Source organism: Rutidosis leptorrhynchoides, chromosome 4 (genome assembly GCF_046630445.1).
Source record: "Rutidosis leptorrhynchoides isolate AG116_Rl617_1_P2 chromosome 4, CSIRO_AGI_Rlap_v1, whole genome shotgun sequence".
In the NCBI taxonomy this organism is placed as follows: domain Eukaryota; kingdom Viridiplantae; phylum Streptophyta; class Magnoliopsida; order Asterales; family Asteraceae; genus Rutidosis; species Rutidosis leptorrhynchoides.
Window position 1 is genome coordinate 134,774,229 of NC_092336.1, and position 576,716 is coordinate 135,350,944.

General features: G+C 34.1%; 4 protein-coding genes across 4 annotated transcripts; 2 read left to right on the top strand and 2 right to left on the bottom strand.

Moving 5' to 3' along the window:
• Positions 1-113,707: 113,707 nt before the first annotated feature.
• Positions 113,708-115,672, top strand: LOC139840182 (nascent polypeptide-associated complex subunit beta-like). The gene is made up of 5 exons (XM_071830409.1): positions 113,708-113,775; positions 114,795-114,943; positions 115,032-115,088; positions 115,337-115,375; positions 115,476-115,672. Exons 1-5 carry the CDS (start codon positions 113,708-113,710, stop codon positions 115,646-115,648), a joined length of 486 nt encoding a protein of 161 aa, XP_071686510.1. The 3' UTR covers positions 115,649-115,672.
• An 821-nt stretch (positions 115,673-116,493) lies between these two features.
• Positions 116,494-117,531, bottom strand: LOC139841021 (F-box/kelch-repeat protein At3g06240-like). The gene has a single exon (XM_071831257.1). The coding sequence runs from the start codon at positions 117,529-117,531 to the stop codon at positions 116,494-116,496; it is 1,038 nt and encodes a 345-aa protein (XP_071687358.1).
• Positions 117,532-118,540: 1,009 nt separating this feature from the next.
• Positions 118,541-347,164, top strand: LOC139841022 (nascent polypeptide-associated complex subunit beta-like). Its single transcript, XM_071831258.1, has 5 exons — positions 118,541-118,555; positions 118,637-118,781; positions 118,871-118,927; positions 346,878-346,916; positions 347,022-347,164. Exons 1-5 carry the CDS (start codon positions 118,541-118,543, stop codon positions 347,162-347,164), a joined length of 399 nt encoding a protein of 132 aa, XP_071687359.1.
• Positions 347,165-351,629: 4,465 nt separating this feature from the next.
• LOC139841023 (uncharacterized) lies at positions 351,630-353,196 on the bottom strand. The gene is made up of 3 exons (XM_071831259.1): positions 352,819-353,196; positions 352,356-352,625; positions 351,630-351,644 (listed from the first exon to the last, which is right to left on the bottom strand). The coding sequence occupies exons 1-3, from the start codon at positions 353,194-353,196 to the stop codon at positions 351,630-351,632; spliced, it is 663 nt and encodes a 220-aa protein (XP_071687360.1).
• Between the last annotated feature and the right edge of the window lie 223,520 nt (positions 353,197-576,716).

A 576,716-nucleotide genomic window follows, 5' to 3' on the forward strand; every position in this document is an offset into this window, starting at 1 on the left:
TAGTTATATTTTTGTTACGAAATACTATAAAATACGATACAATTTTACACAAGTTATTTATTTATTTATAGAGTGGATATACCTAAACCTTGCTACGACACTTATAGGCAGTGTACCTAATCGTACAATAGTGTAGTTTTTAGTAAGTCTGGTTCGTTCCACAGGGAGCTAGCCAAGTTTAACGCTATATTTTTAAAACTATATTTGTATAAATATATATATATATAAATAAGTAATATTATTATTATAAAAGGGGGTTTTTACCGTTTAAAGACCGGTTGTCGATTTTAAAACTTAAGTCGCAATTAAAACCTAATGTAAAATAATAAAAATAAATATAACTTAATTTAAAACGTAAAGTAAATGACGATAATAAAATTGCGATAATTAAAAGTGTGATAAATAAAATGACAGTAAATAAAAGTTGCGATAATTAAAAAGTACGATAATTAAAAGTACGATAAATAAAATGACAGTAAATAAAAGTGCGATGAGATATAAAATAAAGGAATTATGCTTATTTAAACTTCCGTAATCATGATGTTCGACGTGTTGATTTTAATTTATTACCATGGGTTAATTGTCCTTTGTCCTGGATTATTCAATATGTCCATCTGGTTTTTGTCCATAATAGTCCACCAGTCATAAATATAAAGTGCGAGTGTCCTCGTCAAATTATCCTTATACCCGAAGTCAAATATTTCAACTAATTGGGGACTTAAACTGTAATAAGGTTGTAATACTTTATTATCAATTACACCAAGTGTCCTTGTATGTAATCCACCCTTGTTTTAATGAGTCCATTAACTATTAATCCATTCCCGTGTCCGGTTAAATGAACGATTATTAGTACTTATAAATATCCCGCCCATCGTGTCCGATCGAGTGTATGTGGTTATTTATAATTATGTCAAACTGTAAATCTCTATATTAAATTAACGAACTATCATTCAGTTAAACAAATATAAAGTCCATTAATAGCCCATAGTCCAATTTTCACCAGTGTCGATCTTTTGTCCAAACCCCAATTATGGTCCAAAGTCCAATTACCCCGTCTTTAATATTTAGCCCAACATCACGATTACTTCGGCTTAAATAAGCATAATAATAACTTAGCTACGAGACATTAATTTAAAAAGGTTGAACATAACTTACAATGATTAATAATAGCGTAGCGTTATACGGACAGAATTTCGACTTACACACTTACAACATTCGCCACTATAACCTTATTATTATTAATTTAAAATTAAAATTATATATATATATATATATATATATATATATATATATATATATATATATATATATATATATATATATATATATATATATATATATATATATATTTGAGAGTAAGAGAGATTGATAAATTATATCTTAAAAACTGGCCAAAACACGCGAAATTTATAGACCTGGCCAAACTTTTGGGGCCATACGATCGCATGGGCTTCCTTCGCATTTGCCATGTGATCGCATTGAGTCTAGGGATAGCTCACATAACTTTTTTTTCTTGTTTGCCGACGATTTTAATATATAATATAATATATATATAATTTTAAGAATTAATTATATATTATATTATATTCATGTGCATAGTTGACTTGTAATTTTTAGTTCGTTGCGTCGCGTGTTGAGAGTTGACTCTGGTCCTGGTTTCGGATTTTCGAACGTCCTTGCGTACAATTTAATATCTTGTACTTTGCGTTTTGCGGCTCGTACTCTTGTAACTTTTAGACGTTTCTCATAAATAATTGGAACCTCTTAGATTGTACTTTGTACTTTTGAGCTTTTTTGTCGTTTGCGTCTTCAATTCGTTGAATCTGTCTTTTGTCTTCACCTTTTATTATTTAAACGAATATTACTTGTAAATAGAACAATCGCAACCAAAAGCTTGTCTTTCTTGAAGGATAATGCTATGAAATATATGTTCGTATTTAGCATTATCAAATATTCCCACACTTGAGCGTTGCTTGTCCTCAAGCAATGTAGTCTTGAAATAAAAATACTAGAATCACTTCTTTATTCTTCACACTTTGTACATCAGTGATTTTAATACGGCGGTATAAACAATGATAGTAACGTTGTGGTTTACAGTCCCACATGACTATGAAAATTTAGATCCTTAAGGAAATTGGATCTTTATGAAAACATTTGATCTTTTGAAAATACTTGCTAGTTTTTACCCTAGACAAGTTTTCCGGAATAACCCTTTACCGGTGTTTGCAAAATTATTTTTGTGGGTTTCAGATTTGAAAATTTTAGCTCAAAACTTGCAGTTTTGTGTCACCCACTTGCTAACCTTGTATTAGGAAAGCAACACGTCCAGTTTACTTGCTCCGTATATTACCTTTCGGTAAACTACCGTCCGGTTGTAAAGGAAAGCGTTGAACAAGCAACTGTTAAGGCAATGTCACGTGACATGCTTTTGATTATGGTCTATACCGTGTCGGATGCAATTACTATCCTTTGTAGGAGCAATAGTAAAGATCACCCTATAGTTTTTCAGTCTGGCACAATGTCCTATCTTTGACCATGCTATGCAACCACCGTTCTTACGGTTGACACTCGATTTGGTTCAGGTAACCTAATGAATTCCAGGTGAATTCCTAGGATTTTACGTTCAATGGTAATGAACGCATTGAAAATAGGGTTTTCAGAAAACAAATCGGTTTGTAATTTGATCAAAATATTTTCTCGTTCAAGCTCGAGTTTAGATATCATCGAATTTCATGAGTTTGTAATTCTCAATCTTTAAAAGTCAATCTCAAGGATTGAGTAATATCAGACTTAAAAGCTGATTTTTGATCTTTAAGGAGATTATCCTTTCCGGGGATCTGATTCATTAGTCTTATAAGCTAATTTGCACGGTGCCCCCATTGTACGAGACAGATTCTCTCATGGTTAGGATAAGTCTGACCACTTGGTGACCCTGTTTGATGCTGAGGTCAGTGGATTTCCAGCTGATTTTCGAGAAAACTTTTCAAGGTTTTTCGTAGACTCTACAACTGGTCTGGACGACAACTTCCTGACCTAAATCAAGAAGCGCGTTTCTTTTCCTCTCGGAGGACTTTACTTCCTTTTTAAATCAAGTGGCACATTTCTTTTAAATATATTTTAAGAAATTGGATAAAACTGATAAAATTGTCCAAAACAAAAGTATCTTCAATTATTTGTACAAAAATATGTGATATATGTTCTAAATAACTTGGTAAATTTTTCCCACACTTGGCTTTTATTTTCCTTTCTCTGCCTTTTTATTTTTCTCTATTCCATTTTAAATGAATTCAAGCGTTTTGAGTTGTTTCTCAATTTATGTCCTTTCTGAGGTAACAATAATTTCGGTGTTAACACCTAGTTTTATCGTTCATAAATATGTATAAACATGATTTTGAGTTCATTTAGTTGAAAATTTTTGAAAATTTTTACTAGAATTGGGTAATCAGTATATAAGACTATGGCTGTTCTTTATTATCAGAGAGCACTAGATTCTAATACAACTACTGCGTTACTAGTATTTTTAATGGTAACCAAGTGTTTAAATTTAAAATTTTAAAAATCTGAAAGAATTTAACCCCTTCCCACACTTAAGATCTTGCAATGCCCTCATTTGCAAGAAATCAGTAACAATTTAAATTATTAAGGGTGATTAGCGTAGAAAAATGATTAAATTTTACCAAAGTTTCCAAACATATTGGCATTTGTTTATTGAATGATAAATGGTGCACATCATTTGTTCATTCCGTCTTGTTGTTACATCACATTTGTTTTTCATTTTGTCATTAAATTAGTAGCTTTTGCTGAACTCAATGCCAGTCTTTGAAAGTTCGCTGTTTTACCCTGTTGTGTACAATTGACAATATACATACATACAAATAATAACATGCATGGTAATTTGAAATGGGATTTAACATCCCACTTTCAAATCAAATATGAAATATTAGTACAACATAATAAAAATGTTAAAACTTACATAAAAGTATCACAATATTATATGTTTTAAACATAAGTAAATAAAAATAATAAAAGATAAAAATCATAGAAATCACCAACGGGAACTGTATCAATCTGGAAAAGAGTTCCAGTTCATGTCATCGGTCGGGTTCCACGGTTGGTTATAGGTGTACTGATAGGCCTGGTTAGGGTCGTAGAGAGTAAATGGTGGTCGCATATCGGGCTGGTGTGGCTGATAGTAAGCAGGTCGGGTCGGTACGTAGTTATTTGATACCTGAGGTGATAGCTGGCTCATGATTTGATGCTGATGATAGCGCCATCTATCATGCTGTCGTTGCCTGGAATGCTCGTAAACATTCTCGGCGTGCCACTGCTCGTACTGACTATGTCTAGCCTCCTTTGTCATTTCTACCTCATCTATACGCTGGTAAATGTCAGTAACAGCCTCCCTAATTACATCCCTAATGTCATCCGCTTCCTCCATTTCCTCATCTGAAACTCTCTACCTGTGGATGACGACCCTCATATGGTACTGCCTGATTTCGTTTGCTCTTTAATACCTTTGCACCCTGATAGACCCGCAATTCTAAAGTCTCAACCTGTTCTCTACATACCATCAGTGGACCCCCTTGATCCCATTCTACACCCAAATACTCTCCAATGAGAGTAACAAAAATACCTCCTCCTATTATTCCCCCGTCCTGTATTCCTTCCACCATTTTAGACAGATAAAAACCAACACAGTAGGGAATATTAACAAAGCTTCTAGTGTTTCGAATACACTTAAGGTAAAATAAATCCTGTAGAGTCATTTTCTCCTTGTTGTTACCTCTTTGTGTAATCGAATTAGCTAAAAATCTATGTATAATACGAAGCTCTGCTTTGTTAATATCTAAATAGGAGTGTCTTCCTCCCCGCGTAAAAACATTATAATTTGACATACGCCTCCAGACGGCGTCCGCGTCAAAATTCCTATCTACCCTTTCACCATGATAAATCAAATTTGTACAATCAGGTAGTAGTAATTCACCAGGAGTGTAAATCTATAACGCCCTGGCCATGTCCAGCATGGACATCCTATATATCCTACGACCAAGTAAAAATCTAAGAAAATTCCTATCGTCTAACCTAACTACATCCGCATCAAGTGATATAGTACTCATAAGCTCAACACACCATTCCTTATATACAAGCTTACGAATGGTGAATAAACGTTCCCAATCGGGAAAAAAAGAGTTACCATACCTTTGGATTAGATGCTGCCTAACTGAGTTAGCTAGTTGGACCCTTTCCAAAGGCTCCCAATCGATTACCCTCGGTACTTCTACATTTTCGTTACCAGTTTAAATTTGTTACTTTGGTACGTCGGGTAATCTCTCCAACTTCGATCAAATCTCAAATTGGGATGCAAAACCTCTTCATGAATCGTTGGGTGTTCTATTATTGGATGAATCGGAAATTATACGTAGGCATTAACATATTCTTGTTGTGGATCATAATATGGTATGTGTTGATCAGGTTGTTGTTGTGGTTCCTGTGGTTGTTCTTGTTCAGGTTCTGGTTCATATTGTGGCTCATATTGCATTTCTGGCTGTGGTTCGTTTTCAGGTTGTCTGGATGATGATGATGCACCGCTAGATTCGGTATATTTCTGCAAAACACATTAAACACAAAATTTCTGCATCCAAATATGCATTAGTGTTAGCAAAATAACAAATTAAAACAATTACAATAACATGTTTAATCCATTTTAAACTCATGTTTATTTTCATATTTTTATCAATTCTACACTTTTTCAAACAAGCATATATGAAATTTTTTACAAAGTTCATAAGCATTCAACTCAAATAACATGTTAAAATAATCATTACTAGACATTAAACAAGTTTCAAATGGCATTTATATCAAATTAATCAAGTTCATGAATTTTAGACTTGAAAAGTCCACTTTAATTCTCAAAAATCATGTTTAGGATCAAAGTTTGGATCATTTAGCTACTTAAACATGTTACACTACTTAATTTAGCAATAATTCATGACAAAATTCGGCCATAACCTGTTTATATCAAAAAGCCCCAAATTGCTCAAGAACACAAACCCTAGATTTCTAAATTTTTTGAAGTTTTTGGCTTCAAATCATGTTAAATAGCATCAATCTAGGTTATACATGCATAATATATTAACAATTTAACTCTAATTACACTAGAAATTAACAAAATCAAATTAGGACAAATATTTGTAATTATCACAAAAAATAGGAAATTTATGAGTTCAGGGGTGAAATCTTTACCTTTCTGCTTCCCCATCTGAGAAAATACATGATTGTAGCGGATTATTGTGAGAAATTTGGTTGATTTTGGTGAAAAATGGCAAATTTTTGGGTAATTTTTGGGAGAGTTTCGTATGAATGTGTGAGTGTATTTGTGAAGTCAGAACAGCGAGCTGCTCTTTTTGATCCTAGCCAGTTTTTAGCCTCCATGCGATCGCATGGTTCCCCATGTGCAAGCCCATGCGATCGCATGGGGTCCAGGCTTTTTTTTTTTAATTTTTTTTAAATCCTTTTACTTAATAAAACAAAAATTAATAAATTTAAAATTTTGTTTTCCTTCTTTTTTAGGACGAGGTCGTTTCGGATCGTTGTCCTAGTCCGTCCCTCGTCAAAATTTTAAAATTTGTCATTTAAAAACGTTTGTTTTAAAAGCAAAGATTTTTGGGTTTTTTTTAATGTTTTTGGCGTACTTTAATTCAATAAGATTAAAAATAATGATAATAAAATTTCTCGTCCCTCCCTTGGGTAAAGCAATTTCGGTTCAACAACCTAGTCTTTAACTCACGACGAATTTTTAAATATCAAATTTTTAACTTAATGAAATAAAGTAATTTTATTTGTTTTTAAATTCACACTAAACTTAGATTTAAAATGCATAAAATTAAAAATTCATATTAATATTATTAATATTTTTATACATTAATTTTACAAACTTTATATTGAAAATATTAATTTTTAAAATATTTAAAAACTTAAATATATTGATTTAAAAAGATTTACAATAATAATTTAATATTTATATATTAATTTTAAAAACAAGGAAAAAAATAAAATTAAAAATCTTTTTGGTCTTTTGTCCCACTTTACTCAATCAAATATTATCAAAAATATACGCCCCTCTTTTGGGTAAAGTAATTTCGGTTCCATAACCTAGTTTTACTGCTGACGAATTTTTGAAATATTTTGGGTTGATTGATTAAAGATATTTATACCTTAAGAATAAACGGTAAATTTCGCAGTGATGTAATAAATTTTTGTATGATATCAATAATTTCGGTTTGGCATACCTAATTTTATTGAATACCAATTTAATACTTTATAGCGAACGATTCAGCATTTATTATCAAAAGGTTAAAAGTAATAAATAAAAACAAATAAAAACTGTACATACTTACCTGTGAGATAAAATTCTCAGAGACCTGCTTTAGCTGACTCATAGGAGAGTTGTGTGATTTGATTTTCCATAGCTACATAAGCATAACCTCGATTCTTCAATAACTTTTCTTCTAAACACATGAACGGTCCTTCTCTGCATAGAGTAACAAATTCGGTATTTGAATATGTTTGATTGTTCGAACATTTACCTTCATGTGATCATTTTCCGCATTTATGACATCTTTCAAGGTGTCGTGCTCTTCTTTTTGTTGCGGATTTTGATTTTCCTTTACCAAAATATGTTTTATGATGATCTTTCCTGAGTTCTTTCCTCACTTCGTCCATTTTGCCTCTTATGAATGATACCAGTTCACTCGGAAAGATGTTATTATTACGTTTAGTAATCATAGCGTGTAGTAGTAGACCATGGTTCAGATCAAAGGAATTCTTCATCTTGTAAAACCTAAAAGAAATAAAAATTCAGAATGGAGGGAGAAGACTAGTTCTTTAGGGTCTGCTAGGGAAAGACCATGCGGATTCCATTCTCGGAAAATACAAGAAAACAGAATATCTAACTCTAACAGAAATATATATTACCCTAAAAAGATTCGAACCTTCCCATACTTAGTTAGCTGCGGTGTCGAAATTGTGATTAACTTCATCTTCAACTTCCATTGGATTATCTATGTAATGTTTAACTCTGTGACCATTAACCTTAAATTCAATCCCATTTGAATTTATTAATTCTACTGTTCCGTATGGGAAAACTCTTTTGACTATGAATGGTCCAGACCATCTTGATTTCAATTTTCCAGAATTGAAAAGAAGAACTCGGTCTCCTTCTTTAAATTCTTCTGAACTTCTGATTCTTTTATCATGCCATTTCTTTGTTCTTTCCTTATAAATTAACGAATTTTCATATGCTTCATGTCTTAATTCTTCTAATTCGTTTAGTTGACTTAACTGTAGATGTCCGGCTTCATGTAAATCAAGATTACATGTCTTCAAAGCCCAAAATGCTTTGTGCTCAATTTCTACTGGAAGATGACATGCTTTTCCGTAAACGAGTTTAAAAGGTATGGTTCCAATTAGAGTTTTGTAGGCTGTTCTAAAATCCCAGAGTGCATCCTCCAATTTCATGGACCATTCCTTCGGATTTGATCCTACGGTTTTCTCTAGAATACGTTTTAATGCTCGGTTGGTATTTTCAACTTGTCCACTTGTTTGTGGATGATAAGAGGTTGAGATTTTATGAGTTACTCCATATCTTTTAAGAACTTTTTCAAGTTGATTATTACAAAAATGAGTACCCCGATCACTTATTAAAGCTTTCGGTGTTTCGAACCTTACAAAAAGACGTTTTAAAAAATTGACTACAACTCGCGGATCGTTAGTTGGGAGAGCTTGTGCTTCCGCCCATTTAGATACATATTCAATGGCAACGAGAATGTAGAGATTATTATGAGATTTTGGAAATGGACCCATAAAGTCAATACCCCAAACGTCAAATACTTCACATACTTGAATGACATTTTGTGACATTTCATCACGTTGACTTATTTTTTCGGCCCTTTGACAAGCATCACAGGATTTACAAAGAAGGTGTGTGTATTTGAAAATTGTAGGCCAATAGAATCCAGCGTCATAGACTTTTCTAGCTGTAAGTTGAGGCCCATAATGCCCTCATGTTGGTCCTGTGTGACAATGGTTTAAGATTTGACTGGTTTCATCCCCGAATACACATCGGCGTATTATTCCATCGGGACAACTTTTAAACAAATGTGGATCTTCCCAGAAATAGTGTTTTATATCACTAAAGAATTTCTTTCGTTTTTGGTACGACAACCCTTTTTCAAGGAATCCACATACTAAATAGTTTGTATAGTCTGCAAACCATGGAATTTTATTATAATTGATTTTCAAAAGATATTCATCAGGAAAGTTATCTTGTATGGCCGATTCATTTAGAACTTCTAATTCGGGATTTTCAAGACGAGAAAGATGATCAGCGGCAAGATTTTCTGCTCCTTTTTTGTCTCGAATTTCAATATCGAACTCTTGTAAGAGTAAGATCCAACGGATTAATCGTGGTTTGGCATCTTGTTTTGAAAATAGGTATCTAAGAGTAGAATGGTCGGTATAGACCACCATTTTTGCTAGAACTAGATATGAACGAAATTTGTTAAAAGCAAAGACAATAGCAAGGAGTTCTTTTTCAGTAGTTGTGAAATTCGTTTGTGCTCCTTGTAACGTCTTACTTGCGTAATAAATAGGTTGAAATCGTTTTTCAATCCTTTGTCCTAAAACGGCTCCCCTTACAAAATCACTTGCATCGCACATGAGTTCAAATGGTAGATTCCAATTTGGAGTTATCATGATCGGCACATTAGTGAGTTTTTCTTTAAGAATATTAAAAGATTTAATGCATTCATCTGAAAAGATGAATGGAGCATCCTTTTCTAGGAGTTTATTCATAGGAGTGGCAATTTTAGAAAAATCTTTTATAAAACGTCGGTAAAAATTGGCATGCCCTAGAAAACTCCTAACTCCTCTAACATTGGTGGGATGTGGAAGTTTAGCAATTACATCTACTTTAGCTCTATCCACTTCAATTCCTTCCTTTGAAATTTTATGACCAAGAACGATGCCTTCTTTAACCATGAAATGACATTTCTCCCAATTAAGAACTAGATTTGATTGTTCGCATCTAATAAGCATTCGTTCAAGATTAACTAGACATGATTCAAATGTATCACCGAAGACTGAAAAGTCATCCATGAATACTTCCATGCATTCTTCTATCATGTCCGTGAAAAATCGCCATCATGCATCTTTGAAAGGTTGCAGGGGCGTTGCAAAGTCCAAATGGCATGCGTTTATAAGCAAAAGTACCATAAGAGCACGTGAATGTGGTTTTCTCTTGGTCCTCGGGTGCTATTGGAATTTGAAAGTATCCAGAGAAACTGTCAAGAAAACAATAGTAACTATTTCCGGCTAATCTTTCCAACATTTAATCAATGAAAGGTAAGGGACAGTGATCTTTTCTGGTGGCGTCATTTAATTTTCTATAATCAATACAAACACGCCATCCTGTTACAGTCGTAGTAGGAATAAGCTCATTTTTTTCATTTGTGATGACAGTCATGCCACATTTCTTAGGTACGCATTGAACTGGGCTTACCCATGGACTATAAGAGATTGGATAAATTAAACCTGCGTCTAGTAGTTTAATAATTTCTTTCTTAACAACATCTTGCATATTAGGATTTAGTCTTCATTGGCGTTGCACATAGGTTTTATGGCCTTCTTCCATAAGGATTTTATGTGTGCAATACGAAGGACTTATGCCTTTAATGTCATGAATTTTCCATGCAATAGCTGGTTTATGAGCTTTTAGCACAGAAATGAGTTGAGATTTTTCATTTTTAGTAAGAGAAGACGATAATATTACAGGTAATTCAGATTCACCATGTATATAAGCATATTCCAAATGGTTTGGAAGTGGCTTTAACTCTAATTTCGGTGGTTCTTCTATCGATGATTTATATCGATATCTGTCTTCCTCTTTTAGCATTTGAAGTTCTTCTGTTGTTGGTTCATATTTATTAGCCATGAGTGCGGCTAACATTTCAGCTTCATCAATTGGTTCAGTTCCTTCTCCTAAAGAACATTCTCCTGTTCCTTGTAATTCTGGAAATTCTTCTAACAATTCTGCATCTTGTAATTCTGGAAATTCTTCTAACAATTCTGCATGTGAATCTATAGTTTGAATATAATAACATGTATCATCTGCAGATTGTGGTTGTTGCATGGCTCTATCAACAGAAAAAGTAACACTCTCGTCCTCTATACTTAGGGTCAATTTCTTACTGAACACGTCTATTATTGCTTTAGCCGTGTTTAAGAATGGTCTTCCTAATATGAGAGGAACTCGAGAATCTTCTTCCATGTCCAGAATAACAAAATCTACTGGAAATACTAAAGTACCAACTTTAACTAGCATGTTCTCCATTATCCCTTTAGGATATTTTACTGATCGATCGGCTAGTTGTATGCTTATTCGTGTTGGTTTCAATTCTTCAAGGTCTAGTTTAGCGTATAGTGAATACGGCATTAAATTTATACTAGCACCTAAGTCAGCCAATGCTTCTATTGAACTAAGACTACCCAGAAAACATGAAATTGTGAAACTTCCTGGATCTGATAATTTTTCTGGTAGCTTATTCAACAGTACTGCAGAACAATTAGCATTCATAGTAACAGCCGAGAGTTCTTCCATTTTCTTTCTATTTGTGATTAGATCTTTCAAATACCTTGGCATTCCTGAAATCACATCAATGAAAGGAAGATTTACATTTATTTATTTAAACATATCCAAGAATTTAGATTGCTCGGCTTCAAGTCTTTCTTTTCTCATTTTACTTGGGTAAGAAAGCGGTGGTTGGTATGGTTTAACATAAGGCTTAGCCTTAACTGTGTTATCTTCATTACCTTTTCAACTACCGATTCTTGTTCCTTATCTTGCTCAGGTTGTTGTTCTTGTGGAGTAGGAGTAGAGTCATCAGAAATTACAGGTATTTCAGGTGGTTTAAGTGTAATACCACTTCTTGTGGTAATGGCTAGAGCTGTTTCATTCCGGGGGTTAGCATTTGTATCACTAGGTAGACTTCCCGATTTTCTTTCACCTATCAACCTTACTAGGTTGCTTACTTCTTGTTCCAGATTTTGGATTGAAGCTTGTTGATTTCTAAATGCTTGGGCATTTTGTTCATTGGTTTATTTCTGAGATGTGAAAAATTGAGTTTGAGATTCAACTAGCTTCGACATCATGTCTTCTAAATTTGGCTTTTTATCATCAGTTTGTGGTGGTTTAATTGGAAAAATAGGTCTTTGCTGATTGTAAGTATTGTTGGATACTTGTTGATTGCTAGGACCTTGTTGATTGTTGTATGAAACATTTTGGTTATAATTCTGATTTTGATTGTAGTTTGGTCTTGGCGGTTGATAATTATTCTGATAATTATTTCCAGGCCTTTAGTTCATGTATGAAACATTCTCTCTTTGTTCCATTGTTTGTTCAATACCGAGACAATCTTTTGTCAAATGTGGTCCTCCACACTGCTCACAACTAATTCGTATTGAGTGAATATCTTTAGTCATCTTTTCCATTCGTCTCTCGACAACATCTATCTTTGCGGAAATGGAATCAACGTCATGGCTAGAATCGGCTCTAGCCGCTTTAGATGATCTAACGATATCTTTTTCTTGATGCCACTCATGTGAGTGGGAAGCAGTGTTATCAATAATTTTGTAAGCTTCAGTTGCGGTTTTCTTCATAATGGAACCACCAGCTGCTATATCGATGTCTTTTCGTGTAGCGATGTCGCATCCTTGGTAGAATATTTGTACTATTTGATAAGTGTCTAAACTATGTTGCGGACATCCCCACAACAAGTTTCCAAATCTTGTCCACGCCTCATATAGAGTTTCATTTGGCTTCTGCGTGAATGTAACAATTTCTCCTTGAAGTCTCACAGCTTTAGATGCCGGAAAGAATTGTTTAAGAAAATTTTCAACTAAGACATCCCATGTATCAATCGCCCTTTCAGGTAGCGATTCTAACCAATCTTTGGCTTCTCCCTTTAAAGTCCAGGGAAATAACATGAGATATATCTGTTCATCCTCCACTTCTCGGGTTTTAAATAGAGTACAAATCCTATTAAAGGTACGAAGATGTTCATTTGGATCTTCCTTCGGCGCACCACTAAATTGGCATTGATTAGTTACCATGTGTAGGATTTGTCCTTTTATTTCATAATCTGGCGCATTAATATCGGGTTGAGTAATTGCGTGACCTTGGTCAGTGCGTTTAGCTCTCATTCGGTCTTCCATACTTAGAGGTTCCAGATTTTCCATGATTGAAGTTGTTGAATCTTGTCATAACCCGTCCTAAACCATAAGGACAAATATAATAACATATGATTTCATCGCGAGGTATTGACCTCTATATGTGACATTTTTCAATGAAAACTGCATTCGTTTTTACAATACAAACCATAACTTTTATTAAAATACAAGGTTTTAACCACATAATAATGATTATCATTTAGCGATAATATTAGCCTTACAAACATTACATGTGATGATAACAATACGATTTCTAACATATTTTACATTACAAATCCTCCGATATGCAGTTTTATTTTTGACACAAATATGCATACTCCAGATCTTGCTTAAATTCAACATGATGCAGCGGAAGCTTTTAGTTATCACCTGAGAATAAACATGCTTAAAACGTCAACATAAAGTTGGTGAGATATAGGTTTAATGCCGGCAGCGTTATAAATATAGACCATAAGATTTCATATATAAACGTTTTAATAAAACTATTCTAAGTTGTTGAGCACTTGATAACCATACTTAACATTTAATCAACGTCGCATATTCCCTTTATTATGAAATCTTACTACACCGTACCAAGTGTAGTCACCGAAATGAAGTACTGTGCAACCGTTGAATACTGGTCGTCCAGTCCAGTTGGGGTTGTCAGGCCCGATAGATCTATCAACAGGATTCGCGTTTACAATACCTCATGTAAATAGTAGTTACCAAGTTACAGGGAAGTATGCCAGTGGTACAACTCAACGTAGAATATATATTTTCAATCACTTGTGTCCATAACGTAAATCATAAAATGCATGTATTCTCATCCCGAAATATTTAGAGTTTAAAAGTGGGACTATATACTCACTTTTGCCTTGAAGGTATTCAACATGACTTGGTCTCCGATAGATATCACGAACCTAACCATATATATAATATATCAACATATTTTCTTTTCAAGTAATCGTTACATATATATATATACTTATAATACTTTTAATATTTTCTTAGTCCGTAGTTAGCAGTCTGTTGTTAATGGTCCACAATTAGTTGCTCAATAAAATAAATAAAGACCCCATCATATTCGTATTGATCAGAATTAATCTCGACCCATGGTACCATGTTGTCAAATGACGTGTTGCGTACATAAAGTACCGTGTTGTCAAATGACGTGTTGCGTACAATCATGAGGTCTTATGATTAATCTTCTCGTGTTGTTTACGGGTGGTCCTGAAATATATAAAATCAAATCATAAGTAAATATATATAAAATATCATATTAATTAGCAAAGATATGATAATTTAGTTTTTCTCCAAATATTTTTGTAGCTAAACGAGCTTCGGATACCAGATCTTGTTTTAGTCGTAGTTTCTTCATTACAACTCCGTTTTTGTTGGTTCAACTTGCCACTTCCTTGGATCGAGTCAAATTTTTAGAATATGAACTGTAAATACCTTGGTTTACATTCAGAATCACAGGTTATAGGTCAAACTTTGGTGAATCTTATGAAAGTGATCATTTTCCCTCATAAAAACAACATCTAATGATCATTTTTATAAAAATACTTATACTTTGAGTTAAACCATGAAATTTTTATGTGTTAACATATTCATAAGAAATATCATTTTCCCAGAACATGAACTTCCAATTCAAAGTTCAAGATGGTTTTTAATTATCCAACCCAACACAGCCCCCGGTTGCACTCCAACGATGTAGATTCAGTTTTAAGGTGTACTTTGTAAAATCAAGTTGAATCTTGTTAAATTAGCATATCCTTATGATATATTACAGGTCTTGAAGTGTTTTAAAAGTTAAGTTAGAAGGATCTATTTAGTTTGTGAACAAGTTTGAAATCATTCAAACTATGTTCTTGTTGTTAAAATTTTATAATACAAAATAAGGTAGCTATATAAATATGAATTGAATAAGATTATGAACAAGGTTACTACCTCAAGTTACTTGGATAAAGTTATTGCAAAAGATAAGAAATAATCTTGGAATCAAAGAGTGGTGGAGTTAGATCAAAAGGTTGGAAGTAAACTTGTATACTTGAAAGGATTATTGAAGTGTTCTTGAAAGGAATTTGTTATGATGATTAAGGCTTGTTTTTGAAGCTAGATCTTCATGGTTACTTGCTGAATGGATATGAGTTTCTTATGGCTTGTAAGTAGGTGAGTTAGAGAGTAATTGGAAATGAGAATGGTAAACTAGAAATGAAATGGGGAAGGGTCCTTAAAAACGTGAATGGGGGGGACATGGACAAGATTTTAGTTTGTTATTTTGTATAAAAATATATGCTAGCTTCCAATTCTAATTACCTCTCCTTGAGGGCAGCAACAAGAGCTAATTAGGTGTTGATTAAGATGTTGATTTGATGTGTATATACCAATAGTAAATACGTATAGAAGCTGGGTATGATACCGGTGCATATACCCTAGATATACGTATAAAAATCTTGAGAAAACGGAACGAGGATTCAAATATAGCTATCTTTTGTAAATATACTTATATTGTTTTATGTATAAAAACCCTTTAAAAGTGATTAAATACATATTTATACGATACTTGTATAAGTATTATAAGTATATATGTCAATGAACGTTACATATAGTTATCGTTTTGAAAATTTAAATTAGTAGTTTCAAAGTATACTTATAACTCATTGTTATTAGTACACAATGAGATGTTAAACCATCCTTATGTCATGTTAAATATATATAAATACATATATATACACAAACGTATAATTATCGTATGTTATATAGTTCGTGATATCATCGGTCAAATTGGACGGTCAAACGTTGTGTAAAACTCTTTTCAAAAACATAAGTCTCAACAATTTAGATTGCATATCATGTTGATAAGGTTTAATTTATGTAAATATTAATCTTATAAGTATAGAACGATCGGAAAAATCCGGGTCATTACAGTACCTACCCGTTAAATAAATTTCGTCCCGAAATTTTAAAGTTGTACCTATTTTGCGTTCTCGGGAAACAAATGTGGGTACTTTTGTTTCATATGATCCTTTCGTTCCCAAGTAAACTCGGGACCCCTTCGAGCATTCCAACGAACGTTAACGATTGGTATGTTGCTCTGCTTGAGTTGTTTAACTTCACGGTCCATGATTTCGACTGGTTCTTCTATGAATTGTAGTTTCTCGTCGACTTGGATTTCTTCAAGAGGAATGGTGAGGTCTTCCTTTGCAAGACATTTATTAAAGTTTGAGACGTGAAATGTATTATGTACTCCGGCGAGTTGTTGCGGTAACTCGAGTCGATAAGCTACCGGTCCAATGCGTTCGATGATCTTGAACGGGCCTACATACCTTGGATTCAGTTTACCCCTTTTGCCGAAACGTATTACACTTTCCAAGGTGACACCTTTAGCATAACCATGTCTCCAATCTAAAACTCTAATGGTTTCCTTCGGACATTGGCGTAGCTCTTTTGGCGACTACGGGCTGTTTTCAATCTCTCCTTGATTTGTACTATCTTCTCAGTAGTTTCATGTATGATCTCGGGACCAGTTAATTGTTGATCTCCTACTTCATTCCAACAGATAGGGGATCTACACTTCCTTCCATATAGTGCTTCGAATGGTGCAACTCTAATGCTCGCATGATAACTATTATTATATGAGAATTCTGCTAATGGTAGATACTTATCCCATCCATTTCCAAAATTGATCACACATGCCCTGAGCATGTCTTCAAGAGTTTGAATTGTTCTTTCACTCTGTCCGTCAGTTTGTGGATGATAAGCGGTGCCCATATCCAAACGAGTTCCCAGTGTCTCCTGTAGTGATTGCCAGAACTTTGATGTAAATCTACTATCACGATCGGATATAATGGAAATAGGTATTCCATGCCTTGAAACAATTTCCTTTATGTATAATCGTAATAGTTTCTCCATTCTATCCGTTTCCTTTATAGGCAAGAAATGTGCAGATTTGGTGAGACGATCAACTATTACCCAAATGGTGTCATAACCCCAGGCAGTCTTAGGTAACTTTGTGATGAAATCCATGGTAATACCATCCCATTTCCATTCTGGGATTTCTGGTTGTTGAAGTAACCCTGACGGCTTCTGGTGTTCTGCTTTAACTTTGGAACAAGTTAAACATTCCCCAACATATGTTGCAACGTCTGTGTTTAAATTAGGCCACCAATAATGCGTCTTAAGATCTTGGTACATCTTTCTAAATCCAGGATGTATTGAGTATCTTGTCTTATGCGCCTCATTCAATATCAACTTCCTTAATCCACCCAACTTCGGTACCCAAATACGGTTTGCAAAATATCGAATTCCGTCTTCCCGTATAACGAGTTGCTTCTCATACTTCTTCATTATTTCATTTCCTATGTTTTCTTTAGTAAGAGCTTCTCGTTAAGCCTCTTTGATTTGTGAGTTGAGATTCATGCGAATTTTTATGTTCATCGCTCGTACTCGAATTGGTTTCCGTTCCTTTCTGCTTAGAGCGTCAGCCACTACATTCGCTTTCCCGAGATGATAGCGAATCTCACAATCATAGTCGTTTATCAGCTCGACCCACCTACGTTGCCTCATGTTCAGCTGTTTCTGATCGAAAATATGTTGAAGGCTTTTATGATCGGTAAAAACAGTGCATTTAACCCCATATAAGTAGTGTCTCCATATCTTCAATGCAAACACTACTGCTCCCAGTTCTAGATCATGCGTCGTATAATTTCGCTCGTGAATCTTCAATTGTCGGGATGCGTACGCAATAACTTTCTTTCGTTGCATAAGGACGCAACCAAAACCTTGTCGCGAAGCGTCACAATATATCTCAAAATCATCGTTCCCTTCAGGTAACGATAAAATAGGTGCTGTAGTCAACTTCTTCTTCAGTAATTGAAATGCACTCTCCTACTCAGAAGTCCATTCGTACTTCTTCCCTTTTTGCGTTAACGCTGTTAATGGTTTAGCTATTCGGGAAAAATCTTGAATAAACCTTCTATAATAACCGGCTAAACCCAAAAATTGACGTATCTGCGTTGGTGTCTTAGGAGTCTCCCATTTTTCAATGGCCTCAATTTTAGCTGGGTCAACCTGAATTCCTTTGCTACTAACAACGTGGCCAAGAAATTGCACTTCTTTCTACCAAAAAGCACACTTAGAAAATTTGGCGTATAACTGTTCTTTTCTTAACAATTCTAATACCAACCTTAAATGCTGTTCATACTCTTGCTTATTTTTGGAATAGATAAGAATATCGTCAATGAAAACGATAACAAACTTATCTAGATACGGACTACAAACTCGATTCATGAGGTCCATGAATACAACTGGCGCATTCGTCAATCCAAACGGCATGACTAAAAATTCGTAATGACCGTAGCGTGTCCGGAAAGTAGTTTTCGGAATATCTTCTTCTTTGACACGTAGTTGATGATAGCCCGATCTTAAGTCAATTTTCGAGTACACACATGATCCTTGCAGTTGATCAAATAAGTCATCAATTCTCGGTAGTGGATACCGATTCTTGATAGTTAACTTATTTAATTCACGATAATCTATACACATCCTAAAAGATCCATCTTTCTTTTTAATAAATAAAATTGGAGCTCCCCACGGTGAAGTACTTGGTCGTATGAATCCTCGGTCCAGTAATTCTGTTAATTGACTCTGAAGTTCTTTTAACTCGAACGGTGCAAGTCTATATGGAGCACGAGCAACCGGTGCAGCTCCTGGTACAAGATCTATTTGAAATTCTCTAGACCTGAAAGGAGGTAGTCCCGGTAATTCTTCCGGAAATACATCGGGAAAGTCACTTACTACATTTACATCGTTAATATTCTTCTCCTTTTCTTCAACTTTCTTTACATGTGCTAAGATGGCATAACATCCCTTTTCTAAGCACTTTCGAGCTTTCAAACAGCTAATGAGATTTAGGTTTGGGTTACCTTTATCTCCGTAAATCATTATCATTGATTTATCCTTTCGAGGAATACGAATTGCCTTTTCAGCACACACCACTTCGACTCCTACTTTGGACATCCAGTCCATGCCGATAATTACATCAAAACTTCCTAATTCTACGGGTATCAAATCAATCTTAAATGTTTCTCCGGCTAAATTTATTTTACAATCACGGCAAATTTTATCTGCTTTAATTAGTTTACCATTAGCTAACTCAATCATGTACTTAGCATCTAGAGGTAATGATGAACAATTCAATTTAGCGTAAAAGTCTCTACACACGTAACTTCTATCAGCACCAGTATCAAATATAATAGATGCTGATAAGTTATTAATGATAAACGTACCCGTAACAAGCTCCGGGTCTTCACTCGCCTCTCTAGCATTAATAATAAATGCTCTTCCACGTGCAGATCTGTTATTCTTCTCTGGATTCGGGCACTGGCTCTTATAATGACCCTGTTTCCCACACCCATAACAGGTAACAGTGGCTAAGGCAGTTCCATTTGCATTGGTGGTAGGAGTCTTGGTGCCATTTGCATTTGTAACGGGAACCCTACAATCTTCAGCAAGATGACCCCTTCGATTACAATTATCGCACACCACATTACAATAACCAGAGTAATGTTTGTGGCATCTGTTACATAAAGGATTTCGTCCCTTGTAACCTGAGCTTGAATCACTACCCACACCTTGCGTGTTTTCTTGTTTTTTGTTGGATTGTTGACGATTACCTTCCCACTTTCTTTTGTTTTTCGATGTCTTGACATCGGTGTTCTTATCCAGAATAATCTGGTCCATCAACTTGTTTGCCATAGTGATGGCTTCGTGAATAGTCTTGAGTTTCGATGCTGTAACATTTGTTTTGACATTTTTAGGCAAACCATCTTTGTACAGTTCTATCTTTCGTTCTTCGGTTGGTACCAATTCGGGACATAGCAAAGCTAATTCCATGAATCGCTGATTGTAGTTGGTGAGTTCAGTACCAACAACTTTCAGGCTTCGTAATTCAGCTTCCAACTTCCTAACCTCGTTCCTTGGACAATACTCATTGATTAGCATTGTTTTGAATTCTTCCCAGGGAGTAACATAAGCTACATCTCCTCCTACGGCCTTCACATAGTTTTTCCACCACGTGAGTGCACTATCTTGTAAGGTGCACGATGCATACTTGGTCATGTCCTTCTCAATACAACCACTGATTTTAAACACAGACTCAATCTTTTCGATCCACCGGGTTAAACCGATCGGTCCTTCTGTTCCACTGAATGATGAGGGCTTGCAACCTTGAAAAGTTTTGTAAGTACATCCCACACTAGGATTTGGGTTAACTGCAGCACCTCTCACAGCCTCGACCCATAACATTCTGTCGTTCACTCGCTGATTGATGAATTCCTCGATTTCTTGTTCCGTCATTCGGTTCAATCGCGCCATAATCTTCAATAAGAATGAAAAAAATAATTATTCGCATGGAATATTATAGATGTAGTATGTATTTATAGTACATCGTAGCTTATTAATAATATGAACCAGTTATTATTATAAAAGCCTTTTCTTCTTATTAGCGTTTTATAATTATATCTAGGGTAGTACCTACCCATTAAAGTTCATACTTAATAGCTTAGTACGAAAATCAATTACTACCACCCAAATAATACTCAACCATAGAAAATTATTGCATTTCACACTTCACTATTTTACATATGCTTATCTTACATCAAACATTAAACAAACCACACTAGTAATATTATACAAAACATTATATGATCCCATGGTTTAAAACAACATCGCATCATTTAACCCAAAACGTTTGTGTTCAAAGAAATCGCTTAAAGGTTATCTTGACTGTCTCCCTGCGTTTTGGCTGAGGGGCTGAAGAAATGGATGCCGGGATAGAACTAATAGGAATAGCGGGAATAGGGTGGAAGTGTCTGGTGGAGTTGGTGCCACAACATCCTCACTAAACTCGGGATTTGGATTTTCCAATTCAGTAGCCTTTCGTTTCTTTCCTCGTTCGAACTTGTCTTTCATAATTTCCTGTATTTCTTCCTCCTCAGGATCACTTTCCGGTTCCTCTTCAATTGATTCATCCGAAAATTGTGAGTCTTCCCCAAAGGTGTCGTTTTCATCATCGGATAGGTTAATGATTGGAACACCATCTGAAGATTCTGGTTCGGAGTCGCTGAATGTGATAATAAGTTCTAAGCCAGACATCTATCACATAACAACTAGCACGTTAGTACCACATAATATTTACATATTAATTTTTAACCAACAAGGATAAGCAATAGTTTTCGAAATCAAACACGGTCAAAGTCTAGACTCACTAATGCATCCTAACAAACTCGATAAGACACACTAATGCAAATTTTCTGGTTCTCTAAGACCAACGCTCTGATACCACATGTCATAAGCCGTCCTAAACCATAAGGACAAATATAATAACATATGATTTCATCGCGAGGTATTGACCTCTATATGCGATATTTTTCAATGAAAATTGCATTCGTTTTTACAATACAAACCATAACTTTTATTAAAATACAAGGTTTTACCACATAATAATGATTATCGTTTAGCGATAATCTTAGCCTTACAAACATTACATGTGATGATAACAATACGATTTCCAACATATTTTACATTACAAATCCTCCGATATGCAGTTTTATTTTTGACACAAATATGCATACTCCAGATCTTGCTTAAATTCAACATGATGCAGCGGAAGCTTTTAGTTATCACCTAAGAATAAACATGCATAAAACGTCAACATAAAGTTGGTGAGATATAGGTTTAATGCCGGCAGCGTTATAAATATAGACCACAAGATTTCATATATAAACGTTTTAATAAAAATATTCTAAGTTGTTGAGCACTTGATAACCATACTTAACATTTAATCAATGTCACATATTCCCTTTATTATGAAATCTTACTACACCGTACCAAGTGTAGTCACCGAAACGAAGTACTGTGCAACCGTTGAATACTGGTCGTCCAGTCTGGTTGGGGTTATCAGGCCCGAAAGATCTATCAACAGGATTCGCATTTACAATACCTCATGTAAATAGTAGTTACCAAGTTACAGGGAAGTATGCCAGTGGTACAACTCAACGTAGAATATATATTTTCAATCACTTGTGTCCATAACGTAAATCATAAAATGCATGTATTCTCATCCCGAAATATTTAGAGTTTAAAAGTGGGACTATATACTCACTTTTGCCTTGAAGGTATTTAACACGACTTGGTCTCCGATAGATATCACGAACCTAACCATATATATAATATATCAACATATTTTCTTTTCAAGTAATCGTTACATATATATACTTATAATACTTTTAATATTTTCTTAGTCCGTAGTTAGCAGTCTGTTATTAATGGTCCACAATTAGTTGCTTAATAAAATAAATAAAGACCCCATCGTATTCGTATTGATCAGAATTAATCTCGACCCATGGTAACATGTTGTCAAATGACGTGTTGCGTACATAAAGTACCGTGTTGTCAAATGACGTGTTGCGTACAATCATGAGGTCTTATGATTAATCTTCTCGTGTTGTTTACGGGTGGTCCTGAAATATATAAAATCAAATCATAAGTAAATATAAATAAAATATCATATTAATTAGCAAGGCTATGATTAGTTTAGTTTTTCTCCAAATATTTTCGTAGCTAAACTAGCTTCGGATACCCGATCGTGTTTTAGTCGTAGTTTCTTCATTACAACTCCGTTTTTGTTGGTTCAACTTGCCACATTCTTGGATCGAGTCAAATTTTAAGAATATGAACTGTAAATACCTTAGTTTACATTCGGAATCACAGGTTATAGGTCAAACTTTGGTGAATCTTATGAAAGTGATCATTTTCCCTCATAAAAACAACATCTAATGATCATTTTTATAAAAATACTTATACTTTGAGTTAAACCATGAAATTTTTATGTGTTAACATATTCATAAGAAATATCATTTTTCCAGAACATGAACTTCTAATTCAAAGTTCAAGATGGTTTTTAATTATTCAACCCAAAACAGCCCCCGGTTGCACTCCAACGATGTAGATTCAGTTTTAAGGTGTTCTTTGTAAAATCAAGTTGAATCTTGTTAAATTAGCATATCCTAATGATATATTATAGGTCTTGAAGTGTTTTAAAAGTTAAGTTAGAAGGATCTATTTAGTTTGTGAACAAGTTTGAAATCATTCAAACTATGTTCTTGTTGTTAAAATTTTATAATACAAAATAAGGTAGCTATATAAATATGAATCGAATAAGATTATGAACAAGGTTATTACCTCAAGTTACTTGGACAAAGTTATTGCAAAAGATAAGAAATAATCTTGGAATCAAAGAGTGGTGGAGTTAGATCAAAAGGTTGGAAGTAAACTTGTATACTTGAAAGGATTATTGAAGTGTTCTTGAAAGGAATTTCTTATGATGATTAAGGCTTGTTTTTGAAGCTAGATCTTCATGGTTACTTGCTGAATGGATATGGGTTTATTATGGCTTGTAAGTAGGTGAGTTAGAGAGTAATTGGAAATGAGAATGGTGAACTAGAAATGAAATGGGGAAGGGTCCTTAAAAACATGAATGGGGGGGGGGGGGGACATGGACAAGATTTTAGTTTGTTATTTTGTATAAAAATCTATGCTAGATTCCAATTCTAATTACCTCTCCTTGAGGGCAGCAACAAGGGCTGATTAGGTGTTGATTAGGATGTTGATTTGATGTGTATATACCAATAGTAAATACATATAGAAGCTGGGTATGATACGGATGCATATACCCTAGATATACGTATAAAAATCTTGAGAAAACGGAACGAGGATTCAAATATAGTTATCTTTTGTAAATATACTTATATTGTTTTATGTATAAAAACCCTTTAAAAGTGATTAAATACATATTTATACGATACTTGTATAAGTATTATAAGTTATAAGTATATATGTCAATGAACGTTACATATAGTTATCGTTTTGAAAATTTAAATTAGTAGTTTCAAAGTATACTTATAACTCATTGTTATTAGTACACAATGAGATGTTAAACCATCCTTAGATCATGTTAAATATATATAAATACATATATATACACAAACGTATAATTATCGTATGTTATATAGTTCGTGATATCATCGGTCAAATTGGACGGTCAAACGTTGTGTAAAACTCTTTTCAAAAACATAAGTCTCAACAATTTAGATTGCATATCATGTTGGTAAGGTTTAATTTATGTAAATATTAATCTTATAAGTATAGAACGATCGGAAAAATCCGGGTCATTACAAATCTGAATCACTAGAGGATTCTGACTTAATGGTTTCTTCCTCGACAATCTCTGGATGAGTGATTTGTGGTTCAGGAGGAATGATTATTGGTTCAGGATCTCTGAATTGTCCCTGAATATCCTCCGGATTCTCAATTGTGAGGTCGGGTTTAAAAAATGGATTATCGAAAATTTGAATTGGAGTACTTGGTCGACTAGATGACGATTCTAAAGAAAAATCAACGGCGACAATATTGGCTAGATGTCTTGATCGAGTTACAGGTGGTGAACGTATGAAAGGTGGTGAACGTTTTGCTCGGTGCATTCACTGAATATCCTATTAGTTATAAAAGATAAAAATTATATAAGTTATCAAATTAATATACTTTTCTGATTTTGTCCTCGTTTCGAATAGCCAATAGATGCAGCAGGTAGCCAGGACCCTTTAAATTGGAAGCCCACAACTCGCCACTAACAAATCCAACTATTACTACGAACCAGAAAATTTTGGATGTCTATCAATTTAACCGCTTAAAATAATTTTTCGTCGAAATTTAAAGAAATTTTAGAGAAGAAATAGAAAATTCTATGTCTTAAAAACTAGAGCGTCGAGAAATAAGAAAGAAAAAGAGTGTGTCGAAAAGCGTCGAAAAATAAAAGGTCGAAAAATAAGCGTCGAAAAACAAATAGTCGAAAAATAAAAATAAGAAAATAAAGCGTCGAAACTTAGAATTCTAAAAACTTAAGTCTAAAAGTTGCGTCTAAAGGTATTAAAGCTTAAAAGCAATTCTATATCCAAAACAGCAATAACTTAAAAAGTACTAAAATCTTAAAACGGCGTCGCAAAATTCTAAAGCACCTAAATCTTAGTCTAAAGAAAAAGCACTTAAGGGATTTTACGGCAAAGTCTAAAAATATAGAAATAAAAATAAACTATGGCTTTTACTATATCTTAAAACTAGTTACGAGCGATAAAAATACAATTTACGAATTAAACGATTAAAAAGAGACGAAATATAAAAATAAAACTTAAAGTTTATAAAAGTACAATTTTTATAAAAAAATTATTTTTATATTATTATTTTATAAAAGTATTAATAAAACTAATTAACACTTAATATTACAAATTAATTAAAAAACTAAAACTAAATATTAAATAATTAAACCCTAATCTTAATTAATAATCATAATAATTACTAATTACAACCCTAATTCGATTTAGCTGATGTACCAGGCCAGTCAAATCAGCTCATGCGATCGCATGAGCTGAGTATTGTAAATCCATGCGGTCACATGACCCTCAGATCCAGTTCAAATGTTGGGCTGCCACAGTGTAGTTGCTCGATTATTTTTTATTTTTTTCTGTTTTTAATTTATTTATATAAAATAAATAAAAACTAAAATATAACTAGAAAAACTTTATAATTTTATATATTTTAAACAAACTCTTTAAAATATATATTTATATTTCATTTTTCTTTTAATATTTTTGTATTTTTTATATTTAAAACGTATTTTTACAAAAAGAAATTAAAACTTAATAAAAATCTTTTTTTAAGAGTCCTCGGCAGCGGCGCCTAAAATACTTGATGTGTGGGGTGTATACAAAATAGTTATATTTTTGTTACAAAATACTATAAAATACGATACAATTTTACACAAGTTATTTATTTATTTATAGAGTGAATATACCTAAACCTTGCTAACAACACTTATAGGCAGTGTACCTAATCGTACAGTAGTGTAGTTTTTAGTAAGTCCGGTTCGTTCCACAGGGAGCTAGCCAAGTTTAACGCTATATTTTTAAAACTATATTTGTATAAATATATATATATAAATAAGTAATATTATTATTATAAAAGGGGGTTTTTACCGTTTAAAGACCGGCTTGTCGATTTTAATACTTAAGTCGCAATTAAAACCTAATGTAAAATAATAAAAATAAATATAACTTAATTTAAAGCGTAAAGTAAATGACGATAATAAAATTGCGATAATTAAAAGTGCGATAAATAAAATGACAGTAAATAAAAGTTGCGATAATTAAAAAGTACGATAATTAAAAGTGCGATAAATAAAATGACAGTAAATAAAAGTGCGACGAGATATAAAATAAAGGAATTATGCTTATTTAAACTTCCGTAATCATGATGTTCGACGTGTTGATTTTAATTTATTACCATGGGTTAATTGTCCTTTGTCCTAGATTATTCGATATGTCCATCTGGTTTTTGTCCATAATAGTCCATCAGTCATAAATATAAAGTGCGAGTGTCCTCGTCAAATTATACTTATACCCGAAGTCAAATATTCTAAATAATTGGGGACTTAAACTGTAATAAGGTTTTAATACTTTATTATCAATTACACCAAGTGTCCTTGTATGTAATCTACCCTTGTTTTAATGAGTCCATTAACTATTAATCCATTCCCGTGTCCGGTTAAATGAACGATTATTAGTACTTATAAATATCCCGCCCATCGTGTCCGATCGAGTGTATGTGGTTATTTATAATTACTTCAAATTGTAAATCTCTATATTAAATTAACAAACTATCATTCAGTTAAAAAAATATAAAGTCCATTAATAGACCATAGTCCAATTTCCACAAGTGTCGGTCTTTTGTCCAAACCCCAATTATGGTCCAAAGCCCAATTACCCCGTCTTTAGTATTTAGCCCAACATCACGATTACTTCGGCTTAAATAAGCATAATAATAACTTAGCTACGAGACATTAATTTAAAAAGGTTGAACATAACTTATAATGATTAATAATAGCGTAGCGTTATACGGACAGAATTTCGACTTACACACTTACAACATTCGCCACTATAACCTTATTATTATTAATTTAAAATTAAAATTAAAATTATAAAAATATATATATATATATATATATATATATATATATATATATATATATATATATATATATATATATATATATATATATATATATATATATTTGAGAGTAAGAGAGATTGATAAATTGTATCTTAAAAACTGGCCAAAACACGCGAAATTTATAGACCTGGCCAAAATTTTGGGGCCATGCGATCGCATGGGCTTCCTTTGCATTTGCCATGCGATCGCATGGAGTCTAGGGACAGCTCACATAACTTTGTTTTCTTGTTTGCCGACGGTTTTAATATATAATATAATATATATATATAATTTTAAGAATTAATTATATATTATATTATATTCATGTGCATAGTTGACTTGTAATTTTTAGTCCGTTGCGTCGCGTGTTGAGAGTTGACTCTGGTCCTGGTTCCGGATTTTCGAACGTCCTTGCGTACAATTTAATATCTTGTACTTTGCGTTTTGCGGCTCGTACTCTTGTAATTTTTATACTTTTCTCATCAATAATTTGAACCTCTTGGATTGTACTTTGTACTTTTGAGCTTTTTGGTCGTTTGCGTCTTCAATTCGTCAAATATGTCTTTTGTCTTCACCTTTTATTATTTAAACGAATATTACTTGTAAATAGAACAATTGCAACCAAAAGCTTGTCTTTTTTGAAGGATAATGCTATAAAATATATGTTCGTTTTTAGCATTATCAGGAGGGAACGCATTTTATTTTATAAAAAATTTGGACACAAAACAATTAAAATCCTAACCATAAACGGTGCGGAAATGCTAACAGTTTCTAACGGTCTTCGTGTAACAGACTGAAACCTGGGCTAGTTGTAAGTGGACTATTTTGCCCTTAGAATTTTATTATGTGTTTTATATCCTTTAATTTTAAATATGTGAATAGTGTTATTTTATTATTTGATTAAGACCAGTTTGTGACAAGGGTCAGAGAACAGGTTTGTTTATTTAATTTGGACTCTGTTAGGACCGCCTAACGAGGTACGTAAGATTTTAGATAACTGATAAATACCCGTGTGAGATGGGGTATGGGATTTTAACCCCAAATAAGTGTATTGTGCTGTCTTTTCTTCCTTATCTCTCCATCTCTCTAGAAATTTCCCAAATTACACCCCGTACATAACTTCATCTCCCTCTTGAACCCTAATTCTCCAAATCTCGATTTGAAGTTTGATTTGTGTTAGAAATCGATTCTTTGTGTTTTACTGATTCAAACAAGGTAAGAATCATGTGTTTTCATGTTTGAATTTGTGTAAAAATGGAGTTTTTGTGCTAGGTTTTACAAAAGTGTGATTTTGGGTCAAAATTGCTTAATTTGTTGTTGTTTTGATGTAATGTTTGTGAGTTTATGTCCCAAAAGGTATTATAAACAAGATGTGATAAGTTTTGAGGTTTAAAATGAGTATATGGTTGAGATTTGGTATTTTTTGCTCAAACCCGTCACTTTTTCAATTTCAGCAGCTCAAGAACACACTCGGTCGAGTGTCTTTTAGAAGTGGGCCGTGTGTGTACACACTCGGTCGAGTGTCTTTTGAATTGGGCCGTGTGTCTACACACTCGGTAGTGTGTCTTTTAAAAAGACATTCGGTCGAGTGTCTCTACTCATTCGGCCGTGTGTCTACACACTCGACCGAGTGTCTATGACACACACTACGGAGTTGGGTAGTGTGTCTTTACAGCATTTTGAGAAATTTGTTTTGGTCATAACTTTCAAATCGTAACTCCGTTTTTGATGAATCAAATATCGTTGGAATCGTATTGAAGAGTAATTTTCAATGATGAACTTTTAAGAAGCTAGATCAAAATGTTTTTGGGACAGGAAAATAGGTTTTGGCGTGTGTCTCCCGTTTTCCACGTACTTGTTTGACATTAGTGAATGGAGTTACGTTGTGGACTTGTGAAATGATGTTATGACCTAGTTTATAGTGTGATTAGATTATACTATTGATTGATATATGTATATTAACTTTGTTTGTGTTGTTCTCAGGTGATAAGAACAAGGAAGAAGCTCAGAAGTAAGATAACTGAGCTGTAGCTGGTAATCGGTGAGTGGGTCTATCTCCGGATAGAGTTTAAGTAGCATATCATGATACTGTGATCGAATCTTTTACCATGCTTAATGTAGGGATTACCATGTTAGAATAATATAATATGCCTGATGTTGTGTGTAAATTATGTGTACACTGTGTGAATGGCACCAGTCGGGCCTAGGGAGACTGGGGACTCGAGACCGTGCCTAGGAGAGGTTAGAGGCCGTATGAGGTCAACCATTCCTAGAGGAGGTTGAGTCCATAGGCTACTGATTGTGGAGTATAGTGTGAACGATGCATCCCCTGCATCTGGATAACTATACTGTGAATTGAGTAGCAGGGATTATCGATAGACTCAGGCCCGATCAGCTGAGAGTCGTGTGCTCGTACAAGCCGCCGATCCTCGTATTGTCTTATTGTATGCTAGTTGGTAGTTAGTATGTGTTGTTGTTAGTATATAGCTTGTGTGTGGCTTAAGCTATATCTGTTAGATAGATTCCATTCACTTAGCGTTATGCTAATCCCCCACATTTCCACCCTTGCAGGTTCAGGTACTGCTAGTTTGGACGGGTGCTAGTATTGAAGACATGTTTGACGTGTGAACTCTGATGTGGACTTTTGTAACATGTATTTTGTAGTAAGTAACACCGTCGTGTAAACTTAAACATAATTATGTGGATTTCTGTTGTTATGTATTAATGTTGTGATTTTAATATAAAAGTCTTCCGCTGTGTTTAAAAAAAATTGGCCGGTGTTATAAGTTGGTATCAGAGCATGGTTTGGCAGCAAGTACGCGCGTATTTTGTTCCCAAACCTTGAGGCAAGTCAAACATGTCTGTGGGAGTGGGGGCTAAGTGAAAATAGGATATGTGTGTGATAGTTGTGCTTGAACTAACTGATATCCACAAAGCTTTTGCGTGAGCTATTTTGTAGCTCATGTATGGCTGATAGAAACGCAACTAGCCCATCCAACCCTAGAACATTCAGAGCACCAAAAGAGGGTGTTGAGTCGGATGATGATCAGAATAGTTACATCCTTCAGTTAGAAAGCAAGCTAAAAGAGGCTGAAGACATAATTAATGAGCTTGAATTGGCAAGGCATTCTGGAAATGATGATACACCACCTGGATTCCCAACCGCGCAATCTCAAATGATACCTAATGTGCACCAGAACCAGTTTCAGAATCAAATATCTAACCAATATTATATGCCACCGCAAAACACTTTTACTTACCAAAATCCCATGATGATGAACTCATACCAAATGCAAATGTTCCAACAACCTTACATGCAACCAACCAAAAAGTGTACTTATAAGAACTTCCGTGATTGCAATCCCTCTGAGTTCTCTGGAAGTACTGATCCGACTGTAACTCTCAATTGGTTGCGAGAAATTGAAAGGGTATTTGAAGCGTGTCAGTGTGAACCTGAGCTGAAAGTAACATATTGTAGTGACCCGAACTTTTCCATGGTTTTATATATTAAATGAAATTGATATTTACATGATTAAATGTTTCTAACATGTTAAGCAATCAAACTTGTTAAGACTTGATTAATTGAAATAGATTTCATATAGACAATTGACCACCCAAGTTGACTGGCGATTCACGAACGTTAAAACTTGTAAAAACTATATGATGACATATATATGGATATATATATATATATATATATATATATATATATATATATATATATATATATAGTTAACATGATATTATGATAAATAAACATATCATTAAGTATATTAACAATGAACTACATATGTAAAAACAAGACTACTAACTTAATGATTTTGAAACGAGACATATATGTAACGATTATCGTTGTAACGACATTTAATGTATATATATCATATTAAGATATATTAATACATCATGATATTATGATAATGTAATAATTTAATATCTCATTTGATTTAATAAACAATGGGTTAACAACATTTAACAAGATCGTTAACCTAAAAGTTTCAAAACAACACTTACATGTAACGACTAACGATGACTTAACGACTCAGTTAAAATGTATATACATGTAGTGTTTTAATATGTATTCATACACTTTTGAAAGACTTCAAGACACTTATCAAAATACTTCTTCTTAACAAAAATGCTTACAATTGCATCCTCGTTCAGTTTCATCAACAATTCTACTCGTATGCACCCGTATTCGTACTCGTACAATACACAGCTTTTAGATGTATGTACTATTGGTATATACACTCCAATGATCAGCTCTTAGCAGCCCATGTGAGTCACCTAACACATGTGGGAACCATCATTTGGCAACTAGCATGAAATATCTCATAAAATTACAAAAATATGAGTTATCATTCATGACTTATTTACATGTAAACAAAATTACACATCCTTTATATCTAATCCATATACCAACGACCAAAAACACCTACAAACAATTTCATTCTTCAATTTTATTCATCTAATTAATCTCTTTCAAGTTCTATCTTCAAGTTCTAAGTGTTCTTCATAAATTCTACAAGTTCTAGTTTCATAAAATCAAGAATACTTCCAAGGTTGCTAGCTTACTTCCAATCTTGTAGAGTGATCATCCAACCTCAAGAAATCTTTATTATTTACAGTAATATATCTTTCTAATACAAGGTAATACTCATATTCAAACTTTGATTCAATTTCTATAACTATAACAATCTTATTTCGAGTGGAAATCTTACTTGAACTTGTTTTCGTGTCATGATTCTGCTTCAAGAACTTTCAAGCCATCCAAGGATCCTTTAAAGCTAGATCCATTTTTCTCATTTCCAGTAGCTTTATCAAGAAAACTTGAGGTAGTAATGATGTTCATAACATCATTCGATTCATACATATAAAGCTATCTTATTCGAAGGTTTAAACTTGTAATCACTAGAACATAGTTTAGTTAATTCTAAACTTGTTCTCAAACAAAAGTTAATCCTTCTAACTTGACTTTTAAAATCAACTAAACACATGTTCTATATCTATATGATATGCTAACTTAATGATTTAAAACCTGGAAACACGAAGAACACTGTAAAACCGGACATACGCCGTCGTAGTAACACCGCGGGCTTTTTTGGGTTAGTTAATTAAAAACTATGATAAACTTTGATTTAAAAGTTGTTCTTCTGGGAAAATGATTTTTTTATGAACATGAAACTATATCCAAAAATTATGGTTAAACTCAAAGTGGAAGTATGTTTTCTAAAATGGTCATCTAGACGTCGTTATTTCGACTGAAATGACTACCATTACAAAAACGACTTGTAACTTATATTTCCGACTATAAACCTATACTTTTTCTATTTAGATTCATAAAATAGAGTTCAATATGAAACCATTGCAATTTGATTCACTCAAAACAGATTTAAAATGAAGAAGTTATGGGTAAAACAAGATTGGATAATTTTTCTTGTTGTAGCAACGTGAAAATTGGTAACAAATCTATATTAATCATATCCTAGCTAAATTATATTGTATTATACATGTATTCTAATATATTATGTAATTTTGGGATACCATAGACACGTATGCAAATGTTTTGACATATCATATCAACCCATGTGTATATATTATTTAGAACAACCATAGACACTCTATATGCAGTAATGTGGGAGTTAGCTATACAGGGTTGAGGTTGATTCCAAAAATATATATACTTTGAGTTGTGATCTATCCTGAGACGTGTATACACTGGGTAGTGGATTGATTCAAGATAATATATATCAATTTTTTTCTGTACATCTAACGTTGGACAACTAGTTGTAGGTTACTAACGAGGACAGCTGACTTAATAAACTTAAAACATCAAAATGTATTAAAAGTGTTGTAAATATATTTTGAATATACTTTGATATATATGTACATATTTGTTATAGGTTCGTGAATCGACCAGTGGCCAAGTCTTACTTCCCGACGAAGTAAAAATCTGTGAAAGTGAGTTATAGTCCCACTTTTCAAATCAAATATTTTTGGGATGAGAATACATGCAGGTTTTATAAATGATTTACAAAATAGACACAAGTACGTGAAACTACATTCTATGGTTGAATTATCGAAATCGAATATGCCCCTTTTTATTAAGTCTGGTAATCTAAGAATTAGGGAACAGACAACCTAATTGACGCGAATCCTAAAGATAGATCTATTGAGCCTAACAAACCCCATCCAAAGTACCGGATGCTTTAATACTTCGAAATTTATATCATATCCGAAGGGTATCCCGGAATGATAGGGATATTCTTATATATGCATCTTGTTAATGTCGGTTACCAGGTGTTCACCATATGAATGATTTTTATCTCTATGTATGGGATGTATATTGAAATATGAAATCTTGTGGTCTATTGTTACGATTGATATATATAGGTTAAACCTATAACTCACCAACATTTTTGTTGACGTTTAAAGCATGTTTATCCTCAGGTGAATATTAAGAGCTTCCGCTGTTGCATACTAAAATAAGGACAAGATTTGGAGTCCATGTTTGTATGATATTATGTAAAAACTGCATTCAAGAAACATATGTCGATGTAATATATTTCTATTGTAAACCATTATGTAATGGTCGTGTGTAAACAGTATATTTTAGATTATCATTATTTGATAATCTACGTAATGCTTTTGAAACCTTTATTGATAAAATAAAGGTTATGGTTGTTTTAAAAATGAATGCAGTCTTTGAAAAACGTCTCATATAGAGGTCAAAACCTCGCAATGAAATCAATTAATATGGAACGTTTATAATCAATATGAACGGGACATTTCACATATGCTAGTCGACTGTTGAAAGGTAGGGCTATGATTTGGTGGGATTCTTTGATATGCAGTATACCGAAAGAGCAAGTGAGTATGATCACATAGGAGCAGTTTCATGGGAAGGTGTGTGAACAGTATTTAATCCGTTTGATATGAACCGAATCAAGACTGAGTTTCTTGAAATGAAGATGACACCTCAAATGACGATCGATGAGGTAGTGGAGAAGTATATGGATAAACTGAGGTTTGTACAACAATGGGTGCTAGACGAAGCGTCTTGTATTCATCATTTTATTAATATCATTCTGCCAGAGTACCGAACTTTTGTTAGAACAGCTACATCGTTGTCTCAAGCTGTTGTGATGGCTAAGATGGTAGAAAGTGATGTTCAGGCTGCCAGAAACAGAATGTTTGGTAATGTGCTACAACAAGGTAGGCAAGTATCTAGTCAATCAGGATCTAAATCCAAGAAGTCTAGTGGGTTTAAATCGAAGGGTAAAAGTGGTCAGAGTAGTTCTGGGTCAGGATCAGGTAAAGGGAATTAGTGTCACACGTGTCGATCTTCTCACAGTGGTCAGTGTTCTGAGGCTACAAGAAGATGCTTAAAGTGTGGTGTTGTTGGGCATGAGTCTTCAGCATGTCCGTATCCGAATAGTGTGTGTTGGAGTTGTCATAAGCCAGGGCATCGTGCAGTTAGTTGTCCGTCGAAGAGTGGTAGTTCTGGAGCAGGGTCAGGGGCGCGTTCGGCATCAGTCGGAGGGTCAACTGCCTCGAGTGGGCAGAAGAGGAAGAACCCTCTGACAGCAGAGGCTAGAGCTTTTCAGATGTCGGTTGAGAATGTTGTGGCAACCGACGAAGTGATCACCGGTATGTTTCTAATCAACTCAATACCTGCTCGCGTATTGTTTGATTGTGGTGCCAATAGGTGTTTTATGTCCCTAGATTTCTGTGCTATGTTAAATTTACCAGCAACTGTGTTACCCAAACCGGTTAGTGTAGAAGTAGCCGATGGTAAGACCACACCCGTCACAACATATGTGTCTAGGGTTTGTATAGAGATCGAAGGGAAGTCTTTCCCGGAGACTTGTTTAGTGTTACCTATTCCTAGCTGATAATGCTAAAAATGAACACATAATTCATAGCATTATTCCTCAAGAAAGACAGGCTTTTAGTTGCAATTGTTCTATTTACAAGTGATATTCGTTTAAATATTAAAAGGTGAAGACAAAAGGCAGATTCGACAATTTAAAGACGCAAACGACCAAAAAGCTCAAAAGTACAAAGTACGATCCAAGAGGTTCAATTTATTGATGAGAAGCGTCTAGAAATGACAAAAGTACAAGTTACAAAACGAAAAGTACAAGATATTAAATTGTACGCAAGGACGTTCGAAAATCCGGAACCGGCACCTAAGTCAACTTTCAATGCACGACGCAACGGAGCGAAAATCACAAGTCAACTATGCATATAAATATAATATAATATATAAATAATTCTTAAAATTATATATATATTATATTTATTTATTAAAAAATCCGTCGGCAAGCTAGAAGCCAAACTTTGATGAGCTGTAATCCACTACTCCGCGATCACGGAGATGTGAAGGAGAAACCCTTCGAGATCACGGAGCCCACCAAAACTGAAATGGGGCCTATAAAAGGCAACACATTCGATCGATATTTTACACTTCTTTTTCTTTTCATCATACGTAAAGATATATATATATATATATATATATATATATATATATATATATATATATATATATATATATATATATATATATATATATTATAATTTTAATTTTAATTTTAATTTTAATTCTAATAATAATGGTATGTTAGCGAATGTTGTAAGGGTGTAAGTCGAAATTCTGTCCGTGTAACACTACGCTATTAATAAATTACTGTAAGTTATGTTTAAATTATTTTCATTAATGTCTCGTAGCTAAGTTATTATTATGCTTATTTAAGCCGAAGTAATCATGATGTTAGACTAAATATTAAAATTGGGTAATTGGGCTTTGTACCATAATTGGGGTTTGGACAAAAGAACGACACTTGTAGAAATTAGACTATAGGCTATTAATGGGCTTTATATTAACTAAATGATACCTCGTTAATTTAATATATAGACTTATAATTTGACGTATTTATATATAACCACATACGCTTGACTGGGTACGGTGGGCGGGATATCTATAAATACCAATAATTATTCATTTTACCGGACACGGAACTAGATTAATAGTTAATAGACTTGTTGAAACAGGGGTGGATTACATTCAAGGGTAATTGGTGTAATTGTTAACAAAGTAGTAGAACCTTGGTTTACACGCAGTCGATAACCTGGTGTATTCATTAAACAAAGTATTAAGACCTTGTTACAATTCGAATCCCCAATTAGTTGGAATATTTGACTTCAGGAATAAGAATAATTTGGCGAAGACTTTCGCATTTTATGATTATGACTGATGGACTATTATGGACAAATCCGTATGGACATATTGAATAATCCAGGACAAAGAACAATTAACTCATGGGAATAAACTAAAAATCAACACGTCAAACATCATGATTATGAAAGTTTAAATAAGCATCATTCTTTTATTTCATATTTAATTGCACTTTTAATTATCGCACTTTTATTTATTGTCAGTGTATTTAATTGCACTTTTAATTATCGTACTCTTTAATTATCGCAATTTTATTTTATCGCACTTTAATTTATCGCAATTTCATTATCGTTATTTACTTTACGCTTTAAATTAAGTTATATTTATTTTTAATATTTTACATTAGGTTTTAACTGCGACTAAAGTTTTAAAAATCGACAAACCGGTCATTAAACGGTAAAAACCCTCTTTTATAATAATAATATCACTTATATATACATATATATATATATATATATATATATATATATATATATATATATATATATATATATATATATATATATATATATATTTGTATTTTTATAAATTTAAAACTAATATAGCGTTAAGCTTGTTTAAGAGTTCCCTGTGGAACGAACCGGACTTACTAAAAACTACACTACTGTACGATTAGGTACACTGCCTATAAGTGTTGTAGCAAGGTTTAGGTATATCCACTCTATAAATAAATAAATCACTTGTGTAAAATTGTATCTTATTTAATAGTATTTCCTAGTAAAAATATAACTATTTCCTAGTACACCTCGCACACATCAAGTATTTTTGGCGCCCCTGCCGGGGACAGCCAAAGCGAAACGCTATAAAAAAATATATTTATTTTTAAAAAAAGTTTGTTCAAAATATATAATATATAAAATTATAAAGTAATTTTATTTCTATTTTAGTTTTTAAAAATTAAGTTTTTATTTAATTTATATAAATATTTTATATAAATATCAAAAACAGAAAAAAAATTAATTAAAACTGAGAATTGGGCCGAAACCCGTCGAAGCCCAACACTGTTTTTATTTAAATATCGAAGTGGGCCGAACTGTTTTTAGCCCAATACTTAATCCGGTAATATTCATCTCCGCGATCTCGGAGTAGAAAAAGCAGAGTGCTTCGAGATCGCGTAGCACACCCGGATACGCCTGGTCAAACCCTAATTCTGCATTAATTACGGAGTATTATTTATTATTATTATTAAAACCCTAATTAGGGTTTAATTTTAAATTAATTAGTTTTAGTTTTTAGTATTAATTTGTATTTTTAGTTTAATTAGTTTTAATAATATATAAAATTAATACTTTTATAAATAAATAATATAAAAATGATATTGTTATAAAAAAATTGTACTTTTTACAACTTTAAGTTTATTTTTATATTTTATATCTTTTTATTTGTTTTAGCGTAATATTTGTATTTTTCGCTCGTATTTAGTTTTAAGTCATAGTTTTTGCCATAGTTATTTTTACTTCTAGATTTTTAGGCTTTGCCGTAAAATCCCTTAAGTGCTTTTTCTTTAGACTAAGATTTAGGTGCTTTAGAATTTTGCGACGCAGTTTTTAAATTTTAGTACGTTTTTAAGTTATTGCCATTTGGGATATAGTTTTTCTTTTAGGCTTTAATATTTTAGACACAACTTTTAATTCTTAGTTTTTTCCTTTTTATGTTTCGACGCACTACTTTCTTATTTTTATTTTTCGATGCCTTTTATTTTTTGACGTTTTTCGACGCGCTCTTTTTCTTTCTTATTTCTCGACACTCTAGTTTTTAGGACTTAGATTTTTTCTATTTCTTCTCTAAAATTTCTTTAAATTACGAAAAATTATTTTAAGTGGTTAAATTGATAGACATCAAAATTTTCTGGTTCGTAGTAATAGTTGGATTTGTACATGGACCGGGTTATTGGAGCCAAACAGTACTCAATTATATTGAGACCAAACGAATCCTGCCCCTCTGCTGCATCTTTTTGGCTATTCGAAACGTGGGAAAAATCAGAAAAGTCTATTAATTTAATAACTTATATAATTTTTCTTATTTTTATAACTAATAGGATATTCAGTGAATGCACCGAGCAAAACGTTCACCACCTTTTGTACGTTCACCACCTGTAACCAGATCAAGACATCTAGCAAATATTGTCACCGTTGATTTTTCTTTAGAATCGTCATCCAGTCGACCAAGTACTCCAATTCAAATTTCCGATAATCCATTTTTTGAACCCGACCTCACAATTGAGAATCCAGAGAATATTCAGGGACAATTCATAGATCCTGAACCATTAATCTTTCCTCCGGAACCACCAATCATTCAAACAGAGATTGTTGAGGAACCTACCATTAAATCAGAATCCTATAGTGATTTAGATTCAACAAATTCAATCATGGAGAATCTGGAACCTCTAAGTATGGAAGACCGAATGCGAGCTAAACGCACTGGCCAAGGTCACGCAATTACTCAACCAGACATTAATGCGCCAGATTATGAAATCAAAGGACAAATTCTACACATGGTAACTAATCAATGCCAATTTAGTGGTGCGCCGAAGGAAGATCCAAATGAACATCTTCGTACCTTTAATAGGATCTGCACACTATTTAAAATAAGAGAATTGGAGGATGAACAGATCTATCTCATGTTATTTCCCTGGACTCTAAAGGGAGAAGCCAAAGATTGGTTAGAATCGTTACCTGAAGGGGCGATTGATACATGGGACGTCTTAGTTGAAAAATTTCTCAAATAATTCTTTCCGGCATCTAAAGCCGTGAGACTTCAAGGAGAAATTGTTACGTTCACACAGAAGCCAAATGAAACTCTATATGAGGCGTGGACCAGATTTGGAAAGTTATTAAGAGGATGTCCGCAACATGGTTTAGACACCTGTCAAATAGTACAAATATTCTACCAAGGATGCGACATCACAATAAGGAAAGACATCGATATAGCAGCTGGTGGTTCTATTATGAAGAAAACTGCAACTGATGCTTATAAAATTATTGATAACACTGCTTCCCACTCACATGAGTGGCACCAAGAAAAAGATATCGTTAGATCATCTAAAGCAGCTAGAGCCGATTCTAGCCATGACTTAGATTCCATTTCTGCAAAGATAGATGCTGTCGAGAGACGAATGGAAAAGATGACTAAAGATATTCACTCAATACGAATTAGTTGTGAGCAGTGTGGAGGACCACATTTGACAAAAGATTGTCTCAGTATTGAACTAACAATGGAACAAAGAGAGAATGTTTCATACATAAACCAAAGGCCTGGAAATAATTATTAGAATAATTATCAACCGCCAAGACCGATCTACAATCAAAATCAGAATTATAATCGAAATGTTCCATGCAACAACCAACAAGGTCCTAGCAATCAATAAGTATCCAATAATACTTACAACCAGCAAAGACCTGTTTTTCAAAACAAACCACCACAAACCGATGATAAAAAGCCAAATTTAGAAGATATGATGTCGAAGCTAGTTGATTCTCAAACACAATTTTTCACATCTCAGAAGCAAATCAATGAACAAAATGCTCAAGCATTTAGAAATCAACAAGCTTCTATTCAAAATCTGGAACAAGAAGTAAGTAACCTAGCAAGGTTAATAGGTGAAAGGAAACCGGGAAGTCTACCTAGTGATACAAATGCTAACTCCCGGAATGAAACAGCTAAAGCCATTACCACAAGAAGTGGTATTACACTCAAACCACCTGAAATATCTGTAATTTCTGATGAAGCTATTCCTACTCCACAAGAACCACAATCTGAGCAAGATAAGGAAAAAGAACCGGTAGTTGAAAAGGTTAATGAAGATAACACAGTTAAGGCTAAACCTTATGTTAAACCATACCAACCACCACTTCCTTACCCAAGTAAAATGAGAAAAGAGAGACTTGAAGCCGAGCAATCCAAATTCTTGGATATGTTTAAACAGATTAATCTAAATCTTTCTTTCATTAATGTGATTTCAGGAATGCCTAGATATGCTAAATTCTTGAAAGATCTAATCACAAATAGAAAGAAAATGGAAGAACTCTCGGCTGTTACTATGAATGCTAATTGTTCAGCAGTGCTGTTGAATAAGATACCAGAAAAATTATCAGATCCAGGAAGTTTCACAATTCCATGTTTTCTGGGTAGTCTTAGTTCAATAGAAGCATTGGCAGATTTAGGTGCTAGTATAAATTTAATGCCGTATTCACTATACGCTAAACTAGACCTTGGAGAATTGAAACCAACACGAATAAGCATACAACTAGCCGATCGATCAGTAAAATATCCTAGAGGGATAATGAAGAACATGCTAGTTAAAGTTGGTACTTTAGTATTTCCAGTAGATTTTGTTATTCTGGACATGGAAGAAGATTCTCGAGTACCTCTCATATTAGGAAGACCATTCTTAAACACGGCCAAAGCAATAATAGACGTGTTTGGTAAGAAACTGACCCTAAGTATAGAGGACGAGAGTGTTACCTTTTCAGTTGATAGAGCCATGCAACAACCGCAATCTGCAGATGATACATGTTATTATATTCAAACTATAGAATCACATGCAGAATTGTTAGAAGAATTTCCAGAATTACAAGGAACAGGAGAATGTTCTTTAGGAGAAGGAACTGAACCAATTGATGAAACTGAAATGATAGCTACACTTATGGCTAATGGATATGAACCAACAACAGAAGAAATTCAAATGCTAAAAGAAGAAGACAGATATCGATATAAATCATCGATAGAAGAACCACCGACATTAGAGTTAAAGCCACTTCCAAACCATTTGGAATATGCTTATTTACATGGTGAATCTGAATTACCTGTAATAATATCATCTTCTCTTATTGAAAATGAAAAATCTCAACTCATTTCTGTGCTAAAAGCTCATAAACCAGCTATTGCATGGAAAATTCATGATATTAAAGGAATAAGCCCTTCGTATTGCACACATAAAATCCTTATGGAAGAAGGTCATAAAACGTATGTGCAACGCCAACGAAGACTAAATCCTAATATGCAAGATGTTGTTAAGAAAGAAATTATTAAACTGCTAGATGCAGGTTTAATTTATCCAATTTCTGATAGTCCATGGGTAAGCCCAGTTCAATGCGTACCTAAGAAGGGTGGCATGACTGTCATTACAAATGAAAAAAATGAGCTTATTCCTACTAGGACTGTAACAGGAAGGCGTGTTTGTATTGATTATAGAAAATTAAATGACGCCACTAGAAAAGATCACTTTCCCTTACCTTTTATTGATCAAATGTTAGAAAGATTAACCGAAAATAGTTACTATTGTTTTCTTGATGGTTTTTCCGGATATTTTCAAATTCCAATAGCACCTGAGGATCAAGAGAAAACCACATTCACGTGCCCTTATGGTACTTTTGCTTACAAACGCATGCCATTTGGACTTTGCAACACCCCTGCAACCTTTCAAAGGTGCATGATGGCGATTTTTCATGACATGATAGAAGAATGCATGGAAGTTTTCATGGATGACTTTTCAGTCTTCGGTGATACTTTTGAAACATGTCTAGTTCATCTTGAACGAATGATTATTAGATGTGAACAATCAAATCTAGTACTTAATTGGGAGAAATGCCATTTCATGGTTAAAGAAGGCATCGTTCTTGGTCATAAAATTTCAAAGGAAGGAATTGAAGTGGATAGAGCTAAAGTAGATGTAATTGCTAAACTTCCACATCCCACCAATGTTAAAGGAGTTAGGAGTTTTCTAGGGCATGCCGGTTTTTACCGACGTTTCATAAAAGATTTTTCTAAAATTGCCACTCCTATGAATAAACTCCTAGAAAAGGATGCTCCATTCATCTTTTCAGATGAATGCATCAAATCTTTTAATATTCTTAAAGAAAAACTCACTAATGCGCCGATCATGATAACTCCAAATTGGAATCTGCCATTCGAACTAATGTGCGATGCAAGTGATTTTGCAATGGGAGCTGTTTTAGGACAAAGGATTGAAAAACAATTTCAACCTATATATTATGCTAGTAAGACGTTACAAGGAGCACAAACGAATTACACAACTACTGAAATAGAACTCCTTGCTATTGTCTTTGCTTTTGACAAATTTCGTTCATATCTTTTCTAGCTAAAACGGTGGTCTATACCGACCATTCTGCTCTTAGATACCTATTTTCAAAACAAGATGCCAAATCACGATTAATCCGTTGGATCTTACTCTTACAAGAGTTCGATATTGAAATCCGAGATAAAAAGGGAGCAGAAAATCTCGCCGCTGATCATCTTTCTCGTCTTGAAAATCCCGAATTAGAAGTTCTAAATGAATCGGCCATACAAGACAACTTTCCTGATGAATATCTATTGAAGATAGATTATAATGAAATTCCATGGTTTGCAGACTATGCAAACTACTTAGTATGTGGATTCCTTAAAAAAGGGTTGTCATACCAAAAACGAAAGAAATTCTTTAGTGATATAAAACACTATTTCTGGGAAGATCCACATTTGTTTAAAAGTTGTCCCGATGGAATAATACGCCGATGTGTATTCGGAGATAAAGCTAGTCAAATCTTAAACCATTGTCACACAGGACCAACAGGAGGGCATTATGGGCCTCAACTTACAGCAAGAAAAGTTTATGATGCTGGATTCTATTGGCCTACAATTTTCAAAGACGCACACCTTCTTTGCAAATCCTGTGATGCTTGTCAAAGGGCCAGAAAGATAAGTCAACGTGATGAAATGCCACAAAATGTCATTCAAGTATGTGAAGTATTTGACATTTGGGGTATTGACTTTATGGGTCCATTTCCAAAATCTCATAATAATCTCTACATTCTCGTTGCCATTGATTATGTATCTAAATGGGCGGAAGCACAAGCTCTCCCAACTAACGATGCACGAGTTGTAGTCAACTTTTTAAAACGTCTTTTTGCAAGGTTTGGAACACCGAAAGCTTTAATAAGTGATCGGGGTACTCATTTTTGTAATAATCAACTTGAGAAAGTTCTCAAAAGATATGGAGTATGAAATGTCCCGTTCTTATTGATTAAAAACGTTCCATATTAATTGATTTCGTTGCGAGGTTTTGACCTCTATATGAGACGTTTTTCAAAGACTGCATTCATTTTAAAACAAACCATAACCTTTATTTCATCAATAAAGGTTTAAAAAGCTTTACGTAGATTATTAAATAATGATAATCTAAAATATCCTGTTTACATGTGACCATTACATAATGGGTTACAATACAAATATGTTACAACGAAATAAGTTTCTTGAATGCAGTTTTTACACAATATCATACAAGCATGGACTCCAAATCTCGTCCTTATTTAAGTATGCGACAGCGGAAGCTCTTAATAATCACCTGAGAATAAACATGCTTAAAACGTCAACAAAAATGTTGGTGAGTTATAGGTTTAACCTATATATTATCAACTCATAATAATAGACCACAAGATTTCATATTTCATTACACATCCCATACATAGAGATAAAAATCATTCATATGGTGAACACCGGGTAACCGACATTAACAAGATGCATATTTAAGAATATCCCCATCATTCTGGGATCCTCCTTCGGACATGATATAAATTTCGAAGTACTAAAGCATCTGGTACTTTGGATGGGGTTTGTTAGGCCCAATAGATCTATCTTTAGGATTCGCGTTAATTAGGGTGTATGTTCCCTAATTCTTAGATTACCAGACTTAATAAAAAGGGGCATATTCGATTTCGATAATTCAACCATAGAATGTAGTTTCACGTACTTGTGTCTATTTTGTAAATTATTTATAAAACCTGCATGTATTCTCATCCCAAAAATATTAGATTTTAAAAGTGGGACTATAACTCACTTTCACAGATTTTTTACTTCGTCGGGAAGTAAGACTTGGCCACTGGTCGATTCACGAACCTATAACAAATATGTACATATATTTCAAAGTATGTTCAAAATATATTTACAACACTTTTAATACATTTTGATATTTTAAGTTTATTAAGTCAGCTGTCCTCGTTAGTAACCTACAACTAGTTGTCCACAGTTAGATGTACAGAAATAAATCGATATATATTATCTTGAATCAATCCACGACCCAGTGTATACATATCTCAGTATTGATCACAACTCAAACTATATATATTTTGGAATCAACCTCAACCCTGTATAGCTAACTCCAACATTCACATATAGAGTGTCTATGGTTGTTCCGAAATATATATAGATGTGTCGACATGATAGGTCGAAATATTGTATACTTGTCTATGGTATCTCAAGATTACATAATATACAATACAAGTTGATTAAGTTATGGTTGGAATAGATTTGTTACCAATTTTCACGTAGTTAAAATGAGTAGTTTTTACCAATTTTGTTTTGCTCGCCATTTCTTCGTTTCTAATCCGTTTGGAGTGATTTAAGCGGCCACGGTTTTGTATTGAACTTGACTTTATGAAACTAAACAGAAAAGGTATAGGTTTATAGTCGGAAATACAAGTTACAAGTCATTTTTGAAAGAGGTAGTCATTTCTGTCGAAAGAACGACATCTTGATGACTGTTTTGAAAAACATACTTTCACTTTGCGTTTAACCATTATTTTTGGATATGGTTTCATGTTCATAAGAAAAATCATTTTCCCAGAAGTATAGCTTTTAAATCAAAGTTTTTCATAGTTTTTAATTATCCAAACCAAAACAGCCCCCGGTTGTAACTACGACGGCGTAAATCCGATTTTATGGTGTTTATCGTGTTTCCGGGTTTTAAATCATTAAGTTAGCATATCATATAGATATAGATCATGTGTATAGTTGATTTTAGAAAGTGTAGTTAGAAGGATTAACTTTATTTGCGAACAAGTTTAGAATTAACTAAACTATGTTCTAGTGATTACTAGTTTACCACTTCGAATATGATAGCTTTTTATGTATGAATCGAATGATGTTATGAACATCATTACTACCTTAAGTTCCTTGGATAAACCTACTGAAAAAGAGAAAAATGGATCTAGCTTCAACGGATCCTTGGATGGCTCGAAGTTCTTGAAGCAGAATCATGACACGAAAACAAGTTCAAGTAAGATCATCACTTGAAATAAGATTGTTATAGTTATAGAAATTGAACCAAAGTTTGAATATGATTATTACCTTGTATTATAATGATAACCTACTGTAAGAAACAAAGATTTCTTGAGGTTGGATGATCACCTTACAAGATTGGAAGTGAGCTAGCAAACTTGAAAGTATTCTTGATTTTATGTAACCAGAACTTGTAGAATTTATGAAGAACACTTAGAACTTGAAGTTAGAACTTGAGAGAGATCAATTAGATGAAGAAAATTGAAGAATGAAAGTGTTTGTAGGTGTTTTTGGTCATTGGTGTATGGATTAGATATAAAGGATATGTAATTTTGTTTTCATGTAAATAAGTCATGAATGATTACTCATATTTTTGTAATTTTATGAGATATTTCATGCTAGTTGCCAAATGATGGTTCCCACATATGTTAGGTGACTCACATGGGCTGCTAAAAGTTGATCATTGGAGTGTATATACCAATAGTACATACATCTAAAAGCTGTGTATTGTACGAGTACGAATACGGGTGCATACGAGTAGAATTGTTGATGAAACTGAACGAGGATGTAATTGTAAGAATTTTTGTTAAGTAGAAGTATTTTGATAATGTCTTGAAGTCTTTCAAAAATGTATGAATACATATTAAAAAACTACATGTATATACATTTTAACTGAGTCGTTAAGTCATTGTTAGTCGTTACATGTAAGTGTTGTTTTGAGACCTTTAGGTTAACGATCTTGTTAAATGTTGTTAATCCAAAGTTTATAATATCAAATGAGATTTTAAATTATTATATTATCATGATATTATGATATATTAATATATCTTAATATGATATATACATTTAAATGTCGTTACAACGATAATCGTTACATATATGTCTCGTTTCGAAATCCTTAAGTTAGTAGTCTTGTTTTTACTTATGTAGTTCATTTTTAATACACTTAATGATATATTTAATTATCATATTATCATTTTATATATAATATAACAATGTATTAATATGCTTCATATATATTTAATAAGACGTGGTTATAACGATAATCGTTATATGTATCGTTTCGAGTTTCATACGTCAATAGTCTCCTTTTTAAGTATATAACTTATTGTTACTATTTTTAATGAGATACTTGATGATCATTATATCATGTTAAACATATATATTTATTCATTTATGTATCATCATGTCATATACAACTTATAACGTTCGTGAATCATTGGTCAAACTGGGTAATCAGACGTTTACAAAATTTCCGTTTCAATTAACCAAGTCTTAACAAATTTGATTGCTTAACATGTTGGAAACATTTAATCATGTAAATATAGTTTTCATTAAACATATAATCATAGAAAGGTTTGAAAAAGTTCGGGTCACTACAGTACCTACCCGTTAAATAAATTTCGTCCCGAAATTTTAAGCGATTGGAGGTGTTGGCTCATCTTCTGGAAATAAGTGCGGGTACTTCTTCTTCATCTGATATTCTCATTCCCAGGTGAACTCGGGTCCTCTACAAGCATTCCATCGAACCTTAACAATCGGTATCTTGTTTTGTTTAAGTCTCTTAACCTCACGATCCATTATTTCAACGGGTTCTTCAATGAATTGAAGTTTTTCATTGATTTGGATTTCGTCCAACGGAATAGTGAGATCTTCTTTAGCAAAACATTTCTTCAAATTCAAGACGTGGAAAATGTTATGTACAGCCGCGAGTTGTTGAGGTAACTCAAGTCGGTAAGCTACTGGTCCGACACGATCAATAATCTTGAATGGTCCAATATACCTTGGATTTAATTTCCCCCGTTTACCAAATCGAACAACACCTTTCCAAGGTGCAACCTTAAGCATGACCATTTCTCCAATTTCAAATTCTATGTCTTTTCTTTTAATGTCGGCGTAGCTCTTTTGTCGACTTTGGGCGGTTTTCAACCGTTGTTGAATTTGGATGATCTTCTCGGTAGTTTCTTGTATTATCTCCGGACCCGTAATCTGTCTATCCCCTACTTCACTCCAACAAATCGGAGACCTGCACTTTCTACCATAAAGTGCTTCAAACGTCGCCATCTCAATGCTTGAATGATAGCTGTTGTTGTAGGAAAATTTTGCTAACGGTAGATGTCGATCCCAACTGTTTCCGAAATCAATAACACATGCTCGTAGCATGTCTTCAAGCGTTTGTATTGTCCTTTCACTCTGCCCATCAGTTTATGGATGATAGGCAGTACTCATGTCTAGACGAGTTCCTTGTTCATCCGAGACAACCGAGACCTTGCTTTGATGCGCCACAATAAATCACAAAATCATCATTCCCTTCAGGCAATGACAATATAGGTGCCGTAGTTAGCTTTTTCTTCAATAACTGAAACGCTTTCTCTTGTTCATCCTTCCATTCAAATTTCTTCCCTTTATGCGTTAATGCAGTCAAGGGTTTTGCTATTCTGGAAAAGTCTTGGATGAATTTTCTGTAGTAACCAGGCAATCCTAAAAATTGACGTATATGCTTCGGAGTTTTTGGGGTTTCCCACTTTTCAACGGTTTCGATCTTTGCCGGGTCCACCTGGATACCTTCTTTGTTCACTATGTGACCGAGGAATTGAACTTCTTCCAACCAAAATGCACACTTTGAAAACTTAGCGTACAGTTTTTCTTTCCTCAATACTTCTAGCACTTTTCTCAAATGTTCTTCGTGCTCTTGATCATTCTTTGAGTAAATAAGTATGTCATCGATGAAAACAATGACAAACTTGTCAAGATATACCCCACACACTCGGTTCATAAGGTCCATGAACACAGCTGGTGCGTTAGTCAATCCAAACGGCATAACCATAAACTCGTAATGACCATAACGCGTCCTAAAAGTAGTTTTTGGAATTTCATCCTCCTTTACTCACATTTGATGATATCCAGAACGTAAATCGATCTTCGAATAAACCGACGAGCCTTGTAGTTGATCAAATAAGTCGTCAATTCTCGGCAGTGGATAACGGTTTTTGATGGTAAGTTTGTTCAACTCTCTGTAGTCAATACACAACCTAAATGTACCATCTTTCTTCTTGACAAACAAAACAGGAGCTCCCCATGGTGATGTGCTTGGTCAAATGAAACCACGTTCTAATAGTTCTTGCAGTTGGCTTTGCAGTTCTTTCATCTCGCTGGGTGCGAGTCTGTAAGGAGCACGAGCTATTGGTGCAGCTCCTGGTACAAGATCTATTTGAAATTCAACAGATCGATGTGGAGGTAGTCCCGGTAATTCTTTCGGAAATACATCGGGAAATTCTTTTGCGATAAAAACATCATTGATGCTCTTTTCTTCAGTTTGTACTTTCTCGACATGTGCTAGAACAGCATAGCAACCTTTTCTTATTAGTTTTTGTACCTTCAAATTACTAATAAGATGTAGCTTCGTGTTGCCCTTTTCTCCGTACACCATTAAGGGTTCTCCTTCTTCTCGTACAATGCGAATTACATTTTTATAACATACGATCTCTGCTTTCACCTTCTTCAGCCAGTCCAAGCCAACTATTACATCAAAACTCCCTAACTCTACTGGTATCAAATCAATCTTAAATATTTCGCTACCCAGTTTAATTTCTCGATTCCGACATATATAATCTGTTGAAATTAATTTACCGTTTGCAAATTCGAGTAAAAATTTACTATCCAACAGCGTCAATGGATAACTTAATTTAGCACAAAAATCTCTACTTATATAGCTTCTATCCGCACCCGAATCAAATAAAACGTAAGCAGATTTATTGTCAATAAGAAACGTACCCGTAACAAGCTCCGGGTCTTCCTGTGCCTCTGCCGCATTAATATTGAAAACTCTTCCGCGGCCTTGTCCATTCGTGTTCTCCTGGTTCGGACAATTTCTAATAATGTGGCCCGATTTTCCACATTTATAACAAACTACATTGGCATAACTTGCTCTGACACTACTTGCTCCACCATTACTCATTCCGACACCATTTGTTCCTTTCGTTCTGTTAACCCCTGGTCCGTAGACCTCACACTTGGCCGCGCTATGACCATTTCTTTTACACTTGTTGCAAAATTTGGTGCAGAACCCCAAGTGATACTTTTCACACCTTTGGCATAGCTGCTTCTGATTATTGTTGTTGTTGCGGTTGTTATTGTTGTTGGGATGATTGTTGTAGTTGCTGTTGTTGTTGTTATTATTGTTGTTGTTGTTGGACCGTTTGTTGTAGTTGCGATTGATGTTGCGATTGTTGGGATAGTTGTTGCGATTATTGTTGTAATTGCTGTTGTTGTTGTATTAGTGATTCTTATCACCGTTTTCCTCCCACTTTCTTTTGACTTGCTTCACATTGGCCTCTTCAGCCGCCTGTTCTTTAATTCTTTCCTCAATCTGGTTCACTAGTTTATGAGCCATTCTACATGCCTGTTGTATGGAGGCGGGCTCGTGTGAACTTATATCTTCTTGGATTCTTTCCGGTAATCCTTTCACAAACGCGTCGATCTTCTCTTCCTCATCTTCGAACGCTCCCGGACACAATAGGCACAATTATGTGAATCGTCTTTCATACGTGGTAATATCAAATCCTTGGGTTCATAACCCTCTAAGTTCTGTCTTGAGCTTATTGACCTCGGTTCTGGGACGGTATTTCTCGTTCATTAAGTGCTTGAATGCTGACCATGGTAGTGCGTAAGCATCATCTTGTCCCACTTGCTCTAGATAGGTATTCCACCATGTTAACGCAGTACCTGTGAAGGTATGTGTAGCGTACTTCACTTTGTCCTCTTCAGTACACTTACTTATGGCAAACACCGATTCGACCTTCTCGGTCCACCGTTTCAATCCGATCGGTCCTTCGGTTCCATCAAATTCCAAAGGTTTGCAGGCAGTGAATTCTTTGTAGGTGCATCGTACACGATCTCCTGTACTGCTAGATCCAAGGTTATTGTTGGTAAGTATCTGATGTGCGAAAAGTGGTATATGAATTGTTGTATTAAATAATATGGAAAAATACCGGTTAGAGATTGCTACACACTAACGGGCAGTGTACCCGATCGTGTAGTAGTATAGTAACTGGTTTAGTTCCGTGTATCGTTCCAAAAACAGTTGTATTAGTCAAACTAGAATTATAAACTATATTATGATTAACTAAGTAAATGAAGCTTAAAGGTACAAGTTTTATGTTTTGGTGGCTATTTAACGATTTAGCCAAATCAGAGAAGGTTAAATGTAAAAACAATATTTTTGGTCTTTTAAGTTTATAAGATGAAAATAAGTGCAAAGAAAGCAAGTAAGATAGTTTTGATATCAATTTAAGGAAAAATGCTCATCTAGACTTTTTACCCTCGGTGTTGAATGTTATTTAGGATTAAGACCGGATTGATTGGTTATGTACGAGAACTAATTGATCGGTTTACCAAGAGTAGTCTTGAGTAAACACTCAAACGGGATTACAAGACGCAAGTGATGTTCTTGTCATCTAAGACCTCCTATTTGTATTCAACTAATTCAACTAGTCTAAAGACTTGAAGAATGATCAAGTCAATGATGTGTCGATCATGATCCACTCCTATGTCAACTTATGATTTAGCCTAGTTCATTCCCTTGGTCCGGTTAAATGCTCAATTCACCCAACCCAAGTAATCAATTTAGGGTGGTTATAAGATCCCTATAAACGTCACTAGATAAGGCAAATTACTAACACCTATTAGTTATGTGGAATTGAGTAATGAAAATATGTATAATATAATCTAGGGAATTGATCGTTCACCTATATAACTACACATATCAATTAGGCTATCCGAAAATGTCTACAAGAGTCGTTCTTACATTCCTATGTAAGCTGACCATTTGAACTCAACTTATCCCTTTTGATAAAAGATGGATAAACACATTTCACTAGGTGTAAATCAATACATTAATTTAATAAGATGATGTTTCTTAATCAAATGAACATATTAATTAGTTGAATCGAAAGGATTAAACTTTAACAAGAATGGTTCTTGTATTCAAACATTAAACTATCGTGCATAATAACAATCAATCAAAAGTAAACATTCAACATCTCGATTATTTATCTAGACAAACATTATAGAGTTTAGCCAACAATCATAATTACAAACAAAATAACAATCAACTGATAAGTAGAATTCATTGTTGGAGAACAAGAAAACAACCTGCTAGAGAATGAATCTTGGATGGAGAAGGTTTTGATCTTTGAAGACTTGATGTTGAGCCTCTTCCAAGAGCTTGGAGTTCACCAAATTTGCTCCCAAAATAGTCTCTGTAACCTCTGGTTTCGTATGTGATAAAACAGTTCCTCAATCAGTAGCTTTTAAAGTGGAGAAAGTAGGTCAGAAAGTTAAAAGTGGCTGAAACCTACTTCTGGACGGCATCCTAAAGGCTGGACGGCGTCCCGTTGTAAAGAGCTAGACAGCGTCCCAATTCCCCGGACGGCGTCCAAGAATAAAGCGCTGGACGGCGTCCCAAAGCCCCGGACGGCGTCCAAGTGTAAAGAAAGCTACTGTCTCATTTTGTTTTCAGTCTTCTTTCATTTGGATGAAGCCTAACACATTTGAAGCTTTGTTTTACCATTTTAGAGCACTAAATAGACCTTAACTCGTATCGGGATCAACCAAGGTCATAAATCATCAAAACTCTTTATAAATCACTCTCCGATACAAATTTGCATATCTTGGCCTATCACTTGTAGAAACGCCTTCAATATCCTTGATTCTAGAGAATTTTTACATGATATTGCGATAGATATATATGATGTTATTGAGCAATATCAAAACACCCCACACTTAAACCTTGCTTGTCCTCAAGCAATTCTTTCTTTACAAAGTAGAACAATATCAAACACAATCACACAATATAGATTACAAACATTACAAATCACTCGAAGCACACGATACACACACGTTGATATGAAACGCAACTCACGCTATATGAAACACACGCTTTAAGTATAACACACCTTTATTGTAATCACACTCACGCTATATACACAATGGAAACACACACACATATTTTTGGGAGATTAGAGCCAAGTATCCAAAAAATTTGATCCTACGGAAATCAGGACCTTATGAAAACGTTTTATGTTTTTGAAAATATTATGCTAGTTTTAATACTAGGCACGTTTTCCAATTTTTTCGGATTTTCTGAATTTTGAAAAAATGAGTGCGGGTTTCCCGCTAGTGGTCAAGCCAATCCCTCCCACGGTACCTAACATCACAAGATGTTGGTAAGAAAATAATGTGCTTAGGAGGATACACATTACGTCCGGATATCATTGACAATTATGAGGTAATCATCTAATCCGTTAAATCAATCATGAAGATTGAGGTTCATCAGTCTTAAAAGCTGATATCTTACCTTTCCGGAGGTTATCCACTGGGAATCTGATCAATTCACTAATATTTTGTGTATCATGGTGCGCTTCCCATTTGGCCAGCAATTCTCCCTCATTGAGAAAAGCTTTGACTACCAGTTTCCCTGTTTGATGTTGAGGCCTGGTAGATTTCCAGTCGATTTTAGCAATGACTTTACAAGATTTTTCCTCACCCTAAAACTGGTCTGGACTACATCTTCTGAATTGAATCAGTAAGTGTGTCAGTCGGAAGACTTTACTTCCTTAAGGATGGAATAGATATATCCTATTGGTCATAAGAAGTGGTCGGACGCAACATTGTCCTTGTTAGGAGAAACAATGAGGATCGTCCTTAGGGTTTTCGATCTGGCGCGAGATCCGGTTTCTGACCACGCTATACAATCACCGCTCTCTCACGGTTTACACTCGTTTTGGTACAAGTGACCTACAAGTTAGCTTTACTAAACTAGTAGGATTTTCATCCAAATAATTGAATGATAGTGCAACTTCAAAGACTATTAATAATTTAAAACATAAATCAACATTTATTTTCTAGATTTTAAGACCACAATGTGTGTAACATGGCTTTTGGATAATTTTGTTTGTTTTTTTTTTTTTTTCTAAGGCTACCTGAAAATTTAAAAAAAAATTCTAATCATACACGCCTTAATAATTTTTTTTGTAAAACTTCCCGATAAATTTCTATTTCCCACCCTACACTTGAGATCATGCAAGGCCCTCATTGCATGAAATCAGAAAAACGATTAAATTTAGAGGGCAAAGTGATAGGGTGATTGTAGAAATTTTCAATTTTTTTTAACCTGTAAATCGTGGAACGTGTAGACGGATGCCGCTGAACTTACTGCCAGCATAAGAGCATCGTCTATTCCGCGATTATCATCATACACACATCATAATATCAAATATTGCTAAACTTAATGCCAGTCTTTGAAGTTCAATCACGCTGCCCAAATTAACAAACCACACATAATAATAAAAATAATGGTGTTTTTTTTTCAACCACACCCATTATCAAACCACACAATTAGTCAATTATTACAAACCAAATATTGTCTAAAAACACACCACACGAATTAAATAGTCTGAAAACAGTGTACAAAATGATTAAAGGCACGCAGGCCTTAACTGGATTACTTACCAAATGGCCAAAAGTAGCTTCCCGAACCATCTCTGTACGGGCGTCCTTGCGGGTATTCCTGATCAAATCGGTTCCTAGCATCCTGCATCGCAGCGTTAGTATCATAAATCGGGTGAGGAGGATGTGGGTGTTGAGGATCCGTGTAATATTGGGGTGTCAGACGTGTCGTCCCATAGTACTGCTCGGGGTTGGAATAAAACAACTCTGAGTTATGGTTATTCCAATCAATACCATAACTCATCCATCCCTGATCGTGCACTTGAGCAATCTGTCGTTGCTCCATTCGCTGCTGACTATCCCACATTCGGTCGTTGTGTGTCCTTTGCTCACTCGGACTCAACCTCATATTATTAACACTACTAACCAAATTATCCCAACTAGATTGGGACGGATGCCAAGGACCCTGATAACCAACGTTCGTTTGCGCCTCCATTTCTGCTTCCTCCTTTACCTGCTGTTCTTGCTGGACGCCACTACCACTCGCGCCACCTGCGCCACCTGCCACAAAAGGTACTAAATGCCCATTTGCATCCTTCATGAGAATTTCAGCGTTGATATTAGAAATTTTCTTTAATGGTTTCATGATGTTAGTACACTCCATCAATCGGCTGAAATCTATGTCGAAGCGACGAGCAATCCTCGTGATATAGTGGCCTCCAAGAAGCGGCTTTTCTCTCCGTGTCTCGGTAGCGATGGCCAGAAAATAGTTTCCTATCAATCCAGGAATATCAGTATAGCAACCCCGTTTTATTTGATCCATGATCCACAGATCCAACGTTTTAACCTTTTCGTTGCCTTCGACTCTCGCATTGAAAGTACATGCAATGACTCGATGAAGAAGTCTATCATCCCTGGATGCAATCTCATTATACCCGTGTCTGCTCGATTTGAATGGTGTAGATGCATTTGGCCCACAAATTCTTCGCCAATAAGCAATCTCATTAAAGGGCTCTCGACCAACGTAATCGGAACCCCGCAAGTAATCACCCAATTGGTTGTTGGTAAGTTCCTCAAAAATCCCCAACACTCTGCACAACTCAAATCTGCTCATCCCTCTATTTTCTCCCCCTAACCGAAACCGAAGAAAATCATTCGACAAATAATCCTGAACATTATTAAACCGTACAGTTGAGTAAAATTCTTTTAACAACACCGGAAAAATTGGTTCGCGGATGTTAAAAACATGCTCCCATGCGTAGGTAACGATCCTATCGTAGGGGATGGCTAGCAAACGGGAAACCTGTTGGTGCATATTTGCCTCATCCAATGGGCCCCAAATAAAGTACCACGTTGCATTTATGGGCCTACTGTTTATCCTCTCAAATGTTTCTGCGTAATAGTTGTCGTTTTGAACCTGTGTCAACCAAACTCGAGGATCATTTAGATCCTCCTCTTCTTCGTCACCAGATGATGAAGATGAATGTTGTTGCGGTGGTGGTGGTGGTGGAACCAAACCTGAGGTCCTCCCTCTTTTTGGTTGTCCTCTTCTGCTAGATTGTCCCTGCAAAACATAATAACACCAAACCAAAAGAACATAGAAACCGTTGTGTTAATGTTAGCTAAAAACATAACCGAGTAGCAAGAGAACCTATTCATTCCATTCAAAGTTCATAAGTATTATGATTCATTTAAACAAAAGCGTATGTTCACCATTTTTAACCAAAGTCAACCAAAGTTAACATAAACCCGCTAATACACTTTCAAAAATGAAAATCACAACTTCACAATTTAGCATCAACTTAGGACTCAAGCATGTTGCGTTCATAGGTCATAACATTTAAACTTGCATTCTAATGATATTCATCACAAATTTTCACAATTTTAGCTCAAAAGGACCATTATAACGCCATACATTATGGCATCCACAAATGAAAATCAAGCATACATGTTTCATAAGTTCATTTCAATTCAAAAATATGCTAAAAATTCAAGAACATTCAAATTATGACCCGGCCAAATTGACATCTATATCACCAACACAATTAAACACTTCATAAGCTTCATTAACATCATACACAAACTCAAAATCATGAATTAACCACCCTAAATTCGGATTCAATTTCCACAAACCCTAGAATCATGAGCATACCCTTAAAAACATGTAATCTTTGCAAAAATCAACACATTATGGGCAATTAAACAACTAAGGCATGTTAATCTAAAAAATAATCATGCAAATCAAACACCTCACACTTATCTTTCACCAATTTAGATATATAAACATACAATTCAAGTAATTGAGAAAGAAAAATGTGAAAATGAAGTAACCATACCCTAGAAAACATGATTGAAGCTTGGAATTGGTAGAAGAAAACGCGAATTTGAGGTAGGAAATTAGGATTTTTGGAAGTGGGTTCGTGTTTGGCAGAGAGAACTTGATAAAAAAATGTGTTTTGTGGTTGAGAAATGGGGTGGATAGGGTATAAAACGCGTATATTTTTTTTCTGAGTCAGACAGTTGGGACGGCGTCCAGATAGTGGGACGGCGTCCAACATTTAAAAGTGGGACGGCGTCTGGGATATGGGACGGCGTCCTGGTTTAAAAAGTGGGACGGCGTCCTGGAAAACAAAACGGCGTCCAAATGCACTACAACTTACTGACCTCATTTTTTTTCGACACTCGCCAGTTTAACAACCATACGTTAATCATTTTGCACCAAACTAAAAATTATCGTACACACAATTAAAAATATTTACATTTGTGAACCACTTTTTAACGAGTCGTTCACCCAACTCGTCCCCATTTTGATTTACGCTTTGTTCTCGAAGTTGAGGCTAACCTCATCTTCGATTTCTAGGGGACCATCAACATAGTGCTTGACCCGGTGGCCATTCACCTTAAACGTTTCACCTTTTGCATTCCTTAACTCCACCGTTCCATATGGAAAAGCCTTGTTAACAACAAATGGTCCCATCCATCGGGACTTGAGTTTTCCAGGGAAAGTTTAAATCGTGAGTTAAATAGCAAAACACGATCACCCTCTTTAAAATCTTTCAGATTCCTAAGACGGTTGTCGTGCCAAACTTTTGTCTTTTCCTTGTATATGATCGAATTTCATAGGCATTTTGTCTCAACTCATCTAACTCATTAAGTTGGTTTAAACGAAGGTTTCCCCTTTTTTCAAGATCGAGATTACATGTCTTAAGAGCCCAATGTGATTTGTGCTCTATCTCCAAAGGGAGATGACATGCCTTCCCATAGACTAGGCGGTAAGGTGTGGTTCCAATAGGAGTTTTGTGGGTGGTTCTAAACGCCCACAAAGCATCGTCAAGCTTCGGTGACCACACCTTAGGATTTGATCCAACCATTTTCTCAAGGATCCTTTTTAGTGCCCGATTTGTATTTTGAACTTGCCCACTTGTTTGTGGGTGATAAGATGTAGAAATTTTATGGGTTACCCCATATCGTTTCAACACCTTTTCTAATTGGTTGTTGCAAAAATGGGTACCACGGTCACTAATTAATGCTTTCAGGGTACCAAATCGGGCAAAGAGCTCTTTAAGAAAAATTACAACAACTCGTGCATCGTTTGTGGGGAGAGCCTTTGCTTCCGTCCATTTTGACACGTAGTCAACTGCAACGAGTATGTATTGGTTGGAATTAGATTTTGGGAATGGTCCCATGAAATCAATGCCCCAAATATCGAAAACCTCACAAACTTGGATTATGTTTTGAGGCATTTCGTCTCTTTGACTAATTTTTGCTTCCCTTTGGCAAGAATCGCATGATTTACAAATTTGGTGGGCATCCTTGAAGATGGTAGGCCAATAAAAACCGGCCTCATAGACTTTTCTCCCCGTGATTTGGGGTCCGAAATGTCCACCAGTGGGACCAAGATGACATTGGAGAAGAATTTGATTGCATTCTTCCCCGGAGACACAACGACGGATTATTCCATCGGGACACCGTTTAAAGAGATACGGGTTTTCCCAAAAAATAGTATTTTATGTCACTGAAAAATTTCTTTCGTTTTTGATGTGACATACCGGTTTCTAGGAATCCACCCGCAAGATAGTTGGCTATGTCTACAAACCAGGGATCATCAATTTTCTCAATTTTCATGAGATTTTCGTCAGGAAAATTATCTTGAATAACGGTCTCATGGAGAACCTCAAGATTCGGGTTCTCAAGTCGAGAAAGGTGATCGGCTGCTAGGTTTTCGGCCCCCCTTTTATCTTTAATATCAATGTCGAATTCTTGCAAAAGCAAGACCCAACGTATTAATCGGGGTTTAGCATCTTGCTTAGCAAGCAAGTACTTTAATGCCGAATGGTCTGTATAGACAACCGTCTTTGCTAGTACCAAATAGGATCGGAATTTATCAAACGAAAAGACAATTGCCAGGAGTTCCTTCTCTGTGGTAGTGTAATTAAGTTGGGCTCCTTGCAATGTCTTACTAGCATAATAAATGGGCTTGAAATGTTTTTCAATTCTTTGCCCCAAGACTGCACCAATAACAAAGTCACTAGCGTCACACATAAGTTCGAATGGAATTGACCAATTCGGCGATATGAGAATGGGTGATTGCGTGAGTTTTGCTTTAAGGAGGTTAAAGGCGTTAAGACACTCGTCTGTAAAGACAAATGGAGCATCTTTCTCAAGAAGTTTGTTCATCGGGGTTGCAATTTTGGAAAAATCTTTAATGAACCGCCGGTAAAAACCGGCGTGCCCCAGAAAACTTGTTACACCTTTCACATTTGACGGTGGTGGTAATTTAGCTATAACTTCCACTTTAGCTCTGTCCACCTTCAGTCCTGCAGAGGAAATTTTATGACCTAAAACAATGCCCTCTCTTACCATAAAATGGCATTTTTCCCAGTTAAGCACAAGATTAGATTCTTAACACCTAATCAACATACGCTCAAGATTATTAAGACATGAGTCAAAAGAATCACCAAAGACTGAAAAGTCATCCATGAATACTTCCATAAAGTCTTCGATCATATCATGAAAAATAGCTACCATACACCTTTGGAAGGTTGCAGGAGCATTGCATAAGCCAAAAGGCATACGTCGATAAGAGAAAGTACCATAAGGGCATGTAAAGGTGGTTTTCTCTTGGTCCTCGGGTGCTATAGAGATTTGGAAATATCCCGAGAAACCGTCAAGAAAACAATAAAAATTCTTTCCTGCCAACCTTTCCAACATTTGATCAATGTAAGGAAGGGGAAAATGGTCTTTTCGGGTAGCATCATTTAATTTTCTGTAATCAATGCATACCCTCCAACCCGTGATAGTCCTGGTGGAAATTAATTGGTCGTCTTCATTGGTGATAACGGTCATGCCACCCTTTTTGGGTACACATTGGACTGGACTCACCCAAGGACTATCCGAAATTGGGTAAATGAGACCTGCATCAAGGAGTTTGAAAATCTCCTTTTTAACGACTTCTTGCATATTAGGGTTCAGTCGCCTTTGTCTTTGTACACATGGCTTATAGTTATCTTCCATTAAGATCTTATGCGTACAATAAGAGGGACTTATACCCTTGATGTCATGAATTTTCCACGCTAGAGCCGGTTTATGGGCTTTTAACATGGAAACAAGTTTAGACTTCTCACTTACAGAGAGTTTGGATGAAATGATAACCGGGAGAGTAGAATCCTCTTGAAGGTAAGCATATTCCAAGTGACTTGGAAGTGGCTTCAGTTCCAAAACGGGAGGTTCTTCAATCGATGTTTTACATCGGTACTCATTTTTTAAATCCAACTTTCTGTATTCTTCATCATTTGGCTCATAACCGTTAGCCATCAAAGCGGTCAACATCTCCACTTCTTCCACCATGTTCTCTTCATCACCTTCCACAAAAATGCATTCTCCCGAACCTTGCAATTCTGGAAATTCCTGCAACAACTCTGAATATGTGTCTACGGTTTGCAAATAATAACATTGATCATCAGTAGACTCGGGGTATTGCAAGGCATGGTCAACGGAAAAGGTGACCTTAATATCCTCAATGCTAAGGGTCAATTTCTGCCCATGAACATCTATCATAGCTCTAGCGGTATTGAGGAAAGGTCGACCCAATATAAGAGGCACACGTGTGTCCTCCTCCATGTTCAAAATTACAAAATCGGCCGAAAATACTAGGGTACCCACTTTTACTAACATATTCTCTAAAATTCCACGAGGGAATTTAACAGAGCGGTCCACTAGTTGAATTGCCATTCGGGTTGGTTTTAGTACCCCGGGGTCTAGCTTAACATATAATGAATAAGGCATCAAATTAATGCTAGCCCCTAAATCCACTAATGCTTTAATGCATTCCAAATCTCCTAGGAGACATGGTATGGTAAAACTTTCAGGATCTGCTAACTTCTTTGGTATTTTGTTCATCAAAATTGCTGAACAATTAGCATTCATGGTGACGGATGAAAGTTCCTCCATTTTCTTCCGATTAGTAAGTAAGTCTTTTAAGAACTTAACATACTTGGGCATACCTGAGATTACATCAATGAAAGGCATATTTATGTTAATTTGTTTAAACATATCTAGGAATTTTGACCTTTCGGCCTCTAGCCTTTCTTGTTGTTGCTTTCTTGGGTATGGGAGCGGTGGTTGATATGGTTTCACTACGGGTTTCTCCCGTTCTTCCTTTTCAACCACTTGTTTCAGCTCCTTAACCGGTTCATCATTTCAGTTCAACGGAGCACTGAAATCAGAGTTTTCGGGCATTCTTGGAGCATCGTATGCTAAACCACTCCGTGTGGTAATAACATTGGCGTGCTCATTTCGGGGGTTCTTATTGGTATCGCCCGGTAAACTTCCTGGTTTTCTCTCACTAAGTAAACTAGCTAAACCACTCATTTGCTTCTCCAAGTTCTGAATTGAGGCTTGTTGGTTTCTAAACTGGTGTTCGTTTTTCTCGTTGGTTTGGTTTATGTTTGTGACAAGCTGAGTTTGTGATGCAATCAACTTTTCTAACATACTCTACAAATTTGACTTTTTTTCTTCCTGTTGGGGTTTTTGATAAAAACTCGGAGTTTGTTGTTGGTATCCACTACTTGACCCTTGTTGGTAATTGGAATTTTGACCTTGAGGATTGTAGGGGTTGTTGAAGTTTCGGTTAAATTGGGCTCTTCCTTGAAATTGATTATTATTTCTTTGGCTTATGAAAGCCACTTCTTCTTTTTGAGCCATAGTTAAACTGGCATCATAATCTTTTCTTAAATGGAGTCCACCACAGTATTCACAACCTACTTTCATACTATGAATTTCCTTGGTGATTTTGTCCATGTTTCGAGCAACACCGTCTATTTTCACACTTAGGGAACTAAAGTCATCATAAGCACCGGCGCTTTGGACTTGAGAATTACGAGTAATTGGTCGTTCTTGATACCACTCATGAGAATAATCAGCTAGCTTCTCGATTATCTCATAAGCCTCTTGCTCGGTTTTGTCCATAAGTGAACCTCCGGACGCTTGATCAATGGAAATTCAGGTTACAACATCACAACCCTTGTAAAAGATTTGGACTTTTTGGAAGGTATCCAAACCATGGTTTGGACAGCCTCTTAGCATTTTGGAAAATCGATTCCATGCTTTGTACAAGGTTTCCATCGGCTTTTGACAGAATTGGGTAATTTCGTGTTGGAGTCTCGCGGACTTAGATGCTGGGAAATATTTCTTAAGAAATTTTTCCAACATACCGTCCCAAGTTTCTATCGTAGCCTCGGCCAATGAATCTAACCAACTTCGTGCTTCCCCGTGGAGTGTCCATGGGAAAAGTCTTAAAAATATGGCCTGGTCAGTTTCTGGTTTAAGTTTGAAAAGAAGACATATCTCTTGAAAGAGACGAATATGTTCGTTTGCATCTTCATTCGGACCACCACCAAATTGACACCTGTTATTAATCATTTGGAGAATAGGTCCTTTTATTTTAAAATTTACCTCACCAGTGGGCGAAGTAATGGCACTACCTTGTCCGATTCGGGTTGCTTTCATCTTTGCTGCCATTGATTGTCTTGGTATCAACGGTCTTTCTCCTTCCATTTCAAATTTTGGAGGAGGAACGGGCTCACCAAATTCAGAATATCTCGGCTTGGTTGTACTTGATTTTGTATCAAAAGTTTCCTGTTTTGATGAAGATTCAAAAAGTTCAAGTACTTCTTTCGGGATCCTACCAAGCTTTCTATCAGGTTCCGTAAGCGGTGTAAGTAATGGAGAATCTGAACTTCGAGTATGTGGCATATGCAACCTAAAATCTGTCAATCACACAACTAACAAAACTATTAAATGCATCGATTCTATAACGCTAAAATTTCAAAGACTATTAAAAATTTAAAATAATTAAGAAATTACTCGATCACAAATTAGTCAATAATTCTATTTTGACACAAAACTGTCCCCGGCAGCGGCGCCAAAAACTTGATGTGCGAAAAGTGGTATATGAATTGTTGTATAAAATAATATGAAAAAATACCGATTAGAGATTGCTACACACTAACGGGCAGTGTACCCGATCGTGTAGTAGTATAGTAACTGGTTTAGTTTCGTGTATCGTTCCAAAGACAGTTGTATTAGTCAAACTAGAATTATAAACTATATTATGATTAACTAAGTAAATGAAGCTTAAAGGTACAAGTTTTATGTTTTGGTGGCTATTTAACAATTTAGCCAAATCAGAGAAGGTTAAATGTAAAAACAATATTTTTGGTCTTTTAAGTTTATAAGATGAAAATAAGTGCAAAGAAAGCAAGTAAGATAGTTTTGATATCAATTTAAGGAAAAATGCTCATCTAGACTTTTTACCCTCGATGTTGAATGTTATTTAGGATTAAGACCGGATTGATTGGTTATGCACGAGAACTAATTGATCGGTTTACCAAGAGTAGTCTTGAGTAAACACTCAAACGGGATTACAAGACGCAAGTGATGTTCTTGTCATCTAAGACCTCCTATTTGTATTCAACTAATTCAACTAGTCTAAAGACTTGAAGAATGATCAAGTCAATGGTGTGTCGATCATGATCCACTCCTATGTCAGCTTATGATTTAGCCTAGTTCATTCCCTTGGTCCGGTTAAATGCTCAATTCACCCAACCCAAGTAATCAATTTAGGGTGGTAATAAGATCCCTATAAACGTCACTAGATAAGGCAAATTACTAACACCTATTAGTTATGTGGAATCGAGTAATGAAAATATGTATAATATAATCTAGGGAATTGATCGTTCACCTATATAACTACACATATCAATTAGGCTATCCGAAAGTGTCTACAAGAGTCGTTCTTACATTCCTATGTAAGCTGACCATTTGAACTCAACTTATCCCTTTTGGTAAAAGATGGATAAATACATTTCACTAGGTGTAAATCAATACATTAATTTAACAAGATGATGTTTCTTAATCAAATGAACATATCAATTAGTTGAATCGAAAGGATTAAAATTTAACAAGAATGGTTATTGTATTCAAACATTAAACTATCGTGCATAATAACAATCAATCAAAAGTAAACATTCAACATCTCGGTTATTTATCTAGACAAACATTATAGAGTTTAGCCAACAATCATAATTACAAACAAAATAACAATCAACTGATAAGTAGAATTCATTGTTGGAGAACAAGAAAACAACCTACTAGAGAATGAATCTTGGATGGAGAAGGTTTTGATCTTTGAAGACTTGATGTTGAGCCTCTTCCAAAAGCTTGGAGTTCACCAAATTTGCTCCCAAAATCGTCTCTGTAACCTCTGGTTTCGTATGTGATAAAACAGTTCCTCAATCAGTAGCTTTTAAAGTGGAGAAAGTAGGTCAGAAAGTCAAAAGTGGCTGAAACCTACTTCTGGACGGCGTCCTAAAGGCTGGACGGCGTCCCGTTGTAAAGAGCTAGACGGCGTCCCAATTCCCCGGATGGCGTCCAAGAATAAAGCGCTGGACGGCGTCCCAAAGCCCCGGACGGCGTCCAAGTGTAAAGAAAGCTACTGTCTCGTTTTGTTTTCAGTCTTCTTTCATTTGGACGAAACCTAACATATTTGAAGCTTTGTTTTACCATTTTAGAGCACTAAATAGACCTTAACTCGTATCGGGATCAACCAAGGTCATTAATCATCAAAACTATTTATAAATCACTCTCCGATACAAATTTGCATATCTTGGCCTATCACTTGTAGAAACGCCTTCATTATCCTTGATTCTAGAGCATTTTTACACGATATCGCGATAGATATATATGATGTTATTGAGCAATATCAGTAGCGCAGCCTGTACTACGGCTATGTTTGAAGCAAGAAAGGCACGGAATTCCTCTTTGCTCATATTCAAGGTGTGTCGAGTAGTTGGTTCCATTTCCTTCAAAATAGTCAAATGAAACAAGTTAATCATACAGAATATTAAGAGTAGTCAATAGTATCTCGTAGCATAATATGAACTCATTTATAAAAGCTTTTTCTTCATATTAGCGTTTTATAAGTTTAAATTCGGGTAGTACCTACCAGTTAAGTTCATACTTAGTAGCTAATATACAATTCAACTACTACAATTCTATATGAAAAACTGATTATAATAATATTTCGTGTTCAAACTTTTACACAATATTTTACAAACTTACAATACCGCTTATTTTACATATAGCATGACATATAGCACATAATAAATTTGATACAAGATGGTTGTGAAGATAATTCTAGCTAGTACACAAGTCGTTCAGCAAAGGCAATAAAGACACATAATTCATACGTCCAGAAACAAGTCATGCATTCTGGTTTTACTAGGACTACTTCCCATCCTTGGTCTTGTGGAACATAACCGTTATGGCTGTTGATAAGATAGTGTGTTGTAACTTCGTCAAAGGGACGAGGGTTACGTAATGTCCAACAGTCCTGTAACAATCTAAAAACCTCATTTCTTACCCCAATTACCGACTCCGTCACTTGTGGGAACGTTTTGTTTAATAGTTGTAGCCCGATGTTCTTGTTCTCACTTTGGTGAGAAGCGCACATTACTAACCCGTAAGCATAACATGCTTCTTTATGTTGCATGTTAGTCGCTTTTTCTAAATCACGAAGTCATATATTCGGATATATTGAGTCAAAATAATTTCTTAACCCGTTGCGTAAAATAGCATTTGGGTTCCCCGCACTATATGCGTCAAAGTAAACACATCGTAACTTATGGATTTCCCAATGTGATATCCCCCATCTTTCGAATGAAAGTCTTTTATAAACCAAGGCATTCTTGGAACGTTCTTCAAATGTCTTACAAACTGATCTCGCCTTAAAAAGTTGTGCCGAGGAATTCTGACCGACTCTAGACAAGATTTCATCAATCATGTCTCCGGGTAGGTCTCTTAAAATATTGGGTTGTCTATCCATTTTGTGTTTTTATACTGTAAAATAGACAAGAGTTAGATTCATAAAAAAAAATACTTATTAATACAAGCAATTTTTACATATATCATAAAGCATAAGCACACTATATCACATATATTACACCACACGAATACAACTATCTTATTCCGACTTGCTCGTTTCTTCTTCTTCGGTTTTGGTTCGTTTTGCCAAGTTTCTAGGGATATATGATGTTCCCCTAATACGAGCTGTCGTTTTCCACATTGGTTTAGAAAAACCTGGTGGTTTAGAGGTTCCCGGGTTATTGTCACAACTTAAGAAATACGGGTGTTGACGATACATATAAAGTTCATCGGGTTTGGAATCAAATTTCTCTATTTTTATGCCCTTTCTCTTATTGTTCTCTTTTGCCTTATTAAATTGTGTTGAGGTAATTTCTATAACATCATCGGAATCCTTGTCGGGATCCGATTCACCGGAGAATTGGTAATCCTCCCAATACTTTGCTTCCTTGGCGGAAACACCATTGACCATAATTAACTTTGGTCGGTTGGTTGAGGATTTTCTTCTACTTAACCGTTTTATTATTTCCCCCACTGGTTCTATTTCTTCTTCCGGTTCTGATTCTTCTTTCGGTTCCGACTCTTCTTCCGGTTCCTCTTCGGGAACTTGTGAATCAGTCCACGAATCATTCCAATTTACATTTGACTCTTCATTATTATTAGGTGAGTCAATGGGACTTGTTCTAGAGGTAGACATCTATCACATAATATCAAACACGTTAAGAGATTAATATATCACATAATATTCATATGTTAAAAATATATAGTTTCCAACAAAATTTGTTAAGCAATCATTTTTCAAGTAAACACGGTCAAAGTCCAGACTCACTAATGCATCCTAACAAACTCAATAAGACACACTAATGCAAAATTCTGGTTCTCTAAGACCAACGCTCGGATACCAACTGAAATGTCCCGTTCTTATTGATTAAAAACGTTCCATATTAATTGATTTCGTTGCGAGGTTTTGACCTCTATATGAGACGTTTTTCAAAGACTGCATTCATTTTAAAACAAACCATAACCTTTATTTCATCAATAAAGGTTTAAAAAGCTTTACGTAGATTATCAAATAATGATAATCTAAAATATCCTGTTTACATGCGACCATTACATAATGGGTTACAATACAAATATGTTACAACGAAATAAGTTTCTTGAATGCAGTTTTTACACAATATCATACAAGCATGGACTCCAAATCTCGTACTTATTTAAGTATGCGACAGCAGAAGCTCTTAATAATCACCTGAGAATAAATATGCTTAAAACGTCAACAAAAATGTTGGTGAGTTATAGGTTTAACCTATATATTATCAACTCATAATAATAGACCACAAGATTTCATATTTCAATACACATCCCATACATAGAGATAAAAATCATTCATATGGTGAACACCTGGTAACCGACATTAACAAGATGCATATTTAAGAATATCCCCATCATTCCGGGATCCTCCTTCGGACATGATATAAATTTCAAAGTACTAAAGCATCTGGTACTTTGGATGGGGTTTGTTAGGCCCAATAGATCTATCTTTAGGATTCGCGTCAATTAGGGTGTCTGTTCCCTAATTCTTAGATTACCAGACTTAATAAAAAGGGGCATATTTGATTTCGATAATTCAACCATAGAATGTAGTTTCACGTACTTGTGTCTATTTTGTAAATCATTTATAAAACCTGCATGTATTCTCATCCCAAAAATATTAGATTTTAAAAGTGGGACTATAACTCACTTTCACAGATTTTTTACTTCGTCGGGAAGTAAGACTTGGCCACTGGTCGATTCACGAACCTATAACAAATATGTACATATATATCAAAGTATGTTCAAAATATATTTACAACACTTTTAATACATTTTGATGTTTTAAGTTTATTAAGTCAGCTGTCCTCGTTAGTAACCTACAACTAGTTGTCCACAGTTAGATGTACAGAAATAAATCGATATATATTATCTTGAATCAATCCACGACCCAGTGTATACATATCTCAGTATTGATCACAACTCAAACTATATATATTTTGGAATCAACCTCAACCCTATATAGCTAACTCCAACATTCACATATAGAGTGTCTATGGTTGTTCCGAAATATATATAGATGTGTCGACATGATAGGTCGAAACATTGTATACGTGTCTATGGTATCTCAAGATTACATAATATACAATATAAGTTGATTAAGTTATGGTTGGAATAGATTTGTTACCAATTTTCACGTAGTTAAAATGAGTAGTTTTTACCAATTTTGTTTTGCTCGCCATTTCTTCGTTTCTAATCCGTTTTGAGTGATTTAAGCGGCCACGGTTTCGTATTGAACTTGAATTTATGAAAATAAACAGAAAAGGTATAGGTTTATAGTCGGAAATACAAGTTACAAGTCATTTTTGAAAGAGGTAGTCATTTCCGTCGAAAGAACGACATCTTGATGACTGTTTTGAAAAACATACTTTCACTTTGAGTTTAACCATGATTTTTGGATATGGTTTCATGTTCATAATAAAAATAATTTTCCCAGAAGTATAGCTTTTAAATCAAAGTTTTTCATAGTTTTTAATTATCCAAACCAAAACAGCCCCCGGTTGTAACTATGGCGGCGTAAATCCAGTTTTACGGTGTTTATCGTGTTTCCGGGTTTTAAATCATTAAGTTATAATATCATATAGATATAGATCATGTGTATAGTTGATTTTATAAAGTGTAGTTAGAAGGATTAACTTTATTTGCGAACAAGTTTAGAATTACCTAAACTATGTTCTAGTGATTACTAGTTTACCACTTCGAATATGATAGCTTTTTATGTATGAATCGAATGATGTTATGAACATCATTACTACCTTAAGTTCCTTGGATAAACCTACTGGAAAAGAGAAAAATGGATCTAGCTTCAACGGATCCTTGGATGGCTTGAAGTTCTTGAAGCAGAATCATGACACGAAAACAAGTTCAAGTAAGATCATCACTTGAAATAAGATTGTTATAGTTATAGAAATTGAACCAAAGTTTGAATATGATTATTACCTTGTATTATAATGATAACCTACTGTAAGAAACAAAGATTTCTTGAGGTTGGATGATCACCTTACAAGATTGGAAGTGAGCTAGCAAACTTGAAAGTATTCTTGATTTTATGTAACTAGAACTTGTAGAATATATGAAGAACACTTAGAACTTGAAGTTAGAACTTGAGAGAGATCAATTAGATGAAGAAAATTGAAGAATGAAAGTTTTTTTAGGTGTTTTTGGTCGTTGGTGTATGGATTAGATATAAAGGATATGTAATTTTGTTTTCATGTAAATAAGTCATGAATGATTACTCAAATTTTTGTAATTTTATGAGATATTTCATGCTAGTTGCCAAATGATGGTTCCCACATGTGTTAGGTGACTCACATGGGCTGCTAAGAGCTGATCATTAGAGTGTATATACCAATAGTACATACATCTAAAAGCTGTGTATTGTACGAGTACGAATACGGGTGCATACGAGTAGAATTGTTGATGAAACTGAATGAGGATGTAATTGTAATCATTTTTGTTAAGTAGAAGTATTTTGATAAGTGTCTTGAAGTCTTTCAAAAGTGTATGAATACATATTAAAACACTACATGTATATACATTTTAACTGAGTCGTTAAGTCATCGTTAGTCGTTACATGTAAGTGTTGTTTTGAGACCTTTAGGTTAAAGATCTTGTTAAATGTTGGTAACCCAAAGTTTATAATATCAAATGAGATTTTAAATTATTATATTATCATGATATTATGATATACTAATATATCTTAATATGATATATACATTTAAATGTCGTTACAACGATAATCGTTACATATATGTCTCGTTTCGAAATCCTTAAGTTAGTAGTCTTGTTTTTACTTATGTAGTTCATTGTTAATACACTTAATGATATATTTAATTATCATATTATCATGTTATATATAATATAACAATGTATTAATATGCTTCATATATATTTAGTAAGACGTGGTTATAACGATAATCGTTATTTGTATCGTTTCGAATTTCATACGTCAATAGTCTCCTTTTTAAGTATATAACTTATTGTTACTATTTTTAATGAGATACTTGATGATCATTATATCATGTTAAACATATATATTTATTCATTTATGTATCATCATGTCATAAACAACTTATAGCGTTCGTGAATCATTGGTCAAACTGGGTAATCAGACGTTTACAAAATTTCCGTTTCAATTAACCAAGTCTTAACAAGTTTGATTGCTTAACATGTTGGAAATATTTAATCATGTAAATATAGTTTTCATTAAACATATAATCATAGAAAGGTTCAAAAAAGTTCGGGTTGTAACACCCCAGCTTAACATGACCACAATATTGTCCGCTTTGCCCGCAGGCGCACGGCTTTTTCTTGGCGACCACACACGAGAAGCACTTTCCCAGGAGGTCACCCATCCTGGTAGTGCTCTCGTACGAGCACGCTTAACTGCAGCGTACTCACACATCTGCTCAGCCTGTGGTCCCAAAACGCGTTGTGTCATTTAAGCGTGAGTATTACCTTATAATCCCATGATCACTCATGTCCGTGGGCGATGTGGGATTTGCCTAGGGTGTTACATTCACCCCCCCCCCTCGGAGACTCATCGTCCTCGATGAGGTTTGCCCCACCACCCCCAATAGCACATGAGTGGCTCTGATACCATTCTGTAACACCCCAGCTTAACATGACCACAATATTGTCCGCTTTGCCCGCAGCCGCACGGCTTTTTCTTGGCGACCACACACGAGAAGCACTTTCCCAGGAGGTCACCCATCCTGGTAGTGCTCTCGTACGAGCACGCTTAACTGCAGCGTACTCACACATCTGCTCAGCCTGTGGTCCCAAAACGCGTTGTGTCATTTAAGCGTGAGTATTACCTTATAATCCCATGATCACTCATGTCCGTGGGCGATGTGGGATTTGCCTAGGGTGTTACACGGGTCACTACAGAGTAACTCATAAAATCTTCACTGCATATCATCCACAAACAAGTGGACAAGTTGAAAATACCAACCGAGCTTTAAAACGTATTCTAGAGAAAACCGTAGGATCAAATCCAAAGGAATGGTCCATTAAATTGGAGGATGCACTCTGGGCTTTTAGAACAGCCTACAAAACTCCAATTGGAACCACACCTTTTAAACTCGTTTACGGAAAAGCATGTCATCTTCCAGTAGAAATTGAACACAAAGCATTTTGGGCTTTGAAGACATGTAATCTTGATTTACATGAAGCTGGACGTCTACGGTTAAATCAATTAAACGAATTAGAAGAATTAAGACATGAAGCATATGAAAATTCCTTAATCTATAAGGAAAGAACGAAGAAATGGCATGATAAAAGAATCAGAAGTTCAAAAGAATTTAAAGAAGGAGACAAAGTTCTTCTTTTCAATTCACGATTCAAGCTATTTCCTGGAAAATTGAAATCAAGATGGTCTGGACCATTCATAGTCAAAAGAGTTTTTCATACGGAACAGTAGAGTTAATAAATTCAAATGGGATTGAATTTAAAGTTAATGGTCACAGAGTTAAACATTACATACATGATCCGATGGAAGTTGACAATGAAGTCAATCATAATTTCACCACCCAAGAAAACCTTCAAAATGAAAACATAAATATGTTATCAACAACATATGAAAAATCAAAATTGGAAAATAGGGAGGATTCAAATTGGAGTAATGAAGAAGAATTCTTATACAAACCTCCCATTCCAAGAAACGAAGAAAAATGTGAACAAGAAGTTCAAATAGAAGTGAAAGAATCAAGAAAAGAACACACGAAAAAGGTTTACAAACCAACTCGACTTACTAAAGCAGGAGACCCGGGTGAATTTATCATTTCTTGCTTGCTTAATGATGGTGCTGTATATAATGGACTCGCAGATTTAGGAGCAAGTGCAAATATTATGCCTCTTTCCTTATACAAAAGATTAGGTATGGGTAAATTAAAACCAACCAAAATAGGTGTTCAATCATTTGACCTAACCATTAAACACCCGGTTGGAATAGCAAATAATTTACTTGTTAACGTGGGAAGTTTGACCTTTGTTGCAAACTTCATAGTGATTAATATAGAGAAAAACCTCGATATTCCTCTAATTTTAGGTCGCCCATTTTTAGCAACCACCGAGGTATTCATTGATGTAAGAGAAGGAAGAATGACACTTAGGGATGGTGATAAATTGATCACCTTTGTGAACCGAAAGTTTAGATCTCCACCAACCAAAACTGTTAAACCAATAAAAACGCATAAGTGTGGGGAAGATGAAGAAACACTTAATGATGATCCAATCACAAAGAACCTCGTTGATGATAAGAAATTAGATGAACCCATTTTTAACAGTTCAACGAAGAAACTTTATAAACAGATTCACGATGCTAAGATTAAGAGAAACTTTAAGTTATGTAACCGATTAATATCCAATTTATCACCAAAAGAAAAGGCGATGTTAGTTGAATTTGTGAAAGTTACGGAGGAAATCAACAAATGGATTGAAGTAAAAGTTAAAGATATTCAAGTTGTTGATGATCCAATTGAAAATAACGTTAATCACAATTTCAACACCACATCTAACTAAGCGTGGGGAGGTTCGAATCTTTTTAGGGTAATATGTATTTCTGTTAGAGTTAGATGTTCTGTTTTCGTGTAGTTCTCGAGAATGGAATCCGAATGGTCTTTCCCTAGCAGACCCTAAAGAACTAGTCTTCTCCCCCCATTCTGAATTTTTTTTATTTTTTTTAGGTTTTACGAGATGAAGACTTCCTGTGAATTAAACCATGGTCTAATGCTACACGCTTTAATTACTAAACATAATAATGACACCCTTCCAAGTGAAATAGTATCATTAATCAGAGGTAAATTGGACGGAGTAAGAAAAGAATCCAGGAACGAAAATAATAAGTTACAGTTTGGTAAAGGAAAATCAAAATCCGCAGCGAAAAGAAGAATACGACACCTTGAAAGATGTCACAAATGCGGAAAATGGTCACACGAAGGAAAATGTTCGACGAATCAGACATATTCCAATACCGAATTCGTTACTTTATGCAGAGATGGACCGTTCATATGTTTCGAAGAAAAAACGTTGAATGCTCGAGGTTATGCCTATGTAGCTATGGAAAATCAATTAGTCCGACTATCTTATGAGTGGGCTAAAACAGGTCACTGAGAATTCCATTTCACAGGTAAGTATGTACAGTTTTTATTTTTATTTTTATTTTTATTATTTTTAACCTTTTAATAATAAACGTTAAATCGTTCGCTATAAAGTATTAAATTGGTATTCAATAAAATTAGGTTTTGCGACCGAAATTATTGATATCATACAAAAATTTATTACATCACTGCGAAATTTATCATTTATTCTTAAGGTATAAATATCTTTAATCAATCAACCCAAAATATTTCAGAAATTCGTCAGGAGTAAAACTAGGTAATATAGCCGAAATTACTTTACCGAAAAGAGGGGCGTATATTTTTGATAATATTTGATTGATTAAAGTGGGATAAAAGACTAAAAAGATTTTTAATTTTATTTTTACCTTGTTTTTAAAATATTAAATTAATATTGTAAATATTTTTAAATCAATATGTTTAAGTTTGTGAATATTTTAAAAACTAATATTTTTAATATGAGTTTGTAAAACTAAAATATATAAATATTAATAATATTAATATGAATTTTTAATTTTATGCATTTTAAATTTAAGTTTGTGTGAAGTTAAAAACAAAAATTTACTTTATTTCATTAAGTTAAAAATATGATTTCTAAAATTCGTCGTGAGTTGAAGACTAGGTCATTTAGCCGAAATTGGTTTACCCGAGGGCGGGACGAGAAATTTTGTTATCATTATTTTTAATCTTATTAATTTAAAATATGCCAAAAAAAAGGTGTTTCGAGATCGCGGAGCCAGGAGGGTGTCCCCCTTCGAGATCGCGGAGATTAAAAATCCCAGAAAGCATAAACTGGTCGATAGACCAGTTTCATACACACACACACCACATATTTGTGCGAAAAATCCACGAAAAAAGCACCCCAAAATCGCCATTTTGCACCGTTTTTCATCAAATTTGTTGCTAAAAATTGATGTGAAGATTCCTACCTAGATCCCTTTCAAGAAGAATGGTAATTTCTACACCCCTAACACTCTTAAATTGGAATTTTTTTTTTTGTGTGTTCTTGAGCTATTTTTTTTAATTTGATTTTTGTTAATTTTTAGTGTAATTAGTGTTAAATTGTTGATATATTATGCATGTATAACCTAGATTGATGCTATTTAACATGATTTGAAGCCAAAAACTTCAAAATTTTTAGGAATCTAGGGTTTGTGTTTTTGAGCAATTTGGGGCTTTTTTGATATAAATAGGTTATGGCAGATTTTTGTCATGAATTATTGCTAAATTAAGTAGTGTAACATGTTTAGGTAGCTAAATGATCAATACTTTGATCCTAAACATGATTTTTGAGAATTAAAGTGGACTTTTTAAGTCTAAAATTCATGAACTTGATTAATTTGATATAAAAGCCATTTGAAACTTGTTTAATTGCTAGTAATGATTATTTTGACATGTTATTTGAGTAGAATGCTTATAAACTTGGTAAACATTTTCATATATGCTTATTTGAAAAAGTGTAGAATTGTTAAAAATATGAAAATGAGCATGAGTTTAATATGGATTAAACATGTCATGTTAGTTATTTTTAATTGTTATTTTGCTAATACCAATGCATTTTTGGATGCACAATTCCTTTTTGTTTAATGTGTTTAGCAGAATGAACGAGGTAAATCTTCATCCGCGCCACAAAATTTGAATACTTATAATGAAAGTGACGAGGATCAAGATCTCAGTGAACAATACAAACAGAATCAACCGCATCCTTTAATTTCATTGTCGCGATCAGTTGAAGCAAATCTACACCCTAACTTACGATTTGACAGATTTTGGATAGACTATCCAAAATATCAGAGGAACTTGAGCATTCTTTATCCCAAAGATGTTGAAGTGTCTAGGGTGATAGATTGGGCACCATTAGAAATAGTGGGATTGGCCGAGGCAATAAGAGAATTACTTACACAAAGGTATGGTAATTCTACTTTCAATGATTGGATTAATCTATTCACTATACGTAGACCTGTGTGGTGCGTTGAGTTAATAAGTACTATTGAACTAAATGATGAAGTAACTAGTTTAACGGATAGAAGTTTTATTAGATTTCTATTAGGAGGTGTGATGCGCCGCATGTCTTTATTAGATATGGCTGAAGCTTTGTGTATTTATACGGCTGAAGAATTATTAACTAATGATTGTAGACAGTTGATAAGTAATGGTAGAAGGGTTGATTATGATTTTGATAAGAATGAGTTGTGGAGTATAATGACTAGCCATAATCGTTTTCGTGGAGGTCATTATTCTTATACTGATATACATAGAGCTGAGCTTAGGGTAATCCATATATTCATTTCCAACTCTATTACACAAAGGGGTAGAAATAAAGATAAAGTGACTGAAGATGATTTATTTTATCTGATGTGTATTAGAGACCCACAGAGCTTTGTAAATATTCCTTATTGTGTGGGCTATTATTTGTCGGATATGATAAAGGGAATGCGAAACAATAGTATTATAGGAGGTGGTATTTTTGTGACTTTAATTGCCGAGTACCTCGGTGTGGATATTACTCGGGGAAGGGAGTTAGTACAAGTACCCATTCCTCGTGATCGGATTGATATGCGGGTATATGCTGGTGCAAAGGTTTTGTTGAAAAGAAATAATGTTGCACTTCCATAACAAGGGAATCATCCACAGGTAGAAAGAGGTCAACAACAAGGTAATGTGGGAGGAGGAAACCAAATGACCGATATACAAAGAATAATGTCCCAAACTGAATACCAACGGGCTATGCAACAAGAGTATCAGGCTTGGCAATATCATCAAGAATATATCAAAGCCTATTTAGCCTCCCAAGGTAGGACCTACATTCCAACTGAGCCAGTCCATTTTCCTCCGTGGACCGAGGACACGAGACCACCTTTTCCTACCTATGACCCATTTCAAGCATATCAAGATAGATACAATGAACCATGGAACCCCTACTGGTTTCAAAATCAACCCTAGTTTACTTAGTCTTATTTATCTTATTTATTTGTAATGTTGCTATATTTAATACTTATGTTGGTATTGTATTAGTTTTTATAATTTTCTAACTTTTATTATTATATTTTAATAATTTTTGAATGTGGGGTAATATACCAAACTTCAAAAATATGTATATATGTTTGCAGTTTATCTTATGTATACAATAGGGTAAAACAATGCATTTTCAAAGACTGACATTAAGTTCAGCAAAAGCTACTAATTTTGACGACAAGATGCAAAATAAATGTGATGAAACAACAAACGGAATGAAAAAATGATATGCACCATTTATCATTCAACAAATAAACGCCAATATGTTTGGAAACTTTGGTAAAATTTAATCATTTTTCTACGCTAATCACCCTCAATAATTTAAATTGTTACTGATTTCTTGCAAATGAGGGCATTGCAAGATCTTAAGTGTGGGAAGGGGTTAAATTATTTCGGATTTTTTAAATTTTTTTTTTTACACTTGGTTACCATTAAAAATACTAGTAACGCAGTAGTTGTATTAGAATCTAGTGCTCTCTGATAATAAAGAACAGCCCTAGTCTTATATACTGACTACCCAATTCTAGTAAAATTTTTCAAAATTTTCAAATAAATGAATTCAAAATCATGTTTATACATATTTATGAACGATAAAACTAGGTGTTAACACCGAAATTATTGTTACCTCGGAAACGACATAAATTGAGAAACAACCCAAAATGTTAGAATTCATTTAAAATGGAATAGAGGACAATAAAAAGGAAAATAAAAGAAAATAAAAGCCAAGTGTGAGAAAATTTACCAACTTATTTAAAACATATATCACATATTTTTGTACAAATAATTGAAGATACTTTTGTTTTGGACAAAATTAACTGTTTTACCCGGTAAATTGTAATATATTTGAAAGAAAGATGGAGCTACACGATGAATCAATTCCATTATTAAAAGGAAGTAAAGTCTTCCGAAAAAGACACGCACTTCTTGATTTAGGTCATGAAGTTGTCGTCCAGACCAGCTGTAGGTTGACGAAAAATCTAGAAAAGTCATCTCTAAATCAGCAGGAAATCCATGGACCTCAGCATCAAACAGGGTCGCCAAATGGTCAGACTTATCCTAACCATGAGAGGATCTGTCTCGTACAATGGGGGGCACCGTGCAAATTAGCTTGATAAGACTAATGAATCAGATCCCCAGAAAGGATAATCTCCTTAAAGATCAAAAATCAGCTTTTAAGACTGATATTACTCAATCCTTGAGATTGACCTTAAAGATTGAGAATTACAAACTCATGGAATTCGATGATATTTAAACTCGAGCTTGAACGAGAAAATATTTTGATCAAATTACAAACCGATTTGTTTTCTAAAAACCCATTTTCATTGCGTTCATTACCATTGAACGTAAAATCCTAGGAATTCACCTGGAATTCATTAGGTCACCTGAACCAAATCGGGTGTCAACCGTAAGAACGGTGGTTGTCTAGCATGGTCAAAGATAGGACCTTGTGCCAGACCGAAAAACCATAAGGGTGAGCTTTACTATTGCTCCTACAAAGGATAGTAATTGCATCCGACACGTTATAGACCATAATTAAAAGCATGTCATGGGACATTGCCTTAACAGTTGCTTGTTCAACGTTTTCCTTTACAACCGGATGGTAGTTTACCGAAAGGTAATATACAGAGCAAGTATACTGGACGTGTTGCTTTTCCAATACAAGGTTAGCAAGTGGGTGACACAAAACCGCAAATTTTGAGCTAAAATTTTCAAATCTGAAACCCACCAAACCCACAAAAACAATTTGCAAACACCGGTGAAGGGTTATTCCGAAAAACTTATCTAGGGTAAAAGCTAGATTGAATTTTCAAAAAGATCAAATGTTTTCATAAAGATCCAATTTACTTAAGGATCTAAATTTTCATAGTCATGTGGGACTGTAAACCACAACGTTACTATCATTGTTCATACCGCCGTATAGAAATCACTGATGTACAAAGTGTGAAGAATAAAGAAGTGATTCTAGTATTTTTATTTCAAGACTATATTGCTTGAGGATAAGCAACGCTCAAGTGTGGGAATATTTGATAATGCTAAAAATGAACACATAATTCATAGCATTATTCCTCAAGAAAGACAAGCTTTTAGTTGCAATTATTCTATTTACAAGTGATATTCATTTAAATATTAAAAGGTGAAGACAAAAGGCAGATTCGACGATTTAAAGACGCAAACGACCAAAAAGCTCAAAAGTAGAAAGTACTATCCAAGAGGTTCAATTTATTGATGAGAAGCGTCTAGAAATGACAAAAGTACAAGTTACAAAACGAAAAGTACAAGATATTAAATTGTACGCAAGGACGTTCGAAAATCCGGAACCGGCACCTAAGTCAACTTTCAATGCACGACGCAACGGAGCGAAAATTACAAGTCAACTATGCATATAAATATAATATAATATATAAATAATTCTTAAAATTATATATATATTATATTTATTTATTAAAAAATCCGTCGGCAAGCTAGGAGCCAAACTTGGATGAGCTGTAATCCACTACTCCGCGATCGCGGAGATGTGAAGGAGAAACCCTTCGAGATCACGGAGCACACCAAAACTGAAATGGGGCCTATAAAAGGCAACGCATTTGATCGATATTTTACACTTCTTTTTCTTTTCATCATACGTAAAGATATATATATATATATATATATTATATTTTTAATTTTAATTTTAATTTTAATTCTAATAATAAGGGTATGTTAGCGAATGTTGTAAGGGTGTAAGTCGAAATTCTGTCCGTGTAACACTACCCTATTAATAAATCACTGTAAGTTATGTTTAAATTATTTTCGTTAATGTCTCGTAGCTAAGTTATTATTATGCTTATTTAAGCCGAAGTAATCATGATGTTAGACTAAATATTAAAATTGGGTAATTGGACTTTGTACCATAATTGGGGTTTGGACAAAAGAACGACACTTGTAGAAATTAGACTATAGGCTATTAATGGGCTTTATATTAACTAAATGATACCTCGTTAATTTAATATATAGACTTATAATTTGACGTATTTATATATAACCACATACGCTTGACTGGGTACGGTGGGCGGGATATCTATAAATACCAATAATTATTCATTTTACCGGACATGGAACTGGATTAATAGTTAATAGACTTGTTGAAACAGGGGTGGATTACATTCAAGGGTAATTGGTGTAATTGTTAACAAAGTAGTAAAACCTTGGTTTACACGCAGTCGATAACCTGGTGAATTCATTAAACAAAGTATTAAGACCTTGTTACAATTCGAATCCCCAATTAGTTGGAATATTTGACTTCGGGAATAAGAATAATTTGGCGAAGACTTCCGCATTTTATGATTATGACTGATGGACTATTATGGACAAATCCGTACGGACATATTGAATAATCCAGGACAAAGAACAATTAACTCATGGGAATAAACTAAAAATCAACACGTCAAACATCATGATTATGGAAGTTTAAATAAGCATCATTCTTTTATTTCATATTTAATTGCACTTTTAATTATCGCACTTTTATTTATTGTCATTGTATTTAATTGCACTTTTAATTATCGTACTCTTTAATTATCGCAATTTTATTTTATCGCACTTTTATTTATCGCAATTTCATTATCGTTATTTACTTTACGCTTTAAATTAAGTTATATTTATTTTTAATATTTTACATTAGGTTTTAACTGCGACTAAAGTTTTAAAAATCGACAACCCGGTCATTAAACGGTAAAAACCCCCTTTTATAATAATAATATCACTTATATATATATTTGTATTTTTATAAATTTAAAACTAATATAGCGTTAAGCTTGTTTAAGAGTTCCCTGTGGAACGAACCGGACTTACTAAAAACTACACTACTGTACGATTAGGTACACTGCCTATAAGTGTTGTAGCAAGGTTTAGGTATATCCACTCTATAAATAAATAAATCACTTGTGTAAAATTGTATCGTATTTAATAGTATTTCCTAGTAAAAATATAACTATTTCCTAGTACACCTCGCACATATCACTAGATTTGATGTAGTTTTAGGAATGGATTGGCTGAGCTCGCTTAGGGCTAATATTAAGTGTGATAGTAAAATGATTACCTTTCATTCGACCGATGGAACCCGTGTTGTGGCCCGAGAGGAGCGGGGCGGGTATAATTTTCCGTTGATAACCATGATGAAAGCTAAAAAGTCGATGGCAAATGGTTGTGAATCATTTCTTGCATATGTGATTGATGCGAAGAAAGAAAAGAAAACAGTGGCCGATATTCCAATAGTATCAGAATTTCCTGAAGTGTTCCCAGATGAGTTACCAGGTCTGCCGCCGGTAAGGGAAGTCGAATATAAGATTGAGTTAGTTCCTGGAACAACACCAGTTGCAAAAGCTCCATACCGATTAGCGCCGTCTGAAATCCGTGAAATGATGTCACAGATTGAAGAGTTATTAGATCGTGGGTTTATCCGACCGAGTTCTTCACCGTGGGGTGCTCCGGTATTGTTTGTTAAAAATAAAGATGGGTCAATGCGTATGTGTATTGATTATCGTTAATTGAACAAAAGAACAGTGAAGAATAAGTATTCGTTACCTGGAATAGACGATTTGTTCGATCAGTTACAGGGTGCTTCATTCTTTTCTAAGATAGACTTACGATTCGGATATCATCAGGTTCGTGTTGCTGAATCAGATATACCGAAAACAACGTTCAGAACAAGGTATGGTCATTATGAATTTCTTGTCATGCCGTTTGGGTTGACGAATGCGCCATCAGTCTTCATGGATCTAATGAATAGAGTGTGTCGTCCATTCTTAGATAAGTTTGTGATCGTGTTTATAGACGATATACTAGTGTATTCGAAGTCAGAGAGTGAACATGCTGAACATCTGAGACAGGTTTTGAACTTGTTGAAACGCGAGAAACTATTTGCAAAATTTTCAAAATGTGAATTTTGGTTACGTGAAGTGCAGTTTTTGGGTCATGTGATTTGTGCCGAAGGTATAAAGGTTGATCCGATAAATATAGAAGCGGTAATGAATTGGAATTCTCCGAAGACTCCGACTGAGATTAAGAGTTTTCTGGGATTGGCTGGTTATTATTGCAGGTTTATCAAAGATTTTTCTAAAATAGCAGGTCCGTTGACTAAGTTGACTCGTAAAGATGTAGCCTTTCGATGGACTGATGAACAGGAAAAGGCTTTTTAGATTTTGAAACAGCTACTGTGTCAGGCACCAGTGTTAGCTTTACCAGAAGGTTCAGACAACTTCATGGTATACTGTGATGCGTCATTTGCTGGGTTGGGTTGTGTATTAATGCAAAGATATAAAGTAATCTCTTACGCCTCTCGACAGTTGAAAGTTCATGAGAAGAATTATCCAGTGCATGATCTTGAAATGGCTGCAGTATTGCTTGCTTTGAAACTGTGGAGACACTATTTGTATGGAACTCATTGTGTTATATGTACAGATCACAAGAGTTTGCAGTATATCTTCTCACAGAAAGAATTGAATATGCGTCAGAGACGATGGCAAGAGTTGATCAAAGATTATGATTGTGAAATTAAATACCATCCGGGTAAGGCAAATGTGGTTGCAGATGCGCTAAGTCGTAAAAAGTCAAGTGAAAATATGAAATTCCTTCGTTTGAATATAACTTCAGATTTGATTAACAACTTAAGAACCGTTCAGGCCTGTGCTTTAGAGGACGAACATATTAAATCTGAACAAATGACCAAACGAAAATTGGACTTAATTAATGACTCACGGGGACTAAAGACCTTAAACAATCGTGTTTGGGTGCCTAAACTTGGTGACTTGAGGGATTTAATCATGACAGAAGCTCACAAATCCAGGTTGACAGTACACCCGGGTAGTAATAAGATGTATCATGATTTGAAAACAGTGTATTGGTGGCCGACAATGAAAACGGATATCGCTCGATATGTCAAAAAGTGTCATATTTGTGCTCAAGTGAAGGCAGGACATCAGAAACCTTATGGTTCGTTACGCCAGTTACAGATTCCAGAGTGGAAATGGAAACATATAACGATGGATTTTGTGACAAAATTACCTCGAACTCAGAAAAGACATGATATGATTTGGGTAATAGTGGATCGTCTAACTAAAAGTGCTCATTTTCTTGCTACTCGTGAAACATCTTCGTTAAGTGAGTTAGCCGAATTGTACGTGAAAGAGATAGTTAGTCGACATGGTGTGCCGTTATCGATTGTTTCAGACAGGGATTCCAGATTTGTGTCGAATTTTTGGAATAGTCTTCAACAGAATCTGGGTACACGTGTGAATTTAAGTACAGCCTATCATCCTCAGACAGACGGTCAGAGTGAAAGAACGATACAGACTTTGGAAGATATGTTAAGGGCTTGTGTGTTAGAATACGGTGGTTCGTGGGATACACATTTGCCGTTGGTCGAATTCGCGTATAATAATTCATATCATTCGAGTATAGGGATGCCGCCCTATGAAATGTTATACGGTCGTCATTGCAGAACTCCGACTTGTTGGTTAGAAGCCGGGGAGAAACAGTTTGCAGGTCCCGAAATTGTTCAAATGACAGCCGAAAAAGTTGCAATTGCGAGAGAAAAGTTGAAAGCCACTAGAGATAGGGAGAAAATGTATGCTGATCTGTGTAGACGTCCGGTAACCTTTAATGTGGGTGAACGAGTGTATCTAAAAGTTTCGTCGTGGAAATGTGTTATCAGATTCTGTAAACGTGGTAAGTTAGCACCGAGATTTATTGGTCCGTTTTCGATCAGTGAAATGTTGAATGATCAGACTATGGTGTTAGATCTTCTGTCAGAGTTAGTCGGTATTCATAATACATTCAACGTGTGTTATCTTCGTAAGTGTAAAGTCGATGATGAAACGCAACTTCTTCCTTTAGAAGATTTAAGGGTCGATTTGAATAAGAAATTGTTGGAAGAGCCAGTCCGTGTAGTTGATCGAAAGGTGACTAAGTTGAGAAAGAAAGAGATACCGATGGTGTTGATTGAGTGGAAACACAGTTTGGGTTCTAATCTTACGTGGGAAATGGAAGAGTTGATGAGAACCCGCTACCCTCGTTTGTTTGACCAAGACCAGATTTCGAGGACGGAATCTCTTTAAGGGGGGTGGATTTGTAACAAACTGAAACCTGGGCTAGTTGTAAGTGGACTATTTTTCCCTTAGGATTTTATTATGTGTTTTATATGCTTTTATTTTAAATATGTGAATAGTGTTATTTTATTATTTGGTTAAGACCAGTTTGTGACAAGTGTCACAGAACAGATTTGTTTATTTAATTTGGACTCCGTTAGGACCGCCTAACGAGGTACGTAAGATTTCAGATAACTGATAAATACCCGTGTGAGATGGGGTATGGGATTTTAACCCCAAATAAGTGTATTGTGCTGCCTTTTCTTCCTTATCTCTCCATCTCTCTAGAAATTTCCCAAATTACACCCCGTACCTAACTTCATCTCCCTCTTGAACCCTAATTCTCCAAATCTTGATTTGAAGTTTGATTTGTGTTAGAAATCGATTCTTTATGTTTTACTGATTCAAACAAGGTAAGAATCATGTGTTTTCAAGTTTGAATTTGTGTAAAAATGGAGTTTTTGTGCTAGGTTTTACAAAAGTGTGATTTTGGGTCAAAATTGCTTAATTTGTTGTTGTTTTGATGTAATGTTTGTGGGTTTATGTCCCAAAAGGTATTATAAACATTAAGTGATAAGTTTTGAGGTTTAAAACAAGTATATGGTCAAGATTTGGTGATTTTTGGCTCAAACCCGTCACTTTTTCAATTTCAGCAGCTCAAAAACACACTCGGTCGAGTGTCTTTTGGAAGTGTGCCGTGTGTGTACACACTCGGTCGAGCATCTTTTGAATTGGGCCGTGTGTCTACACACTCGGTAGTGTATCTTTTGAAAAGACATTCGGTCGAGTGTCTCTACTCATTCGGCTGTGTGTCTACACACTCGACCGAGTGTCTATGACACACACTACCGAGTTGGGTAGTGTGTCTTTACAACATTTTGAGAAATTTATTTTGGTCATAACTTTCAAATCGTAACTCCGTTTTTGATGAATCAAATATCGTTGGAATCGTATTGAAGAGTAGTTTTCAATGATGAACTTTTAAGAAGCTGGATCAAAATATTTTTGGGACGGGAAAATAGGTTTTGGCGTGTGTGTCCCGTTTTCCACGTACTTGTTTGACATTAGTGAATGGAGTTATGTTGTGGACTTGTGAAATGATGTTATGACCTAGTTTATAGTATGATTAGATTATACTATTGATTGAGATATGTATATTGACTTCATTTGTGTTGTTCTCAGGTGATAAGAACAAGGAAGAAGCTCAGAAGTAAGATAACTGAGCTGTAGCTGGTAATCGGTGAGTGGGTCTATCTCCGGATAGAGTTTAAGTAGCATATCATGCTACTGTGATCGAATCTTTTACCATGCTTAATGTAGAGATTGCCATGTTAGAATAATATAATATGCCTGATGTTGTGTGTAAATTATGTTTACACTGTGTGAATGGCACCAGTCGGGCCTAGGGAGACTGGGGACTCGAGACCATGCCTAGGAGAGGTTAGAGTCCGTATGAGGTCAACTGTGCCTAGGGGAGGTTGGGTCCATAGGCTACTAATTGTGGAGTATAGTGTGAACGATGCATCCCCTGCATCTGGATAACTATACTGTGAATTGAGTAGCAGGGATTATCGGTAGACTCAGGCCCGGTCAGCTGAGAGTCGTGTGCTCGTACAAGCCGACGATCCTCGTATTGTCTTATTGTATGCTAGTTGGTAGTTAGTATGTGTTGTTGTTAGTATATTGCTTGTGTGTGGCTTAAGCTATATCTGTTAGATAGATTCCATTCACTTAGCGTTATGCTAATCCCTCACATTTCCACCCTTGCAGGTTCAGGTAATGCTAGTTTGGACGGGTGCTAATATTGAAGACATGTTTGATGTGTGAACTCTGATGTGGACTTTTGTAACATGTATTTTGTAATAAGTAACACCGTCGTGTAAACTTAAACTTAATTATGTGGATTTCTGTTGTTATGTATTAATGTTGTGATTTTAATATAAAAGTCTTCCGCTGTGTTTAAAAAAAAAAAAAAAATTGGCCGGTGTTACACTTCGGGTTTATATAAAAATAAGAATAGAAATTCTTATTATCAACTTAGTCATGAAATAAATATTACAAACTAGAAAAAATCCGACCGCGCGTTGCTGCGGTTGTATTCGACGCGCGGTCCAATTTGGATATACGATGTCCGTTTCGCGTATAGTTAGTCGTGTTGTATATGTATATATATGTATGTAATATAACCCGAAATATTTATTTTTTTTAACGATGTCCGTTTCGCGTATAGTTAGTCGCGTTGTGTTAGTAAAATTATTTCGAGTTGAACGGTGGTCTCGGAAAAATTTAACTCGCACCGAGCGTGAATATAGGGCCCGTTATTTAGTGTTTTTTTAACGATGTCTGTTTTGCATATAGTTAGTCCCGTTGGGTTCGTGAGATTTTTTCGAGTTGAACGGTGGCCTCGGAAAAATTTAACTCGCACCGAGCGAGAAGATAGGACCCGTTATAAATTCGGGTGGAGTAAGGTTTTTTTATTTTAATTAAATTATAAATTTACGTTTTTTACCCCTGAAAAAGTGTAAAGTTGAGGGGTTGTTGTGTAATTTGTGCGAAAGTTGGAGGACCATTTGTAGTGTGAACGCAAACTCAAAACGACAACTCGTTAAAACTGAAACGACCAAATTTGGGAGGAGGTTTAGTATATAAATATAAATATAAATATAAATATAAATATAAATATAAATATAAATATAAATATAAATATAAATATAAATATAAATATAAATATAAATATAAATAAATATAAATATAAATAAATATAAATATAAATATAAATATAAATATAAATATAAATATAAATATAAATATAAATATAAATATAAATATAAATATAAATATAAAAAATATAAATATAAATATAAATATAAATATAAATATAAATATAAATATAATATAATATAATATAATATAATATAATATAATATAATATAATATAATATAATATAATATAATATAATATAAAATATAATATAATAATATAATAATATTTATACTTATAGCAAATAATAACATAAAAATTGTTGTCTTCTAAACGCATAACACAAAAGTCAACTAACAGTATTAACGAAAAATTAAGGTTTATTACACAAATACACTTGTTTAATATTAATTTATATTATTATATATATAATACTTTTCTTCCCCCTTTTCACTCAACTTCCAATCATATTTTAACACATCATTCAACAGGCAACTCAAACACGTCACCCCATTATTTTTTGGTTTACCAACGCGTCTGCCACGTCTGTGTCAAGCACCACACTCCACCCCCCAATACGCCACTTTTATCCATCACCAATAAAAATGGTCCAAATGTGTCAAAAGGTATCGATGGCTAAGGGGAGGGATGTATTTATAATCTCATACATCCCTTTACACATTCATTACATAATACAAACTTTCGCCACTTAGAAGTAAATCCTAACATTCTCCCCATTGTGAAGTTTGTGAAGAGATCATTCTCTTGGATATATCTTTGAAAGCTCTAGAAATTTATCGGGTTGTTTTAGCAAGTACGGTCCACCTGTAAGATAGTGTTCTGGAAAGTTGTTGTAGGGAGCTCCAAGGTTCATTGGTTGATATCAATTTTTTTTTTTTTTTTTTTTTTTGCAAACCGATCGATTGCTTTAAGATGCGTTTTGTGATGTATAATTGTTACAGAAATGGTTAATTATCCTCGGAATATAACATATTTGATGCGTTTTCATGCATTTTAGGTTTGTGGAGATTTGGAGCCAAAAGATGCTGAAAATATTGAAGAGGTTGAAAAAGTCGATCCATGCGAGTTGTTCCATAACTTACTCATACGACCTCCGATTAAGGTGATTCAAATTTCCAGGCGTCTTTCAGAGAGCTTCATCTTTAATTTTCATGTCTCGACGTGAAAACACGCCCATCTGGGTGTAAAACAACGGTGGGAGTAATTTTTGGAAGATTAAAAAACAGTTAAGGGTGTAAAAGCACACCATATTTACACATTAGAAGATCCTTGGCATCAGGGGCGGAGACAAGGGGGGACTAAGAGGTGCTCGGTGAAATGTCCCGTTCTTATTGATTAAAAACGTTCCATATTAATTGATTTCGTTGCGAGGTTTTGACCCCTATATGAGACGTTTTTCAAAGACTGCATTCATTTTAAAACAAACCATAACCTTTATTTCATCAATAAAGGTTTAAAAAGCTTTACGTAGATTATCAAATAATGATAATCTAAAATATCCTGTTTACACACGACCATTACATAATGGTTTACAATACAAATATGTTACAACAAAATAAGTTTCTTGAATGCAGTTTTTACACAATATCATACAAGCATGGACTCCAAATCTCGTCCTTATTTAAGTATGCGACAGCGGAAGCTCTTAATAATCACCTGAGAATAAACATGCTTAAAACGTCAACAAAAATGTTGGTGAGTTATAGGTTTAACCTATATATATCAAATCATAATAATAGACCACAAGATTTCATATTTCAATACACATCCCATACATAGAGATAAAAATCATTCATATGGTGAACACCTGGTAACCGACATTAACAAGATGCATATATAAGAATATCCCCATCATTCCGGGACACCCTTCGGATATGATATAAATTTCGAAGTACTAAAGCATCCGGTACTTGGATGGGGTTTGTTAGGCCCAATAGATCTATCTTTAGGATTCGCGTCATTTAGGGTGTCTGTTCCCTAATTCTTAGATTACCAGACTTAATAAAAAGGGGCATATTCGATTTCGATAATTCAACCATAGAATGTAGTTTCACGTACTTGTGTCTATTTTGTAAATCATTTATAAAACCTGCATGTATTCTCATCCCAAAAATATTAGATTTTAAAAGTGGGACTATAACTCACTTTCACAGATTTTTACTTCGTCGGGAAGTAAGACTTGGCCACTGGTTGATTCACGAACCTATAACAATATATACATATATATCAAAGTATGTTCAAAATATATTTACAACACTTTTAATATATTTTTATGTTTTAAGTTTATTAAGTCAGCTGTCCTCGTTAGTAACCTACAACTAGTTGTCCACAGTTAGATGTACAGAAATAAATCGATAAATATTATCTTGAATCAATCCACGACCCAGTGTATACGTATCTCAGTATTGATCACAACTCAAACTATATATATTTTGGAATCAACCTCAACCCTGTATAGCTAACTCCAACATTCACATATAGAGTGTCTATGGTTGTTCCGAAATATATATAGATGTGTCGACATGATAGGTCGAAACATTGTATACGTGTCTATGGTATCTCAAGATTACATAATATACAATACAAGTTGATTAAGTTATGGTTGGAATAGATTTGTTACTAATTTTCACGTAGCTAAAATGAGAAAAATTATCCAATCTTGTTTTACCCATAACTTCTTCATTTTAAATCCGTTTTGAGTGAATCAAATTGCTATGGTTTCATATTGAACTCTATTTTATGAATCTAAACAGAAAAATTATAGGTTTATAGTCGGAAAAATAAGTTACAAGTCATTTTTGTAAAGGTAGTCATTTCAGTCGAAAGAACGACGTCTAGATGACCATTTTAGAAAACATACTTCCACTTGGAGTTTAACCATAATTTTTGGATATAGTTTCATGTTCATAATAAAAATCATTTTCTCAGAATAACAACTTTTAAATCAAAGTTTATCATAGTTTTTAATTAACTAACCCAAAACAGCCCGCGGTGTTACTACGACGGCGTAAATCCGGTTTTACGGTGTTTTTCGTGTTTCCAGGTTTTAAATCATTAAGTTAGCATATCATATAGATATAGAACATGTGTTTAGTTGATTTTAAAAGTCAAGTTAGAAGGATTAACTTTTGTTTGCGAACAAGTTTAGAATTAACTAAACTATGTTCTAGTGATTACAAGTTTAAACCTTCGAATAAGATAGCTTTATATATATGAATCGAATGATGTTATGAACATCATTACTACCTTAAGTTCCTTGGATAAACCTACTGGAAAAGAAAAAAATGGATCTAGCTTCAACGGATCCTTGGATGGCTCGAAGTTCTTGAAGCAGAATCATGACACGAAAACAAGTTCAAGTAAGATCATCACTTGAAATAAGATTGTTATAGTTATAGAAATTGAACCAAAGTTTGAATATGATTATTACCTTGTATTAGAATGATAACCTACTGTAAGAAACAAAGATTTCTTGAGGTTGGATGATCACCTTACAAGATTGGAAGTGAGCTAGCAAACTTGAAAGTATTCTTGATTTTATGTAACTAGAACTTGTAGAATATATGAAGAACACTTAGAACTTGAAGATAGAACTTGAGAGAGATCAATTAGATGAAGAAAATTGAAGAATGAAAGTGTTTGTAGGTGTTTTTGGTCGTTGGTGTATGGATTAGATATAAAGGATATGTAATTTTGTTTTCATGTAAATAAGTCATGAATGATTACTCATATTTTTGTAATTTTATGAGATATTTCATGCTAGTTGCCAAATGATGGTTCCCACATATGTTAGGTGACTCACATGGGCTGCTAAGAGCTGATCATTGGAGTGTATATACCAATAGTACATACATCTAAAAGCTGTGTATTGTACGAGTACGAATACGGGTGCATACGAGTAGAATTGTTGATGAAACTGAACGAGGATGTAATTGTAAGCATTTTTGTTAAGTAGAAGTATTTTGATAAGTGTATTGAAGTCTTTCAAAAGTGTATAAATACATATTAAAACACTACATGTATATACATTTAACTGAGTCGTTAAGTCATCGTTAGTCGTTACATGTAAATGTTGTTTTGAAACCTTTAGGTTAACGATCTTGTTAAATGTTGTTAACCCAATGTTTATAATATCAAATGAGATTTTAAATTATTATATTATCATGATATTATCATGTATGAATATCTCTTAATATGATATATATACATTAAATGTCTTTACAACGATAATCGTTACATATATGTCTCGTTTAAAAATCATTAAGTTAGTAGTCTTGTTTTTACATATGTAGTACATTGTTAATATACTTAATGATATGTTTACTTATCATAGTATCATGTTAACTATATATATATCCATATATATATGTCATCATATAGTTTTTACAAGTTTTAACGTTCGTGAATCACCGGTCAACTTGGGTGGTCAATTGTCTATATGAAACATATTTCAATTAATCAAGTCTTAACAAGTTTGATTGCTTAACATGTTGGAAACATTTAATCATGTAAATATAAATCTCAATTAATATATATAAATATGGAAAAGTTCGGGTCACTACAGTACCTACCCGTTAAATAAATTTTGTCCCGAAATTTTAAGCTGTTGAAGGTGTTGACGAATCTTCTGGAAATAGATGCGGGTATTTCTTCTTCATCTGATCTTCACCCTCCCAGGTGAACTCGGGTCCTCTACGAGCATTCCATCGAACCTTAACAATTGGTATCTTGTTTTGCTTAAGTCTTTTAACCTCCCGATCCATTATTTCGACGGGTTCTTCGATGAATTGGAGTTTTTCGTTGATTTGGATTTCATCTAACGGAATAGTGAGATCTTATTTAGCAAAACATTTCTTCAAATTCGAGACGTGGAAAGTGTTATGTACAGCCGCGAGTTGTTGAGGTAACTCAAGTCGGTAAGCTACTGGTCCGAGACGATCAATAATCTTGAATGGTCCAATATACCTTGGATTTAATTTCCCTCGTTTACCAAATCGAACAACGCCTTTCCAAGGTGCAACTTTAAGCATGACCATCTCTCCAATTTCAAATTCTATATCTTTTCTTTTAATGTCAGCGTAGCTCTTTTGTCGACTTTGGGCGGTTTTCAACCGTTGTTGAATTTGGATGATCTTCTCGGTAGTTTCTTGTATAATCTCCGGACCCGTAATCTGTCTATCCCCCACTTCACTCCAAAAAATCGGAGACCTGCACTTTCTACCATAAAGTGCTTCAAACGGCACCATCTCAATGCTTGAATGGTAGCTGTTGTTGTAGGAAAATTCTGCTAACGGTAGATGTCGATCCCAACTGTTTCCGAAATCAATAACACATGCTCGTAGCATGTCTTCAAGCGTTTGTATCATCCTTTCGCTCTGCCCATCAGTTTGTGGATGATAGGCAGTACTCATGTCTAGACGAGTTCCTAATGCTTGCTGTAATGTCTGCCAGAATCTTGAAATAAATCTGCCATCCCTATCAGAGATAATAGAGATTGGTATTCCATGTCTGGAGACGACTTCCTTCAAATACAGTCGTGCTAACTTCTCCATCTTGTCATCTTCTCTTATTGGCAGGAAGTGTGCTGATTTGGTGAGACGATCAACTATTACCCAAATAGTATCAAAACCACTTGCAGTCCTTGGCAATTTAGTGATGAAATCCATGGTAATGTTTTCCCATTTCCATTCCGGGATTTCGGGTTGTTGAAGTAGACCTGATGGTTTCTGATGCTCAGCTTTGACCTTAGAACACGTCAAACATTCTCCTACGTATTTAGCAACATCGGCTTTCATACCCGACCACCAAAAATGTTTCTTGAGATCCTTGTACATCTTCCCCGTTCCAGGATGTATTGAGTATCTGGTTTTATGAGCTTCTCTAAGTACCATTTCTCTCATATCTCCAAATTTTGGTACCCAAATCCTTCCAGCCCTATACCGGGTTCCGTCTTCCCGAATATTAAGATGCTTCTCCAATCCTTTGGGTATTTCATCCTTTAAATTTCCCTCTTTTAAAACTCCTTGTTGCGCCTCCTTTATTTGAGTAGTAAGGTTATTATGAATCATTATATTCATAGATTTTACTCGAATGGGTTCTCTGTCCTTCCTGCTCAAGGCATCGGCTACCACATTTGCCTTCCCCGGGTGGTAACGAATCTCAAAGTCGTAATCATTCAATAATTCAATCCACCTACGCTGCCTCATATTCAGTTGTTTCTGATTAAATATGTGTTGAAGACTTTTGTGGTCGGTATATATAATACTTTTGACCCCATATAAGTAGTGCCTCCAAGTCTTTAATGCAAAAACAACCGCGCCTAATTCCAAATCATGCGTCGTATAATTTTGTTCGTGAATCTTCAATTGTCTAGACGCATAAGCAATCACCTTCGTTCGTTGCATTAATACACAACCGAGACCTTGCTTTGATGCATCACAATAAATCACAAAATCGTCATTCCCTTCAGGCAATGACAATATAGGTGCCGTAGTTAGCTTTTTCTTCAATAACTGAAACGCTTTCTCTTGTTCATCATTGCATTCAAATTTCTTCCCTTTATGCGTTAATGCAGTCAAGGGTTTTGCTATTCTGGAAAAGTCTTGGATGAACCTTCTGTAGTAACCAGCTAGTCCTAAAAACTGGCGTATGTGTTTCGGAGTTTTCGGGGTGTCATAACCCGTCCTTAACCATAAGAACGTGTTAGATAACGTATGATTTCATTGCGAGGTATTGACCTCTATATGCGACATTTTTAAAAGAGAAACTGCATATATTATACATTACAAACCATAACCATTATTTTTGTTACAAGCTTTAGACAATAAAAAGATGATTATCGTTTAGCGATAATCTTCGACTTACAAACTTTACATATAATGATAACAACACGATTTCGAGCATATTTTACAACACAAATCCTTGGGTATGCAGTTTTATTTTTGACACAAATATGCGTACGCAAGATCCTGCTCAAATTCAACATAATGCAGCGGAAGCTTTAGTAATCACCTGAGAATAGACATGTTTTAAAAGGTCAACATAAAGTTGGTGAGATATAGGTTTAATGCCGGCAGCAATATATATATATATAGACCACAAGATTTCGTATATAAACAGTTTAATAAAAATATTCTAAGTGGTTGAGCACTTGGTAACCATACTTAACATTTAATCACGTCGCATATTCCCTTTATTATGAAATCTTACTACACCGTACCAAGTGTAGTCATGAAACGAAGTACTGTGCAACCGTTGAATACTGGTCGTCCAGTCCGGCTGGGGTTGTCAAGCCCGATAGATCTATCAACAGGATTCGCGTTTACAATACCGCTGTAAATATTAGTTACCAAGCTACAGGGAAGTATGCCAGTGGTACAACTCAACGTAGAATATATTTTTCAGTTACTTGTGTCCATAACGTAAAACATAAAATACATGTATTCTCATCCCGAAATATTTAGAGTTTAAAAGTGGGACTATATACTCACTTTCGTCTTGAAGATATATATATAATTTGACTTGGTCTCCGGTTGATATCACGAACCTATCCATATATAATATATCAATACCTTTTCTTTTTAAACAAACGTCACATATATATACTTGTTATACTTTTAATACTTTGAATAATTCCTTAGTCCGTAGTTAGCAGTTCGTTGTTAGTAATTCAATTTTAATGGTTCATTTTTAGATGTTTAATATACCCGCAATGAAATAAATAAAACCCCCAACGAAATAAATAAAACCCCATCGTATATGTATTGGTCGAGATTAATCTTGACCCATGGTACCGATGTTGTCAAATGACGTGTTGCGTACATAAAGTACCGGTGTTGTCAAATGACGTGTTGCGTACAATCATGGGATCTTATGATTAATCTTCTCGTGTTGTTTACGGGTGATCCTGAACCATATAAAATTAAATTATGAGTACATATATATAAAATATCATGTTATTTTAAAAAGATGTGATTTATTTAATTTTCTCCAATTATTTTCGTAGCCAAACTAGTCTTAGATATCCGATCTCGTTTTGGTCATAGTTTCTTCGTTACAACTCCGTTTTCGTTGATTCAACTTGCCACTTCCTTGGATCGAGTCCCTCTTTAAGACTATGAACTGTAAATACCTTAGTTTGTATTCGAAATCACAGGTCATAGGTCAAACTTTAGTGAAACTTATGAAGTTAATCATTTTCCATCATGTAAACAACCTTAAATGATTATTTTTCTAAAAATACTTATACTTTGAGTTAAATCATGAAATTTTTATGTGTTATCATATTCATAGTAAAAATCATTTTTCCAGAAAATAAACCTCCAATTCAAAGTTTAAGATGGTTTTTAATTATCCAACCCAAAACAGCCCCCGGTTGCACTCCGACGTCGTAAATTCGGTTTTTAAGGTGTTCTTTGAAAAACCAAGTTATACCTTGTTAAGTTAGCATATAATTAAGATATGTTACAGGTCTTGAAGTATTTTAAAAGTTAAGTTAGAAGGATCTATTTAGTTTGCGAACAAGTTTGAAATCATTCAAACTATGTTCTAGTTTATAAACTCTTATATATATAGCTTTAAATATATGAATTGAAAAAGAGTTGAAGTAGAGTTTTTACCTCAAGTTTAAAATGTAAAGTTGCTGGAAAGAAGTAGTAAAATAAAAGTTGAGAGAGTTCTTGCAAGTGTGTGTGAAAATTGGAAGTAAAATTTGGAAAATGAATGTGTAAAAATGAGTTAGAAATGGTGCTTATTTATAGGCTTGAAAATTTGGTTTTTAGTGAAAATATCTAAGATAAGTTAAAATTTATTATGTCATGAATGACATATTATTCCAATAATTGAAGATTTCTATTGGTATATACCAATAGTAAATACTTCTAGAAGCTGTGTATAGTACCCTAGATATACGTATAGGATTATTGAGGAAACGGAACGAGAATTCAAATATAACTATCTTTTGTAAATATACTTATATTGTTTTATGTATAAAAGCCCTTTAAAAATGATTAAATACATTACTTATACGATATATGTATAAACATTATAAATCATCAGTATTTATGTCAAATAACGTTACGTAGGTTATTGTTTTGAAAACTTAAGTTAGTAGTTTCAAAATATACTTATGACTTTTTGTTATTAATACAAAATGAGATATTAAAACATCCTTAGATCATGTTAAATATGTATGTATAATTATCATATATTGTATAGTTCGTGATATCATCGGTCAAACTAGACGGTCAAACGTTGTGTAAAACTCTTTTCAAAAACATAAGTCTCAACAATTTGGATTGCTTATCATGTTGGTAAGGTTTAATTTATGTAAATATTAATCTCATAAGTATAGAACGATCGGAAAAGTGCGGGTCGTTACAGTACCTACCCGTTAAATAAATTTCGTCCCGAAATTTTAAAATTGTACCTATTTTGCGTCATCGAGAAACAAGTGTGGATACTTTTGTTTCATCTGATCCTCTCGTTCCCAAGTAAACTCAGGACCTCTTCGAGCATTCCAACGAACCTTAACGATTGGTATGTTGCTCTGCTTGAGCTGTTTAACTTCACGATCCATGATTTCGATTGGTTCTTCGATGAATTGTAGTTTCTCATCGACATGGATTTCTTCAAGAGGAATGGTGAGGTCTTCCTTTGCAAGACACTTCTTAAGGTTTGAGACGTGAAAGGTATTGTGTACTCCGGCGAGTTGTTGCGGTAACTCGAGTCGATAAGCTACCGGTCCAATGCGTTCGATGATCTTGAACGGGCCTACATATCTTGGGTTCAGTTTACCTCTTTTACCGAAACGTATTACACCTTTCCAAGGTGACACCTTTAGCATAACCATGTCCCCAATCTGAAACTCTAATGGTTTCCTTCGGACATCGGCGTAGCTCTTTTGGCGACTTCGGGCTGTTTTCAATCTCTCCTTGATTTGTACTATCTTCTCAGTCGTTTCGTGTATGATCTCGGGACCAGTTAATTGTCGATCTCCTACTTCATTCCAACAGATAGGAGATCTACACTTCCTTCCATACAATGCTTCGAATGGTGCAGCTTTAATGCTTGCATGATAACTATTATTATACGAAAATTCTGCTAACGGTAGATACTTATCCCATCCGTTTCCAAAATCGATCACACATGCCCTGAGCATGTCTTCAAGAGTCTGAATCGTTCTTTCACTCTGCCCGTCGGTTTGCGGATGATATGCGGTACTCATATCTAAACGAGTTCCTAGTGCCTCCTGCAGTGATTGCCAGAACTTTGAGGTAAATCTACTATCACGATCGGATATAATGGAAATAGGTATTCCATGCCTTGAAACAATTTCCTTTATATACAATCGTAATAGTTTCTCCATTCTATCCGTTTCCTTTATAGGCAAGAAATGGGCAGATTTGGTAAGACGATCAACAATCACCCAAATGGTGTCGTATCCCCAGGCAGTCTTTGGTAACTTCGTGATGAAATCCATGGTAATACCATCCCATTTCCATTCTGGGATTTCTGGTTGTTGAAGTAACCCTGATGGTTTCTGATGTTCTGCCTTGACCTTGGAACAAGTTAAACACTCCCCAACATATGTTGCAACGTCTGTCTTTAAGTTAGGCCACCAATAATGTGTCTTAAGATCTTGATACATCTTTCCAACTCCAGGATGTATCGAGTATCTTGTCTTATGTGCCTCGTTCAATATCAACTTCCTTAATCCACCCAACTTCGGTACCCAAATACGGTTTGCAAAATATCGAATTCCATCTTCCCGTATAACGAGTTGCTTCTCATACTTCTTCATTATTTCATTTCCTATATTTTCTTTAGTAAGTGCTTCTCGTTGAACTTCTTTGATTTGTGAGTTGAGATTCATGCGAATTTTTATGTTCATCGCTCGTACTCGAATTGGTTCTCGTTCCTTTCTGCTTAGTGCGTCAGCCACCACATTCGCTTTCCCGGGATGATAACGAATTTCACAATCATAGTCGTTTATTAACTCGACCCACCTACGTTGCCTCATGTTCAGCTGTTTCTGATCAAAAATATGTTGAAGACTTTTATGATCAGTAAACACAGTGCATCTAACCCCATATAAGTAGTGTCTCCATATCTTTAACGCAAACACGACTGCTCCCAGTTCTAGATCATGCGTCGTATAATTCCGCTCGTGAATCTTCAATTGTCGAGATGCGTATGCAATAACTTTCTTTCGTTGCATAAGAACACAACCAAAACCTTGTCGCGAAGCGTCACAATATATTTCAAAATCATCGTTCCCTTCAGGTAACGATAAAATAGGCGCCGTAGTTAACTTCTTCTTCAGTAATTGAAATGCGTTCTCCTGCTCCGAGGTCCATTCGTATTTCTTCCCTTTTTGCGTTAATGCTGTCAACGGCTTAGCTATTCGGGAAAAATCTTGAATAAACCTTCTATAATAATCGGCTAAACCCAAAAATTGGCGTATCTGCATTGGTGTTTTAGGAGTCTCCCATTTTTCAATGGCTTCAATTTTTGCTGGATCAACCTGAATTCCTTTGCTACTAACAACGTGGCCAAGAAATTGCACTTCTTTCAACCAGAAAGCACACTTAGAAAATTTAGCGTATAGCTGTTCTTTTCTCAACAACTCTAATATCAACCTTAAATGCTGCTCATGCTCTTGCTCACTCTTGGAATAGATAAGAATGTCATCAATGAAGACGATAACAAACTTATCTAAATACCGACTACAAACTCGATTCATGAGGTCCATGAATACAGCTGGCGCATTCGTCAATCCAAACGGCATGACCAAAAATTCGTAATGACCATAACGTGTCCGAAAAGCAGTTTTCGGAATGTCCTCTTCTTTAACACGTAGTTGATGATAGCCCGATCTTAGGTCAATTTTCGAATAAACACATGATCCCTGGAGTTGATCAAATAAGTCGTCAATTCTCGGTAGTGGATACCGATTTTTGATAGTTAACTTATTTAATTCACGATAATCTATACACATCCTAAAAGATCCATCTTTCTTTTTAACAAATAGAATCGGAGCTCCCCACGGTGAAGTACTTGGTCGTATGAATCCATGATCCAGTAATTCTTTTAACTGACTCTGAAGTTCTTTTAACTCGGACGGTGCAAGTCTATATGGAGCACGAGCCACTGGTGCGGCTCCTGGTACTAAATCTATTTGAAATTCTACAGATCTAAATGGAGGTAATCCCGGCAACTCTTCCGGAAAAACTTCAGGAAAATCTCTTGCCACAGGCACGTCGTTGATGCACTTCTCTTTTTCTTTCTTTTCGACTTTATTAACATGTGCTAAGATAGCATAGCACCCTTTCTTCAAGCACTTTTGAGCTTTCAAATAACTAATGAGTTTTAGCTTTGAGTTACCCTTCTCTCCATAAATCATTACTGGCGTTTTATCCTTACGAGGAATGCGAATTGCCTTCTTGGCGCACACAACTTCAGCTCCTATTTTGGACATCCAGTCCATGCCGACTATTACATCAAAACTTCCTAATTCTACGGGTATCAAGTCAATTTTAAACGTTTCTCCGGCTAAATTTATTTTACAATCACGGCAAATTTTATCGGCTTTAATTAGTTTACCATTAGCTAACTCAATCATGTACTTAGCATCTAGAGGTAATGATGAACAATTCAATTTAGCGTGAAAGTCTCTACACACGTAACTTCTATCAGCACCAGTATCAAATATAATAGATGCGGATAAGTTATTAATGGTAAACGTACCCGTAACAAGCTCCGGGTCTTCACATGCCTCTTTAGCATTAATAACAAATGCTCTTCCACGTGCAGGTCCGATATTCTTCTCTGGATTCGGGCACTGGCTCTTATAGTGGCCTTGTTTTCCACACCCAAAACAAGTAATGGTAGCCAAAGCAGTTCTATTTGCGTTGGTGGCAGGAGTCTTGGCACCATTTGTATTCGTAACGAGAGCCCTACAATCTTCAGCAAGATGACCCTGTCGATTACATTTGTTGCATACCACACTACAGTAACCAAAGTGATGTTTGTGACATCGGTTGCATAAAGGACTTTGTCCTTTGTAACCAAAACCTGAACCACTACCCGCACCTTTCGGGGTTTCTTGTTTCTTAAAAGATTGTTGTTGGTTACCTCGATCATAATTTCCATTCCACTTTCTTTTGTTACCTGATACCTTCACATCAGTATTGGATGCTTTCTTATCCATGATGACCTGATCCATTAGCTCGTTTGCCATGGTTATAGCTTCATGAATTGTCTTAGGTTTCGATGCTGTAACGTTTGCCTTGACCTTTTTGGGCAAACCATCTTTGTACATTTCAATCTTCCGTTCTTCGGTTGGAACCAATTCAGGACATAGCAAAACTAATTCCATGAATCGCTGATTGTAGTTGGTGATTTCAGTACCAATAACCTTCAGACTTCGTAACTCATCTTCCAACTTCCTAACCTCGTTCCTTGGACAATATTCGTTGATTAACATTGTTTTGAATTCTTCCCACGGAGTATCATAAGCTACATCTCCTCCTACAGCCTTCACATAATTTTTCCACCATGTGAGTGCACTATCTTGTAAAGTGCACGATGCATACTTGGTCATGTCCTTTTCAACACAACCACTGATTTTAAACACAGTCTCCATCTTTTCTATCCACCGGGTTAAACCGATTGGTCCTTCTGTTCCACTGAATGATGAGGGCTTGCAAGCTTGAAAAGTTTTGTAAGTGCACCCCACACGAGGATTTGGGTTAACTGCAGCACCTCTTACAGCCTCGACCCATAACATTCTGTCGTTCACTCGCTGATTGATGAGTTCCTGGATTTCTTGTTCCGTCATTCGGTTCAATCGCGCCATATTCTTCTATAAGAATGAAAAGAAAATAATTATTCACATGGAATATTATAGATGTAGTGTATATTTACAGTACATTATAGCTTATTAATAATATGAACGAGGTATTATTATAAAAGCCTTTTCTTCTTATTAGCGTTTTATAATTATATCTAGGGTAGTACCTACCCGTTAATGTCCATACTTAATAGCTTAGTACAGAATCAATTACTACCATCTAAGTAATACTTAACCATGGAAAATTATTGCATTTCACACTTCACTATTTTACATATGCTTATCTTACATCGAACATTAAGCAAACCACACTAATAATATTATACAAAACATTATATGATCCCATGGTTTAATACGGCAGCGCATCGTTTGGTCTATTTTCTAGGACGTTTAGGTTCAAAGAATCGCTTAACGCTTATCCTGGCTGTCTGCCTATATTTTGGCTGTGGGACTGAAGAACTGGATGCCGGGATAGAACGAATAGGAATAGCGGGAATAGGGGTGGTAGTGTCTAGTGGAGTTGGTGCCACATCATCCTTACTAAACTCGGGATTTGAATTTTCTAATTCATTAGCCTTTCGTTTCTTTCCTAGTTCGAACTCGTCTTTTGTAATTTCCTGTATTTCTTCCTCGGGTTCACTTTCCTCCTCGGCTTCACTTTCCTCCTCGGGTTCACTTTCCTCCTCGGGTTCACTTTCCGGGTTCTCTATAGTCGGTTCATCCGGAATTTGTGAGTCTTCCCCAAAGATATTATTTTCGTCATCGGATAGGTTAATGACTGGAACACCATCTGAAGATTCTGGTTCGGAGTCGCTGAACATGATGACAAGTTTTGAGCCCGACATCTATCACACAACAACTAACCCATTAGTACTACATAATATTTACATATAAATTTTAACCAACAATGATAAGCAATGGTTTTTAAATCAGACCCGGTCAAAGTCCAGACTTACTAATGTATCCTAACGACTTATCAGTTAGACACACTAATGCAAACCTGGTTCGCTAAGACCGCCGCTCTGATACCACATGTCATAACCCGTCCTTAACCATAAGAACGTGTTAGATAACGTATGATTTCATTGCGAGGTATTGACCTCTATATGCGACATTTTTAAAAGAGAAACTGCATATATTATACATTACAAACCATAACCATTATTTTTGTTACAAGCTTTAGACAATAAAAAGATGATTATCGTTTAGCGATAATCTTCGACTTACAAACTTTACATATAATGATAACAACACGATTTCGAGCATATTTTACAACACAAATCCTTGGGTATGCAGTTTTATTTTTGACACAAATATGCGTACGCAAGATCCTGCTCAAATTCAACATAATGCAGCGGAAGCTTTAGTAATCACCTGAGAATAGACATGTTTTAAAAGGTCAACATAAAGTTGGTGAGATATAGGTTTAATGCCGGCAGCAATATATATATATATATATATATAGACCACAAGATTTCGTATATAAACAGTTTAATAAAAATATTCTAAGTGGTTGAGCACTTGGTAACCATACTTAACATTTAATCACGTCGCATATTCCCTTTATTATGAAATCTTACTACACCGTACCAAGTGTAGTCATGAAACGAAGTACTGTGCAACCGTTGAATACTGGTCGTCCAGTCCGGCTGGGGTTGTCAAGCCCGATAGATCTATCAACAGGATTCGCGTTTACAATACCGCTGTAAATATTAGTTACCAAGCTACAGGGAAGTATGCCAGTGGTACAACTCAACGTAGAATATATTTTTCAGTTACTTGTGTCCATAACGTAAAACATAAAATACATGTATTCTCATCCCGAAATATTTAGAGTTTAAAAGTGGGACTATATACTCACTTTCGTCTTGAAGATATATATATAATTTGACTTGGTCTCCGGTTGATATCACGAACCTATCCATATATAATATATCAATACCTTTTCTTTTTAAACAAACGTCACATATATATACTTGTTATACTTTTAATACTTTGAATAATTCCTTAGTCCGTAGTTAGCAGTTCGTTGTTAGTAATTCAATTTTAATGGTTCATTTTTAGATGTTTAATATACCCGCAATGAAATAAATAAAACCCCCAACGAAATAAATAAAACCCCATCGTATATGTATTGGTCGAGATTAATCTTGACCCATGGTACCGATGTTGTCAAATGACGTGTTGCGTACATAAAGTACCGGTGTTGTCAAATGACGTGTTGCGTACAATCATGGGATCTTATGATTAATCTTCTCGTGTTGTTTACGGGTGATCCTGAACCATATAAAATTAAATTATGAGTACATATATATAAAATATCATGTTATTTTAAAAAGATGTGATTTATTTAATTTTCTCCAATTATTTTCGTAGCCAAACTAGTCTTAGATATCCGATCTCGTTTTGGTCATAGTTTCTTCGTTACAACTCCGTTTTCGTTGATTCAACTTGCCACTTCCTTGGATCGAGTCCCTCTTTAAGACTATGAACTGTAAATACCTTAGTTTGTATTCGAAATCACAGGTCATAGGTCAAACTTTAGTGAAACTTATGAAGTTAATCATTTTCCATCATGTAAACAACCTTAAATGATTATTTTTCTAAAAATACTTATACTTTGAGTTAAATCATGAAATTTTTATGTGTTATCATATTCATAGTAAAAATCATTTTTCCAGAAAATAAACCTCCAATTCAAAGTTTAAGATGGTTTTTAATTATCCAACCCAAAACAGCCCCCGGTTGCACTCCGACGTCGTAAATTCGGTTTTTAAGGTGTTCTTTGAAAAACCAAGTTATACCTTGTTAAGTTAGCATATAATTAAGATATGTTACAGGTCTTGAAGTATTTTAAAAGTTAAGTTAGAAGGATCTATTTAGTTTGCGAACAAGTTTGAAATCATTCAAACTATGTTCTAGTTTATAAACTCTTATATATATAGCTTTAAATATATGAATTGAAAAAGAGTTGAAGTAGAGTTTTTACCTCAAGTTTAAAATGTAAAGTTGCTGGAAAGAAGTAGTAAAATAAAAGTTGAGAGAGTTCTTGCAAGTGTGTGTGAAAATTGGAAGTAAAATTTGGAAAATGAATGTGTAAAAATGAGTTAGAAATGGTGCTTATTTATAGGCTTGAAAATTTGGTTTTTAGTGAAAATATCTAAGATAAGTTAAAATTTATTATGTCATGAATGACATATTATTCCAATAATTGAAGATTTCTATTGGTATATACCAATAGTAAATACTTCTAGAAGCTGTGTATAGTACCCTAGATATACGTATAGGATTATTGAGGAAACGGAACGAGAATTCAAATATAACTATCTTTTGTAAATATACTTATATTGTTTTATGTATAAAAGCCCTTTAAAAATGATTAAATACATTACTTATACGATATATGTATAAACATTATAAATCATCAGTATTTATGTCAAATAACGTTACGTAGGTTATTGTTTTGAAAACTTAAGTTAGTAGTTTCAAAATATACTTATGACTTTTTGTTATTAATACAAAATGAGATATTAAAACATCCTTAGATCATGTTAAATATGTATGTATAATTATCATATATTGTATAGTTCGTGATATCATCGGTCAAACTAGACGGTCAAACGTTGTGTAAAACTCTTTTCAAAAACATAAGTCTCAACAATTTGGATTGCTTATCATGTTGGTAAGGTTTAATTTATGTAAATATTAATCTCATAAGTATAGAACGATCGGAAAAGTGCGGGTCGTTACACGGGGTTTCCCACTTTTCAACAGTTTCTATCTTTACCGGATCCACCTTAATACCTTCTTTGTTCACTATGTGACCGAGGAATTGAACTTCTTCCAACCAAAATGCATACTTTGAAAACTTAGCGTACAATTCTTCCTTCCTCAATACTTCTAACACCTTTCTCAAATGTTCACCGTGTTCTTGGTCATTCTTTGAGTAAATAAGTATGTCATCAATGAAAATAATGACAAACTTGTCAAGGTATGGTCCACACACTCGGTTCATAAGGTACATGAACACAGCTGGTGCATTAGTTAAACCAAACGGCATGACCATAAACTCGTAATGACCGTAACATGTTCTGAAAGCAGTCTTTGGAATATCATCTTCTTTCACCCGCATTTGATGATACCCGGAACGTAAGTCAATCTTTGAATAAACAGACGAGACTTGTAGTTGATCAAATAAGTCGTCGATTCTCGGTAGTGGGTAGCGGTTCTTGATGGTAAGTTTGTTCAACTCTCGGTAGTCGATACACAACCTGAATGTACCATCTTTCTTCTTGACAAACAAAACAGGAGCTCCCCACGGTGATGTGCTTGGTCGAATGAAACCACGCTCTAAAAGTTCTTGTAATTGGCTTTGCAGTTCTTTCATCTCGCTGGGTGCGAGTCTGTAAGGAGCACGAGCTATTGGTGCAGCTCCTGGTACAAGATCTATTTGAAATTCAACGGATCGATGTGGGGGTAATCCCGGTAATTCTTTCGGAAATACATCGGGAAATTCTTTTGCAATGGGAACATCATTGATGCTCTTTTCTTCAGTTTGTACTTTCTCGACGTTTGCTAAAACAGCATAGCAACCTTTTCTTATTAGTTTTTGTGCCTTCAAATTACTAATAAGATGTAGCTTCGTGTTGCCCTTTTCTCCGTACACCATTAAGGGTTTTCCTTTTTCTCGTATAATGCGAATTGCATTTTTGTAACAAACGATCTCTGCTTTCACTTCTTTCAACCAGTCCATACCGATTATCACATCAAAACTCCCTAACTCTACTGGTATCAAATCAATCTTAAATGTTTCGCTAACCAGTTTAATTTCTCGATTCCGACATATATTATCTGCTGAAATTAATTTACCATTTGCTAATTCGAGTAAAAATTTACTATCCAAAGGCGTCAATGGACAACTTAATTTAGCACAAAAATCTCTACTCATATAGCTTCTATCCGCACCCGAATCAAATAAAACGTAAGCAGATTTATTGTCAATAAGAAACGTACCCGTAACAATCTAAAAACCTCATTTCTTACCCCAATTATCGACTCCGTCACTTATGGAAACGTTTTGTTTAATAGTTGTAGCCCGATGTTCTTGTTCTCACTTTGGTGAGAAGCGAACATTACTAATCCGTAAGCATAACATGCTTCTTTATGTTGCATGTTAGCCGCTTTTTCTAAATCACGAAGTCCAATATTCGGATATATTGAGTCAAAATAATTTCTTAACCCATTGCGTAAAATAGCATTTGGGTTCCCCGCAATATATGCGTCAAAGTAAACACATCATAACTTATGGATTTCCCAATGTGATATCCCCCATCTTTCGAACGAAAGCCTTTTATAAACCAAGGCATTCTTGGAACGTTCTTCGAATGTCTTACAAACTGATCTCGCCTTAAATAGTTGTGCTGAAGAATTCTGACCGACTCTAGACAAGATTTCATCAATCATGTCTCCGGGTAGGTCTCTTAAAATATTGGGTTGTCTATCCATTTTGTGTTTTTATACTGTAAAATAGACAAGAGTTAGATTCATAAAAAAAATACTTATTAATACAAGCAATTTTTACATATATCATAAAGCATAAGCACACTATATTACACCACACGAATACAACTATCTTATTCTGACTCGCTTGTTTCTTCTTCTTCGGTTTTGGTTCGTTTTGCCAAGTTTCTAGGGATATATGATGTTCCCCTAATACGAGCCGTCGTTTTCCACATTGGTTTAGAAAAACCTGGTGGTTTAGAGGTTCCCGGGTCATTGTTATAACTTAAGGACTTCGGGGGTTGACGATACATATAAAGTTCATCGGGGTTGGAATTAGATTTCTCTATTTTTATGCCCTTTCCCTTATTATTTTCTTTTGCCTTTTTAAATTCAGTTGGGGTAATTTCTATAACATCATCGGAATTCTCGTCGGAATCCGATTCATCGGAGAATTGGTAATCCTCCCAATATTTTGCTTCTTTGGCGGAAACACCATTGACCATAATTAACCTTGGTCGATTGGTTGAGGATTTTCTTTTACTTAACCATTTTATTATTTCCCCCACCGGTTCTATTTCTTCATCCGGTTCCGATTCTTCTTCCGGTTCCGATTCTTCTTCCGGTTCCGACTCTTCTTCCGGTTCCTCTTCGGGAACTTGTGAATCAGTCCACGAATCATTCCAATTTACATTTGACTCTTCATTATTATTAGGTGAGTCAATGGGACTTGTTCTAGAGGTAGACATCTATCACATAATATCAAACGCGTTAAGAGATTAATATATTACATAATATTCACATGTTAAAAATATATAGTTTCCAACAAAATTTGTTAAGCAATCATTTTTCAAGTAAACACGGTCGAAGTCCAGACTCACTAATGCATCCTAACAAACTCGATAAGACACACTAATGCAAAATTCTGGTTCTCTAAGACCAACGCTCTGATACCAACTGAAATGTCCCGTTCTTATTGATTAAAAACGTTCCATATTAATTGATTTCGTTGTGAGGTTTTGACCCCTATATGAGACGTTTTTCAAAGACTGCATTCATTTTAAAACAAACCATAACCTTTATTTCATCAATAAAGGTTTAAAAAGCTTTACGTAGATTATCAAATAATGATAATCTAAAATATCCTGTTTACACACGACCATTACATAATGGTTTACAATACAAATATGTTACAACAAAATAAGTTTCTTGAATGCAGTTTTTACACAATATCATACAAGCATGGACTCCAAATCTCGTCCTTATTTAAGTATGCGACAGCGGAAGCTCTTAATAATCACCTGAGAATAAACATGCTTAAAACGTCAACAAAAATGTTGGTGAGTTATAGGTTTAACCTATATATATCAAATCATAATAATAGACCACAAGATTTCATATTTCAATACACATCCCATACATAGAGATAAAAATCATTCATATGGTGAACACCTGGTAACCGACATTAACTAGATGCATATATAAGAATATCCCCATCATTCCGGGACACCCTTCGGATATGATATAAATTTCGAAGTACTAAAGCATCCGGTACTTTGGATGGGGTTTGTTAGGCCCAATAGATCTATCTTTAGGATTCGCGTCATTTAGGGTGTCTGTTCTCTAATTCTTAGATTACCAGACTTAATAAAAAGGGGCATATTTGATTTCGATAATTCAACCATAGAATGTAGTTTTACGTACTTGTGTCTATTTTGTAAATCATTTATAAAACCTGCATGTATTCTCATCCCAAAAATATTAGATTTTAAAAGTGGGACTATAACTCACTTTCACAGATTTTTACTTCGTCGGGAAGTAAGACTTGGCCACTGGTTGATTCACGAACCTATAACAATATATACATATATATCAAAGTATGTTCAAAATATATTTACAACACTTTTAATATATTTTTATGTTTTAAGTTTATTAAGTCAGCTGTCCTCGTTAGTAACCTACAACTAGTTGTCCACAGTTAGATGTACAGAAATAAATTGATAAATATTATCTTGAATCAATCCACGACCCAGTGTATACGTATCTCAGTATTGATCACAACTCAAACTATATATATTTTGGAATCAACCTCAACCCTGTATAGCTAACTCCAACATTCACATATAGAGTGTCTATGGTTGTTCCGAAATATATATAGATGTGTCGACATGATAGGTCGAAACATTGTATACGTGTCTATGGTATCTCAAGATTACATAATATATAATACAAGTTGATTAAGTTATGGTTGGAATAGATTTGTTACTAATTTTCACGTAGCTAAAATGAGAAAAATTATCCAATCTTGTTTTACCCATAACTTCTTCATTTTAAATCCGTTTTGAGTGAATCAAATTGCTATGGTTTCGTATTGAACTCTATTTTATGAATCTAAACAGAAAAAGTATAGGTTTATAGTCGGAAAAATAAGTTACAAGTCATTTTTGTAAAGGTAGTCATTTCAGTCGAAAGAACGACGTCTAGATGACCATTTTAGAAAACATACTTCCACTTGGAGTTTAACCATAATTTTTGGATATAGTTTCATGTTAATAATAAAAATCATTTTCTCAGAATAACAACTTTTAAATCAAAGTTTATCATAGTTTTTAATTAACTAACCCAAAACAGCCCGCGGTGTTACTACGACGGCGTAAATCCGGTTTTACGGTGTTTTTCGTGTTTCCAGGTTTTAAATAATTAAGTTAGAATATCATATAGATATAGAACATGTGTTTAGTTGATTTTAAAAGTCAAGTTAGAAGGATTAACTTTTGTTTGCGAACAAGTTTAGAATTAACTAAACTATGTTCTAGTGATTACAAGTTTAAACCTTCGAATAAGATAGCTTTATATATATGAATCGAATGATGTTATGAACATCATTACTACCTTAAGTTCCTTGGATAAACCTACTGGAAAAGAGAAAAATGGATCTAGCTTCAACGGATCCTTGGATGGCTCGAAGTTCTTGAAGCAGAATCATGACACGAAAACAAGTTCAAGTAAGATCATCACTTGAAATAAGATTGTTATAGTTATAGAAATTGAACCAAAGTTTGAATATGATTATTACCTTGTATTAGAATGATAACCTACTGTAAGAAACAAAGATTTCTTGAGGTTGGATGATCACCTTACAAGATTGGAAGTGAGCTAGCAAACTTGAAAGTATTCTTGATTTTATGTAACTAGAACTTGTAGAATATATGAAGAACACTTAGAACTTGAAGATAGAACTTGAGAGAGATCAATTAGATGAAGAAAATTGAAGAATGAAAGTGTTTGTAGGTGTTTTTGGTCGTTGGTGTATGGATTAGATATAAAGGATATGTAATTTTGTTTTCATGTAAATAAGTCATGAATGATTACTCATATTTTTGTAATTTTATGAGATATTTCATGCTAGTTGCCAAATGATGATTCCCACATGTGTTAGGTGACTCACATGGGCTGCTAAGAGCTGATCATTGGAGTGTATATACCAATAGTACATACATCTAAAAGCTGTGTATTGTACGAGTACGAATACGGGTGCATACGAGTAGAATTGTTGATGAAACTGAACGAGGATGTAATTGTAAGCATTTTTGTTAAGTAGAAGTATTTTGATAAGTGTATTGAAGTCTTTCAAAAGTGTATAAATACATATTAAAACACTACATGTATATACATTTAACTGAGTCGTTAAGTCATCGTTAGTCGTTACATGTAAATGTTGTTTTGAAACCTTTAGGTTAACGATCTTGTTAAATGTTGTTAACCCAATGTTTATAATATCAAATGAGATTTTAAATTATTATATTATCATGATATTATCATGTATGAATATCTCTTAATATGATATATATACATTAAATGTCTTTACAACGATAATCGTTACATATATGTCTCGTTTAAAAATCATTAAGTTAGTAGTCTTGTTTTTACATATGTAGTTCATTGTTAATATACTTAATGATATGTTTACTTATCATAGTATCATGTTAACTATATATATATCCATATATATGTCATCATATAGTTTTTACAAGTTTTAACGTTCGTGAATCACCGGTCAACTTGGGTGGTCAATTGTCTATATGAAACATATTTCAATTAATCAAGTCTTAACAAGTTTGATTGCTTAACATGTTGGAAACATTTAATCATGTAAATATCAATCTCAATTAATATATATAAATATGGAAAAGTTCGGGTCACTACACTCGGCCTCCCCCAAGGCCCAATCAAAACCCAAGTTTCATTTGTATTATTATGTTTAAATAATTGTAAGCCTCCCTCAAAGACGAAGTTTTAATTATAATATTATGTCTAAAATATGTAAATTAAATGACCCAACTTTTCATGTCTCATATAAGCCATTCTCATCTGTAAATCCTGACTTCGCCTCTGCTTGGCATAAAAACACGCTGGGACCAGCGTAAAAACACGTCGGGTGTCCAAAAATGGGACGCCCAACTATTTATAAAGGATGCATGCACATATTTTTATCATTATTCACCACTTTTTAGAGCTAGGAGCCGTAACCTAAACCAAATTCTCTCAAGTTCTTCAAGATTCATCGTCAAGTCACGATTCTGGACCAAAATCATGTTTTCCATCGCCATGATAATGCTCGGATAGGTTTTCTATTATCTCTTTTGATGAAAAATTGATGTTATGTGATTTCATTCAAATATTTCTGTGATTCATGATTTTTAAAGATAAAGTCGTTTGATTTATGAATTATCGAATCCGTCATGTTATCAACATAATATTGGACGTGACCCTACATACTGTGAGACTTATGAGCCTTATTAGGGAAACCACTGCCAATCAGGGATTAAGAATAGGTTGTAGAACTTCTAACCTCAAGAATCACCACAACATTACCGACAAATTCATCAAGATTATCAAGATCCGATGTATGAAGGGTCAGATGAGAAGAAAGATCAAATTATGAAGGCACACGTGAATCGAGGAATCTAAGTATCTAAAAAGTTGCTATTCGCCAAGAGGCCTTGGAAGCTTTCAAGAAAAAAAAAGGATCAATTGTTTGATAAAATGAGGAGAAGGGAAGAGTGTAAACCTCCAAGCACATATCAGATGGACTTTGATGATGAGTATGAAGTAACAGAGAAAATGGGTGACAAAAACTAGGTTCATGATGACATGGTTATTCAAGATCATATTGGTCCACTTAAAGAGTTTAGTCCTATCATGGTTTTTGACAAAGTTGAGAAGGGTATTGTGGAGAATAATACCACACCTTTTTCGTCAGCTTATGAAGATGTAACATCATCACCGAATGAAATAGAAAGATCTCAAGTCTTAGTCTTGGAGGTTTTGGAGTTACTTGATGAATGTGATGTCCTGGTGACACCCTTGAAAGAATCAAATTCTTGACTGGAGGAAATATATTAACCAATGGTGACTTCAGTTCATTGGAAGAGGTGTAAAGTACCGGCGACCAAAGATAAATATCTATTGCATACTACTCTTGTTGTGTCAGATAGTGGAAAGAGGAGAACAAGAACACGAGGGCGAAAAGATAAGCACTTTCTACGAATTGTAAATAACAATGTTATTAAAGTGTTCTCATGTAAGAAGATCATCTAGAGCTTTAGAGTTAGAGCATTAGCATATGCGGGAAATTCATTTGAAAAATGGTCGGAACCACCATCTCGATCACAAATCCGACTGCCTTGACAGGGAACAAGCTGCTCAATTATGGGAACGAGTCGTGTGCACGACTAGAAAATAAAAAATGCACCAACTATGTGTGGAGTTTGTAAGTTTTATAAACTTATATATGCTTTGTATTTATTTTGAACTTTGTGGATGTGCTCAAAATAAACCCTCACGAGACGTCATTCGTCCACTCGAGCTATCGAGTGGTTTAAAAGGCTTGTTGCATATGCTAAATGCAACCGAAATTTCTACGAAAGTGAGTTAGGTTTACTTTATATTCGTTTCTTTTTGCTTCTCTTGGTGTGCTGTTGTATGATAGTTTTATACGTTATGTGAGGGGGAACAAACTCAAGTGGATTGTTAGATGAGATTTCACGATTATGCTATTCTCAGTGGCTGGCAAATCAAACCCCAGTAATATTGCTCTTTTTCTTTTCTATTTTGTTTATTTTCCTCACTTTTGTTCAAAAATTGTTTTAACATGCGTACGAGGATGTAGCAGGGGGAAGAAAATTGCACATTTATTTGGCTTAGCTTGATTGTAATTGAAATTGTTTGTTTGATTGAAATTTTGTTTGCTTATTCTTAATTGAAATAGCTTTAGAGTAAATGCATTTTAATCGCCTAGGTGGTCAATTTTGAAATTTTTCTGGCTATAACTGAGATGTTTACCCATGAGAGCGTCCATAGTGATTAAGAATTAAATTGGAGTTTGGACTTTCGTCAGTGAGGTATGATATGATTAGTTGATTTATTAGTTAATTTTTGACCATATTAACCGTGTCCCGTAAATTCTAAGTATATAAATGCTCGAGGAAGACCGTGAATAATCAAATTGAGATCCTAATGTTGTGCCTTAGGTAATATGGATAACAAAGAAACACTTTAGGATTTTGAGCCATTATTATTTAATGCTAATTTTAAGCCATTCCACCATGTCGTTAACACTTGAATACATAACCAAATATATAGAGTGCTAGAAAGAGTTGGTTACCATTAAAAGCATGAGGCTTTAGAATGGAAACTGAAGTAAAACCAATTTCTCATTCATACCTTTATTTTTGATTATTAATGTCGAATTTAATCTTATTTTATCCTGTTTATATTAGTAATATTAGGTGACAATGCAACTCATATTTGCTCAGACATAATTGATTTAAATTAGAATTTCAGTTATAACTGGTTGTCATATTATAGCGTTTGTGGCCTTTTAATTAGTTTGACTCAGAGTGGAGGTTTCTTAAGTTAATCACCTTTGAGCTTCCACGATTTACTCATTAGTAATAAGTGCATAACAATAGTCATAACACTAGTTAATTTTTGTAGAGTTTTACTCCTTCCTAGGAAAAGGTTGAACGGAAATTCGTTATATCATAAGTCACGACAATGATATTCACCATATCCATCACTTCACACATCATCATATATATCATCGTCATCACCGCATTCTCTGTTTATTTTGAAAGGCAAGTTGTCGGCATCACTGAGAGGGGAATTAACCACCTTCGCTATCATTTGCCACACACGCACAAACTTTCAAGAGGAAACCCGAATCGCATTGCAGGAACCGATCCTTAAACCATCTCAAGGTGCATGCGGACCGGATTTGAATCCTAAATGGAGCTCCATATTCCAGACAGATTAATTAAGAGGGTGAAATGAGTGACGCTCGAACGCACGATCTTATCCCCAGTCCTAAACATAATGAATGTAAATACCACTCGGCTAGAAGCGCGGTGGTAACCACATTCTCTATTACATCACCAAATCTCAAATATATCACATTATGCATTTCTCACACACTTGATTATTCCTCTAACATTACGCAACCTGATGTATTGTTACCTGTTAGTATGTTAATTGTAAAAAATACTGTATTTTGTACAATTACACTACGATACAAGGTAATTATTGGGGCCGTTAATGAGCCGAGCTATTCGAGTGCGACTCGTTAAAAGATTGATTTGAGCCGAGTCTAAACGAGCTCGAGCTTGAACATATTTCGAAGCTCGTTTAATAAACGAGCTCGAGCTTCATATCTCGAGCTCGCAAGTATGAACTATCTTTTCATATATATACAATAAATAAATATTATTATTGTAATAATATAATATATAAGTACATAATAATACTAACTACACATATAATATAAATAATAGTTTAAATAATAATATTAATATTAATATTAATTAATATTATATTAATATTAAATATGATTATAAGTGAATAAAAATTACACAGTAAAATAATTATCCAACTATAAATATGAAATAAAATAAAAGTAAATAATTGGAGAAAATAAAGTGGTGTAATTAATGAGTCGAGTTCAAGCCGAGCTTGTAAAATATCAAAAAAGTCGAGAAAGATGTAATAAATCGAACCGGACTAAACTCAAAGTCTTTAAAATAAAACGAGTCGAACTCGAGATCTGTCCGACTCGTTTAAACCCCTGTGCTCCATACATTTGGTTTTATTATTTATTAGATTAGATTAATTAATTAAATTAATCGCTGTCACGATATATATTATGCGCCAAATACTGACGCTAGGGTTTTATCCGTTAATCCCTTATTTCAGTTCGTGTTCATCGCTTTATCTCTATACAAGCAAAGGTAAAATCCATCGCCTTCTCCAATTTAATAACAAATTTCGTTAATAAAATTGTCTAATTCATACTCTTTTATGTTCAGTTTGCAGTTTTGTTGATATATAGTAGAGTACGTTTGCTACTAAATAATGCAACTTTGTAGTTTAATCTATTAATTATAACTTCCTCATTTGCGATTGTATAGCATTTGATTTTCAATAGTCCTGTTTTTTGAATTAATTTGACTAATTCTTAACACGATTTTTTTTTTATTGAAAATCGTGTTTTTATGTTTTCAAGTAAGTGTATTTTTGTATGACACCTGAAGCAACTTAAGGATGCAGTTTTATATTTTGCTATGCTAATATAAAGCTAAAATATCCTTGCTTTGTGATTGTATGGCGTGAAAATAAACTAATGTTGATTATGTTTGTGAACTTACTTGGGTACGTGTAATTATTAACTTTGTGCCTTTAAAGTATATATACAAATATTTGTGGCAGATGAATGTTGAAAAGTTAATGAAGATGGCCGGTGCTGTTCGCACAGGTGGAAAGGGAACTATTAGACGGTATGTATTGTATGTCTCATTTTTGTGTGTTATATCTATGTTACTTCAAGTCCAAAGTTCTTATGTTGACATTGTTAACTTGCTTAGTGTCTGTAGATACACTTAGAATAGCATAGCAACCAAAAACTACATCAAGTTATTTTGTGTACATTATGCTTAGAGTTCTTATTACTCGATGAACAAAATCTTGGTAGGATACTGTATTTGCACACGATGCGTAAAAGCCTTGTTACTCAATAACAATTTTTTGGTAGGATATACAATAACGATATGAGGTGAGCTAGGAAAAGCTAAATGTGATAAAATGTAATCCAGGCTCAGTTAGCATAAAATTCTGTACAATTAGGAAGCCAGTAAGATAAATAAAAAAAAAAAAAAAAAAAAAAACATTCATGAATTTCCTTTTTTCTTTCATTTTGCACATAATTTGTTTTTGCTTGTAAGATACATCCACGTTTTCATAAGAACTGCTTGCTTTAAAATTCAAAGCAGAATTTTTTATATTATTCTGCAATCTGCACTTATTTACACTTAATCAGATACAAGTTGACAGTATCACAGTTATAAGTCTGGTATTTGATAAGTAGGGTACCTTTGAGACGTTTTGATTTGCTTTTCAGTGTTTCAACATGATGCTAATTGAGGTAAAAGAAATATATATTTATGCTAAAATGCTTTTCTTTACCTATAAATCTACCCTGATTGACATGAGAAATCATTTAGATTGATTTTTATTTATGGTAAAAATTATGATTAATGAACTAAAGTGTTGTAGGCGATAACAGGTGTTGAGGACTTGCACAGTTGAATAACCTTACAGGTCAAAGATAATAGGATCAGGGGATTCTAATTTTTATTCTTTGATATTTGTGTATCACGTGAATAATTAGTGGGTCAGCTGATCATATGTTCAATATGTGATCGACACCGACAATAAATGGATAAAAAGAATTTGTTCATATAACTAATTCCATATACATATCAATTTGATCTGAGTTGGGGTTTGGGTTTACCTACAGAAAGAAGAAGGCTGTGCATAAAACAACCACCACAGACGACAAGAGGCTGCAAAGCACTTTGAAGAGAGTAGGTGTAAATGCAATTCCTGCAATTGAGGAAGTTAACATTTTTAAAGATGAATCTGTCATCCAGTTCTTAAACCCTAAAGGTACCCACCCACTTTTTATTTACATTCTGTTTATATTTATATTTTACAGAGTAGGTATTCAATTACGACAATCTTCATTTGTCTGCAGTTCAAGCTTCTATTGCTGCCAACACTTGGGTTGTTAGTGGTGCACCCCAAACAAAGAGTATGTTACTCACTTATATTAAAATACTTTATGGTTATTATTTGTTCCTTTGCATTTGCCTTTTAAAAATTATTTTGGAGGTGGCAAAATGGATGGGTTGGGTAACATAGGAGGTTTCATGCAATACAATTACACTGGGTGACATTCTAAACATTTGAACCGTTTGTAATGTATTTGTATCACTCTTGCTTAGATGCATTATGTAGTTAACTCTTCAACAAGTCATTTTGGTTGTTTGTTTATTGTAGAATTACAAGATATTCTCCCCAGTATTCTGAACCAATTGGGTATGTCTAAAACTTCCAAATATATTTCATTCCATTTTATGTTTGGTTTAGGACAGTAAGATTGATCAACATTTGTAACCGCATGTGCTGATTTCTTTAGGACCGGATAACTTAGATAATTTGAGAAAGTTAGCAGAGCAGTTCCAGAAACAGGCACCGGGTGCAGGTGAAGGGGCTGCAACTGCACAAGAGGAGGATGATGATGATGAAGTTCCAGAACTCGTTGCAGGTGAGACTTTTGAAGCTGTTGCAGACGAAGGTAAAAAATCTTAAGGGTATTTACTAGGCACGGCGTGTAACTTATTATTATATCTGTATCATTTTAATGCACCTTTTTGTTTAAGCAAATATTCTTGTAATGCGTTTTGATGTTGCTTTGAATAACTTGTAGGAATATGTATGTTGTTTTATCATGTCATGGTGCATTTGTATAAGACATACATGCCTCTTTGTTGTTTCTGATATTTGATATATCAAAATCTTAATGTCCCCATGAACACTAAGAATCTAAGCTAAGTACCAGACAGTGCAAAACAATAGTGTTTGGAAAGTTAGTTCTTTTTTGTTTCAATTTCAACCTGTTTGACATGTTGAAATGAAACATAACTGAATCAACGAATTTATATAAGCAATAGGTCAAATGTATGACGTCTAATATAACACTTCTAACTGCAGATATTTTGAGAAAGGTTATTATAGAACTAGTATACCGTTTAATAACATAAGATAAAACAAAAGTGGCCATGTTCAAAACAATATAAAGACACAAACAACTAATCTTGAATCTAATAGGTGTAAGCTCTACAAAAACCATCAAGCCCAAAATACGATAAAATTGTAAAGACAGATCCATACATAAATGTTTTCTCAATTTGAATACTTGAAGAACATCGACAGTAAATATAGTTGGAATGTAAGGAAAATAAAGCAAACAAAAATTTCAAGATGTTTGCTGCTAACAATATACTACGAAATAATAGTCTGTTAATAACAACCCCCCCAAAAATAGTTGCATATAACTTGTAACAAGAAAGCTGGTCCATACCATCATGCATTAGAAGAAAGAAGCGTTAACAATATTAACAATAATAATAAGAATCCGCAACCGTTCATGAGAGCTAGAATTCACTTTTAGACGACTCCTCGCTCTTGTTATTCTTCTTTTTCATCAAGGGAGAAACTAGTGACTTGACAAATATAGGGGCACCAACATTTAACCAACTCTTCGAAGACATATGTTTGTTTCGTTTATGATCAAAAACTAAATGCCAAGTGTTATCTGGTATGAAATCGAGTACGTATGCACGAGTGACAGAACCATACTTATTACCTTCGTAATCACGTGGGAGCAGTTGCCAACCATTATAGCTTTTCATCACCCATGTTTGGCGGTGTTTAGCATAATAATCATAGCAATTGAATTCGCATATGCATAGATGTTCTTCAAACAACCCTAGTCTGTTTCGATGACCATACATATCAACCATGTCATTAGGTAAGGGGATTTCTTTGAATTTTTTTAGAGTTAAATCAAAAGAAAGAATAACTTTCTTCTTCTTCTTTGTATCATCCATAAACCAATGAAGCGCCCCATTGTACAAAAAACCACGATCATAAGTATTACGAGTAGTATTGTAAGTTAAATACTCGCAGTCTTCAACGAATTTCCATTTATTTGGTTTTAAAGATTTCCATTGATTTGATTTTAAAGATAACACTTGAAAGCGCATATGATGCATGGATTCCTCAAAGCCGACAACAACCTTGTAATCATCGGTAGAAGAATCATAACCAAAACCCCAACATAATCTTCCCCTATACTTGTAAGGAGCCATTGGCAATTGTCTAACCTCCCGAGTGGAAGGATTGGTTACTAATAATTCAGGTACATTATTAGTATTAGTAGAGATGCAAACAAGCCCATTACACGAACCAACCATCATACAATTACGCAATTCAATGTACTTATTGATCATTGGATGTAATCGGATTCTTAAATATCCATGTTCACGATTGCTACTGTAATTACGCTTAAGATGAGCTTTAACAAAATCATTAGATGATATTAGATTATACCATGACTTACAAACACTCTTGCATCGAACAACATCATCAACATGCAATCTTTTAAGTATCTCCTCAACCACAGCATCCATTAGAATGAAAAGAAAAATATGCTTTTAATTAGAAGAAAAAGAAAATTGCGTTTGATTTGGAAGAAAATAGCAGGATTAAAGATACATATATATACCGTAAAAGGAGTTGCCGCTTTCTAGGTTTTCTAGGAAGGTGTTTACGACCCGTTATTGGGCTTTAATGTTTTACAAATTACTCGCTCCGTCGCAATATTCTTCCCAATATTCTATATTCCACTTTTTACTATGTAGCAAATTAATTGTTCAATATTATAAATAGAATATAATAATGTTATAAAGGTTTTTTTTATTTTTTTTTTTTTATTTTTTTTTGTCTCTATTTAAACATGGAAGATGAAAAAATGGGTAAAAAGTAAAGGGTAAGATGTTGGTGATTTTAGTGTCATCCAACGTACATTTTAGTTAGTTGTGATTTACTTGAATGCAGGTGTTAGCTAGCTATACTTACCAACGGGTTCGGAGAGTGTGGGGTACACGCCCGTAAGAGTTGGCTACTAACTGTCGCGCAAAAGGCGGACGTCAAGGGGGCCGCGCCCCCTTGCGGGGTCCAAGGGGCAGCAATAGTTATACATTTTCGGTATAACAGTTTTTCCCGCCTAAAATGAAGGGATAAATCCTTTCATTTGTCTAACTGTTTTACATAACAGTTTTTGGACGTTTTTTTTTATCATTCATTCTGCATTCATCAACAAACAGAAAACACACACATACTCTCTAACAATTTGATCAGTGATTTCGTTGCCAAAAACACTGATTGCGTTCTTGTCTTATCACTGTAAAGATTTCGTGCAACCAAGGCAATCGTAGGGTCGAAATACTTTATAGAGAAAGTGAATACACGATTCAAGAACGAATCCGGCAATCAATTCATACCCAATTTCTAACATAAGACTGGAAAGTTAACAAAGAAGTATATGTGTCAATCAATTTTTTTTTTTAAAATTGTGTATTTTTTGTCTGAAGACAATTGATTTGGGACAGATGAATAATTAGTTGGTCAGCTGATCATATGTTCAATAAATGGGTAAAAAGAATTTGTTCATATAACTAATTCCATAAACATATCAATTTAATCTGAGTTGGGGTTGCGTTTACTTACTGAAAGAAGAAGGTCGTGCATAAAACAACAACCAAGGACGATAAGAAGCTGCGAAGCACTTTAAAGAGAATAGGTGTAAATGCAATTCCAACAATTGAGGAAGTTAACATTTTCAAAGATGAATTTGTCATCCAGTTTTTAAACCGTAAAGGTACCCACCCACTTTTTTATTTACATTCTGTTTATATTTATATTTTACAGAGTAAGTATTCAATTATGACAATCTTCATTTGTCTGCAGTTCAAGCTTCTATTGCTGCCAACACTTGGGTTGTTAGTGATGCTCCCCAAACAAAGAGTATGTTACTCACTTATACGTAGTATTAACTTACGTTGATGCTCATTTTTGGAGGTGGCAAAATGGATGGGTGGGTAACATAGGGGTTTTGTGCATTACAATTACACTGGGTGTCTTCTCACACATTTGAACCGTTTGAATCCTATAAAACAACAATCTAATTAATCTATTGAGTATTAAATTAAATGAGATGTATTAGCCACCTGTAATGTATTTGTATCACTCTTGCTTAGATGCATTATGTAGTTAACTCATTAGCAAGTCAATTTGGTTGTTTGTTTATTGTTGTAAGACCAAGTCCGAAGTATATATATATATATATATATATATATATATATATATATATATATATATATATATATATATATGCTGGCGATCTTCTTTTTCAGCATTGGGCCGCGGCGCGGCCTAAAGGCCCGCGATCGGCTAAGGTCTGGCGGGCCAGCTGTCTTTTTTTAGATATTTTAGAAGGGTATCTTGGTATTTTCACATTGGAACGAGTTTAAGGCCACTAGATCAGATCTTGGGGTGTCATTTACTCCACTTACTGTGGCGACCCGACAAAATCGACATTGACGGTGCCGTCTACTTACGTCCCGTTACGTGATCGTAAGTCTTTAAAATAACGTTTGACCAAAAATATGTCGCATTCATTTCAAATGTGAAGATTGTTTCAAAGTTTACAAGAATAGTTCAACCACAAGTTACATTACAATGTTAAGGTACAATTGAAACCCATGTGACACAATTTAATGTAAAGCCAAAAAACGCTTCATGTATGCAAGTATACTCAACATCCAAGCAAGTATCAAAATAGTGAGCGGAAGTATGTATCCCAAAACGTTCAAGGACCTGAGAAAAACATAGAAATCTGTCAACGAAAACGTTGGTGAAATCATAGGTTTTAGTAAGTAAGTACAAATGAACCACAAGATTTATAACATTGAAATAATAGTAAACCATTCTAAAATTTGTTATCACGAGCACCCAATTATCAAAGCTTAACTTTCCATCCATAGAACCCCATCACAATAGTGTTAGAACATACACTGTTTCTCGAAAATATATTTCATCCGTAGACGGTAGCGAACCGTCCGAATGAGAGTTTGTCAAACCCATATGGCCATACAACATAAGTTCTCGCTTACACCCGGCAAGTGTAACTAATGATAATCGAATTGAGGATTTTGTTCTAACTCGTATGTAGAATGTTTGTTTTCGTACTTGTGTTCACTTTGTAAAATGAAACGTTTATGTTTTCTCATCCCAAATGTAAGTTTAAAAGAGTAAAAGTGGAACTATGATCTCACCTTGAGTGCACGAGAATAAATATACTTCACAAAGTAAACGTGTGCAAGGACAATTGCTAGTCTTGACCTAAACAAGTAGGTTGTATCAATAACGGTAAACACGGTTGGTCAAAGTTGTTCAATTAGTCCTATGGCTCGTTACGACTCGATTATATAGCATGTGAATCAAATTGTCAAGTTTCATGCACGATACAAGTAGTTAAGCATGTTAGAACAATCGTATAAACATTTGGTTAAATTTGACTAAAAGTCAAACTTGGTGAAAGTCAAAGTCAACGGGGTCAGGTCGAGTATCCGACAATTTTTTCATGATGAGAAATCATATATGAGCATGTTAACCAAGTTTCATGTTAATTGGAGTTGCGATTAAGCGAGTAAAGAATCTATGAAAAAATAAAACACAATTAAAAGTGGCCTGGGCAAATGCGCGGTGCGCGCAGGTTTACGCGGCGCGCAACTAGGCGTGGAACCAGGTCAGGAATTATTTAAAGGGGAAAGCATCTGGATCTTCTCATTTGCGCGACGCGCTAAGGTATGCGCAGCGCGCATACCTGGAAAAATGCTGGTTTGCAGAAATTTTGCTAAGTCTCGAACCAAAACTCAATATAACATAACACATGAACCGAAAACCTTCAAAACGCATGCCATATATCGTTGGAAAGGTAATTTAACGAGGAACACAACTAAACATATTTCATCAATCAAAACATCACTTACAATAAACAAAACCAAGTTGAAAGCTCACTAATTGTCCACCATTAATGTTTTCAAGTTCATAAATGCACATTTATGATTCGGGAATTAAATGCATACATATCATACGCCGTTTTGTAGGTAATTACGCATAAAATACTATTATATACCCACAATTAACATTCTAAAGCATTCAAAGCATTTAATTTCCATTTTACTCCTATCAAACCCTAACCCAATATCACAAAATCAATAATCATGTTAATGAAGCATTCTTAATCAACCTACACAATTAATACATACACTTCTAACATCTAACAAAATTTAATCATCCAAAACCCAAGATTAAACACACCCATTTGACAAGTTCATGCTAGTTACTCAAAATAACAAAATCGAACATACAAATCATATATTCATGTTAGACTTGAGCCATAGACACTAATTAACACTTTTATAAGTTAAAAACATCAAGAACAAAGAATCTAGTGATTTTAGAAAGTTACCCAAACTTGATGAAATCGGTATGGAATCGAAGAGGAAGTTGCAAGGATTCCAAATATGTAATTTGTTTTGCAAAACACTTGCTAAATTGAATTTAGATGATGAATCTTTGAATTGGAGATTGAGAGAAAAAGATGAAAGTATTAAGAAAAATGGAAAAAGGAAAATGGATAATGAGTGGAGAAGGTGAAGTGTTGACTAGTTGACCTAGCCAAAAGTTTGGTCTTTTGGCAAGTTTAGTCCCCCAAGTTCGAAGCGGGTGCGTGAATTACCTAAACGAATTATTTTTAAAACGCGTATTAACGGAAGATGTTATAACTATATAACGGAATTTAAATAAATAAACAGAAAGTAAACGGAAAAAGGCGGGATGTTACATTACCTACTCCTTAAAATAAATTTCGTCCCGAAATTTAAGTAGGCGTAGTAGTCGTTGTTTCTTCCTCGAGATCTTGCATTTCTGAATCCGCGAATAAATGAGGGTATTTCTTTTGCATTTGATCTTACCTTTCCCAAGTAAACTCAGGTCCCCTTTTGGCATTCCAACGGACCTTAACGATCGGGATTCTACTTTGTTTTAGCATCTTGACGGAGGTGTCCACAATTTCAACTGGTTCCTCCACAAAATGAAGTTTGTCATCAATAGTAAGCTCTTCGAGAGGGATGACGACATCGGGTCGGCAAGACACTTCTTCAAGTTTGATACATGAAAGGTACGGTGAACGGAGCTCAATTGAGGCCGAAGGTCTAAACGATAAGCAACGGTTCCAACACGCTCCAAGATTTCGAAAGGACCAATATACCGCGGATTTAGCTTCCCACGTTTCTCGAAATGGATTACACCTTTCCAAGGTGAGACTTTTAACATTACGCGGTCACCGACTTGAAATTCGAGGTCATTGCGTCTTTTGTCGGTATAGCTCTTTTGACGACTACGGGCCGTCCTGAGCCTATCTCGGATTTGAACGATCTTCTCAGTTGTTTCATGAATGAGTTCGGGTCCGGTGATTTGTGTGTCGCCTACTTCGGCCCAACAAAGAGGAGAACGACATTTTCGGCCGTATAACGCTTCCAAAGGTGCGGCTTTAATACTCGCATGATAACTATTGTTATAAGAGAATTCAGCTAATGGCAAATGCTTGTCCCAAGCTTTTCCAAAATTGACAACGCAAGCTCGTAGCATATCTTCCAAAGTTTGAATTGTGCATTCACTTTGCCCATCGGTTTATGGATGATATGCGGTGCTCATGTCTAAACGCGTTCCCAACGCTTCTTGTAAGGTACGCCAAAATCTAGAAACAAAACGGCCATCTCGGTCGGAAATAATCGATAAAGGTACACCGTGACGGGCTACGATCTCTTTAATGTAAATTTGTTCAAGTTTTTCCATTTTGTCGGTTTCGTTCAAGGAAGTGGGCGGATTTGGTGAGACGGTCAATAATAACCCAAATGGTATCATAACCGCCCGTCGTTTTTGGTAGCTTGGTGATGAAGTCCATCGTTATTCTTTCCCACTTCCATTGCGGGATTTTGAGTTGTTGAAGTAACCCGGATGGCCTTTGGTGTTCGGCTTTGACTTTGGAACAAGTCAAACACTTGGAAACATAAGTAGCAACGTCCCTTTTAATGTTCGGCCACCAATATTATTCTTTAAGGTCATGGTACATCTTATTGGCACCGGGATGAATCGAGTATCTTAACTTATGGGCTTCGTCTAGGATAAGGCTTCGTAATTCCCCATAACTAGGCATCCAAATTCTTCCGGTGAAATATCGGAGTCCGGTCTCCTTAACTTCGAATCGTGAGGCGAGAATGTTCAAATGTTCTTGAGAAATGTTTTCATCCTTGAGAGCCTCATCTTGGGCTACCCGAATTTGACTATTGAGGTTGGTGTGAATGGTGATGTTTAAAGCTCAGACGCGAAGAGGCACCGCTCTTTCCTTTCGACTTAAGGCATAGGCTACTACATTTGCCTTTCCGGGATGGTAACGAAGCTCACAATCGTAATCGTTCAAAGTTTCAATCCACCTTCGTTGTCTCATGTTTAGTTTCTTTTGGTCGAAGATGTGTTGGAGGCTTTTGTGATCGATGAAGATAGTACTCTTGGTTCCATAAAGATAGTGTCTCCACATTTTAAGTGTAAAGACAACGGCTCCGAGTTCGAGATCATGTGTCGTGTAGTTTCGTTCATGAATTTTTAGTTGTCGAGAGGCATAAGCAATGACTTTCTTTCGTTGCATCAACACGCACCCAAAACCATGTTTCGAGGCATCGCAATACACAACAAAGTCATCATTGCCTTCAGGAAGAGACAAAATAGGAGCGGTGGTTAGCTTTGTCTTCAAGATTTGAAATGCGGATTCTTGTTCGGTTCCCCAAATGAATTTTCTTCCCTTATGAGTTAACACGGTTAGAGGACGAGCAACCAAGGAGAAATCTTTGATGAACCTACGATAGTATCCGGCGAGACCCAAGAATTGACAAATGTGAGTAGGAGTAGTAGGAGTCTCCCATTTACTAATGGCTTCGATTTTTGATGGATTGACTTTAATACCTTGATCACTTACAACATGACCAAGAAATTGAACTTCCTTCAACCAAAATTCACACTTGGAGAATTTGGCATAGAGTCGTTCTTGTCTTAAAAGTTCAAGCACAAGTAGGAGATGTTCCTCGTGTTCTTCTTCGCTTTTAGAATAGACCAAAATATCATTGATGAACACGATAACGAATTTGTCGAGGTATGGTTTGCACACGCTGTTCATAAGGTCTATGAACACCGCCGGTGCGTTAGTTAGACCAAATGGCATTACAAGAAATTCATAACTATCATAACGAGTCCGGAAAGCGGTTTTGGAGACATCTTCCCCCTTAACCCTTAGTTGATGATAACCCGAACGGAGATCGATTTTCGAATATACACAAGACCCTTGTAGTTGATCGAAGAGATCATCGATGCGAGGAAGGGGATATCGGTTCTTAACCGTCAATTTATTTAGTTCACGATAATCAATGCACATTCGCAGGGATCTATCTTTCTTCTTAACGAACAAAATTGGAGCTCCCCATGGTGAATGGCTAGGTTGGATAAAACCACGGTCAAGTTATTCTTGGATTTGACTTTGTAATTCTTGCATCTCGGATGGAGCAAGTCTATACGGCACACGTGCTATGGGTGCGGCTCCCGAAATAAGATCGATTTGGAATTTAACCGGTCGATGAGGTGGAAGACCCGGTAATTCGTTGGGAAATACATCGAAAAAGTCACTAACAATTGGCACTTCAACGATATGCTTCTCATCGGACTCGACTTTCTTAACGTGGGCAAGGATCGCAAAACAACCCTTACGGAGTAGTTTTCTAACTTTAAGGCACGAGACGAGGTTGAGTCCGGTGCAACTCTTATCGCCATAAACAATCAAGGGTTCACCGTTCTCGATAGGAATTCGGATTGCATTAAGATCACAAAGGATGTGAGATTTTGTTTTGACTAACCAATTCATACCGATTATTACATCGAAGCTCCCTAATTCCATGGGTATCAAGTCAATTTTAAACTCATTACCCAAAATGTTTAACGTACAACCCCGGTAATATGTGTCGGCGCTTAATATGTTCCTGTTAGCCACCTCAATGGCATAAGTAGTATCTAGGGGGAGTGGTGGAGTGCAAAGAGTATGAGTCAAAGTCTTGGATACAAAGCATTTATCGACACCCGAATCGAATAAGCAAGAAACGTAAGAGTTGTTGAGAAGAAACGTACCCGTGACTAGTTCATTGTCATCCCGGGCTTCTTGGGCGTTAATGTTGAAAGCTCGGCCGCGTGTGTTGGGGTTGGCTTTTTTCTTTGGGCATTCATTTCTATAATGACCCGTTTGGCCACATTCGTAACAAGTGACCGTCTTTGGTGCATTGGGCCCCTTTCGAGCGAAGGGGGCGGCACTTTTACAATCGTTGGCCCTATGGCCACTTCCTTGACACCGGTGACAAATTAGCTTGCCACATTCACCAAAGTGACACTTGTTGCATTTGTTTCAAAAAGGTAGGTTTTCGGCATAACCCTTCTTGCCGTCGGAGGTGAAAGGCTTCTTGGTGAAGTTGTTGTTGCTTGATTGTGGGGCTTCCCATTTTCTTTTGTTGCCACCCGACTTATCCTCGGCTTTAGGTGCCGGCACTACGATTTCATCCACCGTTTCTATCAATTGGTGGGCCATCTTCAAAGCTTCTTGATGATTAGCTGGTTTGGATGACATAACCCCGTGTTTGATGCTCTTTGGTAGACCATCCATGTAAAGTTCAACTCTTAGGGACTCGGGAGTCACGAGAGCTGGACACATTAAGCCTAGCTAGGAGAATCGTTGATTATAGGCCTTGAGATCGTTTCCGACCGGTTTTATGTTTCTTAGCTCTTGTTCGAGCCTTCGGGTTTCTTCACGAGGAAAATATTCGATGATCATCTTTTCCCTTAAATCGGCCCAAGAGAGGGCGTGAGCTTCATCGGTACCCACCGATTGTACATAGGTGTTCCACTATGTGAGAGCGACACCGGCGAAAGTGTGAGTGGAGTATTTGACCTTGTCTTGGTCCCGACAACCGCTTATGCTAAAGACGGCTTCCGTTTGCTCAAACCATCAGGTGAGCACAACCGGTCCCCCGGTTCCATCGAAAGTGTGAGGTTTACACCCCATGAAGGCTTTGTAGGAGCACCCTTCGCTTGAGTTACCGGCTCCTTGATTGTTGTTGTTATGGTTGTTGTTATTGTTGTTGTTGGAGGAGTGACTGGCCATGGCTGCATCCACGGCGGTGGCTATCATTCGTTGTAGAGCTTGTTCGGGAGTCTCATGGCGTGGTACATGACGAGGAGGCATTGTTCCTTCAAAACACAAGAATATCGTTGATTAGTATTCTTAATAATACTAACCGTGATATGGAATAAGGATAGAGAGAAAATTTTCCTTGACTCACCTTAAATTCTTTATGTCATAATGTCGGAATGTTCATATGAGTCACCGTAATATAATCCCGAAAATTATATTACCCTGATTCATATGTGCATTCGACGTCATTTCATATAGTTAAGGTGGCTTGTCAATCAAAATAAACAACATGAGATTAAGATGAAATAAGAGTTAGATATGAGTAGAAACGTTCGAGTATAAATGCACAAGTAGTCAAGTAATTCCTACTTCAAGTCTATATGTCGGTTGTAGTCTAGATTCACTAATGTACCATATGAATCGTGGTTGACACCAATGAACTCTAAATCCCTACAACCAACGCTCTGATACCATCTGTGGCGACCCGAAAAAATCATCATTGACGGTGCCGTCTACTTAGGTCCCGTTACGTGGTCGTAAGTATTTAAAATAATGTTTGACCAAAAATATGTCGCATTCATTTCAAATGTGAAGATTGTTTCAAAGTTTACAAGAATAGTTTAACCACAAGTTACATTACAATGTTAAGGTACAATTGAAACCCATGGGACACAATTTAATGTAAAGCCAAAAGACGCTTCATGTATGCAAGTATACTCGACATCCAAGCAAGTATCAAAATAGTGAGTGGAAGCATGTATCACAAAACGTTCAAGGACCTGAGAAAAATATAGAAATCTGTCAACGAAAACGTTGGTGAAATCATAGGTTTAAGTAAGTAAGTACAAATGAACCACAAGATTTATAACATTGAAATAATAGTAAACCATTCTAAAATTTGTTATCACGAGCACCTAATTATCAAGGCTTAACTTTGTAAAATGAAACGTTTATGTTTTCTCATCCCAAATGTAAGTTTAAAAGAGTAAAAGTGGAACTATGATCTCACCTTGAGTGCACGAGAATAAATATACTTCACAAAGTAAACGTGTGCAGGGACAATTGCTAGTCTTGACTTAAACAAGTAGGTTGTATCAATAACGGTAAACACGGTTGGTCAAAGTTGTTCAATTAGTCCTATGACTCGTTAAGACTCGATTATATAGCATGTGAATCAAATTGTCAAGTTTCATGCATGATACAAGTCGTTAAGCATGTTAGAACAATCGTATAAACATTTGGTTAAGTTTGACTAAAAGTAAAACTTGGTCAAAGTCAAAGTCAACGGGGTCGGGTTGAGTATTCGACAATTTTTCCATGATGAAAAATCATATATGAGCATGTTAACCAAGTTTCATGTTAATTTGTGTTGCGATTAAGCGAGTAAAGAATTTATGAAAAAATAAAACACAATTAAAAGTGGCCTGGGCAAATGCGCGGTGCGCAACTAGGCGTGGAACCAGGTCAGGAATTATCTAAAGGGGCAAGCATATGGATCTTCTCATTTGCGCGTCGCGCTAAGCTATGCGCTGCGCGCATACCTGGAAAAATGCTGGTTTGCAGAAATTTTGCTAAGTCTCGAACCAAAACTCAATATAACATAACACATGAACCGAAAACCTTCAAAACGCATGTGATAATGCTAAAAACGAACATATATTTCATAGCATTATCCCTCAAGAAAGACAAGCTTTTAGTTGCAATTTCTCTATTTACAAGTGATATTCGTTTAAATAATAAAAGGTGAAGACAAAAGACAGATTCGACGAATTGAAGACGCAAACGACCAAAAAGCTAAAAAATTACAAAGTACAATCAAAGTGGTTCAAATTATTGATGAGAAACGTCTCAAAATTACAAGAATACAAGATGCAAAACGCAAAATACAAGATATTAAATTGTACGCAAGGACGTTCGAAAATCCGAAACCGGGACCAAAGTCAACTTTCAACGCGCGACGCAACGGACTAAAAATTACAAGTCAACTATGCACATGAATATAATATAATATATAAATAATTCTTAAAAATTATATATATATTATATATATTTATAAAATCATCGGCAAGAAAGCAAACAAAAGTATGTGAGCTGGATCCTACCTCCATGCGATCGCATGGCCTGGAGGCTTAATTTCCATGCGATCGCATGGCCCCAATTTGAGGGTCAGGTCCTATAAATTTCGCAGTTTTGGTTGAACAAAAACACATCTTTTTCTTTCTTCATCTCTCAACTATATATATATATATATATATATATATATATATATATATATATATATATATATATATATATATTATAATTTTAATTTTAATTTTAATAATAAGGGTATGTTAGCGAATGTTGTAAGGGTGTAAGTCGAAATTCTGTCCGTGTAACGCTACGCTATTTTTAATCATTGTAAGTTATGTTCAACCTTTTTAAATTAATGTCTCGTAGCTAAGTTATTATTATGCTTATTTAAGCCGAAGTAATCGTGATGTTGGGCTAAAATATTAAAGATTGGGTAATTGGGCTTTGTACCATAATTGAGGTTTAGACAAAAGAACGACACTTGTGGAAATTAGACTATGGGCTATTAATGGGCTTTATATTTTTTTAATTAAATGATAGTTTGTTAATTTAATATAAATATTTACAATTGGATGTACCTATAAATAACCATATACACTCGATCGGACACGATGGGTGGGATATTTATAAGTACTAATAATCGTTCATTTAACCGGACACGGGAATGGATTAATAGTCAATGAACTTATTAAAACAGGAGTGAATTATATACAAGGACACTTGGTGTAATTATAGTTTAAGTCCCCAATTAGTTGCAATATTTGACTTCGGATATAAGGATAATTTGACGAGGACTGATAATGCTAAAAACGAACATATATTTCATAGCATTATCCCTCAAGAAAGACAAGCTTTTAGTTGCATTTGTCCTATTTACAAGGAATATTTGTTTAAATATTAAAAGGTGAAGACAAAAGGCAGATTCGACAAATTGAAGACGCAAACGACCAAAAAGCTAAAAAGTACAAAGTACAAGCAAAGAGGTTCAAATTATTGATGAGGAACGCCTAAAAATGACAAGAGTACAAGCCGCAAAATGCAAAGTACAAGATATTAAATCATACAAAAGGACGTTCGAAAATTCGGAACCGAGACATGAACCAACTTTCAACGTACGACGCAACGGATCGGAAATAATAAATTAACTATGTATATAAATATAATATAATATATAATTAATTATATAAATTATATATTTATATTATATTTATAATAAAAACCGTCGGCAGCCTTGGATCCTTTGTTTGGTGAGCTGAGATTGAGGGGACCGCACTCGCGGAGGTCTGAAGAACAAAAGGGACCGCACTCGCAGAGGTCCCATTTCCTATAAAAAGGGATGCAGTTCAACGATTTTAGAGACGTGTATATATTTATATTTATATTTTCTTTACCCAATTTATGTATCAAGTGTCACTCCAAATCGTAATCACAATTTGTAATTTTAATTTTAAGTTAGTGATAATAATAAGGTTCGATTAGTTAAATGTTTTAAGGTTTTGTAAGTCGAAACTCTGTCCGTGTACCGCTACGCTATTAATACCCACTGTAAGTTATGTTTATGTTATTTTCATTAATGTCTCGTAGCTAAATTATTATTATGCTTATTTAAATCAAAGTAATCATGATGTTGGGCTAAAAATATTAAAATTGGGTAATTGGGCTTTGTACCATAATTGGGGTTTGGACAAAAGAACGACACTTGTGGAAATTAGACTATGGGCTATTAATGGGCTTTATATTTGTTTAACTAAATGATAGTTTGTTAATTTTAATATAAAGATTTACAATTGGACGTCCCTATAAATAACCATATACACTCGATCGGACACGATGGGCGGGATATTTATATGTATGAATAATCGTTCATTTAACCGGACACGGGAATGGATTAATAGTCTATGAAATTATTAAAACAGGGGTGAAATTATGTACAAGGACACTTGGCATAATTGATAACAAAGTATTAAAACCTTGGGTTACACGCAGTCGATAACCTGGTGTAATTATTAAACAAAGTATTAAAATCTTGTTACAGTTTAAGTCCCCAATTAGTTGGAATATTTGACTTCGGGTATAAGGATAATTTGACGAGGACACTCGCACTTTATATTTATGACTGATGGCCTGTTATGGACCAAAACCATACGGACATATTAAATAATCCAGGACAAAGGACAATTAACCCATGGGCATAAAACTAAAATCAACACGTCAAACATCATGATTACGGAAGTTTAAATAAGCATAATTCCTTTATTTTCATATTTAATTGCACTTTTAATTATCGCACTTTTATTTATTGTCATTGTATTTAATTGCACTTTTAATTATCTTACTCTTTAATTATCACAAGTTTATTTTATCGCACTTTTATTTATCGCAATTTCATTATCGTTATTTATTTTACGCTTTAAATTATGTCTTTTATTTATTTAATATTTTATATTAGGTTTTACCTGCGACTAAAGTTTTTAAAATAGATAAACCGGTCATTAAACGGTAAAAACCCCCTTTTATAATAATAATATTACTTATATATATTTGTATTTTTATAAATTAAAACTAATATAGCGTTAAGCTTTGTTTAAAAGATTCCCTGTGGAACGAACCGGACTTACTAAAAACTACACTACTGTACGATTAGGTACACTGCCTATAAGTGTTGTAGCAAGGTTTAGGTATATCCATTCTATAAATAAATAAATATCTTGTGTAAAATTGTATCGTATTTAATAGTATTTCCTAGTAAAAATAAAGCTATTTCATATACACCTCTACGCACATCAAGTATTTTTGGCGCCGCTGCCGGGGAACTTAAACGCCGAAAGTGCAATGCTAATGATATAAAAAAAATAATAATATAATTTTGTAAAAGTTTTTATTAAGTCCTTCGTATAAAAATATAAGTTTTTTTTTAAAATATAAAAATATAAAAATACAAAAAGAGTTTGTTAAAAAATATATAAAGTTTAAAAAAAAAGTATTTTTACTTTTGAGTTTAAAAATAAGTATTTTATTATTTTATAAAAATATTTAGTTATATTTATATTTTATATATATTTGATAAAACAGAAAAACATAAAAAGAAATAAAAAGAAAAAAACTGAACCTGTGCAAAAACGAACCCCTTTTCAGCCTAAATTTGACCCTCCGCGACTCGCGGAGCTTTTGAACTGGACCTAACCGCACTCGCGGAGGTCAATCTGACAGGTCAACCTAGGACTACAATTAATACGAAATTAGGGTTTAATTAATTTAATTATTTAGTTTTTAGGGTTTTATTTAATTAATTAGTTTAGTTATTTAATTAATTTGTATTATTAAGTTATAATTAGTTTAATTAATTTATAAAATTAATAGTTTTATTAAATAAATAATATAAAAATAATATTTTTATAAAAATTGTACTTTTTACAACTTTAAGTATATTTTTATATTTTGTACTTTTTTTTATTCGTTTTAGCGTAATATTTATATTTTTCGCTCGTATTTAGTTTTAAATCATAGTATTTGCCATTGTTATTTTTATTTCTAGATTTTTAGGCTTTGCCGTAAAATCCCTTAAGTGCTTTTTCTTTAGACTAAGATTTAGGTGCTTTAAAATTTTGCGACGCTGTTCTAAGTTTTTAGTACCTTTTTAAGATATTGCCATTTGGGATATAGAATTCCTTGTAAGCTTTAATATTTTTAGACGCAACTTTTAATTCTTAGTTTTTAGTTCCTTTTTAAGTTTCGACGCGCTACTTTCTTATTTTTATTTTTCGACGCCTATTATTTTTCAATCTTTTATTTTTTGACGTTTTTCGACGCGCTCTTTTTTCTTTCTTATTTCTCGACATTCTAGTTTTTAGGACTTAGAATTTTTTCTATTTCTTATCTAAATTTCTTAAATTTCAACAAAAAATTATTTTAAGCGGTTAAATTGATAGACATCAAAATTTTCTGGTTCGTAGTAATAGTTGAATTTGTACGTGGACCGGGTTATTGGAGCCAAACAGTACTCAATTATATTGAGACCAAACGAATCCTGCCCCTCTGCTGCATCTTTTGGCTATTCGAAACGTGGGCAAAATCAGAAAAGTCTATTAATTGGATAACTTATATAATTTTTCTTTCTTTTTAAAAACTAATAAGATATTCAGTGAATGCACCGAGCAATACGTTCACCACCTTTTGTACGTTCACTACCTGTAACTTGATCAAGACATCTAGCAAATATTGTCGCCATTGATTTTTCTTTAGAATCGTCATCCAGTCGACCAAGTACTCCAATTCAAATTTCCGATAATCCATTTTTTGAACCCGACCTCACAATTGAGAATCCGGAGAATATTCAAGGACAATTCATAGATCCTGAACCATTAATTTTTCCTCCGGAACCACCAATCATTCAAACAGAGATTGTTGAGGAACGAACCATTAAATCAGAATCCTCTAGTGATTCAGATTCAACAAATTCAATCATGGAGAATCTGGAACCTCTAAGTATGGAAGACCGAATGAGAGCTAAATGCACTGGCCAAGGTCACGCAATTACTCATCCAGACATTAATGCGCCAGATTATGAAATCAAAGGACAAATTCTACACATGGTGACTAATCAATGCCAATTTAGTGGTGCGCCGAAGGAAGATCCAAATGAACATCTTCGTACCTTTAATAGGATCTGCACTCTATTTAAAATAAGAGAAGTGGAGGATGAACAGATATATCTCATGTTATTTTCCTGGACTTTAAAGGGAGAAGCCAAATATTGGTTAGAATCGTTACCTGAAGGGGCGATTGATACATGGGACGTTTTAGTTGAAAAATTTCTTAAACAATTCTTTCCGGCATCTAAAGCCGTAAGACTTCAAGGAGAAATTGTTACGTTCACACAGAAGCCAAATGAAACTCTATATGAGGCATGGACAAGATTTGGTAAGTTATTAAGAGGATGTCCGCAACATGGTTTAGACACATGTCAAATAGTACAAATATTCTACCAAGGATGCGACATCACTACAAGAAAAGACATCGATATAGCAGCTGGTGGTTCCATTATGAAGAAAACAGAAACTGACGCTTATAAGATTATTGATAACACTGCTTCCCACTCACATGAGTGGCACCAAGAAAAAGATATCGTTAGATCATCTAAAGCAGCTAAAGCCGATTCTAGCCATGACTTAGATTCCATTTCCGCAAAGATAGATGCTGTCGAGAGACGAATGGAAAAGATGACTAAAGATATTCACTCAATACGAATTAGTTGTGAGCAGTGTGGAGGACCACATTTGACAAAAGATTGTCTTAGTATTGAACTAACAATGGAACAAAGAGAGAATGTTTCATACATAAACCAAAGGCCTGAAAATAATTATCAGAATAATTATCAACCGCCAAGACCAATTTACAATCAAAACTAGAATTATAATCGAAATGTTCCATACAACAACCAACAAGGTCCTAGCAATCAACAAGTATCCAATAATACTTACAATCAGCAAAGACCTAATTTTCAAAACAAACCACCACAAACCGATGATAAAAAGCCAAATTTAGAAGACATGATGACGAAGCTAGTTGAATCTCAAACACAGTTTTTCACATCTCAGAAACAAATAAATGAACAAAATGCTCAAGCATTTAGAAATCAACAAGCTTCTATTCAAAATTTGGAACAAGAAGTAAGTAACCTAGCAAGGTTAATAGGTGAAAGAAAACCGGGAAGTCTACCTAGTGATACAGATGCTAACCCCCGGAATGAAACAGCTAAAGCCATTACCACAAGAAGTGGTATTACACTTAAACCACCTGAAATACCTGTAATTTCTGAGGAAGCTATTCCTACTCCACAAGAACCACAACCTGAACAAGATAAGGAAACAGAACCGGTAGTTGAAAAGGTTAATGAAGATAACACAGTTAAGGCTAAACCTTATGTTAAACCATACCAACCACCACTTCCTTACCCGAGTAAAATGAGAAAAGAGAGACTTGAAGTCGAGCAATCCAAATTCTTGGATATGTTTAAACAGATAAATGTAAATCTTCCTTTCATTGATGTGATTTCAGGAATGCCTAGATATGCTAAATTTCTGAAAGATCTAATCTCGAATAGAAAGAAAATGGAAGAACTCTCGGCTGTTACTATGAATGCTAATTGTTCAGCAGTGCTGTTGAATAAGATACCAGAAAAACTATCTGATCCAGGACGTTTCACAATTCCATATTTTCTGGGTAGTCTTAGTTCAATAGAAGCATTGGCAGATTTAGGTGCTAGTATAAATTTAATGCCGTATTCACTATACACTAAACCAGACCTTGGAGAATTGAAACCAACATGAATAAGCATACAACTAGCCGATAGATCAGTAAAATATCCTAGAGGGATAATGGATAACATGCTAGTTAAAGTTGGTATATATATATATATATATATATATATATATATATATATATATATATATATATATATATATATATAAAGTTAGTATTTCCAGTAGATTTTGTTGTTCTGGACATGGAAGAAGATTCTCAAGTTCCTCTCATATTAGGAAGACCATTCTTAAACACGGCTAAAGCAATGATAGACGTGTTTGGTAAGAAACTAACCCTAAGTATAGAGGACGAGAGTGCTACCTTTTCTGTAACATCCCGCGTTTTTCCGTTAAATTTATTTTTAACACCGTCTTTTTCTTTTAAATAATACCTTTCGTTATTTAAATTCGTAGTTTCCGTTGACTAACGTTCATAATAATTCCGTCATTTAATTATAACATCTCTCGTTAACTTGCGTTTTAAAAATATTCGATCGGTTAAATCCCGCACCCGCTTTGAAACTCGAGGGACCGGAGTTGCCAAATGGGCAAACTAGTTGACTAGGTCAACTAGTCAACCCATTTCATCCATTCCATCATCTCCCTCATCCCTTTTCTCTCCATCTCAAGAACACACACACAAACCCATTCCATTCATTCATCATCTAAATTCAATCTTGGAAGCTCACAACAAATCCGATTACATATTTGGAATCCTCTCTTCATCCTCTACAATTTGATACCAACTTCATCTCGTTTGGGTAACATTTCTAAAACTCTAGATTTCTCTAAATTCGTGTTTTGATTTGAAATGGTGTTAGTTAGTGTCTATGGCTCGAGTCTAACATGAATATATGTTTGGTTTGCTCGATTTGTTGTTTTTGGAGTAACTAGCATGAACTTGAAATGGGTGTGCTTAATCCTTGATTTTGGATGAGTTAATGTTGTTAGATTGTTAAAGTGCATGTTTTAATTGTGTTACTAGTATCACTAGCTTCGTTTTGATGCGTAGGTTGATTAAGAAAACTTCAAAAACATGAATATTGATTTTGTGATGTTTGACTAGGGTTTGATAGTTCTTGACATGAACTTTTGATGCTTGAATGCCATGAAATGTTAATTGTTAGTGATTAGTTGTAATGTATGCTTAATTACCTTCGAAACGGCATATCGTATGTGTAAATTGGATTCCCGAATCATAAAATACGTTTTACGAACTTGAAACTTTGAAAATAAACCTTTCTTGATCAATTGACGAGTTTTCGGTTATTGTAAATGATGTTTTTGATTGATGATACATGTTTAGTTGTGTTCCTTGTCAAAAGAGCTTTCCAACGGTATAAGATACGCCTTCTAGTTGTTTACGGTTTGCGTTTTATGGTTGTTTGAAGTTTTGACCAAGACTTGAACATTTGAAACTGACCAGGTACCAGGCCACGCCTAATGTCGCGGCGCGACACCTCTGGCCGCGGCGCGGCATATGCCGTGGTCAGATTCTGACCTACTTTGTCAAATTTCGAAAAATGTTTGCTATGCCACGCACCTCCGATTAACATGTAACTTGGCCAACATGCTCATATATGACTTCTAAGCTTAGAAAAATAGTTCGGGACCCGACCCGAACGTGTTGACTTTTCGTTGACTTTGACCAAGTTTGACTTTTAGTCAAACTTAACCAAACTTTTATACAATCGTTCTAACATGCTTTTGTACGTGATTCTTGCATGGAACTTGACAACGTGATTCACATGCTATACTATTCAAGTCGTATTGAGCCATAGGACTAATTGAACACATTTCACCCGACCTTGTGTCGTAACCGGTTAATTGATACAACTTATTTGTTTAGGTCAAGGCTAAGCAACATTCATGCACACGTTTACTTTGTGAAGTACATTTATACTCGTGCAATCAAAGGTGAGATCATAGTCCCACTTTTACTCTTTTTGAACTTATATTTGGGATGAGAAAACATAAACGATTCTTTTGAACTAAGTGAACACAAGAACGGGAAAACAAACATTCTACATACGAGTTTAGAACAAAATCCTCAATTCGATTATCATTAGTTACACTTGCCGGGTGTAAGCGAGAACTTATGTTATATGGCCATATGGGTTGACAACCCTCATCCTTGACGGTTCGCTACCGTCTACGGATGAAATATATTTTCGAGAATCAGTGTTTGTTCTAGCACTAAGTGATGGGGTATACAATGGAAGGAATGTTAAGCTTTGATAATTGGGTGCTCGTGAAACAAACTTTTGGAATGTATTACTATTATTTCATTGATGCAAATCTTGTGGTTCACTTGTACTTACTTACTTAAACCTATGATTTCACCAACGTTTTCGTTGACAGATTTCTATGTTTTTCTCAGGTCTTGCACGATATGTGAAACATGCTTCCGCTTACTATTTGATACTTGCATCCGATGTCGAGTATACATGCATTTCATGGAGCGTCTTTTGACTTTACTTTAAACCGTGTCGCCTAGATTTCAATCGTATCTATAACGTTGTAACTTAACTTTTGGTTGAACAATTCTTGTAAACTTTGAAACAATCTTTATTTTGAAATGAAGGCGACATATTTTGATCAAACGTTATCTTAAAGACTTATAATCAGGTAATGGGACCCACGTAGCCGACGCCGTCACTTGACGATTTGTCGGGGTCGCTACAGGTGGTATCAGAGCCTTGGTTGTAGGGATTTAGAGTTCATTTGTGTTCACCCCGAGTCATAGGGTACATAGGTGAATCTAGACTACAACCGGCATATAGACTGAAGTAGGAATTATTTGACTAATTGTGCATTTATACTCGAACTCTTCTATCATATCTAACTCGTATTCGATCTTGATCTTACGTTGATAAATTTTGTTGGTGCGCCACCTTGACTTTATGAAGTAATGTTAAATGCACATGAGAATCAGGGTAATATAATTTCCGGGATTATATTACGGTGATTCACATGGACGTTCCGACATTATGACATAGAGAATTTAAGGCGAGTCAAAAAAAAAAATTTTCTCTCTATCCTTATTCCATGCCACGGTTAGTATTGTTGAAAATACTAACCAACGATATTCTTGTCTCATGAAGGAACAATGGCTCACCAAGGTCAACACAATACTCCTCTCGAAACCCTAGAACAAGCTCTTCAACGAATGATAACCACCGCCGTGGGTACGGCCGTGGCCGATCACTTTTCTAACAACAACAATCATGGAGCCGGTAATTCAATCGAAGGTTGCTCCTACAAGAACTTCATGAAGTACAATCCTCCCACTTTCGATGGAACCGGGGGACCGGTTACTCTCACCCGATGGTTTGAACAAATGGAGACCGTTTTTAACACAAGCGGTTGTCGAGACCAAGATAAGGTCAAGTTTTCCACCCTCACTTTCACCGGTATTGCTCTCTCATGGTGGAACACGTATGTACAATTAGTGGGAAGCGATGAAGCCCACACACTCTCTTGGACCGAATTAAGAGAAAGAATGATCACCGAATACTTCCCGCGCGACGAGACTCGAAGGCTCGAACAGGGTCTAAGGAATTTAAAAACGGCCGGAAATGACCTCAAGGCTTATAATCAACGGTTTACCGAACTAGTCTCGATGTGTCCAATTCTCATGACTCCCGAATCCCTAAGAGTCGAACTTTACATGGATGGCCTCCCTAAGAGCATTCAACACAAGGTAATGACATCTCAACCCACTAACCTACAAGAGGCTTTAACAATGGCCCGCCAAGCCTTAGAAACGGTGAATGAAATGGAAGCACCGGCACCAATGGTCGAGAACCACCCGAGTAACAACAAAAGAACATGGGAAGCCTCTCAATCAAGCAACCACAACAATAACAACAACCCCGCCAAGAAGCCTTTTACCTCCAACGACAAGAAAGGCTATACCGGAAAACTGCCTTTTTGTGACGAATGCCACAAGCATCACTTTGAAGGATGTGGCAGGTTTCGCCACCGGCGCCAAGGACCCGTCGCTCGAAAGATGCCCAACGCACACAGAACGGGTGCTTGCTTCGAATGTGGTCAACTGGGTCATTTTAGGAATGTGTGCCCAAATAAGAAAATCAACCCCAACGCACGCCGTTGAACCTTCGACATCGACACCAAGGATGCCCGGAACGACGATGGACTAGTAACGGGTACGTTTCTTCACAACAAACCGTATATTTCATACTTGTTCGATTCGATTACCGCTAGACGTTTTATAACCAAGGATTTGACTCATGCTCTTTATATTCCACCTCTTTCCCCCAGATACTACTTAGACGATTTAAGTGACCGACGGAAAAATATTGTGTGCCTATAAATTTTATTGGGGGAAATACGTTAAGACTTTTGACTTGACACCTATAGAACTAGGGAGCTCGGAACCTATTCGTTTAAAAAAAAAAAAAAAAAAAAAAAAATGTTTCCCCATCATCTTGTATAGATTATTGTGAACTGAGTAATTTTCGGTTGGAAACCGATACCCTCTCCCTCGCATCCATGACCTCATGATTATTTGCACGAATCCCGTATGTTCCAAATCGACCTCCGTTCCGGTTATCATCAATTGGGGGTTAAGTGAGACGATGTCTCCTAAGCCACTTTCCGAACTCGCAACGTTAGTTGTAAATCTCTCTTAGTACCGCTTGATTTATTTAGGGCTCGCCCGTATCCATAAACCTCTTGAACCGCGTATGCAAATTCATATAGACTAATCTGTTATCGTATTTATAGATGACATCTTAACTTATTTAAGTAAAGAAGGAAAACGAACAACATCACCATCTTACGCTCGAACTTTTGAGAAAAGAGCAACTTTATACCAAATTCTCCGAGTGAGAATTTCTGTTGAACGAAGTCCAATTTTCTAGACCATGAAGTTAATGGTCAAGGCATTACAATCAATCTCGAAATCAAGCCACATGTAATCAAGAAACTCTCCCAACTCAGACTTGTATTCGTAAAAATCTTAGATCTCACCGGTTGTTACCGAAGATTCATTTCTGACTTTTCTCGTATTACACGACTTTAATCTCTCCGCGATCGAACCTTGAGCGTGATTCTTCACACCAACATTTCTAGCTAAATTCGTACAACACCAGATGGGACTCAAATATGGAAATATTTCTACTTGGACGCCGAAAGGCATACTCCCTCGACTCGAAATCAAAGGGGACGGAAATTCGTTATTTTGCACGAAGAATTCGAATACTAAATTGTGGATCCGATCAATATTCTTGTCATCACGTACCACACTACATACCTCTGTTATTTCACCGTTACCGTCTGATATTACTGGAAATTAAGATAACACACAATCCAACGATACTTCACTCTTCTTTGACTTAACGCCCTTGTGTTTCTGATAATCGGTCAACTATTATTCAACCCCGAACTATACAACTACGTGTACTACCTCGTTTCTCTTTCAGACTTCAACTTTTGACAACTGGAGGCACGTTATAGCAACCTCGAGATGTAAACTCATCCTATTCTAAGTCCTCATTTCACTACTATCTTTACCGTTCGCATTTCCGTTTAAAGAAACTCCTTGTAACATTTCTCCATGGATAGAGAAACTCCTCATATTACATAAGTATTCGCCACGAGGGTGAATAGTCCTAACGAACATTTTTCGAACCCTAACTAACTTGTTCAAACGTATCTTAAGAGATTCTATTCCAACACGGTGTATCTTTGTCAATTATTCTGTATCGAAATACTCGTTTCACTTCTAGTTTTACAAGAAACCTTGGGAACCTGCTTAGACATGAGTACCGCGTACCACCCACAAACTGACGAACCGAGCAAACGAACGATTTACGTCTTGGAAAGACATCTCACAAACTCGTATTGTCACCTTTAGTAGATCACTCTTACAACAGTAGTTACCACTCGTGTGTTCACGCGCACTTTTCGAAACCTTATATGACCGCTAATGTCATACCCCTGCTCGTTTAACCAAAGCATCAACCACCGAAATCTGAACTCCATCAAGAAACAACAATTGAGATCGTTCAAGTCCGAGAAGGGCTCGAGACAACCCATTGTCGCCAGAAGAGTTATACCAAACTTAGAGGAGAACCTCACCAAACCCAGTGTGTAACCGCGTAATATTGGGAAACCGCACCTTGGAAGGGTGTAATCCATTTTGGGAAATCGAGAAAGACTATATCCGCAATATTGAACCTTCTGAAACCTTGGGGCGTATTGAAACCGCTCCCTACCGTTTAGAACTTCCGACTCAATTAAGTTTCCGTTTACCCTACATTTCGTGTAACAAACTTAGAAACGTGTCCTGCGGAACAGGAACGTGCAATCCTGCTGGATACATCAACTATCGATGACAAACTTCTCTTCATAGGAAAACCAGTTGAAACCGGGGATCGTAAAAACCGAACCTTAATGCAACGTAAAACCCTGACTATCCAAATTCATGAGAACCCTCAAGAACGTACTTTCACTTATTCATAGCATTGACAACGTAAAGTCTCGAGTAAGAGATATCGACTACTACTTCCAACTAAATTTCGGGACGAAATTTCTTTTGAGTTGTGGATAATGTAACATCCCGCGTTTTTCCGTTAAATTTATTTTTAACACCGTCTTTTTCTTTTAAATAATACCTTTCGTTATTTAAATTCGTAGTTTCCGTTGACTAACGTTCATAATAATTCCGTCATTTAATTATAACATCTCTCGTTAACTTGCGTTTTAAAAATATTCGATCGGTTAAATCCCGCACCCGCTTTGAAACTCGAGGGACCGGAGTTGCCAAATGGGCAAACTAGTTGACTAGGTCAACTAGTCAACCCATTTCATCCATTCCATCATCTCCCTCATCCCTTTTCTCTCCATCTCAAGAACACACACACAAACCCATTCCATTCATTCATCATCTAAATTCAATCTTGGAAGCTCACAACAAATCCGATTACATATTTGGAATCCTCTCTTCATCCTCTACAATTTGATACCAACTTCATCTCGTTTGGGTAACATTTCTAAAACTCTAGATTTCTCTAAATTCGTGTTTTGATTTGAAATGGTGTTAGTTAGTGTCTATGGCTCGAGTCTAACATGAATATATGTTTGGTTTGCTCGATTTGTTGTTTTTGGAGTAACTAGCATGAACTTGAAATGGGTGTGCTTAATCCTTGATTTTGGATGAGTTAATGTTGTTAGATTGTTAAAGTGCATGTTTTAATTGTGTTACTAGTATCACTAGCTTCGTTTTGATGCGTAGGTTGATTAAGAAAACTTCAAAAACATGAATATTGATTTTGTGATGTTTGACTAGGGTTTGATAGTTCTTGACATGAACTTTTGATGCTTGAATGCCATGGAATGTTAATTGTTAGTGATTAGTTGTAATGTATGCTTAATTACCTTCGAAACGGCATATCGTATGTGTAAATTGGATTCCCGAATCATAAAATACGTTTTACGAACTTGAAACTTTGAAAATAAACCTTTCTTGATCAATTGACGAGTTTTCGGTTATTGTAAATGATGTTTTTGATTGATGATACAGGTTTAGTTGTGTTCCTTGTCAAAAGAGCTTTCCAACGGTATAAGATACGCCTTCTAGTTGTTTACGGTTTGCGTTTTATGGTTGTTTGAAGTTTTGACCAAGACTTGAACATTTGAAACTGACCAGGTACCAGGCCACGCCTAATGTCGCGGCGCGACACCTCTGGCCGCGGCGCGGCATATGCCGTGGTCAGATTCTGACCTACTTTGTCAAATTTCGAAAAATGTTTGCTATGCCACGCACCTCCGATTAACATGTAACTTGGCCAACATGCTCATATATGACTTCTAAGCTTAGAAAAATAGTTCGGGACCCGACCCGAACGTGTTGACTTTTCGTTGACTTTTACCAAGTTTGACTTTTAGTCAAACTTAACCAAACTTTTATACAATCGTTCTAACATGCTTTTGTACGTGATTCTTGCATGGAACTTGACAACGTGATTCACATGCTATACTATTCAAGTCGTATTGAGCCATAGGACTAATTGAACACATTTCACCCGACCTTGTGTCGTAACCGGTTAATTGATACAACTTATTTGTTTAGGTCAAGGCTAAGCAACATTCATGCACACGTTTACTTTGTGAAGTACATTTATACTCGTGCAATCAAAGGTGAGATCATAGTCCCACTTTTACTCTTTTTGAACTTATATTTGGGATGAGAAAACATAAACGATTCTTTTGAACTAAGTGAACACAAGAACGGGAAAACAAACATTCTACATACGAGTTTAGAACAAAATCCTCAATTCGATTATCATTAGTTACACTTGCCGGGTGTAAGCGAGAACTTATGTTATATGGCCATATGGGTTGACAACCCTCATCCTTGACGGTTCGCTACCGTCTACGGATGAAATATATTTTCGAGAATCAGTGTTTGTTCTAGCACTAAGTGATGGGGTATACAATGGAAGGAATGTTAAGCTTTGATAATTGGGTGCTCGTGAAACAAACTTTTGGAATGTATTACTATTATTTCATTGATGCAAATCTTGTGGTTCACTTGTACTTACTTACTTAAACCTATGATTTCACCAACGTTTTCGTTGACAGATTTCTATGTTTTTCTCAGGTCTTGCACGATATGTGAAACATGCTTCCGCTTACTATTTGATACTTGCATCCGATGTCGAGTATACATGCATTTCATGGAGCGTCTTTTGACTTTACTTTAAACCGTGTCGCCTAGATTTCAATCGTATCTATAACGTTGTAACTTAACTTTTGGTTGAACAATTCTTGTAAACTTTGAAACAATCTTTATTTTGAAATGAAGGCGACATATTTTGGTCAAACGTTATCTTAAAGACTTATAATCAGGTAATGGGACCCACGTAGCCGACGCCGTCACTTGACGATTTGTCGGGGTCGCTACATTTTCAGTTGATAGAGTAATGCAACAACCGCAATCTGCAGATGATACATGCTATTATATTCAAACTATAGATTCACATGCAGAATTGTTAGAAGAATTTCCAGAATTACAAGGAACAGGAGAATGTTCTTTAGGAGAAGGAACTGAACCAATTGATGAAACTGAAATGTTAGCTACACTTATGGCTAATGGATATGAACCAACAACAGAAGAAATTCAGATGCTAAAAGAAGAAGACAGATATCGATATAAATCATCGATAGAAGAACCACCGATATTAGAGTTAAAGCCACTTCCAAACCATTTGGAATATGCTTATTTACATGGTGAATCTGAATTACCTGTAATAATATCATCTTCTCTTACTGAAAATGAAAAATCTCAACTCATTTCTATGTTAAAAGCTCATAAACCAGCCATTGCATGGAAGATTCATGATATTAAAGGAATAAGTCCATCGTATTGCACACATAAAGTCCTTATGGAAGAAGGTCATAAAACGTATGTGCAACGCCAACGAAGACTAAATCCTAATATGCAAGATGTTGTTAAGAAAGAAATTATTAAACTGCTAGATGCAAGTTTAATTTATCCAATTTCTGATAGTCCATGGGTAAGCCCAGTTCAATGCGTGCCTAAGAAGGGTGGCATGACTATCATCACAAATGAGAAAATGAGCTTATTCCTATTAGGACTGTAATAGGATGGCGTGTATGTATTGATTATAGAAAATTAAATGACGCCACCAGAAAAGATCACTTTCCCTTACCTTTTATTGATCAAATGTTGGAAAGATTAGCCGGAAACAGTTACTATTGTTTTCTTGATGGTTTTTCCGGATATTTTCAGATTCCAATAGCACCCGAGGATCAAGAGAAAACTACATTCACGTACCCTTATGGTACTTTTGCTTACAAATGCATGCCATTTGGACTTTGCAACGCCCCTGCAACCTTTCAAAGGTGCATGATGGCGATTTTTAACGACATGATAGAAGAATGCATGGAAGTTTTCATGGATGACTTTTCAGTCTTCGGTGATACATTTGAATCATGTCTAGTTAATCTTGAACGAATGCTTATTAGATGTGAACAATCAAATCTAGTTCTTAATTGGGAAAAATGCCATTTCATGGTTAAAGAAGGCATCGTTCTTGGACATAAAATTTCAAAGGAAGGAATTGAAGTGGATAGAGCTAAATAGATGTAATTGCTAAACTTCCACATCCCACCAATGTTAGAGGAGTTAGGATTTTTCTAGGGCATGCCGATTTTTACCGACGTTTCATAAAAGATTTTTCTAAAATTGCCACTCCTATGAATAATGTGACGACCCGGAGATTTCCGAACAAATTTAAACTTAATCTTTATATGATTCCGACACGATAAGCAAAGTTTGTAAAGTTGAGTATTAAGAATTTTTGAACCATTTCATATATGCATTTGACCTTTGACTATTTTCGACGATTCACGAATAATTGATTGTATATATATATATATATATATATATATATATATATATATATATATATATATATATATATATATATATAAACTTGAAATAATATGACTTGGAATTGTTAACAAGGTATTAAACGTATAATTGCACACTCTGAATTTATTTGTTTCAATACATATATATGATATATTTAACTGAGTAATAATATATTGAATTTTTTTTTTAAAGTATTGTTATATTATACTTAAGGTTATGAATTGATTATGGTTATGGCATTATGTGTCGTTGAAATAGAATTGATATGTAAATTTTTTAGTCTAATAATATTGTGGCATGTACACAGCTAAAATGGTAGTTCTTCATTGTACTAAATCTATTTCTTATATTTATTAAATTACTATATATATATATATATATATATATATATATATATATATATATATATATATATATATATATATATATATATATATATATATATATATATATATATATATATATATATATATATATTATGGGAAAATAGTGTCGGGATATTTAAAAATGAAAGAGGACATAGATGTGTGTTGTAAAGTATGTAGAATTATTTGCCATTTTGTTTTTTTGCTGACTTTCTAACACCAACACACAAACACCCATTCATGACAATACAAATATGCAAATATAAATATAATTAACTGTCTATTTTGAATATGTGTACCAAACAAAAACCCATGTTTTCTTTTTCCTTTTCATTTTCTGTTCAACAGCTTTACATTGACAATCATCTTTTTCCTTCACTATATCAATCATCTTTAACTACTCTTACATGTTCTTGTGTTGCTGTCCTGAACCCATGACTGGCCAACACCAATGACTAAACCTCAAATCCGACCCTTTTGACCTTGATCTCTTGCTACTACTTCCTTTCTGGTACAGCCCAAAACCGAACACCCTTGATGTTGCTGTTGCTATTTTGTTCAACCAAAACTGCTCGAGACTTCTTCAAGACAAACACCATCATAACCCGATTCTGTTACCACTGCTCGAGTCCTCTATTACTAATGCTATGTTAAGGCTTATTACTACTGCTATTCTGTTTTGTCCGCAGCTATTCGACAACCACAGACAACCATCAACAACCACCCATTTAACCACCTCCTGTCATCATCAAAATTTGCATGTATCTGTACACAAAAATCAAACTGCCACCTCTTGAATCTATTCTGTTCCTGCTCGATTTCCAGCCCCAAACCGCCATCACCAGTGGAGTAAATGTTTCTCCTCTTAGTTGCTGTTTCCATACCGTAGCTCTAACACCACCACTATAAATTACCGTTGCTACTGCTCGACTTCTAATCATCAATATCACCACTACAAGCTACTGCTACCTTCTGTTGTACCACCGTGACACTATAAACTTCAAGCCACAGCCCCATCATCGAATTTCCACACCACAGTTTCGATCAATTATTGTTACAACCGTTTTTCTATTTTGGATCGAAACATAAACTGCTATTACAATTTCTGTTTTAGTACTATCGAACACTAAAAGGTAATCATCATTCTTTTACTACTTTATACTATTTTTTTTTATCAATTCGAAAGACAAAACCAGACTATAATTGCATCTGCTCCTTTTGACCATCACTATAAATTATAGCTTGAATAAAGCTGCTTGGACTGCTATTGCTTTGGCATTTTACTTTCGATTCTATCAAACTTTTTGCTGTTGTGACCGCTTTATCAGATTGTTGGTCGTACCAAACCACAAAGCTAACCTAATCCCTAAATTACAACCAATTTAAAAATCCAACAAAATCATAACTATGTATATAAATTCAATTTAAACAAATTCAATCTAAACAAATTCAATCGGACTAGTAAGAACCCTAGTATGTGAATTAATTATAAGAGAATTGAATTACGTACATAGATCATTTATTGTAAATGTCGATTGAAACAGAAAAATTGATTTCTGATGATGACTGATGAGGTGGGATGAAGATGAATCGATGATAGTTACCTACTAACCACGATGATCGGTGCCTGGATAATGATGATGATGAATCAAACGACCTGATTTACACCGATGATATTGCTTGATGATTGAATCGGTTGATGAACCGAAGAAATTCTATAACCATGATATCTTTCTCTGTGTTCCACTGATTGCTACCCTCGATCCCCTTTTAGAGCCGACAACAGAACTGGACTCTGATGTTAAACGGATCGCTTAATATGACGGGCCGATGGGTCACTTAATAAGTTGGGCTGTTTTCTTTTGGGTTGCTAATTTATTCTATTGAACATTTAGAGGTGTTTGCTAAATAGTACGTTTGAAGCCCAATTATTTTACATGGACTGGATCGTCGATCAAATACATGGCCCAACGAGCCCAACAATTTAAGCCTGCTAGTATTTGGTATATATATATATATATATATATATATATATATATATATATTTTTATGATTATTATTATTATTATTATTATTATTATTATTATTATTATTATTTAACTAACAAAATATAAAAATTTTGATTATCATTATTATTATTATTATTAGTATTAATAGGATTACTAAGATTATAAATCTTATTATTATTTGTATGATTATTATTAGTAAAATCATTATTTTTAATTATTATTATTAGTATATGTTGTTATTAAAATTATCATTTTTATTAAAAGTATTTTTTTTATTTACAGTTATCATTTTATCTTTAATATTAAAAGTATCATTTTTAACTCTATTATCATTATTATTATTTTATCATTTCTAATATTAGTTTAGTATTAATATAAGTTTAATTAACAAACAAAAGATATATATATATATATATATATATATATATATATATATATACAAAAAAAATGTATTAAATACATAGTATAACATAACAAAATTAATATTTTATCTATTTTAAATATATAAAATAAACATATGAAACATATGGATTACGAATATAAAAATGATATAACTAATAAATTCTTATATATATAAATGTGTTCAATTACAACTATGAATATTAATAATTATACAAATGATATAGGTTCGTGAATCCGAGGCCAACCATGCATTGTTCAATGTCGTCATATGTATTTTTACTACAAAATACAGTACTGTGAGTTTCATTTGCTCCCTTTTAAATGCTTTCGCAATATATATTTTTGGGACTGAGAATACATGCGCTGTTTTTATAACTGTTTTACGAAATAGACACAAGTAATTGAAACTACATTATATGGTTGAATGATCGAACTCGAATATGCCCCTTTTTATTAAGTCTGGTAATCTAAGAATTAGGGGACAGACACCCTAATTGACGCGAACTCTAAAGATAGATCTATCGGGCCCAACAAGCCCCATCCAAAGTACCGGATGCTTTAGTACTTCGAAATTTATATCATGTCCGAAGGAGGATCCCGGAATGATGGGGATATTCTTATATGTATGTTGTAAATGTCGGTTACCAGGTGTTCAATCCATATGAAATGATATTTTTGTCTCTATGCATGGGACGTATGTTTATGAGATATGGAAATATGAAATCTTGTGGTCTATTAAAATGATGAAATGATTATTTATGATAAACTAATGAACTCACCAACCTTTTAGTTGACACTTTAAAGCATGTTCATTCTCAGGTACGAAAGAAATCTTCCGCTGTGCATTTGCTCATATTAGAGACATTACTTGGAGTCATTCATGGCATATTTTAAAAGACGTTGCATTCGAGTCGTTGAGTTCATAAATATTATTATTAAGTCAATTATAGTTGGATATATTATGAAATGGTATGCCTGCTGTCAACTTTCGATGAAATGAAAGTTTGTCATTTCAAAAATGAATGCAATGTTTGTAAAATGTATCATATAGGGGTCAAGTACCTCGCGATGTAATCAACTACTGTGAATCGTTTTTAATCGATATGGACTTCGTCCGGATGGATTAGGACGGGTCCTTTCAGTTGGTATCAGAGCGGTGGTCTTAGCGAACCATGTCTGCATTAGTGTGTCTAACTGATAAGTCGTTAGGATGCATTATTGAGTCTGGACTTCGACCGTGTCTGCATATCAAAAGTTTTGCTTATCATTTTGTGTCAAAAATTACCTGCTTATCATTCTTAGAGAATCACTTACTTATCATTCTTAGTCTAGACACGTTTTACTGCATTGACTGCATGAATAGTGTATAGACAAAATTCATATCTTAGCGTATCTGCTACTTCATATCTTAGCGTATCTGTTACGGTAGACTTTGCCTGACAACTTCCGTAGATTCCTCCGTAACTTATGGGATTTTAGTATTATATATGCATATGTAAATTATGTATTGCAGGGTACTAATCTACATCCTATAATCTATTTCTTATCGAAAATTCTTCATCTGATCGTACGAGATGAATCCCTAAACCAGTTCGAGTCCCTCAGATTCCGATAGCTATTCCGATAGTTATTCCGACAGCTATTCTGACATAGATGTTCACCTAAGCTCGGAAAAACAGCGTCACCGGCATAAATCAACCAAACAGCCATTATCAATTCATCTGATGGGTTCGTAGTCGACTTAATTAATGGAAACGCGCAGAAGGCAATCCCTTCCACCAACCGAATTCACCTCTTGACAATGAACCTGAAGCGTTTACCGGCGAACCTGTTCGAGACACCATTTTCAGTCTCATTTCCAGGGTAACTCGACAAGATTATATTCTATCCATAATTCTGAAACTTATTCATCCGCTCGTTCCGATCGACAATCATCCTGGAGTAATATGTCAACGAACTTCGCGCTCGAAAAATCAATTCAGAAAATATGGTGCAAAATGTACCAGCTTCGACAACATCACCGGCGCCAACTGTACCATCAATAACAGCACCAGTACCATTAACAATCCATGCTTCAATATCATCATCTGTACTTTGAGTATGATCTTCGTTCTACGTATCGTTCTACCTCATTTATCTTCGTTCGACATGGCGAATATGTAATCTCTAAAGTTTTAGAGATTATTTATTCTAGTTCCAACCGAAAAGCAAATGAGTTTAATATCATATTAACTCATTAAATCCATGAATACATCTGAAGAAAATATATATGTATATATGTTTTCATCAAGATTGTAATTAAAAATTCTCTTGTACAAACTGTTAATGGTGAAAATATTTTAACGGGTAGGTAATACCCGAGGAATATTTAAATTTCATAATAATAAGTTACACTGTACATTCTTCGAATTGGATTCAACAGTCATTTACTATCCTACTTACATTCACAGATACACGTATCCGTTCACCGCAGAATAACCATTTTCATACAATTTCATATTTGGATTTTGTCCTATCAGAATCCAACAAGTGGCATAATGAAGAAAACATTAGACAAAATAAAATTTATTAGAAACAAACAAATTAACTATGAGAAATTTTGTTAAGAATCCACACTAACTGTTCCTAGCTAATTGTTCCTAGCTAACTGGTTATATTTTTAATTATCGCAATTTAGTTATCGCAATTTACATTCTCGCAATTTTATTTATCGTCATTTAGTTTCTATTATTTACTTTACGCACTTTATTTATCGTCATTTAATTTCTGTTATTTATTTTACGCACTTTAAATATCGGGACACGTATACAAGGTTTTGGCATATCATATCGACGCATCTATATATATTATTTGGAATCACCATAGACACTCTATATGCAGTAATGATCGAGTTCTCTATACAGGGTTGAGGTTGATTCTCAAATAATATATATACTTTGAGTTGTGAGTCTGAAACATGTACACGGGTCACGATATTTATTAATTAATTCGAATATTATATATTAAACTATATATAAATTATTAGACTGTTAACTGTAGACTATCGACTGTGGACTAATATCATTGGACAATTAAAATGAATTAAAATATTGATTATAATATATGAAACTAAACAATTCTTCAAGTTTGCCACTTGATTTCATCTTAAACCTCATTTGTATCTTAACGAATACAATCTGCGTTCAAACCTTTCGTAATTTTTGAAAACACCTCAATCGAAAGGATGAACCAACAGTACTTCATCTACGTAACAAGAGATTGATGCATGTAGTTATGCACTTGAAAACTCTCGAAACCTGAGTAAACGTTTAACAAGTATCTGTGCTAATTCCTTTAGCATTTTTACTACCGAAAATAACTTTACAATCTACAATCTCTCTTCAAAGTAGCCAATTTTGTCACAGCTTCAGCAAATCAACTTCGACTTTCATTCGGACTAGCCTTATTATAATCTTGATTATATAAGTTACCTTTCATCATCGTTACCGGAGAATCATTTATATTTCACCACCTTAGCAGTAAATTTACCAGCAATTTCATTGATCTCTGACCTTTCGAAGAATCATTATGTTCATTGAAACCCTATCATATACTCATCCGTATCTTGTAACAAAAATTGCCATACCAATTACCAGAGTTTAGCAATCAGTATTTTGAAATCTTGCAGCATGTCTACATCAACAGTTATATGTACACATATAACAATTATCTCTTAGAATTACGATCTTCAATTCTAAAATTTTGAAAAGCACCCAGCCTACCAATCGATACATTAAACTTTGAAAAAGCTGAATGAAGCAGCAGAAACTGTAGGCAACCGTAAACGACCTTAATCATCGGCAGTTTGATGATAAAGAATAGTATGTTAGAAAAGCTCAGAAAAGTTAGAACTGGAAAACGAATTGAGCTAACCACGAAGGAGACCAAGGATAAATACAAGGACCACACCCTATATTCAAAGAATCTAGGTAACTCTGGATCCGTTGAAATCTTTAGAGATTATCTTGCTCCGAGGTTGTGTTAAAATCTTGCAGAAAATCTTTCTCCATCAACCATCGAACTTAGAAATTCCAAAATATCATCATCAATATCTTCGATATTTCTGAGGATATTTTCGTAAATATTCTCGTCCGAAATTATATACCTCTTCGTGCTTCCTGTGTATCATATATTGGAAACATTCAATAGAAAATTTAGTACCGAAAAGCAGATTATGAGAAACTAGGAAGAAAGCCGTGGACAAATCACAAAGAATAAGTTTGACTTCAAAGAATCCAAATGATTCAATGTCTGCTAAAGTCTTTAGTGAATATCTTGCTGCTTACTCTAAACTCTTGCAGATAATAGTTTCTATCATCCTCCGATCTTAGATATTCCGTGATATTATCGTATCTTTCATTATAAATATCCTCCATATTTCTGGAGATATTTTTATAAATATTCTTATCTGAAATCATTAATCTCTTCGTGCTATCAGTATTACATCATATAGAAACTGTTAGTTTCTATATTCTGTAAACTTTCGAGCTTAAAATATGAATGTCATTGAAGTAATGTTGGGAACTGATGCATGAGTTAGTATAATATAATGACACTTGATCAACGTGATTATATTACAGTAGGTCATGCTGAGTTTTTAATGGAAATTGATAATTCACATATCATAACGTCATCATGTGCCATGTTACACGACTCTTGTATTCTATTTAACCTCAAAAATATCAAGAAAGTATTTTCTTGATGATTCGGTCTTTACCGGATATTCTGGTAATTTGACAAATCAAATGGTGCCACTACCTTTCCTTTCTACCTTGTATATTATGATAATCCGAAACTCCATAACCACGAATTCTGGACCATTACTTGATGTGCGTAATGGATAGAAGAGAAAACAAAGCATAAAGCTTCGAAGTGTGAATGGGGGAATAAATCGCAGCAAATAGGAGAGAGCATTAACTGTGGATGACAATGATTATATGAAACAGAAACATGGACATCGAAATATAAGGGAAGATATAAAACCCAACAACAACGCAGAGGTTACAAACCGTGGATATTAATACGAATAACAATATAAAGACATGGTATAATTAAGAATAGTATTACCCCAAGGTAATAGTAGGAGTAAACAGATTCTTCTGGTGGAAGATTGAAAAGAAGGATGATAGAAATAATAATTAAGAAAACATCAAGGATTAGAATGGAATTAAGCATTTTCACAATCTTTTAGATGTATGGACTAAGAAAGAAAGTATAGGAATGGTGAAAATAATGGAATGGAAAAAGTTTAATTTATAATGGAAATATCAAACAGAGTAATCAAGGCAGATCACCGTATTTAATTATAGAGATCTTAATTCCCTTACTCGCCGAAGAATCAAATCTTTTAGATTTCGAAGATTTTCTTTAAATCCCTTGAATTCCTGAATTCAACCAAGACAACGTCAAAAGTTAAGACGCACCTTATTTCCTGAATTCAATCACGACTACGTCAAAAGTTATGGAAAATCTCCATTTCTTCATCTCGATTTTTTTGTGATAGCTTCATTCATACGCTTCGATTAATTGAAACATTTTATCCATATTACTCAATGATGATAAAATTCTATTTATCAACTTATATTCGTCATGAAAACATTTTTATTGTTAACCATGACCACCTCACTCAAATTTCGGGACGAAATTTCTTTAACGGGTAGGTACTGTGACGACCCGGAGATTTCCGAACAAATTTAAACTTAATCTTTATATGATTCCGACACGATAAGCAAAGTTTGTAAAGTTGAGTCTTAAGAATTTTTGAACCGTTTCATATATGCATTTGACCTTTGACTATTTTCGATGATTCACGAATAATTGGTTGTAGATATATATATATATATATATATATATATATATATATATATATATATATATATATATATATATATATATATATATATATATATATATATATATATAAACTTGAAATAATAATATGACTTGGAATTGTTAACAAGGTATTAAACGTATAATTGCACACTCTGAATTTATTTGTTTCAATACATATATATGATATATTTAACTGAGTAATAATATATTGAATTTTTTTTTTTTAAAGTATTGTTATATTATACTTAAGGTTATGAATTGATTATGGTTATGGCATTATGTGTCGTTGAAATAGAATTGATATGTAAATTTTTTAGTCTAATAATATTGTGGCATGTACACAGCTAAAATGGTAATTCTTCATTGTACTAAATCTATTTCTTATATTTATTAAATTACTATATATATATATATATATATATATATATATATATATATATATATATATATATATATATATATATATATATATATATATATATATATATATATATATATTATGGGAAAATAGTGTCGGGATATTTAAAAATGAAAGAGGACATAGATGTGTGTTGTAAAGTATGTAGAATTATTTGCCATTTTGTTTTTTTGCTGACTTTCTAACACCAACACACAAACACCCATTCATGACAATACAAATATGCAAATATAAATATAATTAACTGTCTATTTTGAATATGTGTACCAAACAAAAACCCATGTTTTCTTTTTCCTTTTCATTTTCTGTTCAACAGCTTTACATTGACAATCATCTTTTTCCTTCACTATATCAATCATCTTTAACTACTCTTACATGTTCTTGTGTTGCTGTCCTGAACCCATGACTGGCCAACACCAATGACTAAACCTCAAATCCGACCCTTTTGACCTTGATCTCTTGCTACTACTTCCTTTCTGGTACAGCCCAAACCCGAACACCCTTGATGTTGCTGTTGCTATTTTGTTCAACCAAAACTGCTCGAGACTTCTTCAAGACAAACACCATCATAACCCGATTCTGTTACCACTGCTCGAGTCCTCTATTACTAATGCTATGTTAAGGCTTATTACTACTGCTGTTCTGTTTTGTCTGCAGCTATTCGACAACCACAGACAACCATCAACAACCACCCATTTAACCACCTCCTGTCATCATCAAAAGTTGCATGTATCTGTACACAAAAATCAAACTGCCACCTCTTGAATCTATTCTGTTCCTGCTCGATTTCCAGCCCCAAACCGCCATCACCAGTGGAGTAAATGTTTCTCCTCTTGGTTGCTGTTTCCATACCGTAGCTCTAACACCACCACTATAAATTACCGTTGCTACTGCTCGACTTCTAATCATCAATATCACCACTACAAGCTACTGCTACCTTCTGTTGTACCACCGTGACACTATAAACTTCAAGCCACAGCCCCATCATCGAATTTCCATACCACAGTTTCGATCAATTATTGTTACAACCATTTTTCTATTTTGGATCGAAAAATAAACTGCTATTACAATTTCTGTTTCAGTACCATCGAACACTAAAAGGTAATCATCATTCTTTTACTACTTTATACTATTTTTTTTATCAATTCGAAAGACAAAACCAGACTATAATTGCATCTGCTCCTTTTGACCATCACTATAAATTATAGCTTGAATAAAACTGCTTGGACTGCTATTGCTTTGGCATTTTACTTTCGATTCTATCAAACTTTTTGCTGTTGTGACCGCTTTATCAGATTGTTGGTCGTACCAAACCACAAAGCTAACCTAATCCCTAAATTACAACCAATTTAAAAATCCAACAAAATCATAACTATGTATATAAATTCAATTTAAACAAATTCAATCTAAACAAATTCAATCGGACTAGTAAGAACCCTAGTATGTGAATTAATTATAAGAGAATTGAATTACGTACATAGATCATTTATTGTAAATGTCGATTGAAACAGAAAAATTGATTTCTGATGATGACTGATGAGGTGGGATGAAGATGAATCGATGATAGTTACCTACTAACCACGATGATCGGTGCCTGGATAATGATGATGATGAATCAAACGACCTGATTTACACCGATGATATTGCTTGATGATTGAATCGGTTGATGAACCGAAGAAATTCTATAACCATGATATCTTTCTCTGTGTTCCACTGATTGCTACCCTCGATCCCCTTTTAGAGCCGACAACAGAACTGGACTCTGATGTTAAACGGATCGCTTAATATGACGGGCCGATGGGTCACTTAATAAGTTGGGCTGTTTTCTTTTGGGTTGCTAATTTATTCTATTGAACATTTAGAGGTGTTTGCTAAATAGTACGTTTGAAGCCCAATTATTTTACATGGACTGGATCGTCGATCAAATACATGGCCCAACGAGCCCAACAATTTAAGCCTGCTAGTATTCGGTATATATATATATATATATATATATATATATATATATATATATATATATATATTTTTATGATTATTATTATTATTACTATTATTATTATTATTATTATTATTATTATTATTATTATTATTATTATTATTATTATTATTTAACTAACAAAATATAAAAATTTTGATTATCATTATTATTATTATTATTAGTATTAATAGGATTATTAAGATTATAAATCTTATTATTATTTGTATGATTATTATTAGTGAAATCATTATTTTTTATTATTATTATTAGTATATGTTGTTATTAAAATTATCATTTTTATTAAAAGTATTTTTTTTATTTACAGTTATCATTTTATCATTAATATTAAAAGTATCATTTTTAACTCTATTATCATTATTATTATTTTATCATTTCTAATATTAGTTTAGTATTAATATAATTTTAACAAACAAAAGATATATATACATATATATACAAAAAAATGTATTAAATACATAGTATAACATAACAAAATTAATATTTTATCTATTTTAAATATATAAAATAAACACATGAAACATATGGATTACGAATATAAAAATGATATAACTAATAAATTATTATATATATAAATGTGTTCAATTACAACTATGAATATTAATAATTATACAAATGATATAGGTTCGTGAATCCGAGGCCAACCATGCATTGTTCAATGTCGTCATATGCATTTTTACTACAAAATACATTACTGTGAGTTTCATTTGCTCCCTTTTTAAATGCTTTCGCAATATATATTTTTGGGACTGAGAATACATGCGCTGTTTTTATAACTGTTTTACGAAATAGACACAAGTAATTGAAACTACATTATATGGTTGAATGATCGAACTAGAATATGCCCCTTTTTATTAAGTCTGGTAATCTAAGAATTAGGGAACAGACACCTTAATTGACGCGAACTCTAAAGATAGATCTATCGGGCCCAACAAGCCCCATCCAAAGTACCGGATGCTTTAGTACTTCGAAATTTATATCATGTCCTAAGGAGGATCCTGGAATGATGGGGATATTCTTATATGCATGTTGTGAATGTCGGTTACCAGGTGTTCAATCCATATGAATGATATTTTTGTCTCTATGCATGGGACGTATGTTTATGAGATATGGAAATATGAAATCTTGTGGTCTATTAAAATGATGAAATGATTATTTATGATAAACTAATGAACTCACCAACCTTTTGGTTGACACTTTAAAGCATGTTCATTCTCAGGTACGAAAGAAATCTTCCGCTGTGCATTTGCTCATATTAGAGACATTACTTGGAGTCATTCATGGCATATTTTAAAAGACGTTGCATTCGAGTCGTTGAGTTCATCAATATTATTATTAAGTCAATTATAGTTGGATATATTATGAAATGGTATGCCTGCTGTCAACTTTCGATGAAATGAAAGTTTGTCATTTCAAAAATGAATGCAATGTTTGTAAAATGTATCATATAGGGGTCAAGTACCTCGTGATGTAATCAACTATTGTGAATCATTTTTAATCGATATGGACTTCGTCCGGATGGATTAGGACGGGTCCTTTCAAATAAACTCCTAGAAAAGGATGCTCCATTCATCTTTTTAGATGAATGCATCAAATCTTTTAATATACTTAAAGAAAAACTCACTAATGCGCCAATCATGATAACTCCAAATTGGAATCTACCATTTGAACTAATGTGCGATGCAAGTGATTTTGCAATGGGAGCCGTTTTAGGACAAAGGATTGAAAAATGATTTCAACCTATATATTATGCTAGTAAGACGTTACAAGGAGCACAAACAAATTACACAACTACTGAAAAAGAACTCCTTGCTATTGTCTTTGCTTTTGACAAATTTCGTTCATATCTCGTTCTAGCTAAAACAGTGGTCTATACTGACCATTCTGCTCTTAGATACCTATTTTCAAAACAAGATGCTAAACCAAGATTAATCCGTTGGATCTTACTCTTACAAGAGTTTGATATTGAAATCCAAGATAAAAGAGGAGCAGAAAATCTCGCCGCTGATCATCTTTCTCGTCTTGAAAATCCCGAATTAGAAGTTCTAAATGAATCGGCCATACAAGACAACTTTCCTGATGAATATCTATTGAAGATAGATTATAATGAAATTCCATGGTTTGCAGACTATGCAAACTATTTAGTATGTGGATTCCTTGAAAAAGGATTGTCGTACCAAAAATGAAAGAAATTCTTTAGTGATATAAAACACTATTTCTGGGAAGATCCACATTTGTTTAAAAGTTGTCCAGATGGAATAATACGCCGATGTGTATTCGGAAATGAAGCTAGTAAAATCTTAAACCATTGTCACACAGGACCAACAGGAGGGCATTATGGGCCTCAACTAACAGCAAGAAAAGTTTACGATGATGGATTCTATTGGCCTACAATTTACAAAGACGCACACCTTCTTTGCAAATCCTGTGATGCTTGTCAAAGGGCCGGAAAAATAAGTCAACGTGATGAAATGCCACAAAATGTCATTCAAGTATGTGAAGTATTTGACATTTGGGGTATTGACTTTATGGGTCCATTTCCAAAATCTCATAATAATCTCTATATTCTCGTAGCCATTGATTATGTATCTAAATGGGCGGAAGCACAAGCTCTCCCAACTAACGATGCACGAGTTGTAGTCAACTTTTTAAAATGTCTTTTTGCAAAGTTTGGAACACAGAAAGCTTTAATAAGTGATCTGGGTACTCATTTCTTTAATAATCAACTTGAGAAAGTTCTCAAAAGATATGGAGTAACTCATAAAATCTCCACTGCTTATCATCCACAGACAAGTGGACAAGTTGCAAATACCAACCGAGCTTTAAAACGTATTCTAGAGAAAACCGTAGGATCAAATCCGAAGGAATGGTCCATTAAATTGGAGGATGCACTCTGGGCTTTTAGAACAGCCTACAAAACTCCAATTGGAACCACACCTTTTAAACTCGTTTACGGAAAAGCATGTCATCTTCCAGTAGAAATTGAACACAAAGCATTTTGGGCTTTGAAGACATGTAATCTTGATTTACATGAAGCTGAACGTCTACGATTAAGTCAACTAAATGAATTAGAAGAATTAAGACAAGAAGCATACGAAAATTCGCTAATCTATAAGGAAAGAAAGAAGAAATGGCATGATAAAAGAATCAGAAGTTCAAAAGAATTTAAGGAAGGAGACAAAGTTCTTCTTTTCAATTCACGATTCAAGCTATTTCCTGGAAAATTGAAATCAAGATGGTCTGGACCATACATAGTCAAAAGAGTTTTCCCATAAGGAACAGTAGAATTAATAAATTCAAATGGGATTGAATTTAAGGTTAATGGTCACAGAGTTAAACATTACATAGATAGTCCGATGGAAGTTGACAACGAAGTTAATCACAATTTCAACACCACAGCTAACTAAGTGTGGGGAGAATCAAGTCTTTAAAGGATAATATGTATTTCTGTTAGAGTTAGATTTTCTGTTTTCGTGTAGTTCTCGAAAATGGAACCCGAATGGTCTTTCTCTAGCAGACCCTAAAGAACTAGTCTTCTCCCCCCATTCTGAATTTTTTTTTTTTAGGTTTTACGAGATGAAGACTTCCTGTGAACTAAACTATGGTCTAATGCTACACGCTTTGATCTCTAAACGTAATAATGACACCCTTCCAAGTGAAATAGTATCATTAATCAGAGGCAAATTGGACGAAGTAAGAAAAGAATCCAGATGCGAAAATAATAAGTTACAATTTGGTAAAGGAAAATCAAAATCCGCAGCGAAAAGAAGAGCACGACACTTTGAAAGATGTCACAAATGCGGAAAATGGTCACACGAAGGTAAATGTTCAAATAATCAAACCTATTCAAACACTGAATTTGTTACTTTATGTAGAGACGGACCGTTCATATGTTTAGAAGAAAAATCGATAAATGCTCGAGGTTACGCCTATGTAGCTATGGAAAACCAATTAGTCCGACTATCTTATGAGTGGGCTAGAGCATATCACTAAGAAATCTCTTTCACAGTGTCATAACCCGTCCTTAACCATAAGAACGAGTTAGATAACGTATGATTTCATTGCGAGGTATTGATCTCTATATGCGACATTTTTAAAAGAACAACTGCATTTATTTTACATTACAAACCATAACTCTTATTTTAATACAAGCTTTAGACAATAAAAAGATGATTATCGTTTAGCGATAATCTTAGACTTACAAACTTTACATGTGATGATAACAATACGATTTCTAGCATATTTTACATTACAATTCCTCGGATATGCAGTTTTATTTTTGACACAAATATGCATACTCAAGATCTTGCTTAAATTCAACATGTTGCAGCGGAAGCTTTTAGTTATCACCTGAGAATAAACATGCTTAAAACGTCAACATAAAGTTGGTGAGATATAGGTTTAATGCCGGCAGCAATATATATATATAGACCACAAGATTTCATATATAAACATTTTAATAAAAATATTCTAAGTGGTTGAGCACTTGGTAACCATACTTAACATTTAATCACGTCGCATATTCCCTTTATTATGAAATCTTACTACACCGTACCAAGTATAGTCACGAAACGAAGTACTGTGCAACCGTTGAATACTGGTCGTCCAGTCCGGTTGGGGTTGTCAGGCCCGATAGATCTATCAACAGGATTCGCGTTTACAATACCGCTGTAAATAATAGTTACCAAGCTACGGGGAAGTATGCCAGTGGTACAACTCAACGTAGAATATATTTTTCAGTTACTTGTGTCCATAACGTAAAACATAAAATACATGTATTCTCATCCCGAAATATTTAGAGTTTAAAAGTGGGACTATATACTCACTTTTGCCTTGAAGATATATATTTTGACTTGGTCTCCGGTTGATATCACGAACCTATCCATATATAATATATCAATATATTTTTATTTTAAACAATCGTCACATATATATACTTATAATACTTTTTATGTCTTCTTAGTCCGCAGTTAGTAATTTAATTTTAATGGTTCATTTTTAGGTGTTTTAATAATTAAATAAAACCCCCATCGAAATAAATAAAACCCCCATCGTATTCGTATTGGTCGGGATTAATCTTGACCCACGGTACCGGTGTTGTCAAATGACGTGTTGCGTACATAAAGTACCGGTGTTGTCAAATGACGTGTTGCGTACGTGCATGAGGTCTTATGATTAATCTTCTCGTGTTGTTTACGGGTGATCCTGAAATATATAAAATTAAATTATGAGTACATATATATAAAATATCATGTTATTTTAAAAAGATGTGATTTATTTAATTTTTCTCCAATTATTTTCGTGGCTAAACTAGTCTTGGATATCCGATTTTGTTTTGGTCATAGTTTCTTCGTTACAACTCCGTTTTCATTGGTTCAACTTGCCACTTCCTTGGATCGAGTCCTTTTTTAAGAATATGAACTGTAAATACCTTAGTTTGTATTCGAAATCACAGGTAATAGGTCAAACTTTAGTGAAACTCATGAAATTGATCATTTTCCATCATGTAAACAACCTTAAATGATTATTTTTCTAAAAATACTTATACTTTGAGTTAAATCATGAAATTTTTATGTGTTATCATATTCATAGTAAATATCATTTTTCCAGAAAATAAACCTCCAATTCAAGGTTCAAGATAGTTTTTAATTATCCAACCCAAAACAGCCCCCGGTTGCACTCCGACGTCGTAAAAACAGTTTTTAAGGTGTTCTTTGAAAAACCAAGTTATACCTTGTTAAATTAGAATATATTTATGATATATTACAGGTCTTGAAGTATTTTAAAAGTTAAGTTAGAAGGATCTATTTAGTTTGCAAACAAGTTTGAAAACATTCAAACTATGTTCTTGTTGTTAAAATTTTATACCATAAAATAAGATAACTATATATATATGAATCGAATAAGGTTATGAACAAAGTTACTACCTCAAGTTACTTGGACAAGATTGCTGTAAAAGAGGAGTAAAAACCTAGAACCAAAAGAGTGGTGGAGTTGGATGAAAGATTGGAAGTAAACTTGTGTTCTTGGAAGGATTCTTGAAGTGTTTTTGTAAGGGTTTTCTTATGGTGATTAAGTGATGTTTTTGAAGCTAGATCTTCATGGTAACTTTGCTGAATTGATTAAGGGTTTAAGGCTTATAAGTGTGTGTGTATTTAGCTAGAGAATTGAAGTAAAAATGAATCAAAATGATGATCCCCCTAGCCTCTTAAAAACGTGAACCAAGGGAACCAAGACAAAATTTTAAGTTGTTATTTTGTGTAATTAGTCATACTATCTTACAAAAGTAATTACCTCTACCTTAGGGCAGTAACAAGGGCTAGTTAGGTGGTGATTTGATGTGTATATACCAATAGTAAATACGTATAGAAGTTAGGTATGATACGAGTACATATACTCTAGATATACGTATAGAAATCTTGTGAAAACGGAACGAGGATTCAAATATAGTTATCTTTTGTGAATATACTTATATTGTTTTATGTATTTAAGTCCTTAAAAAGTAATTAAATACATTACATATATGATATATGTATAAACATTATAGGTTATAAGTATTTATATCAAAAAACGTTACTTAAAGTTATCGTTTTGAAAACTTAAGTTAATAGTTTCAAAATATACTTATAACTTATTGTTATTAATACAAAATGAGATATTAAAACATCCTTAGATCATGTTGAATTTGTATATATACATATATATATACACAAACGTATAATTATCATATGTTATATAGTTCGTGATATCATCGGTCAAACTAGACGGTCAAACGTTGTGTAAATCTCTTTTCAAAAACATAAGTCTCAACAATTTGGGTTGCTTATCATGTTGGTAAGGTTTAATTTATGTAAGTATTAATCTTATAAGTATAAATTGATCGAAAAAGTCCGGGTCATTACAGTACCTACCCGTTAAATAAATTTCGTCCCGAAATTTTAAAATCGTACCTATTTTGCGTCATCGGGAAACAAATGCGGGTATTTTTGTTTCATTTGATCCTCTCGCTCCCAAGTAAACTCGGGACCTCTTCGTGCATTCCAACGAACTTTAACGATCGGTATGTTGCTCTGCTTGAGCCGTTTAACTTCACGGTCCATGATCTCGATTGGTTCTTCTATGAATTGTAGTTTCTCGTCAACTTGAATTTCTTCAAGAGGAATGGTGAGGTCTTCCTTTGCAAGACACTTTTTAAGGTTCGAGACGTGAAATGTATTATGTACTCCGGCGAGTTGTTGCGGTAACTCGAGTCGATAAGCTACCGGTCCAATGCGTTCGATGATCTTGAACGGGCCTACATATCTTGGGTTCAGTTTACCTCTTTTACCGAAACGTATTACACCTTTCCAAGGTGACACCTTTAGCATAACCATGTCACCGATCTGAAACTCTAATGGTTTCCTTCGGACATCTGCGTAGCTCTTTTGGCGACTACGGGCTGTTTTCAATTTCTCCTTGATTTGCACTATCTTCTCAGTAGTTTCATGGATGATCTCGGGTCCAGTTAATTGTCGATCTCCTACTTCGTTCCAACAGATAGGGGATCTACACTTCCTTCCATATAGTGCTTCGAATGGTGCAGCTTTAATGCTCGCATGATAACTATTATTATACGAGAATTCTGCTAATGGTAGATATTTATCCCATCCGTTTCCAAAATCGATCACACATGCCCTGAGCATGTCTTCAAGAGTCTGAATCGTTCTTTCACTCTGCCCGTCGGTTTGCGGATGATATGCGGTGCTCATATCCAAACGAGTTCCTAGTGCCTCCTGTAGTGATTGCCAGAACTTTGAGGTAAATCTACTATCACGATCAGATATAATAGAAATAGGTATTCCATGCCTTGAAACTATTTACTTTATATATAATCGTAATAATTTCTCCATTCTATCCGTTTCCTTTATAGGCAAGAAATGTTCAGATTTGGTAAGACGATCAACAATTAACCAAATGGTGTCGTATCCCCAGGCAGTCTTTGGTAACTTCGTGATGAAATCCATGGTAATACCGTCCCATTTCCATTCTGGGATTTCTGGTTGTTGAAGTAATCCTGAAGGCTTCTGGTGTTCTACTTTGACTTTGGAACAAGTTAAACACTCCCCAACATATGTTGCAACGTCTGTCTTTAAATTTGGCCACCAATAATGTGTCTTAAGATCTTGGTACATCTTTCCCACTCCAGGATGTATCGAGTATCTTGTCTTATGTGCCTCGTTCAATATCAACTTCCTTAATCCACCCAACTTCGGTACCCAAATACGATTTGCAAAATATCGAATTCCATCTTCCCGCATAACGAGTTGCTTCTCATACTTCTTCATTATTTCATTTCCTATATTTTCTTTAGTAAGTGCTTCTCGTTGAACTTCTTTGATTTATGAGTTGAGATTCATGCGAATTTTTATGTTCATCGCTCGTACTCGAATTGGTTCTCGTTCCTTTCTGCTTAGTGCGTCAGCCACCACATTCGCTTTCCCGGGATGATAACGAATTTCACAATCATAGTCGTTTATTAACTCGACCCACCTACGTTGCCTCATGTTCAGCTGTTTCTGATCAAAAATATGTTGAAGGCTTTTATGATCAGTAAACACAGTGCATTTAACCCCATACAAGTAGTGTCTCCATATCTTCAATGCAAACACGACTGCTCCCAGTTCTAGATCATGCGTCGTATAATTCCGCTCGTGAATCTTCAATTGTCGGGATGCGTATGCAATAACTTTCTTCCGTTGCATAAGAACGCAACCAAAACCTTGTCGCGAAGCGTCACAATATATTTCAAAATCATCGTTCCCTTCTGGTAACGATAAAATAGGCGCCGTAGTCAACTTCTTCTTTAGTAATTGAAATGCACTCTCCTGCTCAGAGGTCCATTCATATTTCTTCCCTTTTTGCGTTAACGCTGTCAACGGCTTAGCTATTCGGGAAAAATCTTGAATAAACCTTCTATAATAACCGGCTAAACCCAAAAATTGACGTATCTGCGTTGGTGTCCTAGGAGTCTCCCATTTTTCAATGGCTTCAATTTTTGCTGGATCAACCTGAATTCCTTTGCTACTAACAACGTGGCCAAGAAATTGCACTTCTTTCAACCAGAAAGCACATTTAGAAAATTTAGCATATAGCTGTTCTTTTCTTAACAACTCTAATATCAACCTTAAATGCTGCTCATGCTCTTGCTCACTCTTGGAATAGATAAGAATATCATCAATGAAAACGATAACAAACTTATCTAGATATGGACTACAAACTCGATTCATGAGGTCCATGAATACAGCTGGCTCATTCGTCAATCCAAACGGCATGACCAAAAATTCGTAATGACCGTAGCGTGTCCGAAAAGCAGTTTTCGGTATATCTTCTTCTTTGACGCGTAGTTGATGATAGCCCGATCTTAGGTCGATTTTCGAATAAACACATGATCCTTGCAGTTGATCAAATAAGTCATCAATTCTCGGTAGTGGATACCGATTCTTGATAGTTAACTTATTTAATTCACGATAATCTATACACATCCTAAAAGATCCATCTTTCTTTTTAACAAATAGAATCGGAGCTCCCCACGGTGAAGTACTTGGTCGTATGAATCCACGATCCAGTAATTCTTTTAACTGACTCTGAAGTTCTTTTAACTCGGACGGTGCAAGTCTATATGGAGCACGGGCAACTGGTGCAGCTCCTGGTACTAAATCTATTTGAAATTCTACAGATCTAAATGGAGGTAATCCCGGCAACTCTCCCGGAAAGACTTCAGGAAAATCTCTTGCCACAGGCACGTCGTTGATGCACTTCTCTTTTTCCTTCGTTTCGACTTTATTAACATGTGCTAAGATAGCATAGCACCCTTTCTTCAAGCACTTTTGAGCTTTCAAATAACTAATGAGTTTTAGCTTTTAGTTACCCTTCTCTCCATAAATCATTACTGGCGTTTTATCCTTACGAGGAATGCGAATTGCCTTCTTGGCGCACACAACTTCAGCTCCTATTTTAGACATCCAGTCCATGCCGACTATTACATCAAAACTTCCTAATTCTACGGGTATCAAGTCAATTTTAAACGTTTCTCCGGCTAAATTTATTTTACAATCACGACAAATTTTATCGGCTTTAATTAGTTTACCATTAGCTAACTCAATCATGTACTTAGCATCTAGAGGTAATGATGAACAATTCAATTTAGCGTGAAAGTCTCTACACACGTAACTTCTATCAGCACCAGTATCAAATATAATAGATGCGGATAAGTTATTAATGGTAAACGTACCCGTGACAAGCTCCGGGTCTTCACACGCCTCTCTAGCATTAATAACAAATGCTCTTCCTCGTGCAGATCTATTATTCTTCTCTGGATTCGGACACTGGCTCTTATAATGACCCTGTTTTCCACACCCATAACAAGTAATGGTAGCCAAAGCAGTTCTATTTGCATTGGTGGCAGGAGTCTTGGTACCATTTGTATTTGTAACGAGAGCCCTACAATCTTCAGCAAGATGACCCTTTTGATTACATTTGTTGCATACCACATTACAGTAGCCAGAGTGATGTTTGTGGCATCGGTTGCATAAAGGATTTTGTCCTTTGTAACCAAAGCTTAAACCACTACCCGCACCTTGCGTGATTTCTTGTTTCTTAAAAGATTGTTGTTGGTTACCTCGATCATAATTTCCATTCCACTTTCTTTTGTTACCTGATACCTTCACATCAGTATTGGATACTTTCTTATCCATGATGACCTGATCCATTAGTTCGTTTGCCATGGTTATAGCTTCATGAATTGTCTTAGGTTTCGATGCTGTAACATTTGCCTTGACCTTTTTGGGCAAACCATCTTTGTACATTTCAATCTTCCGTTCTTCGGTTGGAACCAATTCAGGACATAGCAAAACTAATTCCATGAATCGCTGATTGTAGTTGGTGATTTCAGTACCAATAACCTTCAGACTTCGTAATTCATCTTCCAACTTCCTAACCTCGTTCCTTGGACAATATTCGTTGATTAACATTGTTTTGAATTCTTCCCATGGAGTATCATAAGCTACATCTCCTCCTACAGCCTTCACAAAATTTTTCCACCACGTGAGTGCACTATCTTGTAAAGTGCACGATGCATACTTGGTCATGTCCTTTTCAACACAACCACTGATTTTAAACACAGTCTCCATCTTTTCTATCCACCGGGTTAAACCGATCGGTCCTTCTGTTCCACTGAATGATGAGGGCTTGCAAGCTTGAAAAGTTTTGTAGGTGCATCCTACACGAGGATTTGGGTTAACTGCAGCAGCTCTTGCAGCCTCGACCCATAACATTCTGTCGTTCACTCGCTGGTTGATGAATTCCTCGACTTCTTGTTCCGTCATTCGATTCAATCGCGCCATATTCTTCTATAAGAATGAAAAGAAAATAATTATTCATATGGAATATTATAGATGTAGTGTATATTTACAGTACATTATAGCTTATTAATAATATGAACCAGGTATTATTATAAAAGCCTTTTCTTCTTATTAGCGTTTTATAATTATATCTAGGGTAGTACCTACCCGTTAATGTCCATACTTAATAGCTTAGTACAGAACCAATTACTACCATCTAAATAATACTTAACCATGGAAAATTATTGCATTTCATACTTCACTATTTTACATATGCTTATCTTACATCGAACATTAAGCAAACCACACTAATAATATTATACAAAACATTATATGATCCCATGGTTTAATACGGCAGCGCATTATTTGGTCTATTTTCTAGGACGTTTAGGTTCAAAGAATCGCTTAACGCTTATCCTGGCTGTCTGCCTATATATTTTGGCTGTGGGGCTGAAGAACTGGATGCCGGGATAGAACGAATAGGAATAGCGGGAATAGGGGTGGTAGTGTCTAGTGGAGTTGGTGCCACATCATCCTTACTAAACTCGGGATTTGAATTTTCTAATTCATTAGCCTTTCGTTTCTTTCCTAGTTCGAACTTGTCTTTTGTAATTTCCTGTATTTCTTCCTCGGGTTCACTTTCCTCCTCGGGTTCACTTTCCTCCTCGGGTTCACTTTCCGGGTTCTCTATAGTCGGTTCATCCGGAATTTGTGAGTCTTCCCCAAAGATATTATTTTCGTCATCGGATAGGTTAATGACTGGAACACCATCTGAAGATTCTGGTTCGGAGTCGCTGAATGTGATAACAAGTTTTGAGCCCGACATCTATCACAGAACAACTAACCCATTAGTACTACATAATATTTACATATAAATTTTAACCAACAATGATAAGCAATGGTTTTTAAATCAGACCCGGTCAAAGTCCAGACTTACTAATGTATCCTAACGACTTATCAGTTAGACACACTAATGCAAACCTGGTTCGCTAAGACCACCGCTCTGATACCACATGTCATAACCCGTCCTTAACCATAAGAACGAGTTAGATAACGTATGATTTCATTGCGAGGTATTGACCTCTATATGCGACATTTTTAAAAGAACAACTGCATTTATTTTACATTACAAACCATAACTCTTATTTTACTACAAGCTTTAGACAATAAAAAGATGATTATCGTTTAGCGATAATCTTAGACTTACAAACTTTACATGTGATGATAACAATACGATTTCTAGCATATTTTACATTACAATTCCTCGGATATGCAGTTTTATTTTTGACACAAATATGCATACTCAAGATCTTGCTTAAATTCAACATGTTGCAGCGGAAGCTTTTAGTTATCACCTGAGAATAAACATGCTTAAAACGTCAACATAAAGTTGGTGAGATATAGGTTTAATGCCGGCAGCAATATATATATATATATATATAGACCACAAGATTTCATATATAAACATTTTAATAAAAATATTCTAAGTGGTTGAGCACTTGGTAACCATACTTAACATTTAATCACGTCGCATATTCCCTTTATTATGAAATCTTACTACACCGTACCAAGTATAGTCACGAAACGAAGTACTGTGCAACCGTTGAATACTGGTCGTCCAGTCCGGTTGGGGTTGTCAGGCCCGATAGATCTATCAACAGGATTCGCGTTTACAATACCGCTGTAAATAATAGTTACCAAGCTACGGGGAAGTATGCCAGTGGTACAACTCAACGTAGAATATATTTTTCAGTTACTTGTGTCCATAACGTAAAACATAAAATACATGTATTCTCATCCCGAAATATTTAGAGTTTAAAAGTGGGACTATATACTCACTTTTGCCTTGAAGATATATATTTTGACTTGGTCTCCGGTTGATATCACGAACCTATCCATATATAATATATCAATATATTTTTATTTTAAACAATCGTCACATATATATACTTATAATACTTTTTATGTCTTCTTAGTCCGCAGTTAGTAATTTAATTTTAATGGTTCATTTTTAGGTGTTTTAATAATTAAATAAAACCCCCATCGAAATAAATAAAACCCCCATCGTATTCGTATTGGTCGGGATTAATCTTGACCCACGGTACCGGTGTTGTCAAATGACGTGTTGCGTACATAAAGTACCGGTGTTGTCAAATGACGTGTTGCGTACGTGCATGAGGTCTTATGATTAATCTTCTCGTGTTGTTTACGGGTGATCCTGAAATATATAAAATTAAATTATGAGTACATATATATAAAATATCATGTTATTTTAAAAAGATGTGATTTATTTAATTTTTCTCCAATTATTTTCGTGGCTAAACTAGTCTTGGATATCCGATTTTGTTTTGGTCATAGTTTCTTCGTTACAACTCCGTTTTCGTTGGTTCAACTTGCCACTTCCTTGGATCGAGTCCTTCTTTAAGAATATGAACTGTAAATACCTTAGTTTGTATTCGAAATCACAGGTCATAGGTCAAACTTTAGTGAAACTCATGAAGTTGATCATTTTCCATCATGTAAACAACCTTAAATGATTATTTTTCTAAAAATACTTATACTTTGAGTTAAATCATGAAATTTTTATGTGTTATCATATTCATAGTAAATATCATTTTTCCAGAAAATAAACCTCCAATTCAAGGTTCAAGATAGTTTTTAATTATCCAACCCAAAACAGCCCCCGGTTGCACTCCGACGTCGTAAAAACAGTTTTTAAGGTGTTCTTTGAAAAACCAAGTTATACCTTGTTAAATTAGAATATATTTATGATATATTACAGGTCTTGAAGTATTTTAAAAGTTAAGTTAGAAGGATCTATTTAGTTTGCAAACAAGTTTGAAAACATTCAAACTATGTTCTTGTTGTTAAAATTTTATACCATAAAATAAGATAACTATATATATATGAATCGAATAAGGTTATGAACAAAGTTACTACCTCAAGTTACTTGGACAAGATTGCTGTAAAAGAGGAGTAAAAACCTAGAACCAAAAGAGTGGTGGAGTTGGATGAAAGATTGGAAGTAAACTTGTGTTCTTGGAAGGATTCTTGAAGTGTTTTTGTAAGGGTTTTCTTATGGTGATTAAGTGATGTTTTTGAAGCTAGATCTTCATGGTAACTTTGCTGAATTGATTAAGGGTTTAAGGCTTATAAGTGTGTGTGTATTTAGCTAGAGAATTGAAGTAAAAATGAATCAAAATGATGATCCCCCTAGCCTCTTAAAAACGTGAACCAAGGGAACCAAGACAAAATTTTAAGTTGTTATTTTGTGTAATTAGTCATACTATCTTACAAAAGTAATTACCTCTACCTTAGGGCAGTAACAAGGGCTAGTTAGGTGGTGATTTGATGTGTATATACCAATAGTAAATACGTATAGAAGTTAGGTATGATACGAGTACATATACTCTAGATATACGTATAGAAATCTTGTGAAAACGGAACGAGGATTCAAATATAGTTATCTTTTGTGAATATACTTATATTGTTTTATGTATTTAAGTCCTTAAAAAGTGATTAAATACATTACATATACGATATATGTATAAACATTATAGGTTATAAGTATTTATATCAAAAAACGTTACTTAAAGTTATCGTTTTGAAAACTTAAGTTAATAGTTTCAAAATATACTTATAACTTATTGTTATTAATACAAAATGAGATATTAAAACATCCTTAGATCATGTTGAATTTGTATATATACATATATATACACAAACGTATAATTATCATATGTTATATAGTTCGTGATATCATCGGTCAAACTAGACGGTCAAACGTTGTGTAAATCTCTTTTCAAAAACATAAGTCTCAACAATTTGGGTTGTTTATCATGTTGGTAAGGTTTAATTTATGTAAATATTAATCTTATAAGTATAAATTGATCGAAAAAGTCCGGGTCATTACACACAGGTAAGTTTGTACAGTTTTCATTTTTATTTTTATTTTTAACCTTTTGATAATAAACGCTAAATTATTCACTATAAAGTATTAAATTGGTATTCGATAAAATTAGGTCTTGCGACCGAAATTATTGATATCATATAAAAATTTATTACATCACTGCGAAATTTAACGTTTATTCTTAAGGTATAAATATCTTTAATCAATCAGCCCAAAATATTTCAAAAATCCGTCATGAGTTAAATTAGGTTATGAAACCGAAATTACTTTACCGAAAAGAGGGGCGTATATTTTTATAATATTTGATTGATTAAAGTGGGATAAAAGACCAAAAAGATTTTTAATTTTATTTTTACTTTGTTTTTAAAATTAATATTAAAATAATATTGTAAACTTGTTAAAATTAATATATATTTAAAATTGTAAATATTTGAAAAATTAGTATTTTTAAAACAAAAATATAATTTAAGTTTGGTGTGAATTTTTAATTATGCATTTTAAATTTAAGTTTGGCGTGAATTTAAAAACAAAAATTAATTTATTTCGCTAAGTTAATAATATGATTTTTAAAATTCGTCGTGAGTTGAAGACTAGGTCGTTGAACCGAAATTGCTTTACCCGTGGGAGGGACGAGAACTTTTATTATCATTATTTTTAACCTTATTGAATTAAAGTATGCCAAAAACATTAAAAAAAACCAAAAAAATCTTTGCTTTTAAATCAACGCTTTGAAATGACGATATTTTAAAATTTTGTCAAGGGACGGACTAGGACATCGTTCCGAAACAACCTCGTCCTAAATAAAAGGAAAAACAAAATTTTAAATTTAATTTATATTTTAAATAGTATAAGGTTTTTTTTATAAAAAAAAAAAACCACCGCGACTCGCGGAGGTTTAAATGGCCCCACCACCGCACTCGCGGAGGTAAAAAAACCCAGTAAACATCTCTGGTCGAACAGACCAGTCCCCTTCACCACCACACCCATTTTTCACGAAAAACACACACAAAAACCTCTCAAAATCGAAATTTTTCACCATAAATCGTCAAATTTGTTGCTAAAATCACAATGAGGAGACTATTATCAAGGAATTACTCAAGGAAATCGGTAAATTTCTACACCTAAACACCATTTAATCCGAATTTTTAGTGTTCTTGAACAATTTCATGCCTAATTCGATTTTGATGCTTTCTAGTGTAATAATGCTTCAATTGTTTGTGTATTATGCTTGTATAACCTAGATTGATGCTATTTAACATGATTAGAAGCTTTGAACTTCAATTTTTGAATAATCTAGGGTTTGTGTTCTTGAGAAAAATTAGGGCTTTTTGATATAAACAGGTTATGGCCGAATTTTGTTGTTAGTTTATGCTAAATTGAGTAGTGTAACATGTTTAGCAAGTGGGTAACACAAAACCACAAGTGTTGAGCTAAAATTTTCAAATCTGAAACCCACACAACCCACAAAAATATTTTGCAAACACCGGTGAAGGGTTATTCCGGAAAACTTATCTAGGGTAAAAGCTAGATTAAATTTTCAAAAAGATCAAATGTTTTCATAAAGATCCAATTTCCTTAAGGATCTACATTTTAATAGTCATGTGGGACTGTAAACCACCTTTCAAATGTGCACTTTGCTTTGGAAACCGAAAGTAAATCGGCTATTTGATTGCAAGTGTCGTTGACCTAAACCCGAGGCAACTGTGGATGACACACCCACCTTTAACCATCATTACTGTCATTGTTTATACCGCTATATCAAAATCACTGATGTACAAAGTGTGATGAATAAAAAAGTGATTCATGTATGTTTTTATTTCAAGTTCTGTATTGCTTGAGGACAAGCAACGCTCAAGTGTGGGGATATTTGATAGTGCTCCAAATGAACATATATTTAGTAGCAATATCGTTCCAATATGTAAAGTTTTTAAATGTAATTTCCTTATTTTTAGTTGTAATAGTTAAATAAATAAGTGCGAAGACGAAAGACGCAAATCGCTCGAAAATGAAGATTTAAAGACAAAAACAAAGATTTGAAAGACCAAAACGTCCAAAAAGCTCAAATGTACAAGATACAATTAAAAAGGTTCAAATTATTGATGAAGAACGTCTAAAAATGATAAGAGTACAAGTTACAAAACGCAAAGTACACGATATAAAGTAGTACGCAAGGACGTTCGAAAATCCGGAACCGGGACATGAGTCAACTCTCAACGCTCGACGCAACGGTGTAAAAATTACGAGTCAACTATGCACAAGAATAAAATATAATATTTAAATAATTCATAATAAGAATAATATTAAATAATAAAAAGTTGTTAATTGAGCATAGTTCAGGGGTCGTAAGCGAAAATTCAATTTAACATTTTGCCTATATAAGGCAACGTATTACGATCAATTAAAGACACCCTTTTCTATCCTAAATCCCTTTTCTATATCTAATATCAATATCTATAATTCTCTATCATAATGTTAATGTAATAAGATATAACAATAATCTTAATTTTAAGTTTAAATTATGATAATAATAAGATTTATGATAGAGATCGTTTGAGTATGTAAGTCGAAATTCTGTCCGTGTAACGCTACGCTATTTTTAATCATTGTAAGTTATGTTCAACCTTTTTATATTAATGTCTCGTAGCTAAGTTATTATTATGCTTATTTAAAACGAAGTAATCATGATGTTGGGCTAATTACTAAAATTGGGTAATTGGGCTTTGTACCATAATTAAGGTTTGGGCAAAAGACCGACACTTGTGGAAATTGGACTATTGACTATTAATAGATGGGGGGTATTGTCTAATTGAGTGACAACTCATTGGAGTCTGTCGAACCTATCTTCAAATTAATTATCCTAATAATTAATAATGATTATGGTTGTCCTATTTAGTGACGTTCATATGGAATCTATTATAATCATTTAATTAATTATTCGGGTTGGGTAATTGATTATTCAAACTGATCAAGTGGGTAAATTAATATTCATATCTAATCAAAACAGGGGTAGATTACATACAGTGATAACTGGTGTAATTGTTGACAGAAGTGATAACTGCGTCACAGTTTAAATCCTTAATTAGTTGGAATATTTGACTTCGGGTATAAGGGTAATTTGACGAGGACACTCGCACTTTATATTTATGACCGATGGACTATTATGGATAAAAACCAGATAGGTATCAAATAAACCATGACAAAGGACAATTAACCCGAGTAACAATTAATTAAAATCAAAACGTCAAACATCATGATTACGGAAGTTTAAATAAGCATAATCCTTTTATTTCATATTCTATCGCAATTTTATTTATTGTTATTTTATTTATCGTCATTTATTTATTTTACGCACTTTAATTATTGTCATTTATCTTTACGCTTAAAAATATAAAATCGACAAACCGGTCATTAAACGGTAAAAACCCCCCCCCTTTTTAATAATATTACTACTTATATATATATATATATATTTATATAAATATAGTTATAGTTAAAAATATAGTACGTAATCACTAGCTCCCTGTGGAACGAACCGGACTTACTAAAAACTACACTACTCTACGATTAGGTACACTGCCTATAGTGTTGTAGCAAGGTATAGGTATATCCCATCCGTAAATTAATAAAACTTGTGTCATATTTTGTAGTATTTTGTATTAAAAATAATACTATTTCGTACCCTCACGCTACATCATCAAGTTTTTGGCGCCGCTGCCGGGGAGCGCTAAAACGCTATATTTTTAATTATAATAATATTGAAATAAAATATAATAATATAATAATATTGAAATAGAATATAATAATATAATAATATTGAAATAGAATATAATAATATAATAATATTTTAGAATATATTTTGAATCGTAAAAGTTTTAAAAAGTCGTATTTATTAAATACTTCAGGGGTATATTATGTAAATTGTAATTAATAATTTCTATCATGTCGCTTTCATGTGAATAGTAAATTAATTAATTTCTTTTTATTTACTATTCATGAATAGTAAATGAATTAAAAAAAAAGTTTTGAAAAAAAAATAATAATTATAAAAAAAAGTATTAATTTGTAAAAAAAAATCATTTTTAAAAAAAAAAAAAAAAAAAATTGTAAAAAAAAAAAACGTTTTTTTTTAGAAAAAAAAATTCGTTTTAAAAAAAAAAAACTTAAAAAAAAAAACGTAAAAAAAAAAAAAAAATTATTAAAAAAAAATATATATATTTTTTAAGATTTTGTCTATAAAAAAAAATTGTTTTTTTTTAGTTTTATTACCTTTAGATTTTTAGACTATAGTCGCAACTTTTAGTATTAAGTTTAGTTTTGCCATAGTTATTTTTACTTCTAGAATTTTTAGGCTTTGCCGTAAAATCCCTTAAGTGCTTATTCCTTAGATTAAGTTTTAGGTGCTTTAGAATTTTACGACGCCGTATTTCGCACTACTTTCTTATTTTTATTTTTCGACGCCTATTTTTCGACCTTTTTATTTTTCGACCTTTTTCGACGCGCAATCTTTTTCTCTCTTATTTCTCGCCATTCTAGTTTTTAGGACTTAGAATTTTTTCTACTTCTTCTCTAAATTTCTTAAAATTACGAAAATTTATTTTAAGTGGTTAAATTGATAGACATCAAAATTTTCTGGTTCGTAGTAATAGTTGGATTTGTACGTGGACCGGGTTATTGGAGCCAAACAGTACTCAATTATATTGAGACCAAACGAATCCTGCCCCTCTGCTGCATCTTTTGGCTATTCGAAACGTGGGCAAAATCAGAAAAGTCTATTAATTGGATAACTTATTATAATTTTTCTTTCCTTTTTAAAAACTAATAGGATATTCAGTGAATGCACCGAGCAAGACGTTCGCCGCCGGTCATACGTTCACCACCTGTAACTCGATCAAGACATCTAGCAAATATTGTCGCCGTTGATTTTTCTTTAGAATCGTCATCTAGTCGAACAAGAACTCCAACTCAAATTTCCGATAATCCATCTTTTGAACCCGACTTCACAATTAAGAACCCGGAGCATATTCAAGGACAATTCCAAGATCCTGAACCACTAATTATTCCTCCTGAGCCACAAACCATTAAATCAGAATCCTCTAGTGATTCGTATTCAACAAATTCAATTATGGAAGTAACGGAACCTCTAAGTATGGAAGATCGAATGAGAGCCACACGCACGGGCCAAGGTCACGCCATTATTAAGCCAGAAGTTAATGCGCCAGATTATGAAATCAAAGGACAAATTCTACACATGGTAACTAACCAATGCCAATTCAGTGGTGCACCGAATGAAGATCCTAACAAACACCTTCGTACATTTAAAAGAATTTGTACACTATTCAAAATCCGAGAAGTGGAAGATGAGCAGATCTAACTCATGTTGTTTCCCTGGACTTTAAAGGGAGAAGCCAAAGATTGGTTAGAATCGTTACCTGAAGGGGCGATTGACACATGGGATGTTTTAGTTGAAAAATTTCTTAAACGATTCTTTCCGGCATCCAAAGCCGTGAGACTTCAAGGAGAAATTGTTACGTTCACGCAAAAGCCAAAGGAAACATTATATGAGGCGTGGACAAGATTCGGAAGGATGTTGAGAGGATGTCCTCAACACGATTTAGACACTTACCAAATAGTACAAATATTCTACCAAGGTGTCAACGTTGCTACACGAAAAGACATCGACATAACAGCCGGTGGATCCATTATGAAGAAAACCGCAACTGAAGCTTACAAAATTATTGATAACACAGCCTCCCACTCGCATGAGTGGCACCAAGAAAAAGATATCTTTCGATCATCTAAAGCGGCTAGAGCCGATTCTAGCCATGACTTTGATTCCGTTTCCGCAAAAATAGATGCTTTCGAAAGACGAATGGAAAAGATGAATAAAGATATTCACGCAATACGAATCAGTTGTGAGCAATGCGGTGGACCACACTTATTGAAAGATTGTCACATTGAACCAACGATGGAACAACGAGAGAATGTTTCCTATATGAACCAAAGGCCTGGAAATAATTATCAAAATAATTATCAACCGCCAAAGCTAAACTTCAATCGAAATCAAAACATTCTTTACAATCCAAAAGGACCCGAAAATAACTGGTATAACCAACAAGGTCCGAATAACCAACCAACTCAAAACAACACTTTCAATCAACAAAGACCTGGTTTATATAAACCACAACAACAAACCGAAGAGAAAAAGTCAAATATGGAAGACGTGGTATTCAAGCTAGTTGAATCTCAAACACAATTTATTGAAACTCAAACCCAAACGAACGAGAGATTTGATCAGTCATTAAGAACTCAACAAGCTTCCATTTTGAATCTAGAAAAACACGTAGGTACTCTTGCTAGCATGATGAGTGAGAGGGAACAAGGAAAGCTACCGAGTAATACTGAAGTAAATCCTCGGAATGAGAATGTTAATATGGTTTCAACGAATTCTGAAAAAACCAGCACCAGAAGATGGGAAGGTTTTAGATGAGAGTAACAATGAAGAAGTTACACCACCACCACCCGAGTATGTAAAGCCAGTGGTGGCACCATATAAACCACCCATCCCGTTTCCAAGAAAAGGAGTTGAGTATGAGCAAGTGATAGGTAATAAAGATTGTGATACCTCTGGAAAGAAGAAGAAGAAAAAGAATAAGAAAGTACAAGAAACAAAAGCCGTAGAAGTAAACCCGGTGAATACAGTTCCACCAAAACCTCCACCTAGGGTAGGTGATCCGGGTGAATTTATTGTTCCTTGTCTACTTAGCGATTGTGTCATGTATGATGCACTAGCAGATTTAGGTGCAAGTGTGAGTGTTATGCCTCTTTCATTATATAAGAGATTAGGTGTAGGTGAGTTAAGTCCAACGGATATGAGTGTTCGACTCTTTGATCAAACCATTAAGCACCCAGTTGGAATTGCTGACAACCTACCCGTTCAAGTAGGTAATTTAACCTTTCTAGTCGAATTTATTGTCATTGACATAGAAGAGGACCCAAACGTTCCTCTAATTTTAGGTCGACCATTCTTTGCGTCCACCGGGGCGTTATTTGATGTAGGAAATGGAAGAATGACACTTAAAAGTGGTGACAAATCTATCACCTTTATGATTCGAAAGTCTAAATCTCCACCAACCAAAACCATTGAACAAAAAAAAAACGATTGGTAGTAACCATGTTGTTTTACCAACTCCAGCGGTAGTGCTAAACAATAATGAAACGCCTAAGTGTGGGGAAAATGAAGTAACACCTAATGATGACTTGATAATAAAGAACCCCGTTGTTGATACGAAATTAAATGATCCCGTTATTAATAGTTCAATGAAGAAACTTATTAAACGGATTCGCGATGCTAGAACCAAGGGGAACTTTAAGTTATGTATCCGTTTAGTATCCAATCTATCACCTAAAGAAAAGGAGAAACTAGTTGAAATTGTGGATATTACACAGGAATCCGACCAATGGCTTAAAGAAAAAGTCACGGATATGCAAGTTGATTATGGACCAAGAGAAATTGACGATGAAGTTAATCACAATTTCAACACCACAGCTACCTAAGTGTGGGGAGATTCAAATGTTCTAAAAAGAAGACGATGTTATCTAGAATTAGTTATTCTGTTCTCGTGTAGTTCCGAGAATGGAATCCGATTGGTCTTTTCCGCTAGCAGACACTAAAGAACTAGTTTTCTCCCTCCATTCTGAATTTTTATTTTTTTAGGTTTTATTTGAAATTAATATGCATTTTAATTTATGTTTTATTGTGATTTTAAAAAACAAAATTTACTTTATTTCTTTAAGTTAAAAATATGATTTTTAAAATTCGTCGTAAGTTGAACACTAGGTCATTGAACCGAAATTGCTTTACCCGAGGGTGGGACGGCAAATTTTGTTATCATTATTTTTAATTTTATTGATCTAAAGTATGCCAAAAAGATATTAGACTTTATAAATTTTTGAACGTGGGGTAATATACCCAACTTCAAAAATATGTATATATATGTTTGTATTTTATATTATGTACAAAACAGGGTAGAACAACGCACTTTCAAAGACTAACATTAAGTTCAGCAATAGCTACTGATTTTGACGACAAGAAGCAAAATATCAAATGTGATGTAAAATAATATGCTTACAAACTGGGTATTTTTAATCACTTTTCTACACTAATCACCCTCATGAATTTATAATTATAGTCTGATTTCATGCAAATGAGGGCATTGCATGATCTCAAGTGTGGGGAAGGGTTATAAATTCTCTCGGGTTTGCACTTAGTTTATTTGCCAAATTTTGTGAAAATTTGAAAAATTTTCAACTAAATGAATTTAAAATCATGTTTATACATATTTATGAACGGTGAAAACTAGGTGATAATACCGAAATTATCGTTACCTCGAAAAGGACATAAATTGAGAAACACCCTAAAACGCTTGAATTCATTTAAAATGAAATAAAATAAAATAAAAAGGCAAAGAAAGAAACTAAGTGTGGGAAGAATGTACCAAGTTATTCAATTTAAAACATATATCACATATTTTTGTACAAGATTATTGCAGGTACTTTTGCTTTGGACGATACTAATCAGTTTTACCCGGTTTACTGTAATACATTTGAAAGAAAGATGGATCTACACGATGAATCAATTCCATCATTAAAAGGAAGTAAAGTCTTCCGAAAAAGACACGCGCTTCTTGATTTAGGTCATGAAGTTGTCATCCAGACCAGCTGTAGGTTGACGAAAAATCTAGAAAAGTCATCTCTAAAATCAGCAGGAAATCCACGGACCTCAGCATCAAACAGGGTTGTCAAGTGGTTAGATTTATCCTAACCATGAGAAGGATTTATCTCGTACAATGGGGAGGCACCGTGCAAATTAGCTTGATAAGACTAATGAATCAGATCCCCAGAAAAGGATAATCTCCTTAAAGATTAAAAATCAGCTTTTAAGACTGATAATACTCAATCCTAGAGATTGACCTTAAAGATTGAGAATTCAAACTCATGGAATTCGATGATATCTAAACTCGAGCTTGAACGAGAAAATATTTTGATCAAAAATACAAACCGATTTTTTTCTGAAAAACCATTTTCAATGCGTTCATTACCATTGAACGTAAAATCCTGAGAATTCATCAGAATTCATTAGGTCACCTGAACCAAATCGGGTGTCAACCGTAAGAACGGTGGTTGCATAGCATGGTCGGAGACAGGACCTTGTGCCAGACCGAAAAATTATAGGATGATCTTTACTATCGCTCCTACCAAGGATAGTTCTAGCATCCGACACGTTAATAAGACCATAATCATCTGCATGTCACGGGACATTGCCTTAACAGTTTCTTGTTCATCGCTTTCCTTTACAACCGGACGGTAGTTTGCCGAAAGGTAATATACGGGACAAGTAAACTGGACGTGTTGCTTTCCTAATACAAGGTTAGCAAGTGGGTAACACAAAACCACAAGTGTTGAGCTAAAATTTTCAAATCTGAAACCCACACAACCCACAAAAATATTTTGCAAACACCGGTGAAGGGTTATTCCGGAAAACTTATCTAGGGTAAAAGCTAGATTAAATTTTCAAAAAGATCAAATGTTTTCATAAAGATCCAATTTCCTTAAGGATCTACATTTTAATAGTCATGTGGGACTGTAAACCACCTTTCAAATGTGCACTTTGCTTTGGAAACCGAAAGTAAATCGGCTATTTGATTGCAAGTGTCGTTGACCTAAACCCGAGGCAACTGTGGATGACACACCCACCTTTAACCATCATTACTGTCATTGTTTATACCGCTATATCAAAATCACTGATGTACAAAGTGTGATGAATAAAAAAGTGATTCATGTATGTTTTTATTTCAAGTTCTGTATTGCTTGAGGACAAGCAACGCTCAAGTGTGGGGATATTTGATAGTGCTCCAAATGAACATATATTTAGTAGCAATATCGTTCCAATATGTAAAGTTTTTAAATGTAATTTCCTTATTTTTAGTTGTAATAGTTAAATAAATAAGTGCGAAGACGAAAGACGCAAATCGCTCGAAAATGAAGATTTAAAGACAAAAACAAAGATTTGAAAGACCAAAACGTCCAAAAAGCTCAAATGTACAAGATACAATTAAAAAGGTTCAAATTATTGATGAAGAACGTCTAAAAATGACAAGAGTACAAGTTACAAAACGCAAAGTACACGATATAAAGTAGTACGCAAGGACGTTCGAAAATCCGGAACCGGGACATGAGTCAACTCTCAACGCTCGACGCAACGGTGTAAAAATTACGAGTCAACTATGCACAAGAATAAAATATAATATTTAAATAATTCATAATAAGAATAATATTAAATAATAAAAAGTTGTTAATTGAGCATAGTTCAGGGGTCGTAAGCGAAAATTCAATTTAACATTTTGCCTATATAAGGCAACGTATTACGATCAATTAAAGACACCCTTTTCTATCCTAAATCCCTTTTCTATATCTAATATCAATATCTATAATTCTCTATCATAATGTTAATGTAATAAGATATAACAATAATCTTAATTTTAAGTTTAAATTATGATAATAATAAGATTTATGATAGAGATCGTTTGAGTATGTAAGTCGAAATTCTGTCCGTGTAACGCTACGCTATTTTTAATCATTGTAAGTTATGTTCAACCTTTTTATATTAATGTCTCGTAGCTAAGTTATTATTATGCTTATTTAAAACGAAGTAATCATGATGTTGGGCTAATTACTAAAATTGGGTAATTGGGCTTTGTACCATAATTAAGGTTTGGGCAAAAGACCGACACTTGTGGAAATTGGACTATTGACTATTAATAGATGGGGGGTATTGTCTAATTGAGTGACAACTCATTGGAGTCTGTCGAACCTATCTTCAAATTAATTATCCTAATAATTAATAATGATTATGGTTGTCCTATTTAGTGACGTTCATATGGAATCTATTATAATCATTTAATTAATTATTCGGGTTGGGTAATTGATTATTCAAACTGATCAAGTGGGTAAATTAATATTCATATCTAATCAAAACAGGGGTAGATTACATACAGTGATAACTGGTGTAATTGTTGACAGAAGTGATAACTGCATCACAGTTTAAATCCTTAATTAGTTGGAATATTTGACTTCGGGTATAAGGGTAATTTGACGAGGACACTCGCACTTTATATTTATGACCGATGGACTATTATGGATAAAAACCAGATAGGTATCAAATAAACCATGACAAAGGACAATTAACCCGAGTAACAATTAATTAAAATCAAAACGTCAAACATCATGATTACGGAAGTTTAAATAAGCATAATCCTTTTATTTCATATTCTATCGCAATTTTATTTATTGTTATTTTATTTATCGTCATTTATTTATTTTACGCACTTTAATTATTGTCATTTATCTTTACGCTTAAAAATATAAAATCGACAAACCGGTCATTAAACGTTAAAAACCCCCCTTTTTAAATAATATTACTACTTATATATATATATATTTATATAAATATAGTTATAGTTAAAAATATAGTACGTAATCACTAGCTCCCTGTGGAACGAACCGGACTTACTAAAAACTACACTACTCTACGATTAGGTACACTGCCTATAGTGTTGTAGCAAGGTTTAGGTATATCCCATCCGTAAATTAATAAAACTTGTGTCATATTTTGTAGTATTTTGTATTAAAAATAATACTATTTCGTACCCTCACGCTACATCATCACGGTTCTTGATGGTAAGTTTGTTCAACTCTCGGTAGTCGATACACAACCTGAATGTACCATCTTTCTTCTTGAGAAACAAAACAGGAGCTCCCCACGGTGATGTGCTTGGTCGAATGAAACCACGCTCTAAAAGTTCTTGTAATTGGCTTTGCAGTTCTTTTATCTCGCTGGGTGCGAGTCTGTAAGGAGCACGAGCTATTGGTGTAGCTCCTGGTACAAGATCTATTTGAAATTCAACGGATCGCTGTGGGGGTAATCTCGGTAATTCTTTCGGAAATACATCGGGAAATTCTTTTGCAATGGGAACATCATTGATGCTCTTTTCTTCAGTTTGTACTTTCTCGACGTGTGCTAGAACAGCATAGCAACCTTTTCTTATTAGTTTTTGTGCTTTCAAATTACTAATAATATGTAGCTTCGTGTTGCCCTTTTCTCCGTACACCATTAAGGGTTTTCCTTTTTCTCGTATAATGCGAATTGCATTTTTGTAACAAACGATCTCTGCTTTCACTTCTTTCAACCAGTTCATACCGATTATCACATCAAAACTCCCTAACTCTACTGGAATCAAATCAATCTTAAATGTTTCGCTAACCAGTTTAATTTCTCGATTCCGACATATATTATCTAATGAAATTAATTTACCATTTGCTAATTCGAGTAAAAATTTACTATCCAAATGCGTCAATGGACAACTTAATTTAGCACAAAAATCTCTACTCATATAGCTTCTATCCGCACCCGAATCAAATAAAACGTAAGCAGATTTATTGTCAATAAGAAACGTACCCGTAACAAGCTCCGGGTCTTCCTGTGCCTCTGCCGCATTAATATTGAAAATCTTCCGCGGCCTTGTCCATTCGTGTTCTCCTAGTTCGGGCAATTTCTAATAATGTGGCCCGGTTTTCCACATTTATAACAAACTACATTGGCATAACTTGTTCCGACACTACTTGCTCCGCCATTACTCGTTCCGACACCATTTGTTCCTTTCGTTCTATTAACCCCTGGTCCGTAGACCTCACATTTCGCCGCACTATGACCATTTCTTTTACACTTGTTGCAAAATTTGGTGCAGAACCCCGAGTGATACTTTTCACACCTTTGGCATAGCTGCTTCTGATTGTTGTTGTTGTTGCGGTTATTATTGTTGTTGGGATGATTGTTGTAGTTGCTGTTGTTGTTGTTGTTGTTGTTGTTGTTGTTGTTGTTGTTGTTGGGCCGTTTGTTGTAGTTGCGATTGATGTTGCGATTGTTGGGATAATTGTTGCGATTATTGTTGTAATTGCTGTTGTTGTTGTATTGGTGATTCTTATCACCGTTTTCCTCCCACTTTCTTTTGACTTGCTTCACATTGGCCTCTTCAGCAGTCTGTTCTTTAATTCTTTCTTCAATCTGGTTCACTAGTTTGTGAGCCATTCTACATGCCTGTTGTATGGAGGCGGGCTCGTGTGAACTTATATCTTCTTGGATTCTTTCCGGTAATCCTTTCACAAACGCGTCGATCTTCTCTTCCTCATCTTCGAATGCTCCCGGACACAATAGGCACAATTCTGTGAATCGTCTTTCGTACGTGGTAATATCAAATCCTTGGGTTCGTAACCCTCTAAGTTCTGTCTTGAGCTTATTGACCTCGGTTCTGGGACGGTACTTTTCGTTCATCAAGTGCTTGAATGCTGACCACGGTAGTGCGTACGCATCATCTTGTCCCACTTGCTCTAGATAGGTATTCCACCATGTTAACGCAGAACCTGTGAAGGTATGCGAAGCGTACTTCACTTTGTCCTCTTCAGTACACTTACTTATGGCAAACACCGATTCGACCTTCTCGGTCCACCGTTTCAATCCGATCGGTCCTTCGGTTCCATCAAATTCCAAAGGTTTGCAGGCAGTGAATTCTTTGTAGGTGCATCCTACATGATTTCCTGTACTGCCAGATCCAAGGTTATTGTTGGTATGTAGCGCAGCCTGTACTGCGGCTATGTTTGAAGCTAGAAAAGTACGGAATTCCTCTTCATTCATATTCACGGTGTGTCGAGTAGTCGGTGCCATTTCCTTCAAAATAGTCAAATGGAACAAGTTAATCATACAGAATATTAAGAGTAGTTAATAGTATTTCGTAGCATAATATGAACTCATTTATAAAAGCTTTTTCTTCATATTAGCGTTTTATAAGTTTAAATTCGGGTAGTACCTACCCGTTAAGTTCATACTTAGTAGCTAATATACAATTCAACTACTACAATTCTATATGAAAAACTGATTGTAATAATATTTCGCGTTCAAACTTTTATACAATATTTTACAAACTTACAATACCGCTTATTTTACATAAAGCATGAAATATAGCACACAATAACTTTGATACAAGATAGTTGTGAAGATAATTCTAGCTAGTACACAAGTCGTTCAGCAAAGGCAATAAAGACAAGTAATTCATACGTCCAGAAACAAGTCATGCATTCTGGTTTTACTAGGACTACTTCCCATCCTTGGTCTTGTGGAACATAACCGTTATGGCCGTTGATAAGACAGCGTGTTGTAACGTTGTCAAAGGGACGAGGGTTACGTAATGACCAACAGTCTCGTAATAACCTAAAAACCTCATTTCTTACCCCAATTACCGACTCCGTCACTTGTGGGAACATTTTGTTTAATAGTTGTAGCCCGGTGTTCTTGTTCTCACTTTGGTGAGAAGCGAACATTACTAACCCGTAAGCATAACATGCTTCTTTATGTTGCATGTTAGCCACTTTTTCTAAATCACGAAGTCCTATATTCGGATATACTGAGTCAAAATAATTTCTTAACCCGTTGCGTAAAATAGCATTTGGGCTCCCCGCAATATATGCGTCAAAGTAAACACATCGTAACTTATGGATTTCCCAATGTGATATCCCCCATCTTTCGAACGAAAGCCTTTTATAAACCAAGGCATTCTTGGAACGTTCTTCGAATGTCTTACAAACTGATCTCGCCTTAAATAGTTGTGCCGAGGAATTTTGACCGACTCTAGACAAGATTTCATCAATCATGTCTCCGGGTTGGTCTCTTAAAATATTGGGTTGTCTATCCATTTTGTGTTTTTATACTGTAAAATAGACAAGAGTTAGATTCATAAAAAAAATACTTATTAATACAAGCAATTTTTACATATATCATAAAGCATAAGCACACTATATTACATATATTACACCACACGAATACAACTATCTTATTCCGACTCGCTCATTTCTTCTTGTTCGGTTTTGGTTCGTTTTGCCAAGTTTCTAGGGATATATGATGTTCCCCTAATACGAGCCGTCGTTGTCCACATTGGTTTAGAAAAACCTGGTGGTTTAGAGGTTCCCGGGTCATTGTTACAACTTAAGGACTTCGGGGGTTAACGATATATATAAAGTTCATCGGGGTTGGAGTTAGATTTCTCTATTTTTATGCCCTTTCCCTTATTATTTTCTTTTGCCTTTTTAAATTCAGTTGGGGTAATTTCTATAACATCATCGGAATTCTCGTCGGAATCCGATTCATCGGAGAATTGGTAATCCTCCCAATATTTTGCTTCCTTGGCGGAAACACCATTGACCATAATTAACCTTGGTCGGTTGGTTGAGGATTCTCTTTTACTTAACCGTTTTATTATTTCCCCCACCGGTTCTATTTCTTCTTCCGGTTCCGATTCTTCTTCCAGTTTCGATTCTTCTTCCGGTTCCGACTCTTCTTCCGGTTCCTCTTCGGGAACTTCTGAATCAGTCCACGAATCATTCCAATTTACATTTGACTCTTCATTATTATTAGGTGAGTCAATGGGACTTGTTCTAGAGGTAGACATCTATCACATAATATCAAACACGTTAAGAGATTAATATATCACATAATATTCATATGTTAAAAATATATAGTTTCCAACAAAAATGTTAAGCAATCATTTTTAAAGAAAACACGGTCGAAGTCCAGACTTACTAATGCATCCTAACAAACTCGATAAGACACACTAATGCAAATTTTCTGGTTCTCTAAGACCAACGCTCGGATACCAACTGAAATGTCCCGTTCTTATTGATTAAAAACGTTCCATATTAATTGATTTCGTTGCGAGGTTTTGACCTCTATATGAGACGTTTTTCAAAGACTGCATTCATTTTTAAAACAAACCATAACCTTTATTTCATAAATAAAGGTTTAAAAAGCTTTACGTAGATTATCAAATAATGATAATCTAAAATATCCTGTTTACACACGACCATTACATAATGGTTTACAATACAAATATGTTACATCGAAATCAGTTTCTTGAATGCAGTTTTTACACAATATCATACAAACATGGACTCCAAATCTTGTCCTTATTTTAGTATGCAACAGCGGAAGCTCTTAGTATTCACCTGAGAATAAACATGCTTTAAACGTCAACAAAAATGTTGGTGAGTTATAGGTTTAACCTATATATATCAAATCGTAACAATAGACCACAATATTTCATATTTCAATACACATCCCATACATAGAGATAAAAATCATTCATATGGTGAACACCTGGTAACCGACATTAACAAGATGCATATATATAAGAATATCCCCATCATTCCGGGACACCCTTCGGATATGATATAAATTTCGAAGTACTAAAGCATCCGGTACATTGGATGGGGTTTGTTAGGCCCAATAGATCTATCTTTAGGATTCGCGTCAATTAGGGTGTCTGTTCCCTAATTCTTAGATTACCAGACTTAATAAAAAGGGGCATATTCGATTTCGATAATTCAACCATAGAATGTAGTTTCACGTACTTGTGTCTATTTTGTAAATCATTTATAAAACCTGCATGTATTCTCATCCCAAAAATATTAGATTTTAAAAGTGGGACTATAACTCACTTTCACAGATTTTTACTTCGTCGAGAAGTAAGACTTGGCCACTGGTTGATTCACGAACCTATAACAATATATACATATATATCAAAGTATGTTTAAAATATATTTACAACACTTTTAATATATTTTGATGTTTTAAGTTTATTAAGTCAGCTGTCCTCGTTAGTAACCTACAACTAGTTGTCCACAGTTAGATGTACAGAAATAAATCGATAAATATTATCTTGAATCAATCCACGACCCAGTGTATACGTATCTCAGTATTGATCACAACTCAAACTATATATATTTTGGAATCAACCTCAACCCTGTATAGCTAACTCCAACATTCACATATAGAGTGTCTATGGTTGTTCCGAAATATATATAGATGTGTCGACATGATAGGTCGAAACATTGTATACGTGTCTATGGTATCTCAAGATTACATAATATACAATACAAGTTGATTAAGTTATGGTTGGAATAGATTTGTTACCAATTTTCACGTAGCTAAAATGAGAAAAATTATCCAATCTTGTTTTACCCATAACTTCTTCATTTTAAATCCGTTTTGAGTGAATCAAATTGCTATGGTTTCGTATTGAACTCTATTTTATGAATCTAAACAGAAAAGTATAGGTTTATAGTCGGAAAAATAAGTTACAAGTCGTTTTTGTAAAGGTAGTCATTTCAGTCGAAAGAACGACGTCTAGATGACCATTTTAGAAAACATACTTCCACTTTGAGTTTAACCATAATTTTTGGATATAGTTTCATGTTCATAATAAAAATCATTTTCTCAGAATAATAACTTTTAAATCAAAGTTTATCATAGTTTTTAATTAACTAACCCAAAACAGCCCGCGGTGTTACTACGACGGCGTAAATCCGGTTTTATGGTGTTTTTCGTGTTTCCAGGTTTTAAATAATTAAGTTAGCATATCATATAGATATAGAACATGTGTGTAGTTAATTTTAAAAGTCAAGTTAGAAGGATTAACTTTTGTTTGCGAACAAGTTTAGAATTAACTAAACTATGTTCTAGTGATTACGAGTTTAAACCTTCGAATAAGATAGTTTTATATATATAAATCGAATGATGTTATGAACATCATTACTACCTCAAGTTTAGTAGGTAAACCTACTGGAAGTGACAAGAAATGATCTAGCTTCAAAGGATCTTGGATGGCTTGAAAGTTCTTGAAGTAGGATCATGACACAAAAACAAGTTCAAGTAAGATTTTTACTCGAATTAAGATAGTTTATATTTATAGAAATTGAATCAAAGTTTGAATATGAATATTACCTTGAATAAGAAAGATAACCTACTGTATATAACAAAGGTTTCTTGATCTTAGATGATTACTTGAAATGGATTAGAAAGCTTGGAAGTAAATTAGTAAACTTGAAGGGATTTTTGAAGTGTTCTTGAAGTGTTCTTCCTATGATGATTATAGCTTGATTCTTGAAGTGATTTTTGATGAAGATGATGATTAACTACTGGAAAAATACGTTCATAATAGTGTGTGTGTGTCGAGAGAGAATTAGAAAGAGAATTGGAAGTGAAATGGAGTGAATGATGAGTGGTAATTGGTGAGTGGTGAGTGGGGTTAAAAGGAGTTCTAGTTAGTTGACTAGCTCATGGTAGAAGTTAAAATTGATTAGTCATACATGACATAATCAAGAGTGGAATCCCATGCTAGTTCCTATTGGTATATACTCATAGTAAGTACGTTTTGAAGCTGTGTATAATACGGATAAGAATACGACTAGAATTCTTGATGAAAGAAAAGAATGGAAAAGTAACTGTAACCATTTTCGTTAAGTATGAGTGTTTTGATATATGTCTTGAAGTCTTCCAAAAGTATTTTAATACATCTAAATACACTACATGTATATACATTTTAACTGAGTCGTTAAGTCATCGTTAGTCGTTACATGTAAGTGTTGTTTTGAAACCTTTAAGTTAACGATCTCAATTAATGTTGTTAACCCATTGTTTATTATATCTAATGAGATGTTAAATTATTATATTATCATGATATTATGATATATTAATATATCTTAATATGATATATATACATTTAAATGTCGTTACAACGATAATCGTTACATATATGTCTCGTTTCGAAATCCTTAAGTTAGTAGTCTTGTTTATATGTATATAACTCATTGTTAATATACTTATGGAGATACTTACTTATCATAATCTCATGTTAACCATATGTATATCCATATATATATCGTCATGTCATTTTTACAAGTTTTAACGTTCGTGAATCGCCGGTCAACTTGGGTGGTCAATTGTCTATATGAAACATATTTCAATTAATCAAGTCTTAACAAGTTTGATTGCTTAACATGTTGGAAACATTTAATCATGTAAATATCAATCTCAATTAATATATATAAACATGGAAAAGTTCGGGTCACTACAATATACGCCCGAGGAGCTAGCATCTTATGATTGCCAGAGGTTAATAGTTTATGGTAGGAGGGTGGATGAGAATTTTGATACAAATGACGTATGGAGTAGGATGACTAGCCATCGCCGATTCCAGGGGGGATTATACTCTTATCTTGATATTGATAGAGCTGAATTAAGAGTAATCCATAGGTTTTTAGCCAATTCGATTACACAACGAGGTAAGAATAAGGAAAAGGTAAATGAACAGGATTTGTTTTACCACATGTGTATTCGAGACCCACATAGCGCTGTAAGTATACCTTTTTATGTGGGTTATTATTTATTGACTATGGTTAGGGGTATGAGGCGTGGTAGCATAATAGGAGGTGGTATATTTATTACTTTAATTGCTGAATATCTCGGTGTGGATAGAAGTCGGGGGGAATATTAATGGCAAAACCAGAACCCCGCGATAGAATAGATTTGCATGTTTATCATAGTGCTAAGGTCTTAAAGAAACGAAACAACGCGGCAGCACGTTATGATGGCAGGCATCCACAGGTTGAGAGAGATCAACAGCAAGGTCAACCGGGAGGGGGTAATCCAATGACGGAAATGCAAATTTTTATGGCTCGACACGAGTATGAAATGGCTAGACAAAAAGCATTTCAAGATTGGCAGTATCATCAAAGCCAAATCATAAGTCATTGTACACACGTAGGTAGAGACTACATTCCTACCGTTATGCCCGAATTTGCTCCTTGGACTTTAGAGAGCCGACCACCATATCCTACATATGACCCGGTCCAAGCATTTTACAGCATCTATAGATACGCTTGGGACCCATATTGGAATCATCCTCCTCATCCGTAATTTTCTTATTTTATATTTTTGTTTATTTTATTGTAATGTTACTAATTCTTAATTTTCTTATTTTTTATTTCTTATTTTATTATTATAATAGCTTTTATAATTTTCTAACTTTATTAGATTTTAATAATTTTTGAATGTGGTGTGAAAACCCAACTTCAAAAATATGTATATATGTGTTTGTATTTTATCTCATGTACAAAACAGGGTAAAACAGCGCATTTTCAAAGACTGGCATTAAGTTCAGCAAAAGCTAGTACTTTTGACCAAAAAAAAAAAATGAAAAACAAATGTGATGTACCAATAGACGGAATGAACAAATGATGTGCAGCATTTATCATTCAGCAAACAAACGCCAATATGTTTGGAAACTTTGATAAAATTTAATCATTTTTCTACGCTAATCACCCTCAATAATTTAAATTGTTACTGATTTCTTGCAAATGAGGGCATTGCAAGATCTTAAGTGTGGGAAGGGGTTAAATTCTTTCGGATTTAAATTTCTTTTTTTTTTGATTTAAACACTTGGTTACCATTAAAAATACTGTTAAATGAATTCAAAATCATGTTTATACATATTTATGAACGATAAAACTAGGTGTTAACACTGAAATTATTGTTACTTCGGAAAGGACATAAATTGAGAAACAAACCAAAATGTTAGAATTCATTTAAAATGGAATAGAGGACAATAAAAAGGCAAATAAAAGAAAATAAAAGCCAAGTGTGGGAAAATTTATCAAAGTTATTTAAAACATATATCACATATTTTTGTACAAATAACTGAAGATACTTTTGCTTTGGATTAATCTAAAAAGTTTTACCCGATTTATTGTAAGAGAGATGGATCTACACGATGAATCAATTCCATCATTTAAAGGAAGTAAAGTCTTTCGAAAAAGAAACGCGCTTCTTGATTTAGGTCATGAAGTTGTCATCCAGACCAGCTGTAGGTTGACGAAAAATCTAGAAAATTCATCTCTAAAATCAGCAGGAAATCCACGGACCTCAGCATCAAAAAGGGTAGCCAAGTGGTCAGACTTATCCTAACCATGAGAGGATCTGTCTTGTAAAATGGGGAGGACGCCGTGCAAATTAGCTGGATAAGACTAATGAATCAGATCCCCAGAAAGGATAATCTCCTTAAAGATCAAAAATCAGCTTTTAAGACTAATATTACTCAATCCTAGAGATTGACCTTAAAGATTGAGAATTCAAACTCATGGAATTCAATGATATCTAAACTCGAGCTGAACGAGAAAATATTTTGATCAAAATTACAAACCGATTTGTTTTCTTAAAACCCATTTTCAATTCGTTCATTACCATTGAACGTAAAATCCTGAGAATTCACCTGGAATTCATTAGGTCACCTGAACCAAATCGGGTGTCAACCGTAAGAACGGTGGTTTCATAGCATGGTCAAAGACAGGACCTTGTGCCAAACCAAAAAATTATAAGGGTGATCTTTACTATTGCTCCTACAAAGGATAGTAATTGCAACCGATACGTTATAGACCATAATTAAAAGCATGTCAGGGGACATTGCCTTAACCGTTGCTTGTTCAACACTTTCCTTTACAACCGGACGGTAGTTTATCGAAAGGTAATATACGGAACAAGTATACTGGACGTGTTGCTTTCCCAATACAAGGTTAGCAAGTGGGTGACACAAAACTGTAAGTTTTGAGCTAAAAATTTCAAATATGAAACCCACCAAACCCATAAAAAGAATTTGCAAACATCGGTGAAGGGTTATTCCGGAAAACTTATCTAGGGTAAAAGCTTGATTTAATTTTCAAAAGATCAAATGTTTTCATAAAGATCCAATTTCCTTAATGGATCTAAATTTTTATAGTCATGTGGGACTGTAAACCATAACGTTACTACCATTGTTCATACCGCCGTATAGAAATTACTGATGTACAAAGTTTGAAGAATAAAGAAGTGATTCTAGTATATTTCAAGACTATATTGCTTGAGGACAAGCAACGCTCAAGTGTGGGAATATTTGATAATGCTAAAAACGAACATATATTTCATAGCATTATCCCTCAAGAAAGACAAGCTTTTAGTTGCAGTTGTCCTATTTACAAGGAATATTCGTTTAAATATTAAAAGGTGAAGACAAAAGGCAGATTCGATAAATTGAAGATGCAAACGACCAAAAAGCTAAAAAGTACAAAGTACAAGCAAAGAGGTTCAAATTATTGATGAGGAACGCCTAAAAATGACAAGAGTACAAGCCGCAAAACGCAAAGTACAAGATATTAAATCATACGAAAGGACGTTCGAAAATCCGGAACCGAGACATGAACCAACTTTCAACGTACGACGCAACGGATCGGAAATAATAAATTAACTATGTATATAAATATAATATAATATATAATTAATTATATAAATTATATATTTATATTATATTTATAATAAAAACCGTCGGCAGCCTTGGATCCTTTGTTTGGTGAGCTGAAATTGAGGGGACCGCACTCGCGGAGGTCTGAAGAACAAAAGGGACCGCACTCGTGGAGGTCCCATTTCCTATAAAAAGGGATGCAGTTCAACGATTTTAGAGACGTGTATATATTTATATTTATATTTTCTTTACCCAATTTATGTATCAAGTGTCACTCCAAATCGTAATCACAATTTGTAATTTTAATTTTAAGTTAGTGATAATAATAAGGTTCGATTAGTCAAATGTTTTAAGGTTTTGTAAGTCGAAACTCTGTCCGTGTACCGCTACGCTATTAATACCCACTGTAAGTTATGTTTATGTTATTTTCATTAATGTCTCGTAGCTAAATTATTATTATGCTTTTTAAATCGAAGTAATCATGATGTTGGGCTAAAAATATTAAAATTGGGTAATTGGGCTTTGTACCATAATTGGGGTTTGGACAAAAGAACGACACTTGTGGAAATTAGACTATGGGCTATTAATGGGCTTTATATTTGTTTAACTAAATGATAGTTTGTTAATTTTAATATAAAGATTTACAATTGGACGTCCCTATAAATAACCATATACACTCGATCGGACACGATGGGCGGGATATTTATATGTATGAATAATCGTTCATTTAACCGGACACGGGAATGGATTAATAGTCTATGGAATTATGGGGTGAAATTATGTACAAGGATACTTGACATAATTGATAACAAAGTATTAAAACCTTGGGTTACACGCAGTCGATAACCTGGTGTAATTATTAAACAAAGTATTAAAATCTTGTTACAGTTTAAGTCCCCAATTAGTTGGAATATTTGACTTCGGGTATAAGGATAATTTGATGAGGACACTCGCACTTTATATTTATGACTGATGGACTGTTATGGACAAAAACCAGACGGACATATTAAATAATCCAGGACAAAGGACAATTAACCCATGGGCATAAAACTAAAATCAACACGTCAAACATCATGATTACGGAAGTTTAAATAAGCATAATTCCTTTATTTTCATATTTAATTACACTTTTAATTATCGCACTTTTATTTATTGTCATTGTATTTAATTGCACTTTTAATTATCGTACTCTTTAATTATCGTAAGTTTATTTTATCGCACTTTTATTTATCGCAATTTCATTATCATTATTTATTTTACGCTTTAAATTAAGTCTTTTATTTATTTAATATTTTACATTAGGTTTTAACTGCGACTAAAGTTTTTAAAATCGACAAACCGGTCATTAAACGGTAAAAACCCACTTTTATAATAATAATATTACTTATATATATTTGTATTTTTATAAATTAAAACTAATATAGCGTTAAGCTTTGTTTAAAAGATTCCCTGTGGAACGAACCGGACTTACTAAAAACTACACTACTGTACGATTAAGTACACTGCCTATAAGTGTTGTAGCAAGGTTTAGGTATATCCATTCTATAAATAAATAAATATCTTGTGTAAAATTGTATCGTATTTAATAGTATTTCCTAGTAAAAATAAAGCTATTTCATATACACCTCTACGCACATCAAAGACACTCGCACTTTATATTTATGACTGATGGACTGTTATGAACAAAAACCAGATGGACATATTGAATAATCCAGGACAAAGGACAATTAACCCATGGTAATAAACTAAAATCAACACGTCAAACATCATGATTACGGAAGTTTAAATAAGCATAATTCCTTTATTTCATATTTAATTGCACTTTTAATTATCGCACTTTTATTTACTGTCATTTCATATTTAATTGCACTTTTAATTATCGTACTTTTTAATTATCGCAATTTTATTTTATCGCACTTTAATTTATCGCACTTTAATTATTGTCATTGACTTTACGTTTTAAATTAAGTCTTTTATATATTTAAGATTTTACATTAGGTTTTAACTGCGACTTAAGTTTTAAAATCGACAAACCGGTCATTAATCGGTAAAAACCCCCTTTTATAATAATAATACTACTTATATTTATATATATATTTATTTACAAATATAGTTTTAAAAATATAGCTTTAAACTTGGCGAGTTCCCTGTGGACGAACCGGACTTACTAAAAACTACACTACTGTACGATTAGGTACACTGCCTATAAGTGTTGTAGCAAGGTTTAGGTATTTCCACTCTATAAATAAATAAATAACTTGTGTAAAATTGTATCGTATTTAATAGTATTTTGTAGTAAAAATATAACAATTTTGTACCCCTTCGCTTTAACATCAAGTATAATATATATATATATATATATATATATATATATATATATATATATATATATATATATATTAATTTTAATTTTAATTTTAATTTTACTGTTAATAATAAGGGTATGTTAGCGAATGTTGTAAGGGTGTAAGTCGAAATTCTGTACGTGTAACGCTACGCTATTTTTAATCATTATAAGTTATGTTCAACCTTTTGAAATTAATGTCTCGTAGCTAAGTTATTATTATGCTTATTTAAGCCGAAGTAATCGTGATGTTGGGCTAAAATATTAAAGATTGGGTAATTGGGCTTTGTACCATAATTGGGGTTTGGACAAAAGAATGACACTTGTGGAAATTAGACTATGGGCTATTAATGGGCTTTATATTTGTTTAATTAAATGATAGTTTGTTAATTTAATATAAAGATTTACAATTGGACATACCTATAAATAACCATATACACTCGATCGGACACGATGGGCGGGATATTTATAAGTACTAATAATCGTTCATTTAACCGGACACGGGAATGGATTAATAGTCAATGGACTTATTAAAACAAGGGTGAATTATATACAAGGACACTTGGTGTAATTATATTTTAAGTCCCCAATTAGTTGAAATATTTGACTTCGGATATAAGGATAATTTGACGAGGACACTCGCACTTTATATTTATGACTGATGGACTGTTATGGACAAAAACCAGACGGACATATTGAATAATCCAGGACAAAGGACAATTAACCCATGGTAATAAACTAAAATCAACACGTCAAACATCATGATTACGGAAGTTTAAATACGCATAATTCCTTTATTTCATATTTAATTGCACTTTTAATTATCACACTTTTATTTACTGTCATTTCATATTTAATTGCACTTTTAATTATCGTACTTTTTAATTATCGCAATTTTATTTTATGGCACTTTAATTTATCGCACTTTAATTATTGTCATTTACTTTACGTTTTAAATTAATTCTTTTATATATTTAAGATTTTACATTAGGTTTTAACTGCGACTTAAGTTTTAAAATCGACAAACCGGTCATTAAACGGTAAAAACCCCCTTTTATAATAATAATACTACTTATATTTATATATATATTTATTTACAAATATAGTTTTAAAAATATAGCGTTAAACTTGGCGAGTTCCCTGTGGACGAACTGGACTTACTAAAAACTACACTACTGTACGATTAGGTACACTGCCTATAAGTGTTGTAGCAAGGTTTAGGTATTTCCACTCTATAAATAAATAAATAACTTGTGTAAAATTGTATCGTATTTAATAGTATTTTGTAGTAAAAATATAACTATTTTGTACCCCTTCGCTTTAACATCAAGTATAACATATATATATATATAAATACGTATACATATATATATATATATATATATATATATATATATATATATTATAATTTTAATTTTAATTTTAATTTTAATGTTAATAATAAGGGTATGTTAGCGAATGTTGTAAGGGTGTAAGTCGAAATTCTGTCCGTGTAACGCTAAGCTATTTTTAATCATTGTAAGTTATGTTCAACCTTTTGAAATTAATGTCTCATAGCTAAGTTATTATTATGCTTATTTAAGCCGAAGTAATCGTGATGTTGGGCTAAAATATTAAAGATTGGGTAATTGGGCTTTGTACCATAATTGGGGTTTGGACAAAAGAATGACACTTGTGGAAATTAGACTATGGGCTATTAATGGGCTTTATATTTGTTTAATTAAATGATAGTTTGTTAATTTAATATAAAGATTTACAATTGGACGTACCTATAAATAACCATATACACTCGATCGGACACGATGGGCGGGATATTTATAAGTACTAATAATCGTTCATTTAACCGGACACGGGAATGGATTAATAGTCAATGGACTTATTAAAACAAGGGTGAATTATATACAAGGACACTTGGTGTAATTATAGTTTAAGTCCCCAATTAGTTGGAATATTTGACTTCGGATATAAGGATAATTTGACGAGGACACTCGCACTTTATATTTATGACTGATGGACTGTTATGGACAAAAACTAGACGGACATATTGAATAATCCAGGACAAAGGACAATTAACCCATGGTAATAAACTAAAATCAACACGTCAAACATCATGATTACGGAAGTTTAAATAAGCATAATTCCTTTATTTCATATTTAATTGCACTTTTAATTATCACACTTTTATTTACTGTCATTTCATATTTAATTGCACTTTTAATTATCGTACTTTTTAATTATCGCAATTTTATTTTATCGCACTTTAATTTATCGCACTTTAATTATTGTCATTTACTTTACGTTTTAAATTAAGTCTTTTATATATTTAAGATTTTACATTAGGTTTTAACTGCGACTTAAGTTTTAAAATCGACAAACTGGTCATTAAACGGTAAAAACCCCATTTTATAATAATAATACTACTTATATTTATATATATATTTATTTACAAATATAGTTTTAAAAATATAGCGTTAAACTTGGCGAGTTCCTTGTGGATGAACCGGACTTACTAAAAACTACACTACTGTACGATTAGGTATACTGCCTATAAGTGTTGTAGCAAGGTTTAGGTATTTCCACTCTATAAATAAATAAATAACTTGTGTAAAATTGTATCGTATTTAATAGTATTTTTTAGTAAAAATATAACTATTTTGTACCCCTTCGCTTTAACATCAAGTATTTTTGGCGCCGTTGCCGGGGACTGCTTAAACGCCGGAAGCGAAACGCTATATATATATAAAAAAAAATTTAATTTACTTTTGTAAAAATACGTTTTAATTTAAAAAAATACAAAAATATAAAAAGAAAAAGAAAAAAACAAAATTTATATATTTTTAAGAGTTTGTTATATATATATATATATATATATATATATATATATATATATATATATATATATATATATATATATATATATATATATATAATTAAATATATATATAATTATAAAGTTTCTTTTTTTTGTAAAAATATAAGTTTTATTTAATTTATATAAATATTTTTATATAAATATTAAAAACAGAAAAAAAAAATATATATATAAAGTAATCGGGCCGAGGACTGTAACAGCCCAACACCTGGCCCGAAACCCTGCTCCATGCGACCGCATGAATTTATAACATCCAAGTCATGCGATCGCATGACTTGATTTGACAGGCCTGGTAACCTCAGCCGACAGAATTAGGGTTAGTTTAATTATTATTATTATTAATTATTTAAGATTAGGGTTATTTATTTAATTAATTAGTTTAGTTTTTAGTTTTAATTTGTATTTTTAGTTTTAATTAGTTTTAATAAATTATAAAATTAATACTTTTATAAAATAAATAATATAAAAATAATATTTTTATAAAAATTGTACTTTTTACAACTTTAAGTTTATTTTTATATTTCGTATCTTTTTAATCGTTAAAGTATATTTTTGTTATTTTTCGCTCGTAATTAGTTTTAAGTCATAGTTTTTGCCATAGTTATTTTTTCTAGATTTTTAGGCTTTGCCGTAAAATCCCTTAAGTGCTTTTTCTTTAGACTAAGATTTAAGTGCTTTAGAATTTTGCGACGCTGTTTATAAATTTTAGCTCCTTTTTAAGTTCCGATGCGCTACGTTCTTTTTATTATTTTTTCGACCTTTTATTTTTCGACCTTTTATTTTTCGACGTTTTCCGACGCGCTCTTTTTCTTTCTTATTTCTCGACGCTCTAGATTTTTAGGACATAGAATTTTCTATTTCTTCTCTAAAATTTCTTTAAACTTCAACGAAAAATTATTTTAAGCGGTTAAATTGATAGACATCCAAAATTTTCTGGTTCGTAGTAATAGTTGGATTTGTTAGTGGCGAGTTGTGGGCTTCCGATTTAAAGGGTCCTGGCTACCTGCTGCATCTATTGGCTATTCGAAACGTGGGCAAAATCAGAAAAATCTATTATTTTGATAACTTATATAATTATTTATCTTTTATAACTAATAGCATGTTCAGTGAATGCACCGAGCAAAACGTTCACCACCTTTTATACGTTCACCACCTGTAACTCGATCAAGACATCTAGCCAATATTGTCGCCGTTGATTTTTCTTTAGAATCGTCATCCAGTCGACCAAGTACTCCAATTCAAATTTCCGATAATCCATTTTTTGAACCAGACCTCACAATTGAGAATCCGGAGGATATTCTGGGACAATTCAGAGATCCTGAACCATTAATCTTTCCTCCAGAACCACCAATCATTCAAACAGAGATTGTCGAGGAACAACCCATTAAATCAGAATCCTCTAGTGATTCAGATTCAACAAATTCAATCATGGAAAATCTGGAACCTCTAAGTATGGAAGACCGAATGAGAGCTAAACGCACTGGCCAAGGTCACGCAATTACTCAACCAGACATTAATGCGCCAGATTATGAAATCAAAGGACAAATCCTACACATGGTAACTAATCAATGCCAATTTAGTGGTGCACCGAAGGAAGATCTAAATGAACATCTTCGTACCTTTAATAGGATCCGTACTTTATTTAAAATTCGAGAAGTTGAGGATGAACAGATATATCTCATGTTATTTCCCTGGACTTTAAAGGGAGAAGCCAAAGATTGGTTAGAATCGTTACCTGAAGGGGCGATTGATACATGGGATGTTTTAGTTGAAAAATTTCTTAAACAATTCTTTCCGGCATCTAGAGCCATAAGACTTCAAGGAGAAATTGTTACGTTCACACAAAAGCCAAACGAAACTCTGTATGAGGCGTGGATAAGATTTGGAAAATTGTTAAGAGGATGTCCGCAACATGGTTTAGACACTTATCAAATAGTACAAATATTCTACCAAGGATGCGACATCACTACACGAAAAGATATCGATATAGCAGCTGGTGGTTCTATTATGAAGAAAACCGCAACTGAAGCTTACAAAATTATTGATAACACTGTTTCCCACTCACATGAGTGGCATCAAGAAAAAGATATCATTAGATCATCTAAAGCGGCTAGAGCCGATTCTAGCCATGACTTTGATTCCATTTCCGCAAAGATAGATGCTGTCGAGAGACGAATGGAAAAGATGACTAAAGATATCCACTCAATACGAATTAGTTGTGAGCAGTGTGGAGGACCACATTTGACAAAAGATTGTCTCAGTATTGAACAAACAATGGAACAAAGAGAGAATGTTTCATACATGAACCAAAGGCCTGGAAATAATTATCAGAATAATTATTAACCGCCAAGACCAATCTACAATCAAAATCAGAATTATAACCGAAATGTTCCATATAACAACCAACAAGGTCCTAGCAATCAACAAGTATCCAATAATACTTACAATCTGCAAAGACCTATTTTTCAAAACAAACCACCTCAAACCGATGATAAAAAGCCAAATTTAGAAGATATGATGTCGAAGCTAGTTGAATCTCAAACGCAGTTTTTCACATCTCAGAAACAAACGAATGAACAAAATGCTCAAGCATTTAGAAATCAAGAAGCTTCAATTCAAAATCTGGAACAAGAAGTGAGCAACCTAGCAAGGTTGATAGGTGAAAGAAAACTGGGAAGTCTACCTAGCGATACAAATGCTAACCCCCAGAATGAAACAGCTAAAGCCATTACCACAAGAAGTGGTATTACACTTAAACCACCTGAAATACCTATAATTTCTGATGACTCTATTCTTACTCCACAAGAACCACAACTTGAGCAAGATAAGGAAACAGAACCGGTAGTTGAAAAGGTTAATGAAGATAACACAGTTAAGGCTAAACCTTATGTTAAACTATACCAACCACCACTTCCTTACCCGAGTAAAATGAGAAAAGAAAAACTTGAAGCCGAGCAATCCAAATTCTTGGATATGTTTAAACAAATAAATGTCAATCTTCCTTTCATTGATGTGATTTCAGGAATGCCTAGATATGCTAAATTCTTGAAAGATCTAATCACAAATAGAAAGAAAATGGAAGAACTCTCGGCTCTTACTATGAATGCTAATTGTTCTGTAGTGCTGTTAAATAAGATACCCGAAAAACTATCTGATCCAGGAAGTTTCACAATTCCATGTTTTCTGGGTAGTCTTAGTTCAATAGAAGCATTGGCAGACTTAGGTGCTAGTATAAATTTAATGCTATATTCACTATACGCTAAACTAGACCATGGAGAATTGAAACCAACACGAATAAGTATACAACTAGCAGATCGATCAGTAAAATATCCTAGAGGGATAATGGAGAACATGCTAGTTAAAGTTGGTACTTTAGTATTTCCAGTAGATTTTGTTATTTTGGACATGGAAGAAGATTCTCGAGTTCCTCTCATATTAGGAAGACCATTCTTAAACACGGCTAAAGCAATAATAGACGTGTTCGGTAAGAAACTGACCCTAAGTATAGAGGATGAGAGTGTTACCTTTTTAGTTGATAGAGCAATGCAACAACCGCAATCTGCAGATGATACATGTTATTATATTCAAACTATAGATTCACATGCAGAATTGTTAGAAGAATTTCCAGAATTGCAAGGAACAGGAGAATGTTCTTTAGGAGAAGGAACAGAACCAATTGATGAGACTGAAATGTTAGCTACACTAATGGCTAATGGATATGAACCAACAACGAAAGAAATTCAAATGCTAAAAGAAGAAGACAGATATCGATACAAATCATTGATAGAAGAACCACCGACATTAGAGTTAAAGCCACTTCCAAACCATTTGGAATATGCTTATTTACATGGTGAATCTGAATTACCTGTAATAATATCGTCTTCTCTTACAGAAAATGAAAAATCTCAACTCATTACTGTGCTAAAAGCTCATAAACCAGCTATTGTATGGAAAATTCATGATGTTAAAGGAATAAGTCCTTCGTATTGCACACATAAAATCCTTATGGAAGAAGGTCATAAAACGTATGTGCAACGCCAACGAAGACTAAATCCTAATATGCAAGATGTTGTTAAGAAAGAAATTATTAAACTGCTTGATGCAGGTTTAATTTATCCAATCTCTGATAGTCCATGGGTAATCCCAGTTCAATGCGTACCTAAGAAGGGTGGCATGATTGTCATCACAAATGAGAAAAATGAGTTTATTCCTACTAGGACTGTAACAGGATGGAGTGTTTGTATTGATTATAGAAAATTAAATCCACCAGAAAAGATCACTTTCCCTTACCTTTCATTGATCAAATGTTGGAAAGATTAGCAGGAAATAGTTACTATTGTTTTCTTGATGGTTTTTCTGGATATTTTCAAATTCCAATAGCACCCGAAGATCAAGAGAAAACCACGTTCACGTGCCCTTATGGTACTTTTGCTTACAAACGCATGCCATTTGGACTTTGCAACGCCCCTGCAACCTTTCAAAGGTGCATGATGGCGATTTTTCACGACATGATAGAAGAATGCATGGAAGTTTTCATGGATGACTTTTCAGTCTTCGGTGATACTTTTGAAACATGTCTAGTTAATCTTGAACGAATGCTTATTAAATGCGAACAATCAAATCTAGTACTTAATTGGGAGAAATGCCATTTCATGGTTAAAGAAGGCATCGTTCTTGGTCATAAGATTTCAAAAGAAGGAATTGAAGTGGATAGAGCTAAAGTAGATGTAATTGCTAAACTTCCACATCTCACCAATGTTAGAGGAGTTAGGAGTTTTCTAGGGCATGCCAGTTTTTACCAACGTTTCATAAAAGATTTTTCTAAAATTGCCACTCCTATGAATAAACTCCTAGAAAAGGATGCTCCATTCATCTTTTTAGATGAATGCATCAAATCTTTTAATATTCTTAAAGAAAAACTCACTAATGCGCCGATCATGATAACTCCATATTGGAATCTACCATTTGAACTCATGTGCGATGCAAGTGATTTTGCAATGGGAGCCGTTTTAGGACAAAGGATTGAAAAATGATTTCAACCTATATATTATGCTAGTAAGATGTTACAAGGAGCACAAACGAACTACACAACTACTGAAAAAGAACTCCTTGCTAGTGTCTTTGCTTTTGAAAAATTTCGTTCATATCTCGTTCTAGCTAAAACGGTGAAAGGAGCCGTTCATATACATTATAAACGATTCACAATAGTTGATTACATCGCGAGGTATTTGACCTCTATATGATACGTTTTACAAACATTGCATTTGTTTTTAAAAGATAAACTTTTTTTACATCAAAAATTGATGGCATGCATACCATTTCATATTACATCCAACTATAATTGACTTAATATTAATCTTGATGAACTCAACGACTCGAATGCAACGTCTTTCAAAGTATGTCATGAATGACTCCAAGTAATATCCTTAAAATGAGCTAATGCACAGCAGAAGATTTCTTTAATACCTGAGAATAAACATGCTTTAAAGTGTCAACCAAAAGGTTGGTGTGTTCATTAGTTTATCATAATCAATCATTTCCATAATAGTAATAGACCACAATATTTCAGTTTCTATAAATATCCGCACACTCGCAAGTGTATAAAAGTATTCTATAAGTTGTAGGCACCCGGTAACAAGCCTTAACGTTCATATTTTACCCTCTGAAGTACACCAGATCAAGTGTGTTTAATATAACTTCGAAGTACTAAAGCATCCCATAGTCGGGATGGGGTTTGTCAGGCCCAATAGATCTATCTTTAGGATTCGCGCCTACCGTACATAGACAAGTAGTTTAATGTTACCAAGCTAAGGGTATATTTCTGGTTTAAACCCACGTAGAATTTGTTTTAGTACTTGTGCCTATTTCGTAAAACATTTATAAAACAGCGCATGTATTCTCAGCCCAAAAATATATATTGCAAAAGTAATTAAAAAGGGAGCAAATGAAACTCACAATACTGTATTTCGTAGCAATTATATATATGACGGCACTGAACAAGTGCAGGGTTTGTCTCGAATTCACGAACGTATCAATATTGTGATTCAATATTGCAGGAAAGTACGTAGACGCAACGAAAATGATAAACGTTAGGTTGACCCCACGAGCAATACCCTTTATCAATACCCATAACCTCCATAGCTATAACCCATAATTTCCTTAGCTCTATCCCGTTTGAAAACTTATTTTGAAATCGTCTGAATATAACTCCGTCGTAGTATTTTATGTATACTAATAATATCTTGAAATAATACTAAGTCCAACATCTAAGTTATTTACACTCCACGTTCTTATTTTCATATTAAATAAAATGAAAGTTAACATAGTTATCTTATCAAGGTCACGAGGAAAATATTATAAAACATGCCTTGGAAATTAAACAGGAATTTTCACTAACCCTTGTCTAGTTCCCGTTAATTGACACATTTGTTCTTACTTATAAATCACTTTACCATTTTTCGAATGTTGTCAAAAAGAATAGATTTCTTAAATCACAGTGGACCTCATAACATAGGTCCGTAATCATATCATAATATATCTGATAATTCAATCATTTGATATTATCTCTTAATTCTGTCGATAAATATATCAAAACAAATACGTTCATGTAAAGTATCATATATCTAATACTTTTTTAATGTTTTCAGTTAATATTATATATTATATATACATATCTATATACACATAATTGTTCGTGAATCGTTGAACACGGTCAAAGGGTAATTGATTACATGAATGTAGTTCCAAACTTTTTGAGATTCAACATTACAAATTCTGCTTATCGTGTCGGAAACATATAAAGGTTAAGTTTAAATTTGGTCGGAAATTTCCGGGTCGTCACAGTACCTACCCGTTAAAGAAATTTCGTCCCGAAATTTGATCGAGGTCGTCATGGCTAACTATAAAAATGTTTTCATGACGAATATGAGTTGATAAATAGAGTTTTATCATCATTGAGTAATATAGATAAAATAATTTGATTACGCGAAGAGTATAAGTGAAGCTATCGCAAGAGAGTGAAATGAGTAAACGTATATTCGTTTTAACCGATGACGTAATTATGATTGATTTCCGGAATTCATGGGATTTAAAGAAAATCTTTACAATAAGATTTGATTCTTCGGCAATTAAGGAAATCAGGATCTTCTTTGATTAAATGCGATAATCTATCTTAATTTCTCTGTCTGATATTTTACTATAAATCCACCCCCTTCGTTTCTTTATTTCCATAGCTCAAACCTTCTAGTCTTTCTCCCCAATTCATACTTTAAAGCATTCATTAATATGCTTCATCCAGTATTGATTCTTGATATACTCTTAACTTTCGTATCTGTCATTCTTCTTTTTCATCTACCACCGGAGGAAGTTATTTTCTTCTACCATTACCTTGGGGTTATTGTGTTTTTCATTCTCCCGTGTCTTTATATTGCTATACGCATTGATATACACGGTTTGTAATTTCGGGGTTGTTATCGAGATTTATATTCTCCATTATATTTCGGAGCTTCATGCTTTCGTCGACCTTAATTCAAGCGGATAATGGTCCAGAATTCGTAGATATGAATTTTTGGATGAACATAGTTAATGTTCCAAGAAGAAAATCGTAATGGCACGATCTTGATTTGGCAAATTACCAGAATATCCGAAAATATAGAGCTATCAAGATGATATGTTCGGAAATTGGGTAGAATGTAAGAGTCGTGTAAATAGTACATGATGACGGTATGTTCTGTGAATCATCACGTTCCATTAAAAACTCAGCATGACTTACTGTAATATAATCACGTTGATCAAGTGTCATTATATTATACTAACTCATACTTCAGTTCCCAACACTACTTCAAAAACATTCCAATTTTAAATTCACTTTTTTTTTCTTTTCAGAATTTAGAAACTAACACAGTTTCTTTTTATGTTGTAACGCAGATATTGCGAAGAGATAAAAGATTTCGGATAAGAATAGTTGTGAAAATATCTTCAGGAATATCGAAGATATTTATAATAAAAGATACGATAATATCTTAGAATTCTTAACATAGATGGATGATGAAGAAGATTTGTCTGTGAAGGTTTAGAATAAGAAGTAAGGTGTTTGCTAACGATTGTCTGTGAAGGTTTAGAATAAGAAGTAAGGTGTTTGCTAATGATTTCAGTAGACACTGAATCATTTGGATCCTTTGAAGGCAGGTTTAGTCTTTGTGATTTGTCCATAGCCTCCTTCATGGTCTGCTCAATCCGTTTTCCAGTTTCAAACCTTCTCTTTTTCTCAGCTTTACCACCATACTATTCTTTATCATCAAACTTTTGACTGTTAAAGTCGTTTACAGTTTTTGCTGCTTCATCAGCATTTTTTCAATTTCGGAGAACTAGTTCATATTTGGGATGTTTTTCAGAAAATTCACATTCGAAGTATGTAAGTCTAGGAGATAGACGTTATATGTATACATATAACTTTTGACGTAAAATTGTCGCGAAATTCAAAATACTGATTGCTAATTCCCAGTAGTTGGTGTGACAATTATTGTTACAGGATGTAGGTGAGTACATGATGGGGTTTTAATGAATAAGTATAGTGGCTTTTCAAAGAGGCTTAAGTCGAAGGTTAATGAAGTTGTTGATAAGTTTACTGCTAATGTGGCGAGATATGAAAGGTTCCCCGATAACAATGATGAAGGGGTAATTGTTATAATAAGGTTTATTCGTATAAACAAATGAAGGTGATTTGCTGGAGCTGTGACAAAACTGTCTATTTTGGAAAGAGATTGAAAAATTATATTTGGTAATAAATATCAAAGGATCTGACACGGATACGTGTTAAACTATAACTTTGGTTTCGAGAGCTTTTCAGGTGCATGACAGTGGGTAATATGTGGTTGGATCATCATCTCGCATGTCTTTAGTAATTTTGAAGTGTTTGAACACATATTGTAATTGTTAATATACATATGATGTTCTAAGATTTTGAATGATACACATATTTTTGTGAGTTCCATGAATAGAAATGAGGTTCTAGGACAGTTTTAAAGTCAAAATATAGTTTTGAAAGATGTAGGAATCTAAGAGTGATGATTTCGGTTATATCTTGAATCGAATTCTGAGATTTCAAAATCAGAATATGTAATTAGATTTTGAATGAGTATGGTTGTTTTGATTTCTATAAAAAAATGTATATTGTTGTGAAAGTAGGGAGTATAATGGATGATTTGCTGAATCAGATTCGAAGAATGTAACATATTAATTGTGAATTTATATATCTCTCGGGTATTACCTACCCGTTAAAAAAAATTTCACAATTAATATTTTGTACAAAAGAATTTTATGACAGTCTTTATGGAAATATATATTTGTATATTTCTTCAGATGTAAAATAGATTTAATGAGTTAATATTAAATTAAACTCATTTGATTTATGGTTAAGGCTAGGATAGATAATTTCTAAACTTTAGAAATTACATAATCGCCGTAGAATGTTTCCCCAATGAAGTTATGAATCAATACTTCATTGTTGTGGTATTCCTTGGTATCTACATGGCGTATGATGTCGATGCTCGTGGGACAGATTGTGAAGTTGAGGTTTGCGATGCGGTTATTGTTAGTGGTGGTAATGGTACTGCTGATGTTGTTGATGGTGGTACTGGTTATGCTGCTGGTGTTTGTAACCTTTGCACCATATTCTCCAAAGCCACTACCCGAGCGCGAAGCTCGTTGACTTCTTCTATTACACCGGGGTGATTGTCGGTTCGGACGAGTGGATAAATAAGATCTAGAATTTGGTGTAGTATATAATCATGACGAGATACTCTGGAAATGAGAGAGAAAATGGTGTTTCGGACAGGTTCATCGGTAAGTGCTTCAGGTTCATTGCCAAGAGGGCAATGTGGTGGATGAAAGGGATCACCTTCTTCTTGTCTCCAATGGTTAAGTAGATTACGAACCCATCCCCAATTCTTCCAGAATAGATGATGGCTAATTGGTTGATCCATTCCGGTCACGGTGCTTTCGGAGCTCATGTGGAAATCCATATCGGCATAGCTGTCGGAATCCGAGGAACTCGAACTGGTTGAGGGATCCATCTTGTATGATCAGGGAAAGAATTTTTGGTATGAAATAGATTGTAGAATTTAGATTTGGTATTCTTCAATACATAATTTACATATGTATATATAATACCAAAATCCCATAAATTACGGAGGAATCTTTGAAAGATGTCAGTCAAAGTTCACAGTAACAGATATGCTAAGATAAGAATTTGTCTATATACTATTATGCAATAAATGTAGGAAAACGCCTCTAGACTTAAGAATGATAAGCAGATAATTTCCTAAGGATGGTAAGTAGATGATTTCCAACTAAAAATGATAAGCAAAACTTTTGACATGCAGACACGGTCTAAGCCCAGACTCACTAATGCATCTTAACAACTATCAGTTAGACACACTAATGCAAGACCTGGTTCGCTAAGACCACCACTCTGATACCAACTGAAAGGACCCGTTCATATACATTATAAACGATTCACAATAGTTGATTACATCGCGAGGTATTTGACCTCTATATGATACGTTTTACAAACATTGCATTCGTTTTTAAAAGACAAACTTTCTTTACATCAAAAATTGACGGCATGCATACCATTTCATATTACATCCAACTATAATTGACTTAATATTAATCTTGATGAACTCAACGACTCGAATGCAACGTCTTTCAAAGTATGTCATGAATGACTCCAAGTAATATCCTTAAAATGGGCTAATGCACAGCGAAAGATTTCTTTAATACCTGAGAATAAACATGCTTTAAAGTGTCAACCAAAAGGTTGGTGAGTTCATTAGTTTATCATAATCAATCATTTCCATAATAGTAATAGACCACAAGATTTCAGTTTCTATAAATATCCGCACACTCGCAAGTGTATAAAAGTATTCTATAAGTTGTAGGCACCCGGTAACAAGCCTTAACGTTCATATTTTACCCTCTGAAGTACACCAGATCAGGTGTATTTAATATAACTTCGAAGTACTAAAGCATCCCATAGTCGGGATGGGGTTTGTCAGGCCCAATAGATCTATCTTTAGGATTCGCGCCTACCGTACATAGACAAGTAGTTTAATGTTACCAAGCTAAGGGTATATTTCTGGTTTAAACCCACGTAAAATTTGTTTTAGTACTTGCGCCTATTTCGTAAAACATTTACAAAACAACGCATGTATTCTCAGCCCAAAAATATATATTGCAAAAGCAATTAAAAAGGGAGCAAATGAAACTCACAATACTGTATTTCGTAGCAATTATATATATGACGGCACTGAACAAGTGCAGGGTTTGTCTCGAATTCACGAACGTATCAATATTGTGATTCAATATTGCAGGAAAGTACGTAGACGCAACGAAAATGATAAACGTTAGGTTGACCCCACGAGCAATACCCTCGATCAATACCCATAACCTCCATAGCTATAACCCATAATTTCCTTAGCTCTATCCCGTTTGAAAACTTATTTTGAAATCGTCTGAATATAACTCCGTCATAGGTACTGTAAGAACCCGGAATTTTCCGATCGTTCTATACTTATGAGATTAATATTTACATAAATTAAACCTTACCAACATGATAAGCAATCTAAACTGTTGAGACTTATATTTTTGAAAAGAGTTTTACACAACGTTTGACCGTCCAATTTGACCGATGATATCACGAACTATATAACACACGATAATTATACGATTATGTATATGTACATATCTATACATATTTAACATGATTTAAGGATAGTTTAACATTTCATTGTGAACTAACAACAATGAGTTATAAGTATACTTTGAGACCACTAACTTAAGTTTTCAAAACGATAACTATATGTAACGTTCTTTGACATATATACTTACAATTTATAATGTGTTGTGATTTATGTCACCAATATGATTTAAGTGTAATGGGATTAATTTGTAACCAAAATAATCTTGATAAATATCGAACAAGTTTGGGGAAGTGTGGAGTGCACACTTGTTTGAACTTATCTTGATTATGACGGGGGTTCGGGGGCAGCGCCCCCGATAAGCGGGGTCCGAAGGGTGGCAACTCCTGGCATATTTACTATTGGTAAATACACATCAAATCAATATCCTTATCAGCCTTAGATCTGCCCTAGATAAGAGGGAATCTTATTTGTAAGCTAGCATACATTATTACTCAAAAATTCAACACAATAATTTGTCCTTGTTCCCTCAACAACCAGACTATCCTATAAGTATCACCATCACCTTAGTTTTTCATTTCATTCTTACAACCATCTTTCTCTAATCAAAAACATACTCTTAGGAACTCTAAGTGTTCTTCACAATCTCAGCAAATACTCATGAAGAACTAGCTTCATGAACAACCTATAATCATCATAAGAAAGATTGATCAAGATTATTTTCTATCTTTTCCAGTAGCTTTATCCAAGTAACTTGAGGTAGTAACCTTATTCATAATCTTATTCAATTCATATTTATATAGCTATCTTATTTTGTGTTATAAAATTTTTAACAACAAGAACATAGTTTGAATGATTTCAAACCTGTTCGCAAACTAAATAGATCCTTCTAATTTGATTTTTAAAACACTTCAAAACCTGTAATATATCATATTATGAAAAAATCGGATTAATCATATCTTGGCTAATTAACATAATATTTAATATATATTTACTTATGATTTAATTTTATATATTTCAGGACCACCCGTAAACAACACGAGAAGATTAATCATAAGACCTCATGATTGTACGCAACACGTCATCTGACAACACGGTACTTTATGTACGCAACACATCATTTGAAAACATGGTACCATGGGTCGAGTTTAATTCTGATCAATACGAATACGATGGGGTCTTTATTTATTTTATTGAGCAACTAATTGTGGACCATTAACAACCGACTGCTAACTACGGACTAAGAAAATATTAAAAGTATTATAAGTATATATATATGTAACGATTACTTGAAAAGAAAATATGTTGATATATTATATATATGGTTAGGTTCGTGATATCTATCGGAGACCAAGTCGAGTTAAATACCTTCAAGGAAAAGGTGAGTATATAGTCCCACTTTTAAACTCTAAATATTTCGGGATGAGAATACATGCATTTTATGATTTACGTTATGGACACAAGTGATTAAAAATATATATTCTACGTTGAGTTGTACCACTGGCATACTTCCCTGTAACTTGGTAACTACTATTTACATGCGGTATTGTAATCGCGAATCCTGTTGATAGATCTATCGGGCCTGACAACCCCAACCGGACTGGACGACCAGTATTCAACGGTTGCACAGTACTTCGTTTCGGTGACTACACTTGGTACGGTGTAGTAAGATTTCATAATAAAGGGAATATGCGACGTTGATTAAATGTTAAGTATGGTTATCAAGTGCTCAACAACTTAGAATATTTTTATTAAAACGTTTATATATGAAATCTTGTGGTCTATATTCATAACGCTGCCGGCATTAAACCTATATCTCACCAACTTTATGTTGACGTTTTAAGCATGTTTATTCTCAGGTGATAACTAAAAGCTTCCGCTGTAACATGTTGAATTTAAGCAAGATCTTGAGTATGCATATTTGTGTCAAAAATAAAACTGCATATCGGAGGATTTGTAATGTAAAATATGTTGGAAGTCGTATTGTTATTATCACATGTAAAGTTTGTAAGTGTAAGATTATCGCTAAACGATAATCATTATTATCTTGTTTAAACCTTGTATTTGTAATAAAAGTTATGGTTTGTATTGTAAAAACGAATGCAGTTTTTGAAAAACGTCGCATATAGAGGTCAATACCTCGCGATGAAATCATATGTTATTGTATTCGTCCTTATGGTTAAGGTCGGGTTATGACATGTGGTATCAGAGCGTTGGTCTTAGAGAACCAGAGAATTTTCATTAGTGTGTCTTATCGAGTTTGTTAGGATGCATTAGTGAGTCTGGACTTTGACCGTGTTTGATTTCGAAAACTATTGCTTATCTTTGTTGGTTAAAAATTAATATGTAAATATTATGTGATATTAACGTGCTAGTTGTTATGTGATAGATGTCTGGCTTAGAACTTATTATCACATTCAGCGACTCCGAACCAAACTCTTCAGATGGTGTTCCAGTCATTAATCTATCCGATGATGAAAACGACACCTTTGGGGAACACTCACAAGTTCCGGATGAATCAATTGAAGAGGAACCGGAAAGTGATCCTGAGGAGGAAGAAATACAGGAAATTACGAAAGACAAGTTCGAACGAGGAAAGAAACGAAAGGCTACTGAAATGGAAAATCTAAATCCCGAGTCTAGAATTAGCTTGCCTGAAAGCTGTTGGTACTGAACTCACCAACTACAATCAGCGATTCATGGAATTAGCTTTGCTATGTCCTGAATTTGTACCAACCGAAGAACGGAAGATTGAACTGTACAAAGACGGTTTGCCTAAAAAGGTCAAGGCAAATGTTACAGCATCCAAACCCAAGACTATTCATGAAGCTATCACCATGGCGAACGAATTGATGTACCAGATTATTCTGGATAAGAACATCGATGTCAAGACATCGGGAAACAAAAGAAAGTGGGAAGGTAATCATCAACAATCCAACAAGAAACAAGAAACCACGCAAGGTGTGGGTAGCGGTTCAAACTCAGGTTACAAAGGATGAAATCCTTTATGTAACAGATGCCACACACATCACTCTGGTTATTGTAATGTGGTGTGCAACAATTGTAATCGAAAAGGGCATCTTGCTGAAGATTGTAGGGTTCCCGCTACAAATACAAACGGTACCAAGACTCCTGCCACCAATGCAAATAGAACTGCCTTGGCCACTGTTACTTGTTATGGGTGTGGGAAACAGGGTCATTATAAGAGCCAGTGTCCGAATCCAGAGAAAAATAATGGATCTGCACGTGGAAGAGCATTTGTTATTAATGCTAGAGAGGCGTGTGAAGACCCGAAGCTTGTTACGGGTACGTTTACCATTAATAACTTATCCGCATCTATTATATTTGATACTGGTGCTGATAGAAGTTACGTATGTAGAGACTTTTACGCTAAATTGAATTGTTCATCATTACCTCTAGATGCTAAGTACATGATTGAGATAGCTAATGGTAAACTAATTAAAGCCGATAAAATTTTCCGTGATTGTAAAATAAATTTAGCCGGAGAAACAATTAAGATTGATTTGATACCCGTAGAATTAGGAAGTTTTGATGTAATAGTCGGCATGGACTGGATGTCCAAAATAGGAGCTGAAGTTGTGTGTGCCAATAAGGCAATTCGTATTCCTCGTAAGGATAAAACGCCAGTAATGATTTATGGAGAGAAGGGTAACTCAAAGCTAAAACTCATTAGTTGTTTGAAAGCTCAAAAGTTCTTGAAGAAAGGGTGCTATGCTATCTTAGCACATGTTAATAAAGTCGAAATGAAGGAGAAAGTGAAGAGCATCAATGACGTGCCTGTGGCAAGAAATTTTCCTGAAGTCTTTCCGGAAGAGTTGCCGGGATTACCTCCATTTAGATCTGTAGAATTTCAAATAGATCTAGTACCAGGAGCTGCACCAGTGGCTCGTGCTCCATATAGACTTGCACCATCTGAGATGAAAGAGTTACAAAGCTAGTTACAAGAATTACTGGACCGTGGTTTCATTCGACCGAGAACTTCACCGTGGGGAGCTCCGATTTTATTCCTCAAGAAGAAAGATGGATCTTTCCGAATGTGTATAGATTATCGTGAATTAAATAAGTTAACTATCAAGAATCGGTATCCACTACCGAGAATTGATGATTTATTTGATCAATTGCAAGGATCATGTGTTTACTTGAAAATCGACCTAAGGTCGGGCTATCATCAACTATGTGACGACCCGGAAATTTCCGAACAAATTTAAATTTTAATCTTTATATTATTCCGACACGATAAGCAAAGTTTGTTAAGTTAAATCTCAAACATTTTAAATTATGTTCATACATTCATTCAACCTCGACTAAGTTCCAACGATTCACGAACCATTAAACGAATATGATTATATATGTATATGTGTATATATATTATAATTTGAAACATAAACAAAATATTAGATTACATGACTACATTTGTTTCAAAATGTTTATCGATGGACTTAGAAGATAAGATCAAATGATTGAATTATCAGATACATTGAATTATGATTTAGGAGTCTCGGTTGAGAGGTCCACATTGATTTGAGAAATCGTTCACTTTTAACCATATTCGGAAAATGGTAAAGTGATTTACGAGTAAGAACAAATTGTCAATCATTGAGAGTTAGACAAAGGATAGTGGAAGATTGAATTTCATAAAACTTGATTGATCTATTTTCAAATGTACGAAAACGCTTTACGATATAATAGAACTCGAATATTTAAGATGTCTTTGATTGAATAATGTGAGATGGAATGTTGATTGTTAAATATATAGATAACCTACAACGTGTATTAAAAACGTATTTAAGAATATTGAAGATACATATATAGTTTCAAATTAAGTAACACTTGATTCAATTGATATTTAGATATGTTATCTAGGACGTTTGATAAATGTTGGCGCATAAATGGATTACGCCAAAATAAGTTTTAAAAGTATAAACGATACGTGTTATATTATTTTCTAAACGAAATTTAAAACGAACTTTGAAATATAATTAAGTTTTGGAAAAATTAAATATTATATCATTACATAAATATATATATATATTTTTTTTCATTACTTATGATATGTACAAGATTATATTTTAAAATGAAAATATATATATATTTTAATTTAGTCATAAAGTGTCCCGATTTAAAATAATATATATTGATAAACAACGAGTCACTGATTTATAAAAGCAAATGACCACAACGCTCAATTTTATAAAGTTACATTTTTATAAAGTAATTTATTAATGAAGAAGTCTAATTTTTGTAAAAGGTACACGTCGCGTAACGTAAAAGGCTAATTTTCTAAACGTACGAAAGTGCGCTCGAAAAACCGAAAGTGGTACATGAGTCGTGAGACTACGACCGTGTCATTTTTGTAAAAATTATATTTTTATCATGAGCGTAAATATAATATAATATTTAATTAATTCTAAAGATATAATATATTATTTATTAAATATAAGTATATAATAATATGTCTCGTTAGAATTTGGATAACGAACATGGGATGCTTTTGTGCCTCATGCGATTGCATGACTTCTACAGACAACCCTCATGCAATCGCATGAGGGGGGTAGGTGGGAGAAAAATCCTTTAAATCGACCGAAATTTGTGTTTGTGAATCATTTTCATCTATCACTCGTATAATTTACATACACACATATATTATTAATTATTATTATTATTAAAATTAAGATTATTAATATTAGTATTATTAGGATTATTATTATTAAGTAGTACACATAAAATACTACGACGGAGTGCTGCTCGAGTGACCTAAAACGGGTTTTCAAATCTGGTTTTAAGAGCGGGATAGAACTAAGGAAATTATGGGTTATAGCTATGGAGGTGATGGGTATGGTTCATGGGTATGCTCATAAGGTCAATCTAGTATTTATCGTATACGTTGCATCTACATACCTTTCCTGCAATATTGAATCTCAATATTGATACGTGAGTACTCGTAAATAAATTTTTACATACTAATAGTCAGTGGCGGAACTTGAAGTTTATGATTAGGAGGGCCAAGACAATGAACATCTAAAAATTTTAAGTGTGGTACTTTTTAAAATAAGTAATCGTCAAAATTCATATATTAATGAAGATGTAAATCATTACAAGTCTTTATGTATGTTTTTAATCAATGATAAATCAAACAAGTTAAAATAGATATGATTATAAACTACTAGTCCTGATTATTATAAACTAATATATTTTTTCTAATCATCCAACTATTTAGACTAGATTAACAAATTTGTAACCTAGATCTAGTAAATTAAGAGCAGACAAATTAAAAATAATAATAATAAATAACATAGATACATGATGTACCTATACGGCTGCAACGAAAAGCCAATATACATACATATTTTGGGATATGGATCGGTAGTATAAATTAATAACACACGAGTATAGATGTTGACTTCTTAAAAGCGGGGGTCGAATAAAAATAAATGGATCGTTACTTGTTAAGAATACCATCAAATATATACTAATAGGCCAAATTTGTAGAATGGCCATGGCCCTCCTACCTATCAACGTAGTTCCGCCATTGCTAATAGTGCATCCCTGACTAGTGCTCGAGAATATAGGATTATGCATGCTTGTATTTTTGATATTGCCCTTAGATAGGTTATGTTGAATCTTGAATTAGTTACACCTGCGGTTGAGATAAGGTATAAGATATGCATGTCCTTGGAAAGCTAGCGAAAAGTTAAGAACTTTTCCTTTAGATGTCGAATGGTTTCGATGAACGGATTAGAAGATATAGTCAGTTGAATTTTTGATATTATTATTAAAAATGATTATTATTATCGCCGTTCTTGTTTTTATCAAACTATTCCTTTAGATATAATTTATTTTTATAAAAAAATTATATTATTTACTTTAAAAATATTTAAAAATATAAAACGACGATATTTAAAATATATAATAATCCTGTATAAATTTTGGAAATCATTTTTAGTCAAATTGACTTTTGTTGACTTTTGTATATTAGTCTCGAGCATTAGGATTGTGATACACTATGACTTGAACTAAATTATTAGACAAATATTGACCAACATATAAAAATATATAATTAATATAGGTTCGTGAATCCGAGGCCAGCCTTGCACTTGTTCAATGACGTTATATGTATTTTTACTACGAAATACAGCAATGTGAGTTTCATTTACCTTTTTACCCTTTATATTTTTGGGCTGAGAATACATGCGCAATTTTTATAAATGATTTAAAAAATAGACACAAGTACGTGAAAATGCATGGGACGTATATTTATGAGAAATGCAAATCTCGTGGTCTATTAAAATGATGAAAATGAAATGATTACTATAAACTAATGAACTCACCAACATTTTGGTTGACACTTTTAAGCATGTTTATTCTCAGGTTTGAAAGAAATCTTCCGCTGTGCATTAGCTCATTTTAAAGATATTACTTAGAGTCATTCATGACATATTTCAAAAGACGTTGCATTCGAGTCGTTGAAGTTCAATAGAGATTATTATTAAGTAAATGACAAATTAGATCATTTGTAGTTTGAATATTATAAAATGGTATGCATACTTGTCAACTTTCGATGTAAATGAAAGTTTATCTTTTAAAAACGAATGCAATGTTTGTAAAATGTATCATATAGAAGTCAATACCTCGCGATGAAATCAACTATTGTAATTCGTTTATAATCGATGTGGACTTCGTCCGGATGGATTAGGACGGGTTGTTAAAGTTGGTATCAGAGCGGTGGTCTTAGCAAACCAGGTCTGCATTAGTGTGTCTAACTGATAAGTCGTTAGGATACATTAGTGAGTCTGGACTTCAACCGTGTCTGCGTGTCAAAAGTTTGCTTATCAATTCTAGTCGGAAATCATCTACTTATAATCCTTAGGAAATTACCTGTTTATCATCTTAAGTCTAGACGCGTTTTCCTGCATTTATTGCATAATAGTGTATAGACGAATTCTTATCTTAGCATATCTGTTACTGTGAACTTTGACTAACATCTTTTCAATGATTCTCCGTAATTTATGGAATTTTGGTATTATATATACATATACAAATTATGTAATTGAAGGATACCAAACCTAAATCCTACCATCTATTTCATACCAAAAATCCTTTCCCTGATCATACGGGATGGATCCCTCAACCAGTTCTAACTCCTCAGATTCCGATGACTATACCGATATGGATATCTACCTGAGCTCCGAAAGCAGCGTCACCGGAATGGACCAACCAATTTCCCATCATCTGTTCTGGATGAATTGGGGATGGGTTCGTAATATACTAAATCATTGGAGACAAGAAGAAGGTGATCCCTTCCACCCACCACAATCACCTCTTGGCGATGAACCTGAAGCACTTACCGGCGAACCTATTCGAAACACCATCTTCTCTCTCATTTCTAGAGTATCTCGTCACGATTATATACTATCCCATATTACGAATCTTATTCACCCGCTCCCTCCAACCGCCAATCATCCCGGTGTACTAGCAGAAGTTAACGAACTTCGCGCTCGAGTGGTGGCTTTGGAACACATGGTGCAAGGATTACAAACACCATCAGCAGCACCAGCAGCATAATCAGTACCGCCAGTAACATCCACATCGCATGCCTCAATACCATAAGCACCAGCAGCATCACTGGCATCAACGGTAACACCATCATCAACACCAACAGTATCATTATCACCACCAACAATCACATCCGCATCACACGCCTCAATATCACAATCGGTACCTCGGATATCAACATCACATGCACCATAGATACCAAGGAGTACCAACAACAACAAATGATGAAGTATTAATTCATAACCTCATCGGAGAAACATCCTGCGGTGATTATGTAATCTCTAAAGTCTTAGAGATTATCTAGTTCAGCCTTAACCATAGATCAGATAAGTAAACAGAGATGATAGAAACCCTGACAAGAATGGTGCGCGATTTACAAGCTAGACTTGTTTTAACAGCATCAACAGTACTCTTAGCCTCACCAACACAGTCAGTGCTGCCAACACCATTAGAATCGTCAGCACCTCTAACATCACAAACTCCGCCAGTTCAAGAATCACCGTGGACATCATTACGAATCAACAACGAGTATATTGTATCAACGAGTTATGAAGTAAGAACTCAGTTCCTCCAAAGAATTTATATGTATATCTTATATATATATAAAATTTTAAACCATGATAAATCCTTCTGTAATAAGCTATTATATATGGAACTTAACTATCCGGTTAATTCATATTACTAATATGCTATGATTTAAATTCTTCGTTAGCATTAATCATTGTTAACCACAATCTCTGCTTCAACTCAATGAATTTTATTTCATAATAAATCAAGTGTATTGTTCAAATATATGTTTGATTTTTATAATTTCATCATCGATGTACTCGAAACTTTTCAAACCACATCATTCGTACCCTGAGAAGTTCACAAGAGTTCCACGAACACCAACATCAGGCACCAACAAAATAATGAAGTGTTGATTCATAATTTCAATTTCATTAAAGAAATATTCTGCGAAGAATATGTGGTTCCTAATAGTTTTGGAAATTACTTATTCTAGCTCAAACCGAAAAGCAAATGAGACTAATATCATATTAACTCATTAAATCCATTATTTACATATGAAGAAAATATATATGTAAGTATATTTTCATAAAGATTGTAATTAAAAATTCTCTTGTACAAAAGATTAGTTGTGAAATTTTTTTTAACGGGTAGGTAATACCCTAGAGATATATAAATTCACAATTAATATGTTACATTCTTCGAATCTAATTCAGCAAATCATCCATTATACTTCCTACCTTCACAACAATATTTAATCTTTTATAGAAATCAAAACAACTATATTCATTCAAGATCTAATTACATATTTTGATTTTGAAATCACAAAATTCAATTCGAGATATAATCAGTATTATCACTCTTAGATTTCTACATCTTTTAAAGCTATACTTTGACTTCAAAACTGTGCTAGAATGTCATATGTATATCAACGATTACAGTCTGTGTTTAAACCCTTCGGAATTCCCGAAGACACTTTAAATAATGAACCATCGAGATGATGATCCAACCACATGTTAACCACCGTTATGCACCTGGAAAACCCTTGGAACCTAAGTAAAGGTTAACACGTAACCGCGCCAGATCCTTTGGTATTTATTAGCAAAAATAATCTTGCAATTCCTTTTCAAAGTAACCAGTTTTGTCACAGCTCCAGCAAGTCCACTTCGACTTTTCATTCGAAGTAGTCGTATTATAACTCGGATATATACGATTACCCTTTTGTTACCGGGGAACCATTTATGTTCCACCACAATATCAGCAAATGTACCAGCAACTTCATTACCCTCTGACTTTAGCTTCTCCGAAAAGTCATTATATTTATTCATTAAAACCCTATCATATACTCATCTGCGTCTTGTAACAAAAATTTCCATGCCAATTACCGAGAATCAGTAATCAGTATTTCAAAATCTCACAGCGTTTTTACTTCAACAGATATATATATATATATATATATATATATATATATATATATATATATATATATATATATATATATATATATATATATCCATATAACGTCTATCTCCTAAACCTACATATTTCAAATGTGAAGTTTCTGAAAAACACCTCAGCCTACGAATCAGTACTATTAAGTTTTGAAAAAGACTGAAGAAGTGGCAAGGACGGTAGACAGCAATTACGGTCAGAAGTTTGATAATAAAGAATAATAGATTGGAAGAGCTCAAAAAAAAAAAAAAAAAATTGGAACTGGAAAACGGATTGAGCAATGTATGAAAGAGGCTGTGGACAAATCACAAAGACTGAAACTGCCTTCAAAGAATCCAAATGATTCAGTGTCTGTTGAAGTCATTAAGGAATACCTTGCTCATGACTCTAAACCCGTGTGGATGATATTCTTCATCATCCTCTGATCATAGATATTATAAGATATCATCATATCTTCCGTTATAAATATCTTCGATATTCCTGAAGATATTTTCACAACTATTCTTATCTGAAATCATTTATCTCTTCGCAATATCTGCGTTACAACATAAAAGAAACTGTGTTAGTTTCTAAATTCTGAAACCTTCAAGGTTAAAATAGGAATATTTTTGAAGTGGTGTTGGAAGCTGATGCATGAGTTAGTATAATATAATGACACTTGATCAATGTGATTATATTACAGTAATTCATGCCGAGTTTCTAAATGGAATGTGATGATTCACAGATTCTAACGTCATCAGGTACCATGTTACACGACTCTTATATTCTATTTAACTTCTATCATATCAAGAAAAATATTTTTCTTGATGATTCGGTCTTTTCCAGGGTATTCTGGTAATTTAGCAAGTCGAGATCGTGCCATTACCATTCCCTTCTTAGAACATTAACAAATGTTCATTCTGAAATTTATATCCGCAAATTCTGGACCATTACAAGAGATGCTTAATCGTAAGAAGAAGAAACGGAGGGACAAAGTTCCAAAACAGAAATTAGAGTATAAATCGCAGCAAATAGGAGGGAGTGTTAACTGTGGATGTCAGTGATTATAGGAGACAGGAATAGGGACATTGAAATATAAGGGAGAATATGAAGTCCGATAACAACACATAAATTACAAACCGTGTATATCAATGTTTATTGCAACATAAAGACACGGGAGAATTATAATTACTATAACCCCAAAGGCAAAGTAGAAGTAAGCAGATTCCTCTGGTGGAAGTTGGAAAAGGAGAACAATTGTTGCGATAGTAAGGATAAGGATAAGGATTAGAACTGGATTAAGCATTTTCATAATCTTTTGAATTTAGGAATTGAGTATAAGAATGATAAAAATAATGGAAGGTGTAAGTTGAAAGGAAACGAAGGAGGTAGATTTATAGTAACATATCCGACGAAGAAATCGAGATGCATTATCACATTAAAATGAAGCGGATCCTAATTTTCGTAATCGCCAAAAAATAAATCTTGTGTAGATTACAAAGATTTTCTTTAATCCAAAGATCAACCGGGATGACGTCAAAAGATAAGACAAATCTCTATTATCTCATTTCATTCTTTTACGATAGCTTCACTCATACGCTTCAAGAAATCAAATTATTCTACCCATATTTCCAAATCATGATAAAACTCGATATATCAGCTTATACTCGTCATAATAACATTCTCATTGTTAACCATGACGACCTCTATCAAATTTCGGGGACGAAATTTCTTTAACGGGTAGGTACTGTGACGACCCGGAAATTTCCGAACAAATTTAAACTTTAATCTTTATATTATTCCGACACGATAAGCAAAGTTTGTTAAGTTAAATCTCAAACATTTTAAATTATGTTCATACATTCATTCAACCTCGACTAAGTTCCAACGATTCACGAACCATTAAACGAATATGATTATATATGTATATGTGTATATATATTATAATTTGAAACATAAACAAAATATTAGATTACATGACTACATTTGTTTCAAAATGTTTATCGATGGACTTATAAGATAAGATCAAATGATTGAATTATCAGATACATTGAATTATGATTTAGGAGTCTCGGTTGAGAGGTCCACATTGATTTGAGAAATCGTTCACTTTTAACCATATTCGGAAAATGGTAAAGTGATTTACGAGTAAGAACAAATTGTCAATCATTGAGAGTTAGACAAAGGATAGTGGAAGATTGAATTTCATAAAACTTGATTGATCTATTTTCAAATGTACGAAAACGCTTTACGATATAATAGAACTCGAATATTTAAGATGTCTTTGATTGAATAATGTGAGATGGAATGTTGATTGTTAAATATATAGATAACCTACAACGTGTATTAAAAACGTATTTAAGAATATTGAAGATACATATATAGTTTCAAATTAAGTAACACTTGATTCAATTGATATTTAGATATGTTATCTAGGACGTTTGATAAATGTTGGCGCATAAATGGATTACGCCAAATTAAGTTTTAAAAGTATAAACGATACGTGTTATATTATTTTCTAAACGAAATTTAAAACGAACTTTGAAATATAATTAAGTTTTGGAAAAATTAAATATTATATCATTACATAAATATATATATATATATATATATATATATATATATATATATATATATATATATATATATATATATATATATATATATATATATTTCATTACTTATGATATGTACAAGATTATATTTTAAAATGAAAATATATATATATTTTAATTTAGTCATAAAGTGTCCCGATTTAAAATAATATATATTGATAAACAACGAGTCACTGATTTATAAAAGCAAATGACCACAACGCTCAATTTTATAAAGTTACATTTTTACAAAGTAATTTATTGATGAAGAAGTCTAATTTTTGTAAAAGGTACACGTCGCGTAACGTAAAAGGCTAATTTTCTAAACGTACGAAAGTGCGCTCGAAAAACCGAAAGTGGTACATGAGTCGTGAGACTACGACCGTGTCATTTTTGTAAAAATTATATTTTTATCATGAGCGTAAATATAATATAATATTTAATTAATTCTAAAGATATAATATATTATTTATTAAATATAAGTATATAATAATATGTCTCGTTAGAATTTGGATAACGAATATGGGATGCTTTTGTGCCTCATGCGATTGCATGACTTCTACAGACAACCCTCATGCAATCGCATGAGGGGGGTAGGTGGGAGAAAAATCCTTTAAATCGACCGAAATTTGTGTTTGTGAATCATTTTCATCTATCACTCGTATAATTTACATACACACATATATTATTAATTATTATTATTATTAAAATTAAGATTATTAATATTAGTATTATTAGGATTATTATTATTAAGTAGTACACATAAAATACTACGACAGAGTGCTGCTCGAGTGACCTAAAACGGGTTTTCAAAACTGGTTTTAAGAGCGGGATAGAACTAAGGAAATTATGGGTTATAGCTATGGAGGTGATGGGTATGGTTCATGGGTATGCTCATAAGGTCAATCTAGTATTTATCGTCTACGTTGCATCTACGTACCTTTCCTGCAATATTGAATCTCAATATTGATACGAGAGTACTCGTAAATAAATTTTTACATACTAATAGTCAGTGGCGGAACTTGAAGTTTATGATTAGGAGGGCCAAGACAATGAACATCTAAAAATTTTAAGTGTGGTACTTTTTAAAATAAGTAATCGTCAAAATTCATATATTAATGAAGATGTAAACCATTACAAGTCTTTATGTATGTTTTTAATCAATGATAAATCAAACAAGTTAAAATTCATATGATTATAAACTACTAGTCCTGATTATTATAAACTAATATATTTTTTCTAATCATCCAACTATTTAGACTAGATTAACAAATTTGTAACCTAGATCTAGTAAATTAAGAGCAAACAAATTAAAAATAATAATAATAAATAACATAGATACATGATGTACCTATACGGCTGCAACGAAAAGCCAATATACATACATATTTTGGGATATGGATCGGTAGTATAAATTAATAACACACGAGTATAGATGTTGACTTCTTAAAAGCGGGGGTCGAATAAAAATAAATGGATCGTTACTTGTTAAGAATACCATCAAATATATACTAATGGGCCAAATTTGTAGAATGGCCATGGCCCTCCTACCTATCAACGTAGTTCCGCCATTGCTAATAGTGCATCCCTGACTAGTGCTCGAGAATATAGGATTATGCATGCTTGTATTTTTGATATTGCCCTTAGATAGGTTATGTTGAATCTTGAATTAGTTACACCTGCAGTTGAGATAAGGTATAAGATATGCATGTCCTTGGAAAGCTAGCGAAAAGTTAAGAACTTTTCCTTTAGATGTCGAATGGTTTCGATGAACGGATTAGAAGATATAGTCAGTTGAATTTTTGATATTATTATTAAAAATGATTATTATTATCGTCGTTCTTGTTTTTATCAAACCATTCCTTTAGATATAATTTATTTTTATAAAAAAATTATATTATTTACTTTAAAAATATTTAAAAATATAAAACGATGATATTTAAAATATATAATAATCCTGTATAAATTTTGGAAATCATTTTTAGTCAAATTGACTTTTGTTGACTTTTGTATATTAGTCTCGAGCATTAGGATTGTGATACACTATGACTTGAACTAAATTATTAGACAAATATTGACCAACATATAAAAATATATAATTAATATAGGTTCGTGAATCCGAGGCCAGCCTTGCACTTGTTCAATGACGTTATATGTATTTTTACTACGAAATACAGCACTGTGAGTTTCATTTACCTTTTTACCCTTTATATTTTTGGGCTGAGAATACATGCGCAATTTTTATAAATGATTTAAAAAATAGACACAAGTACGTGAAAATGCATGGGACGTATATTTATGAGAAATGCAAATCTCGTGGTCTATTAAAATGATGAAAATGAAATGATTACTATAAACTAATGAACTCACCAACATTTTGGTTGACACTTTTAAGCATGTTTATTCTCAGGTTTGAAAGAAATCTTCCGCTGTGCATTAGCTCATTTTAAAGATATTACTTGGAGTCATTCATGACATATTTCAAAAGACGTTGCATTCGAGTCGTTGAAGTTCAATAGAGATTATTATTAAGTAAATGACAAATTAGATCATTTGTAGTTTGAATATTATAAAATGGTATGCATACTTGTCAACTTTCGATGTAAATGAAAGTTTATCTTTTAAAAACGAATGCAATGTTTGTAAAATGTATCATATAGAAGTCAATACCTCACGATGAAATCAACTATTGTAATTCGTTTATAATCGATGTGGACTTCGTCCGGATGGATTAGGACGGGTTGTTAAAAACTACGCGTCAAAGAAGAAGATATTCCGAAAACTGCTTTTCGGACACCCTACGGTCATTATGAATTTTTGGTCATGCCGTTTGGATTAACGAATGCACCAGCTGTATTCATGGATCTCATGAATCGAGTTTGTAGTCCGTATTTAGATAAGTTTATTATCGTTTTCATTGATGATATTCTTATCTATTCCAAGAGTGAACAAGAGCATGAACCGCATTTAAGATTGGTATTAGAATTCTTAAGAAAAGAACAATTATACCCCAAATTTTCTAAGTGTGCGTTTTGGTTAAAAGAAGTGCAATTTCTTGGTCATGTTGTTAGTAGCAAAGGAATTCAGGTTGACCCAGCTAAAATTGAGGCCATTGAAAAATGGGAGACTCCTAAGACACCAACGCAGATACGCCAATTTTTGGGTTTAGCCGGTTATTATAGAAGGTTTATTCAAGATTTTTCCCTAATAGCTAAACCATTGACAGCGTTAACACAAAAAGGGAAGAAGTACGAATGGACCTTTGAGTAGGAGAGTGCATTTCAATTACTCAAGAAGAAGTTGACCACAGCACCTATTTTATCGTTACCTGAAGGGAACGATGATTTTGAGATATATTGTGACGCTTCGAGACAAGGTTTTGGTTGCGTCCTTATGCAACGAAAGAAAGTTATTGCATACGCATCCCGACAATTGAAAATTCATGAGCGGAATTATACGACGCATGATCTAGAATTGGGGGCAGCAGTGTTTGCATTGAAGATATGGAGACACTATTTATATGGAGTTAAATGCATTGTGTTTACTGATCATAAAAGCCTTCAACATATTTTCGATCAGAAACAGCTGAACATGAGGCAACGTAGGTGGGTCGAGCTGATAAACGACTACGATTGTGAGATTCGCTATCATCCCGGGAAAGCGAATGTAGTGGCCGACGCTTTAAGCAGAAAGGAACGAGAACCAATTCGAGTACGAGCGATGAACATAAAAATTCGCATGAATCTCAACTCACAAATCAAAGAGGCTCAACGAGAAGCTCTTACTAAAGAAAACATAGGAAATGAAATAATGAAGAAGTATGCGAAGCAACTCGTTATACGAGAAGACGGAATTCGATATTTTGCAAACCGTATTTGGGTACCGAAGTTGGGTGGATTAAGGAAGTTGATATTGAATGAGGCGCACAAGACAAGATACTCGATACATCCTGGAGTTGGAAAGATGTACCAAGATCTTAAGACGCATTATTGGTGGCCTAATTTAAAGACAGACGTTGCAACGTATGTTGGGGAATGTTTAACTTGTTCTAAAGTTAAAGCAGAACACCAGAAGCCGTCAGGGTTACTTCAACAACCAGAAATCCCAGAATGGAAATGGGATGGTATTACCATGGATTTCATCACAAAGTTACCTAAGACTGCCTGGGGTTATGACACCATTTGGGTAATAGTTGATCGACTCACCAAATCTGCACATTTCTTGCCTATAAAGGAAACAGGTAGAATGGAGAAACTATTACGACTGTACATAAAGGAAATTGTTTCAAGGCATGGAATACCTATTTCCATTATATCCGATCGTGATAGTAGATTTACATCAAAGTTCTGGCAATCACTACAGGAGGCCCTAGGAACTCATTTGGATATGAGTACCGCATATCATCCGCAAACTGACGGGCAGAGTGAAAGAACAATTCAGACTCTTGAAGACATGCTTAGGGCATGTGTGATCGATTTTGGAAACGGATGGGATAAATATCTACCATTAGTAGAATTCTCGTATAATAATAGTTATCATGCGAGTATTAAAGCTGCACCATTCGAAGCACTGTATGAAAGGAAGTGTAGATCCCCTATCTGTTGGAACGAAGTAGGAGATCGACAATTAACTGGACCCGAGATCATCCATGAAACTACTGAGAAGATAGTGCAAATCAAGGAGAGATTGAAAACAGCCCGTAGTCGCCATAAGAGCTACACCGATGTCTGAAGGAAACCATTAGAGTTTCAAATCGGTGACATGGTTATGTTAAAGGTGTCACCTTAGAAAGGTGTAATACGTTTTGGAAAAAGAGGTAAACTGAACCCAAGGTATGTAGGCCCGTTCAAGATCATCGAACGCATTGGACCGGTAGCTTATCGACTCGAATTACCACAACAACTTGCCGGAGTACATAATACATTTCACGTTTCAAACCTTAAGAAGTGTCTTGCAAAGGAAGACCTCACCATTCCTCTTGAAGAAATCCAAGTCGACGAGAAACTACAATTCATAGAAGAACCAGTCGAAATCATGGACCGTGAAGTTAAACAACTCAAGCAGAGCAACATACCAATTGTTAAGGTTCGTTGGAATGCTTGAAGGGGTCCCGAGTTTACTTGGGAATGAAAGGATCAGATGAAACAAAAGTACCCACATTTGTTTCCCGAGAACACAAAATAGGTACAATTTTAAAATTTCGGGATGAAATTTATTTAACGGGTAGGTACTGTAAGAACCCGGAATTTTCCGATCGTTCTATACTTATGAAATTAATATTTACATAAATTAAACCTTACCAACATGATAAGCAATCTAAACTGTTGAGACTTATATTTTTGAAAAGAGTTTTACACAACGTTTGACCGTCCAATTTGACCGATGATATCACGAACTATATAACACACGATAATTATACGATTATGTATATGTACATATCTATACATATTTAACATGATTTAAGGATGGTTTAACATTTCATTGTGAACTAACAACAATGAGTTATAAGTATACTTTGAGACCACTAACTTAAGTTTTCAAAACGATAACTATATGTAACGTTCTTTGACATATATACTTACAATCTATAATGTGTTGTGATTTATGTCACCAATATGATTTAAGTGTAATGGGATTAATTTGTAACCAAAATAATCTTGATAAATATCGAACAAGTTTGGGGAAGTGTGGAGTGCACACTTGTTTGAACTTATCTTGATTATGACGGGGGTTCGGGGGCAGCGCCCCCGATAAGTGGGGTCCGAGGGGTGGCAACCCCTGGCGGGGTCCAAGGGGCAGAGCCCCTGGCTGGGGTCGAAAAATTTTATTTTTGGCCCAGTTGGACCGAAAATAAAAGACCGATTTTGAGCTTCTTTTACCGTATCATACCCATCATCTAGACGTATTTACTATTGGTAAATACACATCAAATCAATATCCTTATCAGCCTTAGATCTGCCCTAGATAAGAGGGAATCTTATTTGTAAGCTAGCATACATTATTACTCAAAAATTCAACACAATAATTTGTCCTTGTTCCCTCAACAACCAGACTGTCCTATAAGTATCACCATCACCTTGGTTTTTCATTTCATTCTTACAACCATCTTTCTCTAATCAAAAACATACTCTTAGGAACCCTAAGTGTTCTTCACAATCTCAGCAAATACTCATGAAGAACTAGCTTCATGAACAACCTATAATCATCATAAGAAAGATTGATCAAGCTTATTTTCTATCTTTTCCAGTAGCTTTATCCAAGTAACTTGAGGTAGTAACCTTATTCATAATCTTATTCAATTCATATTTATATAGCTATCTTATTTTGTGTTATAAAATTTTTAACAACAAGAACATAGTTTGAATGATTTCAAACCTGTTCGCAAACTAAATAGATCCTTCTAATTTGATTTTTAAAACACTTCAAAACCTGTAATATATCATATTATGACAAAATCGGATTAATCATATCTTGGCTAATTAACATAATATTTAATATATATTTACTTATGATTTGATTTTATATATTTCAGGACCACCCGTAAACAACACGAGAAGATTAATCATAAGACCTCATGATTGTACGCAACACGTCATCTGACAACACGGTACTTTATGTACGCAACACGTCATTTGACAACATGGTACCATGGCTCGAGATTAATTCTGATCAATACGAATACGATGGGGTCTTTATTTATTTTATTGAGCAACTAATTGTGGACCATTAACAATCGACTGCTAACTACGGACTAAGAAAATATTAAAAGTATTATAAGTATATATATATGTAACGATTACTTGAAAAGAAAATATGTTGATATATTATATATATGGTTAGGTTCGTGATATCTATCGGAGACCAAGTCGAGTTAAATACCTTCAAGGAAAAGGTGAGTATATAGTCCCACTTTTAAACTCTAAATATTTCGGGATGAGAATACATGCATTTTATGATTTACCTTATGGTTATCAAGTGCTCAACAACTTAGAATATTTTTATTAAAACGTTTATATATGAAATCTTGTGGTCTATATTCATAACGCTGCCGGCATTAAACCTATATCTCACCAACTTTATGTTGACGTTTTAAGCATGTTTATTCTCAGGTGATAACTAAAAGCTTCCGCTGCAACATGTTGAATTTAAGCAAGATCTTGAGTATGCATATTTGTGTCAAAAATAAAACTGCATATCGGAGGATTTGTAATGTAAAATATGTTGGAAGTCATATTGTTATTATCACATGTAAAGTTTGTAAGTCTAAGATTATCGCTAAACGATAATCATTATTATCTTGTTTAAACCTTGTATTTGTAATAAAAGTTATGGTTTGTATTGTAAAACCGATTGCAGTTTTTGAAAAACGTCGCATATAGAGGTCAATACCTCGCGATGAAATCATATGTTATTGTATTCATCCTTATGGTTAAGGTCGGGTTATGACAGTATTTTATGTATACTAATAATATCTTGAAATAATACTAAGTAAATATATATATGTAATTCGATTGAGAGAGTTTAGAGAAATATATTTTCAAGTTTCTATGAAATAATGAAACCTATTGAATTCTATTTATAATAGATTTTTGAATTATTAAAGTGAATTATTAAAGTATGAATTATTAAAGTGAATTATTAAAGTATGAATTATTAAAGTGAATTATTAAAGTATGAATTATTAAAGTATGAATTATTAAAGTATGAATTATTAAAGTTAAAGTAAAGTAAAAGTAAAGTAAAGGTAAAGTTAAAGTATAGTAATAGTATAAAACTATGTACGTATAATACGCGTATAAATATATATAATATTAATTTAAATCGTTATATATATTTAATAAAATAAAATATAAATATCGTTATCTTTATCATACTGGTTAAGTAATGAGTTGTCAAAAGTGGTTCTAGATATTTATAAAAGATATATACGTTTTAATAATAAAGTCCTTTTTAAACTGAAAACGTTTTTTTTTGTACTTTTGAAACTAAATCAAATAAATATGATAATTTTGTTTTCCAAAACTAAATATATTTAAGAATCATTTTGTTAAAAGGTTAAAATAATGGAAATCGTTATATCATAAAACATTTTAGAAAAGTAGGATTATATATATTCATAATAGGTTTCAAGTTTTTAGATTATAGTCTGTTGATGAAGTATGGGATAAAGTCCAAAGGTTAAATAAACGTATGAAATTATCTTAATGAAAAATGTCGAGTTACTTAACTTGTTGATATCCAACATCTAAGTTATTTACACTCGACGTTCTTATTTTCATATTAAATAAAATGAAAGTTAACATAGTTATCTTATCAAGGTCACGAGGAAAATATTATAAAACATGCCTTGGAAATTAAACAGGAATTTTCACTAACCCTTGTCTAGTTCCCGTTAATTGACACATTTGTTCTTACTTATAAATCACTTTACCATTTTCCGAATGTTGTCAAAAAGAATAGATTTCTTAAATCACAGTGGACCTCATAACATAGGCCCGTAATCATATCATAATATATCTAATAATTCAATCATTTGATATTATCTCTTAATTCTGTCAATAAATATATCAAAACAAATACGTTCATGTAAAGTATCATATATCTAATACTTTGTTAATGTTTTCAGTTAATATTATATATTATATATACATATGTATATACACATAATTGTTCGTGAATCGTTGAACACGGTCAAAGGGTAATTGATTACATGAATGTAGTTCCAAACTTTTTGAGATTCAACATTACAAATTCTGCTTATCGTGTCGGAAACATATAAAGGTTAAGTTTAAATTTGGTCGGAAATTTTCGGGTCGTCACAAACGGTGGTCTATACTGACCATTCTGCTCTTAGATACCTATTTTCGAAACAAGATGTCAAACCATGATTAATCCATTGGATCTTACTCTTACAAGAGTTCGATATTGAAATTCGAGATAAAAAGGGAGCGGAAAATCTCGCCGCTGATCATCTTTCTCGTCTTGAAAATCCCGAATTAGAAGTTCTGAATGAATCGGCCATACAAGATAACTTTCCTGATGAATATCTATTGAAGATAGATTATAGTGAAATTACATGGTTTGCAGACTATGCAAACTACTAAATATGTGGATTCCTTGAAAAAGGGTTGTCGTACCAAAAATGAAAGAAATTCTTTAGTGATATAAAACACTATTTCTGAGAAGATCCACATTTGTTTAAAAGTTGTCCCGATGGAATAATACGCCGATGTGTATTCAGAGATGAAGCTAGTCAAATCTTAAACCATTGTCACACAGGACCAACAGGAGGGCATTATGGGCCTCAACTTACAGCAAGAAAAGTTACGATGCTGGATTCTATTGGCCTACAATTTTCAAAGACGCACACCATCTTTGCAAATCCTGTGATGCATGTCAAAGGGCCGGAAAAATAAGTCAACGTGATGAAATGCCACAATATGTCATTCAAGTATGTGAAGTATTTGACGTTTGGGGAATTGACTTTATGGGTCCATTTCCAAAATCTCATAACAATCTCTACATTATCGTTGCCATTGATTATGTATCTAAATGGGCAGAAGCACAAGCTCTCCCTAACGATGCTCGAGTTGTAGTCAACTTTTTAAAACGTCTTTTTGCTAGGTTTGGAACACCGAAAGCTTTAATAAGTGATCGAGGTACTGTAGTGACCCGAACTTTTCCATGTTTATATATATATTAAATGAAATTAATATTTGCATGATTAAGTGTTTTCAACATGTTAAGCAATCAAACTTGTTAAGACTTGATTAATTGAAATAGGTTTCATATAGACAATTGACCACCCAAGTTGACCGGTGATTCACGAACGTTAAAACTTGTAAAAACTATATGATGACATATATATGGATATATATATAGTTAACATGATATTATGATAAGTAAACATATCATTAAGTATATTAACAATGAACTACATATGTAAAAGCAAGACTACTAACTTAATGATTTTGAAACGAGACATATATGTAACGATTATCGTTTTAACGACATTTAATGTATATATATCATATTAAGAGATATTCATACATCATAATATCATGATAATATAATAATTTAAAATCTCCTTTGATATTATAAATATTGGGTTAACAACATTTAACAAGATCGTTAACCTAAAGGTTTCAAAACAACACTTACATGTAACGACTAACGATGACTTAATGACTCAGTTAAAATGTATATAAATGTAGTGTTTTAATATGTATTCATACACTTTTGAAAGACTTAAAGACACTTATCAAAATACTTCTACTTAACAAAAATGCTTACAATTACATCCTCGTTCAGTTTCATCAACAATTCTACTCGTAAGCACCCGTATTCGTACTCGTACAATACACAGCTTTTAGATGTATGTACTATTGGTATATACACTCCAATGATTAGCTCTTAGCAGCCCATGTGACTCACCTAACACATGTGGGAACCATCATTTGGAAACTAGCATTAAATATCTCATAAAATTACAAAAATATGAGTAATCATTCATGACTTATTTACATGAAAACAAAATTACATATCCTTTATATCTAATCCATACACCAACGAACAAAAACACCTACAAACACTTTCATTCTTCAATTTTCTTCATCTAATTGATCTCTCTCAAGTTCTATCTTCAAGTTCTAAGTGTTCTTCATAAATTCCAAAAGTTCTAGTTTCATAAAATCAAGAATACTTCAAACATTGCAAATTTACTTCCAAGTTTTCTAAATCCATTCCAATTAATCATCCAAGATCAAGAAACCTTTGTTACTTACAGTAGGTTATCTTTCTAATACAAGGTAATAATCATAATCAAACTTTAATTCAATTTCTATAACTATAACAATCTTATTTCGAGTGGAAATCTTACTTGAAACCAGGGGCTGTTTTGGTTTGGATAATTAAAAACTATGAAAAACTTTGATTTAAAAGCTATACTTCTGGGAAAATGATTTTTCTTATGATCATGAAACCATATCCAAAAATCATGGTTAAACTCAAAGTGAAGGTATGTTTTTCAAAACAGTCATCAAGATGTCGTTGTTTCGATGGAAATGACTACCTCTTTCAAAAACGACTTGTAACTTGTATTTCTGACTATAAACCTATACCTTTTCTATTTAGTTTCATAAAGTCAAGTTCAATACGAAACCGTGGCCGCTTAAAATCACTCAAAACAGATTAGAAACGAAGAAATGGCGAGCAAAACAAAATTGGTAAAAACTACTCATTTTAGCTACGTGAAAATTGGTAACAAATCTATTCCAACCATAACTTAATCAACTTGTATTGTATATTACGTAATCTTGAGATACCATAGACACGTATACAATGTTTCGACCTATCATGTCGACACATCTATATATATTTCGGAACAACCATAGACACTCTATATGTGAATGTTGGAGTTAGCTATACAGGGTTGAGGTTGATTCCAAAATATATATAGTTTGAGTTGTGATCAATACTGAGATATGTATACACTGGGTCGTGGATTGATTCAAGATAATATATATCGATTTATTTATGTATATCTAACTGTGGACAACTAGTTGTAGGTTACTAACGAGGACAGCTGACTTAATAAAGTTAAAACATCAAAATGTATTAAAAGTATTGTAAATATATTTTGAACATACTTTGATATATATGTACATATTTGTTATAGGTTCGTGAATCGACCAGTGGCCAAGTCTTACTTCCCGACGAAGTAAAAAAAATCTGTGAAAGTGAGTTATAGTCCCACTTTTAAAATCTAATATTTTTGGGATGAGAATACATGCAGGTTTTATAAATGATTTACAAAATAGACACAAGTACGTGAAATTACATTCTATGGTTGAATTATCGAAATCGAATATGCCCCTTTTTATTAAGTCTGGTAATCTAAGAATTAGGGAACAGACACCCTAATTGACGCGAATCCTAAAGATAGATCTATTGGGCCCAACAAGCCCCATCCAAAGTACCGGATGCTTTAGTACTTCGAAATTTATATCATATCCGAAGGGTGTCCCGGAATGATGGGGATATTCTTATATATGCATCTTGTTAATGTCGGTTACTAGGTGTTCACCATATGAATGATTTTTATCTCTATGTATGGGATGTGTATTGAAATATGAAATCTTGTGGTCTATTGTTACGATTTGATATATATAGTTTAAACCTATAGCTCACCAACATTTTTGTTGACGTTTAAAGCATGTTTATTCTCAGGTGAATACTAAGAGCTTCCGCTGTTGCATACTAAAGTAAGGACAAGATTTGGAGTCCATGTTTGTATGATATTGTGTAAAAACTGCATTCAAGAAACTGATTTCGATGTAACATATTTGTATTGTAAACCATTATGTAATGGTCGTGTGTAAACAGGATATTTTAGATTATCATTATTTGATAATCTACGTAAAGCTTTTTAAACCTTTATTTATGAAATAAAGGTTATGGTTTGTTTTTAAATGAATGCAGTCTTTGAAAAACGTCTCATATAGAGGTCAAAACCTCGCAACGAAATCAATTAATATGGAACATTTTTAATCAATAAGAACGGGACATTTCAGTTGGTATCCGAGCGTTGGTCTTAGAGAACCAGAAAATTTGCATTAGTGTGTCTTATCGAGTTTGTTAGGATGCATTAGTGAGTCTGGACTTCAACCGTGTTTTCTTTAAAAATGATTGCTTAACATTTTTGTTAGAAACTATATATTATTAACATGTATATATTATGTGATATATTAATCTCTTAACATGTTTGATATTGTGTGATAGATGTCTACCTCTAGCACAAATCCCATTGACTCACCTAATAATAACGAAGAGTCAAATATATATTGGACTGATTCACAAGTTCCCGAAGAAGAACCGGAAGAAGAATCAGAACCGGAAGAAGAATAAGAACTGGAAGAGGAGGAACCGGAGGAGGAAATAGAACCGGTGGGGGAAATAATAAAACGATTAAGTAAAAGAAAATCCTCAACCAACCGACCAAGGTTAATTATGGTCAATGGTGTTTCCGCCAAGGAAGCAAAATATTGGGAGGATTACCAATTCTCCGATGAATCGGATTCCGACGAGAATTCCGATGATGTTATAGAAATTACCCCAACTGAATTTAAAAAGGCAAAAGAAAATAATAAGGGAAAGGCATAAAAATAGAGAAATCTAATTCCAACCCCGATGAACTTTATATGTATCGTCAACCCCCGAAGCCCTTAAGTTGTAACAATGACCCGGGAACCTCTAAACCACCAGGGTTTTTCTAAACCGTTGTGGAAAACGACAGCTCGTATTAGGGGAACATCATATATCCCTAGAAACTTGGCAACACGAACCAAAATCTAAGAAGAAGAAACGAGCAAGTCGGAATAAGATAGTTGTATTCGTGTGGTGTAATATATGTAATATAGTGTGCTTATGCTTTATGATATATGTAAAAAATTGCTTGTATTAATAAGTAGTTTTTTTTATTATGAATCTAACTCTTGTCTATTTTACAATATAAAAACACAAAATGGATAGACAACCCAATATTTTAAGAGACCTACCCGGAGACATTATTGATGAAATCTTGTCTAGAGTCGGTCAGAATTCCTCGGCACAACTATTTAAGGCGAGATCAGTTTGTAAGACATTCGAAGAACGTTCCAAGAATTCCTTGGTTTATAAAAGGCTTTCGTTCGAAAGATGGGGGATATCACATTGGGAAATCCATAAGTTACGATGTGTTTACTTTGACGCATATATTGTGGGGAACCCAAATGCTATTTTACGCAACGGGTTAAGAAATTATTTTGACTCAATATATCCGAATATAGGACTTCGTGATTTAGAAAAAGCGGCTAACATGCAACATAAAGAAGCATGTTATGCTTACGGCTTAGTAATGTTCACTTCTCACCAAAGTGAGAACAAGAACATCGGGCTACAACTATTAAACAAAACGTTCCCACAAGTGACGGAGTCGGTAATTGGGGTAAGAAATGAGGTTTTTAGATTGTTAAGGGACTGTTGGATATTACGTAACCCTCGTCCCTTTGACGACGTTACAACACGCTGTCTTATCAACAGCCATAACGGTTATGTTCCATAAGACCAAGGATGGGAAGTAGTCCTAGTAAAACCAGAATGCATGACTTGTTTCTGGACGTATGAATTACGTATTTTTATTGCCTTTGCTGAACGACTTGTGTACTAGCTAGAATTATCTTCACAACTATCTTGTATCAAAGTTATTGTGTGCTATATTTCATGCTTTATGTAAAATAAGCGGTATTGTAAGTTTGTAAAATATTGTATAAAAGTTTGAACGCGAAATATTATTTTAATCAGTTTTTCATATAGAATTGTAGTAGTTGAATTGTATATTAGCTACTAAGTATGAACTTAACGGGTAGGTACTACCCGAATTTAAACTTATAAAACGCTAATATGAAGAAAAAGCTTTTATAAATGAGTTCATATTATGCTACGAAATACTATTAACTACTCTTAATATTCTGTATCATTAACTTGTTCCATTTGACTATTTTGAAGGAAATGGCACCGACTACTCGATACACCGTAAATATGAATGAAGAGGAATTCCGTACTTTTCTAGCTTCAAACATAGCCACAGTACAGGCTGCGCTACATACCAACAATAACCTTGGATCTAGCGGTACAGGAAATCGTGTAGGATGCACCTACAAAGAATTCACTGCCTGCAAACCTTTGGAATTTGATGGAACTGAAGGACCAATCGGATTGAAACGGTGGACCGAGAAGGTCGAATCGGTCTTTGCCATAAGTAAGTGTACTGAAGAGGACAAAGTGAAGTACGCTACGCATACCTTCACAGGTTCTGCGTTAACATGGTGGAATACATATCTAGAGCAAGTGGGACAAGATGATGCTTACGCACTACCGTGGTCAGCATTCAAGCACTTGATGAACGAGAAGTACCGTCCCAGAACCGAGGTCAATAAGCTCAAGATAGAACTTAGAGGGTTACGAACCCAAGGATTTGATATTACCACGTATGAAAGACGATTCACAGAATTGTGCCTATTGTGTCCAGGAGCGTTCGAAGATGAGGAAGAGAAGATCGACGCGTTTGTGAAAGGATTATCGGAAAGAATCCAAGAAGATATAAGTTCACACGAGCCCGCCTCCATACAACAGGCATGTAGAATGGCTCACAAACTAGTGAACCAGATTGAGGAAAGAATTAAAGAACAGACGGCTGAAGAGGCCAATGTGAAGCAAGTCAAAAGAAAGTGGGAGGAAAACGGTGATAAGAATCACCAATACAACAACAACAACAACAATTACAACAATAATCGTAACAACTATCCCAACAATCGCAACATCAATCGCAACTACAATAAACGGCCCAACAACAACAACAACAACAACAGCAACAGCAACTACAACAATCATCCCAACAACAATAACAACCGCAACAACAACAACAATCAGAAGCAGCTATGCCAAAGGTGTGAAAAGTATCACTCGGGATTCTGCACCAAATTTTGCAACAAGTGTAAAAGAAATGGTCATAGCGCGACGAAGTGAGAGGTCTACGGACCAGGGGTTAACAGAACGAAAGGAACAAATGGTGTCGGAACGAGTAATGGCGGAGCAAGTAGTGTCGGAGCAAGTTATGCCAATGTAGTTTGTTATAAATGTGGAAAACTGGGCCACATTATTAGAAATTGCCCGAACTAGGAGAATACGAATGGACAAGGCCGCGGAAGAGTTTTCAATATTAATGCGGCAGAGGCACAGGAAGATCCGGAGCTTGTTACGGGTACGTTTCTTATTGACAATAAATCTGCTTACGTTTTATTTGATTCGGGTGCGGATAGAAGCTATATGAGTAGAGATTTTTGTGCTAAATTAAGTTGTCCATTGATGCCGTTGGATAGTAAATTTTTACTCGAATTAGCAAACGGTAAATTAATTTCAGCAGATAGTATGTGCCGGAATCGAGAAATTAAACTGGGTAGCGAAATATTTAAGATTGATTTGATACCAGTAGAGTTAGGGAGTTTTGATGTAATAGTTGGCATGGACTGGCTGAAAAAAATGAAAGCAGAGATTGTATGTTACGAAAATGCAATTCGCATTGTACGAGAATAAGGAGAACCCTTAATGGTGTACGGAGAAAAGGGCAACACGAAGCTACATCTTATTAGTAATTTGAAGGCACAAAAACTAATAAGAAAAGGTTGCTATGCTGTTCTAGCACACGTCGAGAAAGTACAAACTGAAGAAAAGAGCATCAATGATGTTCCCGTCGCAAAAGAATTTCCCGATGTATTTTCGAAAGAATTACCGGGATTACCCCCACATCGATCCATTGAATTTCAAATAGATCTTGTACCAGGAGCTGCACCAATAGCTCGTGCTCCTTACAGACTCGCACCCAGCGAGATGAAAGAACTGCAAAGCCAATTACAAGAACTTTTAGAGCGTGGTTTCATTCGACCAAGCACATCACCGTGGGGAGCTCCTGTTTGTCAAGAAGAAAGATGGTACATTCAGGTTGTGTATCGACTACCGAGAGTTGAACAAACTTACCATCAAAAACCGTTATCCACTTCCGAGAATTGACGACTTATTTGATCAACTACAAGGCTCGTCGGTTTATTCAAAGATCGATTTACGTTCTGGATATCATCAAATGCGGGTGAAAGAAGATGATATTCCAAAGACTGCTTTCAAAACACGTTACGGTCATTACGAGTTTATGGTCATGCCGTTTGGTTTAACTAATGCACCAGCTGTGTTCATGGACCTTATGAACCGAGTGTGTGGACCATACCTTGACAAGTTTGTCATTGTTTTCATTGATGACATACTTATTTACTCAAAGAATGACCAAGAACACGGTGAACATTTGAGAAAGGTGTTAGAAGTATTGAGGAAGGAAGAATTGTACGCTAAGTTTTCAAAGTGTGCATTTTGGTTGGAAGAAGTTCAATTCCTCGGTCATATAGTGAACAAAGAAGGTATTCAGGTGGATCCAGCAAAGATTGAAACTGTTGAAAAGTGGGAAACCCCGAAAACTTCAAAACACATACGCCAGTTTTTAGGACTAGCTGGTTACTATAGAAGGTTCATCCAAGACTTTTCCAGAATAGCAAAACCCTTGACTGCATTAACGCATAAAGGGAAGAAATTTGAATGGAAGGATGAACAAGAGAAAGCGTTTCAGTTATTGAAGAAAAAGTTAACTACGGCACCTATATTGTCATTACCTGAAGGGAATGATGATTTTGTGATATATTGTGACACCTCAAAGCAAGGTCTCGGTTGTGTATTAATGCAACGAACAAAAGTAATTGCTTATGCGTCTAGACAATTGAAGATTCACGAACAAAATTATACGATGCATGATTTGGAATTAGGCGCGGTTGTTTTTGCATTAAAGACTTGGAGGCACTACTTATATGGGGTCAAAAGTATTATATATACCGATCACAAAAGTCTTCAACACATATTTAATCAGAAACAACTGAATATGAGGCAGCGTAGGTGGATTGAATTGTTGAATGATTACGACTTTGAGATTCGTTACCACCCGGGGAAGGCAAACGTGGTAGCCGACGCCTTGAGCAGGAAGGACAGAGAACCCATTCGAGTAAAATCTATGAATATAATGATTCACAATAACCTTACTACTCAAATAAAGGAGGCGCAACAAGGAGTTTTAAAAGAGGGAAATTTAAAGGATGAAATACCCAAAGGATCGGAGAAGCATCTTAATATTCGGGAAGACGGAACCCGGTATAGGGCTGAAAGGATTTGGGTACCAAAATTTGGAGATATGAGAGAAATGGTACTTAGAGAAGCTCATAAAACCAGATACTCAATACATCCTGGTACGGGGAAGATGTACAAGGATCTCAAGAAACATTTTTGGTGGCCGGGTATGAAAGCAGATGTTGCTAAATACGTAGGAGAATGTTTGACGTGTTCTAAGGTCAAAGCTGAGCATCAGAAACCATCAGGTCTACTTCAACAACCCAAAATCCTGGAATGGAAATGGGAAAACATTACCATGGATTTCATCACTAAATTGCCAAGGACTGCAAGTGGTTTTGATACTATTTGGGTAATAGTTGATCGTCTCACCAAATCAGCACACTTCCTGCCAATAAGAGAAGATGACAAGATGGAGAAGTTAACACGACTGTATTTGAAGGAAGTCGTCTCCAAACATGGAATACCAATCTCTATTATCTCTGATAGGGATGGCAGATTTATTTCAAGATTCTGGCAGACATTACAACAAGCATTAGGAACTCGTCTAGACATGAGTACTGCCTATCATCCACAAACTGATGGGCAGAGCGAAAGGACAATACAAACGCTTGAAGACATGCTACGAGCATGTGTTATTGATTTCGGAAACAGTTGGGATCGACATCTACCGTTAGCAGAATTTTCTTACAACAACAGCTACCATTCAAGCATTGAGATGGCGCCATTTAAGCACTTTATGGTAGAAAGTGCAGGTCTCCAATTTGTTGGAGTGAAGTGGGGGATAGACAGATTACGGGTCCGGAGATAATACAAGAAACTACTGAGAAGATCATCCAAATTCAACAACGGTTGAAAACCGCCCAAAGTCGACAAAAGAGCTACGCCGACATTAAAAGAAAAGATATAGAATTTGAAATTGGAGAGATGGTCATGCTTAAGGTTGCACCTTGGAAAGGTGTTGTTCGATTTGGTAAACGAGGGAAATTAAATCCAAGGTATATTGGACCATTCAAGATTATTGATCGTGTCGGACCAGTAGCTTACCGACTTGAGTTACTTTAACAACTCGTGGCTGTACATAACACTTTTCACGTCTCGAATTTGAAGAAATGTTTTGCTAAAGAAGATCTCACTATTCCGTTAGATGAAATCCAAATCAACGAAAAACTTCAATTCATCGAAGAACCCGTTGAAATAATGGATCGTGAGGTTAAAAGACTTAAGCAAAACAAAATACCAATTGTTAAGGTTCGATGGAATGCTCGTAGAGGACCCGAGTTCACCTGGGAACGAGAAATACCCGCATTTATTTCCAGAAGATACGTCAACACCTCCAACTGCTTAAAATATCGGGACGAAATTTATTTAACGGGTAGGTACTGTAGTGACCCGAACTTTTCCATGTTTATATATATATTAAATGAAATTAATATTTACATGATTAAGTGTTTCCAATATGTTAAGCAATCAAACTTGTTAAGACTTGATTAATTGAAATAGGTTTCATATAGACAATTGACCACCCAAGTTGACCGGTGATTCACGAACGTTAAAACTTGTAAAAACTATATGATGACATATATATGGATATATATATAGTTAACATGATATTATGATAAGTAAACATATCATTAAGTATATTAACAATGAACTACATATGTAAAAGCAAGACTACTAACTTAATGATTTTGAAACGAGACATATATGTAACGATTATCGTTTTAACGACATTTAATGTATATATATCATATTAAGAGATATTCATACATCATAATATCATGATAATATAATAATTTAAAATCTCCTTTGATATTATAAATATTGGGTTAACAACATTTAACAAGATCGTTAACCTAAAGGTTTCAAAACAACACTTACATGTAACGACTAACGATGACTTAACGACTCAGTTAAAATGTATATAAATGTAGTGTTTTAATATGTATTCATACACTTTTGAAAGACTTAAAGACACTTATCAAAATACTTCTACTTAACAAAAATGCTTACAATTACATCCTCGTTCAGTTTCATCAACAATTCTACTCGTAAGCACCCGTATTCGTACTCGTACAATACACAACTTTTAGATGTATGTAATATTGGTATATACACTCCAATGATCAGCTCTTAGCAGCCCATGTGACTCACCTAACACATGTGGGAACCATCATTTGGCAACTAGCATGAAATATCTCATAAAATTACAAAAATATGAGTAATCATTCATGACTTATTTACATGAAAACAAAATTACATATCCTTTATATCTAATCCATACACCAACGAACAAAAACACCTACAAACACTTTCATTCTTCAATTTTCTTCATCTAATTGATCTCTCTCAAGTTCTATCTTCAAGTTCTAAGTGTTCCTCATAAATTCCAAAAGTTCTAGTTTCATAAAATCAAGAATACTGCCAAGATTGCAAATTTACTTCCAAGTTTTCTAAATCCATTCCAAGTAATCATCCAAGATCAAGAAACCTTTGTTACTTACAGTAGGTTATCTTTCTAATACAACGTAATAATCATAATCAAACTTTAATTCAATTTCTATAACTATAACAATCTTATTTCGAGTGGAAATCTTACTTGAAATTGTTTTCGTGTCATGATTCTGCTTCAAGAACTTTCAAGCCATCCAAGGATCCTTTGAAGCTAGATCTATTTTTCTCATTTCCAGTAGGCTTATCCAAGGAACTTGAGGTAGTAATGATGTTCATAACATCATTCGATTCATACATATAAAGCTATCTTATTCGAAGGTTTAAACTTGTAATCACTAGAACATAGTTTAGTTAATTCTAAACTTGTTCGCAAATAAAAATTAATCCTTCTAACTTGACTTTTAAAATCAACTATACACATGATATATATCTATATGATATGCTAACTTAATTATTTAAAACCCGGAAACACGATAAACACCATAAAACCGGATTTACGCCGTCGTAGTTACAACCGGGGGCTGTTTTGGTTTGGATAATTAAAAACTATGAAAAACTTTGATTTAAAAGCTATACTTCTGGGAAAATGATTTTTATTATAAACATGAAACCATATCCAAAAATCATGGTTAAACTCAAAGTGAAGGTATGTTTTTCAAAACAGTCATCAAGATGTCGTTCTTTCGACGGAAATGACTACCTCTTTCAAAAACAACTTGTAACTTGTATTTATGACTATAAACCTATACCTTTTCTGTTTAGTTTCATAAAGTCAAGTTCAATACGAAATCGTGGCCGCTTAAATCACTCAAAACGGATTAGAAACGAAGAAATGGCGAACAAAACAAAATTGGCAAAAACTACTCATTTTAGCTACGTGAAAATTGGTAACAAATCTATTCCAACCATAACTTAATCAACTTGTATTGAATATTATGTAATCTTGAGATACCATAGACACGTATACAATGTTTCGACCTATCATGTCGACACATCTATATATATTTCGGAACAACCATAGACACTCTATATGTGAATGTTGGAGTTAGCTATACAGGGTTGAGGTTGATTCCAAAATATATATAGTTTGAGTTGTGATCAATACTGAGATATGTATACACTGGGTCATGGATTGATTCAAGATAATATATATCGATTTATTTATGTACATCTAACTGTAGACAACTAGTTGTAGGTAACTAACGAGGACAGCTGACTTAATAAACTTAAAACATCAAAATGTATTAAAAGTGTTGTAAATATATTTTGAACATACTTTGATATATATGTACATATTTGTTATAGGTTCGTGAATCGACCAGTGGCCAAGTCTTACTTCCCGACGAAGTAAAAAAAATCTGTGAAAGTGAGTTATAGTCCCACTTTTAAAATCTAATTTTTTTGGGATGAGAATACATGCAAGTTTTATAAATGATTTACAAAATAGACACAAGTACGTGAAATTACATTCTATGGTTGAATTATCAAAATCGAATATGCCCCTTTTTATTAAGTCTGGTAATCTAAGAATTAGGGAACAGACACCCTAATTGACGCGAATCCTAAAGATAGATCTATTGGGCTCAACAAGCCCCATCCAAAGTACCGGATGCTTTAATACTTCGAAATTTATATCATATCCGAAGGGTGTCCCGGAATGATGGGGATATTCTTATATATGCATCTTGTTAATGTCGGTTACCAGGTGTTCACTATATGAATGATTTTTATCTCTATGTATGGGATGTGTATTGAAATATGAAATCTTGTGGTCTATTGTTACGATTTGATATATATAGGTTAAACCTATAACTCACCAACATTTTTGTTGACGTTTAAAGCATGTTTATTCTCAGGTGAATACTAAGATCTTCCGCTGTTGCATACTAAAATAAGGACAAGATTTGGAGTCCATGTTTGTATGATATTCTGTAAAAACTGCATTCAAGAAACTGATTTCGATGTAACATATTTGTATTGTAAACCATTATGTAATGGTCGTATGTAAACAGGATATTTTAGATTATCATTATTTGATAATCTTCGTAAAGCATTTTAAACCTTTATTTATGAAATAAAGGTTATGGTTTGTTTTAAAATGAATGCAGTCTTTGAAAAACGTCTCATATAGAGGTCAAAACCTCGCAACGAAATCAATTAATATGGAACATTTTTAATCAATAAGAACGGGACATTTCAACACGCTATGATTACTAAACGTAATAATGACACCCTTCCGAGTGAATTGGTATCATTCATAAGAGGCAAAATGGACGGAGTAAGAAAAGAACTCAGAAAAGATCATCATAAGATACATTTTGGTAAAGGAAAATCAAAATCCGCAACGAAAAGAAAAGCACGACACCTTGAAAGATGTTATAAATGCGGAAAATGGTCACACGAAGGTAAATGTTCAAATAATCAAACATATTCAAATACCGAATTTGTTACTCTATGCAGAGAAGGACCGTTTATATGTTTAGAAGAAAAGATATTGAAGATTCGAGGTTATACGTATATAGCTATGAAAAACCAAATCACACGACTCTCCTATGAGTCGGCTAAAGCAGGTCTCTGAGAATTCTTTCTCATAAGTAAGTATGTACAGTTTTTATTTTTATTTTATTGCTTTTAACCTTTTGATAATAAACGCTGAATCGTTCGCTATAAAGTATTAAATTGGTATTCAATAAAATTAGGTATGCGTAACCAAAATTATTGATATCATACAAAAATTTATTACATCACTGCGAAATTTACCGTTTATTCTAAAGGTATAAATATCTTTAATCAATCAACCCAAAATATTTCAGAAATTCGTCAGGAGTAAAACTAGGTAATATAGCCAAAATTACTTTACCGAAAAGAGGGGCGTATATTTTTGATAATATTTGATTGATTAAAGTGGGATAAAAGACCAAAAAGATTTTTAATTTTTAATTTTTACCATGTTTTTAAAATTAATATATAAATATTAAATTAATATTGTAAACTTTTTAAAATCAATATATTTAAGTTTGTAAATATTTGAAAAATTAATATTTTTAATATAAGTTTGTATGTATAAAAATGATATTTATATGAGTTTTTAATTTTATGCATTTTAAATTTAAGTTTGGTGTGAATTTAAAAACAAAAATTTACTTTATTTCACTAAGTTAAAAATATGATTTTTAAAATTCGTCATCAGTTGAAAACTAGGTCGTTAAACCAAAATTGCTTTAGCCGAAGGAGGGACGAGAACTTTTATTATCATTATTTTTATTCTTATTGAATTAAAGTATGCCAAAAACATTAAAAATCCCAAAAATTTTACTTTTAAAACAACGCTTAAAAAGTGACAAATTTTAAAATTTTGTCGAGGGACGGACTAGGACAACGATCCGAAACGCCCTCATCCTAAAAAGAAACAAAATTTTTAAAATTTAATTAATTATCTGTTTTAATAAGTATAAGGTTTAAAAAAAAATACCAGGACCCCATGCGATCGCATGGGGTTTAGCCTGTATATCCATGCGATCGCATGGAGGCCAATTTCTGGTCAGATTGAAATATCCAGCGAGCTGTTCTGCTCTTTCACCACACACACACATACATACGCGAATACACTCCAAAAACACCCCTAAAATCACCATTTTTTTCACCAAATTCAACCAAATTTCGTTCTACAATCCGCTCTAATCATGCCTAGTAAAATGTCCCGTTCTTATTGATTAAAAACGTTCCATATTAATTGATTTCGTTGCGAGGTTTTGACCTCTATATGAGACATTTTTCAAAGACTGCATTCATTTTAAAACAAACCATAACCTTTATTTCATCAATAAAGGTTTAAAAAGCTTTACGTAGATTATCAAATAATGATAATCTAAAATATCCTGTTTACACACGACCATTACATAATGGTTTACAATACAAATATGTTACAACAAAATAAGTTTCTTGAATGCAGTTTTTACACAATATCATACAAGCATGGACTCCAAATCTTGTCCTTATTTAAGTATGCGACAGCGGAAGCTCTTAATAATCACCTGAGAATAAACATGCTTAAAACGTCAACAAAAATGTTGGTGAGTTATAGGTTTAACCTATATATATCAAATCATAATAATAGACGACAAGATTTCATATTTCAATACACATCCCATACATAGAGATAAAAATCATTCATATGGTGAACACCTGGTAACCGACATTAACAAGATGCATATATAAGAATATCCCCATCATTCCGGGACACCCTTCGGATATGATATAAATTTCGAAGTACTAAAGCATCCGGTACTTTGGATGGGGTTTGTTAGGCCCAATAGATCTATCTTTAGGATTCGCGTCAATTAGGGTGTCTGTTCCCTAATTCTTAGATTACCAGACTTAATAAAAAGGGGCATATTCGATTTCGATAATTCAACCATAGAATGTAGTTTCACGTACTTGTGTCTATTTTGTAAATCACTTATAAAACCTGCATGTATTCTCATCCCAAAAATATTAGATTTTAAAAGTGGGACTATAACTCACTTTCACAGATTTTTACTTCGTCGGGAAGTAAGACTTGGCCACTGGTTGATTCACGAACCTATAACAATATATACATATATATCAAAGTATGTTCAAAATATATTTACAACACTTTTAATATATTTTGATGTTTTAAGTTTATTAAGTCAGCTGTCCTCGTTAGTAACCTACAACTAGTTGTCCACAGTTAGATGTACAGAAATAAATCGATAAATATTATCTTGAATCAATCCACGACCCAGTGTATACGTATCTCAGTATTGATCACAACTCAAACTATATATATTTTGGAATCAACCTCAACCCTGTATAGCTAACTCCAACATTCACATATAGAGTGTCTATGGTTGTTCCGAAATATATATAGATGTGTCGACATGATAGGTCGAAATATTGTATACGTGTCTATGGTATCTCAAGATTACATAATATACAATACAAGTTTATTAAGTTATGGTTGGAATAGATTTGTTACCAATTTTCACGTAGCTAAAATGAGAAAAATTATCCAATCCTGTTTTACCCATAACTTCTTCATTTTAAATCCGTTTTGAGTGAATCAAATTGCTATGGTTTCATATTGAACTCTATTTTATGAATCTAAACAGAAAAAGTATAGGTTTATAGTCGGAAAAATAAGTTACAAGTCATTTTTGTAAAGGTAGTCATTTCAGTCGAAAGAACGACGTCTAGATGACCATTTTAGAAAACATACTTCCACTTTGAGTTTAACCATAATTTTTGGATATAGTTTCATGTTCATAATAAAAATCATTTTCTCAGAATAACAAATTTTAAATCAAAGTTTATATTAACTAACCCAAGATAGCCCGCGGTGTTACTACGACGGCGTAAATCCGGTTTTACGGTGTTTTTCGTGTTTCCAGGTTTTAAATCATTAAGTTAGCATATCATATAGATATAGAACATGTGTTTAGTTGATTTTAAAAGTCAAGTTAGAAGGATTAACTTTTGTTTGCGAACAAGTTTAGAATTAACTAAACTATGTTCTAGTGATTACAAGTTTAAACCTTCGAATAAGATAGCTTTATATGTATGAATTGAATGATGTTATGAACATCATTACTACCTTAAGTTCCTTGGTTAAACCTAAAGGAAAAGAGAAAAATGGATCTAGCTTCAACGGATCCTTGGATATCTCGAAGTTCTTGAAGCATAATCATGACACGAAAACAAGTTCAAGTAAGATCATCACTTGAAATAAGATTGTTATAGTTATAGAAATTGAACCAAAGTTTGAATATGATTATTACCTTGTATTAGAATGATAACCTACTGTAAGAAACAAAGATTTTTTGAGGTTGGATGATCACCTTACAAGATTGGAAGTGAGCTAGCAAACTTGAAAGTATTCTTGATTTTATCTAACTAGAACTTGTAGAATATATGAAGAACACTTAGAACTTGAAGATAGAACTTGAGAGAGATCAATTAGATGAAGAAAATTGAAGAATTAAAGTGTTTGTAGGTGTTTTTGGTCATTGGTGTATGGATTAGATATAAAGGATATGTAATTTTGTTTTCATGTAAATAAGTCATGAATGATTACTCATATTTTTGTAATTTTATGAGATATTTCATGCTAGTTGCCAAATGATGGTTCCCACATATGTTAGGTGACTCACATGGGCTACTAAGAGCTAATCATTGGAGTGTATATACCAATAGTACATACATCTAAAAGCTGTGTATTGTACGAGTACGAATACGGGTGCATACGAGTAGAATTGTTGATGAAACTGAACGAGGATGTAATTGTAAGCATTTTTGTTAAGTAGAAGTATTTTGATAAGTGTATTGAAGTCTTTCAAAAGTGTATAAATACATATTAAAACACTACATGTATATACATTTTAACTGAGTCGTTAAGTCATCGTTAGTCGTTACATGTAAGTGTTGTTTTGAAACCTTTAGGTTAACGATCTTGTTAAATGTTGTTAACCCAATGTTTATAATATCAAATGAGATTTTAAATTATTATATTATCATGATATTATCATGTATGAATATCTCTTAATATGATATATATACATTAAATGTCTTTACAACGATAATCGTTACATATATGTCTCGTTTAAAAATTATTAAGTTAGTAGTCTTGTTTTTACATATGTAGTTCATTGTTAATATACTTAATGATATGTTTACTTATCATAGTATCATGTTAACTATATATATATCCATATATATGTCATCATATAGTTTTTACAAGTTTTAACGTTCGTGAATCACCGGCCAACTTGGGTGGTCAATTGTCTATATGAAACATATTTCAATTAATCAATTCTTAACAAGTTTGATTGCTTAACATGTTGGAAACATTTAATCATGTAAATATCAATCTCAATTAATATATATAAACATGGAAAAATTCGGGTCACTACAGTACCTACCCGTTAAATAAATTTCGTCCCGAAATTTTAAGCTGTTGAAGGTGTTGACGAATCTTCTGGAAATAGATGCGGGTATTTCTTCTTCATCTGATCTTCATGCTCCCAGGTGAACTCGGGTCCTCTACGAGCATTCCATCGAACCTTAACAATTGGTATCTTGTTTTGCTTAAGTCTTTTAACCTCACGATCCATTATTTCGACGGGTTCTTCGATGAATTGAAGTTTTTCGTTGATTTGGATTTCATCTAACGGAATAGTGAGATCTTCTTTAGCAAAACATTTCTTCAAATTCGAGACGTGGAAAGTGTTATGTACAGCCACGAGTTGTTGAGGTAACTCAAGTCGGTAAGCTACTGGTCCGACACGATCAATAATCTTGAATGTTCCAATATACCTTGGATTTAATTTCCCTCGTTTACCAAATCGAACAACACCTTTCCAAGGTGCAACTTTAAGCATGACCATCTCTCTAATTTCAAATTCTATATCTTTTCTTTTAATGTCAGCGTAGCTCTTTTGTCGACTTTGGGCGGTTTTCAACCGTTGTTGAATTTGGATGATCTTCTCGGTAGTTTCTTGTATAATCTCCGGACCCGTAATCTGTCTATCCCCCACTTCACTCCAACAAATCAGAGACCTGCACTTTCTACCATAAAGTGCTTCAAACGGTGCCATCTCAATGCTTGAATGGTAGCTGTTGTTGTAGGAAAATTCTGCTAACGGTAGATGTCGATCCCAACTGTTTCCGAAATCAATAACACATGCTCGTAGCATGTCTTCAAGCGTTTTTATTGTCCTTTCGCTCTGCCCATCAGTTTGTGGATGATAGGCAGTACTCATGTCTAGACGAGTTCCTAATGCTTGCTGTAATGTCTGCCAGAATCTTGAAATAAATCTGCCATCCCTATCAGAGATAATAGAGATTGGTATTCCATGTCTGGAGACGACTTCCTTCAAATACAGTCGTGCTAACTTCTCCATCTTGTCATCTTCTCTTATTGGCAGGAAGTGTGCTGATTTGGTGAGACGATCAACTATTACCCAAATAGTATCAAAACCACTTGCAGTCCTTGGCAATTTGGTGATGAAATCCATGGTAATGTTTTCCCATTTCCATTACGGGATTTCGGGTTGTTGAAGTAGACCTGATGGTTTCTGATGCTCAGCTTTGACCTTAGAACACGTCAAACATTCTCCTACGTATTTAGCAACATCGGCTTTCATACCCGGCCACCAAAAATGTTTCTTGAGATCCTTGTACATCTTCCCCGTTCCAGGATGTATTGAGTATCTGGTTTTATGAGCTTCTCTAAGTACCATTTCTCTCATATCTCCAAATTTTGGTACCCAAATCCTTTCAGCCCTATACCGGGTTCCGTCTTCCCGAATATTAAGATGCTTCTCCGATCCTTTGGGTATTTCATCCTTTAAATTTCCCTCTTTTAAAACTCCTTGTTGCGCCTCCTTTATTTGAGTAGTAAGGTTATTATGAATCATTATATTCATAGATTTTACTCGAATGGGTTCTCTATCCTTCCTGCTCAAGGCATCGGCTACCACATTTGCCTTCCCCGGATGGTAACGAATCTTAAAGTCGTAATCATTCAATAATTCAATCCACCTACGCTGCCTCATATTCAGTTGTTTCTGATTAAATATGTGTTGAAGAATTTTGTGGTCGGTATATATAATACTTTTGACCTCATATAAGTAGTGCCTCCAAGTCTTTAATGAAAAAACAACCGCGCCTAATTCCAAATCATGCATCGTATAATTTTGTTCTTGAATCTTCAATTGTCTAGACGCATAAGCAATCACCTTCGTTCGTTGCATTAATACACAACCGAGACCTTGCTTTGATGCGTCACAATAAATCACAAAATCATCATTCCCTTCAGGCAATGACAATATAGGTGCCGTAGTTAGCTTTTTCTTCAATAACTGAAACGCTTTCTCTTGTTCATCATTCCATTCAAATTTCTTCCCTTTATGCGTTAATGCAGTCAAGGGTTTTGCTATTCTGGAAAAGTCTTGGATGAACCTTCTGTAGTAACCAGCTAGTCCTAAAAACTGGCGTATGTGTTTCGGAGTTTTCGGGGTTTCCCACTTTTCAACAGTTTCTATCTTTGCCGGATCCACCTTAATACCTTCTTTGTTCACTATGTGACCGAGGAATTAAACTTCTTCCAACCAAAATGCACACTTTGAAAACTTAGCGTACAATTCTTCCTTCCTCAATACTTCTAACACCTTTCTCAAATGTTCACCGTGTTCTTGGTCATTCTTTGAGTAAATAAGTATGTCATCAATGAAAACAATGACGAACTTGTCAAGGTATGGTCCACACACTCAGTTCATAAGGTCCATGAACACAGCTGGTGCATTAGTTAAACCAAACGGCATGACCATAAACTCGTAATGACCATAACGTGTTCTGAAAGCAGTCTTTGGAATATCATCTTCTTTCACCCGCATTTGATGATACCCGGAACGTAAGTCAATCTTTGAATAAACAGACGAGCCTTGTAGTTGATCAAATAAGTCGTCGATTCTCGGTAGTGGGTAGCGGTTCTTGATGGTAAGTTTGTTCAACTCTCGGTAGTCGATACACAACCTGAATGTACCATCTTTCTTCTTGACAAACAAAACAGGAGCTCCCCACGGTGATGTGCTTGGTCGAATGAAACCACGCTCTAAAAGTTCTTGTAATTAGCTTTGCAGTTCTTTCATCTCGCTAGGTGCGAGTCTGTAAGGAGCACGAGCTATTGGTGCAGCTCCTGGTACAAGATCTATTTGAAATTCAACAGATCGATGTGGAGGTAGTCCCGGTAATTCTTTCGGAAATACATCGGGAAATTCTTTTGTGACGGGAACATCATTGATGCTCTTTTCTTCAGTTTGTACTTTCTCGACGTGTGCTAGAACAGCATAGCAACCTTTTCTTATTAGTTTTTGTGCCTTCAAATTACTAATAAGATGTAGCTTCGTGTTGCCCTTTTCTCCGTACACCATTAAGGGTTTTCCTTTTTCTCGTATAATGCGAATTGCATTTTTGTAACAAACGATCTTTGCTTTCACTTATTTCAACCAGTCCATACCGATTATCACATCAAAACTCCCTAACTCTACTGGTATCAAATCAATCTTAAATGTTTCGCTAACCAGTTTAATTTCTCGATTCCGACATATATTATCTGCTGAAATTAATTTACCATTTGCTAATTCGAGTAAAAATTTACTATCCAAAGGCGTCAATGGACAACTTAATTTAGCACAAAAATCTCTACTCATATAGCTTCTATCCGCACCCAAATCAAATAAAACGTAAGCAGATTTATTGTCAATAAGAAACGTACCCGTAACAAGCTCCGGGTCTTCCTGTGCCTCTGTCGCATTAATATTGAAAACTCTTCCGCGGCCTTGTCCATTCATGTTCTCCTGGTTCGGGCAATTTCTAATAATGTGGCCCGGTTTTCCACATTTATAACAAACTACATTGGCATAACTTGCTCCGACACTACTTGCTCTGCCATTACTCGTTCCGACACCATTTGTTCCTTTCGTTCTGTTAACCCCTGGTCCGTAGACCTCACACTTCGCCGCGCTATGACCATTTCTTTTACACTTGTTGCAAAATTTGGTGCATAACCCCGAGTGATACTTTTCACACATTTGGCATAGCTGCTTCTGATTGTTGTTGTTGTTGCGGTTGATATTGTTGTTGGGATGATTGTTATAGTTGCTGTTGTTATTGTTGTTGTTGTTGGGCCATTTGTTGTAGTTGCGATTGATGTTGCGATTGTTGGGATAATTGTTGCGATTATTATTGTAATTGCTGTTGTTGTTGTATTGGTGATTCTTATCACCGTTTTCCTCCCACTTTCTTTTGACTTGCTTCACATTGGCCTCTTCAGCCGTCTGTTCTTTAATTCTTTCCTCAATCTGGTTCACTAGTTTGTGAGCCATTCTACATGCCTGTTTTATGGAGGCGGGCTCGTGTGAACTTATATCTTCTTGGATTCTTTCCTGTAATCCTTTCACAAACGCGTCGATCTTCTCTTCCTCATCTTCGAATGCTCTCGGACACAATAGGCACAATTCTGTGAATCGTCTTTCGTACGTGGTAATATTAAATCCTTGGGTTCATAACCCTCTAAGTTCTGTCTTGAGCTTATTGACCTCAGTTCTGGGACGCTACTTCTCGTTCATCAAGTGCTTGAATGCTGACCACGGTAGTGCGTACGCATCGTCTTGTCCCACTTGCTCTAGATAGGTATTCCACCATGTTAACGCAGAACCTGTGAAGGTATGCGTAGCGTACTTCACTTTGTCCTCTTCAGTACACTTACTTATGGAAAACACCGATTCGACCTTCTCGGTCCACCGTTTCAATCCGATCGGTCCTTCGGTTCCATCAAATTCCAAAGGTTTGCAGGCAGTGAATTCTTTATAGGTGCATCCTACACGATTTCCTATACTGCTAGATCCAAGGTTATTGTTGGTATGTAGCGCAGCCTGTACTGCGGCTATGTTTGAAGCTAGAAAAGTACAGAATTCCTCTTCATTCATATTCACGGTGTGTCGAGTAGTCGGTGCCATTTCCTTCAAAATAGTCAAATGGAACAAGTTAATCATACAGAATATTAAGAGTAGTTAATAGTATTTCGTAGCATAATATGAACTCATTTATAAAAGCTTTTTCTTCATATTAGCGTTTTATAAGTTTAAATTCGGGTAGTACCTACCCGTTAAGTTCATACTTAGTAGCTAATATACAATTCAACTACTACAATTCTATATGAAAAACTGATTATAATAATATTTCGCGTTCAGACTTTTACACATTATTTTACAAACTTACAATACCGCTTATTTTACATATAGCATGAAATATAGCACACAATAACTTTGATACAAGATAGTTGTGAAGATAATTCTAGCTAGTACACAAGTCATTCAGCAAAGGCAATAAAGACACGTAATTCATACGTCCAGAAACAAGTCATGCATTCTGGTTTTACTAGGACTACTTCCCATCCTTGGTCTTGTGGAACATAATCGTTATGGCCGTTGATAAGACAGCGTGTTGTAACGTCGTCAAAGGGATGAGGGTTACGTAATGTCCAACAGTCCCGTAACAATCTAAAAACCTCATTTCTTACCCCAATTACCGACTTCGTCACTTGTGGGAACGTTTTGTTTAATAGTTGTAGCCCGATGTTCTTTTTCTCACTTTGGTGAGAAGCGAACATTACTAACCCGTAAGCATAGCATGCTTCTTTATGTTGCATGTTAGTCGCTTTTTCTAAATCATGAAGTCCTATATTCGGATACATTGAGTCAAAATAATTTCTTAACCCGTTGCGTAAAATAGCATTTGGGTTCCCCGCAATATATGCGTCAATGTAAACACATCGTAACTTATGGGTTTCCCAATGTGATATCCCCCATCTTTCGAATGAAAGCCTTTTATAAACCAAGGCATTCTTGGAACGTTCTTCGAATGTCTTACAAACTAATCTCGCCTTAAATAGTTGTGCCGAAAAATTCTGACCGACTCTAGACAAGATTTCATCAATCATGTCTCCGAGTAGGTCTCTTAAAATATTGGGTTGTCTATCCATTTTGTGTTTTTATACTGTAAAATAGACAAGAGTTAGATTCATAAAAAAAATACGTATTAATACAAGCAATTTTTACATATATCATAAAGCATAAGCACACTATATTACATATATTACACCACACGAATACAACTATCTTATTCCGACTCGCTCGTTTCTTCTTCTTCTGTTTTGGTTCATTTTGCCAAGTTTCTAGGGATATATGATGTTCCCCTAATACGAGCCGTCGTTTTCCACATTGGTTTAGAAAAACCTGGTGGTTTAGAGGTTCCCGGGTCATTGTTACAACTTAAGGACTTCGGGGTTGACGATACATATAAAGTTCATCGGGGTTGGAATTAGATTTATCTATTTTATGCCCTTTCCCTTATTATTTTCTTTTGCCTTTTTAAATTCAGTTGGGGTAATTTCTATAACATCATCGGAAGTCTCGTCGGAATCCGATTCATCGGAGAATTGGTAATCCTCCCAATATTTTGCTTCCTTGGCGGAAACACCATTGACCATAATTAACCTTGGTCGGTTGGTTGAGGATTTTATTTTACTTAACCGTTTTATTATTTCCCCCACCGGTTCTATTTCTTCATCCGGTTCCGATTCTTCTTCCGGTTCCGATTCTTCTTCCGGTTCCGACTCTTCTTCCGGTTCCTCTTCGGGAACTTGTGAATCAGTCCACGAATCATTCCAATTTACATTTGACTCTTCATTATTATTAGGTAAGTCAATGGGGCTTGTTCTAGAGGTAGACATCTATCACATAATATCAAACGCGTTAAGAGATTAATATATCACATAATATTCACATGTTAAAAATATATAGTTTCCAACAAAATTTGTTAAGCAATCATTTTTCAAGTAAACACGGTCGAAGTCCAGACTCACTAATGCATCCTAACAAACTTGATAAGACACACTAATGCAAAACTCTGGTTCTCTAAGACCACCGCTCGGATACCAACTAAAATGTCCCGTTCTTATTGATTAAAAACGTTCCATATTAATTGATTTCGTTGCGAGGTTTTGACCTCTATATGAGACGTTTTTCAAAGACTGCATTCATTTTAAAACAAACCATAACCTTTATTTCATCAATAAAGGTTTAAAAAGCTTTACGTAGATTATCAAATAATGATAATCTAAAATATCCTGTTTACACACGACCATTACATAATGGTTTACAATACAAATATGTTACAACAAAATAAGTTTCTTGAATGAAGTTTTTACACAATATCATACAAGCATGGACTCCAAATCTCGTCCTTATTTAAGTATGCGACAGCGGAAGCTCTTAATAATCACCTGAGAATAAACATGCTTAAAACGTCAACAAAAATGTTGGTGAGTTATAGGTTTAACATATATATATCAAATCATAATAATAGACCACAAGATTTAATATTTCAATACACATCCCATACATAGAGATAAAAATCATTCATATGGTGAACACCTGGTAACCGACATTAACAAGATGCATATATAAGAATATCCCCATCATTCCGGGACACCCTTCGGATATGATATAAATTTCGAAGTACTAAAGCATCCAGTACTTTGGATGGGGTTTGTTAGGCCCAATAGATCTATCTTTAGGATTCGCGTCAATTAGGGTGTCTGTTCCCTAATTCTTAGATTACCAGACTTAATAAAAAGGGGCATATTCGATTTCGATAATTCAACCATAAAATGTAGTTTCACGTACTTGTGTCTATTTTGTAAATCATTTATAAAACCTGCATGTATTCTCATCCCAAAAATATTAGATTTTAAAAGTGGGACTATAACTCACTTTCACAGATTTTTACTTCGTCGGGAAGTAAGACTTGGCCACTGGTTGATTCACGAACCTATAACAATATATACATATATATCAAAGTATGTTCAAAATATATTTACAACACTTTTAATATATTTTGATGTTTTAAGTTTATTAAGTCAGCTGTCCTCGTTAGTAACCTACAACTAGTTGTCCACAGTTAGATGTACAGAAATAAATAGATAAATATTTTCTTGAATCAATCCACGACCCAGTGTATACGTATCTCAGTATTGATCACAACTCAAACTATATATATTTTAGAATCAACCTCAACCCTGTATAGCTAACTCCAACATTCACATATAGAGTGTCTATGGTTGTTCCGAAATATATATAGATGTGTCGACATGATAGGTCGAAACATTGTATACGTGTCTATGGTATCTCAAGATTACATAATATACAATACAAGTTGATTAAGTTATGGTTGGAATAGATTTGTTACCAATTTTCACGTAGCTAAAATGAGAAAAATTATCCAACCTTGTTTTACCCATAACTTCTTCATTTTAAATCCGTTTTGAGTGAATCAAATTGCTATGGTTTCATATTGAACTCTATTTTATGAATCTAAACAGAAAAAGTATAGGTTTATAGTCGGAAAAATAAGTTACAAGTCATTTTTGTAAAGGTAGTCATTTCAGTCGAAAGAACGACGTCTAGATGACCATTTTAGAAAACATAATTCCACTTTGAGTTTAACCATAATTTTTGGATATAGTTTCATGTTCATAATAAAAATCATTTTCTCAGAATAACAAATTTTAAATCAAAGTTTATCATAGTTTTTAATTAACTAACCCAAGACAGCCCGCGGTGTTACTACGACGGCGTAAATCCGGTTTTACGGTGTTTTTCGTGTTTCCAGGTTTTAAATCATTAAGTTAGCATATCATATAGATATAGAACATGTTTTTAGTTGATTTTAAAAGTCAAATTAGAAGGATTAACTTTTGTTTGCGAACAAGTTTAGAATTAACTAAACTATGTTCTAGTGATTACAAGTTTAAACCTTCGAATAAGATAGCTTTATATGTATGAATCGAATGATGTTATGAACATCATTACTACCTTAAGTTCCTTGGTTAAACCTACTGGAAAAGAGAAGAATGGATCTAGCTTCAACGGATCCTTGGATGGCTCGAAGTTCTTGAAGCAGAATCATGACACGAAAACAAGTTCAAGTAAGATCATCACTTGAAATAAGATTGTTATAGTTATAGAAATTGAACCAAAGTTTGAATATGATTATTACTTTGTATTAGAATGATAACCTACTGTAAGAAATAAAGATTTCTTGAGGTTGGATGATCACCTTACAAGATTGGAAGTGAGCTAGCAAACTTGAAAGTATTCTTGATTTTATGTAACTAGAACTTGTAAAATATATGAAGAACACTTAGAACTTGAAGATAGAACTTGAGAGAGATCAATTAGATGAAGAAAATTGAAGAATGAAAGTGTTTGTAGGTGTTTTTGGTCTTTGGTGTATGGATTAGATATAAAGGATATGTAATTTTATTTTCATGTAAATAAGTCATGAATGATTACTCATATTTTTGTAATTTTATGAGATATTTCATGCTAGTTGCCAAATGATGGTTCCCACATGTGTTAGGTGACTCACATGGGCTGCTAAGAGCTGATCATTGGAGTGTATATACCAATAGTACATACATCTAAAAGTTGTGTATTGTACGAGTACGAATACGGGTGCATACGAGTAGAATTGTTGATGAAACTGAACGAGGATGTAATTGTAAGCATTTTTGTTAAGTAGAAGTATTTTGATAAGTGTATTGAAGTCTTTCAAAAGTGTATAAATACATATTAAAACACTACATGTATATACATTTTAACTGAGTCGTTAAGTCATCGTTAGTCGTTACATGTAAGTGTTGTTTTGAAACCTTTAGGTTAACGATCTTGTTAAATGTTGTTAACCCAATGTTTATAATATCAAATGAGATTTTAAATTATTATATTATCATGATATTATCATGTATGAATATCTCTTAATATGATATACATACATTAAATGTCTTTACAACGATAATCGTTACATATATGTCTCGTTTAAAAATCATTAAGTTAGTAGTCTTGTTTTTACATATGTAGTTCATTGTTAATATACTTAATGATATGTTTACTTATCATAGTATCATGTTAACTATATATATATATCCATATATATGTTATCATATAGTTTTTACAAGTTTTAACGTTCGTGAATCACCGGCCAACTTGGGTGGTCAATTGTCTATATGAAACATATTTCAATTAATCAAGTCTTAACAAGTTTGATTGCTTAACATGTTGGAAACATTTAATCATGTAAATATCAATCTCAATTAATATATATAAACATGGAAAAATTCGGGTCACTACACCTAGGTTCGCATTTTTCAACAAGAAGGTAAAAATTACACCCCTAAACTCTTAAATTTCCTAGTTTTTGTGATATTTACCAATATTTTACCTAATTTGATTTTGTTAATTTTTAGTGTAATTAGAGTTAAATTGTTAGTATATTATGCATGTATAACCTAGATTAATGCTATTTAACATGATTTGAAGCCAAAAACTTCAAAATTTTTAGAAATCTAGGGTTTGTGTTCTTGAGCAATTTGGGGCTTTTTGATATAAACAGGTTATGGCCGATTTTTGTCATGAATTATTGCTAAATTAAGTAGTGTAACATTTTTAGGTAGCTAAATGATCCAAACTTTGATCCTAAACATGATTTTTGCGAATTAAAGTGGACTTTTTAGGTATAAAATTCATGAACTTGATTAAATTGATGTAAATGTCATTTGAAACTTGTTTAATTGCTAGTAATGGTTGTTTTAACATGTTATTTGAGTTAAATGATTATGAACTTTGTAAACATTTTCATATATGCTTATTTAAAAAAAGTGTAGAATTGTAAAAATTGTGAAAATGTGTATAAGTTTAATTTTGATTGAACATGTTATTGTAATTGTTTCAAGTTGTTATTTTGCTAACACTAATGTATATTTGGATGCACAAATTTTGTGTTTAATGTGTTTCGCAGAGAAATACCGATACTGATGGTGCATCATCATCATCTAGACAACCTGAACCAGAAATGCAATGTGAGCCACAATATGAACCACAATATGAACCGGAGCAACAACAGGAACAACAACAACAACCTGATCAACACGTACCTTATTATGATCCGCAACAAGAATATGTTGATGCCTACGTAGTATTTCCAATGCATCCAATAGTACAACACCCAACGATTCATGAAGAACAGTTGCATCCCAATTTGAGATTTGATCGAAGCTGAAAAGATTACCCAACATATCAAAGTAACAAATTCAAAATGGTACCGAAAAATGTAGAAGTGCCAAGGGTAATCGATTGGGAGCCTTTGGAAAGGGTCCAACTAGCTAACCGTGTTAGACTGCTACTGATCCAAAGGTATGGCAGCTCTTCTTTTCCCGATTGGGAACGTTTATTCACCATTCGTAGGCCTGTATATAAGGAATGGTGTGTTGAGCTTATGAGTACTATTTCACTTAATGCGGATGTAGATAGGATAGATGATAGAAGTTTCCTTAGATTTATACTTGACCGTAGGATGAACAGGATGTCCATGGTGGACATGGCCAGGGCTTTACAAATATATACGCCCGCTGAATTACTATTACCCGATTGTACAAATTTGATTTATCATGGTGAAAGGGTAGATAGGAATTTTGATGCTAACGCCGTTTGGAGGCGTTTGTCAGATTATAATGTTTTTGGGCGAGCAGGAACACACTCCTACTTACATATTAACAGAGCTGAGCTTCGTATAATTCATAGATTTCTGGCTAACTCGATTACACAGAGAGGTCACAACAAGGAGAAAATGACCTTACATGATTTATTTTCCCTTAAGTGTATTCGAGACCCAAGAGGCTTTGTTAATATCCCTTACTGTGTTGATTTTTATTTGTCTAAGATGGTGGAAGGAATACAGGAAGGGGGAGTAATAGGAGGAGGTATTTTTGTTACTCTCATTGGAGAGTATTTTGGTGTAGATAGGGATAAAGGGGGTCCACTTTTGGTATGTAGGGAATAGGTTGAGCCTTTAGGATTGAGGGTCTATCAGGGTGCTAAGGTATTAAAGAGCAGACGCAATCAGGCAGTATCCTATGATGGTAATCATCCACAGGTAGAGAGAGGTTCAGATGAGGAAATGTAGGAAGCGGATGACATTAGGGATGTCATTAGGGAGGCTATGACTGGCGTCTACCAGCGTATAGATGAGGTAGAAATGACAAACGATGATAGATTTAGTCGGTTAGAGCAGTGGCAATGTGAGGACCCGTCCTTATCCACCTGGACGAAGTCATCAACATATGGTCCCATTGCGAGGTACTGTCCTAAGTATGCCATGAAGGACTCCAAGTAATGTCTTTAAAATGAGCAAATGCACAGCGAAAGGCTTAATTCGTACCTGAGAATAAACATGCTTAAAAGTGCCAACCAAAAGGTTGGTGAGTTCATAGGTTTATCATAACAATCATTTCAATATCTTAATAGACCACAAGATTTCATATTCATAAACATTTCAATAAAAATATTCTAAGTTGTTGAGCACTTGGTAACCATACTTAACTATTAATCAACGTCGCATATTCCCTTTATTATGAAATCTCACTACACTGTACCAAGTGTAGCCTACAAAACGAAGTACTGTGCAACCGTTGAATACTGGTTGTCCAGTCCGGTTGGGGTTGTCAGGCCCGATAGATCTATCAACAGGATTCGCGTTTACAATGCCCATGTAAATAGTAGTTACCAAGCTACAGAGAAATATGCCAGTGGTACAGCTCAACGTAGAATGTATTTTAAGTACTTGTGTCTATTTCGTAAACATTTATAAAAGCAGCGCATGTATTCTCAGCCCAAAAATATATATTGCAAAAGCAATTAAAAAGGGAGCAAATGAAACTCACCATACTGTATTTTGTAGTAAAAATACATTTGACGTCATTTATCAAGTATAGGGTTGGTCTCGGATTCACGAACCTATATTATTCATATATACATTAACACACATAATTGTAATCGAACAAATTTATATATATTATATCCTAGTTTATATGTTATATGTATTTAATTTGTATATATTTAAAATGATTAATATTTATACATGTAGATATCTTAATATGTATATTAGTATTTTATCAATAATTTATTATTTGTAATATTTATAAAAATAATGTTAATATGTTTAGTATTTAATTATATGTAATATAAGTATAATATTTATTTGTTATAAAAATACTAATAAAAATGATAATTAAAATAATAATGATAATTAAATAGTAATGATAATAATAATGATAGTTTTTAATAATGTAAATTAATAATAATAATATAATGTTTTTATATAAAAATCATTTTAATAATAATAATAATAATAATAATAATAATAATAATAATAATAATAATAATAATAATAATAATAATAATAATAATAATAATAATAATAATAATAAGAATAAGAATAATAATAATAACTAAGTAAACTACCTCATAGGAGTAGCCCTAAAAAGAATGCCCAAATTCGAGTTTCAACCCGCGACATCCCGCTATCCCGCAAACACACTTAACCATTCATCCATTTCAGTTTTTCTGAAATGATATCACCTAAATATATATGTAGCTTATTCTTTCTGTTTCTACTTCTTCTTCTCTTAAAAAAAATATAATATTCCCCTTGCAGGGCTGACTTCTTCTTCTTGACTAATCGAATAACATTCCTAACCTAATACATTATCATCATCACTTAAAAATAAACACGATCATAATCATCATTCTATTTTTCTTCTTCGTTCTCGTACCAACATCACATAAAATCATAACCATTTCATGATCATCATCTTCGTCATCCTTGCTTCATCATCATTATTTCGGTTATCATCATAATCATTATATTATTATCATTGTACGTATTTTCATTTCACGTATTACCATCATCATCTAAACTAATCATACTCATCATCTTCTATTAACAAAACCTTCCATATCATATATCATCACCTAAAATCTAAATAGGAATTAAACCTTAATGGCCCAAATTAGATCTCGGTCTATCAATTCGATTATAGGTCCAATAACATCATGCCAAGCCCAAACGTAAAATCTGTTTTTTTTACCCGTTAAAATTGTATACGGTCCATAACAAAAAAGAAATGGCAGCCCCCACATTTTTATTTGTTTATTATAATCGTGTAAGAGCTGATGGATATCATATCATGTTCTAATTTAAATGAAACAAAAGTATAGTGGAAGGTGGGGTTCGCCTGGCACTAGTACCCAACGAACTAACATTTCACTCATTGCTTTCTTTATTTAATGGTTTTCTGTGTACTCATATATCTACAAAGTATTAGTGGCTGACAAAAAAAATAAAACAAAGGGTTACGGTTTGTGGAGATAGAAAACACAATTTGGTTTGGTGGTTGTTCACGGTAACAGCCTGAAACAGGAGTGGTATCGATCAAAGGGTGGCGTTTTAGGGTGGTTTTGCTTGACAGAAATAGTGAAGACAAGGCCACTGTAGTTGTAGCAGCAACAGTGAAACAGAAGAAGGAAAATGCAGCAACAACCATTTACGTGGACTGTGAAGATGATTTCAACAATTGTAGCTGTAGTAAATGATGAGAAGTAATCTATAGTGGTGGTGTTTGTGTTGGTCATCGAAACAGAAATTATGGCAGCCTGTATGGTCATTTTAGGTTGTTGAAGATGATGGTTTTGGGTCTGTAAAACAGATAAACAAATAGCAGAAGCAGTTCGAGCAATTGAAGGGTGATGTGAATGTTTGGTTGTAATAAGGGTTCACGAAGGAAAAATCAAGAAAGGAGGAGAAAGAGAAGAGAGAGAAAGGGTGACGGGTTGAAGATGGTATGGTAGAGTGGTGGTTTAATGATTGCTTAGAAAACAGAAATAAGAAGGCGATGAATTGGGTTACTTTGGAATAGAAAATAAAACGAATAATCTAGGTAGGAGTAAGTAAACAAAGATGTTGTATTTGGTTTGTGATTTGATTCAAAACATATTTAGGTAGAATAGCAATAAACAAAGGGTGGTTTGGTTGACAGCTTTATGAATCGGACAAGAATAAGAAAGTGAAATATCAAGAAAATAAATATGAAATCGATTTCAATAGATTTTTGTTTTGTAATCTAATTAGTTGGATTTGGAATCAATTTGTACCTGATTACATACATCAATCAATTTATGAAAAAGTTAATAGCAACGTTAAACAGAATTTCGATCCTTTTTCTTTAATTTTTCATATGTATATAATTAATATTAATAATTAATAAATATAATTATATAAATAATAATAATACTTTCAATATTATTAGTAATAATAACATTAATATCAAATAATACTAGTAATATTCATAATGATGGTAAAATAATAAGAATCATAATAATTAATAATTTAAAATAATACATAGTAATAGTAATAATAATAATAATAATAATAATAATAATCATAAAAATACTAACATTATAATTTTTCTACTAATTATAATAATAATAATGCCAATAACAATACTAAAAATCATAAAATGATAATAATATTATTAATGATAAAAAAAATAATTAAATTGTATTATCTTCTAATAACTATAATAATTATAATAATAATATCCAATAATAATACTAATATTAACCATAATACTAAAATGATAATTTTACTAATAGTTATAATGATACTGACAATGTTAACATTAATATTAATATAACAAATTTAATGTATCAAACTATAATTTTAATAAAATGAAAAATACAGATATTATTATTAATAAGGAATGTAACAACAATAATTATAATTAAACTTGTAATTACATTTATATATATTCATATCTATACACCATTAATTGTTCGTGAATCATCGAGAACAGTCGAAGGTCAATTGAATATATGGAACAGTTCAAACTTTTTGAGACTCAACCTAACAGACTTTTCTTATTGTGTCAAAAATATTAAATCGTATCAAGAGTTTGGTTCAAAATTAGTCGAAATTTTCCGGGTCGTGACAGGCAAGCCCGTAATGAGTACGAGCATTCTAGGCAACAACAGCATGATAGATGGAACTATCATCAGCGTCAGATCATGAGTCGGCTATCACCTCAGGATCACTACGTACCGACCCGACCCGCTTACTATCCTCCACACCAGCCCGAGATGAGACCACCATTTACTCTCTACGACCCTAACCAGGCCTACCAGTACACCTATCACCAACCATGGAACCCGACCGACGACATGAACTGGAACCCGTATCCAGATTGATATAGTTCTCGTTGGTGATTTCTATGATTTTTATCTTTTTATTATTTATTATTTCTATTTATTTATGTTTAAACATATAATATTGTGATACTTTTATTGTAATGTTTAATATTTTTATTATGTTGTACTAATATTTCATATTTGATTTGAAAGTGGGATTTTAAGTCCCATTTCAAATTACCATGCATGTTATTTGTATGTATGTATATTGTCAATTGTACACAACAGGGTAAAACAGCGCATTTTCAAAGACTGGCATTAAGTTCAGCAAAAGCTACTAATTTTGACGACAAAACGAAAAACAAATGTGATGTAACAACAAGAGGGAATGAACAAATGATGTGCACCATTTTTCATTCAGCAAACAAACGTCAACATGTTTGGAAACTTTGGTAAAATTTAATCATTCTTCTACTATAATCACCCTCAATAATTTAAATTGTTACTGATTTCTTGCAAATGAGGGCATTGCAAGATCTTAAGTGTGGGAAGGGGTTAAATTCTTTCGGATTTTTAAAATTTTAATTTAAACACTTGGTTACCATTAAAAATACTAGTAACGCAGTAGTTGTATTAGAATCTAGTGCTCTCTGATAATAAAGAACAGCCCTAGTCTTATATACTGACTACTCAATTCTAGTAAAATTTTTCAAAATTTTCAATTAAATGAATTCAAAATCATGTTTATACATATTTATGAACGATAAAACTAGGTGTTAACATCGGAATTATTGTTACCTCGGAAAGGACATAAATTGAGAAATAACCCAAAATGTTAGAATTCATTTAAAATGGAATAGAGGACAATAAAAAGGCAAAGAAAGGAAAATAAAAGCCAAGTGTGGGAAAAATTTACCAAGTTATTTAAAACATATATCACATATTTTTGTACAAATATCTGAAGATACTTTTGTTTTGGACAATTTTATCAGTTTTACCCAATTTCTTATAATATATTTGAAAGAAAAGATGGATCTACACGATGAATCAATTCCATCATTAAAAGGAAGTAAAGTCTTCCGAAAAAGACACGCGCTTCTTGATTTAGGTCAGGAAGTTGTCATCCAGACCAGTTGTAGAGTCTACGAAAAACCTTGAAAAGTTTTCTCGAAAATTAGCTGGAAATCCAAGGACCTCAGCATTAAACAGGGTCGCCAAGTGGTCAGACTTATCCTAACCATGAGAGGAACTGTCTCGTAAAATGGGGAGGGCGCCGTGCAAATTAGCTTGATAAGACTAATGAATCAGATCCCCAGAAAGGATAATCTCCTTAAAGATCAAAAATCAGATTTTAAGCCTGATATTACTCAATCCTTGAGATTGACTTTTAAAGATTGAGAATTACAAACTCATGGAATTCGATGATATCTAAACTCGAGCTTGAACGAGAAAATATTTTAATCAAATTACAAACCGATTTGTTTTCTGAAAACCCATTTTTAATGCGTTCATTACCATTGAACGTAAAATCCGAGGAATTCACCTGGAATTCATTAGGTCACCTGAACCAAATCGGGTGTCAACCGTAAGAACGGTGGTTGCATAGCATGGTCAAAAACAGGACCTTGTGCCAGACCGAAAAACTATAAGGTGATCTTTACTATTGCTCCTACCAAGGATAGTAATTGCATCCGACACGTTATAGACCATAATTAAAATCATGTCACGGGACATTGACTTAACATTTACTTGTTCAACGCTTTCCTTTACAACCGGATGGTAGTTTACCAAAAGGTAATATACGGAGCAAATATACTGGGCGTGTTGCTTTCCCAATACAAGGTTAGCAAGTGGGTGACACAAAACCGCAAATTTTGAGCTAAAATTTTCAAATCTGAAACCCACCAAACCCACAAAAACAATTTGCACACACCGGTGAAGGGTTATTCCGGAAAACTTATCTAGGGTAAAAGCTAGATTAAATTTTCAAAAGATAAAATGTTTTCATAAAGATCCAATTTCCTAAAAGATATAAATTTTCATAGTCATATAGGACTGTAAAATACATCGCTACTACCATTGTTCATACCGCCGTATAGAATTCACTGATGTACAAAGTGTGAAGAATAAAGAAGTGATTCTAGTATTTTTATTTCAAGACTATATTGCTTGAGGACAAGCAACGCTCAAGTGTGGGAATATTTGATAATGCTAAAAATGAACATATATTTCATAGCATTATCCCTCAAGAAAAACAAGCTTTTAGTTGCAATTGCTCTATTTACAAGTGATATTCGTTTAAATAATAAAAGGTGAAGACAAAAGACAGATTCGACGAATTGAAGACGCAAACGACCAAAAAGCTAAGAAAGTACAAAGTATAATCAAAGTGGTTCAAATTATTGATGAGAAACGTCTCAAAATTATAAGGGTACAAGACGCGAAACGCAAAATATAAGATATTAAATTGTAAGCAAGGACGTTCGAAAATCCGGAACCGGGACCAAAGTCAACTTTCAACGCGCGACGCAACGGACTTAAAATTAGAAGTCAACTATGCACATGAATATAATATAATATATAAATAATTCTTAAAAATTATATATATATTATATATATTTATAAAACCGTCGGCAAGAAAGCAAACAAAAGTATGTGAGCTGGATCCTACCTCCATGCGATCGCATGACCTGGAGGCTTAATTTCCATGCGATCGCATGGCCCTAATTTGAGGGCCAGGTCCTATAAATTTCGCAGTTTTGGTTGAACAAAAACACATCTTTTTCTTTCTTCATCTCTCAACGTATTATATATATATATATATATATATATATATATATATATATATATATATATATATATATATATATATATATATATATATATTATAATTTTAATTTTAATTTTAATTTTAATAATAAGGGTATGTTAGCGAATGTTGTAAGCGTGTTAGTCGAAATTCTGTCCGTGTAACGCTACGCTATTTTTAATCATTGTAAGTTATGTTCAACCTTTTTAAATTAATGTCTCGTAGCTAAGTTATTATTATGCTTATTTAAGCCGAAGTAATCATGATGTTGGGCTAAAATATTAAAGATTGGGTAATTGGGCTTTGTACCATAATTGGGGTTTGGACAAAAGAATGACACTTGTGGAAATTAGACTATGGGCTATTAATGAGCTTTATATTTGTTTAATTAAATGATAGTTTGTTAATTTAATATAAAGATTTACAGTTGGACGTACCTATAAATAACCATATACACTCGATCGGACACGATGGGCGGGATATTTATAAGTACTAATAATCGTTCATTTAATCGGACACGGGAATGGATTAATAGTCAATGGACTTATTAAAATAGGGGTGAATTATATACAAGGACACTTGGTGTAATTATAGTTTAAGTCTCCAATTAGTTGGAATATTTGACTTCGGATATAAGGATAATTTGACGAGGACACTCGCACTTTATATTTATGACTGATGGACTGTTATGGACAAAAACCAGACGGACATATTGAATAATCCAGGACAAAGGACAATTAACCCATGGTAATAAACTAAAATCAACACGTCAAACATCATGATTACGGAAGTTTAAATAAGAATAATTCCTTTATTTCATATTTAATTGCACTTTTAATTATCGCACTTTTATTTACTGTCATTTCATATTTAATTGCACTTTTAATTATCGTACTTTTTAATTATTGCAATTTTATTTTATCGCACTTTAATTTATCGCACTTTAATTATTGTCATTTACTTTACATTTTAAATTAAGTCTTTTATATATTTAAGATTTTACATTAGGTTTTAACTGCGACTTAAGTTTTAAAATCGATAAACCGGTCATTAAATGGTAAAAACCCCCTTTTATAATAATAATACTACTTATATTTATATATATATTTATTTACAAATATAGTTTTAAAAATATAGCGTTAAACTTGGCGAGTTCCCTGTGGACGAACCGGACTTACTAAAAACTACACTACTGTACGATTAGGTACACTGCCTATAAGTGTTATAGCAAAGTTTAGGTATTTCCACTCTATAAATAAATAAATAACTTGTGTAAAATTGTATCGTATTTAATAGTATTTTGTAGTAAAAATATAACTATTTTGTACCCCTTCGCTTTAACATCAGCATGCCATATATCGTTGGAAAGGTAATTTAACAAGGAACACAACTAAACACATTTCATCAATCAAAACATCACTTACAATAAACAAAACCAAGTTGAAAGCTCACTAATTATCCACCATTAATGTTTTCAAGTTCATAAATGCACATTTATGATTCGGGAATTAAATGCATACATATCATACGCCGTTTTGTAGGTAATTACGCATACAATACTATTATATACCCACAATTAACATTCCAAAGCATTCAAAGCATTTAATTTCCATTTTACTCCTATCAAACCCTAACCCAATATCACAAAATCAATAATCATGTTAATGAAGCATTCTTAATCAACCTACACATTTAATACATACACTTCTAATATCTAACAACATTTAATCATCCAAAACCCAAGATTAAACACACCCATTTGACAACTTCATGTTAGTTACTCAAAATAACAAAATCGAACATACAAATCATATATTCATGTTAGACTTGAGCCATAGACACTAATTAACACTTTTATAAGTTAAGAACATCAAGAACAAAGAATCTAGTGATTTTAGAAAGTTACCCAAACTTGATGAAATCAGTATGGAATCGAAGAGGAAGTTGCAAGGATTCCAAATATGTAATTTATTTTGCAAAACACTTGCTAGATTGGATTTAGATGATGAATCTTTGAATTGGAGATTGAGAGAAAAAAATGAAAGTATTAAGAAAAATAGAAAAAGGAAAATGGATAATGAGTGGAGGAGGTGAAGTGTTGACTAGTTGACCTAGTCAAAAGTTTGGTCTTTTGGCAAGTTTAGTCCTCCAAGTTCGAAGCGGGTGCGTGAATTACCTAAACGAATTATTTTTAAAACGCGTATTAATGGAAGATGTTATAACTATATAACGGACTTTAAATAAATAAACAGAAAGTAAACGGAAAAAGGCAGGATGTTACACTTACAACAACCCCATCTCCTTCACTTCAATTTTAGAGAGAGAGAGAGATTTTTAGAGTGAGAAAGCTCATTTAAAGGAGGAAGAAGCTAGTTCCGGGTTTTAGCCCTAGTTATAAAGTTATTCATCTGGTCACTAGCTACGTGGTGATAGTGGTGGTAAGTCCTAATCTTTATTTCCTTACTTTAATTAGTGTTAAGGAGTTAGGGTTTGGGTTAGTGTTGAACATAAAACCCATAAATGGTGATTTTGGGGGTTTTTGGGTAAGATTGAGTTATGAGAACTCAAGAATGACTAACCTAGGGTTTCAATGTAATAAATGGTGTAAATGAGTTTTAAAAGGTTAGTAAATCACTAGCTCACTTGTGTTGTTAGTGAAAAGTGATTCTAGGGTTCATGGTTGACTCGAAATGGGTCAAATGGGTAAGTTTGACCTAGCGGGATAAATTGAGTATGAAAATACCCTAGATATGTATTGATGGGAGTCTTAAAACCTCAATCACTAGCTTCTAGTGATTAGTTATGGATTTGGACCTTGATTGATGATTCTAGTGCAAATGGGTCATAAATACCCTTTTGGGTCATAAATGCACTAGTGAGGCTAGTTGGTGAATAGTCCAACTTATTATGTGAATTAATTGGGAAATTATTTGTATTAGGTGACTCACTTTGAAGGTTACAAGTTGTTGTTGGAAATCTCACAAGACAAAAAGGTGAGTGGAATACTTATGTATGTATGTATATGATTTAGTTGCCCGTAGTAATGGCGTCACATAGCCGTTTTGTGACCATAGTTATGGGACATAGACGTTTTGTCCATATTGATAATTGTAAGGCATAGCTGTTTTGTCCTCATATAATTAATTGTGCACATAGCCGTGTTTGTGCACCTGGTTGTGAGTAATAGCCGTGTTTTACTCACACGTTGATCAAGTGATGCCATAGCCGTTTTTAGAACACTTGGGGGTGATGCCATAGCCGTTTTTGGAACACCTCGGGAGTTAGCATACCATAGCCATTTTTGGGAGCTAACAGTTGTTATGAACATCGATGACTTGTTTCGCGAAGTCATTCCCTTGCGAAGAATTGGTTAACCATGGTTTATAGTTGTTGACATTAGCATTTAAAAACGTTAGCATTTAATTATTATTATGATTATTATGCTATAGATGTTGCTAGTTGTACGAATTGATGATACTGGCTTTGTTTATGAGATGATATGCGATTATATGCGTTGTATGATGTCGTGGATGCGAGTAGGTAAGTTGTATATGCATGTATATATTTATTCTACTCACTAAGCATTAGCTTACTCTCTCGTTGTTTACCTTTTTAGGCTTCGGCGTGGACAAGGGCAAAGGCATTCGTTTGTATTAGTAGTGGCTCTTGGGGGTTTAGCTTTTGAAAGTTCAGCCAAGATTTGGGTAGTTTAACCACAGACACCATGCTCTAAGTGTCGTTTGGAAATTAAACTTTTGTCGGTCGAGACTTATATTTTGATTTGTAAATGACCGAATGATGCTCGGTGGTCACATACTTTATTTGGGGCCTTAAAACTTATAACCTTTGTTTATTTATATAGCGTGAAGCTTTTTGTATTGATGGTTGTCGAAATTGCGGAAATTGGTGACTTGTGCAAATTAAATTAATTTCAGATTCAGCCCCTGTTGTGAGCCACGTCGCGGCCATTAAGGGCGCGCCGCGGGTTAAGGCGTAATATTGAGGTCGAGGGTTTGGATGGTTTAAACCATCGGAGTTTTAACTAAGTCGCGCCGCGGCTGGGAAACCCGCGCCGCGGGCTAAGCCTGACAGGCAGGGCTGTCCCAATCTTTTAAAAAAAAATGTGTTTTGCGATGTTTAACGGGTTAGGTTGTTACAAGTGGTATCAGAGCATGGTCTAAGGGATTTAGGTGACTTGAGATAGGCGCCTAGACTTAGACTTTTGTGTTGTGGTATTATATGCGGAACTTGTAAGACTACGGGTCGGTACGGGTTTTGATTAGTGCGTTGGTCAATAGGTGGACTAACTATGCTATATTATGATGTTACTAATCATTCGTTATTGTTTTGAACATCGAGTAAGATGGTTGTGATACGTTTGAGCGTGGCATGGCATGTGAGCGTAATAGTGAGTCGCGACCACTATTATGGTTGCAAGTCAAGTCAAGCAAGGATGTGACGATCGCTCCAAATCCATATGGACGAACATGTCATTCATTGATTTCATTGCGAGGTATTTGACCTCTATATGATACGTTTTGTAAACATTGCATTCTTTTGAAAAGGCACACCATAAATGAATATTTAAATCAAAGGTTTTCGACATCTGACGATTTCTACATATAGACAATCACCATAAATAATAGTTTACAATATTACTTCCGTTGACAATGCAGTCAAAATAAGATACATGGTGATGATTTTGTGAATGCAACGTTTCCTTAAAAAATATGTCATGTAAGACTCCATGCACATAGCTTGTCTAACATCTAAGCAAATAGTGGAAGACTTCTAGGAAACCTGAGAATAAACATGCTAACAAGTGTCAACATAAAGGTTGGTGAGTTCATAGTTTTAATGTTTCGTATAATCTGTATATAAAGGTGCATCACAAGATTTCAGTTGTTTCATCCAGAAAAGTTTATCAAATTATTCTACGAAATTGAGCACCCTGGTAACTAAACTTAATGTATATATAATTTGTACCCTTTGTATAATCATCTTAATAATACACGCAAACCAACGTGTACGCTTCTCAAATAGCATACGTCCGTTAAAAGGCTAGTGCTCTAGCTCGGACGGGGATATCAAGCCCTATGGATCCATATACTACTACTCGCACCCACCAGTTCTTATAACCGGCAGTTACTAGTTACCAAAGCTAAGGGATTTTCGGTTCAAACTCAGTATAGAATTTAGTATGTACTTGTGTCCATTGTGTTTAAAATAAAGTGCATGTATTCTCAGCCCAAAAATATAGATTGCAAAAGCAATTAAAAAGGGAGCAAATGAAACTCACCTTAGCAGCATATAAAGTCGTTCACCAAAATGTGATCGAAACACGGATTACCAAATAACCGTAGATCTCAACGTATCAATATTGAGATTCAATATTGTAGGAAAGTACGTAGACATAACGGAGATGATAAACACTATGTTTGATTCATAAATATACACCCGAACATTACCCATAACCTCCTTGGCAATAACCCATAATTTCCTTAGCTCTATCCCGCTCGAAAACCATTTTGAAAGTGACACGCTCATAACCTCGTCGTAATATTTTATGTATAATATTACTAAAAATATTAAGATTAATAATAATAATAATAATCTTAATAATAATAATATAATAATAATAATAATAATAATAATAATAATAATAATAATAATAATAATAATAATACAGAGATAAATATAAAAGAAAATGAAGAACTGAAACAAAATTGGGCGAATTTATAGATTTGAGCCACCATCACCCACCATGCGATCGCATGGTTTCATGGACATACGGCCATGCGATCGCATGGCCAACTGTCACCAGCCTGGTTCGTTTGTTTTTATCTTTGTCGACATAATATTATATTTATATATAATATATATAATTTATATAATTAATTATATATTATATTAAATTCACGTGCATAGTTGACTTGTAATTTTCGTTCCAATAAGTCGTACGTCGTCACTCGACTTATGTCCTGGTTCCGGTTTTTCGAACGTCCTTTCCTATACTGAGAAAACTTGTACTTTACGTTTCGTGAATCGTACCTTTGTCAAAATATAGTCTTAAATCATCCATAAACTATACCACTCGAGGTATAACTTCTACATTTGAGTATTTTGGTCATTTAATTTAATAAATCATCATCTCGCTATTTGTTAATATATATATAATATATACATTTACATTTTGAAATAGTGTTTTACTGTAGCAAAGTTACTGTAGCAAAGTTACAGTAGCAAAGTCAATGTTCACTGTAGCAATTCACTGTAGCAAATAGTGATTTTCGAAAACACTGTAGCATTTTGGGTACTGTAGCAATTTGAAAATACTATAGCAAATTAGTGTTTTACTTGTTCATCTTAAATGCTTTAGTTAACTTATCTAAATATTAATCGAATCAATAAACGAATGTTACTATCGTTTACTAAATAACTTGAAATTATATATATGTATATATCTTTTTAATATACATAAATCAGTTTTTAAATACACATTGGAAGTTATTTATAAATAAATTTTAATAATAAATATTTCAACTTATCATATATATTCAAATAGATATTTAAACCAATAACTTTAATGTACGATATCAAACAATTAATACATTGTTACCTTTTCAAGTTATAGTATATATGTATCTATTTACATATAATTGTTCGCGAATCGTCGAAAACAACCGAAAGGTATTTGAATATATGAAAGTAGTTCAAAAATTTTTAGATTCAGTTTTACAGACTTTGCTTATCGCGTCAGAAATGTTAATCATACAAAGATTAAGATTAAATTTGATCAGAAATTTCCGGGTCATCACAGTACCTACCCGTTAAAGAAATTTCGTCCCGAAATTTGAGTGAGGTCGTCATGGCTAACAATAAAAATGTTTTCATGACGTATATGAGTCGATAAATAGAGTTTTATCACCGTTGAATAATATGGATAAAGCAATCCAATTACTCGAAGCGTATGAGAGAAGTTATCGTAATCGAGTGAAATGGAGAATAGAGATGCGTCTTATCTCTTGACGTAATAACGATTGATTTCCGGAATTTAAGGAATAGAAAATCTTCATAATCTAAATAAGATATGATTCTTCGGATTTTAAGGAAATTAAGATTTCCTTTGATTAAATGCGTAATCTGCCTCAATTGCTATGTCTGATATTTTGCTATAAATTGACCTCTTCCGTTTCATTTATTTTCACCACTCCTATAATCTTCTTTCTTATTTCATACTTACAAAAGATTTGTGAAAATGCTTCATCCAGTTCTGATTCTTGATATTTTCTTGGCTATCATATCATTCATTCTTCTTTTTCATCTGCCACCAGAGGAGGTTATTTTCTTCTGCTATTACCTTGGGGTTATAGTGTTTTTCATTCTCCCGTGTCTTTATATTGCTATACGCATTGATATATACGGTTTGTAATTTCGGGGTTGTTATCGGGTTTTATGTTCTCCATTATATTTTGGAGCTTCATGCTTTTGTGTTCTCTTCCCTACCTTAAGTCCAGCGAATAATGGTCCAGAATTCGTAGGTATGAATTTCAGAATAAACATAATTAATGTTCTAAGAAAGAAACGGTAATGGCACAATCTGACTTGTCAAATTACCAGAATATCCGGAAAAGACCGAATCATCAAGAAATATATTTTCTTGATATATTTAGAGATTATATAGAATGAAAGAGTTATGTAACATGGTTTATGATGAGGGTGTGATCTGTGAACCTTTGTCACGTTCCATTAGAAACTCAACATGACTTACTGTAATATAATCACGTTGATCAAGTGTCATTATATTATACTAACTCATGCTTCAGTTCCCAACATTACTTCAAAACATCCATTTTTTTCGAATTTTTCAGATTTTAGAAACTAAAATAGTTTCTTTTATGATGTAACACAGATAGTGCGAAGAGGTAATGATTTCGGATAAGAATGGTTTCGAAAAATATCTTCAGAAATATGGAGGATATTTATAATGGGAGATACTATGATATCTTAGAATATTTAAGATAAGATGATGATGAAGAATATTGTCCGCAAAGGTTTTAGAGTAAGGAGCAAGGTATTCGCTAATGATTTCAGCAGACTCTGAATCATTTGGATTCTTTGAAGGTAGATTTAGTCTTTGTGATTTGTCCACAGCCTCCTTCATGGTCTGCTCAATCTGTTTTTCAATTCCAAACCTTCTCTTTTTCTCTGCTTTACCACCATACTATTCTTTATCATCAAACTTTTGACTGTTAAGGTCGTTTACAGTTTTTGCTGCTTCATCAACATTTTTTCCAAAATTCGGAGAACTAATTTCGTAGTTTGGGGTGTTTTTTGGAAACTTCACATTCGAAGTATGTAAGTCCAGGATGTAGACGTTATATGTACACATATAACTGTTGGCGTAGACGTGCTACAAGATTTCAAGATACTGATTGCTAATTCCAGATAGTTGGTATGGCAATTGCCGTTACAAGATGTGGATGAGTACATGATCCAGTTTCAATGAGTATAAGGATTTTTCGAAAGGTCAAGGATTAATAAAGTTGTTTGGTAAATTTACTGCTAATGTGGCGGAACATGAAAGGTTCCCCAGTAACAAAACGTATAGATCAAGGTTACAATAAGGCTTAATCTGAAAAGTAGAAGTTGACTGGTTGGAAGTGTGGTAAAACTGGATACTTTGAAAAGAAATTGCAAGATTATTTTTGGTAATAACAATGCTAATGGATCTTTCACCGTTTTGAAGTCAAAGTATAGCTTTGAAAGATGTAGAGATCTAAGAATGATGTCACTGGTTCAGAGTTATGGCTTGGATTCTGATACGTCAATATCAGAATATGTAATTGAATTTGTATGAAAACGATTGTATATCGCTGTGAGCATAGTTAATAATTTTTGAATCAAAGTTGAAGAATGTACAATATAACATATTAATTGTTAACTTATATATTTCCCGAGTATTACCTACCCGTTAAAGATTTCACAATTAATACTTTGTACAAAAGAATTTTTATTACCGTTTTTATGAAAATATATGTATGTATATTTTCTTCAGATGTAATACAGATTTAATGAGTTAATATCATATTAAGCTCATTTGATTTTCGGCTTGAATTAGAAATGAATAATCTCTAAAATATTAAAGATTACATAATATTTGCGGAGTATTTCGCTAATGAAATCAATACTTCATTATTTATTCTTATTGATATTCCTTGGTGAAGGGTGTTGATATTCGTGGAATTCTTGCAAACTTCGCAAGGTGCAAATGATGTTTTCTAGAAAGTTTCGAGTGCATCGAAGATGAAAGTGTAAAATCAACCATATTATTGAATAATACACTTGGTTTATTATGAAACGGAATTCTTTGGATTGAAACAGAGATTGTAGTTAACGAAGGTTAAGTTGTTAACGAAGGATGTACATCATAGCATATTAGTAATATGAATTTAACCGAGTAGTATTTACCCTTTTTCAATTCATACTTAATAGCTTAGTACGAAAAGATTTATTTTGATTTCAAAATTCATATATATTAAATATACATAAAATTTCTTCAGGGGAAATAAGTTAATACTTCATCGGTTATTGTTGCTCGTATTTCTTGGTAACTATGATGCGTATGACGTTGATGTTTAAGGTACATATTGTGATGTTGAGGCTTGCGGTGTGGATGTTGTTGGTGGTGGTAATGGTACTGTTGGTGTTGTCGTCGGTGGTATTGTTGATGCCGGAGATTCTGCTGGTGCTTGTAACCTTTGCACCATATTCTCCAAAGCCACTACCCGAGCGCGAAGCTCGTTGACTTCTTCTATTACACCGGGATGATTGGTGGTTCGGACGAGCGGATGAATAAGATCCAGAATTTGAGAGAGTATATGATCATGACGAGATATTCTGGAGATGAGAGAAAAAATGGTATTACGAACAGGTTCGCCGGTAAGTGCTTCAGGTTCTTCGCCAAGAGGACAATGTGGTGGATGGAAGGGATCGCCTTCTTCTTGTCTCCAATAGTTAAGTAGGCTACGAACCCATCCCCAATTCATCCAGAATAGATGATGGCTAATTGGTTGATCCATTCCGGTTACACTATCTTCGGAATTCAGGTGAATATCCATATCGGAATAGCTGTCAGAGTTTAAGGAATTTGAACTAGATACGGGATCCATCTTGTATAATTAGGGAGATGATTTTTTTTTATATATGAATTAGATTATAGAATTTAGTTTGGTATTCTTCAATACATAATTTACATATGTATATATAATACCAAATTCCATAAATCACGGAGAAATTTTCGAAAGATGTCAGGAAAAGTTTACAGTAACAGATACGCTAAGATATGAATTTTGTCTATACACTCTTCATGCAATCAATGCAGTAAAAAGTGTCTAGACTAGGAATGATAAGCAGGTAATTTTCGACAAAAATGATAAGCAAAACTTTTGACATGCAGACACGGTCGAAGTCCAGACTTACTAATGTATCCTAACAACTATCAGTTAGACACACTCATGCAAGACCTGGTTCGCTAGGACCAATGCTCTGATACCAACTGTGACGATCGCTCCAAATCCATATGGACGAACATGTCATTCATTGATTTCATTGCGAGGTATTTGACCTCTATATGATACGTTTTGTAAACATTGCATTCTTTTGAAAAGGCACACCATAAATGAATATTTAAATCAAAGGTTTTCGACATCTGACGATTTCTACATATAGACAATCACCATAAATAATAGTTTACAACATTACTTCCGTTGACAATGCAGTCAAAATAAGATACATGGTGATGATTTGGTGAATGCAACGTTTCCTTAAAAAATATGTCATGTAAGACTCCATGCACATAGCTTGTCTAACATCTAAGCAAATAGCGGAAGACTTCTAGGAAACCTGAGAATAAACATGCTAACAAGTGTCAACACAAAGGTTGGTGAGTTCATAGTTTTAATGTTTCGTATAATCTGTATATAAAGGTGCATCACAAGATTTCAGTTGTTTCATCCAGAAAAGTTTATCAAATTATTCTACGAAATTGAGTACCCTGGTAACTAAACTTAATGTATATATAATTTGTACCCTTTGTATAATCATCTTAATAATACACGCAAACCAACGTGTACGCTTCTCAAATAGCATACGTCCATTAAAAGGCTAGTGCTCTAGCTCGGACGGGGATATCAAGCCCTATGGATCCATATACTACTACTCGCGCCCACCAGTTCTTATAACCGGCAGTTACTAGTTACCAAAGCTAAGGGATTTTCGGTTCAAACTCAGTATAGAATTTAGTATGTACTTGTGTCCATTGTGTTTAAAATAAAGTGCATGTATTCTCAGCCCAAAAATATAGATTGCAAAAGCAATTAAAAAGGGAGCAAATGAAACTCACCTTAGCAGCATATAAAGTCGTTCACCAAAATGTGATCGAAACACGGATTACCAAATAACCGTAGATCTCAACGTATCAATATTGAGATTCAATATTGTAGGAAAGTACGTAGACACAACGGAGATGATAAACACTATGTTTGATTCATAAATATACCCCCGAACATTACCCATAACCTCCTTGGCAATAACCCATAATTTCCTTAGCTCTATCCCGCTCGAAAACCATTTTGAAAGTGACACATTCATAACCTCGTCGTAATATTTTATGTATAATATTACTAAAAATATTAAGATTAATAATAATAATAATCTTAATAATAATAATATAATAATAATAATAATAATAATAATAATAATAATAATAATAATAATAATAATAATAATAATAATAATAATAATAATAATAATAATAATAATAATAATAATACAGAGATAAATATAAAAGAAAATGAAGAACTGAAACAAAATCGGGCGAATTTATAGATTTGAGCCACCATCACCCACCATGCGATCGCATGGTTTCATGGGCATACGGCCATGCGATCGCATGGCCAACTGTCACCAGCCTGGTTCGTTTGTTTTTATCTTTGTCGACATAATATTATATTTATATATAATATATATAATTTATATAATTAATTATATATTATATTAAATTCACGTGCATAGTTGACTTGTAATTTTCGTTCCAATAAGTCGTACGTCATCACTCGACTTATGTCCCGGTTCCGGTTTTTCGAACGTCCTTTCCTATACTGAGAAAACTTGTACTTTACGTTTCGTGAATCGTACCTTTGTCAAAATATAGTCTTAAATTATCCATAAACTATACCACTCGAGGTATAACTTATACATTTGAGTGTTTTGGTCATTTACTTTTATAAATCATCGTCTTGCTATTTGTTAATATATATATAATATATACATTTACATTTTGAAACAGTGTTTTACTGTAGCAAAGTTACTGTAGCAAAGTTACAGTAGCAAAGTCAATTTTTACTGTAGTAATTCACTGTAGCAAATAGTGATTTTCGAAAATACTGTAGCATTTTGGGTACTGTAGCAATTTGAAAATACTGTAGCAAATTAGTGTTTTACTAGTTCATCTTAAATGCTTTAGTTATCTTATCTAAATATCAATCGAATCAATAAACGAATGTTACTATCGTTTACTAAATAACTTGAAATTATATATATGTATATATCTTTTTAATATACATAAATCAGTTTTTAAATACACATTGGAAGTTATTTATAAATAAATTTTAATAATAAATATTTCAACTTATCATATATATTCAAATAGATATTTAAACCAATAAGTTTAATGTACGGTATCAAACAATTAATACATTGTTACCTTTTCAAGTTATAGTATATATGTATCTATTTACATATAATTGTTCGCGAATCGTCGAAAACAACCGAAAGGTATTTAAATATATGAAAGTAGTTCAAAAATTTTTAGATTCAGTTTTACAGACTTTGCTTATCGCGTCAGAAATGTTAATCATACAAAGATTAAGTTTAAATTTGATCAGAAATTTCCGGGTCATCACAGTACCTACCCGTTAAAGAAATTTCATCCCGAAATTTGAGTGAGGTCGTCATTGCTAACAATAAAAATGTTTTCATGACGTATATGAGTCGATAAATAGAGTTTTATCACCGTTGAATAATATAGATAAAGCAATCCAATTACTAGAAGCGTATGAGAGAAGTTATCGTAATCGAGTGAAATGGAGAATAGAGATGCGTCTTATCTCTTGACGTAATAACGATTGATTTCCGGAATTTAAGGAATAGAAAATCTTCATAATCTAAATAAGATTTGATTCTTCGGATTTTAAGGAAATTAAGATTTCCTTTGATTAAATGCGTAATCTGCCTCAATTGCTATGTCTGATATTTTGCTATAAATTGACCTCTTTCGTTTCATTTATTTTCACCACTCATATAATCATCTTTCTTATTTCATACTTACAAAAGATTTGTGAAAATGCTTCATCCAGTTCTGATTCTTGATATTTTCTTGGCTATCATATCATTCATTCTTCTTTTTCATCTGCCACCAGAGGAGGTTATTTTCTTTTGCTATTACCTTAGGGTTATAGTGTTTTTCATTCTCCCGTGTCTTTATATTGCTATACGCATTGATATACACGGTTTGTAATTTCGGGGTTGTTATCGGGCTTTATGTTCTCCATTATATTTCGGAGCTTCATGCTTTCGTGTTCTCTTCCCGACCTTAAGTCTAGCGAATAATGGTCCAGAATTCGTAGGTATGAATTTCAGAATAAACATAATTAATGTTCTAAGAAAGAAACGGTAATGGCACAATCTGACTTGTCAAATTACCAGAATATCCGGAAAAGACCGAATCATCAAGAAATATATTTTCTTAATATATTTAGAGATTATATAGAATGAAAGAGTTATGTAACATGTATTATGATGAGGGTGTGATCTGTGAACCTTTGTCACGTTCCATTAGAAACTCAACATGACTTACTGTAATATAATCATGTTGATCAAGTGTCATTATATTATACTAACTCATGCTTCAGTTCCCAACATTACTTCAAAACATCCATTTTTTTTGAATTTTTCAGATTTTAGAAACTAAAAGAGTTTCTTTTATGATGTATCACAGATAGTGCGAAGAGGTAATGATTTCAGATAAGAATGGTTTTGAAAAATATCTTCAGAAATATGGAGGATATTTATAATGGGAGATACTATGATATCTTAGAATATTTAAGATAAGATGATGATGAAGAATATTGTTCGCAAAGGTTTTAGGGTAAGGAGCAAGGTATTCGCTAATGATTTCAGCAGACTCTGAATCATTTGGATTCTTTGAAGGTAGATTTAGTCTTTGTGATTTGTCCACAGCCTCCTTCATGGTCTGCTCAATCCGTTTTTCAATTCCAAACCTTCTCTTTTTCTCTGCTTTACCACCATACTATTCTTTATCATCAAACTTTTGACTGTTAAGGTCGTTTACAGTTTTTGCTGCTTCATCAACATTTTTTCCAAAATTCGGAGAACTAGTTTTGTAGTTTGGGGTGTTTTTTGGAAACTTCACATTCGAAGTATGTAAGTCCAGGAGGTAGACGTTATATGTACACATATAACTGTTGGCGTAGACGTGCTACAAGATTTCAAGATACTGATTGCTAATTCCAGATAGTTGGTATGGCAATTGCCGTTACAAGATGTGGATGAGTACATGATACAGTTTCAATGAGTATAAGTGTGATGAATAAAGTGTGATGAATAAAAAAGTGATTCATGTATGTTTTTATTTCAAGTTCTGTATTGCTTGAGGATAAGCAACGCTCAAGTGTGGGGATATTTGATAAGGCTAAAAAGGAACATATATTTCATAGCAATATCCCTCCTAAATAATAGGTTTTCATTTGTAATTGTATTATATTTTCATTGTAATTGTTTAAATAAATAAGTGCGAAGACAAAAGGCGAAAACGAAGATTTGAAGACACAAACGTCCAAAAAGCTCAAATGTACAAGATACAATTCAAAAGGTTCAATTTATTGATGAGAAACGTCTCAAAATTACAAGAGTACAAGATTCAAAACGCAAAGTACAAGATATTAAATTGTACGCAAGGACGTTCGAAAATCTGGAACCGGGACCAGAGTCAACTCTCAACGCTCGACGCAACGGACTAAAAATTACAAGTTAACTATGTATATAAATATAATATAATATAATATATAATTAATTATATAAATTATATATATATATATATTATATTTATATATTAAAACCGTCGGCAAGTAAAGATCCAAAATGGAGTGAGCTGTAAATGCAAACTCCGCGAGTTGCGGAGTTTGAAGAACAAAAAGGCCGCGAGTTGCTGAGCTTACCTGGACAAAAATGCCTATAAAAGCTAACGCATTTTGATCGTAAAAATCATCCATATATCCATCCTCTCTATCTATATGCGTAATATATATATATATATATATATATATATATATATATATATATATATATATATATATATATATATATATATATATATATATAAAATTTATATTTAATTTTAATTTTAATTTTAATTTTAATTTCTAATAATAAGGGTATGTTAGCAAATGTTGTAAGGATGTAAGTCGAAATTATGTCCGTGTAACGCTATGCTATTTTTAATCATTGTAAGTTATGTTCAACCTTTTTAATTTAATGTCTCGTAGCTAAGTCATTATTATGCTTATTTAATACCGAAGTAATCATGATGTTGGGCTAAAAATATTAAAATTGGGTAATTGGGCTTTGTACCATAATTGGGGTTTGGATAAAAGAACGACACTTGTGGAAATTAGACTATGGGCTATTAATGGGTTTTATATTAACTAAACAATACCTTGTTAATTTAATATACAAACTTATAATTTGACGTATTTATATATAACCACATACGCTTGACTGGGTACGGTGGGCGGGATATCTATAAATACCAATAATTATTCATTTTACCGGACACGGAACTGGATTAATAGTTAATAGACTTGTTGAAACAGGGGTGAATTACATTCAAGGGTAATTGGTGTAATTGTTAACAAAGTAGTAAAACCTTGGTTTACACGTAGTCGATAACCTAGTGTATTCATTAAACAAAGTATTAAAACCTTGTTACAATTCGAATCCCCAATTAGTTGGAATATTTGACTTCGGGAATAAGAATAATTTGACGAAGGCTTTCGCTCTTTATATTTATGACTGATGGACTATTATGGACAAATCCGTATTGACATATTAAATAATCCAGGACAAAGAACAATTAACCCATGGGAATAAACTAAAATCAACACGTCAAACATCATGATTACGGAAGTTTAAATATGCATAATTCCTTTATTTTCATATTTAATTGCACTTCTAATTATCGCACTTTTATTTATTGTTATTGTATTTAATTGCACTTTTATTTATTGTCTTTGTATTTAATTGCACTTTTAATTTTCGTACTCTTTAATTATCGTAATTTTATTTTATCGCACTTTTATTTATCTCAATTTCATTATCGTTATTTACTTTACGCTTTAAATTAAGTCTTTTATTTATTTAATATTTTACATTAGGTTTTAACTGCAACTAAAGTTTTTAAAATCGACAAACCGGTCATTATCCGGTAAAAACCCCCTTTTATAATAATAATATTACTTATATATATTTGTATTTTTATAAAATAAACCTAATATAGTGTTAAGCTTTGGTTAAAGATTTTTCCCTGTGGAACGAACCGGACTTACTAAAAACTACACTACTGTACGATTAGGTACACTGCCTATAAGTGTTGTAGCAAGGTTTAAGTATATCCATTCTATAAATAAATAAATATATTGTGTAAAATTGTATCGTATTTAATAGTATTTCCTAGTAAAATTTAATAGTATTTTATACCCCTTAGCATAACATCAACCACCAAAATAGAGGCCGCGCTAGAAAACTACGTTTCGGTTTTCTCTCGAAAGGTTAAACAAATACTCGAAGAGTTGGTTTCGGAACATATTGTCGATTTGATTCGAGAACAAATGGCCGATGCCGTCAAGGAAGAAGTTGAAAGGAGGTTTCCTAGACCTCAAAATGGGGGCGATATGGTGTTTAGCTATAAGAACTTTTTGGCGACTAAGCCTCCTCACTTTTGACGGGGATCCCGACCCCATGAAAAGTGCAGCTTGGATCTCCGATGTTGAAGGTTGTTTTCGCACTAGCGAGTGCCCACCCGAGAAGAAAACAAGACTTGCTACTAGTTTGTTGAGGGGTCATGCTAAAGATTGGCTTGATGGTAAAATTGATATGGTGGGTGACGCGACTTTTGTAGGGTTGTCTTGGGCGGAGTTCAAGAAGGAGTTTTTCCTCAAGTATCGTACGCAAGCAGATCTTTCTAAATTGCACAACAAATTAACGAACTTGCGTCAAGGGTCTTTGGACCTAAACACTCTCAAAACCAACTTTCTCGCCAAAAAGCGTTTTTGCCCCGAGTATGTGGGGAATGATCAATTGTTGATGGAAGACTTTCACGCAACCCTTAGAGACGATTTGAAGGGTAAAATTAGTATTGGTCATGTTGAGACTTTTACTAAGCTTTTGGTGGGGGCGAAAGGGTTTGAAGCGCAAGCTCCGAGTCCGGTTAGTTATGTGCTGAGTAAAAGAAAATTTGGGGCATCTAGTTACTCCAACAAGAAAATCAAGTGTGTGACCGAAAGCCTCGAAAGTGTGAGGAAGGGTGGTTCGAATACTTTTACACCTACTTGTTATAGTTGCGGGAAGCCGGGTCATTACTTTCGCGATTGTTTGAATAAGTCGGTCACGTGCTTTAATTGTCAAAAAATGGGGCACCGGAAGGCGGAATGTCCCGAATTGTCAAGTGACGAAGTGAAGAAGCTAGAAAAGGCGGCGGGTACGGCAAGGGGAAGAAACTACTTGATGACCAACGATGAAGCTAAGCAGTCCAATGACGTTGTGTCAGGTACTTTCATGGTTAATTCTAATCCGGCAAGGATACTATTTGATAGCGGTGCCAATTTATCGTTTGTGTCTCCGCGTTTTGTGTCTAAGCTTAATAAACCGCTAGCTAAGTTAAGTCATCCGGTAGAAGTTGAAATAGCGGATGGTAAGACGGTGCTAGGGGTTGATGTGTGTAAAGATTGCAATGTTGTGTTTGGTACCAAAATCTTTAAGATCGATCTTATCCCAATGACTTTGGGTGAGTTTGATATTGTTGTGGGTATGGATTGGCTCGATCGTTATAGAGCCGATATTGCATACCATGAAAAGTTCATCCGTGTGAAGGCTCCAAGTGGGGGAGAGTTAATTATTCATGGCGATAAGCGAAGGAGACTCGTACCTTTATGCATTTATGCACGGGCACGTCGTTTCCTTAATGGTGGTGGCATGGTTTTCTTGCCCATGTTGTTGATACTCGTGAAGAACCACCAACCATTCGTGAAATTCCGGTGGTTAACGAATTTGAAGATGTGTTTCTGGATGATTTACCGGGTGTTCCGGCGGAAAGACAAGTTGAATTTCGCATTGAGTTGGTTCCGGGAGCTAATCCCATTGCTAAGACGCCTTATCGTTTAGCACCAACGAAGATGCTAGAATTGATGAACCAAACCCAAGAGTTGCTAGAAAAGGGTTTTATTCGACTGAGTGCTTTGCCATGGGGTGCTCCGGTCTTGTTCTTGAAGAAGAAATATGGTAGTATACAGATGTACATTGACTATCGGGAGTTGAACAAATTGACGATCAAAAATCGTTATCCATTGCCTAGGATCGACAATTTATTTGACCAACTTCAAGGCGCGACATACTTCTCTAAAATTGAGCTACGGTTCGGCTATCATCAAATGCGGGTCCGTGAGGAAGATATTGAGAAAACGGCCTTTCGAACTCGTTATGGACATTTTGAATTTGTAGTCATGCCTTTTGGTCTTACGAATGCACCAGCGGCATTCATGGATCTTATGAACCGAGTGTGCAACCTATGTTGGACAAATCGGTAATTGTGTTCATTGACGATATTCTTGTCTATTCTTAGAGTATGAAAGAACACAAACACCACTTGCGCGAAGTGTTGAAGACGTTGAGAAATGAGAAGTTGTATGCTAAATTCTCAAACTGTGAATTTTGGCTAAGGGAAGTTCAATTCCTTGGCCATATTGTGAACAAAGAGGGTATTCAAGTAGATCCGGGGAAGATAGAGACGGTAAAGAGTTGGGAGCGACCGACTACGCCTACGGAAATCCGAAGTTTTCTCGGACTGGCCGGTTATTATCTTCGGTTTATCCAAGACTTTTCTAAAATTGCCTCTCCATTGACCAAGTTGACAAGGAAGAATACGAGATTCAATTGTGAGAACGAGCAAGAAATTACTTTTCAATTGTTAAAAGAGAAATTGTGTCAAGCTCCGGTCTTAGTGTTGCCGGAAGGTGTAGATGATATGACGGTTTATTATGATGCATCTTTAAATGGGCTCGGGTGTGTTCTAATGCAACGAGGTAAAGTTATCGCTTACGCCTCTCGGCAATTAAAGGAACATGAAAAGAATTACCCGACACATGATCTCGAATTAGCGGCGGTGGTCCATGCTTTGAAAATTTGGCGCCATTACTTGTATGGTGTCAAGTGTACGATTTATTCGGATCACAAGAGTTTGAAACACCTTTTTGACCAACGAGATTTAAATTATCGCCAACGTAGATGGAAGGATGTGGTGAAAGATTATGATTGTGAGATACTTTACCATCTGGGTAAGGAGAATGTGGTCGCGGACACGTTGAGTCGAAAGAGTCAACATCCGGCGATACGAGTAGGATCGTTACGCGTGACAATTACTAACGATTTTCTTGTAAAGCTCGGTGAGATTCAAATTGAGGCTTTTGTTAATAACAAACATGAAGAATGAATCGTGGGACAAATGATGTCTATTCAATTAGGTCCTCACGGGTTGTTGTCCTTTCAAATTCGGGTGTGGGTACCAAAGATGGGGGATTACCGAAAGGTGCTTCTTGAAGAAGCTCACAAATCTAAGTATTCTATTCATCCGGGTGAGACAAAGATGTACCTTGACTTGAGGAAAGAGTATGGGTGGCCGGGCATGAAACGTGATGTTGTTAAGTATGTTGAGCAATGCGTCACGTGTTTACAATTTAAAGCCGAACACCAAAAGCCGTATGGTATGTTGCAACCGCTAGAAATTCCGTTGTGGAAGTGGGAGCATATTACCATGGATTTTATTACCAAGTTGCCAAAAACGACAAGAACCCAATTTGATACTATTTGGGTGATTGTTGATAGATTGAAGAAAAGTGCATTGTTTCTTCCTATTAAAGAAGCAATTACGTCGGATGCACTTGCGAAACTGTTCATCAAAGACGTGATATCGAGACATGGCGTTCCCGCGTCTATCGTTTCGGATCGGGACACGCTTTTTACATCTCGATTTTGGAAAAAGTTTCATGAAGATATGGGTACGAGGGTGAATATGAGTACGTCATACCATCCTTAAACGGACGGTCAAACCGAACGTACGAATCAAACATTGGAGGATATGTTACGAGTGTGTATTATTGATTTCGGTGGTAGTTGGGATGAACACTTGCCTTAAGTGCTTTTTCTTTAGACTAAGATTTAGGTGCTCTAGAATTTTGCGACACCTTTTTAAGTTTTAGTACCTTTTTAAGTTATTGCCATTTGGGATATCGTTTTACTTGTAAGCTTTAATATTTTTAGACGCAACTTTTATTTTTTTAGTTTTTAGTTCCTTTTTAAGTTTTGACGCACTACTTTCTTTCTTATTTTTCGACGCCTTTTACCTATGTATCAATTATCACTCCAATTAGTAATCTCAATTTGCAATTTTAATTTTAAGTTAGTGATAATAATAAGGTTGGGTTAGTCGAGTGTTTTAAAGTTTTATAAGTATCTCTTTTTCTTTCTTATTTTTCGACGCCTTTTATTTTTCAACCCTTTTCTTTTTCGACCTTTTTCGACGCGCTCTTTTTCTTTCTTATTTCTCGTCATTCTAGTTTTTAGGACATAGATTTTTATTCTATTTCTTCTCTAAATTTCTTAAAATTACAAAAATTTATTTTAAGTGGTTAAAATGATAGACATCAAAATTTTCTGGTTCGTAGTAATAGTTGGATTTGTACGTGGACCGGGTTATTGGAGCCAAACAGTACTCAATTATATTGAGACCAAACGAATTCTGCCCCTCTGCTGCATCTTTTGGCTATTCAAAACGTGGGCAAAATCAGAAAAGTCTATTAATTGGATAACTTATATAATTTTTCTTTCCTTTTAAAAACTAATAGGATATTCAGTGAATGCACCGAGCAAGACGTTCACCACCTTTTGTACGTTCACCACCTGTAACTCGATCAAGATATCTAGCAAATATTGCCGCCGTTGATTTTTCTTTAGAATCGTCATCCAACCAAGTACTCCAATTCAAACTTTCGATAATCCATTTTTTGAACCCGACCTCACAATTGAGAATCCGGAGAATATTCAGGGACGATTCATAGATCCTGAACCATTAATTTTTCCTCCGGAACCACCAATTATTCAAACAGAGATTGTTGAGGAACGAACCATTAAATCAGAATCCTCTAGTGATTCAGATTCAACAAATTCAATTATGGAGAATCTGGAACCTTTAAGTATGGAAGACCGAATGAGAGCTAAACGCACTGGTCAAGGTCACGCAAATACTCATCCTGACATTAATGCGCCAGATTATGAAATTAAAAGACAAATTCTACACATGGTGACTAATCAATGTCAATTTAGTGGTGCGCCAAAGGAAGATCCAAATGAACATCTTCGTACCTTTAATAGGATCTGCACACTATTTAAAATCCGAGAAGTTGAAGATGAACAGATATATCTCATGTTATTTCCCTGGACTTTAAAGGGAGAAGTCAAAGATTGGTTGGAATCGTTACCTGAAGGGGCGATTGATACATGGGATGTTTTAGTTGAAAAATTTCTTTAACAATTCTTTCCGGAATCTAAAGCCGTAAGACTTCAAGGATAAATTGTTACGTTTACACAGAAGCCAAATGAAACTCTATATGAGGCTTGGACCAGATTTGGAAAGTTATTAAGAGGATGTCCGCAACATGGTTTAGACACTTGTCAAATAGTACAAATATTCTACCAAGGATGCGACATCACTACAAGAAAAGACATAGATATAGCAGCTGGTGGCTCTATTATGAAGAAAACAGAAACTGATGCTTACAAAATTATTGATAAAACTGCTTCCCACTCACATGAGTGGCACCAAGAAAAAGATATCGTTAGATCATTTAAAGCAGCTAGAGCCGATTCTAGCCATGACTTAGATTCCATTTCCGCAAAGATAGATGCTGTCGAGAGACGAATGGAAAAGATGACTAAGGATATACACTCAATACGAATTAGTTATGAGCAGTGTGGAGGACCACATTTGACAAAAGATTGTCTCAGTATTGAACTAACAATGGAACAAAGAGAGAATATTTCATACATAAACCAAAGGCCTGGAAATAATTATCAGAATAATTATCAACCGCCAAGATCAATTTACAATCAAAACCAGAATTATAACCGAAATGTTCCATACAACAATCAACAATGTCCTAGCAATCAACAAGTATCCAATAATACTTACAATCAGCAAAGACCTAATTTTCAAAACAAACCACAAACCGATGATAAAAAGACGAATTTAGAAGATATGATGACGAAGCTAGTTGAAACTCAAATGCAGTTTTTCACATCTCAGAAACAAACTAATGAACAAAATACTCAAGCATTTAGAAATCAAGAAGCTTCTATTCAAAATTTGGAACAAGAAGTAAGTAACCTAGCAAGGTTAATAGGTGAAAGAAAACTGGGAAGTTTACCTATTGATACAAATGCTAACCCCCGGAATGAAACAGTTAAAGCCATCACCACAAGAAGTGGTACAACACTTAAACCACTCGAAATACCTGTAATTTCTGATGAAGCTATTCCTACTCCACAAGAACCACAATCTAAACAAGATAAGGAAACAGAACCGGTAGTTGAAAAGGTTAATGAAGATAACACAGTTAAGGCTAAACCTTATGTTAAACCATACCAACCACCACTTCCTTACCCGAGTAAAATGAGAAAAGAGAGACTTGAAGTCGAGCAATCCAAATTCTTGGATATGTTTAAACAGATAAATGTAAATCTTCCTTTCATTGATGTGATTTTAGGAATGCCTAGATATGCTAAATTTCTGAAAGATCTAATCTCGAATAGAAAGAAAATGGAAGAACTCTCGGCCGTTACTATGAATGCTAATTGTTCTGCAGTGCTGTTGAATAAGATACCAGAAAAATTATCTGATCCAGGAAGTTTCACAATTCCATGTTTTATGGGTAGTCTTAGTTCAATAGAAGCATTGGCAGACTTAGGTGCTAGTATAAATATAATGCCGTATTCACTATACACTAAACTAGACCTTGGAGAATTGAAACCAACAAGAATAAGCATACAACTAGCTGATCGATCAATAAAATATCCTAGAGGGATAATGGAGAACATGCTAGTTAAAGTTGGTACTTTAGTATTTCCAGTAGATTTTGTTGTTCTGGACATGGAAGAAGATTCTCAAGTTCCTCTCATATTAGGAAGACCATTCTTAAACACGGCTAAAGAAATGATAGACCTGTTTGGTAAGAAACTGACCCTAAGTATAGAGGATGAGAGTGTTACCTTTTCAGTTGATAGAGCAATGCAACAACCACAATCTGCAGATGATACATGTTATTATATTCAAACTATAGATTCACATGCAGAATTGTTAGAAGAATTTCCAGAATTACAAGGAACAGGAGAATGTTCTTTAGGAGAAGGAACTGAACCAATTGATAAAACTGAAATGTTAGCTACACTAATAGCTAATGGATATGAACCAACAACAGAAGAAATTCAAATGCTAAAAGAAGAAGACAGATATCGATATAAATCATCGATAGAAGAACCTCCGACATTAGAGTTAAAGCCACTTCCAAGCCATTTGGAATACGCTTATTTACATGGTGAATCTGAATTACCTGTAATAATATCGTCTTCTCTTACTGAAAATGAAAAATCTCAACTTATTTCGGTATTGAAAGCTCATAAACCAGCCATTGCATGGAAGATTCATGATATTAAAGGAATAAGTCCTTCGTATTACACACATAAAATCCTTATGGAAGAAGGTCATAAAACGTATATGCAACGCCAACGGAGACTAAATCCTAATATGCAAGATGTAGTTAAGAAAGAAATTATTAAACTGCTAGATGCAGGTTTAATTTATTCAATTTCTGATAGTCCGTGGGTAAGCCTGCGTACCTAAGAAGGGTGGCATGACTGTCATTACAAATGAGAAAAATGAGCTTATTCCTACTAGGACTGTAACAGGATGGCGTGTTTGTATTGATTATAGAAAATTAAATGACGCCACCAGAAAAGATCACTTTCCCTTACCTTTCATTGATCAAATATTGGAAAGATTAGCCGGAAATAGTTACTATTATTTTCTAGATGGATTTTTCGGATATTTTCAAATTCCAATAGCACCCGAAGATCAAGAGAAAACCACGTTCACGTGCCCTTATGGTACTTTTGCTTACAAACGCATGCCATTTGGACTTTGTAACGCCCCTGCAACCTTTCAAAGGTGCATGATGGCTATTTTTCACGACATGATAGAAGAATGCATGGAAGTTTTCATGGATGACTTTTCAGTCTCTGGTGATACATTTGAATCATGTCTAGCTAATCTTGAACGAATGCTTATTAGATGCGAACAGTCAAATCTAGTTCTTAATTGGGAGAAATGCCATTTCATGGTTAAAGAAGGCATCATTCTTGGACATAAAATTTCAAAGGAAGGAATTGAAGTGGATAGAGCTAAAGTAGATGTAATTGCTAAACTTCCACATCCCACCAATGTTAGAGGAGTTAGGAGTTTTCTAGGAAAGGATGCTCCATTCGTCTTTTCAGATGAATGCATCAAATCTTTTAATATTCTTAAAGAGAAACTCACTAATGTGCCAATCATGATAACACCAAATTGGAATCTACCGTTTGAACTAATGTGCGATGCAAGTGATTTTGCAATGGGAGCCGTTTTAGGACAAAGGATTGAAAAATGATTTCAACCTATTTATTACACTAGTAAGACGTTACAAGGAGCACAAACGAATTACACAACTACTGAAAAAGAACTCCTTGCTATTGTCTTTGCTTTTGACAAATTTCGATCATATCTCGTTCTAGCAAAAACGGTGGTCTATACCGACCATTCTGCTCTTAGATACCTATTTTCGAAACAAGATGCTAAACCACGATTAATCCGTTGGATCTTACTCTTACAAGAGTTTGATATTGAAATCCGAGATAAAAGAGGAGCAGAAAATCTCGCCGCTGATCATTTTTCTCGTCTTGAAAATCCCGAATTAGAAGTTCTAAATGAATCGGCCATACAAGACAACTTTCCTGATGAATATCTATTGAAGATAGATTATAATGAAATTCCATGGTTTGCAGACTATGCAAACTACTTAGTTTGTGGATTCCTTGAAAAAGGATTGTCATACCAAAAACGAAAGAAATTCTTTAGTGATATAAAACACTATTTCTGGGAAGATCCACATCTGTTTAAAAGTTGTCCAGATGGAATAATACGCCGATGTGTATTCGGAGATGAAGCCAATCAAATCTTAAACCATTGTCACACAGGACCAACATGAGGGCATTATGGGCCTCAACTCACAGCAAGAAAAGTTTATGATGATGGATTCTATTAGCCTACAATTTACAAAGACGCGCACCTTCTTTGCAAATCATGTGATGCTTGTCAAAGGGCCGGAAAAATAAGTCAACGTGATGAAATACCACAAAATGTCATTCAAGTATGTGAAGTATTTGACATTTGGGGTATTGACTTTATGGGTCCATTTCCGAAATCTCATAATAATCTCTACATTCTCGTAGCCATTGATTATGTATCTAAATGGGCGGAAGCACAAGCTCTCCCAACTAACGATGCACGAGTTGTAGTCAACTTCTTAAAACGTCTTTTTGCAAGGTTTGGAACACCGAAAGCTTTAATAAGTGATCGGGGAACTCATTTCTGTAATAATCAACTTGAGAAAGTTCTCAAAAGATATGGAGTAGCTCATAAAATCTCCACCGCATATCATCCACAAACAAGTGGACAAGTTGAAAATACCAACCGAGCTTTAAAACGTATTCTAGAGAAAACCGTAGGATAAAATCCGAAGGAATGGTCCATAAAATTGGAGGATGCACTATGGGCTTTTAGAACAGCCTACAAAACTTCAATTGGAACCACACCTTTTAGACTCGTTTATGGAAAAGCATGTCATCTTCCAGTAGAAATTGAACACAAAGCATTTTAGGCTTTGAAGACATGTAATCTTGATTTACATGAAGCTGGACGTCTACGGTTAAGTCAATTAAACGAATTAGAAGAATTAAGACATGAAGTATATGAAAATTCCTTAATCTATAAGGAAAGAACGAAGAAATGGCATGATAAAAGAATCAGAAGTTCAAAATAATTCAAAGAAGGAGACAGAGTTCTTCTTTTCAATTCACGATTCAAGCTATTTCCTAGAAAATTGAAATCAAGATGGTCTGGACCATTCATAGTCAAAAGAGTTTTCCCATACGGAACAGTAGAATTAATAAATTCAAATGAGATTGAATTTAAAGTTAATGGTCACAGAGTTAAACATTACATACATGGTCCGATGGAAGTTGACAATGAAGTTAATCATAATTTTACCACCCAAGAAAACCTTCAAAATGAAAACATAAATATGTTATCAACAACATATGAAAAATCAAAATTGGAATATAGGGAGGAGTCAAATTTGAGTGATGAAGAAGAATTCTTATACAAACCTCCCATTCCAAGAAACGAAGAAAAATGTGAACAAGAAGTTCAAATAGAAGTGAAAGAACCAAGAAAAGAACACCCGAAAAAGGTTTACAAACCAACTCGACTTACTAAAGCAGGAGACCCAGGTGAATTTATCATTTCTTGCTTGCTTAATGATGGTGCTGTATATAATGGACTCGCAGATTTAGGAGCAAGTGCAAATATTATGCCTCTTTCCTTATACAAAAGATTAGGCATGGGTAAATTAAAACCAACCAAAATAGGTGTTCAATCATTTGACCAAACCATTAAACACCCGGTTGGAATAGAAAATAATTTACTTGTTAACGTGGGAAGTTTGACCTTTGTTGCAAACTTCATAGTGATTAATATGGAGGAAAACCTTGATATTCCTCTAATTCTAGGTCGCCCATTTTTAGCAACCACCGAGGCATTCATTGATGTAAGAGAAGGTAGAATGACACTTAGGGATGGTGATACATCGATCACCTTTGTGAACTGAAAGTTTAGATCTCCACCAACCAAAACTGTTAGACCAATAAAAACGCATAAGTGTGGGGAAGATGAAGAAACACTTAATGATGATCCAATCACAAAGAATGCCGTTGATGATACGAAATTAGATGAACCCATTTTTAACAGTTCAACGAAGAAACTTTATAAACGGATTCAGGATGCTAAGATTAAAGAAAACTTTAAGTTATGTAACCGATTAGTATCCAATTTATCGCCAAAAGAAAAGACGATGTTAGTTGAATTTGTGAAAGTTACGGAGGAAATCAACAAATGGATTGAAGTAAAAGTCAAAGATATACAAGTTGTTGATGATTCAATTGAAAATAATGTTAATCACAATTTCAACTAAGTGTAGGGAGGTTTATGTATTTCTGTTAGAGTTAGATTTTCTGTTTTCGTGTAGTTCTCCAAAATGGAACCCGAATGGTATTTCCCTAGCAGACCCTACAGAACTAGTCTTCTCCCCCCATTCTGAATTTTTATTTTTTTTAGGTTTTTCGAAATGAAGACTTCCTGTGAACTAAACCATGGTCTAATGCTACACGCTTTGATCACTAAACGTAATAATGACACACTTCCAAGTGAAATAGTATCATTAATCAGAGGTAAATTGGACGGAGTAAGAAAAGAATCCAGATGCGAAGATAATAAGTTACAATTTGGTAAAGGAAAATCAAAATCCACAGCGAAAAGAAGAGCACGACACCTTGAAAAATGTCACAAATGCGGAAAATGGTCACACGAAGGTATATGTTCAAATAATCAAACCTATTCAAACACCGAATTTGTTACTTTATGCAGAGATGGACCGTTCATATGTTTAGAAGAAAAACATTAAATGCTCGAGGTTACGCCTATGTTGCCATGGAAAATCAATTAGTCCGACTATCTTATGAGTGGGCTAGAGCATATCACTAAGAATACTATCTCACAGGTAAGTTTGTACAGTTTTCATTTTTATTTTTATTTTTATTTTTAACCTTTTGATAATAAATGCTAATTTGTTCGCTATAAAGTATTAAATTGGTATTCGATGAAATTAGGTCTTGCGACCGAAATTATTGATATCATTCAAAAATTTATTACATCACTGCGAAATTTACCGTTTATTCTTAAGGTATAAATATCTTTAATCAATCAACCCAAAATATTTCAAAAATTTGTCATGAGTTAAACTAGGTCATTGAACCGAAATTGCTTTACCCGAGGGAGGGACGAGAACTTTTATTATCATTATTTTTAATCTTATTGAATTAAAGTATGCCAAAAACATTAAAAAACCCAAAAATCTTTGCTTTTAAAACCGCGCTTTAAATTGACAAATTTTAAAATTTTGTCGAGGGACGGACTAGGACAACGATCCGAAACGCCCTCGCTCCTAAAAAGAAACAAATTTTTAAAATTTTATTAATTTATGTTTTAGAAATTATAACCTCTTTATAAAAAAAAAAAAAAAACGCCAATATGTTTGGAAACTTTGGTAAAATTTAATCATTTCTACGCTAATCACCCTCAATAATTTAAATTGTTACTGATTTCTTGCAAATGAGGGCATTGCAAGATCTTAAGTGTGGGAAGGGGTTAAATTCTTTCGGATTTTTAAAATTTTTACTTTATACACTTGGTTACCATTAGAAATACTAGTAAAGCAGTAGTTGTATTAGAATCTAGTGCTCTCTGATAATAAAGAACAGCCCTAGTCTTATATACTGACTACCCAATTCTAGTAAAATTTTTCAAAATTTTCAATTAAATGAACTCAAAATCATGTTTATACATATTTATGAACGATAAAACTAGGTGATAACACCGAAATTATTGTTACCTTGGAAAGGACATAAATTGAGAAACAAACCAAAATGTTAAAATTCATTTAAAATGGAATAGAGGACAATAAAAAGGAAAATAAAAGCCAAGTGTGGGAAAATTTACCAAGTAATTTTAAACATATGTCACAAATTTCTGTAACAAATAATTAAAGATGCTTTTGCTTTGGACTAAACTAAACAGTTTTACCCGATTTACTGTAAGAAAGATGGATCTATACGATGAATCAATTCCATCATTAAAAGGAAGTAAAGTCTTCCGAAAAAGAAACGCGCTTCTTGATTTAGGTCATGAAGTTGTCGTCCAGACCAGCTGTAGGTTGACGAAAAATCTAGAAAAGTCATCACTAAAATCAGCAGGAAATCCACGGACCTCAGCATCAAACAGGGTTGCCATGTGGTCAGACTTATCCTAACCATGAGAGGATCTGTCTCGTAAAATAGGGAGGACGCCGTGCAAATTAGATTGATAAGACTAATGAATCAGATTCCCTGAAAGGATAATCTCCTTAAAAGATCAAAAATCAGCTTTTAAGACTGATATTACTCAATCCTAGAGATTGACCTTAAAGATTGAGAATTACAAACTCATGGAATTCGATGATATCTAAACTCGAGCTTGAACGAGAAAATATTTTGATCAAAATTACAAACCGATTTGTTTTCTGAAAACCCATTTTCAATGCGTTCATTACCATTGAACGTAAAATCCTAGGAATTCAACTGGAATTCATTAGGTCACCTGAACCAAATCGGGTGTCAACCGTAAGAACGGTGGTTGCATAGCATGGTCAAAGACAGGACCTTGTGCCAGACCGAAAAATTATAAGGGTGAGCTTTACTATTGCTCCTACAAAGGATAGTAATTGCATCCGACACGTTATAGACCATAATTAAAAGAATGTCAGGGGACATTGCCTTAACAGTTGCTTGTTCAACGCTTTCCTTTACAACCGGACGGTAGTTTACCGAAAGGTAATATACGGAGCAAGTATACTGGACGTGTTGCTTTCCTAATACAAGGTTAGCAAGTGGGTGACACAAAACCACAAGTTTTGAGCTAAAAATTTCAAATATGAAACCCACCAAACCCACAAAAATATTTTGCAAACACCGTTGAAGGGTTATTCCGGAAAACTTATCTAGGGTAAAAACTAGATTTAATTTTCAAAAGATCAAATGTTTTCATAAAGATCCAATTTCCTTAATAGATCTAAATTTTTATAGTCATGTGAGACTGTAAACCGCCTTTCAAATGTGCACTTTGCTTTGGAAACCGAAAGTAAATCGGCTATTTGATTGCAAGTGTCGTTGACCTAAACCCGGGGCAACTGTGGATGACACACCCACCTTTAACCATGGTTCTATCATTACTATCATTGTTTATACCACCATATCAAAATCACCGATGTACAAAGTGTGATGAATAAAAAAGTGATTCATGTATGTTTTTATTTCAAGTTCTGTATTGCTTGAGGACAAGCAACGCTCAAGTGTGGGGATATTTGATAAGGCTAAAAAGGAACATATATTTCATAGCAATATCCTTCCTAAATAATAGGTTTTCATTTGTAATTGTATTATATTTTCATTGTAATTGTTTAAATAAATAAGTGCGAAGACAAAAGGCGAAAACGAAGATTTGAAGACACAAACGTCCAAAAAGCTCAAATGTACAAGATACAATTCAAAAGGTTCAATTTATTGATGAGAAACGTCTCAAAATTACAAGAGTACAAGATTCAAAATGCAAAGTACAAGATATTAAATTGTACGCAAGGACGTTCGAAAATCTGGAACCGAGACCAGAGTCAACTCTCAACGCTCGACGCAACGGACTAAAAATTACAAGTTAACTATGTATATAAATATAATATAATATAATATATAATTAATTATATAAATTATATATATATTATATTTATATATTAAAACCGTCGGCAAGTAAAGATCCAAAATGGAGTGAGCTGTAAATGCAAACTCCGCGAGTTGCGGAGTTTGAAGAACAAAAAGGCCGCGAGTTGTGGAGCTTACCTGGACAAAAATACCTATAAAAGCTAACGCATTTTGATCGTAAAAATCATCCATATATCCATCCTCTCAATCTATATACGTAAATATATATATATATATATATATATATATATATATATATATATATATATATATATATATATATATATATATATATATATATATATATATATATAATTTATATTTTAATTTTAATTTTAATTTTAATTTCTAATAATAAGGGTATGTTAGCGAATGTTGTAAGGGTGTAAGTCGAAATTCTGTCCGTGTAACGATACGCTATTTTTAATCATTGTAAGTTATCTTCAACCTTTTTAATTTAATGACTCGTAGCTAAGTCATTATTATGCTTATTTAATACCGAAGTAATCATGATGTTGGGCTAAAAATATTAAAATTGGGTAATTGGGCTTTGTACCATAATTGGGGTTTGGATAAAAGAACGACACTTGTGGAAATTAGACTATGGGCTATTAATGGGTTTTATATTAACTAAACAATACCTTGTTAATTTAATATACAAACTTATAATTTGACGTATTTATATATAACAACATACGCTTGACTGGGTACGGTGGGCGGGATATCTATAAATACCAATAATTATTCATTTTACCGGACAAGGAACTGGATTAATAGTTAATAGACTTGTTGAAACAGGGGTGAATTACATTCAAGGGTAATTGGTGTAATTGTTAACAAAGTAGTAAAACCTTGGTTTACACGCAGTCTATAACCTGGTGTATTCATTAAACAAAGTATTAAAACCTTGTTACAATTCGAATCCCCAATTAGTTGGAATATTTGACTTCGGGAATAAGAATAATTTGACGAAGGCTTTCGCTCTTTATATTTATGACTGATGGACTATTATGGACAAATCCATATGGACATATTAAATAATCCAGGACAAAGAACAATTAACCCATGGGAATAAACTAAAATCAATACGTCAAACATCATGATTACGGAAGTTTAAATAAGCATAATTCCTTTATTTTCATATTTAATTGCACTTCTAATTATCGCACTTTTATTTATTGTTATTGTATTTAATTGCACTTTTATTTATTATCTTTGTATTTAATTGGACTTTTAATTTTCGTACTCTGTAATTATCGTAATTTTATTTTATCGCACTTTTATTTATCGCAATTTCATTATCGTTATTTACTTTACGCTTTAAATTAAGTCTTTTATTTATTTAATATTTTACATTAGGTTTTAACTGCGACTAAAGTTTTTAAAATCGACAAACCGGTCATTAAACGGTAAAAACCACCCTTTTATAATAATAATATTACTTATATATATTTGTATTTTTATAAAATAAACCTAATATAGCGTTAAGCTTTGGTTAAAGATTTTTCCCTGTGGAACGAACCGGACTTACTAAAAACTACACTACTGTACGATTAGGTACACTGCCTATAAGTGTTGTAGCAAGGTTTAAGTATATCCATTCTATAAATAAATAAATATCTTGTGTAAAATTGTATCATATTTAATAGTATTTCCTAGTAAAATTTAATAGTATTTTATACCCCTTAGCATAACATCAACCACCAAAATAGAGGCCGCGCTAGAAAACTACGTTTCGGTTTTCTCTCGAAAGGTTAAACAAATACTCGAAGAGTTGGTTTCGGAACATATTGTTGATTTGATTCGAGAACAAATGGCCGATGCCGTCAAGGAAGAAGTTGAAAGGAGGTTTCCTAGACCTTAAAATGGGGGCGATATGGTGTTTAGCTATAAGAACTTTTTGGCGACTAAGCCTCCTCACTTTTGACGGGGATCCCGACCCCATTAAAAGTGCGGCTTGGATCTCCGATGTTGAAGGTTGTTTTCGCACTAGCGAGTACCCACCCGAGAAGAAAACAAGACTTGCTACTAGTTTGTTGAGGGGTCATGTTGAAGATTGGCTTGATGGTAAAATTGATATGGTGGGTGACGCGGCTTTTGTAGGGTTGTCTTGGGCGGAGTTCAAGAAGGAGTTTTTCCTCGAGTATCGTACGCAAGCAGATCTTTCTAAATTGCTCAACAAATTAAGGAACTTGCGTCAAGGGTCTTTGGACCTAAACACTCTCAAAACCAACTTTCTCGCCAAAACGCGTTTTTGCCCCGAGTATGTGGGGAATGATCAATTGTTGATGGAAGACTTTCACGCAACCCTTAGAGACGATTTGAAGGGTAAAATTAGTATTGGTCATGTTGAGACTTTTACTAAGCTTTTGGTGGCGGCGAAAGGGTTTGAAGCGCAAGCTCCGAGTCCGGTTAGTTATGTGCTGAGTAAAAGAAAATTTGGGGCATCTAGTTACTCCAACAAGAAAAGCAAGGGTGTGACCGAAAGCGTCGGAAGTGTGAGGAAGGGTGGTTCGAATACTTTTACACCTACTTGTTATAGTTGCGGGAAGCCGGGTCATTACTTTCGCGATTGTTTGAATAAGTCGGTCATGTGCTTTAATTGTCAAAAAATGGGGCACCGGAAGGCGGAATGTCCCGAATTGTCAAGTGACGAAGAAAAGAAGCTAGAAAAGGCGGCGGGTACGGCAAGGGGAAGAAACTACTTGATGACCAACGATGAAGCTAAGCAGTCCAATGACGTTGTCTCGGGTACTTTCATGGTTAATTCTAATCCGGCAAGGATACTATTTGATAGCGGTGCCAATTTATCATTTGTGTCTTCGCGTTTTGTGTCTAAGCTTAATAAACTGCTAGCTAAGTTAATTCATCCGGTAGAAGTTGAAATAGCGGATGGTAAGACGGTGCTAGGGGTTGATGTGTGTAAAGATTGCAATGTTGTGTTTGGTACCAAAATCTTTAAGATCGATCTTATCCCAATGACTTTGGGTGAGTTTGATATTGTTGTGGGTATGGATTGGCTCGATCGTTATAGAGCCGATATTGCATACCATGAAAAGTTCATCCGTGTGAAGGCCCCAAGTGGGGGATGTGACAACCCGGAAATTTCCAACCAAATTTAAACTTTAATCTTTATATGTTTCCGACACGATAAGCAATATTTGTTAAGTTAAATTTCAAGAATTTTAAACTATGTTCATACATTCATTCAACCTCGACCAAGTTCTAACGATTCACGAACCATTAAACGAATATGATTATATATGTATATGTGTATATATATTTTAACTTGAAACGTAAACAAAATATTAGATTAAATACTTTATATGATTGTATCTGTTTCAAAATGTTTATCAATGGAATTAGAAGATAAGATCAAATGATTGAATTATCAGATATATTGAATTATGATTACAAGTCTTTGTTGAAAGGCCCACGTTGATTTGAGAAATTTTTTCATTTAAACAATATTCGGAAAATGGTAAAGTGATTTATAAATATGAACAAATTGTCAATCATTGAGAACTAGACAAAGGATAGTGGAAGATTGAATCTCATAAAGACTCGATTGATCTATTTAGTTTCAAACGTACAAAAACGTTTTCAGTTTAAAAAGAACTTTATTATTAAAACGTATATAACTTTTATAAATATCTAGAACCACTTTTGACAACTCATTACTTAACTAGTATGATAAAGATAATGATATTTATATTTTATTTTATTAAATATATATAACGATTTAAATTAATATTATATATATTTATACGCGTATTATACGTACATAGTTTTATACTTTTACTATACTTAAACTTTACCTTTACTTTATTTTTACTTTACTTTAACTTTAATAATTCATACTTTAATAATTCACTTTAATAATTCATACTTTAATAATTCACTTTAATAATTCACTTTAATAATTCATACTTTAATAATTCATACTTTAATAATTCACTTTAATAATTCATACTTTAATAATTCACTTTAATAATTCAAAAATCTATTATAAATAGAATTCAATAGGTTTCATTATTTCATAGAAACTTGAAAATAGTTTTCTCTAAACTCCCTCAATCGATTTACATATATATATTTACTCCGTATTATCTCAAGATATTATTAGTATACATAAAATATTACGACGGAGTGCTGTCCGAGTGATTTCGAAGTTGTTTTTTCGAGTGGGATATGATTAAGGAAATTATGGGTTATAGCTATGGAGGTGATTGAGTATGGTTCATGGGTATGCTCGTGAGGTCAATATAGTGTTTATCATCTCCGTTGCGTTTACGTACCTTTCCTGCAATATTGAATCGCAATATTGATATGTGAGTACTCATAATTTAATTTTTACATACTAATAGTGTATCCCTGACTAGTGCTCGAGTATATAGGATTATGCATGCTTGTACTTTTGATATTGCCATTAGATAGGTTATGTTGATTCCTGAATTAGTTACATATACGATTGAGATAAGGTATAAGATATGCATGTCATTGAAAAGCTAGCGAAAAATAGTTGAATTTTGGTTTAAGAATCACTTGAATCCAAGTAATGGTTAGAAAGTTATGAAATAAACAAATTGCATAATTAATTTCGTAATTAAAATTGCTGATGATAATTAGTGAACTAATTTTTTGGGTTATAAAAAGTGGTTATTTGGATTCTACTCGTCTAGTAGATGAATTCTCATATAAAGCACGTCTCATTTCGTTGAACGGTTGTCAAGTTATGGACAAAAGAAGTTTTGCAAATTTTGATGAAATGTCGAAACGGGAACTGAAATTCTCGCTGATCTGCGTTGTTTCATATATAAAAAAAATACCACTGAATTCTTTGCTGTAAGGTCTAACAAATGAATCTGGCCGTTTGTCAATTCGAGTCTCGACGATTTTTCTAAAAATCATCAAAGTTGACGGTTTGGTCACATTTTAAAATTCTAAAAAGAGCTGAAACTTTTTTATTTAAAAATGTTAGTTTTGTATCAGTTGTCATGGTCGGCCTGATATATGTTTACTCTTGCCAAAAATCATGTTATATCTTTGTGGTAACGAGAATTTGCAGGCTTTGACCGTTTGTCAATACGAGTTTTGAGGAATTTTCTAAAAATCTCCAAAGTAGGCTACTCGGTCACTTTTGTAAATTTATTAAAGCTGAAAAATTAACTTTGAAACGCCGAAAATGCGTTGGCAACTACGAGTTGTCTAGGTTTAGTTTACTTCTGTAATATTTATGCTTAATCTTTTTGGTAATGTGTAACTTTTATCTTTGGCCGTTTATCAATCGGAGTTCCGATAATTTTTCTAAAAATAGCTGAAGTGGCCCGTTTAGTCATGTTTGACCGAAAATCATTTTTATATAAGTTATTATATATTTGCATGCGACCTCATTTTTACTTTGACCTTTAACTTTTGACTTTAACGTTTGACTTTTGACTTTGAACTTTGACTTTTCCTGTTAACTTTTCAGTTAACTTTTTGTGTTGATTTTCTCTATAAAAAAAAACCTAAAATACTATTTTATGATTATGAAACCATTTATGTTACGTTGTTTCACACGTCACCTTTTACTAGAATCTTAATTGAGCATGAGAAATATAACATGTTACTATACTTTAGAGTCAGACTCGAGCTATAGGATAGGATTACACTATGACCTGACCTAAATTGCTATACAAATATTGACCAACATATAAATATATATAATTAATATAGGTTCGTGAATCCGAGGCCAACCTTGCACTTGTTCAATGACGTTATATGTATTTTTACTACGAAATACAGTATGGTGAGTTTCATTTTCCTTTTTACCCTTTATATTTTTGGGACTGAGAATACATGCGCTTTTATAAATGTTTGATGAAATAGACACAAGTAATTGAAACTACATTCTATGGTTGAATTATTGAAATCGAATATGCCCCTTTTTATTAAAGTCTGGTAATCTAAGAATTAGGGAACAGACACCCTAATTGACGCGAATCCTAAAGATAGATCTATTGGGCCTAACAAACCCCATCCAAAGTACCGGATGCTTTATGTAATGACCCGGACTTTTTCGATCAATTTATACTTATAAGATTAATATTTACATAAATTAAACCTTACCAACATGATAAGCAATCTAAATTGTTGAGATTTACGTTTTTGAAAAGAGTTTTACACAACGTTAGACCGTTCAATTTGACCGATGATATCACGAACTATATAACATACGATAATTATACGTTTATGTATATATATGTATTTATATATATTTAACATGATCTAAGGATGTTTAACATCTCATTGGGTACTAATAACAATGAGTTATAAGTATATTTTGAAACTACTAACTTAAGTTTTCAAAACGATAACTATACGTAACGTTCTTCGACATAAATACTTATAACCTATAATACTTATACATGCATCGTATAGATATGTATTTTATCACTTTTAAAGGGCTTACATACATAAAACAATATAAGTATATTTACAAAAGATAGCTATATTTGAATCCTCGTTCCGTTTTCTCAAAGATTTCTACACGTATATCTAGGGTATATGTACCCGTATCATACGCAGCTTCTAGATGTATTTACTATTGGTATATACCAATAAAAATCTGCTCCTTAGCAGCCTTAAATGATTAAGAAACATGTGGAACCAACCATTTGTCAAGTAGCATGAATTATTTAGCAAGAAAACAAAGTTAGGTATCTTTTTTTTCCTTTATAACCTAAAAACGTTTTTATGCATGCACACCATTTCTTCACCCCATTTTCTCATACTTACACTCCCATTTCTCTCTCAAAATACTCTTAACTTCATACTTGATCATCTCCAAGCATTTTCCCCATCATTTAGCTTCAAAAACAACCCTTAATCATCATAAGAAAAACCATACAAGAACACTTCAAGAATCCTTTCAAGAACACAAGTTTACTTCCAATCTTTCATCCAATTCCATCACTCTTTTGGTTCTAGGTTATTACTCCTCTTTTACAGCAATCTTGTCCAAGTAACTTGAGGTAGTAACTTTGTTCATAACCTTATTCGATTCATATATATATAGCTATCTTATTTTATGGTATAAAATTTTAACAACAAGAACATAGTTTGAATGTTTTCAAACTTGTTTGCAAACTAAATAGATCCTTCTAACTTAACTTTTAAAATACTTCAAGACCTGTAATATAACTTAAATATATGCTAATTTAACAAGGTATAACTTGGTTTTTCAAAGAACACCTTAAAACTGAATCTACGGTGTCGGAGTGTAACCGGGGGCTGTTTTGGTTTGGATAATTAAAAACTATTTTGAACTTTGAATTGGAGGCTTATTTTCTGGAAAATTGATATTTACTATGAATATGTTAACACATAAAAATTTCATGATTTAATTCAAAGTATAAGTATTTTTAGAAAAATAATCATTTAAGGTTGTTTACATAAAGGAAAATGTTTAACTTCATAAGTTTCACTAAAGTTTCACCTATGCCGTGTGATTTTGAATACAAACCAAGGTATTTTCAGTTCATAGTCTTAAAGAGGAACTCGATCCAAGGAGATGGCAAGTTGAATCAACGAAAACGGATTTGTAACGAAGAAACTATGACCGAAACAAAATTGGTTATCCAAGACTTGTTTAACTTCGGGATTAATTGGGAAAAATTAAATAAAATCACATCTTTCTAAGATAACATGATATTTTATATATATGTACTTATAATTCAATTTTATATGGTTCAGGATCACCCATAAACAATACGAGAAGATTAATCATAAGATCCCATGTTTGTACGCAACACGTCATTTGACAACACCGGTACTTTATGTACGCAACACGTCATTTGACAACACCGGTACCGTGGGTCAAGATTAATCTCGACCAATACATATATGATGGGGTTTTATTTATTTCGTTGGGGGTTTTATTTATTTCATTGCGGGTATATTAAACATCTACAAATGAACCATTAAAATTGAATTACTAACAACGAAATGCTAACTACGGACTAAGGAATTATTCAAAGTATTAAAAGTATAACAAGTATATATATGAGACATTTGTTTAAAAAGAAAAGGTATTGATATATTATATATGGATAGGTTCGTGATATCAACCGGAAGACCAAGTCAAAAATATATATATCTTCAAGACGAACGTGAGTATATAGTCCCACTTTTAAACTCTAAATATTTCGGGATGAGAATACATGTATTTTATGTTTTACGTTATGGACACAAGTAACTGAAAAATATATTCTACGTTGAGTTGTACCACTGGCATACTTCCCTGTAGCTTGGTAACTAATATTTACAGCGGTATTGTAAACGCGAATCCTGTTGATAGATCTATCGGGCCTGACAACCCCAACCGGACTGGACGACCAGTATTCAACGGTTGCACAGTACTTCGTTTTGTGACTACACTTGGTACGGTGTAGTAAGATTTCATATTAAAGGGAATATGCGACGTGATTAAATGTTAAGTAGGGTTACCAAGTGCTCAACCACTTAGAATATTTTTATTAAACTGTTTATATACGAAATCTTGTGGTCTATATATATATATATTGCTGCCGGCACTAAACCTATATCTCACCAACTTTATGTTGACCTTTTAAAACATGTCTATTCTCAGGAGATTACTAAAGCTTCCGCTGCATAATGTTGAATTTGAGCAGGATCTTGCGTACGCATATTTGTGTCAAAAATAAAACTGCATACCCGAGGATCTGTGTTGTAAAATATGCTAGAAACCGTGTTGTTATCATTATATGTAAAGTTTGTAAGTCGAAGATTATCGCTAAACGATAATCATTTTTATGTTGTCCAAAGCTTGTAACAAAAATAAGAATCATGGTTTGTAATGTATAATATATGCAGTTTTTCTTTTAAAAATGTCGCATATAGAGGTCAATACCTCGCAATGAAATCATACGTTATTTAACACGTTCTTATGGTTAAGGACGGGTTATGACATGTGGTATCAGAGCGGTGGTCTTAGCGAACCAGGTTTGCATTAGTGTGTCTAACCGATAAGTCGTTAGGATACATTAGTAAGTCTGGACTTTGACCGGGTCTGATTTAAAAACTATTGCTTATCATTGTTGGTTAAAATTTATATGTAAATATTATGTAGTACTAATGGGTTAGTTGTTGTGTGATAGATGTCGGGCTCAAAACTTGTCATCACATTCAGCGACTCCGAACCAGAATCTTCAGATGGTGTTCCAGTCATTAACCTATCCGATGACGAAAATAATATCTTTGGGGAAGACTCACAAATTCCGGATGAACCGACTATAGAGAACCCGGAAAGTGAACCCGAGGAGGAAAGTGAACCCGAGGAGGAAAGTGAACCCGAGGAGGAAAGTGAACCCGAGGAAGAAATACAGGAAATTACAAAAGACGAGTTCGAACTAGGAAAGAAACGAAAGGCTAATGAATTAGAAAATTCAAATCCCGAGTTTAGTAAGGATGATGTGGCACCAACTCCACTAGACACTACCACCCCTATTCCCGCTATTCCTATTCGTTCTATCCCGGCATCCAGTTCTTCAGTCCCACAGCCAAAATATAGGCAGACAGCCAGGATAAGCGTTAAGCGATTCTTTGAACCAAAACGTCCTAGAAAATAGACCAAACGATGCTCTGCCATATTAAACCATGGGATCATATAATGTTTTGTATAATATTATTAGTGTGGTTTGCTTAATGTTCGATGTAAGATAAGCATATGTAAAATAGTGAAGTGTGAAATGCAATAATTTTCCATGGTTAAGTATTATTTAGATGGTAGTAATTGATTCTGTACTAAGCTATTAAGTATGGACATTAACGGGTAGGTACTACCCTAGATATAATTATAAAACGCTAATAAGAAGAAAAGGCTTTTATAATAATACCTGGTTCATATTATTAATAAGCTATAATATACTGTAAATATACACTACATCTATAATATTCCATGTGAATAATTATTTTCTTTTCATTCTTATAGAAGAATATGGCGCGATTGAACCGAATGACGGAACAAGAAATCCAGGAACTCATCAATCAGCGAGTGAACGACAGAATGTTATGGGTCGAGGCTGCAAGAGGTGCTGCAGTTAACCCAAATCCTCGTGTGGGGTGCACTTACAAAACTTTTCAAGCTTGCAAGCCCTCATCATTTAGTGGAACAGAAGGACCGATCGGTTTAACCCGATGGATAGAAAAGATGGAGACTGTGTTTAAAATCAGTGGTTGTGTTGAAAAGGACATGACCAAGTATGCATCATGCACTTTACAAGATAGTGCACTCACGTGGTGGAAAAATTATGTGAAGGCTGTAGGAGGAGATGTAGCTTATGATACTCCGTGGGAAGAATTCAAAACAATGTTAATCAATGAATATTGTCCAAGGAACGAGGTTAGGAAGTTGGAAGATGAGTTACGAAGTCTGAAGGTTATTGGTACTGAAATCACCAACTACAATCAGCGATTCATGGAATTAGTTTTGCTATGTCCTGAATTGGTTCCAACCGAAGAACGGAAGATTGAAATGTACAAAGATGGTTTGCCCAAAAAGGTCAAGGCAAATGTTACAGCATCGAAACCTAAGACAATTCATGAAGCTATAACCATGGCAAACGAGCTAATGGATCAGGTCATCATGGATAAGAAAGTATCCAATACTGATGTGAAGGTATCAGGTAACAAAAGAAAGTGGAATGGAAATTATGATCGAGGTAACCAACAACAATCTTTTAAGAAACAAGAAAACACGCAAGGTACGGGTAGTGGTTTAAGCTTTGGTTATAAAGGACAAAATCCTTTATGCAACCGATGCCACAAACATCACTCTGGTTACTGTAATGTGGTATGCAACAAATGTAATCGAAATGGTCATCTTGCTGAAGATTGTAGGGCTCTCGTTACAAATACAAATGGTACCAAGACTCCTGCCACCAATGCAAATAGAACTGCTTTGGCTACCATTACTTGTTTTGGGTGTGGAAAACAAGGTCACTATAAGAGCCAGTGCCCGAATCCAGAGAAGAATATCGGACCTGCACGAGGGAGAGCATTTGTTATTAATGCTAGAGAGGCGTGTGAAGACCCGGAGCTTGTTACGGGTACGTTTACCAATAATAACTTATCCGCATCTATTATATTTGATACTGGTGCTGATAGAAGTTACGTGTGTAGAGACTTTCACGCTAAATTGAATTGTTCATCATTACCTCTAGATGCTAAGTACATGATTGAGTTAGCTAATGGTAAACTAATTAAAGCCGATAAAATTTGCCGTGATTGTAAAATAAATTTAGCCGGAGAAACGTTTAAAATTGACTTAATACCCGTAGAATTAGGAAGTTTTGATGTAATAGTCGGCATGGACTGGATGTCCAAAATAGGAGCTGAAGTTGTGTGTGCCAAGAAGGCAATTCGCATTCCTCGTAAGGATAAAACGCCAGTAATGATTTATGGAGAGAAGGGTAACTCAAAGCTAAAACTCATTAGTTATTTGAAAGCTCAAAAGTGCTTGAAGAAAGGGTGCTATGCTATCTTAGCACATGTTAATAAAGTCGAAACGAAGGAAAAAGTGAAGAGCATCAATGACGTGCCTGTGGCAAGAGATTTTCCTGAAGTCTTTCCGGAAAAGTTGCCGGGATTACCTCCATTTAGATCTGTAGAATTTCAAATAGATTTAGTACCAGGAGCTGCACCAGTGGCTCGTGCTCCATATAGACTTGCACCGTCCGAGTTAAAAGAACTTCAGAGTCAGTTAAAAGAATTACTGGATCATGGATTCATACGACCAAGTACTTCACCGTGGGGAGCTCCGATTCTATTTGTTAAAAAGAAAGATGGATCTTTTAGGATGTGTATAGATTATCGTGAATTAAATAAGTTAACTATCAAGAATCGGTATCCACTACCGAGAATTGACGACTTATTTGATCAACTCCAAGGATCATGTGTGTACTCAAAAATTGACCTAAGGTCGGGCTATCATCAATTACGTGTCAAAGAAGAGGACATTCCGAAAACTGCTTTTCGGACACGTTATGGTCATTACGAATTTTTGGTCATGCCGTTTGGGTTGACAAATGCGCCAGCTGTATTCATGGACCTCATGAATCGAGTTTGTAGTCCATATTTAGATAAGTTTGTTATCGTTTTCATTGATGATATTCTTATCTATTCCAAGAGTGAGCAAGAGCATGAGCAGCATTTAAGGTTGATATTAGAGTTGTTGAGAAAAGAACAGCTATATGCTAAATTTTCTAAATGTGCTTTCTGGTTGAAAGAAGTGCAATTTCTTGGCCACGTTGTTAGTAGCAAAGGAATTCAGGTTGATCCAGCAAAAATTGAAGCCATTGAAAAATGGGAGACTCCTAAGACACCAACGCAGATACGCCAATTTTTGGGTTTAGCCGGTTATTATAGAAGGTTTATTCAAGATTTTTCCCGAATAGCTAAGCCGTTGACAGCGTTAACGCAAAAAGGGAAGAAATATGAATGGACTTCTGAGCAGGAGAGTGCATTTCAATTACTAAAGAAGAAGTTAACTACGGCGCCTATTTTATCGTTACCAGAAGGGAACGATGATTTTGAAATATATTGTGACGCTTCGCGACAAGGTTTTGGTTGCGTTCTTATGCAACGGAAGAAAGTTATTGCATACGCATCCCGACAATTAAAGATTCACGAGCGGAATTATACGACGCATGATCTAGAACTGGGAGCAGTCGTGTTTGCATTGAAGATATGGAGACACTACTTGTATGGGGTTAAATGCACTGTGTTTACTGATCATAAAAGCCTTCAACATATTTTCGATCAAAAACAGCTGAACATGAGGCAACGTAGGTGGGTTGAGTTAATAAATGACTATGATTGTGAAATTCGTTATCATCCCGGGAAAGCGAACGTGGTGGCCGACGCTCTAAGCAGAAAGGAACGAGAACCAATTCGAGTACGAGCGATGAACATAAAAATTCGCATGAATCTCAACTCACAAATCAAAGAAGTTCAACGAGAAGCACTTACTAAAGAAAATATAGGAAATGAAATAATGAAGAAGTATGAGAAGCAACTCGTTATGCGGGAAGATGGAATTCGATATTTTGCAAATCGTATTTGGGTACCGAAGTTGGGTGGATTAAGGAAGTTGATATTGAACGAGGCACATAAGACAAGATATTCGATACATCCTGGAGTTGGAAAGATGTACCAAGATCTTAAGACGCATTATTGGTGGCCTAATTTGAAGACAGACATTGCAACATATGTTGGGGAATGTTTAACTTGTTCCAAAGTCAAAGCAGAACACCAGAAGCCGTCAGGGTTACTTCAACAACCAGAAATTCCAGAATGGAAATGGGACGGTATTACCATGGATTTCATCACGAAGTTACCAAAGACTGCCTGGGGATACGACACCATTTGGGTGATTGTTGATCGTCTCACCAAGTCTGCACATTTCTTGCCTATAAAGGAAACGGATAGAATGGAGAAACTATTACGATTGTATATAAAGGAAATTGTTTCAAGGCATGGAATACCTATTTCCATTATATCTGATCGTGATAGTAGATTTACCTCAAAGTTCTGGCAATCACTACAGGAGGCCCTAGGAACTCGTTTGGATATGAGCACCGCATATCATCCGCAAACCGACGGGCAGAGTGAAAGAACAATTCAGACTCTTGAAGACATGCTCAGGGCATGTGTGATCGATTTTGGAAACGGATGGGATAAATATTTACCATTAGCATAATTCTCGTATAATAATAGTTATCATGCGAGCATTAAAGCTGCGCCATTCGAAGCATTGTATGGAAGGAAGTGTAGATCTCCTATCTGTTGGAATGAAGTAGGAGATCGACAATTAACTGGTCCCGAGATCATACATGAAACTACTGAAAATATAGTACAAATCAAGGAGAGATTGAAAACAGCCCGTAGTCGCCAAAAGAGCTACGCCGATGTCCGAAGGAAACCATTAGAGTTTCAGATCGGTGACATGGTTATGCTAAAGGTGTCACCTTGGAAAGGTGTAATACGTTTCGGTAAAAGAGGTAAACTGAACCCAAGATATGTAGGCCCGTTCAAGATCATCGAACGCATTGGACCGGTAGCTTATCGACTCGAGTTACCGCAACAACTCGCCGGAGTACATAATACATTTCACGTCTTGAACCTTAAGAAGTGTCTTGCAAAGGAAGACCTCACCATTCCTCTTGAAGAAATTCAAGTTGACGAGAAACTACAATTCATAGAAAAACCAATCGAGATCATGGATCGTGAAGTTAAACGGCTCAAGCAGAGCAACATACCGATCGTTAAAGTTCGTTGGAATGCACGAAGAGGTCCCGAGTTTACTTGGGAGCGAGAGGATCAAATGAAACAAAAATACCCGCATTTGTTTCCCGATGACGCAAAATAGGTACGATTTTAAAATTTCGGGACGAAATTTATTTAACGGGTAGGTACTGTAATGACCCGGACTTTTTCGATCAATTTATACTTATAAGATTAATATTTACATAAATTAAACCTTACCAACATGATAAGCAATCTAAATTGTTGAGATTTATGTTTTTGAAAAGAGTTTTACACAACGTTTGACCGTCCAATTTGACCGATGATATCACGAACTATATAACATACGATAATTATACGTTTATGTATATATATGTATTTATATATATTTAACATGATCTAAGGATGTTTAACATCTCATTGGGTACTAATAACAATGAGTTATAAGTATATTTTGAAACTACTAACTTAAGTTTTCAAAACGATAACTATACGTAACGTTCTTCGACATAAATACTTATAACCTATAATACTTATACATGCATCGTATAGATATGTATTTTATCACTTTTAAAGGGCTTACATACATAAAACAATATAAGTATATTTACAAAAGATAGCTATATTTGAATCCTCGTTCCGTTTTCTCAAAGATTTCTACACGTATATCTAGGGTATATGTACCCGTATCATACGCAGCTTCTAGATGTATTTACTATTGGTATATACCAATAAAAATCTGCTCCTTAGCAGCCTTAAATGATTAAGAAACATGTGGAACCAACCATTTGTCAAGTAGCATGAATTATTTAGCAAGAAAACAAAGTTAGGTATCTTTTTTTTCCTTTATAACCTAAAAACGTTTTTATGCATGCACACCATTTCTTCACCCCATTTTCTCATACTTACACTCCCATTTCTCTCTCAAAATACTCTTAACTTCATACTTGATCATCTCCAAGCATTTTCCCCATCATTTAGCTTCAAAAACAACCCTTAATCATCATAAGAAAAACCATACAAGAACACTTCAAGAATCCTTTCAAGAACACAAGTTTACTTCCAATCTTTCATCCAATTCCATCACTCTTTTGGTTCTAGGTTATTACTCCTCTTTTACAGCAATCTTGTTCAAGTAACTTGAGGTTGTAACTTTGTTCATAACCTTATTCGATTCATATATATATAGCTATCTTATTTTATGGTATAAAATTTTAACAACAAGAACATAGTTTGAATGTTTTCAAACTTGTTTGCAAACTAAATAGATCCTTCTAACTTAACTTTTAAAATACTTCAAGACCTGTAATATAACTTAAATATATGCTAATTTAACAAGGTATAACTTGGTTTTTCAGAGAACACCTTAAAACTGAATCTACGGTGTCGGAGTGTAACCGGGGGCTGTTTTGGGTTGGATAATTAAAAACTATTTTGAACTTTGAATTGGAGGCTTATTTTCTAGAAAATTGATATTTACTATGAATATGTTAACACATAAAAATTTCATGATTTAATTCAAAGTATAAGTATTTTTAGAAAAATAATCATTTAAGGTTGTTTACATAAAGGAAAATGTTTAACTTCATAAGTTTCACTAAAGTTTCACCTATGCCGTGTGATTTTGAATACAAACCAAGGTATTTTCAGTTCATAGTCTTAAAGAGGAACTCGATCCAAGGAGATGGCAAGTTGAATCAACGAAAACGGATTTGTAACGAAGAAACTATGACCGAAACAAAATTGGTTATCCAAGACTTGTTTAACTTCGGGATTAATTGGGAAAAATTAAATAAAATCACATCTTTCTAAGATAACATGATATTTTATATATATGTACTTATAATTCAATTTTATATGGTTCAGGATCACCCATAAACAATACGAGAAGATTAATCATAAGATCCCATGTTTGTACGCAACACGTCATTTGACAACACCGGTACTTTATGTACGCAACACGTCATTTGACAACACCGGTACCGTGGGTCAAGATTAATCTCGACCAATACATATATGATGGGGTTTTATTTATTTCGTTGGGGGTTTTATTTATTTCATTGCGGGTATATTAAACATCTACAAATGAACCATTAAAATTGAATTACTAACAACGAAATGCTAACTACGGACTAAGGAATTATTCAAAGTATTAAAAGTATAACAAGTATATATATGAGACATTTGTTTAAAAAGAAAAGGTATTGATATATTATATATGGATAGGTTCGTGATATCAACCGGAAGACCAAGTCAAAAATATATATATCTTCAAGACGAACGTGAGTATATAGTCCCACTTTTAAACTCTAAATATTTCGGGATGAGAATACATGTATTTTATGTTTTACGTTATGGACACAAGTAACTGAAAAATATATTCTACGTTGAGTTGTACCACTGGCATACTTCCCTGTAGCTTGGTAACTAATATTTACAGCGGTATTGTAAACGCGAATCCTGTTGATAGATCTATCGGGCCTGACAACCCCAACCGGACTGGACGACCAGTATTCAACGGTTGCACAGTACTTCGTTTTGTGACTACACTTGGTACGGTGTAGTAAGATTTCATATTAAAGGGAATATGCGACGTGATTAAATGTTAAGTAGGGTTACCAAGTGCTCAACCACTTAGAATATTTTTATTAAACTGTTTATATACGAAATCTTGTGGTCTATATATATATATATATATATTGCTGCCGGCACTAAACCTATATCTCACCAACTTTATGTTGACCTTTTAAAACATGTCTATTCTCAGGAGATTACTAAAGCTTCCGCTGCATAATGTTGAATTTGAGCAGGATCTTGCGTACGCATATTTGTGTCAAAAATAAAACTGCATACCCGAGGATCTGTGTTGTAAAATATGCTAGAAACCGTGTTGTTATCATTATATGTAAAGTTTGTAAGTCGAAGATTATCGCTAAACGATAATCATTTTTATGTTGTCCAAAGCTTGTAACAAAAATAAGAATCATGGTTTGTAATGTATAATATATGCAGTTTTTCTTTTAAAAATGTCGCATATAGAGGTCAATACCTCGCAATGAAATCATACATTATTTAACACGTTCTTATGGTTAAGGACGGGTTATGACACTTTAGTACTTCGAAATTTATATCATGTCCGAAGGAGGATCCCGGAATGATAGGGGATATTCTTATATGCATATTGTTAATGTCGGTTACCAGGTGTTCACCATATGAATGATTATTTTTGTCTCTATGCATGGGACGTATATTTATGAGAACTGGAAATGAAATTCTTGTGGTCTATTAAAATGATGGAAATAAATGATTATGATAAACTAATGAACTCACCAACCTTTTGGTTGACACTTTAAAGCATGTTTATTCTCAGGTGTTAAAGAAATCTTCCGCTGTGCATTTGCTCATTTTAAAGATATTACTTGGAGTCTTTCATAGCATATTTCGAAGAACGTTGCATTCGAGTCATTGAGTTCATCAAAGATTATTATTAAATCAATTTATAGTGGGATAGTGGATATTATGAAATGGTATGCATGCCTGTCAATTTTCGATGTAAAGAAAGATTGTCTTTTAAAAACGAATGCAATGTTTGTAAAATGTATCATATAGAGGTCACATACCTCGCAATGTAATCAACTATTGTGAATCGTTTATAATGTATAAGAACGGGTCCTTTCAGTTGGTATCAGAGCGGTGGTCTTAGCGAACCAGGTCTGCATTAGTGTGTCTAACAGATAAGTCGATAGGATGCATTAGTGAGTCTGGACTTCGACCGTGTCTGCATGTCAATAGTTTTGCTTATCATTTTGTGTCAAAAATTAACTACTTATCATCCTCAGGAAATTACATGCTTATCATTTTTAGTCTAAGACACGTCTTGCTACATTGATTGCATGAATAGTGTATAGACAAAAATTCATATCTTAGCGTATCTGCTAAATCATATCTTATCGTATCTATTACTGTAAACGTTGCCTGATATATCCCGTATATTCCTCCGTAATTTACGAAATCTTTTGTTCTATATATATGGATATTCTATGTAATTAGAATACCATCCGATAACCGAAAATCATTTCATATCGAAAAAAAAATCCTTATTCAATCGTACGAAATGGAATTCATCATTAATTCAAGTACCTCGGATTTCGAAATGGAATCCCACTCCAGCTCCGAAAGCAGTGTGACCGGAATAGATCAACCAATCAGTCATCACCTATTCTGGATGAATTGGGGATGGGTTCGTAGCCTCCTCAATCATTGGAGACAAGAAGAAGGTGATCCCTTCCATCCACCACATTGCCCTCTTGACGAAGAACCTGAAGCACTTACCGGCGAACCTGTCCGAAACACCATTTTCTCGCTCATTTCTGGAGTATCTCGTCACGATTATATATTACATCAAATTTTAGATTTTATTTATCCGCTCGTCCGAACCGACAATCACCCCGGTGTAATAGAAGAAGTCAACGAGCTTCGCGCTCGGGTAGTGGCTTTGGAGAATATGGTGCAGAGATTACAAACACCAGCAGCAGCATCAGCAGCATAACCAGTAACACCATCATCAACGCCAATAGTACCATTACCACCCCAACCACAACCACGTCGTAAACCTCAACTTTACACTCTGTCCCACGAGCACCAATGTCATACGCCCTGTAGATACCAAGGAATACCAACAACAATAACCGACGAAGTATTAATTCATAACTTCATTGGAGAAACATTCCGCGCAGATTATGTAATCTCTAAAGTCTTAGAGATTATCTAATCTAGCCCTAACCATAAATCAGTTAAACGAACCAAAATGATAGAAGGAAGAGTAGAAACCCTGACAAAAATGGTGTGTGATTAACAAGCTAAACTTCTTTTACCAACAGCTTCAACAGTACCGTCAGCGTCACCAGCATCATCAGTACAGTCAACATCAGAATCAACAACACCTATAACATCACAAACTCCGTCAGCTCAAGAATCACTATGGACATCATTACGAATCAATAACCCGTATATTGTATCAACGAGTTATGAAGAATTAACTCATTCCCTTTGAAGAAATTATATGTATATTTTATATATTTTGAAATAAAAATAAATCTTTCCGTGCTAAGCTATTGTGTGTGAATCTTAACTACTCGGTTAATTCATATTACAAATATGCAATAATGTACGTCCTTCGGCCGAAACTTAACCAGAGTTAACTACAATCTCTGTCGTAATTCAACAAATTCCAATTCATAATAAATCAAGTATATATTTGATTTTACACTTTCATCATCGATATACCCGAAACTTTTCAGATAACATCATTCGTACTTTGCGAAATTCACAAGAATTCCACGAACCGAACATCATACATCAACAAATAACGAAGTATTGATTTATAATTTCAATGTCATTAAAGAAATACTGCGTAAAAGTTATGTACTTTTTAAAGCCTTTAGGGATTATTCAATTCTAGTTTCAACCGTAAATCAAATGAGTTTAATTTAACATTAACTCATTAAATCTATGTTACATCCGAAGAAAATATACATATATATATTTTCATAAAGACTGTAATAAAATTCTTTTGTACAAAATATTAATTGTGAAATTTTTTTTAACGGGTAGGTAATACCCGAGAGATATATAAATTCACAATTAATATATTACATTCTTCGAATCTGATTCAGCAAATCATCCATTATACTCCCTACTTTCACAACAATATACATTCTTTTATAGAAATCAAAACAACCATACTCATTCAAAATTTAATTACATATTCTGATTTTGAAATCTCAAAATTCAACTTGAGATATGACCAAAATCATCACTCTTAGATCCTTACATCTTTCACAAGCTATATTTTGACTTCAAAACTGTGTTAGAACATCAAATGTATGTTAACGATTACAATCTGTGTTCAAACCCTTCGAAAATTTCTGAAGACACTTCGAATGATGAGCAATCGAGATGATGATCCAACCACATGTTACCCACAGTTATGTACCTGAAAAACTCATGAAACCAAAGTAAAAGTTTAAACAACGTATCCGCGTCAGATTCTTTAGCATTTATTAGCAAAAATAACTTTGCGACTCCTATTCAAAGTAGCCAGTTTTGTCACAGCTCCAGCAAGTCAACTTCGACTTTTCAGTCAGACTAACCTTATCATAACCTTGAGATATACACCATCATTACCAGGGAACCTTTTACATTCCACCACATTATTAACAGATGTATCAACAACTTCATTACCCTTTAACTTTAGCCTCTCCAAAAAGTCATTATAATTATTCATTGAAACCCCATCATTTACTCATTCGCATCTTGTAATGAGAATTTCCATACGAATCATTGGGAATTAGCAATCAGTATTTTGAAATCTCGCAGCATATCTACGCCAACAGTTATATGTGTATATATAACGTCTATCTTCTGGACTTAATTTGAATGTGAAGATTCTGAAAAACACTTCGAACTACGAATTGGTTCTTCGAAAATGGAAAAATACTGATGAAGCAGCAAAAAAACTATAAACGACCTTAACAGTAAAAGTTTGATGATAATGAATAGGTGTGCTGGCAAAGCGCAGAAAAAGAGAAGTCTTGGAACTGGAAAACGGATTGAGCAAAGTAGGAAGGAGGCTGTGGACAAATTACAAAGACTGAACCTGACTTCAAAGGATCCAAATAATTCAGTATCTGCTGAAGTCATTAACGAATACCTTGCTCCTGACTCTAAACCCCTGCGGACAATATTCTTCATCATCCTCTGATATTAGAAATTCTAAAATATCATCATATCTTTCATCATAAATATCCTCCATATTTCTGAAGATATTTTCTTAATTTTTCTTATTTGAAATCATTTACCTCTTCGTGCTATCTGTATTACATCATAAAAGAAACTATTTTAGTTTCTAAATTCTGAAACATTCAAGTTTAAAATAGGAATATTTTGAAGTACTGTTGGGAACTGAAGCATGAATTAGTATAATATAATGACACTTGATCAATGTGATTATATTACAGTAAGTCATGCTGAGTTTCTAAATGGAATGTGATGATTCACAGATCATAACATCATCATGTGTCATGTTATACGACTCTTCTATTCTATTTAACCTCTAAAATATCAAGAAAATATTTCTTGATGATTCGGCCTTTTCCAAGGTATTTTAGTAATTTGACAAGTCAAGATCGTGCCATCACAATTTCCTTCCTAGAACATTAACAATGTTCATTTCGAAATTCGTATCTGTGAATTCTGGACCATTACAAGCGGTGCTTAATCGCAAGAAGAAGAAATGAAAGGACAAAACTTCGAAATAGAAATTGGGGTATAAATTGCAGCAAATAAAAGAGAGCATTAACTGTGAATGATAATGATTATAGAAGACAGAAGCAGAGACTTTGAAATATAAGGGAACATATAAAGCCCAACAACAAGCCAGAAATTATAAACCATATATATCGATGCATATAGCAATATAAAGACACGGGAGAACTAGGAACACTATAAACCCAAGAGTATAGTAGAAGTAAATAGATTCTTCCGGCGGTAGATGAAAAAAAAAGAAGAATGACCGATATGAAAGTTAGAAGTATATCGAGAATCAGAACTGGATGGAGCATATTGATGAATACTTTAAAATATGAGTTGAGGGGGAAAGAATAGAAGGTGATGAAACATGACTAGGAACTTAGAAATCAACAGATTTAACTCACACAATGGCAGAATAAGTGAATCAAACCCTCCAGTGAATAGGTTAAGTTTTTTTTTGATTAATTTAGTCAAACCACAACTAAATCAAGTGTGATTAGATCAACACCTAGAGCTATTATTCACCACCTAGGTGATTTGGACTGAGAGAGAATTGAAGGAGCTCACTAGATCTGAGTGTATGTAACAAATGAGGGGCTTAACCTAAAATGAAGAACATAAGACTTTATATACCCCTGCTGTTGACACACCCATACGATTCATTCATCACACGTACGAGTTGGCTTCATCAACCGTACGGGTGATCACTCATTTCGTGTCTTATCATTTAGGTTGTAATTGTGACTTAGCTCAGCATCAACCATGCATATGAGCCTGTCAGCCATACTAGTGAGGCTTCACTCGTACGTCTGACTAAGTCTAACATAGTCAAACATCTAAATCTCGTTCCTGCAGTTCCTGTAACCACATACAAACACGGATAGGATAATAACGAGCAATCATGGTGGCCTGTAAACTGTTGTACCTACAATGGACGTGGGTAGATGTCTAGGGACTTGCATAAAATGCATCAACAGATGGTGTGAGTTGTAAGAAAACGAAGGAGGTGAATTTATAAGAAAATCTCCGACAGAACAATTAAAATGGACGATCGCATTTAAAGCGGATCTTAATTCCCTTGATTACCGGAGAGTCAAATCTTATTAAGAAGATTTTCTTCAAATCCCTTAAAATCTGGGAATCAATCATATCTATGTCAAATGATAAGATGAATCTACACTTACTCATTTCACTCTTCTATGTTAGCTTCATTCGTACTCTTCATATAAATGGATTGTTTATCCAAATTATTCGCTGATGATAAAACTCTAATTTTCAGCCCGTATGCATCATGAAAACATACTTATTATCATTCACGACCTTTCCACTCAAATTTCGGGACGAAATTTCTTTAACGGGTAGGTACTGTGACAACCCAGAAATTTCCAACCAAATTTAAACTTTAATCTTTATATGTTTCTGACACGATAAGCAATATTTGTTAAGTTAAATTTCAAGAATTTTAAACTATGTTCATACATTCATTCAACCTCGACCAAGTTCTAACGATTCACGAACCATTAAACGAATATGATTATATATGTATATGTGTATATATATTTTAACTTGAAACGTAAACAAAATATTAGATTAAATACTTTATATGATTGTATCTGTTTCAAAATGTTTATCAATTGAATTAGAAGATAAGATCAAATGATTGAATTATCAGATATATTGAATTATGATTACAAGTCTCTGTTGAAAGGCCCACGTTGATTTGAGAAATCTTTTCATTTTAACAATATTCGGAAAATGGTAAAGTGATTTATAAATATGAACAAATTGTCAATCATTGAGAACTAGACAAAGGATAGTGGAAGATTGAATCTCATAAAGACTCGATTGATCTATTTAGTTTCAAACGTACAAAAACGTTTTCAGTTTAAAAAGAACTTTATTATTAAAACGTATATAACTTTTATAAATATCTAGAACCACTTTTGACAACTCATTACTTAACTAGTATGATAAAGATAACGATATTTATATTTTATTTTATTAAATATATATAACGATTTAAATTAATATTATATATATTTATACGCGTATTATACGTACATAGTTTTATACTTTTACTATACTTAAACTTTACCTTTACTTTATTTTTACTTTACTTTAACTTTAATAATTCATATTTTAATAATTCACTTTAATAATTCATACTTTAATAATTCACTTTAATAATTCATACTTTAATAATTCACTTTAATAATTCATACTTTAATAATTCACTTTAATAATTCATACTTTAATAATTCACTTTAATAATTCAAAAATCTATTATAAATAGAATTCAATAGGTTTCATTATTTCATAGAAACTTGAAAATAGTTTTCTCTAAACTCTCTCAATCGATTTACATATATATATTTACTCCGTATTATCTCAAGATATTATTAGTATACATAAAATATTACGACGGAGTGCTGTCCGAGTGATTTCGAAGTTGTTTTTTCGAGTGGGATAGGATTAAGGAAATTATGGGTTATAGCTATGGAGGTGATTGAGTATGGTTCATGGGTATGCTCGTGAGGTCAATATAGTGTTTATCATCTCCGTTGCGTTTACGTACCTTTCCTGCAATATTGAATCGCAATATTGATATGTGAGTACTCATAATTTAATTTTTACATACTAATAGTGTATCCCTGACTAGTGCTCGAGTATATAGGATTATGCATGCTTGTACTTTTGATATTGCCATTAGATAGGTTATGTTGATTCCTGAATTAGTTACATATACGATTGAGATAAGGTATAAGATATGCATGTCGTTGGAAAGCTAGCGAAAAATAGTTGAATTTTGGTTTAAGAATCACTTGAATCCAAGTAATGGTTAGAAAGTTATGAAATAAACAAATTGCATAATTAATTTCGTAATTAAAATTGCTGATGATAATTAGTGAACTAATTTTCTGGGTTATAAAAAGTGGTTATTTGGATTCTACTCGTCTAGTAGATGAATTTTCATATAAAGCACGTCTCATTTCGTTGAACGGTTGTCAAGTTATGGACAAAAGAAGTTTTGCAAATTTTGATGAAATGTCGAAACAGGAACTGAAATTCTCACTAATCTGCGTTGTTTCATATATAAAAAAAATACCACTGAATTCTTTGCTGTAAGGTCTAACAAATTACTCTGGCCGTTTGTCAATTCGAGTCTCGACGATTTTTCTAAAAATCATCAAAGTTGACGGTTTGGTCACATTTTAAAATTCTAAAAAGAGCTGAAACTTTTTTATTTAAAAATGTCAGTTTTGTATCAGTTGTCATGGTCGGCCTGATATATGTTTACTCTTGCTAAAAATCATGTTATATCTTTGTGGTAACGAGAATTTGCAGGATTTGACCGTTTGTCAATACGAGTTTTGAGGAATTTTCTAAAAATCTCCAAAGTAGGCTACTCGGTCACTTTTGTAAATTTATTAAAGCTGAAAAATTAACTTTGAAACGCCGAAAATGCGTTGGCAACTACGAGTTGTCTAGGTTTAGTTTACTTCTGTAATATTTATACTTAATCTTTTTGGTAATGTGTAACTTTTATCTTTGGCCGTTTATCAATCGGAGTTCCGATAATTTTTCTAAAAATAGCTGAAGTGGCCCGTTTAGTCATGTTTGACCGAAAATCATTTTTATATAAGTTATTATATATTTGCATGCGACCTCATTTTTACTTTGACCTTTGACTTTGAACTTTGACTTTTCCTGTTAACTTTTCAGTTAACTTTTTGTGTTGATTTTCTCAAAAAAAAAAAAAAAACCTAAAATACTATTTTATGATTATGAAACCATTTGTGTTACGTTGTTTCACACGTCACCTTTTACTAGAATCTTAATTGAGCATGAGTAATATAACATGTTACTATACTTTAGAGTCAGACTCGAGCTATAGGATAGGATTACACTATGACCTGACCTAAATTGCTATACAAATATTGACCAACATATAAATATATATAATTAATATAGGTTCGTGAATCCGAGGCCAACCTTGCACTTGTTCAATGACGTTATATGTATTTTTACTACGAAATACAGTATGGTGAGTTTCATTTTCCTTTTTACCCTTTATATTTTTGGGACTGAGAATACATGCGCTTTTATAAATGTTTGATGAAATAGACACAAGTAATTGAAACTACATTCTATGGTTGAATTATCGAAATCGAATATGCCCCTTTTTATTAAATTCTGGTAATCTAAGAATTAGGGAACAGACACCCTAATTGACGCGAATCCTAAAGATAGATCTATTGGGCCTAACAAACCCCATCCAAAGTACCGGATGCTTTAGTACTTCGAAATTTATATCTTGTCCGAAGGAGGATCCCGGAATGATAGGGGATATTCTTATATGCATATTGTTAATGTCGGTTACCAGGTGTTCACCATATGAATGATTATTTTTGTCTCTATGCATGGGACGTATATTTATGAGAACTGGAAATGAAATTCTTGTGGTCTATTAAAATGATGGAAATAAATGATTATGATAAACTAATGAACTCACCAACCTTTTGGTTGACACTTTAAAGCATGTTTATTCTCAGGTGTTAAAGAAATCTTCCGCTGTGCATTTGCTAATTTTAAAGATATTACTTGGAGTCTTTCATAGCATATTTCGAAGAACGTTGCATTCGAGTCATTGAGTTCATCAAAGATTATTATTAAATCAATTTATAGTGGGATAGTGGATATTATGAAATGGTATGCATGCCTGTCAATTTTCGATGTAAAGAAAGATTGTCTTTTAAAAACGAATGCAATGTTTGTAAAATGTATCATATAGAGGTCAAATACCTCGCAATGTAATCAACTATTATGAATCGTTTATAATGTATAAGAACGGGTCCTTTCAGGGGAGAGTTAATTATTCATGGCGATAAGCGAAGGAGACTCGTACCTTTATGCACTTATGCACGGGCACGTCGTTTCCTTAATGGTGGTGGCATGGTTTTCTTGCCCATGTTGTTGATACTCGTGAAGAACCACCAACCATTCGTGAAATTCTGGTGGTTAACGAATTTGAAGATGTGTTTCTGGATGATTTACCGGGCGTTCCGGTGGAAAGACAAGTTGAATTTCGCATTGAGTTGGTTCCGGGAGCTAATCCCATTGCTAAGACGCCTTATCGTTTAGCACCAACGAAGATGCTAGAATTGATGAACCAAACCCAAGAGTTGCTAGAAAAGGGTTTTATTCGACTGAGTGCTTTGCCATGGGGTGCTCCAGTCTTGTTCGTGAAGAAGAAAGATGGTAGTATGCAGATGTACATTGACTATCGGGAGTTGAACAAATTGATGATCAAAAATCGTTATCCATTGCCTAGGATCGACGATTTATTTGACCAACTTCAAGGCGCGACATACTTCTCTAAAATTGACCTACGGTCCGGCTATCATCAAATGCGGGTTCGTGAGGAATATATTGAGAAAACGGCCTTTCGAACTCGTTATGGAAATTTTGAATTTGTAGTCATGCCTTTTGGTCTTACTAATGCACCAGCGGCATTCATGGATCTTATGAACCGAGTGTGCAACCTATGTTGGACAAATCAGTAATTGTGTTCATTGACGATATTCTTGTCTATTCTAAGAGTATTAAAGAACACAAACACCACTTGCGTGAAGTGTTGAAGACGTTGAGAAATGAGAAGTTGTATGCTAAATTCTCAAACTGTGAATTTTGGCTAAGGGAAGTTCAATTCCTTGGCCATATTGTGAACAAAGAGGGTATTCAAGTAGATCTGGGGAAGATAGAGACGGTAAAGAGTTGGGAGCGACCGACTACGCCAACGGAAATCCGAAGTTTTCTCGGAGTGGCCGGTTATTATCGTCGGTTTATCCAAGACTTTTCTAAAATTGCCTCTCCATTGACCAAGTTGACAAGGAAGAATACGAGATTCAATTGTGAGAACGAGCAAGAAATTGCTTTTCAATTGTTAAAAGAGAAATTGTGTCAAGCTCCGGTCTTAGTGTTGCCGGAAGGTGTAGATGATATGACGGTTTATTGTGATGCATCTTTAAATGGGCTCGGGTGTGTTCTAATGCAACGAGGTAAAGTTATCGCTTACACCTCTCGGCAATTAAAGGAACATGAAAAGAATTACCCGACACATGATCTTGAATTAGCGGCGGTGGTCCATGCTTTGAAAATTTGGCGCCATTACTTGTATGGTGTCAAGTGTACGATTTATTCGGATCACAAGAGTTTGAAACACCTTTTTGACCAACGAGATTTAAATTATCGCCAACGTAGATGGAAGGATGTGGTGAAAGATTATGATTGTGAGATACTTTACCATCCGGGTAAGGCGAATGTGGTAGCGGACACGTTGAGTCGAAAGAGTCAACATCCCGCGATACGAGTAGGATCGTTACGCGTGGCAATTACTAACGATTTTCTTGTAAAGCTCGGTGAGATTCAAATTGAGGCTTTTGTTAATAACAAACATGAAGAATGAATCGTGGGACAAATGATGTCTATTCAATTAGGTCCTCACGGGTTGTTGTCCTTTCAAATTCGGGTGTGGGTACCAAAGATGGGGGATTACCGAAAGGTGCTTCTTGAAGAAGCGCACAAGTCTAAGTATTCTATTCATCCAGGTGAGACAAAGATGTACCTTGACTTGAGGAAAAACTATGGGTGGCCGGGCATGAAACGTGATGTTGTTAAGTATGTTGAGCAATGCGTCACGTGTTTACAATTTAAAGCCGAACATAAAAAGCCGTATGGTATGTTGCAACCGCTAGAAATTCCGATGTGGAAGTGGGAGCATATTACCATGGATTTTATTACCAAGTTGCCAAAAACGACAAGAACCCAATTTGATACTATTTGGGTGATTGTTGATAGATTGACGAAAAGTGCATTGTTTCTTCCTATTAAAGAAGCAATTATGTCGGATGCACTTGCGAAACTGTTCATCAAAGAGGTGATATCGAGACATGGCGTTCCCGCGTCTATCGTTTCGGATCGGGACATGCTTTTTACATCTCGATTTTGGAAAAAGTTTTATGAAGATATGGGTACGAGGGTGAATATGAGAACGGCATACCATCCTCAAACGGACGGTCAAACCGAACGTACGAATTAAACATTGGAGGATATGTTATGAGCGTGTATTATTGATTTCAGTGGTAGTTGGGATGAACACTTGCCTTTGGTGGAATTCTCGTACAATAATAGTTTTCACACTAGTATTGGAATGCCACCAAATGAGATGTTATATGGTAGAAGGTGTTGAACCCCGATTTGTTGGGGTGAAGTGGGTCAAAGGGAAGTCGGGAGCACCGACTTGGTATTGGAGACAAATGGTAAAATCGAAATGATTCGGGCTCGATTAAAGGCGGTGCAAGATATGCAAAAATCTTATGTTGATAAACGTAGGCGATAGATCGAGTTTCAAGAAGGTGACATGGTGATGATTAAGGTTTCGCCGTGGAAGGGTGTTATTCGGTTTCAGAAATGGGGAAAGTTGGCTCCTCGGTTTATTGGGTCATATAAAGTTTTAGCTCGTGCCGGTGAAGTTGCGTATCGTTTGGAATTACCCGAAGAGCTTGCGGGGATCCATAATACATTTCATGTTTTCCATCTCCGTAAGTGTCTTGCGGATGATTCGTCATGTGTGCCATTATATGAGATTGAGCTAAACAACACGTTAGAGTATGTTGAAGAGCCGATTGCTATACTTGATGAAAAAGTGAAAAGGTTGCGTAACAAAGAGGTGAGGACTTTTAAAGTCCAATGGCGTCGTAGTAAAGGTTCCGAGTTTACGTGGGAACCGAAGAATTCGTTTTAGTGTATCTTCCTGCTTGTCATGCGGCGTGGATTGCGAGGACGCAATCCGAATCAAGTGGGGGAGAGTTGTAAGACCCAAGTCCGAAGTGTATATAATGTGTGTGTGTATATATATATATATATATATATATATATATATATATATATATATATATATATATATATATATATATATATATATATATATGCTGGCGATCTTCTTTTTCAGCATTAGGCTGCGGCGCGTGTGACAACCCGGAAATTTCCAACCAAATTTAAACTTTATCTTTATATTATTCCGACACGATAAGCAAAGTTTGTTAAGCTAAATCTCAAGAATTTTAAATTGTGTTCATACATTCATTATAACCTCGACCAAATTCCGACGATTCACGAACCGTTATATATAAATAAATATGTATATACATATATGTATATATATATTATAACTTGAGAATATTAATAAAGTATTAAACGTATAATACTTTACATGAAAGTATTTGTTTCAATATGTTTATCGATGGAATTAGAAGATAATATCAAATAATTGATTTATCAGATACATTATGATATGATTACGGGTCTATGTTATGAGGTCCACTGTGATTTAAGAAATCTATTCTTTTTGACAACATTCAGAAAATGGTAAAGTGATTTATAAGTAAGAACGTGAAGTGTAAATAACTTAGATGTTGGATATCGACAAGTTAAGTAACTCGACATTTTTCATTAAGATGATTTCATACGTTTATTTAACCTTTGAACTTTATCCCATGCTTCATCAACAAACTGTAATTTAAAAACTTGAAACCTATTATGAATATATATGATTCTACTTTTCTAAAACATTTTATGATATAACGATTTCCATTATTTTAACCTTTAAACAAAATGATTCTTAAAAATATATTTGGTTTTGGAAAACAAAATTATTATATTTATTTGATTTAGTTTCAAACGTACAAAAACGTTTTCAGTTTAAAAAGAACTTTATTATTAAAACGTATATAACTTTTATAAATATCTAGAACCACTTTTGACAACTCATTACTTAACCAGTATGATAAAGATAACGATATTTATATTTTATTTTATTAAATATATATAACGATTTAAATTAATATTATATATATTTATACGCGTATTATACGTACATAGTTTTATACTTTTACTATACTTAAACTTTACCTTTACTTTATTTTTACTTTACTTTAACTTTAATAATTCACTTTAATAATTCATACTTTAATAATTCACTTTAATAATTCATACTTTAATAATTCACTTTAATAATTCATACTTTAATAATTCACTTTAATAATTCACTTTAATAATTCATACTTTAATAATTCACTTTAATAATTCAAAAATCTATTATAAATAGAATTCAATAGGTTTCATTATTTCATAGAAACTTGAAAATATTTTTCTCTAAACTCTCTCAATCGATTTACATATATATATTTACTCCGTATTATTTCAAGATATTATTAGTATACATAAAATATTACGTCAGAGTGCTGTCCGAGTGATTTAGAAATTGTTTTTCGAGTGGGATTGGATTAAGGAAATTATGGGTTATAGCTATGGAGGTGATTGGGTATGGTTCATGGGTATGCTCGTGAGGTCAATATAGTGTTTATCATCTCTGTTGCGTCTACGTACCTTTCCTGCAATATTGAATCTCAATATTGATACGTGAGTACTCATAATTTAACTTTTACATACTAATAGTGTATCCTTGACTAGTGCTCGAGTATATAGGATTATGCATATTTGTACTTTTGATATTGCCTTTAGTTAGGTTATGTTGAATCCTGAATTAGTTATATATACGACTGAGATAAGGTATAAGATATGCATGTCGTTGGAAAGCTAACGAAAAATTAAGAACTTTTCATTTAGATATTGAATATTTCGATGAACGGATTTGAAGTTATAGTCCATCGAATTTTTGTATTATTATTAAAAATGATTATTATTATCGTCGTTATTATCGTCGTTCTAGTTTTATCTTATTATTATTATTATTATTATTATTATCTTTATCAATAAAAGGATTTATCATTAAAAAATTGTTATTTTTTATTATTATTACTATCGTTATTATCGTTAAAGTTATAATTAGTATTATTATTATTATCCAATTATTATTATTATTATTATTATTATTATTATTATTATTATTATTATTATTGGTATTATTATTATTATTATTATCATTATTAATATATATATATATATCATTATTTAAAAATGGTTATTGTTATTGTTAATATTATTATTACTATATTATCATTAAGATAATTATTAGTATTATCGTTAATAATGTTATAGTAACTATCATTATTAATATTAGTGTAATTAAAACAAATATTTGTAACACCTAATTATTTTGATTACTATTATTATCATTATTACGAACACGATATAAAAGACGATTAAAAGCAATTAAACGAAACGATTAGGAAATAATGGGTAAGAGTATCATGATGAAATTAAAATATTATAAGATATTCATTTAGATAAAATTATCGTTCTTATTATTTTTATCATTACTATTATTATTAAAATTATCGTTAGTATTAAAACTATCATTTTAACAAAAATTATCATTTTAATAGAAATGTCATTGTTACTATAAAATATCATTATTATTATTATTTTAAATAGAATTATTATTTTAAAGATAATATTAAAAATTATCGTAAATATTAAAGTTATCATAATTAGAATTATCGTTTATCATAATGTCATCTTAGTAATTATAAATATTGATATTTTTATAATAATTATTATTATTACAAAATAATACAACTTTTACTTACTATCATTATAGATATTAATTTATCAAATAAATATTTGATACAAACATATTTTACTACGTGTAATAACTTACTTTAATAATACCTATCATATTATCTTTATAATATTAAATGAACCCTATAAATTTTATTACTTAATATATATAAAAGTATATTTTATTATATAAATATAATATAAAATTTTATTTATTAATAAATAAATTATATTATTTACTCTAATAAATCTTTTAAAAATATTCAAAAATATAAAATGACGATATTTAAACTATATATTAATCATGTATAGATTTTTGGAAATTATTTTGAGTCAAATTTACTTTTGTTGACTTTTGCATATTAGTCTCGAGCATTAGGATTGTGGTACACTATGACTTGACCTAATTTGTTAGACAAATATTGACCAACACATAAATATATATAATTAATTTAGGTTCGTGAATCCGAGGCCAACCTTGCACTTGTTCAATGACGTTATATGTATTTTTACTACGAAATATAGTATGATGAGTTTCATTTGCCTTTTTACCCTTTATATTTTTGGGACTGAGAATACATGCGCTTTTATAAATGTTTGATGAAATAGACACAAGTAATTGAAACTACATTCTATGGTTGAATTATCGAAATCGAATATGCCCCTTTTTATTAAAGTCTGGTAATCTAAGAATTAGGGAACTGACACCCTAATTGACGTGAATCCTAAAGATAGATCTATTGGGCCTAACAAACCCCATCCAAAGTACCGGATGCTTTAGTACTTCGAAATTATATCATGTCCGAAGGAGGATCCCGGAATGATAGGGGATATTCTTATATGTATCTAGTTAATGTCGGTTACCAGGTGTTTACCATATGAATGATTATTTTTTATCTCTATGCATGGGACGTATATTTATGAGAACTGGAAATGAAATTCTTGTGGTCTATTAAAATGATGGAAATAAATGATTATGATAAACTAATGAACTCACCAACCTTTTGGTTGACACTTTAAAGCATGTTTATTCTCAGGTGTTAAAGAAATCTTCCGCTGTGCATTTGCTCATTTTAAAGATATTACTTGGAGTCTTTCATAGCATATTTCGAAGAACGTTGCATTCGAGTCATTGAGTTCATCAAAGATTATTATTAAATCAATTTATATTTGGATAGTGAATATTATGAAATGGTATGCATGCCTGTCAATTTTTGATGTAAAGAAAGATTGTCTTTTAAAAACGAATGCAATTTTTGTAAAATGTATCATATAGAGGTCAAATACCTCACAATGTAATCAACTATTGTGAATCGTTTATAATTTATATGAACGGGTTCTTTCAGTTGGTATTAGAGCGGTGGTCTTAGCGAACCAGGTCTGCATTAGTGTGTCTAACTGATAAGTCGTTAGGATGCATTAGTGAGTCTGGACTTCGACCGTGTCTGCATGTCAAAAGTTTTGCTTATCATTTCTAGTCGGAAATCATCTGCTTATTATCCATAGGAAATTACCTGCTTATCATTATTAGTCTAGACACGTCTTGCTACATTAATTGCATGAGTAGTGTATAGACAAAATTCATATGTTAGCGTATCTGCTAAATCATATCTTATCGTATCTGTTACTTTAAACTTTACCTGACATATCCCGCAAATTCCTCCGTAATCTATGAAATCTTTTGATATCTATATATAGATATCCTATGTAAATAGAATACCACCCGATAGCCGAAAAATCATTTTATATCGAAAATTCTTTATCCAATCGTACGAAATGGAATTTGTCATCAGTTCAAGTCACTCGGATTCTGAAATGGAATCTCACTCAAGCTCCGAAAGCAGTGTGACCGGAATGGATCAACCAATCAGTCATCACCTATTCTGGATGAATTGGGGATGGGTTCCTAGCCTCTTCAATCATTGGAAACAAGAAGAAGGCGATCCTTTCCATCCACCACATTGCCCTCTTGGCGAAGAACCTGAAGCACTTACCGGCGAACCTGTTCGAGACACCATTTTCTCTCTCATTTCCAGGGTATCTCGTCACGATTATATAGTACATCAAATTCTAGATTTTATTTATCCGCTCGTTCCGACCGACAATCATCCTGGAATAATAGAAGAAGTCAACGAACTTCGCGCTCGGGTAGTGGCTTTGGAGAATATGGTGCAGAGATTACAAACACCAGCAGCAGCACCAGCATGATAACCAGTACCACCATCATCAACGCTAACAGTACCATTACCACCTCCAACCACAACCACGTTGTAAGCCTCAACTTCACAATCTGTCCCACTAGTATCAACGTCATACGCACCATACATACCAAGGAGTACCAACAACAATAACTGACGAAGTATTAATTCATAACTTCATTGGAGAAATATTCCGCGGCGATTATATAATCTCTAAAGTCTTAGAGATTTTCTAATCTAGCACTAACCATAAATCAGTTAAGCGAACCAAAATGATAGAAGGAAGAGTAGAAACCCTGAAAAAAATGGTGTGTGATTAACAAGTTAAACTTGTTTTACCAACAGCATCAACAGTACCGTCAACGTCACCAGCATCGTCAGTACAGTCAACATCAGAATCAACAACACCTATAATATCACAAACTCCGCCAGTTCAAGAATCACTGTGGACATCATTACGAATCAATAACGTGTATATTGTATCAACAAGTTATGAAGAATTAACTCATTCCCTCTGAAGAAATTATATATATTTTTTATATATATATATATTTTGAAATAAAAAATAAATCTTTCCGTGCTAAGCTATTGTGTGTGAATCTTAACTACTCGATTAATTCATATTACAAATATGCAGTAATGTACGTCCCTCGCCCGTGACTTAACCATCGTTAACTACAATCTCTGTCTCAATTCAACAAATTCCAATTCCTAATAAATCAAGTATATATTTGATTTTACACTTCATCATTGATGTAACCGAAACTTTTCAGATAACATCATTCGTACTTTGTGAAGTTCACAAGAATTTAACGAAAACCAACATCACATCTCAACAAATAACGAAGTATTGATTCATAATTTCAATATTATTGAAGAAATACTTATGTAACCTCTAAAGCCTTAAAGGAATTATTCAATTCTAGTTCCAACCGTAAATCGAATGAGTTTAATTTAGTATTAACTCATTAAAATATATGTTACATCTGAGGAGAATATATACATATATATTTTCATAAAGACTGTAATAAAATTCTTATGTACAAAATATTAATTGTGAAAATTTTTTAACGGGTAGGTAATACCCGAGAGATATATATAAATTCACAATTAATATGTTACATTCTTCGAATCAGATTAAGCAAATTATCAATTATACTTCCTACTTTCACAATAATATACATTCTTTCATAGAAATCAAAACAATCATACTCATTCAAACCCAATTACATATTCTTATTTTAAAATCTCAGAATTCAATTCGAGATATAACCGGTACCATCACTTTTAGATTCCTACATCTTTCAAAGCTATACTTTGACTTCAAAAGTGTGTTAGAACATCAAATGTATACAAACAATTACAATCTGTGTTCAAACCCTTCGAAAATCTCTGAAGACACTTCAAATAATGAGCAATCGAGATGATGATCCAACCACATATTACCCACAGTTATGTACTTAAAAAGCTCTCGAAACCAAAGTCATAATTCAACATATATCTGTGTCAGATCTTTTGGCATTTATTAGCAAAAATAACCTTGCAATTCCTTTGCAAAGTAGCAAATTATATCACAGCTCCAGCAAGACAACTTCGATTTTTCATTCGGAGTAGCCTTATCATAATTTTGATATATGTGATTACCCTTTTGTTACCGGAGAACCTTTCATATTCCACCACATTAGCAATAAACTTACCAACAACTTCACTGATCTTGGGCATTCCGAAGAATCTTTATATTTATCGAAACCTCATCATTTACTCATCTGCCTCTTGTAACGAGAATTACCATACGAATCATTGGGAATTAGCAATCAGTATTTTGAAATCTCATAGCATGTTGACGCCAACAGTTATACATAACGTCTATTTCCAAGGCTTACATACTTCGAATGTGAAGTTTCTGAAAAACACTCTGAACCGCGAACTAGTTCTCGAAATGCTGATGAAGCAACAAAAACTGTAAACGACCTTAGCAGTAAAAAGTTTGATGATAAAGATTAGTGTATTAACAAAGCTCAGAAATAGAGAAGTTTTGGAACTGGAAAACGGATTGAGCAAAGTATGAAGGAGGCTATGGACAAATCACAAAGACTGAACCTGCCTTCAAAGAATCCAAATGATTCAGTGTCTGCTGAAGTCATTAACGAATACCTTGCTCCTGACACTAAACCCTTACAGACAATATTCTTCATCATCCTCTGATATTAGAAATTCTAAGATATCATCGTATCTTTCATTATAAATATCCTCCATATTTCTGAAGATATTTCCATAACTATTCTTATCTGGAATCATTTATCTCTTTGCGCTATCTGTATTACATCAAAAAGGAAACTGTTTAGTTCCTATACTCTGTAAACCTTTGAGTTTAAAATATGAATGTTTTTGAAGTAGTGTTGGAAACTGAAGCATGAGTTAGTATAATATAATGACACTTGATCAACGTGATTATATTACAGTAATTCATGCTGAGTTTCTAAATGGAACGTGATGATTCACAGATCATAACATCATCATGTGCCATGTTATACGACTCTTGTATTCTATTTAACCTCTAAAATATCAAGAAAATATTTCTTGATGATTCGGCCTTTTCCAAGGTATTCTAGTAATTTGACAAGTCAAGATCGTGCCATCACAATTTCCTTCCTAGAACATTAACAATGTTCATTCCGAAATTCATATCTGTGAATTCTGGACCATTACAAGCGGTGCTTAATCGCAAGAAGAAGAAACGAAAGGACAAAACTCCGAAATAGAAATTGGGGTATAAATTGCAGCAAATAAAAGAGAGCATTAACTGTGGATGACAATGATTATAGAAGATAGAAACAGAGACTTTGAAATATAAGGGAAGATATAAAGCCCAACGACAAACCAAAAATTAAAAACCATATATATCGATGCATATAGCAATATAAAGACACGGGAGAACTAGAAACACTATAAACCCAAGAGTATAGTAGAAGTAAATAGATTCTTCCGGTGGTAGATGAAAAAGAAGAATGACCGATATGAAAGTTATAAGTATATCGAGAATCAGAACTGGATGGAGCATATTGATGAACACTTTAAAATATGAGTTGAGGGGGAAAGAATAGAAGGTGATGAAACATGACTAGGAACTTAGAAATCAACAGATTTAACTCACACAATGACGGAATAAGTGAATCAAACCCTCTAGTAAATAGGTTAAGCTTTTTGGGATTAATTTAGTCATACCATAACTAAATCAAGTGTGATTAGATCAACACCTAGAGCTATTATTCACCACCTGGGTGATTTGGGTTGAGAGAGAATCGGAGGAGCTCACCAGATCTGAGTGTGTGTAACAAATGAGAGGCTTAACCTAAAATGATGAACATAAGACTTTATATACCCCTGCTGTTGACTCACCCGTACGATTCATCCATCACACATACGAGTTGGCTTCATCAGCCGTACGGGTGATCACTCACTCGTGTCTTCTCATTTAGGTTGTAATTATGACTTAGCTCAGTATCAACCGTGCGTATGAGCCTATCATCCGTACGAGTGAGGCTTCACTCGGACGTCTGACTAAGTCTAACATAGTCAAACATCTAAATCTCGTTCCTGCAGTTGCTGTAACCACATACAAACACGGATAGGATAATAACGAACGATCATGGTGGCCTGTAAACTGTTGTACCTACAATAGACGTGGGTAGATGTCTAGAAACGTGCATAAAATGCATCAACAGAAGGTGTGAGTTGTAAGAAAACGAAGGAGGTGAATTTATAAGAAAATCTCCGACAGAACAATTAAAATGGACTATCGCATTTAAAGCGGATCCAAATTCCTTTTGTTACCGGAGAATCAAATCTTATTACAAAGATTTTCTTCAAATCCCTTGAAATCTGAAAATCAATCATATCTACGTCAAATGATAAGATGAATCTACACTTACTCATTTCACTCTTCTATGTTAGCTTCATTCGTACTCTTCATATAAATGGATTGTTTATCCAAATTATTCGCTGATAATAAAACTCTAATTTTCAGCCTGTATGCATCATGAAAACATACTTATTATCATTCACAACCTTTCCACTCAAATTTCGGGACGAAATTTCTTTAACGGGTAGGTAATGTGACAACCCGGAAATTTTCAACCAAATTTAAACTTTATCTTTATATTATTCCGACACAATAAGCAAAGTTTGTTAAGTTAAATCTCAAGAATTTTAAATTGTGTTCATACATTCATTATAACCTCGACCAAATTCCGACGATTCACGAACCGTTATATATAAATAAATATGTATATATATGTATATATATATTATAACTTGAGAATATTAATAAAGTATTAAACGTATAATACTTTACATGAACGTATTTGTTTCAATATGTTTATCGATGGAATTAGAAGATAATATCAAATGATTGATTTATCAGATACATTATGATATGATTACGGGTCTATGTTATGAGGTCCACTGTGATTTAAGAAATCTATTCTTTTTGACAACATTCGGAAAATGGTAAAGTGATTTATAAGTAAGAACGTGAAGTGTAAATAACTTAGATGTTGGATATCGATAAGTTAAGTAACTCGACATTTTTCATTAAGATGATTTCATACGTTTATTTAACCTTTGAACTTTATCCCATGCTTCACCAACAAACTGTAATTTAAAAACTTGAAACCTATTATGAATATATATGATTCTACTTTTCTAAAACATTTTATGATATAATGATTTCCATTATTTTAACCTTTAAACAAAATGATTCTTAAAAATATATTTGGTTTTGGAAAACAAAATTATTATATTTATTTGATTTAGTTTTAAACGTACAAAAACGTTTTCAGTTTAAAAAGAACTTTATTATTAGAACGTATATAACTTTTATAAATATCTAGAACCACTTTTGACAACTCATTACTTAACCAGTATGATAAAGATAACGATATTTATATTTTATTTTATTAAATATATATAACGATTTAAATTAATATTATATATATTTATACGCGTATTATACGTACATAGTTTTATACTTTTACTATACTTAAACTTTACCTTTACTTTATTTTTACTTTACTTTAACTTTAATAATTCACTTTAATAATTCATACTTTAATAATTCACTTTAATAATTCATACTTTAATAATTCACTTTAATAATTCATACTTTAATAATTCACTTTAATAATTCATACTTTAATAATTCACTTTAATAATTTAAAAATCTATTATAAATAGAAATCAATAGGTTTCATTATTTCATAGAAACTTGAAAATATTTTTCTCTAAACTCTCTCAATTGATTTACATATATATATTTACTCCGTATTATTTCAAGATATTATTAGTATACATAAAATATTACGTCAGAGTGCTATCCGAGTGATTTTGAAATTGTTTTTCGAGTGTGATTGGATTAAGGAAATTATAGGTTATAGCTATGGAGGTGATTGGGTATGGTTCATGGGTATGCTCGTGAGGTCAATATAGTGTTTATCATCTCCGTTGCGTCTACGTACCTTTCCTGCAATATTGAATCTCAATATTGATACGTGAGTACTCATAATTTAACTTTTACATACTAATAGTGTATCCTTGACTAGTGCTCGAGTATATAGGATTATGCATATTTGTACTTTTGATATTGCCTTTAGTTAGGTTATGTTGAATCCTGAATTAGTTATATATGCGACTGAGATAAGGTATAAGATATGCATGTCGTTGGAAAGCTAACGAAAAATTAAGAACTTTTCATTTAGATATCGAATGATTTCGATGAACGGATTTGAAGTTATAGTCCATCGAATTTTTGTATTATTATTAAAAATGATTATTATTATCTTCGTTATTATCGTCGTTCTAGTTTTATCTTATTATTATTATTATTATTATTATCTTTATCAATAAAAGGATTTATCATTAAAAAAATTGTTATTTTTTATTATTTTTACTATCGTTATTATCGTTAAAGTTATAATTAGTATTATTATTATTATCCAATTATTATTATTATTATTATTATTATTGGTATTATTATTATTATTATTATCATTATTAATATATATATATATCATTATTTAAAAATGGTTATTTTTATTGTTAATATTATTATTACTATATTATCATTAATATAATTATTAGTATTATCGTTAATAATGTTATAGTAACTATCATTATTAATATTATTGTAATTAAAACAAATATTTGTAACACCTAATTATTTTGATTACTATTATTATCATTATTACGAACATGATATAAAAGACGATTAAAAGCAATTAAACGAAACGATTAGGAAATAATGGGTAAGAGTATCATGATGAAATTAAAATATTATAAGATATTGATTTAGATAAAATTATCGTTCTTATTATTTTTATCATTACTATTATTATTAAAATTATCGTTAGTATTAAAACTATCATTTTAAAAAAAATTATCATTTTAATAGAAATGTCATTGTTACTATAAAATATCATTATTATTATTATTTTAAATAGAATTATTATTTTAAAGATAATATTAAAAATTATCGTAAATATTAAAGTTATCATAATTAGAATTATCGTTTATCATAATGTCATCTTAGTAATTATAAATATTGATATTTTTATAATAATAATTATTATTACAAAATAATACAACTTTTACTTACTATCATTATAGATATTATTTTATCAAATAAATATTTGATACAAACATATTTTACTACGTGTAATAACTTACTTTAATAATACCTATCATATTATCTTTATAATATTAAATGAACCCTATAAATTTTATTACTTAATATATATAAAAGTATATTTTATTATATAAATATAATATAAAATTTTATTTATTAATAAATAAATTATATTATTTACTCTAATAAATCTTTTAAAAATATTTAAAAATATAAAACGACGATATTTAAACTATATATTAATCATGTATGGATTTTTGGAAATTATTTTGAGTCAAATTTACTTTTGTTGACTTTTGCATATTAGTCTCGAGCATTAGGATTGTGGTACACTATGACTTGACCTAATTTGTTAGACAAATATTGATCAACACATAAATATATATAATTAATTTAGGTTCGTGAATCCGAGGCCAACCTTTCACTTGTTCAATGACGTTATATGTATTTTTACTACGAAATACAGTATGGTGAGTTTCATTTGCCTTTTTACCCTTTATATTTTTGGGACTGAGAATACATGTGCTTTTATAAATGTTTGACGAAATAGACACAAGTAATTGAAACTACATTCTATGGTTGAATTATCGAAATCGAATATGCCCTTTTTTATTAAAGTCTGGTAATCTAAGAATTAGGGAACAGACACCCTAATTGACGCGAATCCTAAAGATAGATCTATTGGGCCTAACAAACCCCATCCAAAGTACCGGATGCTTTAGTACTTCAAAATTATATCATGTCCGAAGGAGGATCCCGGAATGATAGGGGATATTCTTATATGTATCTAGTTAATGTCGATTACCAGGTGTTCACCATATGAATGATTATTTTTGTCTCTATGCATGGGACGTATATTTATGAGAACTGGAAATGAAATTCTTGTGGTCTATTAAAATGATGGAAATAAATGATTATGATAAACTAATGAACTCGCCAACCTTTTGGGTGATACTTTAAAGCATGTTTATTCTCAGGTGTTAAAGAAATCTTCCGCTGTGCATTTGCTCATTTTAAAGATATTACTTGGAGTCTTTCATAGCATATTTCGAAGAACGTTGCATTCTAGTCATTGAGTTCATCAAAGATTATTATTAAATCAATTTATAGTTGGATAGTGAATATTATGAAATGGTATGCATGTCTGTCAATTTTTGATGTAAAGAAAGATTGTCTTTTAAAAACGAATGCAATGTTTGTAAAATGTATCATATAGAGGTCAAATACCTCGCAATGTAATCAACTATTGTGAATCGTTTATAATGTATATGAACGGGTTCTTTCAGTTGGTATCAGAGCGGTGGTCTAAAATATTGATATTTAATATAATAATAAGATACACTATTAATAGTAACTTAATGAAAGTGTTTTTAATCAATAGGTTTTAAATACTATAACGTATTTAAAATAACAATTCAACCATAGAAAGTTAATTAAAATATATAAAGTTAATCCTTCTAACTTGACTTTTAAAATCAACTAAACACATGTTCTATATCTATATGATATGCTAACTTAATGATTTAAAACCTGGAAACATGAAAAACACCGTAAAACCGGATTTACGCCGTCGTAGTAACACCGCGGGCTGTTTTGGGCTAGTTAATTAAAAACTATGATAAACTTTGATTTAAAAGTTGTTATTTTGAGAAAATGATTTTTATTATGAACATGAAACTATATCCAAAAATTATGGTTAAACTCAAAGTGAAAGTATGTTTTCTAAAATGGTCATCTAGACGTCGTTCTTTCGACTGAAATGACTACCTTTACAAAAACGACTTGTAACTTATTTTTCCGACTATAAACCTATACTTTTTCTGTTTAGATTCATAAAATAGAGTTCAATATGAAACCATAGCAATTTGATTCACTCAAAACGGATTTAAAATGAAGAAGTTATGGGTAAAACAAGAATGGATAATTTTTCTCATTTTAGCTACGTGAAAATTGGTAACAAATCTATTCCAACCATAACTTAATCAACTTGTATTGTATATTATGTAATCTTGAGATACTATAGACACGTATACAATGTTTCGACCTATCATGTCGACACATCTATATATATTTCGGAACAACCATAGACACTCTATATGTGAATGTTGGAGTTAGCTATACAGGGTTGAGGTTGATTCCAAAATATATATAGTTTGAGTTGTGATCAATACTGAGATACGTATACACTGGGTCGTGGATTGATTCAAGATAATATTTATCGATTTATTTCTGTACATCTAACTGTGGACAACTAGTTGTAGGTTACTAACGAGGACAGCTGACTTAATAAACTTAAAACATCAAAATATATTATACATGATTAATATATAGTAGTATTAATCATGTATAGTAGTATTAATCACTGCATTCATTTTAAAACAAACAATAACCTTTATTTCATCAATAAAGGTTTAAAAAGCTTTACGTAGATTATCAAATAATGATAATCTAAAATATCCTGTTTACACACGACCATTACAGAATGGTTTACAATACAAATATGTTACAACAAAATAAGTTTCTTAAATGCAGTTTTTACACAATATCATGACTCCAAATCTCGTCCTTATTTAAGTATGTGACAGCGGAAGCTCTTAATAATCACCTGAGAATAAACATGCTTAAAACGTCAACAAAAATGTTGGTGAGTTATAGGTTTAACCTATATATATCAAATCATAATAATAGACCACAAGATTTCATATTTCAATACACATCCCATACATAGAGATAAAAATCATTCATATGGTGAACACCTGGTAACCGACATTAACAAAATGCATATATAAGAATATCCCCATCATTCCGGGACACCCTTCGGATATGATATAAATTTCGAAGTACTAAAACATCCGGTACTTTGGATGGGGTTTGTTAGGCCCAATAGATCTATCTTTAGGATTCGCGTCAATTAGGGTGTCTGTTCCCTAATTCTTAGATTACCAGACTTAATAAAAAGGGGCATATTCGATTTCGATAATTCAACCATAGAATGTAGTTTCACGTACTTGTGTCTATTTTGTAAATCATTTATAAAACCTGCATGTATTCTCATCCCAAAAATATTAGATTTTAAAAGTGGGACTATAACTCACTGTAATTAAAATATTAGTTGATTACATTGCGAGGTATTTGACCTCTATATGATACATTTTACAAAAATTGCATTCGTTTTTAAAAGACAATCTTTCTTTACATCGAAAATTGACAGGCATGCATACCATTTCATAATATACACTATCCAACTATAAATTGATTTAATAATAATCTTTGATGAACTCAATGACTCGAATGCAACGTTCTTCGAAATATGCTATGAAAGACTCCAAGAAATATCTTTAAAATGAGCAAATGCACAGCGAAAGATTTCTTTAACACCTGCATGTAATTCATTCACTTCGTCGGGAAGTGAATGAACGGGTTCTTTCAGTTAGATTGAGAAAGCTCATTTACTCCACTTACAACAACCCCATCTCCTTCACTTCAATTTGAGAGAGAGAGAGAGAGAGAGAGAGAGAGAGAGATTTTTAGATTGAGAAATCTCATTCAAAGGAGGAAGAAGCTAGTTCCAGGTTTTAACCCGAGTTATAAAGTTGTTCATCTAGTCACTAGCTACGTGGTGATAGTGGTGGTAAGTCCTAATCTTCATTTCCTTACTTTAATTAGTGTTAAGGGGTTAGGGTTTGGGTTAGTGTTGAACATAAAACCAATAAATGGTGATTTTGGGGGTTTTTAGGTAAGATTGAGTCATGAGGACTCAAGAATGACTAACCTAGGGTTTCAATGTAATAAATGGTGTAAATGAGTTTTAAAAGGTTAGTAAATCACTAGCTCACTTGTGTTGTTAGTGAAAAGTGATTCTAGGGTTCATGGTTGACTCGAAATGGGTCAAATGGGTAAGTTTGACCTAGCGGGATAAATTGGGTATGAAAATACCCTAGATATGTATTGATGGGAGTCTTAGAACCTCAATCACTAGCTTCTAGTGATTAGTTATGGATTTGGACCTTGATTGATGATTCTGGTGCAAATGGGTCATAAATACCCTTTTGGGTCATAAATGCACTAGTGAGGCTAGTTGGTGAATAGTCCAACTTATTATGTGAATTAATTGGGCAATTATTTGTATTGTGTGACTCGCTTTGAAGGTTACAAGTTGTTGTTGAAAATCTCACAAGACGAAAAGGTGAGTGGAATACTTATGTATGTATGTATGTATGTATGTATATGATTTAGTTGCCCGTAGTAATGGTGTCACATAGCCGTTTTGTGACCATCGTTGTGGGACATAGTCGTTTTGTCCATATTGATAATTGTGAGGCATAACCGTTTTGTCCTCATATAATTAATTGTGCACATAGCCGTGTTTGTGCACCTTGTTGTGAGTAATAGCCGTGTTTTACTCACACGTTGATCAAGTGATGCCATAGCCATTTTTGGAACACTTGGGGGTGATGCCATAGCCGTTTTTGGAACACCTCGGGGGTTAGCATACCCTAACCGTTTTTGGGAGCTAACGGTTGTTATGAACATCGATGACTTGTTTCGCGAAGTCATTCCCTTGCGAAGAATTGGTTAACCATGGTTTATAGTTGTTGACGTTAGCATTTAATTATTATTATGATTATTATGCTATAGATGTTGCTAGTTGTACGAATTGATGATACTAGCTTTGTTTATGAGATGATATGTGATTATATGCGTTGTATGATGTCGTGGATGCGAGTAGGTAAGTTGTATATGCATGTATATATTTATTCTACTCACTAAGCGTTAGCTTACCCTCTCGTTGTTTACCTTTTTAGGCTCCAGCGTGGACAAGGGCAAAGGTATTCGTTTGGATTAGTAGTGGCTCTCGGGGGTTTAGCTTTTGAAAGTTCGGCCAAGATTTGGGTAATTTAACCCCAAACACCATGCTCTAAGTGTCGTTTGGAAATTAAACTTTTGTCGGTCGAGACTTATATTTTGATTTGTAAATGAGCGAATGATGCTCGGTGGTCACATACTTGATTTGGGGCCTTAAAACTTATAACCTTTGTTTATTTATATAGCGTGAAGCTTTTTGTATTGATGGTTGTCGAAATCGCGGAAATTGGTGACTTTTGCAAATTAAATTAATTTTAGATTCAGCCCCTGTTGTGTGCCGCGCCGCGGCCATTAAGGGCGCGCCGCGGGTTAAGGTGTAATATTGAGGTCGAGGGTTTGGATGGTTTAAACCATCTGAGTTTTAATTAAGCCGCGCCGCGGCTAGGAAACCCGCGCCGCGGGCTAAGCCTGACAGGCAGGGCTGTCCCAATTTTTTTTTTTTTAAAAAAAAAAATATATGTTTTGCGATGTTTAACGGGTTGGGTTGTTACAATTGTAGAATTGCAAGATATTCTCCGCAGCATTCTGAACCAACTGGGTACGTCTAAACCATCCAAATATACTTCATTCCATCTTAAGTTATATTTTAATCCATTTACACAGTGATCAACAATTTTAACCGAATGGGTGTTGTTTTCTACAGGACCAGATAATTTAGATAACTTGAGAAAGTTAGCAGAACAGTTTCAGAAACAGACACCGGCGTCTGCAACTGTACAAGATGATGATGATGAAGTCCCAGAACTCGTTGCAGGTGAGACTTTTGAAGAAGGTCAAAAATCATAGAGTATTTACTAGGCACGGTGTGTAATTTTTATATTTGTATCATTTTTGATGCACCTTTTTGTTAAATATTCTAGTAATGCGTTTTGAATTTGGATGTTGCTTTGCATAATTTTTTTTTAAAGTAATATTTTTAAGGTATCTTACAAAAATGGTTTTCTCAAATCAAATATTTCAAAAATAGGAAAAACGGCATTTCAAATGCCGGTTTGCGACTTGCCACCCCAAACCGGCATTTCAAGGGCCGGTTTGCCTACAACAACAACAAAACCCAATATCACATGAGTGGTGTATGAGAGAGGTGAGATGTAGACAATTATTCTCCTATCCGAGAATAAAAACAAGTCGTTTCTCCACCCAGAGTGAAACACTCTCAAAAGTAGAGAAAGTTATCCCTCTCTCTATTCGACGGATAAAGAGATTGCTTCCGAGTGGACCTCCGACCAATAAGTAAGAATTTTTTTTTTAAAAAAAAGGTAAATAAAATCACAAATAAATTAAAAATAAAATTGAGACGTCATGAAAATGGTAGAATCAAATTTTATGGGTTTTAAATCCTGCGTGGAATTCAAATTAGGCTCTAAACGGTAGTCGGAACGCTAATAAATCGACGCTTTTTGTTGACTAAAAAATAGAGCCGGTTTGCCTATGTGGCATATTTTTTAAATTTTTTAGATCTTACAATCTCGTGATACACTCGTTTTGTTTTGAAAGGTTTTAAAGCTCGTTTTGTTTTGAATTGAAAGGTTTTAAAGCTCATTTTGTTTTAAAATCTTTTTTTTACTCGTAAAATTAGTTAACTATAGGTATTATTCCGTATCAAAATATATCGAGCTTTGAAACCTTTCAAAACAAACGAGCTTTAAAACTTTTCAAAACAAAACGAGCTTATAGCGAGTTTCTAAGATAAAAAAAAAATGTCTCGTAGGTAAACTGGTATTTGAAATGTTGTTTTGGGGTGACAAGTCACAAACCGACATTTTAAATGCCGATTTTTCTATTTTTGTAAATTTTTATTGCAAAAAATTATTTTTGTAATATATCTTAGAAATATTACTATTTAAAAATAAAAAATTATGCTTTGCACTTGTAGGAATACGTATGATATTTTATTATGTCATGGTGGATTTGTATAAGAAATACATGCTTCTTTGTTGTGTGTGAAATATTAAAATATTAAAGAGCCCATGAACACTAAGAATCTAAGATAGTGAAAAACAGTAGTTTTATAATTATAAGAGAAAATTGGACGGTTGGTCCCTGTGGTTTACATGAAATGGGGTGTTTGGTCCCTGAACTTCATTTTTGGGGTTGTTGGTCCCTGTGATTTTCAAAACACGTGTAATTGGTCCCTGACAGGGACCAACAACCCCGAAAATGAAAGTTCAAAACAGGTGTAGTTGGTCCCTGTCAGGGACCAACCACACGTGTTTTGAAAATCACAGGGACCAACAACCTCGAAAATGAAGTTCAGGGACCAAACACCCCATTTTATGTAAACCACAGGGACCAACCGCCCAATTTTCTCTAATTATAATGATCAAATGTATGTATTGAATAGGCTGAGTGGGTTGGAAACTGTTTGACATGTTGAAGATGAAACATAAATGAATCAACAGATTCATAGAAGCAACAGGTCAAATCTATGACTTCTATGACCATATCCAACCGGGCGTCAGTTTACCCCGTCAGTCCTTGTTGGCTTTAACTGACGAAAACTGACGGCTGTTAACGCGGCGTCAGTTAGAGGCGTTAGTCGAGCCCTTGACCTAAAAAAAATTTCCGCCAATTTTTTTTAACCAATCAAATGAATTTCCAATTTTAATTAAGATATATTATTTATACTTAATTTATTTTTTTCACCCCATTTCCAATCAGATTTTACCACATTACCCTACCCAATATCTAACACAAAAACTGACACACACGGTTATAAAATGTCAGAAACTGACATTGCCAAATCACAGTCGGATTGCACTTTTTGGCCAAAAAGTGTCAAAACCGCCTGTGACGTCACAGTCACGGTTGGAAAATGGTCTAATATAACACTGGTTATTATATTACACCCTATAATAACATAAAGATATATTTTACACAATATAACCACAATCATACACAACTCATTGGATCTATTAGCTACAACCTCCACAAAACCCATCAACCCCAAAATACTAGAAAATTTTAAAGACGGATCCATACATGATTATTCTCATTTTGAATACTTGAACAACATCAACAGTAAATAGAGTTGCAATGTAAGGAAAATAAAGTAAACAAAAAAATTCAAGAGTTTTGCTGTTAGCAATATACTATATACTAGTCTCTTACTAACAATTAGTAGCAAATTGCCACCCAGAAATATATAAAGCACGCCCATTTAGACCCCATTTTACTATTTTACTATCAGTATAAACAAGCAACCAATTAACATCAAAAAATACTTGCATATCATTTGTAACAAGAAAGCTGGTCCATACAATCATGCACATAAAAAAGAAGCATTAACAATAATAATAAGAATCCACTTTACCATTCATGAGAGCTAGAATCCATGCCACTTTTAGACGACTCATAGCTCTTGTTATTCTTCTTTTTCTTTAAGGGAGAAACTAGTGACTTAACAAATATAGGGGAACCAATGTTAAACCAACTCTTCGAAAACAGATCTATGTTACCTTTATCATCATCACATAAACGCCAAGTGTTGTCTGGAATGTAATCGAGTTTGTATGCAGAATGGCAGCACCATACTTATTACCTTCGTAATCACGTGGGACCAGTTCCCAACCATTATAGTTTTTCATCACCCATGTTTGGCGGTGATTATACATATCATAGCATTTGAGTATGCATATGCATAGACGTTCTTCAAACATCCCTATTATGTTTTGATGACCATACATATTATACATATCATTAGGTAAGGGGATTTCTTTGAATTTTTCTAGTGATAAATCAAAAGAAAGAATAACTTTCTTCTTCTTCTTTATATCATCCATAAACCAGTGAAGCGCCCCATTGTACAAAAAACCAGTAGGATCATAAGTATTAGTACTATTGAAATTTAAATAATACGGAGTAGCAGTCTTCAATGAATTTCCATTTAGTTGGTTTTAAAGATTTCCATTGATTTGATTTTAAAGATAACACTTGAAAGCGTATATGATGCTTGGATTCCTCAAAGCCGACAACAACCTTGTAATCATCGGTAGAAGAATCATAACCAAAACCCCAACATACTTTTCCCCTGTACTTGTAAGGAAGCATTGGTAGTTTTCTAACCTCTCGAGTGGAAGGATTAGTTACTAATAACTCATCTTCATTAATGGATATGCAAACAAGCCCATCACAGGAACCAACCATCTTACTATAACGAAGTTCAGTGACCTTACTGATATTCCAATGTAATCGGATTCTTAGAAATCCATTTTGACGATTGTTATTGTAGCTACGTTTAAGATGAGTTTTAACAAAATCATTAGATGATATTAAATTATACCATGACTTACAAACACTCTTGTATCGAACAACATCTTCTACATCCAATCTTGCAAGTATCTTTTCAAACACCACATCATCATCCATTAGAATTAAAAGAAATTTTTCTTTTTATTAGAAGGAAAAAAACTGCGTTTGATTATAAGAAAATGGCAGGTTTAAAGATAAATACCAGTATATATAAGGAGTTGCCGTTTTCTAGGTTTTCTATGAGCGTGTTTACGAACCCATGTTTTTATTGGGCTTTTAATCTTGAAAGCCAATCGGGCTAAGAGAAAATAGAGGGAAGTTGATAAAAAAAAGTCAATAACATATACAGTATCTCCCTAATAAGAACTTAAATTACATATATATCCAAGTAAAGAGTAAAATTTCAAATATACCCATTTCATTATAAAAAATAATAAAACTAATTAAACATAATCAAACTTCCAGTTTTGCCCATATTTTGGCGGATAACACCAACAACTAACTTATTTCAATTACTTAGAACCAATATGCTCAGAATAAAGTTTTTCACAAAAATACTATTTGCAATTACCTAAGGCTGGTATACCCTTATCACTTAAGTGTTTCTCCAGGAACAAGCTCTATATACCTAATATTAAATAGTGCTATGCCTAGTAGATTCATTCTCAATTTTTTATTTTTATTAAATTTTTTTTGGAACAGCAGATTCCTTGTCTTTTTAGAAGGAAATAGAGCATGAGATGCCACAACTAATCAACTCCAACAAAAACATCACATAAAAAATAGTTCCACTTTTACAGTACCCTCAATATAACCATCAATTAAGCAACAATTTATAATCAACCTCTCCATTAAACAGTAGATGTATCGAGTCACTAAACAATACATTTATTCCTTTTTCAAACAATTAAGCACTATCCTCTTCACTAATCAACCTCCTCTTCATTTCCATGTGCTGCCCGATTTCATTCACTTCCTTTATTTGAGACCTAAAAATAATTCATCCTTCTCTATCCTGCATGTGACAAAAAATAACAATTAGAAAGAAAAAAAAAATCTAAAACAAGAAATCATTTCATTAACTACCAAAGCAATAATACATAAGACTTAGTGGGACATATTATTATGCAACACACACTCAATACATGATAGTAACACAGTTGTATAAACTGTACGCATCACAATGATTTACACAATACACAAATGAACATATAATTATTCAAAAGTTCTACATGTACATGTAAGGTTTTAGTGAATAGGCCTATAACAACTAATTAACATACCATATAACAACTAATTAACATACCATAGCTGACACAAAGAAAAAAATGTATATAGAAAAAGAATTACTAACTAATGAATGGGTGATATATTCGGAGTGCTTTTCATTCTCGCCCGCTTTCACGAGTTGTTGTATTCTTTCCACATCTCCTATAATAACAAAACTATTAGCATTACATATAATTTCAAGTTTGATTTTTGGAAATGTAAATAAAATGAAAAAAGGAATTGATAAACCTTTTACTCGTCGATGGTTGATATGGATCATACCCTTCTTGAGGTGAATTTTTTGCATGTCTTAACATGATGGCCATATTGGCCACATCGTGCACATCGTTGTTTTCTTTTAGTGTCGTTAGATGATACGATTCTCTTTTTATTTTGGGCGTCCAGGTGGACGTTTGATTATTGGTGGATAGATCTTATCGTGTGTTGCTTTGGGCACCCATTCATCTTTTCCCGGCATCGGAGAAATATCTAAAGCATAAGCCTCTTTATACTTCTCAATTGTAAAATATTGATCAACATGTTTATCCCAATTATTATCCCTTATGCTACCAATGAAAGCTGCTGCATGTTTACATGGAAGACCCTTCACCTGCCAAACTCGACAAGTGCATGTTCGCTCATTTAGTACAACCTCCCATTGTCTTCCCTTGAATTTCACTTCAGCTCGGTTATCGCTACTTCTAAGAACCTCATATTCACCCAAGTTCTACAAAAGAAAAGGCAAAGTCAGCTCGACTACCATCTACAGATTGTAAAGTGGGACTTTAATCATTATGATAATATATAATAATATAAATCAATCTACTTACCTTGGAGATATTGTTAATATAACTTTTAGCCATCGGAACTAGCGTGCCATTCTACCTTTCCACTAGATTCCTTTTGTTATAAAACCGTACCATAAACTTTTCTCTAATGGCATCTAGTAGTTGAAGGACTGGTTGACAACGCAAGTCACCTATCCAAGAATTAAAAACTTTAGAAATATTATTAGTAATGTAATCACACTTAGATATTGTGCCAAACTTGCTTCGACTCCATATCCTCTTATGGTTCTGATTTAGATATGTAATTGCCGCTTCTCGTTCATCAAAGATTTCCTTTAGTAGTATGTCATGCTCACTAGGACGATAGGTTCGTGCAGCTGCCCACAAGTTAGAGGTAAAGAAGTCACCACGAAAGTGTCTCTTGAAATTACTATACAAGTGCCTGATACATTCTCTATGCTCAATGTTAGGATAAACTTGTGTGATTGCTACTTCTAATCCTTTTCGCATGTCCGAAGAGATAACAAGACCATCTGGAACTCCAATTGCTTTTTTGAGTAACTCAAGAAACCACGTCCATGATTTGTATTCTCGGACTCAAGCACACCATAGGCTACTGGAAATATAGAATTATTACGTCAACGCTTGTCGCAGCAGCTAGTACACCGTTAAATTTACCTTTCAGGTGACAAGCATCCAATAGAACAAGCAGCGAATGAAATAAAAAAACGTAGAAAACGTTTCTGATCCGTCGTTGTGTCAAAATCAATGTCAACAACACTTCCATGGTTCCTATTTTGTAGTTCCTCTTTATAATCATCAAGTCGATTGAAAGAGTCCTCCCACTTACCATACAAATCTGTGTAAGCTTGTTCTTTCCATCTAAAAACTCTCATGTATGGTACCTCAACATTATAAGTTATCACAAGCCACCTTCTAAGCTCTGCAACTGAGACATCTCCATCGGATCGTAGTTTGTCTGTAATTACATCAGCAATCCATCCTTGAGTGGCACACTTATTACCGCTCATACTACTTTTAGTACAAGTATGCGGTTCTACCAAACTCTTCACCTATAAAAATATTAAATTAACATTATAACTTGTTATAAACACAAACATATTAAGGCTTAAGTGTATGCTAAGCAGATTGCAGTTAGAAGATACATTTGAGCAGTTGCCAGCCACAAGATACACTTTTGAAGACTACTAAAAACTCATCTAGACTTGACAAAATCAAACATATCATATACCAATTTGAAGCTTGCCATTTTTAACTCAATTTTTATTTCATTTTAAAACTTAACCATTTTTAACTTACTTTCCCCCAAAGTAGGTTAGAGAGTCATGTTTGACATTTTTACAAATTAGTCAAATTTTCATTTGACAACTCAAATTTCAATCTCACTGACCTGGATCTACCAAATTCATGACACGAGTCTAAAATTACATTTTGGTCGTGTTGGTGACTACCAATTCTTATAATTATGCATACGAGTAAAAAATAGGACCTTATGACCCAAATGGGTCATAAATTTTCATTTCAACCAAAATATACTCAAAATCATATGTATTGTATTAGTTTAATCCATAATCTTCATTAATAAATTATATACTTACTTGAAAAGTAATCTTATCTTGCATGACAGAAGCATGAATTCGCCATTGACACTCCAACTGTTTACACCTTGCTGTGAACCGTGTTGGTTCACTTTTCTCAATATAGTACTCAAACTCATTTGTTAGTGCATGATGGTCCAAAGCTGTAACGACCTGGCTTTTTCGACTTGCTTTTGTGCTTTGTGCTTTCACGAAACTGCGTATTTGTGCGTACTGTGCTATATTATACTCTAGGATCTTACTACATGTGGATTACTTTCTTTTATATGTTAAAACATGTCTTTAAGTACGTAGGTTACTTAACTTGATCCTCGGAAGCTTTTACGACCGTTAGTGTCACTTAACGTTTTGAACGAGCTATGTTTGTCGGTACACGTTTAAATTTAGTCATAATCGGAATATTATGACTACGAAATACTAATTGTTATTTTATAATAACAATTACTTGGATTTTTGGATGCTTAATTGCGCTTAGTAGTTTACTAGAGCACACTAGTTAGTCTTGTTGGACTTTCTACCTTGTTGGACTTTAGCCCACCCTACTCTAGCTAGTGGACTATTTAATTAGCCCAATTATTAATGACTAGTGACCCAATAATATGTAAGATAAATGCCCATTTATTAGAGGGAACATACTAGCATTTTTGCTTACCATTATCCTTAATGGTGCATGGGATCCTAACATAAGCACCAACTTTAGACAACTATTAACCAAAAAGCAAAAGTTGTCCCCCCTTGTCCCCCTCCTAACCGTTGGCCATCACCACCCTAAGGCACCCTCACCCTCTATAAATACCAAGCTTATCCCATTCATTTCACACTTGATCTCATTCATAATTTACACACACTTGTTCATTTATTTTCTCTCTAGTCTAAAACTTGTAAGTTTCTTGATTTTCTTCTTCTTCTTCTTCTTCTTCTTCCTCCTTTCTTGGTCATGACATCATCATGATTAAAAGATCAAGCTCTTTAGCTTTTTGATCATGTTATATCTTGTAGATTCAAACATGGATTAGAATTGTTCAAGAACATGGAAGATTCAAGCTTTCTAGCTTTGAATCTTCACTTACTTTGTAGATCTAAATCTTTTAGCTTATAATCTCTTTATTTTGTTGAAAAGATTCAAACTTGTGTTTGTAATCTTCATGTAACTTGAAGATCTAGCTTCATGCTTCAAGGATCTTCAAGAACAACCAAGATTCAAGCTTTCTAGCTTTGAATCTTCATTACTTTTGTTGGATCTAAGTTTTCTAACTTATGATCTCTTTTATTTTGTTGAAAGATCAAAACTTGTGTTTGTGGTCTTCATGTAACTTGAAGATCTAAGCTTTATGCTTCAAGATCCTCAAGAACACCAAAAATTCAAGCTTTCTAGCTTTGTAATCTCATAACTTGTGTGAAAAGGATCCAAGCTCTCTAGCTTAGGGTTCCATTACTTTGTTTGATCAAGTTTATGTTCATACTTGTTTGATTGAATGAAAGTTTGTAGCTTTTGTTGTAGATATAACATGTATTTGTGTTAAGACTAAGAATATGATGTAACCTTGGTTCATCATCCTTCTAAAACTCTTAAGTGAGTTGATATCTTACTAAGTCTTAATATTTTATGTGTTGATGGTTGAAACTTGGTTAAAGTGATGCTAACACATTATTGAGTTGTACACTTGAAGCTACAAGCATCAAGGATGAGAACCATGATGAGCATCAATCACCAAGAATCCCACCGGAGCACTTGTTTGCTACTTTTCGGGGTCATATCAGGCTCTTTGGGCTTCTGGAAAATTGATTTTCAGATAGTTCATTTCGAGTAGATGACTTTTCGTTTAAGACTCACCTAAATCTGATATACGGTTTAGGATTTATAGCCTTTTTAAAACCACTACACCTTTGTAACGTTGTGCTGAAAATTCTGACCTACTCGTACTTAAACTGTCGCCATGGTCAAACGAAGACGAGTTAGGTTCTGAAAATTGGTCAGTGGTTAGAGGACTCACATCCGGAGCCATGGCCACTGACTACGTGTGTTTTTGATTTGTATAGAAGTCGTAACAGCTGTCCAACATCAGCCTTTTGTTTCGATCTCTATTCTTGTTAAATTTACTTAGCCTTTATGATGATGAATGATGATGATGACACTTAAACATAATTTATGCACTTTTAAACTTATGGGGACAACATACTGACCTAGTGACCTTTGACTTAGGTTGACGACTTTTCGGACCGACTTACTACTTGCATACTTTTCGTATCGACTTTTACTGCTTATTCACTGTGAGTTATAGCATCCCTTTACTATTTTTACTATTTTTGGGACTGAGAATACATGCGCTTTTTACATTTTACTTACTAAACACGAGTACTTAAACTTTACATATGTGTGGGTAACATAATGGCACAAAGATTCCCCTTAGCTCGGTAATGTTTAATCATTGGTTTCTGAACCGTGAACGCGAATCTTAGATATGGATCCATAGGGTTTGACAACCCCACTAGGGCTAGTCGCGCTAGCAGACAACGAGTGTTTAATACTTCGAGGACAAACGCACTCACCAAGTGCACTTTTAAGGGGTGATATACATACGTTAAGTCTATTTACCGGGTGCCCACGGTTAATCATATACTGTTCATACTGTTTTGAAACACTGAAATCTCGTGGTCTACATTACTTTACTGATTACAAACTATAGCTCACCAACATCCGTGTTGACTTTTAGCGTGTATTTCTCAGGTGCTTAGACGATGTTGCTTCCGCTGTTAAACTTGCTGTCTTGGTGTTATAGACTTGCTGTTATGGACCTGCTGTACTAGTTTTCCGCTGCATTACTTAGAGATGTCTCAATCATGGAACTTTTCTTTTGCATTCATAGTTTATGTTATTTCCAAACAATGGCTTTGTAACGACCTTTGGGTCACATACTTATGTTTATGCTTCTATTCATAGGAAGCATGTTGTCTTTTGTAAAACGCTATCTTTTTATGAATGCAAACTGGTTTTCAAACATCATATAGTGTTTGACCTTGTAATGATTCTGTTGTTGATGATCCGTACATGATGATTTTGTGCGGGGCGTCACATTTGGTATCAGAGCATTGGTTGTAGGGAATTAGGTTGCATTAGTGAGTCTAGACCAGACCGAGTAGGATTCACTAATAGGACTGATCTACAACTTGCTCGTTTATCTGTTACTACTTACTACTGCATGCTACTATGTTGTATTACTACATGTCACTGTTACTACTACTGCATGCTACTGCTTACTTATACTGCCATATGATCTTGCTGCATGCTTACTCTTACTGCTATGTGAACTTACTGTATGCTACTACTTATTCTCGTTACTGCATGCTACTACCTGCTTTTGCATGTTACTTTTGTTTAGAACTGTTTTCATTGCCATTCTATGTACTGCTGTAGACGATCTAGGTTGCTGTAGTGCCTGATTTCTTACTGCTATATGTCTTACTGACATGGAAAAAGTTATTTTTCCTTGTTCAGATGACGGACATGCTGCCCTTGACCCTAGACTTCGAGAGTGACTCAGAGACGACTGTTTTCTCGCCTACTATTGTTGCTGACTCACCGCTACCCTCCGGCGATTCGTCATCCGGAGATAGCAGATACGCGCTTGACCTGATGGACATCTTGGACGGAGACAAGGATCCAGAGGAGATTCCAGCTTCACCCAGCCCTGGACTCCCGGAAGCACAGCACCATTCTGGTGATGCTGTGATTCATGGGGTAAATGGGGACGGTCCTTTCCGTAACGAGCGTGGACATTGGGTTAGACGCACCACTGATGGACGTGTTGTACCGATTTCACTAGGCAGATATCGACTTATGACCACCGGCCAGACACTTTCTCCCGCCCACGATGATCCTACATTACCTTCCGACGATTTAGACGGATCATCATCCGACTACTCCAGCGAAGAGGATCCCGAGGAGGATTCTGAGGAGGACCCTGAGGAGGAGCCCGTGCAGCCGCCCTCTACCCTGCTGAAGAAGCGGTATCATTTCGATGGTACTGTTATTCTAGGGGTTAACGGAGGTAGACCGTTCGTGGATGCACATGGACAGTTGGTGAGGGTCACAGCCCGTAAGCAGGTTGTACCGTATCCTACCGACCCATTCGTGCTTACAACCGCTCGCACTTTGCCGTCTACATCTGCATCATCTGGACCATCTGCACCACCTGCACCATCTGCACCGCCTGCCCCACCAGCATCCCACGTCATTGAGGAACTGACGAGGGAAGTGCATATCCTCCATGCTCGGGTAACTGAGCTCGAGGAATAGATGTCCCACCTGATGGACATCATTTACCCACCTTCGCCCTAGGACTGTTGTATTAGATTTCCTTATTATTCCATTTGTAGTTTCCTGTTTTTCACTAATGTAATGTACGAACTTCATGCCATTGTACGTAACTCTCTTATTATGAATGGAATTAATGTTGCTTAATTGTTGTACGGCATTTACTTTAAGCTATTACATGTTGGCTTTTGTGCTATCTGCTGCTATTGCCATGCTTAGTTATTGTGTACCGTGTTGCTTCTGTGTTATTTCCATACTGTTTACCTTATGCCGTGACATTACCGACTATTGGATTTTGACTTAAGTCGAAATTTTTGCTTAGAAGATCAATGGCTAACGGAAGAGGTCCGCGAGAAATCCCTACCGCAGCTCAGCTCGAGGAGATGATCGCCGCTCGAGTAGCCGCGGCTATGGCGAATGCCAACCCTGCTCCAGCTCCACCGGTTAACCCAGATGTTCAGAACGGGTGTACTTATAAGGAGTTTATGAGTTGCAAGCCCAATTCCTTCAGTGGAATGGAAGGTCCTGTTGGACTAACAAGATGGTTTGAGAAGTTGGAAGCTGTGTTCCGTGTGAGTAACTGCTTCGAAGGGAATAAGACTAAGTTCGCATCCTGCACTCTATCAGATGGAGCTTTGACTTGGTGGAATACGTTTGCCCAGGCTCGAGAAATCGACGAGGCTTATGCAACATCTTGGGAGGATTTTAAAAGGGCTATGATCGAAGAGTACTGCCCCAGAACGGAGATTTAGAAAATGGAAGCGGAGTTTTGGTAGTTGAAAGTTGTAGGAACTAACCTTGATGGCTATAATCGAAGGTACTTGGAGTTGGCGTTGATGTGCCCCACAATGGTTACCCCTGAATTCAAGCGTATGGAACGACATCTGTGGGGACTCCCTAAGGACATTCAGGGAAATGTCACTTCATCGAAACCAGCAAATGTCCCAGAAGCTATGCGAATGGCGCACACCCTGATGAACCAGATCACTCATCAAGAACCAGAAAAGGGGAAATCAGAATCGAGATCTGGTAATGGGAAGCGTAAGTGGGACGGTAACAAGGGAAGGAGTTTTGACCAGAACCCAGCTAAGAAGTATGAGAATTTCAAGGGAAACAACAACTGGAGGAATCCGAACCCGAATCCCAGCTCTAATCCTAATTACAAAGGTACCCTTCCTTAGTGTAAGAGATGCTACAAGCATCATACTGGACAGTGCAACGTAGTGTGTGAGAAGTGCAAAAGTATTGGACACATCGGCAGAGACTGTAAGAGCACCACCCCAGCTGTGAGGACCAACCCTACTAGCCCAAGGAAGTTCTATGAGTGCGATCAGCAGGGCCACTTCAGGAATGAATGTCCCAACAAGAAGAAGGATGGCGGGTCAGCGCGTGGAAGAGCCTTCAACATGAACGCAAGAGATACCCGTGAGAATCCTGACTTGGTTACAGGTACATTCACTATCAATAACCTATTAGCTTCTGTACTGTTTGATACTGGTGCCATAGGAGTTATGTATGTAGACACTTTTGCTCTAAGATAGATTGGTCGTTAGTTCCTTTGGAGGAAAGTATGCTTATTGAGGTAGCCAATGGAAAACTTGAGAAAGTTGACCAAATCAGCCGAGGAGGTATTATCAACCTAGCCGGAGTGAATTTTGAGATTGATCTAATACCCATCAAATTGGGAAGCTTTGATGTGATTGTCGGTATGGACTGGTTGACCAAGGTAAGAGCCGAAGTTATCTTCAGAGATAAGATTCTTCGTATACCACGCCAAGATGGTGAGCCTCTGATCATTTACGGAGAGAGATGTAGTCCGAAGTTGAACCTTTTCAGTTGCTTGAAGGAACAAAAGGTTATGAAGAAAGGACGTTTTGCTGTTTTAGCATACGTGAAGAAGCTAGAAGCTGAGGAGAAGAGCGTGGATGATGTGCGCATTGTGAACGAATTTCTCGACGTCTTTCCAGAAGAGTTACCTGGATTAACGCCACCGAGAGCAGTGGAGTTTCAGATCGACCTTGTGCCAGGAGCTGCAACTATAGCTCGCGCACCTTATCGACTTGCACCTTCCAAACTACGAGAGTTACAGAGTCAACTGCAGGAATTTCTAGACCGAGGGTTTATCCAACCGAGTTCATCGCCTTGGGGCGCACCTGTTTTGTTCGTGAAGAAGAAGGATGGATCATTCCGCATGTGTATCGATTATCTTGAGCTGAACAAGTTGACGATTAAGAATAGGTATCCCTTTCCTAGAATCGACGATCTTTTCGATCAGCTACAAGGATCCAGCGTCTATTCCAAGATCAATTTACGATCAGGTTATCACCAGTTGAGGGTGAAGGAAATCGATGTGATGAAGACTGCGTTCAGAACCCGTTATGGTCATTATGAGTTTCTTATGATGCCATTCGGTTTAACCAACGCACCTGCCATGTTCATAGATCTCATGAATCGAGTATGCAAGCCATATCTGGACAAGTTCGTTATCGTCTTCATAGATGATATCCTCATCTATTCCCAAAGTGAAGCAGAACATGAGCAACATCTTCGACTAGTGTTGGAACTCTTGAGACAAGAGCAACTTTATGCCAAATTCTCCAAGTGTGAGTTTTAGTTGAAGGAAGTCCAATTTCTTGGTCATATCATGAGCGATCAGGGTATCAAAGTCGATCCCACAAAGATCGAAGCTATCAGTAAGTGGAAAACCCCCACTACTCTGACTCATATCCGCCAATTTCTATGCCTCGCCGGTTATTACCGAAGATTCATTGAAGGTTTCTCTTTGATTGCGCGTCCTTTGACTGCGTTAACTCATAAGGGGAAGAAGTTCGTTTGGGAACCCGAGCAAGAGTCGGAATTCCAAACCCGGAAGTAGAAGTTAACCACCGCTCCTATCCTATCTTTTCCTGAAGGCAATGATGACTTTGTTGTGTATTGCGATGCCTCCCGACAAGGTTTTGGGAGTGTGTTGATGTAACGGAAGAAGATTATTGCTTACGCCTCCCAACAACTGAAGATCCACGAGCAGAACTACACGACGCATGATCTCGAACTTGGAGCTGTTGTCTTCGTTCTCAAACTGTGGAGACACAACCTGTATGGAACCAAGAGTACTATCTTCACCGACCATAAAAGCCTCCAACACATCTTTGATCAGAAGCAATTGAACATGAGACAACGTCGATGGATCGAGACGTTGAACAACTATGATTGTGAACTCCGTTACCATCCTGACAAGGCAAATGTTGTAGCTGATGCCTTAAGCCGAAAGGAGAGAATGGTACCGCTTCATGTCCGAGCCCTGAACATCACCATTTAGACGAATCTCAACAGTCAAATCCGCGTAGCTCAAGATGAGGCTCTCAAAGAGGAGAATATTTCTCAGGAGCACTTGAACATTCTCGTTTCTTGATTTGAGGTCAAGGAGACTGGACTCTGATACTTTGCCATAAGAATTTGGGTGCCTAGTTATAGGGATTTATGAAGCCTTATTCTAGATGAAGCCCACAAGTAAAGGTATTCAATTCATCCATGAAATGTCCCGTTCTTATTGATTAAAAACGTTCCATATTAATTGATTTCGTTGCGAGGTTTTGACCTCTATATGAGACGTTTTTCAAAGACTGCATTCATTTTTAAAACAAACCATAACCTTTATTTCATAGATAAAGGTTTTAAAAAGATTTACGTAGATTATCAAATAATGATAATCTAAAATATCCTGTTTACACACGACCATTACATAATGGTTTACAATACAAATATGTTACAACAATATAAGTTTCTTGAATGCAGTTTTTACACAATATCATACAAGCATGGACTCCAAATCTCGTCCTTATTTAAGTATGCGACAGCGGAAGCTCTTAATAATCACCTGAGAATAAACATGCTTAAAACGTCAACAAAAATGTTGGTGAGTTATAGGTTTAACCTATATATATCAAATCATAATAATAGACCACAAGATTTCATATTTCAATACACATCCCATACATAGAGATAAAAATCATTCATATGGTGAACACCTGGTAACCGACATTAACAAGATGCATATATAAGAATATCCCCATCATTCCGGGACACCCTTCGGATATGATATAAATTTCGAAGTACTAAAGCATCCGGTACTTTGGATGGGGCTTGTTGGGCCCGATAGATCTATCTTTAGGATTCGCGTCAATTAGGGTGTCTGTTCCCTAATTCTTAGATTACCAGACTTAATAAAAAGGGGCATATTCGATTTTGATAATTCAACCATAGAATGTAGTTTCACGTACTTGTGTCTATTTTGTAAATCATTTATAAAACCTGCATGTATTCTCATCCCAAAAATATTAGATTTTAAAAGTGGGACTATAACTCACTTTCACAAATTTTTACTTCGTCGGGAAGTAAGACTTGGTCACTGGTTGATTCACGAACCTATAACAATATATACATATATATCAAAGTATGTTCAAAATATATTTACAACACTTTTAATATATTTTGATGTTTTAAGTTTATTAAGTCAGCTGTCCTCGTTAGTAACCAACAACTAGTTGTCCACAGTTAGATGTACAGAAATAAATCGATAAATATTATCTTGAATCAATCCACGACCCAGTGTATACGTATCTCAGTATTGATCACAACTCAAACTATATATATTTTGGAATCAACCTCAACCCTGTATAGCTAACTCCAACATTCACATATAGAGTGTCTATGGTTGTTCCGAAATATATATAGATGTGTCGACATGATAGGTCGAAACATTGTATACGTGTCTATGGTATCTCAAGATTACATAATATACAATACAAGTTGATTAAGTTATGGTTGGAATAGATTTGTTACCAATTTTCACGTAGCTAAAATGAGAAAAATTATCCAATCTTGTTTTACCCATAACTTCTTCATTTTAAATCCGTTTTGAGTGAATCAAATTGCTATGGTTTCATATTGAACTCTATTTTATGAATCTAAATAGAAAAATTATAGGTTTATAGTCGGAAAAATAAGTTACAAGTCGTTTTTGTAAAGGTAGTCATTTCAGTCGAAAGAACGACGTCTAGATGACCATTTTAGAAAACATACTTCCACTTTGAGTTTAACCATAATTTTTGGATATAGTTTCATGTTCATAATAAAAATCATTTTCTCAGAATAACAACTTTTAAATCAAAGTTTATCATAGTTTTTAATTAACTAACCCAAAACAGCCCGCGGTGTTACTACGACAGCGTAAATCCGGTTTTACGGTGTTTTTCGTGTTTCCAGGTTTTAAATCATTAAGTTAGCATATCATATAGATATAGAACATGTGTTTAGTTGATTTTAAAAGTCAAGTTAGAAGGATTAACTTTGTTTGCGAACAAGTTTAGAATTAACTAAACTATGTTCTAGTGATTACAAGTTTAAACCTTCGAATAAGATAGCTTTATATGTATGAATCGAATGATGTTATGAACATCATTACTACCTTAAGTTCCTTGGATAAACCTACTGGAAAAGAGAAAAATGGATCTAGCTTCAACGGATCCTTGGATGGCTCGAAGTTCTTGAAGCAGAATCATGACACGAAAACAAGTTCAAGTAAGATCATCACTTGAAATAAGATTGTTATAGTTATAGAAATTGAACCAAAGTTTGAATATGATTATTACCTTGTATTAGAATGATAACCTACTGTAAGAAACAAAGATTTCTTGAGGTTGGATGATCACCTTACAAGATTGGAAGTGAGCCAGCAAACTTAAAAGTATTCTTGATTTTATGTAACTAGAACTTGTAAAATATATGAAGAACACTTAGAACTTGAAGATAGAACTTGAGAGAGATCAATTAGATGAAGAAAATTGAAGAATGAAAGTGTTTGTAGGTATTTTTAGTCGTTGGTGTATAGATTAGATATAAAGGATATGTAATTTTGTTTTCATGTAAATAAGTCATGAATGATTACTCATATTTTTGTAATTTTATGAGATATTTCATGCTAGTTGCCAAATGATGGTTCCCACATGTGTTAGGTGACTCACATGGGCTGCTAAGAGCTGATCATTGGAGTGTATATACCAATAGTACATACATCTAAAAGCTGTGTATTGTACGAGTACGAATACGGGTGCATACGAGTAGAATTGTTGATGAAACTGAACGAGGATGTAATTGTAAGCATTTTTGTTAAGTAGAAGTATTTTGATAAGTGTATTGAAGTCTTTCAAAAGTGTATAAATACATATTAAAACACTACATGTATATACATTTTAACTGAGTCGTTAAGTCATCGTTAGTCGTTACATGTAAGTGTTGTTTTGAAACCTTTAGGTTAACGATCTTGTTAAATGTTGTTAACCCAATGTTTATAATATCAAATGAGATTTTAAATTATTATATTATCATGATATTATCATGTATGAATATCTCTTAATATGATATACATACATTAAATGTCTTTACAACGATAATCGTTACATATATGTCTCGTTTAAAAATCATTAAGTTAGTAGTCTTGTTTTTACATATGTAGTTCATTGTTAATATACTTAATGATATGTTTACTTATCATAGTATCATGTTAACTATATATATATCCATATATATGTCATCATATAGTTTTTACAAGTTTTAACGTTCGTGAATCACCGGTCAACTTGGGTGGTCAATTGTCTATATGAAACATATTTCAATTAATCAAGTCTTAACAAGTTTGATTGCTTAACATGTTGGAAACATTTAATCATGTAAATATCAATCTCAATTAATATATATAAACATGGAAAAGTTCGGGTCACTACAATCCAGGAGCTGGTAAGATGTACCACGACCTCATGGTTCAGAATTGGTGGCCAAACCTGAAGAGGGATATTGCGGCATATGTTGGAAAGTGTTTAACTTGCTCCAAGATCAAAGCCGAACATCACGAGCCATTCGGATTAATTTAACAACCCGAAATCCCGTAACGGAAGTGGGAAGGAATAACGATGGACTTCATCACAAAGCTACCGAAAACAGTGGGCGGCTATGATACCATCTGGGTTATCGTCGACCGTCTTACCAAATCTGCACACTTCCTAGCCATGAACGAAATTGATACAATGGACAAACTCGCACAGCTATACATAAAGGAGATTGTATCTCGTCACGGTGTACCCTTATCGATTATTTCAGATCGCGATACCCGTTTCACTTCCAGATTTTGGCGTTCTTTGCAAGAAGCCTTGGGAACACGTTTGGACATGAGTACTGCTTATCACTCACAAACCGACGGATAGAGCAAGCGCACAATCCAAAGCCTGGAGGATATGTTGCGTGCTTGTGTTATTGATTTCGGAAAAGCTTGGGAAAGACATTTGCCGTTAGCCGAATTCTCTTACAACAACATCTATCACGCGAGCATTAAGGCCGCACCTTTCGAAGCCATGTATGGCCATAGATGTCGTTCTCCTATCTGTTGGGCCGAAGTAGGTGAAAAGAAACTCACCAGACCCGAACTCGTCCATGAAACAACCGAGAAGATTGTCCAAATTCAAGCGAGGCTCAAGATTTCCCGTGATCATCAAAAGAGCTATGCTGACCTTAAACGCGGAGACAACGAATTTTAAATCGATGATCGTGTTATGTTGAAAGTAACACCTTGAAAAGGTGTAATCCATTTTGGAAAGTGTGGGAAGCTCAACCCGTGGTATATTGGTCCTTTTGAAGTCTTGGAGTGTGTTGGACCCGTTGCTTACCGTTTGGATCTCCCGACTCAGTTGAGTGCTGTTCACCCCACTTTCCATGTGTCAAATCTGAAGAAATGTCTCGCTGAGCCAGAACTTGTCATACCTCTTGAGGAGCTTACGATTGACGACAAACTCCACTTCGTGGAAAAACCCGTTGAAATTATGGACCGTGAGGTCAAGACCTTGAAACGCAACAAGATTCCGAAAATCCGAGTCCGATAGAATGCAAAATGAGGACCTGAATTTATTTAGGAGAGAGAGGATCAGATGAAATAGAAATATCCTCACCTCTTCACAACTCTACCGTCTACCTCAGCTTAAAATTTCGGGACGAAATTTTCATTAACAGGTGGGTAATGTAACGACCCGACTTTTTCGACTTGCTTTTGTGCTTTGTGCTTTCACGAAACTGTGTATTTGTGTGTACTGTGCTATATTATACTCTGGGATCTTACTACATGTGGATTACTTTCGTTTATATGTTAAAACATGTCTTTAAGTACGTAGGTTACTTAACTTGATCCCCAGAAGCTTTTACGACCGTTAGTGTCACTTAACGTTTTGAACGAGCTATGTTTGTCGGTACACGTTTAACTTTGGTCATAATTGGAATATTATGACTATGAAATACTAATTGTTATTTTATAATAACAATTACTTGAGTTTTTGGATGCTTAATTACGCTTAGTAGTTTACTAGAGCACACTAGTTAGTCTTGTTGGACTTTCTACCTTGTTGGACTTTAGCCCACCCTACTCTAGCTAGTGGACTATTTAATTAGTCCAATTATTAATGACTAGTGACCCAATAATATGTAAGACAAATGCCCATTTATTAGAGGGAACATACTAGCATTTTTGCTTACCATTATCCTTAATGTTGCATAGGATCCTAATATAAGCACTAACTTTAGACAACCATTAACCAAAAAGCAAAAGTTATGCCCCCTTGTCCCCCCTCCTATGAAATGTCCCATTCATATTGATTATAAACGTTCCATATTAATTGATTTCGTCGTGAGGTTTTGACCTCTATATGAGACGTTTTTCAAAGACTGCATTCATTTTTAAAACAACCATGACCTTTATTTTATCGATAAAGGTTTAAAAAGCATTACGTAGATTATCAAATAATGATAATCTAAAATATACCATTTACACACGACCATTACATAATGGTTTACAATAAGAATATATTACATCAAAAATACGTTTCTTGAATGCAGTTTTTACATAATATCATACAAGCATGGACTCCAAATCTTGTCCTTATTTTAGTATGCAACCGCGGAAGCTCTTAATAATCACCTGAGAATAAACATGCTTAAAACGTTAACAAAAATGTTGGTGAGTTATAGGTTTAACCTATATATTATCAAATCATAATAATAGACCACAAGATTTCATATTTCAATATACATCCCATACATAGAGATAAAATTCATTCATATGGTGAACACCTGGTAACCGACATTAAAAAGATGCATATAAGAATATCCCCTATCATTCCGGAAAATCCTTCGGACATGATAAAAATGAATTCGAAGTACTAAAGCATCCGGTGCTTTGGATGGGGTTCGTTAGGCCCAATAGATCTATCTTTAGGATTCGCGTCAATTAGTAGATCGGTTTACTAATTCTTAGGCTACCAAGCAAAAGGGGCATATTCGGCTTTGATCATTCACCCATATAATGTAGTTTCATTTACTTGTGTCTATTTCATAAAACATTTATAAAACTGCATGTATTCTCATCCCAAAATATTAGATTTTAAAAGTGGGACTATAACTCACTTTCACAGATTTTTACTTCGTCGGGAAGTAAGACTTGGCCACTGGTCGATTCATGAACCTATATCAAATATGTACATATATATCAAAGTATGTTCAAAATATATTTACAACATTTTTAATACGTTTTACTGTTTTAAGTTTATTAAGTCAGCTGTCCTTGTTAGTAACCTACAACTAGTTGTCCATAATTAGATGTACAGAAATAAATAGATATATATTATCTTGAATCAATCCACGACCCAGTGTATACACGTCTCAGGCTAGATCACAACTCAAACTATATATATTTTTGGAATCAACCTCAACCCTGTATAGCTAACTCCAACATTACTGCATATAGAGTGTCTATGGTTGTTCCAAATAATATATATAGATGAGTCGATATGATATGTCAAAACATTTGCATACGTGTCTATGGTATCCCAAAATTACATAATATATTAGAATACATGTATAATACAATATAAGTTAGCTAGGATATGATTAATATAGATTTGTTACCAATTTTCACGTAGCTACAACAAGCAAAAATAACCAATCTTGTTTTACCCATAACTTCTTCGTTTTAAATCCGTTTTGAGTGAATCCAATTGCTATGGTTTCATATTGAACTTAAGTTTATGAATATATATAGAAAAAGTATAAGTTTATAGTCGGAATTACAGGTTACAAGTCATTTTTGTAAAGGTAGTCATTTCAGTCGAAAGAACGACGTCTAGATGACCATTTTGGAAAACATACTTCCACTTTGAGTTTAACCATGATTTTTGGATATAGTTTCCTGTTCATAAGAAAAATTATTTTCCCAGAAGAACAACTTTTAAATCAAAATTTATCATAGTTTTTAATTAACTAACCCAAAACAGCCCGCGGTGTTACTACAACGGCGTATATCCGATTTTATGGTATTTTTTGTGTTTTCCGATTTTAAATCATTAAGTTAGCATATAATATAGATATAGAACATGTTTTTAGTTGATTTTAAAAGTCAAGTTAGAAGTATTAACTTTTGTTTGCGAACAAGTTTAGAATTAACTAAACTATGTTCTAGTGATTTCAAGTTTAAACCTTCGAATAAGGTAGTTTTATATATATGAATCGAATGATGTTATGAACATCATTACTACCTCAGGTTTTGTGGATAAACCTACTGGAAATGATAAAAATAGATCTAGCTTCAAAGGATCCTTGGATGGCTTGAAAGTTCTTGAAGCAGAATCATGACACGAAAACAAGTTCAAGTAAGATTTCCACTCGAAATAATTTTGTTATAGTTATAGAAATTGAATCAAAGTTTGAATATGAGTGTTACCTTGTATTAGAAAGATATCTTGCTGTAAATAAGAATGATTTCTTGAAGTTGGATGATCACTTTACAAGATTGAAAGTAAGCTAGCAAACTTGGAAGTATTCTTGATTTTATGAAACTAGAACTTATAGAATTTATGAAGAACACTTAGAACTTGAAGATAGAACTTGAGAGAGATCACTTAGATGAAGAAAATTGAAGAATGAAAGTGTTTTTAGGTGTTTTTGGTCGTTGATATATGGATTAGATATAAAGGATATGTAATTTTGTTTTCATGTAAATAAGTCATGAATGATTACTCATATTTTTGTAATTTTATGAAATATTTCATGCTAGTTGCCAAATGATAGTCCCCACATGTGTTAGGTGACTCACATGGGCTGCTAAGAGCTGATCATTGGAGTGTATATACCAATAGTACATACATCTAAAAGTTGTGTATTGTACGAGTACGAATACGGGTGCATACGAGTAGAATTGTTGATGAAACTGAACGAGGATGTAATTGTAAGAATTTTTGTTAAGTAGAAGTATTTTGATAAGTGTCTTTAAGTCTTTCAAAAGTGTATGAATACATATTAAAACACTACATGTATATACATTTTAACCGAGTCGTTAAGTCATCGTTAGTCGTTACATGTAAATGTTGATTTGAAACCTTTAAGTTAACGTTCTTGTTAAATGTTGTTAACCCAATGTTTATTATATCTAATGAGATCTTAAATTATTATATTATCATGATATTATGATATATTAATATATCTTAATATGATATATATACATTTAAATGTCGTTACAACGATAATCGTTACATATATGTCTCGTTTCGAAATCCTTAAGTTAGTAGTCATGTTTTTACATATGTAGTCCATTGTTAATATACATAATGACACGTTTACTTATCATTTATCATGATTAAACATAGTGTAACAATATCTTAATATGATTCATATGTAATTAGTAAGACGTTGTTATAACGATAATCGTTATATATATCGTTTCGAGTTTCTTAATTCAATAGACACAATTTTATCTATATAACTCATTGTTAAAATACCTAATGAGATACTTACTTATCATAATATCATGTTAACTATATATATAATCATATATATGCCATCATATAGTTTTTACAAGTTTTAACGATCGTGAATGACCGGTCAACTTGGGTGGTCAATTGTCTATATGAAACCTATTTCAATTAATCAAGTCTTAACAAGGTTGATTGCTTAAAATGTTGGAAACACTTAATCATGTAAATATCAATTTCATTTAATATATATAAACATGGAAAAGTTCGGGTCACTACAGTACCTACCCGTTAAATAAATTTCGTCCCGAAATTTTAAGCAGTTGGAGGTGTTGACGTATCTTCTGGAAATAAGTACGAGTATTTCTTCTTCATCTGATCTTCTCATTCCCAGGTGAACTCGAGTCCTCTACAAGCATTCCATCGAACCTTAACAATTGGTATCTTGTTTTGTTTAAGTCTTTTAACCTTACGATCCATTATTTCGACGGGTTCTTCGATGAATTGAAGTTTTTTGTTGATTTGGATTTCATCTAACAGAATAGTGAGATATTCTTTAGCAAAACATTTCTTCAAATTCGAGACGTGGAAAGTGTTATGTACAGCCACGAGTTGTTGAGGTAACTCAAGTCGGTAAGCTACTGGTCCGACACGATCAATAATCTTGAATGGTCTAATATACCTTGGATTTAATTTCCCTCGTTTACCAAATCGAACAACGCCTTTCCAAGGTGCAACCTTAAGCATGACCATCTCTCCAATTTCAAATTCTATATCTTTTCTTTTAATGTCGGCGTAGCTCTTTTGTCGACTTTGGGCGGTTTTCAACCGTTGTTGAATTTGGATGATCTTCTCGGTAGTTTCTTGTATTATCTCCGGACCCGTAATCTATCTATCCCCCACTTCACTCCAACAAATCGGAGACCTGCACTTTCTACCATAAAGTGCTTCAAACGGCGTTATCTCAATGCTTGAATGGTAGCTGTTGTTGTAGGAAAATTCTGCTAACGGTAGATGTCGATCCCAACTGTTTCCGAAATCAATAACACATGCTCGTAGCATGTCTTCAAGCATTTGTATTGTCCTTTCGCTCTGCCCATCAGTTTGTGGATGATAGGCAGTACTCATGTCTAGACGAGTTCCTAATGCTTGCTGTAATGTCTGCCAGAATCTTGAAATAAATCTGCCATCCCTATCAGAGATAATAGAGATTGGTATTCCATGTCTGGAGACGACTTCCTTCAAATACAGTCGTGCTAACTTCTCCATCTTATCATCTTCTCTTATTGGCAGGAAGTGTGCTGATTTGGTGAGGCGATCAACTATTATCCAAATAGTATCAAAACCACTTGCAGTCCTTGGCAATTTAGTGATGAAATCCATGGTAATGTTTTCCCATTTCCATTCCGGGATTTCAGGTTTTTGAAGTAGACCTGATGGTTTCTGATGCTCCGCTTTGACCTTAGAACACGTCAAACATTCCCCTACGTATTTAGCAACATCGGCTTTCATACCTGGTCACTAAAAATGTTTCTTGAGATCCTTGTACATCTTCTCCGTTCCAGGATGTATTGAGTATATGGTTTTATGAGCTTTTCTAAGTACCATTTCTCTTATATCTCCAAATTTTGGTACCCAAATTCTTTCAGCCCTATACCGGGTTCCGTCTTCCCAAATATTAAGATGCTTCTCCGATCCTTTGGGTATTTCATCATTTAAATTTCCCTCTTTTAAAACTCCTTGTTGCGCCTCCTTTATTTGAGTAGTAAGGTTATTGTAAATCATTATATTCATAGATTTTACTCGAATGGGTTCTCTGTCCTTTCTGCTCAAGGCGTCGGCTACCACATTTGCCTTCCCTGGGTGGTAACGAATCTCAAAGTCATAATCATTCAACAATTCAATCCACCTACTGAAATGTCCCGTTCTTATTGATTAAAAACGTTCCATATTAATTGATTTCGTTGCGAGGTTTTGACCTCTATATGAGACGTTTTTCAAAGACTGCATTCATTTTTAAACAAACCATAACCTTTATTTCATCAATAAAGGTTTAAAAAGCTTTACGTAGATTATCAAATAATGATAATCTAAAATATCCTGTTTACACACGACCATTACATAATGGTTTACAATACAAATATGTTACAACAAAATAAGTTTCTTGAATGCAGTTTTTACACAATATCATACAAGCATGGACTCCAAATCTTGTCCTTATTTAAGTATGCGACAGCGGAAGCTCTTAATAATCACCTGAGAATAAACATGCTTAAAACGTCAACAAAAATGTTGGTGAGTTATAGGTTTAACCTATATATATCAAATCGTAACAATAGACCACAAGATTTCATATTTCAATACACATCCCATACATAGAGATAAAAATCATTCATATGGTGAACACCTGGTAACCGACAATAACAAGATGCATATATAAGAATATCCCCATCATTCCGGGACACCCTTCGGATATGATATAAATTTCGAAGTACTAAAGCATCCGGTACTTTGGATGGGGTTTGTTAGGCCCAATAGATCTATCTTTAGGATTCGCGTCAATTAGGGTGTCTGTTCCCTAATTCTTAGATTACCAGACTTAATAAAAAAGGGCATATTCGATTTCGATAATTCAACCATAGAATGTAGTTTCACGTACTTGTGTCTATTTTGTAAATCATTTATAAAACCTGCATGTATTCTCATCCCAAAAATATCAGATTTTAAAAGTGGGACTATAACTCACTTTCACAGATTTTTACTTCGTCGGGAAGTAAGACTTGGCCACTGGTTGATTCACGAACCTATAACAATATATACATATATATCAAAGTATGTTCAAAATATATTTACAACACTTTTAATATATTTTGATGTTTTAAGTTTATTAAGTCAGCTGTCCTCGTTAGTAACCTACAACTAGTTGTCCACAGTTAGATGTACAGAAATAAATCGAAAAATATTATCTTGAATCAATCCACGACCCAGTGTATACGTATCTCAGTATTGATCACAACTCAAACTATATATATTTTGGAATCAACCTCAACCCTGTATAGCTAACTCCAACATTCACATATAGAGTGTCTATGGTTGTTCCGAAATATATATAGATGTGTCGACATGATAGGTCGAAACATTGTATACGTGTCTATGGTATCTCAAGATTACATAATATATAATACAAGTTGATTAAGTTATGGTTGGAATAGATTTGTTACCAATTTTCACGTAGCTAAAATGAGAAAAATTATCCAATCTTGTTTTACCCATAACTTCTTCATTTTAAATCCGTTTTGAGTGAATCAAATTGCTATGGTTTCATATTGAACTCTATTTTATGAATCTAAACAGAAAAAGTATAGGTTTATAGTCAGAAAAATAAGTTACAAGTCGTTTTTGTAAAGGTAGTCATTTCAGTCGAAAGAACGACGTCTAGATGACCATTTTAGAAAACATACTTCCACTTTGAGTTTAACCATAATTTTTGGATATAGTTTCATGTTCATAATAAAAATCATTTTCTCAGAATAACAACTTTTAAATCAAAGTTTATCATAGTTTTTAATTAACTAACCCAAAACAGCCCGCGGTGTTACTACGACGGCGTAAATCCGGTTTTACGGTGTTTTTCGTGTTTCCAGGTTTTAAATCATTAAGTTAGCATATCATATAGATATAGAACATGTGTTTAGTTGATTTTAAAAGTCAAGTTAGAAGGATTAACTTTTGTTTGCGAACAAGTTTAGAATTAACTAAACTATGTTCTAGTGATTACAAGTTTAAACCTTCGAATAAGATAGCTTTATATGTATGAATCGAATGATGTTATGAACATCATTACTACCTTAAGTTCCTTGGATGAACCTACTGGAAAAGAGAAAAATGGATCTAGCTTCAATGGGTCCTTGGATGGCTCAAAGTTCTTGAAGCAAAATCATGACACGAAAACAAGTTCAAGTAAGATCATCACTTGAAATAAGATTGTTATAGTTATAGAAATTGAACCAAAGTTTGAATATGATTATTACCTTGTATTAGAATGATAACCTACTGTAAGAAACAAAGATTTCTTGAGGTTGGATGATCACCTTACAAGATTGGAAGTGAGCTAGCAAACTTGAAAGTATTCTTGATTTTATGAAACTAGAACTTTTGGAATTTATGAAGAACACTTAGAACTTGAAGATAGAACTTGAGAGAGTTCAATTAGATGAAGAAAATTGAAGAATGAAAGTGTTTGTAGGTGTTTTTGGTCGTTGGTGTATGGATTAGATATAAAGGATATGTAATTTTGTTTTCATGTAAATAAGTCATGAATGATTACTCATATTTTTGTAATCTTATGAGATATTTCATGCTAGTTGCCAAATGATGGTTCCCACATGTGTTAGGTGACTCACATGGGCTGCTAAGAGCTGATCATTGGAGTGTATATACCAATAGTACATACATCTAAAAGCTGTGTATTGTACGAGTACGAATACGGGTGCATACGAGTAGAATTGTTGATGAAACTGAACGAGAATGTAATTGTAAGCATTTTTGTTAAGTAAAAGTATTTTGATAAGTGTATTGAAGTCTTTCAAAAGTGTATAAATACATATTAAAACACTACATGTATATACATTTTAACTGAGTCGTTAAGTCATCGTTAGTCGTTACATGTAAGTGTTGTTTTGAAACCTTTAGGTTAACGATCTTGTTAAATGTTGTTAACCCAATGTTTATAATATCAAAAGAGATTTTAAATTATTATATTATCATGATATTATGATGTACGAATATCTCTTAATATGATATATATACATTAAATGTCGTTACAACGATAAACGTTACATATATGTCTCGTTTCAAAATCATTAAGTTAGTAGTCTTGTTTTTACATATGTAGTTCATTGTTAATATAATTAATGATATGTTTACTTATCATAATATCATGTTAACTATATATATAACCATATATATGTCATCATATAGTTTTTTACAAGTTTTAACGTTCGTGAATCACCGGTCAACTTGGGTGGTCAATTGTCTATATGAAACCTATTTCAATTAATCAAGTCTTAACAAGTTTGATTGCTTAACATGTTGGAAACATTTAATCATGTAAATATCAATCTCAATTAATATATATAAACATGGAAAAGTTCGGGTCACTACAGTACCTACCCGTTAAATAAATTTCGTCCCGAAATTTTAAGCTGTTGAAGGTGTTGACGAATCTTCTGGAAATAGATGCGGGTATTTCTTCTTCATCTGATCTTCACGCTCCCAGGTGAACTCGGGTCCTCTACGAGCATTCCATCGAACCTTAACAATTGGTATCTTGTTTTGCTTAAGTCTTTTAACCTCACGATCCATTATTTCGACGGGTTCTTCGATGAATTGAAGTTTTTCGTTGATTTGGATTTCATCTAACGGAATAGTGAGATCTTCTTTAGCAAAACATTTCTTTAAATTCGAGACGTGGAAAGTGTTATGTACAGCCGCGAGTTGTTGAGGTAACTCTAGTCGGTAAGCTACTGGTCCGACACGATCAATAATCTTGAATGGTCCAATATACCTTGGATTTAATTTCCCTCGTTTACCAAATCGAACAACGCCTTTCCAAGGTGCAACTTTAAGCATGACCATCTCTCCAATTTCAAATTCTATATCTTTTCTTTTAATGTCAGCGTAGCTCTTTTGTCGACTTTGGGCGGTTTTCAACCGTTGTTGAATTTGGATGATCTTCTCGGTAGTTTCTTGTATAATCTCCGGACCCGTAATCTGTCTATCCCCCACTTCACTCCAACAAATCGGAGACCTGCACTTTCTACCATAAAGTGCTTCAAACGGCGCCATCTCAATGCTTGAATGGTAGCTGTTGTTGTAGGAAAATTCTGCTAACGGTAGATGTCGATCCCAACTGTTTCCGAAATCAATAACACATGCTCGTAGCATGTCTTCAAGCGTTTGTATCGTCCTTTCGCTCTGCCCATCAGTTTGTGGATGATAGGCAGTACTCATGTCTAGACGAGTTCCTAATGCTTGCTGTAATGTCTGCCAGAATCTTGAAATAAATCTGCCATCCCTATCAGAGATAATAGAGATTGGTATTCCATGTCTGGAGACGACTTCCTTCAAATACAGTCGTGCTAACTTCTCCATCTTGTCATCTTCTCTTATTGGTAGGAAGTGTGCTGATTTGGTGAGACGATCAACTATTACCCAAATAGTATCAAAACCACTTGCAGTCCTTGGCAATTTAGTGATGAAATCCATGGTAATGTTTTCCCATTTCCATTCCGGGATTTTGGGTTGTTGAAGTAGACCTGATGGTTTCTGATGCTCAGCTTTGACCTTAGAACACGTCAAACATTCTCCTACGTATTTAGCAACATCGGCTTTCATACCCGGCCACCAAAAATGTTTCTTGAGATCCTTGTACATCTTCCCCGTTCCAGGATGTATTGAGTATCTGGTTTTATGAGCTTCTCTAAGTACCATTTCTCTCATATCTCCAAATTTTGGTACCCAAATCCTTTCAGCCCTATACCGGGTTCCGTCTTCCCGAATATTAAGATGCTTCTCCGATCCTTTGGGTATTTCATCCTTTAAATTTCCCTCTTTTAAAACTCCTTGTTGCGCCTCCTTTATTTGAGTAGTAATGTTATTATGAATCATTATATTCATAGATTTTACTCGAATGGGTTCTCTATCCTTCCTGCTCAAGGCATCGGCTACCACATTTGCCTTCCCCGGGTGGTAACGAATCTCAAAATCGTAATCATTCAATAATTCAATCCACCTACGCTGCCTCATATTCAGTTGTTTCTGATTAAATATGTGTTGAAGACTTTTGTGGTCGGTATATATAATACTTTTGACCCCATATAAGTAGTGCCTCCAAGTCTTTAATGCAAAAACAACCGCGCCTAATTCCAAATCATGCGTCGTATAATTTTGTTCGTGAATCTTCAATTGTCTAGACGCATAAGCAATCACCTTCGTTCGTTGCATTAATACACAACCGAGACCTTGCTTTGATGCATCACAATAAATCACAAAATCATCATTCCCTTCAGGCAATGACAATATAGGTGCCGTAGTTAGCTTTTTCTTCAATAACTGAAACGCTTTCTCTTGTTCATCATTCCATTCAAATTTCTTCCCTTTATGCGTTAATGCAGTCAAGGGTTTTGCTATTCTGGAAAAGTCTTGGATGAACCTTCTGTAGTAACCAGCTAGTCCTAAAAACTGGCGTATGTGTTTCGGAGTTTTCGGGGTTTCCCACTTTTCAACAGTTTCTATCTTTGCCGGATCCACCTTAATACCTTCTTTGTTCACTATGTGACCGAGGAATTGAACTTCTTCCAACCAAAATGCACACTTTGAAAACTTAGCGTACAATTCTTCCTTCCTCAATACTTCTAACACCTTTCTCAAATGTTCACCGTGTTCTTGGTCATTCTTTGAGTAAATAAGTATGTCATCAATGAAAACAATGACAAACTTGTCAAGGTATGGTCCACACACTCGGTTCATAAGGTCCATGAACACAGCTGGTGCATTAGTTAAACCAAACGGCATGACCATAAACTCGTAATGACCGTAACGTGTTCTGAAAGCAGTCTTTGGAATATCATCTTCTTTCACCCGCATTTGATGATACCCGGAACGTAAGTCAATCTTTGAATAAACAGACGAGCCTTGTAGTTGATCAAATAAGTCGTCGATTCTCGGTAGTGGGTAGCGGTTCTTGATGGTAAGTTTGTTCAACTCTCGGTAGTCGATACACAACCTGAATGTACCATCTTTCTTCTTGACAAACAAAACAGGAGCTCCCCACGGTGATGTGCTTGGTCGAATGAAACCACGCTCTAAAAGTTCTTGTAATTGGCTTTGCAGTTCTTTCATCTCGCTGGGTGCGAGTCTGTAAGGAGCACGAGCTATTGGTGCAGCTCCTGGTACAAGATCTATTTGAAATTCAACGGATCGATGTGGGGGTAATCCCGGTAATTCTTTCGGAAATACATCGGGAAATTCTTTTGCAATGGGAACATCATTGATGCTCTTTTCTTCAGTTTGTACTTTCTCGACGTGTGCTAGAACAGCATAGCAACCTTTTCTTATTAGTTTTTGTGCCTTCAAATTACTAATAAGATGTAGCTTCGTGTTGCCCTTTTCTCCGTACACCATTAAGGGTTTTCCTTTTTCTCGTATAATGCGAATTGCATTTTTGTAACAAACGATCTCCGCTTTCACTTCTTTCAACCAGTCCATACCGATTATCACATCAAAACTCCCTAACTCTACTGGTATCAAATCAATCTTAAATGTTTCGCTAACCAGTTTAATTTCTCGATTCCGACATATATTATCTGCTGAAATTAATTTACCATTTGCTAATTCGAGTAAAAATTTACTATCCAAAGGCGTCAATGGACAACTTAATTTAGCACAAAAATCTCTACTCATATAGCTTCTATCCGCACCCGAATCAAATAAAACGTAAGCAGATTTATTGTCAATAAGAAACGTACCCGTAACAAGCTCCGGGTCTTCCTGTGCCTCTACCGCATTAATATTGAAAACTCTTCCACGGCCTTGTCCATTCGTGTTCTCCTGGTTCGGGCAATTTCTAATAATGTGGCCTGGTTTTCCACATTTATAACAAACTACATTGGCATAACTTGCTCCGACACTACTTGCTCCGCCATTACTCGTTCCGACACCATTTGTTCCTTTCGTTCTATTAACCCCTGGTCCGTAGACCTCACACTTTGCCGCGCTATGACCATTTCTTTTACACTTGTTGCAAAATTTGGTGCAGAACCCCGAGTGATTCTTTTCACACCTTTGGCATAGCTGCTTCTGATTGTTGTTGTTGTTGCGGTTATTATTGTTGTTGGGATGATTGTTGTAGTTGCTGTTGTTGTTGTTGTTGTTGTTGTTGGGCCGTTTGTTGTAGTTGCGATTGATGTTGCGATTGTTGGGATAATTGTTGCGATTATTGTTGTAATTGCTGTTGTTGTTGTATTGGTGATTCTTATCACCGTTTTCCTCCCACTTTCTTTTGACTTGCTTCACATTGGCCTCTTCAGCAGTCTGTTCTTTAATTCTTTCTTCAATCTGGTTCACTAGTTTGTGAGCCATTCTACATGCCTGTTGTATGGAGGCGGGCTCGTGTGAACTTATATCTTCTTGGATTCTTTCCGGTAATCCTTTCACAAACGCGTCGATCTTCTCTTCCTCATCTTCGAATGCTCCCGGACACAATAAGCACAATTCTGTGAATCGTCTTTCGTACGTGGTAATATCAAATCCTTGGGTTCGTAACCCTCTAAGTTCTGTCTTGAGCTTATTGACCTCGGTTCTGGGACGGTACTTCTCGTTCATCAAGTGCTTGAATGCTGACCACGGTAGTGCGTACGCATCATCTTGTCCCACTTGCTCTAGATAGGTATTCCACCATGTTAACGCAGAACCTGTGAAGGTATGCGTAGCGTACTTCACTTTGTCCTCTTCAGTACACTTACTTATGGCAAACACCGATTCAACCTTCTCGGTCCACCGTTTCAATCCGATCGGTCCTTCGGTTCCATCAAATTCCAAAGGTTTGCAGGCAGTGAATTCTTTGTAGGTGCATCCTACACGATTTCCTGTACTGCTAGATCCAAGGTTATTGTTGGTATGTAGCGCTGCCTGTACTGCGGCTATGTTTGAAGCTAGAAAAGTACGGAATTCCTCTTCATTCATATTCACGGTGTGTCGAGTAGTCGGTGCCATTTCCTTCAAAATAGTTAAATGGAACAAGTTAATCATACAGAATATTAAGAGTAGTTAATAGTATTTCGTAGCATAATATGAACTCATTTATAAAAGCCTTTTCTTCATATTAGCATTTTATAAGTTTAAATTCGGGTAGTACCTACCCGTTAAGTTCATACTTAGTAGCTAATATACAATTCAACTACTACAATTCTATATGAAAAACTGATTGTAATAATATTTCGCGTTCAAACTTTTATACAATATTTTACAAACTTACAATACCGCTTATTTTACATAAAGCATGAAATATAGCACACAATAACTTTGATACAAGATAGTTGTGAAGACAATTCTAGCTAGTACACAAGTCGTTCGGCAAAGGCAATAAAGACACGTAATTCATACGTCCAGAAACAAGTCATGCATTCTGGTTTTACTAGGACTACTTCCCATCCTTGGTCTTGTGCAACATAACCGTTATGGCCGTTGATAAGACAGCGTGTTGTAACGTCATCAAAGGGACGAGGGTTACGTAATGTCCAACAGTCCCGTAATAATCTAAAAACCTCATTTCTTACCCCAATTACCGACTCCGTCACTTGTGGAAACGTTTTGTTTAATAGTTGTAGCCCGATGTTCTTGTTCTCACTTTGGTGAGAAGCGAACATTACTAATCCGTAAGCATAACATGCTTCTTTATGTTGCATGTTAGCCGCTTTTTCTAAATCACGAAGTCCAATATTCGGATATATTGAGTCAAAATAATTTCTTAACCCGTTGCGTAAAATAGCATTTGGGTTCCCCGCAATATATGCGTCAAAGTAAACACATCGTAACTTATGGGTTTCCCAATGTGATATCCCCCATCTTTCAAACGAAAGTCTCTTATAAACCAAGACATTCTTGGAACGTTCTTCGAATGTCTTACAAACTGATCTCGCCTTAAATAGTTGTGCCGAAGAATTCTGGCCGACTCTAGACAAGATTTCATCAATCATGTCTCCGGGTAGGTCTCTTAAAATATTGGGTTGTCTATCCATTTTGTGTTTTTAAACTGTAAAATAGACAAGAGTTAGATTCATAAAAAAATACTTATTAATACAAGCAATTTTTACATATATCATAAAGCATAAGAACACTATATTACATATATTACACCACACGAATACAACTATCTTATTCCGACTCGCTCGTTTCTTCTTCTTCGGTTTTGGTTCATTTTGCCAAGTTTCTAGGGATATATGATGTTCCCCTAATACGAGCCGTCGTTGTCCACATTGGTTTAGAAAAACCTGGTGGTTTAGAGGTTCCCGGGTCATTGTTACAACTTAAGGACTTCGGGGGTTGACGATACATATAAAGTTCATCGGGGTTGGAATTAGATTTCTCTATTTTTATGCCCTTTCCCTTATTATTTTCTTTTGCCTTTTTAAATTCAGTTGGGGTAATTTCTATAACATCTTCGGAATTCTCGTCGGAATCCGATTCATCGGAGAATTGGTAATCCTCCCAATATTTTGCTTCCTTGGCGGAAACACCATTGACCATAATTAACTTTGGTCGGTTGGTTGAGGATTTTCTTTTACTTAACCGTTTTATTATTTCCCCCACCGGTTCTATTTCTTCATCCGGTTCCGATTCTTCTTCCGGTTCCGATTCTTCTTCCGGTTCCGACTCTTCTTCCGGTTCCTCTTCGGGAACTTGTGAATCAGTCCACAAATCATTCCAATTTACATTTGACTCTTCATTATTATTAGGTGAGTCAATGGGACTTGTTCTAGAGGTAGACATCTATCACATAATATCAAACACGTTAAGAGATTAATATATCACATAATATTCATATGTTAAAAATATATAGTTTCCAACAAAAATGTTAAGCAATCATTTTTAAAGAAAACACGGTCGAAGTCCAGACTCACTAATGCATCCTAACAAACTCGATAAGACACACTAATGCAAATTTTCTGGTTCTCTAAGACCAACGCTCGGATACCAACTGAAATGTCCCGTTCTTATTGATTAAAAACGTTCCATATTAATTGATTTCGTTGCGAGGTTTTGACCTCTATATGAGACGTTTTTCAAAGACTGCATTCATTTTTAAACAAACCATAACCTTTATTTCATCAATAAAGGTTTAAAAAGCTTTACGTAGATTATCAAATAATGATAATCTAAAATATCCTGTTTACACACGACCATTACATAATGGTTTACAATACAAATATGTTACAACAAAATAAGTTTCTTGAATGCAGTTTTTACACAATATCATACAAGCATGGACTCCAAATCTTGTCCTTATTTAAGTATGCGACAGCGGAAGCTCTTAATAATCACCTGAGAATAAACATGCTTAAAACGTCAACAAAAATGTTGGTGAGTTATAGGTTTAACCTATATATATCAAATCGTAACAATAGACCACAAGATTTCATATTTCAATACACATCCCATACATAGAGATAAAAATCATTCATATGGTGAACACCTGGTAACCGACAATAACAAGATGCATATATAAGAATATCCCCATCATTCCGGGACACCCTTCGGATATGATATAAATTTCGAAGTACTAAAGCATCCGGTACTTTGGATGGGGTTTGTTAGGCCCAATAGATCTATCTTTAGGATTCGCGTCAATTAGGGTGTCTGTTCCCTAATTCTTAGATTACCAGACTTAATAAAAAAGGGCATATTCGATTTCGATAATTCAACCATAGAATGTAGTTTCACGTACTTGTGTCTATTTTGTAAATCATTTATAAAACCTGCATGTATTCTCATCCCAAAAATATCAGATTTTAAAAGTGGGACTATAACTCACTTTCACAGATTTTTACTTCGTCGGGAAGTAAGACTTGGCCACTGGTTGATTCACGAACCTATAACAATATATACATATATATCAAAGTATGTTCAAAATATATTTACAACACTTTTAATATATTTTGATGTTTTAAGTTTATTAAGTCAGCTGTCCTCGTTAGTAACCTACAACTAGTTGTCCACAGTTAGATGTACAGAAATAAATCGAAAAATATTATCTTGAATCAATCCACGACCCAGTGTATACGTATCTCAGTATTGATCACAACTCAAACTATATATATTTTGGAATCAACCTCAACCCTGTATAGCTAACTCCAACATTCACATATAGAGTGTCTATGGTTGTTCCGAAATATATATAGATGTGTCGACATGATAGGTCGAAACATTGTATACGTGTCTATGGTATCTCAAGATTACATAATATATAATACAAGTTGATTAAGTTATGGTTGGAATAGATTTGTTACCAATTTTCACGTAGCTAAAATGAGAAAAATTATCCAATCTTGTTTTACCCATAACTTCTTCATTTTAAATCCGTTTTGAGTGAATCAAATTGCTATGGTTTCATATTGAACTCTATTTTATGAATCTAAACAGAAAAAGTATAGGTTTATAGTCAGAAAAATAAGTTACAAGTCGTTTTTGTAAAGGTAGTCATTTCAGTCGAAAGAACGACGTCTAGATGACCATTTTAGAAAACATACTTCCACTTTGAGTTTAACCATAATTTTTGGATATAGTTTCATGTTCATAATAAAAATCATTTTCTCAGAATAACAACTTTTAAATCAAAGTTTATCATAGTTTTTAATTAACTAACCCAAAACAGCCCGCGGTGTTACTACGACGGCGTAAATCCGGTTTTACGGTATTTTTCGTGTTTCCAGGTTTTAAATCATTAAGTTAGCATATCATATAGATATAGAACATGTGTTTAGTTGATTTTAAAAGTCAAGTTAGAAGGATTAACTTTTGTTTGCGAACAAGTTTAGAATTAACTAAACTATGTTCTAGTGATTACAAGTTTAAACCTTCGAATAAGATAGCTTTATATGTATGAATCGAATGATGTTATGAACATCATTACTACCTTAAGTTCCTTGGATGAACCTACTGGAAAAGAGAAAAATGGATCTAGCTTCAATGGGTCCTTGGATGGCTCAAAGTTCTTGAAGCAAAATCATGACACGAAAACAAGTTCAAGTAAGATCATCACTTGAAATAAGATTGTTATAGTTATAGAAATTGAACCAAAGTTTGAATATGATTATTACCTTGTATTAGAATGATAACCTACTGTAAGAAACAAAGATTTCTTGAGGTTGGATGATCACCTTACAAGATTGGAAGTGAGCTAGCAAACTTGAAAGTATTCTTGATTTTATGAAACTAGAACTTTTGGAATTTATGAAGAACACTTAGAACTTGAAGATAGAACTTGAGAGAGTTCAATTAGATGAAGAAAATTGAAGAATGAAAGTGTTTGTAGGTGTTTTTGGTCGTTGGTGTATGGATTAGATATAAAGGATATGTAATTTTGTTTTCATGTAAATAAGTCATGAATGATTACTCATATTTTTGTAATCTTATGAGATATTTCATGCTAGTTGCCAAATGATGGTTCCCACATGTGTTAGGTGACTCACATGGGCTGCTAAGAGCTGATCATTGGAGTGTATATACCAATAGTACATACATCTAAAAGCTGTGTATTGTACGAGTACGAATACGGGTGCATACGAGTAGAATTGTTGATGAAACTGAACGAGAATGTAATTGTAAGCATTTTTGTTAAGTAAAAGTATTTTGATAAGTGTATTGAAGTCTTTCAAAAGTGTATAAATACATATTAAAACACTACATGTATATACATTTTAACTGAGTCGTTAAGTCATCGTTAGTCGTTACATGTAAGTGTTGTTTTGAAACCTTTAGGTTAACGATCTTGTTAAATGTTGTTAACCCAATGTTTATAATATCAAAAGAGATTTTAAATTATTATATTATCATGATATTATGATGTACGAATATCTCTTAATATGATATATATACATTAAATGTCGTTACAACGATAAACGTTACATATATGTCTCGTTTCAAAATCATTAAGTTAGTAGTCTTGTTTTTACATATGTAGTTCATTGTTAATATAATTAATGATATGTTTACTTATCATAATATCATGTTAACTATATATATAACCATATATATGTCATCATATAGTTTTTTACAAGTTTTAACGTTCGTGAATCACCGGTCAACTTGGGTGGTCAATTGTCTATATGAAACCTATTTCAATTAATCAAGTCTTAACAAGTTTGATTGCTTAACATGTTGGAAACATTTAATCATGTAAATATCAATCTCAATTAATATATATAAACATGGAAAAGTTCGGGTCACTACACCTACGCTGCCTCATGTTCAGTTGTTTCTGATTAAATATGTGTTGAAGACTTTTGTGGTCGGTATATATAATACTTTTGACCCCATATAAGTAGTGCCTCCAAGTCTTTAATGCAAAAACAACCGCGCCTAATTCCAAATCATGCGTCGTATAATTTTGCTCGTGAATCTTCAATTGTCTAGACGCATAAGCAATTACCTTCGTTCGTTGCATTAATACAGAACCGAGACCTTGCTTTGAGGCATCACAATATATCACAAAATCATCATTCCCATCAGGTAATGACAATATAGGTGCCGTAGTTATTTTTCTTCAACAATTGAAACGCTTTCTCTTGTTCATCTTTCCATTCAAATTTCTTCCCTTTATACGTTAATGCAGTCAAGGGTTTTGCTATTCTGGAAAAGTCTTGGATGAACCATCTGTAGTAACCAGCTAGTCCTAAAAACTGGCGTATGTGTTTTGGAGTTTTCGGGGTTTCCCACTTTTCAACGGTTTCAATCTTTGCTGGATCCACCTGAATACCTTCTTTGTTCACTATGTGACCGAGGAATTGAACTTCTTCCAACCAAAATGCACACTTTGAAAACTTAGCGTACAGTTTTTCTTTTCTCAGCAACTCTAGCACTTTTCTCAAATGTTCTTCGTGCTCTTGATCATTCTTTGAGTAAATAAGTATGTCATCGATGAAAACAATGACAAACTTGTCAAGATATGGCCCACACACTCGGTTCATGAGGTCCATGAACACAGCTGGTGCATTAGTTAATCCAAACGGCATAAACATAAACTCGTAATGACCTTAACGCGTCCTAAAAGCAATCTTTGGAATATCATCCTCCTTCACCCGCATTTGATGATATCCAGAACGTAAATCGATCTTCGAATAAACAGACGAGCCTTGTAGTTGATCAAATAAGTCTTCGATTCTTGATAGTGGGTAGCGGTTCTTGATAGTAAGTTTGTTCAACTCTCGGTAGTCGATACACAACCTAAATGTACCATCCTTCTTCTTGACAAACAAAACAGGAGCTCCCCACGGTGATGTGCTTGGTCGAATGAAACCACGCTCTAAAAGTTCTTGTAATTGGCTCTGAAGTTCCTTCACTTCACTAGGTGCGAGTCTGTATGGAGCACGAGCTATTGGTGCAGCTTCCGGTACAAGGTCTATTTGAAATTCAACGAATCGGTGTTGAGGTAGTCCCGGTAATTCTTTCGAAAATACATCAGGAAATTCTTTTGCGACGGGAATATCATTGATGTTCTTTTCTTCTGAATTGACTTTCTCGACGTGTGCTAGCATAGCATAGCAACCTTTTCTTATTAGTTTTTGTGCCTTCAGGTTACTAATAAGATTTAACTTCGCGTTGCTCTTTTCTTCGTACACCATTAAGGGTTTTCCTTTTTCTCGTATAATGCGAATTGCATTTTTGTAACAAACGATCTCTGCTTTCACTTCTATCAACCAGTCCATACCGATTATCACATCAAAACTCCCTAACTCTACTGGTATCAAGTCAATCTTAAATGTTTCGCTAACCAGTTTAATTTCTCGATTCCGACATATATTATCTGCTGAAATTAATTTACCATTTGCTAATTCGAGTAAAAATTTACTATCCAAAGGCGTCAATGGGCAACTTAATTTAGCACAAAATTCTCTACTCATATAGCTTCTATCCGCACCCGAATTAAATAAAACATAAGCAGATTTATCGTCAATAAGAAACGTACCCGTAACAAGCTCTGGGTCTTCCTGTGCTTCTGCCGCATTAATATTGAAAACTCTTCCACGGCCCTGCCCATTAGTATTCCCCTGATTCGGGAAATTTCTAATAATGTGGCATGGTTTTCCACATTTATAACAGACAGCGTTGGTATTACTTGCTCCGACACTATTCGTTTCGGCATTACTTGTTCCGACATTATTTGTTCCTTTAGTTCTATTAAACTTTGGTCCGTAGACCTCACACTTTGTCGCACTATGACCATTTCTTTTACACCTATTGCAAAATTTCGTGCAAAATCCCTGATGATTTTCTTCACACATATTGAGGTTGTTGTTGGGATTGTTATTGTTGTTGAAACAGTTGTTGTAGTTGTTGTTGTTGTTGGGATGTTTGTTGTAGTTATTGTTAGGATTTCGGTTATTGTTGCGATTGTTGTTGCGGTTGTCGGGATAGTTGTTGCAATTGTGGTTATAATTGTTGTTGTTGTTGTACTGGTGACTCTTGTCACCGTTTTCCTCCCACTTCCTCTTGAGTTGTTTTGTGTTGGCTTCTTTGGCCGCCTGCTCTTTAATTCTTCCCTCAATCTGATTTATGAGTTTATGAGCCATTCGACTTGCCTTCTGTATAGAAGCGGGCTCGTGTGAACTCACATCTTCTTGAATCCTTACTGCTAACTGTGACGATCGCTCCAAATCCATATGGACGAACACGTCATTCATTGATTTCATTGCGAGGTATTTGACCTCTATATGATACGTTTTGTAAACATTGCATTCTTTTTAAAAGGCACACCATAAATGAATATTTAAATAAAAGGTTTTCGACATATGATGATTTCTACATATAGACAATCACCATAAATAATAGTTTACAACAGTATTTCCGTTGACAATGCAGTCAAAATAAAATACATGGTGATGATTTGGTGAATGCAACGTTTCCTTGAAAAATATGTCATGTAAGACTCCATGCACATAGCTTGTCTAACATCTAAGCAAACAGCGGAAGACTTCTAAGGAACCTGAGAATAAACATGCTAACAAGTGTCAACACAAAGGTTGGTGAGTTCATAGTTTTAATGTTTTGCATAATCTGTACATAAAGGTGGATCACAAGATTTCAGTTGTTTCATCCATAAATGTTTATCAATAGATTATATAAAATTAGATCACAAGATTTCAGTTGTTTCATCCAGAAACGTTTATCAATAGATTCTACATAACAGAGCACCCTGGTAACTAAACTTTAACGTTATAATGATAAATACCCCATTCGTTTTAATACACGTAAACCAACGTGTCCTAAACTCAAATAACATACGTCTGTTAAAAGGCTAGCGCTCTAGCTCGGACGGGGATGTCAAGCCCTATGGATCCATATACAATTATTCGCGCCCACCAGTCCATATCCTATGTACTGGCAGCTACTAGTTACCAAAGCTAAGGGATTTTCGGTTTAACTCAGTGTAGAATTTAGTATGTACTTGTATCCATTGTGTTTAAAATAAAGTGCATGTATTCTCAGCCCAAAATTATATATTGCAAAAGCAATTAAAAAGGGAGCAAATGAAACTCACCTTAGCAGCATATAAAGTCGTTCACCAAAATGTGATCGAAACTCAGAATATCAAATAACTGTAGTCCTCAACGTATTAATATTGTGATTCAATATTGCAGGAAAGTATGTAGAAGCAACGAAGATGATAAACACTAGGTTTGATTCACAAATATACCCCCGAACATTACCCATAACCTTCTTGGCAATAACCCATAATTTCCTTAGCTTTATCCCGCTCGAAAACCATTTTTGAAATCGTTTGAACATAACCTCGTCGTAGTATTTTATGTATAATACTAATAATAATAATAAGATTAATAATAATATTAACCTTAATAATAATAATATTAATAATAATAATAATAATAATAATAATAATAATAATAATAATAATAATAATAATAATAATAATAATAATAATAATATAAATATATATATCAGAGAGAAAGAAAGAAATAATTATGAAAGTGTAAAGATTCGGGCAGAACTCGTGGCCTTTTATAGACTTGGCCAGATTTTTTCCTTCATGCGATCGCATGGATTTCTAGGCTTGTGGCCATGCGATTGCATGGCCTCAGATTCCAGCTCACATATGATTTTGTCCTAACTCTTGTTGACATAATTTAATATTAATATATAATATATAATTTAAATAATTAATTATATATTATATTAAATTCACGTGCATAGTTTATTTGTAATTTTTGTTCTGATAAGTCGTACGTCATCACTCGACTTATGTCCCGGTTTCGATTTTTCAAATGTCCTTTCGTACGCTGAGAAAACTTGCATTTTATGTTTCGTGACACGTACCTTTGTTAAAATATAGTCTTAAATCATCCATAAACTATACCACTCGAGGTATAACTTATACATTTGAGTGTTTTGGTCATTTACTTCTATAAATCATCATCTCGCTATTTGTTAATATATATATATTTTCATTTTAAAATAGTGTTTTACTGTAGCAATTCACTGTAGCAAAGTCAATTTCACTGTTGCAAATAGTGATTTTCGAAAACACTGTAGCATTTTGGGTATTGTAGCAATTTGAAAATACTGTAGCAAATTAGTGTTTTACTGGTTCATCTTAAACGCTTTAGTTAACTTATCTAAATATCAATCGAATCAATAAACGAATGTTACTATCGTTTACTAAATAACTTGAAATTATATATATGTATATATCTACATATAATTGTTCGCGAATCATTGAAAACAACCGAAGGGTATTTAAATATATAAAAGTAGTTCAAAAATTTTGAGATTCAGTTTTACAGACTTTGCTTATCGTGTCAGAAATGTTAATCATACAAAGATTAAGTTTAAATTTGGTCAGAAATTTTCGGGTCATCACAGTAACCCTATTACAAACGCGTCGATCTTCTCTTCTTCATCTTCGAATGCTCCCGGACACAATAGGCACAACTTTGTGAATCATCGTTCATATGTGGTTACGTTGAACCCTTGTGTTCGTAATTCTCTAAGTTCTGCCTTGAGTTTATTGACTTCGTTTCTAGGACGGTACTGCTCGTTCATCAGTTGCTTGAATACCGACAACGGTAGTGCGTAAGCAGCATTTTGTCCTACATGTTCAAGATAGGTGTTCCACCACGTTAAAGCAGTACCTGTGAAGGTATGCGTAGCGTACTTAACTTTGTCCTCTTCAGTACACTTACTTATGGCAAACACCGATTTGACTTTCTTGGTCCACCGTTTCAATCCAATTGGTCCTTCGGTTCCATCAAATTCCAAAGGTTTGCTGGCAGTGAATTCTTTGTAGGAGCCTCCTACACGATTTCTTGCACCATTAACTGCATTGCTAGATTCAGAGTTATTGTTGGTATGTAGCGCAACCTGTACTGCGGCTATGTTTGCAGCAAGAAAGGTACGAAATTCCTCTTCGCTCATATTCATGGTGTGTCGAGTAGTCGGTGCCATTTCCTTCAAAATAGCCAACTGAATCGAGTTAATCATACAGAATATTAAGAGTAGTCAATAGTATTTCGTAGCATAATATGAACTCATTTATAAAAGCTTTTTCTTCATATTAGCATTTTATAAGTTTAAATTCGGGTACTACCTACCTGTTAAGTTCATACTTAGTAGCTAATATACAATTCAACTACTAAAATTCCATATGAAAATCTGATTATAATAATATATCACATATAAATATTCTTCAAACTCACAACATCGCTCTATTACATATAACATGAAATATAGTACACTTTGATACAGGACAGTTTTGAAGATAAATCTAGTTAATACGCAAGTTGTTCAGCAAAGGAAATAAAGACACGTAATTCATAAGTCCAGAAACAAGTCATGCATTCTGGTTTTACTAAGATGACTTCCCATCCTTGGTCTTGTGGAAAATAACCGTTATGACCATTGGCTAGGCAGCATGTTGTAATGTCGTCAAAAGGACGAGCGTTTCGTAATGTCCAACAGCCCCGTAATAATCTAAAAACGTTGTTTCTCACCCCAACTACTGAATCTGTCACTTGTGGGAAGGTTTTATTCAAAAGTTGCAATCCAATGTTCTTTTTCTCACTTCGGTAAGAAGCGAACATCACTAACCCGTAAGCATAACATGCTTCTTTATGTTGCATGTTAGAAGCTCTTTCTAATTCACAAAATCCTATGTTGGGATATGTTGAGTCAAAATAGGTCCTTAACCCGTAGCGTAAAATTGCATTTGGGTTCCCCGCATTTAACGCTTTAAAGAAAACACGACGTAACTTACGGTCTCCCCAATGTGATATACCCCACCTATCAAAGGAAAGCCTTTTATAAACTAAGGCATTTCTAGAAAGTCTTTCAAATGTTTGACAAGTTAATTTCGGCATAACTAAATGTGCTGATGAATTCTGACCGACTCTAGACAAGATTTCCTCAATCATATCCTCTGGTAGGTCTTCTAAAATATTCGGTTGTCTACCCTTAACGTCCATTTTATTTTATACTGTAAAATAGACAAGGATTAGATTCGTAAAAGATAATTAACAAACAATACAAGCAATTTTTACATAGAACATAAAAGTACAAGCACACTACAATACATATAATACACAACATGATTACAACCTTCTAATCTGAATCACTGGTTTCTTCTTCTTTGCACTTGGTTCGTTTTCCTAATTTTCAAGGAATATATGGTGTTCCTCTAATACGAACCGTCATTTTCCATAATGGTTTAGAAAAACCTGGTGGTTTAGAGGTTCCCGGGTCATTGTTACATTTTAGGAAATACGAATGTTGTCGATACATATAAAGTTCATCGAGCTTGGAATCGGGTTTCTCTATTTTTATACCTTTTCCCTTATTATTTTCTTTAGCTTTATTAAATTGGGTCGAGGTAATTTCTATAACATCATCGGAATCCTCATCGGGATCCGATTCATCAGAAAATTGGTAATCTTCCCAATATTTTGCTTCCTCGGCGAAAACACCATTGACCATTATTAACTTTGGTCCGTTAGTTGAGGATTTTCTTTTATTTAATCGATTTACTATAGGTATCAATATTTCTTCCTCCAGAACCTCCTCTTCTTCTGGTTCCTCCTCTTTCAATTCATCCTCTTCTAGTTCCTCTTCTCCCGGTTCCTTCTCTTTCGGTTCCTCTTCGGGAATTTGTGAATCTTCCCAAAATATATTCGACTCTTCATTATTATTAGGTGAATCAATGGGATTTGTACTAGAGGTAGACATCTATCACACAATATCAAACACGTTAAGAGATTAATATATCACATAATATTTACATGTTAATAATATATAGTTTCCAACAAAAAAATGTTAAGCAATCGTTTTTGAAGAAAAACACGGTCGAAGTCCAGACTCACTAATGCATCCTAACAAACTCGGTAAGATACACTAATGAAATTTTCTGGTTCTCTAAGACCAATGCTCTGATACCAACTGAAATGTCCCATTCATATTGATTATAAACGTTCCATATTAATTGATTTCGTCGCGAGGTTTTGACCTCTATATGAGACGTTTTTCAAAGACTGCATTCATTTTTAAAACATCCATAACCTTTATTTTATCGATAAAGGTTTAAAAAGCATTACGTAGATTATCAAATAATGATAATCTAAAATATACCATTTACACACGACCATTACATAATGGTTTACAATAAGAATATATTACATCAAAAATACGTTTCTTGAATGCAGTTTTTACATAATATCATACAAGCATGGACTCCAAATCTTGTCCTTATTTTAGTATGCAACAGCTGAAGCTCTTAATAATCACCTGAGAATAAACATGCTTAAAACGTCAACAAAAATGTTGGTGAGTTATAGGTTTAACCTATATATTATCAAATCATAATAATAGACCACAAGATTTCATATTTCAATATACATCCCATACATAGAGATAAAATTCATTCATATGGTGAATACCTGGTAACCGACATTAACAAGATGCATATAAGAATATCCTCTATCATTCCGGAAAATCCTTCGGACATGATAAAAATGAATTCGAAGTACTAAAGCATCCGGTGCTTTGGATGGGGTTCGTTAGGCCCAATAGATCTATCTTTAGGATTCGCGTCAATTAGTAGATCGGTTTACTAATTCTTAGGCTACCAAGCAAAAGGGGCATATTCGGCTTCGATCATTCACCCATATTGAAATGTCCCGTTCTTATTAATTAAAAACGTTCCATATTAATTGATTTCGTTGCGAGGTTTTGACCACTATATGAGACGTTTTTCAAAGACTGCGTTCATTTTAAAACAAACCATAACCTTTATTTCATCAATAAAGGTTTAAAAAGCTTTACGTAGATTATCAAATAATGATAATCTAAAATATCTTGTTTACACACGACCATTACATAATGGTTTACAATATAAATATGTTACAACAAAATAAGTTTCTTGAATGCAGTTTTTACACAATATCATACAAGCATGGACTCCAAATCTTGTCCTTATTTAAGTATGCTACAGCGGAAGCTCTTAATAATCACCTGAGAATAAACATGCTTAAAACGTCAACAAAAATGTTGGTGAGTTATAGGTTTAACCTATATATATCAAATCATAATAATAGACCACAAGATTTCATATTTCAATACACATCCCATACATAGAGATAAAAATCATTCATATGGTGAACACCTGGTAACCAACATTAACAAGATGCATATATAAGAATATCCCCATCATTCCGGGACACCCTTCGGATATGATATAAATTTCGAAGTACTAAAGCATCTGGTACTTTGGATGGGGTTTGTTAGGTCCAATAGATCTATCTTTAGGATTCGCGTCAATTAGGGTGTCTGTTCCCTAATTCTTAGATTACCATACTTAATAAAAAGGGGCATATTCGATTTCGATAATTCAACCATAGAATGTAGTTTCACGTACTTGTATCTATTTTGTATATCATTTATAAAACCTGCATGTATTCTCATCCCAAAAATATTAGATTTTAAAAGTGGGACTATAACTCACTTTCACAGATTTTTACTTCGTCGAGAAGTAAGACTTGGCCACTGGTTGATTCACGAACCTATAACAATATATACATATATATCAAAGTATGTTCAAAATATATTTACAACACTTTTAATATATTTTGATGTTTTAAGTTTATTAAGTCAGTTGTCCTTGTTAGTAACCTACAACTAATTGTCCACAGTTAGATGTACAGAAATAAATCGATAAATATTATCTTGAATCAATCCACGACCCAATGTATACGTATCTCAGTATTGATCACAACTCAAACTATATATATTTTGGAATCAACCTCAACCCTGTATAGCTAACTCCAACATTCACATATAGAGTGTCTATGGTTGTTCCGAAATATATATAGATGTGTCGACATGATAGGTCAAAACATTATATACGTGTCTATGGTATCTCAAGATTACATAATATACAATACAAGTTGATTAAGTTATGGTTGGAATAGATTTGTTACCAATTTTCACGTAGCTAAAATGAGAAAAATTATCCAATCTTGTTTTACCCATAACTTCTTCATTTTAAATCCGTTTTGAGTGAATCAAATTGCTATGGTTTCATATTGAACTCTATTTTATGAATCTAAACAGAAAAAGTATAGCTTTATAGTCGGAAAAATAAGTTACAAGTCGTTTTTGTAAAGGTAGTCATTTCAGTCGAAAGAACGACGTCTAGATGACCATTTTAGAAAACATACTTCCACTTTGAGTTTAACCATAATTTTTGGATATAGTTTCATGTTCATAATAAAAATCATTTTCTCATAATAACAACTTTTAAATCAAAGTTTATCATAGTTTTTAATTAACTAACCCAAAACAGCCCGCGGTGTTACTACGACGACGTAAATCCGGTTTTACGGTGTTTTTCGTGTTTCCAGGTTTTAAATCATTAAGTTAGCATATCATATAGATATAGAACATGTGTTTAGTTTATTTTAAAAGTCAAGTTAGAAGGATTAACTTTTGTTTGCGAACAAGTTTAGAATTAACTAAACTATGTTCTAGTGATTACAAGTTTAAACCTTCGAATAAGATAGCTTTATATGTATGAATCGAATGATGTTATGAACATCATTACTACCTTAAGTTCCTTGGATAAACCTACTGGAAAAGAGAAAAATGGATCCAGCTTCAACGGATCCTTGGATGGCTTGAAAGTTCTTGAAGCAGAATCATGACACGAAAACAATTTCAAGTAAAATTTTCACTCGAAATAAGATTGTTATAGTTATAGAAATTGAATTAAAGTTTGAATATGATTATTACCTTGTATTGGAAAGATAACCTACTGTAAGTAACAAAGGTTTCTTGATCTTGAATGATTACTTGGAATGGATTTAGAAAACTTGGAAGTAAACTTGCAATCTTGGAAGTATTCTTGATTTTATGAAACTAGAACTTTTGGAATTTATGAAGAACATGAAATGTCCCGTTCTTATTGATTAAAAACGTTCCATATTAATTGATTTCGTTGCGAGGTTTTGACCTCTATATGAGACGTTTTTCAAAGACTGCATTCATTTTAAAACAAACCATAACCTTTATTTCATCAATAAAGGTTTAAAAAGCTTTACGTAGATTATCAAATAATGATAATCTAAAATATCCTGTTTACACACGACCATTACATAATGGTTTACAATACAAATATGTTACAACAAAATAAGTTTCTTGAATGCAGTTTTTACACAATATCATACAAGCATGGACTCCAAATCTCGTCCTTATTTAAGTATGTGACAGCGGAAGCTCTTAATAATCACCTGAGAATAAACATGCTTAAAACGTCAACAAAAATGTTGGTGAGTTATAGGTTTAACCTATATATATCAAATCATAATAATAATAGACCACGAGATTTCATATTTCAATACACATCCCATACATAGAGATAAAAATCATTCATATGGTGAACACCTGGTAACCGACATTAACAAGATGCATATATAAGAATATCCCCATCATTCCGGGACACCCTTCGGATATGATATAAATTTCGAAGTACTAAAGCATCCGGTACTTTGGATGGGGTTTGTTAGGCCCAATAGATCTATCTTTAGGATTCGCGTCAATTAGGGTGTCTGTTCCCTAATTCTTAGATTACCAGACTTAATAAAAAGGGGCATATTCGATTTCGATAATTCAACCATAGAATGTAGTTTCACGTACTTGTGTCTATTTTGTAAATCATTTATAAAACCTGCATGTATTCTCATCCCAAAAATATTAGATTTTAAAAGTGGGACTATAACTCACTTTCACAGATTTTTACTTCGTCGGGAAGTAAGACTTGGCCACTGGTTGATTCACGAACCTATAACAATATATACATATATATCAAAGTATGTTCAAAATATATTTACAACACTTTTAATATATTTTGATGTTTTAAGTTTCTTAAGTCAGCTGTCCTCGTTAGTAACCTACAACTAGTTGTCCACAGTTAGATGTACAGAAATAAATCGATAAATATTATCTTGAATCAATCCACGACCCAGTGTATACGTATCTCAGTATTGATCACAACTCAAACTATATAGATTTTGGAATCAACCTCAACCCTGTATAGCTAACTCCAACATTCACATATAGAGTGTCTATGGTTGTTCCGAAATATATATAGATGTGTCGACATGATAGGTCGAAACATTGTATATGTGTCTATGGTATCTCAAGATTACATAATATACAATACAAGTTGATTAAGTTATGGTTGGAATAGATTTGTTACCAATTTTCACGTAGCTAAAATGAGAAAAATTATCCAATCTTGTTTTACCCATAACTTCTTCATTTTAAATCCGTTTTGAGTGAATCAAATTGCTATGGTTTCATATTGAACTCTATTTTATGAATCTAAACAAAAAAAGTATAGGTTTATAGTCGGAAAAATAAGTTACAAGTCGTTTTTGTAAAGGTAGTCATTTCAGTCGAAAGAACGACGTCTAGATGACCATTTTAGAAAACATACTTCCACTTTGAGTTTAACCATAATTTTTGGATATAGTTTCATGTTCATAATAAAAATCATTTTCTCAGAATAACAACTTTTAAATCAAAGTTTATCATAGTTTTAAATTAACTAACCCAAAACAGCCCGCGGTGTTACTACGACGGCGTAAATCCGGTTTTACGATGTTTTTCGTGTTTTCAGGTTTTAAATCATTAAGTTAGCATATCATATAGATATAGAACATGTGTTTAGTTGATTTTAAAAGTCAAGTTAGAAGGATTAACTTTTGTTTGCGAACAAGTTTAGAATTAACTAAACTATGTTCTAGTGATTACAAGTTTAAACCTTCGAATAAGATAGCTTTATACGTATGAATCGAATGATGTTATGAACATCATTACTACCTTAATTTCTTTGGATAAACCTACTGGAAAAGAGAAAAATGGATCTAGCTTCAACGGATCCTTGGATGGCTCGAAGTTCTTGAAACAGAATCATAACACGAAAACAAGTTCAAGTAAGATCATCACTTGAAATAAGATTGTTATAGTTATAGAAATTGAACCAAAGTTTGAATATGATTATTACCTTGTATTAGAATGATAACCTACTGTATGAAACAAAGATTTCTTGAGGTTGGATGATCACCTTACAAGATTGGAAGTGAGCTAGCAAACTTGAAAGTATTCTTGATTTTATGTAACTAGAACTTGTAGAATATATGAAGAACACTTAGAACTTGAAGATAGAACTTGAGAGAGATCAATTAGATGAAGAAAATTGAAGAATGAAAGTGTTTGTAGGTGTTTTTGGTCATTGGTGTATGGATTAGATATAAAGGATATGTAATTTTGTTTTCATGTAAATAAGTCATGAATGATTACTCATATTTTTGTAATTTTATGAGATATTTCATGCTAGTTGCCAAATGATGGTTCCCACATGTGTTAGGTGACTCACATGGGCTGCTAAGAGCTGATCATTGGAGTGTATATACCAATAGTACATACATCTAAAAGCTGTGTATTGTACGAGTACGAATACGGGTGCATACGAGTAGAATTGTTGATGAAACTGAACGAGGATGTAATTGTAAGCATTTTTGTTAAGTAGAAGTATTTTGATAAGTGTATTGAAGTTTTTCAAAAGTGTATAAATACATATTAAAACACTACATGTATATACATTTTAACTGAGTCGTTAAGTCATCGTTAGTCGTTACATGTAAGTGTTGTTTTTAAACCTTTAGGTTAACGGTCTTGTTAAATGTTGTTAACCCAATGTTTATAATATCAAATGAGATTTTAAATTATTATATTATCATGATATTATCATGTATGAATATCTCTTAATATGATATATATACATTAAATGTCTTTACAACGATAATCGTTACATATATGTCTGTTTAAAAATCATTAAGTTAGTAGTCTTGTTTTTACATATGTAGTTCATTGTTAATATACTTAATGATATGTTTACTTATCATAGTATCATGTTAACTATATATATATCTATATATATGTCATCATATAGTTTTTACAAGTTTTAACGTTCGTGAATCACCGGTCAACTTGGGTGGTCAATTGTCTATATGAAACATATTTCAATTAATCAAGTCTTAACAAGTTTGATTGCTTAACATGTTGGAAACATTTAATCATGTAAATATCAATCTCAATTAATATATATAAACATGGAAAAGTTCGGGTCACTACAGTACCTACCCGTTAAATAAATTTCGTCCCGAAATTTTAAGCTGTTGAAGGTGTTGACGAATCTTCTGGAAATAGATGTGGGTATTTCTTCTTCATCTGATCTTCACGCTCCCAGGTGAACTCGGGTCCTCTACGAGCATTCCATCGAACCTTAAAAATTGGTATCTTGTTTTGCTTAAGTCTTTTAACCTCACGATCCATTATTTCGACGGGTTCTTCGATGAATTGAAGTTTTTCGTTGATTTGGATTTCATCTAACAGAATAGTGAGATCTTCTTTAGCAAAACATTTCTTCAAATTCGAGACGTGGAAAGTGTTATGTACAGCCGCGAGTTGTTGAGGTAACTCTAGTCGGTAAGCTACTGGTCCGACACGATCAATAATCTTGAATGGTCCAATATACCTTGGATTTAATTTCCCTCGTTTACCAAATCGAACAACGCCTTTCCAAGGTGCAACTTTAAGCATGACCATCTCTCCAATTTCAAATTCTATATCTTTTCTTTTAATGTCAGCGTAGCTCTTTTGTCGACTTTGGGCGGTTTTCAACCGTTGTTGAATTTGGATGATCTTCTCGGTAGTTTCTTGTATAATCTCCGGACCCGTAATCTGTCTATCCCCCACTTCACTCCAACAAATCGGAGACCTGCACTTTCTACCATAAAGTGCTTCAAACGGCGCCATCTCAATGCTTGAATGGTAGCTGTTGTTGTAGGAAAATTCTGCTAACGGTAGATGTCGATCCCAACTGTTTCCGAAATCAATAACACATGCTCGTAGCATGTCTTCAAGCGTTTGTATCGTCCTTTCGCTCAGCCTATCAGTTTGTGGATGATAGGCAGTACTCATGTCTAGACGAGTTCCTAATGCTTGCGGTAATGTCTGCCAGAATCTTGAAATAAATCTGCCATCCCTATTAGAGATAATAGAGATTGGTATTCCATGTCTGGAGACGACTTCCTTCAAATACAGTCGTGCTAACTTCTCCATCTTGTCATCTTCTCTTATTGGCAGGAAGTGTGCTGATTTGGTGAGACGATCAACTATTACCCAAATAGTATCAAAACCACTTGCAGTCCTTGGCAATTTAGTGATGAAATCCATGGTAATGTTTTCCCATTTCCATTCCGGGATTTCGGGTTGTTGAAGTAGACCTGATGGTTTCTGATGCTCAGCTTTGACCTTAGAACACGTCAAACATTCTCCTACGTATTTAGCAACATCGGCTTTCATACCCGGCCACCAAAAATGTTTCTTGAGATCTTTGTACATCTTCCCCGTTCCAGGATGTATTGAGTATCTGGTTTTATGAGCTTCTCTAAGTACCATTTCTCTCATATCTCCAAATTTTGGTACCCAAATCCTTTCAGCCCTATACCGGGTTCCGTCTTCCCGAATATTAAGATGCTTCTCCGATCCTTTGGGTATTTCATCCTTTAAATTTCCCTCTTTTAAAACTCCTTGTTGCGCCTCCTTTATTTGAGTAGTAAGGTTATTATGAATCATTATATTCATAGATTTTACTCGAATGGGTTCTCTGTCCTTCCTGCTCAAGGCATCGGCTACCACATTTGCCTTCCCCGGGTGGTAACGAATCTCAAAGTCGTAATCATTCAACAATTCAATCCACCTACGCTGCCTCATATTCAGTTGTTTCTGATTAAATATGTGTTGAAGACTTTTGTGGTCGGTATATATAATACTTTTGACCCTATATAAGTAGTGCCTCCAAGTCTTTAATGCAAAAACAACCGCGCCTAATTCCAAATCATGCGTCGTATAATTTTGTTCGTGAATCTTCAATTGTCTAGACGCATAAGCAATCACCTTCGTTCGTTGCATTAATACACAACCGAGACCTTGCTTTGATGCGTCACAATAAATCACAAAATCATCATTCCCTTCAGGCAATGACAATATAGGTGCCGTAGTTAGCTTTTTCTTCAATAACTGAAACGCTTTCTCTTGTTCATCATTCCATTCAAATTTCTTCCCTTTATGCGTTAATGCAGTCAAGGGTTTTGCTATTCTGGAAAAGTCTTGGATGAACCTTCTGTAGTAACCAGCTAGTCCTAAAAACTGGCGTATGTGTTTCGGAGTTTTCGGGGTTTTCCACTTTTCAACAGTTTCTATCTTTGCCGGATCCACCTAAATACCTTCTTTGTTCACTATGTGACCGAGGAATTGAACTTCTTCCAACCAAAATGCACACTTTGAAAACTTAGCGTACAATTCTTCCTTCCTCAATACTTCTAACACCTTTCTCAAATGTTCACCGTGTTCTTGGTCATTCTTTGAGTAAATAAGTATGTCATCAATGAAAACAATGACAAACTTGTCAAGGTATGGTCCACACACTCGGTTCATAAGGTCCATGAACACAGCTGGTGCATTAGTTAAACCAAACGGCATGACCATAAACTCGTAATGACCATAACGTGTTCTGAAAGCAGTCTTTGGAATATCATCTTCTTTCACCCGCATTTGATGATACCCGGAACGTAAGTCAATCTTTGAATAAACAGACGAGCCTTGTAGTTGATCAAATAAGTCGTCAATTCTCGGTAGTGGGTAGCGGTTCTTGATGGTAAGTTTGTTCAACTCTCGGTAGTCGATACACAACCTGAATGTACCATCTTTCTTCTTGACAAACAAAACAGGAGCTCCCCACGGTGATGTGCTTGGTCGAATGAAACCACGCTCTAAAAATTCTTGTAATTGGCTTTGCAGTTCTTTCATCTCGCTGGGTGCGAGTCTGTAAGGAGCACGAGCTATTGGTGCAGCTCCTGGTACAAGATCTATTTGAAATTCAACGGATCGATGTGGGGGTAATCCCGGTAATTCTTTCGGAAATACATCGGGAAATTCTTTTGCGACGGGAACATCATTGATGCTCTTTTCTTCAGTTTGTACTTTCTCGACGTGTGCTAGAACAGCATAGCAACCTTTTCTTATTAGTTTTTGTGCCTTCAAATTACTAATAAGATGTAGCTTCGTGTTGCCCTTTTCTCCGTACACCATTAAGGGTTTTCCTTTTTCTCGTATAATGCGAATTGCATTTTTGTAACAAACGATCTCTGCTTTCACTTCTTTCAACCAGTCCATACCGATTATCACATCAAAACTCCCTAACTCTACTGGTATCAAATCAATCTTAAATGTTTCGCTAACCAGTTTAATTTCTCGATTCTGACATATATTATCTGCTGAAATTAATTTACCATTTGCTAATTCGAGTAAAAATTTACTATCCAAAGGCGTCAATGGACAACTTAATTTAGCACAAAAATCTCTACTCATATAGCTTCTATCCGTACCCGAATCAAATAAAACGTAAGCAGATTTATTGTCAATAAGAAACGTACCCGTAACAAGCTCCGGGTCTTCCTGTGCCTCTGTCGCATTAATATTGAAAACTCTTCCGCGGCCTTGTCCATTTGTGTTCTCCTGGTTCGGACAATTTCTAATAATGTGGCCCGGTTTTCCACATTTATAACAAACTACATTGGCATAACTTGCTCCGACACTACTTGCTCCACCATTACTCGTTCCGACACCATTTGTTCCTTTCGTTCTATTAACCCCTGGTCCGTAGACATCACACTTCGCCGCGCTATGACCATTTCTTTTACACTTGTTGCAAAATTTGGTGCAGAACCCCGAGTGATACTTTTCACACCTTTGGCATAGCGGCTTCTGATTGTTGTTGTTGTTGCGGTTATTATTGTTGTTAAGATGATTGTTGTGGTTGCTGTTGTTGTTGTTGTTGTTGTTGTTGGGCCGTTTGTTGTAGTTGCGATTGATGTTGCGATTGTTAGGATAGTTGTTGCGATTATTGTTATAATTGCTGTTGTTGTTGTATTGGTGATTCTTATCACCGTTTTCCTCCCACTTTCTTTTGACTTGCTTCACATTGGCCTCTTCAGCAGTCTGTTCTTTAATTCTTTCTTCAATCTGGTTCACTAGTTTGTGAGCCATTCTACATGCCTGTTGTATGGAGGCGGGCTCGTGTGAACTTATATCTTCTTGGATTCTTTCCGGTAATCCTTTCACAAACGCGTCGATCTTCTCTTCCTCATCTTCGAATGCTCCCGGACACAATAGGCACAATTCTGTGAATCGTCTTTCGTACGTGGTAATATCAAATCCTTGGGTTCGTAACCCTCTAAGTTCTGTCTTGAGCTTATTGACCTCGGTTCTGGGACGGTACTTCTCGTTCATCAAGTGCTTGAATGCTGACCACGGTAGTGCGTACGCATCGTCTTGTCCCACTTGCTCTAGATAGGTATTCCACCATGTTAACGCAGAACCTGTGAAGGTATGCGTAGCGTACTTCACTTTGTCCTCTTCAGTACACTTACTTATGGCAAACACCGATTCAACCTTCTCGGTCCACCGTTTCAATCCGATCGGTCCTTCGGTTCCATCAAATTCCAAAGGTTTGCAGGCAGTGAATTCTTTGTAGGTGCATCCTACACGATTTCCTGTACTGCTAGATCCAAGGTTATTGTTGGTATGTAGCGCAGCCTGTACTGCGGCTATGTTTGAAGCTAGAAAAGTACGAAATTCCTCTTCATTCATATTCACGGTGTGTCGAGTAGTCGGTGCCATTTCCTTCAAAATAGTTAAATGGAACAAGTTAATCATACAGAATATTAAGAGTAGTTAATAGTATTTCGTAGCATAATATGAACTCATTTATAAAAGCTTTTTCTTCATATTAGCGTTTTATAAGTTTAAATTCGGGTAGTACCTACCCGTTAAGTTCATACTTAGTAGCTAATATACAATTCAACTACTACAATTCTATATGAAAAACTGATTATAATAATATTTCGCGTTCAAACTTTTATACAATATTTTACAAACTTACAATACCGCTTATTTTACATAAAGCATGAAATATAGCACACAATAACTTTGATACACGATAGTTGTGAAGATAATTCTAGCTAGTACACAAGTCGTTCAGCAAAGGCAATAAAGACACGTAATTCATACGTCCAGAAACAAGTCATGCATTCTGGTTTTACTAGGACTACTTCCCATCCTTGGTCTTGTGCAACATAACCATTATGGCCATTGATAAGACATCGTGTTGTAACGTCGTCAAAGGGACGAGGGTTACGTAATGTCCAACAGTCCCGTAACAATCTAAAAACCTCATTTCTTACCCCAATTACCGACTCCGTCACTTGTGGGAACGTTTTGTTTAATAGCTGTAGCCCGATGTTCTTTTTCTCACTTTGGTGAGAAGCGAACATTACTAACCCATAAGCATAGCATGCTTCTTTATGTTGCATGTTAGCCGCTTTTTCTAAATCATGAAGTCCTATATTCGGATACATTGAGTCAAAATAATTTCTTAACCCGTTGCGTAAAATAGCATTTGGGTTCCCCGCAATATATGCGTCAAAGTAAACACATCGTAACTTATGGGTTTCCCAATGTGATATCCCCCATCTTTCAAACGAAAGTCTCTTATAAACCAAGACATTCTTGGAACGTTCTTCGAATGTCTTACAAACTGATCTCGCCTTAAATAGTTGTGCCGAGGAATTCTGACCGACTCTAGACAAGATTTCATCAATCATGTCTCCGGGTAGGTCTCTTAAAATATTGGGTTGTCTATCAATTTTGCGTTTTTATACTGTAAAATAGACAAGAGTTAGATTCATAAAAAAAATACTTATTAATACAAGCAATTTTTACATATATCATAAAGCATAAGCACACTATATTACATATATTACACCACATGAATACAACTATCTTATTCTGACTCGCTTGTTTCTTCTTCTTCGGTTTTGGTTCGTTTTGCCAAGTTTCTAGGGATATATGATTTTCCCCTAATACGAGCCGTCGTTATCCACATTGGTTTAGAAAAACCTGGTGGTTTAGAGGTTCCCGGGTCATTGTTACAACTTAAGGACTTCGGGGGTTGACGATACATATAAAGTTCATCGGGGTTGGAATTAGATTTCTCTATTTTTATGCCCTTTCCCTTATTATTTTCTTTTGCCTTTTTAAATTCAGTTGGGGTAATTTCTATAACATCATCGGAATTCTCGTCGGAATCCGATTCATCGGAGAATTGGTAATCCTCCCAATATTTTGCTTCCTTGGCGGAAACACCATTGACCATAATTAACCTTGGTCGGTTGGTTGAGGATTTTCTTTTACTTAACCGTTTTATTATTTCCCCCACCGGTTCTATTTCTTCATCCGGTTCCGATTCTTCTTCCGGTTCCGATTCTTCTTCCGGTTCCGACTCTTCTTCCGGTTCCTCTTCGGGAACTTGTGAATCAGTCCACGAATCATTCCAATTTACATTTGACTCTTCATTATTGTTAGGTGAGTCAATGGGACTTGTTCTAGAGGTAGACATCTATCACATAATATCAAACGCGTTAAGAGATTAATATATCACATAATATTCACATGTTAAAAATATATAGTTTTCAACAAAATTTGTTAAGCAATCATTTTTCAAGTAAACACGGTCGAAGTCCAGACTCACTAATGCATCCTAACAACCTCGATAAGACACACTAATGCAAAATTCTGGTTCTCTAAGACCAACGCTCGGATACCAACTGAAATGTCCCGTTCTTATTGATTAAAAACGTTCCATATTAATTGATTTCGTTGCGAGGTTTTGACCTCTATATGAGACGTTTTTCAAAGACTGCATTCATTTTAAAACAAACCATAACCTTTATTTCATCAATAAAGGTTTAAAAAGCTTTACGTAGATTATCAAATAATGATAATCTAAAATATCGTGTTTACACACGACCATTACATAATGGTTTACAATACAAATATGTTACAACAAAATAAGTTTCTTGAATGCAGTTTTTACACAATATCATACAAGCATGGACTCCAAATCTCGTCCTTATTTAAGTATGTGACAGCGGAAGCTCTTAATAATCACCTGAGAATAAACATGCTTAAAACGTCAACAAAAATGTTGGTGAGTTATAGGTTTAACCTATATATATCAAATCATAATAATAATAGACCACAAGATTTCATATTTCAATACACATCCCATACATAGAGATAAAAATCATTCATATGGTGAACACCTGGTAACCGACATTAACAAGATGCATATATAAGAATATCCCCATCATTCCGGGACACCCTTCGGATATGATATAAATTTTGAAGTACTAAAGCATCCGGTACTTTGGATGGGGTTTGTTAGGCCCAATAGATCTATCTTTAGGATTCGCGTCAATTAGGGTGTCTGTTCCCTAATTCTTAGATTACCAGACTTAATAAAAAGGGGCATATTCGATTTCGATAATTCAACCATAGAATGTAGTTTCACGTACTTGTGTCTATTTTGTAAATCATTTATAAAACCTGCATGTATTCTCATCCCAAAAATATTAGATTTTAAAAGTGGGACTATAACTCACTTTCACAGATTTTTACTTCGTCGGGAAGTAAGACTTGGCCACTGGTTGATTCACGAACCTATAACAATATATACATATATATCAAAGTATGTTCAAAATATATTTACAACACTTTTAATATATTTTGATGTTTTAAGTTTCTTAAGTCAGCTGTCCTCGTTAGTAACCTACAACTAGTTGTCCACAGTTAGATGTACAGAAATAAATCGATAAATATTATCTTGAATCAATCCACGACCCAGTGTATACGTATCTCAGTATTGATCACAACTCAAACTATATAGATTTTGGAATCAACCTCAACCCTGTATAGCTAACTCCAACATTCACATATAGAGTGTCTATGGTTGTTCCGAAATATATATAGATGTGTCGACATGATAGGTCGAAACATTGTATACGTGTCTATGGTATCTCAAGATTACATAATATACAATACAAGTTGATTAAGTTATGGTTGGAATAGATTTGTTACCAATTTTCACGTAGCTAAAATGAGAAAAATTATCCAATCTTGTTTTACCCATAACTTCTTCATTTTAAATCCGTTTTGAGTGAATCAAATTGCTATGGTTTCATATTGAACTCTATTTTATGAATCTAAACAGAAAAAGTATAGGTTTATAGTCAGAAAAATAAGTTACAAGTCGTTTTTGTAAAGGTAGTCATTTCAGTCGAAAGAACGACGTCTAGATGACCATTTTAGAAAACATACTTCCACTTTGAGTTTAACCATAATTTTTGGATATTGTTTCATGTTCATAATAAAAATCATTTTCTCAGAATAACAACTTTTAAATCAAAGTTTATCATAGTTTTTAATTAACTAACCCAAAACAGCCTGCGGTGTTACTACGACGGCGTAAATCCGGTTTTACGGTGTTTTTCGTGTTTTCAGGTTTTAAATCATTAAGTTAGCATATCATATAGATATAGAACATGTGTTTAGTTGATTTTAAAAGTCAATTTAGAAGGATTAACTTTTGTTTGCGAACAAGTTTAGAATTAACTAAACTATGTTCTAGTGATTACAAGTTTAAACCTTCGAATAAGATAGCTTTATACGTATGAATCGAATGATGTTATGAACATCATTACAACCTTAATTTCCTTGGATAAACCTACTGGAAAAGAGAAAAATGGATCTAGCTTCAACGGATCCTTGGATGGCTCAAAGTTCTTGAAACAGAATCATAACACGAAAACAAGTTCAAGTAAGATCATCACTTGAAATAAGATTGTTATAGTTATAGAAATTGAACCAAAGTTTGAATATGATTATTACCTTGTATTAGAAAGATAACCTACTGTAAGAAACAAAGATTTCTTGAGGTTGGATGATCACCTTACAAGATTGGAAGTGAGCTAGCAAACTTGAAAGTATTCTTGATTTTATGTAACTAGAACTTGTAGAATATATGAAGAACACTTAGAACTTGAAGATAGAACTTGAGAGAGATCAATTAGATGAAGAAAATTGAAGAATGAAAGTGTTTGTAGGTGTTTTTGGTCGTTGGTGTATGGATTAGATATAAAGGATATGTAATTTTGTTTTCATGTAAATAAGTCATGAATGATTACTCATATTTTTGTAATTTTATGAGATATTTCATGCTAGTTGCCAAATGATGGTTCCCACATGTGTTAGGTGACTCACATGGGCTGCTAAGAGCTGATCATTGGAGTGTATATACCAATAGTACATACATCTAAAAGCTGTGTATTGTACGAGTACGAATACGGGTGCATACGAGTAGAATTGTTGATGAAACTGAACGAGGATGTAATTGTAAGCATTTTTGTTAAGTAGAAGTATTTTGATAAGTGTATTGAAGTCTTTCAAAAGTGTATAAATACATATTAAAACACTACATGTATATACATTTTAACTGAGTCGTTAAGTCATCGTTAGTCGTTACATGTAAGTGTTGTTTTTAAACCTTTAGGTTAACGGTCTTGTTAAATGTTGTTAACCCAATGTTTATAATATCAAATGAGATTTTAAATTATTATATTATCATGATATTATCATGTATGAATATCTCTTAATATGATATATATACATTAAATGTCTTTACAACGATAATCGTTACATATATGTCTCGTTTAAAAATCATTAAGTTAGTAGTCTTGTTTTTACATATGTAGTTCATTGTTAATATACTTAATGATATGTTTACTTATCATAGTATCATGTTAACTATATATATATCTATATATATGTCATCATATAGTTTTTACAAGTTTTAACATTCGTGAATCACCGGTCAACTTGGGTGGTCAATTGTCTATATGAAACATATTTCAATTAATCAAGTCTTAAAAAGTTTGATTGCTTAACATGTTGGAAACATTTAATCATGTAAATATCAATCTCAATTAATATATATAAACATGGAAAAGTTCGGGTCACTACAGAACACTTAGAACTTGAAGATAGAACTTGAGAGAGATCAATTAGATGAAGAAAATTGAAGAATGAAAGTTTTTGTAGGTATTTTTGGTCGTTGGTGTATGGATTAGATATAAAGGATATGTAATTTTGTTTTCATGTAAATAAGTCATGAATGATTACTCATATTTTTGTAATTTTATGAGATATTTCATGCTAGTTGCCAAATGATGGTTCCCACATGTGTTAGGTGACTCACATGGGCTTCTAAGAGCTGATCATTGGAGTGTATATACCAATAGTACATACATCTAAAAGCTGTGTATTGTACGAGTACGAATACGGGTGCATACGAGTAGAATTGTTGATGAAACTGAACGAGGATGTAATTGTAAGCATTTTTGTTAAGTAGAAGTATTTTGATAAGTGTATTGAAGTCTTTCAAAAGTGTATGAATACATATTAAAACACTACATGTATATACATTTTAACTGAGTCGTTAAGTCATCGTTAGTCGTTACATGTAAATGTTGTTTTGAAACCTTTAGGTTAACGATCTTGTTGAATGTTGTTAACCCATTGTTTATTATAACAAATGAGATGTTAAATTGTTATATTATAATGATATTATGATATATAATATATCTTAGTATGATATATATACAGTTAAATGTCGTTACAACGATAATCATTACATATATGTCTCGTTTCGAAATCATTAAGTTAGTAGTCTTATTTTTACATATGTATTTCATTGTTAATACACTTAATAATATATTTACTTATCATTTAAAATAATTAACCAAGTGTATCAATATCTTAATATGATTCATATGTACCTAGTAAGACGTTGTTATAACGATAATCGTTATATATATCGTTTTCGAGTTTCTTAAATTAATAGTCTCATTTTTATGTATATAACTCATTGTTAAAATACCTAATGAGATACATACTTATAATAAAATCATGTTAACTATATATATAACCATATATATTTCATCGTATAGGTTTTACAAGTTTTAACGTTCGTGAATCACCGGTCAACTTGGGTGGTCAATTGTCTATATGAAATCTATTTCAATTAATCAAGTCTTAACAAGTTTGATTGCTTAACATGTTGGAAACACTTAATCATGTAAATAACAATTTCATTTAATATATATATAAACATGGAAAAGTTCGGGTCACTACAGTACCTACCCGTTAAATAAATTTCGTCCTGAAATTTGAAGCAGTTGGAGGTGTTGACGTATCTTCTGGAAATAAATGTGGGTATTTCTTCTTCATCTGATCTTCACGCTCCCAGGTGAACTCAGGTCCTCTACGAGCATTCCATCGAACCTTAACAATCGGTATCTTGTTTTGTTTAAGTCTCTTAACCTCACGATCCATTATTTCGACGGGTTCTTCAATGAATTGAAGTTTTTCATTGATTTGGATTTCGTCCAACGGAATAGTGAGATCTTCTTTAGCAAAACATTTCTTCAAATTTGAGACATGAAAAGTGTTATGTACAGCCGCGAGTTGTTGAGGTAGCTCCAGTTGGTAAGCTACTGGTCCGACACGATCTATAATCTTGAATGGTCCAATGTAACTTGGATTTAGTTTCCCCCGTTTACCAAATCGAACAACGCCTTTCCAAGGTGAAACCTTAAGCATGACCATTTCTCCAATTTCAAACTCTATATCTTTTCTTTTACTGTCCGCGTAGCTCTTTTGTCGACTCTGGGCGGTTTTCAATCTTTGTTGAATTTGGATGATTTTCTCGGTAGTTTCTTGTATTATCTCTGGACCCGTAATCTGTCTATCCCCCACTTCACTCCAACAAATCAGAGACCTGCACTTTCTACCATAAAGTGCTTCAAATGGCACCATCTCAATGCTTGAATGGTAGCTGTTGTTGTAGGAAAATTCTGCTAACGGTAGATGTCGATCCCAACTGTTTCCGAAATCAATAACACAAGCTCGTAGCATGTCTTCAAACATTTGTATCGTCTTTTCGCTCTGCCCATCAGTTTGTGGATGATAGGCAGTACTCATGTCTAGACGAGTTCCCAATGCTTGCTGTAATGTCTGCCAGAATCTTGAAATAAATCTGCCATCCCTATCAGAGATAATTGAGATTGGTATTCCATGTCTGGAGACGAATTCCTTCAAATACAGTCGTGCTAACTTCTCCATCTTTTCATCTTCTCTTATTGGCAGGAAGTGTGCTGACTTGGTGAGACGATCAACTATTACCCAAATAGTATCATAACCACTTGCAGTCCTTGGCAATTTAGTAATGAAATCCATGGTAATGTTTTCCCATTTCCATTCCGGGATTTCAGGTTGTTGTAGTAGACCTGATGGTTTCTGATGTTCAGCTTTGACCTTAGAACACGTCAAACATTCTCCTACATATTTAGCAATATCGGCTTTCATACCTGGCCACCAAAAATGTTTCTTAAGATCCTTGTACATCTTCCCCGTTCCAGGATGTATTGAGTATCTGGTTTTATGAGCTTCTCTAAGTACCATTTCTCTCATATCTCTAAATTTTGGTACCCAAATTCTTTCAGCCCTATACCGGGTTCCGTCTTCCCGAATATTAAGATGCTTCTCCGATCCTTTGGGTATTTCATCCTTTAAATTTCCCTCTTTTAAAACTCCTTGTTGCGCCTCCTTTATTTGAGTAGAAAGGTTAGTGTGAATCATTATATTCATAGATTTTACTCGAATGGGTTCTCTGTCCTTTCTGCTCAAGGCGTCGACTACCACATTTGCCTTCCCCGGGTGGTAACGAATCTCAAAGTCGTAATCATTCAACAATTCAATCCACCTACACTGCCTCATATTCAGTTGTTTCTGATTAAATATGTGTTGAAGACTTTTGTGGTCGGTATATATAATACTTTTGACCCCATATAAGTAGTGCCTCCAAGTCTTTAATGCAAAAACAACCGCGCCTAATTCCAAATCATGCGTCGTATAATTTTGCTCGTGAATCTTCAATTGTCTAGACGCATAAGCAATCACCTTCGTTCGTTGCATTAATACACAACCGAGACCTTGCTTTGATGCGTCACAATAAATCACAAAATCATCATTCCCTTCAGGCAATGACAATATAGGTGCCGTAGTTAGCTTTTTCTTCAATAATTGAAACGCCTCCTCTTGTTCATCCTTCCATTCAAATTTCTTCCCTTTATGCGTTAATGCAGTCAAGGGTTTAGCTATTTTGGAGAAATCTTGGATGAATCTTCTGTAGTAACCAGCCAATCCTAAAAATTGACGTATATGCTTCGGAGTTTTTGGGGTTTCCCACTTTTCAACGGTTTCGATCTTTGCCAGGTCTACCTGGATACCTTCTTTGTTCACTATGTGACCGAGGAATTGAACTTCTTCCAACCAAAATGCACACTTTGAAAACTTAGCGTACAATTTTTCTTTCCTCAATACTTCTAGCACTTTTCTCAAATGTTCTTCGTGCTCTTGATCATTCTTTGAGTAAATAAGTATGTCATTGATGAAAACAATGACAAACTTGTCAAGATATGGCCTACACACTCGGTTCATAAGGTCCATGAACACAGCTGGTGCGTTAGTCAATCCAAACGGCATAACCATAAACTCGTAATGACCATAATGCGTCCTAAAAGCAGTTTTGGAATATCATCCTCCTTTACTCGCATTTGATGATATCCAGAACGTAAATTGATCTTCGAATAAACCGACGAGCCTTGTAGTTGATCAAATAAGTCATCAATTCTCGGTAGTGGATAACGGTTTTTGATGGTAAGTTTGTTCAACTCTCTGTAGTCAATACACAACCTAAATGTACCATCCTTCTTCTTGATAAACAAAACAGGAGCTCTCCATGGTGATGTGCTTGGTCGAATGAAACCACGTTCTAATAGTTCTTACAGTTGGCTTTGCAGTTCTTTCATCTCGCTGGGTGCGAGTCTATAAGGAGCACGAGCTATTGGTGCAGCTCCTGGTACAAGATCTATTTGAAATTCAACAGATCGATGTGGAGGTAGTCCCAGTAATTCTTTCGAAAATACATCGGGAAATTCTTTTGTGACTGGAACATCATTGATGCTCTTTTCTTCAGTTTGTTCTTTCTCGACATGTGCTAGAACAGCATAGCAACCTTTTCTTGTTAGTTTTTGTGCCTTCAAATTACTAATAAGATGTAGCTTCATGTTGCCCTTTTCTCCGTACACCATTAAGGGTTCTCCTTCTTCTCGTACAATGCGAATTGCATTTTTATAACATACGATGTCTGCTTTCACCTTCTTCAGCCAGTCCATGCCAACTATTACATCAAAACTCCCTAACTCTACTGGTATCAAATCAATCTTAAATATTTCGCTAACCAGTTTAATTTCTCGATTCCGACATATATTATCTGCTGAAATTAATTTACCATTTGCTAATTCGAGTAAAAATTTACTATCCAAAGGCGTCAATGGACAACTTAATTTAGCACAAAAATCTCTACTCATATAGCTTCTATCCGCACCCGAATCAAATAAAACGTAAGCAGATTTATTGTCAATAAGAAACGTACCCGTAACAAGCTCCGGGTCTTCCTGTGCCTCTGCCGCATTAATATTGAAAACTCTTCCGCGGCCTTGTCCATTCGTGTTCTCCTGGTTCGGGTAATTTGTAATAATGTGGCCCGGTTTTCCACATTTATAACAAACTACATTGGCATAACTTGCTCCGACACTACTTGCTCCGCCATTACTCGTTCCGACACCATTTGTTCCTTTCGTTCTATTAACCCCTGGTCCGTAGACCTCACACTTCGCCGCACTATGACCATTTCTTTTACACTTGTTGCAAAATTTGGTGCAGAACCCCGAGTGATACTTTTCACACCTTTGGCATAGCTGCTTCTGATTGTTGTTGTTGTTGCGGTTATTATTGTTGTTGGGATGATTGTTGTAGTTGCTGTTGTTGTTGTTGTTGGGCCATTTGTTGTAGTTGCGATTGATGTTGCGATTGTTGGGATAATTGTTGTAATTGCTGTTGTTGTTGTATTGATGATTCTTATCACCGTTTTCCTCCCACTTTCTTTTGACTTGCTTCACATTGGCCTCTTCAGCAGTCTGTTCTTTAATTCTTTCTTCAATCTGGTTCACTAGTTTGTGAGCCATTCTACATGCCTGTTGTATGGAGGTGGGCTCGTGTGAACTTATATCTTCTTGGATTCTTTCCGGTAATCCTTTCACAAACGCGTCGATCTTCTCTTCCTCATCTTCGAATGCTCCCGGACACAATAGGCACAATTCTGTGAATCGTCTTTCGTATATGGTAATATCAAATCCTTGGGTTCGTAACCCTCTAAGTTCTGTCTTGAGCTTATTGACCTCGGTTCTGGGACGGTACTTCTCGTTCATCAAGTGCTTTAATGCTGACCACGGTAGTGCGTACGCATCGTCTTGTCCCACTTGCTCTAGATAGGTATTCCACCATGTTAACGCAGAACCTATGAAGGTATGCGTAGCGTACTTCACTTTGTCCTCTTCAGTACACTTACTTATGGCAAACACCGATTCGACCTTCTCGGTCCACCGTTTCAATCCAATCGGTCCTTCGGTTCCATCAAATTCCAAAGGTTTGCAGGCAGTGAATTCTTTGTAGGTGCATCCTACACGATTTCCTGTACTGCTGGATCCAAGGTTATTGTTGGTATGTAGCGCAGCCTGTACTGCGGCTATGTTTGAAGCTAGAAAAGTACGGAATTCCTCTTCATTCATATTCACGGTGTGTCGAGTAGTCGGTGCCATTTCCTTCAAAATAGTCAAATGGAACAAGTTAATCATACAGAATATTAAGAGTAGTTAATAGTATTTCGTAGCATAATATGAACTCATTTATAAAAGCTTTTTCTTCATATTAGCATTTTATAAGTTTAAATTCGGGTAGTACCTACCCGTTAAGTTCATACTTAGTAGCTAATATACAATTCAACTACTACAATTCTATATGAAAAACTGATTATAATAATATTTCGCGTTCAAACTTTTATACAATATTTTACAAACTTACAATACCGCTTATTTTACATAAAGCATGAAATATAGCACACAATAACTTTGATACAAGATAGTTGTGAAGATAATTCTAGCTAGTACACAAGTCGTTCAGCAAAGGCAATAAAGACACGTAATTCATACGTCCAGAAACAAGTCATGCATTCTGGTTTTACTAGGATTACTTCCCATCCTTGGTCTTGTGGAACATAACCATTATGGCCGTTGATAAGACAGCGTGTTGTAACATCGTCAAAGGGACGAGGGTTACGTAATGTCCAACAGTCCCGTAACAATCTTAAAACCTCATTTCTTACCCCAATTACCGACTCCGTCACTTATGGGAACGTTTTGTTTAATAGTTGTAGCCCGATGTTCTTGTTCTCACTTTGGTGAGAAGCGAACATTACTAATCCGTAAGCATAACATGCTTCTTTATGTTGCATGTTAGCCGCTTTTTCTAAATCACGAAGTCCAATATTCGGATATATTGAGTCAAAATAATTTCTTAACCCATTGCGTAAAATAGCATTTGGGTTCCCCGCAATATATGCGTCAAAGTAAACACATCGTAACTTATGGATTTCCCAATGTGATATCCCCCATCTTTCGAACGAAAGCCTTTTATAAACCAAGGCATTCTTGGAACGTTCTTCGAATGTCTTACAAACTGATCTCGCCTTAAATAGTTGTGTCGAAGAATTCTGACCGACTCTAGACAAGATTTCATCAATCATGTCTCCGGGTAGGTCTCTTAAAATATTGGGTTGTCTATCCATTTTGTGTTTTTATACTGTAAAATAGACAAGAGTTAGATTCATAAAAAAATACTTATTAATACAAGCAATTTTTACATATATCATAAAGCATAAGCACACTATATTGCATATATTACACCACACGAATACAACTATCTTATTCCGACTCGCTTGTTTCTTCTTCTTCGGTTTTTGTTCGTTTTACCAAGTTTCTAGGGATATATGATGTTCCCCTAATACGAGCCGTCGTTTTCCACATTGGTTTAGAAAAACCTGGTGGTTTAGAGGTTTCCGGGTCATTGTTACAACTTAAGGACTTCGGGGGTTGACGATACATATAAAGTTCATCGGGGTTGGAATTAGATTTCTGTATTTTTATGCCCTTTCCCTTATTATTTTCTTTTGCCTTTTTAAATTCAGTTGGGGTAATTTATATAACATCATTGGAATTAGATTCATCGAAGAATTGGTAATCCTCCCAATATTTTGCTTCTTTGGCGGAAACACCATTGACCATAATTAACCTTGGTCGGTTGGTTGAGGATTTTCTTTTACTTAACCGTTTTATTATTTCTCCCACCGGTTCTATTTCTTCATCCGGTTCCGATTCTTCTTCCGGTTCCGATTCTTCTTCCGGTTGCGACTCTTCTTCCGGTTCCTCTTCGGGAACTTGTGAATCAGTCCATGAATCATTCCAATTTACATTTGACTCTTCATTATTATTAGGTGAGTCAATGGGACTTGTTCTAGAGGTAGACATCTATCACATAATATCAAACGCGTTAAGAGATTAATATATCACATAATATTCACATGTTAAAAATATATAGTTTCCAACAAAATTTGTTAAGCAATCATTTTTCAAGTAAACATGGTCGAAGTCCAGACTCACTAATGCATCCTAACAAACTAGATAAGACACACTAATGCAAAATTCTGGTTCTCTAAGACCAACGCTCGGATACCAACTGAAATGTCCCGTTCTTATTGATTAAAAACGTTCCATATTAATTGATTTCGTTGCGAGGTTTTGACCTCTATATGAGACGTTTTTCAAAGACTGCGTTCATTTTAAAACAAACCATAACCTTTATTTCATCAATAAAGGTTTAAAAAGCTTTACGTAGATTATCAAATAATGATAATCTAAAATATCCTGTTTACACACGACCATTACATAATGGTTTACAATACAAATATGTTACAACAAAATAAGTTTCTTGAATGCAGTTTTTACACAATATCATACAAGCATGGACTCCAAATCTCGTCCTTATTTAAGTATGCGACAGCGGAAGCGCTTAATAATCACCTGAGAATAAACATGCTTAAAACGTCAACAAAAATGTTGGTGAGTTATAGGTTTAACCAATATATATCAAATCATAATAATAGACCACAAGATTTCATATTTCAATACACATCCCATACATAGAGATAAAAATCATTCATATGATGAACACCTGGTAACCGACATTAACAAGATGCATATATAAGAATATCCCCATCATTCCGGGACACCCTTCGGATATGATATAAATTTCGTAGTACTAAAGCATCCGGTACTTTGGATGGGGTTTGTTAGGCCCAATAGATCTATCTTTAGGATTCGTGTCAATTAGGGTGTCTGTTCCCTAATTCTTAGATTACCAGACTTAATAAAAAGGGGCATATTCGATTTCGATAATTCAACCATAGAATGTAGTTTCACGTACTTGTGTCTATTTTGTAAATTATTTATAAAACCTGCATGTATTCTCATCCCAAAAATATTAGATTTTAAAAGTGGGACTATAACTCACTTTCACAGATTTTTACTTCGTCGAGAAGTAAGACTTGGCCACTGGTTGATTCACGAACCTATAACAATATATACATATATATCAAAGTATGTTCAAAATATATTTACAACACTTTTAATATATTTTGATGTTTTAAGTTTATTAAGTCAGCTGTCCTCGTTAGTAACCTACAACTAGTTGTCCACAGTTAGATGTACAGAAATAAATCGATAAATATTATCTTGAATCAATCCACGATCCAGTGTATACGTATCTCAGTATTGATCACAACTCAAACTATATATATTTTGGAATCAACCTCAACCCTGTATAGCTAACTCCAACATTCACATATAGAGTGTCTATGGTTGTTCTGAAATATATATAGATGTGTTGACATGATAGGTCGAAACATTGTATACGTGTCTATGGTATCTCAAGATTACATAATATACAATACAAGTTGATTAAGTTATGGTTGGAATAGATTTGTTACCAATTTTCACGTAGCTAAAATGAGAAAAATTATCCAATCTTGTTTTACCCATAACTTCTTCATTTTAAATCCGTTTTGAGTGAATCAAATTGCTATAGTTTCATATTGAACTCTATTTTATGAATCTAAACAGAAAAAGTATAGGTTTTAGTCAGAAAAATAAGTTACAAGTCATTTTTGTAAAGGTAGTCATTTCAGTCGAAAGAACGACGTCTAGATGACCATTTTAGAAAACATACTTCCACTTTGAGTTTAACCATAATTTTTGGATATAGTTTCATATTCATAATAAAAATCATTTTCTCATAATAACAACTTTTAAATCAAAGTTTATCATAGTTTTTAATTAACTAACCCAAAACAGCCCGCGGTGTTACTACGACGGCGTAAATCCGGTTTTACGGTGTTTTTCGTGTTTCCAGGTTTTAAATCATTAAATTAGCATATCATATAGATATATAACATGTGTTTAGTTGATTTTAAAAGTCAAGTTAGAAGGATTAACTTTTGTTTGCGAACAAGTTTAGAATTAACTAAACTATGTTCTAGTGATTTCAAGTTTAAACCTTCGAATAAGGTAGTTTTATATATATGAATCGAATGATGTTATGAACATCATTACTACCTCAAGTTTTGTGGATAAACCTACTAAAAATGAGAAAAATAGATCTAGCTTCAAAGGATCCTTGGATGGCTTGAAAGTTCTTGAAGCAGAATCATGACACGAAAACAAGTTCAAGTAAGATTTCCACTCGAAATAAGATTGTTATAGTTATAGAAATTGAATTAAAGTTTGAATATGATTATTACCTTGTATTAGAAAGATAACCTACTGTAAGTAACAAAGGTTTCTTGATCTTGGATGATTACTTGGAATGGATTTAGAAAACTTGCAAGTAAACTTGCAATCTTGGAAGTATTCTTGATTTTATGAAACTAGAACTTTTGGAATTTATGAAGAACACTTAGAACTTGAAGATAGAACCTGAGAGAGATCAATTAGATGAAGAAAATTGAAGAATGAAAGTGTTTGTAGGTATTTTTAGTCGTTGGTGTATGGATTAGATATAAAGGATATGTAATTTTGTTTTCATGTAAATAAGTCATGAATGATTACTCATATTTTTGAAATTTAATGAGATATTTCATGCTAGTTGCCAAATGATGGTTCCCACATGTGTTAGGTGACTCACATGGGCTACTAAGAGCTGATCATTGGAGTGTATATACCAATAGTACATACATCTAAAAGCTGTGTATTGTACGAGTACGAATACGGGTGCATACGAGTAGAATTGTTGATGAAACTGAACGAGGATGTAATTGTAAGCATTTTTGTTAATTAGAAGTATTTTGATAAGTGTATTGAAGTCTTTCAAAAGTGTATGAATACATATTAAAACACTACATGTATATACATTTTAACTGAGTCGTTAAGTCATCGTTAGTCGTTACATGTAATTGTTGTTTTGAAACCTTTAGGTTAACGATCTTGTTGAATGTTGTTAACCCATTGTTTATTATAACAAATGAGATGTTAAATTGTTATATTATAATGATATTATGATATATAATATATCTTAGTATGATATATATACAGTTAAATGTCGTTACTACGATAATCGTTACATATATGTCTCGTTTTGAAATCATTAAGTTAGTAGTCTTATTTTTACATATGTATTTCATTGTTAATACACTTAATAATATATTTACTTATCATTTAACATAATTAACCAAGTGTATCAATATCTTAATATGATTCATATGTACCTAGTAAGACGTTGTTATAACGATAATCGTTATATATATCGTTTTCGAGTTTCTTAAATTAATAGTCTCATTTTTATGTATATAACTCATTGTTAAAATACCTAATGAGATACATACTTATAATAAAATCATGTTAACTATATATATAACCATATATATGTCATCGTATAGGTTTTACAAGTTTTAACGTTCGTGAATCACCGGTCAACTTGGGTGGTCAATTGTCTATATGAAACCTATTTCAATTAATCAAGTCTTAACAAGTTTGATTGCTTAACATGTTGGAAACACTTAATCATGTAAATAACAATTTCATTTAATATATATATAAACATGGAAAAGTTCGGGTTACTACACATATAATGTAGTTTCATTTACTTGTGTCTATTTCGTAAAACATTTATAAAACTGCATGTATTCTCATCCCAAAATATTAGATTTTAAAAGTGGGACTATAACTCACTTTCACAGATTTTTACTTCGTCGGGAAGTAAGACTTGGCCACTGGTCGATTCACGAACCTATAACAAATATGTACATATATATCAAAGTATGTTCAAAATATATTTACAACATTTTTAATACGTTTTACTATTTTAAGTTTATTAAGTCAGCTGTCCTTGTTAGTAACCTACAACTAGTTGTCCATAATTAGATGTACAGAAATAAATAGATATATATTATCTTGAATCAATCCATGACCCAGTGTATACAAATCTCAAGCTAGATCACAACTCAAATTATATATATTTTTGGAATCAACCTCAACCCTGTATAGCTAACTCCAACATTACTGCATATAGAGTGTATATGGTTGTTCCAAATAATATATATAGATGGGTCGATATGATATGTCAAAACATTTGCATAGGTGTCTATGGTATCCCAAGATTACATAATATATTAGAATACATGTATAATAAAATATAAGTTAGCTAGGATATGATTAATATAGATTTGTTACCAATTTTCACGTAGCTACAACAAGCAAAAATAACCAATCTTGTTTTACCCATAACTTCTTTGTTTTAAATCCGTTTTGAGTGAATCCAATTGCTATGATTTCATATTGAACTTAAGTTTATGAATATATACAGAAAAAGTATAAGTTTATAGTTAGAATTATAGGTTACAAGCCGTTTTTATAAAGGTAGTCATTTCAGTCGAAAGAACGACGGCTAGATGACCATTTTGGAAAACATACTTTCACTTTGAGTTTAACCATGATTTTTGGATATAGTTTCATGTTCATAAGAAAAATTATTTTCCCAGAAGAACAACTTTTAAATTAAAATTTATCATAGTTTTTAATTAACTAACTCAAAACAGCCAGCGGTGTTACTACAACGGCGTATATCCGGTTTTACGGTGTTTTTTGTGTTTTCTGGTTTTAAATCATTAAGTTAACATATCATATAGATATAGAACATGTGTTTAGTTGATTTTAAAAGTCAAGTTAGAAGTATTAACTTTTGTTTGCGAACAAGTTTAGAATTAACTAAACTATGTTCTAGTGATTTCAAGTTTAAACCTTCGAATAAGGTAGTTTTATATATATGAATCGAATGATGTTATGAACATCATTACTACCTCAGGTTTTGTGGATAAACCTACTGGAAATGAGAAAAATAGATCTAGCTTCAAAGGATCCTTGGATGGCTTGAAAGTTCTTGAAGCAGAATCATGACACGAAAACAAGTTCAAGTAAGATTTCCACTCGAAATAAGATTGTTATAGTTATAGAAATTGAATCAAAGTTTGAATATGAGTATTACCTTGTATTAGAAAGATATCTTACTGTAAATAAGAAAGATTTCTTGAAGTTGGATGATCACTTTACAAGATTGGAAGTAAGCTAGCAAACTTGGAAGTATTCTTGATTTTATGAAACTAGAACTTATAGAATTTATGAAGAACACTTAGAACTTGAAGATAGAACTTGAGAGAGATCACTTAGATGAAGAAAATTGAAGAATGAAAGTGTTTGTAGGTGTTTTTGGTCGTTGGTATATGGATTAGATATAAAGGATATGTAATTTTGTTTTCATGTAAATAAGTCATGAATGATTACTCATATTTTTGTAATTTTATGAGATATTTCATGCTAGTTGTCAAATGATGGTTCCCACATGTGTTAGGTGACTCAAATGGGCTGCTAAGAGCTGATCATTGGAGTGTATATACCAATAGTACATACATCTAAAAGCTGTGTATTGTACGAGTACGAATACGGGTGTATACGAGTAGAATTGTTGATGAAACTGAACGAGGATGTAATTGTAAGCATTTTTGTTAAGTAGAAGTATTTTGATAAGTGTCTTGAAGTCTTTCAAAAGTGTATGAATACATATTAAAACACTACATGTATATACATTTTAACTGAGTCGTTAAGTCATCGTTAGTCGTTACATGTAAATGTTGATTTGAAACCTTTAAGTTAACGTTCTTGTTAAATGTTGTTAACCCAATGTTTATTATATCTAATGAGATGTTAAATTATTATATTATCATGATATTATGATATATTAATATATCTTAATATGATATATATACATTTAAATGTCGTTACAACGATAATCGTTACATATATGTCTCGTTTCGAAATCCTTAAGTTAGTAGTCTTGTTTTTACATATGTCGTCCATTGTTAATATACATAATGACATATTTACTTATCATTTATCATGATTAAACATAGTGTAACAATATCTTAATATGATTCATATGTAATTAGTAAGACGTTGTTATAATGATAATCGTTATATATATCGTTTCGAGTTTCTTAATTCAATAGACACAATTTTATGTATATAACTCATTGTTAAAATACCTAATGAGATATTTACTTATCATAATATCATGTTAACTATATATATAATCATATATATTTCATCATATAGTTTTTACAAGTTTTAACGATCGTGAATCACCGGTCAACTTGGGTGGTCAATTGTCTATATGAAACCTATTTCAATTAATCAATTCTTAACAAGTTTGATTGCTTAACATGTTGGAAACACTTAATCATGTAAATATCAATTTCATTTAATATATATAAACATGGAAAAGTTCGGGTCACTACATCCTAACCGTCGGCCATCACCACCCTAAGGCACCCTCACCCTCTATAAATACCAAGCTTATCCCATTCATTTCACACTTGATCTCATTCACAATTTACACACACTTGTTCATTTATTTTCTCTCTAGTTTAAAACTTGTAAGTTTCTTAATTTTCTTCTTCTTCTTCTTCTTCTTCTTCTTCCTTTCTTGATCACGACATCATCATCATTAGAAGATCAAGCTCTTTAGCTTTTTGATCTTGTTATATCTTGTAGATTCAAACATGGATTTGAATTCTTCAAGAACATGGAAGATTCAAGCTTTCTAGCTTTGAATCTTCACTTACTTTGTAGATCTAAATCTTTTAGCTTATAATCTCTTTATTTTGTTGAAAATATTCAAACTTGTGTTTGTAATCTTCATGTAACTTGAAGATCTAGCTTCATGCTTCAAGGATCTTCAAGAACAACCAAGATTCAAGCTTTCCAGCTTTGAATCTTCTTTACTTTTGTTGGATCTAAGTTTTCTAACTTATGATCTCTTTTATTTTGTTGAAAGATCAAAACTTGTGTTTGTGGTCTTTATGTAACTTGAAGATCTAAGCTTTATGCTTCAAGATCCTCAAGAATACCAAAGATTCAAGCTTTCTAGCTTTGTAATCTCATAACTTGTGTGAAAAAGGATCCAAGCTCTCTAGCTTAGGGTTACATTACTTTGTTTGATCAAGTTTATGTTCATACTTGTTTGATTGAATGAAAGTTTGTAGCTTTTGTTGTAGATATAACTTGTGTTTGTGTTAAGACTAAGAATATGATGTAACCTTGGTTCATCATCCTTCTAAAACTCTTCAGTGAGTTGAATTCTTACTTAGTCTTAATATTTTGTATGTTGATGGTTGAAACTTGGTCAAAGTGATGCTAACACATCATTGAGTTGTACACTTGAAGCTACATGTAACATCCCGCGTTTTTCCGTTAAATTTAATTTTAACACCGTCTTTTTTTTTAAAAGCATAATCTTTCGTATTTAAATTAATAGTTTCCGTGAGTAACGTTCATTATATTCCCGCTATTTAATTTTGACATCACCCGTTTACTCGAGCGTTTTAAAAATATTCGTTTGGTTAATTCCCGCACCCGCTCTGAAACTTGAGGGACTAGTTCCGCCACTTGACCAAAGAGGTGGCTAGTAGTTGACTAGTCAACCACTCACCACCTCCACCCACACATTCATCCATTTCCTTTCTTTTCTTTCTTTCTTTTTTTCTCTCAAGAACACAAACATAAATCATCATCTAAATCCGGATCGGGAAGCAAACTTCAAAACAAATTACATATTCGTGATCCTCTCATCATCCTCTTCGATTTGGTACCAATTTCATCCGTTTTGGGTAACTTTCTAAAATCACTAAATTTCTCTAAATTCGTTTTATATACTTGAAATTGTGTTAGTTAGTGTCTATGGCTCGTGTATAACATGAATATATGTTTTGTTTGCTCGATTCGTTGTTTTGAGTAACTAGTTTGAACATTTGAAATGGGTGTGCTAAATCTTTGATTTTGGATGAGTTAATGTTGTTAAATTGTTAAAGTTCATGTTTTAATTGTGTTACTAGTATCACTAGCTTCGTTTTGATGCATAGGTTGATTAAGAAAACTTCAAAAACCCGATTAATGATTTTGTGATGTTTGACTAGGGTTTGATAGTTCTTGACATGAACTTTTGATGCTTGAATGCCATGAAATGTTAATTGCTAGTGTTTAGTAGTAATGTATGCTTCATTACCTTCAAAACGGCATATCATATGTGTGAATTGGATTCCCGAAACTTAAAATACGTTTTACGAACTTGAAACTTTGAAAATGGACCTTTATTGATCACTTGATGAGATTTCGGCTATTGTAAATGATGTTTGTGATTGATGAATTGTGTTTAGTTGTATTCCTCGTCAAAATACCTTTCCAACGATATATGATAGGCATTATAAGTGTTTGCGGGTCAAGAGTTGGGTTGGAAAAGGTTTTGGTTCGTGCATACTTTGAAAAACTGACCAGAATTCTCTGCCCAGATGGTGGCGCGGCGCGCCCCATCCCCGCGCGGCGCGCGGATTGGCCTGGTCAGATTCTGACCTCTTTGTCCCATTTCACGTGAAATGTTTGACTAGCTACCGACCTCCGATTCACATGAAACTTGTTCTAATATACTTGTATATGAATAATTAGCATAGAAAAATAGTCCGGGACCCGACCCGAACATGTTGACTTTTTCGTTGACTTTGACCCGACCAAGTTTGACTTTTTGTCAAACTTAACCAATTAATTATGCAATCATTCTAACATGCTTTTATACTTGTTTCTTGTATGAAACTTGACAACGTGATTCACATGCTATATTTAATCGAGTCGTAACGAGCCATAGGACTAATTGAACACATTTCACCCGACCTTGTGTCGTAACCGGTTAATTGATATAACTTACTTGTTTAGGTCAAGGCTAAGCAACTTTCATGCACACGTTTACTTTGTGAAGTACATTTATACTCGTGCACTCGAGGTGAGATCATAGTCCCACCTTTGCAAATACTTTTATTCCTTTAAATCGTGGGCTGAGAAACATATACATTACATACTTATATACATTTCACATGTATATATACTTTTCATACTTTTATACTTTGAACACAAATACGAATACAAAGATACAGGCGAGTTTGAACAAAAGTCCTCAATCCAATTATCATTAGTTCCACTTGCAGGGTGTAAGTGTAAGCGAGTGATTATGTTGTGTGGCCATACGGGTTTAACGAACCCTCATTCAGACAGTTCGCTACCGTTAGTGGATGAAATATAATTTCAACGTGCATAGTGTATGTTCTAACACTATATTCAAAATTCAGAGGGAAGATTCAGTTAAGCTTTGGTAATTGGGTGCTCGCAATACAAACTACATTCTTCGGAATAAATACGATTTGGATAATCATCTATACAAACTATTGTGGTTCAAAATATACTTTTACAAATATATTTATGATCTCACCAACGTTTTTCGTTGACAGTTTTCTATATGTTTCTCAGGTTCATACTTGGCTATTTGATATATGCTTCCGCGTACACTCATACTTGCTTGGAGTCGAGCATACATGCATACACTCTGATTTCTTGCTTGGGGTCAAGCATACATACATACATACGCTAGGGATAGCACTTTTTGGATTCAAACCTTGGTCTACATATTTACGCTATTTATAGCAACTGTGATTTAAACTAATTATGTCGCTAAATATTTCATTCGTACTTTATAACTTTTGTAAACTTAAACTTGTTGTCGATCCGCTTGTTAAACTAAACTTTGCAAGTCTTGTACTTTTCAAATGAATGCGACATAATTTTGGTCAAACGAGTCTCATATAGGGACTACGACCACGTAACGGGACCTCAGTTAGCGGCGCCGTCAATGACGATTTTGTCGGGTCGCTACAGATGGTATCAGAGCGTTGGTTGTAGGGAACTAGGACGTGCATTAGTGTGTCTAACAGAGTCGTTAGGACGCATTAGTGAGTCTAGACTACAACCGGATAGTTAATCATTGCATTCTGACATACATTTGCTATAGATAGCACTTACTTGACTACTTGTGCATTATACTTGAATCATTCTTAGGAAAACTTTTTAATGGTACCCAACCTTCATTATACGAACTCGTATTCTGCCACCTTGGTTCGGGAACTCTGACTCCATGGTCGTTATTCACCCCGTCTCATCTTACTATTCATAAGTATTGTAAAGTCACCGTCACTACTCTAGATGAGTATCGTCATCACTGTTTATCGCTACGGTTGCGTACTACTCGTTATCATGACTCGTTACTCTTTTCGTACCTAAATACATTATTGTTTGAATCGAACCGATTTGACGTGAACAATCATTTATACACTTCCCACGGGGAAACGCTTCCTTAGATTTACAGAAATTCTTTCGATTTAATACGAGTCACGTTTGAGACGTCGTTACATTTTGTTTATTTTAGATTTTCGCGATGACACGAACTTGAATCTATAGAGTGATGTGGGAATGGAGGTATGAGTTAGCGTAATATAACGACACTCGATCAACGTGGTTATATTACGGTAAGACATACCAAAGTTCTAGTGACGCGTGATGGTGGTTAGACTCGATCAACCTAAACACCACCATGTGCCATGTACATGACTTCATCTTTTCATGTTTGGACATCCGAAAACTCCGAGAATATTGATAACAACCATACCGGGGACACCCCTTCGACTTTTGTCAAATTATATTTATGCTTCCGAATGAATTACCGATTCCTCTCGGCTTCAACCGTATGTTACACGTGTATACTAGCTCGTCCTCGCACAGTCTTATTGACTAAGTACAATTTACTCGTTATGCTCACATCGGGGCGGAAACTTCTCTTGCATCACCCTCGTACTTCCGGTTCAGGAGGTCCTTATTCTAAATTCTCAATGGAGAGCGACTCTTCACGTCATACAAGTATTCGCCGCGAGGGTGGATAGTCCTAACAATCGTTTTCAAAACCCGATAAGAACTTGCCCCGACGAACGTTTTTGGAAACCGATAAATCTTCCGCGACGCGAATTTTCTTGAGAAACTTGTCCTAGCTAACGTTTTCAATTCCTAGCAACTTGTTCAATATGCCTTAGGGAAATGTACCCCGTTTCGGATCGAGATCCTCGTTTCACTTCTAGATTTTGGAGTACCTTACAAAAAGCCTCGGGACCGCGTTTGGACATGAGTACCGCGTACCATCCACAACTCGACGGACCGAACAAACGTACGATTTAAGTCTTGAAAACCATAATACGAATTTGTATTACCAACTTCAAATTTACTTGAGAAAAGTATTTTCCTTTAACCGAATCCTCGTACTACAATGATTTTCATTCGAGTTTTAACGTCACTCCTTTTGAAACCACATGTGACCGGAAACGTCATTCTCCTTTGTCGAACCAAGTAAACGATGATCAATTCACCGGGGCCGAGTTTATTCATGAGCAACTGAGAAAATTTATTCATATTCAGGTAAAACCCTACGCGACTCGTAATCACCAAGAGCTACGCCGATGTTAGACGTAAACATTTCAAATTCCACGTGGGAAACCGCGTCACGTTAAGAGTCGCACCTTGGAAAGGTGCAGTCCGTTTCGGGAAACATAGAAAACAAAATCCGTGATATTTTAATCCTTTTGAAATCTTGGGGAGTTTTGGACCCGTCGCTAGCCGTTTAGATTTTCCGACCCATTTTGAGTCTCCGTTTATCCTACATTCGATGTATCAACTCAAAGACGTGTTTTGCGAAACGAGAACTTGTTATCTCCTTTGATGAACTCACTATCGACGATAACCCTCACTTCCTAGGAGGACCGGTTGAAACCATAAATCGTGAAGCCAAACCTTAAAACAACATATGATCCCGACCGTCAAAATTCGTTGAAATACCCTAGAACGTACTTCTCCCTCATTCGTAGAATTGGCAAAACAAGATCTCGAGGAAGATTCAACAACTACTACTTCCAACTAAATTTCGGGACGAAATTTCTTTTGAGGTGTGGATAATGTAACATCCCGCGTTTTTTCGTTAAATTTAATTTTAACACCGTCTTTTTTTTTTAAAAGCATAATCTTTCGTATTTAAATTAATAGTTTCCGTGAGTAACGTTCATTATATTCCCGCTATTTAATTTTGACATCACCCGTTTACTCGAGTGTTTTAAAAATATTCGTTTGGTTAATTCCCGCACCCGCTCTGAAACTTGAGGGACTAGTTCCGCCACTTGACCAAAGAGGTGGCTAGTAGTTGACTAGTCAACCACTCACCACCTCCACCCACACATTCATCCATTTCCTTTCTTTTCTTTCTTTCTTTTTTTCTCTCAAGAACACAAACATAAATCATCATCTAAATCCGGATCGGGAAGCAAACTTCAAAACAAATTACATATTCGTGATCCTCTCATCATCCTCTTCGATTTGGTACCAATTTCATCCGTTTTGGGTAACTTTCTAAAATCACTAAATTTCTCTAAATTCGTTTTATATACTTGAAATTGTGTTAGTTAGTGTCTATGGCTCGTGTATAACATGAATATATGTTTTGTTTGCTCGATTCGTTGTTTTGAGTAACTAGTTTGAACATTTGAAATGGGTGTGCTAAATCTTTGATTTTGGATGAGTTAATGTTGTTAAATTGTTAAAGTTCATGTTTTAATTGTGTTACTAGTATCACTAGCTTCGTTTTGATGCGTAGGTTGATTAAGAAAACTTCAAAAACCCGATTAATGATTTTGTGATGTTTGACTAGGGTTTGATAGTTCTTGACATGAACTTTTGATGCTTGAATGCCATGAAATGTTAATTGCTAGTGTTTAGTAGTAATGTATGCTTCATTACCTTCAAAACGGCATATCATATGTGTGAATTGGATTCCCGAAACTTAAAATACGTTTTACGAACTTGAAACTTTGAAAATGGACCTTTATTGATCACTTGATGAGATTTCGGCTATTGTAAATGATGTTTGTGATTGATGAATTGTGTTTAGTTGTATTCCTCGTCAAAATACCTTTCCAACGATATATGATAGGCATTATAAGTGTTTGCGGGTCAAGAGTTGGGTTGGAAAAGGTTTTGGTTCGTGCATACTTTGAAAAACTGACCAGAATTCTCTGCCCAGATGGTGGCGCGGCGCGCCCCATCCCCGCGCGGCGCGCGGATTGGCCTGGTCAGATTCTGACCTCTTTGTCCCATTTCACGTGAAATGTTTGACTAGCTACCGACCTCCGATTCACATGAAACTTGTTCTAATATACTTGTATATGAATAATTAGCATAGAAAAATAGTCCGGGACCCGACCCGAACATGTTGACTTTTTCGTTGACTTTGACCCGACCAAGTTTGACTTTTTGTCAAACTTAACCAATTAATTATGCAATCATTCTAACATGCTTTTATACTTGTTTCTTGCATGAAACTTGACAACGTGATTCACATGCTATATTTAATCGAGTCGTAACGAGCCATAGGACTAATTGAACACATTTCACCCGACCTTGTGTCGTAACCGGTTAATTGATATAACTTACTTGTTTAGGTCAAGGCTAAGCAACTTTCATGCACACGTTTACTTTGTGAAGTACATTTATACTCGTGCACTCGAGGTGAGATCATAGTCCCACCTTTGCAAATACTTTTATTCCTTTAAATCGTGGGCTGAGAAACATATACATTACATACTTATATACATTTCACATGTATATATACTTTTCATACTTTTATACTTTGAACACAAATACGAATACAAAGATACAGGCGAGTTTGAACAAAAGTCCTCAATCCAATTATCATTAGTTCCACTTGCAGGGTGTAAGTGTAAGCGAGTGATTATGTTGTGTGGCCATACGGGTTTAACGAACCCTCATTCAGACAGTTCGCTACCGTTAGTGGATGAAATATAATTTCAACGTGCATAGTGTATGTTCTAACACTATATTCAAAATTCAGAGGGAAGATTCAGTTAAGCTTTGGTAATTGGGTGCTCGCAATACAAACTACATTCTTCGGAATAAATACGATTTGGATAATCATCTATACAAACTATTGTGGTTCAAAATATACTTTTACAAATACATTTATGATCTCACCAACGTTTTTCGTTGACAGTTTTCTATATGTTTCTCAGGTTCATACTTGGCTATTTGATATATGCTTCCGCGTACACTCATACTTGCTTGGAGTCGAGCATACATGCATACACTCTGATTTCTTGCTTGGGGTCAAGCATACATACATACATACGCTAGGGATAGCACTTTTTGGATTCAAACCTTGGTCTACATATTTACGCTATTTATAGCAACTGTGATTTAAACTAATTATGTCGCTAAATATTTCATTCGTACTTTATAACTTTTGTAAACTTAAACTTGTTGTCGATCCGCTTGTTAAACTAAACTTTGCAAGTCTTGTACTTTTCAAATGAATGCGACATAATTTTGGTCAAACGAGTCTCATATAGGGACTACGACCACGTAACGGGACCTCAGTTAGTGGCGCCGTCAATGACGATTTTGTCGGGTCGCTACACTACAAGCATCAAGGATGAGAACCATGATGAGCATTAAGCACCAAGAATCCCACCGGAGCCCTTGTTTGCTGTTTTTCGGGGTCTGATCAGGCTCTTTGGGCTTCTGGAAAGTTGATTTTCAGATATTTCATTTCGAGTAGATGACTTTTCGTTTAAGACTAACCTAAATCCGATATACGGTTTAGGATTTATAGCCTTTTAAAACCACTACACCTTTGTAACGTTGTGCTGAAAAAAATTCTGACCTACTCGCACTTAAACCGTCGTCACGGTCAAACGAAGACGATTTAGGTTCCAAAAATTGGTCAGCTTTTAGAGGACTCACATACGGATCCATGGCCACTGACTACGAATCTTTTCGATTTGTATAGAGGTCGTAACAGCTGTCCAAAGTCAGCCTTTTGTTTCGATCTCTATTCTTGTTAAACTTACTTAGCCTTTATGATGATGAATGATGATGATGATGACACTTAAACTTAATTTATGCACTTTTAAAGTTATGGGGACAACATACTGACCTAGTGACCTTTGACTTAGGTTGACGACCTTTCGGACCGACTTACTACTTGCATACTTTTCATATCGACTTTTAATGCTTATTCACTGTGAGTTATAGCATCCCTTTACTATTTTTACTATTATTGGGACTGAGAATACATGCACTTTTTACGTTTTACTTACTAAACACGAGTACTTAAACTTTACATATGTGTGGGTAACATAACGGCACAAAAATTCCCCTTAGCTCGGTAACGTTTAATCATTGGTTTCTGAACCGTGAACGCGAATCTTAGATATGGATCCATAGGGTTTGACAACCCCACTCGGGCTAGTCGCGCTAGCAGACAATGGGTGTTTAATACTTCGAGGACAAACGCACTCGCCAAGTGCACTTTTAGGGGGTGATATACATACGTTAAGTCTAGTTACAGGGTGCCCACGGTTAATCATATACTGTTCATACTGTTTTGAAACACTGAAATCTTGTGGTCTACATTACTTTACTGATTACAAACTATAGCTCACCAACATCTGTGTTGACTTTTAGCGTGTATTTCTCAGGTGCTTAGACGATGTTGCTTCCTCTGTTAAACTTGATGTCTTGGTGTTATAGACTTGCTGTTATGGACGTGATGTACTAGTTTTCTGCTGCTTTACTTAGAGATGTCTCAATCATGGAGCTTTTCTTTTGCATTCATAGTTTATGTTATTTCCAAACAATGGCTTTGTAACAACCTTTGGGTCACATACTTATGTTTATGCTTCTATTCATAGGAAGCATGTTGTCTTTTGTAAAACGTTATCTTTTTATGAATGCAAACTGGTTTTCAAACAGCATATAGTGTTTGACCTTGTAATGATCATGTTGTTGATGATCCGTACATGATGATTTTGTATGGGGCGTCACAAAAGCTCTCTTAAAACTAGTCGCATTTGGAAACTTTAAGTTCTCATTAAGTTCTGTATTTTTGTTGCTGAGTGAATGAATTTCAGGTTGGTATTGCATTGTCTCATCTTCATGATCAGTACTATAAGGGCTACAATAATTTTCTTCATTATCAGTACAATAATCTGAATCATCTTCACCATGTGGTTCATCACTAAGTTGGTATTGACCGCTACATCTAATGTACAAAATGACTTAATAGTTAAACAATAAGTACATATATATACATCTATAAAAATACATATTGACTATACCTCTGTAATGAAAATTGGCTACCGTGATCATGATCCGTCATCACGTAAATTGTTAATTCTTTCTCGTTCTGGTACATTGCCAGCATCCCCATGAAGTCTTCATCAGAATCGATGTCAACGTAAGATTTCTCATTAACATTATAGTCAACTAACTGAATCGAAAAAACTAGCTTGTTATTGAATGGATAATGCTTCGTGACTTCTTCGGTTAATTTTTTCAAGTTGTATGAACTTGGGTCTATGTAGATACATTTTTGAGATCCAAAATCCTAGATGAGTTTTTGGCAAATCGAAAGACGCCTCCATATTTTAATTTCAACTTGTACTTGGATGTCACTTGCCTACAATGAAAATTAAAATAATCATAGAGCATTCCAACTCTATAAAAGAATAATATATATATATATATATATATATATATATATATATATATATATATATATATATATATATATATATATATATATATATATATATATATATATATATATATATATATATATATATATATATATATATTAAACAATACTCAATCACAGGTGACTCTGCCATGCCCTTAAATATATATATATTTAAGGGTTTATATGAGTCTTAAACAAAAAGCCATCTAATCAAACCGAACTATCTGGAAATCAACTTTTCCAGAAGCCCAGGAGTCAGATCAGACCCTGAAATACAGTAAACAAGTGCTACGGTGGGTTTCTTGGTGTTTGATGCTCATCACGGTTCTCATCCTTGATGCGTATAAGCCTCAAGTGTACAACTCTTGATGTTTTAGCATCACTTTAACCAAGGTTTAACCATCAATACACAAAGTCAAGACTAAGAGATGAAATACAACTCATGTGAGAGTTTGAGCAAGATGATGAACCAAAGTTACATCAATTTCTTAGTTTCAACACAAGTACAATTTCTATTAAGCTATAAAATTTGATTTAAACCAAATAAGCAAGACCTTAAGTTATAGAACTTAGATCTTAGCTAAATATTAAAGACCTTAGACTAAAAAGTCTAGATCTTATGTTCTTGGTGAAACCCTAAGTCATAGAACTTAGACTTTCAACTTTTACAACACCATAAGTTATGAAACTTAGATTTTGTAAAGTAAAATGAACATAAGCTAATGAGTTTTTGTTTAAACAAAGTAGAAGAACATAAGTTACATAACTTAGATCAAACACAAAAAATGAAACCCTAAGCTAGAGAGCTTGGATTACTAACAACACTTATGAGATCTCAAACTAGTAAGCTTGTATCTTTTGTTTAATGAAAACATAAGTCACAAATCTAAAGTACAACAAATTAAAGAAGATTATAAGTTAATAAACTTTGATCTTAACTAACTTTTTGTAGAAATCTCAAGCTAGTAAGCTTGTATTTCTAATGTTCTTGAAGATCCTTAAAGTAAAAAGTTGGATCTACAAGTTACATGAAGATCATAAACATGAGTTTTGTTCTTTTGACACAATTAAAGAGATCTTAAGTTAATAAACTTAGATCTAACAAGATAATGAAGATTTAAAGCTAAAAAGCTTGAATTCTTCATGTTCTTGAAGACTTTTCAAAACAAAGTTTGAATCTTACAAGAGTTATGAAGATTCAAGTTACAAAACTTGATCCTTGATTATGATGATGATGATTTCGTGAATGATGAAGAAAAAGAAGAAGAAATAATGTTTAAAACTTACAAGTTCTTCAAGTATTTTAGAGAGAAAACTAGAGAGAGACTTGAGAGAAAATGTGTGTGTGTTTTTGAAATGAAATGAGAGTTTTTAAAAAAAAAAGTGAAGTGGTGGTGATGGCCATAAAGGCCGTAGGTTTTGGGGGGGGGGACCATTTCGCCTCATGTGGTGGTGGCATGGTGTGGTCCGTGGTGGTGGCATGGTATGTTGGGTGGTATGAGACATAAGGTTAAAACATGTAAGTATTAGTACACAAGGCATGCTAGTTACTTGTCTCATTACTTACATGGGCTAGTTATTTAGTAAATGGGCTAACTAATCCACTAATTAATCCATTAAGTTGAGTAGGTTGGGCCATAGAAGTCCATTAAGGTAAAAGTCCATTAAGGCTAACTAGTAAGCATTAGTAAACACTAAGCGTAATTAATAAACCATCAAGCCAATTAATTGTCATTAATAAATAATAATTATGTTTACGTAGTCATAATATTCCAATTATGATAAAAGTTTAACGTGTACCAAGTACGTAGTTCGTTTTAAACGATAAGTGACACTAACGGTCGTAAATGCATTCAAGGATCATGTTAAGTAACTAAGTACTTAAAAACACGTTGTAAGGAATTACGAAAGTAATTAACATAAATAATGATCCCAGAATGTTATCTAAATCAGTACGCATAAATACGCAGTTTCGTGAAAGTAATAAATGTGATTAAAAGTCGAAAAAGTTGGGTCATTACATAATCTTCTCCAAGCCTTGTTCTATTGATTTGCTTGCTTGAGGACAAGCAAGGTTCAAATGTAGGGGGTTTGATATTGCTCCATTTAGATATCTTTTATTACGCAATATCGACCCTAATCAAACAAACCCCTAGGATAACTATTAGTTTCAAATACACAATTTACACCGCTCTCACGGGATGAACTTGATTAGAATACTTACGTTAAGTGCTATAATAACCGGGTTTTAAGTGCTCGATAGATTGTGCGTGCTTTTTGTAATATTTGCATCTTGTATAAATTTAGAGAGTTATGTATGGTATCCCTACGTCATGTCACACTTTCTTGGCACCGCTGCCGGGGAGCGGTTAGCTAACTTAAGTTGTGTATTTGGTTCAAGCTTTTAATTATTCGATCCTGATATCGGGCAAAAAGTCACATTTTTATCCCCATTATTAAGCCTTTGAACGATAAAGATTTAAACTTTGCTGGCAAAATTATCGTTTTTCAGGTGATTTTGTAGATCAAGTAATTAAGAAGGAGATGCAAAAAGAATCAAATAAAACGGAGCTAAAACGAAGTTTCTAGAGCGAAAACGGTGAAAGACAAGAAATCAAGTTACGATCCAGTGAATCAAGACTGACCAGGCACCAAAAACGGCCTGCCATACAGCTTGCCAAACGGCTTGCCAGTATGGCAAACGGCCTTCCAAACGGTCCAGTAAACGGCCCTAAGAAATGGCTTGCCTTGCAAACGGCTTGCCAAATATGGCCTGCCAAACGGCTTGCCATATGGCTTGCCAGCCGTTTGCAGGCAAAATCCTAGTCTATTTAAAGGGCTCTCTCCATCCATTCCAACACACACTCAATTTGCAACTCATTTTATATTTTTGAGTTTTTAGTTAGTTTTTAGTTTTAGTTAGTTAAGCTTTTATTTTTCGGAGGATATCCCGGCGAGTCCCTGCGATCTCGGGCAGATTTCTTCGGGCTTTTCAGGTTTTTATCCGAAACACGTGTCTTTTGTATTAAACATGTGTTCTTACTTTTTATGTTTAATAATGCGTTCCGATATTACCATGATAGCTTAATTAATCGGTACGTTGCCATGATAGAAGTTTGGGTTAGCGTAATTATGTTAATTTAGTACGATTACTGTTATAATACTGAACTAGGAAGTTTGATAGATTTGTATGCTAGCATCTTAAGGATTGACCAACCTAGGTTGTGATCAGGATTTTTCCACCTATATGAAATTAGCTACTTCATAGGATTAAGACCCCTGGTTATAATGTATCTGAAGATTCTATGAACTCGGTATGGCCGGAGTTCCCGAGAGGCATCTAATGCACTTTTAGGACACGGAACTTAGGAATTGAGTCATGAATGACCTAGTATGCCTATTGACTGTTCTGAGGAGACCTCTTAGGAGCTGTTAAGATCTAGTTAGTGCCTTTACTGTGTGACCCAAGCCTATTGCATGTTCTTGTTTGATTGTTGCCCTAGGTCTTAGTCATATCAACGTTTTAGGTATTCATTAGGTTTCTATCTGCTTTACTATCAGTATGTTAACTGTAATGCTGTATAATGTTTGAATTGTTGTGATTTCACTAGTATGATGGTGAAAGGACCCGTTCATATACATTATAAATAATTCACAATAGTTGATTACATTGCGAGGTATTTGACCTCTATATGATACATTTTACAAACATTGCATTCATTTTTAAAAGACAAACTTTCTTTACATCGAAAATTGACAGGCATGCATACCATTTCATAATATCCACTATCTAACTATAAATTGATTTAATAATAATCTTTGATGAACTCAATGACTCGAATGCAACGTTCTTCGAAATATGCTATGAAAGACTCCAAGTAATATCTTTAAAATGAGCAAATGCACAGCGGAAGATTTCTTTAACACCTGAGAATAAACATGCTTTAAAGTGTCAACCAAAAGGTTGGTGAGTTCATTAGTTTATCATAATCATTTATTTCCATCATTTTAATAGACCACAAGAATTTCATTTCCAGTTCTCATAAATATACGTCCCATGCATAGAGACAAAAATAATCATTCATATGGTGAACACCTGGTAACCGACATTAACTAGATACATATAAGAATATCCCATATCATTCCGGGATCCTCCTTCGGACATGATATAAATTTCAAAGTACTAAAGCATCCTGTACTTTGGATGGGGTTTGTTATGCCCAATAGATCTATCTTTAGGATTCGCGTCAATTAGGGTGTCTGTTCCCTAATTCTTAGATTACCAGACTTTAATAAAAAGGGGCATATTCGATTTCGATAATTCAACCATAGAATGTAGTTTCAATTACTTGTGTCTATTTCATCAAACATTTATAAAAGCGCATGTATTCTCAGTCCCAAAAATATAAAGGGTAAAAAGGCAAATGAAACTCACCATACTGTATTTCGTAGTAAAAATACATATAACGTCATTGAACAAGTGCAAGGTTGGCCTCGGATTCACGAACTTAAATTAATTATATATATTTATGTGTTAGTCAATATTTGTCTAACAAATTAGGTCAAGTCATAGTGTACCACAATCCTAATGCTCGAGACTAATATGAAAAAGTCAACAAAAGTAAATTTGACTCAAAATAATTTCCAAAAATCTATACATGATTAATATATAGTTTAAATATCGTCATTTTATATTTTTAAATATTTTTAAAAGATTTATTAGAGTAAATAATATAATTTATTTATTAATAAATAAAATTTTATATTAAATTTATATAATAAAATATACTTTTATATATATTAAGTAATAAAATTTATAGGGTTCATTTAATATCATAAAGATAATATGATAGGTATTATTAAAGTAAGTTATTACACGTAGTAAAATATGTTTGTATCGCATATTTATTTGATAAAATAATATCTATAATGATAGTAAGTAAAAGTTGTATTATTTTGTAATAATAATAATTATTATAAAAATATCAATATTTATAATTACTAAGATGACATTATGATAAAACGATAATTCTAATTATGATAACTTTAATATTTACGATAATTTTTAATATTATCTTTAAAATAATAATTCTATTTAAAATAATAATAATAATGATATTTTATAGTAACAATGACATTTCTATTAAAATGATAATTTTTGTTAAAATGATAGTTTTAATACTAACGATACTTTTAATAATAATAGTAATGATAAAAATAATAAGAACGATCATTTTATCTAAATCAATATCTTATAATATTTTAATTTCATCATGATACTCTTACTCATTATTTCCTAAACGTTTCGTTTAATAGCTTTTAATCGTCTTTTATATCGTGTTCATAATAATGATAATAATAGTAATCAAAATAATTAGGTGTTACAAATATTTGTTTTAATTACACTAATATTAATAATGATAGTTACTATAACATTATTAACGATAATACTAATAATTATCTTAATGATAATATAGTAATAGTAATAATAATAATAAAAATAACAATAACCATTTTTAAATAATGATATATATATTAATAATGATAATAATAATAATAATAATACTAATAATAATAATAATAATAATAATAATAATAATAATAATAATAATAATAATAATAATAATAATAATAATAATAATAATAATTGGATAATAATAATAATAATACTAATTATAACTTTAACGATAATAACGATAGTAATAATAAAAAAAATAACAATTTTTAATGATAAATCCCTTTTATTGATAAAGATAATAATAATGATAATAATAAGATAAAACTAGAACGGCGATAAAAACGACGATAATAATAACTATTTTTAATAAAAATATCGAAAATTCAATTGATTATAACTTCTAATCCGTTCATCGAAACCATTCGATATCTAAAGGAAAAGTTCTTAATTTTTCGCTAGCTTTCCAAGGACATGCATATCTTATAACTTATCTTAACCGCAAGTGTAACTAATTCAAGATTCAACCTAACTTGTCTAAGGGCAATATCAAAAGTACAAGCATGCATAATCCTAAATACTCGAGCACTAGTCAGGGATACACTATTAGTATGTAAAAGTTAAATTATGAGTACTCACGTATCAATATTGAGATTCAATATTGCAGGAAAGGTATGTAGACGCAACGGAAATGATAAACACTATATTGACCTCACGAGCATACCCATGAACCATACTCAATCACCTCCATAGCTATAACCCATAATTTCCTTAATCCTATCCTACTCGAAAAGCAATTTCGAAATCACTCGGACAGCACTCTGTCGTAATATTTTATGTATACTAATAATATCTTGAAATAATACGGAGTACATATATATATGTAAATCGATTGAGAGAGTTTAGAGAAAAATATTTTCAAGTTTCTATGAAATAATGAAATCTATTGAATTCTATTTATAATAGATTTTTGAATTATTAAAGTGAATTATTAAAGTATGAATTATTAAAGTGAATTATTAAAGTATGAATTATTAAAGTGAATTATTAAAGTATGAATTATTAAAGTATGAATTATTAAAGTGAATTATTAAAGTATGAATTATTAAAGTGAATTATTAAAGTTAAAGTAAAGTAAAAATAAAGTAAAGGTAAAGTTCAAGTATAGTAAAAGTATAAAACTATGTACGTATAATACGCGTATAAATATATATAATATTAATTTAAATCGTTATATATATTTAATAAAATAAAATATAAATATCGTTATCTTTATCATACTAGTTAAGTAATGAGTTGTCAAAAGTGGCTCTAGATATTTATAAAAGTTATATACGTTTTAATAATAAAGTTCTTTTTAAACTGAAAACGTTTTTGTACGTTTGAAACTAAATAGATCAATCGAGTCTTTATGAGATTCAATCTTCCACTATCCTTTGTCTAGTTCTCAATGATTGACAATTTGTTCTTATTTATAAATCACTTTACCATTTTCCGAATATTGTTAAAATGGAAAGATTTCTCAAATCAACGTGGGCCTTTCAACAGAGACTTGTAATCATAATTCAATATATCTGATAATTCAATCATTTGATCTTTTCTTCTAATTCCATTGATAAACATTTTGAAACAGATACAATCATATAAAGTATTTAATCTAATATTTTGTTTACGTTTCAAGTTATAATATATATACACATATACATATATAATCATATTCGTTTAATGGTTCATGAATCGTTGGAACTTGGTCGAGGTTGAATGAATGTATGAACATAGTTTAAAATTCTTGAAATTTAACTTAACAAATATTGCTTATCGTGTCGGAAACATATAAAGATTAAAGTTTAAATTTGGTTGGAAATTTTCGGTGTCGGAAACATATAAAGATTAAAGTTTAAATTTGGTTGGAAATTTTCGGGTTGTCATAGATGGAATGGTTGTTAGTTTTCATTTAAGGTTTTTCCAACTTAAACCGATGGATTCCTTTCGTTTGTGATCAGTGTTCAATCAACACGGCACGTTGTTATTCAGTTACCTAAACTGATAACGAGGGTTAGGATTAGAGCTTAACTCACTAATAAACCTAGTACTTTACTAAGGATAACCTCCGAGGTATTGTTACCTTTCAATTATATGACCAAGTGACATAATTCTCACTGCTCAAAGAGAACTCCGAGAGTTCAGAGAAAATTAGGTCTGTGTAATTTGAAATGTCCCGTTCATATTGATTATAAACGTTCCATATTAATTGATTTCGTGGCGAGGTTTTGACCTCTATATGAGACATTTTTCAAAGACTGCATTCATTTTTAAAACAACAATAACCTTTATTTTATCGATAAAGGTTTAAAAAGCATTACGAAGATTATCAAATAATGATAATCTAAAATATACCGTTTACACATGACCATTACATAATGGTTTACAATAAGAATATATTACATCAAAAATAAATTTCTTGAATGCAGTTTTTACATAATATCATACAAGCATGGACTCCAAATCTTGTCCTTATTTTAGTATGCAACAGCTGAAGCTCTTAATAATCACCTGAGAATAAACATGCTTAAAACGTCAACAAAAATGTTGGTGAGTTATAGGTTTAACCTATATATTATCAAATCATAATAGTAGACCACAAGATTTCATATTTCAATATACATCCCATACATAGAGATAAAATTCATTCATATGGTAAACACCTGGTAACCGACATTAACAAGATGCATATAAGAATATCCCCTATCATTCCGGGAAATCCTTCGGACATGATATAAATGAATTCGAAGTACTAAAGCATCCGGTACTTTGGATGGGGTTCGTTAGGCCCAATAGATCTATCTTTAGGATTCGCGTCAATTAGTAGATTGTGAAGACCCGTCCTAATCCACCTGGACGAAGCCATCAACATCTGGTCCCATTGCGAGGTACTGACCTAAATATGCCATGTACGACTCCAAGTAATATCTTTAAAATGAGCAAATGCACAACGGAAGATTTCTTTCATACCTGAGAATAAATATGCTTAAAAGTGTCAACCAAAAGGTTGGTGAGTTCATAGGTTTATCATAACAATCAGTTTAATATACTAATAGACCACAAGATTTCTGTTTATAAATATATGTACACTCGCAAGTGTATAAAAGTATTCTATAAGCTGTAGGCACCCGGTAACAAGTCTTAACGTTCATGTTTTTGATAAGGCTAAAAAGGAACATATATTTCATAGCAATATCCCTCCTAAATAATAGGTTTTCATATGTAATTGTATTATATTTTCATTGTAATTGTTTAAATAAATAAGTGCGAAGACAAAAGGCGAAAACGAAGATTTGAAGACACAAACGTCCAAAAAGCTCAAATGTTCAAGATACAATTCAAAAGGTTCAATTTATTGATGAAAAACGTCTAAAAATGACAAGAGTACAAGTTACAAAACGCAAAGTACAAGATATTAAATTGTACGCAAGGACGTTCGAAAATCCGGAACCGGGACATGAGTCAACTATCAACGCCCGACGCAACGGACCAAAAATTACAAGTCAACTATGCACAAGAATATAATATAATATTTAAATAATTATATAAATTATTTATATATTATATATATTTAAAAATTATGTCGACAAGCTATGAGACAAATGATCCTGAGCTGGATTTTCAAACTCCGCGACTCGCGGAGTTTGAAGGCTAAAAACTCCACGACTCGCGGAGCTGTCAGAAATCAAAACTCCTATAAAAGGTCACGAATTCTGCGAGTAAAAATAAAATAATAATAATAATAATACTCTATAATAAATAAATAGATAAATATATATATATATAATATATATAGTATAGGGTAGTTTTATATTAGATTAGTTCGGGTTATGTAAAGGTTATTTTACGGGTTTTTGAAGTCAAAATTCTGTCCGTGTACTACTACGCGATAAATAATCAATGTAAGCTGTATTCTCCTTTTTAAATTAATGTCTCGTACTTAAGTTATTATTATGCTTATTTGAGCCAAAGTAATCATGATGTTGGACTAAATATTAAAGATGGGGTAATTGGGCTTTGTACCATAATTGGGGTTTGGACAAAAGAACGACACTTGTGGAAATTAGACTATGGGCTATTAATGGGCTTTATATTAAATTAACGATACCTCGTTAATTTAATATAAAGGTTATGATTTGACGTATCTATATATAACCACATACACTTAATCGAACACGATGGGCGGGATATTTATAAGTACGAATTATTGTTCATTTGACCGGACACGGGGATGGATTAATAGTCAATGGACTCATTAAAACAGGGGTGGATTACATTCAAGGGTAATTGGTGTAATTGTTAACAAAGTATTAAAACCTTTGGTTTACATACAGTCGATAACCTGGTGTATTCATTAAGCAAAGTATTAAGACCTTGTTACAGTTCGAATCCCCAGTTAGTTGGAATATTTGACTTCGGGTATGAGGTTAAATTTGTCGAGCAGTTTATAATTATGACCGATGAGCTATTATGGACAAAAACCAGATAGGTTTCAAATACATCCAGGACAAAGGACAATTAACCCAGGATAATAAATTAAAATCAAAACGTCAAACATCATGGTTACGGAAGTTTAAATAAGCATAATATATTTTATTTCATATTTCCTCGTACTTTTATTTATTGTCATTTTAATTATTGTTATTTATTTTATATTGTTATTTAAATATCGTCATTTACTATACGCTTCGCTTAAAATATAAAATCGACAAACCGGTCATTAAACGGTAAACCCCCTTTTATATATTGTTATATATAATTATATATATTTTGTACAAATATAGTTGTTTAAAAATATAGTGTGCAATAAGCCCGCTCCCTGTGCAACGAACCGGACTTACTAAAAACTATACTACTCTACGATTAGGTACACTGCCTATAGTGTTGTAGCAAGGTTTAGGTATATCCCATCTGTAAATAAATAATTAAAACTTGTGTAAAATTTTAGCATATTTAATAGTATTTCCTAGTAAAAATATAAACTATTTTGTACCCCTTAGCTTTAACATCAAGTTTTTGGCGCCGCTGCCGGGGAACTTGGCGAAATGCTATATTTTTAATATATATTTGTGTAAATATATTTTTAGAAAAACAATATCAAATAAAAAAAAAAAAAAACACGTCGAATTAAAAACTGTACCAGAGTTGAATTTTGGAACCCCGCGACTCGCGGGGTTTGCTGCTTGAAATACCGCGACTCACGGAGACACTCTGACACACGTGACAGAACCCTAATTTCACATTAATTACGGATTTTATTATTATTATTATTAATAAACCCTAATTAGTTTAATTATTATAATTAGTTTAAGTTTTTTTTAATTAAATTGTATTTTAAATTTTAATTAGTTTTATTATATGTAAAATTAATAGTTTTAATAAATAAATAATATAAAAATAATATTTTTATAAAAATTGTACTTTTTACAACTTTTTGTATATTTTTATATTTTGTCCCTTTTTAATCGTTTTAGCGTAATATTTGTATTTTTAGCTCATATTTAGTTTTAAACTTAGTTTTTGCCATAGTTATTTTTACTTCTATATTTTTAGGCTTTGCCGTAAAATCCCTTAAGTGCTTTTTCTTTAGACTAAGATTTAGGTGCTTTAGAATTTTGCGACGCCGTTTTTATATTTTAGTACCTTTTTAAGTTATTACCATTTGGGATATAGTTTTTCTTTTAAGCTTTAATATTTTTAGACGCAACTTTTAATTCTTAGTTTTTAATTCCTTTTTAAGTTACGACGCGCTGTTTTCTTATTTTTATTTTTCGACGTTTTTCGACGCGCATTCTTTTTCTTTCTTATTTCTCGACGCTTTAGTTTTTAGGACTTAGAAATTTTCTCTATTTCTTATCTAATATCTCAAATAGAAAGAAAAATTATTTAAGTGGTTAAATTAATGGACGTTGACAATTTTCTGCTTCGTAGTAATAGTTGGATTTGTTAGTGGCTGAGTTGTGAGCTTCCGATTTAAAGGGTTCTGGCTCCCTGCAGCATCTTTTGGCTATTCAAAACGTGGGCAAAAGCAGAAAAGTCTATTAATTGGACAACTTATATAAGTTTTTCTATTTTTATAACTAATAGGATAATTAGTAAATGCACCACATTGTAGCTAAAATTTGGCCATCGCAATAAAATGGAAAATTTTGAAAACAAGGCTATGGAAACCCTTTTTGATATCCAAAATCAATTAAATCAATACTCTCAAACTGGTGTTGATGACAATTCGTTCGGTCAATCTTGGATCACGAATGACGAAACAATAACTGGTTGTGAAATCTGTGGAGATTATCACTCAACATGGGAATGTTATTATTACGTTTCTATGGAAAATTACGCACCCACGGAACCTGAATGGAATGATTATGAAGAATACAATTCAAATTGGGATTATTCCCAAGAATATTTCCAAACTCAACAACCAGTAGACGAGGAAAATTACGTGTCTGAAAATTTATTAGACAATATGAAAATCAAACTCGAAGAACTCAATGCTCAAAATGAACAAATGAGAGAGTTTGTAAACCGGCAAGCTGAAACTCTATCAGACTACACACCTGTTGATCTGAGGAGTATTGTGCAAGAAAATCTCATATCATCGAATTTTGATGAATTCGAGAGCTCCGAAATCACCAACTATCCCGATGATACTTTTTATTCAGTTTTACCAATTTCACAACATATCGACACATTAGCCTCTATGGATGAAGAAGAAGTAAGGGTGACAAATTGGTACTCTTGGGAAAACGATAACGTTGAAAATTTTACCCCCGAGACCAAAGTGGTGGGACCGATATGTACCGTTAATGAAGAAGAATCTACTCCAATCCCGAAATTCACCATTCCACAACCTTCCAACCCAATATTCTCAATAGATGAGTCATCTACCAAAGATGAACTACGAGCCGTAATAGATAATGACACCTCAGATTTCACCCAATCGGGTAATAGATACGTATGTCGGTATATATCGATCCATTTGACCAAGAACCAGAAAAGAGACATATCCATTTACTAAAAGCTACACTTAAAAAAGAATTAGGTAGTGACGATCGGGTGGGTCTAAACTTTAAACCCATTGATATATTTTATACCACCCGAGATGTAAATAACTGGCTCACTATTTTAATTCGTGGAACTTATTCTACCGACTTTACATGTCGTCAGCTAAGTGTGGGGAAGTCTAACCCCACTTAACGTTAAATTAGGGGTTCGGGTTAGTGCATAACTCGTTAATAAAAATGCATGATTAGGATAAAAGACGCTTTTTCAAATATTAGTAAACAGTTCAGAAAAGCAGCCGTTTTTGAAAAAAAAAACATGTGTGATAAAATAAGAAGGAATGAACGATGAGGCGCGCCATCTATCATTCGACGAGCTTTGTAATTACAAAATGGGTATCTTCAATCATTTTTCTACACTAATCACCCTCATGAATTTATAATTAGAGTCTGATTTCATGCAAATGAGGGCATTGCATGATCTCAAGTGTGGGGAAGGGTTATAAATTCTCTCGGGTTTATACTTGGTTTATTTGCTAAATTTTATGAAAATTTGAAAAATTTTCAACTAAATGAATTTAAAATCATGTTTATATATATTTATGGACGGTGAAAACTAGGTGTTAATACCGAAATTATCGTTACCTCGGAAAGGACATAAATTGAGAAACACCCTAAAACGCTTGAATTCATTTAAAATGGAATAAAGGAGAATAAAAAGGCAAAGAAAGAAACTAAGTGTGGGGAGAATGTACCTAGTTATTCAATTAAAAACTATCTAGCACATGTTTTCATAAAGTTATTGCAGGTGCTTTTGTTTTGGACTAAATTAACTATTTTACCCGATGAAAGAAAAGAAAAGATGGATCTACACGATAAATCAATTCCATCATTAAAAGGAAGTAAAGTCTTCCGAAAAAGACACGCGCTTCTTGATTTAGGTCAGGAAGTTGTCGTCCAGACCAGCTGTAGGTTGACGAAAAATCTAGAAAAGTCATCACTAAAATCAGCAGGAAATCCACGGACCTCAGCATCAAACAGGGTCGCCAAGTGGTCGGACTTATCCTAACCATGAGAGGATCTGTCTTGTACAATGGGGAGGACGCCGTGCAAATTAGCTGGATAAGACTAATGAATCAGATCTCCAGAAAGGATAATCTCCTTAAAGATTAAAAATCAGCTTTTAAGCCTGATATTACTCAATCCTTGAGATTGACCTTAAAGATTGAGAATTACAAACTCATGGAATTCAATGATATCTAAACTCGAGCTTGAATGAGAAAATATTTTGATCAAAATTACAAACCGATTTGTTTTCTGAAAACCTATTTTCAATGCGTTCATTACCATTGAACGTAAAATCCTAGGAATTCACCTAGAATTCATTAGGTCACCTGAACCAAATTGGGTGTCAACCGTAAGAACGGTGGTTGCATAGCATGGTCGGAGACAGGACCTTGTGCCAGACCGAAAAATCATAGGATGATCTTTACTATTGCTCCTACAAAGGATAGTAATAGCATCCGACACGTTTATAGACCATAATCAAAAGCAAGTCACGGGACATTGCCTTAACAGTTGCTTGTTCATCGCCTTCCTTTACAACCGGACGGTAGTTTGCCGAAAGGTAATATACGGGACAAGTAAACTGGACGTGTTGCTTTCCTAATACAAGGTTAGCAATTGGGTAACACAAAACCACAAGTGTTGAGATAAAATTTTCAAATCTGAAACCCACAAAACCCACAAAAATATTTTGCAACACCGGTGAAGGGTTATTCCGGAAAACTTGTCTAGGGTAAAAGCTAGATTGAATTTTCAAAAGATCAAATATTTTCATAAAGATCCAATTTCCTAACGGATCTAAATTTTCATAGTCATGTGGGACTGTAAACCGCCTTTCAAATGTGCACTTTGCTTTGGAAACCGAAAGTAAATCAGCTATTTGATTGCAAGTGTCGTTGACCTAAACCCGAGGCAACTGTGGATGACACACCCACCTTTAACCATGGTTCTATCGTTACTATCATTGTTTATACCACCATATCAAAATCACTGATGTACAAAGCGTGATGAATAAAAAAGTGATTCATGTATGTTTTTATTTCAAGTTCTGTATTGCTTGAGGACAAGCAACGCTCAAGTGTGGGGATGTTTGATAAGGCTAAAAAGGAACATATATTTCATAGCAATATCCCTCCTAAATAATAGGTTTTCATATGTAATTGTATTATATTTTCATTGTAATTGTTTAAATAAATAAGTGCGAAGACAAAAGGCGAAAACGAAGATTTGAAGACACAAACGTCCAAAAAGCTCAAATGTTCAAGATACAATTCAAAAGGTTCAATTTATTGATGAAAAACGTCTAAAAATGACAAGAGTACAAGTTACAAAACGCAAAGTACAAGATATTAAATTGTACGCAAGGACGTTCGAAAATCCGGAACCGGGACATGAGTCAACTATCAACGCCCGACGCAACGGACCAAAAATTACAAGTCAACTATGCACAAGAATATAATATAATATTTAAATAATTATATAAATTATTTATATATTATATATATTTAAAAATTATGTCGACAAGCTATGAGACAAATGATCCTGAGCTGGATTTTCAAACTCCGCGACTCGCGGAGTTTGAAGGCTAAAAACTCCACGACTCGCGGAGCTGTCAGAAATCAAAACTCCTATAAAAGGTCACGAATTCTGCGAGTAAAAATAAAATAATAATAATAATAATACTCTATAATAAATAAATAGATAAATATATATATATAATATATATAGTATATGGTAGTTTTATATTAGATTAGTTCGGGTTATGTAAAGGTTATTTTACGGGTTTTTGAAGTCGAAATTCTGTCCGTGTACTACTACGCGATAAATAATCAATGTAAGCTGTATTCTCCTTTTTAAATTAATGTCTCGTACTTAAGTTATTATTATGCTTATTTGAGCCAAAGTAATCATGATGTTGGACTAAATATTAAAGATGGGGTAATTGGGCTTTGTACCATAATTGGGGTTTGGACAAAAGAACGACACTTGTGGAAATTAGACTATGGGCTATTAATGGGCTTTATATTAAATTAACGATACCTCGTTAATTTAATATAAAGGTTATGATTTGACGTATCTATATATAACCACATACGCTTAATCGAACATGATGGGCGGGATATTTATAAGTACGAATTATTGTTCATTTGACCGGACACGGGGATGGATTAATAGTCAATGGACTCATTAAAACAGGGGTGGATTACATTCAAGGGTAATTGGTGTAATTGTTAACAAAGTATTAAAACCTTTGGTTTACATACAGTCGATAACCTGGTGTATTCATTAAGCAAAGTATTAAGACCTTGTTATAGTTCGAATCCCCAGTTAGTTGGAATATTTGACTTCGGGTATAAGGTTAAATTTGTCGAGCAGTTTATAATTATGACCGATGAGCTATTATGGACAAAAACCAGATAGGTTTCAAATACATCCAGGACAAAGGACAATTAACCCAGGACAATAAATTAAAATCAAAACGTCAAACATCATGGTTACGGAAGTTTAAATAAGAATAATATATTTTATTTCATATTTCCTCGTACTTTTATTTATTGTCATTTTAATTATTGTTATTTATTTTATATTGTTATTTAAATATCGTCATTTACTATACGCTTCGCTTAAAATATAAAATCGACAAACCGGTCATTAAACGGTAAACGCCCTTTTATATATTGTTATATATAATTATATATATTTTGTACAAATATAGTTGTTTAAAAATATAGTGTGCAATAAGCCCGCTCCCTGTGGAACGAACCGGACTTACTAAAAACTATACTACTCTACGATTAGGTACACTGCCTATAGTGTTGTAGCAAGGTTTAGGTATATCCCATCTGTAAATAAATATATAAAACTTGTGTAATCTGTATCGCTTTTCGTATCAAAAATATAATATTATTTCCTAGTACACCTCGCACGCCTCGCACGACATCAGTTTTACCCTCTGAAGTACACCAGATCAGGTGTGTTTAAAATAACCTCGAAGTACTAAAGCATCCCATAGTCAGGATGGGGTTTGTCAGGCCCAATATATCTATCTTTAAGATTCGCGCCTACCGTACATAGACAAGTAGTTTAATGTTACCAAGCTAAGGGTATATTTCTGGTTTAAACCCACATAGAATTAGTTTTAGTACTTGTGCCTATTTCGTAAAACATTTATAAAACAGCGCATGTATTCTCAGCCCAAAAATATATATAAAAAGGGAGTAATGAAACTCACCATACTGTATTTTGTAGTAAAAATACATATGACGACATTAAACAAGTGTAGGGTTGGTTTCGGATTTCATGAACCTATATCATTTATATATATATATATTAACACACATAATTGTAATCGAACAAGTTTATATATATATATATATATATATATATATATATATATATATATATATATATATATATATATATATATATAACTTTATTAGTTATATCATTTTTATATTAATAACCTATATGTTTCATATAATTATTTTATATATTTAAAATAATTAAAAATATTAATTTTGTTATATTATGTGTTAAATATATTTTTGTATATATATATATATATATATATATATATATTCATATATATATCATTTGTTTGTTAAAATTATAACAATACTAAAAATAATAATAATAATAATAATAATAATAATAATAATAATAATAATAATAATAATAGAGTTAAAAATAATACTTTTAATATTAATGATAAAAATGATAATTTTAATAAAAATGATACTTTTAATAAAAATGTTAATTTTAATGATAATGAATACTTTTAATAATAATACTAATACTTATGGTAATAATAATAATAATAATAATAATAATAATAATAATAATAATAATAATAATAATAATAATAATAATAATAATAATGATAGTAATGATAATAATAATAATAATAATACTAGTAGTAGTTATAATACTAATAAAAATAATCATGATAATAATGGTAATAGTAATACTACCTCAAAGAAGTATCCTTAAAAAAATGCCCAAGTCCGGGTTTGAACCCGCGACATCTCGCTAACCCGATAACATCCTTAATCATCATATACTAATCTTCTTATATCATAATCATAATCATAACATCGTGATCATGTTTCTATATGTCTTCGATTATAATCTTCATTTATACCAAACTCACCATCATCTAACATCCTAGTCTCATTTTATCTTAATCATAACCACAATCATACCCGTACCCATCATCATCGTTTTCATTATGTTATGTATCATTATATAACTTAATCGTGTTATCACTTATATCCTCATAATCACGCCATAAACATTATTAAGCATCATCATCATCAACTCATCTTAATCACTTATTGGGCATTCATTCAACCCAAAAGAAGAGAGAACACGAGTTGGGTTCACAGCCCAACATCTCCCTCGTTAAAGTCCAAGATATATTCGACTAAACAATTCAGTTTTTGTGTGTGTCTTGTCGTCAGGAAAAGAAATAATAAACAGGAAGAGTTCAACGATTATTATTGTTATTGCATCATCACGCCGTCATCATCTCATCATCTTCCATTATCATAATCAAACAGTCAGATTATCGGCACTTTATTAGGAATACCTACTATCCCTTTTAACCACAAGTGATTGTCTCCGGCCCACAAAAAGAAAAAGCAGTACTCTTAATCGCTCAAGTGGATATTTATTAATCAATATAAAGAAAAAAAATGAAGTTGAATCACACGTAGCATTTGGGTGGTGTGATGGGTTTAAATCGAAACAGACAAACAGTAGTTGACGATCAAAGTTTCCTGTGAAGAAGGAAGCCGGTTAGTATCAACAAATTATAGTAGTTGCAGGTGGTAAAAGAAACGAACAAGATAGGATATTTGATGATCGAAGAGTTGCAGGTGGTAGTATTGTGTTCGATAGAGGTGTTGGTCGTTGTCAAAATAGTAGCAGGTTGTGATCTAATAATGGTTAAGGTGTTGGGTTAGGTGATGGTGATCGAGGAACAGAAACCAGTTGCAGGTACGGTTGAATCATGAGTCAATGGAGGTGGTGTCTGGTGTTCCCAGTATAAACAGAAAATAATAGCAATCTATCGTGATCGAGCAGTATTAGTTATAGATACAGAAAAAAAATAATACTGCAGTAGCAGTGTATTCGTAGGTCTCTCGGTTTAGAATGGGAGAGAGATAGAAAGACCTAGAGAGATGAAGAATATGGTGGTAATATTGGCGTGTTTGGTTTGGTAACAGGTGACATGAATAGCAGCAAAACGAGGCTACAGATGATTATATTTTGGTGGTGGTCTCGTCATGGCTCAAACAGAAATAGCAGGCAACAAGTTGTAGCACCGTGTACAAGTGGTGGTTCACGACTAAAATAGGAAGAGAAGAGGGATAGAGGAGAGAGAGGGATAGCGAGAGTGAAGAGAAAGAAAGGGGTGGTGACCGGTGGAGGTTTGTGGTTGTTTGCTAGTGGTCGTGGAAGGTGAAACCATGGTGGTTGTTCTCGGTGGTGTGGGTGATGAAAGGTGGTTGTGCGGTTAAGAAATGGGTCGTTGAGTTAGGGAATAAGAAACAGAATAGATTGAATGGTGATACATATCTCATATCTCATATCTCATAACTTAATATACATAAATATGAAAGAACATAGTGTAAACATAATATTAATTATAATATACAATAGTAATGAAACGTGTTTTGAAAAGAAATTAGTGGCCATAATTTTGTCTATCATGCCGACACTATTTTCCCCGAGTGGTGTATCGTGTCCATTGCTAAACAGTTAACATATAAAAGTGTTCTTAAAAATCCCAAATTTTTAGGTTAAGTATAAATAATTATTTCATTCATTAACTGTTTGAAACCTGATAAAAGAAAAGGTTCGGTACTTATTTATTTTCTGTTCCACTTAATATATACGGGGTACTAACATTTAATCTAAAAAGGTAAAAATATATTTACCAACCCTAAAATCTTTGTAATCGATTTACAGTTCAACTTTTATTTTAAATCTTCATAACATATATTGGATCTATATGAACACTAAAGAAATTTCAACCGAGTATTATAATCGTGTTTACTATTTAATCTCGAAATTATTTATTTTCAATACACTATATGAATGTATAAATATAGATATATATTAATATCAAGTTTTATTATATAACTAAATATATTAAATATATATTTTCAAATAAATAAATTTAATATTTAATTTTATATAATTACAATTAATATTCATGTATATATATATATATATATATATATATATATATATATATATATATATATATATATATATATATATATATATATATATATATATATATATATATATATCTATATCTATTTACAACTAGTTGTTCTTGAATCGTCGGAATTGGTCAGGGTTAATTGAATGTATGACAATAGTTCAAACTTTTTGAGACTTAACATAACAGACTTTCTTCCTATCGTGTCAAAATCATATTAAGATTAAGTTTAAATTTAGTCGAAAATTCCCGGGTCATTACAGTACCTACCCGTTAAAGAAATTTCGTCCCGAAATTTGAGTGAGGTCGTCATGGCTAACAATTGAAATGTTTTCATGACGCATATGAGTTGATAAATATAGTTTTATTACCATAGAGTAATAAGGATGAATTAATTCGATTATTTGAAGAATACGAATGAAGCTATCACAAAATAAATGAATGAGGAAAATAAATTTCGTCATAACTTTTGACGTAGTCATAGTTGAATTCCGGAATTCAAGGGATTTAAAGAAATCTTTGAAATCTGAGTGAGATCTGATTCTTCGGTGAATAAGGAGGTTAAGATCTCTTCAATTAAATGCGATGATCTACCTTGATTGCTCTGTCGGGTATTTCCATTATAAATTCACTTTCTCCGTTCCATTAATTTTCACCACTTCTATACTCAATTCCCAAATTTAAAAGATTATGAAAATGCTTAATCAAATTCTGATCCTTGTCCTCATCCTTACTATCGCAACAATCATTTTCCTTTTCCAACTTTCACCAGAGGAATCTGCTTTCTTCTACTTTGCCCTTGGGGTTATAGTGTTTTTAATTCTCCCGTGTCTTTATGTTGCGATAAACATTGATATACACGGTTTGTAATTTTATGTGTTGTTATCGAGCTTTATATTCCCCCTTATATTTTGGAGTTTCATACTTTTGTTTTCTCTTCCCGACTTCAAGTCAAGCGAATAATGGTCAAGAATTTGTAGATGTAGAGTTTCGAATGATTATAATGTTCTAAGCAGAAAGGAACGTGATAGCACGATTTGATTTTCAAATTTATCAACATCACGGAAGATAGAACCATCAAGAATATATTTTCTTGATATGTTCAGAAGTTAAGTAGAATGAAAGAGTTATGTAACATGGCACATGATAATGGTATGATCTACTGTGAATCATCATGTTCCAATAGAAACTCAGCATGACTTACTGTAATATAATCACGTTAGCCGGACGTCATTATATTATACTAACTCATGCATCAATTTCCAACACTACTTCAGAATTCATTCATAATTTATACTTAGATTTTACAGAAATTTCCAATATAATGGAGTACAGAAAACACGAAGAGGTAGATAATTTCGGACAAGAATATTTATGAAAATATCCTCAGAAATATCGAAGATATTTATGATGATATTTTGGAATTTCTAAGTTCGAAGGTTGGTGAAGAAAAATTTTCCGCAAGATTTTAACATGACTTCAGAGCAAGATATTATCTAAAGATTTCATTAGATCCAGAATCATTTGGGTTCTTTGAATATAGGGTATGTTACCTGTATTTCTCCTTGGTTTCCTTTATGGTTAGCTCAATCTGTTTTTCAGTACCAAATATTTTCTATCGAGCGTTTCCAACACTCCATTCTTTTATCATCACCTTTGGTCATTAAGACCATTTACTACATGCTGCTTCGTCAGCATTCTCAAAGTTAATGGATCTGGATCATTGGTTATCAAATCGAGGTGTGTTCAGGAGAATTGTGTTTTTAGATGATTAAACGCTGATGGTAATATGGTGAAATATAAAAGGTTCTCCAATTGCAATAAAAGAGCACGCGTATATATCAAAGTGATAATAAGGTTGTTTCGAACGAAAAGTCAAAGTTGACTTACTGGAGCTGTGACAAAATTTGCTACTTTGAAAGGAATTACCAAGTTATTTTGGGTAATAATAACACTAAAGGAATTAGCACAGCTACGTGTTAAACGTTTACTCAGGTCCCAAGAGTTTTTCAGGTGTATAACTATATGCATCAATCTTTCCTTCCGTAGATGAGATGCAGTTGATTCATCCTCTCGATTGAGGTGTTTTCAAGAATTATGAAATGTTTGAACGCAGATTGGAATCGTCAAGATACAAATGAGGTTTAAGATGAAATCAAGTGGCAAACTTGAAGAAATGTTTAGTTTCATATGTTATGATCAATATTTTAATTCATTTTAATTGTCCAATATTATTAGTCCACAGTCGATAGTCCACAGTTAACAGTCCAATAATTTATATATAGTTTAATATATAATATTCGAATTAATTAATACGTTTCGTGACCCGTATACGTCTCAGACTCGATCACAACTCAAAGTATATATATTATTTGAGAACCAACCTCAACCCTGTATAGAGAACTAGATCATTACTGCATATAGAGTGTCTATGGTGATTCCAAATAATATATATAGATGCATCGATATGATGTGTCAAAACCTTGTATACGTGTCCCGATATTTAAAGTGCGTAAAAATAAATAACAGAAATTAAATGACGATAAATAAAGTGCGTAAAGTAAATAACAAAAATTAAATGGCGATAAATAAAATTGCGAGAATGTAAATTGCGATAATTAAATTGCGATAAATAAAATGTAATCAGTTAGCTAGGAACAGTTAGCTAGGAACAGTTAGCGTGGATTCTTAACAAAATTCCTCATAGTTAATTTGTTTGTTTCTAACAAATTTTCTTTTGTCAAATGTTTTTCTTCATTATGCCACTTGTTGGATTCTGATAAATAAAAATCCAAATATGAAATTGGATGAATATGGTTATTCTGTGTTGAACGGATTTGTATAACGGTGGATGTAAGTAGGATAGTAAACGACTGTTGAATCAGCTTCGAAGAATGTACATTGTAACTTATTAATGTGAAATCTGAATATTCCTCGGGTATTACCTACCCGTTAAAATATTTTCACAATTAACACTTTGTACGAAAGAATTTTTAATTAAAATCTTTATGAAAACATATATACATATATATTTTCTTCAAATGTAATCATGTATTCATTGAGTTAATATGATATTAAACTCATTTGGTTTACCGTTAGAACTAGAATACCTAATCTCTAAAACATTTAGAGATTACTTAATCGCCATGAATAACGAAGATAATTGATGTAGGACGATACGTAGAACGATGACTATACTCGAGGTACAGAATGAGATGTTGAGGCATGCGATGTTGAAACTTGTGTTGTTGGTGGTACTGGTGTTATTACTGATGGTACTGTTGGTGCCGGTGATGCTGTTGAAGCTGGTACATTTTGCACCATCTTTTCCAAGGCTACAACTCGGGTGCGAAGTTTGTTGACTTCTTCTATTATTCCGGGATGGTTGTCGGTCGGAACGAGCGGATGAATAAGGTTTAGAATCTGGCTTGTGATATAGTCGTGGCGAGATACCCAAAAAATGAAAGTGAAGATGGCGTTTCGAACTGGTTTGCCGGTAAGTGCTTCAGGTTCATCGCCAAGAGAAATTTGGTTGATGTAAAGTATCGCCTTCTTCTCGTCTCCATTGATTAAATCGACTACAAACTCATCAGATGAATTGAGGATGGCCGATTGGTTGATTCATTCTGGTGACGCTGCTTCTGGAGCTTAGGTGAACATTCATATCGGAATAGCTGTCGGAATAACTATCGGAATAGCTGTCGGAAATCTGAGGAACTCGAACTGGTTGAGGGATTCAGCTCGTAGGATCAGATGAAGAACTTTTTGATAAGAAATAGATTATAGGATGTAGATTAGTACCCTGCAATACATAATTTACATATGCATATATAATACTAAAATCCCATAAGTTACGGAGAAATCTACGGAAGTTGTCAGACAAATGTAACAAAAACAGATACGCTAAGATATGAATTTATCTATACACTGTCTATGCATTAGAGGCAGTAAGATATGTTTAGACTAAGAATGATAAGCAAATAATTTTCGACACTAAATGATAAGCAAAACTTTTGACATGTAGACATGGTCGAAGTCCAGACTCACTAATGCATCTAAACAACTATCAGTTAGACACACTAATGTAAGACCTGGTTCGCTAAGACCATCGCTCTGATACCACCTGTGAAGACCCGTCCTAATTCACCTGGACGAAGTCATCAACATCTGGTCCCATTGCGAGGTACTGACCTAAATATGCCATGTACGACTCCAAGTAATATCTTTAAAATGAGCAAATGCACAACGGAAGATTTCTTTCATACCTGAGAATAAACATGCTTAAAAGTGTCAACCAAAAGGTTGGTGAGTTCATAGGTTTATCATAACAATCAGTTTAATATACTAATAGACCACAAGATTTCCGTTTATAAATATATGTACACTCGCAAGTGTATAAAAGTATTCTATAAGCTATAGGCACCCGGTAACAAGCCTTAATGTTCATGTTTTATCCTCTGAAGTACACCAGATCAGGTGCGTTTAAAATAACCTCGAAGTACTAAAGCATCCCATAGTCAGGATGGGGTTTATCAGGCCCAATAGATCTATCTTTAGGATTCGCGCCTACCGTACATAGACAAGTAGTTTAATGTTACCAAGCTAAGGGTATATTTCTGGTTTAAACCCACATAGAATTAGTTTTAGTACTTGTGCCTATTTCGTAAAACATTTATAAAACAGCGCATGTATTCTCAGCCCAAAAATATATATAAAAAGGGAGTAATGAAACTCACCATACTGTATTTTGTAGTAAAAATACATATGACGACATTAAACAAGTGTAGGGTTGGCTTCGGATTTCACGAACCTATATCATTTATATATATATATATATATATATATATATATATATATATATATATATATATATATATATATATATATATATATATATATATTAACACACATAATTGTAATCGAACAAGTTTATATATATATATAACTTTATTAGTTATATCATTTTTATATTAATAACCTATATGTTTCATATAATTATTTTATATATTTAAAATAATTAAAAATATTAATTTTGTTATATTATATGTGTTAAATATATTTTTTTATATATATATATATATACATATATATATCGTTTGTTTGTTAAAATTATAACAATACTAAAATAATATTAGTAATGATAATAATAATAATAATAATAATAATAATAATAATAATAATAATAATAATAATAATAATAATAATAATAATAATAATAATAATAATAATAATAATAATAATAATAATAGAGTTAAAAATAATACTTTTAATATTAATGATAAAAATGATAATTTTAATAAAAATGATACTTTTAATAAAAATGTTAATTTTAATGATACTTTTAATAATAATACTAATACTTATGGTAATAATAATAATAATAATAATAATGATAGTAATGATAATGATAATAATAATAATAGTAGTAGTAGTTATAATACTAATAATAATAATCATGATAATAATGGTAATAGTAATACTACCTCAAAGAAGTATCCTTAAAAAAAATGCCCAAGTCCGGGTTTGAACCCGCGACATCTCGCTAACCCGATAACATCCTTAATCATCATATACTAATCTTCTTATATCATAATCATAATCATAACATCGTGATCATCTTTCTATATGTCTTCGATTATAATATTCATTTATACCAAACTCACCATCATCTAACATCCTAGTCTCATTTTATCTTAATCATAACCACAATCATACCCGTACCCATCATCATCGTTTTCATTATGTTATGTATCATTATATAACTTAATCGTGTTATCACTTATATCCTCATAATCACGCCATAAACATTATTAAGCATCATCATCATCAACTCATCTTAATCACTTATTGGGCATTCGTTCAACCCAAAAGAAGAGAGAACACGAGTTGGGTTCACAGCCCAACATCTCCCTCGTTAAAGTCCAAGATATATTCGACTAAACAATTCAGTTTTTGTGTGTGTCTTGTCGTCAGGAAAAGAAATAATAAACAGGAAGAGTTTAACGATTATTATTGTTATTGCATCATCACGCCGTCATCATCTCATCATCTTCCATTATCATAATCAAATAGTCAGATTATCGGCACCTTATTAGGAATACCTACTATCGTTTTTAACCACAAGTGATTGTCTTCGGCCCACAACAAGAAAAAGCAGTACTCTTAATCACTCAAGTGGATATTTATTAATCAATATATAGAAAAAAATGAAGTTGAATCACACGTAGCCTTTGGGTGGTGTGATGGGTTTAAATCGAAACAGACAAACAGTAGTTGACGATCAAAGTTTCCTGTGAAGAAGGAAGCCGGTTAGTATCAACAAATTATAGTAGTTGCAGGTGGTAATAGAAACAAACAAGATAGGATATTTGATGATCGAAGAGTTGCAGGTGGTAGTATTGTGTTCGATAGAGGTGTTGTTCGTTGATCAAAATAGTAGCAGGTTGTGATCTAATGATGGTTAAGGTGTTGGGTTAGGTGATGGTGATCGAGGAACAGAAAACAGTTGCAGGTACGGTTGAATCATGAGTCAATGGAGGTGGTGTCTGGTGTTCCCAGTATAAACAAAAAATAGTAGCAATCTATCGTGATCGAGCAGTATTAGTTATAGATACAGAAAAAAAATAATACTGCAGTAGCAGTGTATTCGTAGGTCTCTCGGTTTAGAATGGGAGAGAGAGAGAGAGACATAGAGAGAGGAAGAAGATGGTGGTAATATTGGCATGTTTGGTTTGGTAACAGGTGACATGAATAGCAGCAAAACGAGGCTACAGATGAATATATTTTGGTGGTGGTCTCGTCATGGCTCAAACAGAAATAGCAGGCAACAAGTTGTAGCACCGTGTACAAGTGGTGGTTCACGACTAAATAGGAAGAGAAGAGGGATAGAGGAGAGAGAGGGATAGCGAGAGTGAAGAGAAAGAAAGGGGTGGTGACCGGTGGAGGTTTGTGGTTGTTTGCTAGTGATCGTGGGAGGTGAAACCATGGTGGTTGTTCTCGGTGGTGTGGGTGATGAAAGGTGATTGTGCGGTTAAAAAATGGGTCGTTGAGTTAGGGAATACGAAACAAAATAGATTGAATGGTGATACATATCTCATATCTCATATCTCATAACTTAATATACATAAATATGAAAGAACATAGTGTAAACATAATATTAATTATAATATACAATAGTAATGAAACGTGTTTTGAAAAGAAATTAGTGGCCATAATTTTGTCTATCATGCCGACACTATTTTCCCCGAGTGGTATATCGTGTCCATTGCTAAACAGTTAACATATAAAAGTGTTCTTAAAAATCCCAAATTTTTAGGTTAAGTATAAATAATTATTTCATTCATTAACTGTTTGAAACCTGATAAAAGAAAAGGTTTGGTACTTATTTATTTTCTATTCCACTTAATATATACGGGGTACTAACATTTAATCTAAAAAGGTAAAAATATATTTACCAACCCTAAAATCTTTGTAATCGATTTACAGTTCAACTTTTATTTTAAATCTTCATAACATATATTGGATCTATATGAACACTAAAGAAATTTCAACCGAGTATTATAATCGTGTTTACTATTTAAGCTCGAAATTATTTATTTTCAATACACTATATGAATGTATAAATATAGATATATATTAATATCAAGTTTTATTATATAACTAAATATATTAAATATATATTTTCAAATAAATAAATTTAATATTTAATTTTATATAGTTACAATTAATATTCATGTATATATATATATATATATCTATTTACAACTAGTTGTTCGTGAATCGTCGGAATTGGTCAGGGTTAATTGAATGTATGACAATAGTTCAAACTTTTTAAGACTTAACATAACAGACTTTCTTCTTATCATGTCAAAATCGTATTAAGATTAAGTTTAAATTTAGTCGAAAATTCCCGGGTCGTCACATAGATCGGTTTACTAATTCTTAGGTTACCAAGCAAAAGGGGCATATTCGGCTTCGATCATTCACCCATATAATGTAGTTTCATTTACTTGTGTCTATTTCGTAAAACATTTATAAAACTGCATGTATTCTCATCCCAAAATATTAGATTTTAAAAGTGGGCCTATAACTCACTTTCACAGATTTTTACTTCGTCAGGAAGTAAGACTTGACCACTGGTCGATTCACGAACCTATAACAAATATGTACATATATATCAAAGTATGTTCAAAAATATATTTGAAACATTTTTAATACGTTTTATTGTTTTAAATTTATTAAGTCAGCTGTCTTCGTTAGTAACCTACAACTAGTTGTCCACAGTTAGATGTACAGAAATAAATCGATATATATTATCTTGAATCAATCCAAGACCCAGCGTATACACGTCTCAGGCTAGATCACAACTCAAAGTATATATATTTTTGGAATCAACCTCAACCCTGTATAGCTAACTCCAACATTACTGCATATAGAGTGTCTATGGTTGTTCCAAATAATATATATACATGGGTCGATATGATATGTCAAAATATTTGCATACGTGTCTATGGTATCCCAAGATTACATAATATATTAGAATACATGTATAATACAATATAAGTTAGCTAGGATATGATTTGTATAGAATTGTTACAATAATTCCCGTAGCTACAACAAAAAAAAATATCCAATATTGTTTTACCCATAACTTCTTCGTTTTAAATCCGATTTGAGTGAATCAAATTGCTATGGTTTCATATTGAACTCTATTTTATGAATCTAAACATAAAAATTATAGGTTTATTGTGATGCCCCGTACAAAACCATCGTGTACGAATCATCAATAACAGGATCATTACAAGGTTAAGTACTATATGCTGTAATAAAAGAAGTTGCATTCACGATAGAAAGATGACGTCATAATCGACATCAAATGTTTTACACCAACAGTATGCTTCCATGAATAGCAAGCATGAATAAATGTATGTGACCCTTAGGTCGGTACAAAACATAGTTTCAAATGTATTAAAGTTTGAATGTAAGATAAACAGTTCATGCGATGATAACACTAGAGCAGCGGGTGTCTACGACAAGACTAGCACGACAGCGGAAGCAGATAACCTTAAGCACCTGAGAAAAACATGCTTAAAAACGTCAACACAAAGGTTGGTGAGCTATAGTTTAAGTATAACAGTATGTAAGGTAGGCCACGAGATTTCAGTGCTACAAAGAGCGTTTCAAAACAGTATGATAAAGTATATTTTAACCGTGGGCAGTTGGTAACCAACTTAATGTTTATACCCCCTGAAAGTACACTTGGCAAGTATGTATGTCTACGAAGTATTAAACACTCGTTGACTAGCCCGAGTGGGGATGTCAAACCCTATGGATCCATATCTAAGATTCGCGTTCACTGGTTCAAAAACCAATGACTAAACGTTACCGAGCTAAAGGGAATGTTTATGCCGTTGTATAACCCACACATATATAAAGTTTAAGTACTCGTGCCTAGTATGTAAAACATAAAATCCGCATGTATTCTCAGTTCCCAAAATAAGTTAAAGTAAAAAGGGAATGCTATAACTCACAATGATAATGTAGCGGTAAAGTATGACTCGGGAAATAAGCAAGTATGTAGGTTGTCCAAACGGGTCCTCAACCTAAGTCAAATAGTACTAAGTCAGTAAATCATCTAAAAAGGTTTAAAAGTATGTAAATAAGGTCTTAAGGGTCATCATCATTCATCATCAAACAAAAGGTGTAAAGTAAGTTTCGTTCATGAAAAGAGTTTAAAACAATGGCTGAGTTCGGTCAGTCACCACGGTCTCTATACCTACTGAAATAAGGTGAGACCAGTGGCCATGACTCTGTAAATGAGTTCTTTAGTTGTGGTAAAAATTACGGAAGCAAAATAGTCTTTGTTTGACCGTGGCAACGGTCTAAGTGCGAGTAGGTCAGAATTTTCAGCACAACGTTAAATGGACATAGTGACGATCGGAGGGCCATAAATCCCAAACCGTAACTCGGATTAAGACGAGTCCTATATGAAAAGTTATCTACTCAAACAGAGCTATCAGAAAATCATAATTACAGTAGCCCAGGTCATACGGGTCAGACACAGAAACAGTAAAACAATAGGGTCAGTAGGTTCCGGTGGTTCTTGGTGCTCGATGCTTATCATGGTTCTCATCCTTGATGCATATAGCTTCAAGTGTACAACTCGTTGATGTGTTTGCATCATTTTCACCAAGGTTTGACCATCATAACCCAAGTGTAAGTCTAAGACATGAAGCACAACTCACTTAAGTGTTGCAAGTGTTTTGATGAACCAAAGTTACATCAAAGTCTTAGATTTAACACATACATGAAATATAAAAGTAATATTGAACTATAAACTTGAAAGTAAATTAACTAAACAAGATCTTAAGATGTAGAACATAGTTCTTAGTTTGATCTTGAAGATCCAAGACTCAAAAGTCTAGATCTTACATAAGTGTACAAAGTTATAATTAAAGAAAGCTTACTTACATGTTTTTGAACTTTTAAAGTTAACTTTTGTTCAAGATGAATGAGATCAAAGTTAACTAGTAACACTTGACCAATTTTAACCAACAAACATGAATTTAAAGTGCATAATAAAAAAAAAGTAAACTAAGTAATCAAGTAATTAGTTCATTGTTGTTCATACTTTAAAGATTCAAACCAAAGTTTGATCTTTAAGAATGTAAACTTTAAGTTTACAAACATGAATTACAAGTATGATTTACAAGACATGAACCTTAAATCTTTTAAAACAATAAAGGTAGAATCATAAACTAGTAAGTTTATGTTCTTGTATGTCTTGTAAGAACAAGATGTTATGAAGAATCAAACTAATGAGTTTGATTCTTGGTAGCTAGTAAGTAACAACAACAAGTAAGTGATTAAACAACAAAGAACAAGTAAATAACAAACAAATGATGATGATATGAAGGGTTGTTGCTACGGTTTGAGCAAGGAAAAATAAGAGAAGAAAGCTCAAGATACTTACAAGTAAAGAGAAAAAAAATGAGAGAAGAAGTTTGAGAGAAAAATGCAAGTAATTTGTGAGTGTGTAAATGAGAGAGTATGAATGAAGGAAGTAATAAGAATTTTGAAACAAAACTCCCCTTCCCCCTAGTCATAGCCAACGGTTTACAAGCACAAGGGGAGGAGAGGTTTGTCCACAAGTTTAAGCATGTAAAAGCCTTCAAAAGTTGGATAAAATGGGTGCATGCATGGGGAGAACAAGTAACTAGATTCCAATTGCTCTTAAACTAACTAGTTACAATTAAATGGATTACTTACATGAATGAATGGGCTAAATAGTCCATTAAAGAAGTAGGGTGGGCTTCTAAAGTCCACTAATACTAATAAAGGCCCAAGTTCAAGTAATTATCAAGTTAATCCAATTAAAGCCCAAGTAACTAACTAATAACCTTAGTTAATTAAAATGATTAATACAATCAATCATGAATGTAAATAATATTCTAAAAATATTATTCGTGAAAGTTTCGTGTGTCACAAAGACGTTTCGGGCATTTAAAGTCAAGTACAGGCAATCATGGCAACATGTAAATGTAATAACATACATTCATTTAATCACACGTATTAATAATAATAATTATTAATAAATAAACGTTGGAAAAATCCAGGGTCGTTACATTACCCACCTGTTAAAGAAAATTTCGTCCCGAAATTTAAGCCGAGGTAGATGGAGGAGTCTGAAAAAGGTGAGGATACTTCCGCATCATTTGATCCTCTCGTTCCTAAGTAAACTCAGGTCCTCGTTTGGCATTCCATCGTACTCGGACGATCGGAATCTTGTTGCGTTTCAAAGTTTTGACCTCACGGTCCATAATTTCAACAGGCTCTTCCACGAAGTGGAGTTTATCGTCAATTGTAAGTTCCTAAAGTGGTATGATAAGTTCGGGTGCAGCAAGATACCTCTTCAAGTTCGACACGTGGAAGGTAGGATGAACTGAGCTCAATTGTGCTGGTAGGTCCAAACGGTAAGCAATGGGCCCAACACGTTCCAAGATTCCAAAAGGACCAATGTATCGTGGGTTTAACTTTCCACATTTCCAAAACGGATCACACCTTTCCAAGGTGCAACCTTTAACATTACACGGTCGCCCACATTGAATTCAAAGTCCTTATGTTTAAGATCGGCATAACTCTTTTGGCGATCGCGGGCCGTCTTAAGTCTAGCTTGAATCTGAGCAATCTTCTCCGTGCTTTCGCGGACTACCTCGGGTCTGGTGATTTGCTTTTCGCCTACTTCGGCCCAACAAATAGGAGATCGGCACTTGCGTCCATACAACGCTTCAAAAGGTGAAGCATTAATGCTTGAGTGATAACTGTTGTTGTACGAGAATTCAGCTAACGGCAAATGCCTTTCCCAAGCCTTTCCAAAATCAATGACTCATGCACGCAATATGTCCTCCAAGGTCTGAATCATTCGTTCACTTTTCCCGTCAGTCTGAGGGTGATAAGCAGTACTCATGTCAAGACGAGTTCCCATGGCTTCTTGCAAAGAACGCCAAAATCTAGAAGTAAAACGGGGATCGCGATCGGAGATGATCGATAAGGGTACACCATGACGAGATACAAGCTCTTTGATGTATAGTTGATCAAGTCTCTCCATCGTATCCGTTTCCTTCATAGCCAAGAAGTGTGCAGATTTGGTAAGACGGTCAACGATAACCCAAAAAGTATCGTATCCGCCCACCGTCTTTGGTAGCTTGGTGATGAAATCCATTGTGATCCTTTCCCACTTCCATTGTGGGATTTCTGGTTGTTGAAGTAACCCATAAGGTCTCTGATGCTCGGCTTTAACCTTCGAGCAAGTCAAACACTTCCCAACATAAGTTGCAACGTCCTTCTTAAGATTCGGCCACCAATACTGTTCTTTAAGGTCGTGGTACATCTTGCCCGCTCCAGGATGAATCGAATATCTCGATTTTTGTGCTTCATCAAGTATAAGGTTCCGTAGATCTCCATAAAGAGGTACCCAAATTCTTCCGGCATAACATCGGAGTCCAGTCTCCCTAACCTCGAATCGAGAGACAAGTATGTTCAAATGTTCACGAGATATATTCTCCTCCTTGAGAGCCTCATCTTGGGCTACTCTGATCTGGCTGTTGAGGTTCGAATGAACGGTGATGTTCAGAGCCCTAACACGAAGATGTGCCATCCTCTCCTTTCGGCTCAAAGCGTCAGCTACAACATTGGCCTTGCCAGGATGATAACGAAGTTCACAATCGTAGTCATTGAGCGTCTCGATCCATCGACGCTGTCTCATATTCAGTTGCTTCTGATCAAAGATGTGCTGGAGACTCTTGTGATCGGTGAAGATAGTGCTCTTAGTTCCATAAAGATAGTGTCTCCACAATTTGAGTGCAAAGACAACGGATCCAAGTTCGAGATCGTGAGTAGTGTAGTTTCGTTCGTGAATATTCAGTTGACGAGAAGCATAAGCAATAACCTTTGATCTTTGCATCAGTACACAACCAAAACCACTCTTTGAAGCATCGCAATAAACAACGAAATCTTCACTGCCTTCGGGAAGCGATAAGATAGGTGCGGTGGTTAACTTCTTATTCAAAGTTTGGAATGCTGATTCGTGTGCGGATTCCCAAATGAACTTCTTCCCTTTGTGTGTCAGCGCGGTCAAAGGACGCGCAATCAGAGAGAAACCTTCGATAAACCTTCGGTAATAACCGGCGAGACTTAGGAATTGGTGAATATGAGTCAGAGTAGTGGGGGTCTCCCACTTGCTGATAGCTTCAATCTTGGAGGGGTCAACTTTGATACCCTGGTCGCTCACAACATGACCCAGAAACATGACTTCCTTCAACCAAAATTCACACTTGGAGAATTTGGCGTAAAGTTGCTCTTGTCTCAAGAGTTCAATCACTAATCAGAGGTGTTGCTCATGCTCTTCTTCGCTCTTAGAGTAGATGAGGATATCATCTATGAAGACGATAACAAACTTATCCAAGTACGGCTTGCAGACACGATTCATGAGATCCATGAACACGACAGGTGCATTGGTTAATCCGAATGGCATCACGAGAAACTCATAATGACCATAACGAGTTCTAAATGTAGTCTTCATTACATCGCTTTCTTTCACCCTCAACTGGTGATAGCCGGATCGTAAATCGATCTTAGAGTAAACGCTCAATCCTTGTAGTTGGTCAAAAAGATCGTCAATTCGTGGAAGAGGATACCGATTCTTGATAGTCAATTTGTTGAGTTCACGGTAGTCGATACACATACGGAAGGGTCCATCCTTCTTCTTCACAAAAAACACAGGTGCTCCCCAAGGCGAGAAACTTGGTTGGATAAACCCTCGGTCAAGTAGTTCTTGTAGTTGGCTCTGTAATTCTTGCATCTCGGAAGGTGCGAGTCTATAAGGTGCGCGAGCTACAGGTGCTGCTCCTGGCACTAAGTCGATCTGAAACTCTAATACTCTCGGCGGTGGTAATCCAGGAAATTCTTCAGGGAAGACATCGGAAAATTCGTTCACAATTCGAACGTCGTTCACGCTCTTTACCTCAGTTTCTACTGTTTTCACATGCGCTAGGATAGCAAAACGCCCCTTCTTCATGATCTTTTACGCTTTTACGCAACTAATGAGGTTCAGCTTCGAGGTACATCTATCTCCGTAGATGATCTGTGGCTCACCGTCTCCTTGTGGTATATGAAGAGCTTTGTCTCCACAGATAATGTCGGCCCTTATCTTGCTCAACCAATCCATACCGACGATCACGTCAAAACTTCCCAATTTGATAGGTATCAAATCAATTTCGAAATCTGCACCAGCTATGTTGATAATAGCTCCTCGACTAATATGGTCAACTTTCTCAAGTTTTCCATTGGTGACCTCGACAAGCATACTCTCTTTTAACGGGACTAACGACCAATTAATCTTATCGTAAAAATGTCTACATACATAACTTCTATCCGCACCAGTATCAAACAAGACAGAAGCTAAAAGATTGTTGATAGTGAATATACCTGTCACCAAGTCGGGGTTTTCTCGGGCGTCCCTTGCATTAACGTTGAAAGCTCTACCACGGGGTGGTCCGCCAACTTTTCTTTTCTTGGGGCATGCATTTCTGAAATGGCCCGTCTGTCTGCATTCGTAGCACTTTTTCGGTCCATTGGTGTTCGGCCTTGCATTCAAAGTGGTGACCTTGCAATCCTTGCCAACATGCCCAGACCGTTGGAACTTCTCACAGACAACATTGCAATACCTAGTGTGGTGTTTGTAGCACCGCTTGCATTGTGTTAAGGTTCCTTTGTAGTTCAGGTTTGAGTTGGTGTTCAGATTGAGGTTTCCACCGTTGTTGTTTCCTCTGAAACTCTCATGTCGTTTCGCCGGGTTTTGATCATAGTTTCTTCCCCTGTTGTTGTTGTTGTTGTGGTTATCCCATTTGCGCTTCTCACTAGTACCCGCTTCAGACTTAGTTTTCTCCGGTTCATCGATGGTTATTTGATTCATTAAAGTATGCGCCATGCGCATTGCTTCGGGAACATTTGGTGGCTTGGACGAGGTGACATTTCCCTTGATGCTCTTAGGAAGTCCCCAGAAGTACCTTTCCATACGCTTGAATTCTGGGGTGACCATTCTCGGACACATCAGGGCTAACTCCAAAAATCTCCTGTTGTAACCATCAAGGTCGTTCCCAACAGCCTTTAACTGCATGAATTCCATCTCCATCTTTCGTATCTCGGTTCTCGGACAATACTCCCCAATCATGGCACACTTAAATTCTTCCCATGGCGTAGCATACACCTCATCAATTCCTTGTGCCTGTGCCATTGTGTTCCACCACGTGAGCGCACCGTCAGACAGCGTGCAAGAAGCAAATTTGGTTTTGCTGTCCTCCGAATAGTTGCTAACTCGGAATACTGATTCTAGCTTCTCGAACCATCTAGTGAGACCAACCAGTCCCTCAGTGCCGCTGAAGTTATGTGGTTTACAGCTCTGGAATTCCTTGTAAGTACACCCATTTCGAATGGGCTGAATAACCGGTGGTGGTGGCGGTGGCGTTGGAGCTTGGGGTTGCATTTCTGCAATGGCTGCGGCTACCCTTTCGGCAATCATCTCTTCGATTTGGGCGGTGGTAGGTGTTGATCGTCCGTTGGCCATGATGTTCTAAACAAAAATTTTGACTCAAGTCAAAATCCAGTATTCAAATAGTAATAATACACTATATAGTAACCAACATGGAATCAAAACATCACATGTTATTAAACAACGCATCTAGGTACAAATACCACAGAATCATCGTACAGTAATGTAAATAAAATATCGTGCAAGAATTAAATAACGAAAAGTTCCATTCATTAATAATAATAAGTTTCATACATCTGAATAAGTCCGTACAATACATAAGTGAAACATAAAACTACAACTAGATTACATAATGAAATCTAAATACAAAAGCCCTACGGTGAAGGTGGGTGTAGGATGTCCATAACATGGGACATCTGGTCCTCTAGCTCAGCTACCCGAGCACGGAGGGTTTCCACCTATTGAAATTCATCATATTAACAAGTTTCATATATGTACATGTCAAAACCAATTTCAACTTTTAAGCGGAAGCAATTTTCACAAACAAATTAATATGTTGTTTAATCCTTTTAAACATGAATCCCAAAACCATATCAAGTCTAGAAATATACTTACAACTATAAAAGAGCTAGAAAAGGGATGTACCTACTCCAAGTTAGGAGGTTACAAGATGATGAAGATGATGATGAACAAGAGTGTAAAACCCAATCCTTTGATGCACCAACACCGCCCTTTAAGTTAGTTAAGATTTAGGCACTTAACTAACTAATTAACCAAGCTCAAAACCCCTTTGATTACACTTGAAAAACTGGACAGCAGCTACTAGAAAGATGATGAGAATGCAAGCTTCAAAAGCATGAAACCTCAAGAGATAATACCCGAAACTAATAACCAACACCTAGTACTTTGGTTAGGATTTAATTAGGACACTTGATTAACAAGACGTCATAACCCGTCCTTAACCATAAGAACGTGTTAGATAACGTATGATTTCATTGCGAGGTATTGACCTCTATATGCGACATTTTTAAAAGAGAAACTGCATATATTATACATTACAAACCATAACCATTATTTTTGTTACAAGCTTTAGACAATAAAAAGATGATTATCGTTTAGCGATAATCTTCGACTTACAAACTTTACATATAATGATAACAACACGATTTCGAGCATATTTTACAACACAAATCCTTGGGTATGCAGTTTTATTTTTGACACAAATATGCGTACGCAAGATCCTGCTCAAATTCAACATAATGCAGCGGAAGCTTTAGTAATCACCTGAGAATAGACATGTTTTAAAAGGTCAACATAAAGTTGGTGAGATATAGGTTTAATGCCGGCAGCAATATATATATATATAGACCACAAGATTTCGTATATAAACAGTTTAATAAAAATATTCTAAGTGGTTGAGCACTTGGTAACCATACTTAACATTTAATCACGTCGCATATTCCCTTTATTATGAAATCTTACTACACCGTACCAAGTGTAGTCACGAAACGAAGTACTGTGCAACCGTTGAATACTGGTCGTCCAGTCCGGTTGGGGTTGTCAGGCCCGATAGATCTATCAACAGGATTCGCGTTTACAATACCGCTGTAAATAACAGTTACCAAGCTACAGGGAAGTATGCCAGTGGTACAACTCAACGTAGAATATATTTTTCAGTTACTTGTGTCCATAACGTAAAACATAAAATACATGTATTCTCATCCCGAAATATTTAGAGTTTAAAAGTGGGACTATATACTCACTTTCGTCTTGAAGATATATATATAATTTGACTTGGTCTCCGGTTGATATCACGAACCTATCCATATATAATATATCAATACCTTTTCTTTTTAAACAACGTCACATATATATACTTGTTATACTTTTAATACTTTGAATAATTCCTTAGTCCGTAGTTAGCAGTTCGTTGTTAGTAATTCAATTTTAATGGTTCATTTTTAGATGTTTAATATACCCGCAATGAAATAAATAAAACCCCCAACGAAATAAATAAAACCCCATCGTATATGTATTGGTCGAGATTAATCTTGACCCATGGTACCGGTGTTGTCAAATGACGTGTTGCGTACATAAAGTACCGGTGTTGTCAAATGACGTGTTGCGTACAATCATGGGATCTTATGATTAATCTTCTCGTGTTATTTACGGGTGATCCTGAACCATATAAAATTGAATTATAAGTACATATATATAAAATATCATGTTAACTTAAAAAGATGTGATTTATTTAATTTTTTCCCAATTATTTTCGTGGCTAAACTAGTCTTGGATATCTGATTTTGTTTCGGTCATAATTTCTTCGTTACAACTCCGTTTTCGTTGATTCAACTTACCATCTCCTTAGATCGAGTCCCTCTTTAAGACTATGAACTGTAAATACCTTAGTTTGTATTCAAAATCACACGGCATAGGTCAAACTTTAGTGAAACTTATGAAGTTAATCATTTTCCATCATGTAAACAACCTCAAATGATTATTTTTCTAAAAATACTTATACTTTGAGTTAAATCATGAAATTTTTATGTGTTATCATATTCATAGTAAAAATTATTTTTCCAGAAAATAAACCTCCAATTCAAAGTTTAAGATGGTTTTTAATTATCCAACCCAAAACAGCCCCCGGTTGCACTCCGACGTCGTAAATTCAGTTTTTAAGGTGTTCTTTGAAAAACCAAGTTATACCTTGTTAAGTTAGCATATAATTAAGATATGTTACAGGTCTTGAAGTATTTTAAAAGTTAAGTTAGAAGGATCTATTTAGTTTGCGAACAAGTTTGAAATCATTCAAACTATGTTCTAGTTTATAAACTCTTATATATATAGCTTTAAATATATGAATTGAAAAAGAGTTGAAGTAGAGTTTTTACCTCAAGTTTAAAATGTAAAGTTGCTGGAAAGAAGTAGTAAAATAAAAGTTGAGAGAGTTCTTGCAAGTGTGTGTGAAAATTGGAAGTAAAATTTGGAAAATGAATGTGTAAAAATGAGTTAGAAATGGTGCTTATTTATAGGCTTGAAAATTTGGTTTTTAGTGAAAATATCTAAGATAAGTTAAAATTTATTATGTCATGAATGACATATTATTCCAATAATTGAAGATTTCTATTGGTATATACCAATAGTAAATACTTCTAGAAGCTGTGTATAGTACCCTAGATATACGTATAGGATTATTGAGGAAACGGAACGAGAATTCAAATATAACTATCTTTTGTAAATATACTTATATTGTTTTATGTATAAAAGCCCTTTAAAAATGATTAAATACATTACTTATACGATATATGTATAAACATTATAAATCATCAGTATTTATGTCAAATAACGTTACGTAGGTTATTGTTTTGACAACTTAAGTTAGTAGTTTCAAAATATACTTATGACTTTTTGTTATTAATACAAAATGAGATATTAAAACATCCTTAGATCATGTTAAATATGTATGTATAATTATCATATATTGTATAGTTCGTGATATCATCGGTCAAACGTTGTGTAAAACTCTTTTCAAAAACATAAGTCTCAACAATTTGGATTGCTTATCATGTTGGTAAGGTTTAATTTATGTAAATATTAATCTCATAAGTATAGAACGATCGGAAAAGTGCGGGTCGTTACAGTACCTACCCGTTAAATAAATTTCGTCCCGAAATTTTAAAATTGTACCTATTTTGCGTCATCGAGAAACAAGTGTGGATACTTTTGTTTCATCTGATCCTCTCGTTCCCAAGTAAACTCAGGACCTCTTCGAGCATTCCAACGAACCTTAACGATTGGTATGTTGCTCTGCTTGAGCTGTTTAACTTCACGATCCATGATTTCGATTGGTTCTTCGATGAATTGTAGTTTCTCATCGACATGGATTTCTTCAAGAGGAATGGTGAGGTCTTCCTTTGCAAGACACTTCTTAAGGTTTGAGACGTGAAATGTATTGTGTACTCCGGCGAGTTGTTGCGGTAACTCGAGTCGATAAGCTACCGGTCCAATGCGTTCGATGATCTTGAACGGGCCTACATATCTTGGGTTCAGTTTACCTCTTTTACCGAAACGTATTACACCTTTCCAAGGTGACACCTTTAGCATAACCATGTCCCCAATCTGAAACTCTAATGGTTTCCTTCGGACATCGGCGTAGCTCTTTTGGCGACTTCGGGCTGTTTTCAATCTCTCCTTGATTTGTACTATCTTCTCAGTCGTTTCGTGTATGATCTCGGGACCAGTTAATTGTCGATCTCCTACTTCATTCCAATAGATAGGAGATCTACACTTCCTTCCATACAATGCTTCGAATGGTGCAGCTTTAATGCTTGCATGATAACTATTATTATACGAAAATTCTGCTAACGGTAGATACTTATCCCATCCGTTTCCAAAATCGATCACACATGCCCTGAGCATGTCTTCAAGAGTCTGAATCGTTCTTTCACTCTGCCCGTCGGTTTGCGGATGATATGCGGTACTCATATCTAAACGAGTTCCTAGTGCCTCCTGCAGTGATTGCCAGAACTTTGAGGTAAATCTACTATCACGATCGGATATAATGGAAATAGGTATTCCATGCCTTGAAACAATTTCCTTTATATACAATCGTAATAGTTTCTCCATTCTATCCGTTTCCTTTATAGGCAAGAAATGGGCAGATTTGGTAAGACGATCAACAATCACCCAAATGGTGTCGTATCCCCAGGCAGTCTTTGGTAACTTCGTGATGAAATCCATGGTAATACCATCCCATTTCCATTCTGGGATTTCTGGTTGTTGAAGTAACCCTGATGGTTTCTGGTGTTCTGCCTTGACCTTGGAACAAGTTAAACACTCCCCAACATATGTTGCAACGTCTGTCTTTAAGTTAGGCCACCAATAATGTGTCTTAAGATCTTGATACATCTTTCCAACTCCAGGATGTATCGAGTATCTTGTCTTATGTGCCTCGTTCAATATCAACTTCCTTAATCCACCCAACTTCGGTACCCAAATACGGTTTGCAAAATATCGAATTCCATCTTCCCGTATAACGAGTTGCTTCTCATACTTCTTCATTATTTCATTTCCTATATTTTCTTTAGTAAGTGCTTCTCGTTGAACTTCTTTGATTTGTGAGTTGAGATTCATGCGAATTTTTATGTTCATCGCTCGTACTCGAATTGGTTCTCGTTCCTTTCTGCTTAGTGCGTCAGCCACCACATTCGCTTTCCCGGGATGATAACGAATTTCACAATCATAGTCGTTTATTAACTCGACCCACCTACGTTGCCTCATGTTCAGCTGTTTTTGATCGAAAATATGTTGAAGGCTTTTATGATCAGTAAACACAGTGCATTTAACCCCATACAAGTAGTGTCTCCATATCTTCAATGCAAACACGACTGCTCCCAGTTCTAGATCATGCGTCGTATAATTCCGCTAGTGAATCTTTAATTGTCGGGATGCGTATGCAATAACTTTCTTCCGTTGCATAAGAATGCAACCAAAACCTTGTCGCGAAGCGTCACAATATATTTCAAAATCATCGTTCCCTTCTGGTAACGATAAAATAGGCGCCGTAGTCAACTTCTTTTTCAATAATTGAAATGCACTCTCCTGCTCAGAAGTCCATTCATATTTCTTCCCTTTTTGCGTTAACGCTGTCAACGGCTTAGCTATTCGGGAAAAATCTTGAATAAACCTTCTATAATAACCGGCTAAACCCAAAAATTGGCGTATCTGCATTGGTGTCTTAGGAGTCTCCCATTTTTCAATGGCTTCAATTTTTGCTGGATCAACCTGAATTCCTTTGCTACTAACAACGTGGCCAAGAAATTGCACTTCTTTCAACCAGAAAGCACATTTAGAAAATTTAGCATATAGCTGTTCTTTTCTCAACAACTCTAATATCAACCTTAAATGTTGCTCATGCTCTTGCTCACTCTTGGAATAGATAAGAATATCATCAATGAAAACGATAACAAACTTATCTAAATATGGACTACAAACTCGATTCATGAGGTCCATGAATACAGCTGGCGCATTCGTCAATCCAAACGGCATGACCAAAAATTCGTAATGACCGTAGCGTGTCCGAAAAGCAGTTTTCGGTATATCTTCTTCTTTGACACGTAATTGATGATAGCCCGATCTTAGGTCAATTTTCGAGTACACACATGATCCTTGGAGTTGATCAAATAAGTCGTCAATTCTCGGTAGTGGATACCGATTCTTGATAGTTAACTTATTTAATTCACGATAATCTATACACATTCGGAAAGATCCGTCTTTCTTCTTGACGAATAAAATTGGAGCTCCCCACGGTGAAGTACTTGGTCGTATGAATCCACGGTCTAGTAATTCTTTTAACTGACTTTGAAGTTCTTTTAATTCGGACGGTGCAAGTCTATATGGCGCACGAGCCACTGGTGCAGCTCCTGGTACTAAATCTATTTGAAATTCTACAGATCTAAATGGAGGTAATCCTGGCAACTCTTCCGGAAAAACTTCAGGATAATCTCTTGCCACAGGCACGTCATTGATGCACTTCTCTTTTTCTTTCTTTTCGACTTTATTAACATGTGCTAGAATAGCATAACATCCCTTTTCTAAACACTTCTTGGCTTTCAAATAGCTAATGAGTTTTAACTTTGAGTTACCCTTCTCTCCATAAATCATCACCGGCATTTTATCCTTACAAGGAATGCGAATTGCCTTCTTGGCACACACAACTTCAGCTCCTACTTTGGACATCCAGTCCATGCCGACTATTACATCAAAACTTCCTAATTCTACGGGTATTAAGTCAATTTTAAATGTTTCTCCGGCTAAATTTATTTTACAATCACGGCAAATTTTATTGGCTTTAATTAGTTTACCATTAGCTAACTCAATCATGTACTTAGCATCTAGAGGTAATGATGAACAATTCAATTTAGCGTAAAAGCCTCTACTCACGTAACTTCTATCGGCACCAGTATCAAATATAATAGATGCGGATAAGTTATTAATGGTAAACGTACCCGTAACAAGCTCCGGGTCTTCACACGCCTCTCTAGCATTAATAACAAATGCTCTTCCACGTGCAGATCCATTATTCTTCTCTGGATTCGGACACTGGCTCTTATAGTGACCTTGTTTTCCACACCCATAACAAGTAATGGTAGCCAAAGCAGTTCCATTTGCATTGGTGGCAGGAGTCTTGGTACCATTTGTATTTGTAACGAGAGCCCTACAATCTTCAGCAAGATGACCCTTTCGATTACATTTGTTGCATACCACATTACAGTAGCCAGAGTGATGTTTGTGGCATCGGTTGCATAAAGGATTTTGTCCTTTGTAACCAAAGCTTGAACCACCACCTGCACCTTGTATGGTTTCTTGTTTCTTAAAAGATTGTTGTTGGTTACCTCGATCATAATTTCCATTCCACTTTCTTTTGTTACCTGATACCTTCACATCAGTATTGGATGCTTTCTTATCCATGATGACCTGATCCATTAGCTCGTTTGCCATGGTTATAGCTTCATGAATTGTCTTAGGTTTCGATGCTGTAACGTTTGCCTTGACCTTTTTGGGCAAACCATCTTTGTACATTTCAATCTTCCGTTCTTCGGTTGGAACCAATTCAGGACATAGCAAAACTAATTCCATGAATCGCTGATTGTAGTTGGTGATTTCAGTACCAATAACCTTCAGACTTCGTAACTCATCTTCCAACTTCCTAACCTCGTTCCTTGGACAATATTCGTTGATTAACATTGTTTTGAATTCTTCCCACGGAGTATCATAAGCTACATCTCCTCCTACAGCCTTCACATAATTTTTCCACCACGTGAGTGCACTATCTTGTAAAGTGCACGATGCATACTTGGTCATGTCCTTTTCAACACAACCACTGATTTTAAACACAGTCTCCATCTTTTCTATCCACCGGGTTAAACCGATTGGTCCTTCTGTTCCACTGAATGATGAGGGCTTGCAAGCTTGAAAAGTTTTGTAAGTGCACCCCACACGAGGATTTGGGTTAACTGCAGCACCTCTTGCAGCCTCGACCCATAACATTCTGTCGTTCACTCGTTGATTGATGAGTTCCTGGATTTCTTGTTCCGTCATTCGGTTCAATCGCGCCATATTCTTCTATAAGAATGAAAAGAAAATAATTATTCACATGGAATATTATAGATGTAGTGTATATTTACAGTACATTATAGCTTATTAATAATATGAACCAGGTATTATTATAAAAGCCTTTTCTTCTTATTAGCGTTTTATAATTATATCTAGGGTAGTACCTACCCGTTAATGTCCATACTTAATAGCTTAGTACAGAATCAATTACTACCATCTAAATAATACTTAACCATGGAAAATTATTGCATTTCACACTTCACTATTTTACATATGCTTATCTTATATCGAACATTAAGCAAACCACACTAATAATATTATACAAAACATTATATGATCCCATGGTTTAATACGGCAGCGCATCGTTTGGTCTATTTTCTAGGACGTTTAGGTTCAAGGAATGGCCTAACGCTTATCCTAGCTGTCTGCCTATATTTTGGCTGTGGGGCTGAAGAACTGGATGCCGGGACAGCACGAATAGGAATAGCGGGAATAGGGGTGGTAGTGTCTAGTGGAGTTGGTGCCACATCATCCTTACTAAACTCGGGATTTGAATTTTCTAATTCATTAGCCTTTCGTTTCTTTCCTAGTTCGAACTCGTCTTTTGTAATTTCCTGTATTTCTTCATCGGGTTCACTTTCCTCCTCGGGTTCACTTTCCTCCTCGGGTTCACTTTCCTCCTCGGGTTCACTTTCCTCCTCGGGTTCACTTTCCGGGTTCTCTATAGTCGGTTCATCCGGAATTTGTGAGTCTTCCCCAAAGATATTATTTTCGTCATCGGATAGGTTAATGACTGGAACACCATCTGAAGATTCTGGTTCGGAGTCGCTGAATGTGATAACAAGTTTTGAGCCCGACATCTATCATACAACAACTAACCCATTAGTACTACATAATATTTACATATAAATTTTAACCAACAATGATAAGAAATGGTTTTTAAATCAGACCCGGTCAAAGTCCAGACTTACTAATGTATCCTAACGACTTATCGGTTAGACACACTAATGCAAACCTGGTTCGCTAAGACCACCGCTCTGATACCACATGTCATAACCCGTCCTTAACCATAAGAACGTGTTAGATAACGTATGATTTCATTGCGAGGTATTGACCTCTATATGCGACATTTTTAAAAGAGAAACTGCATATATTATACATTACAAACCATAACCATTATTTTTGTTACAAGCTTTAGACAATAAAAAGATGATTATCGTTTAGCGATAATCTTCGACTTACAAACTTTACATATAATGATAACAACACGATTTCGAGCATATTTTACAACACAAATCCTTGGGTATGCAGTTTTATTTTTGACACAAATATGCGTACGCAAGATCCTGCTCAAATTCAACATAATGCAGCGGAAGCTTTAGTAATCACCTGAGAATAGACATGTTTTAAAAGGTCAACATAAAGTTGGTGAGATATAGGTTTAATGCCGGCAGCAATATATATATATAGACCACAAGATTTCGTATATAAACAGTTTAATAAAAATATTCTAAGTGGTTGAGCACTTGGTAACCATACTTAACATTTAATCACGTCGCATATTCCCTTTATTATGAAATCTTACTACACCGTACCAAGTGTAGTCACGAAACGAAGTACTGTGCAACCGTTGAATACTGGTCGTCCAGTCCGGTTGGGGTTGTCAGGCCCGATAGATCTATCAACAGGATTCGCGTTTACAATACCGCTGTAAATAACAGTTACCAAGCTACAGGGAAGTATGCCAGTGGTACAACTCAACGTAGAATATATTTTTCAGTTACTTGTGTCCATAACGTAAAACATAAAATACATGTATTCTCATCCCGAAATATTTAGAGTTTAAAAGTGGGACTATATACTCACTTTCGTCTTGAAGATATATATATAATTTGACTTGGTCTCCGGTTGATATCACGAACCTATCCATATATAATATATCAATACCTTTTCTTTTTAAACAACGTCACATATATATACTTGTTATACTTTTAATACTTTGAATAATTCCTTAGTCCGTAGTTAGCAGTTCGTTGTTAGTAATTCAATTTTAATGGTTCATTTTTAGATGTTTAATATACCCGCAATGAAATAAATAAAACTCCCAACGAAATAAATAAAACCCCATCGTATATGTATTGGTCGAGATTAATCTTGACCCATGGTACCGGTGTTGTCAAATGACGTGTTGCGTACATAAAGTACCGGTGTTGTCAAATGACGTGTTGCGTACAATCATGGGATCTTATGATTAATCTTCTCGTGTTGTTTACGGGTGATCCTGAACCATATAAAATTGAATTATAAGTACATATATATAAAATATCATGTTAACTTAAAAAGATGTGATTTATTTAATTTTTTCCCAATTATTTTCGTGGCTAAACTAGTCTTGGATATCTGATTTTGTTTCGGTCATAATTTCTTCGTTACAACTCCGTTTTCGTTGATTCAACTTGCCATCTCCTTGGATCGAGTCCCTCTTTAAGACTATGAACTGTAAATACCTTAGTTTGTATTCAAAATCACACGGCATAGGTCAAACTTTAGTGAAACTTATGAAGTTAATCATTTTCCATCATGTAAACAACCTCAAATGATTATTTTTCTAAAAATACTTATACTTTGAGTTAAATCATGAAATTTTTATGTGTTATCATATTCATAGTAAAAATTATTTTTCCAGAAAATAAACCTCCAATTCAAAGTTTAAGATGGTTTTTAATTATCCAACCCAAAACAGCCCCCGGTTGCACTCCGACGTCGTAAATTCAGTTTTTAAGGTGTTCTTTGAAAAACCAAGTTATACCTTGTTAAGTTAGCATATAATTAAGATATGTTACAGGTCTTGAAGTATTTTAAAAGTTAAGTTAGAAGGATCTATTTAGTTTGCGAACAAGTTTGAAATCATTCAAACTATGTTCTAGTTTATAAACTCTTATATATATAGCTTTAAATATATGAATTGAAAAAGAGTTGAAGTAGAGTTTTTACCTCAAGTTTAAAATGTAAAGTTGCTGGAAAGAAGTAGTAAAATAAAAGTTGAGAGAGTTCTTGCAAGTGTGTGTGAAAATTGGAAGTAAAATTTGGAAAATGAATGTGTAAAAATGAGTTAGAAATGGTGCTTATTTATAGGCTTGAAAATTTGGTTTTTAGTGAAAATATCTAAGATAAGTTAAAATTTATTATGTCATGAATGACATATTATTCCAATAATTGAAGATTTCTATTGGTATATACCAATAGTAAATACTTCTAGAAGCTGTGTATAGTACCCTAGATATACGTATAGGATTATTGAGGAAACGGAACGAGAATTCAAATATAACTATCTTTTGTAAATATACTTATATTGTTTTATGTATAAAAGCCCTTTAAAAATGATTAAATACATTACTTATACGATATATGTATAAACATTATAAATCATCAGTATTTATGTCAAATAACGTTACGTAGGTTATTGTTTTGAAAACTTAAGTTAGTAGTTTCAAAATATACTTATGACTTTTTGTTATTAATACAAAATGAGATATTAAAACATCCTTAGATCATGTTAAATATGTATGTATAATTATCATATATTGTATAGTTCGTGATATCATCGGTCAAACGTTGTGTAAAACTCTTTTCAAAAACATAAGTCTCAACAATTTGGATTGCTTATCATGTTGGTAAGGTTTAATTTATGTAAATATTAATCTCATAAGTATAGAACGATCGGAAAAGTGCGGGTCGTTACACAAGATTACTATGCAAAAACACTCCCTTCTTCCCTCTAAAAGGCCACGGCCAGCTGCTATGTTTCAGCAGAAAAAAGGCAGTTTTTATTAGTGTATTGCTTGTTTACCCTCTCACTTGAGTCAAGGAATCCCTTGGTTAAAGAGAGTCTTGCATGCCTTAAGGAATATATTGTTTTCAAGTAACCAAGGCAAGCATGGGATGTCACCTAGGAGTCCTAAAATCTGCATTCTTATATCATTTAAATAACAAGTATAATTTATATAAAACTTGTTACATTTTATATAAAACTTGTTATTAAATTTCAAGTTATAAATATAGGTTACTTGTACTTTATAAACTAATTTATAAAGTATAACAAAACATATTTATTTATACATATAAATAATCAAATCCTTAATATATAAATTGTCCAAACAATTTATCTCAAATGATAATATTTTAGAAACCCGATTTTCTAAAATCTAAGTGTCGCGTATTTGATTAATGATCCAACAGTTAAGATCAAATACGTTTAAGGTGTCGGTAAGCTTGTTATTGGGTATGACCCGACTTGGATCATAACATGTTAGCCACATTAATTAAATATGTCTCTCGGGCATACGAAAAACCTTCAATCTCCCACTTGCACGAGAAACATAAGAAATTAATGCAAGTGATGGATACCACCTAACGACCGTCCATCACCCCTAATATGTTATGACTTGGTGCCATTCAATAACATCATCCCTTTCGAGTTCCCATCTCGAATATGATTAGGTGAATCTTTCAATATATCCTTTTGTCCTAGATGTCATGTTAAATCCAAGAGACATAGAGTGATCACTCTCTTATAGATTTAACTTTATCAGGCCTTAGACATCTGACTCTCAACGAATAAGAGGGACAAATTCCATCTTGGCTACATACATCCTAGACACTACACTTTGTACCATACCTGAAGCCTCCCTTATGAGCTACCTTTTCAGAATAGCGAAGGAAGGAATCAAGGCACGATATTCGGTGAATATCTGAACCCAATATGTATCTCAGGTCAGAGGATACAATGATATTCTCCTTTACTCAAGATTACATGTGATCAACCACAAAGGCTCCATACAGTAAATCTTGAGAGCGGGTCTTCCAATATTTGTGTCCCACAAATATCTATGAACCTTGGTTGCAACCTCGCCCCACATTCACCATTTGAATGTTAACCAATCCAAGTTCATAATAGTCTAGACCTCACACTTGTTCCCACAAATGTGATCAACTACGGAATTTAGAATAATTATTTTTTCATGGATAAAATATGCAAAATAGGAACACGACTCAAAATTAAATTAATACCATAATTATATTAATGAGTTTGAACTAATTCGTTCCGTTACAATACATAAAATAGATCATGTCCAATCACTAGAATATCGAAGCCCTAATGCACAAACATGTCCCTCATGTTTTGGCCCATGTAAAAGCTTCGTGAGTGGATCCGCAACATTATGATCTGTGTGAACTTTGTGAATACATATATTTCCCTTTTTAACCTCATCCCTGATGTAGTTAAATCTCCGCTCAATGTGATGAGTCTTTTGATGAGCACGAGGTTCCTTGATCTGAGCAATCGCACCTCTTGTCACAAAAGATCCCAAGAGGGTCCTGAATGGAAGGGACCACTCCTAAGTCATCGATGAATTTCTTCATCCATGCAGCTTCCTGAGCTGCCAATGATGCGGCAATGTACTCCGACTCCGTAGTGGATAACGCAACAACATCCTGTTTTGAACTCTTCCAAGAGACCGCACCTCCATTTAACATGAAGGCATAACCGGACTGTGATCGAGAGTCATCTCGATCAGTTTGGAAACTCGCATCCACGTAACCTTTTACTGCGAGTTCCTCTTCACCAGGCCCATATATTAGAAACATATCCTTAGTTCTCCTAAGGTATTTCAATATACTTTTAACAGCAACCCAATGACTGTTTCCTGGGTTATTCTGGTATCTACTTGTCAAGCTTAGAGCGCATGGCACGTCTGGTCTAGTACATATCATTGTATACATGATTGACCCAATGGCAGATGCATATGGGACTTTCTTCATTCTCTCATGTTCATCTTTCGTGGTGGGGCACTGAGATGAACTGAGAAGTGTTCCCTTTTGAATAGGTACCAAACCTTTCTTAGAGTTCTCCATCTTGAACCTTTTCAAGATCTTTTCAATGTATGTACTTTGATTCAAACCTATCAGCTTCTTGGATCTATCCCTATAGATCCCAATCCCCAAAACGTATTGTGCTTCTCCAAGATCCTTAATGGAGAAGCATTTACTTAACCAAGTTTTAACACCTTGCATAGTCGGAATATCATTTCCAAATAACAATATATCATCCACATATAGTACAAGGAACATGATTGTGCTCCCACTAGCTTTCTTATATACACAAGCTTCATCACCATTTTTAATGAAGCCAAACTTCTTGGCCTCCTCATTAAAATGATGATTTCACATTCTAGATGCTTGTTTCAATCCGTAGATTGACTTCTTTAACTTGCATACCCTTTTAGGATATTTCGGATCAACAAAACCTTCTGGCTGAACCATATAGACATCTTCCTCAAGATGTCCATTTAGGAAAGCGGTCTTGACATCCATTTGCCATATTTCATAATCATAATGAGCAGCAATGGCAAGTAATATCCTAATAGACTTTAGCATTGCCACTGGCGAAAAGGTTTCATCATAGTCAACCCCTTGAGTTTGAGTGAAACCTTTTGCTACAAGTCTAGCTTTATATGTGTCCAAGTTTCCATGTATGTCGGTTTTCATTTTGAAAAGCCATTTACAATCAACTAGCCTAGAGCCAGGAGGTTGCGCAACAAGTTCCCAAACTTGGTTGTCATACATGGATTGCATCTCAGCGTTCATGGCTTCCTGCCATTTATCTTTATCAATCCTTGATAAAGCATCTTGGTAGTTAGTTGGTTCATCCAAATCAACCACATAGCATCCATCCATGAGAAACCCATATCTCTCAGGTGGATTACTAATCCTACCATATCTGCGAACGTCTTATGTATTTTGATCATCCATTTGATCACTCTCAACATTTTCATGTTGAGTGCTAGTGTCAACCAATTGTGTATCATATACTTGATCTTGAATCTCTTCAAGATTTATTTTCCTTTCACTTTCGCCTTCCATTAAGAACTTAGTTTCAAGGAATTCTACCTTCCGAGCAACAAATACATTTTGCTCGGTCGAATCATAGGAATAGTATCCCATATCATCCTTGGGATATCCTATGAAGATACACTTCGTGGATCGAGCATGCAACTTATTAGCATCATAGAGCTTAGGATAAGCTTCACATGCCCACACTTTCAAGTATGATAGAGAAGGAGGTTTTCCAAACCACATCTCGTGAGGAGTTCGTTCCACTTTCTTGGTTGGGGCCATATTTAAAATATGAGCCGCGGAGCTTAGACAATAACCCCAAAATGATAGAGGTAACGAGCTTCTTGCCATCATAGATCGAACCATATCCATTAGGGTTCGGTTCCTCCTTTCGGAAACCCCATTAAGTTGGGGTGTTCCTGGTGGAGTAAGTTGTGAGATAATCCCACAACTCTTAAGATGATCTTGGAAAGCATCGCTTAGGTATTCACCTCCTCTATTGGTACGAAGCACCTTGATTGTCTTGTTGAGTTGATTTTGTACTTCGTTTTGATATTCTTTGAATGCTTCAAAAGTTTCATCCTTATGTCTTATTAAGTAGACATATCCGAAATGACTAAAGTCATCAATGAAAGTAATAAAGTATCTTTCACCATTCCTAGTCATGGGTTTAAAGGGTCCACATACATCCGAATGTATTAATCCCAATAAATCTTTAGCCCTTTCATAGGTCCCTTTGAAAGGTGATTTAGTCATTTTGCCTTGTAAACAAAATTCACATACATCAAACGAGTCCATCTCATTTGATTTCAAAAGTCCATTCTTTTGAAGTGTACGCATTCGGTTCTTGTTTATGTGACCAAGGCGATAATGCCATAAGTAGGAATCACTCAAATCCCTTTTGAGTTTCTTGGTGCTTGTATGGTATATTGAGCTACTAGATGATGTGTCATCATGAACCAATTCATAAATTCCATTTGAAGGAGAAGCCTTAAAATAGAATACATTATCTAAATAAACGTGGATATCATCATTAACAAAATTAAGATAAAAACCACATTGTTTTAAACGGGAAACTGAAATAATGTTTCGACATAAATCCGGTGAATACAAAACATTGTTCAAAATAAGTTCCAAACCACTTGGAAGCTTTAATACAAAGTCTCCTTGAGCCTTCACTTGCACTTTGGCTCCATTACCCATAAAGAGACTTAATGTTCCCGCTTGCTTGCTACTTCTTTTGAACCCCTGCAAAGAATTGCAAATGTGAGTTCCACATCCAGTGTCCAATACCCATATATTAGAAGAAGTAATACTAAGCTCTATATATACCATATATATATATTACCTGAGGTTTGCCCCGCATCCCTTTTTTCCTTCAACTCCTTAAGGTAGACCGTTTAGTTGCGTTTCCAGTGACCCATTTCACCGCAACCGAAGAACGGGTCTTCTTTGGGGTTTGCTTGTCCTGCAACCTTTTTCTTCTTGTTTTTATTTTTGGTTGGGGTAACCATCTTCCCCTTTCCCTTGCCTTGATGAGCGGGTCCTTTCCTCTTAGCCGCCTTAGGCTTAGAGGTGCTATTACCTTTGGACCCACCATCATTGATCATTAGCACGGGTGAAGCCCTCTTACCCATGCTAGTGTCCGCCGTCCTAAGCATGCCATGAAGTTCTCCAATGGTCTTATCCATCCCATTCATATTGTAATTAATTACAAATTGGTGAAACCTCTTTGACAAGGAGTTTAGGATAAGATCCGTGGCTAGCTCATTAGATATGTTGAGATTAAGATGGTTTGCACGATCAATAAGGCTTTTCATTTTGAGGACATAAGATGAAACAGATTGGGTGTCATCCATACGACATGCATGTAGCGCTTGAACCGTTTCGAAGCGCTCGACACGAGCTTGTTGAAGGAACATCTCCTTCAATTGAGTGATCATGTCATATGCACTATGATGCTTGAAATCCTTTTGGAGTTCGGGTATCATAGTCCCAAGCATTAGGAAAGCGACTTGCACCGAATCGGCGTAATACTTATCCCAATAAGCCATGCCCTCTATATCTTCCTCATCCGGTTGGTCGGGAATAGGGTCCTCCAACACATACGCTTTATCCTCAAGTTTGAGGAAAATTATAAGATTACGGAACCAATCCATAAAGTTCGTATGGTTGAGTTTGTCTTTCTCGAGGAGAGACCTTAACGATAGGTTGTTTAGGTTAAGTGGTGCATTTTGCATGTTGTTGTTGTTGTTGGCGGCCATCTACAAAATTTAACAAAGTTCCTTTAAGTATCGATTTTAAATTTAATAAACAATACCCTTTTATATTTTAATTGTTTTATTAAATCTTAGAATCCAACGGTAAATCAAATTTCAGTTAGGTGACCTTTATCCCGTCATTTGATGTAGCTAGGTAGTCATTTATGTGACAATTGCAATCCTTTTGCAAATTCAAAGTTATGGGATCATGCAATCCTTTTGCATGGCATATTTATCCCATCAACGCCTATTTGTTCCTCATGCTTCGGTGATCCTAAGTTCATGATTCCCAAATCAAGTCGTCCTACTTGTGTAAACATGTGAAATTAACATACAAGTGGTTAGGTGACCTTTATCCCACAAGCATGCAAATTTTATCTTAACATATTAGTTTGCTCATAACGGTTAGGTGACCTTTATCCCATTATGAGTTCCCTACTATGTTTAAGTGTCCCACAAAAGGATGGCGTTAAACTTGTTTTCCTTGTTTTAGTATTAAAGGGATTTTTATGTTTTCTTTATTCTAGTATAAGAAAACACAATTTCCATAACTAACATGCATTTAGTGTGTGGTCCATTTGAAAATCCATCTTTCATGTCAAGTTTTATATCCAATAAACTTGTATAAACCATTTTATATGTTATCCTTTTGTTGTTCATAATAACCATTTATTAAGTCCTTATGTTGTTTCTAATATAACCAATTATAATGTCATTTTGCAAGTTGTTAATATGTGATTTTACTTGTATCATCCAAACATACAAACACAATAATCATACAAGCATGCATAACAACAATGTTCACAATCAAGCCAAGGTGGTGGACACTTGTTTAGCCGAAAACAAGTGTCACCTAAAGGGTTAGATCACAAAGTAAGAGATTTTTCAAAATCTCCCACTTAATCTTGCATCCATATGCTCCATCTTGTGTTCTTCCTTCATCATCTTGAATATTCATTTCTTTTTACAAAAAATATACAACCTAATACATTTTTTTCTAGGAAAAAGAAATTACAACCTAATCTATTTTACATACCAAAATAAAATAAATTACATTGCCAAATTACAAGATTATTACAAACCAAATGAATGAATAAATATTACAAACCATAAGAATGAATAAATCAACCAAATCATAGACACATCCAACCACAAGGTCAAGGCTTGATTGTGAACAACAACTAACAACAAAACATGACCAAATTTGAAGCTTCAAACCCTTTTGGAAGCCCCATAAATTCGGCCATTTTAACATCCCACCCAAAACCCAAATTTTTTTTTCATTCTAGTTTCATGCATGTTACTAGATTGTAATCTTAATGGGTTTTCAAGCCAAATACAAGAAGCATATTTCTATGACCTCGGCTCTAGATACCATTGTTGAAATTCATCATATTAACAAGTTTCATATATGTACATGTAAAAACCAATTTCAACTTTTAAGCGGAAGCAATTTTCACAAACAAATTAATATGTTGTTTAATCCTTTTAAACATGAATCCCAAAACCATATCAAGTCTAGAAATATACTTACAACTATAAAAGAGCTAGAAAAGGGATGTACCTACTCCAAGTTAGGAGGTTATAAGATGATGAAGATGATGATGAACAAGAGTGTAAAACCCAATCCTTTGATGCACCAACACCACCCTTTAAGTTAGTTAAGATTTAGGCACTTAACTAACTAATTAACCAAGCTCAAAACCCCTTTGATTACACTTGAAAAATTGGACAGCAGCTACTAGAAAGATGATGAGAATGCAAGCTTCAAAAGCATGAAACCTCAAGAGATAATACCCGAAACTAATAACCAACACCTAGTACTTTGGTTAGGATTTAATTAGGACACTTGATTAACAAGATTACTATGCAAAAACACTCCCTTCTTCCCTCTAAAAGGCCACGGCCAGCTGCTGTGTTTCAGCAGAAAAAAGGCAGTTTTTATTAGTGTATTGCTTGTTTACCCTCTCACTTGAGTCAAGGAATCCCTTGGTTAAAGAGAGTCTTGCATGCCTTAAGGAATATATTGTTTTCAAGTAACCAAGGCAAGCATGGGATGTCACCTTGGAGTCCCAAAATCTACATTCTTATATCATTTAAATAACAAGTATAATTTATATAAAACTTGTTACATTTTATATAAAACTTGTTATTAAATTTCAAGTTATAAATATAGGTTACTTGTACTTTATAAACTAATTTATAAAGTATAACAAAACATAATTATTTATACATATAAATAATCAAATCCTTAATATATAAATTGTCCAAACAATTTATCTCGAGTGATAATATTTTAGAAACCCGATTTTCTAAAATCCAAGTGTCGCGTATTCGATTAATGATCCAACAGTTAAGATCAAATACGTTTAAGGTGTCGGTAAGCTTGTCATTGGGTATGACCCGACATGGATCATAACATGTTAGCCACATTAATTAAATATGTTTCTCGGGCATACGAAAAAACTTCACCACCTCCCTTGTCAATTCCTCGACAGTGGGAGCTGGTGGGGCAGGCGGTGCTGGTGGTACAGGTGGTGCCGGTGGTGCAGACATTACATAATGGGGTGCAGATGTTCCGGCTCCAGAAATAGTCAGTACGTAACGGGGTGCCTTACGCACTTGTGGGTCGGCAGGGTATGACACAAGCCGCTTACGAGCAGTAACCCTACGACGCCGACCAAATGCGTCAGTGAAAGCACGACCTCCATTCACCCCTGGAATGACGGTGCCATCAAAACGGTACTGCTTCTTCGGCGGGGTAGAGGGTGCATGTATAGGTACATCAGCAGGGTCCTCATCATCACTAGAGTCGTCTGAGGAGGTGTCGTCAAATGAAGCATCAGTGGATGATGGGTCGTCCGAATCATGTGGTGGCTGTACGGGTGGCTGAACTGGCCGTCCTTGAGCGGCCATCATCTGTCTGTACCTAGCGGGTCCGATCAGAATGAGACGTCCATTAGGGGCACGTCAGCACCAATTGCAATACCGGTTACGGAACAGACCTTCCCCGAACTCCGCGGGAATCACAATCTCATCGGAGCGGGGCTGTGATCCTGAGGGTCCGGGGGCAGATGGAGCTGGAATCTCTGAAGGGTCCTGGGCTCCGCTAGAAGTAACCACTGGGGCAGGCACCTGGCTGCTAGTCCCGAAAGATGAAGCACCGGGGTCACTCGTGGGTAGCGGGATTGGTGTGTCGGCAGCAGCAGCAGGTGGGGTGGCTGATGAGTCTGAAGTGCCCAAAATGATAGCAGGTGGAATATCCGACATCTGAACAAGGAAAAATAAATTTTCCATGTCAGTAAGTCATAAAGCAAGCACATATTAGGCCAACACTCTAAATCATGTATAACAGTAAGTAGCATGGCAATAACGACAAGTATCATGCAATCGAAAGCATATAATAGCATGCAGTAGTGAAATCATGTAATAGCATACGGCATATAGCAGTAAAAGTAAGCAGCAGCATGCAGTAAGTTCAGCAAAAACAAGTAAAATAGCAAGTTGTAGATTAGTCCTATTAGTGAATCCTACTCGGGTGGGTCTTAGACTCACTAATGCAACCTAATTCCCTACAACTAAGGCTCTGATATCAAATGTGATGCCCCATACAAAACTATCGTGTACGAATCATCAACAACAGGATCATTACAAGGTTAAGTACTATATGCTGTAATAAAAGAAGTTGGATTCACGATAGAAAGATGGCGTCATAATCGACATCAAATGTTTTACACCAACAATATGCTTCCACGAATAGCAAGCATGAATAAATGTATGTGACCCTTAGGTCGGTACAAAACATAGTTTCAAATGTATTAAAGTTTGAATGCAAAATAAACAGTTCATGCGGTGGTAACACTAGAGCAGCGGGTGTCTACGGCTAGACTAGCATGACAGCGAAAGAAAATAACCTTAAGCACCTGAGAAAAACATGCTTAAAAACGTTTGGTGAGCTATAGTTTAAGTATAACAGTATGTAAGGTAGGCCACGAGATTTCAGTGCTACAAAGAGCGTTTCAAAACAGTATGATAAAGTATATGTTATCCGTGGGCACTTGGTAACTAACTTAACGTTTATACCCCCTGAAAGTACACTTGGAAAGTACGTATGTCTACGAAGTATTAAACACTCGTTAAATGCTAGCGCGACTAGCCCGAGTGGGGATGTCAAACCCTATGGATCCATATCTAAGATTCGCGTTCACCGGTTCAAAAATCAATGACTAAACGTTACCGAGCTAAAGGGAATGTTTATGCCGTTGTATAACCCACACATATATAAAGTTTAAGTACTCGTGCCTAGTATGTAAAACATAAAATCCGCATGTATTCTCAGTTCCCAAAATAAGTTAAAGTAAAAAGGGAATGCTATAACTCACAATGATAATGTAGCGGTAAAGTATGACTCGGGAAATAAGCAATATGTAGGTTGTCCAAACGGGTCCTCAACCTAAGTGTCACGACCCTACTTTTTCCGTTATCTTTCTATGGCCTATATTATTATATTAATAATAATATATTAATTATTAAGTGTTATGTGAATATTTGTATTCGTATTTTAAATTATACGTTTCTACATATCGCGGATTTCTGTTCGGCGAATCTTTTCGATTTTCAAACCAACGGTCGCGTTTTTGGGATATTTAAATCCTAATTATTGTAAATATGATATTTTAAGATCATATTATTATATAGGGTATTTATATTTATTTTTTGTCGCGCGTTTGTTACCTTTCTGGATTTTTAATCGTGTAAGTGCGTTTTCGCGTTTCGGGATTCGTTCGGGCTTTCGGGCCACAAGCAATTACACTTTTAGCAAGATTGGGCCATGGGGCCCACCCCATGACCCCCCATTCGGCCGACCATAAGGGGAGGGAGTATACTCCCCATTTTTTTATTTTCCATCTCATTTACACATTACACAATTTTAATCTAAACCTAATTACCACTTTTTCTCTCCTTCCTCCCTTCCTCCCTTCCTTCTCTTTTTGGGCGATGACCAACACCACCAAACATCATCATCTTCATCAATTTTTCAAGCTTGGATCTATAGATCGTTCATACAATCGGATTCCTCGTTCCGTTCTCTACGCAATTATACTAATTGTTTCTTGATTAGGGTGTAAACCCTAACCCTAGAACTTTTAATTTTTATTTATTTTTCTGTATTTTATGTTTATATTATTAGTATGATGATTATTAGTTGTTGTAATGTTGATTGTATGCGTAGAATTGCTCGATTGCATATTTTTCGGTTTGATAAAATTGGGACAGCAGCTTTTTCACGTGTTACTGATATTTTAACTGATGTTGATCATAAAATAAAGTATATAAATGAGTTCCTCTCATCAAGACATTAATTTTAGACTCCAGATTCATGTCGTTTCGATTTCCGGAGCCCTAGATATGATCAAAGTGGTATTTTGTTAAGATTGAAATGTGATTTTGGTATGAACCAGGTTTGGTCCGACTTTGTGACCATATTTGGTGACTTTAGGGTGTTCTAGTGTGTTAGGACTGATGGTGGGATGAACTTTCATGTTCGGGTCATCTCAATCCGAGCCACGAATCACCCGTTACGTCTAAAACACGTTTCTGAGTGAATTGAAGTTCCAAGTAGTGTAATGGTTGTACATCACGACTTTTGGACTGTTCTTGGGGTGTTCTTGAGTGTACCAAAGTGTCCGGTGGTTTGCTTAGGCGGAGATATATGTAAGGCTCGCCGAAAACCAACACCCGGGGCTCAGGATACGACCCGATGAACTTTTGATTTAAAACTTTTGACTAATTATGAAACTTATGATATAAATAATGGATTTCATTATCATTTAATTACTTATGATAAAAAAAAGTAATTATTATTATTTACAACTTATGATATATATTTATTATATCATTTAATTAATATTTATGATTTAATTAACATTTTAATTAAACATATGATTAATAATACTTCATTATTAATGGAAAGTTACTTATGATAAGTATTAAACTTATATTTTGAGATTATTATAATAAGACTTATAATAAGGATTAATTAATTATTTAATTATTATAAGGCTTAGTTATTATTTAATTATAATTTAATTATTAAATACTTATGATTTAATAGCTATAATTAGAAACTTATGATATGATTAATAATTCATTATTAATTAATAATACTTATGATATGATTTAAAATTTATTATTAATTAATAATACTTACATTATGACTAATATTTAATTAATTAATTAAGTACTTATGTTATATTAAATATATCATTTAAACATATATTAACTTTAATAATTCATTTTAATTTAATTAAACTTATGTTATGACATAATTGGACATATTTAACTTTAATAAACGTTATAACTTATATTATTATTATAACTTACACTTTTAAAATTTACGTTGACCACGTTTGACCAAGGTTGACTTTTGAGTTGACTTTCTGCTGACTTTGACTTTCAGTTGACTTTTGTTGACTTTCTAATTAAGAAAACTTTCCTAACTTATAAACTTTCCTAAAATAGCAACTTTCTAAATTTGGAAACTTTCCAAAAATAGAAACTTTCCAAAAATAGAAACTTTCCAAAAATAGCAACTTTCCAAAAATAGAAACTTTCCAAAAATGGAAACCTGCTAAAAATAGAAACTTTCTAAAAATAGAAAGTGTGCGTCCGTAAGCTGTTCCGATCAAACCGATGCATATTGAGTAATGTTCTATGACTACTTGCAACATGTACAATAGCTATCATACTAAGACTTGACCTAAGTTAGTTATTTATATCGACCTGCTTTATTTATAGGTCGGCGTTGTGATCATTCCTGATCACTGTACTCATTTGTTGTTCGCTTAATTTTGTTGGTTACTTCGTTACTATTAAGGTGAGTTATAGTCCCGTTTTTACATACTTTTCAAAGTATATTTTTGGGATGTGATTACATGCATTTTATTTCACGTTTAGACACAAGTGACAATTAAATTTAAATTATTCATTGTGAGTTGGACAAAAATATTCCCTAGTCTGGTAACTGTAATCATTGGTTTCTACTGGTGAACGCGAATCCTACGGATAGATCTATTGGGTTTGACAACCCCATTTCGAGCTAGTGGCGCTAGCAATTTATAATCGGAAAGTTTAGTACTTCGTATTTTGTTGTAGTTACACTGTCCAGTGTATATTGTTATTTTGTTTGGCAAGGGTAAATAAAGGGTTAAGTGGTTACCAGGTGGCTCATTGATAATGGAATAATGTTTAATGTTTTCTAACATTTTTAAATCTTGTGGTCTAAAGTTTATTCGATTATTTAAACCTATAATTCACTCAACCTTTGTGTTGGCAATTTACTTGCATGTTTTCACATGTACTTGAGTTTATGTGATGCTTCCGCTGTGTTTAGAAGAGTCTGCATGCATTTGGGCAGATTTTTATGAAACAATTTATGAAACTTTGGCTTGCATTCGGTTTTTGAATAATTAATACTTGTGGGTTGTTGACAAAGTTTTGTGTCAACTTTGGATTATTAATATGTTGGGTTACTTTTAACTACATATTTTGGTATGCTTTCCTTTTTGGGAAACTTTTGAAATAAAAGAATGCAATGTCGTTTGTTAAATTTATTTAAGTTTGATCAAGCTGTGGGACCAAGTGACGGAGCCGTTAAGTGTTTTGACGGGGCCATCACAGTTGGTATCAGAGCTCTGGTTGTAGGGAACTAGGCAGTCTTAATGTGGTCAACCCGTGGTTCTTAGGGTGCATTAGAGTCTAGTCTACAGCCCAACCCTTTTGCTATAGCATTATTATGCATTTCATTTCGTATGAGTTATATCATTAGCATTTATATCTTTTGGTATGTGGTTTGCGGTTTTACTGTTTGCAGATGTCGACTTCGAGCGATAACTCCGTTGCTGCTCCTGCTCCTCCGGCTGCTGCCTGACGCCGTGCTGGTCAACCAGAGATCGATGATCCTGTTCACTACTACTTTTCCACCCTTACTCATATAAACAGGGCTTACAATGAAGTGACACGTATTAATGCTCTTAGTGATTGTATGCGTACTTTGCCACACAACGAGAAGATGGACCAGATTCGAGCTAGTATGTTTTCGTTTGTTAGCTTCAAGAACAATGTTGGGTTCAAGACTCGTAAGCATAACCGCGAAGTTGACGCTAGGTTTGAGGCTCTAGAGAGCACAGTTCATGGTTTAAAGGAAGAGTTGGAAGAAGTGAAAGGAAAGTTGCGGAAGTATGAGGCTTCTGCTGAGACTCATGCTGGCCCAGCTTATCACACCCGCTCTAAGAAGATGTGATATGATGATTCATGATTGATTACTTATTTCATAAAACTTAATGTCCTTTCATACATACATTTTTGGATTATGTACGGCGTTTTGCCGAGGACTTTATTAAGGTTTTGTTATGGGATGTTTTTCATTATGTATGGATGGTTATTTTTATGACATCTATTATCATTATCACATTTTATTTCTGATGTTGTGACTCTTGGCCTGTTATATTATGCGTAATGTAGATCATGTATGTTAGGTGCTATGTATGTTGTATGATATTATCATAAAATATGTATGCATGTGGTGGTTATTTCTATAACAATCATAACTGTCATGTTATTACACATAGTGGTTACTGACTACTATTTTAATGGTTAATCTTTTTGTATTCGATCTATTCCTTTATAACACTGGTATTATTCTTAGTACTAACGGTTGTGTTATTCTGTTTTGAAGATCATGCCTCCTAGAGAGTCCAACGAAGCCCGTATCCAACGTCTTGTTACCGAAGGGATAGCTGCTACTATGGCAGCGAATGCTAATGCAAATGCTAATGCGAGCAACAATCAGGTGGGATGCTCCCACAAAATGTTTATGGAAAGTCGCCCACAGGAATTCAGTGGTACAGAAGGACCCATAGGACTTACCCGCTGGTTCAAGAAAATCGAGTCTATTTTCAGGGTTAGTCGAGTCCGAGAGGAAGACAAGGTTAGTTTTGCTAGCTGCACTTTGAAGGATAGTGCATTGACCTGGTGGAACAACTTGGTTAGCAGTTTGGGAAATGATGTGGCTTATGGTTTAACTTGGAATAATTTCAAGGAAAGAATGATCAACCGCTACCGACCTAGGGGTGAGCTTAAGAAGTTAGAGGTTGAACTTAAAAACTTGAAAATGAAGGGCACCGAATTAGATGCCTACGAGCAGAGATTCTTTGAGTTGACTTTGTTGTGCCCTAATGTTTATGCCGATGAGAATCTTAAGATTGAAGCTTACATTGATGGGTTGTCCGAGAAAATTGAACATGGAGTTGAATCTAGTGAGCCCCAGACTATTGAGGCCGCAATGTCGATGGCTCATAAGTTGAATGATAAGATCTTGAGAAGAAGCAAGGCTGCTGTAACCGAACCCAGTGAAGAGGCTGTTAAGAAAGCTGATAATGGGAAGAGAAAGTGGGATAATAGCCGCAATCAAAACCAGAATCAGCAGAAAAAGCAGGATACTTCTGGTTCGAATAACCGCAGTCGGCGTGTGTGTCCACGTTGTTACAAGGCTCATGATGGTTTCTATACCGTGACTTGCAAGAGGTGTTCTAAACAGGGACACATTGCTAAGGATTGTATGGTGCTTCTGCCGGGTTCTACTGCTCCTGCTGCAGGTGGTAATTGAAAGGACCCGTTCATATACATTATAAACGTTTCACAATAGTTGATTACATCGCGAGGTATTTGACCTCTATATGATACATTTTACAAACATTGCATTCATTTTTAAAAGACAAACTTTCTTTACAACGAAAGTTGACGGCATGCACACCATTTCATAATACATCCAACTATAATTGGCTTAATAATAATCTTGATGAACTCAATGACTCGAATGCAACGTCTTTCAAAATATGCCATGAATGACTCCAAGTAATATCCTTAAAATGAGCTAATGCACAGCGGAAGATTTCTTTAATACCTGAGAATAAACATGCTTTAAATTGTCAACCAAAAGGTTGGTGAGTTCATAGGTTTATCATAACAATCATTTCAATATATTAATAGACCACAAGATTTCCGTTTATAAATATATGTACACTCGCAAGTGTATAAAAGTATTCTATAATTTGTAGGCACCCGGTAATAAGCCTTAACTTTCATGTTTTACCCTCTGAAAGTACACCAATCAGGTGTGTTATATAAACCTCGAAGTACTAAAGCATCCCATAGTCAGGATGGGGTTTGTCAGGCCCAATAGATCTATCTTTAGGATTCGCGCCTACCGTACATAGACAAGTAGTTTAATGTTACCAAGCTAAGGGTATATTTCTGTTTAAACCCACGTAGAATTAGTTTTAGTACTTGTACCTATTTCGTAAAACATTTATAAAAACAGCGCATGTATTCTCAGTCCCAAAAATATATATAAAAGGGAGCAAATGAAACTCATCATACTGTATTTCGTAGTAAAAATACATATAACGTCATTTAACAAGTGCAAGGTTGGCCTCGGATTCACGAACGTATCAATATTGAGATTCAATATTGCAGGAAAGTACGTAGACGCAACAGAGATGATAAACACTAGATTGACCTCACGAGCATACCCATGAACCATACCCATCACCTCCATAGCTATAACCCATAATTTCCTTAGCTTCGACTTATTCAAAAAAACTATTTTGAAATCACTCGGACAGCACTCTGTCGTAATATTTTATGTATACTAATAATATCTTGAAATAATACAGAGCAAATATATATATATATATATATATATATATATATATATATATATATATATATATATATATATATATATATATATATAATCGATTGAGAGAGTTTAGAGAAATATATTTTCAAGTTTCTATGAAATAATGAAACCTATTGAATTCTATTTATAATAGATTTTTGAATTATTAAAGTGAATTATTAAAGTATGAATTATTAAAGTGAATTATTAAAGTATGAATTATTAAAGTGAATTATTAAAGTATGAATTATTAAAGTGAATTATTAAAGTGAATTATTAAAGTATGAATTATTAAAGTATGAATTATTAAAGTGAATTATTAAAGTATGAATTATTAAAGTGAATTATTAAAGTATGAATTATTAAAGTGAATTATTAAAGTTAAAGTAAAGTAAAAGTAAAGTAAAAGTAAAGTAAAGGTAAAGTTAAAGTATAGTAAAAGTATAAAAACTATGTATGTATAATACGCGTATAAATATATATAATATTAATTTGAATCGTTATATATATTTAATGAAATAAAATATAAATATCGTTATATTTATTATACTGGTTAACTAATGAGTTGTCAAAAGTGATTCTAGATATTTATAAAAGTTATATACGTTTTAATAATAAAGTTCTTTTTAAACTGAAAACGTCTTTGTACGTTTGAAAATAGATTAATAGAATATTATGGAAACCAATTCTCCACTAACTTTTATCTAACTTTCATAAATGACACTTTTTGTTTTTATTTATAAATAGCTTTACAAATTATTCTGAATATCGTTAAGAGGAATAGATTTTCTCAAATCATAGTGGACCTCTCAACAGAGACTTGTAATCATAATTCAATGTTTCTGATAATTCAATCATTTAATATATATTTTTTTAATTTTGTCGAAAATCATATTGAAACAAATACGTTCGTGTAAAGTATTATACTTTTAATACTTTATTAATATTCTCAAGTTATAATATATATATACATATACATATCTATTTATATATAACGGTTCGTGAATCGTCGGAATTTGGTCGAGGTTATAATGAATGTATGAACACAGTTTAAAATTCTTGAGATTTAACTTAACAAACTTTGCTTATCGTGTCGGAATAATATAAAGATTAAAGTTTAAATTTGGTCGGAAATTTCCGGGTCGTCACAGTACCTACCCGTTAATTTGATAGAGGTCGTCATGACTAACAATGAGAATGTTATTATAACGATTATAGAGTTTTATCATGTTCAAGAAGCATAGATAAAATAATTCGATTACTCGAAGCGTGTGAGTGAAGTTATCGTAAATGAATGAAATAAGATAATAGTGATTCGTCGTATCTTTTGACGTCATCACGATTGATATCCGAAAAGAAAATCTTTATAATCTATATTGAATTTGATTATTCGGCGATTAAGGAAATTATGATCCTCTTCGAATTAATGCAATAATCCATTTTGATTTCTCTGTCGGATATTTCACTATAAATCCACCTCCTTTGTTTTCTTACAACTCACACCTTCTCAACTCATATTTTAAAGTATTTGTCAATATGCTTCATCCAGTGCTGATTCTTGATATACTCCTCACTTTTATGTCTGTCGCTCTTCTTTTTCATCTACCTCTGGAAGAATCTATTTATTTCTACTATACTCTTGGTTTTATAGTGTTTTTAGTTCTCTCCTGTCTTTATATTGCTATATGTATTGATATATACGGTTTGTGATTTCTGGGTTGTTGTTGGGTTTTATATCTTCCCTTATATTTCAAAGTCCTTGCTTCTTCTATAATTATTGTCATCCATAGTTAATGCTCTCTTCTATTAGCTATGATTTATACTCCCATTTCTAGTTCGGAGCTTTGTCCTTTCGTTTCTTCTTCTTGAGATTAAGCACCGCTTGTAATGGTCCAGAATTCGCAGATATAAATTTCGGAATGAACATTGTTAATGTTCTAGGAAGGAAATTGTAATGTCATGATCTTGACTTGTCAAATTACCAGAATACCTCAGAAAAGGCCGAATCATCAAGAAATATTTTCTTGATATTTAGAGATCAAAGAGAATACAAGAGTCGTGTAACATAGCACAGATGACGTTATAATCTGTGAATCATCATGTTCCATTTAGAAACTCAGCATGAATTACTGTAATATAATCACGTTGATCAAGTGTCATTATATTATACAAACTCATGCTTCAGCTCCCAACACTTCTTCAAGAATATTCCTATTTTAAACTCGAATGTTTCAGAATTTAGAAACTAAAATAGTTTCTTTTATGATATAATACAGATAGCGCAAAGAGGTAAATAATTTCAGATAAGAATAATTATAAAAATATCTTCAGAAGTATGGATGATATTTATAATGAAAGATACGATGATATCTTAGAATGTCTAATATTAGAGGATGATGAAGGATATTGTCCGCAGGGGTTTAGAGTCAGGAGCAAGGTATTCGTTAATGACTTCAGCAACTACTGAATCATTTGGATTCTTTGAAGGCAGGTTCAGCCTTTGTGATTTGTCCACAGCCTCCTTTCAAACTTTGCTCAATCCATTTTTCAGTTCCAAAGCTTCTCTTTTTCTGAGCTTTGCCAATATACTATCCTTTATCATCCAACTTTTTACTGTTAAGGTCGTTTACAGTTATTGCTGCTTCATCAGCATTTTTCAAAATTTCGAGAACTGGTTCGCAGTTTAGGGTGTTTTTCAGAAATTTCTCATTCAAAGAATGTAAGTCTTGGAGGTAGACGTTGTAGTGACCCAAACTTTTCCATGTTTATATATATTAATTGAGATTGATATTTACATGATTAAATGTTTCCAACATGTTAAGCAATCAAACTTGTTAAGACTTGATTAAATGAAATATGTTTCATATAGACAATTGACCACCCAAGTTGACCGGTGATTCACGAACGTTAAAACTTGTAAAAACTATATGATGACATATATATGGATATATATATAGTTAACATGATACTATGATAAGTAAACATATCATTAAGTATATTAACAATGAACTACATATGTAAAAACAAGACTACTAACTTAATGATTTTTAAACGAGACATATATGTAACGATTATCGTTGTAAAGACATTTAATGTATATATTGTTGGGTTTTAACAAGTTTCATAATACTTAAAACATTTTAAGAAACGAATTAAAGCGGAAGCATGTTAGTATTACCATTTAAAACTTGTATATCTTTAACCAATTAAAGTTAAAACCCAATTAGGATCAAGTTGTGATATATACTTACAAACTACAAGATAGTAAGGAGGTTATACCTATTCCAAGCTAGGTGATGAATGATGAAGATGGTGATGATGAATGGAGCTCCAAAACAATGAAACCTCAAGTTGTTATACCCCAAACTTGTGCACCAACACCCTAGCTTTTGGTTAGGATTTAATGACACTTGAAAATGAACTTGTAAGATCAAAAATTGAATCCTTCCTTGCCCTTCAAACCCACGGTTTTCCAGCAGAAAAATGGGAGGAGTTTTGCTAATTTTTGATAAGTTTGAATGCATGTAAGAGTAGTTGACTCAATGCCTTGATACTTATGCAAAATACATGGGAACTAGCCATTCTTGAAAGTGTGTCTAGCATGCTACACCATACTCCAATGCCACTCCCATATGTTTTATATAATAAATGTTTTTATAAAACTAGCTTTTAAAAAAAGAACTAATTTTATAAAATACATTTTATAAATTTGCATATTATTTATGTACATTTTATATAAAACCATTTATAAAATGTAACATAACATTATTAATTATTTAACCTATAAATAATTAAATCCATAATATATATAAATTATTCCATAATTTATATATATATATATATCAAGTAATATTTAAGAAAACCATTTTTCTTAAAGTTCAAGTGTCGCGTATTTGATCAATGAACCAATCGTTAAAATCAAATACGAATAAGGTGTCGGTAAGCTTGTTATTGGGTATGACCCGACTTGGATCAAAACATATTAGTCACGTTAATTTAATATGTCTCTCGGGCATATGAAACATCTTCAATCTCCCACTTGCACGAGAAACATAAGAAATTAATGCAAGTGATGGATACAGCCTAACACACCGTCCATCACCCCTAATATGTTATGACTTTGTGCCATTCAATAACATCATCCCTTTCGAGTTCCCATCTCGAACATGATTAGGTGAATCTTTCATTATTTCCTTTCGTCCTAGATGTCATGTTAAATCCAAGAGATACAGAGTGATCACTCTCTTATAGATTTAACTTTTCAGGCCTTAGACATCTGACTCTCAACGAATAAGAGGGACAAATTCCATCTTGACTACATACGTCCTAGATATACACTTTGTAATATACCTGAGTTCTCCCTTATGTACTACCATGTTTCAGAATAGCGAAGGAAAGAATCAAGACATAATACTCGGTGAATATTAGGACCCAATATGTATCTCAGGTCAGAGGATACTATGATATTCTCCTTTACTCAAGATTACATGTGATCAACCACAAAGGTTCCATACAGTAAATCTTGAGAGCGGGTCTTCCAATATTTGTGTCCCACAAATATCTATGAACCTTGGTAGCAACCTTGCCCTACATTCAACCTGAATGTGTACCAATCCAAGTTCATAATAGTTTAAACCTCACACTTGTTCCCACAAATGTGATCGACTACGGAATTTTAGAATAATTACTTATTCATGGATAAAATATGCAAAATAGGAACATAACTCAAGATAAATTAATGTCATAATTGTATAAATGAGTTTGAACTACTTCGTTCCGTTACAATACTTAAAACAGATCATAACCAATCACTAGAATATCGAAGTCCTAATGCACAAACATGTCCAGCATGTTTTGATCCATGTAAGAGCTTCGTGAGAGGATCCGCTATATTAAGATCTGTGTGAACTTTGCGAATACATATCTTTCCCTTTTCAACTTCATCCCTTATGTAGTTGAATCTCCGCTCAATGTGACGGGTCTTTTGATGAGCACGAGGTTCCTTGATTTGAGCAATCGCACCCTCGTTGTCACAAAAGATCTCAAGAGGGTCCTGAATGGAAGGGACTACTCCTAAGTCGTCGATGAATTTCTTCATCCATGCAGCTTCCTGAGCTGCCAATGATGCGGCGATGTACTCCGACTCTGTAGTGGATAGAGCAACAACATCCTGTTTTGAACTCTTCCAAGAGACCGCACCTCCATTTAATGTGAAGACATAACCGGATTGTGATCGAGAGTCATCACGATCAGTTTGGAAACTCGCGTCCACGTAACCTTTTACAGCGAGTTCCTCCTCACCAGACCCATATATTAGAAACATATCCTTAGTCCTCCTAAGGTATTTCAATATGCTTTTAACAGCAATCCAATGACTATTTCCTGGGTTATTCTGGTATCTGCTTGTCAAGCTTAGAGCGCATGACACATCCGGTCTAGTACATATCATTGCATACATGATAGACCCAATAGCAGATGCGTATGGGACTTTCTTCATTCTCTCTTGTTCATCTTTCGTGGTAGGACACTGAGATGAACTGAGAACGGTTCCCTTTTGAATAGGTACCAAACCTTTCTTAGAGTTTTCCATCTTGAACCTTTTCAAGATTTTATCAATGTATGTACTTTGACTTAAACCTATCAATCTCTTGGATCTATTCCTATAGATCCCTATCCCCAATATGTATTGTGCATCTCCAAGATCCTTAATGGAGAAGCAACTCTTTAGCCAAGTTTTGACTCCTTGCATTGTGGTAATATCATTTCCAAATAATAATATATCATCCACATATAGTACAAGGAACATGATAGTGCTCCCACTAGCTTTCTTATATACACAAGCTTCATCACCATTTTTAATGAAGCCAAATTTCTCGGCTTCCTCATTAAAACGATGATTCCACATTCTAGATGCTTGTTTCAATCCGTAGATTGACTTCTTTAACTTGCATACACTTTTAGGATATTTTGGATCAACAAAACCTTCAGGCTGGACCATATAGACATCTTCCATAAGATATCCATTTAGGAAAGCGGTTTTGACATCCATTTGCCATATATCATAGTCGTAGTGAGCAGCAATGGCAAATAATATCCTAATAGACTTTAGCATTGCAACAGGCGAGAAAGTTTCATCATAATCAACCCCTTGAGTTTGAGTGAAACCTTTTGCAACAAGTCTAGCTTTATATGTATCCAAGTTTCCATGTATGTCGGTTTTCATTTTGAAAAGCCATTTGCAATCAACTAGCTTAGAGCTAGGAGGTTGCTCAACAAGTTCCCACACTTGGTTTTCATACATGGATTGCATCTCGGCGTTCATGGCTTCCTGCCATTTATCTTTATCAATCCTTGATAAAGCATCTTCGTAGTTTATCGGTTCATCCAAATCAACCGTGTAGCATCCATCCACGAGAAAACCATATCTCTCAGGAGGATTACTAATCCTACTAGATCTTCGAACGTCTTGTGTACTTTGATCATCCACTTGATCATTTTCAACATCCTCATGTTGAGTACTAGTGTCAACCATTTGTGTATCATCAACTTGATCTTGTACCTCTACAAGATCTATTTTCCTTTCACCATCACCTTCCATTAGGAATTTGGTTTCAAGGAATTTCGCCTTTCGAGCAACAAATACATTTTGCTCGGTCGGATCATAGAAATAGTATCCCATATCATCCTTGGGATATCCTATGAAGATACACTTTGTGGATCGAGCATGTAACTTATTAGCTACATGGCGCTTAGGATAAGCTTCACATCCCCATACTTTCAAGTATGAAAGAGAAGGAGGTTTTCCAAACCACATCTCATGAGGAGTTCGTTCCACTTTCTTGGTTGGGGCCATATTTAAAATACGAACCGCGGAGCTTAGACAATAACCCCAAAATGATAGAGGCAACGAGCTTCTTGCCATCATAGATCGAACCATATCCATTAGGGTTCGGTTCCTCCTTTCGGAAACTCCATTAAGTTGGGGTGTTCCGGGTGGAGTAAGTTGTGAGATAATCCCACAACTCCTAAGATGATCTTGGAATGCATCGCTTAGGTATTCACCTCCTCTATCGGTACGAAGTACCTTAATTGTCCTATTGAGTTGATTTTGTACTTCGTTTTGATATTCTTTGAATGCTTCAAAAGTTTCGTCCTTATGTCTTAACAAGTAGACATATCCAAAACGACTGAAGTCATCAATGAAAGTAACGAAGTATCTTTCACCATTCCTAGCTATGGGTTTAAAGGGTCCACATACATCCGAATGTATTAATCCCAATAAATCTTTAGCCCTTTCATAAGTTCCTTTGAAAGGTGCTTTAGTCATCTTGCCTTGTAAACAAGATTCACATACATCAAACGAGTCCATCTCATTTGATTTCAAGAGTCCATTCTTTTGAAGTGTATGCATTCGGTTCTTGTTTATGTGACCAAGGCGACAATGCCATAAGTAGGAATCACTCAAATCCCTTTTGAGTTTCTTGGTGCTAGTATGGTATATAGAGCTCGATGATGTGTCATCATGAACCAATTCATAAATTCCATTTGAAGGCGAAGCCTTGAAATAGAATACATTATCTTTAGAAACATGAATATCATCATCAATAAAATTAACAACGTAACCACATTGTTTTAAGCGAGAAATAGAAATAATGTTTCTACACAAATCTGGAGCATACAAAACATTTTCTAAAATAAGTTCCAATCCGCTTGGAAGCTTTAAAATAAAATCTCCTTGAGCTTTAACATGCACCTTTGCACCATTGCCCATATAGAGACTTGATGTTCCCGCCTTATGTTCACTTCTTTTGAACCCCTGCAAAGAATTGCAAATATGAGTTCCACATCCCGTGTCTAATACCCATGTATTAGAAGAAGTAATACTAAGCTCTATATATACCATATACATATTACCTGAGGTTTGCCCTGCATCCCTCTTGTCCTTCAACTCCTTAAGATAGACCGGACAGTTTCGTTTCCAATGACCCATCTCACCGCAACCGAAACATGGGTCTTCTTTGGGGTTTGCCTTCTCGGCTACCTTTTGCTTCTTAGCCTTGTTGATGGTTGGGGTAACCATCTTTCCTTTCCCTTTGCCTTGACGGGCGGGTCCTTTTCTCTTGGCCCCCTTTGGCTTAGAGGTGTTACCTTTTGACCCACCTTGATCGATTGCTAACACGGGTAAAGCCCTTTTACCCATGCTAGTTTCCGCCGTTCTAAGCATACCGTGAAGCTCACCTATGCTCTTATCCATCCCATTCATATTGTAATTAATTACAAATTGATCAAACCTTTTTGATAGGGAGTTAAGGATAAGATCGGTGGCTAACTCATTTGATATGTTTAGGTTAAGACGGTTAGCACGATCGATAAGGCTTTTCATCTTAAGTACATAAGATGAAACCGATTGGGTATCGTCCATACGACAAGCATGTAGCGCCCGAACCGTTTCGAAACGCTCGACACGCGCTTGTTGGAGGAACATCTCCTTCAATTGCGTTATCATGTCGTATGCACTATGATGCTCGAAATCCTTTTGGAGTTCGGGTATCATAGTCCCAAGCATTAAGCATGAGACTTGAAGGGAGTCGTGGCAATACTTATCGTAAGAGGCCATTGCCTCCACATCATTCTCATCCGGTTGATCGGGAATGGGGTCCTCAAGCACATACATTTTATCCTCTTGTTTGAGGACAATCCGAAGATTGCGGAACCAATCCATAAAGTTTGTATGGTTGAGTTTGTCTTTCTCTAAGAGAGACCTTAATGATAGGTGGTTTAGGTTAAGTGGTGCGTTTTGAATGTTGTTATTGGCGGCCATCTACAAAATTAACAAAGTTCGTTTAAGTATCGATTTTAATTTAACATTCAATACCCTTTAAATCAAATTGAATTATTAAATTCTAGAATCCAACGGTAAACCAATTTTCGGTTAGGTGACCTTTATCCCGCAATTTGATTTAGCTAGGTAGTCAATAATTGACAATTGCAATCCATTTGCAACTTCTAGAGTATGGGATCATGCAATCCTTTTGCATGGCATATTTATCCCATCAACGCCTATTTGTTCTTCATGCTTCGGTGACCCTAAGTTCATGATTCCCAAATCAAGTCGTCCTACATGTATAGACTTGTAAATTTAACATACATGTGGTTAGGTGACCTTTATCCCACAAGCATGCGAAATTTACCTTAATCACATTAGTTTGCTCATAATGGTTAGGTGACCTTTATCCCATCATGAGTTCCCTAATACTTTTAAGTGTCACACAATAGGATGGCGTTTAACTTGTTTACCTTGTTAATGAAAGGGATTTTGAGTTTTTGTTAATTCTAGTTTGAGAAAACTTTCATACCATACACCAACATGCATTTAGTGCATGGTACTTATGAAAAACCATTTTCATGTCTTGTAATTAAGCCAATTACTTAATATAAACCATTTTATATGTATGATCCTTAATAACCGTTTATTAATGTCCTTTTAGCCGTTTTTAATTTAACCATTTAAATTGACGTTTTGCATGTCGTTAATAATGTCAATTTTAACCAATTTAAATTGCCATTTTAGTTTGTTGTTAACTTGTGTGATTAACTTGTAGCATACAAACATACAATCCACATAATCATACAAAACAACCACGCATGCAAAATCATATGTTCACAATCAAGCCATTTTTGGTAGACATTTGTTTAGCCGAAAACAAATGCCACCGGTTAAGGGTAATAACACAAAGTAGGAGATTTTAAAATCTCCCACTTAATCTTGCATCCAAATGCTTCTTCATGTTTTCTTCAAGTCTTCATCATCTTCATCATTTTACAAAATATATCCTAATACATTTTGTCTAGAAAATGAAATACAACCTAATCTATTTTACATACCAAATATAAAATAAATTACATAACCAAAATAATAAATATTACAACCAAATGAATAATTATTACATGCCTTTTGAATGAATGATAATACATACCAAAAGAATCATAAATCAACCAAACAAACATTCATTCAACCACAAGGTCTTGGCTATGATTGTGAACATCAAAATGTCACCAAATATTAACCAAATGGCAAACCCAAAACCATTTTGGAACACCCATAAATTCGGCCAAAAGACCAACCCACCCAAATCCATTAATTTTTGCATTTTTCTTTCATGCATGTACATAAAATGCAAAATATAGTGGGTTTAATAAATCATCTCGAAGCATATTTCAACAACTTCGGCTCTAGATACCAATGTTGGGTTTTAACAAGTTTCATAATACTTAAAACATTTTAAGAAACGAATTAAAGCGGAAGCATGTTAGTATTACCATTTAAAACTTGTATATCTTTAACCAATTAAAGTTAAAACCCAATTAGGATCAAGTTGTGATATATACTTACAAACTACAAGATAGTAAGGAGGTTATACCTATTCCAAGCTAGGTGATGAATGATGAAGATGGTGATGATGAATGGAGCTCCAAAACAATGAAACCTCAAGTTGTTATACCCCAAACTTGTGCACCAACACCCTAGCTTTTGGTTAGGATTTAATGACACTTGAAAATGAACTTGTAAGATCAAAAATTGAATCCTTCCTTGCCCTTCAAACCCACGGTTTTCCAGCAGAAAAATGGGAGGAGTTTTGCTAATTTTTGATAAGTTTGAATGCATGTAAGAGTAGTTGACTCAATGCCTTGATACTTATGCAAAATACATGGGAACTAGCCATTCTTGAAAGTGTGTCTAGCATGCTACACCATACTCCAATGCCACTCCCATATGTTTTATATAATAAATGTTTTTATAAAACTAGCTTTTAAAAAAAGAACTAATTTTATAAAATACATTTTATAAATTTGCATATTATTTATGTACATTTTATATAAAACCATTTATAAAATGTAACATAACATTATTAATTATTTAACCTATAAATAATTAAATCCATAATATATATAAATTATTCCATAATTTATATATATATATATATCAAGTAATATTTAAGAAAACCATTTTTCTTAAAGTTCAAGTGTCGCGTATTTGATCAATGAACCAATCGTTAAAATCAAATACGAATAAGGTGTCGGTAAGCTTGTTATTGGGTATGACCCGACTTGGATCAAAACATATTAGTCACGTTAATTTAATATGTCTCTCGGGCATATGAAACATCTTCATATATATCATATTAAGAGATATTCATACATGATAATATCATGATAATATAATAATTTAAAATCTCATTTGATATTATAAACATTGGGTTAACAAAATTTAACAAGATCGTTAACCTAAAGGTTTCAAAACAACACTTACATGTAACGACTAACGATGACTTAACGACTCAGTTAAAATGTATATAAATGTAGTGTTTTAATATGTATTTATACACTTTTGAAAGACTTCAATACACTTATCAAAATACTTCTACTTAACAAAAATGCTTACAATTACATCCTCGTTCAGTTTCATCAATAATTCTACTCGTATGCACCTGTATTCGTACTCGTACAATACACAGCTTTTAGATGTATGTACTATTGGTATATACACTCCAATGATCAACTCTTAGCAGCCCATGTGAGTCACCTAACACATGTGGGAACCATCATTTGGCAACTAGCATGAAATATCTCATAAAATTACAAAAATATGAGTAATCATTCATGACTTATTTATATGAAAACAAAATTACATATCCTTTATATCTAATCCATACACCAATGACCAAAAACACCTACAAACACTTTCATTCTTCAATTTTCTTCATCTAATTGATCTCTCTCAAGTTCTATCTTCAAGTTCTAAGTGTTCTTCATATATTCTACAAGTTCTAGTTACATAAAATCAAGAATACTTTCAAGTTTGCTAGCTCACTTCCAATCTTGTAAGGTGATCATCCAACCTCAAGAAATCTTTGTTTCTTACAGTAGGTTATCATTCTAATACAAGGTAATAATCATATTCAAACTTTGGTTCAATTTCTATAACTATAACAATCTTATTTCAAGTGATGATCTTACTTGAACTTGTTTTCGTGTCATGATTCTGCTTCAAGAACTTCGAGCCATCCAAGAATCCGTTGAAGCTAGATCCATTTTTCTCTTTTCCAGTAGGTTTATTCAAGGAACTTAAGGTAGTAATGATGTTCATAACATCATTCAATTCATACATATAAAGCTATCTTATTCGAAGGTTTAAACTTGTAATCACTAGAACATAGTTTAGTTAATTCTAAACTTATTCGCAAACAAAAGTTAATCCTTCTAACTTGACTTTTAAAATAAACTAAACACATGTTCTATATCTATATGATATGCTAACTTAATGATTTAAAACCTGGAAACACGAAAAACACCGTAAAACCGGATTTACGCCGTCGTAGTAACACCGCGGGCTGTTTTGGGTTAATTAATTAAAAACTATGATAAACTTTGATTTAAAAGTTGTTATTCTGAGAAAATGATTTTTATTATGAACATGAAACTATATCCAAAAATTATGGTTAAACTCAAAGTGGAAGTATGTTTTCTAAAAGGGTCATCTAGACGTCGTTCTTTCGACTGAAATGACTACCTTTACAAAAATGACTTGTAACTTATTTTTCTTACTATAAACCTATACTTTTTATATTTAGATTCATAAAATAGAGTTCAATATGAAACCATAGCAATTTGATTCACTCAAAACGGATTTAAAATGAAGAAGTTATTGGTAACAAATCTATTCTAACCATAACTTAATCAACTTGTATTGTATATTATGTAATCTTGAGATACCATAGACACGTATACAATGTTTCGACCTATCATGTCGACACATCTATATATATTTCGGAACAACCATAGACACTCTATATGTGAATGTTGCAGTTAGCTATACAGGGTTGAGGTTGATTCCAAAATATATATAGTTTGAGTTGTGATCAATACTGAGATACGTATACACTGGGTCGTGGATTGATTCAAGATAATATTTATCGATTTATTTCTGTACATCTAACTGTGGACAACTAGTTGTAGGTTACTAACGAGGACAGCTGACTTAATAAACTTAAAACACAAAAATATATTAAAAGTGTTGTAAATATATTTTGAACATACTTTGATATATATGTATATATTGTTATAGGTTCGTGAATCAACCAGTGGCCAAGTCTTACTTCCCGACGAAGTAAAAATCTGTAAAAGTGAGTTATAGTCCCACTTTTAAAATCTAATATTTTTGGGATGAGAATACATGCAGGTTTTATAAATGATCTACAAAATAGACACAAGTACGTGAAACTACATTCTATGGTTGAATTATCAAAATCGAATATGCCCCTTTTTATTAAGTCTGGTAATCTAAGAATTAGGGAACAGACACCCAAATTGACGCGAATCCTAAAGATAGATCTATTGGGCCTAACAAACCCCATCCAAAGTACCGGATGCTTTAGTACTTCAAAATTTATATCATATCCGAAGGGTGTCCCGGAATGATGGGGATATTCTTATATATGCATCTTGTTAATGTCGATTACCAGGTGTTCACCATATGAATGATTTTTATCTCTATGTATGGGATGTGTATTGAAATATGAAATCTTGTGGTCTATTATTATGATTTTAATATATAGGTAAAACCTATAACTCACCAACATTTTTGTTGACGTTTTAAGCATGTTTATTCTCAGGTGATTATTAAGAGCTTCCGCTGTCGTATACTTAAATAAGGACGAGATTTGGAGTCCATGCTTGTATGATATTGTGTAAAAACTGCATTCAAGAAACTTATTTTGTTGTAACATATTTGTATTGTAAACCATTATGTAATGGTCGTGTGTAAACAGGATATTTTAGATTATCATTATTTGATAATCTACGTAAAGCTTTTTAAACTTTTATTGATGAAATAAAGGTTATGGTTTGTTTTAAAATGAATGCAGTCTTTGAAAAACGTCTCATATAGAGGTCAAAACCTCGCAACGAAATCAATTAATATGGAACGTTTTTAATCAATAAGAACGAGACATTTCAGTTGGTATCCGAGCGTTGGTCTTAGAGAACCAGAATTTTGCATTAGTGTGTCTTATCGAGTTTGTTAGGATGCATTAGTGGGTCTGGACTTCGACCGTGTTTACTTGAAAAATGATTGCTTAACAAATTTTGTTGGAAACTATATATTTTTTACATGTGAATATTATGTGATATATTAATCTCTTAACGCGTTTGATATTATGTGATAGATGTCTACCTCTAGAACAAGTCCCATTGACTCACCTAATAATAATGAAGAGTCAAATGTAAATTGGAATGATTCGTGGACTGATTCACAAGTTCCCGAAGAGGAACCGGAAGAAGAGTCGGAACCGGAAGAAGAATCGGAACCGGAAGAAGAATCGGAACCGGATGAAGAAATAGAACCGGTGGGGGAAATAATAAAATGGTTAAGTAAAAGAAAATCCTCAACCAAACGACCAAGGTTAATTATGGTCAATGGTGTTTCCGCCAAGGAAGCAAAATATTAGGAGGATTACCAATTCTCCAATGAATCGGATTCGGACGAGAATTCCGATGATGTTATAGAAATTACCCTAACTGAATTTAAAAAGGCAAAAGAAAATAATAAGGGAAAGGGCATAAAAATAGAGAAATCTAATTCCAACCCCGATGAACTTTATATGTATCGTCAACCCCCGAAGTCCTTAAGTTGTAACAATGACCCGGGAACCTCTAAACCACCAGGTTTTTCTAAACCAATGTGGAAAACGACGGCTCGTATTAGGGGAACATCATATATCCCTAGAAACTTGGCAAAACGAACCAAAACCGAAGAAGAAGAAATAAGCGAGTCGGAATAAGATAGTTGTATTCGTGTGGTGTAATATATGTAATATAGTGTGCTTATGCTTTATGATATATGTAAAAATTGCTTGTATTAATAAGTATTTTTTTTATGAATCTAACTCTTGTCTATTTTATAGTATACAAACACAAAATGGATAGACAACTCAATATTTTAAGAGACCTACCCGGAGACATGATTGATGAAATCTTGTCTAGAGTCGGTCAGAATTCTTCGGCATAACTATTTAAGGCGAGATCAGTTTGTAAGACATTCGAAGAACGTTCCAAGAATGCCTTGGTTTATAAAAGGCTTTCGTTCGAAAGATGGGGGATATCACATTGGGAAATCCATAAGTTATGATGTGTTTACTTTGACGCATATATTGCAGGGAACCCAAATGCTATTTTACGCAATGGGTTAAGAAATTATTTTGACTCAATATATCCGAATATTGGACTTCGTGATTTAGAAAAAGCGGCTAACATGCAACATAAAGAAGCATGTTATGCTTACGGATTAGTAATGTAAAGTGAGAACAAGAACATCGGGCTACAACTATTAAACAAAACGTTCCCACAAGTGACAGAGTCGGTAATTGGGGTAAGAAATGAGGTTTTTAGATTGTTACGGGACTGTTGGACATTACGTAACCCTCGTCCCTTTGACGACGTTACAACACACTGTCTTATCAACGACCATAACGTTTATGTTCCACAAGACCAAGGATGGGAAGTAATCCTAGTAAAACCAGAATGCATGACTTGTTTCTGGACGTATGAATTACTTGTCTTTATTGCCTTTGCTGAACGACTTGTGTACTAGCTAGAATTATCTTCACAACCATCTTGTATCAAATTTATTATGTGCTATATTTCATGCTATATGTAAAATAAGCGGTATTGTAAGTTTGTAAAATATTGTGTAAAAGTTTGAACGCGAAATATTATTATAATCAGTTTTTCATATAGAATTGTAGTAGTTGAATTGTATATTAGCTACTAAGTATGAACTTAACGGGTAGGTACTACCCGAATTTAAACTTATAAAATGCTAATATGAAGAAAAAGCTTTTATAAATGAGTTCATATTATGCTACGAAATACTATTAACTACTCTTAAAATTCTGTATGGTTAACTTGTTCCATTTGACTATTTTGAAGGAAATGGCACCGACTACTCGACACACCGTGAATATGAATGAAGAGGAATTCCGTACTTTTCTAGCTTCAAACATAGCCGCAGTACAGGCTGCGCTACATACCAACAATAACCTTGGATCTAGCAGTACAGGAAATCGTGTAGGATGCACCTACAAAGAATTCACTGCCTGCAAACCTTTGGAATTTGATGGAACCGAAGGACCGATCGGATTGAAACGGTGGACCGAGAAGGTCGAATCGGTGTTTGCCATAAGTAAGTGTACTGAAGAGGACAAAGTGAAGTACGCTACGTATAACTTCACAGGTTCTGCGTTAACATTGTGGAATACCTATCTAGAGCAAGTGGGACAAGACGATGCGTACGCACTACCGTGGTCAGCATTCAAGCACTTGATGAACGAGAAGTACCGTCCCAGAACCGAGGTCAATAAGCTCAAGACAGAACTTAGAGGGTTACGAACCCAAGGATTTGATATTACCACGTACAAAAGACGATTCACAGAATTGTGCCTATTGTGTCTGGGAGCATTCGAAGATGAGGAAGAGAAGATCGACGCGTTTGTGAAAGGATTACCGGAAAGAATCCAAGAAGATATAAGTTCACACGAGCCCGCCTCCATACAACAGGCATGTAGAATGGCTCACAAACTAGTGAACCAGATTGAAGAAAGAATTAAAGAACAGACTGCTGAAGAGGCCAATGTGAAGCAAGTCAAAAGAAAGTGGGAGGAAAACGGTGATAAGAATCACCAATACAACAACAACAGCAATTACAATAATAATCGCAACAATTATTCCAACAATCGTAACATCAATCGCAACTATAACAAACGGCCCAACAACAACAACAACAACAACAACAACAACAACAACAACAACAGCAACTAAAACAATCATCCCAACAACAATAATAACCGCAACAACAACAACAATCAGAAGCAGCTATGCCAAAGGTGTGAAAAGTATCACTCGGGGTTCTGCACCAAATTTTGCAACAAGTGTAAAAGAAATGGTCATAGCGCGGCGAAGTGTGAGGTCTACGGACCAGGGGTTAATAGAACGAAAGGAACAAATGGTGTCGGAACGAGTAATGGCGGAGCAAGTAGTGTCGGAGCAAGTTATGCCAATGTAGTTTGTTATAAATGTGGAAAACCGGGCCACATTATTAGAAATTGCCCAAACCAGGAGAACACGAATGGACAAGGTCGCGAAAGAGTTTTCAATATTAATGCGGCAGAGGCACAGGAAGACCCGGAGCCTGTTACGGGTACGTTTCTTATTGACAATAAATCTGCTTACGTTTTATTTGATTCGGGTGCGGACAGAAGCTATATGAGTAGAGATTTTTGTGCTAAATTAAGTTGTCCATTGACACCTTTGGATAGTAAATTTTTACTCGAATTAGCAAATGGTAAATTAATTTCAGCAGATAATATATGTCGGAATCGAGAAATTAAACTGGTTAGCGAAACATTTAAGATTGATTTGATACCAGTAGAGTTAGGGAGTTTTGATGTGATAATCGGTATGGACTGGTTGAAAGAAGTGAAAGCAGAGATCGTTTGTTACAAAAATGCAATTCGCATTATACGAGAAAAAGGAAAACCCTTAATGGTGTACGGAGAAAAGGGAAACACGAAGCTACATCTTATTAGTAATTTGAAGGCACAAAAAACTAATAAGAAAAGGTTGCTATGCTGTTCTAGCACACGTCGAGAAAGTACAAACCGAAGAAAAGAGCATCAATGATGTTCCCATTGCAAAAGAATTTCCCGATGTATTTCTGAAAGAATTACCGGGATTACCCCCACATCGATCCGTTGAATTTCAAATAGATCTTGTACCAGGAGCTGCACCAATAGCTCGTGCTCCTTACAGACTCGCACCCAGCGAGATGAAAGAACTGCAAAGCCAATTACAAGAACTTTTAGAGCGTGGTTTCATTCGACCAAGCACATCACCGTGGGGAGCTCCTGTTTTGTTTGTCAAGAAGAAAGATGGTACATTCAGGTTGTGTATCGACTACCGAGAGTTGAACAAACTTACCATCAAGAACCGCTACCCACTACCGAGAATCGACGACTTATTTGATCAACTACAAGGCTCGTCTGTTTATTCAAAGATTGACTTACGTTCCGGGTATCATCAAATGCGGGTGAAAGAAGATGATATTCCAAAGTCTGCTTTCAGAACACGTTACGGTCATTACGAGTTTATGGTCATGCCGTTTGGTTTAACTAATGCACCAGCTGTGTTCATGGACCTTATGAACCGAGTGTGTGGACCATACCTTGATAAGTTTGTCATTGTTTTCATTGATGACATACTTATTTACTCAAAGAATGACCAAGAACACGGTGAACATTTGAGAAAGGTGTTAGAAGTATTGAGGAAGGAAGAATTGTACGCTAAGTTTTCAAATTGTGCATTTTGGTTGGAAGAAGTTCAATTCCTTGGTCACATAGTGAACAAAGAAGGTATTAAGGTGGATCCGGCAAAGATAGAAATTGTTGAAAAGTGGGAAACCCCGAAAACTCCGAAACACATATGCCAGTTTTTAGGACTAGCTGGTTACTACAGAAGGTTCATCCAAGACTTTTCCAGAATAGCAAAACCCTTGACTGCATTAACGCATAAAGGGAAGAAATTTGAATGGAATGATGAACAAGAGAAAGCATTTCAGTTATTGAAGAAAAAGCTAACTACGGCACCTATATTGTCATTGCCTGAAGGGAATGATGATTTTATGATTTATTGTGACGCATCAAAGCAAGGTCTCGGTTGTGTATTAATGCAACGAACGAAGGTGATTGCTTATGCGTCTAGACAATTGAAGATTCACGAACAAAATTATACGACGCATGATTTGGAATTAGGCGCGGTTGTTTTTGCATTAAAGACTTGGAGGCACTACTTATATGGGGTCAAAAGTATTATATATACCGACCACAAAAGTCTTCAACACATATTTAATCAGAAACAACTGAATATGAGGCAGCGTAGGTGGATTGAATTATTGAATGATTACGACTTTGAGATTCGTTACACCCGGGGAAGGCAAATGTGGTAGCCGATGCCTTGAGCAGGAAGGACAGAGAACCCATTCGAGTAAAATCTATGAATATAATGATTCATAATAACCTTACTACACAAATAAAGGAGGCGCAACAAGGAGTTTTAAAAGAGGGAAATTTAAAGGATGAAATACCCAAAGGATCGGAGAAGCATCTTAATATTCGGGAAGACGGAACCCGGTATAGGGCTGAAAGGATTTGGGTACCAAAATTTGGAGATATGAGAGAAATGGTACTTAGAGAAGCTCATAAAATCAGATACTCAATACATCCTGGAACGGGGAAGATGTACAAGGATCTCAAGAAACATTTTTGGTGGCCGGGTATGAAAGCCGATGTTGCTAAATACGTAGGAGAATGTTTGACGTGTTCTAAGGTCAAAGCTGAGCATCAGAAACCATCAGGTCTACTTCAACAACCCGAAATCCCGGAATGGAAATGGGAAAACATTACCATGGATTTCATCACTAAATTGCCAAGGACTGCAAGTGGTTTTGATACTATTTGGGTAATAGTTGATCGTCTCACCAAATCAGCACACTTCCTGCCAATAAGAGAAGATGACAAGATGGAGAAGTTAGCACGACTGTATTTGAAGGAAGTCGTCTCCAGACATGGAATACCAATCTCTATTATCTCTGATAGGGATGGCAGATTTATTTCAAGATTCTGGCAGACATTACAGCAAGCATTAGGAACTCGTCTAGACATGAGTACTGCCTATCATCCACAAACTGATGGGCAGAGCAAAAGGACGATACAAACGCTTGAAGACATACTACGAGCATGTGTTATTGATTTCGGAAACAGTTGGGATCGACATCTACCGTTAGCAGAATTTTCCTACAACAACAGCTACCATTCAAGCATTGAGATGGCGCCGTTTGAAACACTTTATGGTAGAAAGTGTAGGTCTCCAATTTGTTGGAGTGAAGTGGGGGATAGACAGATTACGGGTTCGGAGATTATACAAGAAACTACCGAGAAGATCATCCAAATTCAACAACGGTTGAAAACCGCCCAAAGTCGACAAAAGAGCTACGCTGACATTAAAAGAAAAGATATAGAATTTGAAATTGGAGAGATGGTCATGCTTAAAGTTGCACCTTGGAAAGGCATTGTTCGATTTGTTAAACGAGGGAAATTAAATCCAAGGTATATTTGACCATTCAAGATTATTGATCGTGTCGGACCAGTAGCTTACCGACTTGAGTTACCTCAACAACTCGTGCCTGTACATAACACTTTCCACGTCTCGAATTTGAAGAAATGTTTTGCTAAAGAAGATCTCACTATTCTGTTAGATGAAATCCAAATCAACGAAAAACTTCAATTCATCGAAGAACCCGTCGAAATAATGGATCGTGAGGTTAAAAGAGTTAAGCAAAACAAGATACCAATTGTTAAGGTTCAATGGAATGCTCGTAGAGGACCCGAGTTCACCTGGTAGCGTGAAGATCAGATGAAGAAGAAATACCGCATCTATTTCCAGAAGATTCGTCAACACCTTCAACAGCTTAAAATTTCGGGACGAAGTGACCTGAACTTTTCCATGTTTATATATATTAATTGAGATTGATATTTACATGATTAAATGTTTCCAACATGTTAAGCAATCAAACTTGTTAAGACTTGATTAATTGAAATATGTTTCATATAGACAATTGACCACCCAAGTTGACCGGTGATTCACGAACTTTAAAACTTGTAAAAACTATATGATGACATATATATGGATATATATATATATAGTTAACATGATACTATGATAAGTAAACATATCATTAAGTATATTAACAATGAACTACATATGTAAAAACAAGACTACTAACTTAATGATTTTTAAACGAGACATATATGTAACGATTATCGTTGTAAAGACATTTAATGTATATATATCATATTAAGAGATATTCATACATGATAATATCATGATAATATAATAATTTAAAATCTCATTTGATATTATAAACATTGGGTTAACAACATTTAACAAGATCGTTAACCTAAAGGTTTCAAAACAACACTTACATGTAACGACTAACGATGACTTAACGACTCAGTTAAAATGTATATAAATGTAGTGTTTTAATATGTATTTATATACTTTTGAAAGACTTCAATACACTTATCAAAATACTTCTACTTAACAAAAATGCTTACAATTACATCCTCGCTCAGTTTCATCAACAATTCTACTCGTATGCACCTGTATTCGTACTCGTACAATACACAGCTTTTAGATGTATGTACTATTGGTATATACACTCCAATGATCAGCTCTTAGCAGCCCATGTGAGTCACCTAACACATGTGGGAACCATCATTTGGCAACTAGCATGAAATATCTCATAAAATTACAAAAATATGAGTAATCATTCATGACTTATTTACATGAAAACAAAATTACATATCCTTTATATATAATCCATACACCAACGACCAAAAACACCTACAAACACTTTCATTCTTCAATTTTCTTCATCTAATTGATCTCTCTAAAGTTCTATCTTCAAGTTCTAAGTGTTCTTCATATATTCTACAAGTTCTAGTTACATAAAATCAAGAATACTTTCAAGTTTGCTAGCTCACTTCTAATCTTGTAAGGTGATCATCCAACCTCAAGAAATCTTTGTTTCTTACAGTAGGTTATCATTCTAATACAAGGTAATAATCATATTCAAACTTTGGTTCAATTTCTATAACTATAACAATCTTATTTCAAGTGATGATCTTACTTGAACTTGTTTTCGTGTCATGATTCTGCTTCAAGAACTTCGAGCCATCCAAGAATCCGTTGAAGCTAGATCCATTTTTCTCTTTTCCAGTAGGTTTATCCAAGGAACTTAAGGTAGTAATGATGTTCATAACATCATTCGATTCATACATATAAAGCTATCTTATTCGAAGGTTTAAACTTGTAATCACTAGAACATAGTTTAGTTAATTCTAAACTTATTCGCAAACAAAAGTTAATCCTTCTAACTTGACTTTTAAAATCAACTAAACACATGTTCTATATCTATATGATATGCTAACTTAATGATTTAAAACCTGGAAACACGAAAAACACCGTAAAACCGGATTTACGCCGTCGTAGTAACACTGCGGGCTGTTTTGGGTTAGTTAATTAAAAACTATGATAAACTTTGATTCAAAAGTTGTTATTCTGAGAAAATAATTTTTATTATGAACATGAAACTATATCCAAAAATTATGGTTAAACTCAAAGTGGAAGTATGTTTTCTAAAATGGTCATCTAGACGTCGTTCTTTCGACTAAAATGACTACCTTTACAAAAAACGACTTGTAACTTATTTTTCCGACTATAAACCTATAATTTTTCTGTTTAGATTCATAAAATAGAGTTCAATATGAAACCATAGCAATTTGATTCACTCAAAACGGATTTAAAATGAAGAAGTTATGGGTAAAACAAGATTGGATAATTTTTCTCATTTTAGCTACGTGAAAATTGGTAACAAATCTATTCTAACCATAACTTAATCAACTTGTATTGTATATTATGTAATCTTGAGATACCATAGACACGTATACAATGTTTCGACCTATCATGTCGACACATCTATATATATTTCAGAACAACCATAGACACTCTATATGTGAATGTTGGAGTTAGCTATACAGGGTTGAGGTTGATTCCAAAATATATATAGTTTGAGTTATGATCAATACTGAGATACGTATACACTGGGTCGTGGATTGATTCAAGATAATATTTATCGATTTATTTCTGTACATCTAACTGTGGACAACTAGTTGTAGGTTACTAACGAGGACAGCTGACTTAATAAACTTAAAACATCAAAATATATTAAAAGTGTTGTAAATATATTTTGAACATACTTTGATATATATGTATATATTGTTATAGGTTCGTGAATCAACCAGTGGCCAAGTCTTACTTCCCGATGAAGTAAAAATCTGTAAAAGTGAGTTATAGTCCCACTTTTAAAATCTAATATTTTTGGGATGAGTATACATGCAGGTTTTATAAATGATTTACAAAATAGACACAAGTACGTGAAACTATATTCTATGGTTGAATTATCGAAATCGAATATGCCCCTTTTTATTAAGTCTGGTAATCTAAGAATTAGGGAACAGACACCCTAATTGACGCGAATCCTAAAAATAGATCTATTGGGCCTAACAAACCCCATCCAAAGTACCGGATGCTTTAGTACTTCGAAATTTATATCATATCCGAAGGGTGTCCCGGAATGATGGGGATATTCTTATATATGCATCTTGTTAATGTCGATTACCAGGTGTTCACCATATGAATGATTTTTATCTCTATGTATGGGATGTGTATTGAAATATGAAATCTTGTGGTCTATTATTATGATTTGATATATATAGGTTAAACCTATAACTCACCAACATTTTTGTTGACGTTTTAAGCATGTTTATTCTCAGGTGATTATTAAGAGCTTCCGCTGTCGCATACTTAAATAAGGACGAGATTTGGAGTCCATGCTTGTATGATATTGTGTAAAAACTGCATTCAAGAAACTTATTTTATTGTAACATATTTGTATTGTAAACCATTATGTAATGGTCGTGTGTAAACAGGATATTTTAGATTATCATTATTTGATAATCTACGTAAAGCTTTTTAAACTTTTATTGATGAAATAAAGGTTATGGTTTGTTTTAAAATGCATGCAGTCTTTGAAAAACGTCTCATATAGAGGTCAAAACCTCGCAAGGAAATCAATTAATATGGAACGTTTTTAATCAATAAGAACGGGACATTTCAGACGTTGTGTGTATATGTAATTGTTGATGTAGACATGCTGCGAGGTTTCAAAATAGTGATTGCTGATTCTCAATAATTGGTATGACAATTCTTGTTATAGGGTACGAATGAGTATATGATAGGGTTTTGATAATTATAATAATTTTTTTTTTTTTGAAAGTCAAAGATCAGTGAAGTTGTTGGTAAGTTTATTGCTAATGTGGTAAATATAAACGATTCTCCGGTAACGTTGGTGAAAGGGCAACGTATCTATCGAGGTTATAATAAGACTGTTTTGATTGAGAAGTCGAAGTTGACTTGCTGTAAAATCAAACATATATTCGAATAATACACTTGATTTATTATGAATTGGAATTTTATTGAATTGAGACAGAGATTGTAATTAACGATGGTTAAGTTGTGGACGAAGGACGTACATCATTGCATATTTGTAATATGAATTAACTGAGTAGTTAAGATTCACACATAATAGCTTAGTACGGGAAGATTTATTATGGTTTAAAAATTTATACATATAAAATATACATATAAATCTTTCGATTGGAAATGAGTTAATACTTCATAACTCGTTGATACAATATATTTGTTGTTGATTCGTAATGATGTCCACAATGATTCTTGAACTGACAGAGTTTGTGATGTTACAGGTGCTGTTGATTCTGACGATACTGAGTTGATGATGCTACGGTCCTATTGATGTTGTTGGTAAAACAATTCTAGCTTGTAAATCGTACACCATTTTCGATCAAAGTTTCTACTCTACCATCTCTGTTCACTCATCCGATTTACGGTCAGAATTAAATAATCTCTAAGATTTTGGAGATTACATAGCTGCCGCAGAGATATCTCTTCAATGAAGTTTATGAATTAATACTTCATCGTTTGTTGTTGTTGATATTCCTGGATATTTACAGGGCGTATGACGTTGATGTTTGAGATACAGATTGTGATGTTGCGGTGTGGGATGTGGATGTTGTTGTTGGTGGTGGTGATGGTACTGTTGGTGTTGCTGATGGTGGTACTGTTTATGTTGCTGGTGCTGCTGCTGGTGTTTGTAACCTTTGCACCATATTCTCTAAAGCCACTACCCGAGCGCGAAGCTCGTTGACTTCTTCTATTGCACCGGGGTGATTTTCGGTTCGGACGAGCGGATAAATAAAATCTAGAATTTGGTGTAGTATGTAATCGTGATGAGATACTCTAGAAATAAGAGAGAAAATGGTGTTTCGGATAGGTTCACCGGTAAGTGCTTCAGGTTCTTCGCCAAGAGGGCAATGTGGTGGATGGAAGGGATCACCTTCTTCTTGTCTCCAATGATTAAGGAGGCTACGAACCCATCCCCAATTCATCCAGAATAGATGATGACTAATTGGTTGATCCATTCTGGTCACACTGCTTTCGGAACTTGAGTGGGATTCCATTTCAGAATTCGAGGGACTTGAACTAATGACGAATTCCATTTCGTACGATTGAATAAAGAATTTTTCGATATGAAATGATTTTCCGACTATCGGGTGGTATTCTAATTATATAGAGCAAAAGGTTTCGTAGATTACGGAGGAATTTACAGAATATGTCAGTCAAAGTTTACAGTAACAGATACGCTAAGATATGAATTAGCAGATACGCTAAGATATGAATTTTATCTATACACTATTCATGCAATCAATGCAATAAGATGTGTCTAGACTAAGAATGATAAGCAGGTAATTTTCGACAAAAATGATAAGCAAAACTTTTGACATGCAGACACGGTCGAAGTCCAGACTCACTAATGCATCCTAACGACTATCAGTTAGACACACTAATGCAGACCTGGTTCACTAAGACCACCGCTCTGATACCAACTGAAAGTTGGGGACGCATCCCACTCAGTGCCTTCTCAGCTAACCGCCTGTGACCACTGAGCGTACCTCAGACACTGATTTTACGGTCCGCCTCTCGGTAGTACAGCCAACCCTAATAGGGACCGCGAGGAGTAAGAGCCAATGCTTCGTCACAGGTAACACTGTGAGAACCCCCTCTACGATTAACCCGCTAATAAACGGCATTAAACCAGCTCTGATACCACATGTAATAACAGTGGGGACGCATCCCACTCAGTGCCTTCCCAGCTAACCGCCTGGTGACCACTGAGCGTACCTCAGACACTATATGATACATTATAAACGATTCACAATAGTTGATTACATCGCGAGGTATTTGACCTCTATATGATACATTTTACAAACATTGCATTCGTTTTTAAAAGACAAACTTTCTTTACAACGAAAGTTGACGGCATGCACACCATTTCATAATACATCCAACTATAATTGGCTTAATAATAATCTTGATGAACTCAATGACTCGAATGCAACGTCTTTCAAAATATGCCATGAATGACTCCAAGTAATATCCTTAAAATGAGCTAATGCACAGCGGAAGACTTCTTTAATACCTGAGAATAAACATGCTTTAAAGTGTCAACCAAAAGGTTGGTGAGTTCATAGGTTTATCATAACAATCATTTCAATATATTAATAGACCACAAGATTTCCGTTTATAAATATATGTACACTCGCAAGTGTATAAAAGTATTCTATAAGTTGTAAGCACCCGGTAACAAGCCTTAACTTTCATGTTTTACCCTCTGAAAGTACACCAATCAGGTGTGTTATATAAACCTCGAAGTACTAAAGCATCCCATAGTCAGGATGGGGTTTGTCAGGCCCAATAGATCTATTTTTAGGATTCACGCCTACCGTACATAGACAAGTAGTTTAATGTTACCAAGCTAAGGGTATATTACTGGTTTAAACCCACGTAGAATTAGTTTTAGTACTTGTACCTATTTCGTAAAACATTTATAAAAACAGTGCATGTATTCTCAGTCCCAAAAATATATATAAAAGGGATCAAATGAAACTCACCATACTGTATTTCATAGAAAAAAATACATATAATGTCATTTAACAAGTGCAAGGTTGGCCTCGGATTCACGAACGTATCAATATTGAGATTCAATATTGCAGGAAAGTACGTAGACGCAACGGAGATGATAAACACTAGATTGACCTCACGAGCATACCCATGAACCATACCCATCACCTCCATAGCTATAACCCATAATTTCCTTAGCTTCGACTTATTCAAAAAAACTATTTTGAAATCACTCGGACAACACTCTGTCGTAATATTTTATGTATACTAATAATATCTTGAAATAATACAGAGAAAATATATATATATATATATATATATATATATATATATATATATATATATATATATATATATATATATATATATATATATATATATAAATCGATTGAGAGAGTTTAGAGAAATATATTTTCAAGTTTCTATGAAATAATGAAACCTATTGAATTCTATTTATAATAGATTTTTGAATTATTAAAGTGAATTATTAAAGTATGAATTATTAAAGTGAATTATTAAAGTATGAATTATTAAAGTGAATTATTAAAGTATGAATTATTAAAGTGAATTATTAAAGTATGAATTATTAAAGTAAATTATTAAAGTATGAATTATTAAAGTGAATTATTAAAGTATGAATTATTAAAGTGAATTATTAAAGTATGAATTATTAAAGTTAAAGTAAAGTAAAAGTAAAGTAAAAGTAAAGTAAAGGTAAAGTTAAAGTATAGTAAAAGTATAAAAACTATGTATGTATAATACGCGTATAAATATATATAATATTAATTTGAATCGTTATATATATTTAATGAAATAAAATATAAATATCGTTATATTTATTATACTGGTTAAGTAATGAGTTGTCAAAAGTGATTCTAGATATTTATAAAAGTTATATACGTTTTAATAATAAAGTTCTTTTTAAACTGAAAACGTCTTTGTACGTTTGAAAATAGATTAATAGAATATTATGGAAACCAATTCTCCACTAACTTTTATCTAACTTTCATAAATGACACTTTTTGTTTTTATTTATAAATAGCTTTACAAATTATTCTGAATATCGTTAAGAGGAATAGATTTTCTCAAATCATAGTGGACCTCTCAACAGAGACTTGTAATCATAATTCAATGTTTCTGATAATTCAATCATTTAATATATACTTTTTTAATTTCGTCAAAAATCATATTGAAACAAATACGTTCGTGTAAAGTATTATACGTTTAATACTTTATTAATATTCTCAAGTTATAATATATATACATATACATATCTATTTATATATAACGGTTCATGAATCGTCAGAATTTGGTCGAGGTTATAATGAATGTATGAACACAGTTTAAAATTCTTGAGATTTAACTTAACAAACTTTGCTTATCGTGTCGGAATAATATAAAGATTAAAGTTTAAAATTGGTCGGAAATTTCCGGGTCGTCACAGTAATAATGGTAATAATGCTGGTAATAGAGGTGGTAATGGTAATGGTAATGGAAAGTCGAATAATGGTGGTAATCCGAGGGTTTGTTACGAGTGTGGGAAGCCGGGGCATTTTCGTGATGCCTGTCCCAACAAGAAGACTGCAGAGACTGCACGTGGTAGTGCGTTCAACATTAACCTCAGGGATGCTGAGGAAGATCCTAAACTTATTACTGGTACGTTCTCGGTCAACGATTTATCAGTTTATGTACTATTTGATTCAGGGGCTGATTTGAGTTTTGTGTCGAGTAAATTAAGTCCAAAAATCAAAACACCGTTAACTCTTTTAGACAATACGTATGTTGTTGAAATAGCTAATGGTAAGGTACTCACTGCTAAGACTGTGCATTGTAAGTGTAACATTAGTTTAGCTGGTAGAGATTTTGAGATAGATTTGGTACCGATTGAACTTGGTAGTTTTGACATTGTTATTGGGATGGATTGGTTATCTGTGAATCGTACCGAGATCGTGTGTTATGATAAAGCTATTCGTATTACTAATGTGGTTGGAGAGCCGCTGATGGTTCTTGGAGATAAGAAATGCCGACAGTTAAATCTTATTAGCTATTTGAAAGTTCTTAAACATCTTCGCAAGGGCTGTCATGCTATTCTAGCCCATGTTGTTGATTCCGATAAAGAAACGAAGAGTGTTGGAGATGTTCATATTGTTAGAGATTTTCCTGAGGTATTTCCCGAAGATTTACCTGGCCTTCCGCCGCAACGCGTGGTAGAATTTCAAATTGATCTTGTTCCCGTGATGCTCCTGTGGCACGTGCTCCTTATCGTCTTACGCCTTCTGAACTTCAAGAATTGTCAAGTCAACTCCAAGAGTTGTTAGACAAAGGTTTTATTCGTCCTAGTTCGTCCCCTTGGGGAGCTCCTGTTCTGTTTGTTAAGAAGAAGGATGGTTCTTTTCGTTTGTGCATTGATTATCGTGAGTTGAACAAGCTTACTATTAAAAACCGTTATCCCCTTCCGAGAATTGATGATCTGTTCGATCAGCTTCAGGGTTCATCTGTTTATTCAAAAATAGATCTTCGTTCCGGCTATCATCAGTTGCGTGTTAAGGAATCTGATGTTTCGAAAACTGCTTTTCGTACCCGTTACGGTCACTTTGATTTTCTTGTTATGCCGTTCGGATTGACAAATGCACCTGCTGTGTTCATGGACCTCATGAACCGTGTGTGTAGACCCTATCTGGACAAGTTCGTTATTGTGTTTATCGACGACATCCTTATTTATTCGAAGAGTGATGAAGAGCACGAGGAACATTTGAGGTTAGTGCTTGATCTGTTGAGAAAAGAAGAGTTGTACGCTAAGTTCTCTAAGTGTGCATTCTGGTTACGAGAAGTTCAATTCCTTGGACACATTGTTAGTAAACAAAGGATACAAGTTGATCCTGCTAAGATTGAGGCGATTGAAAGGTGGGAAACTCCGAAAACTCCTACCCAGATTCGTCAGTTCCTAGGATTGGCAGGTTACTATCGAAGGTTCATACAAGATTTCTCTCGTATCACGAAACCTCTGACTGCTTTAACGCATAAAGGGAAGAAATACGAGTGGAATGATGAACAAGAGACTGCTTTTCAGATTTTAAAGAAGAAGTTGACTACCGCTCCGATATTGTCACTACCTGAGGGTAATGATGATTTTGTTGTTTATTGTGATGCTTCGCGTCAAGGCTTTGGTTGTGTTTTGATGCAACGAAAGAAAGTTATTGCGTACGCATCACGTCAGTTGAAGATTCACGAGCAGAACTATACAACTCATGATTTAGAGTTTTGGGCCGTTGTTTTTGCACTTAAGATTTGGAGACATTACTTGTATGGGGTCAAGAGTACTGTGTACACAGATCACAAAAGTCTTCAACATATCCTCAATCAGAAACAGTTGAACATGAGACAATGAAGATGGATTGAGATGTTGAATGATTACGATTGTGAACTTTTGTATCATCCAGGTAAGGCCAATGTGGTGGCGGATGTGTTGAGTCGTAAAGAAAGGGCTGAACCTCGCAGGTTTAGGGCCTTGAATATGACAATTAGAACAAACCTTGCAAGGCAGATTCTTGAGGCACAACAAGAAGCCTTAAAGGAAGAGAATTTTGTGAAAGAGAACGTAGGAGGTATGGCTAAGAAATTCGAGATTCGAGCAGATGGTACTAGGTAATTTACAGGATGACTTTGGGTTTCGAAGTTTGGTGAACTGCGACAACTTGTTTTGGATGAGGCTCATAAGTCTAGGTACTCTATTCATCCTGGTTCAGGAAAGATGTATCATGATCTTAAGGGGCTGTATTGGTGGCCAAATTTGAATGGTGATGTGGCTACGTATGTGGCTAAGTGTTTGACCTGTGCTAAGGTTAAAGCTGAACATCAAAAACCGTCTGGACTGTTGATGCAACCTGAGATTCCCGAGTGGAAGTGGGAAGGAATTACAATGGATTTTATTTCTAAGTTACCGAGAGTTGCGGGTGGCTATGACACTATTTGGGTGATTGAAGATCGACTCACTAAGTCGGCTCACTTTTTGCCAATTAGGGAAACAGATTCAATGGAGAAACTCACTCGTTTGTACTTGAAAGAGATTGTTTCTAGGCATGGTGTTCCTGTATCCATTATTTCGGACCGAGACAGTCGATTTGTATCGAGGTTTTGGCGATCTTTGCAGGAAGCCTTGGGAACTAGATTAGGTATGAGCACTGCTTATCATCCTCAAACGGATGGTTAGAGTGAAAGGACCATTCAGACGTTGGAGGATATGTTACGAGCGTGTGTTATTGATTTTGGTAATGGGTGGGATAAATATTTGCCGCTAGCTGAATTTTCTTATAACAACAGTTATCACGTAAGTATTCAAGCTGCACCGGTTGAAGCTCTGTACGGTAGGAAGTGTAGGTCTCCTGTCTGTTGGAATGAGGTTGGGGATGCTCAACTCACAGGTCCAGAAAGTATTCACGAGACTACAGAGAAGATTGTACGGATTAAGGAAAGGTTGAGAACTGCTAGAAGTCGGCAAAAGAGTTATGCCGATAGAGGAAGGAAAGATGTGGAATTTCAAGTTGGTGATCGTGTTATGTTAAAGGTTTCACCTTGGAAGGGTGTGATCCGTTTTGGTAAAAGGGGAAAGCTAAGTCCTCGTTTTGTTGGACCGTTTGAGATTGTTGAGAGAGTTGGACCGGCGGCTTATCTTTTGAAGTTGCCACAAGAACTCAGTGCTGTTCACGATGTTTTTCATGTATCGAATCTAAAGAAGTGTTTGGCCGAGGCCGATAAGACTATTCCTCTGGAAGAACTTCATGTTGATAAGCAACTACACTTTATTGAGGAACCTATTGAAATTATGGATCGAGAAGTTAAGACTCTTAAGCAGAGCCGAATTCCTATTGTCCGGGTTAGATGGAACGCCAGACGTGGTCCCGAGTTCACTTAGGAGCGTGATGATCAGATGAAGCAGAAGTATCCGCATTTATTCCCAGATGCTGAGTTAACCCCTGCACCTACTTAAAATTCGGGACGAAATTTCCGTAACGGGAAGGTACTGTCACGACCCTACTTTTTCCGTTATCTTTTATCGTTAATTATTTAACGACCGTTAACTGGTATTCGTGCTATGTCACTTCTATGGCCTATATTATTATATTAATAATAATATATTAATTATTAAGTGTTATGTGAATATTTGTATTCGTATTTTAAATTATACGTTTCTACGTATCGCGGATTTCTGTCCGGCGAATCTTTTCGGTTTTCAAACCAATGGTCGCGTTTTTGGGATATTTAAATCCTAATTATTTTAAATATGATATTTTAAGATCATATTATTATATAGGGTATTTATATTTATTTTTCGTCGCGCGTTTGTTATCTTTCCGGATTTTTAATCGCGTAAGTGCGTTTTCGCGTTTCGGGATTCGTTCGGGCTTTCGGGCCACAAGAAATTACACTTTTAGAAAGATTGGGCCATGGGGCCCACCCCATGACCCCCCATTCGGCCGACCATAAGGGGAGGGAGTATACTCCCCATTTTTTTTTTTTCCATCTCATTTACACATTACACAATTTTAATCTAAACCTAATTACCACTTTTGCTCTCCTTCCTCCTTTCCTTCTCTTTTTGGGCGACGACCAACACCACCAAACATCATCATCTTCATCAATTTTTCAAGCTTGGATCTAGAGATCGTTCATACAATCGGATTCCTCATTCCGTTCTCTACGCGATTATACTAATTGTTTCTTGATTAGGGTATAAACCCTAACCCTAGAACTTTTAATTTTTATTTATTTCTCTGTATTTTATGTTTATATTATTAGTATGATGATTATTAGTTGTTGTAATGTTGATTGTATGCGTAGAATTGCGCGATTGCATATTTTTCGGTTTGATAAAATTGGGACAGCAGCTTTTTCATGTGTTTATGATATTGTAACTGATGTTGATCATAAAATAAAGTATATAAATGAGTTCCTCTCATCAAGACATTAATTTTAGACTCCGGATTCATGTCGTTTCGATTTCCGGAGCCCTAGATATGATCAAAGTGGTATTTTGTTAAGATTGAAATGTGATTTTGGTATGAACCAGGTTTGGTTAGACTTTGTGACCATATTTGGTGACTTTAGGGTGTGCTAGTATGTTAGGACTGATGGTGGGACGAACTTTCATGTTCGGGTCATCTCAATCCGAGCCACGAATCACCCGTTACGTCTAAAACACGTTTTTGAGTGAATTGAAGTTCCAAGTAGTGTAATGGCTGTACATCATGACTTGTGGACTGTTCTTGGGGTGTTATTGAGTGTACCAAAGTGTTGGGTGGTTTGCTTAGGCAGAGATATATGTAAGGCTCGCCGAAAACCAACACCCGGGGCTCAGGATACGACCCGATGAACTTTTGATTTAAAACTTTTGACTAATTATGAAACTTATGACATAAATAATGGATTTCATTATCATTTAATTACTTATGATAAAAAAAGTAATTATTATTATTTACAACTTATGATATATATTTATTATATCATTTAATTAATATTTATGATTTAATTAACATTTTAATTAAACATATGATTAATAATACTTCATTATTAATGGAAAGTTACTTATGATAAGTATTAAACTTATATTATGAGATTATTATAATAAGACTTATAATAAGGATTAATTAATTATTTAATTATTATAAGGCTTAGTTATTATTTAATTATAATTTAATTATTAAATACTTATGATTTAATAGCTATAATTAGAAACTTATGATATGATTAATAATTCATTATTAATTAATAATACTTATGATATGATTTAAAATTTATTATTAATTAATAATACTTACATTATGACTAATATTTAATTAATTAATTAAATACTTATGTTATATTAAATATATCATTTAAACATATATTAACTTTAATAATTCATTTTAATTTAATTAAACTTATGTTATGACATAATTGGACATATTTAACTTTAATAAACGTTATAACTTTTATTATTATTATAATTTACACTTTTAAAATTTACGTTGACCATGTTTGACCAAGGTTGACTTTTGAGTTGACTTTCGGTTGACTTTGACTTTCAGTTGACTTTTGTTGACTTTCTAATTAAGGAAACTTTCCTAACTTATAAACTTTCCTAAAATAGCAACTTTCTAAATTTGGAAACTTTCCAAAAATAGAAACTTTCTAAAAATAGCAAGTTTCCAAAAATCGAAACTTTCCAAAAATGGAAACCTACTAAAAATAGAAACTTTCTAAAAATAGAAAGTGTGTGTCCATAAGCTGTTCCGATCAAACCGATGCATATTGAGTAATGTTCTATGACTACTTGCAATATGTACAATAGCTATCATACTAAGACTTGACCTAAGTTAGTTATTTATATCGACCTGCTTCATTTATAGGTCGGCGTTGTGATTATTCCTGATCACTGTACTCATTTGATGTTCACTTAATTTTGTTGGTTACTTCGTTACTATTAAGGTGAGTTATAGTCCCGTTTTTACATACTTTTCAAAGTATATTTCTGGGATGTGATTACATGCATTTTATTTTACGTTTAGACACAAGTGACAATTAAATTTAAATTATTCATTGTGAGTTGGACAAAAATATTCCCTAGTCTGATAACTGTAATCATTGGTTTCTACCGGTGAACGCGAATCCTACGGATAGATCTATCGGGTTTGACAACCCCATTTCGAGCTAGTCGCGCTAGCAATTTATAATCGGAATGTTTAGTACTTCGTATTTTATTGTAGATACACTGTCCAGTGTATATTGTTATTGTGTTTGGCAAGGGTAAATAAAGGGTTAAGTGGTTACCAGGTGGCTCATTGATAATGGAATAATATTTAATGTTTTCTAACATTTTTAAATCTTGTGGTCTAAAGTTTATTCGATTATTTAAACCTATACTTCACTCAACCTTTGTGTTGACAGTTTACTTGCATGTTTTCACAGGTACTTGAGTTTATGTGATGCTTCCGCTGTGTTTAGAAGTGTCTGCATGCATTTGGGTAGATTTTTATGAAACAATTTATGAAACTTTGGCTTGCATTCGGTTTTTGAATAATTAATACTTGTGGGTTGTTGACAATGTTTTGTGTCAACTTTGGATTATTAATATGTTGGGTTACTTTTAACTACATATTTTGGTATGCTTTCCTTTTTGGGAAACTTTTGAAATAAAAGAATGCAATGTCGTTTGTTAAATTCATTTAAGTTTGTTCAAGCTGTGGGACCAAGTGACGGAGCCGTTAAGTGTTTTGACGGGGCCATCACACTAAGTCAAATAGTACTAAGTCAGTAAATCATCTGAAAAGGTTTAAAAGTATGTAAATAAGATCTTAAGGGTCATCATCATTCATCATCAAACAAAAGGTGTAAAGTAAGTTTCGTTCATGAAAAGAGTTTAAAACAAAGGCTGAGTTCGGTCAGTCACCACGGCCTCTATACCTACTGAAATAAGGTGAGACCAGTGGCCACGACTCCGTAAATGATTCCTTTAGTTGTGGTAAAAATTACAGAAGTAAACTCATCTTCGTTTGACCGTGGCGACGGTCTAAGTGCGAGTAGGTCAGAATTTTCAGCACAATGTTAAATGGACATAGTGACGATCGGAGGGCCATAAATCCCAAACAGTAACTCGGATTAAGACGAGTCATATATGAAAAGTTATCTACTCGAACAGAGCTATCTGAAAATCATAATTACAGTAGCCCAGGTCATCCGGGTCAGATACAGAAAAAGTAAAACAGTAGGGTCAGTAGGTTCCGGTGGTTCTTGGTGCTCGATGCTTATCATGGTTCTCATCCTTGATGCATATAGCTTCAAGTGTACAACTCGTTGATGTGTTTGCATCATTTTCACCAAGGTTTGACCATCATAACCCAAGTGTAAGTCTATGACATGAAGCACAACTCACTTAAGTGTTGCAAGTGTTTTGATGAACCAAAGTTACATCAAAGTCTTACATTTAACACATACATGAAATATAAAAGTAATATTGAACTATAAACTTGAAAGTAAATTAACTAAACAAGATCTTAAGATGTAGAACATAGTTCTTAGTTTGATCTTGAAGATCCAAGACTCAAAAGTCTAGATCTAACATAAGTGTACAAAGTTATAATTAAAGAAAGCTTACTTACATGTTCTTGAACTTTTAAAGTTAACTTTTGTTCAAGATGAATGAGATCAAAGTTAACTAGTAACACTTGACCCATTTTAACCAACAAATATGAATTTAAAGTGCATAATAAAAAGAAGTAAACTAAGTAATCAAGTAATTAGTTCATTGTTGTTCATACTTTAAAGATTCAAACCAAAGTTTGATCTTTAAGAATGTAAACTTTAAGTTTACAAACATGAATTACAAGTATGATTTACAACACATGAACCTTAAATCTTTTAAAACAATAAAGGTAAAATCATAAACTAGTAAGTTTATGTTCTTGTATGTCTTGTAAGAACAAGATGTTATGAAGAATCAAACTAATGGGTTTGATTCTTGGTAGCTAGTAAGTAACAACAACAAGTAAGTGATTAAACAACAAAGAACAAGTAAATAACAAACAAATGATGATGATATGAAGGGTTGTTGCTACGGTTTGAGCAAGGAAAAAGAAGAGAAGAAAGCTCAAGATACTTACAAGTAAAGAGAAAAAAATGAGAGAAGAAGTTTGAGAGAAAAATACAAGTAATTTGTGAGTGTGTAAATGAGAGAGTATGAATGAAGGAAGTAATAAGAATTTTGAAACAAAACTCCCCTTCCCCCTAGTCATAGCCGACGGTTTACAAGCACAAGGGGAGGAGAGGTTTGTCCACAAGTTTAAGCATGTAAAAGCCTTCAAAAGTTGGATAAAATGGGTGCATGCATGGGGAGAACAAGTAACTAGATTTCAATTGCTCTTAAACTAACTAGTTACAATTAAATGGATTACTTACATGAATGAATGGGCTAAATAGTCCATTAAAGAAGTAGGGTGGGCTTCTAAAGTCCACTAATACTAATAAAGGCCCAAGTTCAAGTAATTATCAAGTTAATCCAATTAAAGCCCAAGTAACTAACTAATAACCTTAGTTAATTAAAATGATTAATACAATCAATCATGAATGTAAATAATATTCTAAAAATATTATTCGTGAAAGTTTCGTGTGTCACAAAGACGTTTCGGGCATTTAAAGTCAAGTACGGGCAATCATGGCAACATGTAAATGTAATAACATACATTCGTTTAATCACATGTATTAATAATAATAATTATTAATAAATAAACATTGGAAAAATCTAGGGTCGTTACATTTAGAGTCAGAAATATAAGTTACAAGTCGTTTTTGTAAAGGTAGTCATTTCAGTCGAAAGAACGACTTCCAGATGACCATTTTGGAAAACATACTTCCACTTTGAGTTTAACCATGATTTTTGGATATAGTTTCATGTTCATAAGAAAAATAATTTTCCCTGAAGAACAACTTTTAAATCAAATTTTATCATAGTTTTTAATTAACTAACCCAAAACAGCCCGCGTGTTACTACGACGGCGTATATCCGGTTTTACGGTATTTTTCGTGTTTTCCGATTTTAAATCATTAAGTTAGCATATCATATAGATATAGAACATGTGTTTAGTTGATTTTAAAAGTCAAGTTAGAAGGATTAACTTTTGTTTGCGAACAAGTTTAGAATTAACTAAACTATGTTCTAGTGATTACATGTTCAAATCTTCGAATAAGATAGTTTTATATGTATGAATCAAATGATGTTATGAATATCATTACTACCTCAAGTTTAGTAGGTAAACCTACTAGAAGTGACAAGAAATGATCTAGCTTCAAAGGATCTTGGATGGCTTGAAAGTTCTTGAAGTAGAATCATGACATGAAAACAAGTTCAAGTGAGATTATCACTCGAATTAAGATAGTTATAGTTATAGGAATTGAATCAAAGTTTGTATATGAGTATTACCTTGATTTAGAATGATATCTTACTGTAAGCAACAAGGATTTCTTGAGGTTAGATGACCACTTTACAATATTGGAAGTGAGCTAGTAAACTTGGAAGTATTCTTGATTTTATGAAACTAGAACTTGTAGAATTTATGAAGAACACTTAAAACTTGAAGATGGAACTTGAGAGAGATCAATTAGATGAAGAAAATTGAAGAATGAAAGTTTTTGTAGGTGTTTTTGGTCGTTGGTATATGGATTAGATATAAAGGATATGTAATTTTGTTTTCATGTAAATAAGTCATGAATGATTACTAATATTTTTGTAATTTTATGAGATATTTCATGCTAGTTTCCAAATGATGGTTCCCACATGTGTTAGGTGACTCACATGGGCTGCTAAGAGCTGATCATTGGAGTGTATATACCAATAGTACATACATTTAGAAGCTGGGTATTGTACGAGTACGAATACGGGTGCATACGAGTAGAATTGTTGATGAAACTGAACGAGGATGTAATTGTAAGCATTTTTATTAAGTAGAAGTATTTTGATAAGTGTCTTAAAGTTTTTCAAAAGTGTATGAATACATATTAAAAAACTACATGTATATACATTTTAACTGAGTCGTTAAGTCATCGTTAGTCGTTACATGTAAATGTTGTTTTGAAACCTTTAGGTTAACGATCTTGTTAAATGTTGTTAACCCATTGTTTATTATATCTAAAGAGATGTTAAATTATTACATTATCATGATATTATGATATATTAATATATCTTAGTATGATATATATACAGTTAAATGTTGTTACAACGATAATCGTTACATATATGTCTCTTTTCGAAATTCTTAAGTTAGTAGTCTTGTTTTTACATATGTAGTTCATTGTTAATACACTTACTGACATGTTTACTTATCATTTATCATGATTAAACATAGTGTATCAATATCTTAATATGATTCATATGTATTTAGTAAGACGTTGTTATAACGATAATCGTTATATATATCGTTTCGAGTTTCATAATTCAATAAACTCAATTTTATGTATATAACTCATTGTTAAAATACCTAATGAGATACTTTCTTATCATAATATCATGTTAACTATATATATAATCATATATATGTCATCATATAGTTTTTACAAGTTTTAACGTTCGTGAATCACCGGTCAACTTGGGTGGTCAATTGTCTATATGAAACCTATTTCAATTAATCAAGTCTTAACAAGTTTGATTGCTTAACATGTTGGAAACACTTAATCATGTAAATATCAATTTCATTTAATATATATAAACATGAAAAAGTTCGGGTCACTACATTACCTACCCGTTAAATAAATTTCGTCCCAAAATTTTAAGCAGTTGGAGGTGTTGACGTATCTTCTCGAAATAAGTGCAGGTATTCCTTTTTCATCTGATCTTCTCATTCCCAGGTGAACTCGGGTCCTCTACGAGCATTCCATCGAACCTTAACAATTGGTATCTTGTTTTGTTTAAGTCTTTAAACCTCACGATCCATTATTTCGACGGGTTCTTCGATGAATTGAAGTTTTTCGTTGATCTGGATTTCTTCTAACGGAATAGTGAGATCTTCTTTAGTAAAACATTTCTTCAAATTCGAGACGTGGAAAGTGTTATGTACAGCCGCGAGTTATTGAGGTAACTCAAGTCGGTAAGCTACTGATCCGACACGATCAATAATCTTGAATGGTCCAATATACCTTGGATTTAATTTCCCCCGTTTACCAAATCGAACAACGCCTTTCCAAGGTGCAACCTTAAGCATGACCATCTCTCCAATTTCAAATTCTAAATCTTTTCTTTTAATGTTGGCGTAGCTCTTTTGTCGACTTTGGGCGGTTTTCAACCGTAGTTGAATTTGGATGATCTTCTCGGTAGTTTCTTGTATTATCTCCGGACCCGTAATCTGTCTATCCCTCACTTCACTCCAACAAATTGGAGACCTGTACTTTCTACCATAAAGTGCTTCAAACGGCGCCATCTCAATGCTTGAATGGTAGCTGTTGTTGTAGGAAAATTCTGCTAACGGTAGATGTCGATCCCAACTGTTTCCGAAATCAATAACACATGCTCGTAGCATGTCTTCAAGCGTTTGTTGAAATGTCCCGTTCTTATTGATTAAAAACGTTCCATATTAATTGATTTCGTTGCGAGGTTTTGACCTCTATATGAGACGTTTTTCAAAGACTGCATTCATTTTAAAACAAACCATAACCTTTATTTCATCAATAAAGGTTTAAAAAGCTTTACGTAGATTATCAAATAATGATAATCTAAAATATCATGTTTACACACGACCATTACATAATGGTTTACAATACAAATATGTTACAACAAAATAAGTTTCTTGAATGCAGTTTTTATACAATATCATACAAGCATGGACTCCAAATCTCGTCCTTATTTAAGTATGCGACAGCGGAAGCTCTTAATAATCACCTGAGAATAAACATGCTTAAAATGTCAACAAAAATGTTGGTGAATTATAGGTTTAACCTATAGATATCAAATCATAATAATAGACCACAAGATTTCATATTTCAATACACATCCCATACATAGAGATAAAAATCATTCATATGGTGAACACCTGGTAACCGACATTAACAAGATGCATATATAAGAATATCCCCATCATTCCGGGACACCCTTCGGATATGATATAAATTTCGAAGTACTAAAGCATCCGGTACTTTGGATGGGGTTTGTTAGGCCCAATAGATCTATCTTTAGGATTCACGTCAATTAGGGTGTCTGTTCCATAATTCTTAGATTACCAGACTTAATAAAAAGGGGCATATTCGATTTTGATAATTCAACCATAGAATGTAGTTTCACGTACTTGTGTCTATTTTGTAAATCATTTATAAAACCTGCATGTATTCTCATCCCAAAAATATTAGATTTTAAAAGTGGGACTATAACTCACTTTCACAGATTTTTACTTCGTCGGGAAGTAAGACTTGGCCACTGGTTGATTCACGAACCTATAACAATATATACATATATATCAAAGTATGTTCAAAATATATTTACAACACTTTTAATATATTTTGATGTTTTAAGTTTATTAAGTCAGCTGTCCTCGTTAGTAACCTACAACTAGTTGTCCACAGTTAGATGTACAGAAATAAATCGATAAATATTATCTTGAATCAATCCACGACCCAGTGTATACGTATCTCAGTATTGATCACAACTCAAACTATATATATTTTGGAATCAACCTCAACCCTGTATAGCTAACTCCAACATTCACATATAGAGTGTCTATGGTTGTTCCGAAATATATATAGATGTGTCGACATGATAGGTCGAAACATTGTATACATGTCTATGGTATCTCAAGATTACATAATATACAATACAAGTTGATTAAGTTATGGTTGGAATAGATTTGTTACCAATTTTCACGTAGCTAAAATGAGAAAAATTATCCAATCTTGTTTTACCCATAACTTCTTCATTTTAAATCCGTTTTGAGTGAATCAAATTGCTATGGTTTCATATTGAACTCTATTTTATGAATCTAAACATAAAAAGTATAGGTTTATAGTCGGAAAAATAAGTTACAAGTCGTTTTTGTAAAGGTAGTCATTTCAGTCGAAAGAATGACGTCTAGATGACCATTTTAGAAAACATACTTCCACTTTGAGTTTAACCATAATTTTTGGATATAGTTTCATGTTCATAATAAAAATCATTTCCTCAGAATAACAACTTTTAAATCAAAGTTTATCATAGTTTTTAATTAACTAACCCAAAACAGCCCGCGGTGTTACTACGACGGCGTAAATCCGGTTTTACGGTGTTTTTCGTGTTTCCAGGTTTTAAATCATTAAGTTAGCATATCATATAGATATAGAACATGTGTTTAGTTGATTTTAAAAGTCAAGTTAGAAGGATTAACTTTTGTTTGCGAACAAGTTTAGAATTAACTAAACTATGTTCTAGTGATTACGAGTTTAAACCTTCGAATAAGATAGTTTTATATATATGAATCGAATGATGTTATGAACATCATTACTACCTCAAGTTTAGTAGGTAAACCTACTGGAAGTGACAATAAATGATCTAGCTTCAAAGGATCTTGGATGGCTTGAAAGTTCTTGAAGTAGGATCATGACACAAAAACAAGTTCAAGTAAGATTTTTACTCGAATTAAGATAGTTTATAGTTATAGAAATTGAATCAAAGTTTGAATATGAATATTACCTTGAATAAGAAAGATAACCTACTATATATAACAAAGGTTTCTTGATCTTAGATGATTACTTGGAATGGATTAGAAAGCTTGGAAGTAAATTAGTAAACTTGAAGGGATTTTTGAAGTGTTCTTGAAGTGTTCTTCCTATGATGATTATAGCTTGATTCTTGAAGTGATTTTTGATGAAGATGATGATTAACTACTGGAAAAATACGTTCATAATAGTGTGGGTGTGTTGAGAGAGAATTAGAAAGAGAATTGGAAGTGAAATGGAGTGAATGATGAGTGGTAATTGGTGAGTGGTGAGTAGGGTTAAAAGGAGTTCTAGTTAGTTGAATAGCTCATGGTAGAAGTTAAAATTGATTAGTCATACATGACATAATCAAGAGTGGAATCCCATGCTAGTTCCTATTGGTATATACCCATAGTAAGTACGTTTTGAAGCTGTGTATAATACGGGTAAAAATACGACTAGAATTCTTCATGAAAGAAAAGAATGGGAAAGTAACTGTAACCATTTTCGTTAAGTATGAGTGTTTTGATATATGTCTTGAAGTCTTCCAAAAGTATTTTAATACATCTAAATACACTACATGTATATACATTTTAACTGAGTCGTTAAGTCATCGTTAGTCGTTACATGTAAGTGTTGTTTTGAAACCTTTAAGTTAACGATCTCAATTAATGTTGTTAACCCATTGTTTATTATATCTAATGAGATGTTAAATTATTATATTATCATGATATTATGATATATTAATATATCTTAATATGATATATATACATTTAAATGTCGTTACAACAATAATCGTTACATATATGTCTCGTTTCGAAATCCTTAAGTTAGTAGTCTTGTTTATATGTATATAACTCATTGTTAATATACTTATGGAGATACTTACTTATCATAATCTCATGTTAACCATATGTATATCCATATATATATCGTCATGTCATTTTTACAAGTTTTAAAGTCCGTGAATCGCCGGCCAACTTGGGTGGTCAATTGTCTATATGAAACATATTTCAATTAATCAAGTCTTAACAAGTTTGATTGCTTAACATGTTGGAAACATTTAATCATGTAAATATCAATCTCAATTAATATATATAAACATGGAAAAGTTCGGGTCACTACAGTACCTACCCGTTAAATAAATTTCGTCCCGAAATTTTAAGCTGTTGAAGGTGTTGATGAATCTTCTGGAAATAGATGCGGGTATTTCTTCTTCATCTGATCTTCATGCTCCCAGGTGAACTCGGGTCCTCTACGAGCATTCCATCGAACCTTAACAATTAGTATCTTGTTTTGATTAAGTCTTTTAACCTCACGATCCATTATTTCGACGGGTTCTTCGATGAATTGAAGTTTTTCGTTGATTTGGATTTCATCTAACGGAATAGTGAGATCTTCTTTAGCAAAACATTTCTTCAAATTTGAGACGTGGAAAGTGTTATGTACAGCCGCGAGTTGTTGAGGTAACTCAAGTCGGTAAGCTACTGGTCCGACACGATCAATAATCTTGAATGGTCCAATATACCTTGGATTTAATTTCCCTCGTTTACCAAATCGAACAACGCCTTTCCAAGGTGCAACTTTAAGCATGACCATCTCTCCAATTTCAAATTCTATATCTTTTCTTTTAATGTCAGCGTAGCTCTTTTGTCGACTTTGGGCGGTTTTCAACCGTTGTTGAATTTGGATGATCTTCTCGGTAGTTTCTTGTATAATCTCCGGACCCGTAATCTGTCTATCCCCCACTTCACTCCAACAAATTGGAGACCTGCACTTTCTACCATAAAGTGCTTCAAACGGCGCCATCTCAATGCTTGAATGGTAGCTGTTGTTGTAGGAAAATTCTGCTAACGGTAGATGTCGATCCCAACTGTTTCCGAAATCAATAACACATGCTCGTAGCATGTCTTCAAGCATTTGTATCGTCCTTTCGCTCTGCCCATCAGTTTGTGGATGATAGGCAGTACTCATGTCTAGACGAGTTCCTAATGCTTGCTGTAATGTCTGCCAGAATCTTGAAATAAATCTGCCATCCCTATCAGAGATAATAGAGATTGGTATTCCATGTCTAGAGACGACTTCCTTCAAATACAGTCGTGCTAACTTCTCCATCTTGTCATCTTCTCTTATTGGCAGGAAGTGTGCTGATTTGGTGAGACGATCAACTATTACCTAAATAGTATCAAAACCACTTGCAGTCCTTGGCAATTTCGTGATGAAATCCATGGTAATGTTTTCCCATTTCAATTTCGGGATTTCGGGTTGTTGAAGTAGACCTGATGGTTTCTGATGCTCAGCTTTGACCTTAGAACACGTCAAACATTCTCCTACGTATTTAGCAACATCGGCTTTCATACCCGGCCACCAAAAATGTTTCTTGAGATCCTTGTACATCTTCCCCGTTCCAGGATGTATTGAGTATCTGGTTTCATGAGCTTCTCTAAGTACCATTTCTCTCATATCTCCAAATTTTGGTAACCAAATCCTTTCAGCCCTATACCGGGTTCCGTCTTCCCGAATATTAAGATGCTTCTCCGATCCTTTGGGTATTTCATCCTTTAAATTTCCCTCTTTTAAAACTCCTTGTTGCGCCTCCTTTATTTGAGTAGTAAGGTTATTATGAATCATTATATTCATAGATTTTACTCGAATGGGTTCTCTGTCCTTCCTGCTCAAGGCATCGGCTACCACATTTGCCTTCCCCGGGTGGTAACGAATCTCAAAGTCGTAATCATTCAATAATTCAATCCACCTACGCTGCCTCATATTCAGTTGTTTCTGATTAAATATGTGTTGAAGACTTTTGTGGTCGGTATATATAATACTTTTGACCCCATATAAGTAGTGCCTCCAAGTCTTTAATGCAAAAACAACCGCGCCTAATTCCAAATCATGCGTCGTATAATTTTGTTCGTGAATCTTCAATTGTCTAGACGCATAAGCAATCACCTTCGTTCGTTGCATTAATACACAACCGAGACCTTGCTTTGATGCGTCACAATAAATCACAAAATCATCATTCCCTTCAGGAAATGACAATATAGGTGCCGTAATTAGCTTTTTCTTCAATAACTGAAACGCTTTCTCTTGTTCATCATTTCATTCAAATTTCTTCCCTTTATGCGTTAATACAGTCAAGGGTTTTGCTATTCTGGAAAAGTCTTGGATGAACCTTCTGTAGTAACCAGCTAGTCCTAAAAATTGGCGTATGTGTTTCGGAGTTTTCGGGGTTTCCCACTTTTCAACAGTTTCTATCTTTGCCGGATCCACCTTAATACCTTCTTTGTTCACTATGTGACCGAGGAATTGAACTTCTTCCAACCAAAATGCACACTTTGAAAACTTAGCGTACAATTCTTCCTTCCTCAATACTTCTAACACCTTTCTCAAATGTTCACCGTGTTCTTGGTCATTCTTTGAGTAAATATGTCATCAATGAAAACAATGACAAACTTGTCAAGGTATGGTCCACACACTCGGTTCATAAAGTCCATGAACACAGCTGGTGCATTAGTTAAACCAAACGGCATGACCATAAACTCGTAATGACCGTAACGTGTTCTGAAAGCAGTCTTTGGAATATCATCTTCTTTCACCCGCATTTGATGATACCCGGAACGTAAGTCAATCTTTGAATAAACAGACGAGCCTTGTAATTGATAAAATAAGTCGTCGATTCTCGGTAGTGGGTAGCGGTTCTTGATGGTAAGTTTGTTCAACTCTCGGTAGTCGATACACAACCTGAATGTACCATCTTTCTTCTTGACAAACAAAACAGGAGCTCCCCACGGTGATGTGCTTGGTCGAATGAAACCACGCTCTAAAAGTTCTTGTAATTGGCTTTGTAGTTCTTTCATCTCGCTGGGTGCGAGTCTGTAAGGAGCACGAGCTATTGGTGCAGCTCCTGGTACAAGATCTATTTGAAATTCAACGGATCGATGTGGGGGTAATCCCGGTAATTCTTTCAGAAATACATCGGGAAATTCTTTTGCAATGGGAACATCATTGATGCTCTTTTCTTCAGTTTGTACTTTCTCGACGTGTGCTAGAACAGCATAGCAACCTTTTCTTATTAGTTTTTGTGCCTTCAAATTACTAATAAGATGTAGCTTCGTGTTGCCCTTTTCTCCGTACACCATTAAGGGTTTTCCTTTTTCTCGTATAATGCGAATTGCATTTTTGTAACAAACGATCTCTGCTTTCACTTCTTTCAACCAGTCCATACCGATTATCACATCAAAACTCCCTAACTCTACTGGTATCAAATCAATCTTAAATGTTTCGCTAACCAGTTTAATTTCTCGATTCCGACATATATTATCTGCTGAAATTAATTTACCATTTGCTAATTCGAGTAAAAATTTACTATCCAAAGGTGTCAATGGACAACTTAATTTAGCACAAAAATCTCTACTCATATAGCTTCTATCCGCACCCGAATCAAATAAAACGTAAGCAGATTTATTATCAATAAGAAACGTACCCGTAACAAGCTCCGGGTCTTCCTGTGCCTCTGCCGCATTAATATTGAAAACTCTTCCGCGGCCTTGTCCATTCGTGTTCTCCTGGTTCGGGCAATTTCTAATAATGTGGCCCGGTTTTCCACATTTATAACAAACTACATTGGCATAACTTGCTCCGACACTACTTGCTCCGCCATTACTCGTTCCAACACCATTTGTTCCTTTCGTTCTATTAACCCCTGGTCCGTAGACCTCACACTTCACCGCGCTATGACCATTTCTTTTACACTTGTTGCAAAATTTGGTGCAGAACCCCGAGTGATACTTTTCACACCTTTGGCATAGCTGCTTCTGATTGTTGTTGTTGTTGTTGCGGTTATTATTGTTGTTGGGATAATTGTTGTAGTTGTTGTTGTTGTTGTTATTGTTGGGCCGTTTGTTGTAGTTGCGATTGATGTTGCGATTGTTGGGATAATTGTTGCGATTATTGTTGTAATTGCTGTTGTTGTTGTATTGGTGATTCTTATCACCATTTTCCTCCCACTTTCTTTTGACTTGCTTCACATTGGCCTCTTCAGCAGTCTGTTCTTTAATTCTTTCTTCAATCTGGTTCACTAGTTTGTGAGCCATTCTACATGCCTGTTGTATGGAGGCGGGCTCGTGTGAACTTATATCTTCTTAGATTCATTCCGGTAATCCTTTCACAAACGAATCGATCTTCTCTTCCTCATATTCGAATGCTCCCGGACACAATAGGCACAATTCTGTGAATCGTCTTTCATACGTGGTAATATCAAATCCTTGGGTTCGTAACCCTCTAAGTTCTGTCTTGAGCTTATTGACCTCGGTTCTGGGACGGTACTTCTCGTTCATCAAGTGCTTGAATGCTGACCACGGTAGTGCGTACGCATCGTCTTGTCCCACTTGCTCTAGATAGGTATTCCACCATGTTAACGCAGAACCTATGAAGGTATGCGTAGCTTACTTCACTTTGTCCTCTTCAGTACACTTACTTATGGAAAACACCGATTCGACCTTCTCGGTCCACCGTTTCAATCCGATCGGTCCTTCGGTTCCATCAAATTCCAAAGGTTTGCAGGCAGTGAATTCTTTGTAGGTGCATCCTACACGATTTCCTGTACTGCTAGATCCAAGGTTATTATTGGTATGTAGCGCAGCCTGTACTGCGGCTATGTTCGAAGCTAGAAAAGTACGGAATTCCTCTTCATTCATATTCACGGTGTGTCGAGTAGTTGGTGCCATTTCCTTCAAAATAGTCAAATGGAACAAGTTAATCATACAGAATATTAAGAGTAGTTGATAGTATTTTGTAGCATAATATGAACTCATTTATAAAAGTGATGATGTAGCGTGAGGGTATGAAATAGTATTATTTTTACTAGGAAATACTACAAAATATGACACAAGTTTTATTAATTTACGGATGGGATATATCTAAACCTTGCTACAACACTATAGGCAGTGTACCTAATCGTAGAGTAGTGTAGTTTTTAGTAAGTCCGGTTCGTTCCACAGGGAGCTAGTGATTACGTACTATATTTTTATAAAACTATATTTATATAAATATATATATATATATATATATATATATATATATATATATATATATATATATATATATATATATATATATATATATATATATATATATATATATATATATATATATATATATATATATAAGTAGTAATATTATTATAAAAGGGGGGTTTTTACCGTTTAATGACCGGTTTATCGATTTTATATTTTTAAGCGTAAAGATAAATGACAATAATTAAAGTGCGTAAAATAAATAAATGACGATAAATAAAATAACAATAAATAAAATAGCGATAGAATATGAAATAAAAGGATTATGCTTATTTAAACTTCCGTAATCATGATGTTTGACGTTTTGATTTTAATTAATTGTTACTCGGGTTAATTGTCCTTTGTCATGGTTTATTTGATACCTATCTGGTTTTTATCCATAATAGTCCATCGGTCATAAATATGAAGTGCGAGTGTCCTCGTCAAATTACTCTTATACCCGAAGTCAAATATTCCAACTAATTAAGGATTTAAACTGTGACGCAGTTATCACTTCTGTCAACAATTACACCAGTTATCACTGTATGTAATCTACCCCAGTTTTGATTAGATATGAATATTAATTTACCTACTTGATCAGTTTGAATAATCAATTACCCAACCCGAATAATTAATTAAATGATTATAATAGATTCCATATGAACGTCACTAAATAGGACAACCATAATCATTATTAATTATTAGGATAATTAATTTGAAGATAGGTTCGACAGACTCCAATGAGTTGTCACTCAATTAGACAATACCCCCCATCTATTAATAGTCAATAGTCCAATTTCCACAAATGTCGGTCTTTTGCCCAAACCTTAATTATGGTACAAAGCCCAATTACCCAATTTTAGTAATTAGCCCAACATCATGATTACTTCGTTTTAAATAAGCATAATAATAACTTAGCTACGAGACATTAATATAAAAAGGTTGAACATAACTTACAATGATTAAAAATAGCGTAGCGTTACACGGACAGAATTTCGACTTACACACTCAAACGATCTCTATCATAAATCTTATTATTATCATAATTTAAAATTAAAATTAAGATTATTGTTATATCTTATTACATTAACATTATGATAGAGATTTTTAGATATTGATATTGATAATAGATTTTTAGGATAGAAAAAGGGATGCCTTTTAAATTGATCGATAATCATCGCCTTTTATAGGCAAAATATGAAATTGAATTTTCATCTACGACCCCTGAACTATGCTAAATTAACAACTTTTTATTATTTAATATTATTCTTATTATGAATTATTTAAATATTATATTTTATTCTTGTGCATAGTTGACTCGTAATTTTTACACCGTTGCGTCGAGCGTTGAGAGTTGACTCATGTCCCGGTTCCGGATTTTCGAACGTCCTTGCGTACTATTTTATATCGTGTACTTTGCATTTTGTAACTTGTACTCTTGTCATTTTTAGACGTTCTTCATCAATAATTTGAACCTTTTTAATTGTATCTTGTACATTTGAGCTTTTTGGACGTTTTGGTCTTTCAAATCTTTGTTTTTGTCTTTAAATCTTCATTTTCGAGCGATTTGCGTCTTTCGTCTTCGCACTTATTTATTTAACTATTACAACTAAAAATAAGGAAATTAAATTTAAAAACTTTACATATTGGAACGATATTGCTACTAAATATATGTTCATTTGGAGCACTATCAAATATCCCCACACTTGAGCGTTGCTTGTCCTCAAGCAATACAGAACTTGAAATAAAAACATACATGAATCACTTTTTTATTCATCACACTTTGTACATCAGTGATTTTGATATAGCGGTATAAACAATGACAGTAATGATGGTTAAAGGTGGGTGTGTCATCCACAGTTGCCTCGGGTTTAGGTCAACGACACTTGCAATCAAATAGCCGATTTACTTTCGGTTTCCAAAGCAAAGTGCACATTTGAAAGGTGGTTTACAGTCCCACATGACTATTAAAATGTAGATCCTTAAGGAAATTGGATCTTTATGAAAATATTTGATCTTTTTGAAAATTTAATCTAGCTTTTACCCTAGATAAGTTTTCCGGAATAACCCTTCACCGGTGTTTGCAAAATATTTTTGTGGGTTGTGTGGGTTTCAGATTTGAAAATTTTAGCTCAACACTTGTGGTTTTGTGTTACCCACTTGCTAACCTTGTATTAGGAAAGCAACACGTCTAGTTTACTTGTCCCGTATATTACCTTTCGGCAAACTACCGTCCGGTTGTAAAGGAAAGCGATGAACAAGCAACTGTTAAGGCAATGTCCCGTGACATGCTTTTGATTATGGTCTATAAACGTGTCGGATGCTAGTACTATCCTTTGTAGGAGCAATAGTAAAGATCATCCTATGATTTTTCGATCTGGCACAAGGTCCTGTCTTTGACCATGCTATGCAACCACCGTTCTTACGGTTGACACCCGATTTGGTTCAGGTGACCTAATGAATTCCAGGTGAATTCCTAGGATTTTACGTTCAATGGTAATGAACGCATTGAAAATAGGTTTTCAGAAAACAAATCGGTTTTAATTTTGATCAAAATATTTTCTCGTTCAAGCTCGAGTTTAGATATCATTGAATTCCATGAGTTTGAATTCTTAATCTTTAAGGTCAATCTCTAGGATTGAGTATTATCAGTCTTAAAAGCTGATTTTTAATCTTTAAGGAGATTATCCTTTTCTGGGGATCTGATTCATTAGTCTTATCAAGCTAATTTGCACGGTGCCTCCCCATTGTACGAGATAAATCCTTCTCATGGTTAGGATAAATCTGACCACTTGGCAACCCTGTTTGATGCTGAGGTCCGTGGATTTCCTGCTGATTTTAGTGATGACTTTTCTAGATTTTTCGTCAACCTACAGCTGGTCTGGACGACAACTTCATGACCTAAATCAAGAAGCGCGTTTCTTTTTCGGAAGACTTTACTTCCTTTTAATGATGGAATTGATTCATCGTGTAGATCCTGATGGAATACAACATTTAAACAAAACCACAAAACCCATTTATGTGTATGTATAATTCGGCATTTTCAAAGAGAGCAAGCGGAAGCAATTTTTAATTTGTATAATGTGTTTTAACCTTTTTAAATGTATTCCATGAAAGAATCTAGTCTTGTAAACGATATGCTATAATGTAAATAGAGCTAGTTCATGGAATTATACCTTCTCCAAGTTAGGAGGTAACTTTGTTCCAAAAGTTGATGAATATGAGAATGAAAACACCAAGCTTTGTTCTACAACACCACCCTAAAGTTTTGCTAAACTTTAGAACCCTAATGACCTTGCAAATCAAGCTTGAAACCACTTCTTTTGGACCCAATAAAACCGATCAGCAGCTACTTAGAAATGATGGTGAATGCAAGCTTCAAAACTATGAAACCTCAAGAGGATAATACCCCAAACTTGAACCCAACACCTCTTATGTTTAGTTAGGATTTTATGACACTTGAGTGAGCTTGCAAATGAAATTATTGGACCCTTGTTTCAGCTCAACCAGTTCGTGAATGGCAGCAAGAAAACAAGAAGAGTTTTTCAACTTCAAGTCATATTCTTGAGTCAATCACTTGGTATAAGATGCTAGCATGCTTCATGTGGAAGTGTGTTCTTGAAAACAACAAGAATAAGCATGGAATGGTCATTCTTGGGGCTACAAAATCTGCCCACACTTCCTTTATTTTATACAAGATATAAGTTTTTATAAAACTTGTATATAAGTTTATAAAACTTGTATAAAAGAAACATGCATTTGTAACTTACATATTTTATAAACCTTTTATAAAATATAACACAACTTAATTATTTAAACCTATAAATAATTAAATATAAATTATCCAAATAATTTATCTCAAGTGATAATATTTCAGAAAACCGATTTTCTAAAATCCAAGTGTCGCGTACTTAATTAACGATCCATTCGTAAAGATTAAATACGAATAAGGTGTTAGAAGTTTGTTATTGGGTATGACCCGACTTGGATCATAACACATTAGCCACATTGATTAAATACGTCTCTCGGGCATACGAAATGCTATCAATCTCCCACTTGCACGAGAAACGTATGAAAGTAATGCAAATGATGGATACAGCCTAACACACCGTCCATCACCCCTAATATGTTATGACTTTGTGCCATTCAATAACATCATCCCTTTCGAGTTCCCATCTCGAACATGATTAGGTGAATCTATCAATATATCCTTTTGTCCTTGATGTCACGTTAAATCCAAGAGACATAGAATGATCACTCTCTTATAGATTTAACTTTATCAGGCCTTAGACATCTGACTCTCAATGAATAAGAGGGACAAATTCCATCTTGACAACATACGTCCTAGATATACGCTTTGCAATATACCTGAGTTCTTCCTTATGAGCTACCATATTTCAGAATAGTGAAGGAAAGAATCAAGGCATAATACAAAGTGAATATCTGAACCCAATATGTATCTCAGGTCAGAGGATACAATGATATTCGCCTTTACTCAAGATTACATGTGATCAACCACAAAGGCTCCATACAGTAAGTCTTGAGAGCGGGTCTTCCAATATTTGTATCCCACAAATATCTATGAACCTTGGTTGCAACCTTGCCCCACATTCAGTTCGCGAATGTAAACCAATCCAAGTTCATAATAGTTTAAACCTCACATTTGTTCCCACAGATGTGATCAACTACGGAATTTAGAATAATTATTTATTCATGGATAAATATGCTAAATAGGAACTTAACTCAAAATAAATTAAACCACAATTATATTAATGAGTTTGAACAATTCGTTCCGGTACAATACATAAAACAGATCATAACCAATCACTAGAATATCGAAGTCCCATTGCACTAACATGTCTTTCGTGCTTTGGATTATGTAGGAGCTTCGTGAGTGGATCCGCAATATTTTGATCTGTGTGAACTTTGCGAATACATATCATTCCATTTTCAACTTCATCCCTTATGTAGTTGAATCGCCGTTTAATGTGACGTGTCTTTTGGTGATCGCGAGGTTCTTTGATTTGAGCTATTGCTCCCTCGTTGTCACAAAAGATCTCAAGAGGGTCTTGAATGGTAGGGACCACTCCTAAGTCGTCAACAAATTTCTTTATCCATGCAGCTTCCTGAGCTGCCAATGAGGCGGCAATGTATTCCGATTCTGTAGTGGATAATGCAACAACTCCCTGTTTCGAACTCTTCCAAGAGACTGCACCTCCATTTAACATGAAGACATAACCGGACTGTGATCGAGAATCATCTTGATCAGTTTGGAAACTCGCATCCACGTAACCTTTTACTACGAGTTCATCCTCACCAGATCCGTATATTAGAAACATGTCCTTAGTCCTTCTAAGGTATTTCAATATACTTTTAACCGCAATCCAATGATCGTTTCCTGGGTTATTCTGGTATCTACTTGTCAAGCTCAAAGCGCATGACACATCCGGTCTAGTACATATCATTGCATACATGATTGACCCAATAGCAGACGCATATGGGACTTTCTTCATTCTCTCTTGTTCATCTTTCGTGGTAGGACACTGAGATGTACTGAGAATGGTTCCTCTTTGAATAGGTACCAAACCTCTCTTAGAGTACTCCATCTTGAACCTTTTCAAGACTTTGTCAATGTATGTACTTTGACTTAAACCTATCAATTTCTTGGATCTATCTCTATAGATCCCAATCCCCAATATGTGTTGTGCTTCTCCAAGATCTTTAATGGAGAAGCAGCTTCTTAGCCATGTTTTGACTCCTTCCATTGTGGGAATATCATTACCAAATAATAATATATCATCCACATATAGTACAAGGAACATGACAGTACTCCCACTAGCTTTCTTGTATACACAAGCTTCATCACCATTTTTAATGAAGCCAAATTTCTTGGCCTCCTCATTAAAACGATGATTCCACATTCTAGATGCTTGTTTTAGTCCGTAGATTGACTTCTTTAATTTACATACTTTGTCAGGATGTTTAGGATCAACAAAACCTTCAGGCTGAACCATGTAGATATCTTCCTCAAGATATCCATTTAGGAAAGCGGTTTTGACATCCATTTGCCATATTTCATAATCATAATGAGCAGCAATGGCAAATAATATCCTGATAGACTTTAGCATTGCTACAGGTGAAAAAGTTTCATCATAATCAATCCCTTGAGTTTGAGTGAAACCTCTTGCTACAAGTCTAGCTTTGTATGTATCCAAGTTTCCATATTTGTCGGTTTTCATCTTGAAAAGCCATTTGCAATCAACTAGCTTAGAGCCAGGAGGTTGCACAACAAGTTCCCAAACTTGGTTGTCATACATGGATTTCATCTCGGAGTTCATGGCTTCCTGCCATTTGTCTTTATCAGTCCTTGATAAAGCATCTTGGTAGTTGATTGGTTCATCCAAATCAATCGTATAGCAACCATCTATGAGAAACCCATATCTCTCAGGAGGGTTACTAATCCTACCAGATCTACGAACATTTTGTATACTTTGATCATCCATTTGATCATCCTCAACATTTTCATGTTGAGTGCTAGCGTCAACCAATTGTGTATCATCTATTTGATCTTGAACCTCATCAAAATCTATCTTCCTTTCACTATTTCCTTCCAATAGGAACTTAGTTTCAAGGAATTCCGCCTTTCGAGCAACAAATACATTTTGCTCGGTCGGATCATAGAAATAGTATCCCATATCATCCTTGGGATATCCTATGAAGATACACTTCGTGGATCGAGCATTTAGCTTGTTAGCGACGAAGCGCTTAGGATAAGCTTCACATCCCCATACTTTCAAGTATGAAAGAGAAGGAGGTTTTCCAAACCACATCTCATGAGGAGTTCGCTCCACTTTCTTGGTTGGGGCCATATTTAAAATACGGGCCGCAGAGCATAGACAATAACCCCAAAATGATAGAGGTAACGAGCTTCTTGCCATCATAGATCGAACCATATCCATTAGGGTTCTGTTCCTCCTTTCGGAAACTCCATTAAGTTGGGGTGTTCCTGGTGGAGTAAGTTGTGAGATAATCCCACAACTCCTAAGATGATCTTGGAAAGCATCGCTTAGGTATTCACCTCCTCTATCGGTACGAAGTACCTTGATTGTCTTGTTGAGTTGATTTTGTACTTCGTTTTGATATTCTTTGAATGCTTCAAATGTTTCATCCTTATGTCTTAATAAGTAGACATATCCGAAACGACTGAAGTCATCAATGAATGTAACAAAGTATCTTTCACCATTCCTAGTCATGGGCTTAAAGGGTCCACATACATCCGAATGTATTAATCCCAATAAGTCTTTAGCCCTTTCATATGTCCCTTTGAAAGGTGCTTTAGTCATCTTGCCTTGTAAACAAGATTCGCATACATCGAATGAGTCTATCTCATTTGCCTTCAAGAGTCCATTCTTTTGAAGTGTATGCATTCGATTCTTGTTTATGTGACCAAGGCGACAATGCCATAAGTAGGAATCACTCAAATCCTTTTTGAGTTTCTTGGTGCTAGTATGGTATATTGAGCTAGACGATGCATCATCATGGACTAATTCATAAATCCCATTTGAAGGCGAAGCCTTGAAATAGAACACATCATCTTTAGAAACATGAATATCATCATCAATAAAATTAACATTGTAACCACATTGTTTTAAGCGAGAAATAGAAATAATGTTTCTACACAAATCCGGAGCATACAAAACATCATTTAAAATAAGCTCCAATCCGCTTGGAAGCTTCAAAACAAAATCTCCTTGAGCTTTAACATGCACCTTTGCACCATTGCCCATATAGAGACTTGATGTTCCCGCCATATGATCACTTCTTTTGAACCCCTGCAAAGAATTGCAAATATGAGTTCCACATCCCGTGTCTAATACCCATGTATTAGAAGAAGTAATGTTAAGCTCAATATATACCATATATATATTACCTGAGGTTTGCCCCGCATCCCTCTTGTCCTTCAACTCTTTAAGGTAGACCGGGCAATTTCGCTTCCAGTGACCCATTTCACCGCAACCGAAACACGGGTCTTCCTTGGGGTTTGCCTTTTCGGCTACCTTTTGCTTCTTAGCCTTGTTGATGGTTGGGGTAACCATCTTCCCCTTCCCTTTGCCTTGATAGGTGGGTCCTTTTCTCTTAGCCACCTTTGGCTTAGAGGTGTTACCTTTGGACCCACCTTGTTCAATCTCCAACACGGGTAAAGCCCTTTTACCCATGCTAGTTTCCGCTGTCCTAAGCATACCATGAAGTTCACCAATGCTTTTCTCCATCCCATTCATATTGTAGTTAACTACAAATTGATCAAACCTTTTTGATAAGGAGTTTAGGATAAGATCGGTGGCAAGCTCATTGGAAATGTTTAGGTTGAGGCGGTTAGCGCGATCGATAAGGCTTTTCATCCTAAGGACATAAGATGACACAGATTGGGAGTCGTCCATACGACATGCATGTAACGCCCGAACGGTCTCAAAGCGCTCGACACGCGCTTGTTGAAGGAACATCTCCTTCAATTGCGTAATCATGTCATATGCACTATGATGCTCGAAATCTTTTTGAAGTTCGGGAATCATAGTCCCAAGCATTAGGCAACCGACTTGCACCGAATCGGTGCAATACTTGTCCCAAATTGCCATTGCTTCCGTATCATTCTCGTCCGGTTGATCGGGAATGGGGTCCTCCAACACATACGCTTTGTCCTCAAGTTTGAGGACAATTCTTAAATTACGGAACCAATCCATAAAGTTCGTATGATTGAGTTTATCTTTCTCAAGGAGGGACCTTAGTGATAGGTTATGTAGATTAATTGGTGCATTTGGTATGTTGTTGTTGTTGTTTGCGGCCATCTACAAAATTTAATAAAGTTCATTTAAGTATCGATTTTATATTTAATAAACAATACCCTTTTAACATTAATTGTCTTATTAAATTTTAGAATCCAACGGTAAATCAAATTCCGGTTAGGTGACCTTTATCCCGGCATTTGATTTAGCTAGGTAGTCATAATGACAATTGCAATCCTTTTGCAACTTCTAAGTTATGGGATCATGCAATCCTTTTGCATGGCATATTAATCCCATCAACGCCTATTTGTTCATCATGCTTCGGTGACCCTAAGTTCATGATTCCCAAATCAAGTCGTCCTACTTAACATACAAGTGGTTAGGTGACCTTTATCCCACATGTATGCGAAGTGTACCTTATTCATATTAGTCCGCTCATGACGGTTAGGTGACCTTTATCCCATCAAGAGTTTTCTAATATGTCTAAGTGTTCATACAAAAGGATGGCGTTTAACTTGTTTTCCTTGTTTTGGTTTAAAGGGATTTTAAGTTTTCTACATTCTAGTTTTAGAAAACAAATAGCTATACACCAACATGCATTTGGTGTGTAGCACTTTATGAAAATCCATTTTCATGTTCTTTTAGTAAACCAATTACTAGATATAAACCAATTTGTTATCCTTTTATATATGTCCTTAATAACCATTTATTAGTGTCATTTTGTTGTTATGATTATAACCAATTATAATGTCATTTTTGCAAGTGTATTCATGTGAACTTGTATCAACCAAACACATACACAACAAACATACAAGCATGCAAATAAGAAGGTCCACAATCAAGCCATGGTGGTGAACACTTGTTTAGCCAAAACAAGTGTTACCTAAAGGGTTAAAGTACAAAGTAAGAGATTAACAAATCTCCCACTAGCTCTTGTATCCTTATGCTCCATCTTGTAATCTTCTTGAATCTTCACTTTTCTTTTTACAAAATATATAACCTAATACATTTTTCTAGAAAAGGAAATTACAACCTAATCTATTTTACATACCAAATATAAAATAAATTACAAATGAATGAATATTACAAATTATTACAACCAAATGAATGATTAATATTACAAACCATAAAATGAATAAATCAATCACAACATACAACCATACAAACACATGGTCAAGGCTTGATTGTGAACAATAACATAACAACAAATCTTGGCCAAACTTGAAGTCCCAAACCCACTTTTGGAACCCAAAATTTTTGGCCAAGTCACCACACCCACCAAAACTCATGATTTTTACATTCTACTTTCATGCATGTTAGTAGATTGTAAGGTAAATGAGTTTACTAGCCAAAAACAAGAAGCATATTAACAAGACTTTGGCTCTAGATACCATTGATGGAATACAACATTTAAACAAAACCACAAAACCCATTTATGTGTATGTATAATTCGGCATTTTCAAAGAGAGCAAGCGGAAGCAATTTTTAATTTGTATAATGTGTTTTAACCTTTTTAAATGTATTCCATGAAAGAATCTAGTCTTGTAAACGATATGCTATAATGTAAATAGAGCTAGTTCATGGAATTATACCTTCTCCAAGTTAGGAGGTAACTTTGTTCCAAAAGTTGATGAATATGAGAATGAAAACACCAAGCTTTGTTCTACAACACCACCCTAAAGTTTTGCTAAACTTTAGAACCCTAATGACCTTGCAAATCAAGCTTGAAACCACTTCTTTTGGACCCAATAAAACCGATCAGCAGCTACTTAGAAATGATGGTGAATGCAAGCTTCAAAACTATGAAACCTCAAGAGGATAATACCCCAAACTTGAACCCAACACCTCTTATGTTTAGTTAGGATTTTATGACACTTGAGTGAGCTTGCAAATGAAATTATTGGACCCTTGTTTCAGCTCAACCAGTTCGTGAATGGCAGCAAGAAAACAAGAAGAGTTTTTCAACTTCAAGTCATATTCTTGAGTCAATCACTTGGTATAAGATGCTAGCATGCTTCATGTGGAAGTGTGTTCTTGAAAACAACAAGAATAAGCATGGAATGGTCATTCTTGGGGCTACAAAATCTGCCCACACTTCCTTTATTTTATACAAGATATAAGTTTTTATAAAACTTGTATATAAGTTTATAAAACTTGTATAAAAGAAACATGCATTTGTAACTTACATATTTTATAAACCTTTTATAAAATATAACACAACTTAATTATTTAAACCTATAAATAATTAAATATAAATTATCCAAATAATTTATCTCAAGTGATAATATTTCAGAAAACCGATTTTCTAAAATCCAAGTGTCGCGTACTTAATTAACGATCCATTCGTAAAGATTAAATACGAATAAGGTGTTAGAAGTTTGTTATTGGGTATGACCCGACTTGGATCATAACACATTAGCCACATTGATTAAATACGTCTCTCGGGCATACGAAATGCTATCAGATCCATCTTTCTTTCAAAAGTATTACAGTAAACAGGGTAAAACTGATTTGTATCGTCCAAAGCAAAAGTACCTGCAATAATCTTGTACAAAAACATGTGATAGATAGTTTTTAATTGAATAACATGGTACATTCTCCCCACACTTAGTTTCTTTCTTTGCCTTTTTATTCTCCTTTATTCCATTTTAAATGAATTCAAGCGTTTTAAGTTGTTTCTCAATTTATGTCCTTTTCGAGGTAACGATAATTTCGGTATTAACACCTAGTTTTCATCGTTCATAAATATGTATAAACATGATTTTGAGTTCATTTAATTGAAAATTTTTCAAATTTTCACAAAATTTGGCAAATAAACTAAGTGTAAACCCGAGAGAATTTATAACCCTTCCCCACACTTGAGATCATGCAATGCCCTCATTTGCATGAAATCAGACTATAATTATAAATTCATGAGGGTGATTAGTGTAGAAAAGTGATTAAAAATACCCAGTTTGTAAGCATATTATTTTACATCACATTTGATATTTGGCGCCTTGTCATCAAAATTAGTAGCTTTTTGTTGAACTTAATGACAGTCTTTGAAAGTGCGATGTTTTACCCTGTTGTGTACATAACATAAAATACAAACATATATACATATTTTTGAAGTTTGGTATATAACCCCTACGTTCAAAAATTAATATAATTTTTTTTTTTTTTTTGCATACTTTAGATCAATAAAATTAAATGATAACAAAATTTGTCGCCCCGCCCTCGGGTAAAGCAATTTTGGCTCAACGACCTAGTCTTTAACTCACGACGAATTTTAGAAATCATTTTTTAAACTTAATGAATTAAAGTAAATTTTGTTTTTAAAAACTTAAATTAAAATGCATATTAATTTCATAAAAAAACCTACAAAACAAAAATTCAGAATGGAGGGAGAAAACTAGTTCTTTAGTGTCTGCTAGCGGAAAAGACCAATCGAATTCCATTCTCGGAACTACACGAGAACAGAACAACTAACTCCAAACAGCATTTTCTTTTTAGAACATTTGAATCTCCCCACACTTAGGTAGCCGTGGTGTCAAAATTGTGATTAACTTCATCGTTAATTTCTCTTGGTCCATAATCAACTTGCATATCCGTGACTTTTTCTTTAAGCCATTGGTCGGATTCCTGTGTAATATCCACAATTTCAACTAGTTTCTCCTTTTCTTTAGGTGATAGATTGGATACTAACCGGTTACATAACTTAAAGTTCCCCTTGGTTCTAGCATCGCGAATCCGTTTAATAAGTTTCTTCATTGAACTATTAATAACGGGATCATTTAATTTCGTATCAACAACGGGGTTCTTTGTTATCATGTCATCATTAGGTGTTACTTCATTTTCCCCACACTTAGGCGTTTCATTATTGCTAAGTATTACCGTTGGAGTTGGTAAAAGCACATGGTTCTTACCAATTGTTTTTACTGGTTCAATGGTTTTGGCTGGTGGAGATTTAGACTTTCGAATCATAAAGGTGATCGATTTGTCACCACTTTTAAGTGTCATTCTTCCATTTCCTACATCAAATAACGCCTTGGTGGACGCTAAGAATGGCCGACCTAAAATTAGAGGAATGTTTGGGTCCTCTTCTATGTCAATGACAATAAATTCGACTAGAAAGGTTAAATTGCCTACTTGAACGGGTAGGTTGTCAGCAATTCCAACTGGGTGCTTAATGGTTTGATCAAAGAGTCGAACACTCATATCCATTGGACTTAACTTACCTACACCTAATCTCTTATATAAGGAAAGAGGCATAACACTTACACTTGCACCTAAATTTGCTAGTGCATCATACATGACACAATCACTAAGTAGACAAGGAACAATAAATTCACCCGGATCACCTACCCTAGGTGGAGGTTTTGGTGGAACTGTCTTCACCGGGTTTATATTTACGGCTTTTGTTTCTTGCACTTTCTTATTCTTTTTCTTCTTCTTCTTTCCAGAGGTATCACAATCTTTATTACCTATCACTTGCTCATACTCAACTCCTTTTCTTGGAAACGGGATGGGTGGTTTGTATGGTGCCACCACTGGCTTTACATACTCGGGTGGTGGTGGTGTAACTTCTTCATTTTTACTCTCATCTAAAACCTTCCCATCTTCTGGTGCTGGTTTTTCAGAATTCGTTGAAACCATATTAACATTCTCATTCCGAGGATTTACTTCAGTATTACTCGGTAGCTTTCCTTGTTCCCTCTCACTCATCATGCTAGCAAGAGTACCTACGTGTTTTTCAAGATTCAAAATGGAAGCTTGTTGAGTTCTTAATGACTGATCAAACCTCTCGTTCGTTTGGGTTTGAGATGTAATGAATTGTGTTTGAGATTCAATCAGCTTTGCCATCATTTCTTCTAGATTTGGCTTTTTCTCTTCGGGTTGTTGTGGTGGTTTATACAAGCTATGTCTTTGTTGATTGAAAGTGTTGTTTTGAGTCGGTTGGTTATTCGGACCTTGTTGGTTATACCAGTTATTTTCAGGTCCTTTTGGATTGTAAAGAATGTTTTGATTTCGATTTAAGTTTAGCCTTGGCGGTTGATAATTATTTTGATAATTATTTCCCGGCCTTTGGTTCATATAGGAAACATTCTCTCGTTATTCCATCGTTGGTTCAATGTGACAATCTTTCAATAAGTGTGGTCCACCGCATTGCTCACAACTGATTCGTATTGCGTGAATATCTTTATTCATCTTTTCCATTCGTCTTTCGAAAGCATCTATTTTTGCGGAAACGGAATCAAAGTCATGGCTAGAATCGGCTCTAGCCACTTTAGATGAACGAAAAATATCTTTTTCTTGGTGCCACTCATGCGAGTGGGAGGCTGTGTTATCAATAATTTTGTAAGCTTCAGTTGCGGTTTTCTTCATAATGGAACCACCAGCTGTTATGTCGATGTCTTTTCGTGTAGCAACGTTGACACCTTGGTAGAATATTTGTACTATTTGGTAAGTGTCTAAACCGTGTTGAGGACATCCTCTCAACATCCTTCCGAATCTTGTCCACGCCTCATATAATGTTTCATTTGGCTTTTGCACGAACGTAACAATTTCTCCTTGAAGTCTCACGGCTTCAGATGCCGAAGAGAATTGTTTAAGAAATTTTTCAACTAAAACATCCCATGTGTCAATCGCCCCTTCAGGTAACGATTCTAACCAATCTTTGGCTTCTCCCTTTAAAGTCCAGGGAAACAACATGAGATAGATCTGCTCATCTTCCACTTCTCGGATTTTGAATAGTGTACAAATTCTTTTAAACGTACGAAGGTGTTCGTTAGGATCTTCATTCGGTGCACCACTGAATTGGCATTGGTTAGTTACCATGTGTAGAATTTGTCCTTTGATTTCATAATCTGGCGCATTAACTTCTGGCTTAATAATGGCGTGACCTTGGCCCGTGCGTGTGGCTCTCATTCGATCTTCCATACTTAGAGGTTCCGTTACTTCCATAATTGACTTTGTTGAATACGAATCACTAGAGGATTCTGATTTAATGGTTTGTGGCTCAGGAGGAATAATTAGTGGTTCAAGATCTTGGAATTGTCCTTGAATATGCTCCGGGTTCTTAATTGTGAAGTCGGATTCAAAAGATGGATTATCGGAAATTTGAGTTGGAGTTCTTGTTCGACTAGATGACGATTCTAAAGAAAAATCAACGGCGACAATATTTGCTAGATGTCTTGATCGAGTTACAGGTGGTGAACGTATGACCGGCGGCGAACGTCTTGCTCGGTGCATTCACTGAATATCCTATTAGTTTTTAAAAAGGAAAGAAAAATTATAATAAGTTATCCAATTAATAGACTTTTCTGATTTTGCCCACGTTTCGAATAGCCAAAAGATGCAGCAGAGGGGCAGGATTCGTTTGGTCTCAATATAATTGAGTACTGTTTGGCTCCAATAACCCGGTCCACGTACAAATCCAACTATTACTACGAACCAGAAAATTTTGATGTCTATCAATTTAACCACTTAAAATAAATTTTCGTAATTTTAAGAAATTTAGAGAAGAAGTAGAAAAAATTCTAAGTCCTAAAAACTAGAATGGCGAGAAATAAGAGAGAAAAAGATTGCGCGTCGAAAAGTGTCGAAAAATAAAAAGGTCGAAAAATAGGCGTCGAAAAATAAAAATAAGAAAGTAGTGCGAAATACGGCGTCGTAAAATTCTAAAGCACCTAAAACTTAGTCTAAGGAATAAGCACTTAAGGGATTTTACGGCAAAGCCTAAAAATTCTAGAAGTAAAAATAACTATGGCAAAACTAAACTTAATACTAAAAGTTGCGACTATAGTCTAAAAATCTAAAGGTAATAAAACTAAAAAAAACATTTTTTTTTATAGACAAAATCTTAAAAAAATATATTTTTTTTAATAATTTTTTTTTTTTTTTTTACGTTTTTTTTACGTTTTTTTTTTTTACGTTTTTTTTTTATTACGTTTTTTTTTACGTTTTTTTTTTATTACGTTTTTTTTTTACGTTTTTTTTTTTTAAACGATTTTTTTTTACAAATTAATAATTTTTTTATAATTATTATTTTTTTTTCAAAACATTTTTTTTTTAATTCATTTACTATTCATGAATAGTAAATAAAAAGAAATTAATTAATTTACTATTCACATTAAAGCGATATGATAGAAATTATTAATTACAAGTTACATAATATACCCCTGAAGTATTTAATAAATACGACTTTTTAAAATTTTACGTATCAAATTTTGATTCTAAAATATTATTATATTATTATATTCTATTTCAATATTATTATATTATTATATTCTATTTCAATATTATTATATTATTATATTTTATTTCAATATTATTATAATTAAAAATATAGCGTTTTAGCGCTCCTCGGCAGCGGCGCCAAAAACTTGATGATGTAGCGTGAGGGTACGAAATAGTATTATTTTTACTAGGAAATACTACAAAATATGACACAAGTTTTATTAATTTACGGATGGGATATACCTAAACCTTGCTACAACACTATAGGCAGTGTACCTAATCGTAGAGTAGTGTAGTTTTTAGTAAGTCCGGTTCGTTCCACAGGGAGCTAGTGATTACGTACTATATTTTTATAAAACTATATTTATATAAATATATATATATAAGTAGTAATATTATTATAAAAGGGGGGTTTTTACCGTTTAATGACCGGTTTGTCGATTTTATATTTTTAAGCGTAAAGATAAATGACAATAATTAAAGTGCGTAAAATAAATAAATGACGATAAATAAAATAACAATAAATAAAATAGCGATAGAATATGAAATAAAAGGATTATGCTTATTTAAACTTCCGTAATCATGATGTTTGACGTTTTGATTTTAATTAATTGTTACTCGGGTTAATTGTCCTTTGTCATGGTTTATTTGGTGCAGAACCCCGAGTGATACTTTTCACACCTTTGGCATAGCTGCTTCTGATTGTTGTTGTTGTTGTTGCGGTTATTATTGTTGTTGGGATAATTGTTGTAGTTGTTGTTGTTGTTGTTGTTGTTGGGCCGTTTGTTGTAGTTGCGATTGATGTTGCGATTGTTGGGATAATTGTTGCGATTATTGTTGTAATTGCTGTTGTTGTTGTATTGGTGATTCTTATCACCGTTTTCCTCCCACTTTCTTTTGACTTGCTTCACATTGGCCTCTTCAGCAGTCTGTTCTTTAATTCTTTCTTCAATCTGGTTCACTAGTTTGTGAGCCATTCTACATGCCTGTTGTATGGAGGCGGGCTCGTGTGAACTTATATCTTCTTAGATTCATTCCGGTAATCCTTTCACAAACGAATCGATCTTCTCTTCCTCATCTTCGAATGCTCCCGGACACAATAGGCACAATTCTGTGAATCGTCTTTCATACGTGGTAATATCAAATCCTTGGGTTCGTAACCCTCTAAGTTCTGTCTTGAGCTTATTGACCTCGGTTCTGGGACGGTACTTCTCGTTCATCAAGTGCTTGAATGCTGACCACGGTAGTGCGTACGCATCGTCTTGTCCCACTTGCTCTAGATAGGTATTCCACCATGTTAACGCAGAACCTATGAAGGTATGCGTAGCGTACTTCACTTTGTCCTCTTCAGTACACTTACTTATGGAAAACACCGATTCGACCTTCTCGGTCCACCGTTTCAATCCGATCGGTCCTTCGGTTCCATCAAATTCCAAAGGTTTGCAGGCAGTGAATTCTTTGTAGGTGCATCCTACACGATTTCCTGTACTGCTAGATCCAAGGTTATTGTTGGTATGTAGCGCAGCCTGTACTGCGGCTATGTTCGAAGCTAGAAAAGTACGGAATTCCTCTTCATTCATATTCACGGTGTGTCGAGTAGTCGGTGTCATTTCCTTCAAAATAGTCAAATGGAACAAGTTAATCATACAGAATATTAAGAGTAGTTTATAGTATTTTGTAGCATAATATGAACTCATTTATAAAAGTGATGATGTAGCGTGAGGGTACGAAATAGTATTATTTTTACTAGGAAATACTACAAAATATGACACAAGTTTTATTAATTTACGGATGGGATATACCTAAACCTTGCTACAACACTATAGGCAGTGTACCTTATCGTAGAGTAGTGTAGTTTTTAGTAAGTCCGGTTCGTTCCACAGGGAGCTAGTGATTACGTACTATATTTTTATAAAACTATATTTATATAAATATATATATATATATATATATATATATATATATATATATATATATATATATATATATATATATATATATATATATATATATATATATATATATATATATATATATATAAGTAGTAATATTATTATAAAAGGGGGGTTTTTACCGTTTAATGACCGGTTTGTCGATTTTATATTTTTAAGCGTAAAGATAAATGACAATAATTAAAGTGCGTAAAATAAATAAATGACGATAAATAAAATAACAATAAATAAAATAGCGATAGAATATGAAATAAAAGGATTATGCTTATTTAAACTTCCGTAATCATGATGTTTGACGTTTTGATTTTAATTAATTGTTACTCGGGTTAATTGTCCTTTGTCATGGTTTATTTGATACCTATCTGGTTTTTATCCATAATAGTCCATCGGTCATAAATATAAAGTGCGAGTGTCCTCGTCAAATTACCCTTATACCCGAAGTCAAATATTCCAACTAATTAAGGATTTAAACTGTGACGCAGTTATCACTTCTGTCAACAATTACACCAGTTATCACTGTATGTAATCTACCCCTGTTTTGATTAGATATGAATATTAATTTACCCACTTGATCAGTTTGAATAATCAATTACCCAACCCGAATAATTAATTAAATGATTATAATAGATTCCATATGAACGTCACTAAATAGGACAACCATAATCATTATTAATTATTAGGATAATTAATTTGAAGATAGGTTCGACAGACTCCAATGAGTTGTCACTCAATTAGACAATACTCCCCATCTATTAATAGTCAATAGTCCAATTTCCACAAGTGTCGGTCTTTTGCCCAAACCTTAATTATGGTACAAAGCCCAATTACCCAATTTTAGTAATTAGCCCAACATCATGATTACTTCGTTTTAAATAAGCATAATAATAACTTAGCTACGAGACATTAATATAAAAAGGTTGAACATAACTTACAATGATTAAAAATAGCGTAGCGTTACACGGACAGAATTTCAACTTACACACTCAAACGATCTCTATCATAAATCTTATTATTATCATAATTTAAAATTAAAATTAAGATTATTGTTATATCTTATTACATTAACATTATGATAGAGATTTTTAGATATTGATATTGATAATAGATTTTTAGGATAGAAAAAGGGATGCCTTTTAAATTGATCGATAATCATCGCCTTTTATAGGCAAAATATGAAATTGAATTTTCATCTACGAACCCTGAACTATGCTAAATTAACAACTTTTTATTATTCAATATTATTCTTATTATGAATTATTTAAATATTATATTTTATTCTTGTGCATAGTTGACTCGTAATTTTTACACCGTTGCGTCGAGCGTTGAGAGTTGACTCATGTCCCGGTTCCGGATTTTCGAACGTCCTTGCGTACTATTTTATATCGTGTACTTTGTGTTTTGTAACTTGTACTCTTGTCATTTTTAGACGTTCTTCATCAATAATTTGAACCTTTTTAATTGTATCTTGTACATTTGAGCTTTTTGGACGTTTTGGTCTTTCAAATCTTTGTTTTTGTCTTTAAATCTTCATTTTCGAGCGATTTGCGATTTGCGTCTTTCGTCTTCGCACTTATTTATTTAACTATTACAATTAAAAATAAGGAAATTACATTTAAAAACTTTACATATTGGAACGATATTGCTACTAAATATATGTTCATTTGGAGCACTATCAAAAAGCTTTTTCTTCATATTAGCGTTTTATAAGTTTAAATTCGGGTAGTACCTACCCGTTAAGTTCATACTTAGTAGCTAATATACAATTCAACTACTACAATTCTAAATGAAAAACTGATTATAATAATATTTCGCGTTCAAACTTTTATACAATATTTTACAAACTTACAATACCGCTTATTTTACATAAAGCATGAAATATAGCACACAATAACTTTGATACAAGATAGTTGCGAAGATAATTCTAGCTAGTACACAAGTCGTTCAGCAAAGGCAATAAAGACACGTAATTCATATGTCCAGAAACAAGTCATGCATTCTGGTTTTACTAGGACTACTTCCCATCCTTGGTCTTGTGGAACATAACCATTATGGCCGTTGATAAGACAGCGTGTTGTAACGTCGTCAAAGGGACGAGGGTTACGTAATGTCCAACAGTCCCGTAACAATCTAAAAACCTCATTTCTTACCCCAATTACCGACTCCGTCACTTGTGGGAACGTTTTGTTTAATAGTTGTAGGCCGATGTTCTTGTTCTCACTTTGGTGAGAAGCGAACATTACTAATCCGTAAGCATAACATGCTTCTTTATGTTGCATGTTAGCCGCTTTTTCTAAATCACGAAGTCCAATATTCGGATATATTGAGTCAAAATAATTTCTTAACCCATTGCGTAAAATAGCATTTGGGTTCCCCGCAATATATGCGTCAAAGTAAACACATCGTCACTTATGGATTTCCCAATGTGATATCCCCCATCTTTCGAACGAAAGCCTTTTATAAACCAAGGCATTCTTGGAACGTTCTTCGAATGTCTTACAAGCTGATCTCGCCTTAAATAGTTGTGCCGAAGAATTCTGACCGACTCTAGACAAGATTTCATCAATCATGTCTCCGGGTAGGTCTCTTAAAATATTGGGTTGTCTATCCATTTTGTGTTTTTATACTGTAAAATAGACAAGAGTTAGATTCATAAAAAAAAATACTTATTAATACAAGCAATTTTTACATATATCATAAAGCATAAGCACACTATATTACATATATTACACCACACGAATACAACTATCTTATTCTGACTCGCTTGTTTCTTCTTCTTCGGTTTTGGTTCGTTTTGCCAAGTTTCTAGGGATATATGATGTTCCCCTACTACGAGCCGTAATTTTCCACATTGGTTTAGAAAAACCTGGTGGTTTAGAGGTTCCCGGGTCATTGTTACAACTTAAGGACTTCGGGGGTTGACGATACATATAAAGTTCATCGGGGTTGGAATTAGATTTCTCTATTTTTATGCCCTTTCCCTTATTATTTTCTTTTGCCTTTTTAAATTCAGTTGGGGTAATTTCTATAACATCATCGGAATTCTCGTCGGAATCAGATTCATCGGAGAATTGGTAATCCTCCCAATATTTTGCTTCCTTGACGGAAACACCATTGACCATAATTAACCTTGGTCGGTTGGTTGAGGATTTTCTTTTACTTAACCATTTTATTATTTCCCCCACCGGTTCTATTTCTTCATCCGGTTCCTCCTCTTCCGGTTCTGATTCTTCTTCCGGTTCTGACTCTTCTTCCGGTTCCTCTTCGGGAACTTGTGAATCAGTCCACGAATCATTCCAATTTACATTTGACTCTTCATTATTATTAGGTGAGTCAATGGGACTTGTTCTAGAGGTAGACATATATCACATAATATCAAACGCGTTAAGAGATTAATATATCACATAATATTCACATGTTAAAAATATATAGTTTCCAACAAAATTTGTTAAGCAATCATTTTTCAAGTAAACACGATCGAAGTCCAGACTCACTAATGCATCCTAACAAACTCGATAAGACACACTAATGCAAAATTCTGGTTCTCTAAGACCAACGCTCTGATACCAACTGAAATGTCCCGTTCTTATTGATTAAAAATGTTCCATATTAATTGATTTCGTTGCGAGGTTTTGACCTCTATATGAGACGTTTTTCAAAGACTGCATTCATTTTAAAACAAACCATAACCTTTATTTCATCAATAAAGGTTTAAAAAGCTTTACGTAGATTATCAAATAATGATAATCTAAAATATCATGTTTACACACGACCATTACATAATGGTTTACAATACAAATATGTTACAACAAAATAAGTTTCTTGAATGCAGTTTTTATACAATATCATACAAGCATGGACTCCAAATCTCGTCCTTATTTAAGTATGCGACAGCGGAAGCTCTTAATAATCACCTGAGAATAAACATGCTTAAAACGTCAACAAAAATGTTGGTGAGTTATAGGTTTAACCTATAGATATCAAATCATAATAATAGACCACAAGATTTCATATTTCAATACACATCCCATACATAGAGATAAAAATCATTCATATGGTGAACACCTGGTAACCGACATTAACAAGATGTATATATAAGAATATCCCCATCATTCCGGGACACCCTTCGGATATGATATAAATTTCGAAGTACTAAAGCATCCGGTACTTTGGATGGGGTTTGTTAGGCCCAATAGATATTTCTTTAGGATTCGCGTCAATTAAGGTGTCTGTTCCCTAATTCTTAGATTACCAGACTTAATAAAAAGGGGCATATTCGATTTTGATAATTCAACCATAGAATGTAGTTTCACGTACTTGTGTCTATTTTGTAAATCATTTATAAAACCTGCATGTATTCTCATCCCAAAAATATTAGATTTTAAAAGTGGGACTATAACTCACTTTCACAGATTTTTACTTCGTCGGGAAGTAAGACTTGGCCACTGGTTGATTCACGAACCTATAACAATATATACATATATATCAAAGTATGTTCAAAATATATTTACAACACTTTTAATATATTTTGATGTTTTAAGTTTATTAAGTTAGCTGTCCTCGTTAGTAACCTACAACTAGTTGTCCACAGTTAGATGTACAGAAATAAATCGATAAATATTATCTTGAATCAATCCACGACCCAGTGTATACGTATCTCAGTATTGATCGCAATTCAAACTATATATATATTTTGGAATCAACCTCAACCCTGTATAGCTAACTCCAACATTCACATATAGAGTGTCTATGGTTGTTCCGAAATATATATAGATGTGTCGACATGATAGGTCGAAACATTGTATACGTGTCTATGGTATCTCAAGATTACATAATATACAATACAAGTTGATTAAGTTATGGTTGGAATAGATTTGTTACCAATTTTCACGTAGCTAAAATGAGAAAAATTATCCAATCTTGTTTTACCCATAACCTCTTAATTTTAAATCCGTTTTGAGTGAATCAAATTGCTATGGTTTCATATTGAACTCTATTTTATGAATCTAAACAGAAAAAGTATAGGTTTATAGTCGGAAAAATAAGTTACAAGTCGTTTTTGTAAAGGTAGTCATTTCAGTCGAAAGAACGACGTCTAGATGACCATTTTAGAAAACATACTTCCACTTTGAGTTTAACCAAAATTTTTGGATATAGTTTCATGTTCATAATAAAAATCATTTCCTCAGAATAACAACTTTTAAATCAAAGTTTATCATAGTTTTTAATTAACTAACGTAAAACAGCCCGCGGTGTTACTACGACGGCGTAAATCCGGTTTTACGGTGTTTTTCGTGTTTCCAGGTTTTAAATCATTAAGTTAGCATATCATATAGATATAGAACATGTGTTTAGTTGATTTTAAAAGTCAAGTTAGAAGGATTAACTTTTGTTTGCGAACAAGTTTAGAATTAACTAAACTATGTTCTAGTGATTACGAGTTTAAACCTTCGAATAAGATAGTTTTATATATATGAATCGAATGATGTTATGAACATCATTACTACCTCAAGTTTAGTAGGTAAACCTACTGGAAGTGACAATAAATGATCTAGCTTCAAAGGATCTTGGATGGCTTGAAAGTTCTTGAAGTAGGATCATGACACAAAAACAAGTTCAAGTAAGATTTTTACTCGAATTAAGATAGTTTATAGTTATAGAAATTGAATCAAAGTTTGAATATGAATATTACCTTGAATAAGAAAGATAACCTACTATATATAACAAAGGTTTCTTGATCTTAGATGATTACTTGGAATGGATTAGAAAGCTTGGAAGTAAATTAGTAAACTTGAAGGGATTTTTGAAGTGTTCTTGAAGTGTTCTTCCTATGATGATTATAGCTTGATTCTTGAAGTGATTTTTGATGAAGATGATGATTAACTACTGGAAAAATATGTTCATAATAGTGTGGGTGTGTTGAGAGAGAATTAGAAAGAGAATTGGAAGTGAAATGGAGTGAATGATGAGTGGTAATTGGTGAGTGGTGAGTGGGGTTAAAAGGAGTTCTAGTTAGTTGACTAGCTCATGGTAGAAGTTAAAATTGATTAGTCATACATGACATAATCAAGAGTGGAATCCCATGCTAGTTCCTATTGGTATATACCCATAGTAAGTACGTTTTGAAGCTGTGTATAATACGGGTAAAAATACGACTAGAATTCTTGATGAAAGAAAAGAATGGGAAAGTAACTGTAACCATTTTCGTTAAGTATGAGTGTTTTGATATATGTCTTGAAGTCTTCCAAAAGTATTTTAATACATCTAAATACACTACATGTATATACATTTTAACTGAGTCGTTAAGTCATCGTTAGTCGTTACATGTAAGTGTTGTTTTGAAACCTTTAAGTTAACGATCTCAATTAATGTTGTTAACCCATTGTTTATTATATCTAATGAGATGTTAAATTATTATATTATCATGATATTATGATATATTAATATATCTTAATATGATATATATACATTTAAATGTCGTTACAACGATAATCGTTACATATATGTCTCGTTTCGAAATCCTTAAGTTAGTAGTCTTGTTTATATGTATATAACTCATTGTTAATATACTTATGGAGATACTTACTTATCATAATCTCATGTTAACCATATGTATATCCATATATATATCGTCATGTCGTTTTTACAAGTTTTAACGTCCGTGAATCGCCGGCCAACTTGGGTGGTCAATTGTCTATATGAAACATATTTCAATTAATCAAGTCTTAACAAGTTTGATTGCTTAACATGTTGGAAACATTTAATCATGTAAATATCAATCTCAATTAATATATATAAACATGGAAAAGTTCGGGTCACTACATTTGTATCGTCCTTTCACTCTGCCCATCAGTTTGTGGATGATAGGCAGTACTCATGTCTAGACGAGTTCTTAATGCTTGCTTTAATGTCTGCCAGAATCTTGAAATAAATTTGCCATCCCTATCAGAGATAATAGAGATTGGTATTCCATGTCTGGAGACGACTTCCTTCAAATACAGTCGTGCTAACTTCTCCATCTTGTCATCTTCTCTTATTGGCAGGAAGTGTGCTGATTTGGTGAGACGATCAACTATTACCCAAATAGTATCAAAACCACTTGCAGTCCTTGGCAATTTAGTGATGAAATCTATGGTAATATTTTCCCATTTCCATTCCGGGATTTTGGGTTGTTGAAGTAGACATGATGGTTTCTGATGCTCCGCTTTGACCTTAGAACACGTCAAACATTCCCTTACGTATTTAGCAACATCGACTTTCATACTTGGCCACCAAAAATGTTTCTTGAGATCCTTGTACATCTTCCTCGTTCCAGGATGTATTGAGTATCTGGTTTTATGAGCTTCTCTAAGTACCATTTCTCTCATATCTCCAAATTTTGGTACCCAAATTCTTTCAGCCCTATACCGGGTTCCATCTTCCCGAATATTAAGATGCTTCTCCGATCCTTTGGGTATTTCATCCTTTAAATTTTCCTCTTTTAAAACTCCTTGTTGCTCCTCCTTTATTTGAGTAGTAAGGTTAGTGTGAATCATTATATTCATAGCTTTTACTCGAATGGGTTCTCTGTCCTTTCTGCTCAAGGCGTCGGCTACCACATTTGCCTTCCCCGGGTGGTAACGAATCTTAAAGTCGTAATCATTCAACAATTCAATCCACCTACGCTGCCTCATATTCAGTTGTTTCTGATTAAATATGTGTTGAAGACTTTTGTGGTCGGTATATATAATACTTTTGACCCCATATAAGTAGTGCCTCCAAGTCTTTAATGCAAAAACAACCGCGCCTAATTCCAAATCATGCATCGTATATTTTTGTTCGTGAATCTTCAATTGTCTAGACACATAAGCAATTACTTTCTTTCGTTGCATTAATACACAACCGAGACCTTGCTTTGAGGCGTCACAATATATCACAAAATTATCATTCCCTTCAGGTAATGACAATATAGGTGTCGTAGTTAATTTTTTCTTTAACAATTGAAACAATTTCTCTTGTTCATCTTTCCATTCAAATTTCTTCCCTTTATGCGTTAATGCAGTCAAGGGTTTTGCTATTCTGGAAAAGTCTTGGATGAACCTTCTGTAGTAACCAGCTAGTCCTAAAAACTGGCGTATGTGTTTCGGAGTTTTCGGGGTTTTCCACTTTTCAACGGTTTCAATCTTTGCTGGATCCACCTGAATACCTTCTTTGTTCACTATGTGATCGAGGAATTGAACTTCTTCCAACCAAAATGCACACTTTGAAAACTTAGCATACAGTTTTTCTTTTCTCAGCAACTCTAGCACTTTTCTCAAATGTTCTTCGTGCTCTTGATCATTCTTCGAGTAAATAAGTATGTCATCGATAAAAACAATGACAAAGTTGTCAAGATATGGCCCACACACTCGGTTCATGAGGTCCATGAACATAGCTGGTGCGTTAGTCAATCCAAACGGCATAACCATAAACTCGTAATGACCGTAACGCGTCCTAAAAGCAGTCTTTGGAATATCATCCTCCTTCACCCGCATTTGATGATATCCAGAACGTAAATCGATCTTCTAATAAACAGACGAGCCTTGTAGTTGATCAAATAAGTCGTCGATTCTCGGTAGTGGGTAGCGGTTCTTGATGGTAAGTTTGTTCAACTCTCGGTAGTCGATACAAAACCTAAATGTACCATCTTTCTTCTTGACAAACAAAACAGGAGCTCCCCATGGTGATGTGCTTGGTCGAATGAAACCACGCTCTAAAAGTTCCTGTAACTGACTTTGTAATTCTTTCATTTAGCTGGGTGCAAGTCTGTATGGAGCACGAGCTATTGGTTCAGCTCCTGGTATAAGGTCTATTTGAAATTCAACGGATCGATGTGGGGGTAATCCCGGTAATTCTTTCGGAAATACATCGGGAAATTCTTTTGCGACGGGAACATCACTGATGTTCTTTTCTTCAGGTTTAACTTCCTCGATGTGTGCTAGAATGATGTAACAACCTTTTCTTATTAGTTTTTGCGCCTTCAAACTACTAATAAGATTTAATTTCACGTTGTTCTTTTCTCCGTACACCATTAAAGGTTTTCCTCTTTCACGCATAATGCGAATCGCATTTTTGTAACAAACGACCTCTGCTCTCACCTTTTTCAACCAGTCTATGCCAATTATTACATCAAAACTTCCTAACTCGACTGGTATTAAATCAATTTTTAACGTTTCATCCCCCTGTTTAATTTCTCTCTCCCGACATATATTATCTGCTGAAATTAATTTACCGTTTGCTAATTCGAGTATAAATTTACTATCCAAAGGCGTCAATGAGCAACTTAATTTATCACAAAATTCTCTACTCATATAGCTTCTATCCGCACCCGAATCAAATAAAACATAAGCAGATTTATCATCAATAAGAAACGTACCCGTAACAAGCTTCGAGTCTTCCTGTGCTTCTGCCGCATTAATATTGAAAACTCTTCCACGGCCCTGCCCATTAGTATTCCCCTGATTCGGGTAATTTCTAATAATGGGCCCGGTTTTCCACATTTATAACAAACAGCGTTGGTATTACTTGCTCCGACACTATTCGTTTCGGCATTACTTGTTCCGACATTATTTGTTCCTTTAGTTCTGTTAAACTTTGGTTCCGTAGACCTCACACTTTGTCGCGCTATGACAATTTCTTTTACACCTATTGCAAAATGTCGTGCAAAACCCCTGATGATTTTCTTCACACCTATGACATGGCTGTTTTTGGTTTTTGTTGTTGTTGTTGTTGTTATTGAGGTTGTTGTTGGGATTGTTATTGTTGTTGAAATGGTTGTTGTAGTTGTTGTTGTTGTTGGGATGTTTGTTGTAGTTATTGTAGTGACCCGGAAAATTTCGACTAATTTTAAATCAAACTCTCGATACGATATTGTATTTTCAACACGATAAGCAAAGTCTGTTAGGTTGGATCTCAAAACAATTTAAACTATTTCATATACTCAATTGACCTTCGACCATTCCCGACGATTCATGAACAACTATTTGTAAATAGTTACATATATATTTAAATATATACATACATACATACATATATATATATATATATATATATATATATATATATATATATATATATATATATATATATATATATATATATATATATATATATATATATATATGTATATATATATATATAATATATATAAAAATATATATATATATATATATAAATATTACTTGTAAATATATAATCTTATATTTAGTTGTTTAAAAGAATATAATTAATATATTTATTTACTTAAACTTATTAATTAAGATTTGTTATATATATATATATATATATATATATATATATATATATATATACATACATATATATACATACATATATATATACATACATATATATATATATATATATATATATATATATATATATATATATATATATATATATATATATATATATATATATATATATATATATATATATATATATATATATATATATATATATATATATATATATATATATATAGAATGTGTATATTGAAAATGAATTATTTCGAGCCTAATTAGTATACGTTAGTAACACTCGGTTGACGTTTCATTAGTTTTAATATAGATACATTACATGTTCATGAAGGACTAAAATACTGTAAATTGATTACGAAGATTTTAGATTTGTTAAAAATATTTTTACATTTTTAAGTTTAAATATTAGTACTCCGTACATATAAATTGGAACAGAAAATAAACAATTATCGAACCTTTTTGATCAGGTTTCAAACAGTTAATGAGTGAAATAATTAATTATATTTAATCTAAAAGTTTGGGATTTTTAGGAACACTTTTATATTGTAACTGTTTAGCAATGGACACGATAAAGCCATCCGTGATAAATTGTCGGTAATTAGAATCCAAATGTGGATGCTTCACTTTTGATACAGCTAAATTACACTAATTATTATATGTTATTATAATCTATAAATGATTAAATAATACATGTATGTCAGTGATTTATGTCTTGATCGACCCATCACCACATATTACAAAGATATTTGATTAGAGGATTAGTTGAGATTACTCTTCCTTTTTGTTTTTGGATACTGACTTTTATCTATCTATCAATCTCTTTTATATATATACATAACATATATATATATATATATGAGATATCATCCGAGGACCAACCTTCACCACTCACACCTTGATCACCACTTCCACCATCGTGAAGAACCTCCAACACCACCCTATCACCCTACCACGATCAAAACCATCCTCAGCCACCATCACAACCGACACCATCAATCACCTTGAACAACCATCATCACTCCCAACCACCATCATGATTCGACCACCATAAACTTTCCGTCAACACCCATATCACTCATCATCCTCATCAAACTCATCTCTCTTCTTTCTTTGCTAGCTCTCATCAAGATCATGGCTCACTGCTACATGCTACATCTGTTTTTCTGTCAAGCCTCAAATGAAGAGAAAAACCATTACAACCGTCTTCTCTCTGATCTCTCTCTCTTATCTAGACACCACACTTCACCATCAAATTTCTCTATTTTTGTTTCCTGATGTGATTACACCACCACCATCGATCAACCATTTCTATCGTCTGCTGCTACTATGATTCTTGTTCACTGTTACAATTGGTTTCCGTTTACTCGTGAACCAACACCACAAACTACTGCAACTACCATCGATTTATCTCAATTTTATTACTTTCGTATCTACTGCTACTGCAGTCCCAATTTCTTCTAAACAGTCCAACTCAAACAATAGCAGGAGTACTGCTATGATAAGGTTCCTGTTTCGCTACCTGTTAAAAATTAAAATGATAATCACGATGGGTTTTGTTGTTGATTATGCTTACGATATTGATGATGTGAAGAATGATGATAATAGAACCATGGTGATGAACGATCACAATGATAATGAGAATCGATAACCGATAATCGATGAATGTTTTATTGTTATTAAACATAATCGAAAACCCCAAACCCAGAAACCTTCTTGTTGAGAGAACGAAGATGATAATGAACGATGTGATCAATTTTTACACTGCTATTTTTTTCCGGTTGTTGTATGAAGAAAGAGAGAAGATAATCGATACCTGGTGGCGGCTGCTATTCTTGTTGTTGTTGTGATGAGTCAGACGAAACCAAGTACCCGCACACCTATTTTTTTTACTGGATCTATTTTCTTTTATGGACTACAAAGGTTTTGCAAGTTAGGCCATGAGCTTTGTACTTGGGCCGAGTTCTTTCTTTAATAATTTGGGCCGTGTGCATCTAGTTGGGCCGTGATCCGTTTATGTTGGGCTGGAAGGATGATAAACGATGATGAGGATTCAATGCTACTGTTATCTAAATTCGTTGTTTCTATTTTGGTTTAAAAAGAGGGACCGGAATAAATAGATTAAATCTAGGAGTTTAATCAGAAATGAAGTAACAGATGCTTGGTTAAGGGGTGGTGTCAGGTAGCGAGAGGTCACGGGTTCGAGCCCGGTCTCGGGCAATTCTTTTTAGGAAAGGCTTTTGAAGGGTTCGTGAATCTGAGGCCAACCCTACATTTGTTCAATATCGTCGTATGTATTTTTACTACAAAATACAATAGGTGAGTTCATTTGATTCCCTTTTACTCTTTACATTTTTGGGACTGAGAATACATGCGTTACTTTTACAACTGCTTTATTAAATGCTTTTGAAATACATTTTGAACTGCGAATATATGAAATGCTATTATAAATGTTTGACGAGATAGACACAAACAAAACATTCCTCGAATGAATTATGTGGACGTGATAATTGCCACCAGTGAATTATGTGGACGTGATAATTTCCACAATTGATATGAATATTTTTCCCCTGATTATTATTGCTAAATAACCTAAGAATTATGGAACATCACTAATTTTGAGAATTAGTGCACGCCTAATTGACGCGAATCCTAAAGGTAGCTACCGGGTTTAACACCCCCATCCAGAATGTTCACTAGACGGAAGGGCTAGTGGGCGTGGTGTTTAGTACTTCGAAGTTTATATGATTATTATACAGACGAGATGTTCTATTTTGGGGATATTATTATGCGCATTATATGTTAAGGTCGGTTACCAAGCCAAGTTATGAAATCAATGAAAAGTGAATGTTATGTATCGAGAGAATGATTTTGTAACGACCCGACTTTTTCGACTTGCTTTTATGCCTTGTATTTTAGCGAAACTGCGTATTTGTGCGTACTGTGTTACTTTATTACTCCGGAACCTTGGCACACGTGTTTTATATTCATATTTACTTTAAAACGTGCCTTGGTGTATGTAGAATGCTTAACTTGTCCATTGGATGCTTTATAACCGTTAGTGTTATTTACCGTTACGATTAAAACGCGGACTGCGCGCACGTTTGACTTTTGTCGGAACCGGAACTTTTGGACTGCGAAATATTAATTATTATTTTCTAATAATAATTACCTGGGCCTTTGGATGCTTAATTTTATTTATTTAATTGCTAAAGCCCAATAGTTAGCCTTTTTGGACTTTTTACCTTGTTGGGCTCAAGCCCACCCTACTCTAGCTAGTGACCCAATTAATTAGCCCAAGTATTATTACTAGTGGCCCATAATAATAAATAAATAATAAATTAATTAATTAATGAGTCATATTAGCATAATGGATAAGGATTATCAACTTTGTTACATAAGATTCTAGCAAAAGGACATACTTTAGACACCATTAGCCAAAAAGCAAGATTTTGTCCCCCCTCCCCCTCTAAAATTCGTCCACCACCACCACCATATGGCTTGCCACCTCATCAATCCATGTGATATCCATTTTCTTATAAATACTAGCCTTAAGCCCCTCATTCCAACACTTGATCATTTTGGCATTTCACACACTTATCCTTTCTTTCTTCTTTTTGTTTGTAAGTTTTCTTCTCCTCCCTCTTTCTTCTTGAATTCGTGATCATCACCATCATCCTTATAAAGATCAAAGTTCCTTTAGCTTTGATCTTACTTATATCTTGTTGATTCAAGTTTGAATCTTT

What these genes read in the sequence shown, in the direction of transcription:
- LOC139840182 (XM_071830409.1), top strand. Translation starts at nt 113,708, where the DNA reads ATGAATGTTGAAAAGTTAATGAAGATGGCCGGTGCTGTTCGCACAGGT. An exon ending in GGAAAGGGAACTATTAGACG is followed by an intron (nt 113,776 to 114,794) that starts GTATGTATTGTA and finishes GTTTACCTACAG; the next exon opens with AAAGAAGAAGGCTGTGCATA. An exon ending in TGGTGCACCCCAAACAAAGA is followed by an intron (nt 115,089 to 115,336) that starts GTATGTTACTCA and finishes TGTTTATTGTAG; the next exon opens with AATTACAAGATATTCTCCCC.
- LOC139841021 (XM_071831257.1), bottom strand. Translation starts at nt 117,531, where the DNA reads ATGGATGCTGTGGTTGAGGAGATACTTAAAAGATTGCATGTTGATGAT.
- LOC139841022 (XM_071831258.1), top strand. An exon ending in CCAGTTTTTAAACCGTAAAG is followed by an intron (nt 118,782 to 118,870) that starts GTACCCACCCAC and finishes ATTTGTCTGCAG; the next exon opens with TTCAAGCTTCTATTGCTGCC. An exon ending in CAGCATTCTGAACCAACTGG is followed by an intron (nt 346,917 to 347,021) that starts GTACGTCTAAAC and finishes TGTTTTCTACAG; the next exon opens with GACCAGATAATTTAGATAAC.
- LOC139841023 (XM_071831259.1), bottom strand. Translation starts at nt 353,196, where the DNA reads ATGCGAAAAGGATTAGAAGTAGCAATCACACAAGTTTATCCTAACATT. An exon ending in CCATTAGAGAAAAGTTTATG is followed by an intron (nt 352,626 to 352,818) that starts GTACGGTTTTAT and finishes TTTCTTTTGTAG; the next exon opens with AACTTGGGTGAATATGAGGT.